The sequence below is a fragment of the Aphis gossypii genome, chromosome 1 (assembly GCF_020184175.1).
Source record: "Aphis gossypii isolate Hap1 chromosome 1, ASM2018417v2, whole genome shotgun sequence".
Taxonomy (NCBI): domain Eukaryota; kingdom Metazoa; phylum Arthropoda; class Insecta; order Hemiptera; family Aphididae; genus Aphis; species Aphis gossypii.
In genome coordinates this window covers 87,949,593-88,526,308 of record NC_065530.1, presented here as the reverse complement: position 1 = coordinate 88,526,308, position 576,716 = coordinate 87,949,593, and the positions used below count along the sequence as shown (strand labels likewise).

The following is a 576,716-nucleotide window of genomic DNA, read 5'->3' as shown; positions in this document are numbered from 1 at the left end:
TTTTATAATTAACCTTATAATTCAACAATTTAATATTGTATAAAAGTAGTATTAGTAGTACTAATAGTATTAACTATTGATTGTTATCGTTTGACACTATTTTATTATTGTCTCAAATGATAAACAAATGTAATCAATGATTATTAATTAACCCTTAATCAATGTTGATTTTGCTTAAATGAGTTTAACTTTTTTTTTATAGACTACTATCGAAAATTATTTTTTTAAATTATTATATTATTTAATTATTATGACTATGCGATCTCTCGTATTATAATTATTAGTTATTATTATGTTACCACAAACGAAAATATTTTGTATTTTTAATATTTTGTTCCTATGTTCTATTAAATAATTATATGATAAAATTATTTTAAAAATATTATTATTATTATTAAAAATATATTATATGATTGTAAATCCATTGTATAATTAACAATCAACTACAGTTTATAAAATATTTCATAATATAAGATTACAATGATAGCACTTTTTTTCCATGGGCTTTTTTTCCGGTGTGTGTTTTTTAATTTGGGTTTTTTTTCCGTGGGTTTTATTTTTTGGGCTTTTTTTCCGTGGGTTTTTTTTCCGTGGTCATTTTTTCCGCCTCCCTACCTATACATATGCAGTGTATGTATGATAAGTATGAATTTTTTGATTTGTCTTATATCATTTTATGCAAGCATAAAAGAATCGACCAGACGAGAAGAGAATCAAAAAATGTATTTCTTGCCGATCATTGTACATTTAAACGTTTTAAACTGTATACATCAAGTAATGTGTGTGGTTTTGGTTTTAAGACATAAATTAACGCTACCTAATGAATAATAGTTTAATAATTGTGAATTTTTGACCGTAATTCATTACTCAATATCTTAAGTTGTACTATATTGTCACATGCTTCAAAATTGAATTGGTTTAACGGGCGCATAAACGAAACATCGGATGCTTTTAGTGTAACGCAATGATTGCTGCAATCTCATGTGATTATGAAATTTTTATGCTGTGTGATAAATGATAATACTATATCGAAATGTACGACGTACATGAAAACGAATATGTGAAAATGAAGTTGATGTACGATAAACGGTAGTATTGCAGTATTGTGCTCGTGTAGTAACTGATCTTTTATACGTCCTCTTTTTTATTTATTTTATATAAAACCAACTGACACGGTAATATTAATAATAATTATAAAGAGTATATAAGATGATTTGGACCCTCGAGAAGTTGAGACTAATGTAAATGTTTAGCAATAAATACATATTTAGTTATGCAGTACCAATGTAATTACTTGTTATTGTAAAGTTTAAATAGACGAAAACACATTTCCAGTCCCGCGTTGCTATTGTAGTGTAGAATCACGGAGCATTTATTATTATAATAAATATATAATTATTATAGTATGTATAAGTAAGTAGGTACACTATATGCAAAAACACGTCCTTGTCGCATATTTTCAAAGGTTAGGTGTAATAATGAAAACGATTTTTTTCTTCAATGATTATAATACATTATCATTGTGTATACGAAATCGATCGTCATTTATTTTTCGCGTACACATAGGTACTACACTTATACATAATAATATTATAATATATATTATGGAGCACGATAACGAATTATGCGCTGACGCATATAATTTGTTTGTTGAGACCCGTTCGAAGTACGGTACGCATTAATGTACAGTGTACACCCTGCTGTATTTTATTATGATATATTATGTATATATATATATATATATATATAATATATTTTTATGTTTATTGAACATACCTATAATAGAACTAAGATAGTGATTTAAACGTATCATCAAAATAAAATAAAAATCGTTCAAATAAAATGTTCTACACGATGTGATGATAATCAATATTAATTATCGCTAGTTGTCTTATGGTAAATATATTTTATAACCTATCTTAATAAAAACGTTTTAAATAAAAGTATACAATTTATTATCTAAAGAAACATTACTTGATAAAAGTAATTTACTACTGTACCTATATGTGAATTTAAATAGGTAGTTAATATGATTTGTGTATTTTTAAATATTTTGAAAGATTTTAAGATTTTTCAGACGTTTATAGTGACTCATCCTAAAGGAGAATGAGCAAAATTATACTTTTGTATCTACGAGTATTCTCGGGAAGACATATTATGGCCTTCTCTATCTACAACATTACAACACCATGGGCTGCGGCCCATTATCGTTTACTAAATGCTCGAAAAAATAATAAAAGTTATTGTTATAGATTGTAAAGTTGTAAAATTCAACTCACAGAATGTTTTTTTATCAATAAGTTTTATATTTTATATTATAAGGTATTACAATAGTTTTTGTTAGTTTTATCGAAGGAATAATATCATCTGCATGACGCCATGACGTATAAATAGGGTTAGGTTAATAATAATAATAATAATATTACGTCCTGATTTCATCGAGGAGCATTTGTTTTAGTTCGTTTTTCTCTCATCATAAGCAAATAGAATAATTCTAAATTACTAATACACATATTATATTATATATATATGAAGAATTTCCAAGTTTCTCACTAAAAGATGATGATTGGACTTTAAAAAAAGAAATTATGAGCTATTATGTGAAGTGATCGATGTATGTTTTGTTTTTTATAATAATTATATTGGTCACATGGTCAAAAACTGAAATTATTTTATTACGCAAAGACATTATCATAAATGTAATTTTTTTTTCATAATATTTTGATATGTTGGAGTTAGATATATATTAACGTAATATATATTTATCGCATACGACTCATAGTGTACCTACCTAATTCTACACATGAATTTATATAAATACTCGGGTAAATTTGAGGTTTATATGATATTTTTGAATTAGGTTTATTACTGCGAGACAAATAATAATACTCGTAATATCCACGATAACGCTTGTTCGCTGTAATATTGTATGTAAAAAAAGTATGTTTCATATCACCAAAACTATCTGTATAGATTTTTAAATTTTTAATCTTTAACCATAAATCATAATAATAGAATATGTTGTAAGGTTTAAATAAAAATGTTTAAAAAAATTTTAAAAGTCAAATTAAAATGTTTTTTCAATAATTTATAATATGAACTCTCAAAGGTAGTGTGCTTTAGAAAACCATGGAGAATGTTATGATTTTTATACGTCTGATATATGTATTGTATTTAAAATATATATTTTTGTAGATTATTTGTAAATTGATTTCATAACCAAATCTAACTTAATCGAAATCGGTAATTGTTGTAATTACAACAGGTGTCGCAAACACTTCAAAATAATTTATTATGATAAAGACGATGGTAGTTTATACTGATATATGGTTCAACCAATGCAACGCTTCAATACTATATATATACTAAATTATACTATATGAATAAATATTAATATATATTTTATTCAACCTAACCTAACCTCTGATATACGAATATCGTCTCGAATTATTGAAATTGTTGAGCAACTCTATAATATTTATTGTATAAACTGTAAAATAATTTAAACATTCCTTTTCGTCCAGTTATGTCGCAACCTCTCCCCTGTAAATAATTAATATGCATCAATTTAATTCTATTTATTTTTAATTCCAAGTGGTATACGACATAGATGTGTGATATTAAAAATATATCAACGATTGCGTATGCGTGACCTTTAGGGAAAATACTTTTTTCAATTTTAATATTTTCCTCTTTCTTTTGTCACCTTAAATGTCGGCTAACCGAGTACATAATATATTTAAGCGGGAATAAGAAACCATAAAGTTATATAGCCCTCGAGCAAATATAGACACCGTTCCTAAAATTTATACTTATTATGCACTTGTCTAAATTGTGAAGTATGTCTGTATAGAATCCTCATATAATAATATAACTATAGTGACATATGAAAATTTAAGGGAGTTCAGAATAAGTTTTTGCATTTAAGCATTTTTTACTTTGCTAGTTATTTCTTAAAAATTCCCTATTCACTTCGAAATTATTCACTATTGCTAATGTATTTAGAATTTCCTTTTTGGAAAAGTGAAGACTCACTGCTGCAAGTATTCGATTTATTGAAGCACTGCTAAACGGCAAAGTTTATTCTATAGAGCTCGTTTTGTGCATGAATATTTTAAGATACCTTAGATTTTTATTAGATCTAGTAGATTACTGCTATTTTACGTTCCTTATGCCATCAAAAGTTGTCTTGCCAACAAACCGCTTAGTATATTAACGATAAACGCCAAAATGGATCCTCATCTTCAAGTTAAATTTATTTTTCTATTTAATTGTTACATGTACTTAATTTTGACATTATAAATACTATAAATATACATTATATAAAAACAGAGCCTCGACCGTTAAATAAATATAATAAATAATAATATATATATATATTATGCAACTTTTTTGTCCATTTTTAATTTATCAACGGTTTATTTTTTTTTTAACCTTTAGCTACACATGCGTTCTTCATTAACTGTTATTGTGTACTAGGAGACCGCCAGTAATATCAGTAGTAAAAGTATGGACAGTATGGTGATTATAAACGTTAAATGTTTTATACTTGAGTCCAAACTTCCGTTAGCTCTACATTCAATACATAAATTAGATTATAAAAAAATTAATTTAGGGGTAAGATTTCGAATTCACGTGCGAATAAAGGAACTTTGATAACGTTGAATATTATATTATGCACATCGGCGACGTGTTTTGGATCTTGTCTGAATTTATTGAGAACATCTCACGAACCGCTGTCATGGTTTTAGGGTTTTGGTGAGAGGCAAGGAGGTGATATCGATGAGGAATGATTTCGATGTTATACTTTGAGCTGAATAACATCAATAACAAGTGTAACGCTCAGGAAAGCGGTGGTGTGGTGATATTGCTTTCAACGAGCGTGTGCGCTGAAAATTGGTCATTTCCCCCAAAAGTGGAGCTCGAGGCGAATGAACAATACAAAAGGAGGCAAGCGTATGTGTTTGTTAGAGATCAGGTGGGTGAGCGGAAGTGAAAACAGAAACCAACTCTAAAAAATAACCAAATATATTATTATATATATACGTCACATACTACGGGTTAAAACGCGACTTGGGTGAACATCAAACTATATATAGGTATATAATATGTACAAATAAACTTTATTAAAAATAAGCTAAGCAAAATATATAAATAACAATAATATAAAAATGTCGCATATCGTCAGTGCAGGAATACAATACTTTTGGCGCTCGGGGCGATAAATGATAGCGTACACGCGACAGTGTCGAATTGCCTCGGTATGGTAGCCACAGGATTATGATAATATACTATTATACTTGCGTTCTATGCTTCTATGCCGCTTTTTTCCTTTTTTTTTTTTTATGGATAATTCGTGTTTGAAAAACAAAATGCAATCCCGAATGTTTGATATAGCAAGGGTAACAAATAATAGACTTTTGGCAGTGACCTTTTGCGTTAGTATAATAAATTTTGTATTGAAATAAATAAATAAAAGTTATTTATTTATTTTAATTTATGAAATGATAACTATTAAATAAAACATAACAACATATTAATTCATAAATCAAAAAGTGAGCAAGTGAAAAGTGGTTATACCACTCTTTGTATAGTAAATGTCAAGTAGATCACTGTAATGGATGCGTTAAACAGTCAAACAGTGTCAAAATACATCATGTATTGAAAATGATAATATAAACACTTGGTGAAATATAGTTTAGAAAATCAGTTTCTACGATAATTCATTTTGAATTATAACAAAATTAAAATCAATTTTGTCAAAGATTGTTCAGTATAAAATACCAGTTTTTCTTAATTAATAAAAAAGTGCTAAACAATTTTTACTTTTGATCCCCGATATATGAATAGTGCCAGTATTTTACAAGTTTTTAGCAAAAATTTGTAAGCCCAATTCCAAAATGTACAAGCCAAAAACAAATAAGTTTTTAGGGATTGAACCAAAAAAGGTCTAAATTCACTTAGCTCTTACGCTTTTTTTTAGATTTTTCAGTCCAGTGTTAAAATATTTATTATAATTATTAAGAATCTCCAAGTCCATTCCCACAATTTTCAAGTCAACCCCCTCTACCCTGCGAACTTTCAATTTGCTTACTCAACCTTCATATTTTGTCTTATAACTTTCAAAGCAATGTCAAAAAATAAATTATTATATTTATATATTCATTTATTTATTTGTAAAAAAAAAAAATAAAAACAACTGCACTCATTACATTTAATTAATTTTTTTAGGTGTGATTGCTCATTTCTTTAAAGCAATACTTGTGATAGAGGCGAGGTGTACTTAAGAAGAAACATACAGATTGGGTAAAATTTAGACTTATGTAAAATAAAAAAAAATAAAAATTGTAAATAATATATGAAATAGAATTTAAGCTTTACAAAATTCTATCAACTCAGATTTGATTTGGTTCGTTATTAACTATATTTTAATAATGAATAACTTTATAAATATGTACTTGAATGCATGATTATATTTACTTATTACTTAATAATATAAACTTATACAGTCTATTTGCACTCAGTATCGTTTTTTATTTGGAATGATTTATCATAGATTTAAAATTTAACACATCCAACACAGTGACCCACTCGACACCTATACTGTTCAGAATATTCATACCCACTGTACAGTTCAGTCTGTACTCCTCAAGGTACAAACTTGATCTAATATGCTACCTACTAGAAAACAACCCAAAGTTAAAAGTCAAAGTATTTTAATCAAAAGTGTTGATTGACAAATACAATTTTAAAATCACTACATTCATCGCTCTACTAAAAAAATCTTATATGTTTAATATGTTAATGTTATGTATTTGATTATATAATATGAAATACCATTAAATTAATTTGAAAATAAAATACAACGCTCAGAAATCATACTCTGCAAATGTCATTAAAAATTGTAAAAATGCAACTTTTGAAAAGTAAAACTAGTACATATCTAAAATTACATAATAGTATATAGGAATATAATATACATGTGTCAGAATGTCTTTAATTGGTTGAGATAGATTTTTGCATGTTTTTGGTCCTTGTTTTTTTTTTTTAAACTAGCTTAATTATTTTATTTGTAAAAATTAATGAAGTAACGACTTTGAAAAATATACCATAAAGTCTATTACCCTCTTTTATATACCCAGGAAATAAAAACTACAAATAATGCCAGTCTGGATCAAATAGTTATATGGACATTGTATCAATCGTTTTTGAACATAGGTTGTATATCATCATACGTATAGTTTGATGGTTGAGGATCGTTGACGGCGTGACTTATCGCGGTCGATGACAACGACAACTACGTGAGGCCAATTTAGATCGAAAACAGTCTGGCGCATGCGATTACCAAGTGACGAGTGCGCACACACACACACACTTACACACATTTATATAATAAAATATAAAACCGCAATGACCATCGTCGTCTAAAATATGCGTGGGTTTTTTTCCTTTCTCGTGGGCTTCGACCGGATATCCTTCGACTCACATTTTCTCATCGCCACGTCGACTACGATAACGACAATTGAACAAAAGTGCATAACATACGAGATACGAGAGTTATAACAATAATAGTAATAAAAATAATATTATTCGTTCGCCCTCCCCCGCATCACGTCTGACTTAAATGATCGCATTGTGTACGTGTGCGTAAACTTATGAATTATATTATATATTATTAAATATTATTGTTGTTGTTGTGACTTGTGAGTCATTCGCGTGTCGATTCAAGCTGATATTCGTTTCAACAGTCTTAACTTTTTTAAATCACACAAGGCATTTTTTACTGTGATATTTCCCTCCAAAACTTCAGTGACGTTTTAAGAATAATCTTTCAAATTCCTTTATTTTACGAATCGTCTCGAGCGTATGAACTCGAAACCACTGGCGTGTGATCAAGGCAATCTATGGGTAAGTGGCGCATGCTTGACCAGAAAGGAAAAATCAAGTTTTACATTCAATATGTTAAATAACAATGTGACTTACACATTGAAATTTCTACTATTCATTAATTCTTATATGACTATGGATATAATATAGGTATACAATATTGCGAATTGTATATTATATTATAAGTTCTAAGTTATACCTAACTTAAACGATATCGCTCGAAGCTGTAAAGTTTAACAAGACACCAAATAATTAATTTTTATAGAATAGTTTTGTATACGCTTATTAGCGTTTCAATTAGTATAATATTATATAAATAAATAAATAAAAAACGTCACGTGTTTACGAGTGCATAGAATTGAAAATAAAAACAGTCAATCACGCGTACTATAATGACCAAAAGGGTTATTCCGTCGTAAAACTACTCTTATTTTTTGTCTGTTTGAGTGGGTTTGCGACTTTATATTATATACTATACTAGCTACCTATATATACCTGCAGGTATATAATATAAGCGCGTTAATCCGTTTATGGGGTTCGACTATAACAGTGGATAAAAAATAGAGAAAAAAATGAAGACCGCTCTGTGGTATATAAGGAATCTCCAAAAGTGTCTCATTTCACCATTTTTTTTTCGGACAAGGGGCTTAAACTCCACTCACACACGTGTAGATCGTGTACACGCTCCGTAGTATCTGATTACCGATGCGGCAAGTTTACAACGTTAAGCTAGGTTATAACCATAATACATCATACACACACATACAAAAATACACATTGTCTCTAAGAATCGAAACCTATATGTATACATCGCATATCGTGGGCTGCCGAAGCTTATTTAGTTTTATATCTATACACATTAACATCAAACTTGTATACAGAGTGATTTTTTTAAACATACTATTTATGTATTATCCAGCTATATAATCGGTGTACTGTATACTTTTTTTGGTGTTTTAGTAGACTTACATTAAAGTTTAAGACCACATTTTTAAACAAGTACTTAGGTTTTCACCGAATCTTCTATTACAACACAAATTTTTCGTTAAAAATAAAAACTGTTTTCTAGAAATATTTTTTTATGAAAACGTGGGTATATTTATAATTTACATATTAAAATTCAAATAACTGGTTGGCAAATAAATTTTATTTTATAACATTTTCTACAATGTACCAAGGATAATAATTAGTATTATATTAATATTTAAATGGATGTAAAATAAAAAATAAAATTGTAAATCGAATATAGTAGGTTTATACTGCAATTGTTACGAAAAATAGTTTTCTTTATGAGTTTCTATTGATATTATATTATTATACTACTTCTATTTTTAAATAAATATTTGGAACATAAATTGTAGATGATGATCAAAATAATGGTTTAATTTTTTTAAATTGATATTTAAAAAGGATCTTTTTAAATGATTACGTGAGAAGTCTGATTAGATAATATTAAACTTGTGCTGTGCCATAATATATTGATTATTAAGTATACGACGTATACACTCACGCGTATTAATATACAGTTGAAAGACTATTGTACGACTATTCATTTGTATACTATTTTAACTGAGCCCAATGAACTGAATAGGATATATTATAAATGATAAACATTCTAAATAGGGTTAGACTTGCAAACATAACGATAGTATAATGATTATAATATAGTCAATGGTATAGTGGAGTGTATACGCGGGTATACGGTATATACTTACATATCTGTTTTTCTGTAAGTGTGTATACTTACAGAATAACACATGATACGTGGGTATACGCGTATAGGATTGCATTTATTCTAAATACCTACCAATTTTATAAATAATTCTGAATTAATAAATAAAAATAATCTAACCTTATTGATTTTACGATTTTCATGTTTAAAACAGCTGTTTATATTACTTAATTACTTATTATCTATGTGTCATTAACTCATAATATATTAATATAGGTATAATAATAAAAAATTAAAATATATAATAATTAAAGCGTGGATTTATATATATATATTAAAAATCAACTAAACATGCGCTAAAAAATCTTAAACATGTATTAAAATGTTAAAATAGTCATAAAAATAAATAATATGCATAAAAAAATTATTTTTTGAAAAATAGTGAAATAATGTCAATTATGGTCATAATCAATATTTTATTATCTCACCTTATGTATTTATTTCCCCGATTGATCTAAGCCCTATTTAAGGCCATATTTAGAAAAACTGTTTATTCCTACAAGCATACCTATACCTATTAATTTATTTTGATATTAATCGAAACTATAAAAATATAATATTATTTTCTTATATCATAATATACAATGATATATATTTAAAAAATGTTTAAAAAACAAAACATCGAAATATGCACTAAAAGATGAAATATGCAATTAAAATTTTAAAATAAGCCCTTAAAATAGAAAAAAAGTCAAAATAATGCAAAAATATGCTCTAAAAAAATTTCATTTTTTAAATCGTTATGTCATGAAATAAATTTTTTGCTCACTTACCATATTATTATACAATCAACCAGAATAAATTTGTAAATACAATAAATAAATACATACAAATCCGCGCTTTAATATATTAAAGTAATATATATGTGATGGGTTGTGGGGGGGGCAAAGTCCCCCACATTTTCCTTATACCAAGCACATTTAAGCGTATACTCACTAAAACAATTACGAATACATCACTGAATTTAGTATAATCTGTATATATAAACATTTACAGAGTACATGGATTTTTGTAAACATTTCAAGAATGCTCTTATGGCAATGAGTAAAATCGTTAATCTAAATTTCGAGTTTTAAGAATGCATCGTTTTTATATATATATACTATATACTATACCTATACTATCTTTAATAACTTAATTGATTTTTAACAAAAAATAGATTGATTTACTTTAAAAAGTTTTTTAAAAAATACTGATACTGACATTATTCAAACATGGTTGACGCATTGCATAATTATGGCGTAATCTATTTAGTGCATACTAAATTATATTAAGCTTAAGATTAAATAAGAAACTATTAATAGTGCCATTCGTTTAATGCAAATTAGGTTTTCATACTGTAATATTATAATATAGCTATAGCCGATGTGATACCATTCTCAAAGTTTGTATAGAAAACTATGAAACATACTGTTTATAATATATTGTAAGGTCATAGTCAATAGTCATCACTCGTATCGTAACTATATTATTATTATATTATTATAATTTAATAATATTAAACTCGCGGTTATACATCGGGCACTGTCATTTATTTAAATCATCCCACTCGACTTATCTGTTTCAAAAATTTGAGCTACTTTCTGTATATTATATTTTAATAAAAGGTTCTCTATAAACTCTGGTACTTAAACCTATAACGATGTCTTTCAATGGTCCAGAAATTGTAAAGCTTATTCATTTTGCTTCATTCCAAATCCCGTTGCAGTTAGTTTTATTTATAATATATATAAATAGTATATTTATAAATATTTACTTATTTCATAATTGTATACTTTATAAGTAAGTATTTCGGAATATTTTTGTTAGGAAAAGGTCATCAAAGGTTTTCAGTGATATTGGTTGTTGTGTAAAGTAATTAAGACTGTTTTAATTATTTCATAGAACAAGTCTATAGTATAATAATATCATCACAATATATTGCTTATGTTGAATGAAAAGGAACGTTTTATTCGGATAAAGTTGACCACAGTTGGAATAAAAAAAAAATGTAGCTGTATTAAAAATTAAACTCACTACAAAGCAATACAATTTAATCACGTGAAAATTTTGAATATGAAATTCGTTAAAAATTATAATTGCAAACATTGTATTAATAAAAGCCATTTGAACGCTAAGTTGTGAACACAAATATTTTTCATCACTGCTCTCGCAGGACTTAGGATAAGCCAAGGTTAGGCCAAAACAATTGGTAGGCGGGGTTAAAAATATTCTGTCTTGCAAAATTGCATTCGTTTTTTTTTTTAAATGTTTCTTTTATAAATATAGTCATTATAGGTTTTGTGGAAAACATTTTTTAGAAATTTATTGTATAAATGTTAATTTAATTATTTCACAACTTGAATATTGCAACAATTGATTGTTGTCAAATGCCTCCTTTCTAACAGTTATTTTTTTGCTCACTTTAAATTTTGAACAACAATACAATTCACAAATTGCCTAATGTCTGCAATAGTTATATTAAAAATAATGATTGAAAAATTTTCAGCGATTAGTATGTTATATTTGTATCTGCAATTCGTATACCAACTTTTTAGGTTTAACTCGCGTAGTTACTTTTTTCCACAATTAAGAAATACCAATCCACCTATTGTATCCTTTATTGCAATCTTTTAGATTATTTCAATACTTCAATTGTATTCATATAAGACAGATCATTTAAAAATATGTGATTTGCTTGTATTTTAATCAGATGATAGTCTTAGTATTCTTATTTAATTTTTTTATATTATATTTAATTTCGTGTCATGTTTTATGTCGTAAGAATAAGAATATTTCTTAGGTACATAACTATATATTTCGATAATGTATTTGACCGTTTTAACGGATCTTGTTATTAGATATTTTTATTTATTTATTTTTCTATTGTATCCAATACCTATTATAATTTAGTTTTTGTATGAAATAATGATAGTTAATGACTAGCTATATAGTTATGATTTATATCTTATACTTTTAATAAACATTATTGTTGCAAGTCTATTTAAATGATAAAAAAAAAATCAAGTTACTTTATAAAATTTAAACTAAATTCACCTAAATTTTATCGATAAATCGATTGGAAAATTTTGAAAAAATGTTAATATAAGGTGAATATTTTATCACAAAACAATAATTTTACTAGTTAATTTGTAAGAACTTAAACTATTATTAAAAAATGTTTTTAAATACATACAATATACATAAAAGTTAATGAGAAATGTCTCTTTAGGGGAAAAATGATTTATGTCGATTTTAGTGTACCTATCTATTTATTGAGTGATTCAGAATTTAATCATGCATCGATAGTGATATAATATTTCATAATACATATTTATTATACAAATATGTATAAGGTCGTTCGTCAATCCCCTTTTTTATTAAAATACCATTTCATCGTTTATTTTTATTCATATTATTGTATTGTTTACAAAACTACTATACGTTGCTTAAACCAGTATAATCGTACACTTGTATAATGGGATAATATACATTAATATACATAAATATATATTATTTACTATGACAAATAATAATTCAGAAAAGCAACGAGGTCCTGGTAATGATGGTTGTAGAAGCGTAGTTGTACCATTGCACTTCAACCTGTGATACATTATTATTGCACATGTAATATATGTATGATCTCTCGAAGTTACTCATGTATCTATAATAAGGTGTGGTTGTAGTGTAGTGGCAATATAACTTTAGCACCAGCGAGAGAACAACAACAAAAAAAAAAAACAAACATGAAAACTACACTACGCTTGGTCTTCTCACTTACCTATATTTATATTTATAATATACACTTCACCGAGTGCACAACCATAATTGTAACCCAACCGAAAATAAAACGGTTGAGTGTCGTCGCAGAAAACGGGTATCATAATAAAAGAGACAGAAAAAACCCTTCGCTATGACCTGTTCAAAAGCCTATCTGTACCAGACACACTCATCAGACTCGTTCCTTACATTTTGTTTTATCACTCCCCATTGCTCACGTTGTGTACTTACGCTCGTATATTATATATTAATATACACTTTTTCTTTCTTATTCTTCTTCTTCTTTTTTATTTCCACTTGTACGTATACACTCTTTCATGATAAGCAAAGTGCTGTTATAACATCTACACTCTACAGCATTGTCATTCCCGAATCGGGTTCTGGTTTATGTGCTCGCTTGCTGAAACTATTGCACGACTGTAATTATTAATCTAATTATACACGCGTCTTACACCACCGAAACTGATACGCACCCACAATTATTGTATATTGATCAAAATTTTAATTCGCGTCCTGGTAATCTGGTATATTTATATTAAATAGATCCGTAAATTCTATAATACGCAATATGTAATTAATTATAGGTCGATCGCAAAACCAATAATTTTTAAATGTTTCAGACAATGCAGAAAACTTCTTGTAATATAATAAAGGTGACCAACTTGTGGCTCTCGAGTTAGTGCGGCCTCGTAAAAATCAGATACGGTATTTAATATAAAAGTCTATTTATAGTCTATTTTACCTCTTGGTATCATTGAATTTATCCATGTGGCTCGTGGACATATTCGTGTAGGCCATTCCTGTAATACACAATCAAGCCGTACTACAGTAGGTGTCGAACGAATTACTGTGATGGACGTATTAAATTGTAATTCAATAATATCATTATAGATTACAAAATACTACTCTGAACGAAGATGATTTATTACCTTATATGTATACTTAATTAAGATTATTGCACGATTATATATATTGTTTGAAATTGCTATTAGGTAAAGTAATTTATTTTAAAAATAATCATACAGTAGATTGAATTAATTTAGTCCAAAAACATAGATTTTAATAATATCATTGTGTGTGTGTAATTTATTAATAAACGTAAAAGTTGTATGTCCTTACGAATAATTTTTTTTTAACTATAATAAAATAATGAACATCATTATTCTAATTTATTATATCATATCGTTCAAATTTAAACTTAAAATGTCAAAAAATAAGTATTATATATATATTTTTAGATTTTTTAGTATTAACTACAAACGAAAAGCTTTGTATTAATTCTTCAAGTATTTTCCAGCGAACAATTTTTCATTAAGATTTATTAAAAAAATTGAAAAAAAAACGAAAAATTGAAATGCTTATAAATAACTCAAAAGGAATAAGAATAATTTTAAAATTATATTATGACGTTTAGAAAATAATCATTAATCATACAAACATTTGAGGAAAATGTCAAGTATTTATATAAATATGTATATTTAATCAATGCTTATAATATCAAAAACTTTTATATTCAACATGAGTTGTTGATGAAGTAAGATTAAATTCTCGACAATTTTCTTACTTAAGTATTATATTAGACAAAATATATTAATTTATGGATACGGATAAAAAATATGTACAGTGAAATATACGTATCAAGTATTGACACAAACAATTATATGATATGAGTTTAAAGGAAATTAGAAAATGAAATATAATATGATGTGAAAAATGCCTTTAATTATCAAATTATTCTTATACATTTACGAGATGACATTTTAAGGTTCTTACGACGACATTGTCGTGTTTTTTTTTTTATCACAGCTATATTATAATATAGGTTTAAATACTAATACCAATAATTGGTATTTTTAATGTATTATATATACATTTTTTAATTTAAACTTTGGAAACGTGTGCAAAGCAAACGTGGTATGTACGCTTTTGACAGGATCCAATTTATATTCGCGTGACACGTTTTGACACGGAATTTCATAATCACATCATTATACCACTTGACAAATCAACTACATTCTATAATATGCGCAATATGTATACTGTGTAGTGTAATACTCGTATAGATACCAGGCGCGGATCTAAAAATCACAAACGGGGGGGGGGGGGGCTTATTATCAAAAAATGATAAACAAAAAATTTGTTATAAATATTTTTTAAAGTAATTTCATTTTATATAACTTAAAATACAGCTGAAGGGGGGGCTAAAGCTCCTTAGCCCCCCTCAGATCCGCACCTGATAGATACATTTATTATTTTATTTTTGTTATACTAAAATATGAAAATTAAAAATATTTTTAACGAATACTATAAACAGAGTTAAGGACATATTATATATTATATTATAATATATAATATAATAACTGATCAACGTATCACTGTCACCCACATCGTAATAATATACGTTTATAATACATGTGATCCAGTCTGGAGTAGCATTCGATTCATTTCAGGGAGCGGCATAAAGAGAGATTCAATTTATATTTTTTAAGTAGTCGTCCCGGGGAATGTCGCAAATGCATTATAATAAAGGCACTGTCATCGCTGCTCGGTGACAGTGGCGGTATAGTGGCGACCGGGTTCTCCATACGACGTCAATTGAGCAGGATGCGGGTCCCGTCTATATATAAAAGTTCTATATTATGTTTGTAATTACGCAAACACATATTATATTATTATACATAGTATATTATTCACCACTGTTCAAGTCCCCTCGAATTATCGTCACCGCTATCGCCGTCGCTTGGTCGCTATTGCTATAATAGAACATTTAGTTTATTTGTTTTTTATATTATTAAACATTCGAATATTTTCTAGTTGCACTAGAGGCCTAGTGTGTCACGAGTATGATAAATATTCGGTCATGTCTAAATACTCATACAATCATCGTTAATATTATCGCGCTTTCGTGACTGGTATTGAGTCGGATATTCACGAGTATTCATGCAGTGAATAAATCGTTGACCATTTTGCGGAAACATCACACAATAACGATTACAGCCCGATGAAGATGCGTGTGATAAGGCGTGAAGTACCAATAGGAGAATTAAATAAATTAAATGATAAACTGTTGAATACGAAATACGATTCTGAGCGGAAACGATCTGTTAGCCAAAATATTTTTAGAAATTAAAAATCAAAATTCATAATAATAATGATTAATGAGTAAATTTTTATTTAATAAATAAAACGCGAGTCACATCTGACTATGACAAAAGCCGTAAGTTTGCCTCTCCTGGTATATCATAAGTTATAATACAGCAGTTCTCAAACTTAAGTTTTTTGCGTACCACTTAGGTGTATTATTAATCAGTTACGTAAAACTTATGACTAAAATAGAATGATTCAAATTGTACAATTAAATATTTTACTTTTTATATACAAATACATTTATTTTAAATAATAAGACAATAAAATACTACAATATAATTGTTTTTATTTATTAGTTTTTAAAATGAGATATAAATTAAATAACAATTTTTCAATGAGATCAGAATCGAATATTTACTTTTAATTTTCCGTTCTACTACCATGCAGCCTTCCGCGTACCACCATGTAGTCTTTCGCGTAACACTAGTGGTACACGTATCACAGTTTGAGGACTGGTGTTATAACATGTCTAAAAATGTTTATGAATACATGTAAATAAATAAATAATTTGAAAAAAAAAAATTGCTCAAAAATTGACTTTCATAGTTACTGTAGACAGTTAAGTTTTATAAGTTTTCAAGATATAAAAAAAAAATCCTACCAGAAAGCCAAATTAATTTTTTATGAGCATTTATGAATTTATAAATAAATACCATGTAATATGTATGTTTATACAATGTATAATAGATTAAGTGTATATATGTACAGTGTAATGTTAATGTATAAACATAATCAGTGGTGGGTTTGAAGGCTGTAATGGGGATAATATCTCCTCCCTTTAAAACTAAGCTAGGTATTTTTCTAAGGCAAGTATTATGATAATATATGAATGATAATTATTATAAAATAAAGTAATTGAAGAATATAATATGGATATTTAAATATTTAGACTTATAAGTTATTAAGTTATTTTTAGATTGTTTTTTCGTTCAACGACTGGCAAACCTTAGCGTCGCGGTTGATAGTAATATTATTACATATTAATATATTATGTTTAATACGCATAACATCATAATGTATAATCATAGAGATACAAAACAACTAGATAACGGACTGCGTATTAAATTCCTAAAGGAAAGTTTAAGTCGTGCGGCCATATGCCAACAGGGCAATGTTTACAAAATAACTCAATGGATAAGATAGCTATATTGATAATAATACAAATAACAAATTTATTTTCATAGTATACAATTTTGTGTACACTGCTCTGTTAGCACATGACTGCTGACATCAATTTTATCGTGCAGTCTGCTATCTAGTTGTTTTATATGTTTATGTGTATAATACGTTTCAAAATCGACTATTATCGTGGCTATGAACATTGATATCACAATAATAGAATAAACTTTATTCCCATGTACTGATTTTACCGTGTACGGGTTAGGTTTGATTTAGTCGTTTAGTGTTGTACCGATTTTCGATAGTTAACGACACGTGCTCCGACAACCATCATAATGAACAATGCCGATGGAGATCGTGAGAAAACAACTTTAAAATACAACTAACTAAATTGTTGAAACTCAATTAGCTTCTTCCCTTAGTAAGTGATAAAGTAACCCCTAAACATAATGAAATGCAGGCATTATGTATTGTATATTTATATGCATTCGTACCCGTCACCATCGCGTGCGCTTATCATCGGGCCCATCATGGCTATTTTTCCGAGTTCGTCGGTGCCGGGTCGTTCTCTACTTAAGTACTAAACTTCTTTAAAATCGTGTGGATGTTATACATAATATAAGTATATTTATTTCCTCCACACCGGAAATGTTATTCTATTCAACGAATCTTGTTTTACCGGAAGTAAGATAAATGTAGGTATAGGTACACATCACGTATAATAAAGCACATATTATTATAAGCCATTTTATGTATTTTCAGACACGCAAATAACATATTATTTGAAAGTAGGATATCCTATATAACTAGTATAACTGTCGCATTTACTGATTAAAATTTTACTGAGAAGACGATATGTAACGGATTTTTAAAACAGTTTTTCAATTTTTCCCAAAACTGTGCATCGATTTATAATAATTTTCCTACAGCTATTACGTACAGTTTAAGTACGTTAGTACTTATAAACAATTTTTCAAAGTTCTAAATAACAATGTATTAATGAATATACAATTCTCTTTAGACATAGTGTACTCATAATAAGGCAATGTTATTGTAATAAATGCCTGATAACTTTTAGAAAACTATATTAGATAATTGATTTTCCAATTTGAACACAATTGATTTCTTAGGTAGTTGGGTTATTTTGAAATTCAAAAATTCAAAATTTGAATCATTATTTAACCGTATGTAAACCTTATGTCCTTTTTTTTAGGACAATTGTTGTAATTCAGACAACCATTAATAACTATAACTAAATCGTAATCGTATACAAGTAGCAACAATAAAATGTAAAAACATTAATAAGTGATAACACTGGATTGACGAAAATGTTCAGGTGGTACATTGATTTTATTGCATGTCCTATTTTGTACACATTAGTTATCTGCCATGATTTTTAAATACACCCTTCAGTCTGAAGAGGATTAATACTTAGTTAAGATGTTTTGCAAATAATTGAAAGAATTATATCATTTTTAATGATATATTATGTATCGATTACCATTGATTAGAAACATAATTTAAAATCCATATTACTAATCATTTAAGTCTCCTTATTATCTTAATATTTATGTTATAATATATCACAATGAAACAACTTTTAAAAAAATACTCTCTTGTTTTTCTTGCGTTCTTACAACTTATATATGTTATTTATATTAATTATTATAACTACTTTACAAATGTACACTTTTTGTACATGTAAGTACTGATGATAGTGCATTAGAAAATTTATATGATATAGCTATTTTATATGTTTAACCTACACGCAAGCACCTTGTGAATCACCGTATTTTCAAATAAATAATTTAAATACAAAAAAATAAAAAAACTAGTGGTCTTTACTTGGTAGGTAAGTGATTTTTATGGACTATTGGGATCGATATACATATTAGACATTAATATCGTTATAAAATAACTATTTCGTGGGTTCTGATGTAAAATATTGTCAACTCGTGTTTGCACTATTGAAATTGTCCATTTAACCACATAATTCGTTCTTAACCTAAGTATTTTAGATGCACGCAATATCATTTAAACGAGTGACTATTTGTTTAAAAAAAAAAAATATTAAAAAACTCCTTTTGTATTTTTAAAATATAAAATATATAAAAGAAAATGTATTTAATGATTTATTTACTTTGTGGCAATTATCACGTACTAAATTATTTTTACTCTATTATTATTAATTATTATTAACAAAATTTAAAATGTGTCGATGAACCTATAAAACATCAAATGATCTCAAAAAAAAAAATGTGTGTGTGTCATAGTTTGTATCTGACGCTTAATATTGATGTGTTGCTCACCGTTTTCTTTGCCACTGGTAGCACTCTCTAGAGATTTTTTTTTTTAGGGTAAGTCTTATTTTTTGTGCGTCGACGCTCCCGATACGCTTTACCTTTTCTAAGTTAGTTTTAGCCATTTTTTACCGTTACACTTTTTCGTGACATTCAGTTTTCACAGATTTACTAAAGCACAATTTTTCTGTTAAATTTTGTGCGGCACGTAAACAAGGGCAACCATAGAAACCATTAAACTTCCGTTAACATTTTTCGTGACATCGAATTTATACTGATTCACTCTAGACCCATATTTTTACGGGTGGCACGTAAAGATGTTAATACACCAAAAGGTGGGCGAATGAGTACCACTTTTCTGTAAATAGGCATCGAGTGTTCCACTGTTATTATCTTATGGAAGTATTTAATTTAAACTCAATATAATATTGTATATATTGTATATTAAAAAACAATTCTAAGTAGAGACAGATCTGCCAATTTTACTATAAGTTTATTTCATATCATATTTTTTAATATTATATTTAACTGTTAATATTGAATAATGTTGTTATAAATGTTGACGGAATAATTGCATAAATAAATAATATTAATAATTTTTAATTAATATTATAGTATATATTTATTGTTATTATCTTTTTAGTCGATATCACTTTACTGTAAAACTGTGGAATATTTTCATGGTTTTAAATAAATATTATACTTAAATTAATCTACATATCTTGAAAATGTCATTCCTTGTAGTAATATAAGTAATGTACTTTAAAGTATTTTATCTTCATGAATAACATTTTTGAACTATAATAAATTAATTAAAAATGTCATTCATCATTTGAATTTGTTATTTCGTCCAAATTTTAAATTCAAGTATACTTATATTAATTTGTTTGTATTAAGTATAAAATACTTATGAGCAAGTAAACAGTTCACTAATAAGAAGCAATGGGTAAAAGAATGGATTAGCAAGCGTAAGAAGTATTGTTATTTAAATTTTTTAAAAAAAATCCAGTTTTTCGATTAAAAAGACTAACCAGAATTATTTTCAAATGAACATTAACATCCATAATAAATTACTATAAGTATGGTAGAACAACTTATTATTAAAATAGGTACTAAAATGAGGGGAAGTATTCCTTTAAATCAAAGGCCAGCTTTTACTCTGAGATGCTTGCAATTGGATGATCGTTTGAAGACTTGAAATATTCTACAGTCATCGCGTCAACAACCATAAGTGAAATCGTGATGGAGACTTGCGGAGCTATAATATTACTGTTCTCGAGGATCACATTCAGGTTAATAAAATTATACTCATAAATGCTTTGTAATAAATAATTATTTGAATTATATAAACAGCACATTTTATTAGTTTTTACAATATTATTTATACATAGTTATAATGATTTTGTAATTATAGACACATTATCATTGATAGGCTTACTCATTATTAAAACTTGTAAAATATGCTGCTATAAGTCTTCAGAAAGCGGTATTAAATTTTCTGCAGACGTACTTGTAAAATGATCTGTCCATGTAAATGGTGTTGTTGAACGACTAAAATCTGTTTATTTTGTCGATGGCCGAATGTGATTTTCAGTAGTGCTTTGTGGGTTAATGTGACTGGAATTTCTATTGAATGTCCCATTTAAACCTCAAACGAAATGTCATTTATAGCTTTTTCTGCAAATATTTTATTGATATGAACTCAACGTTTTCAGTTTACTAGACCACACTTTAGCTATGGCAAAATCACTATCTTGGTTGTTGTCTTCAGCTGAATAGCCACATACCAAGGATAACAATTTGTTTTATTGAGCCATAGTTGCTGAAGACTTGAGTTTTTTTGGTTTTTGTGGTAATAATGAGTTATTATTTACCTTAAATGGTTCACTAATGTCATTATCAGCTCTCTAAAATCAAATAATAATCACCAAATTTAAAAATATATATATGTAAAAAATAGTATAAATAATTATTTACGTTCTAAACTATTTCTTATACTAACATTTGCATAACTTATTAAAAAAATATACAACAGCAGAGTTTATTAAAATTTTAATTACTCTGATCATTTAACGAAAATTGTATTAAAATATAAAAATTATATTTATTTAATATAATATACTTCAACTTTTTTTCAGAAAAACATTTGGTGAAAATTTAAAGTACCTATTTATGGTTGTTCTTGAATCACTTCGACTACACCCTTAGATTTTATCATAAATTTATTTTGCGTAAAAATTACTGTTTTCCTTGATATTCTTTGTTTAACCTGATCATTATGAAAAATACAGGGAATTACATTTTTGATTTTTGTAAGTATCATTTTAAAAAATTTAGAAAATTATGTTTAAATAATTACTTATATTCCATTTGGCGGATTCTATAGATTCCATACGACCGGTACCTTTATGAGATTATTTTCGTTGTGTGCAACGATGTTTTATGGTCTCAAACTACCTGATAATAGTAATATAAATAAGGGAGCGATGTGCAACGGCAGCGGTTGACGTTTGACAAATTTTGCGAGACGACGAAACCAGTAGATACAAGGAGGGTGAAAGTAAAAAAAACCCGAAAAAAAGGTAATATTGTCGTACTAAACGCACTCAGTCGGGACACCGACGAGTCTTTTTTTGTATTGTCGGTACATTTTTTTATTAATGAAATTTCAATTGACTGTTTTTACACTATACACACGTACACGTATCATGATATATATATATATATATATATATATATACTACGCAAGTTACCCGCAGGTAAGTGGAGTACGCCCGTAAATCACTGTGCATTTTTTTTTTCAATAACCATTGTTAGACCCGTAGGGACACGGACCGATAGTCAATAATAATCCCCAGTTTTCGGTAAAATAAACACCACACCACACCCGATATATTATAGTACAATGTATATCATAATAATAATAATAACAACAACAGTTGTAGCAGCAACAATAATGATCCAAACGATAACAAAAGGGTGCATGATACGTATTAATATAATACCTATATAGGTAGTAATGATATTATATAGGTATATTATGTGAAGTAGTTTTATAAGTTTTTGTGATATTTTTACACCTCATTTTTACCCTCATCAGTGCTGCACGCTGCCGCAGTAGATTCGCGTGTTTGCAATCCAAACATTGAGATGTCATTTCATTATTATCATTTTCCCCTGTAAAGTTGATACCATTATTTATGTGCAATTTTTAATCAGCCAAAATACACATGAGTTATTATACGTATAAATATAAAATACACAAACACACACTCAGATTATTTTAGATTCTGAGCGGAGCGAGGAATGTAATGGTTTTACAATGATTATTTTTTTTATTCTTTAAACACTTTTTCTTCCCCCTAAACTTGCTCAAAAGTTCAAGTGTAGCATATTTTCTGAAAGGTAATGTTCTTGAGCTGGTACTTTTTGTCACTTTTTTTACTTTTTTTTTGGTAATTTTTGGATTTTCGAAACGGTATTCAAAATAAAAGCGGTTTAAGAAGAAAAACGTACGATTTCACGATTTTGTAATATTAAATAATTACGGACGACTAATTAGTAATTACGGCTTTGTTTATCGTCATAGAAACGAATAAAATTAAATAAAAAAGATCCCCTCGTCTGCTCAGAATCGTTTATTTTATCGAATGCAATTATTGCATTCAAATCGAATACCTACAGTAAAATTACACTATCCTGTCTGAGGACCGAAGGGACGATGGACAAACATCCACCACCAAAATGCGCTGACCTACTTTTTTAATTTTTTTATATGATGAGTTTATGATAGATAATAGATAATATATTAGTTAGAAACAGAGTAATATTTTAAACCTTTTTTAGAAAAATGTTTTGGGTTCTTTTTCTTTTGACTTACAGTTACATCGACCCAAATGCGTCAATGGTAATTTTTGACCGGAATATTATGATAGGCATTAGGCTCATAGGTCTTATTACCTCACCGAGCGATTACGCTTAGCATAAAATATATGTAATAGTGGTTATATTTTGCACAAAGTTAATAATGGTACAATATTATAGTAATAATAATAATAATTAAAATAATTAATAATATCATGTGTACTAATTATTACATATAGGGACTATCCTTGTTCGCTTAATAATATGAAATATATATATAATAACAATGACTAATAATTAAATATCCAAATTTATTTAACAATAATAATTAGCCTTACACGACAGGAACATGATGATAAAAATACTCTTTTTTAAATAAATTGTTAACTAAATATAATATTTTAAATACATAAGAAATTTATTTTTGTTGATTAATGATGGTAAAATAATTATTTAACTCACCACCATATGTAATGTAGTATAAAAAGTAGTAATAAATAATATCAATATAAGTAGTGAATATAAAACGTGCTTTTGTAGCCTAACTGGTTGTGTAAAAATTAATCCTAATACTAATTACAATAATTCAATGTATGAGTAGTTAACTCAATAATAGGCCAATAGAAAATCGTAAGGTGTAGTACTCTATATGAAGTTTAATTATAATTTTTGATTATTTCTTAATATGTACATTAAATAGTTGTCCATCGACCGTCGAGGATATTGTTCAGTGTTGATAAAAAGAATCATTATTTATTACCTATTCTTTGTTTTTATTTTTGGTCAGAAAATTATTTATTTAGTAATTATTATACTTAATTATAGTCTAAAATGGAAAATCAATCAGAGATTGGAAGACTTAAAATGTTATAATTTATCATAATATGAGATTATTATTAAAACAAAATTATTTATAGGTAAATAATAATATAATATTATACAATTAATGTCTTAATGAGGTTATTATGTATTTTACATAATAGTCATTATACAATATACATGTACAGTATTATCTGTTATTTCTCTATGAAGGCATTAAAATATGCATACAGTAATTTTATTAATAGTTATCAACATTTTTGAACATCTGTTATAACATAAGGCAATAGAACGTATAAAGATTTTTTTTTAAATAATTCTCATTTTAATATATTATACTTATCTACTGTTATTTAATTTACATTCGTTGTGAATCTCATCAGAAAAATGCAATACACCATGGTACACAAAATGTGTGTATTATTAAGATGAAGTTGTATTTTTTCATTTTTTGTATATATTATATGTATATAATATTCATAATACAATAAAAACTCCAATTGAATTTACCAACAAATATATTATAATATGTATATATACGCAACAAACACCTTTGTATTCGACAACATTTTGTTGTTAATAATTTTAAAAATAAAATTTGATTTTGAAAAACGTCATTTCTCTTTTTGTGGAAGTATTTCTTTCCTCGTCGCAAATATATTTTCTTGTATAGAAAAATATAAAATACTTCTCCCGCTGTTGGAGGAGGAAATACGATTTTTCTTTTCTTCCTCTCGTTCACTATGCACAATTATATTATGTATATATATATCTACATATTATAACGACCATAAAAACCATTTAACTGTGCAGAAACGGCTGGCGGATAGGATGAAGGAGGAGTTATTATTGTTTTTTTTTCGTTCACGCTTCTTACACACACATATATACCTATATTATATCAAATTTGAAATTATATTATATATTATATGTGTCAGTGTTTTTACGACGGAGACGACGACGGTGTTTCGTTCAATATTTCGACGAGAATTGACATGCGAACGTTTCGATTTTGTTAATACTGCTGTCAACCCGTCGTCGGAGCTATAGTAATTTAATCGAAAATGTCTATATACTATAAATAATAAACAGCTGAGCTTTCTTCGTTTCCTCACTTCCTGCTGTACGCCGTACTAAATATGTTAATATAATGTAGCCGCTAAATAAAAATCCCGACAAAAGGGGTACGACAGCGAGAGAGAACTATTGAGAACTGGCTTAGTGGAGGGGGTGAATTATTTAATATTTTGCGTAGGATGTATGAAAGCGTGTGGACGTATAATGTAATATATTGGATGGAATAGCGGCGAAGTGTCGTCACACTTTTAACCGAAGAAAATCATAAATCCATATACAGTGAACCCGCCTGTGAGTGAGTCGCGTAAGTGGCGTTAACCAATGGAAAAATTATTATGTCAAAGAAAAAAATTAGTTATAACAAAATGGATAGTATAATTATTAGTATACATTGGGTAAAAATGTTAAATTCTGACATACTCTGTATAAAAATATGAAAGAATACTGGTACTATTATTGTCTTATAAATAATATGACTAATGTCTAATTTAGACGTGTGGTATAATATACTATACTAGTATATTATTTACTAATTATATATTTATTATTATATTCAATTATACCTATATACTCGTAAATATACCTAACCTAATCTAACCTAGGTTATATTTCAAATTTGTTTCCTCTCTTATTTTGCATTCTTACAAATAATACAATATGAATTATCTTGTATGAGTAGAGTATGTTATTATATTAGTAAAAAATCCGTGCACTTACCTTGATCACGAGGTGTTGTGGGTATCTCGGTAAAAGTTATTTAAGTTCATTGAAAAAATGCACACTATATCGTGTATGTTGTGTTCTCTGTATATTTAATATACGAGTATGAGTATAAAATATTTTTGTAACGTGTTAATTAAAAATTCAAGTAAATTTTTAAATTTTACGTAATAATTAAAGGACTTGTACGAGTCGTTTATTCCAAAATTATAGCAAGTTTTATCACCACCATATTTTTTAAGTATTGACTTCTATTAATATTTTGGGTTAAGTCCTTTCTATATGTTAAATAAATACTTTATTTAACGCACACAAACTGTTCTTATTTTTTTAAGCATTTACTCAAATCCAGTAATAGAGTAATATAGATTAACGTACTTTCAAAAGTTCTTATGAGTATAGGCGTGAGAGATTTGTTACCTACCTACTTTGATAATCAAATCATTCATTACTATGATGAATGCACAATAATGCCATAAATATTCATAATTATATAATTTAATAATTAAAAAGACATATTCATGATCCAATTTTTTTTCTGTTTCCCTACACGAATAAGATTGTAATTTTTTCTCTGTGCCTTATGCCATTTTTGTTTTTAAGTGCAATTAAAAAAAAAATAAAATGAGGAAGATCACGATTGTATATGAATAAATGGTAAAATATATTATAATATTATAGACTTAAATCTCGTCGAGCAATTTACTTAGTGTTAAATTTATTATATTGTAAAAGTAAACATAATATGATTGTGTTTTTTTTTTGTGTATTTATATTAAAATTATGTTTGATACCTATTATAGGTAGCACTTAAATTTAAACTTATAGTACAAATATCTCTGTGGATTCAATGATATAATTCACCATCGTGTAATATTCGATTTATCATTTCTAAAACAAAATTAATGTTCTATTCTTGTTCTTATCCATAAAAAATTTCGCTTTTGCGTTTGACAGTAATTGTTTATGTTGATTATATTTGTTTATTTCTTTACAGTAATCTAACCTAACTTGGTACATATTAAAGATGCATTCGTTACAAATAGTTTTATAATTTTATATAAATCTGTGATGTATATGTAGCAGCTATAGTACTGAAAATATATCCACTTTTTATTTAATGTGTTGGAGTTTTTATTTTTTTTAACACTTTTCCCGTTCCGTTACTATATTAAGTCTATATTATGTATTGGAATATGAAAAATAAATTTCCTCAAAAATTACCCATTACAATTCGATTTCGGACGATATTGTTGCTGTTACTGTGTATCAATAACGTGAAGTCGACTGTTCTACATTGTTCATCTACATTTATAAATGTATATATTGATCGAAAATAATATGTACATAATTTAAACAAATTATTATTTTTTTATTATCTATTTTCTATAAGCCAAAGTTTATGGTCGAGATAGAAATACTTAACGATCATTTTATGAACAACGTGGTGAACGTATAATTTGATATGTTGAACGCTTTAAAGCCAATAAGAAGCATAGACGTAATTGTACCATATTACAGTCAGTAGTGATAGATATGTGTATCATATAGAGGCAGTACTAGTAAGGGGGGGGGAGACTCAAGTCCTGTTTGATTATCAGAACTATTTAAAAATCGTTATTATTTGTATTCAAATGGTGGATTTCTATATAGGGGAGTGAGCCACCGTAGTTTCGTATATATGCACCATTTTGTAAATTATCATGGAATTGCAGTATGTGAGTAAAAATAATAATATATACCTATATACGATTAATCGTTTTCTAGCGTTTTCCAAGTCAAACTAATGACTGTGAAGAACTATATAAGTATACATAGGTAGTGGTATACCTAATTATGTGCGATGGAGATATTTTCTGAATCTCCGGAAGTTCGGGAAAACCCCAGTGGCGTTAGACTTCGGAAACTTTGAAGTGGAACCATTGTACACTGAAGACGGGTATTGGCCTTAAGGTGCAGACTAACAATGGTCGAAAAAATAAAAAATAATAATAATATGCGTTCCGCACACACACAGATCAGATGTACACACGCACACATATCGCTATTTCGAAGGAAGTGCTGCGACCTGGAGTGGAAACTCGTTCGTTGCTCAATGACAATATGACCGTTTTTCGAGAGGAAAATAACACTAGCGGATACGTTTTTTTTTTCGAGTACGTGAATATATATACGTATTATATATGTATATATGTGTATACTTATATGTATACACGTTTCGGATAAGAGCCCCCATTATAAACGCAAATGCGTTATGATATTATACTCCATGCAACTAGAACGAGGGTGCAGGTAAAAAGAGTTCTTGAGAGAACATTTTCTACAAGTTTACTGACTGTACGTGTACATAACGAGAAATCGCAGAGCTTATTCAAATTCGTGAAACAAAAATGGTAATATGGTTATGAGTTTTACGCCAAGGAAATGTATAAAAAATATATTATATACTCGGTAGAGGTAATATATACAACACTGTACTAAACTGCACGCGTGGATAGTGGGACGCGAAAAAAAAATAAACAAAGTGAATGTGAAAAAGTAAAACGATGGAAAATAAAGTTTTTAAATCTAAAAACGACACGTGCGGGGCAACGCGTAAAGTATACATATATATTATATATATTATAGGTGCAGAATATATAGTACTCAGTGGTGGTGGAAGTTGCGGGGGTATATGTGCTCGCTGGCTAAGGAACTCGCGAAGATCCTCCCTTACTCTCATACACATACTATGTATAACTCTCGCTCGCGCAAGGGCAGGTTCGAACAACTTGTCTGAATAATTCAATAATCCGTTTAAGGGGTCTCGGTGGGTGGTGGAATCGCGGCGCGCACTAACCTCATACTTTTTATATATGTATATATATGCGTTCCCCGACGGGGGTGAGCTGTATACGAGCAAGCGGGTTGTGTGTGTGTACTACGGGTTAGTATTAGTGTGCATGGTGGGTAAGGAGGGAGTGATTCAAGAAGAAAATTGAATTTTGTGGAAATAATAAGAATACTCCTCTCCGCCAAGAACATCTTATATACATAAAGTGCTATGGCAGGTCGCATGACGTCACTAGGGCGGGTGTTACACACACACACACATAATATAAGCGTATATAAAAGTACCAAGACGAGGAGACGAGTAGAATGCAATTACGTCCTTCTTCTAGATCCCCGTATCTGCATGCGTGTGTGTGTGTGTGAGTACGCCCAATGAACAACACTTTAGGTACTTACTATGTACATGTATACTTAACAGTACATTTTTATATGTATAAGACAGAATATTAGGTATATATATTACCTAAATCCATCGTATTTATATTGCATACCTACTACACCTAATATTTTAGATTCCTAGTGTTGTTTTTACCTGATCGCTTATACTTAGGTACATTATTTTCCCATCTTTGTACATTAATTTTTAATCATATCCCTTTCAAACTTTCGTATCCTAATTATAGAGTAGAAGGAATAGATTAAATTACCTATAGGCTATAATGTTACTATACGTTACTATAGTATGCAGTTCGAGTGCATTATACACCTATAAAAAACATTATAAACTCACACGCGTAGCCGCAATACCGCTAAAGTATCTTATATTCTATGTGTATAATATTCAGGTGACAATCTGAAAAGTTATTATAGTTATAATAATTTATTGTAATGATGTGTAAATATGTTCATTATTGTTTGTACACACTACGCATGGTTTAAATTTTTTACGGAACGATGAATGTATCGAATTTACAATGATTTGTGTTTTTTTAAAGGTTTGTCATTACATTTTGGGCAAAAAAAAAAAAAATTCGAATTTCAACTTTGAGGTTAGTTTCTGATAGAAATTGGATCTATTGAATACTTTTAAGAAATTTCAGTACTTTTCTTAATAACCAAGAAAAATGAAAAAAAATGAACGAAATACTAAAATTTTTATGATAAACCAGTTTTTACGAATTTAATGTTTTCACTTTGTTATAATTAAAAAATGAATAACTGTAGGAACTTGAAATTTCCAACAAGTGCTTAAGTCATAGTTTTATACACATGGTATTTTCTTAAATTATTTATATTTATATAATTGCTATTGTTATTTTTAACTATTAATAAAAAAGTATTTGTTTGATAAAAACTAAAAACATTGAATATTTAATCATAGTTTTTAATGATATTAAAAAAAATTGAAACGTAAACCTACATAATTTGAAGCGTTTAAAGTACAAGCTCATGAACAAATTTCGTCAAATTCACAAAAATTAGTAAATTATTTTGTAATAAAAAGCTTATAAAATCATTAATTTTTATTTTCTAAGATATGAAAATATAATACAATATTTTTATAAGTACTTGCTATTAAAGTTGGAAATTTAACATCTATAAAATATTTAAATATATGAAGTTAATTATTTTTTATAGGAGTTTAAAGTTCAAATTTAAACAAAATTACATATTAAATTAATAAATAACGGTGCTTATTATTTTGTTATAATTTAAAAATACGATTCATGGGACTTAAATTTTTACGTACCTTATAAATTTTACTTTAAGTAATGACTAATGGCATTTTTAAAGTATATAAATTAATTTTTAGATTTTACCTATTTATTTTATAACATGCAACACATTCACACTATTTTACTGTCAGATAATATTGATTCAAAGTTAATAACAAAAATATTATATAAATATGTTATATTAAAATAATGTATACATTTTTATTTTAATCGAATATTAATAACATAATTATTAAATAATTACAATGTTTTTGACAACAATTATTTTAACCTACTATAATATACTAATATCACTACTATTATTGATAGTAAAATAAACTACTCTACCTAGTCTACTTAATTGCAATATAAAAAAATTGATCCGCCTAGAAACATTTTTCGTGTACAATGATATAATATCATTGTAGGTACCTATATAAAATAATGTATGATAAAACGATTATATCAATTATACATAATATTAGTTTGTAAGATGTACGTACAATAGTAATTAGTATTATTGTAATATTACTAATTTATATTACTCGTTTTAATGTATTATCTTAGATGAATTGGACGTTTAGTACATACTAGATAAATTTAATATAATATCTGTCTTCAATATTCGTGAATAAATTTATCATTATTTCTATACTTGCCGAATTTAATTTGATATCGTTTAGCAGAAAAATAAAAAATAACAAAATTGTAAAAGTTGGGTATATTTGAACACAACATAAGTAAATTTGAATTTTATTAGTTAAAAAAGTTGTGTATTTTTAAGTAAGTTGATATTACTTTAACAACTTTAGTTGTAAGATGTATAGTTAAACGTTTAAAACTGTAAGAATAACTTAGCGTTATTGTTTTAATAATGTAGTTGCCAGTTTGGTAGGGATATAATATCAGAATTATTATTAGATATATGTTTTAAAACAACTTTTAAATAAAACGAAATTAGGAGATTTAAAGTTTTAACAACAAAAATTGAATGCTCAGAAAAAACATATTTTATACATTTTATTCATACTTTGATAACAATATTGATTGATTGATTGATGTTTTACTGACTTGTACAGAAACAAAGTTGATAAATCGATGGCATCATGGTAAATCTGGTAATGAAACAAATACAAAACGTGCTGTTATGTGGGAGAATAATAATAAAAACAAGTTGTTTTGAATGTCTAGTACAGCTGACAACGTTTAATAGTATTGTATATTTATATACTATTATAATTTATTATCTAAACTTTGTTATGTTATGAAGAAGAATCATCGAATAATTGGTTTATAATATTTTGTGGTTACTCACGTAGAATTTATGAATAACTATTCTGCTGCAGTGGTTATTCGTAGTCGTATGATTCACATAATATGGTATCTTTACTAATTACAACATACAAGCAGAAATTCGGTGACGGGCCTTATAATTGTTGTTTGAGGCAGAGTTTATTAAATTTTATTCCTCGGTTGCGGTTTATACATCCAGAGGCGTATAAATTTTTAAAAAAGGTATAAAATAAATATGCACCCTTTAAAAAAAATAAAAATAAATGAACAATGACTATTAGATATAAGAAATGGTTTTATAATTTATTTATTGTTATAAAATATAAAACATCGCGAAATTAAAAAACACCTGAATTTAAATTCTAAAATTTTTCGAAAAATTTCACTACTTCCATTTATTGTAAAAACGACATATTTATAGTTTAGGGATGCTATTCGCACTTCCATGGATGATTTTTTTGTTAAGTTGTGGTCCTGCATGTAGCATCATTTTTGGGACACTATACAGTGTGCATTTATAATATATATATATATTATTAAAAAATATATATATATATTAAATACATAATATATACATAATATATATTATATACATATATAACAGTATGTATTATATTATGTAATACTATGATTCAGCTAAAAGAGATGTACCAAGTACACTGTATAGTTTTGGGTATTGAGCACAATTTATAGTTATATATTATGTACAGCTCAATAAAAGTTAAAATAATTTTTCAAAATTCACAATATAATAAGTGTGTTAAGTCTTTTTTAGAAATCCTTAAATCTTATAATATTTTACCTCAATCTTTTTGTCTTCTTGGTGTATGTATAGAATTTACCTCATATATATATATATATTTAAGAGACAATTAGACCAATGTAAAATGTAGATAATAACATATAACATAGTATAGATAATAACGAAATAACTAACATATTTTTCTTTACTCAATTAAGATAAGAAAAATAGCATAAATTAAAAACTAATATAATATTATAAAAGGAACAGATGTATCAATTATAGAAGTCTTTATTATTCATATTATTTCTGATAGATATGAGAACATACTGTAATTTTTTGAAAATATTGAGCAAGTACTAAATACTCTTCATTTTAGAATTTGAATATTATGATTATTCATCTTAAAAGTGATTTGGCTTAGTATATGAAGATGTCATCGATATAAAATATGCCTTTTCTATCTTTTAAAGGTTTTACATTCTAATCATTGAAAATATCTTCATATCCAGCAGTTTTGAAACAAATTAAACGAAAAATATTATTTTACATTTCGTATACTGAATTATGACCAATGTTGTATGCAACCCATATAATAAAGCATATTCTAATTGGAAGACAAATGATAGGTTAGGTAAAAGGCATTTTTGTGTAAAAGTGTTATTAAAGTTAGATACATGTTACTCAATCAAGCCTATTAAGGAAAGTACTTTTTTTATACATGCTGTTTTAAGTACATTAAATTAAAATGTGAAATAAAAAGATTTCTTCGAGATTTTGGACTTGAATGGATTGAAACAAAATTTGACCAAATAAAATACAGCTAATGGTTTGGATTGGGAATTGTGTTGGAATTAAACAATAAGAGCTTTTTAATTTGTTAACGATTTGCCAAACGTTTGAGAATTTGTAACTCTTTTTAAAATTAATTTCCGGTAATTAAGTTATTTATTTTACACTAATTATAAATTATTCGTATGTATTATTATGATTTATTAGTATAATTATAACGTATTAACGTGTCTGTTATTGTAAAATAAAAACCACACAGTAGGGTACTGCTTACCGTAGTAGTTTTATACGGTAGAGAAAAATATTTAATCGTTCTAGTTCAAACAATAATATTTTAATTTATATACACATATACCTATGGAAAGTCGACGGTTTTATAATTAAGCGCTGTTTAACATATTTTAAAATTCAAATCGCTCGGTGTTCCGCCGCAGGTCGTGTTCTGCTGCTCGTCATATTTTTTAATCATTTGGTGTGTATAATATTTAGATATCTATACGGTTTCGAAGCACATTATAATTATTGTAACGCGCAGCGGTGAATTGGAATAATAATAAATTAATTTTGGTGTAGGTACATTCTGACGTCCTGTTTGGATATGTACCTAACCTATTATATTTATTAAAAAACAAAGGTAAATTGTGCGATCGTTTGTATCGGTGCTACGGGAGTTCGTTATGATAATATGAATCGAATTTACATACATGGACGGTATATTAACAACAATAATGAAGCAAAGTAATACGATACACGAAGTGATTTTTTTTCTCTCTAATACAATATTATATAATCTCAAGTTATATACAAATTGTGATATATTTTTTTTTGTGATTTTTGAATTTACGATAACGTTTCGCTGAAACATACACAATGATTTCGAGAATAATATCGTTAAAAAATTACCATAATATACTCGCTCTCGTATGAATCATATAATTATTATATAAAAATAATAAACGCGCATGCATATAATAATATGGTACGCGGTTTTGAATTTTGAAGAAAAACAAAAAATCAAGTGCGATGTGCGTTTTGTACGAAATGTTTATCGCTTATTAGCGAATTAATGATTCGATTTAAAAGGACAAGAAGAGAAAATACAGAGGAAAAAGAGCAATAAGCCTCAGTCATTGAAATATGTCTGCAGTATGTAACTGCAGCCCAAGTGTCTATATCAAGGTTCGGGAAACGGTATTCTAGCGATTTTATGCTTATCCTCTGTTGCTGAGATCATTATACGCATTTTACTCTCCCTCATCATCATTGTGTTCACTACCCCAATTTGCTTTGTATTAAAGACAATCCTTAAGTATCCGAAATAATATATGCGCGCGTTCGGCTTCGGTTTAGGGTATGATCCCGATTATATTATTATTGTTATTGTCCTACCGCGGTAATAATTATGACGACAATCAAAGTACGTTTTACCATGGGCAGCTCTGGGAAAGTTACGTATACTCATAATATTTTTAAGTTGGCCTTAGATGAAAAAAATTTATTAGATTGTCTAGAAACGAGTCTTTTTTCGTGCACGAATTACCGACAACACGCGCGTACACATTTATACACGCGCGGTAGTAGACGGCATCGTCCAAAACGTATATATTTAATATTATATGTACATAGTGTAAAGAGATCTGTTTGGCGTGAAAAAATATAAAACTCCTAAGAGATTGGGTGGGGGATCTCAAGGGGATGGTGGAGGAGAGGGAGAAAAACCCTGGGAAATATTGAACAATCAATTTCACGGAAGGGTGCACCGAGCGGTGAACGGGTCGCGCGTGGTGGCGGGTCACCGGTAGGGGTGCAGCTGAGAGGGAGGGCATAGGACGAAACGTAAAAGGAATTTTTGTGTGTGTGCGCGCGCGCCCGAGCTTAGGTCGAACGTAGTATATATACATATAGTTGGGTGGCGGGGGTAGTGGCCTGGGTGAATGCGCGCGCGATTTCTTATTATCACACACACACACACACACATATAAGCACTCTCTCTCTCTCATACTCATCATTTTCTCTTTCTCTCAGTCGCACTCCAAAGAACTTCTCACCCTTCGCTACTGCTACCAGAGGGGTTGCCGAAGTCTACTTGCAACCGAGCGCGCAAGCGTGAGTGTGTGTTAGTGCGCGCGCGGGTATGTATATATATTTGCATATACCCACATATATATGCACGAGTGTGTGTGCATCATCGGGCGGCCGGGCGGGCGGCGCCATCTTTGTGTCTTTTTATCGATTTACGCGCGCGGGAGACGACGGGTCGCCGCCGGAGAGCGTGGGCGTGGTGCCCGGGCGGCGGCGAAAGTGTGCTCACTCGCGCAGAACTCGTGTGTGTCTGTGGCAGGGGATGAATACTCGTGTGAAGGGTGTATACGAATAATGTTTGTATACATACGCTTACACTGTGCATACGAGTATGTAGTGTATCAAATATTTTCCTGTGAGTACCTATATCATAAGACATTTACATAGTATTGTAGTATACTCGTACGTCAAGCCTCGCAGCGTAGGGTATCTGAAAATCCAATCTTACTGACAAAATCGTAGCTAACCCTTATCGACCGTTCGACCGAGTATAAAATACGCTGTTGGCCGTGAATTACTGCCAAACTACGATATCGCAGACCGACCGTGGACCGGTACAAAATATATAGTTACATTATCTAATTCAAGCGCCAACAGTTTTTGTATAAATCGATAACACCATTCTTTTGTGCATGTTATATTTTCAAGCACCAAATGCGGAGACGAATGTATAGTAATAGACTTTAAGTTAGTCTTCGCGCGACTTCTTGTATAAGTTTATCACGCTGTGCACCATCAAAATATAATATATATATTTATCGTGTGATCGTTGTCTCAAGGCGTGTGTTTCGGCATCTATATTTGTCTTCAGATTATTTTAATTTTTCTACGGAGACAATTCTCATTGCTATCGTCTAAATTTAGCTGACGCAGCTAATACAATAATACGTCATGTCGTCATCACCGCTACGCTGCAGCTGTTGCGCTCCGAGTGAGACGAAATCGAAATAGGTCGTCCGACAATTATAACGTAAACGTCCGAGTTTGCAGAGTGGTGTGAGTGTGCGGGGTGGTTGCATACCTGTTGCGACTTGAGTTTTCTCGGGCGCGCGCGCCATTCGTTTTAATTTACTCTAACCCACCGCACAACCATCAAATCCTGCCACCCCCGACTCGCAGGTTTGAGGGTCGATTTTCTCCCCTAATTATTCCTCTTCACCGCAGTCGTTGTCATCTTCGTTTTTGTCGTCGTCTGTGTTATTAAAACGCACGTTCTACCGGTCGTCGGCTTCAGGCGAGGATAGTGGGGCGAGAGAGAGAGAGAGAGAGAGAAAGAGAGAAAAGGGAGAGAATCAATTAGAGAGACTGCGTTTATAATATATATTATAAACACACCGGCCTACCCCACTGCAACGACGACGACCGTCTCTCACCCCCTCACCACTTCAATGAGTAGACGCGGCAGCGGTGGTGGCCAAGACGCATTTAATTATCTCGGGGTGGAAAATGTTGGCCAAGGTCATGATCGTCGCCGCCACGCCGCGGGTTAACGAACTTGCAGCCGCCCGTCCCTTTCTCTTCTTAATAACCGTGTCAGCCGACCGTCCTTGTATATATAATATATAGGTCGCTAGAATGCTGCTAATTCATGCACACTATCAAAGCCACTGCATTTAATTCTACCATCGTTTTAAAATCATCGATACTCGATGGAACGTGTGTATATAAGAATTTGGATAGATAATCGTTTCATTTGCTTTGTACATGTGACAGTGTGAGAGTAAATTAGAGCCTATTAAATAGATTATTTCATCGACTATATCGGAATAGGTGTATTGGAGCGTAAACTTATTTCATGTACGGAAGAAGCATACATTTATAATAAAGTAAAGTGTATGTCCGTTGCGTAGGGCGTGTCGTGTCGCGCATCTTCCACGCCGTTATAGGTGGTATAAGCCACCGAATACATGCTGTATTTGTGGAATAATAAAATACTAAACATATACATATATATTACGTGTATATGGTTTTTTCAAAGGGGTGTCGGTGTAGACTACAGTTGCGTAGGCGGAGACTGTTACACACACGCATTTATATATGTAGACATTCACGATGAGTACGGTTCGTGTTTATATATATAAGCAGCAAGTATAAGCGGCACCTGCGGTCGGTTAAAAAAAGGAGAGAAAAATGGATTTCCACAGATATATAGTTATCTTTCCGTTTTTCCACCCCCAGCCACTCCCGCAATATGAGCGTCTGCTGTCGTACATAATATTACATTCCCTATCCCCCACATATAGAACGTGGGCGTTGTGTGTTTATTCTCTATTCATATATATATATGTATGTGTATGTGTATGTGAATACACGTGTTTCGCCAACGTCATCGTCGTGTATATAAAATATATATATCCACCGCCCCAAAAGTTTGCGGATAGGCCATGGCGCTTGCGTTTTTCCTTTTGTCAATATATCACATGTATTATATTAGACACATATAACTCAATTAAACTGAAGAATTCAATGATAATTATGGTATACAAATATAATACGAGTACATAATATAAATGTATGATGGAGCGACAACTGATAAGGATATTTTTTTCTGGTTCACTAGTCGAGTTTAAAGTATTTAATTTAATTTATAATGTAGTAATTTATTTTAAATAGTAATTATTAAGTGTTCAATTAAATTTTTTCGATTCGCTTTTACGAAAATAAAAACTAGTATTCAATATTTATATAGTTGAATTCACTCTTGAATGATTGATATGAAAATATCTCGAAAAACAATGGTTATTACCTAATTATTATTTACTACTCGTCTATTTATAATATAATATACTGTGGTAACAGATCGCATACAAATGTACCTACATTACACATTTTAAACGATAGTAAATTATCAATAATGTTGGTAAATTTTATTTTTTATCGTATGTTAATTTAAGAATTATTAAATTATACTCTAATTATTATTTATAATTTTAAGAGTATAAAAATATTAATTTTTTTGAAACAATATATTTGTAATTATAAATATAGTATAAATTGAAAATATGGTTAACTAAAAAATATTTAAATTTATTTTTCGATAAAATAAAATATTTGTTTTATAGTTTACCTATATAAAATATATTATTTATTAATATTCTTGTGTTTAGTTAATACCTCTTAATATTAAATATCATAAAAGCGCTAACAGCCATAATATGTTAACATTTGAAATTGTAAAAGAAAACTATACTTATTGTGGCATATTCATTTAAGTAATTTCTCATTTAATTTCCGAAATACGACAAAGTAAAACCATATTATGTTTAGGTATCAGCTACTTAATTGGGTTATTACTTATTATTTATTATTCGCTATATATTATAAATTTATGACTAAGTTAATTAATTAGTTAGGTATTTCGATGTACGAGGGTATTAGTAGACTGATAATAGTTGATAATAGTAACAGTCAATTTAATATTATATACTTATTAAATTTATTATAATAATTTAATTATAGTATATAATTTAATTTAAAAATAATAATAATAATTTATCGGTTGTACATTTTTGTTGTTTTTACAATGGTTGAAATTTACGACAAATTCGAAAAGAATGTAATATGTTTAAGATTGCATTCTTTTCAAAATCAAAAATATGTAGAATATTGAAGTTTATTGAAACTCGTGGTAACCGTAATTCATGGTACTCACATAATTTGAATAAAATGTATTCTAAAAAATATACTTTTCTTCTCTTGTTTCCCAATAACAAAAGAAACGAAAGGTAAATAAATTACACGTACGAACTACGAATAATCTAATTTATATTCATAGAGGTAGGTACAGACTAAGGTAGAATTTCACGTTGAACTCCTTTTGGCGTGTAACGGGGCACGTTCAAAGAATGGACCCTAAATGGTAATTTTGATTGTATAACACAATTTTAGTTTGCTAATAAAAAAGTAGGGACATATAAATTTGAAACCCTAAATAGCCTTTTTGCGTGCACATTGAACTGTTCGTATACTGCTGCATAATATACCTATATATAAAGTTATTTATATGTTAATTTAAAAGGCTACATCTTTCTCGGAGTTGCGCACCGAGGGAAATATTATTACAATAAATATACATAAGTTTAATTTCTCACGATCGGTCTGAAGATATTTGAAGAAACTATTACTATACCTATATATTATTATAATAAAAATATTTTATTAAAATGATCGCAAACAATGATATACGAGTACGGTTTGTTTGTATCAATAACATGCGTGGATGCGCAATAACGTTCAAATTTGTCATCCGTTGGTGAAAACGTTACGTACTCGTATGTTTACCGCTAGTCTTGGACACAATACTAAAACTAAAAAGTTTACAGTGATCCAATTAGTATTAAAATTAGTAGCATCGGATCAATATACTACAGAAATCCTATCGAACTAATTGCACGCTGAACTACTTAAAATTGCCATTAAATAATAATTATATGACATCGACATTTCACCGCATAGCTTATTTATTGGTTGCTCGGTGTTCGACAGTTCATAAATATTTTTTGTAAACACGTTTGTATAAAAATATATGTACAGCTATAGATACATACATTTATAATATGTACATACTACATACGTTTATATTGCACTAATATTGATTTGCTATACAGTTCAGTGTTGCCTGACGTAAAAAAGGGTTGGGGTGGAGTGAAAAACCATAATAATAATAAAAAAAAAAATCACGCGTAATATTTACTTGAATTAATTTTTTTTATAAACTACATTCAACCATTAGAAGTGTGATGAGGAAAAGGTGCAATGTAGCTATTACGAAGCCGTAGTGTTGTGCGTGTACTTACTACGTAGACGTTGAACAAAATTCGATTATCGACTGTTTCTCATTACCCACCTTATATATATATATAAAACGTGTATATACTTTAAAAATATATATTCACTGTTTGCCATTACCGTCCGCTCCATGTTGTACCTCCTATTTATTTGACTCGCACGATTGTTTCTCCGTAAAAGAAAGTGTAAAAAAAAATTCCTAACCTAATAAAATAACCTAACATTTCACACTCATATATATATTATATAAATTATTTTATTCTTGAAATATGTAGAGAGAGAACAATCGTATTCTGGAAACTATTCTGATATTTTCATCTGCAAGTCGTTTTTACTGACAAATTTATTTGCCAACTGACGTATTAATTTGATTGGAAATTTGAAGGTAAAAGCCTAAAAAGCGCAAATATATTTTAATATAACTGTTAGCTTTCACGTGTCCACTTAAAAATATTTTATGTTCATATATATTAAGAGGAATACAAGACAACACTATAGATATTAAAACTTCTATAAGAAATAGTTTAGTGAGCACATAATTTAATGACGAAATTACATATTTATTTAAAATAAAACCACTTAAATTAAAATAGTAGCATAATTTTTTTATTTCGATTTAAAAAAAATAATAGGTACATTATAAATTTACTTAAGGAGTATGAAAAAATGTATATTATGTTTAGCTCTTATTATTTTTGTATTTTAAGTAATATTTTTCAAACCTAGTTTTTTATACGTTATATAAGTACCTCAATTATTCCTATTACAACACGTGAACGTCATTAACTAATTAATTATTGATTTTTAACACTCGTTATTTTAGTTGAATACACACGTTATAAATCGAGAGTAAAATGTTGATATCAACATATTGTTAGTTTTTTAAAATAGATATTAATTAATATTTTGATATTTCACTGCACTGCCATTCACATTTCACAATCTGCGCCTACTATATAGTAAGCTTATAAGTCAACTACGTTTTGTAGTTTTAATGTCTATAATGTGTAGTCTTACTTTTAAGTCATAATATTTAATGAAATCTATAAGAAATTTACTGAAAAGTCGTCTTGTTGAAATGGATTGTGTTAAACCTCAATATAGTTGATTACAACGACCGCCGTGTAATTATATGGATACATTTGTGTGAAGAGGATATATAATTGATTGACGTCTATTGTCATCTATATAAATACAGTAAAACTTCTATTTAACGAATTCTTATGAAGAATAAAAAAAAAATTCATATTATAAAGGAATTTGTTAAATAAAATTAATTCATAATTAATAATGAAGGCCTGGTTTTCAAAAATAATTCGTTAAATAGAAAATGTCGTTAAATGGAAGTTTCACTGTATCACGAGTATTTATGATATATTTTTCGCATTAAAATATTGTCAATAATTACATATTTTGCCATGTAAAGAAACAATAAATTTTATAGTTGAAACAAAAAAATAAAGTATTGAAAATTCTGTTTGCGTCCACTGACTAATTATAACAAAGTGTTATACAATAACATTTCAGTGGTATTCATGTGTTAAGAATATTCGAATTTGACGTAATCTGAATTTTTAAAGTTTCAAACATGTCTGAAAAGTTGGCTAAGTATTTATTAGAGATTAGTAGATTAAATATGTGCATACATTTGTTGGCTTTTACGATAATTATTATTACGAATAGACATTTTTAATCACGGTCGATCTATGTATGAAACATGGATGACAAAATTGACAAACAAGTAACGGATACAATAATATAATCTTATTGCGACTGTATCGATATACTAATTGATCAGAACCACGATATCGATCGCTTACGTTAAAGTTTAATCTTCTCGCTGTAACTTCAGTCAAGACGGATATTAAGTGCCGCAAGTAACGACTTACAAAGTTATTATATATTGTTATTTGATTATTCCTGTTGGTTTTTACGATATTTTTTTATTTTCATTTTTTCTCAACGTGTAAATAAATAAATTTTTTATTTTTATCTTTCGTGTGCATATACGCGCGCCAGCAGTGTGCGCTGAATATAATAATATTTGCTAGTCACGCGGTTAGGGTAAGAGAGTTAGCAGGGATATAACATATAAATATATCTACCTTATATATATATAAGGAAGAGAGAGAGAGAGAGGAGTGAAGAAAAGAAGATGAAGACGATGGAAATACAGTTTTCTCTTAAATTGGATTTTTTCTTCCTTCTTTTCGCGCTCTGCCGCCACCGCCACCGCCACTGCCACCGATGTGCGCTCGTCCCGACCATTAATTCTGGGACGTTCCCGAATTTCACTGTCTCTCCGTCCGCCCCATCGCATCACCACGCTATATACGTGCATTATATTAAAACGACTTCATTTTTTTATGGTAAAAATATTTCTGAAGTAAAACGAGGGAAAAAGAAGTTGAAAAAAGTGAGCGTTGGATGTAAACAGTGGTGAGGGGTGCGGGACGGAAAAACGTCATACACGAGAAACAAACCATATTTTCAGAAATATTTATAATACACACGCGACTGAATTTATTAAAACGACATTCTCTCTCCGTGACTTATATGTATATATAATATATACATACTTATTATTATTAAAAGTAGAATTCGTATTTCAACGAAACTCCTCCGGGTTAAACGTTATATTTTTCGGTGTGTGCGTATTTTCACAAAGAAAAAAAGAAATTTCGTCTTTATTAAACTATATATTTATAGTACCTATACAGAGTGCCCATATTACACATCTACAAACTTTTTAAATATGATTAGAATTATCAGACGTACTTGAAAGACTTTTAAAACACTGTATATATAATACATATGTGTATGGTGTACAGGCCAAGATGTATTTAGGGGAGGGGGACAACAACTGATAGTATAGTGATGATGCCTTATAATTAGAGCTCATGCTACAATTAATATTACATTTTTGTATTTTGGAATTATTTTTCATCATTATTTATAGTATTGTCATATTAGCATTAATACCTTAACCATATTACAAATTAAAATTAGCAATATTAACAATTATATAACCTTCAACTATAATAATTTAATTAAAGAATTTTCTAAATCACAATAATCTAGGAAGAAATTAAATTTTTTTTAACTTACATCTTAATTAATTTTAAGATAAAAATAGATTTTTAAAACTATAATGAAACTTCCATAAAACGAACATTCTTTTATCGAAATTTTCTAGTTAACGAATTATTTTTTAAAACCATGACCCTCATTGTTAATCATCCGTTAATTCTATTTAACGAATTCCACTATAAATCAGATTTCTTTTTTTTAAATATAAGCAGTTTTTATTTTTATTTTGGACAGAAAATTCCTAACCTAGTCTGTATACATGTAAGTTGTAACGTATACTGAATTAACACCATTATTGTTGTACTATATTTATACTATATTTTTTCTAAGTAGGAAGTAAATATTATAGTCATAAGCGCAATTAGGGGGGGGGCTGGGGCTTAGCCCCCAAAAATTCTAATAGCCCCTCCAAAATAAATTATTCAATTGATTCCTAAAACATTAATAAACCTTTAAAAATTCAGTTGTATTTCCCCCTTTTTTTTTTGGAAAGTTTTTAAAGTTTATAATTATTTTATATTGTCTACCTTTCTATATTTGTTTTATTTGAAATTAATAAATGTGATCTTGAAATAGCTGTCTTTAAAAATTCATACTGCAATAATGAAAAAACAGATAATTTCAGTCTCATTCAGGAAATTTTATCTAAAAAAGTATTCCCAAAGTTTTATGGGATGGTTCAAGTTACCAATATATTATTTAATATAAAAAAAAAATCTGAGATCATTTTGGAAAAATTCACAGCCATCATCAGAAGCAAAATGGATTTTATATAATATGTCAATATCTAATTTACGGTGCATATAAAATATATAATTAAAAGTAAATGTTGGTATTAATGGTGTTTAAATTTAAGATGGTGGGTTGGTGGGGCTACACCCCCACGGGTTACTTTTGGTATAATATTGAGGTAGTGCCCCCCTAAGATTTTGTGCTAGTTGCCCCACTGATTATAGTTAGTATGTATGTGTGAAAAAATGCATTGAAAATATAATTTACTATTAAGTAAATATTTCCATGATGTTTTAAGGTTGCAAAGTTGTTAAAAATTAAAAACTGTCGAACGTATAGGATGTCTATAATTATTTATAATATATTATCATACTATAAAGATACCCATGAGTTGGTTCTTATGATTTTGCCTGATCGATTATAAAAATGTGCCAATATTATGCAAATCAATTACAAATTGGCTTTTAAAATGTTCAAATAAATGATGATGTAAGTAATATCAATAATACTATAATACCTATAAACTCTATTTATGGTGAAAAAAAGTTTAAAAAATCACGATAAAAATAATGATTTCCAAATTCTAAAATTATTTGCAAAATATTTTCATATTTTTCGAACTGATAGAAGAAAATCAGGGGCAAGGTTTGGAAAAGAGTAGCAACTTAACGGACATGTAATAAAGTTAACAGTTTCAAGACAGTTACATGAAACACATGTAAGGGTACGTAGTTCTTATTGCTCATTGTTTCTGGTTTAAACGCAACTTTCTAGATATAATGGCAATAACCGTCGTACTAATACTAATTGAGTACGATTTAAATGAAATTTGAATGTGATAGATTTGTTTGTACGTGCGCCAAAACACGGATCATTTAGAATATTATTTCGAATTAATAATTAATTAAATATAATTTTATCGTCCAAGGTTAGTTTTTTTAATTAGTTTAGGAAATTGTAAACCATTTTATTGAGAAAATTCGATGTAAAAATTAAACTACACATTTTATACCTCTGAAACATCCTCTATTTTGAAAAAATAGTTTAGGCTGCATAGATTTGTGTGCATTTATCACAGTTGTGGTGTTGGGGAAATAAAATTTTAAACGTTTTTTAGGAAATTTGAATAAATTATAATTTATAAGCAACACTTATTTAAATTTAAACTAAATATTTTTATTTTCATACTACACAACCTATATGATGCACTTATATTTTGACGCGACGCAATGAAAAATTATATATTCAAAAATAGATTTCCTATATTATATGTATAATATTTTGTACCTATGTACAATGTATCTACATAAATAATATATAATTATTAATTGCACTGCAGAGTAGAAACCAGTCTGTACTTAGAGGAGTCAAAACGTTTTCTTTGTTTGAAACTTATATCTTTTAGAAGGTATAATTTATTTTTGTCGTGTTATCGTTGTGTTATATGTACATGAATGTCGTCACTTCTTTTTTGTCACTCGTGATATGTATTATAGTACGTAGAAGGGTAATACAGTTTCAGTGCAGAACAAACATAATTTATTTTCTCCATATTTACGTATAATGTATACATACCACTGCAAGTAAAGCAATATTTTGAGACCCACGCGCGAAAGCTTTTTAAAACGCACTCAATGCTGTACGTATAGGTCTGTCTACTTGTATATCGTGTCATATATTTTATCGTAGAACTTTTCGCCGTGGGTAATAATAATAATAATGAGAGTGTGTCTGTCTCAAGTCCGTCTTGTTTGGTTCTTTTCAAGTCTCTTTTTCGCCGCTTACCCTTATATATAGTTATACATCTATAAAAAGATACGTATCCATATATATAATTTACAAGTAGGTTCTACTCACAATGTATATTTTATGTATAGAATATATATATGTTATATAATAATATTGTGTATAGTGTCCATCATTATATATTTATATAATGCGAAAACGACACGAAACACACTTGCCATCTTCATCTGAGCGCATGACATTAATTTATATACTTATATATATATATACAAACAACACTATCGTATATAGTGCAACGTTATCGAGAAAAACGGCGACGGCGAGCAAACAAACTCAAGTAGTTTCATCATATTTTGTCGTGCGCGGTAGAACACTCATTAGGCTGCTCATCATATATAATATTATACTCTGTGGGGCTGCAGCTTTTGATTGGTCGTGTACGACGTTATTATGCTCATCGCAGTACAGTCGGCCGAGCTCTTGTATTATAATATACATTTCCTCTTTTGTTTCTATTTTTATTTTTATTATTATTATTATTATTTTTTTTTTTTGTTGCTTACGGGCTCTCTACGCTGTTGTCGTATAGTTATTATTATTATTATATACGTATCATCTACACTAGACGTGCGTGTATAAGTCTAAGTGTATTTCTCGGATTTTTTTCACGAACATACATTGCTGTGAGAGGCGACGACAACGTGTAACGATGAGGGGTGGTTGCGGATACGACGAGATCCGGAAGAGACGGAATAAAAATAATAATTGCATATTTAAAGTCGTCAGATACGTGCGGAGGATGAGGGAAGGAAATCTTGACGTGTCCTTTGCGCGAGAATATATTATTATTGTCATTATAATGTAGGTATAAACACACCAACACATACAAACATTTATCTGTGTATTATAATATATTATGTATATGGTTTTCTTTGCCCGCAGCGTACCAAAGATGAATAATATTTATGATATTGACAAAAAAAGGGTTCTCTCGGTATACAGAAATGCACTTAGAGTTCAGTGTATATCGTATATTATTTTAGTTATTAAAAAGCTCTCGTTTAACTATAATATACATCATTTCTCCATGTAGAGGTACAACTTATATATCGAGCGCACGACAAGATGACTATTACACACATACTTATATACTGAATATTTTATATACCTATTCGGCGTAAATAAACAATATTCAATATATTATGGATAATTAATATATATAATGATTTTTATTGAGTTAGTACTCAGTTGTTTAACTCTTTTGTAAGTCAAATTTATACGCTTTAATTAAGCGATAATGAACTAGGAGAAATAAAAAAATAATATTCACTTCAGTACAGTAATATTTTTTCTAGTTTCAGGCTTGACGACGACAATATGATGGTAGCACGTATATACATATATTATAATGTATATATTATATATATATTATTTATATGATTATACCAGTCGGCTGACATATATAGACAAAATTATATCGTTAGGCAAACAACATGTCATCCACAAACTTAAAACAAATATATATTTTAAATGTACATATTGTGTTTTTGTTTCAACTTTAGTTATAACCATGAGCTATCAATGACCGACTTTAGTTTTAAGAAACTTCCACAGATTACGCTGCCTCCCTCCTACCATAATCAAATGCTATAGGTTCCGTTACCACTAATGTGTACTCATTTTCCATCACAATTATTCAAAACGTAAAACTATAGGTACAAATAATATTATTGAATATTATTATTAATATTAAAACTTTCAGACCTATATAGATAGCCAAATAACGACCGAACGACATGTATATTACCGTATATATAAAAAATCTAACCATCATCATCAACTAGAAATGTGTTTTAAAATATTTTCTCATTTGCAATATAAAATGCAATATTATATTTTACACTTGCTAACGAACGCTAGTTGACTACTTTCAGAATCATTCCGTTCACTTGTACTTTATAACTTACTGCACACCCGATTTATATTTACCTAAATCGCCATAATATTATCCCACACTTATAACATATACTTAATCGTTTGGTCTCTTATGTCACAACCCCTGGATATTTATATTTATATTGTTATGACTTATGAGCCATATCTGCAGATTTCTCATATACTAAAAATGTAAGTACTAACAATGTATATAATATGTATTTACTGCACCTATATATAAGTAGTATGTCCTTATTGGTTAAAAGCTTTTAAAACCCATTTCGGAAACGTGTGCCAACCAATTTATAGTTATATATACACAACGCGTGTTTAAAAGCCGACCGACAAATGCTATATACAGAAGCAAAATAAAAAATGCACTTTAAAACATATTTTTTCCACTCACGCAGAGTTCTGTTTTTGTATAGATATTTTTTTCTCTTGTAATATTCTACGAATATTACGAGTACCTTCCTGCACTATATAATATTATAATATATATATACGTACCTACCTATATATAAATTGCACGAAGCTTTCGTTGAATGTTCGTTAAAAATGTTTATTTTTCTTCGCGGCATGTCTCTTTTATCTTATAATATATTTTTAAACACAACAAGAAAAAAATATTTGGTTTACAATTTTCACATAATAATATTATAATACGTCATGCATGTATTATTATATAGACCGAAATAATTTGTTTCCAACAAACTATGTTGTGTCTCTTAGATTTTAAACAATAAATTTTAGTCCTATCGCATTTATACAATACACTGTAACACATTTTACGCTCGTTAATATATGATTATTATAGTTTATTTACTGCAACCAATAAATTATGGTATGCACATATATGTTCCAGCAACCAGCTATAATACCTACCTATATAATAGCGATATAATATAGGTATAATCATTTATTGATCAAAAATATTTTTATTCCTTTTTCGTGTATATTATATATTAACTATAAAACATTTAACTAATATATATATCATATACGAATCGGGTGAAGATAAATAATAATAATCTATGACGTATAATAAATACATATAATATAACCTACCCAATATGATAAACTGCAACGTGGGAAAACTTAAAACGAATTTAAAGGCTGTAGCAGCATTATACAGTAAGCGATACTGTTGACGAGATCATAAAAATCGTACGTACGCCTACACAAAAATACGCATCTTGTTTGCAGCGTTTGATCTTAAAATACGCGTTTACGTGCATACCTGTCAAAAACGTTCAAAACTTGCGTTTTCTACCTGCAAGATATTAAAAACGAAGTTATTGTTCCATTGAATCGTGCTACAGCTGAAACTGCAGTCGTAAATCTGCAGTGCACATATACAAGTACATTGCAATGTAATAAACGACAAACAATGTATTAAATAAAACACCTATTAATACCAAATATCTACAGGTGAATTTCTTTTTTTACAGTCATGAATAATATTGTTTAAAATCGTTTGCTGACCGTCGGCGAAGAAGAAAACACATATTTTTAGCGGATATGATAGGTACGTAGGGTTTTAATTTTTCCCGCCAAGTGCATTTATATAGTCACTCTCCTGCAGCAGAACGTATAATGTATTATACAGGTCAGAGGCGGCCAAACGGTCGATCGCTGACAATTTCAAAGTCGATAATGTTAGAATTAATTTTAAATGTATATTATAAACTTTATGGAAGTATGTTTCTTAATAATTATGGTTATTCAAAAAAAAATTTCTATAGAAGTTGATTCTCAAAGGTTAAGTATATTTTTAGTAGATCGTGACCAAAAAAAGTTTGGCCACCAGTGTTATAGGTAGTATACAACAAAAAATACCAACATCTCTTAGGAAGTACACTTATAGTATATCTAACCCATTAGGTTTATTGTATTTATATTTTTTATAATTGATAGGTAAACATACATTATTAACTTTCAGGAATTAAAATGTTCACTTTTGTTTGTGCATTTTACGATGACCAACACATCAAGCGTAGAAGAAATAATGATACTGTACAATTCTAACTGTAGTAGCCGATTGAATAAATATACAATAACACTTTGTAACTACATTAATTAACTTTATTAGGAACAAACTACGGATAGTCAAATTTTGACATAATACAATATAAGAATATTAACATAACCTAATAACGATGGCTGTTGCACCGATCAGTGCAGCCAAGCTGTTACAGATACTGAAGAATACAATAACCGCAATCGTCTTATTTCTATTTTTCTGGACAATGAGAAAAATTATTCAAAATTTAAATATTTTGTACATTTTATGTAAACTAACTACATGATTTGTGTTACTTGTGAGACTGATATAATACCTTGTTGTTCCAAAAAAGTTCTTACTCGCCAATTTTTGAAATATGATTAATTTGAGTTTAATGATTATAAAAGCGTTTAGGTTAAATAATGATTGTAATGATTGTAATAAATTAAAAAATCAACTTTTTTAAAAAAGCTTGTATACATTAATAGACCGTTACTAGTGACTATTTACATTCTAGTAAATCTAAGTTTTTTTAAAGTTCAAAATATTGAAAAATAGTCGACACAGCTACAATATTATATTATACACCTATATTCATAAATACCCATACCCAAAAACCACGCAACTGTCTTGCGACGATGTTAAGTACTGTATACACATTATAAACGTTTACTATATAAAATGATAACAATATAACACATTTACTATAATATATCATTATGCGTGATTCCTAATAATGCCTCCACCACCATTGCCGGAACCACCATTCATAAATCATCGGCGATAGAGGGATTTTTATAATAATAATAATATTATAATATATACCATCATCGGGCGAGTAGGGGCAATGAGAAAAGGTGATTATTTCCGATGCGCAAGTATAAATTATATAAAAATAATAATATATTATGTGTGTGTGTTTTTTTGTTGTCGTCGTCGTCGTCGTCGAAGGGTTCGCTCCATTAGTTGAAAGAATGCTATCGCTGGTCGTGTTTATATACTTTATATACTATAGAGTGAGTAAGTGTGTGTATATATATATATGCGTGCATTTGAGAGAAAGAAAGAAAGAAAGAGCGAGAAAAACGACCTCAGTACAGCCGACATCTGCATAATAATAACGGCAATAGTGTATGTACTGTGTAGAGAAGAGAGAAACGACGAAAAGGGTTAAAATAAACACAGCACTGACAGGCTGCTGAGACCGTGGGATTTCGGTCAGGTGTAAACAACGACGAGGATGCTGCGTGGCCGCAAGGTATACGGCGACGACGACTACGACTATATGCGGTCGTGTTACTCCCTTACACCGACCCTATTAACCACCGACGACTGTTTTTTTTTACTTTTGATATTATTTTTTATTTTACCTACCACGCTGCTTCAACAAATTATTATTATTTAAAGACACATTTTATGTGTACGATGTGTGTGTGTGTGTGTGTGTGTGTGTATAATTCGTATCAATATCTAAATGTCAATTATATTAAACTTCATAGGCACCCGGAAGGGGGACAATCTGGGGCATTTGTCCCCCTCCCTAACTTTTCAAAAATATGTTTTAAACTGAACGCTTAAAGATAAATTACTATTTATAATATAACAAATCCTAACATTACCCCCTCTTAGAAAAATTTCCGCGGGCGCCCATGTTAAACTTATAATATAGGTAGATGCGTAATATTTTAATGTTTGGTGCATCGATTCTTGTAAACGTATACCATGATGACATTATAGTGTGATTTATATAGCTGTTTTCGTTTTCTAGTATTTGAGATGGGCGAGATCTTGTTTTCATTTAAATTTTAAATTGTTATATCAATTAATTTTCACTATAAGTAATATTTTGTATTATTGATTTATAAATTCTAGAGTTAGCCGCGGTAAATTTATAAGCTACACAATCTACATATTATACATTATAGGTTGGAATGTGTAGAGGCTGCTGTTCCAAAGAAAGCAGAAGCAGTTTGAAAATCTCTTAGTACATGATATTGCTATAAAATAAAATATTTTCCACTATAATATTATGTCAATAATTCTTTTACAAGATCTAAAACTTGTCTTCTCTGTATTGTTTATTACTATTACTATTATACTATATTCGCTTATTGGATGGAATCAATTAAATTTTGGTGGAAATCATAGACATATAAAACAACTAGATAACGGACTGCGTATTACATTCCCATTGGAAAGTTGAAGTCATGCGGTCATATTCCAACAGGGCAATGTTTACAAAATAACTCAATGGATAAGATAGCTATATTAATAATAATACAAATAACGAATTAATTTTCATAGTATAAAATGTTGTAAGCATTGCCCTGTTAGCATATGGCCGATGACTTCAATTTTATCGTGTAGTCCGTTATCTAGTTGTTTTATATGTCTTTGGTGAAAATGTTTGATTTATTTTAAAAATAAATTATAATTGTAGAAGAATGGAATATTTTTCTTATACCATTGAAACGAGGGTTATGCTTACATAGATATAAATCGTTTATAACAATAATACAAATGTAATATTATAGTACATTAATTTCTATAGTACCTATATTTTAATGGGGTTCTGCTAAAAAATCAAATAAGAACTATCTAAGCCTTTCAGAATATCTGCTGTCGTATAATTTCTGGAGCACCCTGGTATATCTCCAACAATGCCATTAAATCTGACCTAAAAATCTACTGTGTCAACAAAACTGCTACCACATACTACAAACGCTTCCACGTAAAACTACAGTCCACACACCAACCACCTCACTAGGGACCTTGCCATACCAGCACTACCTAGAAATCCAACCAGACGAATCAAGCGGAACTGGTGCCGCGACTTAAAAATGTTATAAATTGTAAATTGTAAATGTTATTGTAAAATCACTAGGCATTTCTAATGTGAGATTTCCGACCATGTTATCATTAGTTTTTAGTTTGTCTTTATCATAATTATTACTTATTATACACCTTTATAGATAGTAATATTCCAAAATACTAAATAGTCATACCTATTTAAAAAAATAAAAAGTATATTTTAAAAGTACTTTAATTATTTTATTTTAAGCTCTTTTAAATTTTTAATGCATGAAGATAAAGTATACGAGTAACTATTATTAATGTTTGAATAAAAAATGTTGTATATTTATTTGATGTTTTAATGCCCAGCTAACAAATTGTTGATATGTTCCACGTACCTTTATTATATTATTGTAAGTATTTAATATTTATATTGGGTGAAATCGCATGGTATTTGGCGTTTGCACTACAGAAATGTACCTATATAACCAAAACAATAGTTTTAGTTGTGTTTTAATGTGATATTATTTTAGTCAAAAATTACAAGTCTAACAACAGCATATCCAATTACAAATCGTCTCATATTATTGAAGTGTTAAATTTGAATCCAATGATAGGTATCAATGTATACGAAAAACGATTCTGAAAGGAGATGATTTGTAGGCCCTAGGATATAATTTCTAGTGATTGGTGAAAAAAGTGGTTTATGTTTTAATGGCCTGAATACACCAAAATTAAAGTCCTTTTATAATTATTATAAGCTAAATTTATGGAAAATCTTGTATGAAATTTTTAACTTATAGCTACTTATACAAAAATGTTTATGAATAATACCCACAAAATAATTTGCAAATATTCATGATTTTGACGAATTTTGGTCAATATTTGAACTTCAAATGTTAATAAAAACAAATTGTGCCATTCTAATAATTTTTTAATCACTATAAGAATAACTTATGAGGCACTTTGTATTAAATTTTCAAATATTTAGCCTCAGCCAAAAAATGTTTATCGATATTTATATAAAAAAAAAAACTAAACAAAAACTAATATTTTAAATGCCTAAAAATAACACTAAAATAAGCGAAATATTTTGAAAATTAATCATGTGAAGGAAATGCCAATCTAAAAAACTGGTGAAATTTTCTAAAATATCTAAGACTTATGTTTTTTCAATAATAACAAATATTTCAAACCGTTTGAGGATAAATCGTTATTGTTACGCTATTTCGTTGAAATTTAAAATTCAAACACACTAAAAATTTTTCTTATAATGATGCTTCGAGTTTTCTCTATAGCTACTTAAAGGAAAACTTATGAAAAACATAGTGTTGAATTTTTTAACCTTAGATATAAACAAAAAAATTTTTATGATTTTTCAACTACAACCATTACTTGTAATTTATTTTGACATACATCGTAAAAATTTGATCTATTAACGCTTTTTTTTTTGTTTTTCTTAATTTTTTTTGAAACTGTTAGAAAATGTTTACTTTTTACCTTTATAATGCACCGAGGATATTCATTTTGTCATCGGAAACCACTCCCAAAGTTTGAAATTGAAGCATTATTTCAACTAGTTATGCTGTACATAGACACAAAAACAAAAAACACACATCATTGTAAAATCAATGCATTCATCACTTCGTTCAGAATCTAAAAATAATAATATGTGAGTTTAAAGTAAATTAATCTGGAGAAATGTTATGAAAATGTTGTCTATTATCAAATAAAAAAAATAATTATTTAAAATATGCAAATATTTTTCATTTGTTAGTTAAAAATATTAATTATTATTATGTACTTTTATGTATAATATGTACATTAATAAATACTTCTGATTATATGAAAAATGTTTGAATTTATTATTATTTGTTGTTGAGTAATAATTTATTGAAAGTTTAAAAAAAATGTCTAGGAAACTTTGAAGAATCAATACATGTATAAGCTCCCCTCGACTGTAGATGAAATACCAAACTGTATTGTAATATTGACATTTAAGGGGTAGCATAATATATCGTATGCCCTGAGGATCAAAAATATGTCTTAATATAATATAGAGATATTTTTATTGGAGTATAAGTACAATTTTTCAGTTTAATTGTTTTTTTTTATCGTTTCGACAATTATCATAATATTATAAGAATGTAAACTGGCGGCAAATCATCTTGCGTACTGTAATGTATTTAATAATATTATATTATTCGCTATTGATAAGGAGGTCGAGTGTATAATATGAGTTATTTGAACTTATACTATACGCAAGTACGCAACACGCGTCATCATTAAGATATACCATTATCATTATTATTATTATGACATCGTCGTTTGTGTGTAATATTGTATTATGAATTACGAATGAATCTTGAAACCTACACTAGATGCCATCATTATATTTTATGGATAAGATGAGGTCACTCGAAAAAGTGAAAAAAATATAAGCAAAGATAAATTTCGAGATTCGTGTGGACTCGAAAGTTACCGAAAAATTAGGACAAATAACAGACAATAAATATCTGGCAGGATTTTATTATAATTTTTTAATGTTATTATGTATTATTATACATACAACTATTGAACTATATGTCTATATAAGATATATAATATATTATGTCATGCGAATGACACGTATTTGGTTTTTTCAGTCACCTATAGAGACGGTCACTAACTATACTATTTTTAATTATCATAATAGTTTATTAGTTAATTATAAGAATATAGTATGTATTAAAAGTTTGCCTTATATAATATTATAATATTATAATATCACACTTATTGAGCAAGTCTTTACTGGAAACCATCACTTGGGACTTCAATTAGCGATGGAGTTATAAATATGTATGAGGGTAGTAGGTAATATTCAAAACTAGGATATTGAAAGTTCTCAATCTAATGACGATTCTAAAGCATTAGTATAATTCGGAAATCTGGAAAAATTATTCGGCTGACATTATGGTGGATACATCGGAATTATATACATTTAAGAGAATATTATGTATTCGTAGGTCATCTTAATAAATGAAGCAATTTCGTATTTATTTTTAAAGCGGCATTATTTTGCTAATCTTATATTGATAAAATCATTGAGGTATAATGTATATTATGTTAATTTTCTTATAAAAAAAAAACCTAATTATAAATATTACGATGAAACCAGTTTCTCACGTAAAAAATGTATGTATAAAATAATAATAAGTTTAAACACTAACAGCTGATGATGCAGATTATATCATCGTATTATTCTGAGATAGGGTTTTTGAATTAATTGGAAAATCGTCTGTCGTAAGGAATACATTAAATAAATTTTAAGTAAGAGCATTGTATTAAAAACATAAATAAAAAAATCGAATGAGATAAAAGAAAATAAATACTGCAACGAAGTTAGCTTGATCTACAGACTCGCTCAACTAGATATTATTAAAGGTACTTTTCTGTAAACATTCAAATACACAATAAAGTGAATTATTAAATATTATAATATAAAATGATCCTATCTAAATAATATAGTATTATAAATAAATTGAGAATTGAGAATTTTGTATATTTTTTCTCTCGTCAAAAGTGCCTTATTAACATATATACAACAACACAATACGCTCCGTCGTTCGTTTGTACTGGTCGTAAAAGGATATTATGTTATTTGCCATCTACAGAAATTTTTCGGGGCTTTTATAATTATTATTATACACGTTTAGGATGTTTATAGGCATGTTATGTGTTGTAAAATTAATCGATAAAACCTGTTCAAACGCGTTAAGGAAAACGATATCATAAATATTCATTATTAGAAAACATAAACAATTATTGAATATTTTCTACATGCACTCAACATATAATCTAATATATTATTATAATGTGTATAGATGTAGGTAATATTATTGTAATATTTAGGTGTGCGTTGTACGTATAATAGTAAAATATCAGCGAGAGTAATAAAATAATAAACCGAGTGTCGCGAGAAAAAAGTTAACCATTTAATATACATATTATATTATATTAAGTGGAAAGAAATATTACTATTTAGGTACCATCCGATAAATGGATAACAGTAAATAATATTATAAATATAAAAACCGTGCATATACTATTGTATATTATAGGATCATAGAATTATTGTTTATTATTATTAATTAAAAATTTAAGTATTCCGAAAAAAAAATGTTAAAGCAGTCGCTTATAAGCATGTACAACTGTACAAGTAACATGTTTAAGAAAAATATTTATTTAAAAACTTAGTAAATATTATAATTAGGTATATTTTATAATTAATGATGATTGGTTAATAAACATTAAGCTGATAAAACTGATTAAATTCGTAGACAAAAATTTAATTATTATAATCTTTTATGGCTCGCATTTGTAGTTTATCAAAACACTATCAACTTTATTTCGAAAACTGGTTAAAAAAATTAAGCATCTACTCTTCCCTGCTACTAAAAAATATGTTCTAGTAATAATGTAAATTGCATGATGGGTGTTCGATTACATTTTTCGTTCCTAAAAACAAATAGCTTAAAAATTAATCCTAACTTTATAATAGAAACAATTATTTATGATAACCCTGATTGAAAACATACATACAACTAAGAAAAAATATATACCTACCTATTTATTTATGCTAGAAACGTTTATTGCAAATGTCAAATTGAATTATTACCTATTTAATTTTATATTAACTATTTAATGAATTTATATTTCAAATTGAGAATTCATGGGCCCTCAACGAATTTGTACAGTGGGGCCCATTATATTCTTGAAGAATAAATAAAAATAAAAAATAAAATAAAATATAGTTATGTACATGCATACAATTATTATACGATGGCGGGTGAATGGAAATATTATATATATATTTTAATTTCAATATTTCAACCAGCACAGACGTCTCGTTGTAGCAGAAACATAGTTAGTAGCATTTGGAAAACTTTGCCCCGCCTTAATATATGCTCTCGCACGATTAAAATTTATGTCCCATTACGGGACGTATATAAATATATAATTTAATAATATGTATATAGCTAGGTACTATAATATAACATGCGCATATAATATAAGTACGCACAACAACAATACGTCGCTGGTTTATTTTTTCTTTTACGGCGTTCCAAGAGAATGCACATTATTTAAACACACATTATTATTATTATCATTATACACGCGCGAGCATTATATAATGTGTATGGGTGCCTCTAAAAATGTTTAGGTATACAGAGTGATTCTTTTACTGCGAACCGGGCGACATCTTGTGGCAAGTACGTGACAAGAACATTTTCAAATTATTTTTTTATTTTGTATAAATGTTAAAGAACAAAATAAATACTGTTTTTTATGTGATTGTATGATTATCATATCAATATTATTTATTCTAAAAATATGAACATTAATTAAGTAATTATATATTTCAGATATTGTCTGATTTGCGATAAATCAATAAAAATCGTACTGTATAATATAATATTTCAGTCCAAGGTTCCGTATTCATCTCCACATGCTGCTATTTATGACGAAAGAGGCTGCCGTTGTAAATTTATTGTTGGGTTATGTACCAGCTATATATTACAACAAATGTACATTTACACTCATTTTTATTTATTTATTTATATAGAATCACGGAGATCGTGATTATAATTATTTTTGTCATAGCCATATCTATCGTAACCAGCAGAACTAACCGATCTATAATCTGACCGTTGGCATAACCACTCTAAGTAAACGAACCATATGGTAATTTATTTTGAAACGTATACTTGTATTAAAACATACGTTTTATTTAAGATTTTTCAATTATTTTTACTCTCATACTTTACTATTGTTTTTTTTTTTTTTTAATTTATTCTTACCATTAAATTTACAGTCCTAAAAAAAATACTATGTCACCTCATTTTATAACAATTTAATAATAATATAATATTAACCATTAAGTTTTGTTATCTCTGAGTTTTCGTGTTTTATAATAATATATAATATTTATATATTATGTAATACATAGCTTGGTCTGGTTAGGCTACCAAACGTGCACGCGAGACATTCGCGATAATAATATAATATATCTACACAAGGCGTACGCGAATCGCTATAAAAATTCCTGGTTGGTTAGTGGAGAAGGGTATCGTTTTAGTTGTGGTTTGTTGTGACATCTCTACGCACAGGTAATTAGGTCATAATATTGTTCGTCCAGTCGTATATAAAAATAATATTCATATTATTATTTTCCGAAGAACGAATCGATGATATCGATAACTATGTGTCATTACGGCTTAATATGATGTTATACCACGGTATAATATGTTTGTAAAGTTATACACGTTATACATACCTATGTATGATATTATTTTAACAATGTTTATAATATATAATAGATTATACTTTTATACTATTTAACGCTATGGTTAGGACTTAATTACAACGAGGCAGAGAATAAAAAGTTTTTTAAAAAACAGCGCAAAACTACAATGCACCTACCTATCATTATAATGTATTTTATATTACTATAAATTCAGTAATTCATTAGAATGAACCAAAACTATTTGTTTTGTACTAGAATAATATTATATTATATTAACAGTAGTATCGCGTATGAAAACAATTGCTTAATTAATATATTATACATTTAGCAATAATTTTATTACATCAAATATTATTCTATTTTTATTATAGAATATTGCTATTAAGAAATGTTTAAAGTGACATTTAGTGAAACTAATATTTATAAATTGTTACTTAATAGTAATATATTATAAAACTGTATATTTATTTCAGGGCCTAAAATTAGGGTATTTTGTTACTGCATACCTATAATTCCATACTCCAAAATATTTTTAAATAATAAACATAGACTTAGTAGTACACATGTCACATATAACTTCGTAGCATAATTTTTTTTGGTATTTTTTAATAATTAGTTATAATAAATACAATCTAAAACACTCTTCTATAAAATTCCTTGATAGTTGATACCTATATAACTAAACATTTTAAAATGAAAAATAAAATAACTTCGGTTTAAGTACAAAAAGTAATGCACACTTTTAAATTTGCTACTACATATTAATTAATATTAGCTACTGCACATAGTGTGTGCTACTGCACACAATTTTAGGTCCCGGTTTATTCTGTATAAATAATCATTTCTCGAATTTTTTAAGTGGGAAAAATACTTGCCCCGGGACGACAAAATGTCTAAATTTAGTAATGAAAACGATAAACCTTATCCGAGATACGATCAACGATCAAGTGATCTGCATTATTAGTGGAAGACATAGGCGCCAAAATAAGATAAGAAAAAAAACATGTTATTGTATGAAAACGACAAAATCATAGTTAAAATTATAAAAAAATAAAAACAACACACATAATTGTTAAATCAATACATTAATCACTTTGTTCTGAATCTAAAATAATTATAATTCTAAATTATAGGTACCTGTGTAAAAAAAAATTTAACCAATTTACCTATTGTTATATTTATTTTTAATTTTTATGAATAATATATTTTAACGATTATTGAAAAGTTTAAGAAAAAAAAAAATCAACCACTTTATTAAAATTATTTTTATGTAGGTAATATATTATACTGGTACATCAATTATTGACAATTTTAAATATTCTTAAATAGCTACTTAAATAAAATGTATAAACTATTAATTTTGGTGCAAATGATTTGTCGTTTCGCATCTTTGGAGTTTATGTCATTTACCTAGTCTACGTTATAAGTCCGATTCCTCTAATATAGTAATATCTAATATCGTATAGTAGGTACAAAGCTCGATTTCAGGACACTGAAGAAAACTGCATTACTCATTAGAGATATGTTATCGAATTAGATATGTATACACAATATATTCCTACGATTTTTACCACCTCCTACCTTTATTTTAATATATATTAATAACATAATTTTTCTTTTTTTTTTTGGTAATTTTGAAAAATTTATTTTATTTTAAATAATTCGGTAGGTAACATAACGTTTTTATTGTATGCGAATCTAATACAGCTATAGTTATATATTACTATACCGTATAATTTTAAATATATCTATGTATTTTAAAAATTCTTACGTCACGATTAAATATTTTCTAAAATCCGTAAGCATGTTTTAAACCTTAATTATATATTACTTATACTCTTATACATATTACATATATTATAAGTTGAACTTCTTTAAAACTGTATCCCGATGCAAAAAGAAATTGTCTAAAGTTTCTGTTCCGCTTATATAATAATTATGGATTTAATAAAATTCAATAAATAAGGTATTAAAGTTAGCTCTCAGGGGCTTTACCTTTTTAACAGACAATATATTCATATTATAATAATTTAAAACTTTTGGAGTACACACACACACACAAACGCTCGCCCAAGCGTTTACTTATAAAAAAGTAAATAATTTTTATCTAATTGAATATTAAGAAATTATTTAGTTTTAGTTTGGACTGTTCAAAGGTGCTAATCGAGTTTAAAGTTTAAACATTAATTCGATTAATGATAATCTAATTACATAGGTACTGATTTAAATATAGGTCGGAGTAAACATCTCATAATATTTCTTATTTAACAGATTTTATATCATTTATTAATTTGTTATTTTCTATGTAGATATAAACTTGTGTAATTTCCAAACGAATTTTTTTTTTTTAACTATTATAACGCAAAATGAATTTTTTTACGCAATAAACGATAATAATAAAAATTAATGACGACCGTTTTAGTTCAAATAATATGTAGTATATTATAAAAATATTATGTGTTTTTTTTTATCACAAATATCAACGGTTTTTCTAACTTTCTTAGAAAAGTATACGTTCAAATCGGAAGGTTTATCACGGTATGATAACCCTTATAAACTTAGGTAGGTATCAGTTAGAAAAATAAATTTCCTATATTATGTAAATTATTATTGTACGAGAAAATGGCCCTAGTACATGAAATTCAGATTGTATATAATATTCCTTCCTGTTTTTTAACGTTAATTAACGACAAGAGTACATCAATTCTCTGGAGATTTTGTGTGCGATAGACAGTATACGTTTTTACCATATTATTTTGTTACCTAGCCTTATATGCAAGCATAACGTTAATGAGTACCTCTAATACGTGCTATAATGTTAGGTATAGTATTTAGTGCACCCGCGGCGACACACCTGCAGCAGCAGACGGTTTTTTCCTATCTTTTGCCTTATTTTTTCAAACAATTATTTAAAACGAAACGCGTTCACTACATACATACTATTATAATATTTACGTTGTTATTAAAACAATGTTAAATAAAATTCGTTTCGCTTTTAACACTCATTTATGCGTCTATACGTAGATTAATAAAATATAATACATTTTATATATAATATTATAATTTTATATTGTATAATATTTCTCCTGAAACAGCGATAGTCTTATAAGTTATTGTATTACTATACATAAAACGATTTATTAAGAATACTCTTCTCGATTTTTCTTCAGTAATACAGTTATTTAAAATCTGATTTTGGAATTTTCAAATATACTTAGATTATAATTTTTTAACATTATTAAAAATATTTGTACTACCTACTTAAGAAGTGTACTTTACGTATTTCTGTTTTTGAAATGAGAACCACTCATTTCTACTGTAAATTATTTAGCAGATACTTTTCAAAAATATTATGAATGAGTATGAGTATGTTATAAATTTATAAGTTATGTTATGTCACTTACTAAAATTAAAATTTGAATGAGATATTTTCGAGTTATTTAACTTTGTGTAAGTACTAGAATAATAGATTCGTAATAGTTATAGGCTTTGATGATGTAAAATATTACATTAATTTTTATATCTTTGTTAGGTTTATTATCCTTATTATAATCATTCTAATAACTTAGAAACTACTTGATCGAGTTTTAAAATATACAAATCTAAATAGAAAAAATAAAAATAAATTCGCATAATTTATAATAAAAAAGGTGGTTCTCATATGTTAACAGAAGTTGTGTAATCGTGGAACACTATTTTTTTTCCAAAAATCAGAATTTGAATAAATTCATCATTAAAATAAAATATTGAGGAAAACATGCTTGATGAATCACTCTGTATATTATGCGATATTCTTTATGTCTTTTATGTGATAACTATTAATTCTACAGAAAACGCGCCACTATACATATTAATAATTAAAATATAACCATTGTTTTGTGTATACAGTATACTAAACCTCGGAGATTATAATTTATTGTTCAACGGAAAACATTTTCGTGATTAAAAAAAAAACTTGGTGTACAGATTTATTATAATAATAATTATTGTCTGTTATCTATTACTATAACGACTCCGTAGTAAGACGTTATGACGTATGTTCCATATTATATTAACCATTTTTAATGTAAGTAATGTAATATTATTAATATTATTGTGTATATGAAATCGTTTAACGAGTATAAAATCATAATAATTATCTATGCACGTGGATGATGAAAACAAAATGTTTTAATCGCATTTAATTAACAATGGTTTTTATTTTCATTCGTATCGAACGTTATTTAATTACATGGTCGTTAAACGATTTGGTAACGGGAATCAAAATCAATCGACAGCAAACGAATCGTTTCGTAGAAAAAATATTTATGATACAAAATGGTAAAGTTTTTGGACTAATTTATTATTATAAATTATAATGTACTTTTATATTTATATTATTGGCTATTGCCGATTTTCATCAATCCAAATATTACGGTTTAGGTAAGATAATTAAGATCACAGATTATGGAATTACAAATAACGAGGATAACGAAAATGAATATTTAAATAATATGGTATAAAGTTAAGTCATTTACCATAGTACCATACTATGAATACCTCAAAATTAAATCCTGTACAGAAAATCCCAATTTAAACAACTGGTGTATGTTTTAAGTTTCGACGACTACTAATTTTTAACTATAATAAAAATTTAAAATTATTTAATAGCAAATCGTTATTTTACGAGTGAATTTTGGATTTCGTAAAAATTTAAACTAAGGATAAATTTTATTTTTAATTAGCCAACGTTCAAGTTCTTTTATAATTACCTACTGTATGCCAAACGTATAGAAAATCTTGTATTTAATTTTCAACTCTTAGTTACTTATACAACATTTTTTTTATAAATTAAAACTAAAAAATAATTTGCAAATATTCATAATTTTAATAAATTTTTGTCATTATTTGAACTTAAACTTTAATAAAAAAAAAATTGTACCTATGTATTCTTATAATTTATTGAATCACTATAAGACTAAAACTTATGAGGAACTTTATATTAAATTTTCAAGTATTTTGACTTAGCCAAAAAAATGTTATCGATATTTATAAAAAAAACTAAAAAATATCTCTTTATAATTTGTAGTATGATGCATTACTTATTGCAATTGATCCTTATAATAAATTAGATATTATTTAATATTAATTATTAATACATTACCTATACACATTATTTTAATTCAAGTAGGTACACAACATTTTTATGACGAAAGTTAAGAAATTTTATTTCAAATAATAACAACATTATAATTTATAACGTATCTACTTATTTGTGTTTATTGTTTAATGAGATAAAAATTCACATATAAATAAAGAATACTGAATAGCCAACAGAACATAATAGGCATAGCATAAACGTATAGTACAGTTACAAAAAACAAAAAAAAATCAACGATGAATATTAATTTGGATTTTAGAATACATTGTAAAGGTTTAAATATCATCAAAACATCATGAGCACTGAGTAGCACAATAATATCTTTACAAAATGATTAGATTTTACGTTTGTGCAAAAATTTCTATTTACTCTTTGCCATCTGTACGAGTAACGCTAACGTAGAATATGACACGTCTGGTGTGTATTTTTCTCATAGATGGCAGTAGTTGTGCATTACACACTTGTGCGAGAGTACAATTATACAACTATGTATAGACGTAGGTTAATATCAGATGTCGATGGCAAAGAATGAAGCGAGCTGAGAGTTTATGAAATTGAATTGAATAATACTATTAATAAAAAAGTGATTGTGTTTATATCACACTATAATATGCTATCATAATAATATACAAAGAAGAAACTCTATTGATAAATATGTATATGTACGCCATATCGTGTGGAAGGCCGTAACTGGAAATTAATTTCGGGAGGGGTTTTAAGCTACAAAATTGTACTCCAATTTTATTGTAATATTGTATAGGTAATTTAATATATCATATCTAATCACATAAATACATAATATAACACGAAATAATTTCGGACCCCCCCTACCCAGTTAGGTACGGTCTTGATCGTATGCATTTATAATATTGTGAGTAAATTATAAGGTAAATATTATTACACTGAATTAAAATTAAATAAAATAATTGAAATTGAAATATCAATAAATAAAATTCCTTATATTATTTATTATAAATAATATTAATTTATTAATTTTATAATTTAATATAAATATACATATTATAGTAACCTATCATGGTGCATTTGGTAAGCCAATTTAGACTTGTTGACGTTGTTTAATTTAATGTTTATACATTACAATTATATATCATATTATCATAACAATATTAAATAGATACCTACTAACACAAATGCTGATAGTAAAAAAAAATAATAATTTATACAATGTTTAACTCAGTGCTGGGCAAGATACCTCAAAAAAAGTATCTAAATACAAGATACAAGATACTATAATATTTTTAAAGATACTAGATGCATGTATCTAAGATACCTGTACGATACAAGATACTTAATATATTTATTATTTTTATTAATTTCTTAATTTACCTTGGATACAATTTTATCATTTATAATTATTTATATTATATTATAGCTTATAAATGTATAATAATACGGTATGCATTGATCATTAACAATATAATTTAAATTAACATTAGATACGCTTAAAATAATAATAGTAATAATAGACAAACGAAATAATAGGTAAAAAGATTTACAGTCTACAAAAAAAATTTCGTATACACAATAATAAAACGTTATAAAAAAAAAAAATATGTTTATAAATTAGCAATGTTTACTTATTATTTTTTGAATGTAGGTATCTAGTATCTTAATCATAAAAAAATACTAGAATACTAGATACAAGTCAATAAAGTATTTAAATACCGGTTACAAGATACATTCAAATTATGTATCTCGATACAAGATACAATTGTATCTAAGACACGTATCTTAAATACTAGTATCTAAGATATACTGCCCAGTCCTGGTTTAACTCAACTTATATTAATCAGTAATCCAGCTTATGAAGATTTACCTTGGAACCAGGTAGGATCAATTTTCTAAACGTCTGCCAATGAATGTTGTTTATAATAATAATATGTACTTACTTCAGTAGCATAACAGCCCGAACTCTGGAGTCCGTTTAGCCATCGCCCATCAGAGGTATCTGGCATCTGGTGACTGGAGGACGGAAAACACTCTTTCAGCCAAATATACAGTTAGAACAGTGGTTGTTTGAATAAAGTACGAACATACGATGCACTTTATATTATTCTGAGTGAAGCGATGATAATTTTATAAAGATGTGTGTTTTTTTTTTTAAATTTTTTTCTGTATGTCATCAGTAAATTGTAATTTTTTATGTATTCTAAAAATAGTTAACTCTCTACCTTCAATACAAGCTATGCTTACGGAAGTTAGATAATTTTTATTCAATTTTATATATTTAAATGTTATGTATGTAATTTGAGAAAAAAAAATCAGTCATCACCTTTTAGGACAGAAAAAAATGGTTTGATATTAATCTTTGGTAGTTTGGTGGTACTTTCTGATTCAATTATTGGGTCTAATTAGTATTTTGAATAGTAAAATTCCCAGTACTTTTTAAAATAATCAGAAGTAAAAAAATGTATGTGATTCGGTACAATTGTTGTTGTAAATTAGGAGTCGAGTGGGTCATAATGGGTGTATTAAATTTGAATTCAATGAATACGAACAATGATTCTGAGCGGAGACGTTATCTTAGTCTATATTATTATTTATGAAGTGTTAAGGCTAAGGAAAATGATTCACTGAAAAACAGCTATAATAAATACATTATAAAGTTACCATTAATATTTAAAATTTTTAAATACATTTTAACTCGAATATGCTACTAAAAATGAATTGAAAATGTAAAAGTTCAGCTAAGAATAATTTTTAATATTGAAAAATAACTTATTAATTACCACTATTTTATTCATGTATGTTGAAATAAATTCTTAGAACAACTATTACTATGTAAATACAATTTAAATCTATGTAAAAAAATAAATTAAAACCTTTTTTTATTAAATTTTAGTTATCTGTTTATAATATAAATTAATATAAACACTTAATAACGTAATATGTTTAATACTATAATATGATTTTTGAAATGTTCTTTCACTATTCAGAAATATTTACCGATAGGAAAAAAACATTTCTTCATGTACGAAAACATGAAATTTATTTAAAGTAATCTTATTCAAAATTTATAAATACGTATGTAAATTTTCTAAAAATGTCGAATACCGGAATACCAATGCATAAAACCAAGTATAAAAGCTTTAAAATTGACAAAAATTCATTTATCAATACCGTAAAAAAAATGAAAGAATGCTAACAAAAATTGTATACTTGAACTTTGTGATGTAGGTATGAATCGAATTTTATTTTTGATGAGCTATGTTCTGAAGTACTATGAAAAAAACACAAATGCTACGAATTCCTATTTCCTAGCATTACTAAGTATGTTTTATTATATCTTTATTTGATATAGAGACCTATTAAATTCATTTATTTAACTTTTAGACTTTAATACCTATATTATGGTAAGTTGATTTAAATTTTTCCAAGAATATTGCAATCTATACTAATATTATTAGGAGGAAAGATTTGATTGTTTGTATTTAATAGGCTCTGAAACTACTGAACCGATTTTTTTAATGAAATTTGGTACATAGATAGTTTAGATACTGAGAAAGGACATTATTATTATTTTTATTATTTATTTTCCCTATTTTGTAACATTTTCACTGATGATTCGCTCCTATTGGTCGCAGGAGAAGGTGCTTAGGTAATACAATTTTAGGAAAATCCACCTGAAAAGTACGCAATCTAGATGTAAAAAAACAACAACAATGACGTCACTGTCCAGCAAGAAAATAAATTATATTAAGGTCGCTATTGGTTATGATTAAATATAATAGTTGTAGACCTGTTGTTATATTTTGTCAAAACCATAACAACAAAAATAAGAATTTACGAAATAAGTCAATACATCCACAGTAAATCTCAAAATCATAGCAATAGTCTAACATAACAATTTATACCTACCAACTTTTATTGTTTTACCAACAGGCAATAACATGAAAACCACGAGATTGCACATTATTGTATTTTATCCACCGTAGTAAAAAAAAAAATTGATATAACATTGAAACTTAAGGGTTAGAAATTATAAACTTACGTACACATCTCGCGGGGTCCGTAATTCCGTAATCCACCCGTACCTATATAAGAGAGTCACACGGGCAACGTCAAGCAGAATGACTATAATATTATTACTTGACCAACTAACTGACTGATAAACGTAGAGTCTGAACAATGATAGATCGATGCTTGTAATTTACACGGTACATTCATAAAACCGTACTACAAATTGAGTGTGCAATAGTCAATAAGAAAGTATTTTACAAAATTCGCATTTAAAGTGGTGCTTGCACAAGTGTTTTGAAAATCAAAATGGTCAATGAAAATGTCTAAGTTTTGAACACCGTTAAACCGAATATTAAATAACAAATTAATCAAATGTTTGTTTCCTTATTTAACAAGTAGGACTCTCAAGTCTCAACATGTAAACATTTTGGAAAACTGTCTCATTCATTTAAAGTGTTTTATCAGTACTGATTTGTACCGTTTTATCTTTAGGTTTTTGTAAGAAAAGACGCTTCCTCACATGTGTTGTCTCTGTCTTACTAACATATAACTGTATGACTATTACTGAGGCAGAAACTATCGAAACTGAACTATCAGAATCAATCACTTATACACATAAATCACTAGCAATACCTCTAAATCAATTTACAATTATTAATTCTTAATACTTAAAACAAATTTAACTTACCTTTTAAGACATAAATACTGAATTTAATGATAAATTTATCTTTAAGGACCGTTCTTAAAATATCCGGCTAGTTATAAGTCAGTACAGCCAAGTATCATAATTATCAAAGTAAGCAAGAAAGAGCATTTAAAGTCATTATTAGAAACCTTTTTCACACTTCTTTCATTACCAGAAATATAAACAATGCAATTCAAAAATAAACTTTCACTGTTCTATGCAGATCTTGAAGCTATCCCTTATGCTCTACAATTTACTTACTACATAGTCTGTATTCTTGTAAACTGGACCCGACCAATATTAATTAGAGTTTAGATCAAAACTACCAGACTATATTAAGTATTAACAAAATACAATGACCAAATCGGATCAATTTTTTTTATTAATATTAGATCGAGTCTGATATTACACCTGTCACATTTTTACAAGTAGCCAAACGGGCCTGTGCTCGGTTGTTGCAGTTAGATAATTGGTAAAACAAATTAGCAGCCTACTTTTATAATATTAATTCAACATTTCAAATTAATGTAAATGAAAAATTATTGTCACAATGAAAAAATGATGATTACTTATTACTTATCAGTTATTAATTATTAAAAATTAGAATAATGGAATGTATTTATATATATACCCGGTAAGCCGTACAGGTGTTGAACACATCGCAGTCCAACAAAAATTGGTTCTTCTAAGTACTCCCACACCTTACCATCGAGATTGGGTTCATCTTGGCGTGATGTCTCGTAAAGATGAGCAGAATCGCGGTGACCTATACTAGCTCTATCCACTATCCAGCGAGAGAACGCGCCACAGGCCGACCAAAATCGGGTTTTCTGCGCATCCCCAAACATCACCTGTTATAGGGAAACCGTTTTTATAATGAGGTGCAGAAGGATGTATAGAATCGGAGCGTTCTTTTGCTAGACAGACTATATTATGCTTTATTGCTGGACAAAGTATAGACGCATGAGCCATAAGGACGTGCATGCAAGCTAAAGTGTGTTGTATGAAAGAAAAAAACATATTGTTGTATACCTATGTACAATAAAAATAATAATAACAGTTATATATATATATATAAATAGTAATTAATAATCATATAATTTAATTAGCATAATTGATTAAATTTAATCACATTCTGTGGTTTTATTTCTATGCAATTCCAATAATAGCTTAAAAATACTTTTGTTATTTAATCGTAAGTTGACAAATTGTTAATTAAAATAAAATATAAAATATTTACTAATATATATTTGTAAATCATGTTGTTAGTAAACAAAAAATGTTTCGTTATAAAGATTAGAAATCAATTATTTAAATTATAAATCATGCAAGATGGCAAGAGTAATTTTATAAAAATTTAAAATTTAAATAAAAACGTGGTTACGAGCGTAGAGAATGATTTTTAGATTCTGAACGAAGTGATGAATGTATTGATTTTACAATGATGTGTTTTTTTTTTTGTTTTTGTGTCTATGTACAGCATAACTAGTCGAAATAATGCTTCAATTTCAAACTTCGGGGGTGGTTTCCGATGACAAAATGAATATCCTTGGTGCATTATATGGATAAAAAACAACATTTTTCGTCAGTTTTCAAAAAAATCGAGAAAAACAAAAAAAAAAATTGACGGAAAAACGGGAATTTTAAGCAAAACCAGATTTTGACCAAATCGATTTTTTAATATGGTTGTAATTCAAAAACTAATCACTATAAATACTTGAATTTAGCACCAAATGTTTATATTAGTGTCATCTTTATACAGTCAAATTTACAAAAAATTTTGAATTTTCTTAAGTTATTTATAGACTATTGAAATTTTCGATTTTTATGAGAATTTTTTTTTGAAGTATCGATAAAAACATGTTGGATGACCAAAAAAACTTGAAAATGTAATATGATATTTCTTATAAGTTGTTCTTATTGTAGCTAAAAAAAAATTAGAAATCGTTAGTAACAATTTTTTTTTATAAGCGTTTATAGTTCAAATTTTTACGAAATCTGTCGAAATTGCGAAAATTTGCAAGTAATTTTGAAGTTGAAAAATCATAAGATTTTTTTGTGTTTATAACCTAACTTATATTTTAAGTGCGTTTGAATTTTAAATTTTTACGAAATAGCGTAACAATAACGATTTATCCTCAAACGGTTTTAAATATTTGTTATTATTCAAAAAGTATAAGTCGTAAATACTTGAAAATAACACCAGTTATTAAGATTGGCATTTTCTTTACATGATTTAATTTTCAAAATATTTTACCTTTTTTTGAGCTATTTATAGACAACTAAATTTTTTTTTGTAGTGTCGATTAAATTTTTTTGGCCTAGTCAAATACTTGAAAATTTAATACAAAGTTTCTTATAAGTTATTCTTATAGTAATTAAAAAGTTATAAGAATACATAGGCGCAATTTTTTTTTTTATATTATGATTTGAAGTTTAAATATTTACAAAAATTCATCAAAATCATGAATATTTACAAATTATCTGAGGTATAGGTAATTCATAAAAATGTCGGTATAAGTAGCTAAGAGTTGAAAATTTTATACAAGATTTTCCATAAGTTAAGCTTACAATAATTATAAAGAACTTCAAATTTTTACGAAATATGTCAAAATAAATTTACAAGTAATTTTGTAGTTGAAAAATCATTTAAGTTTTTGGGTTTGTATCAAAGGTTAAAAAATTCAACACTAAGTTTTCCATAAGTTTTCCTTCAAACAATTACAGAGCAAACTCGAAACGTCATTATAGAAAATATGTTATATGCGTTTGAATTTTAAATTTTTACGAAATTGCGTAACGATAACGATTTATCCTTAAACGATTTTAAATATTTGTTATTATTCAAAAAGTATAAATCGTAGATATTTGAAAATTTCACCAGTTATTTAGATTGGGATTTTCTTCACATGATTAATTTTCAAAATATTTCGTTTATTTTAATGTTATTTTTAGGTATTTGAAATATTAGTTTTTGTTTAATTTTTTTTTTATAAATAACAAATAAACATTTTTTGGCTGAACCTAAATACTTGAAAATTTAATACAAGGTGCCTCATAAGTTAATCTTATAGTGATTCAAAAATTATATGAATACATAGGTACAGAATAATTTAATATATAAGTTTGGCTTTTACAATAATTATAAAAGAACTTAAATTTTGGTGTATTCAGGCCATTAAAACATAAACCACCTTTTTCACCAACAACTAGAAATTATACCCTAGGCTGACAAATCATCTTTCATTTCTGCAGAATCATTTTTCGTATACATTGATACCTATCATTAGATTCAAATTTAACACTCCTATAATATATAATAGTGATCTATACGGCACCTAATGTACAGCAGAGCGGTACCACTTACCCACTTTTTTTTAACCTTAGACTTCTAAATTTTTGCGATTTTAACATTTTTCTTAAACATTTGAACTTTAAACACTTATAAAAAATTGTGACTTACGATTTTTGATTTTTTTTTTTAACTATAATAAGAACATCTTATAAGAAACCTAATATTAAATTTTCAAATTTTTTTATCGATATTTCAAAAACAAAAATACTTAGACAAATCGAAATTTTCAACTGTCTATAAATAGCTAAAAAAATTACAGAATATTTTGAAAAATTAACCGTGTATGCTATAATATAAAAATACGGTAAAAATTGCAAGGATTTATAGTGATTCGTTTTTGAGTTACAACTCTTTAAAAATATCGATTTTGACAAAAACTAGTTTTAAGTTATAAAAAATTCCTGTTTTTCCGTCTCTTTTTTAAGGGTTTTCTCGATTTATTTGAAAACTGCTGGAAAATTCTTTTGACCTTTATAATACCATCAGAAACTACCAGGAGGTTTTTATTAAAGCATTATTTTGACAAGTTATAATCATATAGAATATTATAAATTATAATAATATATCAACGGACTACATAATATTGAACTTTTAGATTAAAATAAAATAATTTAGTATTTAACTGCATGCAATCGTTAGTCGTTACATTGCTAATGGTGTAATTAATATTGGGTATATTATATTATTTTATTAGTTATTATTGATTAATGATTACAAGTCATTAAATATACGCATTTAGCCTGATTCTACCTTTTTACTCCATCGTTACTAAACATATTTAAATTTTTTTGAATACATATTACATATTTTAGGATAATTTGTAATGTTGTTTTTCGTAGAAATACATAAATTACTTTATTCATTAACATGAAATATACATTTTCAAATAACCAGTTATCTGCTTATGCAAATTTGTCGTTATTCAATAAAGTTACATCGTTAAAAAAAGTCTAGATTACTGAAAATATTAAGCAATGTTTTTTCATAAAATTATTCATGTTTTATATGCTTTAGATTCTGAACGGGATGATGAATGTATTGATTCCATAATGTTTGTTTTTTTTTTGTATAAGTGTTTAAAGTTCAAATTTTTACGAAATATGTCAACATTGTGAAAATTTGCAAGTAACTTTGTAGTTAAAATTTATAAAATTTTTTGTATTTATATCTAAAGTTAAAACATTTAACACGAAACTTTCCCATAAGTTTACCTTCAAATAACTATAAAGAAAACTCGAGCATCACTATCGAAAAAAATGTATGAGTGTCTGAATTATACATTTTTATGAAATCGCGTAACGATAATTATTATTTATCCTCAAACGGTTTCAAACATTTTTTAATATTAAAAAAGTATAAGTCGTAGGTACTTAAAACTTTCATCAGTTATTTAGATTGTCATTTTCTTTACATAGTTCAATTTTCGAAATATTTTGTTTATTTTAAGGCTTTTTTTTATAGGTATTCGAAATATTAGTCTCTTCTTCGTTTTTTTTTTTTTTGTAAATGTTGATAAAGTTTTTCTGTACATCAAAGAACTTGAAAATTTAATATAAAGGTCCTCATAAGTTAGCCTTATAGTGATTCAATAATTATAAAAATAATTAGATACATAGATACAAGTTTTTTTTTTATTAGCGTTTGAAATTTTAATATTGACAAAATTCATCAAAATCATGAATATTTGTAAATTGTGTTGTAGTTAAAAATTTATAAAAAATTGTGTGTAAGTAACTAAGAATTTAAAATTTAATACAAGATTTTCCATAAGGTTAAGTTAGATTAGGTTAGGTGTCCTAATATATGTTCGCCGTGGAAGTAATGCGCAAGAGGTCTCCACGGCGTCGTCGATTCCAACCGAAAAAAAAAGGTATCCTAATATAACAAATCATCGCCGTTCAGAACCGTGTTTCGTGTACAATGATATCTATCATTATATTCAGATTAACAAATCCATTATAGTGACCTACTCTATGTTTGACGTCCCCTAAATGCCTATTTCACAGCAGAGCGTTACCCACTTAACCACTTTTTCTTAAGTTATGCATCGGAGATTTAAAAAAATTATGTTATGTGAGCTACCTACTAACACCACTTAACAAAAAGTTGATAAAACCAAAAAGATAAGAAATTTAACGTCATACTATCATTGAGCATAATTTAATTTATACAACTTATCACAAAATTATTGTTATTTATCTGGATAATTTAAACCTTAATGATTTAATCAAATAATTTTTTATAATATTCAAAATATTAATACGAATATAATAAAATTATATTATGTTTAGATACTTATATAAAACTTTTGTAGAACATTCAATTATTCCTCTATTTAATCACTGTCGAATAACCGAGTGGATCACTACATATTATACCTAGGTATGTTGAATTTGAATTCAATGATATATCATTGCATACGAAAAACGATTTTAAATGGAAATGGTCTACTAGACTATATCACTAAGTGGTATGGTTTTTTGATAGAGCTATTAAAATTAATCATTTATTTTACTTTTAGTATTATAGTAGGTTAATATATTAAAAAATATTGCATTTATTATATGATAAGTATTTAACTATTATAATAATATAATACCTATATTCATACCATATTATATTAACTTACGTATGTTTACGTATAAAATACAAAATTTAATAACGTCTTTCTGTAAATACCATAAAAAAATGAAAATAGTAGGTACATAAAATAAAATAATATTTTGAAATAAATCAAAAATGTTATTATGCATTGTAAATTTTATAATAATATAAAATAATTAAAATTTTTTGAATCTTAGGTGTAAAAATAAAAATGTTATGAATTTTTAATTATAAAATAATTTATTAATTTTTATAAATATTGTCAAATTTCAAAATTTAAACGGTTATAAAAAATTATCCTGAGTACATGTTTTCAACATTTTTCAATTGAGAAATTAACAATTCATGAGAAGTTTTGTATGTATTACATTTTCCTACCAATGCAAATAATTTTTAAAGTTTTAATCATCCATAAAAAAAAATAATTGAATATTTCTCATGCCTTTAAATAATTCAGTAATAGTTACAATTTTTTTAATAATTTTATCATAAATATAAAACAATAACATAAACGTTTAATAAACATCTTAAGTATCTACAGTTATTTGTTTTCGAGTTATATAAAAAAAAAAACAAGATCGATTTTGTTGAAAATTGCATTTACATAAAAATTCCCGTTTATCTTAAAATTTTGTTTGTTCTTCCCAATTATAAATATAAGTATTATGAATATTTAAGTTTAATCTCTCTAAAGTCTAAAGTAAAATCTTAGGTACATTTTTGAAAATCGGAGCATTTTATCGACATTTTTTCCTGTACTCGTACACAAAACAAACACATCTCGATAAAATTAATACATTTATCGCTCCACTCAGAATCTAAAATTACAAATTATACGTAGCCTTATATTTGAATATTTTCGAAGGTTATAACTTATAAGTTTTAAGTTATAAGTATTAAAATATAATATTTTATTCATTCGCTGTGCATCTATAATAATTATTAGTATTAGGTATTCACAAAATATATTTATACGAATTTAATTATTCATAATTTTAGTAAAATGTATATGATACACCAAGATATCAAGATAAATATTTTCTGTTCGTTATAGAATAATTAAAATAATATTAAAATGAATGTTATTATTTTTTCTAATGGTTTTTTTTTTTGTCATTAGCGGATGTTTTTGAGAATAATGAGTAGTATTCTTTCTCTATCTTCATTGCGTAGGTATTATGCGATTGTATTTATCACCATATAATAATACACTTCCTGTGTGCGTAGTTTCGAAAACTCTGTACGCTGTGTCTAAAGCCTCGGTGTCTAAATAAGGGTGGAGTCTCGCCACCCCCCGAAGAACGTTTACCCCTTAGACGAAACATGGCGGTTCAAAAACGGCGGAGTTCATTACTGAAATAATATTTCCAACGCTCACTCACACATACATAAATAATATATATATATAGTAAATCACGTGCTGTGTAAACGTGCATAGCAGTTATTCGTATATATATATTTTATTTTTCATGATTTTTTTACCCTAAATTAAAACCACGTCGTTGTATTATATTGTATATTATACATATATAACGTATATATTGTACGGCGCAAACCCAAAAACCCGCGGCGTTGGTCATGCAGTCGACGACGAAATAATAATCACGTACCGACGACACGAGCCGGAAAATCATTTGAGATTTTAATCGACTTTCCCGCCCCAGGCCACGAATGGAGTGGCATAGCCAGTGCAGTATAGTGATGGGTGTGTGTCGTATTATACATCCGCACACAAGTCTTGTGGGCATAATAATATATGAAAGGGACGGCGTGGGGTACACTTTGTTAACGGGTCGTGGTACATAGAAGTGATTATATGACAATGATTAGCAGGCTCTCTATATACGTTGAGTAATATTTTATATAATCATATAGGTACGCTTTATTAAATCGTATTTTTCCCAACATTTGTATAATATCATATTTTATGTTTTACGAAATGATATACCTACTGTTTATTTTTATTTTATTTTTATTTCTGCGTTAACTTTATTTATAGACACCTAATGCAATTTGCAGGAAAATTATAATACTTCAAATATATAAATTACGACACAAATGATATACCTATTATACAAGATAATTCACCAAATATGCTCACTACTATTTTATTATTTCGTTAGAAAAAATAAAGAAAAATCAGATTTTAAAATATACATAAATATTCCAAAAATTGGAATTAAAATAATAAAATTAATGTATTATGGATAAAATTGTGGTGAAAATACTTAACTTGGAGATTTTAACGTTTTCTGTTAAATTTTCAATAAAACGTGAAAAGAATATAAGTCAAGTCTTTCTCATCACACGAAACGTGTAATAATTGATAGGTGATTATAGAAATTGGCCATATTTTATCTGGACATCTTGTGTACAAATAATAATTATATATTTAATTCCTGGTTATTGGTCCACAAAAAATTAACAATAATAATAATAATAATTTATAAAGGCCACAACTAGATGTTTATGTTATTATCATTAATGTATAATATAAGTCTATATTACTAAAATATAGCCACATAATTGTTAATTGTTAGTAAAAACTCATAAACGGCTATTTTTTTTTTTATATTGCACGAATTTTACCAAATGGAATTTGTTTAATTTTCTTTTATTGTATTTATATATTTTATTGAGAATTAATTTTTTGAAACTCGTAACCTAAAACTTAAATGTCTAACTGTTTTATATTTTTAATCGATTTTTTGGTAAATGAAGCGTTAACTCGAGTGACATCAATAATTACGATATTTAGACAGTTTGTTGTCACAGTAATTTTCTTCCAATTAACTTGAAGAATGAAGACGTTACGATTATAAATTACACGTATTAAAAACGATAATACGTAAAAGACCTAACGTAGAATCTTTGAACTACCAACAATTACGTTTTAAAATTCAAAAACACGGAGTGCTTAATGTCATGTTACGTTGATATGTTCAGTAAACGTTAGATCTTTAGAAAACGTAATACCCAAATCTTTAACAGTAGTTACTATATTAAGTTTACAATTATTAATGTAATACTGTGATATTATGTTTTTATTATGTCTGGTAAACGTGATTTGTGAACATTTATTAATATTTATATTAAGACCATTATTCATACACCAAATTTGAAAATTATTTAAATCATGTTGTAATTTCGTACAGTCATCTATTGATAAAACTGATATATATAGTTTAAGATCGTCAGAAAATAATAAAAATTTGTAGTAATGAAATGAATGTCCAATATCATTAATAAATAAATTAAACAATAGAGGGGATAAATGATCACCCTGTGTTGCTCTAGATGTTACTTTGATCACTAACCTAACGAGTAATAGTTATCTATCTTTACTTGTTAAATTCTGTTAGATAAATATGATTTAAACCACGAAAGAATTGGGCTATTGACCTCCATTAATTTTAATTTATTAATTAAAATATTATTATCTACAGTATCAAATGTTTTTTTAATATCTGTATAGATTGCATCAACTTGGATAGGTACCATTAACTTACGAAATTAACTAAGTCTGAGTAATAAATGATTAAATTAGTTAAGGTTGATTTTAAATTCCGGAACCCATGTTGGGTGTTTGATATGACATTTTTAAAAACACTAAAAAATTTAGATTCAAGTAATTTTTCGAATAGTTTTGGTTACCAATACTGAGTGTAACAAAAATAAATAATTATTGATAAAAATAAAATATATGTATACATATTTCACTAATTATATAATTATTTGTTTATTATATATGTATATGTTGAATATTTTTAGTATAATTTTATTAATATTTCTGTTGTAGAATATATGTATAATATGTATACATATGTATAATATGTATAATATGTAGACATAGTTGTAGTCAACTGTGTTTGTTCGTTTTTTTTTGTCACACTATGTATAATGGGTATACCCGAGCATATTTAACAAATATAATATAGTATAGATGATATAAGGATTATTGCGTGCATTTCAGTCCTTTGTTTTTTGTATTATTATAATACGTATATCGCATGAATAACACAAATACTATAGGTAGTATATACCATACTTATGCGTATAATGCACAAGAGGGACACCTGGTAGTAATTATTACTCAATTTCTTTTACCTGATCCTATACACACATCACTCTAAAACCATGTTTTTAATTATTATAATATAATTACGAAATTCGTACATATTATACGAGTTTTGTGAAGATTGTTCGCATATAACAATACGTCAGCTATTTTATAATATATTATTGACTGCATAGTGTATACAAATTGTATGGGGAAAACTCGAATAGAGTGCGATTTTTTTTTTTGAAACCAAATTGCATTCTAATTTTTGTATTATATAATATAGTTGTGAAATAATAATTATTGCTCTTCTCACTTATTCAACTCACAAAGTTTAACTGGTGTCCTGTGCTAACCTAACAAAATGATGACGATTGAAATGCATGTAAACAGTAAACATAGATATTAGGTAAGTATGTATATAGTAATAATAATATACTGTATATATAACTATTTCTAAAAGTTATTAGTTTTTTTTTAATAGCCACTTATACGGCTAAGATATGATAACTCAAGTTAAATTTTACAAATTAAAGTTTCGATAAAAATTTGAATGCTGATTTGTTAACGAATGTAAGTCATTTTATTTGGTTATTTTCATATTTATTATTTTGTGTCTTACGCAATTGTACTTGTTCATTGCTTTTTGTCTTTTTTTTTTTTAATATGTATGACAAAATGTACATACTATATAATTTTATCAAGATTTATAAAGATTAAATAAAGTAAAATACCGTAATATGTTAGTTACCTAACATTAATAGTTTTAATACCGCACGCGACTCGAATGCACTAATAATAAATCTTGGACGTAATTAGGTTGTTATAATTTTTTTGATTCGGATACGCCTTATATATATAGGTTAGGTTAGTTATAAACATAAATAATTGTAAAGTGTTCCAGTCTCAATCAATTACCTAAAATTAAATTGTTCTTTAAAGCGATAATATTAAATAGGTTTGTTGAAAGATTATAAATTATAATATAGATTGTAGAGCTGCGATATGTGCCCAATTATAAAAGTTCAAAACTATAAAACCTTAAAACATCAGTGTACTTTTTTTAAAATTTATTTTCAGTAAGTAAGTGCTTTGAATAGTTTAAACATATATTTTTCTTGCTCATAGTTATAACGATTTTCCAAAGAGAATGAAAATGTTAATGAACAAAAAAAAAACCACCCTGACAATTATTTTGTTGACATAACCGGTTTGACCTGAGGGTTGAAAAGGGAATGAATACGATGTAAACTTATTATTATATTATACGCGTCCTCTGTTGTGATCATTATTTACCCTCAATACTAAGTGTAATATCGCATTCTCGTCGGAATCTGATTCAGTCGTTCCAGCAAAGTTCATCCTACAGAAGAGTTTGTAAAATATATTCTTCATATAAATAAATATGATTAGTTCATAATAGTATTTTAATAACATATGAAAATTTAAGTGACAATAAATCATTTTTATTAAATATTTTATTAGTATGTATTGTTTGTACTATTTAACGTCAGTGTGTGTTAATCTGGAAAAGGGTAAACATACATAGAAAGGTCGACGAGCAGAAGTTAAATATTTCTTTATTTCACGGGTGTAATCAGAAATATATGTAAATGTGGACAACAAATCAGGTAAATAAAAAATTCGGATGTAAACTCTGCCTAAAATATACACATTAACTGTGTATTTAAGTTTTCAACTAACTATGCCAGATTTATAATCTAAGTTCTAATTATAGTTTATTATAGATCTATAGCTAACAAAAGGCAATTTCACAATTTGAAAATATTGAAATAATAATTTAAGTATAAATATTTTTTCAACATTGGCACCTCTTTCATCAAGTCACAGAAGATTATTTTGAAACAAATTATTTCAAATTTTAAATAATTACATAAAGAAAATATTTAAAATTAAAATTTAAGAATAATAGGGTTATAGAATTTTATGAATATAGTGTACACAGTTCAAAATTTTACACAGTTTCTCTAAAAACTACATAAACTACATAATATGTATTATTGTATTAATGTATTCCTACGTAGGTTATATATTATGTAGAAGTATAAAAATATTATAGAGACTATTTGAAGCTCTTACATTTATTCAAAATAAGTTTGCTGACTTATGTCTATAATTTTAAACCTAATATTAATTGTTGTACTCTGAAACCGAAAAATTAAAGATATTTAAGAGTATTTCTTATCATTTCAATTTACAATAAATATCAGTATAAAATATATACTTACATATTTTTTTCATCCAAGTAAATATCTAAGTAACATGCGCACACTGCAAAATTCATGAAACGTATTGCGATTGGCAGAATATTAACATTAGGGAGATTGAAGTATTTTCGAATTATTTGTTCCCTTTTTCACCCTTGTCTTTTAATTTCAGACGATAGAATGTAACTGGGCGTAAGAGAAAAAAGTTTAATGAACACACAAAAAGGGGAAAAAGAATAAATAAAAAAACCCCCTGCGAATTTCAAGGTCTGCATTATCATTATTATTGAAAGCTGGCAAAAAGTTTACACTTTTCCCCTCCTTTTTCTTTTTTAATAATCTTATAAAACCCTCGAAGGGTGATTTTATGCTACATAATTATTATTTATCGAAGGAGATGTTGGTTGAATTTTTTTCTCTTTTATCCCCGCTCGTGTGAGACCCTTTATTTTTTGAACAAGCTAAATATTTAATTTTCTTTTTTTTTTTTAATTATCGTCAAAGAAACCGTAAACCGTTGATTTTAATGAGTTCACTTTGGGTACTCAAAGGCAAAATATTTTTTAAGTATTCTATAAATATATATATATATATATAAATATAGTTGAAATAAGTCTTATAAAAATACGTGGCACTTTCAAATTTCAATTAATTTGTATTAAGCAAATATTTAATAACGAATATATTTTACGGTAACACAAGTAAGATCAGAAATATTATAATAAATAATATAATTTTTACAACAAATTATTATGGCTTGTAAAAAGTATGAATATACTATGTAGAATAAAAACTAACTTATATTTTAAATTGTGCAATTTATATGGTTGAATTTCAAAGAAAAAACTGAAATAATAATATGTCGGAAGTATATTAAAATAATAGTGTAGGTCGCCTTTAAATTTTCATTTGTAGCAATCGTAGCGCAACCTAAACATATCTATTAAGACAATGATTATATTTATATATAATATCAATACTTAGTTAAATGCAATGTCACGACTTTATCAGTATGATGGAAATTACATATAATATATTATTTTATTTGTTAAAATATAATATTTAAATAATCAGTTTAGTAGGTATCGACATTTTGGATTGATCCGATACATATATATTAACAAATCAAATAGTTATAATATATTTAATTAAAACCAAACCAATCGGCTACTGTGACTTAATGACCCAAACTCAACTACTCGGCAACTACAGCACCCTCCATTTTGCAGATAGCAATGATATTGATAATTGTAGTCAATATATTATATTCACTCTTATATCCTTATAACCTATTATTATCGCAATTTGAAAAATTACATATATTTTACATACTGTAACAGTGTAACATACCAGTTTATATTATTTATAGGTAGATAAGACAGTGTAAACGTCTAGTACTTACATTACAAATTTATAAAAAAAAGTAGGCATACCAATATAAATTAACCTTCGTCCATCAAAGTCATTATAACTATATAATATTATACCAAAATGGCAATATTAATTATTTTATAATTAATTCTAAAGTATTAATTGCTGTATTTTAAAAATTGTATGTCCAAGGAAAGTACATATACTGCCTATATTAACGTTAATAATTCGTTAAGCGGTAAAACGTTGACAGTTATATTTATATAAACGAATCGTAAATAGATGCACGGTCGTTTTACTATAAAATCCTCCCGGTAGAGATTTCAAAACAAAAGGATAAATTAATTTTTTTTTTCCTGAATAATTGTTCTCCTTTAAAAATAATACTAATGTTATTGTTTCCGTTTGCAAGAAGAAAAAACACGTTTTACATAGCTGTTTCAGTTATTATAACAATCTATTTATTATTATTATTATTATTTTTTTATATATATATCACGTCACCCCACAATCTGTGACCGCCGTAGATAGGTAGGTACCTATACGTAACATTATAAAATAACAACTGGGACTCTTGGATATACGCGATGAGATTGTCGCACAAGTTTTTTTTTACTTATGGTAGGTATTGTTTCAAAGGGGAACACCCCAAAACCCGGCTGGACACAAAAAAATATGCTATTGTAGGTAAGCGCTTATAGTGTGAGTGTATATTTAAAATATATTATGCGATGTAACATATTATATGATATTGTATAATAATATTCTCATTCTTCGAGGGCGCACATATGGAACTAAGATTAGTCGGTCAAATTTAATTATTATTATTTTTTAGCTTATTATATTAGGTTGTTAGTCATTACACATTACACAATTTTATATTTGTAATACAAATTCAATCTAAAGTTCGTGTAAATTTGTGTTAACATATCATAATAATGATTAGTATAATTATGTATTGTTTTTGGTTAAAGATAATGCAACTGGTTTCGGAATTTGTAGTTAATGGAGGTACAAAATTTGTCCAAATACACTCTGGTGAAAAACGTTAAAAATGGTTAAACGATAAAATGTATTTATGTCAATGTATATGTATAGAATTTAAATTAGCATCGACCACTGCCATTTATACTACCGAAAAATATTTTTCATAGTTGTAGAACAAAGAACAAAAGTTTTCAGGATTTTTGTATTTAATTTTTATACAAATGTTTTAGAAATATTTACCTACTTTTCTTTATTTGTTAGGTTATAAGATTGATCATAAAACTTGGCATGTTTTCTTCGTAATTCCGTTAATGGTATTACGAATGTGAATGCTGCTGTGCAGGTAAGATAAACTAGTAAGGATTTACTATATACTATATTCTACAATTGCTTTTACTTTTTAATAATAAATAACGACTTAGTATAGCGACAAGGTTTATCGACTAAAATAGTACGTAAGAAATCATTGAAACAATTTGTCAATAACATCGCCGCTTGTTTTTTATTTTTATTTTGTTGTACTATTCTGATGATTTTCATAGATATAACGTCTTTTGATAGTTATTTAACTAAAATGAGTATGAACAACACAGATTTATATAAAAAAAAATCGATTAATCAATAAACTATGAGCAATTTAAAAGTAAAAGTCATACATTGATAACTAGTTAAAATTCTTTAACATTTTTCACAAGTTTATCGTTTTAGTTATTTCATTATTTGTAATAAACATTACTATTTTTATTATTATAAATTGCCTACACTCACTAAACTAGCCGATCATTAGACAATAAAGTTTTTTTGTAGATAGCATTTTATTGTAAGTAACATATTACACCAACGAAATAGCAGTAGGTGTAGGATACTTCACAAGAACCCCCCCTTTTTTACTGAAAATTGTTAACCGAATAATTAATTTAAAAATATTAATGAATTTAAATAATACTCATAAAAGAGAAAGTCTCGAATGGCTACCGCAGAAACTCATTTTTAATTTCGTTTGTACTGAACGATTTTTACTAAAATATATTGCTTACAGATATCGATTAGTGTTTAAAAATTTAAAAGTATAAATTTATTTCATCTATCGCATGTACGGTGTATACATTATTACATTTATGTTTATTAACAACAGTCGTTAGTCGTATATTTGACTTTAGAAATTTGAGTTGAAATCTCTTATACAACTCTATCATAGTTGTATATAATATAAATCAATATTGCATTTATATATGTATATCTATATTATATCTTAAACTAAAATAAATTAAATCAAATACTTATATTGTACTACATTACTTAATTGTTTTGTTGAATAATTTTCTGAAAAAAATAATAATAATCACTAATTATATTTAAAAATTAATTTTTATATAATTCAGTTTATCGAATGGGAAAAATAATTTTCTCAAAACACGAGAGACACACAATTTGAAATCAACGTTCGATACCACATAAAATTAATTTACTCAAAAATTAATTTTTATTTTTATCATAATTGAAATCATTTGATTTTTAATTTATTTTAAAATTATTATTACTATTTTATTTTATTTATTTATTTGAAATATATTACGAGTGGGGTTGCTGAATAGTACAATAAACGTACATGATACAATAAATAACAAATAATCATTTAGGATATAGAAAATTTAAAATAAAAATAATATAGATTACACAAATTAAACTTCATACTTAATATATATAATATTATTTATATATATATATAACATAATGTAACATGATTCAATAAGGAACTTGCAATATTAAGACTAATATTAGAACATTTGTATCTATTGTTGTTACTAGGCATAGAAAAAACATAGGGAACTCAGGACCTTGTGAAATGAAAAAAAATTTTAAAAAGTATTTTTGTTGAAAAACAAAATACACTATTTATTATATTAGAATTTAGAAGCGATATCGCGTAATTTAATATATTATTATAAATATATTATTGATTCACTATTATTATATAACTATGATATTATATTATAATTTGTCCGCAAGTTTGTACTTCATGGTTAAGCAATTTCAGAGTATGACATCAAAAAACTCTGTAGTTCTGTCGCTTACACAAATTGTAATTTTTTAAATACATTTGTGCAGCAAAACAACACAGGTGACATATACTGTTTTTAAATCTATTTTTTTAGTACATAAACAGTGAATAGATATTACCCGTTTAATATAATATATGTAAGTTTAAAACAACAAATAATTTATTAATGAATTTTATATTTGGTCTGACTAAGAAATACGTATAGTTAGCCTCAGGTAAAGAAATGTTGTCCCTCAAAAAATAACTAATCAGTTGGAGTTACAATTTAAATTTTTTACTGTAAAAAAGTAATATTTAATATCATCTTATTCTTAATAATTTGCAGCGTTATAAAATATCACGTATTTAAATACCTCAATATGAAAGGCGAAAGCTATAATAAAAACGGTACTTAATTAAAATTAAATAGGTACCTAAAACTTTTTTATTTAAAAAAATCGTTAAATATATTTTTAAAGTCAAGTTCTTTTTATACGTCGAATCAGACTCCACAGCTGCACAGAACGCGTTGCTTATGCGTTATAAATGATAATAATATTATAAAATACATACAGGACATTGTCTGTACGTTATAACTCTAAATAATAAGTTTATAAATGTATAATATTATAATTCATGAAATAAATTTAATATTTATTTATTTATTGTTTATTTACTATTTAGTATAAAAAAATATGTATGTATGTATGTATGAAATTTAAATTTTCTGCTGTAGAAAATAAAATAAAATATTAAAAATTCTTAGTGGAACCTATAAGCGGCCACAAATCACTCAGATTTCGACTCATTTATCTTTGTAAATCTCATAACCACAATGACGTGAGGTCACAAATACAGTCATAGTATGTTAGGGTTATTTATAGAAAATCTGCATCAGAATTATAATACTATATTATGTATAGCAAACAGGGCAGAAGGATAAATTGTATATCAAAGAAAAAACCCAAAGAGAACCGTTAATCAGTTTAATAGTATGCATGCAGAGGAAAAGACGTGCACTTGATGGGAGAGCCATGGAAAATCTAACACGTTAATTGAAATTCTGGTAGGAACGTCAAGGCACAGTTGACGTTGATAAGCATAGATTTATAATATTATACATATAATAATACATATAGTAGTACATAGTAATACTCGTTTTTCTTTAAGGGTGTACTCGTGTATGCATATCGTGCATATATATTGTGTGTGTGTGTGTGTGTGTGTGTGTGTATGGGGAAGAACCAGGAAAATTTGTGGAATAAATATTATATAAATTCAGCGGGGCGAAATGGGTGCGTTCAAGAGCGAGGGTGATCGATGATTATTCGGGGAAAATAGAAATATATATATATAGATTGGTACATGCATATATTATAATGTACATACTATATATGTAGTTCAGTCGGGGGAAAAAAAGAAGAGAAGAGACATTATTATTATATTATGTAACCCCACTGCGGCCGACGAATGGGCGGGGGCAGCAACAATCCTCGTGGGCCGCCATCGCCATCACATTCGCGTGATTCGTATCTATCGATTATATTATCGTGAATAATATAATATATATTTATAAAATAATAATAATAGCACAGCACACGCACACGTCACCCTCTGATCGTATGCAATATGCTAAAAAAGCCGAAGAATAGTGTGGCAAAAAAAAGCGATGGAGAAAATCATCTTTGCATGTACACGTCATCATGGACGTTAATGAAAAATATCGATTTGTTATGATAAGTATACTAAGTTAGTAATACTAGGTACTAATATTATAATATTACACGTCGTATTCGGTTTTGGAATTTAAAAAATAATACAAAATTAGGATTTTGAATAATTGACTTCGAAAATGTTTTTACCAAGTCCAAATATAAAGATACATGATTATACGAGTGTGTAGTTTAATCAATATTACTTATGAGTTATGATATTAAACTGTATTTAATACTAAAATTAAATTTTAATTTAAAATTTATAATATAAAACTAAATAATGCATAAATGCATCATATATTATAAAATAATGTATATTATTTGGTTTTAATGTTTTAAATCGTATTAAATTTAACTTATCCAGAAAAAAATATTTTTTAACAAGAAAACTTGATTTAAGAATCCATCTACTGCCAATACTTTCATAAATTTTAATTCAAAAAATATTCAATAAAGCATATTATAATATTATATAAATAACTAATAAATACTAAGTACTACAATACTACTTGTAAAGTGATGAGCGATTTAAAAGCCCTGAAGAATTTTTACAAATAACTATATTATAATAAACAAATTAACTACCTTACAAAAATATATCGTTATAAACTGAAATTAAAGTTCTGAAAATATTTTATTAATTAAAAATAATAGCAATGTTTTCATTGGACCAATGACTGATTTTTGCTGTCAACATGGAGATTTAAAGTTTCAAAAAGAAATATTTGACATGTGTCTACCCTAATGTAAAGTAAATTTTCTTCCACTGGCTGAGAAGCCAAAAACACTTTAAACCTAACTGAAACTAATCGAGAATCCAAACACTTTTATAGTACCTATATTTAAAAATATAGATCATGCTTTTAAATGACATCGTTTGGAGTGACGAATATTATAAGGTATAGTGATTGCGTACACACATTTAAAATCTAAGGACACGTATTATCATCATTTTTATACCTAAACAAAATATGGACTAACACAGGCAATACTGTGTAAAAACAATTTAAATAGAATAAACTTCAGCAATATAACTACTATCCGAAAGCAATAAATATTCTCTCGTTAAGACTATTTTTCCACAAAAAACTACCTCAATGCTCAATCTAACATAATGATAATTTTGCTGTTGGCGCGGGCAACGCCATAGCCAGGCGGTAGGGATAGTAATACAATAATATATTGTAAAATTATTGATGGTGGTAATATTACTTTGACCTTGGTAAAATACATATAATAATTATAAGAATAATGAACATTAAAATTATTTATTTATTAAGTATAAACGGGCGTGAGCCCATGGTACAGATATGGAGTAATGATGATGAAAGTACATTCTAATTTAAACTGTGGAACATGTGTACATAGGTAATATATAAAAAACAATATAAAAGATAATAGTATAATTCTATAGAAGAAATGATCGTTTTTTAATAATTTGTAGGGCAATGCGCAATAAAAAAAGTATGTGTGTTGCGTGTGTACTTGACAGGAACTTTAAAATTAATTAGAGCAAAAAGTAAAGGGGAGTCGACAGAGCCCGATAAGAACTTATTAAGAAAAGCAAGAGTATGAGATCGGCGACGGTCAGCTAAGGAAGATAAGTTAATGAGACGGAGAAGAGGAATATAATCATAAGGGCTGCAGTTTACATTCAAGGTATGTTTCATAAAGCATAAGAATTTACGCTGAACCCGTTCGAGTTGTAAACAAGCATCAGCTGTTTGAGGATCCCATACAACCGAGCCATATTCAACGATTGGTCGTACAAGTGCACAATAGATAGATTTAAGAGAGCTGGTGAGTTTAAATTACCCAGATACTCTTTTAACGAAATACAAAACCTTAAGAGCTTTGCAAGTCATTTTATCGATGTGGGCACGAGGAGAAACAGAGGAAGTAAAAGTAAAACCAAGATCACAAAAGTGTCACATCATAGCCAAATATTACAATAAAAATTATAGTAATTAACATATTAATATTATTGTAATTATATAATCCACATTAATCTATTAAAATTGACTATATAACATAGTAGTGATAAAATGACATAAATAATATATTATTTTAATTAAAATATCGTACTTATTATTTATAATTGACATTATATAAGTAACAATATAAATATGAAAATAAATAATATTGTATAATAATAATACAGAAATATTTATTAAAGGTACCTGTTTAGAAATTTTGTTGGAAGGATGTGTAAGCATTATGTAAGTGTATATTAGAGTAATAACATATAAATAATTTAAAAATAAGAATTCACGATATCTAAAATATTAAACATTTAAAAAAGAAAATTTTTTCTAATCGAGGCCTGACTTAATCTTTAGGTAAACTTGAAATAAACATACTATAATAAATCAATAAACACCAAAAAATAATTAAAAATAAATAAATTAAAAACTTTAAAAAATCATAAACGTTTATTTTTATTAGATTTTTATTTATAGATACTATTTACATTGATACAAAAAATATATAATTTCTAAAGTGCTTTATTAATTATTTTTAGTTTATTTATTGATTTTCGTATAATATTTATTTTTAAATTACTATCATATTAATATTACTTAAAGATTCTATGCAATTACATATTTTTTTCATTTTAAATTTTTGGATTTTTGTCAGTAATCTTTACGAATTATAATAGCTTAAAGATACTAGCGAAATTTTTTTTTTGCTTATTTCTGCAATTTAATGGTTATTGCATATGTTTGCATATTTTCACAAAATTTGAAATTTATTGCACATTAAACCGAAAATTTAAATGAAAGGTATAAAATAATATTTTGTAAGTATAAATATTAAAAATAAATTTGTTGGCATTAAACAACTAAAATAAAGATTAGATGAATAATCGATTACGATAAACGTTTATGTCTACCTATATAATCTTAATTTATCTTGCTGTATCAGTCAATTATCGACATTCCACTCAGTTACCTATTTCGTTTGTTGTTTTATCCGTAAATCGTGAATATTCCGAAAATAAGAAGTTCGATTTGCAACAAAATTGGAGAATTCACAATTAATTTTTGGAGAATGTTAAAAATTTTTATTATGATAATTGCCAGTCGCTCGTTGGTGTAAACGAAATAATAACAAGTAAGAGCAGCAACAAAAATAAGACTTGCCAAAAGCCTTGAAAAGCTGAAAGAATGCTAAGTTCATCAAAACAAAAGTTTACTCCAGCCAAACCTGGTGATATTGTTCGTATCCGAGTCCCTGATGTTGACCGAGGGTGTATAGATCCACAAAACATATTGGTAGTTGTCGTAGCTCTCTATAGTGAATAAAACACAAGACACAAAAGAGGTTCGTTTAAAAAGTCAATTATACACCCGTATTCAATTTGCTGTATGCAAAGAACAACTATTATCTTGTGAAGAAGTTGCTATTAACCAATCTGTGTCCATAAGGTAAGCTTCCATTACAATTTCACAAACAGATGGACAGGGGTACTTGAAATATAATTGTAAGACAATGTGTATATCGAAGAAGTGTAGTTGTATATCATCAGGACTTTGATGTAACTTAAAATGTCATGATAGTTTATCTAGTTCGCTGATGCAACAAATATATAAATATATTTAAAATTTATTTATATAAATTAATAGTTAATCTTTTGAGTTTATATTAGGTAAGTACCATATAAAAATTTCTTTTTGAGTTATTCACCTTTTTTCTTTATAAAATGTCAACATTCACCAAAACTAGAAAATGCATGTCAACATTTACCAGTGAATGTCAACATTCATCAAAAATTGACATTCATCTTAACATATTCATATAGTAACCATACGTCGTTAGTCGTTACGTCCCGCTTTAGGTAGGATTGATGATAGATTTTTTGAGCTATGTATCGCATTGTCTCCAAAGAATGCAAAAATGTCAAATTTACCGAATGAAATTTGGTCATATAATAATATAATATTTTATTAGATTATATGGATAAAGCTACGAGTTAGCTTCACAGATCTAACTAAAACAACCGGTTTTCATAGCAATCCCCATTTAAGCATATCAACTCTACCGATGACATGACTATTATTATTGTTGCAGCGTGCACGTAAAATTTCTCACGGCCTCCGCGGGAAGAACAAATTTTTTTTCATTCTTTTCCCCGTTTAAATGCCGCCAAAAGGGTTACTAGTTAGCTGCAGCAGGTCGTACCGCTACTACCCTAAGACAAAAGATGTCGCGGACTCTTTTCACAAACCGGTCACCTATTGTTTTACGCGCCGGTTCTGATCGGATACATTCTAGTGTGCTTACACCACTGGAGCGTTATTTATAATTTCACGAATAATATGCACACATTTACATGTGGCCCCTACACTGAATATGTGTCTCATATTATTACATTGTTGTGCGCGGGTCCGCGGTGAAAACGATTTTTTTTCACTCTCCTTCCACCCATCCATCTATCACATTGTTATAACATTATTATTCTTTTTGTTTTTGTGCTTCATACACACATGTATATAAAATAATACGCAGAGGGAAATGTTTTAATGAAAAAAAAATTATAACGTCTCCACAACGTTTAAAAATTATATACATATACGCGCGAATAGGATATAAAACAATATACTATGTACCGCGTATATGGTTACAATATAATATTATAATGCGCACGTCTTGGTTGTCGTCCACCTGGCCGCGGCAACCGGTTCACTTGTCCGGAAACAATGATCGCTTTGTTTTAACGGCGTTGCGGGATGCCCATGACACGGCAGGGGTGGTGGCGAAGGGTGTACCGACGCTTCATCTACGGCTGTGGCAGATGACCAAATCGCGACTCACATACGATGTAATGACGAATAATGTATATAATATATAAATAATAATTTAAGAGGCGTTAATGTATATATTTGGGTCTCCCCGCGGTACTAGCCGATAAATATTTATAAAAAAAAAATCATAGCTAGTACTTTTACGTTTATAGTGCATGTGTATTTGAGCGCCAGTGTTTAAGTCTCCCATTTCTCCCGTTTTGCGTTTTGTACAATGTGGTATATTGTTCAATGGCCATATTCATTATGCACATAAAATCCGTTTGTTAAATCTGCTCATGATCGTCTAGTTGTCGTTAAATTATACAATACAATATTTATGTATTATTGTATAGCTATATGGTTTTCTATACCTACACTATATACGCAATTTTGTAATGGCCCGCAGGACTGCGAGTTTAATGCATTATTTTTTAGCGGAACATTAAAAAAAAAAAAAAACAAAAACATACGAACTGGCTAATCAATATGAAATTCACAAATCTGATAACAACTTAAACGACTACCATAAATGCATATTATATGCCATGGATGACGCACTTTTATAGACTCAACAATTAATGTTATAAATTCTATACAGTGATGCCAAAAAAAAAAAAAACAAATTCAAAGACAGTCATCGAAAAAATATCTTAAAAATTATTTAATAACTAATTATTATTACTTTAATAATAATAAAATTAAAACTAATAGAAACCATTTACAAAAAAAATTTCCATCTTAAATCTCAAAATCGCTGTTTGAGCGCCTTCCCGAGTTGAACCTCTTTTTTTTTTAAACTAGCCTATATCTTCTTCCCAGAGGTCTAATCTATCTCTGTACTAAATTTCACCGCAATTAGATGAACAGTTTAAGAATGCAGTAAAGGATATATACACAGACAAACATACATTTTTATATGTACAATATATAGATGACTGTTAAATGTCCTATATTTCTTGTCAATATCATGCATTTCGTTTTTTTCATGTCAACTCCAACTCTTTAACAAATACTTTCTATTGTTTTCATCATTCACTCTATTTTGTGTTTTTTCTATAGTTAAAATATCGTTAATGTGTGCAAGTACTATACTTCTATCTCATAGTGTCATTTATTTTAATCGTAACCTTTCTCAATAATTTAAATTAATAAATAATTATACACCTATTATAGAAATGTTATATCTTAATGTTTTCTACGTTCAATTTTTATTTTAGTTTTAAGTATTGAAATTGTATTATTGTTTTATTTAACAATTAAGTGATTAATAAAAATTATTTTATTTTTAGTTGTTGACTTAATTTTTTTAGGTTTTCGTTTTTAATTTTTATAACATATAATTGTATTTATTTTATAATACATTTAAAAATATATAAATATGAGTTTGAGTTTATAACATAATAGAATTAAATTTACTGTGGAATGATTCACAAGCACCAAGCACCTAACCTATAACGGTTATGCAAAATAAACTACGTTGAAATGATTATATTGAATAAGATATAGATAGTCAACTAATCTTAGCTCGTTATTATAATAATTGATCGACAAAATTATTGTATTCGCAAATTAATCTGTCCAGTAAATACTATGTTTTAAAAATAATATTTTTGAAAATTATGGGAATGAATATTATAATAATTAATAGTAGGTACCTACATATACTATCGATTTATAAATTAATATTTAATACTCTAAGTACACTATTTAAGTCAATTTGTATAACCATCAAATATTTATTTATAGACTATTTTAGGTAAGTATTTAGTGTACATATTTTGTTTGTATTTTACCTGTAATGTATCGCCCTTAGGTTAACGATAGGCTTATAAATTAATATTTCATAATCATTTGAATGTATTTGAAACGGGGATTGTCCAATTGAGAGTTCAAATAATTGCACATTTACATTCCGTATCAAAACAAAACTGTTTGAGTTGTACTTAATCTAATCAATGACTTTACAGTATTACATGACGAAGCTCAGCTAAAGTGCAATTTAAGTTCCAACGTGCGGTGTTATAATGTCTTCATCTATAATATAACAGAGTTAAGTTATAGAGTTTGAAAACTTTTTATCTAAATAATAATTTGAAATATTTTATTATTTTATAATATGTTATACACTTATACCTAAGTCTAACAAAATAACTAACAGTTTTCGAATGATTTTAAAAACTTAATATGAATAATGTTTGAATAAAATTTTAATTACCTAGATGATTAATAGAATTATGTCATCGTGTACTTTGTAATCAACATTAATTGGTCGTAGAAAAATACATGTAAAATCAAACGATTGTATTAATTTTTAAAAACTAAAAGTAGGGTCGTCTGGAGTACGTTGTATTTAAAATTTTTCTTGTGTTCACATAGTGTCATAGTATATGATATATTAATATATTATTATAGGCGCTATTTAATATTAACGATAGTTGAGGCATTCAGTGTTGAATTTTAAGCTAATCATCACTTATAATATAGATAAGTATTTATTATATTATATAATAACATAATACTATGTAGGTATAAATAATATGGTAATTAAGATTTTTCGACGCGATAATGAATAATATTCATTGTACTATTGTTATTAAATATCATCATAGGCAGATCATAATAATAATGTGTACTAAATAAACGCAGATCCGTTGTCCGTTTGTTTATGGGCATTTACAATATTTTGATATGCACATTATTATGACAGTAGGTATACAATATTATAACGGCGGACGAATCTCGAGGGTTGTTAACTACTCGGCATCATAATAATAATTAAAAGCGGATTCCGACAAACATCTGGTCAACTGTTAGTACTTTGTGTTGCTTCGACGGGCCATAAACGGCGGCTAATCGCGTTATAGGTTTTCGTTCTGTTTCTTTTGGGTACACATTATATAATACCCAAACAATTGTGTATTGTATTACCCAGTCACCTAAAGGATATATCCGCAGTCTCTCCCCGCACATACTGTCCATAATATGTAGGTACCCCGATAACCGAATACGTCTGTTTTGTGTTTACACCCTTTTGGTGAGTGTGATGACCCGGCCCGAGCAATCCGCGTTGACCAGCTGCCGCGGACGTCCTATATAATAATATTATAATTATAATTATGCATATTATAATGTACTCGAGGTTAGCCACCATATTTTAATTTCGCGAACTGTCCTGCAGGATGAAAATATACATACATATTATAATATGAGTATTCTATACAATACTGCAGGCGGTGATTCTATATTCAAATTTAAAGGTAAACAAAACTTATTATATCAAAAACCATAACCGTTTAAGAAAATACATTTATTTTAAATTATTTGAAGTCATTAATAAACATACTTATGTAATTAGGTGACTTTAAAATTTTGAGCAGAGCAATAAATATATTTATTTTACAATGATGTGTGTTTTTATTTAATGTATGTAGGTAGGTACACACGATGAATAGTTGAAAACATGCTTCAATTTTCAACTTAAAGAGTAGTTTTGGATAGCAAATTGCATCTAAATTGAACTTTGAAAAGGTTAAAAAAATATCCGTATACTTTGTCTTTATCGAAACAAATTTTAAGTATTTTATTATTTATTATATTTTATATATATAATGATATTTATAAATTTAATTTCTTTATAGCAAAAATCAATTCAACCTATACGGTATTATACTAGTAGTAAAATTAATTATTATTTAATACCAATACACATCTTGAAATATATTTATAGTGATATAAGCTGATAGGTAGACTATCTTTACACAAACTGTTTTTTGTATTTTATGACATAACATTATTGAATTAAAATTAACACACCCATTACAGTGATATTATTGACGCTAGGTATAGTTTGTATACCTTAACTACCCATTGAAGTATAGATATAGAAAATATAAGTTTCTAGGCCCTTAATTGAAATAAAGTCATTGTTGAAGTCCTCACCTTCAAACGAGGACTATTTTGGTCTTTACAAAGGACGTATTATATTATATAATAGGATTTTTTTTATTATTATTTTGCAAACTAGTCAGTTTCGCATGTGCCCTTTGTCTTAAAAAAACGACTGAATTGTCGGTTTGGTTTAAACTTCCATTCAACTCAAATATAATATCATAATAATATTAAATAGCTATATAAATTATGGTGAAATACTGAAATGTGGGGAAGGGGTTCACACATGCATATACCCACGATGTGTGTGCATATCATTATTGTGCAACGATACACATTGTGCCCACAGTTTGAGGAGACTAAAATCATACAGAAAATCACTACAGCACAAATATTATATTTAAGGTAGGTATAACATACTGACCTAATAATAATAAGTTCATTGTATATGAAACTGTATAAACCAGTTTTAGATTCTGATGGAGTTATGAATGTATTGAATCTACAATAATGTGTGTGTTTTTTATGTCTATGTACATTGTACACGATAAATGCTCAAAATAATGCTTCGGTTTAAAACTTTAGGGGTGGTTTCCGGTAGAAAATTAAATATTCTTGGTGCATTTTTCAAAATTTTTCAACAGTTTTCAAAAGCGTTAAGAAATACTACAAAAAGTGACAGAAAACAGGAAATTTAAGCGAAACCAGTTTTTGACAAAATCAATTTTATTATATTGTGGTACCCAATTCAAAAAACAGTCACTGTCAATACTAGAATTTTTCACAAAATATTTATATTAGCGTTCTACAATCTACATACATAGTTAAATTTTTTTAAATATTATGGCTTCTTTTGAGCAATTTATAGCCAACTAAAATTTTCGATTTTTTTTCAAGTATTTGTTTTTAAAACGTTGATAAAAAATTTTAGATGTCCACTTGAGAATTTAATACAAGATTTCTTATAAGTCGTTTTTGTTATTGTTAAAAAAAATCAAAAAATGTTAGTCACAATTTTTATTTTATGAACGTTTAAACTTTAAAGTTCATATTTTTACTCATCCTCCAAATAACTTTACTGAAAACTCGAGCGCCATTATAGAAAAACATGTTATGAGTGTCTGAATTTTAAATTTTTACGAGATCCTCTAACAATAATGATTTATCTTCAAACGATTATCAATATTTACTATTATTCAAAAAGTATAAGTAGATACCAGAAACTTTCACCAATTATTTAGATTGAAATTGTGTTTATAATTTAATTTTTAAAATATTTCGCTTATTCTAAGACATTTGAAATACTTGTTTTTTTTTATACATATATAAGTACCTATACAATTTGTTTGCCGATTTTTGAAGTAAAAATGCTTGAAAATGTAATGCAAAGTTCCTAATAAGTTAGTCTTATAAGTTATAGTAATTCAAAAATTATAAAAATACATAGGCATCATTTTTATTATAAACGTTAGAAGTTCAATTATTGAAAAAAATCATCAAAATCATGAATATTTAAAAATTATTTTGTAGTTAAAAATTTATAAAAATGTTTATGTATTAATGATATATATCATTGCATTTAGATAAACACATCCATTATAGTGACTTACCCTATGTCCTAGATCCACTTGATATCTACAGTACAGCAGAGTGTTACCCACTTTTTTTGAATTTATTATAATTGTTATTTATCATTTTATTCGAGAACCAATGCAGTACCTATATTGTCTTTTTAAGTAAAAACAGAAAACATACAAATTATGTACATACATTATGACAATTTAAAAAATAACACTTTAAAAAAAATTTATAAAATTCCTGTATAGGTAGATACTTTTCTTTGGATTATTTAGATTTATTATATTTATACTCGTTGAGAGTCTAGTGAACAACCATAGATACATTTCCAACAAGAGTGTTTCACGTATAACTATGTACATAATGCGGTGCGATTATTATTAAGCTGTAACAAAAAGTGAATGAATACAATAAAATACTTAGCTCGTTTTATTTTATTGAAAACTAACAGTCGATGTTTATTGCTCTTCAATAATAATTATTATAATACAACACCCCTAAACCAACTTAATATTTTAGTTAATATTTGTAACTTAAAATTATATTATTAAAAAGGCGCTCAATAGGCAATTATTTATGGTACACTGTTAGTGTAGAAGTTATATAAATTCGCCTTATTTTTATATCGTATTAAATCACCTTAAGGAGAAGTGACTAAATGTTTTTATAAGAGATTTCACAACCACATAAGTACTAATCCAAATTCACTTATCAAAAATCTGGCCTTCGCTACCATACCCGGTAATTCCCCAAGACGCCTAAAACGCAAATGGTGTTGTGATTTGTTATAAACAATTTGAAAAAAAAAAAAAACATATTTTTATAAAAATATTAAAACATAGCTAAATATAATAATTAAGTAACCACTGGAAGTGTCATTTCTGGGTGGCTCTTTCTATCACAATCATGTTCCTATCAATTGTACTTTTAAGGCCTATATTCTTATTGTTTTTTTGAAATATTTTATGTACTACAAAGGAAAATATTTTTCAATTTTTTTATGATATTATTATTATTGGTTCCAAACTTATTTTTTCAAACAATCATCTTTTTAACTATTCAAACTGTTAATCAGATTTTTTTGGGGGGTAATTTTCAAGTTATGAAACTTACTTCTTTAAATATTTAACAACTATAAAGTTTTTTACCAAATAGTTTTTATGTTGCAACATTATGTTTATAAATATACTCCAATAAAATATATATTTTTAAACATTATTGCAATTGCATCTAAATGTAGATATGTAATGTTACACTTACATAAATCAAATTGGTATAAATATAGAAATATATAATTATTAATTATACATGTAGCTAATGCTTATTTCATAAGAGCCTACAATCATTAAGAACACAAGACGTTTAATAGGAAACTTCTCATAATAATAATTATAGAAGGACCTAAAATTAATAGAAATTATGATAGGTAGAAACATATTAGTCAAATAGATACATAATGAACAAACACGATCATGTTTTATTATCCTAATAACTCCAAAGAAACCAAAAATAAATATATTCTTATTTATTGATAAATCTGAGTGAATCAGTTTAAGAAAAATATAATAATTCAAGTATAAAAATTCTAAGAACAAATTCTAAGTATAAATAGTAGAGTATTTGTATAATATAAGCTAGTATCAATAAGCTGATTAAGTAATTTGAGATTAGCTATGGCAAATTATGTTTTAAAAATATTGATTATTTGAATACAATGTTTATTTAACCAAACTATTCACAAACTTAATTCTTACTACTTCAAAAGAATAATAATAATTCATACTTGTAGACATTTTTAATGTTCTGTTTCATTAATTTCTTTTAATTCAGTCCATGCATTTAATTAAAACCATTCAGATAAAATTTCCAGACTAGTCAACCATCTACTCTCTAATAAACAATATTTATTTTAAAAATAATATTAATTAATTAACTACACATTTCAAACTCCTAGTAAATGAATCATTAATCTCTTTAAATAACTTGTAAAACTTTTTCTTATATGCGTTTTGTCTACAAAAACTTAAATAAATAAGAAAAAAGTGATCAAATAATAAAATAATAAAAAAAACATTATATTTTCAAAAGTACACAATATTTGAGACAACATAAAATATGGAATTGTGTGAGTAAATTATCATTATTATTTATTTTTTAATTACAAAACAGTGACTTTGCTAGTCTAAGATAAATCAACATTTAAAATTTAAGTTATGTAGACGATGTGCTATCATTTTGTACTTCCATTGAATCATCAAGTTTGTCTTCTTCGTTGTCAGCATCTGTCAAACAACATTAAGAAATAGGTATTACTTTTATTATTTAGAATACATAGATTTAACTAATTAAAGTATATACAAATACTGAATATAAGTTATCAACAATCATTGATAATTAATACATTAGGGCAGGAGATATAAACCAATGGTTGTAGTACCTTCAGTTAATCATATAATAAATATACACAGTAGAACCTCTCTCGTTCGCCCTCAGTTAGTCTACCATTCTGGTTGACCTAACCATAATATAATTATCGATATGAATGTTTAAAAAATATGTGCATTTGGATCAAACATTTATGTATATATGTAATAATCTTATTCAAATTTTTTGTGTTCCATATATTATGTAATAAATAATTAAATATATGTATGTAATTTAAAATAATTTCATACAATTAATTCTTCATACATTTTTGTATATTTTGATAATCTGACCACACCCCCCAGCTTGAAGATGACGGATTAGAGGGATGCTGCTGCAATTCTTATAAAAATAAACATAATTCATAACAACAATTTTGTACCCATTATTTTTGATGATGTGATTGAACTCTAGTACTTCTTAAATATTTCTTTATTAAAAACAATGTTGTGCAGTATACTATCAACAATCAATATTGTCTATTATTAAGTTAAACTATATAATTTATAATTATTATTTTTTTAAATAGTTTGAACTACAAAATTAAGTAAATAAATTATTTATAACTATTTACAAAGGAAAAATGGTATGTTATATTTCTTAATTCTTAGTGGCTCTTAATGTAAGAGATTGTCGACCTTTTCATTAATCTAAAACAATATACATAGAAAGTAAAAACTAACTTGTCATTGCATAATGGTCAAACATGTATTCTTTTTGATATTCTTTCATAAGTTGAGTTGAACGTTCTTCATCCAAAAACAGTCTGTACACTTTTTTTACATCATCTACTGTCACTTCAGTGGCTTTACGTTTTCTACATACCAAGTGGGCAGTTGTTATTAATTGAATACCATATCGCAAAGAAGTTGATTTACTGATCTTGGCTAAAATAGACAAGGCATCTTTGGATATTTCACAGTCTTCTTCTTCAGCCCTAATAGATTTGATCAAGATTATGTTAAGTTTTATTCCTAATTAAAATAACAGTATTAATATTAAAATATGAATGATGAAACAAATACCTTATTTTTAAAATTTGTTCTAATTCATTTTCGGAATAGGGTTGTGTCATAATAATGACCATGCGGTCAAGCAAATCAAGTGGTACACCATGCGGTGATTTATAGTTTGTGCCGCGGATGTTTGTCACTCCACGATTAGTCGCTGTTATTACAATTGGAGCAATTTCATTCTCTAAAGCTCTGTTCAAGAACGAAAAACATTCTATGTCTAACATGTGCACCTAAAAAAAGTTACATTGATATTTAACACATAACACTATTACAGTAATATCAGAAATAATAATGATTATAATTACTTCATCAATGAATAGTACGCCAGCTAATAATTCAGCTTTTCCCTCTTCACGCCACTCACTAACTTTACAGTTAATTTGATCTCTAACTTCTGACTTGATTTCACCCGTGTCACCTATAAATAAAAAATAATTTTTAATACTAAACTATTAATGAATTAAAATTTAAAACATTTATATATATATTTAAATGTATGACAGAGTAAAATAATTTTTAGTATTTTACATTTCTAAAAATTATATTTTAAAAATTCATCATGAATATACTTAGTCTGTACCAAATAAGAGTGGACCAGGTGGCGCATCAAAATCGGTCAAATGTCACGCATTATAGAGAGCGCAACCAATGATAAAGTTAATAGACTCGGCCAGGAGGCTAAGCGGTTCATTTGAATGCGCCAACAAAGTGCGCTTTTATTTGGTACAGATTAGATATTTAATATTCAAATTTATAGCTGCAAATATTTACTATAACTAGTTATTTATAAAATTAAAGGCAAAGAAAACAATATTATTTTTAACTATAAGGTTTAATAAGAATATTTAATATTATACAGCTAAAAAACTAATAGTAAATAGTAAAGAGAAAATTAAAAAAAATATATGTACAAAACAGACAATCAATGTAAATGATTTTGTTTTTTTTTCTTATCATGGCATAATAATTTATGGTATTTTACCTGAAAACAGAGCAAGGAAACCGTGGGTCCTGGAATTAATCACATCAATTTCATGTAACGTTACTGTATGCACAACTTCTTTGCGTTTTTGAAGTTCGCCTTCTGGACACTGCACAAATCTAAACAAAATATTACCAAATATGTGTAATAGTGTACATTAATTAAAAATTAGCTTACCTAGTTTGTGGGCCAGATGCATCATAATCTCTTGATCTGGTAAATGACCGTCCAATTTTATTAACCTTGCCACTAGCAACATCAATAGTAACGACATCTCCAGCCAAAACCTTTACATAAATTAATAAAATTCAATAACAACTTATTTAAAGCATTAAATAAATATGTTTTAGTTACTTTTTCTTTTAACAAAGCTTCAATCATTTTATTTCCTAGATCATAAACAGTCTCCATGTCTGTAGTTCTCATAGTTAATTTTCCTACTTTAGATCCTGTCCCTGTAACTGGGCGTTCTATTTGGAACTCAACTACTTCGCCTTCAATAATCTCACTCTCCTCTCTGTAAAATATTATGGTTAAAATGATATCACTATATATATGTAATTGTAACAACATACTTGATGCGAACACCAATTGATTTACGGATGGCTTGAGTTAGTGCTTCGGTTTTGCTCATTTCCAAACTATATATTTCTGAACCAGACATACATGTAAATGGCGTATCAGAACCCAAAGCCTGTGCTAATGCCATGGCAATAGCAGTCTTTCCTATACATACATATAAAAAAAAATAATACTTGTCCAGTAAATATTAGTTAAAAAAAGTCTATAATGAGCTAGATTCTTGGAACTCATAAGTTATATTTTAAAATGAGGAGATACCTGAGATTTTACCAAATAATGAAATTAAAAAAGTAGTATAAGCTGGTTTTGACCAATCTACATATATATAATAGTAAGCCTTAACTAAAATGACATGTGTACAAATTATAACTATACACACTGGTCAGAAACAACAATTTATGAAGGACACAACAGCAAGACTATAGATTGTGGACCTCAGAAATAAAAGAAGAGGTTAGAAAATATAAATAAATCTTCTGCACAGCATGTTTAGATGTACCAGAGTCGTTAAATCCAATGCATTTTCACACCTTTCACTTTTAAACATTTTATGAAACTTACTTGTATTAATTAAAATATTAGCTATCTATTTTCAATTACAATTGACTAAGACTATCATTTTAAATACATGTCTTGATGTCTTGAAGAGACAGTATGTAGGTATATGGAGGTGTATGTAAGCATACAGTTGATATTCTATGAACATAAAATTACCTGTGCCAGGTTCGCCAGCGAGTAGAACAGACCTTCCAGCAATTTTCTCCTCTTTTATCATGTCCAACACAACGCCCATGGCCTTACGAGCTTTCAACTGGCCAACTAATCCTTGTGAAACCTAAAACCGACCAAGACTATCAGTCACTAATCAAAAACAAGAAACACTTATTTATAAATACTAACATTTCTCGGTTCCCTGTTATCGTCCAACCCAAGTCCACGTATGTGAGAATGGGCACCGATACGTTCTACTCGGGAAATCTCCCGGACTTCTTGTACCTTGGCTACTGCCGCTGCCTGAAATCAATAATATTAGTAGGATAATTTATTATTAATAGGTAATGCAAAATATCAAAAACAGCGACAATACTTACGGACATGGTAGTTTCCAAAACTAAACGGATTTATGATTATTTCTAATTTTTTTTAATTACACGATATAGGAGATGTATAAAAAGTGTTGAATACTCGTAAAGACGTAACTATACAAATAACAAGCAATACAAACATTGATGATTGATCAACCAGAAAACTGATAGAATAATGGCAGAAAAACACAATATTTATTTTTTATTTTAGTTGCATAAGAACATAACCTACAAATAATATCCGGCGGGAGAATTATCATCATCAAGCAGAAGTAACGAACGATTTTCAGATGTCGTTTATGACCCCGGCTTTAGATAGAATTTCTATCTAATTTAAAAGCCGTGTCTGTGACCACAATTATTATCGGTAACAAATAACAATCGGTTTCGGTATCACTGTGTCCGAAGACATATAATCTTCAGATTCAGATCGCGACTTCGCGTTCGTTGATAAAAAAAAAAAATACAACTGACAGCGCGTTACGAATCTACGATCGTCGTCGTCGAGATTCGAGACGTCGATCAACATTTTTAAGTATAACTTGAATATTAACTAATTTCAATTTTTTTTTAATCTCGGGAAACTTGACACGCGATCGGTAAAGAATACACCGATGACAGCTGTGATTATATTTATCGTTTTTAAAGTGGTTCGATGAGAACGTAGGAAGTCTTCTGAATCGCGATGAGTAGAACTACGTAAGATCTATCGTACCGGCAACACCAACCGAGAGACTGAACACGCGATAAAATGTCATACGAACAGACTGCTTGTGACGGTAAAATATGTCATTTTTTAATCATGTATACTTATTTTGAATTAAACTCGCAAATATAACAGGTTCCCACACTTTTAATATTCTGCTTGACGTTACCGTTTTCGTTTTAATACACAGTTCCAACCTATGTTCCAACAGACCATTATTGATTTGGAAATAATTTCATAATATGTGTATAAGAAGTAATTTTTCATTTGTTCTTTCTTATTCTTGTTTTAAACAATAATAACTCAGTAACACTATTTTTTTAACATAGAAACATTGAACAAATTTTTTTTTTTTTGTAGAAATGTAATTTTATACAACGCATTCAAAGGTTAGGTTGTAACAGGCATACAATGTTTTTTTAACACTAGGTTGGGCTATTCTGTAAACAAGAAAAGAGTCAAATTAGACAAGAATTCTTGTTTAATGTTATCCCAGTTTTATACTTACAAGAGCTTAGCCATAATATTAATTAATACATTTAATTTTCAATATAAACATATAATTATACATAATATCAATATTAATGTATTAAAGCAAACAACTATCTTTAATTAGAAGAAAATAACACTTAACAATTTGGATAAACAGTTATAAAAAATAACATAAAATTTAAATTCATGTGTTCTATAAGTTTGATTAATTCATGAAATAAATTAAATTTTATAGATCTTAAAGCTTTTGAGCGGCGACTAACTGAGGTGATTGCTTCCATCAAGCCAATAACAAATCGATGGCGAAGTAAGAGCATTTTATTTGTATAAGTTCAATGATAATATAAAAATTTGATATTTATTTTCCAGCAATTTTAGCTATTTCAACATTAAGTGCTTCAATAGGTGCCTATTATTGGTTAACAGATCCACAAACTGCCAAAGTATCATTTGTTCAATCGCTGTACAATCATTTATTGTTCACCATTTCATCTATGATGCTTAGTAAGAATACTTAAAAGATATTTAATAATTAAAAATGGTATATAATTAAATTGTTTTGATTTGATTTTAATTAGTGATATTACTCATAACTGGTGTACATAAAAAAGTCATAGCAACATCGATAATAACGTCACGTGCAAGGCAAGTACTAGCTGATTTTAATATGTCTTGTGATGATTCTGGGAAACTAATACTTAGACCTAGGCCTCAACAGAATACATGATGATAATATCACAACAATGGGATGTTCTTTTTATTTTATTTTTATTTTGTCGTTAAGAATTACATAACGATTGTTTATGAATGACACTATTGTAATGAATAAGATTTATCATTTTGAGTTTTAATGTATCTAATACATTTATGTGCATAATATAATTAATGATTATTGATGAATTATTATTATTATTATATTATAGATATTCATTATATGAACTAAATAAATTTGTTTTACTTATCTAAAATATAAAAAGAGTTCAAAATATATTTATCAGTTATCAACATCTAATGAGTTTGTTTCTTCGTGAATTATATATTTTATATTTAATTTTTCTATTTATCTAATGAGCATTGTTGGAAAATATCTATATAGAGCAGAGGTTCACAACCTTTTTTGATTCACGGCACCTTCAGTCATTTTCTAAAAAACTGGAGACACCCTATTGACAACTTCGGTTATATTTATCAGTGCATAAGTATAAACAAAAGTAATATGATATAGATATAATAAACTATAACCTACACATATTATATTTTATAAAACAAATAATTACATTAAAAATTAACTTTATATTTTTATTTTAAATTATTATTGCATAAATAATATAATAAAAGCTACATTTCAAATAATTTTGAAAAAAAATGATACATAACATATAAAATAAACACTTAGCATACAAGAAATTTTACTTTCTAATCTTTTAGTATTCAAATTTATTAATCAAATAAAAATATTTGAATTTTTCACTGTTTGATTTAAGTTTGACTCCTTGTTGCATTATATATTATTTACTATAAGGTGTTAATTTTTCTTTTTACTTATACTTTTAAAAATAATTTATGACAAGTTTTCAAAGCACTATTTAATAACTATATATTATGAAGATAAGTAAGATAAATTATAAAAATAATTAAATAAATAATAAGATATTGTAGCAGATTTATATAAATTTTTTTTTTGTTTTGTATCATTGGCAATAGACTGCAAATTTATACTACTTTTTTAAGGGAACATTTTCCATTTTGCTCTGATTATTTTCCTATCATAGCCCATAGGTAGTATCTATTAAATGCATATATTGATTAATAAATTAATACATTGATAAAATAATGAAGATAATTAAAGAAAATATTTAGCATCAGAGAAAAAGACTTGAAATAATTCTGCACAATTTTATGCACTGAGTGGTGAGTGAAAATAATGGTTTGTAGCATATTATATAACATATAGACATTTTGATTTTATTAATAATAAATTTATTATAAATATAAAATAAATTAATTAAATATACTGTTATCTATAGTTTATAATGTTTTATATATTTATATTATAGAGTAATATTACTCTATAATTTAGATTTCACTTTCAATAATACATACACTATTGTCAATGGTGTTAGACACAACAAATAAAAATTACTGTTATCATTGTAATGGAGTTTGTAGGGTGATCAATTACATATTTTTTATTTTTTCAAAGTTAAGTTTAGGCTACAACACTACCTATAGATTTTTAGTGTGTATTTACAACACTGTGGCATGTCTACTTTCTTTAGTTTCAGTAGTTGGTTTAAAGTAAGTGTAAAGTCAATGATACTTTTAAAACAGTACTTTATTAGTTTAATTTTAAATATAGAAGCTGAGGAGCATATGATAGTGTGTGATATGTGCTTTGTACTCTACAGCTCTGGTAAATCTGCCTGTGCTGTACTACCCTAGCAGTTTCCTTATATGTGCTATTCTTGCTTCTTTTCTTTTAGAGTTAAGATCCAAGACTTAGTCATGGTCTGTTAATGTGTTTTTCTAAATTTAGTTGTTTACGAAGGTGCAACTGTGGAAACTATATGTTTATAACATCTTGTTTTTTACATATTCTATGTAAAACTTGGTTCATAAGTCATAACAATTAAACTTATATTTACATATTTAATACATTAAGTTTTGTTAGAAACCCCTAAGGATTCACAGCTATTGTGAAACAATGTACTTCCTCTTAATATATAATTCTTAGAAATTGGTGGAAATTCAGTAGCCTATTACTTCTCAATACAAAAAAAGTGTTTATGTCTACTAGACAGAAATCTTTACAAAATGTTTTATTCTATGACACATGTCATTTACAATTACCTCTCATTACTTGAAAACAATATTATAAAAAAATTTGTTATCTAATATAAAATTATTAAAATGTTATTATTCTAATATTATTGATCATTTTTATCTTTGAATTTACAATATTAATTAATAAAAAAAAACGGTTGTTAGTGCATATAATATAAATTGATAAAATTAACTTCTTTCCTCTATAACACTATTTTTACTTTGCAAATAATATAATGTTATAAATAATATCTGTTCCACATTATTATATTCTTATACCTATTTATATTATATATGTTTCTTTTCTTTTCTGAAAAAATGTCCAGTGTAATTCTTTTCAAAATTGTCTATTTCCTTCTATACCTCTTACATAATCTATACTATTTGGTTGGCCTTAAAACCGAAAAAATGTAATTAAAAACAAATTTTGTTAAAATACATCAGCCACTAGATTATGCTTATGTAGTGATTTTTGTCACAAATTAACCAATGTGTTTCTAGTAGGTTCAACATTCAGCCATTTTTATTCACTGTTCTGATATTCCCTGAATATAACGTTGTCTTACTTTTTAAACCTATTAATTTAATGTTATAATTTTAATTATTATTGTCACTCTAAGATGTTATACTAAAAATCTTAATATATCTTTTAACCGTAATTTCTTTATTATTATTATTATTATATCTGTAGTACCATTTCAAAAGATCATTATAGGTTCTCTGACCCTAATGTAAAGATACTGTTAAATATAAGTTGTACATATTTTTGATATGCCTTTGCAGGTTTTTACTTTACTCAAGTTGTCCTAATAGTGGTTCATAAGATCTGGTTTATTTTGAAAAATCTTCTTTATGTTCCACACAATATGGTTCAAGTCACTGCAAAGGATCTTTCTTAGATTATGATCTTTAGTTAGGAAGGATGAGTGAAGTCCTCTCAAATTTAGCTGGTATATATTTTTTCTATTTGTAACAAATTATTTCATCTTTATTATTCATAGAAGACTTAAAGTCCTCAATATAAAAACAAATCTACTTTTTGGTACTAATGCGGCAGCCCATTACAAGACACGTCTTAATTATCCATAAGAGAAAAACATATGGTATATACATAAGTACTCCGGCCCTGTACTTATAGGGTTTTGCTGCCTATAGGCTAAAATAAATTTACATCTAACTTGCATAGGTAAAATTTGCTATTTCGTTTCGACCATTAAAATTTGCCGCCCTAGGTTTTAGCCTATACAGCCTAACTGGTAATACGGCTCGGTAAAATTTATTTATTATTTTAATCTTTAGGACTCCAATAGAAATTAAATTTTATCCCCAGGTATACATTATTAGAATATTTAAAAATATTATTTATACATAATACCTATAGTTAAACTATGGCATTAATTAAACATATTATGAGAACCTATATTTAATAAAAAATAATCACAAAAAATGTATTTAATAGAACTATTTTGTTGTGTATTGCAAATTCAAAAAAATGATATGATTCAGATAAGCTGGAAATTTATTCGTGATTATTGTTAAGGAAATGGTGTAAATAAAAATAGAAGTGTATGTACTATGTAACCTTATATATTAAACAATAAACAATATATTAACATGTAAAATATTTTTTTCAAGCTCATTCAATATATAATTAAACTAGATCAAAATTATATTTTTTATTACCAGTTTTACACATCAGTTTGTCAACTTTAAAGCTACAACAAGTGCCAATTTCTAATTCTAATGATTTTAATTTAGTTTTCAGCTGACTAGACTGATCACCCAAACACCAAGCAACACTCAAATGAAATTTTGGATCCTAGAACAAAAATTAACAGTTTCATAATTAAATAAAAATAAAAGTAGTCAATAGTCATTATATTTATTAAAATGTATATGTATTTTTTAAGTAATGTAATGATACTGTATATTGTTTAGTTAGAAATAAATTGTATAATAATAATATTAATTATATAGATAGTCAGGTAAACAATTAAATTTCAAAAAATATTTATAAAATAAATGAATAAAATTAATTACTAAGTAGTGAAAATGAGAAAAAGAAAATTGGTCACTTACCTACTGAGTGAGTATAAAATAAAAATCAATACAAGTATTAATTTTAAAAAATTGGTAACTTAGTAGCAAATAACCTTCAATAACTTAAATAGATATTAAAAAAAAAAAAAAAAAAAAGAACTTCTGAATTATAAAAAACTATAAAAATTAAAATCACTGGATTATCAGTAGGTATATCTCTTATTTTGGCTGATGTACTGTAATTACAATAAGGTATTAATTATTTTCTATAATATACTCACTTCATAGTATTTCTGTAAATTATAATCGGACAAGACTTTGTCTAGTTGATCAACACATTGAGATAAGATTTCTGCAGGTTCTACAAGAAAACCAACAAATGTTCTACTACAATTTTCATTACAGAAAACCTCTAAGTTTCCAAAAGTGACTGTAAATCTAGAAACAATTATTTCAAATATAATTTAGGTTAAATGTGCTTATGTTTTATATTGGAGAGCAGAGAAATAAAAACCTTAGAATTGTCGACAATTTAGATTTTACATCATTGATAAAACGTTGTATCCAATGATACTGTAGTACAACTGTTTTTGTAAGACTGATATGGGGATGTTCAATAATTTCTAGACCACATTCAGTCAATTTTTCTTGAATTATTTCTATTAAATCCATGTCTGGACCTTAAAATATATATATATATATTATTAATATTAGTAATGAATTACTTAACAGTAGAGATAAGAAATAAAATTACAGACTCACATGGTACATATACATAAGTGGCCCAATTACCACGCTCGTGTTCGAACAATCGAGATCGTCCTTGGTGAGAATTGGGTTGATCATTTGGCTTTGGATGATATAGTCTGCCATCAAACATTGTAGCAATAGCTTCAGGTACCGGTAACATTTTTGGTTTGGATTCACTAAGGTAAAAATAACAACAAAAATCTTCAATATTCAGGAATTATAGCTGTTGACCAAACTTATGATCTATGACGTTGAAGTCACACACACAATATAATATGATAATAAAATATTGAGTTTAATTACATATTTATATCACAGATTAAATTAAATATAAAATAATTTAATATATTTAATTTAATCTGTGACAATAAAGTAATAGATTACTCATGATCGCTGTCGCTGTCGCCACTATACCGCTGAATTAGGTCCATTGTATAATCGCGTAGAGAAAATAATATGCACTCCAATCATGTACTTATTTGCATTATAATAAATGCATTATCGATATTATACTTGTTAACTTTCTCAAGAATAATGAATTGTAACAAGAACAAAAATCAACAGTAAATATAAAAAATTTAAAAAAAATCAAGTACCTATTTATGTTTAATATTAAAATTTAAAACCACGAAATTTGGAAAAGAATTGGAAGTGATTCGCCGCGAAATATTTCCAAATTGAATAATGTTAATCACGAACCACGATATCACTGATATCACGCAAATAGACTGTGGTGATAACAATCTTGGTTATAATCACAGATATATAAAAATACTAGATAGACAACTCCCTATTCCACAGATATATAAAAATACTAAATAAATAAATATATATATATAAAATATTTTTATATATCTGTGGTTATAATCTATTCTGTGATATTATTATATTCTATAGTCTATATTGCAGCGGTTTTCTACCTTTGCATAGTGGCGACCTAAGAAATTTACCAATTTTTTCATGGGATCTTTTTGTAAATCCAACGACCCGGCAGGGTCGCGCTAAGTATAAAAAAAAAAACGCCTTAAAATGAACGCATCGGCAATCACAACGCGCGACAACTGCCGGGTATAATTACAGGAAGTATCTGAAATCACGAAAAAAAATAGTTGACAATGCATACCTAATTTCTTGTACAATAATTTAGTTTGACAATGCACCAATCTTATTGGAAATGTTCCGTAGAAGTGCATGCTGCACTTTTTAATCCGATCTGAACATTATAAATGGAGTTATAGCCAAATATATTATGAATTTTTATGGCAAAAAAAGAAAATGTTATTCGATAATATTCCCTGCGGCCCGCATGAAGTTCCCCGCCCACTGAGGAGCTCACACACACACTTACCGTACGCGCGTGCTTGTCACAGCGCTTGCGGTGGCGGTGTTTTCAGGAAAAAAATAATTAAAACTTAAATGTTTGATATATACTAATACATATATGACATTATAATATTTAATATAATGATTACAACAACAACAACAATAATAATAATAATAATAATAAAACATAAAAAAAATTAGTGATATCCCAACAAAACACTACGCCAAACTCCGTGTAAAAAAACGCTCAGTAGGTAAAAAAAATCCACCTCAAAAAGTTGTGATATCATTTTATAGCTATGTATTTAAACTATATAGGAATAGATATATTATTATAATTTATGTTAAAATTCATTGCTTATAAATTGAACTTAGCTGGTGACTTTAAAATTATAACACTTAATTAGTATCACTCATTTTCAAAGATAACATGTATACTCAATACGAAATGAATTCTCATGAGTTTTAAATAATGTCACCAGCTAAGTTCAATCTATAAGCAATGAATTTTAACATAAATTATAATAATATATCTATTCCTATATAGTTTAAATACATAGCTATAAAATGATATCACAACTTTTTGAGGTGGATTTTTTTTATACCTACTGAGCGTTTTTTTACACGGAGTTTGGCGTAGTGTTTTTGTTGGGATAATGTTTAATAGAGGAATAAAAATAACTATTAGGTACTCTTAATTTATTAATTTTTGCCGACCCAATTAACATTATTGACGTCCTTATGGTTAAGAACCGCTTGGTCTGTAGCACGGTCTTTAGACGAACATTTCTTGATTTAAAAATATACAGACTTTTGTGCTTGAAGTATTCCTAAAGTGCGAACTCAGAAATAATTAAAACGTCGTAAAATCCGGAATTTAAGATGATGTCGGCGCACTATTTGTTTTCTTTCTCTGACCCATGCTTACACAAAACGCATTTACCTGCAGAATCATTTTTTTTTATGATTTTAGTAATCTCAGAGTAAAATCACCCATTACATAAATGATAGAGAATAATATTTTTGAGGGTATGACATATCAATTTGTCTAAATATTGTCTTAAAACAATTTCACCATCATTTAAATTTACAACATTTTTTTTTTATTTTGAAAGTCGAATACAAAATCAAATAGGTAACAATAAAATATAAAACCGATGTCATACTCTCAAAAAAAATATCCTCTATAATTTTTGTAATAGGTGATTTTACTCTAACATTATTCAAAATCATAAAAAAAACGATTTTAGGTGAAAAAGTTTTATGCATGTTGTGCGAGGGTCAAAGGGAGAAAACAAAATATATTGCGCTGACATCCTCTTAACCAGAATAAACTAACGGACAGTATAGGATCAAACCGAACTACCGTCTACCGTAGGGGTCTCCAACCTTTGTTTACGGTGGGCCAAATTTGATATATGCTTTGGTATCGCGGGCCAAAATTTTTAGAAATGTGTTGTCTAAAAAAAAAAATTGAATAGATAGGTTAGGAAATTGAAAAATAAATAAATATAGATAAGATTTATTTAAAAAATGTATGTTTATTTATATAATTTTTTATTTTATAATTCAAAATTTGTTTTATACTTCAAAACATTAATTAGCTTGGCGGGCCGAATCCGGCCCGCAGGCCGTAGATTAGAGACCCCTGGTCTACTGTACACAACACTTGTATAAATAATAACCATGAGTAATAAAGGTGTTTGCAATTATGCTAATGTGACGTACAATTACTACAATTTATATTCAAGCAAAACCAAAAGGGCTAAAATAACTGATATCTCGTTTCACAGGTATTTAATCAATGACAAAGCTGTACCTGGGGGAGTTTGGAGGTTCAACCCCCTCACGACATTTTGAAATGAATTTTATACTGTATTAAATTACATATAAAATATTACAATAAAATTAGAACACAGTTTTTTTAGCTTAACCCCCCCCCCTTCCACGAAATTAATTTCCATTTGCGGCCTTGATCAATGATAAGCTTCAAATCCTACACCTAGTTGTTTTATTATTTTTTGTAATTTAATTATTTTAACATAATTTTAAAATTTCCAAAAGATCCTCATAATATGCTGAAAATATGTTCACTGTTATGGGCTACGACTCTACGAGATATCAAGGCTAGGTTAGTACCTAGGTATGACCATGCCTATCGTGTCGACGGAGCTGCATATGCTACTAGTGAGTAGTGACTATGCTACGTTTCGGAATAGTAAGTGCTGTGCACCAATCGTTATATTGCAATAAGAATGCATCTATAAGTAAGGCCACTTAGTCTTCGACAATGTATCTTAATATTATAATAATTATACTGTAGTATTATTGCACATTATCGAATGCGGTTACTCATTTGCAACAACAACTATAAGGATACCTGTTTCACACAGGAAGCTACGGGTCGATGTAAACTAGAGTCGCACCACATATAATGGAGCCCGAAGACCAGCAACAGCAGATGTACCATAGCCACAGACACCTGAGCACCTTCACGACACTTAGCCACTTCTATATTAGTTACATGTATTTCATGTATACGTAGGTAATAAAAACATTATTCGTTCAATAAAAAAAAGTTTCATGAAAACTGGGTGGAGATACATTTCTCAATATTTTCATATTTTAACACATTTCATTAACCTGCAGACGTCAAAAGATAATGTTGTCGAGGTAATTATTTCTAGTTATTATTATTATTATTATTATTATTATTATTATTATATATATGCTGAAAACACGGTGGCGGCGACCCGTCTTTATCTTTATCCCTCTTCTCCGTCCGTTGTGTGTGTGATTTATAATTACCTGTATGTAAATTATTTTATTTTATTTTATTATTATTGTTATCGTTGTTGTTGCATTGTCTTTGTTTTATTATTTTCATTGTGATTACGCGACCAAGAGTCTTTCCTTTTTCTTATTATTATTATTCGTTTTTCTGTAACATGATATAGACGTGTATGACTTGTCATTGTTTTTCATTTTTTTTTTTTGTTTGTTATTGAAGCAAGTTTATGTTTTATTTTGTTGCCAATGTGGTAACGCATTATTGTTTGTATTTTATTTTGTCATTGCGGCAAGGAATAAGGATCACCGTTGTCGTGCCGGGTTACTGTGACCGAAGGATCATTATTGTTATTATTATTATTTTCATTATTGCAATTTCTACAACAAATATACACCATTAACGGCAGCTAAACGTGAGTTGTACATATATTATTTGGGTGTGAATAACTGCTCTCGTGGTGTACTTGTGACACAATTACACAAACCTATCACTGAGAAAGACAGTGGGACGTGACTCCTCCATCGCCCGAGATCGGGATTGGTGCCTGTTTGTCAGCATCATCTGTAGATTGTGACAAGTGGAGCCAGTGCCTAATCCGTGTCCACTATGTAAGATTGCCACCATCTGCCGTGGTGTGTGAAAGGGCGTCCAGGTCTTCGAGTCATCATCGTCATCACCATCATCATCATCTTAATTTTAAGCATAGTTTTAAGTACCTATTTATTGATTTATGTGAGTTCGGTGGTCATTGCACCATACCGATTCCGACCACCGAGATATCCCCCCTTATAACTAAACTCATCTTTCCCTTTCCTATGTTTAAAATCAACTTCCTTATTTCCATGGTTGTTAGGCTATTTTTGTCTCTTCCTGTCATCGTCTTCGTCGTATTTATTGCCTACCCAGTCGATTCTAGGCAGTATACATTGAGTTGCCTACCTCAACCACACAAGGCGTTTTATATTCTATACTAGAAGGTAGTATTTATACTAATATAATATATTATAATATATCGTAACAAGCCCCAGCGGCAACAGATCTATGGTCAGTACTTAGGAGTTACTTTACATTTTTATAACATATGAGTCATATGACACACACATTTATAAATATAAATGCCGGGGTAATTTTAGATAAAAATAGATATGCACTAGTCGGTGGTTACAAATCATAATTAATTTTAAATAAAATAAATATTATATATTTATAATTATAATATAATATAACTAGTTAATTTGATGAATAAATTATGAATTAAGTTATGAAACCCAAAACATAAATGAAAATATAGTGTAATATTATATTATTATTTATTATACTCGATACTATTGAATAATTATATTATGATCGGTCGTCAAATGTTCCGGAACTGACGTTAGTAGACGAGGTACCTACACTACCAAGGGATTATTTTGTTTTGAACTATAATTTTGAGGTAACCCACTAACCTATATAATGTATTAACCTTGCTGATCACAGTTAAATATCTTGTGACACTGACTATGTCTTAGTTGTTGATAAGATGGATATTTTTTGATAGTACCTATGGTTACCATGGGTAATAAAATATTGGTAAGCCGTTATTCATCAACCTTTTTGGCTGTACTCGAATGACCGGATAATGAAGTACAGGCGCTAGCCAGTTGGTCACTGAAAACCTGAATAATATTATATTGTGGAGGGCGGACTGATCACTTTTTCATTGCTTCTTATAATACGAAAAAGAAATTTCAAATTTCGTTACCCTAAACACCAAATGGTGAATAATTTAATTTTCTCAAGGTATTTATTATTAAATCGAGTACCTGACATTTTTCTGAAATAAATCATTGTACTACGTAAAATTGGATACCAACATTTTTGACTTGATGATGACTTGTATTTTTACCTATATTTTATATAAAATAATGGAAATAATGTATAAACATTACACTTCAGAAACAACCACTTTTACATGTTCATTTTCCCCTCCAGTGGCGGCAGTAACGTCAAACGTGACGAATTGTTTGTATGGCGTTGTCCATGCTAAAAATATACTCATACCTCAATAGTAATGGCATAATATATTTTATATTTTATAAAAATTCATTACATAATAGCTAGTAATAAGTGGACATATTATTTATACCTAATGGTTAAGTAGTAATGGTATTGATTATTGGTAGCGATAGTATCTATCGATGAGACATTTATCAGAACTTCAGGAATGCTATTCTAAACCCATATTAGTAATAACGAAAATTTAGACGCAAAAATAGTTTTAAACAAATTTGATTGTGAATTTGTGATGAATAACCTTAAAGAAAAAATATTTATAATAGCATTTTTTAGAAAATATGAAAATATATACATCATTTTAAAATTGTTTGCATTTTCCCTTTTTGTGTGATCTGTATAATGCATATAATATATATTAAGTAGGTATGCAATTTAAAATTGTTATTTAAGTGTTGATAACAATTTTTAACCTCGGTCAGAAGCAGGCGCGGTTCTAGGACTATATTCTTGTACTTATGAGGAACAGTAGATTTATAATTAGGTTTTACTAGCGAATAATATTTTTAATTTCCTTCCCTTTCCTAACATTTTTTTTAACAAAATATTTATGCTTATAGCTTCCAAAAATATCTTAAGTATTAGCAATAAAATACATTAGAGTATGTAGCTTAAAGCCTTAAAATCTTTATAATATTAATTATAATAAGTATGTACTGATGAAGATTTCGGTGTGTCTCTTTCAATTGTTTTTTCAGCCTAATTTTTGGAAATAGAGTTGTAGATAATTTCTTATAAGTTATTCTCATAGTGATTAAAAAATTATAAGAATATATAGGCACAATTTTTTTTTATTAGTATTTGAAGTTCAAATATTGACAAAAATTCGTCAAAATCATGAATATATGCAAATTATTTTGCAATTCATAAAAAATGTTGTATAAGTAGCTAAGAGTTGAAAATTTAATACAAGATTTTCCATAAGTTTAGCTTACAATAATTATAAAAGAACTTAAATTTTGGTGTATTTAGACCATTCAAACATAAACCACCTTTTTCACCAACCACTAGAAATTATATCCTAGGTTGACAAATCATCTTCGTTCAGAATCGTTTTTTGAATACAATGATACCTATCATTGGATTAAAATTTAACACTCCTATAATATATAATAGTGATCCACACGGTACCTAATGTATAACAGAGCGATACCCACTTACCCGCTTTTTTATAATATATATCTGTGAAGTTCATATTTTTGACAAAATTGGATATTTAAACTTGTAAGTTGTAAACTGCAATTATTCAAAAAAATATATACAGAATACCTTTTTCATTATAATATGACCAACGATTATTAAAGAAATTTTAACCTTTCACCATTGGTGTCGTATAGAAAAAAAATCAAAGAGTATCTACATTACATGCAGATACATCAGTTTATGTATAGTATATCTCTTGTTATAACAACCAGTTGCTATAAATAATCACCGCCCGACTAGTAACTTCTCGGTGTTGTACAATTTTATAGAATGACCCCCAGTCATAAGAAATATACATGTCAAAATATATTTTTGTAGTTATTTGAGCTTCAACTTTTTATTTATTTTTACGCATATATCTATACAGCTATATATAAAAAATTATAGTTTTTCGGTATCAATGCTGCTTTTTGTGTTTCGATTTGGTTTTGTATCTTCTTTAGCATTGTCATAAGTCGTAAACTAGTTTATTGTTTTGTGAATTCAATTAAGTTTTTTTAAATAATTATTGAAATGTATTATAACTTATTATAGTTATTTTTGTAATTTATAATTAGTAATACGAAATACGTGGATAATATTTTAAAATCATGTATAATTTAAAAATTCATATGACGTATGTTCTCATGAAAAATAATTTTAAAATGATTATATTATTAAGTGTCGTGGATTTTATTTTTTCTATAGCTTAAGTATTAAAAGGCTATGAGTAGAATAAATTATTAGCAATCATATGATTGTTTACATTGGTGAGCGCTTAAACGGTGGCTTATTTAAACTTTTTAAAGTTAAAAAATAAATTTTTCAAAAAGGATTATTGGTTTTGGAAACATTTTTTTAAGGTTATTTGAAATTTTTATATGACCATAAGATCTTTGGAAAACAAAATATAATTTTATTATTTTTATGGTTATTGTTTTTATGTTTTTATTTGGTGCTATACGAGTACATTTATAGTTCCATATCACAAAGCAAGATTTTCTCTTAAATTTTCATTACATAAAAATATAAAATTTTGATCTAATCAATACAGTTTAATTATTAGTTATTACTTATTATCAACTATTTAATTATGGTGAGTGGTATGGAGTGACACAAAATGTTAGTCCACTATTCCATCCCGTCGATACATGGATCGGACATTAAAAAATGTAATATTGATAATATATTAAAATATATAACATATATATATATATATGCATATATAGATGTATGTATTTAATTTACATAACATTACATAATAAAATATATAATTTAATATATATATATTATGTAATTATGTAATATATTATTATAAAACTATACTTTTGTGCGCGTTTTTTTAATACTCCGGTGATTTCTGTTCCGTTTTACAATTTATTATTATTATTATTATTTTTTGATTTCCGTGCAATTATCGTGTTTAACATATATATACTTTATTTAACATAATATTATTATAAATCATCAACGTGTAAATTTACTGAGTGCAACGTTTTCCATATCTCACAATAATATATATCATATTATATAATATATGTAGAATATAATCATTACATAAATTATTATTATACATTTAACAAATGGGTTATATAATCGATAACACGCGGGTGTGTGTGTATATGTGTATGATGTGTGTGTATGTGTATGATGTGTGTGTGTGTGTGTGTGTGTGTGTGTGTGTATGTATGTAGGTGTAAAGTAGATATATATATATATATATATATATATATATGTATATCTAATTAAATTAATACAAATAATAATATAATATATAGAAGTAATAATAATAATAATAATAATATATATGTATACATAATGTTTATATTATATTCCATAAATGAACAATAACGATCGTGTAACAAATTACTTATTAATATTATATTATCATAGGCGTAAAAAAAAAATCGATTTTTGATCACAATTATTTTAACCTACGCCCTCCTCCTTCCACTCGCCCTAATATTCACGCACATACATTTTGTTTGTTTTTGAATCGAACGATTTATTATTGTGTAGGTACGGAAATTCGCGTTGGCACACGTCGGACGTGTCGATCGGTATTTCCGGGCGATGGATGAAAAATACGAAGCAAAAAATTAAACGAGTGATTTTCATAGACTTATTAAATTATGTATGTCTGTCGTCCGAATTGTATAGATACCTTCTATTGTTTTCATTAAATTATACCTGCGATAGTACCTCATCATTATTTTAATTTTAACCATCTAAAATATTATATTATGTTTTTAAAAACATTTTCGGATTACAATTTTCTAAGAAATTTATCGTGGTGTACACGAACCCACATTACAGGTAAATATGGGCGTTACGTGTACTCCGTAAGCTCATAAGTGGAAGGGCGGTGAGTAGGTATACAATATATAGTATATATTATTATTTAATAGGCGTATAAATAATGTGTATCATATATATATATATATATATATATATTATAACTTAATAATATATAAGTTAACGACGACCGCCGGAGAATGAAACCACATCACTTGTATCTCCTGCGGCCGAAATGTACGTGGTTCTTATATATACAATATACATATATAGAAAAAAAACATTTCAACATACATATTTTTATGTAAAAACAGAAATTTAAAAAAAAATATATAATAATTTAAATAAACAAGTACAAAAGAATAATACATATTATAATGTAATACGTACATTTTGTATTATCAGCATTAACGTTTATTTTCTTATACAATTAATTAATATAATAATAATAATATATATTTTATAAAACAAAAGCATATTTTTATATAGGTAACGTGGTATACAATGTTCAGGTGAGAGTGACTGCTGCACACGATAATATGATATATATATTATATAAGTATATGAGTATAATTCATAATATTATTATAATAGTATAATAACGCACAGACACGAATATACGATATACACATAATATTACAATATATAATATACGCTACTATTGGCGCCGTTTGTACATAGTAAAATATCATTTAGACGTGTGTAAGAGTTATATATTATAATATGACTTAATCTGGACAACTGAGTTGTTATAAAATTCATACCTATACTACCTAACTTCATACATATAATCTCCTGCATTATATTATACTTATACTCCAAAATTAGATTAACTATTGAAATATATTTTGTAAGACACATTTCAGTTTTTTTAGTTAATGCAAAAACTAAGAAGATTAAACGATTTCAGAATATTTTGTTAATGTTTTATACGAATAATAATAATAATAATAATAAATAGTATGTTAGGTTTTGCACAGTCTTAAGATTATAAGATTCATCGACCAACTGAGTTTACAAATATATTCATTGATATAAGGCATGTTCTCGGATGTACCCGATTGTGTTGTGCATTTGAATTATGTTATATATATATATATATATGTATGTATTGTGTCAAATATTTAACTATTTTTGCAGTATGTATAGTTTTTTCGGATGAAGTTGTTCTAGTCAATGTAGATTCCATAAAAGATAATTCAGTTTTTAGCATAAAGTTTACTAGTATCATAATATTCTTTTTTAAAATGAGTAAAATGGTGAAATACTTTATATATTTTATTTAAAAATGAAAGAATTAGGTAATTGGGTAAAGATTATTTTTACCCGAGTGATGGGGGGGGGGGGGTGGAGTGAAAAAACACATTTACCATAAATAAAATATAAGAAGTTTAAACCAACTATTATTTATTTATTATTTGCTTATTATAATACCAAAAGAATTATACACCTAATCTTAAAATTTGCTGGATATCACATTACGTAAAGTCATACAAACAAAGCATTATCAAGCATGTTTAGTTTTATAGTAAGAGAGATATCTCTAGATGGGCAGTTATTGAATCATCATGTGGATCATCTATGTTACTTATGTTCTGGGTGGTGACTTATAGTAGAATATTTTATTAAATTTTTTTGTTAAGGGGCATAATGGTAGTTTGTAGGTAGAATGCAATACAGCTAAGTTATAATTTATAACCCAGAATGCCAAACAAATCTAAAAATGTCTATGATGGATAGACGATATATATCGTATGCGTGTCGATTGATTAAGTAGTGTTTAAAACAAAAATCAGCTAGGTTATCTATCTCGGTCACTTCTTAAGCGTATATTATAATTACCATAGTTTAAAGAAAATGAAAAAAAAAAATATTTATGTGTTATTATTATTGTACTCATATTTTATTTAGTTTCGTATAGTATTTGTAGGATTTTAGGTATTATAATAATTATTAATAAATTATATATAATATGTTGTACGATTGTATACACATAACTTAAACATTGAGAAAAATGATTACAAGTTTTTGATTATTGCCAGCATGATAAAATATATAGTAGGTACTATTGTAATCGTTCTCAGTACGATAGAGGAAAAATTTTTTGTATAATTGTTGGTGTGGACGGTTATCAGAAGCTCAAAAATCAACGGTTGGAGAGTAGCGTATTATTATTATTATTTTATAAAAAACATTATACCATAAGTACCAATATATACTCATATAATAATATATAACATGAATTTATACTAATATTATTATACATACAGCAGTCGAAGATTGTTTTTTTATAAATTTAATTTGGGCCATGGCTGGGACGCGCGAGATACCCTAAATATAAATATTTTTATTTTTCAAAATTATTTTATAAATTTATATATTATTATTATATAATATTTAGTATATTTATACCTCCATGTCCTAAACGGCAAAGAGTGTCGGACAAAAAGTATTACTCAGCGTAAGGTAAAATATAATTTTTTGTTGTTTATATATTATTATTAAGAGTTTTAACCACAGAAAAAATATTATGTGTGTGTATATATTATATAATATATAGCTTTGCATAAGATAAAATGTAATTTACACATAACATAGCTAAACGATTATTATAACCAATAATATTATATGCCTAAATATTTGGTTGTGATAATAGTTTTTAATAACATAACAAAAAAAATATGCGTGGATAGCTCGTAAAACACAATCCAAATCTAGGCCGTTATACCAATATTATATGTATATGTATAATTAATATAATATAGTTGTATGAATATTACGTTAAAATACTTTTTTAGCCTTTTAGGCTTACAAAATGATTATGTTTCACGATTTCAAACACGCTTACACGCTTATGAGTGCAGTTTTCTCTGTAGACTAAAATATATTATGTTATTACAGAGAGATCATATTTTATATAATAATATGCTAGAATAATACATTTTTTTTTTCAAGAAAATTGGTCATGATTTTTGTTTAAATAATATGTTAATAATATTATTATGTGTGTTTTCATATAAAATATAAGTTTTACGTATATGTATATGTATAGAGATGAAGATGAGTCGTTGAATGGTTATATATAAAACATAATATAGTTATGGCATGAATATGAAGAGGGTATACAGTTTTCTATAAATCGATTGAATGAGTAATAACAAACACACACACGCACATACGTCATATACGCCACATAAACAAACATAACGAGTAGGAAACACAGTGAATTATTATTATTATATTACAGTGTTATCGTGGACGTACCAATATCTGTGTTGTACAACAAATTAAGATGAGAGGGATGGATGGGATATAATTTAGGCGGTGGTAGTCTGCTGGAGGAAAGGCAAAAAGGAGTAGATTAGTTTCTCGGTCACGAGGAAGTTGTTAAAGGAGGTGTCGGGGAAGTATCCCCCAACAGTAGATCGTGGTCCTGCTTATACGTTCTTGTATAATACGTATGCGTGTGTGTGGTGTGTGTAAGTGTAAATTTGAGTATTTGTATTAATGTATGTGTGTGTGTATAATTCGGCGTCGCGGATTGTTTCAACGTTGACCGATCACCAATAGCGGTCGGTTCTGCGAGTTGGAATGTCGACGACCGCAAGGCCGGTCGTCGTCGTATCTCTCGTAGTCCGAGGGCAAAGCTGTTTGAAAAAAAAAACGAATGTGATAATATTAATATTATAATATTACGCATTTTACGACTTATAGCTTATTACAGTAGCGTCACGTTGCTGATGTATTGTATACATTATACACACATATCATATTACCTACTATATAACATAGTAATAAGTATTGAATAACAGGTGGGTTTTGACGGGACGTTGGGTTATGTTAATACTAATTGATTTTCTTGAGGCTACACCGGAGGTTTTAAATAGATTTCTTGTATATAATTTGTAATACATATTGTGAGATTTATATACATTTATTTATATTAATATATTAAAATAATTTAAATCATTTTGAATTGTCATAGAGACGTGCAATTTAAATAAGCAAACATGATTTTGTATTTTAAAATATGTATATTAACCAGAAATCATACATAAATATAATCTTAAAACTGTTAATTGATTTTCAATTTCTTAATTTTTTACAAAGAATTATTGTTTTCTCCTCAATATTACATAATATTACACACACACACACATATATATATATATATACATGTATGTAATATGTATTTGTTCCTGATGATTTCTGATTCTCTATATCGAATCTAAATATCGACTACACCTTGTCTTGCAACGATAATCAATATTATTGTTTTAAAAACTAGCAATATAAATGAAGAAACAAAAACATATTAGATCAGTTAACCTATGTTACGTAAATATAATATAATTATAAACTATTGCACGTATAATATTATCGTAAGTAGTGCGTAATAAATTATATACTATGTCTATATATAAACGTGCATATTATACATAGTGTCTATGAACTGCGATAGACTAAATACTTAAGAATAGTAACGTAATATGTGTGTACAATTAAGGATGATGATTCACAAAGAGTATAGGCCTCTAAAATTCTATTATTTTAATCATTCTGTTGTTCAACTATAATATTATAAGCCAGGGGTCGGCAACCTTTTTGGTGTAAAGGGTAAAAAAAAAATTACGGGTCATACACCTTATTTTATTTATAGTTTAAATTTTAAACAAAGTTTATAGTTATATCAAATTTAATTTATTTAAGTTTCATCACTGTTTGGTACATATTTTTTCGTGGTATATACGTATTAACAAAGTTTTAATAATAATACAAAATAAAAAATACCAATAAATTAATGTGATTTTTGAATTTGGATAGATTGTAATCACAGATCGCATAAAATCGCTACATAGATAACGGGTGGTTGCTGACCACTGTTATAAGCAATTAAACTTGACAATTCCATAAATTCGCATTTAAATAAATCAATAATATTAAAGAATAAAATAAAGTTAGCATCCTTGGTGAATCATACTATATAATGTGTAAACATACAATATAATATACTATGTATTATATTATAATACACTTACATGGGCTCAAGAAAGGTCGTCGAGACATAGAAAAGCGATGCGTCACGTATCGCTCACCCAATTGTCACACCTCTTGCAGGAACTTCACCGGGCACATTCCCTGTTTGTTCTCTGCGTTTCGGATCATTACCGAGCCGTCTGGTCCTTCACCAATTTGGATAACGATCTATATATAAACAAACACACGAAATGCGTTAGGTACTATAGTCACAGTTAGTTGTGATACGCGATGTGAATATTCTAAGTAGGCGTGCGAAATATAGGTACATAATAATACGACATAACTATTATGGAAGAACATCCACGTGACTACCAGAAATATTTAAAAATTCACGTTTTTGTACAAAAGTAAATTATTTTTGTTTTATCATACTATCTATTATGTATAATACGATCATACTGTGTTCGTCTAATTCGTCTAAGCCCAAATATGTTTTTTTAAAGCAACTTTTCAGATTGAATATTATACTATTCCTGTTTGTTTTTAAATTTATTAAATAGATTCATTTTTATGTACGTTAAGATAACCTGATAAAATAATTGTAAAACAACGAAATTCGACGAATATGCGCAGCAAATTTGTTTTTAACTAAATCAACTTTGATAATTTAGTTGTTATTATAGAATTTTAGTTATAAATAAAACAGTGATATTCTTTGAATTTTAGCAAGTTACTTTCACCAATTTATTATGCCGTGTGAAATCATTTTAAAAAAGTGTCCCATTTTTGTTTACTAGAAATAATTATTTGCTATTGTCTGAAATTTTTAATCGGTCTTAAATAAACACTATTGTACTGAAATTTAATAATTAAGAAATCAGTTAAAATGTAACTAGTAGTGAGTATAATAATTGTTGAATTTTAACTCGTTATAATAAATTCAAATAAAACGTCATAATAATATTATCCTAGCTATATGATCGAATTGATTTGAAAGTTTTTTAACAGCTTAACACGGCGCAGTGTATAGATAATATACGTACATTGCTGCGTAGAAGAACTAAATTTACCTAATAATATTATTAAAACATTCAATTTCCCACGAAATATATTATTATTATATTATAGTGCAGCCAATTGTCGATGAACAGTTTGGAGTAATAATCTAGATTTGTTTCTTGTTAACTTATAATTGTCTCGCACTATAGCAATATTACAGTAATAATTCTATCATGTATAATTGTGTTTAACATGTCCGTTTCTCTAGTAATTATTATTACTACTATTTAAATGACTGAAAAAAAACAAATATCAAGAGATTTAAAATCTAATGGACTGTTATTATTTATAGGTCTAATAAATTATTCCACTTGCTTAGAAATATGCCAGGATCTGGGTAATCCCTAAATTTGAGTAACTGTGATAGAATATAGTATAACGGTATCTATATGGAATTGGTTTTTAATATTTTTGGTTGCTCGTACTATTTACGGCTGTGGATTTTGGAGAGATCGAAATTACTTACTATTCTTAACTAATTAGTTTACGTTTTATAACTACTGATGTGTAATAGATAGAGGATAAAGTACTGTTTAATATTGTATTTATTTATGATATTATTAACTATATAAAATATAGAATAAATAATGATAATAGATGACACGAAGTTGACGGCGTGGAGACTTCTACAGTTAAAAGTATAATTCAATTTAAGAGTCGTTTGATGTTAAATATTTTGGTAGTAGTTAACTTAAAATAACATTTTTACAAAAATAAAATAATAATCATTCTTATAATTCCTCGATCTATTATTTTATTACAAGTAATATATTATAACAACTTCATAATTAAACCTTACATTTCATTTTTTTTTTAAATTTAATATTTTTTAATTCATTTGGTGTAATACTGTTCTTTAATTAATAACAATTATTATTTTTATTATTTTATTTTTACTAAAAAATGAAATATGGTCATGTTATAAAAATGTTGAAATAATAATTTTTATTATTAAAAATGAAACGCAATTAAAATTTTAATTGTCTTTAATACCTACTTATTTTGGCTGGAGGTACTTCATTATCTGTTACTAAGGATTTAAATACACCTATTGTAACGTTTGGCACGGTTCAACGCGTGAATACATAATACCAGTATTATACACAAGGTGTCTGATAACGGATACTGATAATAGCTGCCGCAACTTAAAATAACGTTGGATTTCAAATAATTTTAATATGCATGTATAATAATAACTTGTTAGATAAAATTTGATATTATTTATGATTATAGGCAGTAGTCCGAAAAATGATTCATTTTTTTTTGGAGACGACGGCATTGAATTTGTTGCCAACATACAATTTCTATAAGTTTTAATTTAAAACTATTTTTCTTTTGCTGTAGTTGTTTCACTACTTAACTAATTGATAGTTATTATATTTTTTGGTTATGTTTTTGAATTAATCATCTATATATTTAAATTACTGAAAATAATAATAAACTCATCATCGTAGAAAACAAATAAATAAATGAGAAAATATTGAACTGTATGAACTATTGATAATGAACACAGTTTAAGATCACTGTCTTAAAAAAATGATTATACAAAACTGATATAACTTACGCTGTATAATTCATACAGTATTTATAAAATGTCATATTATAATTTAGGAAAACATTGTCTTATATGCGATCACACGCATGTCGGCAATAACATATACAAAAAAACCTAGATGCTGTACAGGCACAAAATGATATTATGTATGTATATGCATATAAATTTATTTTAATAGCTTTTAGTTTAAAATTATTTTAACTCAATAATAAAAATAAAAATATATGATATACTACCTAATTGAATTCGGGAATTAGTTCGTTCACAAATGTTCACGTTTGGTTACCGTTTAACTGTCGGTTCTTTTATCTGTCGTTATGGTAATTATTTTCATCGAATTATTATTATCATTATACAAGTAACATCACAGAAAACTGTAAGATGTAAATACATTAATTTTCAGAGGAATGAAGACACAAACTTCACTACGTACAAAACATATATGTATAATATATGTATAGCGAGTAATATACACAAAATGGTTTTTATAATATGCGCTCCTGCTATAAATATAATATATCACTTATATGATGAAAAACGAGTTATATTATAATCACAGAATGGTATGAAATCGATAAAACCTAACCGCGAGACAATGCAGCCCCAGGAGTTGGTTAGTCGCGTATTTTCCTGGTATATATACGTAAACAAGTGCCACGCCTAACAATATTATTACCTATATAAGTGGAAAATTCAAGGTTGCGTCAAACCGAAAAAAACATTTCAAGAATAAAATATTTATGTTTCTAACCTAACCTAATTGTATCTTTTTCAGGTGGTTAATAAATTCCACTGAAACAATGACATTTTCAAATCAAAATATTTATAAGTTGTGTATTTAAATTATATATTTTGTCTACAGATGTATGGTCCTAGTTTTTAGGTAAAGGTTAATATGTACATGTACTTTATGTTTTAACTGAAAATTGTTTTTTATTCATTAATCGTTTATTCATAAAAAAAATCTGTACATCTTTACTTGAGTGTTAATATGAAAATAAAAAAAAGAGTACAATCTATACCTTATTATATCTACATAACGTATTTAGCATTCATCACCAAGTGAATGATTTATGGGTAGGTACATCTATAACTAAATAGAACTTAAACTACAAAATTGTTTATTAAAGACGAAACAATCATGTATAACTATTTATACTTGTGTTTAATTTGATATAAGTATATAAACCTCAAAATCAGTATATATTCTATGACCTGTCATAAGACATAGGTATAAAGGATCTTATGTTTTTTTCCTAAAAAGAGAAACTGAAGGCTATATTATTATAATTTAATCAATTTCACTGTTTTTACCACTTACTTTAATAACAATACAATATAGAATTTGAAAATTGGAAACAGTGGAATTTTGTAACAATAGCAACGAATCATCTGGACAGACGGGCCCAATTACAACTGATATATAAAGAATATTTTATACCAATTAGAGTAAGTATACTGTATAACATACTGTATACACTTATAAATATATATATTGCGTATAAATAGAAAATTTAAAGTCTCAAAACAGTGGAAATAACAATTTCGTCATAATAAAAGTTATAGTTAATTAAATGTTTTTAATGATGTACAGGGAAATTGTACAATATTATTATACATTTCATATAGATGAAATATTAAAATATAGAGCTAATGTAGTAGTTATTTGTGATAAATTCATTGTAATTTGGTTATTACTATTATTTTTTTTAACAATATTATATTGATTAAATTGAGTAAATTATTATTATAATAGTATAAAACATGAATTTTTGATAAATATAAGTGACTAGGAAAAAACACGGGTTCATCAATCTCATATATAATATTATATAATAATATGTATAATGTAAATATATAATGTTATAACTAGATTGCAGTTTTTTTGTAGCCTAATTTGAATACAAATTGCTTCATTTACAAACAGCAAATTACTAAAACGTTAAACGATCGCTATTCTTTACTTATCTTTTGAATTTTTTTTTAACATTCCAGCGTGTTTGTCACAATAGCTAAACAGTATTAAATAATTGGATTTTGTTCTTTTGCTTAAAATATTAAAATTCAAGATCAGAATTTTAGTAATAGAACATAAAAATACAACAAAATCAAATCATGTTACTGAATTTCATAATGAAATAACTTTTATTTTTTACAATTTAAATAAGATCTTCAAATAAAAATCGACGGAAACAACATTGAAATTATGTATAACTAGGTAGTTGAACCTATGCAATTTGTATCCCTTTAAAAATCCTACTCTTATATTTCTCAAAATGTGTGTTAAGTTCGTTAACTTTTAAATTGATTTCTCTCTGTTTGTTTGTGCTTTACGCAATCCTAAACGTATGGACCGATTGCGACAAAACTAGGTACAGATGTATATTAGACCTATGGTCTAGGTTAAAAAGTGATAGGCCCAGCCCTGAGAGGTGCTCAAACAGACATTTTGAGATGTATGATGGACATTTTTGTTTATAGATGGTTGCTATGGCATGGTTGTATCAACCTATCCATGGTTGACAACAAACAAAGAACAGACAGACAAACAGACAGAAATCCATTTTTATATATAAAGATTAATAATTGGTAAAAAGGATATTCAACTTGACTTAAATTGTTAGGTACTTAATAATAATTGATTGTAGTTGGGTGGTCATAAAAGTTTATTTGTTCGTAACCAAGGAGTTAGGTAAATAATACTGACTCAATAATATATGAAACAATTAAGTACCCTTCCAAAATAATTTATACGAATAATAATATTATGTTTACTGTTTACTTGTTGACGACATTATTGAGGTATTTTTATAATATATAAAAGCCAAATATTTAAATCTATATTTAATTATATGAAAATAAGCATGGCGAATGTATTGGTAAGGTTTCAGTGATATTTTTAAACATTAAATGTGAGTGTATGACTATTACAGTTAGAAGGGAAGTTATCAGTTTTATTAGTATCACATTCAACACAATTTTTATATAAATAAAGGTAAATAATTCATTTTCGTTTTTTTTAGATTCTGAACAGAGTGATGAATGTATTGATTTTACAATCATGTATGTTTTTTTTTGTTTTTTTTTTGTGTCTGTGTACAGCATAACTAGTCGAAATAATGCTTCAATTTCAAACTTCGGAGGTGGTTTCCGATGGAAATGTGAATATCCTTGGTGCATTATAGAGGTAAAAAGTAAACATTTTCCAACAGTTTTCAAAAAAATCGAAAAAAACAAAAAAAGATTATTAAAAAGTGGGCAAGTGGGTACCGTTCTGCTGTACATTAGGGGGCGGGGTTGACCTCGGACTAGGGTAGGTTAAATTTGAATGCAATGATAGGTATCATTGTATACGAAAAACGATTCTGAACGAAGATGATTGTCGGCCTAGGATATAATTACCAGTGGTTGGTGAAAAAGGTGGTTTATGTTTTAATGGCCTGAATACACCAAAATTTAAGTTCTTTTATAATTATTGTAAGCTAAACTTATGAAAAATCTTGTATTGAATTTTCAACTCTTATAGCTACCTATACAAACATTTTTATGAATTTACCTACAAAATAATTTGCAAATATTCATAATTTTGACGAATTTTCGTCAAAAAAAAAATTGTGCCTATGTATTCTTATAATTTTTTAATTACTATAAGAATAACATATGAAAAACATTGTATAAAATTTTCAAGTATTTTGATAGGGCCAAAAAAATTTTATCAACACTTCAAAAAATTTTTTTTAGAAAAATTGAAAATTTCAGTTGTCTAAAAATAAAAAAAAAAAATAAATAGCTCAAAAAAACTCAAAATATTTTGAAAATTAAATCATGTAAGGAAAATGCCAATCTAAATAATTGGTAACATTTTCAAGTATCTACTACTTATACTTTTTGAATAATAACAAATATTTAAAATCGTTTGAGGATAAATCGTTATCGTTACGCGATTTCGTAAAAATTTAAAATTCAAACGCACTTAAAATTTTTCTTATAATGATGCTTCGAGTTTTCTCTATAGATACTCGAAGGAAAACTTATGGAACACTTAGTGTTATATTTTCAATTCTTAGTTATTAACACAAAAAATTTTATGATTTTTCAACTTCAAAATTACTTGCAAATTTTCGCGTTTTCGACAGATTTCGTAAAAATTTGAACTATAAACGCTTATAAAAAAAAATTGTGACTTATGATTTTCAGTTTTTTTTAGCTACAATAAGAACAACTCATAAGGAACCATGTATTAAATTTTCAAGTTTTTTTGGTCATCCAACATTTTTTTACCGACACTTCAAAAAAAATTCGCATAAAAATCGAAAATTTCAGTGGTCTATAAATAACTCAAAAAAGTCAAAAATTTTTGAAAATTTAACTGTATATAGATAACACTAACATAAACATTTGGTGACAATTTCAAGTATTTACAGTGATTAGTTTTTGAATTACAATCATATAAAAAAATCGATTCGGTCGAAAACTGGTTTTGCGTAAAAATTCCTGTTTTTTCGTCATTTTTTTTTGTTTTTCTCGATTTTTTTGAAAATTGTTGGAAAATGTTTACTTTTTACCTCTATAATGCACCAAGGATATTCACTTTTCCATCGGAAACCATCCCCGAAGTTTGAAATTGAAGCATTATTTCGACTAGTTATGCTGTACACAGACACAAAAACAAAAAAAAAAAAACATACATCATTGTAAAATCAATACATTCATCACTTCGTTCAGACTCTAAAAAAATGACTTACAAAACCGCGTTAAATAACAGTTTAGCCTCAAACGATTTTTGATATTTGTTGTTATTCAAATAGTATAAGTCGTAAATATTTAAAAATTTTACCAGTTATTTAGATTGTCATTTTTTTTACATGATTTGATTTTCAAAATATTTTGACATTTTTTGAGCTATTTATAGACAAATGAAATTTTCAATTTTCCTAAGAATTTTTTTTTGAAGTGTCGATAAAATTTTTTTGGCTGAGTCAAAATATTTGAAAAATTAATACAAAGTTCCTCATAAGTCATTCTTATAGCGATTAAAAAATTATAAGAATACATAGGCATAATTTTTTTTTATTAGCATTTGAAGTTCAAATTTTGACAAAAACTCATCAAAATCATGAATATTTACAAATTATTTTGTATTTCAAAATTCATAAAATTGTTTATATTTATATCTAACGTTAAATATTCTAGACTAACAAATCATCTCCGTTCAGAATCGTTTTTCGAATACAATAATACCTATCATTGCGTTCAAATTTAACCTACCCTAGTCCAAGGTCCATCCCACCCCTTAATGTACAGCAGAGCGGTACCCACTTGCCGGCTTTTTTTTTCAGTGTTTTTCAATAAATGTACAAAACAATTGTGAAATTTACGATCTATAGAAAAATCGATTGTTGATTAGTTAGTTTTCTAACGAAATCGATGTTCGCCTTAGTTGAATTTTTTTTACTCAAATGCTTGATAGTGGTTTAAAAACTATTTTGTGCGTTACTTATTTTGTTCGCTTAATATTAGTCAACTCTTTGTTGAAAACAAGTGTGGTGTTGTTATCACATTTTTCATCGTATTTTGCGTTCTCCTCAAAAACTTCTGGAAATTCGGAAATTACCTTCAGTGAAGTACAATTTGTTATAATCAGTGCGATTTATAGCTTATTTTTGTATATAATATTGATAAATGACACTTAATCCGTAATTTAGGAAACATAAGAAAAATATCACAAAATTGCATAAAAAACTTTTTATTACTTCTTTCGAAATCTAAAATAAAATGAATGTTTTATAATTTTGATAACCTATTCGTACGTGTACGTATACATATAATGATACAATTATATATTACACGGTTTGATGTAAAATAATGGGTAGAAAGGGAGTGTGTTTGAAATAACGACTTGAGTAGGCTAACAAAAATATAACCACAGCAGTGTAAACGTATAATAATATTAAGCTCTCGCGAGGTAATTGTTTCAGTGGTTATCGCGTAGCTGTAGTATCTGTAAAATACATTATACGTAGGATGATAATATATTACGCATCGTTTAATTCGTGGTATGGATAGTTTGCGTTTAAGTGATAAACAATGATGAGTGCCTAGAATCGGATAAATAATCATTATATTATTATTAATTTTTTTTCAGGATTCATATAACCCACATGTCATAAAGTTAATAATGAATTTCTTTTGTGTTATGAAGATAAAATTGGAAAAAAGTAATTGAAATACATATTTAAAAATATCATATGAAAATATTATTGTCATATTTATTTTTACTTCTTCCAGTTTATTACATTTAGTCGATTGATCGATAAACGCTTAAAACTTTATTTGGTTCCTTTTAAACAAATAATTAATTACGAACAAAAATGGTAATCAGAAAATAGTTTTTGATAATAAGGAAGAAAAAAAACCTATTTGTAAGTAATATAAATATTCGTGTTTTAATGTGTATTTCGATAGGAAAAATGAAAACTACTTTAATTAGAATGTACGTAATATTGTTTGTGTACAATATAAAAAAACATTTTCGTCGGTAAGGGGTTATGAAGAGAGAGAACAAGACAAACTTAATTATTTGAACTAAAGCACAACTCGCGCATTAATCAATAGCATGGCCGGAATACGACGACGAGGAGCTAAATTGGAAAAACATTAAGTGGTCATAATGAATTATGATTAATTAAAAGGAAAATTAATCTTTGCGAAATATCAACGCAAAAGGATAATTAATCAAATGTGTAATCGATTTTAAAGTATCGTCATTATAGAAAAACAAGATTTTGATAATAATAATACAATGACGGCTGTGGTATAATAATAAATATTAATAAAATATAATTAAATTTTTAACACATATTTGAGAACTCTTTATTATATAACGAAGCATATTGTGTAGGCTATGCTGGATAGTTATGATCATAAGAAGTCAAATAAAGAAAAATGTAGAAAATAGTATAGTTTCTGCCATGATTACAATTTATATGTTCTAAATTCAAATCAATAATCAGGCACAGTGCACGCCTAAAAATCCATTAAAAATGAAAAAGATGAAGTTGTCGTCGGTGATAAAATATAGAAGTAGAGAAGTGGCAGAGATTTAATAAAGTAGTACGAGTGTTTAATTGTGACCAAACAAGTGAGTAATCCTATTGTATATGTATAAGCCATTTAAGAGAGTTATTGATTTTGCACACGATTTAATCTTAAATAATCTTAAAAAAATATTCCAAAAGTATTCCAAATAACTATACTATACCTAAAAATCAACTCAACTGAGGCAAATTAAAGTATACGATGATAATTAATGAAAATTAACATTTTAATGTTACATTAAATAAAATCTAAAAGTTAAGAGTTTTATTAACAGCAATATGAATATCATGATTAAGTTCATAAAGGGAGTAAGATTCAAGATATAACTTTCTTAAGAAGAATTTCATCAACAGTATAACTGTTGAGGGTAACTAAATATGGGATTAATTTACCTAGATAAGGTTATGACATGAAATTTGTCTAAGACAAGCTAACCAAGATGTTTTATTCAAGAAGCAAAGGTTTTGACGATAGATTGAAAACATCATTATTTTTTTATTTTTTTTTAAGAACATTTAATATCATCAGCAAAAAGAAACAATTTAGCTTTAGTTATCCATTTATTGAATTAATTAACGAAAAGTGAGAAAAATAGTGAAATAAGGTGACATCCCCATTGGATACCGCATGTGCGATTTGTGAAAGTGGATATAGATAGAGATATAGTTAAATACCAAAATGATTTTGTTTCTATTAGATAGCTTTAAGAAATTACCAGGAGAGGAAAAGATCACTAATATTGAGTAGCTTGAACTCTTTAATTAGAAGGCCATGATAAAATTTATCAGTTGTAATCAAATTTACTTGCTATTCCTTATACTCTTAAATATCAGTTAGACAAAGTACAAAATCAACACTTCTAGTAATAAATCTACGCTTTTCATCAATAATTATATGATTCAAAATTATATTTTTTACTTTAATTTTAAATTTTTTACTCTTTTAAATAACAACATCCATTTAAATTTTATATTCTAAATCTCAATATTATTATGAATATTTAGACCTACGAAACTCAAATTTTTGACAAGTAATTTATTAATTATTAGTTATAAGTATTTGAAGTTTAGAAAAGCGTGGAGTAATGTTTAATATTTTGTGAGGTAGCCTTGTACTATTCCGCTTCGTTAATCTAAATTTTATATTCTACTATAATCTTTATTAAATTCGTATTCAAAATTTTATTTTCATAATTAAAATTACACTTAATTAATAATGATTGTTTTAGTTGTTTTAATTAAATACTTAGAAATTGGTTACGATAAAAAATAGTAAAATTTTATTTCTCAACGATTTCAAGTTATATAAAAACATTTTTAAAAACTTTAATATTTTTCGAAAAACTAATGAGTATTTAGTATAGATATATAATAATATATTAATAATACTTAAATGATACAATTATATGGCAAACGTGGAATTGGTTCCCGGGTCAATTAATTGTGTACGAATTGGTTCCCAAAAAAAAACTTTCCAGTATACAACTGTTCGAATAGGTTCCCGAATAAAATTACTTATCAATTTATCAGTCTACAACTCACTGTTACAAGATAAGTATATTTACAATCGATAATCTTATAATATTCTATTAGATTTTACGATGTCTGGGAAAGTTTATAAATATCATTTTATATCTAATAGATTTATATTTCGTCAGTCTTGTAACAACTAACCTAGTGCGTGCATTAAAATGGAAGTGATGTTCAGTGAAAAAAATAAAAAACTCTTCGTTATTAACGGTCTCCAAAAACAACTATCGGGAAATATGGAGTGTTGGACTTGTAAAAAAAGAAAATGCAATTCGTTTTTTAAAAAAAATAATTTAAATAATATTGAAGAATGTAACCTTGAACACAATCATGAGAAAGATAGTGAAAACATATTGGACAGGCAAACAATAAGAAATAACTTAAAAAGAAAAGTTCAAGGAAATCTTGAACGTCCAAAAAAAATTTTCTAAGAGTTACTAGTCAATGGTGATATTGAACAGTTTACAGCGCATGACGTTTTTAGAGTAAGACAAAATATTCACGCTAGTCAATTAATTAAATTATCTAAATTACTTAAGACTTTAACAGAACTCCATGAAGCATTAGATAATTATGATATAATAACTAATCGTGGTGAAAATTTTAAATTTATTAATGATTGTTAAACAAATATTGTAATTTTTACTTGTTCACATAATTTAGAGATACTCAGAAAAATGAAAACAGTGTTGATGGAACTTTTAAAAGTCACCCAAAATTGTTTTACCACCTTTTTACCATCCATGGTGTAAAATATAACAATTATTTTCCATTAGTTTTTTTCCTGCTGTTCAACAAGAACAGTACTACTTATATACAAGTATTTAGATTTATAGAACATCACATGAGGCCTGAAATTATTTTTGCTGATTTTGAAAAGGCTATTCAACTGGCAGTATCTGAAGTTTGGCCACAGTATAAATTAAGAGAATGTAGATTCCACTTAAAATAGGCGTGGTGGAGAAAAATTCAATCTTTAGGACTCTCACATGAATTTAAAAATAAAGATTCAGAGATGGGTAAATATTAAAATACTTTTTCGGATTACCTTTATTGTCATCTGATATAATACAACACGTTTATGTTGAGCTGATGGCTATAAAACCAGTACATAAAAAACTTGATACATTTTTTGATTATGTACTTGAAAACTATATTAAAAATGATAGTGATTTTTACAGAAAATTTGGGCAGATTTTTCAGCCACTTTAAAACGAACAGCAAACTGTTGCGAATCGTTTCATGGAAAACTGAATTCTAAATTTTATTCTACCCACCCAAATATTTTTTTATTGATTGAACAATTAAAAGCAGTGCAATGAGAAACATACGTAAAGCAAAGAAGCTCACTTAAATCAAAGTCGAAAAAAATTGCTGAAAAAGAAAAGTTTATTGATGAAAAAATTAAAAAATTGAGAGAGGGCCAAATTTGGAACCTACAGTTCGTTAAAAATGTGTGTTGTAAATTCATAGCACACTCATTTTTTTCTTATATTATTTACCTATTTTGACTTATTATTACTTATTTATTACAACCACAATTATTATTATTGATAAATACGCATGTACAGTATATTATGTATATATTAATACATTATACTAAGCAACATTTTTAACCATACCTAGTATTCTATATAGTGTTTGAATTATTCGAACTTATTTGAATTCTAGACAGTCCTAAGTCTAAATAAATGAGAAGGAAATTGTTGGTGGTTGAATATATCATAATAATTTGAAAAGTAAACTTAACAAGGTTAATTATTGTGAAAGCTTGTGGAAACCAATTCGTATATTACCTGTAAACAACTCGGGAATCAATTCGACAATTTAGAACAAATTCGTAGTGGCCCAATTATATGATAACGGTTTAGGCACCTACCTGATCTCTCAGCAACGTGAGTGGATTATTGTCAACGTCCAACACCTGTAAATTGATTGTAACTTGCCATGGTCTTTCTCCAGGCTGCACTTTGGTCACGTAATTGTATGGAAAGTAACCGACGCGACCGAAGCATTTACCCTTCCACCAGGCCGGGTCTGATGTATCGATAACAGTCACCTTATATCCTGCCCTAAAATACATATAACACGAATTAGGATTATAAAATAATTATTTTTTTAAATTATTAAAAATAAACTATTTTGTAAAATAATTCTTTGTATGTTTCATCTACTTGAAAATGTATAGTATAAATATTTAAACTAAGAGAACATGTGTATTGTATCTACCCATTTCGACCATAAGTTATACTGTAATGAGACATTTTTTAGAAATGATGCAGAAAAAAGCAATTTATTAATTATCAAGCTATAACCAACATTTTTTAAAATTGCAATAAATTAGTGCTCAGGTTAAAGATATCCAGCAATAGTTTAATTTTGCTCAAATTGTCCATTTAGGCTAATATATCTAATTTGAAAAAAACTGTAAATTGTTTGAAATTCTGTATTATATTAACGTGAATAATAATAAGTTCGGTCGAAATTGGTTGTGGACCGCGTCAATAATATATATAGTTATTACATGTATTAACAATAACAATTGTCAAATAGGAACTTATACCTATATAAAAATTGTCATAAAGGTGTTTATACTTATTGTAAATATCAAGGCTGGGCAAGTTAACTATTTTTTTAACTCATTAAGTTAATTTGAAAAATCTAAGTTAAAAGTTACTTTTCACTTTTATTTAACTTGTTAAAGTTACAAGTTAATTTAGTTAAAAATAAGTTATTTTTTTTTTCATATAAAACGTATAATTACTTCATTTACACTTCATGTTGAAGATTTACAAATAACATAATATTATAATGTAGGTCTTTATATCTTTAAAAAATGTATTTTGCTGTAGGTACTTATACATTATGAAATTTAACAAAATAATTAAATTAGTAAATAGTAAATATAATTAGTCACTCCCTCACTCTGAGAAAAATTATTCTTATCATTTCCATGAATGAAATTAAGTATAACAAACCACAAATTTGAAATTTTAATTAAAACTAAGAGTTCCCTAGCGTATATGGGATATTGGATACGGATAATATTAAATATATGTTTTTATTTTCTAAATAATAATTACCTACCCGTATTACACTATTCTTTAATATTTAGACATACTATATTCTATGAAAAAGAATAATATAAAATATTATTCTTTATTTCTCATAAGTCGTTTGGTATATTTTCTAAGTGTAAGTTCTATTAACTATTAGTATTGTTTAAATATATAGTAACTATAATATTATAGTATATTATGTAATCAATAATAGGTCTCTACTTGTATTTAAACACGTTATTCTAAAATCCAGACATAGGTATTGCAGAATACTTCGACAGTCTATAATATTTAGAATACTTAATACTTACAGAATAATTTATATTTAACATAATAATAATAATTATTATTTTTTATATATTATTATTTATTATACAAAATGCAATAATAAATCTTTAAGGTTCGTACAAAGAAAAAAAATAACTTAATATGACTATAAAATAAATAAGCGCGTTAAGTTAGAAGTTTCTTTAAAAAATAAGTAACTCGTTAAGATAGAAGTTACTTCTTTAAAAAAAGTAACTCGTTAAGTAACTTAGTTAAAAGTAACTTAATTATTTAACTCGTTAATGTCCAGCCTTGGTAAATATAATGTATGAAATTCATTTTTTTAAATCCTCATCTGAGTATTAAACTTAAAACGAGATGAAATATTGATTTTATGAGTTGAGTACGGACGAGATGAATTTTATTGAATGAATTACGATATTATAGAAATTAAATACCCTTTTTCAGTAATTAAGAGTTTTTATCAATATTCAAACAAAGAAATTTTAAATAACTTAAGTGAAATATTCTAATTAAAGTGTTAAATACATGCTGCAACATTTAATGGCTAATTTCACTTCGAAATTAGCTATCTATTATTTTTGTGTACTTACTTCAAATCCAATTCGTCTTCTCGGCGAGCTTTGAAATTATACAGCACCACATAGAGATTATTTGGTAACAGCCTGTGTGGTTTCTAAAAAAAGTACAAAAACAAATTTCGGAGTAGAGTGCGTGTTGTTTTAGTATATTGCACACTCGCGATCTTACGTCTAATAAAGTTGTTACATTTTATATTTCATCATAGTTTAATTACAGGTGTGTATAATTATTATAATACTGTACTTGTGAATATCTCACCGGCGACGGGCACGGAGACGTACTTGCCGACGACAGTGATTTATCGTTGTCGTCTGGTAGCTCGACGGAGCTCATCCGTATGGTCCTGGTTGATAGTAGACGCCGATTATGCACTGGGCTAGAGGGAGCTGAAAAAATGGACGAAAAACAGATGTAAGACGGAAGCATCATCAACAAGTATTTTATAAAACCACACTGTTGTCGTATGATGAAGAATACACGTGATATATGTAGGGGAAACGATGGTGACCACAATAACAACAATGTTATCGTTGTACAGGAACGATGGTGTAGTAAATCAGTAAGTAGGTATAAGTAGGTAGAATATAATAATGTATGTATTACTATGACGCGGGAAAATCATACTAGTTGCCTCCCGAACTCGATTATCGGTAGATAATAACATTTTTATACGAATCGTCAGGAATGCTGTACTAGGTATGGGCCTTAATATACTCTCATTTTTTTACGGTGTTTATACCTATCAATAATTGTGCTATTCAATTAAATTTTGCATTAGTGTAAACAAAATTGTGTATTGAAGTAGTATATTATATAGAATAAATTAAAATTAAAAACTTATGCACCAATAAATTGATTATCAAGTAATAAAGAATATTTTTTTCGAACAAAATATATTATTATTGCATTTAAAATTTTGATGGAAATTTATGAAACATCAAAATGCTCAAGTGTGAATTCAAGTGATAGATGAAAATAATTTTTCATTGGTTTTTATTTAAATTTATTCAATTGATAATAAGTTTTCATTAGGTATTGTATATTTTTATTTTATTCGAAAGTAAAGCAATTTAAGTTGCATTGGAATATCTTTAACCTATAGATAATCAATTATATTTTACATATTTTAATTTAGTACAATTGGTCTTTTAATCTTAAAAACTATAAAGTGTACCTGATCTAACAACCCTAAAATATATTAAGTGCAATTGATATATGAAAAGGTAAATCGCAATTAGTAAACAAACGATTGTAAGCTCTCCGGGTATACAATGTGTTCCGGTGTGAAGTAACCGGTCGACATCATATGAAAGTATATCTAGAATAATGAAGAAATACCCTTTAAAGAGGGTGTCTAACTTTTTTTATTTTTAAGTTATGAGCAATTTAATTTTTTTAAACAAAACCAAACCTACCATGAATTTTTTTATGTTTCTCCAAAACATTTCAACATTTTAACATAATTTTTTTTTTTTTTGTTTTGTTTTGTTTGAGCCACAACGACTGATTTTTTTTTATTTTAAAGCTTTTTAGTTATCCTATCAACAAACATATGCAATAAAACTAGAAATTATGCGAATAATTATAATAAATTAAAAAAAAAAATTTATCAAGTTAGATTTTTTAAAAATAAATCTCATATTACTCCAAGTAATTTAATATTTAGTATGGGTTTTTTGTTTGTGTATAATTTTACTGAATAATATTCGTACCTAGAATATCTTAAAAGTTCGGTTTTCATATCTTCCATAATTGTAGAGTTATACACAGTTAATGGTCACTATCTTAGTTTTCTTAGAATTGAATATTGGTTGTTAATCGTTTAGTATTAATTTTTTTATTTATTTTATTTATTTATATTACTTTTGGTTAGTTTCTACCTCATTTAGGCTTGAAGTTAAGTAAAATTATGAATAGCCAATAATTACAATCGCAAAAGACTTGTACTGTTTAGCTGCATATAACTTTGCAGTTATGGAAGGTTAGTAGGTTAGACATTTTAGTTCTATTATAACGTTTTATAAGACGATGAATTTAAAATATTTAATTTGGCGGCGGAATCAATATAATTATTATATAAATATCAAGTGGAATCGATAACCGTCGGATTTGATATTTAAACCTCGCAGTATCATATTACTGTAATTACTAACAAAACGATTTGAAATCTTCGTAAAATATAAAATAGGAACTAATATAAATAATATGTTCGTCTGTTACTTGTATCATCGAAATGGATGGGTAGTTATATTAATATTTATGATAGTTAATATATTATTATTATTATTATAGTAAGAGAGCAAGATATCATATTATGTATAAATAAGTAAGAAGGGTAGTGAAAAGTATATATTTTATATACCTATTCTACGAATTGATCAAATTGCAGGACGACCACCCATTTTGTTTATGACTTAAGATGAGGTCGCATGTTCAACAAAGCCAATTTTATAAGTGTTAGATTTTAATATTTAAGTGAATTAAGCTATAATAAAATAAAATTTTTATTGAGGTAACTATAATATATTATAAATTGTGGCTTATATTTTTAGGTGGCAACAATAAAATGTTATTTCTATCAATTTATTTATGTACTTGTATTTCATATAGTTTGGGAGGTAACTAGTATGATTAATATTATACATATTATATATTTTTCAACAATAATATAGAAATTGAGGTGATGCAGGTGACATTATGCAGCTGTGTAGAAACGACTAAAATAATATAATGTTAGAGATGAAAAAAATCTATTAGATTTGTTAGTATTAATAATAGGTAATTATAAAAAAAAAAAAATAAAAAAAAAATAATAACAATATAATAAATAATAAATAATAAAAAAATCAATCAGGTAACGATGTATACCATTTTATAAATCAATGTTACTGGGATCGCATATATTTACGGTTCTTTCAGTCGTCTGACGGCTGCAATAAAACGTAAAAAAACCAAAAAAAAAAACAATTGCAATGTGGTCTGAAAACATAAGTTTGCGCACATGCTTCACACAGGGTATGGGAAAGAAGAGAATATGAAACTATATTTAATTCACTTGGGTTTCATCAACTTATATTTTCAGATAACTTTGCAACAGTGGCATCATTATACACACTGCAATAACATTTATATATATATATAATATTATAATGTTACGTTTATTTATAGCGTATATATATAGCATATCTATATATATTGATACTCAGCTAAACTACGTCTATTCAAATTATTTTACTTAAAAACTATCTCTCTTTCTCTGCAATATTTAAAAAAAAAAAATTAAATCCAAGTACAATATCAAAGCGAAGCATATTATGTATAAAAATATATCGAATTTGCTTATCTATTAATTATTATTTTCGAGCCTTATCAATGTAGCGATTCATTACACCCTATAGAGCCGCGATTATTCGCCAAAAACTTAATTACACATACTATATCTATACCAAAACAATAATAAAAACAAAATAAAATACGATTTCCATACGTCACGTATATATAATATAATATTATAGCTCAAAAGAGCGAAAAGCCATAGTCCGTACAAGCATGCAGCGAGTAAAACCGCTATATTATAATTGTCGCGTAGTTCCTTCCTATAGTGTTATTTTAAATATTGTATTTTTCTCTAAAGTTTTGTCACTAAAGTGTACTACACACGATCCCGTGCTACATACACCTGTACGGCGGAAATGACATGTGTAATTTATTATCATTATTAATAAATTAAATTGTATTACTGGAAATATGCATATTGCATACCTATAATATTAATAATATTATAATAGAAATTAAATATAATAACGTAGCGGTTGGAAAGACTAAAATGTATTGAATGTATATTTTCACAGACGGCGCATGAATATGATAAAATAAACGGCTTCCATCTGTCGATTATTATGCTATCTTGTAGGTTAGGTTAATATAATGTTGGTCTTAGTTAAATCAAATCACAACTAAAATATTTTATTTTGGTTTTTTTTTCACATCTTAAATCACCAAGTCATTACAGTTAATTAAACCGTTAAACGTCTCATTTTCAAAAATGAGATGTTTATTACACTTCCTAAAAAGTAATGATTATGACTTATTCATCACTTTTACTAGTACATTTTTCATATAGAATAATATTTAGTGTTATTAGTTTATATTAATCAAACTCTCAATATGATCATCAACCACAGTATACGTGTATGAATTAAATTTTAAAAAAATGGAATCGATAATGCAAAAAAACTTAATTATGAATGTATAATAATTTTATTTTTTAAAAATGTGATCCACACAAGTATATTGTGGTTGGTGGTCATTCGATGTCATCACAACCGCGAGTAGGATACTGTATTATAATATAGTATATTAATTTTATAATATACAATTATGAGCATAACAAATATCGAATTACGATTTTCGTAAATGCCTGTGCGTGACAACAACAGTATAGTAATTAGATTCACCTACCATTAAAATGCAAAACAAAAATAATTGCACTCGTCTCCATTCACATCAGCCTATATGTTCTCTTATTGTTTAGTAAACACGAACACAACGCTTATAAAACTTACCACTAACGGAAAAATTATGAAGAAAAACAACGATAGTCGGTATATACATATATCATTATAATATTATTACCATGCAATAACACATATAATTTTTATAATTATATCATACGTATTTATAATACCAACGCATTTATATAATAAAATGATATACTCACACACATACACATACACTGAGCAAACCGTTATAATATTCATAATAATTGCATAATAATGTATAATATAAATAATAAATATATACCTATATCTACAGGCAAAATAAAATAAAAACAGAAAGTATTTATTAATATGTGTATACTGTATAATAAGTAAATGCACACGTTTCGACGTTATATGAAACTCTCTCCAACTAAGATTTCTTATTCTTATTTCCGGAGAAGTACATGAAGTGGTATCCCCTGCACGGTTGTGATATTGTTATCATGGCGGGTAACGCAGATTTAGGGTAAAAAATATATATATTATTATATAATATGATTGAAGTTTAGGATATTATTTTTGTTTCAGAATTTTAGTTTTATTTTAGTTCGCTAATGGATTCACGGCCGGGAGGATTGCGGCATACGTACATTGCAATCTAGATGAGGACGAAGGATTTGAGTAGCTTTCCATCTGTTGTTGTAGTCCAGTGCTGCTGCCGCTACCACCACCACTGCCAGTACCACTGCCACCCATCCGTCGCCTTTGTGCTTGTTCCGTGGTATCCGATGAGTCCAGCGAAAAGCTCTTCATGCGTGAATTGAGTTTTGGTCGACGAGGGCTGTGTGGAGCTGTAAATGTCCACACACGGGTGGAGCACCCATGGTCAGAGAAAGCGGGTCTTGGGACGGGGATGAGTGGTTCAGCAGGTGGACGGTGGGGCGAGAGAATCACACTCATATTGTATCCCCCCGCGCTTAATTGACAATACGTGTTAAAGATTTCGTTTCCGGAGCAGAACGATTTTTTTTTCTAAAAACGTCAAAGTACATTGTATGTACATCGAGTATCAGACCAACAATAAATGTCATATATTATTATGATAATAACTAATGAAAATATTTTAATGATGTCCACAGAATATTTAGCATAACGATCTGTCGTTACGCTAGTCAACCTGTTTATATATTTTAAGTCTGTGGCTTATACTCTTAGATGGACGGGAATGACTCCGAAAGTTGATCCAATGATCGAAATTGTCAGGTCAATGTTCTGCTTCGGAATGAGAGATAAAAAATCAGGGTTTTTTGAAATGAGGGTATAATTATAAAGAGAAAACCAGCATTATGTTACATTTTGACGCAATTTCGAAGACAGCTGATTTTCTCGCCATGCCGTCCACTCGCACACAACAAACTATTCGATAAAAACATAAAATGCGTCTAGGCCACTAAAATATAAGGCATGCAAAAAAACGTAATTCCAAGTTATAAAAAATAAAACAATTGATTAAAGACTACGCGACATGCATACGTTACTGTTATCATATGACCAAAACACAAAGTCAGTCATTTATAATAATATGACGCTTTAATACCATGATATAGTTAATATGAAGGGAAAAAATGAAACCTGCTGTTAATTAAAATCATTAAGTGAGATGAAACGTTATGATATTATATTATCATACATATGTACATGATAATTTTGGGTTTTTCATTGGAACAATGATAATGATAAAATTAATAGAAGTAATAAAAGTGATCATGTTATAAGTGTATTCGAAAACGTGTTTTGTCAATCTGTGGATACTATGATAATATTAATAAATGTATCGATTAGTTTTTAGTTTCTATACTTTTATTTTTTTATAAAAAATGCATTCCTATAGGAGACTATTCGATCCTAATAGTGCCTATTAAGGTATGGAAAAGATTTTTCAAGTTATTTGTGAATAACCAAAATAATGGATTTGGTAGAAAAACATTTTAATGGCATAGTTATTATTGAAATATATTTAAAACTAAATAAGATAGCTTAGCTTTTGACGAACCCTTAGAAAATTTCATACACTTAAAACATAAACAATGTTCTCGAATACACTTACCGACTTACTTACTAACATGAGACTTATCAAAGTTGATATGAAAAACCCTGGGAAACACTATTTGCGTATATTTTTGAATACACGTTTCTGTCAGATAACAGTTCAAATGCAAAAATTTTAATAATAATAACCATTAGGTATATTATATTGTTAAATATTAATAACAAACCTATCGCAAATAAGAGTTCGTAAATCGTAAACTGTTAATGAGAACTAGAAAACCTATGTTATAATATAATATATTTTAATCAGCTGTATCTGCGTTTGACGAGTTTTTTTTTTTTTTGGTAACCACCGGTAAGTACATAATATATAAAGAAGTATTTAATCGTTTAATTGAAAACTATTGTTATTTACTTCAATTATACTTGGTAAAGAATAGCCAATCATAAAATGATTAGATTAACGTTTCCTGCTACTAAAACGTAACCCAAAGCTGTAAATATGCCGTAATCAGTGGTGGATGGGGATTGGTGAGTAGATAATTTCTTGTTTGGAAATTTTATTTTATAATGTTATCTATTGCAGTACAGTAATTTATATACATAGCAATAGATAAAATTAAACATTTTTATGAAAAAAAAATATTTGAAAAAAATATAGACTGGGGCCCTTTGAATAAATATTTATAAATTCTCTCTTTCACAATCGAATTTCAGAAATGTCAATGTCATGGACTACGAGATATTTGTCTTTTTGATAAAGGGCTATAATAGATTCCAATCCCATTTGGATTTTTATCTTATCAAATCAACTAAACAATTTCAATGCTTTTTGCAGGAATTGAAATTACACTACCATATTGCCATAGTACTATAAATAATTACATTATTATGAAACATAAATATAAAATATATTTTTATATGTTTCTGACTATGAAATAATACGTATAATATAGATAATATACACATGAATACACTGTAATTTTTAAGTATTTATCAACAAAAAAGAACCCATGCGCAGACAATAGTTATTTTGTGAATAAAAATAATTTATTAAAAGAAAAGAAGAAAAGTTTTTGAAGGTAAAAATTTAGCTAAAAAATAATGATAAAAATAAATTGCGATTGAAATCTATAAATAGATTTTTATTTTTAATAAAATTTATAACATAATATAATGTATTTAATATTTGAATTTCATAATAATATTTTTTGTACACTATGCCGTAAGGATGTTAATTATTCGATTGGATGAAAATAACAACTATTATTTTAAACTGGTTATAATAAAAATCATCTATCCCATTGTAAAGGCTTTATATATACCTATGAAAAGTTAATAAATATATAAACCTCATAAAGTTTACATTCTACGACACGCACATGCATAGGGAAGTTTTGTTAAGACATTAGAATAATAACTATATGTATAATCTGTCAAGTTTATATTGTCAATCGAAAACCGTAAACATTTTAAAGAAAACAGTGGTCCAAAAACTATATTTTATTGAAAAAGATAAGTAAGTAGATACTATACTTTGTTGTAGACTAGGTGTCAAGCGGGTCATTATTATGGATGTGTTAAATCAAAATTCAATGATATATCATTGTATACAAAAATTAATTCCGAGTGAAAACGGTTCGTAAGGCTACATTATCAAGCATATTTTACGATATGTTTTTTATTTTGATAATTTATGTAATACCTATAAAAATTATATGCAAAACGAAAAGTTTTAATGCATTTTTAACCACATAATAATAATAAAAATAATATAAAAATTCTAGTTTGAAGTGCGTATAAAAAATTTTAATAGATAATAGATAAAGGAACAACTGGAATTTTGTATGGAGTTTTCAAAAATAATTTGGAATAATTTTGATCAAAATTTATGAAAAAAAAAAAAATAATAAAAATTTGGCATTCCTACAAATAGCTTAAAATGAGTTAAACTGATTTTAAATTTCATCATATAAAATAATAACTGTAACAATTTCAAGTACGAGTATTAACGATTATATATTTTATTTTTAATATAACAAAAAATAAAAATAGTTTAAAAAAATTGGTTATTATTCGGGTAAATATCCAATGTTGTAAAAATTTATTTGGGTTTCTAATAAACATTTTTTTTTGTAAGTTGAAAAACTCATAATAAACCTTGTATTAAATTTTGAAAATTTTAGGTATAATCAGAAAACTTTTTATTTTTTTTGTATTTCTAACTATAAAATAACATTAGAATTTTATCAAAATTTAAACGATTATAAAAAATAGCATGATGATAAGTTGTTGATATTTTTAATTGAAAAATGAGCCACTCATTAGGAATCTCGGATTAAATGTTCAAACATTTTACCCAATTATAGATTGTTTTGTTAACATTTATAAAATACAAATAAAACTAGTGTCAACCGTACAAAAATAGCTCAACAATATTTAAAATGTATTAAAAATCAAACTTTATATATAAAAAAAAAATAATAATATTAATAAATAGTAAAATTATTAAGTTTGTGAGGTTATTTATTGTTCGGTATTTGGTACAACTAAATGAAAAAATCAATTTAGTTTAAATTTGCCTTATAATATAAAAATTACTGTTTTTATATTTTTTTGTAGCGATTATAAAAAACAGTACTGGAATTTTTTTATTTTAACCTTTTCAAAGTAAAAACAAGATCTAATTTTTTATCCAAAGCTACCCTCAAAGTTGAAAATCGTAACATTTTATTGACAACTAATCGTGTATTCATTCATACACACAAAAAAAAATACATCATTGTAAAATCAATACATTCATCGCTCCACTCAGAATAAAAACAAATATAGTTTTCAGGGCACTATTTTTTGTAAAATCGTTATGGTTGCCAAGTGTCAAGATAAACTAAGTGGGTTATATATATAATATATACATATGATAGCCGCAGAAGGCAGACTTTTCGGATTCCGTACACTGATGACATGCGTATCGGGTGAAAGCCAATCAATGATAATTACTATGGCATATGTTGTGTTAAACGAGCATTTCGAAGGAGACAATATATTTATATGTATAACTATAATGCAAATATGCAGTAAGTAGGTAGATAGGTATAGGTAGGTACGAATGATATTTATGAGTTTTAATTTTTTACAAGCTTGTGTGTGTGTTGGACATTTTGATATGCGCATTCACTCCAGAAATTCTCGATCGACGAAGCTCTTAATAATTTAATATGTATTATGACAGAGTGCAATAACTCGGGTCGCTCAGTTACAGAAATGTTTGTGTTTATGAATTATGTATGAGTTGGATTTTTTAAAATCCCTTTGGTAGTTTTGAAAACGTGCATGTGACATTTTGATTGGCTTTTTAATTATTCAAACTTCGACCAAAGTATAAATATGTATAATATGTATTATCAATCAGATGAGCTAGTAGTTATTTGATCCTAATTTATAGGATTCGAATGATTGTTTCCGAAAATGACGAAAATGTTCTTCAAGCAATATAATATAACAATGATATTATCCAGTGATATTTCTATTCACGAAAATATCCTACAACAATATTTGTGTCGGTGCACATGAATGGTTCGTTCTAAATAGTGCAAACACCTGCATGTATTATATTCTACTACGACTATATATATTATTATAATTGATCATTAGACTAAATTTTTTTGTGTGGTTGCTAAGTACAGACCGGTAGGGACTGATCGAGTCCAAAAATGCTTGTCTTGTCCCTGGGAATAGCAGGTGGTCTGGCCTTGTATATAGAAAAAAACAAAAAAACGGTATAACAATGGTGATTTATAAAAGAATAAAGTTTAATTAATATAATAACAAGCTTAATAAACGGGGAGTCATAGTATAATATCGATGAAAGTTCATTTTTTATCTTCAGAAGGAAGTGGACGGGGTTCGGGCGTCATGCTCTTATTGTAATATTATTATTATTATAATATAATGTAAAATATTATTTTACAGAAAACAATAACGAGAAAAACTACCGTGCAACGACATTTGTATGTAGAATATAATAGTTATGAAGTAAATATTGGAATATATTCATCTTAATACGTATTTTGTGACAATTTTAACGATCACAGCCATCGTATCGTATATTACATACTACGTGTTAACAAATAAGGTTATTAAAAGAGCAATATATATATATATTATGTATATGTATAACAATTGACTAATAGTATTAGAAGTATAAATAATGAAATATAATAATTTATAGAAGAATAAAAAGCTCAGGCTTGTGGAGGTGTGGGTGAGGATGCAAACGTTTGTAGAACATCAACAATTATAATTTTATTTTTGTTTTTAATCAATATTGTTTATTTTCAAACAGATAATACAGCTGATACGCGCCTCTTAAATGGTAGAGCTAAAAAACAATAAGTATATACCTACATGAAATTTATTTAAACGATAAAATTTGTCAATAATGGCATAATAATTAGGAGAGAGATGTAATAAAGAATAATAGGTTCGAAATGTGTTTCTTAGACGTTGTCAACTATACAATGTAATGTAATATATAATATAATAAAGTAGGTACCTCCTATCTATATTATAGTAATTCAAATATTATAGGAATATTTTCATTTTGTTTTTAAGTATGAAAATTTGTAATTAAATAACATATTTTATATTATAATGAAGTAATTTGGAAGGATTAAGTTGATAGGTGTGGTGTTTGGTGGGAGATGGAGGAGGGTTTGTTGAGAGCGGATGCTTGAAAATCATTATTTTTTAAAAGTTAAATTCTTCTTGGCTGCCATAACGGCGCCGGCCATCAAACTTCGTCTAGGTCCGAGTTGTAGCTGAAGGTCTATTGGCTGTTGCAGGTCTTCTTCTGGGGGTTGACTGGGTAACACTAGGGGTTGTCCAAACGGTCTTGTACCCGCCGCGTACTTAACCTGTTCTGTGTACGCGACAGGTAATGTCAAGTGAAGAAAAATAAAAACAAAAAAATAAAAAATAAATAAAAAAATAAATAAAATAATCGATAAAAAAGAATAATAATCATAAATGGTTTGAAGTGTATATAAAAATATTGAATAAAATAATAAAAAAAGAATTTTGCGCTCAGAAGAAACAAAATTATATAAATTCGTACTTTCGGGTAACGATATCGATCGGCCTTGTGTTTGGGACCTGCCACCGAACATTGTAAAGCTCTTGACGCCGCCGAACAGTCTCCGCCTTCTGGGTGCTGCCGATTCCGGGAGTCTGCAGGAGGCCGAAGACGTGCCGACGACGTGTGATTCCGCTAGGATAGGACAATCACGATCGCGACATGAGAAATTCGCAATTTTTTCGAATGGTTTTTTTATTTTTTAAATATATATATATAGGTACACTATTAGCAGTTCTATTTTAGGTACCGAGCCATTTTAAAGCCAAAATAAAATAAAACAATGACAATTGTAACAATAATCCCTATTGGCTGTATATTTTCCTCGAAGAAAAGATTGCATATACCTACATATTATTATATTTTCGTAGGTATATACATATTTATATGTATGTATGTATATGTATATATATATATATTATGTATACATATACATACATAACTATGTATTATAAATTCCTGCATATATAATATGTTTATTTAAACGCATATAATTGTACTATATATGTATTCGAATTATAAAAGTATAAAAGTAATTAAAATTCATAATATTATTATAATATAATAAAAAAAAGAGTTCAGCTTGCCCAAAGTCGAGAAGCGTTATCATGCAAGATTCACAATACATCAATATAATAATTATAAGCACGACACGCTATAGTCGTATATATTATAGTGAATGTTATTTACAGCGACAATAAGCGAAGATATGATAATATGAATACCATTTAAAATGACAAATGTTAGCGTTGAACAATATAACAATATATATTATACTTTATTGGCACATACAAGTTATCGTATACTTAAGAGTAACGCGTTTGAACGAGTAAGTGATAGAAAAAATTAAAAAATTTCATTTTTCGTTAATCGATGTTATAATATTATTAATTCCGTAAGTTTGTATACGATAGTAGGTACATAATGTTATATTGAGTGTTACACGCGTAAGTGGCATACCTGGACGATTCAGGGATTTAAACATGCAATCGCTGAATCTTCAGTACACGTCGCTCATCATATAAAATAATAAGTTATAAAAATAGTTACTAGTGATGTACAATAGTGATCTAGAAAGTTAGAAACATACAGACAGATAGAGAGAGATAGTGAGAGAGAGAGAGAGAGATAGTGATAGATAGAGACGATAAAAAAACTGTGTTACTATATATAAACGCATGCAAAAATACGGAATCAAATCCACTCGTAACAATAACAACAACGACTTGGTCCAAGTCAATTCGTTACGTGTGTGGACGTGTATATATACACGATCACACACGTACTCACACACGCACACACACGCACGCACACACATACATACACACGCACACGCACACACACGGCCGTGCAGACCTGAGCTGGATGCGATTGGCGGCGACGTGACGTTCAGCGTGGTTCCCGGTCTACCTAAACTGTTCGGGTGCTGTGGGTGATGTTGCTGCTGCTGTTGTTGCTGCTGCTGTTGCTGCGATGGCGACGATCTGGGCAGTAGTTCGGTGGGAGGTCCACCGACGACGATCTGTTGCTGCTGTCGCGTACCGGAAGGGCCACCCGGCCTAGGTGAGGTGCGGATCTCGCCGGCTTGTTTCAACACTTGGTACACCTGGTCGACCGGTTGTCCCGTGCTATCCAGCTGCTGGAGGCCGCTGCCGACGGCACCACCACCTCCACCACAACCACCACCAGCGCCACCACCGCCGCCGCCACCACCGACACTTCCAACAATACCACCACCTCCTCCTCCTCCTCCACCACCAACACCACCAACGCCGGCACCGCCACTACCACCGCCGCCGTCCGCACCGGGAATTACTGCGCATACGGGTAGAGAAAAAAGAACAAAAAAAAAAAAAAAAAATAGGCACACCACACAGTCAACGAAACAACATAATATAATACACGCATATACATATACATATATATGATATATGAATTCAAACAAAAATGAAATAATAAAAAAAATAAACATTTGCAAACATTTTTTTTTCTGTGCAATTTTTCACACCACTCCGTGTATATATATAGGTACAATTGAAACACTCGTCAAAAGCAAATTTGTAAACTTTGAACATGATATTTTACATTATTATATATATATATATACAATGCGTTCAAATTTAAAAACAAAAATCGTTCATTGCGGAGCTATGCCGTGTAGTAAGTCGTGCGACTCGTGTTTTAAATCACATTACACGATAACACATAATATTATCATTACAAGGAACAGATACCTATAATATTATATTTTATAATTTATTATATTATATTTATACTGTATAGCAGTTTTTAATACATCGCAAAGATTAATTGGATTTTTTTTTTTTTTGAATTTACGATTTATGTACCAATAATAATAATGTTATTACCGCTGTCTACAAAGAAATCATTAATTGTTATATTAAAACTATGTGAACTATGTGAATAATAGATTAAAAATACTTTAAACGTAAAATTTAGTTATTACTTATTAATTATTATGGTTATTCTTTACTAATTACTGCGTATTTCAAAGTTGTTTATACACAATGTATTCAGTGTATAAAAAAAAAAAAACATAAAATATCCACAGCATATTATTTTAATTTGTAACATTATCATACAAAAATCACTAATAAAATTATGTCATACGATATAAATAACTAATTTTACGCTTAATATACATATTTTAAATTTATTATTCATTACATTTTCTGTGAAAAACAATAATTTATTGGCCATGCTTAAGTTGTAAAAACATTAAATACATGGCTATTTTGATAGAATTCTTTGCGTGTGTGTGGGATGAAATTATTTATAGTTAGTTTTAATTTTTAAAGCGAATATTGATTGTATATTTAGATAGACAATTTATTACTAGGATATTATAATAACTAAACTAATCACGTAAATTATATGTATTTTTTATTAAAACTGTATCTATGTTATTTTTTCTACGGTATTTTATACCATACATTTTTTTTTATTCAAAACTAATAAATTAGTAAAATAATTTCTAATTTAACCATACACCTAACATATCAATATTACCCTAATAATGTTGCTTTTAAAGTTAAATTTATGATTTAATGCCTCAATCATCGTTATACATAAAAAGTTATTAACATCGAACAATAATTACAAATATAGGTAAGTATTTAAAAATAATAATATTTTAAACGATGTATCTATTATTTATACTCAGTCATTAATAATTATAAACACTATATTGTTTTATATCATTAAGTGATTTGAAAATTGTTGGTATATTCAAAAGTATTCAGATATATACCTACACGAGAATGATAATTATAAAATATTGAAGATGATGAATATGATCTATCTATAATTTAATTGCATCTATGAAAATAAAAATATTCACTGAATAGTGATTGGATAAGTATAACTTATAAGTTGTTTTAAGAAATCTATTGTTATCTATATTTATAAGACGTATTTTTATAATGATTATAAATTAAGTGATTTTTTAAAAATTGTTTGACCAAACCTCTCGATCTATTCTTAAATAAATAACTAAAATAAATACAACAATATTTGTGGAAACTATTAGCATATTTATTTTATTATTTTCTAAAAAACAAATATTTTTATCTATGCTATTTTTAAATTTAAAATAGTATAATTGTAGGTATTTATTACTATACATAAAGTACATAAAAATGAAAGAAATTTTTTTAGATTTTACGAAGTATATATTCATAACTATTTATCGATATTATTTTATAGTATGATGTTTTAACTTTAAATCGTTTTTTACGTAGTTATGTATTTTTAATATTCGAAATTTGATTTAAGAAAATAAAATTAATCCATCGTTACAAACACGTATGCACTTGAAAACAAACAGGTATAATATCTACAATATATCCATCTATCCATAATATTATTTTGTTTTTATTTCCAAGAAGTTTGGCAGCAAAATCTCATTTTCTAGGAATTCGAATATTTATGAACGTAAGGAATTTCAATAAACGTCTTAGGTTAACAAATTATAATATGTTTATCTATTCAGAATTTATTAAATAGGCGGAAAATGAAATTAATATAATAGTGCAAGGAGTGTAAAATATAAATTACATACGAATTCATATTTGTATAATTAAACGCACGTCAATAGGTGTATAATTAACACAGTAATTATTTCTCTCTCTATTCTTGATTTGTTTAGATTCTAACATTGTAGATACTTTGTTTAAGGAGTAATTGAATTATGCATTTATCGTTTTCGAATCACATGAATTATGTTAGTTGAATAATATGGTATGCTCAAATTCTTTCTATGTTATATTACTACGATAGGTAAAACAATCGATAACCTAATTGTGATTTATTGAACTTTAAAACTCCATTAAAATGAATTTTTTTTTTATTTAAATTTGTAATAGGTATGCTCGTATTCATGCCAAACTATTAATTTCTAAATTATCTTTTTCATTTTATCAATTTTCATTTTTCTAGGTAATATACTATGTCATTTTTATTTATGTTATTGTTTAATATAATGGTAATCAGTAAAATATATCATATGACAGTAATTATAATGTACGTCGATTTACTCTAGAAAAACCAAATTCCACATAGGTACAATATACATTAAATTGTTATTATTTATTTCAAAAACTCATATATTTAAATGTATTTATTTGTTATAGTTGTTTAATATTAAATGCGCGGGGTAAGAGCTTGTACGCGTCGTTCCCGACGATATTATTGTGATTAACTAATATTATCACCATTGGATGATTCTAAAGTTATAGTTTTAACTTCCGTGGCTATGTCAACTACGCAAAAAAAAAATTCAAAACGATCCTTTAACGGGCCAGCTTTCAAACGACTTCAAATAAACTTAAGTATTCTCAAATGCTAAAAGCGATATCTTACAAGAAATATACCAAAAATGTATACGAAATTATATATATGTATATGTATCCAAGAGATATTCTGAGATAAAAACATCCTTTCGAAGAAAAGTGTAATGAAGGAAAATAACATAAGAAATACAAGAGCAAGATATTTTAGGAGATAATCTGAAGATCCCTTCAACAAGCTACACAGAAACCAATGCACAGAAATTCTTACAAATTATATGATCAATGATCACTGATCACATTGGTATACTAACCTCCTAATAATTAATATCCTATTTGAATTTACGAAGCATACAAATTTCAAAAACTAAAAAATAAAAATTGTAATCGGAGATTTTGGTTGTTATAACAGATTCTTAGGTTATAAAGAAATTAAAGAAAATTGAGAAGAAATAAGAGAAATGAACAGAAGCAAACGACCTAAAATTGGTGTACGATAAAAATCCCTCATTGCGTTTAACAGTGATGGTTGAAGAAAATGGTATAACCCAGGAATTATATTAGTGAGTTTATTAAACTATTAAACAGTTAGTAAACAAAGAAAGTTGAAGTACCAATACCAAATTCCCAACATAGAGCCATAGAGCAATAACATGTCAGATGATTTCTATTATACGACCAGAAAACGTAGCAATGACAAAACGCTATAACTTTAAAAACGTCAAATGAGATAAGTTTAAGTTACAATTGGACATCGAGATAAATAAAATTATCCCGATACCCGAAAACAAGGGCCAATTCATAAATCTAGTGAAAAACGTCATATCAAAATAAAATATATTAAGAGGATGGAGAAGGAACAATATCTCAAAAATGAGGACGAAAAACAAGAAACTACTAGAAGATAACATCATAAAATTTAATAATGAACTTTAAGTCACCACTAGAAAATCATTGGTGTAAAAAATATTAAAAGTACGACAAAAAAAAAAATGGAGATCACAAATAAGAAAAATAAATACGATTAAAAATAGCTTAAAATTATGTGGAGAATGATAAGAATTTTGGAAAATGACCCAAAAAAAAATGCAGAACGTGTTACGCCAAATAATATTTTTTACCAACATAATATACATCTATAAGATGTAAAATAATCTGATAATAATTAAGTTAAGCTTAAAATAGTTAGAAAATCAACTGATGAAGCTGATATACTATATACTCCGTTTTCTTGAAGAGCTCCTTATGAGTTGTGGTACTAACACAGATGAAAGAAAAAAAGGTAACATTCCTAAATAAAATCAGAACCGAGTAGATAATTATTTTGGATGACAAAATAAAAGACACCTATTAGAAATGTACAATAACAACTGTAAAAAATTCTTTAAAATAACTCAAACTATGGAGAAAAAATTGAGTAATAGAATTAATAAAACATAGTAAAAAACTCACAGAGACAAAAACTGGCCATGAAATCTCTCTCCTATATCTTACGTACAACTTTCTAAAACGATCAATAATTAACAGAATAAATAATGCAGTAGACAGATAATTTTGGCTTATGATACAATTAATTACAGTAATTATTTTCAAAAAATATGTATTAGATAACACGATAATTACGATCTAGCACCATTTATTACTAAAATTATAAGAAATAGACGTTATTTTGAAGAGGTTTAAAGAATAAGAGGAGTTGAAGGATTAAAAACAAATCGACTAGCACAACGTAATGTATTAGAATCTTTGCTATTTAACATAATATACATCAAAGATCAATCAACACTATTAGAAATTTAGTGTTTTATACCTGCTGATTAATTAGTGTTTATTACTTAAAATAATTAGTTTTGTTACAGTTCTTACTGTAACAGGGCCTTGCATCTTTGCTCGTTTAATACCAAATAAATAAATAAATAAACCATACTAAACAACTCCCATATGAATTAAATAATGTTATGCAAAAAAGGTGAATATAGCTTTAAAGAGACATGTAGGATAATTTTGGGTTGCCTTAAATCAACACCGATTGAGGAAATAAAAGTACTTTTGGGATTAACTCTACCAGATATTAGGAGAGAGATAACATCAGTGATAGAAAGACATAAATAACTTAACGACCACGCACGCTAAAGAACTTGAACATATCGTGACTTAAATCTAGGAAAAGTTTCCTTACCACGATCCGATCAATAAAGGACTTAACAATAAAGGAATGAATCGACTGACGAAAAAAAAAAATACAAAATACCATGAGAGAAAATAAAATAAGATCTGTCTCAATGAAAGGACTGAAAATGGGCGATATGGAAGGAATTAAACCATCTAAAAACTGGAGTTGTACTTAACAAAACCGTTCTAAAAAATGGAAGAAGAAGAAACAATACGAACTGCATTGCGGTGCAATACAAACATTAGAGCGTTTATGCTCTAAAAGAGAACACTTGTGATAAAATTTACCTACATCTGTAAAATGACAAATCGGCAGCAGTCGTGGATTATTTGAGGATTAAGATCTGAACGAAATGTAAAAGCAAAAGAAGAAAACGATTAAGAAGAAATATAAAATACTTCAATTTATTTATATTCTTTAAAATATAGTAATTTACAGTTGATATTTGTGTAATTATTTAAGCAAATACAATAAATATGAACGTAGTAATACTTTTAATAATGGAGTAAAAATATTATTCATTTTGAAATGATGCGAATGAATATAAAATAAATATTCAATTGTAAAATTAAAAACCATATGGAACTCAAAAAGAAAATCATAAACTCATTTGATATGTATTGTGTATTTTCACATTTGACCTCTTTATTACTTTTTTGTTCATTCTATAATACTAAGAAGATTTTAATTATATGTACCTATATAATATCGTGTATCTGATATGCAAATTTGAAATTTTAGAGATCTCTATAGATCAAATCTGTATTATTGTGTATTTATGTATGATAACAATTTATGTAATAAAACTGCTACTGTAATAATTATTTAAACTGACATAATCATAACCATCCACCAGCTTAGAATTATTACCGACCTATAGTTATAATTCCCAACCAAATATTAAAGAATTATATTATAATTATTAGTTAATAGACTATCAATTGGATATGATTTATCCAGTTTTTTAATAAAGTTTTGTTTAAGTTAAATAGCGGTTGGATTAATATTAATTTTAAATATGTGAAATGTGCAATGAGTTGTTAAAAAAAAAATCTGTATTTTTAGAAAATAATATTGCTTGTTTTGAATTTTTATCGCAGCGAGAAAGTGATAAAAATAGAATATGCATAATACATAAGTAGATTTTGTATAACTTATCTTTATGATGATTTAGAAATTTTTTTGAATGAAAATAAACATCAATCTAGTTATTTTTGAAATTTTTAGTGTTAATTTATTGTAAAATTCAATAGTTGTGAGATTAAATTTTCGAAAAAAATACTTTTGCATCACTACTAAATTTATAAAAAAACTTGCATATTACCTACCACCAACATCTAACATAATGAACTTGATAAGTGGCGTCAGACACCAATATAGAATAGAAGACGGTGTATGATAATAATATACTCGTAGATTATAAATGGTGGCTACTAGAAATAGATATTTGTATCTAGTGTATTGTTTGAAAACCGTATAGTGTATACAAACGAAGCTACCCCATAAAAAACCGTTTATGGGTTTAATACTATAAGTGTATATTATATTATTAAAATATTATGAAATAAACATTTCGAATTTTATTAGTATGCAAAGCAATATTACATTATATACATATACAACCACGATTAGGTACTTTATTTATTAATATTATTTTTATAATATTTTGGGTATTTGTTAATTTTTGTTACGATGATCAACGATTGTGATGATAATCATATAAATTATATGATATAATGATAACGATGATAGAGATTAAGTAAACGGTAAACACCTGCACCTACGTTTGATTAATACGTTGAGCATTAAAATTTATTTAGTTTTTTAACTGTATATTAAACATAGATACTTACAGGATAGGTAATAAGTATTTGTATATAATATATTATGTAAAATAAAGAAATAAACAATTATACGTTTAAAATAGAAAAAATAATATATAAACACATCAATCAAACCGAACAGCGTGCATGGGTTTTAACAAAAAAAAAAAAAAAAAATAATAATAATTTAAAAAAAAAAAACACGAAATAATCATAAAAAGTCCGTAAGAATAATATATATATATTTCATCGTTATTTACAACCCTACTACGTATAAAACGTATATGTACATATAATTGTATGTACACAACGACTTTGGAAAGCTGAATTTTTTAGTAATAATAAGTATTAAATAATAATAATAATAACGAAAAAAATAAAAATAAAAATAATAACACTTTATTGTTTCGCGAGTGGGGTGTATGTATAATAGTATTATATATATATATATTATAGTTATAATGATAATAATAATAATAATAATATGTACATCGATGGTGAGTATTCTTGAACGTATATAACATACATATATTTATGTATATATAATATATATATACGCGTAGTATATATAATATTATACAGACGCATACACATTATAAGCGTTACACGCGCACACGCATGTAAGTATAATGTGAAAGCAAAAGGACTGAGAATATTTAACAATTATTCACTGTAGCTCTCTTATATATGACTTATATAATATTTAAAAAAATATATGACTGTTACTTAATTAATATATAGTATGAATCTGGAAGAATGGACGATTGTACACTTAAATAAATTTAATTTAAATATAATTAGCATATCTTCTAGTTTCACATTATACGTATTAGTCATTAACATACGTGTGTCGTATAATCATTATACGTGCATCCTGTAATATTATTTCGATATGAGGCATGGCCAATTTAATAATATAAATTCATGATAATAATTATAATAATATAATCATACAATAATTATTATGTATAATTGATTATATTATTATTATGTATATGGGTAAGTACAAAATAAATGTTATGGCTTACCTTCGTCATCGTCGCGTCCCGCCACGTTCATCGCTGCCATCTTCGTCTCTATTTCAGACGTAGACTTTTGACGGCGCAATAGCCGTGACTTCACCTGACACCGGGTGGTAACTTTCTCCTGGCAGTCCAAGTGCACGTTCATTTTACACACCCGACACTTAAGACCTTGCCTGGTGTGCCCTGTGAAATCACGAATTGCATTAATAAAATTTGTAATAAGAGTTTACAAATGTGTGATAATGTGGTATCAAGTATTATATCACTGGTATAATATTACTATAATATGGAAACCGTTGTACAATTCTTCATTTTTTTTAAAAATTTTATTTTAATATACGATTGTTTAATATTAATTTAGAGGAAGATAAATGTATAATCATAATAACCAGATGTTGATATATAATTGTTGATTTTGTTTTAATGTGACTACATATATAGGCAATATGAGTAAAAGTAAATACTGTGTATTAGATTAAATGTGTTAACTGAAAATTTAAAAGACAAAATGTACTCGCAACCATTATTTTAACTCTGTGCATAAACAATATGAAAAACGATCTAAATAGTTAAGAAAAAAACCGCTTTAAATAATGTGATCTATGACATACTAGTTTACGATATACCTTCTGTTCACTAATTTAAAGAAACATTAATTTCTCGGCGTAACCACACATTTATGGGATAATTTATTTATTTATTAACATAAATGCACACAAGGGCTCACAAGTATAGTATGTGGAATTATTAAAAACATAAAATTAGTATAAAACTATGTATAGACTAAACAATAACAAAAATAAATAATAGATACCTATTTAATATACAGATTTATAATGTTTAATCGTTTAATACTTGTAAGCATAGTGTTATACTTGTGTTGTTTTTAAATGGAAATCTATTTTTGATGTAACGTGTTTTGTGAAGCCTTATTTTTCAATTATTTTAATTTATCAACTATATATCTTTAAACAGTTTGAACTTCAAATGGACTGAATTAAAATTGAAAAGCATTTAACATTTTACTATAAAAATGATTTTTTGATTTATCTCTTTATTATATCTATACCTACTCACATGTTAATATAAGTTGATCTCTAATACGTTTGAGTTTTCATCAAACGTTAAAGGTAAAAAATTATCTTTATCTGTTTGGTATTCATCTTATTTGCTTAAAATTGAATCGTAATTAATTAAGTTAATTTTATTTTTAAATTGAACAAATGCGGCCCATATTGCAGGAAATTTATAACGTTGGGAAAAGTACCTATTTTTTTTTTTTTTTTTTTTGAAAAATAATCTGTATGAAACTATTATCGAAAAATTATAGTTTTAAATGTTGAGCAACGTGCATAATAATGATCTCATTATTCGATACATTTAGTAATTTTTACACAATTTAAACAAATTATCCACTTATATATATTGCGAATGGAATTAATAAAGATTATCGCTTTAAATAATTATATAATACACTTTGTTTAATAATATATTAAATCGTGTTTTGTCATATTTGATTGGAAATCAAACGGTCCAAGTATAATATATTTTTAAATTATTTTATGATGATGTTAATCTAAAAAATTTTGAGCTATACATAAATACATAATACCTTTTATATAAACGAGGGTTTCCATAATAATACATGTATAAGAAGAAAAGATTCATTCGTCAAGTTGTGTTTTTAACGATACGAGTTCAAAGAGATTACATATTCATAAGATTTAAAAAATATTTATATTTCCATGGTTGTGATTTAATAGTTCGATTAGGAGGTTTTAAAAATGTTGTTAGAATTATTGGTCAGCGAGGGAAAGGAAATCTATCACAATGTATCGATCTAACACGTTTTTTTTAGGTGTAACACACTAAAAGTTTGGTTAAAAGTTTTTACCTAACCATCTTACCAACGAGATAAAAATATTACACATTTTCTATTAAAACTTTTGTACAATATTTGCGAGCGTTATAAATTATTATTATATGGACTTAATATACCCACTACCCATCGCATAGTAGTATTATATACTATTCTATACTATTCAACTGCTCGACATTCTTTACAAAGTATGCGCGTTTTAAGTATTATGTATAATTTTCGAAGTGCGTGCTTTTTAAAGTGTTATTATAACCGTTGTTAGTATATACGCATAACTGTATAACATCCTAAAGACGTATATCGTGTATGTCTATACGTTATTATAAATTGTATTAATCGCCGTACAACATTCTATGCATAACTTAATACACGACTAATATACCTAATGTGGGGCATATTGCAGTGGGGGCGGTGGGTTTATTAGTGTTTCAGCGCCTATTAAATTGTTTACCTGTGATATAATTATTATTACCCGTCGCCGTGCTACGGAATCGTCGGTAGTAAAATATGGTACACAGGTGGCATATTTACTATTAACTCCAGTGCTCTTTTCAACATGCCAATTACGTGCGCAATCGAGTTCAATATTTAAAAATCGATGTTAACTTGTTTGTGTGCGATTTATATTATTACACAGGTATAATACATCTACTGTGGCATTTATGGGACAACGTCGCGTTACAAGAACATTATGATGCGTTACCCTTAGATATTAAAAATTAAATTCTTTTACAAACAGCAATAATTTCAATACTTAAGATGTGTAAAATGCTAGAAATTATTAACAAGATGAATTACTTTTATTTGCGTATCGCAATTTTAAATTTATGATTTATGTATGACAATTTTGAAACAAACTGTCAGGTCAATGTTTTAGTAAATAAAAATCATTACACTAGAAACAAAACGAGATTTTTCGGATAATCTATATAAAAAATAATGTTTTTGTTTTTACGAGTGTCATATAAGTACGAGATTATTTGGGTATAATGTGTGATCAAGCAATTAAGTGTGAGACACCTTGGAATTAAGTTTAATTTTTTTTCAATGTTATAGTGTTTAAATAAATAACACAAATATAGATTTTACAAAGAATATTTTGTACAGCTCGATGGATTTGTTATTTTTAACTAACTGCTATAAATAAAGGGACGTTTTCAAGGTTCTCTAAATAAATATGTAAAGTATACACATTTTAAAATTAACCAAGATTATTAATAATTGAACAAAAAATAAAATTTTTGAAGAAGTATTAATTTATTGATTTGATAAATTTAATAATAAAAATATTTATTTTTTTTTTAACTAGATTTTCAAGTTTAATTTGCAAAAACAATACATGTTTAAATATTATTTAAAACATATATTCTTGGTAACATAATTAATTATAGTAATAGGAATTTTACTCGCCTCAAAGGATTCTATATGGTTTTAAGCAATGAGTGTACGTGTACCTTATAATTAATAGGCAATTGTTATCATTATAAATATGTTCTTGTTTTTCTTGTTTTTAATATCTATGTTCTATGTAACATTGAATAAAAGTTACTTGAAATGATTATGTAGGTGTTTAGTAGAATGTACCAAAAACCTTTACATTGATTGAAGTTGTAAATAAGCATGCTTGTAATTTACTTTATATTGTTATTATTTTATGCACTTGAATAATAGTCATTAGTCAATATTAAACTTTTTAAATGTTATTTGACGGATTTTTTTTGTTAGTACAGATATAAATTCTACGAATGAGACGAAAATATTATAATGGTTCTAATTTACAAAATTGATTATTTTAATAAACTGTTATAATTTAACCATTATACTATCATCAATTAAATCTATATAATATATGAAAATTGTTATACTTAATCAAATAACATACGCATGACCATACTATTATAGTATATTAAAATATTATAATAAAAAGTTACAACACGAATATTATAAATGCATTAATGCATTTTTCTTATAAAAAAAAAACTGTATACCATATTACTATATAAGCTTATCTCCTTAATTAAAGATTACAGATAAGAAATAAAACCGTTAATATTTTGATAAAATATTTAAAATATTGTGAAAAGATTACTAGTAGCCTAGTCTTTTGGCCCTGACCAAATGCAATTAATAAAAAAGTAAAATAAATAACACGAGTATTGATTTCTGATTCTGCAAAATTTAATTTTTTTTCAATCCACTTAACTTAAGTTTAGGAAATGTGTATAATAATATGGATAAAAGCTGTTTTAATTTATATATATATATTGTATTCATAAGGTTAGGTAATTATTCAATTTAATTGCATGTATGCGTTATACAAATATTATTTAACATGTATTACAAACGATTATAAGTGTGTAATTTTTTTATAATTTTTTTAAATCACAAAATTATTATTATTATTATTTTTTTTTTTATTATACCTTATCATTACATCGGATGAGCCACATGTAGCTGCAGTATAGTAGTCAATAGTCATATTCTATCGAACCGAAAATCTTCATAAGTAGGTATATTTATTCAGTTTATAGGTACATAACTAAAACTATAGTGTGATATGAACAGAGACCGGTAAGTATCAAATATTTAAATATACACCGTAATTATTTAAAGCTTGGAAAATACTCAAATGCCTTATATTATAAAAATATGTACACTTTTTGTAATACTTTACATTTAAATGTATTGTAAATAAAAAATCAAACTAGAATATAAATGCCTATTATATCCATGTTAATATCTTTCAATTTAAATACGATTCTCTTTGATTCCTCATTGCCATAATGATGAAGATCACTTAGACAAACTTTAGATTAAATTTTACATATTCTCATTAGTCTGTTAATATCATGGTTAAATTTGTCATCTTAAAAAAAAAAATTAGTCCTCAATGTTTATTATATATATATAAACAGAAAAGATACCAATTTATATGCAATATATGGTTACTAGACAAATGTTGTCGTCCCACTGGGCTATTGTGGGAACTCGATAAAGGGATAATCCCGTCTTAAACAGGTCGTCGTAGCTCAAAATCTAACTCCAGGTAAAATTGCTTATAGTAGGTTTCATACATCTTTGCATAGAGTCGACGATAAATAAAGCGCGTGGAAAGACAAAATTACATAATAATATACAGCAATGTAAATATGTATTGAGTGACATATTTTTCATAAACTTGATATTGTTATGTACATTCAATTTTTTTTTTTCGTTAACAGCTTTTCTCCATAAAATTATAAATATATATATTTAGAGCATTGATTTACAATATTCGAGTAAAAAGATATTGAATTTCGAACAAAACATATGGGCTTGATAGAATCAGATTACAGAATACCACTGATGACGACAGCATGAACACTACCACTCATGGATATAATCTATACAATATACATTATACATATAATAGTCTTTGAACGCTTACATATAAGGAGTTCCTAACACTGTTAAGTGGAAACTATGTATAAAGATCAGAGATTAAACGTAGCAATATTGAGTAAAATGAGTAACTTAGAAGCAATTAATATATTTGTGAAAACAAATGAAAATTATAACTGGTTGTCATGATTGGAATATTGTTATATAGTATTTTCATATAAATCACGAGGCATTATTATATAATAAGAATATTGTTTCAAATACTAAACTTTAATTTAATACAACTGATAATATCAATGAAATGATATTAAGCTGAGACAATAAAAAGAAAATAATGTATATTTTAATATTCTTTAAAATCGTATTGTTGTAGTAGTGTCAATTTGATAATTTATAAAAACTGAACCGACGAGAAAAATTAGTTAAGATAACTAAATGTGAAAAAAAATATTCGTATTTTCCTCAATGATTGTCATACATTTTTTCGTACTGATTAACATGTAACTATGTAAGTAGTTATATTCGATCAGACGTCTTTTTTTTTATGAGAAAAAGTAATGTAAACTGCTGTTAATTATGACAAGATTATATTTTTCTAAACAACAATAAATATAACTTTACTCATGTTGTTTTTAATTCTTTTACCGCAATCAGCCATGGCCGTGAAGTAAACATACTTTACGTGGATTTTTCTCGCCCCTCTTCTTATTCTCGAACATACACACATCACTAGACTTTCTCGTTTAGTTACCTGATGATGCGGTGAAGAGTGAAGAGTGTGTAAACAAAATTAGATTTTCGGGGCTTCTGAGTGCAGGTCTTGTGACGACTGTGGAGGGCGATATACAAATTGGATTCGATTAGGACTTCCAATGCCGCCGCCGCCACCAAGTCGAATACGTGAATCGAATGGAATAATATATGGAATGTATAATATATTATATATATACCGGAAGTAAATATAGTGCCATAACGTTATTTACGCCAAAACCACTATTATATATATACGTATAATATATTTACAATAAGCTGTATAAACAAAGACAACTCATAATAATAAAGTATTTTAAATTATAATAATAAATTACAATACGCATTATTTATGTGTTCAGAGTATTTATTGATGATCTAGAGATTGCTCAGAGGCTCTAAATAGGTTTTCTGTTAATTATTAAATAATAAAATAATTAATATTTTGACATTATTTTTATTTAAAAATTCTAGTGATTATATTGATATATCAATCTCTGCGTAGATTGAATTGATTGGAAGATACGATTTTCATAAAAGGTTTTATTTTAAATCTAACGGAGTTAAATACTATACGATATACGTCTACAGATACATTCATAAACATACGACTTTTTGATTATATTTAATAATATTATAAAAATATTATTATTTACTACGTTGTATTACAACTTTTACAACGCTCTCGTAATTTTTTAAAAAGTGATTTAAAAAATGAATGATTTTACAGTTTTGATAAAATATGACGTCGTTGATACGAGAACATAAGATTCCTGTAAGTATTTCTTTTTTGAGAAAAATTAATGAAGTTCCCACATAATGTATAAAAAGTATAATCACGTACTATTCTTGAAATTGGTTTTAAAACAGTATTGACGGAACAGTGTGTAAATGTAATTTATACGAGCTGGTATAATAAAACAAACAGGGAAATCAGAATATATTATATAACATACTCCTATTATTGTATAAGTATTTTTGTTCTAAACTTTTATACGGCTTTTTTTCTCGAGACATTTTTTGACATTGAATTCAAAACATTATTTTTCCACGTACATCGAATGAATTGTAATATACAATATACATTGCTTTTGACGTAGATTCATGATACTATTGCAGTTTACAAATATGATGCAACTCTCTACAATGCAAAATGGCCAGAGATCAGTCGATATGGGTAATATAATTATTAAATCTATATTCAATTATATTAAATGATTTTATTGAATAATATTTTTCAAAGCATGTTCACAAACTAGATATCGACAAATAAAAAAATAATCTGTAATTTAAAATAAATTAGGTGTGTAGAACTACTGTAGTACTGAGATAGAAATGATTTTTATTTTTTGAGATACAATAATTATTTAAAAAAATGACTACTGGCACTTTAGACGCACAAATTTCGGTGACCGGTATAAATGACGATATAAATGGTTATCCGCACGAAACATGACATAATCGCTGTTATACCTGTATGAAACTATTGTAACTTAAAAATTGGAAATTTTAATTGTTTATGATTATTTTATTATTGTACCAAAAAATGTTTGGCTATATATAATTTTCACCATTTACGTAGTCCTTATAATATATTTTATTTTCGATAGTATTACAAATTATACTATAATGATACTGTTCATTTTATTATATGCATCAATAATTCCAATATAACAATGACTAATCGTATACTTTTGTGTGTATAATTTTGAGTACACGGTGAAGATCTTTACAAATACACACCTTTAACTCGCGTAGTTAATCTAACCAGAAAAATAAGATATTAATCATATTATACACATAATACAATTGTTTTTTATACACAGAAAATGAATTTCATGAGGTGGTGTATGATATCATGAAAAACGCATTTATGAAATAAACGCCGTTTATTTAACCTGCTTTGTAATTAATTCGATTCTGCAGGTTATATCACAACTTTTACGTGTACTCAATATCATAATATTATATTATATATTAAATTATTATCTTATTATTATACTACATTGTAATGCTTCAAATAAAATTATAATATTATACCATACACAAATATTTTAAATATATTTTAACTGTAAAAAGTATCTACTGGACGAGCATAAAACTCCCTTGGTATTATGCATTATAAAGTATTAAATTTACTAGGCATGCTAAATAATGATTAATCACGGATGAGCATATTATTGAACTTAAAAGTATTTTGATGAAATATTTTTTGACGTAATTATATATATTATACCTATAAAGTAAACATCACGATAAAAATACGATCTTTCAAATTACATGTAACTGTTATAATATAGCTGCTTGTGATTACGGTATTATAGCATAATATTATTATTGATGATGGCTTAGTGAAAAAAACACACAACTAATAACTCCTTAAATCTCAACGATATTATATTATCAATAAATCAATTTTTAAAATAACGTTTACAAAATTGCGTTATTTCTTGTAACACATTTTAATACCTAACGAAACGATAGTAACACGGCGTCTCAAATAGGCAATTGAGGTTCACCTAGGAAGTGTCTTGTGGATGTGGTTATCCGGTATCTGGTGTTGTAGGTATCGTAACATTCCTAAATTATTATTGTAATTATTATCATTCATCACGATAGAAATTAATTTCACTTATTTCGTATAGGGAGATTAGGTGCAGAAGTATAGAAGTAAATCATAAGCGGAGACTGACTACTTAAATTCACAACACGGAGTTAAGGTTTCTATTGTTGTTTTTAAAATGACAAATCATTATAATATAATATAGAAATAAAAATTAAGGTTACATAAATTAGTGAGATTTACCTCTTAGCACTTGTGAACAAAAATCGCACGGCGTAATTTTCTTATATGTATACTCCTGGAATTGATGCGCCGTTTCCGTGTTGGCCGAGAACTGTGGATTTCCGTCACGCCCAGTTTTCCTACATACACACATATACACATATTATTATATAGTTAGATAATTATTCGAGAAAAATGTGAATAGGCATACAGTTGAACTGATGTATATTATAAAAAAAATATTTAATAAGTATTAATCATATTAATTTAAATATATATTATTTTTATTACATTGTATAGCTATACCTATATATAATATATATATATATATAAATATTTATTTGTTTTGTCACAAGAAGTGAATTCATACTATGATAATATCATCATAATACCATCCACTTAAGTATGCTCCTTATTTTAACTACAACCACAAGTATTTCACTAATGCATTTTGGGGCATCACAGAAGTGCATAAATATATAATAATAATATGGGTAAACCACCATCATCAGAGGGTAGAAATAACAATACCACATAGAAGTGAGTTTATACATAATATAATTTACGCTATAAATCTGTCCGTCCCACAAAGGACATGCGATGCGATCTTATATTGACCCCTTAGAATAACAATATTATTATAGTGGAACGAGTATTTAGATAATCGAATACGACAATACATTTGATGACAGTGGACAATACTAGTGATTATTTTTTTTCGTTTGCTATTCACATCATCATCATCATCATTATTTTTGTACACAACACCACCACATTAGACCAAACCGAGAATTGTATTATTTTTTCTATTTAAATATTATCAATGCATTCAATTAATTAATCGTCCATTTTAAACTAAAAAAGGTTATATTGAGTAGTACAATTGAATCTTATCATAAGCCATGTTACATACCGATGACAAGTAGCATTGTTTAATCTTTATCGGCTTTAGACGTTCATTCGAGTTAAAGTTTAAACTTTTTTAAATTATCAATTATATGAAATATAGGAATTTAAACTTTTGATTATTCATGTGACCACGTAGTGAACAGTATATAATATGGTATGATACCGTTTAGACGTAATTATTTTAAATAATATACTTAAACTCAAAAGCTGGCCATCCGTAATGTGTGTATTTTTAAAAGTGAACTATTTTATTAGGTTATATATACAAGAGAAATCTGTAGTAGAAGTGAAAGTATTCTTATTGATTTCAGTATATTCAATAGTTTTGTATTCAAGATCATTTTGTTTGGAATTTTTATACGTACAATACATTAAATGCAAATCACATTAAGTTATTGCGTGATTTAATGGACAGTAGAAAACTTGACTTTTATTAGAATTCACATATTCAATAATTTAATTTTAATTAACTAAAAGTATTAATTTTCTATAATATGTTTCATTGAAATCATGAAGTAATGCAACAAATGGTTGCATATATTTGTTGAAAATCGCCAAATCCAAAATTAAAAAAGAACTCATATTTTTTCTCAATATATAGATTTTTTACTAACGAAAAATATTATTTTTATAATTAACATTGATTTTTATTTGTAATATAATTATTTAGAAAGGAATAATTACATATTGCTTAGTGAATTAAAATTAAAATATTGAGTCCAAAATGTTATACTTTTTTTTTAGTAATATTATTATTAAATAAGTACAGATCTAACTTAAAACGTGCTATTTTTTTCTTTGAAAGTACCCTTGGTAAATAAAATAATTCATAAGGTTGAGAAAATAAAATGTTTCACCTACTTATAATGGTACAAAAAGCATTTATATTCTAAGACAGATTTTGGGATTTTGAAATTTGCATTATTATATGAAACATTTTTAAATACGATTGAGACGTATTTAATTTAAATAATAAAAACATAACTGACGACTATTGCTTATTATTTTATACTGACGATAATAAAAGCAATAATCTAAATAATAACTACCATTATCATTATGATATTTTATACGATACGCTATAATGCTATATAGAGGATTAAATAACTTAAATCTAATAAATAGTTTAACCTGCAGTTATATAAAATATATATAATAATGTGTAATCATAATCGTTATAAAATATTGAACTTACAAATTAATATAAAGTGTTTTTTGAAAGATTATTACAATACTATAAATTGGTAAGTATAAAATATTGTTTGGAAAAATTGCGGCAACAAATATTATAAATACATCCATTAAATTATCTGGACAAAACAATTTTGATAAATAATAGTGATCAAGTTGTTATGCCATCAAAAGGAAACTACTACTATTCCAACGTATTATTTTTAATATAAATATATTATGCTTATATCATATTGCAGGTATATTATTATTACATATAGTGTGGTTATTTTATACAAACTCTTTATAACTCTTTATAATTTAAGAAAAGTTTAAAGTACATGAAATTCTAATATTTATATTTATATAAGTATATATTTTTCTTTATTTTTACCATTGATACTATAAATATTTTATATTAATATTTGTATTGTTGAAAAAAATATCCAGTATCATATTTTAATTTTTAAATTACATTATATATTAACCATAAACATTTTAAACTAGAAAATATTTAAAAATTATGACAAAATGTAGAAACATAAATATGAAATATTAAACTAATAAATTGTTACAATATTTTATATTCATTCAATTAGTTTTGAATATATTCGGTTGTATATTACAGAACAAATAATATATGTTATGGTTTCAAAATCATATCTTTATAGAGATAAAATAAATAAAAATGAATAATAATTAATAATGAAATATAAAAGTTGAATAAGCTTGTTTATCTTATTTTTCTCGAACATAAAATCATACAAAAACGTAGTATATTTCATATGAAGAGCACTAAGTGTAATAAGAATTACTCTATTTAATATTAGGTTAACGTTTTATTCTCATATTTTTTGTATGTTTATTTCAAACTATACGTTACAGTAGGTATTACATATCATCATCATTTTTATTGGTGTCATTTCCAGCAATCTTTTGAAAGTTATTTGACACCATTGATTCTGTATAGATGCAAAATAACATATATAAATCGAAATTGTGTTTAGACTTTAAAATTGTTAAATCTTTAATCTCTCATAAAATCAAAAGCGAAAAAAAAGTATATAATTTAACAATAAATTTAAAAAAATGTTAGTATTGCTTATCATGTATAAAAGAACCACTCATAAAGAATATAGTATGATTAAAATATCCTATTTATATTGACTAATTCAATCTCATCTAAGAATAATTAATATTTATAAATTGTTTTGTAACTGAACATTAATAAACCCTTGAATTCAATAAGAACAATATAAGTAAGTTATTTTTAGAATTTATAAATGTCTTAAAGTATAAATATACTTAAAAGGTGTAAAATATATACCTATAGTCTATACTCTCAATGTTTTAACAAAGTACCACATTTTAACTTAAACCATTATAACTTAAATCATTCAGTGGTGACAGGTTAATTACGTATAACGTCCAAACAAAACGAATTAAGTAAATTAAACTATTTGAATGATAAAATATTAACAAATGTTACAATATATAATAATAAATTGAACACAATTTATGAACTAGCCGTAGAAAATAACATTGTAAAGATTTATAAACATTAAACAGTTATATTTTAAAAGTTCATTTTTTGTAATAATTAAATTTAATTTAAAATCTGACGTAAGAACTATTTATTAGCGTCAAATTTTAAACTAAAACATGCTAGTAAAAGACTGAATCAAGTGATGGTCTATTATAAATAGCTTATCCCCTCAACGAGTTTTATATTTTGATAAGTATTAAAAAAAAAAAGACAAAAGCTTAAGAGAATGTCAGCGCACTATTTGTTTTCTCTCTCTGGCCCACGCGCAACATAGACAAAACTCATTTACGCAGAATCATTTTTTCTGTGATTTTAAGTAATCTTAGAATAAAAACCTACTACAAAAAAAATAGAAAATAATATTTTTGAAGAAATGACATATCGATTTGTTAAAATATGGTCTCAAAATAATTTAAACATCGTTTATAAATATAACATTATTTTGTTTATTTTGAAAGTCAAATAACAATAAAATATAAAATAGATATGTCATTCCCTCAAAAATATTATTACCTATCTTTTTTGTAATAGGTAATTTTACTCTAAGATTACTTAAAAATATAGAAAAAATGATTTTGCGTAAATGCGTTTTGTCTATGTTGCACGTGGGCCAGAGGGAGAAAACAAATAGTGCGCTGATATTCTCTTAAACGATGTGTTATATTAAGAAAATAAATCACGAATTTTTTCAGTGTTAGATTGAAAATATTTTACCATGATTAATAGCATTATTATCTACCGTGATATATAATGATCCTCATTACGATTTAGTATTATATAACGTATCAAATCAGCATTAATAAAATTAGTATTTTTGATGGCATTTTAAAATCAACTATAATTTTAGTTATAATTTTCAAACTTAATGTTAGTAGTGACTGATGGCTTATTCTAAAAAGTTCAAGATAACTAGTATTATATAAATTTAAATTAGGGAATTGCGAACCCATCCTCGATGTTTTTAACGATTTTCACCGTATGACTAAAAGTGAGGGTTTAGGATTATTATTATTTTTTTAAGGATCATTATTTGAGAGACATAAAGTGTTATCGGTTATTTTTATGAAAAATAGTTATGTTAATAAATTTAACCACCATGGTGCAACTTATTAAAGGTTTCTAAAATCCATATTATATGACTCCGTTGAAATCATATGCAAAATATAAGGATCATGATACAATTTTTTTTATAACTCGAATTATTGGACAACAAAAATCACAATATAATGACCAAATAATTTTTGGTTATGTACTTTCACACAATATGAATTTGATATAACATTGTTTGGAAAGTAAAAATCAATACTGAATTTTTAGGATTTATTCAAAGATCTTATATGTTAATAAATGGTTGATAATTAATAATTATTATTCTTAAATGTATATAAGTTTTATATTTGTGTTTATACGTTTTGCACACAAATACCAAGTAAACTGAAGTAATTATCATTTTTTATTTTATTTTACACTGTAAATTTGTAGATACAAGTGGCTATTTTTAACATTATAAAATACCTCACTAGTACGTTTTAAAATAATAAAAAATTGTTTAAACATAAAATAATTAAAAAAATCAAATAATGTATTGATGATTAGGCGAATCCAAACCTTTATTGTAAGAAATCATTTAACAATATTGTATTTCTCTATGAAAGCGATATTGCGTTACAATTTAAGACTTACATTGTAAGTATTATAAATTATGTGTAATAAGAATGTATCTATGATGGTTATTTATATCATTTCTAAATATTATTTAATATATTATATTTATTACGAAATTAATAACAATAAAATAGGAATAATATGCATACCATACGCTAAAAAAATATCTTCTTGTATACATCAAAACGAAGAGTGAAGAAAGACGTTGGGGCAATGTATGGCGATTGTCGAGGGACTCAGTGCAGGTGTAGTTGTGGGGGGAAATACTGGTAGGGAAACAGTGAAAATACATCTACTGCTTGCTGCAACATCTGTCAGTCATGAGGGGTGGTGACGGCTGTTATTCCGAATTTTCCGATCAAGGTCGCGCGGGACAAAAGAGGCGGGTGGTGGGTTCTACCACCGGTGACGTTCGAAGAAAATCGACACTACACCGTGACTGTAGGGTGAAAATTGCCTTAACTGCGCCATACATGTAGACTGGATGATTTATACGGTACGTGGCTGCGTTTAAGATAATAATATTAATATTATTATTATTATTATTATTTATTTTGTGCTTAATATTATCACAATATATATGTTTTAAATAGCAAATGATTTTGTTTTAACTATATGACACCACCTACAATGATTTATTTTAATTGATATTTAATGTAAAACTAAATTTATATATGCAATGTATAATGTGCAAAATATATATTTATTACCAAAGCTGTTATTAAAAATTAATGTTAAATAATATGTATGTGGATTTTTTTTTTTTATTAAAAAATATCTGTAATATTTTTAATATTTTAAATAAGGTAGGTACTTTAAATTTTTGTCATTATTTTGTTTTTTGTTATTCTTGTTTATTAAAGTATATATTATTGTAATGTGTTTAAAAATTATTAAAATTTATCACATTAGGTAGATACTTAATATATTTTTATTCAATTATCAACATCCACAAGCTAAAAAAATATTTGTATTCTAAAATAATAATCATATTTTAATTAGTATCTCTAGCTTCATTGATGTCCTTGGAAACTAATAAACGATCTCCAAATTGTCTAATCAAGAGAAAATAGTAACTATTATTAAAATAAAATAGAATACATTTCCATAATTTCTTGTATACGCTTTAAATAAAAAAAACTCCCCACTGACGTAGTGTCACTGGGCACCCCTTTTTACATGCCAAAATAACTTGTAAATCTCATTATGTAAAAAAAAATTACAGATTGATTATTTTATCTTTTCTAATAAAAAAAAACCATCTTGTATACAACATTTAATTTGAAAATTAACTAACTTGAACATTTTTTCGATATTTTAAATTTTCATACTTAAATTTAGTAAATACATATATAAAGCAATGGTAAAATCAATACATATTATATACTAAAAATAGTTTATCACGGAGATTATATTTTATCTTATGACTTAATTCGTAAAATCCAACCATAATACTTGATTCTCTGTAAATCGAATCTTGACAATAAAAATATGTGGGATTTATATTATTCAATACAATATTCAATTGTATAGAAAAAATAATCGAAAACATTATATTATATAAATAAATATAATTAAAAGTGATAACAAATAAGTTGGTATATAAATTTAAGTGTAAATTTTGTTTTTGATTTTATTTGTAACCGACATATATATTCATAAATAAATAAATACTTGTTTACATACAAAATCAAGCTAAATACTCGACATTTTTAGCAAGAAGAATTTTTTTTATTTCCCCATGAACTTTGAGTTACCAATAATCGACTGTATCTTAATTTGTATATCGTATGTATCCATTGAAAATATTGTGTATCTGTATAATTTAACTATTTAAAATTTGAACAATGGCTTTAAACATTTGATTTTTTTTTGGAAAAATAATAAAATCCAGCCATAATTTTGAATTGGTTTAAAACAAAGAAGCATATCTTCTAGAAAAAACTATGATGTAGTATTATGTAAGGCAGTGTTTCCTAATCTGTGTTCCGCGGAACCCTGGGGTTCCGTAAAAATTATTTCACGGTTCCACGAATTGTTAGCGAATTTTTCAAAATTTCCAAGAAAATTTCTTTAAAAATTATTAGTACCTAGTTAGCTTAAAAAAATATTTTATTTATTAAAATTTAAAGCTATTGAAACAGAATAGAGGTTCTGATTATTGAACTGTAGTACCTTATAATTGAAAGCTAAATAAAAATAGTTGACATTTTTTTAAAAAAAACGTAGGAGTTTCCCGATAAAAGAGGACAAAAAAAGGGTTCCACGGATAAAAAAGTTTAAGAAACGCTGATGTAAGGTGATCAATCGTAAAATGAAAAAGTAGATAGACAATATGGACAGATCAAAAAACTTTTAGTAGTAATTTATTAACTATTTAACACTTAACATAAAAAAAGAATAGTTTTAGTAAAAAATTTTACAAACAAAAATGTCTATTAATTTTCAAGTACAACTATTATTATTGTATGTGCATTACTTTGTTGATGCCTTAATGGTTTATTTTTAAATTTAAAAATGTTTTATTAAGACCTGTTATATTTACAATACATAAAGTTAAGTAGATACATAATAATTAAATTAATTTTACCTATTATATTATAAACTCAAGATTTCTAATCGTCTTTTAATAAAATATGTATCCTACTAGACCTAATTAAAAGTATGTATTTCACTAGAATTAATTGAAAATATGTTTTGATGTATTTATTACAATTAATATGGTTTTCCGATTAGACAATACTATACTAATATGGATTTATAATTTATTATAGAATTATAAAATGACTTAGATAAATTACAACATATTAGTATATTACACTTTTTATTTTGTTAAATTTGAATACCCACAAATTATGTAAAACGTGACAAATTTCAAATGTATGTTTGTTTAATTTTAAATTAGAATAATATTCATATTAATATATTAATAACCGAATAAATTCAATATTATTTGACTTTTTTAAAATTATACATGTCGTGCTAAAACGAATAGTCTCTCCCGGTAAGTAATAAGTAAATATTGTATGAAGATGGGTTGAACGTCCTTCACGTTTCTGCAGTGATAATATTATTATATTCTACAATTGTGGCTAAATGAAAGGTGATTCTAGTTTCAATAATAATGTTTATTTCAAGCTAAATTTAAGTAAGAAATATTTTGTTAGCAAGTTACTGTGGGTTCTTAATATAATACAGCAAATACGATGTGAATTGTGAAGATCATTATTTTGTACTCTTAAGAATATATACTGTCGGTAGGTATATTGTATATGTATGGATAGTGTTATGTGTGGTACTCTTTCTTATTATGTATAAATATATTAACTACTTGTAAACAACTTCTATCCATGTCTTAACAATTCACGTATAATGACGTATTTCATATTTATACCACGCCAAGGTTCGGTCGACAAAATATAATAAGTTATCGCAGTCGGAATGAAATTAATTACTTTCAATTTTATATGAATTTAACAAAACTATTTGATGTTGAAATATGGAATAATAAAACCTTGTTATAAAAATCAAAAGTTAGATTTTCCAAAAAACATTAATGAGAGACGTATTTACTTATTAATATGTATAAATGCAACTGATGCGGTATTCAGTCGGTAAAGACAATCTTTCTTCGATTTATTATTTCAAAGGTTAACGTGTCATTTGGTAAAATATATTCTATATTATTATCTACTCTCAATTTGAATGATAAAGAATATTATTTATAATTGTTCACATCTTTTATAATATTTAATTAAAAATTGAATAACATAACATAACTATACTAAATGGTGAGCATTATAAATAACAAACCTTAAAGCGTCCTTTTGGATATTTATTATAATTTGTAACCTATGTATATAATATTATGCACATATTATATCATGATTTCTCTTTTTCCACGTCAGAATGCGTTTTTCCGTCTATCAATCTACAGCAGACCAAAAGGGAGGTAAAAGGTATTTTCGTTGGATATTCATACATTATATCCCACGTTTATATATATACCTAAGCATGAATTAATATAATATATCGCCCTACCGAATTATTTATTTATCCCGGTTCGGACTAAGTGATATTGCCAAAGAATGATATATTACGTCTTTATGATAATGTCACAGGAATTATTAATCTGTTTTTTTTTCTGGGATTTAAATATATAAAAATATTTATTTGACATTATGCTTGTACATATAATATAAATATATACTAGAAGTTGTAGATATATATTAGATACATTTAAACTTGTATATAAAGTATGTACCTATACAAATATGATATTCAGTTCCATTAATGATTCAAATACGTTTATCTGTTAAAACTTAAAAATTGTGCGGATGAAGTAAAAATAATTACTATAGAAACCGATTTGACTATTATATCCTTAGATTAAATAATCAGGCTTAACGATTCAGTAAAACTTGTTATAGAGTTAAAATCATTCAAATAATTTTATTTTATGACTGGTTTTGCTCGAATTTTACTAGAATTTTTCAAAATTTAAAAAAACATGATGTCACTTTCAGAGAATTATAATATCATACAACTTATAGAGATGGGTGATACAGTTGAAATTTTAAAAGTATAAACTTACTTATGTGTTAAAATTTGAATTTTAGTAGATACCAAAATAAATTTTATATAAATTGTATTTTATAGTAATACTATAGCTGGTATAGCCTTGGAATAAATGAAACCGAGATAGGAAATCCACTTAATTGGAGTAAGTAACATTTTTAATGTAATACTACCAATTGCAATCAGCAATAAACAAATACGCCATAATATTATACAAATATGATTTTAACATCATTAATAGCGGGGAAGTCAATCTAAAATAACAGGCTTAATCTATTATTAGTATTTTCTTTCTTAAATTGTCAAAATCGGTCGAGATTTTTTAATTCTATAAACTTCAATCATTAAATTTGGCTTACTTATATAGGTAATAGCTGTAACCAATGGCTAACATTTTAATAATCTTACGGTTAATTTGGAATTTCAAATAATATTTGTGCAACGTTTGGTGCCAATTAGTCAAAAACTGTGGATCTTTATGTGCGTAATTTAGATTACATGCAATTAATACTATCTACATTACCTAACTATCTAATTATTAATTATGTATCCATTATTTCTGAATTTTTTTCAGTTAAAATATTCTCATTTTTTTTTTTTTTTTTTTTTTTAATTGGTTAAGTTTTTAATATAATATATAAACGTTAACCATAAACTTTAAATTTAATATACGAGTACATAAAATTGCAGAAAATTACATTCAATTATAAAAACTATTTTATTATCTGTAACTTTACTTATGAAAATCATTTAAATAATTAAAAAATATATAAATACATTATATTTTATCTATGGGAATTAAAACTGAATTCCTTTGTTATTTATCCTATAGCAACTTATAGAGGCTGAAAAAACATACTTATAAACACTTAAAAGAAGAAAAAGAAGATATATTAAAAAATATAATATTGATAACACTTTTATTGAAAACGTTAAATTTGTTCAGAATTTATACCATCATTACAGATCGATAACAGGAATAATTATATAGGCAAATATAAAAATTACTTATTCAGTAGATAATAATAACAAATTTTTTTTTTTAATTTTAACTGTTTTGAATTGTCTATGATATTGTGTAATTACTAACTTTTGAGTATTTCTACATCTCTACATACAAATAATATCGAAAGATTAATTACTTCGAAAAGAAAGAATAAAGAAAAATAGCGTGCAGAAAAATAAAATGCTAAAAAAATATTTACTGAACTACAGTTGCTTAAAATAAAAATATAATAAAAATTATACATATTATACATATTATTTGACAGCCTCGGAGAATTCCGATCTTCGTTGAAACTGTTATTGTGACCAACTCGACGAGTGATATTATTTTCTAATAAATATTAAATTTTGAATATGTGGACACACGCGTATATAAATTTGCTATTGACATTTTGTCAACAACGGTTAAACTTCGGTATGGATATACATTATTCAGATATTTTCGATACTAAATGTCACTGTGACAACTACGTCTTTTTGTCCAATGGAACTACAATGCAAACTAAGTGTAAATTTTTTATTCTAGACGATCGATGAGTCAATGTTTGTATATTTATAATAATTTTACACAACTTTTAAACAAAGCAGTGTTATTCGTGTTGTATATATCAACGATATGGAGACTGTCGGACATGATCTATATTCTATATAATATATATGTTTACAAAATGTGTAAAATAAAATCATACGCCCAAAAACAGTTTTTATTAAATTTAGAATGTGTTGTTAATTTATTTTCAACTTAACTGTTTGTTTTCTTTCTTATAATATTATATCTATGCCCTCGAGCGTCCTGAGGAGAAATTATTGTATACAATGTCCACTCATGAACGTGTACGTCAATGGTAAGTATGTATAAATTATGACCGAGATTTCTGAAAGCCATGATCGATCCAAAATATTGTTTTATGTTTTGGAACTATATACTTTTCGCTTGAGTCTTTATATTTTGTAAAATATCGTAGAAAAATTTTTTGAAAGACTTTGATAGTGTAATTTTAAGTGTAATATGTTGACGACAAAATAAATAAAAAATTAAAAAAGGTTTTAAGAATATTGATAAAAAATACCAATTACTATCAATTGTTATTATAATAATGTTGTGACCGGTCCGACAGTACCATATAAATATTATATGCATTCAATATAATATCCTGTAATGTACATGTGAGCATAATAATAACAATAATAGTATAAATTACAAACAATAATAATAAAACAATTACCTCATTGCAATTATGGTCGATACCGCGTGGTACATTTGGTGTTTCCTTTTTTTTTATCGAGGTATAAGTATAATTATTTTTTTTTTTATTTGGCGAGAGCACACATCAAACAGCCAAACAAAAAAATGAAAAAAACACACAAAACATGATGTTAGTAAAGCTGAATAAAAAACAACTAAATTAATAAACAATATATTAAATAATGATACTAAGTTGGTTAATTAAACTACAACTCGAATTCATATTCCCATAAAATAACTAGGTGTCCCAGAAAAAATGTGATCGTTGCTGCATATATATTATACAGTATACAGTGTAAAAATATTAAAAATATTTATTATTTACTTAGTTTTTTTAACTATATTACATTTTTAACATTAAATGTGAGCTTTTTTTAAGTGGTATAAAATGAATTCAAGGATGTTTTTTACATTATTATTATTATTACTTTTTTTTTATAAACATCATATGACAATATTTTGTTTTATTTACATACGTCATACACATTATATCGAATATAGTATACTTATACATTAAAATATTCTTCACAGAAAAAATATAAATTGGAGCTAAATTTTTTCTCATTAAAAAAAAAAAATTAATAATTATAATATATTTTAAGTTCAAACATTTTTGTCGAAAAATTATAATTAAAGAAAAAACTTCTTTATCAAAGTAGTTAACAGTGTAGTTGATAATTTTTGATCTATCGATAAAAATTATAAATACATTTATCTGCTATAAAATTAACTTAAAAGGTAAAACTTTTGTGTATGACATTATAACTTTCGATGTATCTAAAGGAACAATAAGACATTTTTATGCTAGAATTATACAATTTTAGTTTTAAGAATTAATTTCCAGTACTCTCAAGGGATAAATATTTTTTACTAGTAAAGTTATTTCTGGCAAAGAATTCAATGTTAAACTTAAAAAAAAAAGTATTTAAAAAAAACATTTTATTGAAGTTAAATCTGAATCTAAAATTTTAAATTAAATTGATGATAAAAATCATTTTTAAATTTATCATGATTTATAGAGAATGATGCACCAAGAATAGTCACTCTTATTTTATCCTTTAATAATGAATAATTATTAATTATAGTTTTTGAAATTTTTTAAAATAGCCAATGACCATATTTTCAATTACATAGATTTTTTTTTATCTTATAAGAAGTGTTATATGGTGTTACACACTTATTTTTTTTCAAATGATAACTTACTTTTTCTACTCTGATATTTTGAATTTCAAGAAATTAAATATATACTATACATTTAGAAAAATTGTATGTATTATTACTTTTTATAGTACAATTTAATACATTAAAGTTTTGAATATTTGGTTATACATAATTTTTAGTGAAATGTGTGACTTAATGCATTTTATATGACTGGAAATTAATATATATATATTATATATATATATATATATATAAGTGCCGTTATAAAAAAATAAACGTTCACGAGTCGTTTCAATTGCTTAAAGAAATGATAGGTGTCAAAATAAATGGTAGGTACATAATTATACATGTGAATAGCATTGTATTATAAGTTATATAACTTAGATAGCATTAGTTACATTTTGATGAAGAAAAATAATTTTATTTTCTTAATAATTGAGAAGGAACATATGATATTTATTATAATATGATACTAGAATATATGGCATTGCTGCCGGTTTGCTCATTAATCGTTAGAGTTCTTGATACAATTTAAAAAATATCATTTTAATGATTGATCTACTAACGAAGAGATCAAATGATTGGTTTAATCATACAATAAGTACTTAAATGCAATTAAAGAACCGTTTGTCGTGATAAATTATTGTTTTCACTTTTGAGACGATGGTATACAATATATTATAAAAATGATTTAAAGGCAGCATCGGCAAAAATATAAGATTTTCTTTGCAAGCGCAAAAAAATCACATTACATTATATTATTTTTGTTTCGTATAATAATCCTAATATTCACTGGCACACAATTTGTAACGTTATATTATCGTTTTGTTTTTCGCAGTTATATTATGTGCGCAGGGATATCCACTGAAGTTCTTGTAACGTAAGTATCCGATTACTGCGCTGTTGTGACAAGAATTTCGAGTATATATTATAATATATATGTATATGAATTCGAGTTGTAAGCTCATTAGCAGCTGTAGGCTACACGACTGACTACTTATTTGACTAAACGTTAATCTATCTAGACGCCCAATCTCATCAGTCCTATGTATACATAAAATATACTCTATGCAGTGTTATATTATATAGGTTCCGTGACAAAATATCTTGGTAAAAATATCCCAGAAAAATATTCACGACAAAATATCCTGCATGAATAATAACTCAAATCTTTATTATAATAATTGTGATTAGAAGTAACAATAATCGAACATTATCTAAAAGTGAATGCGTGTTATTTGTTATTTGGTAATGATATAGTTAATAGTGTGTCATTTTATATCATTATCTACAACGCGTGTTGTAGTGAGTTAACAGTCTTAAATTAATTAATTTAATTAACACTTTTTATAATTTTAAATTAAAAAATGCTAGAATTTATTCAAATATGAAGTACTAGCAAAAAAAAAAAAAAAAAAAGGCAAAAATATAAAAGTTTGGACAAGTGGTTAAATGCCGTTAAAGAAGGATATGATAAAACTAATAACAATACATATTTAAAACCAATAGCACGTAACTTAGGTAGTATTATAATAAGTACAATAATGTTTGACAAAAAATACATCATTTTAATATTTTTGTATTCTATAAATGTCAATAATAATTGTACAATACAATTGTAACTTTTATAAAAATATTTAAATTTTGAATTAATATTTACTCGGGATATTTTGTTTTTGGGATATTTGTCGGGGATATTTTTACATGTAATCTGTTACATACTCAACTTATAAATCAGGGGTCAACAATTAAATCCCCTATGGTGGTCTAGATAATTTGAAAAAAAAAAATTTAAATTAAGAGAGCCAAAAAACTTTTAATATTTTTAGTTAATAATTATTAATGTATTTATTTTTCTGGTTAAAATACAGTGTGTTCTGGGGGTAAGTGACCAGCCGACGTCATACGAAAGTATACCTAAAATGATGAAAAAATACCCTTTAAAGAGGGTGTCTAACTTTTTTTTATTTTTTAACTTATGTTAATTTAACTTTTTTCAAACAAAACCAAACCTACCACGTATTTTTTTATGTTTCTTCAAAAATTTTCAATATTTTAACATAATTTATTTTTTTTTTATTTTAAAGATATTTTGTTATGCTATCAACCAACATACGCAATTAAACTAGAGGTTTTCAAATTATTATAATAAATTTAAAAAAAGAAACATTTTTTATCAAAAGTTAGAATTTTTAAAAATAAATCTCATATTGCTCCAAATAATTCAATATTTAGTATGGGTTTTTTTGTTTGTGTATAATTTTACTGAATAATACCTAGAATACCTTAAAAGTTTAATTTTCATATCTTTCATATTGCAGAGTTAAACGTAATTAAACATTACAAATCTTTTGTGATTGTAATTATTGGCTATTTATAATTTTACTAAACATCAGGCCTAAATGAGGCATAAACTCACCTGAGGTGATATAAATAAATGAAATTAATATAAAAATAAATATTAAATGATTAACAATTAATAAAATTAACGACCAATATTCGATTCTAAGAAAACTAAGATAGTAACCATTAACTACGTATAACTCTACAATAATTATGAAAGCTATGAAAACCAAACTTTTGAGGTACTCTAGGTATTATTCAGTAAAATTATACACAAACAAAAAAACCCATACTAAATATTGAATTATCAGGAATGATATGTGATTTATTTTTAAAAATTCTTACTTTTGATAAAAAATGTTTTCTTTTTTTCATCTATTATAATTATTTTCATAATTTCTAGGTTAATTGCATATGTTGGTTAATAGAAAAACTAAAAATCTTAAAAAAAAAAAAAAAAATTGTTAAAATTTTGAAAAGTTTTGGATAAATATAAACAAATGCGTGGTAGATTTGGTTTTGTTTGAAAAAAGTTAAATTGTCCATAACATGAAAAATAAAAAAGTTAGGCCTTTTTTTTAAAGGATATTTCTTCATCATTTTAGGTTTACTTTCATACAACGTCAGCCGGTAACCCAAGGAACACATTGTATAGTTTAAGTTGTTTAAAGCAAATTATTTAATTTAGTATAATATAATTTATACTAATAGTAATACAATTTTATACTGACAGGTGTAATGAGATAAATTATATTTTTTATTCCGAGTTAGTTTTTAAAGTTTTTTACTATTGAAGAACGACTTATGCTCAGAGTTTTTAAGGTATATATCAGTTAATATTTAACTATAATAATATTATTCTTTAAGATCTCTAAATCGATACCTACATTAAAAAAATAAATTAAGCATCTATTACGTACAGATAACCAGCATTAAAAACAAAAAATAAATAAATATTTTTTGTGGCTCAGTTATTTCCACTCTACCTATTGCCGACCATAGGTATATATAATATTGTAGAAAATAATAAATGGTGATACGACGTATATGATTTGATCCAAAATTAAATAGCTACATTAATTTTAAGTAAATTTTTCTGTTTTTCGTTTAAAGTATTTATAATTTATATAATACATATATTTTGTGTAACTTTTTTAGTTTTTTATCATAGTGCGATTACACATTTTTGATTTTTTTTTAGTAATATTAGATAGGTATTGTAAATCATATAACTTAAAAATTCACATTATAAAAATAACAAAGTTTAACTTAGAAAATAAGTTTAATATTTTAAATGGATCATCATATACATATGTACATATATATTGTTATTTCTATATGTCTTACAAATTTTGTGACTCAGTGCGCAAGCTAAATACAATAAATTATATCTGAACAGGTATCTGTGGATGTTAAACATCAAATTCTACTATTATTTTGGTAATAATAAAATAAGTACAAAATATTTTAACCGACCGATGAGATTGTTGGTTTTATATTTTAATATCCTACTTTTGTACAATATATGTTACAAATCTCCTGTTAGCTACGTTAAATTGAGGATATAACATATATTATTGTAAATTATAAAAAAAAATATATACCTAATAACCAACACTAATATACATTATTATTTCCTATGAAAAATACAAATCAACCGAGAAAAAATAGTAAATAATGTAATAATAGTTATAATAAATTATGTATGTATGTATTATAATGTTATAGAAATCTAAGACGTGCCTACTATTATTTTATTAGATAAAAAAAAATTAGTAGAGTATTATATTACAAGAATACCTATTATACATAATATGTTATAGTAAATTGTTATAAAACGACTCACTTTTCATCCTTTTGCGTAGTATTGTTGTTAGTTGGCCCACTAGTCGTCTTCAGGCTTTTGATAGCCTTCAACCATTTGGATTTCATGCTGCCACTAGACGACGACGATAGTTTCCTATCTCGTGCGTTTGACTCGGTCGCTTCTAGCTTGGATGCGAACAGATCTTTCTAAACATATTTATACATAAAACTCGATTAGTCTTAAACATATATTAAATAATAAATAGATACATTATCTGAATCATAACACGAGTGGCTATGAAAATGTATGAATAGAAATAACTGTCTTTGTTTTTTTTTTTATTAACAATCGTCAATCATAAAACTTTTTATTTTAAATCATGATGATTTGTGTCACATCTATATTTACGTAGTTATGTATATATTTATATTATATTATGTGATAAGTATTATTATGACGAAAGAATAAAAATAGTAAATCTGTACTAACAGGTCTAACAGCATAAAATAAAAAGTGTGTAAGTGTCAAAAATTGGCGTATTTACTTTCGTTATAAAATCTTCATTGTCATGTATAACTTATAAGAATGAGTGAAAATAAAAGATAGCAATTGCGTTACGTTGGAAAATATGTTAAATACTGCATTGAATATATTTTCGTATAAACTATTCATTCCCCTAAATTAGTTTCGAATATAATTTTTTTTTTCTAGAGTGTAATGTATGTGTGCCAATTTTTTTTTTTTTTTAATATCTACGCTAACTTCGTAATTGATATCATACGAACAGATATGCACTATATGAGTATACCGGTATATGTATGGTATTTCTTGGTCTAGAAAAACTATAACTTTTTGAAATCAGTTGGTATTGTATAGTGTACAAATTATTAAAGGTTTTTTAATTTTATCATAACCAGTGTCTTACTTTTCTTAGTTCACAAGAAAAAAAAAAAAAGAAAATATGAAAAAAAAATAATGCAAATTATAATAAATGACTAAAATGTTTTCGAATAGTTATAATAACAAAATTTAGATGTATTAGTATCACATATGGTGAATCCCAAAATAGTTTTAAGTTAAAATGTTCTTTAAAAGACTTTAACAACTTGAATAATCTATATCTAAACGACATCAAAGCGATAACAGGTAACTATAAGGTAGTGAATAAAATGTTTTATATTTATTTTTAAATGTATATAATTGCAACATTTTTAAGATGTAATCGTAATGAACAAGGAATTAGATAATACACATATGACATATTATGTTATAATTAATTTTACCAATTTATGATTAATATATAACGTATCTTATAAACGGGAGAGCAATAAAAAAAGACATAATAATAATTTTTTAAAAGTTAAAAAGTATACATGAAATTGATTATTAAATTGTATGATGGGGTTTTTTTTTTATTAATCAATTAATGGATATTTTATATTTAGGTACATACGTCACATAATAACATATAATTTAATTCAAATAATTGTGTTATTAGAGCTTCATGTGAATATATATTTTAATTAATACATAAAAGTTTTTATTAAAAAATTATTATGTTATTTTAGTACATACATTTTATTATAATAAAATTTCTATGTATAGCATAGACAAAATATGCAAATATTATTAATCCAAGTCAAAATATACTATTTCTCAATTAGAATTTAATAAAAAAAGGTGGACACGTGGGTGCCGCTCTGTTATACATTAGTTGTCGAGTAAGTGATTGGTAGTAAATATGTTAAATATAAATTCAGTGATAAATCATTGTATACGAAACACAATTTTGAGCTAAGATTTCCATTTCCCTATATTACTAAGTATATTTTATGTCTTTATGATATTATTTATTTATGAAACTATAAGCATTTAAATATTATAATAATATATTATATTAATTATATTTATACCATATTATATTATTGTTATTAACTTTTGAGTTACCAGATATACTAGTCGATAACCACGTTTTTTCTGATAATATACATATAGACTTCTTACGTAATTCTATATATCTAGTGTGTACATAATATTAAATTCATGTACCAATTAATTACAAAAAAAAATATTTCAGTTATGATATCAAAAACATTCAGTATTTTATTTCAAATAAATAAAAATAACGATTTTTTTTTTTTTGCTTTTCAGTGTAAACGGCATATAAGAGAAAATTATTCTCTTACATTTTTACGTATGAAAATTTAATTCTGCTTGTTCAAATTGACGATTTATTAGATAATTATTATAATAAAATGTAAATTACCAAAATCTTATTGTATACATGTGAAGTATAATGAACTGTATTTTATTATGTTGAAATATTCATTATAAATAAGATGAAATTCTCAAGGACTAAAAGTAAAGTTGTTGAAAATTAGTCTATACCCTAGTTAAATAAGTTGAATTCTAAAACTTGCTTAGAAGTTTTAAAACGAAATAATATGGTTTAAGTTAGTCGTCAATGTGTTGTGTATAGATAATATTTTCATACTAAAATGAATATATATATATATTGTCATTTACTTTAAAATATTTATATACTGATTCTATACAATAAAAACAAATAAACAATGTTAAACTATATTTTTACAAGAAAAAAAACAATCATCATCATAATGATTATAGGTAGTACGATAATATTTTTCAAACTTTCAGTTTTAAACAGTCATTATTAATTTATATTACATTAACTTATCAACTATGTGATACCCAAACTAAAAATCCATTTATCCCGTAAATTCTTATAATGTATACCTATTATAAATATAATATTAATATACATTATACATTATATCTATATCTTTAATAATTATTTGAATTGGGTTTTAATTTTTAGTTTATTTTTGAAAGAGGTAATATAAATAAATTATTAGTGATACAATTTGAACTTCATTAAAACTATGCGTGTCTTCTATATAATATTTACATATATACCTATTGTAGTTAATATTATAATTTATAGAAATATGTTTTTTTTTTTTTTTACTGATATAAATTTAAATATTTTGTTGATATTTTTAATTTATTTAAGGAATCAGACGATTAACATACTATCGTACTATGTTCTTCAGTTAATAATAGTATAATTGTATCAGTGCACAAGCTACAATGTTCTTCTGGTACAGTTAAATTAGTTTGAATAAAAGCTTGTATCAAAAAAAAAATGGTAAATTTGAATTTTTGTGTGATAAAATTAAAGATTGAACATAAATAATCATAAGTAATACCATTGGTTATAAGAATTTTTTTTTTTAAATTCCTTTGATTTTTCTTTCTAATTTGTTTTTGTTAAATTAAATATTTTTTTTGATAATTAATTGATGTAAATAAAATTGGAAATAATTATTACTAGTTTAAAATTCTTATTTACATAATTATATTTTGTTATTTAGAATTTAAAACTATCTAGTCAATCACTCCATCTAGTGTTTACACGTTTTTTAGGCACTTTAATGAGATGCATTTCAGAAAATGTAACGAGTATGTATGTTTCATAATAAACCAATATTTAACGCTAGTAAAGTAAGTTCCATAGAAACGGGGAATAAAAAAAAACGGGGTATTATTATTACTACTAGCCATCTTATGATAATATGCAAACATTTTAGCACGAAAATTACCGCTCAATTACATTAAAATTAATAGTATATTTTCCGATTATAACATTAAAATGATTGTATATTATAAAAATGTTTTTGATTCAATATAAACTAAAGTATCCTATATAAATTTTTACTCAAGTGTGTTGTTATTAATTAAGAACAAAATTAGAAAAAATTAAAATATGTACAATTCCTTTGTACTTAAAATAAAGTGTATGTTTACAATTTAAAATGTTTGAAATCATTACAGTCTATCATATAATTAATATTTTAAATTTTGACCATAAAGAAAAAGTAATATGCGTGTTGAAGTACCTAACAACGATATAATTATTTTTTAAGTTTTTAGAATATTGTGGAATGAAAATTTAGTCGATCATTATTAGTTTATTGAAAATTCGAGTATTATGAATACATTGATACCATATAATGATTTAACTAATATTCACCGAAGAATGTTCCAAGTAGTTATATTATTATCTTGTAGCGTTTTAATAAAATTGTTATGCCTATAATATATAAATTATTGATGTAATTGTGTAGCTCTTTAGTTATTTATGTGTTGACATTTATTTATTTTTAAGTAAAATAAATTAGTACTACACACCCATTTATTTATACAATATTTCCAATTCTGTTGTCAATACTGAAAATCGACATGATTTTACTGTGGCTACAAAAATTAGGAATTGTATTTAATTTCCAAGGTGCTGAGGCCGAAACGGATTATTCGATAAAAAATATATCAGTTTTTTTGGTAATTTATATATTATGTAATATACACGCACCTTTGGAACATATTGCCACTGTAGGTATGTATGGTAAATATTGGATATTTGTTATGTAGCTGGTGGTAATAAAACTATTAACCGTATGCATTAGGTTGCTGCAAAAGACTGGATAGCGTACATTATATATCATCAATAGGTACCTACTACCTACATTACGCATTTAAATTATTTTTTGAAATGGACAAAGAGAACATATTTGGTGACGAATAAATACGCTATGAATGATTTTTCGCATTAAAATACTATAATTACTCGTTGATTAATTTTCAAAAACAAGATGTAAGTTAGACGATGTAGCATTATCAGTATCGGATGTCTCATAGATTAGGTTTACTTTATGCCTTCATGCGCTGTTTTAATATAGTCTGTCGTACGTTCAATTCCCTTTGTGGAGACCCGAGTAAATATGTCTATTATAATATAATATCAAACACCATCAAGTCATCGATATATATTTTTTCATTTACTCACTTTATCATGTGTCCAAAGTGATAATCGTAGTGGGATTTTTACAATAACTGCAATTAGATTTAATAGTATTATAACCTTCAAATTAGTTAAAAGATATAACAGAATAACTTTTTGGTGTTATAGGTTTTATTGAGTATGTATGAATTACGCGTGCAATATCTTAATAATTGCAGAAAATAATCACCAATCAGAGGTATACCTCACAGGTATATGATAACTATGTTTTTTCGTAAAATAGATAGAAAGAGTGGGGAGATTTAGAAGATTACGACGAAATACTTTATGTGGGCTTCGAGAGACTAAAGTACGAGTAGACATAGCTGGAGAGATAAAGACAAAGACAGAGAAAGCAAGAGATATACGGAAAGAGATAAATGACAACGGGAGAATGAGACTGTTCTATCTACAATCCAACTATAAACGACCTTTATGTACTTGTAATAATATATATATAATAGACGTTCACTGGATGCCAAAAAAAAAAAAAAAAAAAATCCATCAAGACTAGAAAAATTTAATTAAAAAGAAAAAGGGATCATCGTTAAATTTCAGCCTCTTTATCCCTTTACATTTTTGGACTCCACGAAATTTAGTATAGCGCGTATTCTGTTACGACTTATTGCTGACGGACTTTTATTTAATCAAACCTGGTCGATTTATCAGCAGTCTTATAATGAATAAACAAACCTTTTAAATTAAGCTTAAGAAAATAATAACACGCTTAAACTACCTACATAATACATACATATTAGGTATATATTATTTAATATATATAAAAAAAAGTTTAACAATCAAAAACCCGTTAAGTTTGCTATACTATAATCTATAAATAATCTTAAATTTATTAAAAATACATTCCACAACATTTTTTCGCAGTTGAGATAAATAGTTGAAAGAGCAACTTAGGAGTATTGAAATATGTATTTTTTACAAGAAAATAATATATTGTGATTTTTGTGGAAGTATATATAAAATGGCTGTAGAAGCCAAAGCTAGAGATAATAATATTGTAAGGTATTCTACTTAAATACAATACACGTATATATATATATATATATATATATATATATATATATAATTATTCTCAAGAGTATTGAGGTACAAAGATAAATTCATTAGGTAATTGATAAAAAAAAAAATAGGAAGGAGGTTGAAAATCATAGAAAACGATTGTTGCAAAGGAGGTGGAGTGCAACTTACTCGTCGTAAAACCAATAAAAAGTTTGCTGTAGTCTGATAGATTTACTCATATAGAGACAAACCTTGTATATTTTAAACACCCGGTTAGGTTCAAGATGTCACTGTAGTGTTTATATATCTATGTATACTAACGGTTCATTATTTTTTTCCAAAACAAGTTGTGTTTATTTCGTATGGTAAATATGTTATTTTATACAACTACAACAAAATTATGTACAAGCTAACAAGTTTTTATTTTCTGATATACGTACACATATTTATTTTACGCTTAAAATTGCTGTTTTGTAATAAACATCTGAGTTCTGAGCATATCATTTGTTCAGTTACCATATTGAAGTAAATAACTAATATATAATATTATAATATTATACAATTTAATAAAAATATAATATTCAATAATACATAACCGTTAACTGAAAATAATACATAAAGAATTAAGATGTTATGTGGATATGTCAACAGATTTTTATTTTTGTTTTTTTTTAATTTTTTTAAATTATGAATCTAAAAATGCAAAAATATGTACCTATTGCAGAACAAAACTTGATAATTATACGAAATAAAAATGGCATTCTAGAATCCGACTAAATACATAATTTTTAATAAATGCACGAAAACGATTATCAGTTTGTATAATATTTTTTTTAACAATTAGTTATTTCTAATCTTGTAAATAGGTCTACAACACTTTAGGATAGTGTGTGTACAATAAATTTCGAATTAGTTTTGTTATTATAGTAATCTTTCTAAAAATCGGGTCTACCAAAAAGGTTCTATATTATTAATTATAAAGTGGGTAATTTTTTATATCGTTGAACAGTCATTATTTTAACATTTATTAATGTTTTTGAAAATATTTTTCTTATATAATAATAATTTAGTGAAAATAAAACAATATTTATATGAAAAAATATATTTTTTATTGTTTTAAACGAGAATATACATTTTAAAATTCATATTAGGAAACAGAATATTTTTTGGAATATTTTAATACATAAAAAACGAAATTCAAATGAGTAGGTACTTTGTTACTTTGTGAGTTGTAACTTTATTTAAAGTTTAGGTGAACGGAGTAGAGTGGTACAGCGTACAGGGATGCCCTACAAAATGATGAACTATTATTTTGCTTATCAAAACTTAAAATACTTTTTACACATAAACTACTCGTCCAAATTTCGATTTTTATGTGTTAAAATATTCCGAAAAGTATTTTGTATCATAATATGAATTTAAAAGTATATTTTATTATTCAAATAATAGAAATTTTAATTTAAAGCATTAAAAAATATTGGAAAAAACATTTTTTTTCAAATAAATATTGTTTTATTTTGATTTAAAGTTATTTAAGGAAATCAGGAAAATAAAATTTTCAGAAATATTAATACATTTTGAAAGAAATTGTGTTGTTTGATTAAAGAATCACTTTGTATACAAACAAAATTTAAACAATTTTATTGAAATGAAATACGGCGTGCTACTCAAGCTGAACATTTTATAGCACCATCCGTTCCTTTCCAATAAATCTTCTATATTACTATAATTTATTTAATCCTGTAAAAAAGGTTGTTTTTAATATATATATATATATATATATATATTAGCAAGCTTTACCAACTCGCCCAAAATTTTTACACTTTGATCTGTGATCCTTTGTCTTCGGATCAGTGACTAAAACTTATGTATTATCCAATGATTTCATCGTTTTATCGTTTTACATTTTTTTAATTATAAAAATAAATCTAAATACTCACATGATAAAATTGACAACAAAATAATTTGTTTACAAATTATAGTAATAGTCCTCATAAATATATTAACATCAGCGTAGATAATAGAAAAAAAATTGTAGGTGGGGAAAATAAAACTGTGCATTAAACAATAATAGTTATAATAATATTTTTTTATTCAAACGTTAGACCTTTTTGAATATAAAAGTCTTGTAATACGATACGTGAGTCCATATTAACCGACTTATAGTCGTATATGAACTCAATTTTACTATACTGTTATACAAACTATATACTGTTTCTGCCATTCAACGGTCTATTATATGATAAAACCGAGTTTTCTTCACATAACTGGGGGAAGGGGCACAGAAGTCTCTTTTTTCTAATTAAAAAAAAAAATAATAATAAAAACAAAAATTATTTACGCCTATGGGAATGGATATCAGTGGTGCAATTGTATAATGAAAAAAATATATATTTGTATACAGTATACACCGAAAAATGACGTAGTACATAATACGTTAAATATAATATGATACCTGCTCAATTATATACATATATACGAGTGTATGTACTATATTTTACGGGCATAGTAGAAAAGTTTGATCATTTAGTTGAAAAATTTATAATACAATAATTTTTGAAATTTTCCTCTTCCATTATCTTCGTGTTAAAATAAACTTGTACCCATGGTTGGTCTGTTTCGACAGTGACATATTGATTACACATTATGTCTTGTATATTATATATTGTATATTATAGTGTATTGACAATTTGATATCTGCGTAGACTACTGTCGAAACTTCAGAAAACTTATTATACATATTATAATCAACTTTAACGGAAATTACACCCGAACATTTCTATAGGTTATTTTACTCACTCCCAGAATACATACACTCACTTGTACATAGAACTTTCTAAGAAACGTCTCTCCATCTATAAGTTATCGAGTATCTTGGCTCTACAGCGTCCATTAATTAAATTTAAGCTGATGTCTTTATCAAATTATAAATCAACGGCTGTGACCTTAACATGTATACGAATTACATGAAAGACAAAGGAAACAAAGAGAAACTGATGTTGTAAAGAAATCATATTTTCTACAAATCAATAAGGAGCAAATAAAATTGATTTCGTTTAATATATAAATGTGAAATAAATTTTTTATGGTAGGTATATCTACATTTATACTTGACTAACTCATGGATTTGAAATACTTATCTTGAGAATTTTTCTTGCATAAATCATACCATCTAAATATTAGGTCTAATAATAGAATACATATTCTAACTATTAGGTATTATAAATTCTGAAAATTTTTCCCTCAAACAATTCAGACTTTAAAGGTTATTTTAAAGGGCCAAATATAAAATATAATAAAACAATACTAGTTTTCTAAAATAATTTGTGTTTTACTATTTATGTATGTACAATATTTTCAATATTGAAATAATATATACAGCCAAAAACACTGTTATATATGTATAATAAAATAAAATTGGAATTGGATTCATTAATTGTATTATGTTACAAATATAAATAACAATGTAGGTATCTCAACATAAAAAATTATTGCATTACTATTCAAATAAACTTACATTTATGCAATTTTACACATGGATTATACACATCATATTAACATTTAAATTAGTGATTCCCAAACTTTTTATTTTTACCACCCACTTGTAAAAAAAAAATGACAGACGCCCCCCTACCATAAAAAAAATGTATAAGTACATAAAAACACAATACAAAATTAATTAAGCTTGTAATTTTCATCGCCCCCTGGATAGTCCATATCGCCCTCGGGGGGGCGATATTGCTCACTTTGGGAAACGTTGATTTAAATTAAAGAAGCAATATTACACGAGTGAATTTTTATGTTTCACGAAATATACATATTATCTATAATACACTAAGAATAGTGTTTTATATTATTTCATTTCTAAAATCTTATTATGTTATATAATATGTAACTAAAGTAAGATACCAATTTTTGAAGCAAATAAAGATTGGGAGGGGGGGGGAAATATAATTTAATAGATTCTGCAAAGCTATTTGTACTTTTAGCAGTTATTAAAGAAGAAAAAATCACTTAAAAAAAACTTAAGCAAAATATTTTTTATCTATTATTATTTTACCACATTGTATTTGTTTATCAGTATTTAGTACATATAATATTCATTTTTTGTCATTAATTCATATTTTAACTAATTTAATTTAATTTGTTTAAGTGCCAAACATTGTTGATTATCTTTAATAAAGGTTGTCATTTTTTTTAAACAATCTATATAAAATAATAATTTTATTTAATACGTATATTTATCATGTCCATAATAATTATTAAGTACAATTATTATTGAGCAAAGTTTATTTTATCTGATAAATATGTACCTATTGTACCTATATGTATAGTGCATATGTATTTATTTGTAGTTGTATTGTTATTATAGATATTTCAAATTAATAGAAAAATACAGAAAATAGATGTATACGAACTATTAAAACTCAAAGTAATACCTTAAAATGACGTAACAGTATTATATGATAGTTCACTGCAACTTGTTAATCATACAATACATTATTTAGCAAATAATACATCGATACTTTTTTATATCGTAGTATATAGACATATAAATATTTTCGTTTAAAAGTCTCCTCACTCACCACTACAAATAACTTTTCAACGGTAGTTTGGTTTTCTCACCGAGAAGTTTACGAAAAATATATTTAACCGTACGCGATAAACGGTATCCCCCGAGTTGCAAAGCAAAAGGCGCTCGGTTCTGCTCTTCTACATCGACACTATTAAAATATTTCATTAAATAATCTTCCCTGCCATAACTTGTAACAAATTCTGTTCGTCTTTCAAATTACGTCTGCTTATTTATTTATTTTTCTTGCTGCACGCTCAACCGCGATCGATAACTCATTTAGAATAGACAGCTACTCTATACGGCTATACTAATATACGTACGTAGTTATCGCGATTCCAAAATAATAATATAGATAATGGTGTAAGGCGTATGGTCAAGGGTAAGTCATTCAACTACGATAACACAAAAATAAATATAATTTTAATAATAATAATAAAAAAAAATTAACACCTGAAATTGAAAGCCAGTTATTCACCAATTCATTATACTATCATACTACTGCAGTTAACCGCTAAAGAATTATAGTATCTTAAAGTATACTTCCGTAATTATAACTTATATAATGTAATCTGAATAAAATACGAATATATTATATTAATATGCATGATGATTTACCAAACACGTTCATTCCCCTTTTTCATTAATATTACAGTTATTAAATATTCAATTTTTGGAATTTTTTAATATACTTATATACTTTAAGATAACTTAAAAAATTTTTCAAGATTTTTGCGTTTTACTTAAGCAGTGTTCTGTAGAGTTATAAACTTATATTTTTTATAGATAAGAACTTCCCTTTTTTATTGTAAATTATTTAATGGATAATTCTTGTAAAAATGTTGATAAATCACAATAAAAATGTAAGCGGTTCAAAAAAAAAAATGTATTTAGTTTAGTTTAGTGTTAAGAATAATAGGTTCATGCGTATGTAAGATATGGGACATTGGTGAATTAAACATTTTAGTAAATAGTATTAAGTAATCAACACTTATAATTTGTAAAAAAAGGGCAAAGTTTAATGATTATTATATCTAATACTTCAACTATTATTTATTTTTGTAATATCGATTTTTAAGAATAATAAAATAAAATCATGTATATGATAATAAAAAAAAATATATTAGAATTTTTTTAATGTAATACACTTATTAAAATAACCACGATCGTTTTTGAAATGCACGTCGAATCGGAATAATTTTGTCATTGTCAAGTGAAGTCAAGGTCGTTCGCATTTAGGGTGGTGGTCGCGTGTTGCGTGTGTTACAGAGCATTGAGTTTGGTCAAATTATTATTATTGTTGTTCGTACTTTTTTTAGGTATAGGAACTCTTTTTTGAGTTATATATTCTACGTATTATTGAACGCTAACACTTCAGCTGTATAAGCCATGTATACGCATCATTGAAAATACCAAAATTTACAATGGTGTTTTATGTGTAATATGTATATTGCATATTGTAAACGGATGTGGAAAGGTACAATTGTAATTTATTTATTTTAATAGAATACAGTTTATATGTACGCTTACGCTTACGTTTATGGTATTATAATAGCTAATTAACACTTGGTGGTGGTTGTAATGACTAATGATACACAATGGCATCGAATTGCGATAATTATAGTGTGTGGGACAACACGATGGAATATGACTAGAATTAATAGACTAAATACTCGTATTTGTATATTATATATCTCTTGTAGATACACATATTATATAATATATATAGCTACAAGATAAAAAACATAAAAAAATTATACCTAATATACGTAAATGATCGTGATTCGAATTGCTCCAAGCCAATATATCACATAATAAATCCCGCGAAGACGATGTAACCGAATAATTATTTAAAAAACGATATATTATATAAGATGCCATTTATTCTGATGAGCAATAAAACCAAATTTCTTAGATGCAACACAACTTTTTTAACCTAAAAGTTATAGCAATACCATGCCAAATCATTTGACTTTCATGTTAACATTTTATTTTGTATGGCAGTAGGTTAAGTATGGAAAAATTATTTTAAATAAGTCATACGAAATAATTTAAATGTGACCATTATCCTGCTGTGCTGGACTACAGTTGCAAACTTTGAGAAAAAACCCATATACAATTTACCATTTAGTCTAAGTACCGTATTATTTTAATATATAATGAGTAACATCAGTTGAGAGACGTTTTAAATAAAATACTCGCGGAATGTGTTGTGACTTGGACGTATAATAAGATCGCTTCAGCATACCACAGTAGTATGGATTCTAGCAAACCTAGACAGATTTGCCCAGAACAAGTGATGATTTTATCTAATAAGTAGGTTTGGGTAATACAATACAATTAGTTTAAGTATATAATATGTATATGTTTGAGTTTAACGGACGTGCACTGCGAACGTCATCACACGTACCCGTCGCCAACGTGCAGTGTTCCAGCCCATGCCATTCATGAAAGTGGACTGCCGGTGAATGCGTGGCTGAGCCGATATTACGACGATGACGATAATAATAATATTACTATTATCGTGAGTGGGGTAACGTCGTGCGTTTTTTACTCGACTGAAATCGAAGACGAACACGCGAAATGATTTAAATCGTCGGCGGTGAAATGATATCAGATAGTCTATTTCGCAGTGCATAAAATTGTTATAATCGTTATATCTCGTACGATAGTTATAATGTGTAGGATTGTAATATTATCGTTCGGTATGATAAATAAAAGTATACGTTTTTGTCGGAGGGTCTATTGTGGATATAGAGAGGAACGATGAGGACAGATTGGTTTTGGTAGGCGCAATAATATTAAATTAAGTATAAATATACATAGGACGAAAATCAGTGAAAAATAAATGAGAGGTCTATGCGAAATGTATATATTTACGGTAGGTAGTTATGATAACAATAATAATAACAAAAATATATAATATATAAGTTTTGGGGAAATTTGCAGTGAAAGACGGACCCGCGCGCGGACAGAGACGACGGACGCGACGGACTGCTCAACGAGAAGGCGCGCGAGACGCGGAGCGACGCACACAGACACACACGCGGGCGCGCGCGCGCACGTTCGCTCGCACACCGACTAATACAAACACACACATGCACGCACGCGCGCGCACACACACACACACACACGCACACACACACAGACCTGTGCAGTGCGCGTGCGAGAACAGAGGTGATACGTCCGACGGCACCGGGTTCCCCTTATCGACTGCCGGGGCTGTGGCGCAGCAGCGTCCCCCCAATCACCAGTTCGCCGGGACGCCCGCCGCCGAGCTTTTCCGTCGCCAGCAGTCACGTGACCTGCATGCCCGGTACGCGCGGCAGCAGTGGATCACCTCGCGGCGTGCCGCCGCCGATGATGACGATCGCCCACCACGGACCTGCTACCGACCGCCAAAAACCAATTGACTTTTCTCAAAAAAAAAAACAAAAAACAAAGAAAAGAACAAATTGGGATGATTTTTATTTTATACAATTACGTTTTGGCGTTGAAAAATAATGCATGAATTGATTATAAAAGTGAAAAAGAAGAGTTGAACTTCTCAAGGTGAAAAATTGTTTTTCTCACGACTTTTTAATATTCAATTTTATATCTGAATAAAAATATTTAAACCTAGAATTCAATATCTTTTCAACTTCGATTTCAATATTGATGTAACTAACTTATATCAGAGTATAATTTATTTCAGTGAAATATGTCTCGTTAATACAACTTAGAAAAAAAAATTCTTACAATTATTGTAATGCACATAAGGTTAGGTTAGATAAATAGGTGCAATAATAAATCTCAAATTTAATATGAAAATAAATGATAATCAAATTATCAAACATTATATTTGTATTAATTCTATGTTGAAAAATATTGAGAGATAAATGAGAGCTAGAGTGGGCTTAGGTTCGATTAAGTTAAGTTCAAGCCTTCAAGGAAAACTTTTTGTTTTATTTTATACGTTTATAATAATCATCAGTTCATCAGTTTGTTTATTTTTATCAAAATTAATGTATGATTTTATTGTATATGTTATATAGTGTAAACTTAATGTAATTATATATTTGTATCTTATTATTATTATTTTTTAAATCGATTCTTTCAAATACTAAAATGTATCAAAAATCTACATATAAAGCATTCATAGCTGATCGGTCTTGGAGTTACTTTATCAGTGATATTTATTATGTATTTAGTGATAGTAGTATACTAGTATACACAATCTTATAATTAGTTTTCACTTTTCAACTCAACGAATTAAACCTACAGTGTCCAAGAAGTATCTGTACTTAACGTTTTGATAGAAAGTATATTTCATATGCAAGATGGGACGTAATACGACCTATTATATCTATTATTATATTATTCATTACATTATGTATGTTATTAGCTATAATAGTTTTCAAATTCAATATTAAAAGTGACAATATACCACTATATTTCATCGAAATAATACAAACGTGCATGCAGTATAATGTTACGCTTTATAGAATACTTATTCTGCTATAATACCACGTGAATTTCGCATTCAGTGACTATTTATACAACGGAGTGGCATTTATATATTATATCTATTACAATATTTGATTATAATACCTTCGTCAGAAAATTATTTTTACTATTTTGCGCTGTAAAAAAAAAAAGTGGAAAAAATGTCGCAAAAAGAAAATTCGACCGACGAAAGCGGCGGCGTCGCAATTACGTCTACGACGCAGTAAAAAATACATGTAGAATACTCAGAAAAATAAATATCATATTAATAAAATTAATTTCTAGAGCTTTTTACATTAATTTTGTATAGCTACATATACATTTTTATTTTTTATTATAATTTCACATTTAGTTCATCTAACGCGCGATGCTATACGGCGAGCGACAGCGTTATCACTGATGCTGAAGATTAATTGTATTTTTCAATGTACCACACACGAATATACTCTACAATTACGTCGTCCGTTCAAGGTTGCCGTTGTTTATAATATAATAATAATAAATAGTTATAATTTTAAACGCTTACAAGTTATTTCAATGAGTTTTAACATTAACATTAGATATGTTTGGTTTTTCTTTTGATTTTGTATATTTTGCGTATACAATATATAACAGCATTATGAATATGAGGCTTCTTTTCAAGTAAGTGCTTACAGAATATGATATTATTTTTATATGTAAAACGCATATTACAGCAAATAATATTTATAATTTATATATATTTAAAACTGGTTATTGCCGTATATGTCATACTTCCCAGAGATCTATGAACACGAACGTAATTTAATAATATTTTATGTACCTATAATTATATATTTTTTATTATTTAATATAATATATAATTTCTTCTTATATTTTTATTTTTTAATACAAGCCCTTTCACATTATTTGGAAATTACTATGTAAATAACTAACTGCAGCTACTTGCAGTTACAACCTGTTGAAATGGCATCTCATTACCTAATATATGATTAAATTACGGGTAATGCATAATAATAGTATAAATCCAAGTTTGTCTAAAATGTATCTATAGACAGTTTTAATTTTAGTTATTTTTTTTATTTTTTGTAATCATTACAATAAACTTATATAATATATTATGAGTACACAGGCACAATGCACATGGCCAAATTATTTTATAATTAACTACCATGTGTATCGTATGTATTGAATTGAAACATACATTACATACGTATAGGAACTATAATTATAATATCTTATATTCAAACATTTGATTACATTTTCATATTTTAAAAACATAGCATTAAATAATAACAGTAATAATTGCTGTAAAAAATGCATAATCACTAATAAGTATATATTTTCATTGGTTTATAGCAGGGGTCTCCAAACTTTTTTATTTAAGGGCCACAAAAAATATCATCATCTCTTAGCGGGCCAAAAGTCTACACACATACATTATAACACATTAAAACATACAATTTTTAATTTTTAAATGTTAGATATATCATCTTGTATATTTATTATCCTATGAGGGCCGCGCGCCAGTTAAAATTTGTTCGAGGGCCGTATCCGGCCCGCGGGCCGTAGTTTAGAGATCCCTGGTTTATAGTATCATAGTTCTTAGATAGAAATTCTTCAGTTACCTATTGTTAATGCCATCACGAGAAAAATATAAGGAAATATTTGAAAAATAATTTTAACAATGTCGTAGACTAGTTATTTATTTATTTATTTCCTTTGAGCTAAAGAAAAGTATATTACATTTTATATAGGTTTATACTACAACAACCATTAGCATTGAGGATTTATTTGAATAAGCACGTATAATACGTCGGAAGTAGGAATATATGAGCAAAACACTATATAATGAGTGTATATAAGTGTTTTTTTAGACTGGTCAATTTTATATTTATTAACAAACATCCATATTCCATAAACAAATATTTCTAATTTCTGTCAACGCTCCTCAAATTAACATAGGAATGAACTAAAATTTTGTAATAGTACGTAAATACTTTTAGTGCGTATCGCGAAGTATTTGTCCAAATGGCTGGACTTAAAATTTCCGTTCATCGGTTTATATTGTGACTGTATGACAACGATCGTCTTGCGTTAAATTGTTACCAAGATAATGCTGATTTATAAAATATAATGTACAGAAAAACTTTGTTTATCAGCATTAAATATAATACACTATAACGACAAAAATAATGATTATTCAGTACACCAAGAGTCCCAAGATATGATCTTCTGCTCGACTAAGAATATACTATGAACGCCTTTAACAACCATATTGCAGATGCATAAAGCGATCGGATACCTAATTATTTCCATCTCTAGTCGTATGGCCGGCTGAAGAAAAAATACTGCAATTTTTACTTTACCAAACGAGAAAGTCCCCACTTTCTTGTATACCTAATTTTATAATATTATGACGCAAAAAACTAATACTATCTATATTATAACAAACCACATACTTATAATATATATATTATATATATGGTATATCGCCTACGAAGATTCCCGGGGCGGTACGTCGTTCATAATATATTATCGTGACAAAACGGCAATGTTAGTACCCGCGCGTGTCCGGTGACAAATCACCTTGTATACAGTTTGTCATGTGGCAGCAGTGGTTGGACCAAACGATGTTTTATTCCCTATAGCATGAGTAGCAATATCTAAAGACGCCTACTCGTTAAGTATAATGTATAATATGAACTTGGGGCTATCGGAAATACTTCATCCTATATTATATTATTTTCTACAGAATACTGTATAATATTATAATCCTCACACGTTTAGAAAGCGATGGAATTGGAAGGATATTAAAAAATAATCATACAATCCAAATATATTTTTCTTTTTTTATTATATATATGTCATAAACAATTGTTAATACTATTATTTTTATTATTATGAAACTCTATAAGTGAACCTCAGACGTTTAATAACAAATAAATAAATATAACAAAGTTAATGTATTATTATTTATTATTATTAAAGTTACATACAGTGCCGGCGGAAGACATGTGCGAATTATGCGACTCCGCAAGGTGGAAAATTTTTTGGAATTTTAGGGGTAGCATATTATAGGTAATTGTCACAGGACAGCGAAAAACCTAGCGCCGGCACTGGTTACACATGTATACATTTAGTATAAAATATACATATAATATTTGATTTATGTTATATTTTACTATGCTATTCGCCAAATTGTCCATATAAGTTAGGTGACTATAACCCATTACGTGAAAATTTATTATCTTATCTCTTACAAATATATTATTTTAGTATGGTATTTGAAACTAAATTTCATTAAATTGCTTACAACGTATGAATAATAATAAAAATAGTGATACATGTTATAAAATATTATTTGATGCAATCATTTTTGTTTACTAAATAACATAATTTATTTAAGGAACGTAATTTTATAGTGACAATATCTACCTTAAAATATTATAACAATACATAACATAATTAATATAATATACGAGTACATGATAAATATAGTAGTAAAACAAACGCTTTCGTAGAATATTGCATTATATGTGGCGTTTAAGCGATTGTTTAAATCCGCTAAATGTAATAACTAATAATATAATATGCATAGGTACGATATAGGTAATATCCGTGTTCAACGCACGCGATTAGTTTAAGAGAATCCCAAAACTCACTCGAGGGTATTTTACACAGTATACAAGGAAATTCTTTTATCAAACAAAAATTATTAGATATTTTAAAATCTAAACTTTTTTATATATATTTTCCAACAAACATAAAACAACATATTTTCAAAAAATTATATTTTTTAAAGTTTTTTTATTTTTTTAATATTATTTTATTTTGACTCTAAGTTATGTAGGTAAGGAAAATATTTTTAAAAATTTCAATAGATTTTGAAATACTAAGTGTTGCTCAATAAAAAAAAAAATCATTCAGTATAACAGTATTAATTATCTGTACTTACACATACACATGACTGTATTATACAAAATGTACTCCATAAAGTAACATATATTTATTATATACGAGATATCAATACGAACTAATGTTTAACTATTGTTTATTTGTTACCATACGAGAACAAATCCTGTTGATCTGCATTGGCATATATTTAGGATGAATAATGGCTATATCTTTTACAATTCAACCTAAGATAATACTAACTAAGTACGATTTATTAAGTTTATACTAAATAAATTATGGCATATTCTGGTTGGCCATAAACTACTGCGTACACCGAAAACAATAATACAAACGTTCAGTTTTGAGATATTGTGAACTTATATTTAATTCTTTGTATGATAAAAAAAAGGCTCATGTTATATCAGAAATACTAGTATATAATTTTACTATCTTATCTATTTATTATTATGTCATATATTATTTATTACACTGCTATAAATTTTGATATAATAATATTATGGTAGAACTCACTGATCTGTGATTTTGTCGGTTGTCCTTGCAGCATTTCTTTCGTGACTTGTGATCAATGCGTAAAATATATAGAAACCATTAAACAGTAAGTAGTATAAATTTTCTATTTATCATTTAAATAAAAATATTACATTAACAATCGACAATTATCTAATTGTTAATATAAAAACAAACATCGTGACAAACAGATATGCGTCGTCATAATATTATTACATATTATGTAATACGCGCATGCTGATTAACAAACGTATGTATCGTGCCCAAACGTTATACTGAAATAGAACAAAAAACGAAAATCCACCATAGAGTCCGTTTGCTAATTTTTCTAAGGCTCGTGCATTCGTATCTCACGCCAGTGCAGCCAACCGTTATCAGCTGGGCTGAGTCGAACCGAAGATTTATTTTAATTTGCTTACATTCGAAAATAAGAATAAAAAGTATATTATATATCAAACTTATTAAGTCTTACATTTTTATCGAAGGTATTATGTAGCCATATGATATATTATTGCATGATATTAATAGGTTTATGTATTATTGCATATAGGAAGTTTGAAATGGGTTCCTAACGCATATATAAAACATTTTTTAAATTATTTGGTTGAAACGCAGTGCAATAAATCTAATCTTTTTGAGGATAATTTAGAAACTAAAACAATCATTCTCTGCGTCTTTCCCAGTTAAACTACACCGAAATCTATTGTTATATTATACTAACATAATAGAACATAATATAATATAAATATGTCTATGTGTGCGATATTTCGACGAAGTATAATTTTTATTTTAACAGAAAACAAAACCCGTTGCTATGATGCATTATTATTACCGTTATTCAGACGTAAGAAACAGTCAATATTAGACTATACGTCATAATACATTAACAGTATACAGTAGAAAATATCTATACCTAGTTCATTATTAATAAACTGATTACCTACATGGAATAGGTGTATAATAAATTAATATTATATTATACTAAGTCGAGTTAAGTTTAAATCATTTAGATAATATAACAATTGTCAAATGTTATAAATTGTATAATTTATTTTTATCACATGATAACCACTTGTATTAAAATTTATTTTAGAAACAATGAATATTTAAATTTATAGGAATAAAAGTAATGAACAATTGAGAAATGGCACGGTAGGATAAAACAATTTTATATCATATTAAATACGATTACAGCATTGAGAAAAAACTGTTGGTACAAGAACTGTGAAAATTAAATTATAAAAATATTATAAATAAAGAATAACGCTGTTGGGTACGTTGGCCATAACAATGTCCGTCTATATCTTTCTCTCTCCCCCTTTTCCTCTTTGGAACGTTTGGAAGGAATATTATTATTACTAATGTCTGGTTAATAAGAAAGAAGCGCACAAGAAAGAAAATTGTCTCTGTAGTGATATACCTAATGATATATTATTTATTTTTATAAAACGTCTATGATATATACTAGACCCAAAAATGAAATGGAAGTTTAAAAAACGACAGAAGACGTGTCATCGTTGCAGATAGTAAAGGTTTATGGGTCGTAATACGGTTATAAATATGAACGGTTTCTTCCTGTATAAAGAACATTCCTTACTTATACTCATAACCTAACTGCAAGTTGGGATTATCAAGATTTTGTCAACCCATCATTCTACATAGTCAAGTAGTCATATTATGATTTACATACATAATATTACATATGAAATCACCATACTATAGTTGACCGTATTATATTATCATATCGGAGAAAAAAAGATCTATCTAGTGATGCCTGCCTTATTATCGTGTTTAATCGGCAATATTATCTATTATATACATGAAATTCGATCGATATAATATCATAGTTGTTGGTGATGAATGTATTTTGAAAAAATTGACGTGAGTGGGTTACTATATTATAATATATACAATATAAATTGTAATAAATGCGTTAGAGTATTAACAATTTTTATAAAGTTATTAGTAATATTTAATTTTAGTTTGAATAAAATATACGATATGGTAAAAAATAATCATTTGAATTTTTTTATAAAAATATATAATAAATATTTACTCGTATAGGTAATCAATTTTAATGCATAACTAATAATTTATTTGTTATAACCATCTATATTATACATACACATAAAGCTTTCAGAACATGCCCGTCTATTATCTAAGCATATTTCACATATGTTCTTCATAAGACTAATATTATATTTAATTAAAGTAATATACTATTAAAAGTTATAAAAGAAAATGTTTTCATATAATAATTCAAAAATAAAATGAATCTAAACTTTAAGTTTGAACGAGTTTAATGGCAATCAAAATGTTTTATTTATAAATGGGTCAGAGAATTATGTTGAAGTATAAAAATAAAATAAAACCTGTGTATTACACGCGCATAAAAACAATTTATTGGATTTTTATAGTTAATAAAAATATCTGGGATATGTTACATTTTTTAAATAATCGCTTTTTATATGAATAATTGAAATAAAAATTATTATATACATAATGATTCACGAAACGTCTTCGCCCCTTTTTTTCAATATTTCAGCTATTAAAATCCAAATTTTGGAATTTTAAAATATACTTGAAAACCATATTTTTAAATTCTTTTGATTTACTATACCATATTATAATAAGAGGTGCTCTGTGGAGATGCAAATCTAAATTTTTCAAATAAGAACTCAGCTTAATTTTTCGTTGTAGATAGATGGGATACCTAATAAATTGATGAAAGACGATATTTTTATTTTGTTAGTTGTGTAGGTAGTATATGGATCATTTTAAACAAGTTTTTAGTGAAAAATCTAAATCACGGTTACTTATCAATCATGACAAAAATCAATAAATTATTAAATATAAAACAACTATATTTATTATATTTATAAGTTATAAATAAATAATAAGTTTACCTTATTTTATTTATTTAAATTACTTATGATTGCTATTTAGACAATTGGTTAATTGACCTAAAATGTTTAAAGTATAATTTGTCTATCAAACTAAAATATTTTAAATACAATTGGTATATAAAAAGATCATTGTATGCGTAATTGCTACATTCCCACATAATCTTTTAAAGTTGATTTATACAGTAGTTGCATATTATACATTATATATAGTGATCTCTTAATTAATAAGGAAATTCTTAGGTAGGTACTTGATTAAAACAGTTAGTATATAGTAATTTGATATCATATTGAAACTACATTGTTTGTAATCAGTGACATGTCAAATCAAAAATAAAAATAAAATATAACACACCCTTAAAATTATTTAAAAAATTTAAACATTTGAAACAAGTATTGAAGTATTAGTAATTTGTACTCGGCCAGTATAAACACAAAAAAACAAAATATTATAATATTTATTATATTTATTATTATTTATATTATATTTATTATCAATTATTGAATATGATTATAACACTCATTCATAAATAGTAGAAAACCCATTTAAATTATCAAATAATATATTATTCTAGGGTCGATTAGGATTTTCACATCTTGCACGAAAAGCTTATATTTATTATTTATACACGAAATTCGTTTCTTTTCTACAATATAGGTTATTTTAATATCGATAAGTGTGAATGTTTTCTCACTCAATTATCTCATTGTTACGAATATTTGGCAAAAGACTCGCTCAACTAAAGTAGGATATTATATAGTGCATCTATGTGGCATTATAATACTTACCTTAACAATAATATATAATATAGTAAAACGCGTTTACACCACTCACATTTTTCGTTACTATAATATTATTAATACACAACCACGGCACACCATATTTCATGTGAATTTGATATAGATAAACATAATATAAATATCTATCCTAAACATTTCAATATCATATACCATTTTAACTATTTAATGTGACGACTAAGATTAAATATGATATATAAATTAATAATATTAATACATATACTTCATAATCTATTATAATAATACTTTTTAAGAGGTAGTAGCATTGAATTATAAAACTATAATTATTCGTGAAATAAACTATAGTTAATTCAGCTAAATCAGTCAAACCGTTTGACATAAATCTCAGTTAATGTTATTAATGATAAAATAACTGAAAAATATATTCATGTTGAAATACACATAATTTATTAAGACATGCTTACAGATTATGCTTTTAGGTTTAATTTTAAAACACATTCACTATAGATAATGATATGTACGACGGCGTGTGATTAGTTTACAATAAATAAAAGTGTATACCTACTATATTTACGCTATGGAACTTGTGTGACTGTGTAAGTAATTTACATTTTTTATTAGCTTACACTGAAATAAGCTACTATTGACTAGCAGTTTTCGTGTGCACAATATTGTTTTCATCACTTAGTAACACGAAGAGCTGCTCTGAGTATCTACTAAAATATCATTATATTATACAGATATTATACTACTTAGATGAATCAATCGTTTATCCGATTAGATTTAAACCCTTCACTACAACCATCACCTTCTCTGAGTATTACGTGATATATATTATTACGAGTTACTTCACTCGGTTTGAGTATATCAAATAATATATAAATGCTTATTTAGTCGTCAATTTTTCAAATCGTTTTAGTGAAGAATATAATATAGAATTATAACTTAGCGTAACGACGACGACGACGTGGATATATTATATTACAGGTATACATGCATTAAGACCTTTGAATAATTTATTCGAAACGCTCTCGCCCACGTGACTGTTTAAGTTGTTCGTAGCATTTCAATGCATAGATGGGGGTTGAGGGAAAATATCGGTCAAACATTGCCCTTTCTTCCTACTCTAACCGTCGAACTATGGACGCACACTAAACGACGAAAAAAGCAGCGCTACCGTCACAGCCATCATTCAAAAACTAACAAAAATAAAAGTAAAACAAAATATCTAAGTGTATCTGGTGTTGGAAAATAATTGTGTGGCTATGACTCTCATTTGTCACATCTGTATAAAATTGTTAGATTAAATAATTTCGTATGCTATCGCGTAGCGTTGTTTTAGGGTTCATTTCAGCGTACAAACGAATCCATGGAAATTATTTTTTTAAATATACCTACACATGTTGGTATTAAATTCAGTAAACAAGCAAATTAAATGACAAATGTTCAAAATTATTATATTATTGTATTATGACGTTTATTGTGTTGATGATAAAAACCGGAAAAAATCGTTTTTGTTTTTAATCGATCAAAAACAACGAATATAAAGTACCAAATATTATATTTACATATAATATGCTCCATTTTTGCGGTACATACATAAATGATTGTTATTGTGAGTCTGCAGTATACGTGTTATATATTATTATTTCGTTGTAAAAGATGTCAAACGTGTGTGGTTTTTATGACAACGGGGTCATCACCACAGTTCGTAAATTTTGGTGTATTTACTCGACCATGAAACTGGCATTTTATATTAGTTTAAAAATAAATCAACAACTAATCTATACAAATATTTTAACGATTTGAATTATAAAAATTTTTAAAAAGTACGCCGGAGTACAGACATAAGAAATTTAGAGGAGATACACACAAACACACACACAAAACGATAATAATTTAAATTTATGCATAGGACAAATATAATTTTAAAAAAAAACCGAGGAAATTGATCGGTATCGTATACTATAGGTTAGGACTATTTGGAGTACAGATTTCTAAAGACGACTTTCATAGAGGAAAGGTTGAAGTATTTTTATGGTATCTTAATGCAACGACCAAAACGAACACAAACAGAAAAAACACATAATTCGAAACCAATACGTTGCTTTATTTAAGTACTAATTTATTGCGTTATTGATATTAGAAATCAGATTGGATACGAATTAAAAATAACTATAATTACATTTTTTTAGATTCTGAACGAAGTGATGAATGTATTGATTTTACAATGATGTGTGTTTTTTTGTATGTCTGTGTACATTGTACAGTATAACTTGTCCAAATAATTTCAAACTTCGGAGTCGGTTTCCGAAGGAAAAGTGAATATCCTTAGTGCATTATTGAGGTCAAAATTAAACATTTTCCAACAGTTTTCATAAAAATCAATAAAAACAAAAAAAAAGTGACGGAAAATCGGGAATTTTTGCGCAAAACCAGTTTTCGACCAACTCAATTTTTTTTGTATGGTTGTGACTCAAAAACGAATTACTGTAAATATTTGAAATTTTTACCAAATGTTTATATTAGTGTTATATATATGTATATAAACAGTTAAATTTTCAAAATATTCTAATATTTTTTTAGCTACTTATAGACAACTAAAATTTTTGTTTTTTCTGAGAATTTTTTTTTTAAGGGTCGATAAAAAATGTTGGGTATCCATAAAAACTGGAAAATTAAATATAAGGTTCTTTATGAGTGTTCTTATTGTATTTTTTTTTATTAGCGTTAGAAGTTTAAATATTGACCAAAATTCGTCAAAATCATGAATATTTGGTATAATTCATAAAAATGTTTACATAAGTAGCTAAGAGTTAAAAATTTAATACAAGATATTCCATAAGTTTAGCTTAAAATAATTATAAAAGAACTTACATTTTGGTGTATTCAGGCCATTAAAACATAGGTAAACCACCTTTTTCACCAACCACTGGAAATTTTATCCTAAGCTGACAAATCATCTTCGTTCAGAATCGTTTTTCGTATACAATGATACCTATCATTAGATTCAAATTTAATACATCCATTATCATGATCTACTATACAGCAGAGCGTGCTTTACTTGACCACTCTTTTTTTAATATATTTATTCGATAATCTTAAAACTGAGCTAAACATTACAAGTTTTTAAACATTGACACAAGATCAATCTTGATATTCACGTGTGCAGAGTGATCCGGTTTCATATACGTATATTTTAATTTAATCACTTGATTTTGATAAAGAAATGGGGTAAAGCATTAAGAATTAAAACGTTGAAATACATGTTTTCAAAATTTACCTAGTTGCTAATAGAAAAATACATTTTTTGTGTAATTATAATTGAAAAAACTTTCTCATAATGACTAGTATTTGTAATAACAACCATACAGTTAGGTCATCCAGCTATTTTAGAATTTCAGCAAAAACGTTATATTTATCTACCACTCTAATACAAAACGGCAGTTACTATAATATAGTGTACATATATAAAAGGACCTTTATAAATATATATACGGGACGGGTTATGCGGACGAGGGTCATCTTTCAGACCATTGTTTAACTGTTTTCGTTACGTCTGTTATACGCGCCGACGACGATAAACCCCATTATTAATTCTCTCGTGGAGAATAGTTACCGCGTAACTAGGCAAGTCGTATAATACCGGTACAGTTAGTGTACACCAGGTGAAATACAGAATTATTATTACACCTATTATTTTACGATACTGTGTGCAGAGCTCGTGATAGTGCATTACCCATATACTATATAGTTAGTGAAATAGAAACTACTATGTTACAACTGGATTACAACTATATATACAGAATAGAATGGTCCTAGTATTATGACACCATTGAACGAAATATTATAAAACTAGTTTTTCATATTTTTTCCCAACTCAAATTTTTCTGAACACTTTATTAAAAAGTTAAATAGTGTATGAGAAGGTTATGATTTCAAAATAAGTGTATAAGTGTTTTAACCAAGCAAAGGTAGTTGATTAATATCAAAAAAAATGACAACACCAAAAGTGAATAATAATAATTTTATGCCTTACCTATTATAACTGTATAAAATATCTATATTAAACTAACTTATCATTTATGATGTATAATGCATTTATTAATTTGACTCTACATGACCAACGTTTTGGAAGTAAATCTTTTAGTATTACACGCGAATTTATAAAATAAATAATTTTAATGCAGTTAAATTCATATACTTACGTATATAAATAAAAAATAGGCTATAATGCTCAATAGTAAAATATATGTGGTTGAAATAAAAATATATTATGTGCATATAAAATATACAATTAGATCAGCTAGAGGATTAATTAAAATTCAATAAAATAGCATTATAAAATCATTCCAAGAAAACTTTATTTGGTTTTTGTTTTCATTCTAGGGTAATTTATTTTTTGCCTATGAGTTTTTCAGTCATCGTTCATATTTTTTTATTATGATAACTATACAGCCCAATACTAAATACTTGATACTTCTATAGTTGTTCTGAACTTATGTTGGAATCAACAAACATAATATATTATGCTATAATAACTAACATAATTATGGTTATTAATTATTACAAATATTTAAGAATCGTTTTATAATATCACAAATCATCATTATAAATGATAATATTAGTCAATTTTGTTCAATATCTTTTGCTTTTATAAAATAAAATATAATAATGAATAATTAATGACCATGTATGTTTTTTAGTAAGATAAGCAGTAATTTCTATCTGAAAAGTGTATACCTATTCTACTCACTTACAAACAACGTATTTAATTTTTTTTTTTAATTAGAATAATAATAATAACTAAAACAACAACAACAATAAGATTAAAAATAAATAAATATAATTTCAATAATTATTTTATAATTGTTATTCATCAAAAGTAGCACAGGAACCCATTTAGAATAAGTTCAACAAATTATTTGGCATTTTATTAATTATGTAGTCGAAGTCCCACGCAGTACACATCGTGAATCTCTGTATTTAAAAATGAATTCATATATCTCTTGGTCATGGTATCACGTGTGAATGGCTGGACCGATTTTTCTAATTCTTTTTTTTGTTGTGTTTGTAATTATCAAAACAATATTCTTATGAAAGAAAAAATTAAGAAAGCTGCATGAAAAATTAAAAAAAATTAAAAATACCGATTATTATTATTTTATTTCCGGTATCCACGGTAACAATTTATTATTATTATTATTATTTCTTATTTTCTCCATTTTCGCAACATTTTTCACTGATGATTCGCTTCTATTGGTCGCAGCTAAATGTTATATAGCTTAAAAAGCCTTCCTGACAAATGGACTATCCAACACAAAAATAATTTATCAATTCAAACATGTAGTTCCTGAGATTGTAATACAATTTTAGGAAAATCCAATAAAAAAGTACGGTATCTGGATGTAAAAAACATCAACAATGATGTCACTGTCCAGCAAGAAAATAAACTATATTTTTGTTTATTGTAAGGTCGCTATTGGTTATGATTAAATATAATAGTTGTAGACCTAATGTTATATTTTATAAAAACCCTAACAACAAAAATAAGAATTAGCAAAATCGGTCAATTTCCACCGTAAATTTAAAAATCACAGCAATAGACTAACATAACAAGTTATACCAAATTATATTATTTATGAACAGGCAACTATATAAAACCTCGATAAACTAATGGCCTTTGTTGTTGATGTTATTTTTGTGATCAATAAAAAAAAAAAAAAAAAACCACGATATGGCGCATTATTGTAATTTATCCACCGTAGTAAGAAAAAAAAATGATATAACTTTGAAACTTAAGGGTTAGAAATTATAAGCTTACGTACACATCTCGCGAGTTCCGCAATCCACCACAGGTGGATTGCCTACCTGATAATATACTGCATGCATAATCATAAGAAAGTCTCATAAGCAACTCTAAACGGAATGACTATAATATTATTACCTGACTAACTCACTGACTGATAAACGTAGAGCATGAACAATGATAGTTCGAGGCTTGTAACTTACACGGTACATTCGTACAATCCTACCACAAATTTAGTGTGAAATAATAGAAAGCATTTTAAAGTGGTTATTGTACAAGTTTTTTGAGAAACAAAATGGTCAATGGAAATATCCAAGTTTTGAACATCGTTAAACCAAATATTAAATAACAAATTAATCAAAATTCAAATTATATTATAGAATTGACATTTTTAACGGCAACGAAGTACACGGGGTCAGCTAGTATTACAATAAAAATAATAATATATATAATAATGGAGCACACCCTCTTTTTTATTCTCCCAACAATCAAAACATTATTGTAATTCCTTTCTTTTTAGACGAGTCATATCAAATCACCATGTCTTAGAATCTATAATATTTCATTTTTCTATACCTCAGTGGATAAATTAAATTTTAATATGCATATGGCTACCACATTTATTATATAATATTTACATATAAAATTATTTTCAATTCTTGTCAAATAACCGCACGTCGTCACAAAATACTTCAAACGGTACATATACTGTTATACAATATAAAGACATATAAATATGTATGTGCAATGTAATAAGATAACTATAATAATAGTCTTGATTAATTGATACTTTCTAAAAGAGTTAGTGCTCATCTCTTTGTTCTTTTCTAATGTAGGTTGACATTTTTCGAATAGATGCTTCCATCCTCGACTTCAAACGCTTGAATATATAAATGCAAGTACCTATATAAGTATATAAGTTTTAATTAAAGTAAATTTCTCATCATAATTTCTCACAATAATAACGACGTCTAGCTGTTTATATATAGGTCAGATTTGGTTCTACTGAAACAGTCGTAAATAGTTGGTATTAATTGTATTATAATATTATCAAAATACCTGAAAATTATTGAAAAATAACAGAACAACTTCAGAAAAAAATTTTGTTTCCCCAGGTTCCAGAAAATATAATAAAATACAGAATTTCAATTACTATACATTTCAAATAAAAACCTGAGGCGTCAAGAACATTTTTAATGTTAAAAAAATTGATAAATATACAAAATACACATTTAAATTAAAATAAAAAAAAATTATAATAAAATTACTAAGTTCAGATTAATTTAAAATAGCTCAAAGTTTAAAGCATTGAATTAAAATTTTACCATCGTTTTAGCATAAACTAAAAATACTCGTGTTGAGAAAATAATCTAAAAAAGGGTGTTGAAAAATTCGATTTTTAATATAATATTATGTGTTCGTAAAATGGTAAAATGTAAAATGACATCGAACGTCAAGTAGGTAACTTATGTCTCACGTCATGTAACTATCTATATCATATAAGCTTTAAATAGTTTCAACGTACCTGATATGTGCTCTCGAAGCATAATTATTTAGTCTCGGATTTTTGCAAACCTTGGTATTTTGTTACAGCATGACCTGCAATACCATACTACACTATTTCTGGTCCATCTTCAACACATGTCATATGCAATTCAATTTACACATCGATCTCACTGTATACTTTTAGACTTCATACCATAATTTATATGTATTCTTTTTTCATTTTTTGAACAATTTTTTTTTATATTCTCACACTGTATACAATCATGAGCAAATGGGTGAATGAGTATAATGAAACTAAATAGTATTAAATTTACTACCGTGGTTGGGGCAGTATGAGACAATTAATATACTGTTCTCATATACTCATCGATAATTTTAATACATAAATCGATGGTAAAAATCTACTGAGATTATGTATTTATATAATATTATTATTATAATCAATTCGAGTTCACCACATTTATACATACCTCTTGAATAATTATACATTTATTGTTTGCTGCTTCGTTATTAAACGAAATTTACTGGATTATCTAAAAACGCCTTGCTCGATTCACAGTTAAAACCGACCGGTATTAAACTATAGGTATATCATATTTTTTCTAACTACACATCGGTTAAAGAATTGAACGTTGAATACACCACACACACACACACACACACACACACACACACACACACACACACACACACACACACACACACACACACACACACACACACACACATATACAGGTAATATTATATTTAGGTACAAAGCGCACGCCCAATACACATTATATATACCTATCTAGGTAGTAGGTTTATGTAAATAATATATAGTTCATTGATATTGATTGACGACGTATAAAATAGCAATTGTGTATATTACAACATTGCGTGCTAACAAATATTTATTATACCAAGCATAATATAATATGCTATTATAATTAGAGAAGTCGTAGAGGTATATTTTTTTCACATTGCAAAATAATAATAATAATAATATTATACACACAGAATCGCTTATTATATAGACAATATATCTATACATTGGTTCTCATAAATAAGCGCAACAATAATAGCTAAACAACGCCCAATCTTATATCGTAATGTAGTGTGTTTGATTTTATATTGTACAATATATGATAAAATAAGTATATTATGCTGTTTTTAATATATACGAGTAGCATTAATCAAAAATTTGATGACAGTAACGTTCAATGATAGTGACTTTCAGTTTTACCTAGCAATATGTACCTACATATACTTACGTTATAATAAAAAAATATCTTTAGTACTCTTAGATTTTAATGAATGTCTTCATAAGAATTAAAATACCAATGTTAAACAGTAATTTGAATTTTAAAATAAATATTTTGAAAACATTTAAGCTCGAACTAAATCGAACTACATTGAACGACCGTATCATACATGAAAACTGGTTTCAATACATTTTTCATAAAACAAAGTTTACCTAAATCACATACATTATGCTACTATCAGAATATAATCATTTGAAATGTACAGAAATTATTTTTTATTTTATTTTATGTGAATTTACGTCATTTGGTTTTTCTACATACATGTAGGTACCTATCTGTATATATAAAACAGTAAGCTGATTGACTGATCTATCAACGCACAGCTCAAACCATTGGACAAATCGCGCTGAAATTTTTCATACAGATAGCTATTATGATGTAAGTATCAGCTAAGAAAGAATTTTTGAAAATTCAACCCCTAAAAGGGTTAAAAGGGTTGAAAATTATAAAAATAGAAAAAACCACCAAGCCAAAACCGCTGTGGCTATAACTATGAAATTCGGGTCTGGGTTGAAATCCCGACTAATGTAATCCCAACATGTAAAATCCCGACAAATCATAATACCGAGAGTTTAAAATCCCGATAAATCACAATACCGACAGTTTAAAATCCCGACAAATCACAATACCGATCAAATATATTTACGTAATATTATCATGTTCATTATTCAACAATTTTTATTTAAAAACTCAAACAATACATTATACTACAATTACATTATATTTATACTATTATATTCGTCAATCATTATTTAATAATTTTATAATATATTCGGCATATGTGACCGCTGATCGTCATTGAACAAAAAAAAAGTATAAAACTACATCGATATATTATGAGCCAAACCCCGTAAAAATCTAAGACACTCCTATTTGATCTATCTTTATATACAGTCATTATTCTTTTCTCTCTGTCAATTGTTTGTTTCTTCTGTTTTGGTTTTGGTTCTTCACGATTAATATTTTAATTTTCTAAGTCAAATCTTTGTTATTTTTTCTGAAGCTCCTCGATCATTGTATATATTCCAACATGAGGTTTACCAACCAAAGTTGACCAACGTCGATGTCAAGCTTCGATAGTATTTTATGTCCTAGAAATTCCATTGTCCATTAATTCTGACATAGACCAAAGTTTGGGTGGAAAAAGTGGGTCTGTGCGTATAACAGTACTATTTCTTTGGTTTTGTCGACGAATCCGGCCATGTACATATGTACATAATTGTCTTCGAACTATTGGACAACTTCTTTAGCTTCAGGAAGAAATATCCTTTTAAGTTCATCAAATGCTGCAGATGTATCGTTAGGTGGAATAAAAGCCAGGGCAAGCATTTGTCTTATTTTAAAAACTTAACTCTTCGTTTGTACCATATAAATTCACAAATCTAGATGATTGAATTTTTCTCCAAGTACTTTGGGATAAATTAAAAAAAAATGCTTTGTTTTTCACGTTAGGAAACTCTGCTTTTGATTCCTTTATTGCAGCCTGTTCAAAATCTGTCATTATCCAATATGGATTTAGTTGCCCACCATTATCTTCGCAAAAATCAATTAAGTCTTGAAAAAGACGTGTATACAGGGTTTCAGATTTTTATGACATTAAAGCATATGCTAGTGGCAAAACTTGAAAATTGTCTCCCCTTACAGGTGCATGTATGGTATATAGATGTCTAAATATTGTCAGGACTGTCCAAAAAGTACCATCCATAATTAAATAACAAGTATGCGACAGTCGATGAATATTATTTTTAGTACAAAATAGTAGAAGTTTTTCATCATTAATGATTAAATCTTTAATTAAAAATAACTCCCCACCAATTGTAGTTCTCAGTGAATCGGGAATTGTTAGATCTTCTAATGATTGAAAATGAGATGGCGTATTTTTTCTTCTAACACGCTTTATTTGATGCCGTAGAGCATTCCTACTTGGCATGTATGGATGATCAGTACTTGGCATATTTGTAACGTAACTTTGAATAATTTGGTAGGGTTGGTATTTCGTGTGTGATATTTTAAATTACTAAAATTAGTACATACATCAATCCTAGCTGCTTCAAGTGCGTGATTATGATCAGAATATTTACGTAATAAATGTTTTTTGTTGATAAGTATAGTGGTTGCACATGCAATGAATGAAACGCAAAAACTAAAAATAATTTTTAATTATTACTTCTATTGTTTTTATCATTATATTTTATTATATAGTTATTAGTTTATCACGTTTGTTATTGTTCACCGAGTCCAAAACCAAATATTTCACAAAATATATTTGGTAAATAATCGTTCGTTACAGATGTTATAAATGTATAAATGCAACTTTGCGAGCAACTACTAACTACTGAGAATATAAGATGCCAGAAACGATATTAGAATAGTCTATAATATATTGAACCGCGTGCTAAAAAAAAAAAAATCACCATTTATTGGATTTCGGGTTATGTAATAATGCACTTAAAATATTGCATTATAACAACTCTATACACCTATATACGTTAGTTCAGTGCTTTTCAACCTGGGGGCCGTGTCTAAATGACTGAGGGGCATTGAAAAATTTATTTCAATTTAGAATATTCAGTTATTTTTCATTACATTTTAATAATTTATTTTTGTGAAATAGTGCATGTAAATTTAATATATTATTAAGAAAAAATAATTAATGATTTTGATTGAGGGGGGGGGGTTGACAATTTTATATTAAATTTAGGGGGCCCTATAATAAAAAAGGTTGAGAATCACTGCGTTACTTAATGAATTATAATTTAAAAATATAAAAAATTTTTTTTTGCACATTTTAATTTCAAATTTACATATTTAAACTATGAACGATAGTCATAATTTTGTTACACTTCAAATGAAATTTTTTTAGCAAAAATGAATTGAATCTTCTGTAAGTACGTATTGTGTCTGTATTGCTAATAGTAAATAATTACTATTTTACCTAATAGAAATATCAAAAATAATACCATGAAATATATTATACTTAGTGATATAGGCTTTAAGGTTCAAATTGCTAAAAAACTCAAAATATGTATTTTACTATATGATTTACTTATTAATATTTAATTATATAATATATCCATATGAGTTCCTAATGAAACAAATTATATTTTAAATAGTAAAATTATTAAAAATTATAAAATTATAAATAAAAAAAGTTAAAAAAAAAAAATATTAATTTTCTTAATATTATAATTTATGATAACTACATGTATTTTTAAATTTTCAATCGTTATCTATTGTTTATCGAACATAATATATCGACCGAAGATTAAGTTTAATAATTAATATTACTCGTATTTTGTTGCTACGAATATCTTGTACTTTTAGGAAATTGTCTGTATTGAAAAATACAGTTGTACCTATATAATTAATAGTTATTAATAAATCGTAAATGAACAATTAATTGTCGAAATACGAAGGAAAAAATGGAAATATTTAAAAACATGTACTTATGGCAAAATATGTAAAATAAAATATAGTTAATTTTATTGGAAAACCTTTGAAACGAATTTATCACTTACCTAAATTGATTTATCAAGTTACAGTAAAAATATGGATTTACATATAAATTCGAGCCCTAGTTATTATATTATAATATATCACTATCTTATTATAATATATTACTATCCTTTAGGCTAATTTTTTTTTCTACAAACGTGCATAAGAATTTGGTGTTCTTGATTAAAACGACTTTTATTTCAAGTTTTTATCATAGACTTACAACTTTATACAATACATTCTACTAAAAACTTTTTATATCAATACAATATATAAAATACAAGGCATATTGTAATTCATCAAACGGAACGGGAGAAGAAATTCAAACACTGGAAATAACTGGAAAAAACAAACACAAATTCTAGGAAATTGTTAGAAACAATTCGCATCTCAGATAATATATAACAGTATAATATTATACTCTAATTAAACATGTTGTAAATAATACTATTATATTATTATATTCATTTCATTTTATTTGAAACTACTATAATATATTGAAGAATAATAATGGAAACGTCACATTTATAGCCAGGTCTTTCGACAAAAGCTTTAAATTAAAACGGACGTTGCGTTGTGATAGGTGTGTGAAAATCGTTATTATTATAGTATCGCTTTTTCTTTCAGTTCTCAAAAGCTTGAAACAGTCACCTCGATTATTACTGCAGTGCTATAATAGTATAGGTAATAATATATATTTACTCGACTCACCTAAACCACCACAACCGTTGGCGACATGTATGCCATTTTAGACGCGACATACTTTATGACATTAGACAACTATCATAGTATACACCAGCTACCAATCACAGCTTAACGTTACCATTATTAGTATTGCTATGAACTAGAATGAAATAAAACCCACCCATTATATTAATTATTAAATATCAGTAAGAGAAATATTCTTTGCAAAAAAAAAGCTACCGATTAAATAGATTTAAACGATTCAAACATCATAAATTTATATTAGCCTCAAGTGAAAGATTTAATTATTATTAATTTAAAACATTTTAAAATAATAATTAAGACCTTTAAATAAATATTATATTTTTATATTTAAATAAATATAAAAAAAAGATAAACATTTTTTTTTCATCAAAAACTGTATAAACTTAAGAGGTATCTAATACACATATATAACTTTGATTGTTGTGATAGTCCTAATAACCTATAGCCTATATATACCTATACTTATAATTAAACCAAATAGTATTTTGTTGAGGAGTTTTAAATTCACAAATATGTTATAATTTTCTAATTAGCATAATTATAGTAAGGACCTAGTTAAAAAGTAATTACGCATATTCTTAACAAGCATATTTTTATAGTCACCCTAACAAAATATTCACATGTTTAATTCAAACTGAAAATGTAACAACGTGAGATACCATTTTAATGTCACCTACACATCTGTGTATCGAAATTGCCAACTCAGTGAGCCGGCCGATGTATGTACTATTATACACTAACATTGAAACGTATTGCTAAATAATAATATGTAACTGATACAAGACATAAATCATTCTTCGTATTGGCTGATTTCTCTATCACTTTATTAAAACACCATAATTTTGTTTAAAATGTATTATTTAATTTAATCGTTATTAAAATTACGATCAAATTGAAAACTAATAACCGATATTGAAAATAATTTAAGGATTTAAGCTAAGACATATTTACTCCAATTTTTATTTGAAGCGTCGCCATATTTTTAAAACTACCCCTGAATTGTTTCATCCAAAGATTAAAGTTAAGGGTTATTAAGACTATTTTTTAAGATGATAAATCCATTTATAAAATAATAAAGAATTTATAATAATTTAAATTAAAATAACATTAAATAATGTACTATGCAAACGCTACATAAGTGTATTGATTTCCCTGCAGTGGGGAAAATACTTCAAAATAATATTTATTCCACCACGTATTGCAGTTGGCTTTTAAATAGAATATTATTTCACTACACATAGTCATAAAAAGTTTTAATATAAAATAAATAACTTGTAAAAATAGAATAATAACAATAAATAGCCTATAATTTATTGTTCTTACCTTACGAATAGGGAGTATGCCACTTCTGTGCCGATACTTAAGATGACTGAAGGGTATACGGTGCTTTACAGACTGTTAGAGTTCCGACCACTGCGACCGACAACGAATGACTGACCGTTATATCATGCTCTATGTATATATATACGTAGTCGTAACCATTGTAAATAAAACATAATAATATTATGCGGTAAACGCGATGTATAGCAGACCAATAGACTTGTGGAAAGTTAACGGCACGCGGCACATTGATTGACCGACTCTATCGTGCAGACACAAAACCGATACAATAACGTCTAATAATATATATATATTTCAAAGTATGGCGATTTATTATGTTTGATTATTTTAAGTATCTCTGATTTTTCTATTAATTAATTTCTGTTTTTTATCGCATTATTTTTCTCTATTTTATTCCATTTTTTTCGTATTTTAAATGAAAATCCATATGATAATATATTGATTACATATAATTTAAAATAAATTGCTGTTATATTATATAACCTTAAATAAATATTGTTTTTAACTGTTATTTGAAAAATGCAATACCGGCCATGGTTAAAAAAAATATCGTTATAGTTATTAATTAAATACCAAGTTAAAAATCACTTAAAATCATGTAAACGGAATGATTTGTGAATAGGAAATAGGACGCATTAATATAAACAAATTACTGTGCAATGACTATGTTGTATAGTATATTTTTATGTATTGGATAAATATATTTAATGTTTTCGTGTGAATGTAGAGTTTTATGTGTGCACATTAAATACTATTTAAAATGCGTAAGAGCCCAAAAATCACAACCGCACTTTCATATAAAATTAAAAACAAAAATGTTAAGCCTAATACCAAATATACTTATCGTAGTTCTCTCAAGACTCGTTTCAAATTTAAATTAAACTCACTCCTTGTAAATATTATCTACTAGAGTTAGGTATGCACACGTACCTAAAGTAGTACCTATTAACATACTATATTATATACATAAATAATTATCAATTATGAATAAAATATAATTATTTTAAAATGTGTTTGCATTAGCGTGATAACTGTACGGAGATAATTATATACCCTTAAACTATAAATATATATATATATATATATATTATTTACCGTATTATTATAAATGTTATTAAGTAGATTACGTAGACAGAACGGACATTTTGTAATGTGGAGTTGGATACTTATATTATGTACGCGTAAACAAAGTTTTATTTCTTAAAATGAACGTTTACACGTCGCTTTACTTATTATTATTGTTTAGATAAAACGTTTTCATTTTTTTCTATGCACATAACACATAACATTACGATCATTACGTAAAAATGTCTTTCCCTCCATTCTAGGATTCTCATATAAATATATAATATACATTATACTTAGGTTTGTATGTGTATAATTAATATATGTGTAATATAATATATGTGTCTAGTTAACCTATAGTGAATGAATGATTTAGAAACAGTAACACGAAAGCTCTTTTTTTTCATAATATGTGAATTGTCGTGTTATTATTATGACTATTATAAATTACTGTATACTATACAGGTGGTGAGATATAAACAATAAACGAAAATGTTCCTTACTAGGAATCTAACGTATTTTATTTTAAATCATAGTATTTCAAGAAAATGTCTATATAGATAATTATAATACCTTTACATAATATACAGATTACCTATTCAATAAGAGTATTACAATCGTATTTCGTTTAAAATCTTTAAACAAAATGATCATAACATAAATTGGTAAAATTATTACTACTCTTTTTAGTTGTATATGTGAATAATAAATCAAATAACCATAAACATAAATAACGGAATAAAAATATAATAAATCATAGTTTTCTTTAAACAATATTACGCGTACCTATTTATAATATTAAGAATAATTGCATATAATATACCATTTAATAAACGGATCAACACAACCAATTGCACATTCTATTTTCATTTATATTCTGAAATAATTCTTAAATAATATTTACATTTTTGATGTTTCAGTTTATATGCTTCATTAACCTTTTATGTACGGCTATGTTAAATCGTTAACTAAAAATACGATGTTATATACAACAAATAATTGTAGAAGAATACAAAAATATTTTTTAAAAAAATGCATATATTATATCGTTTGATTGATGAAACGATCAAAATTGTACGATGAAATCATTAAAACATTATTGTTAAAAAAAAAAATGTTTGCACTAAAAAGTTCTTAAAGCTCATTCAATAGCTATAAAAACAAAAAAAACTATTCTTATCATTCGATAAGACAAAGGAATATTGTCACTTATCGACGATTCTCTTTTTTATAGTCATTTACCGCGAATATACATTATCTTTATGAAATATAAAGACTTTGTGACGTAACAATATTGTTATTACAATAATGGAGTACTAGCAAAACAATGATGTGTCACTTTTAAAACGTTCAAACGCGTGCACTAGACGAAAAATTCGAAATATTGATCAGTTATCTATACTCTTTTTTTAAAACTTTTTTTATCACAAAGCAATTCCAGCAATTGTAACCAATTCAGCAAGATTGGGAGAAAGAGTGCTAGATCTATCTCATCAAGTCAATCTTGATCAACGGCGACCTTTAAAATTTCTAAAAATCAGGTGTCCAAAAACTATATTATACAGTAAAAACTATCGTAATATTTTGGTAACACATTATTTGTGACGTCAGTCGATGGCTAAGATTAACTGAACGAGTTATACACATACATATATATATATATTATAATATATCGAGTGTCTAACAATTGAATTTATTTCCTACTTTTATTATTTGACCTTATTTGTACATTAGTCTATTATATGTACAGAAAAACTACTCCACAGCGGTCGTTGACGTTTATTCGCATAAATACTCAATAACTTTACCATTTTTTCAAATAAATTCTCATAGTCTATGAAAATATTTCAACAGCACTAACTGATTGATAACAACTCTTATCATTAAACGTACAAATACAAATCGATAACCTACCCCTCATCATTATTCCGAAATGTTCACTTGTAGATATGATTAAATTGTACAACGCTTAATACTAGTAAGTAATAATATCTAAGGTCTGGTAGAAAATACATTAGGAACGGACTAACTAATTGTACACAATTACGCATCTAATGATTATTTAAAATAAATAAATATTTACGACAGGCTCATTATGAACGACTAATGAAGTTTTCATTGCACGTAATAATTTATTGCTAATATATATTTTCTAATAAGTACAGCTATTGAAAAACCATGAATTATGTATATTATATGTCCATGGTCATTTTAAGGGATAAAACATATATTGTAGACGCATATTTAAATACAAAAAAAAATGTTAATATCAATTACATACCAATTTATTTATATATATGAAATGATATACTACAGAATAATAAATTATTACGGTTGAAAATCATTATGCATGAATATCAATTTGATAAATTACATATTCAATTGTAAGCTTTTACAATAGTATGAGCAACTAGTTTTTTTTTCCCAAGGGTTTACTTATTTTTGATAGTCGACTATTCGTGACTCCGTTCCAAATATCTACCCAATTCATAAAATGGGAATTACAGTATTGATATAATCGTAGCACCTGGAGAAATTTTGTTGAAAGAACTGGTATCAGTATAGGTAGTAGCTACTATAGACAGAATGGTACTTATGCTAGTAGATACAAACTATCCTGGAAATGATTAAAGTTATAGAAAATATAAATTTGCATAATTTGAATACATTACGAAACCACATTTTGAAGAAAAAAAAATTTAAGTATTTAATATTTTTAAATTGACAACATACATTTTGAATTTTATATTCTCAACCAGAATATATTTTTGAAGTACATAGTTAAAACTATATTAATATAGTTAAATATAAATATTTATAAAGTTTAAATGAACAGAGCTGTGGACCAATATTTTGTGAAGTATCTCTACTAGCTGTGAAATTCTACTCAGTTCATCTAAACTTTTAATGCTTATAACAACTTGTACAACATTCGACTTTTATAAACAAAAATTTTCATTGAACTATGAAAATAAAAATGTATTTTACCATCAAAAGAAGTAAATAGGTAGTAGGTACTATATAATAACAACAGGTTCTAAAAATATTTAAGCGTTTTAATAATTTTATAAAAATATATGGTAATGAATTAAAATTACCAAAATAATATTTCTAATAGTAATAATATCTCTAATAATTTTTAAAAAAGTTAATATATTTTTAGATTCTGAACGGAGTGATGAATGTATTGATTTTACAATAATGTGTGTTTTTTTTTTTTTTTTGTGTCTGTCGACAACATTTGGAGCAGTAAAAATACTTCGATTTTTGACGTCAGCCCCTCTTTGAAAAGGAAATTGAATCTAGTTGGTACTTTAGGAGGCAAAAGTTAAAAATTTTCAATATTTTTTAAATTAATCGGAAAAAACCCTAAAAAAATGAGGGAAAAACGGGATTTTTTACTCAAAACCAGTTTTCGTCAAAATCGAATCTTTTATTTTGCTATAACTCAAAAACTAATCAATGTAAATACTTGAAATTTTCACTAAATGTTTATATTAGCGTTCTCCATTTACAGTTAAATTTTCAAAGAATTTTGACTTTTTTTGAAATATTTATAGACAATTGAAATTTTCAATTTTTCTAAGTATTTTTTTTTAAATAACGATAAAAATTTTTTGGCTGACCAGAAAATCTTGAAAATTTAATACAAGATTTCTTATAAGTTGTTCATAAAGTGATAAAAAAAAATCCGAAATCGTTAGTCACAATTTTTTTTTATAAGTGCTTAAAGTTCGAATTTATACGAAATATGTCAAAATTGCGAAAATTTGTAAGTAATTTTGTGGTTGGAAAATCGTAAATTTTTTTTCTTTTATAACTAAGTTTTGAAAATATGGTACAAGTTTCTCCATAAGTTTTTCTTCAAATATCTGTAAAAAAAACTCTACCGGATTCAGACAAAAAAATTTTATGAGTGTTTGAAACTTAAATTTTTATAAAACCGCGTTAAATAACAGTTTAGCCTCAAACGATTTCTGATATTTGTTGTTATTCAAATAGTACAAGTCGTAAATAATTTTTACCAGTTATGTAGATTGTCATTTTCTTTACGTGATTTGATTTTCAAAATATTTTGACTTTTTTTGAGCTATTTATAGACAAATGAAATTTTCAATTTTCCTAAGAATTATTTTTTGAAGTGTCGATATAATTTTTTTGGCGGAGTCAAAATATTTGAAAAATTAATACAAAGTTCTCATAAGTTATTCTTATAGCGATTAAAAAATTATAAGAATACATAGGCACATTTTTTTTTTATTAGCATTTGAAGTTAAAATTTTGACAAAAACTCGTCAAAATCATGAATATTTGCAAATTATTTTGTAGTTCAAAATGCATAAACTTGTTTATATTTATATCTAACGTTAAATATTCTAGACTGACAAATCATCTCCGTTCAGAATTGTTTTTCGTATACAACGATACCTATCATTGCATTCAAATTTAACCTACCCTAGTCCAAGGTCCACCCCAACTCTTAATATACAGCAGAGCGGTTCCCACTTGCCTACTTTTTTAAAATGATAAGTTCTAAGATTAAATATTCAAATTATTGACTGTCCAGATTAAGTATGACATAATATATAAGATATATCAAAGTTGATTTTTGGAAAAAAAAGTCGTAGATTATATGAAGGTATAAATATATATATATGCATTATGCAATATGTAAAATATTATATTATTATAATATAACGTAGGTAATGTATCTACCTATACTATAGTACTATAGTAGGTATCGATACGGATTGTGGCGTACAAAAATATTACACCTGTCGTACGTGTACCTGCGAGAAACTAGGTTAAGGGTATTCATAAGAATATAGGTAATATATTTTATCATATGAATGTAATAAAAATTATCGTCCAATTTCTCAAAGAGTTCGAGTGAGGTGACTTTTGGTTTTTTATCATAATTGCAGGCGTTACGTACCAATTCTTGTACATCCCATAATATAATAATGTATAACCTATATTTATTATTACATCATTTTAAGCCATAAAAATGTTTTATCCTCATTTTTAAAATTTTTTTACTTTTGTTAACAAAAAAGTATGTTTTTAATTCCTTATTATAACGAATATCTTTTGTAGCACTTCGGTGTATAAAAATTGAATTTAGAACGAAAAGTATATAAGTTGTAAATTTAGAGTGATGTAGAAGAACCTTGAAAAATTACAACATTTTAATCAACTAATTGTGTTCATCAAAATTCTTAATACTAATAAATTAGTTTGTAATAGCGTATATAATACAACTTATTTATTATAAATACCAGTATAGTTTGTTAATTTATTTAAATTAAATCAAATTTAAAAAAAAATTGTAACTATAAGTTATAAATTGCTTATTCGAAATATGACTTTTATAAATCGAAATAAATATCCAAGTAGCATTTTATTTTAAAATATTAGATTTGAAATACGTGTATATTGTTATTCAAAAAATTAAAATGCTTAAAATAATGAAAATGATAAAAAATAGTAAAAAATACAACTTTTTAACAAAAAATGTTATTTTTTAACGTCAATGTTTTTTGAAAATATAATAAGTGTAAGCTTAAAATGGATTACCCCATTTTTTTATGTATGTATGTATGTCTTATTATTGACAATTACGTCTACTATTATAATAATGAGTGCTTGTCACACTATTAAAATATTAAAATATATATTTCCACGATCAACAATAATATTCACTTTATATTTATATATAATGTTTGAAGGTAAAATATAGGTAATAACTAATAAGTATTTACCCGTTTACTCGTTCGGGATTCATTATACATAATATAATATCAATATAATACTTATAATATTATAATATTATGTACCTACTTAAAAACATGTGATTTTAATGAGGATAACCATGTCGATTAAATAATATAAAAATGTATAGTGTAATATGTATACAATAGATACTCTATGGCATCAGAGTATATATTATGCAAAAAAAAACCCTTATTTAATTTTAATTTTTTTTCCTATAATATGTAACATATAACACTTCATCATTCAACTATTTACTCACGTTAATGCACAAGCCTTGAGTAAATAATCTAACTATATGGTTATATTATTTTATAATTAACACGTTCGAGTTTACATAATATTAAACATAAGTGTTATAATAATGTTTTGCTCGTCACCCGTGTTCGAGGGTATCAAAATTAAAATAATGTGAAACTTTTATGAATATTTTACTAAAAATAAATACTATACGTGCGTAAGAATAGTATAGTTGTACTATGGCTTATATAACACCTAAAGAGTTAAAATAAAATCTAAGAAATATTACAATCTGTTAAACTTTTAATACCTAATAATTTAAAATTATGTTTACGATTTCAAACATAAGAGTTAAAATATAGGTTTCTAGTTATCTGTATTGTTATAACAATATGAATTTATAGAATTTGATAAACTTTGAGCTGTAAGAGCTGCTGTACAAAAAAAATGATAATTATATTATGTGTTCACATTTAGAGTCCCTTATTATAATTGCATGGTTTCGAGCTGTAATTTATTCATATTTTCTTATTATCACACTATTTGGATACGCGTTTGGATATAAGTCATACCTAATAAAAAAAGAACATTTTGTGAAAATATATAAAATATGTGAAAAGGTATAAGTAACTGATTTTTATTTTTATTTTCTATACGACAGGTATTAAAATTACGATTAATTTAATATCTTTATACACACAGATTTTATGCTTTTTATTTGATTGAAACAAGTGCAAAAAGAGACGCCAACGTTATTGATTTCTATGTATGCTATTTTTATTTAAGTTAACACCAAATATAACCTATATTATCATTTATAATGACTGCTATCTTGGACAAAATAAATACTATATTTATGACAATAAACTTAGCGTGATAAAAGGGCATTCTTGAGTATAGTGTAACTCTAATCACATCCTCATTGAAAAATCTAAAGAACGTAATCGCCTCCTATCATCCATCCACATGATTGGGCTCAATTGATTAGTATGCTGAAAAAGGTGAATTTACTGTCATTGAAACAGATCAATCTCATTTTCTATATTTAAAATGTTTATTAAAATCTAAATACCGATGAAAAAAAAAATGGTAGAGTAGTTGTTTTACTTTCATGATTCTAATAAGTGGTTGAGATACAAAGTAATAAAGATATGATGTATTACAATTTACAATACATCATTCAATAGAGTGAAGTATTTCATTGTTTAAATTTTTCGTAGAAATTATATATAATATACAATACATCACTAACTACACTCAACGTTAATATTATAATGATTTACCTATAACGCTAAAAAAAAAGAATTTAAACTTTATTCCAATTTATTCCTGACGTATTTCTTGATTTTTATTGTAAAATAAAAAATAAAAATCTTTTAAAGTTTTCCCTTTAAGGAAAATACTTTTTTTCACGTAATTTTATATTATTGCAAAACAATACATTCTTGAAAACTGTCATATTTTTAATTATTAATATCATTGTTTAAATTTTACATTTTTGAATGACAACATTTACAATTTAATATCCATATAAGCAGAATATTAGTTGATGTATTTCAGTGACGTATCCAGGGTGGACCATAAAGGCCATACCCCCCATTGGCCGTATTATATAATATATAAAACATAATATGTAAATTAATTTATTTTGGTTATTTACTGGTTTGGAGTTTAAATTTAAAAAGAAAATGATTGTTTCGTTTAAAAAGATTATAAATATTCTACAAATACTATTGTTCTATGCAGACACCTATAACATTATAACCTTTATAAGCCACAAACGCCGTAGAAGTTGCAGATAACGACGAATATTGGAATTTTGGATTCGTATACCGTTAAATTAAATGTTTAAAAGTTAACAGTTAAAACTCAGTGTCGGTCTGGCTTATGATTGGACTCCCGGTACAGACGGTATAGTAATTTACAAGGATCCTCTTACAAAAAACAAAAAAAAAATTTCTTACATTTATAATATTTATAAACAACGCGAGTTAACTTAATATTCTTTTCCATTTAGATATGGTCCCTAATATATAAAACGTCCAGGGCCCCCCAGCGATCGCTGGGTAGCCGGATGGGCCAAACTGAAATTGTTAAAACTTACTTATTAGTTATTTGTTCTTTTTTAAAATATTATACCTATAATTTATTGATATTTCATGTAAATACATAATAACTTAGGTATCCTGTTAAATCGTTATAACTTAAGTCTAAATGTATTAGGATTGTTGATTCAAAACAGAAATTGTTTTCAATTTTTTATATTCCAACTTTAAAAAGCAGAAATTAAATAATATGAGTTCAAATGATTTAGTTCCAATTTCGGTAAGAAAATAAATGTGTTCACCTATGTATATATACTGATACATTTGTTATTATTATTTTTTTTATTATTTGTCATTTGTTATTATTATTGGTAATTGATTTTTGTTTAAACAATAAGATATAAGTTCATCAAATGACAGTGCAATAATGACAAACACTAATGCACATATTTGAAAAATTAAAAATACTGTTATATGAATATTATACATATAATTTTTTGCCTCCCTCCCTTTGGAGAAATCCTGGTTATGCCACTGATGTGTTTGTATAAATAATATTTCATCTTTAATTAAATAATTAATTAGTCATTTATTTATAAATATTTATAAAGAGTTTAGACGAGAGGTGTAATGGTATTGCAGATCTATTCCACTAAATGTTTATTTTCTCCAAAAATCAAAACTTTAAATACTTATCATTTAATAAATAATCGTTTGAAATTAAAATAAATTTAGTATAATATGTAATAATTACAAGACATAACTAATATATTATATAAATTATTACGTGTAATAATAGTATTGATTAAGCAAAGGTATTATATATTTAATATATTTATATATCTATTCGTATTTTGATTGAGAGGAGGGAAGGATTATGATAGTAAAATACAGTAACATATTAATATATTTTTATCAAGTACGCGAATTACATAATAATAACAATTATGTATTTATATTAAAATTACGGTGACGATAGGGTTAATTAAAATACACGACTGAGAAAAAAAATTGAAAATGAGATATCTATTACGTTTAAATTATGTAAGTAGACGCTAAGTGCAGTATAAAATTAATGAAGTATAAGATTGACAAATTTATAACATTTACGTCAATATAATTAATTGTTGATGAATTAAAAATTTTGATGAAAATTTAACACACCCGTCTCAATATTATCATCGTCACTGTGGTTGTCACGTGATTGGCACTCACTCGATCTACCCTTCAGTACCATATTATAAAATTCCCGATAATATCATCATCCGCGTTGTCACATTAATATTTTTGGTCATAGAGGTTTCAACGACCGCGATGTAACTATGGTTATGACGAAAGGTTGCTTTAGTAAAGATTGCTTCACTCTCCACTGTTATTGAATATGATTTTCATAAACTGAGATTATTTAAATCTTTTGGTTAGTAAGCGATATACAATATTGTATTTATAAATAAATACTATATTATATGTATATTGTGTAATATATTGTTATAAATAATAATCTAATCCTACTCAAGTCATATGTTAAACAAGTTATAATTAATCGTTAAGTTCATTAAAATTATTATTTATCATTTTACCATATTAAAAATATATCATGCATTTAAAAATAATTTATAAGTTAAATGGTATAAATATGGTTTATTTTACTTTGAATGCGAAATAACCATATTATTAGGTTTTTAAACCATATCGTGTACCTTAAAATATATTTAACTTGTTGGTAGCGTATTATTGATATTTTATTACCTAAAAAATAAAAAAATATACGAAATATGGTACAAGAAAAAGTTTTACCATGGATACTGTGTTTGTATCAGATTATGTGATCAAATTCCGAATCCGAGAAAATCAAATGCCTCACTACAAATCATGCGCGTATATTTGGGTACGGGAAACAATCACCACTAATGGTAAATTGATAAAATCTTTTCAGACATTAAATTTTCTCCAATTTAATTCATCTAATAATATAAAATCCTGTAACGTACAAAACTATTAAGTAATTATCATACAATGACTATAGTCTACTCACACTTTATTGTTCATAAAATTGTATTGTCTATTAATGTTTTAGATTCTGAACTGAGTAATAAAAGTTTTGATTCTACAATGAAAATGTGTCTGTGTGTTTTTTGTGTCCAAGTACACGATAACTTGTTGAAATAATTCTGCTATATAAAACTTCAAAGGAGATTTTTAGTGGCAAAATGAATATTCTTGGCGTATTATAAAGGTCAAAAGTCAAAAGTAAGAAGTGAAAGAGATTTTCTGAGATATTAATTTATCCACACTAACTACTATGTTTTATAAAAAAATATAATGAAAGTAAAATTGAATTAATATTCCCACAGTAGAAATTCTATGCTTGGTCAAACAGTATAATTATTGATTGACAATGAAAAAAAAATGCTGAAAAGGGAATCTTAAGCAGCCACGTCTACCCCTTCTTCCTGAGAGACTACGCTGGGCAGTTGAAATAACTACCAGCGGTCGTTGGTTTATAATAGTTAATAAGCATCACTAAATAGACATAATAGAATGTTTGATTTTTTGTTGCTGTAAAATAGACTAAAAAATCATATGAAATAATTTAAGTTTATTAAACAAGGTGATTAGGTTAAATAAACATATGATCATCCCCTTTTATCCTTTTAAAATGCAATTATTCAAATTCCGAAAATTAGAAAATGTACTTGAAGAACTTATTTACTAATACTAAAGATGTTTTACACCATTTAGGAAATTTAGTAGTATTCTGTGAAGATAAAACTTTATTTTTTAAATATGAACATGGGCGCCCTTCAGTAAAATTTTAGGGGAGGTCAAAATAAAAAAATTCTCAAATACAAAGATAGTAATATTATGGTAATATTATTGAGCTATAAGTTTTTAATATTTTTTGTCCAGAGAAGGGCAAGTGCCCTATCTTGCCCCTCCCAATGGGTGTCTATGAATAAGAATCACGATGTTTTAATTTAAACAATTAATCAGTTTAATTTATGGATCATCAAAGCATTTAAATAGAAATATGAATGATTATTTTCTGAGTTATTAAACTGTATGTATATCCTGGATTATAATCCTTAATAATGGTTTGTATAATTTAAAACAGATATATTACTTAGTCTAGTTCTTATTAACCTAGTATATTTTTCAGAAATTATAAAATTGTTGTACATTAATATAAAAACCTTAAATGTTTCAATAGTTTAGTCCAAATATATTTAAAAACTATTATTCTCAATAATTCTAAAACTATTTGTTCAAATTTTGATATACATTAGTATTTGCAAAAATATCATCTCAATTACAACTGTTATTAAAAAGGGTGACTTATCACATAGCATCGCCGCAAAACAATCCTTAGATTAAATTAAAAAAAGTAATAAAAAAATTTTAAAATATGATATTGCTGGTTTTTAAAAAGTATGGTAAAAATTCTAAGAAGTACGTGCGTGCAGTGCGTACTTTATAAAACAGAAAAATAAGGTAAAACATATTCAGGGTATCTTCCGACCTTGTACTCATCACAATGTATTATATCATTATGCAAACTATTGTATTAAATAACTGTACCTACTCAAAATGAAAAGTTTGACATTTGATACGTTTACACAAATTATTGGCTTTGCTTATTATAATATGCAATTCGACTTAAACAGTGAAGAGTAATTTAAAACAAATTTTAAATAACTTAGATATCTAAATTTATAACTATACACCAATAAATCATCACAGCGAAAGAGTTATATAATAAAAATGTCGATAATATTGGTAAAAGAAAAAAAAATTAACGGAATAAAGAATCTTTTTGAATTCTTACCTGTGACTTGAAGGCTGCTAGATGCATTTGCGTGGTACGAAATTCGTATTTCTTTTTGCTGATGTCTTCTTGTAGTTCATTTGCTTTACTAAACATCGACTGTTCTAGGCTCCTGTCAAGGAAACAAATAAAAAGTCAAATAATAATATATTTACTATAAATAAAAATGTAATGTATGCGAGTATGATTACGCATACGATTCTAAAAATCTAATTTATGTACATGACTGTAAATAATTAATATAATAACTTATTCGTTTTTCGTGGGTAATTTAAAATTTTAAAAATAATTTTGATTCAAACTACGTACAATATATGTTTTTGCTGTAACAAAACTTGAAAAATTAAATATGGCCAAATTGACATATTTTCAATTACCACCTTCGATTCATTTTAATATGTGATAAAAATAATCATTATCTTTCTTATTATATCCATTATTTATTCATATTAGGTATAGATAAACACTATTTACAAGAATTTACAAACTTATATTATATCATACCAACCAGTGGTTAACAGAAATCGAAAGAAACATAATATTAAACAGACGATTAATCCCGTCGTGTCGATGAGCCCTATCATAAAAGAGATTTTACTATCTACAAGAGAAAATATTGTATCCCAACCACTGGGGAAAGGTTACTGTATATATATATAAAAAATATGTATTAATACTACTGTAGTTTTATAACTATAGAATGTGCAGTCATGTTTAGTAAATTGATGTTCTTTTAAAAACGATCTCACATACTTTATTGTTTTCTGTGTAATCAAGATCTTATTATAACTAATTAACTGGGTTTTAGTATAATATACAATTTTCTAACAACTAAATCTTCAAAAAAATATATTGCAGCTTTAGTTAAATCATGTTTTTTCGTCATGTAAAAATAAAAATAAAAATGATAAAAACGAAAAAAGTAAATGTAATATTTTTTCTCCAAAAATATTGCATTTTTATGACTTCAAACTATAATATATATACTATTATATTTTCAACAAAACTTAAGTTGACTAAGAAAATTATTAAAGTACCAGTGATAAAAAAAATCACTGTATATTATACAATTAAAAAAATAAATTTTAAATAGCGTTATAACGTTTTTGGAAATATTTTTTTTGACATTTTATGTTATTGCTTTGGCACACAAAATCTAAAAGTGTTACGGAAATGCGTTACAGAGCGGTTACTCTGGTTACCATTGAATAAAAAACATTGGATCTACTATGTATTTTTACTATGTATTTCGAAGAGTAAGAATACTGCTATAACGGAAATGCGTTACAGGGCGGTTACCCTGGTTACCAAAAATAAAAATATATATAACAATAATAGTCGTGTCTTTAAATGTTATCAATTATCCTATACACTTTATTATACACCAATTATATATGATAACAACGATAGCAAAGATTAACTCCTTATTATATATTCAATATTTATGAATTTAAATGCATAGAAAATAATTTTTTGGAATGTGAAATACATTTTTAGAAAATTCAAAAAAGTAAAAATTTAAAACAAATTATAGGCAACAAAAAATGTGTTTTTTTCAAATTCAATTTTAATAAATTTAAGTAATGGTAAAAAAATATTTTTGAAAATTTAAATATTATTGATATAACTTGTATTTACTGTTATGAAATCACCCTATGTACAATATATATATATTACGTACCTAGTGTTCTAATAGAATTAGACTCATTTACAGTGTTTTACGTTTGTATGGGATGAGATCGAGTTTAGTGGATGGGGTCATAGGGGGTTTGGAGGGTCTGGAGGGCAGACGTCGCATAATTTTACACTACATTAATTTTTGGTTATTGTTATAATATATTATACATATTGCAAACTTTAATTTAATTCGTATCAAAACAATATAACCTATAGGTTTATACTACTATTATTATTACTATTATTAACCTTAATAACTTTGAACTCGATAAAACGTTGTTCGTGCACTATATAAATTTGAATTTAAATATGATGTACATTGATTATTTATAGAATATCTATTTATAGTCGAATAATTATTACGTTGTCCAGAATATTATAAAGATATCTAAAAATTACTCGTAACACATAGTCATAAAAAATAACCCCAATGTGTAATGCCATGTATAGTTATTATAGTTAAATTGTATAGTACAATTTTTATTATTATTTAATAAAATATGAATTTAAAGTATTTATAGTTAAAACACTGTTGGCTAAATAATATTATAATTAACATAAGAATGTTTTTTTTTTATTTATTTTTTATGATAACTATTATAGACAAAATATGTGTAACGTATATAAATAATAATAATAATAATAAAATATAACTCAATAACTCATTAGTACACAAGATAATATAGCTATAATAGATATATAATTTTAAGTATATAGCAATTATTATTATATTTCTTGTTATTTTTTTTTTTTTATAGGTATAATTTTCTAAAATTCACTGTATATTTAATTGTATTATTGTTATCAGATTAAAATTTTAGCCCTGCCATTAGCAATAATTATTATTTGTTTAAACTATTGACACATTTTCAACAGTTACTAATTTATTGGTATTTAAAAATTATTTTAATTGTATTTTTTTTTTTACTGCATGATGTTTTTTAGCCGTATGATTCGTGTATCAGTACTTGGTAAGTTAAAATTCCATGAAATATAATCAATGAATAATAATATACCTTTTCGATATTATAGAATAAACGTTACGGTGGCGCAATTTCAATTTTCTGTAAGAGGTGCCAAAGGTCAAACGGTCAAATTGGTTTTCTTTACTAGAATACATTATGAAGTTTGCATGAGTTATTATTAAATAAAATATATAAAAATTTACTACCAATCATTAAAATAGGAAAATATTTTACGTAAAAACCGATATAAGAATTAAATAATTTAATAATAATAACTAATATAATATATTTTTTAATTATTGATTATTGGAAATATTTAATTATTTTAAATTTACAATTTTTGATATTTTTTGTCACTTGGAGATATAATTGCAATGGTTCACTTCAGCATATTATTATATATTATAGTTATATTATTTGAATCTAATAATAATATAGTGTTTCATTATAAATAGTCCATAAATAAAATAATAAATTTGAATATAATATTCTTTTTATTATTATCAAATCAATTAAAGAAAATGTTAAAAAAAATAGAAATTAATTTGATTCAGTACGCGTACATGTCTATATTATTTGTGTTTCACTCGTGTATTTGTTTGCAATGAAAATTGATTGGTTATGTATTTATAGTTTTACATATAGGTATTATTTAACATAACGTTGTCTAGTTTTAGATTAACATAAACATAATATTATATACGTTTTGTAGCATATTTTATTATATCCTATAAAATATATTTATAATTATTAATTATTCTAGACTCACAAACCAAATGTATTTTTTTATTGATAAAAACCTCTTGGAAAAGTTGCGCGCTCCCAGCAACAGAAACTTATTCATGAAAATAGAAAACCTTTCCTGGATAATAATTATCGTAATAAAGTTCTTACAACTATTTAACTGTTTATTACAAACTTCTATTTTTTGGATTTGTAATCATATTGAATAGCACTTAAATAGAATCGAAAAATGCATTTCGAGTTTAAGTACAACAAAATTAGGAAGAACAATTTAATTATTTTTAATGAAATTACATTGAATATTTAATAATTTGTTTTATAATATTTATTATATTACTGTTTAAGAAACATTTCTATAGTATGAATTTCTTTAAATCATATAAATAGACGTATTGGAAAATGCAATTAATACGTATTTAAAATTATATTTCAAATGTCAAAATTAAATACAAAAATGTAGTACATTTTGTATGTTGAAGTTCAAATTATACCTTTTATAAACATTTCTAAATTGATAAAGCATAAATCTTAAAAATATTGATGGTAAAAGTTCAAAATTCTGTGAAATTATATAGGTTATTATCAACAAGATCTATTGAGAAAACAGCTTTTTTTTTATACCATAGTCAAATTATATACAATGAAGTACATATCAAACTTTTGATAGTATAACTTATTAACGTTAAGCAATCAAAAAAACAAAAAACAAATACATATCACAAAATAATATGAAAATATAGAAAAGGTTATAAAAAATGTTGATCGAGCTGATTGTTAATTAAATACTCATGATTTGAGTATTGTACTCTTTATACAGTCAGAAAATCTAAATACCTAGTTGTGCCTTAATATTAGATTAAAATATACTTATATAGTTTGCGCATATTTCCTTAAACTGACAAAATAATATACAGTGATATTTCTATATAACCTACTTCCATATAACGAAATTTTCTGTTTATTGAATTATTTTTGAGAACCTTCATTGTTAATCATGTGTTAATTATATTTAACGAATTCTTCTATACTGAGAATTTTTTTTTATTCCCCATGAGATTTTATTTATGGTTGTTTCATTATACTACATATAGATAGCAAAAATAAAATCTATACAATTAAAATTATTCTAGCAAAACATATATAGTGTTAAGATCAACTCAATTTTAAGATAACGTAATAATAATATAAATTCCTTAGTATAGCATTTGTATATTATGTACGAATAAAAATATGAAGTGTATGGTAAGATTAAGATAATACACTTATTATGTATTGTTACTTAATCGTATATAATATATAAGTATAATTAAAACAATTGTAAAAGTGCAAATCCAAAACAAGAATGCCCAGCTTATTTGGATACTAGGACATAGCTATAACAAGAAAACGACTTTACAAACCAACACACAAAAAATATAACAATGTCCAAAGCCCTTAAATTAAAATATACTAAAATTTTAGACAAAAATACACATAAATAAATATACACTATATCTGTCAAATCCATTAGTCAAACCAAAAAACAAATATACGAGAAATAAAACAAAATATAAATCCATGGCAACAGTTTAAAATAGCAAGAAAAACAGAAATAATAATAAATTAAATGAAAATCGGCTACAATTATCTTACACATGGACACCTCATGCAAAATCATTCACCAAAAAAATGTACTTCATGTGGAGCCTGATGGTAAACATCTAACGACAGAATTCAGATGCAATGTAAAAGAAATAAAATATCATGATATACTGGAAAATTTTTACGAAATAATCGGACCCGACTGCCAATCACAAAACGTTTTATCATTCTTCACTGAAGTAAAAAAATACATTTAATTAATAAATGCATTTTTTTAATACTCATAAGTTTCAATTTTATTTTGACTCCTATTTTAGTTACGTTATATAAAATATAATATTATGTAAAAAAAATGTCCCCTATTGTCGAAGCTATTGTTAATAATAATAATAATAAAAATTGTACACGTTTTTATTTAAAACGAGTTATTATAATTTCAAGTGGTCATTTCTAGCTATAAAAAATCACGACTGTTCAACATGATAATAAACTTTAATATCCAGAACAATAACAAAACCAATATTTTTAATATCATCAACATACTATTGCTTTTCTAAAATACAAACCATAACGATAATCGAACCCAAAATGACATACCTAGTATTGTTATTATTAAGTATAATAATTTCAAATCAAAATATAAGTATTATGATTTAATATTATTAAATATAACTAAGCTTAAATTGTTTACTTTTAGTTAATTTATGCATCGTTGTAGTATTTTTATAATAAATGAAATTTAATTTAGAACAAATTTTAACCTATGAAAATTCATTGTTCTATACGTTTTAAATCCATATTATTTGCAGTAAGTTACATATTTTAATGAACAAGAATTATTTTTTCCTCATTAAAGTTAAGAAACTATTATTATTTCTAAATTCCAATTGATTTATTTGAAACGTTTATATGACAAAACATAATTTGAATGTCTCCTTTTTATTAATATACTTTTTAAACACCTTAACTGTTAAAACAAATTAAATACGCCTCCTAACCTAACCTAATCTGTTTATACATAATATATATATATATATTATATATTTATATATATATAAAATAAAGTATAATGAAAAAATTTAAAACATATTTTAACCAAATTTTTATGTACGTATTTTCGAAGTTCAATAATAATATGCTAGCTTATGTATAAATATTAAGTATAATAAAGTTATTTTGACAGATATAAATTCGATTTAGTTATAAACAAATATTACAAAATACCAATAAATGACAAGTATCTGTTAACTGCTACTTACTGGTTATTAAGATATGTGATTTTTATATGCTTTTTATATTTTAAACAGAAATACTAAAAATATTAATTATAATTTTATTATTTCATTAAATATAGTTTTCAACAAGTTTAACAATACTGTACCTACTTGTCATCGAATTCACAATAAATTTTATAGACAAAGAAATGGAAGAATATTAATCCAGTGAGACTAATCATTCAAATAAAAAACAATTTTAATGTTGAATAATATTTTTTCTATGTCGACGTATTCATATTACTGAAATTATTATTAGTGTATCCAGCCTCATACTCAATAACAATTATATTATTACCCTTAGGTTAGGTTTTAGCACCAGCGTTTTTGCATTGCTATATTAGACCTTACACCCACCAATGCCCATACTACCAAATCAAACGGAAAAACGGCCGATTTGATAGAAACAACGAATCAAAACGATAAAATAAATGATTTATGGTTTGTACGAATTTAGCTTGTTTGATTTACGGATTTTTGCCACAACTATCTATACGCCATACTACAGCTATAACAGCTATAATACCAATGACTATATACACCATAGCGCGTGTACAAGGGTCGATTAATAAACGCTGCACCGGACTACGGGACTGATTGACCGGAATAATATGATGTATACCGCGATGAGGTTGAACGTATTTGATTTCGATTAATCATCATCCGCGAAACGAGTAGCGTTCAATTATAAAAATTGCAAACGATTAAACCGGATAATAAAAAGGGATTGAATCACTCTTGTTGTTTGTAGGTAGTATTTATCTATAGTCTGACACGTATTTTTTTTTATAATATATTATATTATTTGTAATAATAATAACATCATATTTTGTATGGATAATAAATGAATAAGCATATCCGCCTCCGAGAGAGAGAGAGAGAGAGAGAATAACGAGAAAGGAAAAAAATGAAACAATAGGGTTTTCAGCATAATTTTCATTCGCACTGCGTTGTCAAAAAAAAAAAATGTTACAAAAGATAACGACTTTTCTATGGAACATAAATAATCATAACACTATATAATACAATATAATGACTAAATAGAAAAAAAATTAAAATTAAAACGTAAAGTCGATTTTTTTTCTGTTAAATCACGCAAGAGATGACGAAGATAAATTTTTAATATTCGGGTCGGTGATGATTGTGAGCTGGTTGTAGGAAACGATGCTTTTTTATATCTGTTTGCTGCAGTTTCCGTACGATAAAACGCATCCCGTGTGTGGTATATCCGGAAGATCGTTGTCGTCTGATAATGTGTCATTTCTCACTGCATAATCTAACATCGACCAAATGCGAACTAATAATGATAATAATATTATTATTTATTGATAGAATTCCGGTTCGGTTATCGAATATAATATTAGTACAAATACAACAATAAAATGATAATAATAAATAATATGTAGTACAATAATTATATAATCAGCAATAAAACCGTGACAATAATTTTCACAGCTATATTATCAGTAGATATCATTCGATATTAAAGCGAACGTCAGACATTACTACATAGTTTTATTTGTTGTACTGTTTTACCATAACAACCTCTGATAAAAATTGCAGAGTGAATATTATTATATTTCTGAAATTTAACAAAAACTAACGCTATTATGAAATTGACGTATATATTAATTATAATTTTAAGAATTGTATGTTACTTCGATAGTATTTCAGTGGATAGAATTTGTATTCGTTTATATTGTATGAATAATAAATTAGATCATGGCTTAAATGTTCAATATTATTGCTATTCGATTTGATGATAACTTACGTACTACCTGCTTTGAAAAAAACCATTTTTAACATTAAAATTTTTTAAACTTAATAGTGGCGAAACTAAAAAAGATTTTGTAAGATTTTGTACTTAATTATGTGATTTATCTATTTATATAATTAAACATTACACATGAAACTTGTCACTACGAAACTTCAAAACTATATATATATATATATTATGCTTTTCCAATATGCGTCATAACTAAATTAGAGAATGTCAGTGTGATAGCAATCAACAACTGTGTTTACGTTGAAAGTTTCGCTTATAACAATGCACCTGTATAATCTGATACAATATGTCATATATGTGATTGAATGTGAAACACTTTTTTGTATTATTTTAGATTTTGATCAATATTCTAGTATACGAAATTATCGTAATTATCTTACAAGTAATAATATAGACAGTTTTAAAATTGATAATCTTAAGATACATTTCGTTTTAGATATTTCACTGATTCGATGGAGCGAATCAACATGATTTATCATTGTTCCAATAAATTGCTTGTAAAATATGAAACAGAAAAATGAACACTAATATACACTTTAATATAAAACTAAAACTTTACTATTCACCTCTATAACGCCTTACACCGTTAAGGTATACATGGACGTTGGACAGAGCCGATTTACAAATTGATATAGTTTATTTTACCTTACGAAATATAAAGAATTTATTAAACATAAATAGAGAATAGTTGATCTTAAGTCATTTAAAATTAAATAAAAACATAGTTCCATATTATCTAGAATTGAAATTATTATGTATAATATTAAACATTGTAAATTATAATAAATTCAACGTATATACATTTTATTAAACTCCTTATATAGGTACTTTATTTTAATTTTATTTTGATCAATTTACTTTCAATGAATTTAAGATATTTTTATTCATAACCCCGAATTTTAACTCTAACATCAACTAAATTAGTATACAACAATAGATATTATAAAATGTATGTGATTTTAGGATTCAAAGATTAGGAAATTGCAAGCAATATATGTTTGAATATAGCTATTTCTATTTATCTTCCACGCCATGTGTTATTTAAACTTTAAATGCTTTAGAAAACAAAAAGCGGATGAAAAAATTTTAATGCATAACTGAAACTCAGCAAATTTTATAAGTGCAATGCATTTTTAATTAAATTTTTTAAAATTAAATTTAATAAAAAATTATTACGCTTAAAAATACTAGGTATTTTGTTTAACAATCGTATTTTCTCAATAACTTCTATGATCGTACGCTCAATATATTTTATAACATATGAGTATATTATATAATTAGATAAAAACATTTTAATCTAGTTATAGGTAGGAAATCGAATGGTATAAGTATAACAATATATATATTCTAAAAATAAAATATTTTAAATTTCAATAACACGTATTAAGTTTTTCATATGAAAAATGATAAAATAAGTGTTTTTTTGATTTTTTTGATTTTATCTATTTGAAAATTCAGCTGGTAAGAAATAAAAATTGAAACTAAAAGTGTGCAAATTATTTTGTCGTTATAACAGCTGCAATTACATTAATGTATAATATGAAAATCGACTCTATAAATATTCATACAGTTGAAAATATTACTTATGTTTGTTTAGGCTATGAGTTTATAGGATCAGATACAGGAGATCATAAAAACTGTAACAGGATTAAAAGCAGTCCGTTCTTGAAATATTACCACTTTAAAATGTCTAAGTGTTGTGCATAGAAATCGATAAGTATACGAATTACATAAAACCTCTAGTTTTAACTTTCAAAACCAGCAGCCTACCAGTTAAATTAAGTTTGGTTTAAGTTCGGGATGGAGTTTATGTCTAAAACACTGATGACAACATTTTCGCCGTTGATGTATTTATTACGTGACATCTGGAGTTTTGTATTGCATAACTTTATTTAGTTAGTTAAAATAATATTATGTCACTTCAAGTTCTGTCTATCAAAGTTACGTAAGATTTAAGTATTTTTTCACATTAAATTAGTTATTTAAAAGTACTTATAATATATGTGTAAATATGAAAAATTATATTTTTATGTTATTTCGTAAATACATTTATGAGTCTGAATAATCGGCAAGGAGCATATTATACGAATTGATATTATAATATATGTGCAAGTACATATAAATATGATATTATTGAACATATTCATGCACAGATCCAATTTTTTAAACATATAATGTGTTTTTACACAGTAGTTCAATACTCATGACTATTACCGATTCAATAGTTTTTAATTTCGCATACAGTTTATTATAAAATATATTTTTATGCCACTTAGTAAACCTTTGTTGTAAGCGCTTAAACGTTTCCACCGAATCTTGTATCTGTTTCATCTGAGACTCGAGGTCCATCAATTCCGCTCTTATAGTGTCGTATCCAGCTCTTACGTCCAAGCTGGCCAGCCTGTCGACAATTAATTCGTTTTTTAGTGCCAATTGTGCTATAGCTTCCTGAAAGAAAAAAAAAGAGTAAAGTTCTGACACATCATCGACGTGACATTAATACAATCGACGGTTGACTTACTGTTACGCCAGGTTCCAAAATCAATCCCTCGGTGTCTGCCGGAGCTTGTGGTGGACAATAGCTTCGAGTCCGCTGTGATGGATGCGGTGTAGTGGGTAGAGGCGTTAAAGACCGGGCGAACGCGATCAAATCCAAACCAGGTGTCAGCTGTCGACATTGGGATCCTAGAGCATTGTATCTCTTCGACTGATCATTGGACTGTACACAACATATTAATATAGATAAATAAATCTTCACTAGACAGTCAGGTCGATTAAAGATATGTTTAACTATTACAATGAAAAGGTAGAAACCTATTTCTTATATTATTAGTACCTTATTGCATATGACATCAGATCCTTGGAGAACTGCGTCTGACAGAGACATACACAAGTCCGAGTAAACGTCTTCTAATTCCTATACATAGGTAAAAACAGAATGAGAAATTTTGAGGCAATATTAAATTATTATAGTTGTATATAGTATGCTATATAACGATATATAACGATAAATTATAAATATATTGTATGTATAATGTATATAGCATGGTACAAAAGGACCATTACCTGTAAAAGTTGCGGTAAAACGTATTGGTTATACTGGTCAACCATGCCATTGGTGGCATGAAGCTGAGTAACATAGGCGTTGTGGGCGTCAAGATAAGAAGATAAAGACGCTGAGCTGTTTGGAGAAGACAGCTGGGCAAGAAAAGAACGTTTGTAATCTTCTCTACACTGCAGATCAACAATTATAATACGATATAGTATTGTATGTATCATAATAGTATAGAACCTCCCTCCCAATTAGGTTTATCTAAATTATGACCATATATTTTCATGTTATGATTATTCTGGTTTGTACTCAATTTTGGTAATTGTAGTTTGTACACAGTAAACTTTAATTTTTAATGATTTTTTTTAAGGTGTAAATCAGAGGTGCATCTGAAATAACTGTACCCCGACTTTGGAATTTTGGGACCAAACTTTATAAATAAAAGAAGTCTAAAGATAATCATTTCTCTATTTATAAACTTCAGAACCCACTTGCATATTTAACATAATATAAGAATATAATAAATTGCGATACTTTTAGAAAAAAAAAAATATCGATACATATTAGTGCCTATGCTTAATAAATTGTACATGATAGGTACATAATTCTTTTAAATATTTATATCAGTTTTCAACATACTATATCGAAGTTAAAACATCATTAGTAAGTATTACACAACTTAAAATCAATAATTGTAATTTGTGCGAAAATCAAATGCAAATAACTAACGGTAAAATAACGTAATGAAAAGACACTCTAAGGTGCTTTAAATTAAGTAAATTTAAAATTAATTTAATATTCCCTATGAAACATGATTATAATATTATTTATTTTAAATTTTATTTTATATTATTATAATATAAATATTTACTTTTAATAGTTTATCTTCTGATTTTTGTAAAATCAATTCCAATGAGTCTCTTTGACTGAATACCTTACGTGACTGAACTTTTCGATGGAATGACCTATCTAAAAGTGGTCTAGAAATTTGCCGACCAAGTACACTAGCTACGTCACTGATTGACTTTGAGTCCGTTTCTACTTCTTGCAAGAACGTCTCCCATGTGTAAAATAATTGGCTGGGGAATGATGGTCTGAAAAAATAAGAACGATGGTATTAAAACTAATTTTCCTTAAATTATTAGAGTTTATTATTTTTTTTTTCCGAATATAAAATAAAAATAGTGCGTTTCGTATTTCTCTGGAGACCTGCAGTTATTTTTTTGGGAGTGTAAAAATATTGAATTACGCGTTTTTCAGGAGTGAAACAAGAAACCGTAAACTCGTTTTCTACGTTTCAACTATAGGTTTTTTCTGTTGGTAACCCGACTATAACACCTCCGCCTCTTGACAAAAAAAAACTTCCCCCTGTCCGATTCTCTTTTAAATTCTATATGCTTTTTGTTCAACAGTCTTTATAATTGGTGTATGTATGTATATACAGAATATATACCTGTCCTTCCTGAGATCGGTGTTTTTCTTTCGGAAATTCGTGACTAGCAGTTGCAGCTCAGCTGCGTGTTGTTCGTACATTTGGGACAACTCTTGCGTGAAATCGGACACTATAACAAAAAAATAAAAATAACTAAGAAATGTAACTATTAAAATATATGGTTAATATTAAACTTAAATTATATCATAATAATTATTATTAACACGATAACGATTTGATGATTCGCCCAGCAGCTGTAGGTAAATAACCGTTTACTATTACCAGGACGAAAAACTATAACAATTAAACAATATCATATCAATAAGCACGTCGTAGCCTATAAAATACCATAACTAATCATTTAATAAAAACTCTACATTAAGAGTTAGTGGTAATAATATTTATATACGTACATATTTATATTACTATTATTATATGACGTGGCGCAATATATATTTCCTGCCAGAAGAAGTGTCAAGCCACAATACGCGTGATGACTGTTGGGTGACAATACACGGGGTGGTAAAAAATGTATCCGAACTGATCGAAGAGTTCGGACACGATGTAGACCTCGTGAATCCAATACTCCAAGAAGCCGGGCAAGACGTATCCTACTGGTTCGAAATGGATGGACTCGGAGTAATTAACGTGAGTATAGTAATATGTTAAAAATTATATTTATCGTCAACAATAACATTTTAAAACAAATAATCTTCAAAATGTATAGATTTTTATATGTACTGTCGCTCATACTCAAACTCAAGTTCTAATATTAATGTTCAACTCCATCTTTAGAAGAAAATTTTGGTCTTCTAGTAATTTTCCTTTAATACTCATGGGTATTGTTAAAATATATTGTTAAAATCCTATAGTTTTTCGATGTTCATTATATATATATATATATATATATATATATATATTCATATTTCATTTATGTTTTATTTATTACTTATTAATTTTGTACACTCTACAGGAGCATTAACAATTTCTTCCTTAATAATTTTTAGTATAGTTTAATAAAACTTTGATCAGCTGATTTTCTCAATGATGAATTTGAAATCATTTTTCAAGTTGAATTAAGTAGTTCATCATGGTAATGCATTATTATTAAAAATTATCCGCGTTATTTAAATGGTATTAACAAATCAATAAAATTATATTAAATACTTTGTAATGTTCGCTAAGAAAATTTTAACAGTTTTAAAGTTTATTTTTCAAATACTTTTATTGAATCACATTTTGTACAAGTGCAGTTCGACAATAACCTATTGTTTACCTGAGTACAATTAGACCATTAGGACCATTAGAGGTTTTTTTTTTTAACCTAAGTACAATTCGATCATTTATTTTAGGTAAAAAGTGCAATTTGGCCATCCTAATTTTAAGTATTACTTAACAATGATATAGATTTATAGATTTTAATTAGATTTAGAATCAAAATCAGTGATAGAAAGATAAATATTTCATTGTATTGTTTTTTACAAAACGTATTTTAATAAATATACACAATATAATATTTATTATTCAAATGCATGCATCTATCAATATTCTGTTTTAGATGTTAACTAGTGATTAAGTTCACTTAAAGTTAAAATCAACAGTAAAATATTTATTTTCATTAATTTATATTCATATACATTATTATAATATGATTGATATTTTTATTTAATTTTACGAATGGTATTTATTTTGATGTGATAAATAATAAAATAAAAGATTAATATAATATTAATAACTGTAAAACCACGCAGTAACTTATATACGTAAACTAACGACTTGATATTTTCTTTCTGTGCTTATTCATACCGTAGCTGAAAACGCATCTTCTTCTCGAAACTGGCGCTCGCGTATCTTTACTGCCGTTTAGAATACCCCACGGACCGAAATTCGAACCGGACGTGAACTGGGAACCGGACATAAGCACGAAACCGTGGTGGGCGGATGAAAAGTATAACATTGGTGTAGAAACAGTCAGACCTATCAACGTTCAAATTATTAATCCTCTCATAAAACGGAGCGCGACGATAAAGGTAAGATTTACGTAAACGAGTCAGTGAGTTTATTTATACGATCTGATAACGCCAATTTTATTGTTTAATATATATATATATATTATATACTTCGCTATTGATATTATAAGTTATAACAACGATGGTAGGTACAACAGTCGTGTATTTATTACATAATATCACATAATATTTAATATCAAAATAACAAATTTATTTTTCACTTTTACACAATTGTATTGCAAATTTATTAGTATTCCGTGGGTCGCGATTTCTTAATAATTAGTGTATCGTCTATAATATCAGTTCACAGCTGTACCATTATATATTTTAGATATGTTTCGAGGATACCGTTCAGAGAATAATGGAACGTTATTCAGTATATAACCCAAAAATATGTACCTACATAGTGAAATATTTAGGCAATATATTAAATACAAACTTGAACTTGTCACAAAATGGCGTCACTCTAAAATATGAAGACTCTGTTGAAGACTATGTACCAACATTGATGTTATACTATCAAGAAAGATTAGCCCCGTGGCGCGATGTATAAGAGAAACAATAGTGGTGTAACTGGCATATAATAGCAATCAGGAGTCTACTAAATTATACATTCTTAAATCTATAACATTACATTATAAAAATTAAGTACCTAGTTATTATTATTTAAGCAAATTTGAAATTTCATAAAACAAAGTGATTAGTTTACTATACTATTATAATAATTATTTATGGCTCGAATACAATAGTTCTTCAATATTACAACAAACTGCTGACAATATTAAAAGTAATTTCGACTGTCCTTTAACAATTTCCATGGGTTGGTAATTATATTACCTAAAATGATTGTTAAGGACAACATTTATTGTCTTATACTAAATCTTTGTTTCTAGGTACAAAATATACATATATAAATAAATGTATTGGTGTATTGTATAAATGGACACTTAATAATCAAACTGGATCAACAAAGTTAGATAAGTTTCAAAAGTATATAAAATATATTTCCGTTTGAAATTTTTGTTTTTGTCTTATTGTAAAACAATTCTACGATGAAATTGTTCACTTTTATTGTTATGAGTACTTCAGTTATGAGTGGCTGAGATTATACTACAAGTATTAGCAGTGACTATTACGCACGAGCTGGCTATTAAATCACAATTTAAATTTTACATGCACGCGACGGAGACACGCGAGTAACAAGTATATATGCACATATATGTGCATTGTGCATACGAGAGGCTTGCTTGGCTAAGCATAATAATATAACGTGCTTGTGGATCCTAAATCTCGTTCAAATAATACTGATGTTGCTAAAATTGTTAAGCAATATATAGAGTTTAAAAAACATCCTATAAACAACAACAATAAGTTTTCAACAACAATGGCTGGAAAGGCTTTTAAATATCAAAATTATTCGAAAATGTGGTTTATGTCACGTACTCGTATTTAAAAACTGCCCGAAAAGCATATTTAATAAAGTGGAGATTGTTTATAAAGAATATTAATAAGAATTTGTATAAAAACAAAAAAATATAACTGAAATCATACAATAAAAAGTCAGCAAGTGGGTACCGCTCTGCTGTACATTAGGGGGTGGGGTGGACCTCGGACTAGGGTAGATTAAATTTGAACGCAATAATAGGTATCATTGTATACGAAAAACGATTCTGAGCGGAGATGATTTGTCAGTCTAGAATATTTAATGTTAGATATAAATACAAACAATTTTATAAATTTTGAACTACAAAATAATTTGCAAATATTCATGATTTTGACGAATTTTTGTCAAAATTTGAACTTCAAATGCAAATAAAAAAAAATTGTGCCTATGTATTCTTATAATTTTTTAATCACTATAAAAATAACATATGAGGAACTTTATATAAAATTTCCAAGTATTTTGATTAGGCCAATAAAAATTTATCGACACTTCAAAAAATTTTTTTCAGAAAAATGAAAATTTCAGTTGTCTATAAATAGCTCAAAAAAACTCAAAATATTTTGAAAATTAAATCATGTTGAGAAAATGCTAATCTAAATAACTGGTAAAATTTTCAAGTATCTACGACTTATATTTTTTGAATAATAACAAATATTTAAAATCGTTTGAGGATTAATCGTTATCGTTACGCGATTTCGTAAAAATTTTAAATTAAAACGCACTTAAAATTTTTCCTATAATAATGCTTCGAGTTATCTCTATAGCTACTTAAAGAAAAATCTATGGAAAATTTAGTGTTGTATTTTTAATCCTTAGTTATAAACACTAAACATTTTATGATTTTTCAACTTCAAAATTACTTGCAAATTTTCGCGTTTTCGACAGATTTCGTAAAAATTTGAACTATAAACGCTTCTAAAAAAAAAATTGTAACTAACGATTTTTAATTTTTTTTATCTACAATCAGAACAACTCATAAGGAATCTTGTATTAAATTTTCAAGTTTGTTTAGTCATCCAAATTTTTTTTACCGATACTTCAATTCGCATAAAAATCGAAAATATCAGTGGTTTATAAATAACTCAAAAATTTTTGAGAATTTAACTGTATAATATAGATAACACTAACATAAACATTTGGTGAAAATTTCAAGTTTTTACAGTGATTAGTTTTTGAATTACAACTATATAAAAAAATCGATTTAGTCGAAAACTGGTTTTGCGTAAAAATTCCCGTTTTTCCGTCATTTTTTTTTTTTTGTTTTTATCGATTTTTTTTAAAACTGTTGGAAAATGCTTAATTTTTACCTCTATAATGCACCAAGAATATTCACTTTTTCATCGGAAACCACCCTCAAAGTTTGAAATTGAAGCATTATTTTGACTAGTTATGCTGTACACAGACACAAAAAAAAAAAAAAAACATATATCATTGTAAAATCAATACATTCATCACTCCGTTCAGAATCCAAAAATAGTGACGTACATAATGTGTAATAACTAATAGATGGCTAACTAATAACAAAGTTGTAGTTTTGAATACCGTTACAACTAATAATAAATTATAATGAATACTGGAATCGCTATTATTTTATATATCAACGTTAATTCTGGAAAATAATTTATTTATACATCGCCACATCGATGTAAACATTATTAATTGATATTAGTAGTTATACAGTGGTGTGCAAGTAAATTTAATCTATATTTTCTTTTCACTGACAGAGGAAATATAATCTTTCTTTGCACAATGTTGTTAATTATTAGACGTTAGTGTTAAAAATCCTATGGGTTAGGTTAGCTTTAAATTTACCCAACAGTTTTCTAATTTCATAAAGATCTATACATAGTTTTTTTCTAGAAATAACGATATAACTACAACAGAGCGTCAATTGGCAGATGATAAATTGGAAAGTGAAAAACAGTCAAGTGGACAGACGAAGGTGGAAATTTAAGACAGATAAGATAATAGCAAAGTTTAATTTATTCTGTTAAATATTATAAAATATACATAGTATTATAATAATACCGTGGTTTGCAAAAACATTGACCTGAAGGAAATACATGCTTGGTCTATCGAAATATTCTGATCGTGTTCATTTCAGCTTACCATATACAATATTGGCTACCTTGCGTCTAGACGTGATGACATGGTAACAGGAGGATGGATGTTGTGTTATCATGGTATGAGGGGGTAAGGAATAGTAGTGAACGTGGATCGAGAGGAAATTGTAAATTCATTATATCAACTCATGACCAAAAAAAAAAAAAGATCCAAACAGTCACGAATTTTCAGAAAAAACTACACTCATACTATGGAATTCTGCCAAAACTATGATTGTAAAATCTATATGCTATATTTTTTGGTAATCAATTTTCGGGATTTATTGTTTTTACCTCTAATTTTATGAAACTTTGAGCGACTTAAGTATGGAAAACAAAGATTTTCAGTATGGCTTTATTGTTTAATCTTAATAAAAATTATTATTTTAAATGACCAAATGTCAGTATTTGGTGAAAGCTATTATTTACTCCGAAAATGTATACTATTTGTGACTGAAGAAATGATAATTATCAAAAAACGACAGTACATAGTATATTTTATTTTAAATCGAAAATTTTCTCTTTGTTTTCAACAAAAATACTCTAGAAACACATAATATTTACAAAACAAATAATTCTTCATCTCTCTTATAAACAAATAAAATTACATTTTATTAATATTTACATAAATTCAGCGTTACTATATTATTATTATATTAAAATCACATTAACTGTTTTGTCAGATATATAAACACATCAGCTACATTTAACAACCCATATCTCAAAATGAAATGGAGTGTATAATTGCCTATCTATTTTTAATGATATTATATTATGTATTATTAAAAACTATTGTGTTGGCTGAATTTCAGTTAGACTTTTCAATAATTCAAAGATAAAACATTTTTTTTTTATATTTATAAATAACGTTTAGATACTTAAACTAAATACAGTTAATTAAACTTTTTACACCTAAAAAAATTGTCATCATTTTTTTGACAATAAACGCTAATTATCTAAAAACAACCGTATTTTATACATCCATGCCGATGCAGGTTAGACCAACTCACAATTATTACGAATTTTGAGTATTTTATACTTAATTGTTCGTAAAATAAAATTGTTTTTGAAATATATACGTGAGTTGTATATTATGATGAATACGTTTAATTATCATATAATATTATAAATATCATTCTCGCTCTATAGGGATAGAAATTTCATTAAGTCGCCATCATCGACCGAGAAATAGTAAATTTTTAGAGAAGTAGGATCATATAATTTAAATAAAGATTATATTTCGAGACAAACAAATTTGCATACCACATTAATAATCACATTAAGTGTGCACTGATGTTGTGATATCGGTTATATTATTGTCGCCTACATAATGTCATGTAAAAACATTAGTATAGGTACTATATTTTTTAACCTTTTGTATGTGGACTTTTATTACACGCATATATTATATATTAACGTTGAAACTGTATATAAATTTATAAATATATACACAAATTGTATAATATATATGAGCGACGAAACTTCCCTGAACTGTTGTACAAGCTTCATGCTGCAGTTATATCATATACTGCGACGTTGTCAATTTTTCCATCCGAAACAACGCGATTAAGGGTCGGGAGATGATAATAAAAATAAACCGAGCGATACCATCCAAAGATTCGGTCGATTTGCTCGGTCACACATGTGTAAAAATACTTTTACTATATATAGACAATAATGTATTACGCGACTAGCATTCCGAAGAAAATTATGTACGCGAGTAAACTGCCACCCAAACGACGACCAAAAAGCTGTTTGATCAGCCTTTCAGAATTGCGAGTGAACACGTGAAATCAACCCTGACCTGTTATAAATACGTCCGATTTACATGGTTTAAGGATTCGTAGCATTATAATTATTTTTTAGAATTATTATTCTGGTTAATTAAACGAAACGATGAATGTATTTATTTTAAAATTACGTATTTTTTGTTTGTCTAATATCTTTTTTTGGGATAGTGACAACTCTTCGTTTTTTCAACTTATTTGAAGATGTTTTTGACAGTAAATTGGATAAAGTTGGTAATTTGGAGTAAGGTTAGGTTAGGTTAGGTTCAAGTAAAACATTTCCAGTACCTTTTATAATAATCGAGAAATATGCCAACAAAAAAAGTGGAAAAATGAGTAAACTTTCATAGTAGGTGTCGATTGAGTCACATTAATGGGTCTGTAATATAATTGTCCTTATAAGTAGTTTATACTGGGATTAATTAACTTAAATTTGGATTGAAAAATATACGGTTAGAATATTATTATTGTTTATAGATATTTTATGTTTAAATTTGGATGGAATCACATATTTTAACGATGAATAACGATACTAAATATTTTATTATAATTCAAAATCATAATCGTGGGGTGAAATATTATGCAAAAATGTACGTATATATTATACATTTTATTACTATACACAAATAAATTCTTAAAATATAAATATAAATTAATTAATTTTAAAATATTATCGTTTTATACTATCCAAATTGTTTTACTGTAATGTGGTATTTATTCAATAGTTTATAACAATAATATAATACGTTTTAAATTATATTTATTATACTAAAATTATAATAGTTAATAAATTCAATGTTTTAGGCAAAAATTAAATTAACTTACCACAATAGTAATAGTAAAATACATTTTTAATAACTATATCAAAAAACATTTCATGAAATATATTTAGTGATATAGGCTGACAGACTCGTCTTCGCTTAGGTCAGAAGGTTATGTTTTTCGTATACAACAATATATCATTGAATTCAAATTTAACACATCCATCATACTGACCTACTTGACACCTAATGTACAGTAGAGCGGTACCAACTTGCTCACCTTTTTTAATTCAAAAACCTTTTAGAAAATTTTTCGTAAGCGTTTTGCAAGTGCGGAATATTCTGACAAGTGAATTGTTCTGACCAAATATCATTGCAGCAAATCATTGAAATATAAGCCAACTCTAAAAACTATAAAAACACAAAAATAAATAATTCCTTAGATTTTCAATCAAAAGGTGGTAAGTATACTTTTTAAATACAATTTATCTTTTATTTAGTCACACAAAATTATTTAAGTTCAGCAATACTATAATATTTCTACAGAATACTAATAGTAATATTATACATACATGTATTTTCTAAACCAAAAAAAAATATAAAAATCTGGATGGTTCCGTTGTTTGTTTAAAACTGCAGAGAACGAAAACGAAATAAAATATCATAAGCTTAAACCCTGCGTGTTTACACGGTATCGTCATAAATTATAATATTAGACAGAATCTGAATATGATAATTTAAGCGCGATAAATAGCCCTGCACATAAAAAGAATATTTAATGTTTGTTTTATTTTACTTCAGATATCACACATATTATTATTATATTCAAGTGTTTATAATAATTTGCATTATTTCACATTTGTTTTTATATAAATCGAGTTGAAATAATTCTGCTTGACATCATATTTCACTATACTAGCAATATTTTATGTATGATAATGTTACGCAGTAACATGCTTCATTGGTGATTTTGTTACCTGATAAATTATTCATATATATATAATTATAATAATAATGTCATTTCATGACTTTTAGATGATATGAAATGGTGTTTGCAGGCATTGAATATTTGACTGTAGAAGATTTGGTGCGATGGATTTGTAATTTAAAATTGTAAATATTCATTAATTGTGGTAGTCAATATAATGACTATTTTTAAGTTCTACAGTTAAATACTATATAGATGTTTAAAAAAATTCAGAATTGTATATCATCAACGATTATAATATTGTTATAATATTATGTTTTGCAGTAGTTTTCTAGAGAATTCCAATTTTGTTTTAGGGTGTAAGTTTATGTTTACAGAAAACACATGTACATGTACATGTACGTGTAACTAAATACTTAACAAATAGATGTTAAAATGGTGCAATGATTTTTTTTGGCTTTTTTTCTTTCTGAAGAAGTAGATGATGAATCAAAATAATAATATATATATGTGTAAGTAAAAATCATAAAATTAAGCCAAATATGAATAACCTAAATACAACGAGTTATACAGTACAATAGTATAACGTCTGTATCAAAATAATTTATGGACTAGGGTTGAATCGAAAGATAGGTCTATTATTTAAATCTTTAATGGCTTTTATACTTGAATAAATTATAAGCTAACATGAAATCAGGGTTGTAAGTGCATGTATAAATTATATAGTATAATGGGACTTATAACTTTTTTTCACAATGCTTAACTTAACAACATTTTTCTATCGATTTATCTCTGTTAACATTTTACTATAGTAACATCTATTTGTATTATTGATTGCCTATTATTAAACCACAAGTTAAATATACTACACTGGAATGTTCTAAAAGAAATACTAGTGATAATATAATTTAATTTTAAATGTATATCAATTAATTCAATCATTTTAAGCTTACAAATATGTTTATATATTTTGTTTTATTATTAATACGATTTTTGAAAAAAATCATCAAGTATTAAAACTAATAAAATAAAACTAAGAGTATAAAACGTTTTCAAAATGAAACAAAACTGGATGTAATACAAATATCTTAGCAAGAAATGTGAAAAATCATAATAAATTCAGTATAGATTTTAATTCGATTAAAATTATCGATAGATAAACTAAAAACAATCAGATTATATACAATATGAGTGTCATAGGTATGCGGTGTATGTTAAAATGTTCTACTCTTAACATAATTTAATGCATGTAACTTAAATAATTACTTTGATATTTACGTAAATATTATTAGATATAATTTCTAATAATGATAAGCATTTTAATTAATACTAGCTGTTCTGATAAATCGTTTTTAGAACATTTTTTTTTAAAATCTTCAATAAATTCTAGACATACATTTGAATCTTAAATCGTTTATAATAAATTGATGTATCATAAATTATAATAACATTAAAACTGCATGGGTAAATATTTAAATAATAATAAACCGTTAAAAAAATACTTTTGGGTAGAAAAATAGTTTAATATTATTTTGTCATGAATATGTTATTTGTACGAATGTTTATTTAATGTGTATAATGTTTTTTATTAATGTATAACAATATAAAAAGACGACATTTAGTTAAAAAAGAACTCTTTTGCCTTTTAAAATTCACTACGAAGTTCCGGCCTTTTCCAAATAAGTTTATAATATACACCAATTGAAAATGCTTAAATTTTTCAGGTATTTTTTTAAAAGGTCTTGTAATAAACAGAATTAAAAAAAAATAGTATGGATAGTTAGGTTAATAACTATTGTCAAGTCTATTTAACATAGTATAATGTATTATATTTTTTAATGTTTTATGTATTCAATTATATAGTTTTTTATTTATATTTACATCGTTCCATCATTCAATGATAATACGTTATAGTTAAAAATTTGTTTTTAGTGAAATTTTTAAATATAACATTATATATTATATAATGTTTATATATTATATTATACTTTAAATTTATTTCAAATAATATAAGTACATAAGAACTTTGCTGTTTTTTGTATAACATACGTCGTTTTATAATAAATGCATGTAATTAAATGTATGTTAGTTTTATTAAAATGTAATAATTACAGAAATTGCACATTAAGTGCTTATGTCATGAATCATAAACACTACACATATATTATGAATTTGCACTTAAATTGAATGCTTTTCTTTCAGACTAACCTAACGTATATGCTCATTAAGCTTTTATATTGACTTCGGCATCATGTTAAGATACTAAATGTTACGACACAATGTTAACTCTAAATGCAACGAATATAGTGTTTTAGTATACTTTCAATATTTTTAAAAAATAATAAAAGTTGATAAAACCAAAAAAAATAAATAAATAAGAACACATAAACAGAATAAGATATATTTTTAATTAGTTTCAATGTGAAACTTAGTACACGTAGTATACATTATATATACTATTACACTTACATGTTGCATAGTTCATAAAATGAACATACTAAGAATAGGTTGTGCAAATTAAATAGGTGCAAATCATGTTATAAATTATAACTTATAATCTTTACGCATGCTTATTTATTTAGAGTTGAGATGTTAATTTCAAATATAATATGAAAATAAATTATGATTTATGTTGAAAAAATTAAAAATTAAATTTTAGATGATTTTTATAATACTGCCGTTATAAGCCACTAATCAGTAACTCCATTTTTGTAAAAATCGAGTTTTTGGTGTCTATCGATAGATATTTTAACTCTCTATCGATTCCCGTAATAAACAATTATGTTTTTCTCATTGAAAATTCATATACATTGATAAGAAAATAACATAAAAGGCAGTATTTTCATTGTCCATATACTAAAACAAAAAGCAGTAACTGCCAGTAAGTGATCTGGAGTTACTGCTTTTCCCCCTAATTATGCACAACGCAGTATGTTCAATAAAATTAGAATTTCTAGTTTAATATTTACTTAATCCGAAAATAGAATTAATATTTAAACTAAAATGTTACAGACCTGAACATAATTTGATAAGAAATAATTATATATTATTAATTTAAAAAAAAACCCAATTTAACCTTAGTAATGCGTCATTATATTTTCAAAGTGCTACATTTTTCCATGTTTAAGTTATTAATTTGTGTAAATAAATCTTAAAAATAAATAACAGATAAAAAAAAAATGGTTTCTAAGAAAAATGTATATTGAATATAAGAATAAGCCATTATAACATACAATTTAAATAGGTCATGATGCCCATGATCAGAGGGCATTAGGCAGTAACTCCAAATAAAAGTGTACTTAATGCTTTTTTTCTTCTGACTTATATAAGACAATATGCAGTAAGTCCATTTAAATCCATAAAAAATGATCAAACAACTTTTTTTTGTGTTTAATAGTTTCCTCATAAAAAATACAATAACATACCATCTCTTTAATGTTTAAAAAATTATTGTTTTTACCCTACGGCCTAATTTAGTGTCGAAAATTGTTTTATCCTTTCCTGAAAACTACGATTTTTGGAGTTACTGCTAAATGGCTTAAGACGGCAAAATAGTAGTCCTCATTAATAAATAACATCGAAGATAAAAATTTAATCTATTTTTAAACTTAACTAAACATATTAGTATGATACATTCGAATAAATACTTACATAAACTGTAATATAAAAATGTTTGGGAATGAGTTGTCAGTAGTCTATAATAAATGCGGCCCAGTGCTAAATTTCAGTCAAATTTCACCTATGAGTATAATATATAATAGACAATAGTATACCTACAAACGTGGCACATGCATTGCGCGTACTATGATTACGTTTTCGTAATTCACAATATTTTCCATATTTTCCAACATAACCATAATGTATGTATTATGTAACAAACAGTAGCGAAATTAAATACAATTTAAACTATAACACTAATATGTCCGACATATTTTCAGACCCACGAACATAGGTATAGTCAAATAGCTTATCTACTGGCTACTATCATACACCTCAAACTCAAATACTTAAATAACAACCAAACTTTTTTACACGTTACAAAGTCAACATAAAATAGATTAATTCACCCAAAATTTAATTATAATGACTCATTTAATAAATTAGATAAAAATATTGCATCAAAAATGACTTCTTTCCTAAGCGATTAAAATTCTAATAAACCCACACATATCATTTTTAACCACAATCATCGAGAAAATATTACTAAACTAAAAACGTATCAATTATTAAACCATTCTATCTTTTATCAAACGATGTATAAAATCAAGTTATATTGGCCGTAGCCATTTTCCTCCAAAAACAAGATACCGTTTTCCCCCACTGCGCATTATTCTCAAAAAAAAAAAAAAAATCATTTTTGACCATTTTTCTCCAATAAATAAAATAATAAAATCATCATTCTTTATCAAAATATTAAATAAAAAATAAAAGAACGAATCAAATATTTAAAGAATAATTATAATATAAGAATACACCCTACGCGCTGAACTTGGCAGGTGGTTAAAAAGAGAATTAATTTAATAAAAAAGTAGGTACTCATGTCGATAAAAATTCATCAATCAATAAATAAAATAATAAATTAGTTAATGTGATCCTAGCCATACTCTATTTTTATAATACGGAACGCAACACAACAACATTGATTAAAATATTGGAGGAGAATAGACATAATTTTAGTCAAAAATAATGTGGAGGAAAATGGATAGTGGAGGAAAACGGTATCTCGTTTTTGGAGGATAATGGTCCCGCCCGTTATATTAACACATCTAACTGATCAGTCGAAGATTCGCTCATTAAAAAAAAAACAACTACAACAACAACATATATCTAAAATAGAATTGATGAATGGTTTCCCCACACACGCCCATCAAGACACGAGAGCCATATATATCTTTATATTTTATAGTATTTACTTATTATGCTTTTATTTATACATTGTGAATGAAGTTTTATCAAATGAAAAAAAAGTTCATTGTAATGGTTGTAACTTTAATGATTTATTTTTTTCGGCACATTCGAGTTGGGTTAGGTTAGTGGGTCAGGTAATGTACTAGTTGGGCCCCGGATTTTTATACGTACTACATTAGTTCGGTCTTGGATTTTTGTAGGTACTATACTAGTTGGGTCCAGAATTATTTTAGGTATTCCACTAGTTCCTGAATATTTTTTGGTAAGTACTACACTATACTAACATGTTGATTCCCAATTTAACAGACTGTCTATAACCTAACCTAACCACAGGTATGGTTAAAAATGTTTTTTACAGTTTTTATTTGTTTCTTTTCCATTAAAATATAAGTTATTAGAATTTTGTAAAAATAAATCACTTTTGTGTTGGTAAAAATATTAAAAATTTTAAAAACCAAGTATAAAAATACATATATAAAATATATAGACTTATAAATATTAGTGTAAAAATATTAAAAATGTAAAAATGATTAAATAATATAAATAAAAATAAAATAATATTTTTTGAAAAATCACATGTGTTGGTAAAAATGTATACGATATTAATTTTACAAAATCAAATCGATTTATTATTCCTACAATTTTTTTTCATATTGTCAACTATAAATTTTTCTTTTAGTAAAATGCAGTTTTTTTTACATTACTTCTACACTTCTCATTTGAATATAAATATCAATTTGTACGTTTACGTTAATGTTAGTATAGTGTAGTATTTACCAAAAAATATTCAATTACTAGTGTTGTAGCTAAAATAATTTAGGAAACAACTAGTGTAGTACTTTTAAAAATCCGGGACCCAAGTAGTGTAGCAACTTAAAATTTGGGACCCAACTCGAATGCAGCCATTTTCTTAACAACTTATACAATTCTAACTGTACATCGTTGAACGACAACTTTGGTTAATATATATTTATATATACTAGTTTATAATATTTGTTTTAGTGTTCACGCCCAAACTCCCTGTTAGTGGACAGAGGGATAGAAAATCCGAGTTGGTTATTCGTTTACCTTTAGGATAAAAACTTTTCAGAAAAAAAAAGTATACGTGTATATACATTTTGCAATGAGAGCTTTACGTGTCAGTTTTTATTTTTTTTAAACTTAGAATGATTACATCTATGTCTAGCTCACTTTCTGAAAACATATAGAAATAAAAAATAAATATGTATTATATTATGTTGTATATACGGAGGTTGATATAAAAGTTGATTTTTTTTTTTTGCAGAAGCCTATTTTCTTTTAAAAGTAATATTTTAAATTAATATTAATATAATTTCGATAATCCTAAATATTCTGACAATCTGTATGAATTATATACTAAAATTACAACTATTGATAATGATTTCTTAAGAAATAAAAAACATACCAACAAAATATGTTATTAAATACAATTTCAGTATTACACCCTATATAATAATATACAATGCAAATAATAATATGATGTATTCGCACATGTTTAAAATTTTTTGCAGCTCATATTAAACGATTATATATTGTGGTTCTGTTAATTGTAAATAACTAAAGAGTAAATAACAGCTTGTTGCAATGCGTAATCAAGTCTTAATAAAAAAAAATCCAACAGAATTTTGAATACAATCAAACATATGAGAAACAAAATAAAATATTATTATTAAAGAAGTAATTTCCTTAAAATTAACTAATTACAAAATTATGTAAAATAATACACAACACGATCACACATCCAATAAAACAAAAATAAGAATTATATAGTTTTTACTTTATAAAAAATGATTCCGACAATGGTTTAAATACGTTTTGATTATATTGACTACTTTTTCAGAATTAACTATTTTTTTATTAATACACAAATAATTATCTTATAAAATACAATTTATTAAAAAAAAATTTAAATTTGTATCCATAATTTAAAAAAAAAAAAAAAAAAGTAAAAAGTTATGAATATTTTTAATATTTATATACGGTGGTGTTTTCACCATGAGTCGTGATTTAAGTAATAGTTTACAATAGTAGTTTATTAGGTAACTTATAATTTCAATAATCTGTGATTATTTGTAATCAATTCTATTTAACCATATAATATTAATAATAAAATATATGATTTGTATCTTATTCCAGCAAATTATTGATAATAAACCATGCACTAACCTACCAATATGATAAAATATAAAAGAAAGCAGTTATCAAGATCAGTGTTTTCCAAAGTTCTGGTTAAGATAACCTATAATTTCAATAGCTTTTGACTTGGTAACCAAAAATAAAAAATTTATACAACACTATTAAATACTATATAAGAATTATTCTTATTTTTTTATCAGACAAAAATTTTCATGATGTTTTTATGATTTTGTTTGATGTGATAATATATGCATACATTTACATTCATCTAACATAAATACAGGAGACAGACATACCGTTATATGATTGGCAGCTAAAATAAAGTGAAATTACTTATTGAACAATTTTATGAGTTATTCACTTTTACCAATAAAATTTATCTTAGATCTTAGAAAGTACATGATCTACAAAAAATATATGTTGACAATACATTTACTTATTGCTATTAAATTTATAATTAAATTTCTTTATAAGTTGATGCCCATGTGGTATTATAATAATGAGATTTATGGATGGCCTATCAAAACAATTAGATGACCCATAAATATTTGAAAACGTTGACTTAAAATAACACAATCAATAATGTAAATAATATTTTGTGTTTAACAAATTTTTAAAAAAACACTGATTATATTTAAAATAATTTAAAGTAATAAGATAATATGATGAATAAATAAATGTTTAATATACACAATATAAAGTACCTACTACCATTACCTGAGTAATTAATACTTACAATGAGTGTTAAATTCGATTTTATTCGAATTGAGTTGGTATCAATTATTGATGTGGTGTTGAAATCTCATTAATTAAATGAGAATGACATTGATAAATTAATCCATTAAAATTAATTTAAGCCCAAAAATAATTTCACAAAATCCTTATTTCAAATTGCGATAATCAACAATATTCTGTCGCTGACATACCTTTATAGAGGACACTTTTTACTACTATATTTTTTTCTCGATTATATAATATAATTCGTATATTATTTAAATTAATTAATAAAAGGTTACATTTTATATACAAACTCGACCATGTTTATCTTAGACAAATTTAATGCTAACGAAACTCATAGACCTACAACAAGATGAAATATTTTTGAAAAAAGAAAAATTGTTTGAATACTACGCGCAATATATAGCTTTTTAATATAGTTCTATATTAAGCAAACTGTTAAATAATAAACTTAAGTGATAATTGAAACAAAAATATACAGATAGGAATAAAAGATTAAAGAAACCTTCCAACGGAGATATTTCGTTATGATATATATTTGTTTTTTATTTATCTAATCAAGTCACAATATACCACTGTATTTTTCTAAAATAGTTGAAAATGAGAGTTGGATAATAAGGTTATCGTCCCATAATAGGCTGAAGAGAAAGTTAGAGGTTTATGAGTTAATAATCGTTTTTGGTTATTAACAGTTTAAAAATTACTATGGTCAAAAAAGCAAGTAAATGATTAATCATAGATTTAAAATCATCCAAGAAATTATAGATGATAAATTCAAATTAAAGAAAAGAGAGTTAGTATAATTGTTTTAAATAATTTCAATATATCTACGTAAGATCCGTGTGTTTGTGTATAAAAATATATGTTGGTTGGTTGCTATTTATACTTATACAACTTATATTTATTGGTGCAATATGCAATATGCACCAATAAAATATATAAGTTGTATAACATTCGATGAATTCTATTAAAATTAGATACGTTAACCTGAAAATATCACTAGAGCAATAATAACGCATACGTATTCAACGACGAATATATAAATACTAATTTAAAAAATCTGTCTACTAAAAACATAGCATAATAATAATAATAACTTTGTTAAAAAGAGAAACAAAAAAAAAACTCTACAATTGTTTAATAATACTATAATATAAATATATCGCAATCATGAGAACTCTAGAATTATTAATTCGTTTATTTTTTATTAGTAACAATATGTAATAATTGATTATTTTTAAAGTGCTTTATATAATTATCATATTAATGATCTTATAGCACGAACTAAAATATTATATTATAGATTTTAAATTAAAATTATATATGAATACAAACAATAATTAAAACAGAAATTTTTGTAAATAATAACTAATTATGACATAGGTAGCTATGTATAATATAACTTAAAGAAAAGTTTGCAATCAATAAATATTTATATAAATTTACTACAACGTCAGTTAAAAAGTTATTAAAACATTTAAAATTTTAAACAATAATTACATTGTGAGAGTTTTAAAGAAAGTTTTTTAAAAGATTTTGGAATTGTTAACTGTTAAGCTAAATAAATTGAGTCGTATGCATTATTTATTAGACATTTCTGTTTTGACGAGTTGTATAATTACATTTAAAAATTGTCCAAGGTTTCAATCAAGAGTATTTGTTAATACTTAATAAAGGGTAACTGCTTAATTATTGTAGAGGAATAAAGTTTGTCAAGAAATTGTATAAAATATTTATTTAAAAAATAGTGTTAATGCGTACACTGATTCACAAAATAAATCCAAAAATTAAGAATAGCAACTATAGATCTAATTTAAAGCTATTAACATATTTTATTTAAATATATATACCAGATACCTATATCATTATAATATATTATAATTAAATAGATATTCATATATCACCTATCACATATTTCAACATTTAAATTTTGATGTGAATTTGAAAGTTTGAACAATTTTCGTTTTTGCTGTGGGATCAATCGTCAATAATAAACAAAAAAACAACTATTATTTTGATATACAGTGCAAATAACTTGGGTATTTTCACTGCTGATTAAATTTAACTTCTAAAATATTTACAAGATCATACAGATAACACAGTAACATAAATGAAATGTAAATACATAACATAAAGTTATTTGGATGTCACGTTACGTTTACGTTTTAATGTCTTTCGAATTGAAACTCCTAAAACATTTTTTATTTATTCGTTAGTATACCCTTAGTTATTTGAAGGTTAATATATGAGTAACTATATATTAAATGTTTATTTTTCTCGTGAACTAGTGATATATTTCATGCATTTCAACTACCAGTATAGTACAATTGTTATTAAATACTTAGTTCGAATAAGATGATGTATATTTCTGAGAATAAGTAAAGTCAAAATTTTATAAAAACAACTTCTGAGTATTTTAATATTGTTAATTTTTATTATTTAAATCGTTCCCATATTTTTTAATGTATATTATAAAACAGTATTCAAGTAATTGCAAAATATAACAAATTTTATTTGGTTAAAAATCAACAAAATGAAAATTTATAAAATAAATTAAGTATAAATAAGTTTATTATGATAAGGAATATCAAATCAAATACATAGATTCTTAAGCTCAAAAAAATATATAAGTACTATAACAAAATATAACTTTAAAATAGATAATATTATAATGTAATATGAATATATTAACTTTAATTTAACTTAATTAAATTTATATTATACTGTTTAAAAAAAAAAACAACTATTCTAATTAGTAATTACTTAATAATTATGGTCCAGATTTCATTCTATAGTAGGTATATTATAGTTTTTAAGGATATAAGTGATGGCCCGTAAAGTTAAGCACGGTTTAAGAGTAGCGTGGTTTCAAAATTCTTGATATTAAATTTATATTTATAACAATAAAAAAAAAAAATATATCAAATATTGTATAACATCTGTATATAAGAGTAATTAACTGGAAAGTCGAAAGATTAAGTCACTGATATGTAAGTAGTTAAATCTACAATATAAAACTATTCATTTGACAATCTAAAACTAAAATTTACTAAGTATTACTGTGTATAACTAGTGATACTTATTAAGTATTGAGTATTAATGAGTTTTCAAAGTTCTTGTCATAATAATAATAACAATAATTGTAGTCAATGTTTGTAATTATTAATTTAAAAAACTTTATTATTAATTGCAACCATCTATTGCGTTTCAATAAAATGGTAATATTGCAGATAGACAGTTAGTAATATTATCATAATTTAAATAAAGAAAATTATTTAAAGAAAATTTTTTTATTCTTTTTTATTCTTAAACAAAAGAATTTTATAACGTTTAAATTTTTGTTAAAATTTACAAAGTTTAAATAAACCTCTTTATCTATAGTTTTTAATTGAAAAAGTTATTTCTACAATTAAATTGCAAAACCCAACGAGAGATAAATTCGGGAGACCCAAATGTGATATATTAAAAAAACAACAATAAATTATTATGTACAGACGTAAAGGTATTTATGTCAAGTTTAAACTATGCTTTATAAATATTGTTAAGATCGTACAATTTATATATGAGTGATTTAGATTGAATTACTGATGAAAACCTACCATTATGGTGAATATTCATAAAAATGTCATGAAAAATATAAGTTTATTTTTTTTTTTTTTTTGGACACAATGTAGTTGCAAATTACACATATCTATAGTTGTAAAGATAGAGGTACTTATTTACTTTTAAAGTATTCCATTTATAATCATAACGTCTAAACATTTTTGCAAGAATACCGTTGTTAAGTAGTACGCCTTAGTTAATTAAAAATTATTTTAATTAACGACATCCACCGTCGTTTTTAATTTTTAAATTAAATTCCATACGATGTTTTCTCTTAAGCTCGCAAAGTGCTCAAAAGTTACATTTTTTTTTATCATTTCCGTGTTTTTTACCCCCCACATAAAATAACGCTAGGTGTATATAAAATAATTACGGGACCCAAATTTACGATTTCAATAGCTTCGCTTTTTTTTTTAAGAATTAATTGTGTGCACATAAATCATTTAAAATATAATATAAAAACTAATAGATTACAAGTTAAAACTAACTTTGGACGAATCAAATATCGTTAATAACTTATTTGTCGAAGTTAGCACAATGTATTATAGCAGCAGAATTCGTATTTTTAAGGCGTAAAATAAATGGAATTTATTGATTCAAAGAAAATATTGAACAATACTCGTACAACGAAAATCCATTCAGATCATACATCGTTTACACGGAATAAATATGGTGAAGATGACATATGATATAACGTCTATGAAATGAACGTGGAAGTCTTTTTATTTTCCTCCACCATCGAAGTTACTATGAATAGAGGGAACATACCTATATTAATATTATTATTATTATTATTATTGTATTTTATTGACCTTTTCGATGTTCCGCATCAATTTTCTGGTGGTCGGACACACAATGTCCATTCAAAATTACACCACCGCAGTACCGCACCCACCGCAGCACTATACGAGCACCTTTTTGAACGATAGATGGACATGGATCGTTGATATATCGTATAATAGCCTTATGCACTCTCCTTTTTATTATTATTACTATTATTACCGATCCTTTTCGTTTCCTTTTGGTTAAAAATTAATTCATATATGTACGCAATCGGTTTGCAATACACGTCCAACCACAACCGTTTCCGCACAACCTATGTATTTTCGTTGTACGTAAAAAGAACTATACTTATATAGGTACATATTATTATTACATGTTCGCATATTTTATTTCTTTGAAAAGCAACAAGTCAAGATCCCTCAAAAAGAAAGTACTTTTTTTTGATTTCTTTTAACGGAAAAAATTCTAAATGTGTTTACAGTGGAAACCTCATATTATTATACTGCCATAGCATAACGTTTGTTGTTTATTTTATTGTAACTTCAAGATAATATTATATTATCACGGAAATGCAATAGCGTAAAGAGTAAAATAAATTAAGTTCAAAAAAACTAATTTATTTTATAAGGAAAAACCAATAAATTGGTAATATAGAACCTATAGAATTCATCCTTAGTCACATAGCAATCACCGTTATAAAAAACGAATCATGATTACTAAATCTTTCATATGAGACCATAATATGTGAATTAATTGAACTATTTTTATATGCTCTAATATTTAAATTTATATTGATTTTTAGTTCGAAGAAAAAATTGTGAAAGTTGATAAAAATAATGAATATTTTATGACATTGTTAAGACGAGAAAAATAAATAATTTAAAAATTGAATTTTTAATACTATTTATTATGAGCGACTAAATATTTAAAAATGTATATATTTTGAGTTTTCACAATTTTTTTTTTTTATATTTACAAAAGTTATAAAAAAGGTTAAGTTTTTTTTATTTATTTGTCAAATTTACTATAAAGATAATACTATGACATAATAACAAAGAATTGATTTTTCAAATAAAAAAGTCTTATTTTAAATGTTACAAAAAAAAATCAAACTGTTAAATACGGTTGATGTTTTAGATTCTTACAATAACTAATAATATACTGGACAGGTATGTCAAAGTTGGAGATTAATACAATTTGGTTCCATATTTGGAATTCTATTTATAGTTGAATTATGTTTTGTAATACACCTAATTGAGTCCAATAAACAGCTTGTTCATATAGGATGTTTCTATTATTATCCTATCTGTCTAATCCATTTATCTCACGATATGTTATACAGCGTAAGAAGAAATGATTATTTTCATACAAATAAAAGCTAAGCATATAGATGCTCTTTGATAGATACTCAGTAGCAGTATTTGATAATAGTAATAAAAACAAATAAAATATAAATGCATCGTGTACATACTGACAATCTTAATTTTGTACAAATTAAGACACTTATTTTCTTACATTTTTTGTTTTGTTCTTAATTACATATTATTATTTGTATTTAATTACATTATTATTTTTGTGACACAATTAAATATTTTTTTTAAACCGAATTAAATGCACATTTGGATTTAGGTATAAAATAAGCCTTATTGAAGTAACTGAGAGTAAATTCTTAGATCAGGGGGGGGGGGGTAAAATTGAACTATAAATCTATTGTATAAAGAGACACTATTGCCACATAAGTAAAATATATACTGGGTAGCTGTTCCCCCCAGATTATATCTATGATGAGATTTGATTGTAATAGGTCCTGAAATTCGTTTGAAAGAAATTTCATGCATTATTAAATTGTATTAATTGATAATTAAATGTAATTGATAGTTAACAGTGGATGGATAAGAAAATAGCGAACGTTTAATTAGAGTTAGGTTACAGATTGTTTTGTATTGTGCGTTGATACGCATAATATGAGAACGTGTGTTTGTTCAATATATAGAAAATTTGATACCCAACGAAGCCACTCATCTAGCATTTTAGGATAGGAGTTTCTTTCCAAGATAAAATTAAGACTGCAATATTTTAATGCTTTAACTTATAGAGAGTATGAAGTAGGTACTTGTAATTTATTCTATCGACAAAAATCTTCTTATTTAGGTTGATTAAGAGAATTATAATTTAAAACACGCAATAAAGTTAACATATGCCAACTATACCAATTCAGTATTTATACTTAACATATTATTTTTAAATAATTCCATTTAAATGTAATTATACTAGTACATATGACACCGGAGCTCCGAATACAACGCTATTTTATCTAACCTTATAGAAAGCTATCTTATTCGCTAAACATGTATTGCATAATCTTATATAAGATGTATTTATATAATATGGATCATGACTCCTATCAGATATTTTTAAAAATCGCGTGGAATTAAGACTTAAATGAATAAAGATTAAATAATAATTTTTAATTATAAGTTTTTTAGGGGAATACATTTTGAATCAAAAGAACATTTTAATGGTTTAATAATAATATAATAAAAGCTACCATACACAGATACCTTAGTTGTCATTAATATTGGTTTTTATTTTTTTATCTCTTGTGTATTTGTGTAATATATTTGTATTTTTTATAATTATTTATCAAATTTTCCTATTGTGCTATTATAAGAATGTACAGTAAATATTATTTTATTTAATATGTATAACGAAAAAAGCAGAACCCTTAAAAATCCCTCATTCACAAAATGTAAAATAGGTTTTCAATTTCACTTGCCAACATGAGATCATTCAAGCTTATTCAAGAACCTTAGAAACATACTGTATAATATAAAATATATAAATATACATAATGTATAAATATACCACTATTTGGAATCGTATACGCTAAAAGTTTTTGTCCATTAAAAGGAATTGAAACTGTAATATCATCCGTGAACAAGAGTCATGAAAAATACAAGTTCTATATAAGTTGATAACAAAATGGTAATAAGAAAGAAAAAAAAAAATTTCATTTCGAAGAACTATTTTCGAAGGTAACATATCACTCATATAGGTTATCTAATATATTTATTAATTTTATATTGGCAATTCGGGATTATATATTATATCCAAGTATAATGATATCCACAAAAAACAACTATACTATTATACTGATCTTTATCTATCCACATGTAATAAAACAAAACAACTATTATCAGCGTGATATTTTCCTTAAGAACATAAATTATTGTTGATACTATGATTTAAATAATTTAAATATTCAAATATTGTTGTAAACAGGAGTTTTTATGATTAATACATAAACAAAACTTATAAACTAATATTTTGTTTTTATTTTTACAAAATAATAATTTAATTGAAAAAATATTTAAATCACGTATTATGATTTCAATATTTAATAAATTATTCATTTAGTATAATAATAATATTGTATAACCCGTATCCAGTTGATCTTAGTACTCAGCAAAAAAAAAATGATCTGAATACTATTCTATTTCATTGAAAAAAGTATAATTTTTGGACCATTGATTTTTACCAAATTGTAATGATTAACGAGTGCAATGAACTGGACAAATTATTATCATAACAACTTACTATAATAGGACCTATAATGTCAGAGCATTAAACAATTTTATTGATTTACTTAAAATGTTCAATTATTCAACATGACAAAAAGGAATTTTAATAAAACTAATAAGAAAAAATCATATGAGAATCTAGGCCTTTATATCAGCTACCAACACCCTCTGAAAATGGTGTATTTTAAACTTGGTTTGTTATTAGCATGGCAACTACTTTTTGATGGTAAAATCTTATGAAAGTATAAAAAGTATATAAAATACACTTTATTAGTTATTACTCATAGTATTGGTGTTGTGAATTACGAACAAAGAGATGACGATAAACCCTATATATCCATAAAATATCAGATAACAACGCAACGTTTCACCCTTGAAGATCTATTAATGTATAATTATTATGCTGTATTTTCAACTGCTAAGTGAAGAATCCTAAAGTAAAACAAATAACTTCCAAAATATCACTGTTAGACAGGTGTACAGGATTTGCGTGTCAGAGTACCGATTAAAATTGAATTGGCAGGAAATAAAAACTCACGCTTCCTAATCTAACGTTTGCTAGTTGCGACAGGTTTTCGGTCGCCATTTCTGCCTTGGTTTAGTTGGTTCCCTTGGGAATCTTATAAGTGATAAATAAACGAGGAAATACGTCTTGACATATTCTATTCCTTAATAGGTAAGTCCTTTTTTTCTAGATCTAAAATTTTGATACTTATTTTATTTTTATTAGTTCATTTACTACAGATTGCATTTCAAAAAAAAAAAAAATTTTAGCAAACAATCATATTTGTATCATTAAAATCTTGTTCACTATTATATTATATGTATATATTTATATACATTTCATGATTATGTATTGATATATTAAGTTTGATTGAAATAATGTAGGTACAATCGTTTTTAAGATATAAATGTAAAAATGGATTTTATAATATAAATGAGTTAAATAAAAAAATTGTACATTTGGATGTAACATTAATTACAAGTTATAACTATCTGTATCAAAAAATGTGAATAGGTACTTGATAAAAAAAAACATTCATTTTATTTTCATAGATTACTTATGAACCTAACCTAACCAACAATAATTTTAGTTTTAATGTATATCGTATATAATGTACCAATAAAATAATTAAAATAAGATTATCTTATGACAGTTTGTATTATAAAAAATAATATTATCTCTTTGCCAAACATAGGTACTCTATTCATTATGTAAATTTGTAACAAATTTTAATATTTATAATGAATGATTAAAAAAATATATATTTAATTTAGTTTTAAATATGTTTAATTGATTTAAATTTTTTCCCTTAGTTTTGGGAATACATTTTCCGTATTGAAATTAAAGTTATAGTCGTTGTAACAATTAATTATTATATATTAATGTATTTACTGACAATAATATTATTGTACTATGTTATGTACTTGTAATCAATATATTTTCATTTTTAAACTACTTTAATTACAATAACCGACTGTATTCAACGTTTTTTTTTTTTTATTATTTTATTAAGATAAGAAAAGATGTTCCTAGCTTTGACTATCTACAGCTATTGATATTTACAATGGTAAATTTTTAACTATTTGAACATGATTATTAATTTACATATTTAATTTATGTATAATATAAATAAGTAATATATTTATTATTTATTATTTATTCTTTTTTTTTTTTTTTTTTAATAATATTAATAAGTGAATTATAAAATTACACAGGATATGTATTCAACAATAAATTCCAAATCTAATTTACTTTTAAATAGTAAATTTTTACATAGAAAACGATTTAGCATAATTCATAAATTATTGTTGTTCAAATATTATTTTTTTTAATATATATTTATTTATTAGTTTTCAAAATGTAGAGGTAGTTTAAGGTCTGAAATTTTTTTATTTGTATATTTTACAGTGTATAGGTATATCAGTGGCGTACTCAATTTTAAGCATTCCATTTTTCCCCATATCAATGTATGTATATTATTGTAGAATATTATGATAATAATAATATTAATATTATATTTTTATTATATTAGAAATAAATTACTTCATTTTATTCAATTTATTATTTTTATTTATATTAACTTCAATTATATTAATATTATTTTTCATTTAAATTTAATAAATATATTTTTTTTAATTATACCATCAGGAATAATATAGTTAGTTTTAAAAGTCATAGATTGCATTAAAAATAATTTTATTAGTGCTCAATAAAAACATAAATACATTTAAATCTAATTTTGCAAATTTATTCTTATAGGTAGAAAATAAATGTTTTATTTATTTTTATATTTATTATTTTTATGATTTATAATTCATTTATAATTCAGAATAAAGTACGAATTTTGAATAATATGAAATTTATTAGAATTTTGTACACAAATATCTAATGGTAAAAGTAAAAGAAAATTGTATATTGTTTTTAAGTATGAATATAGGTATTTAGTTTTCAAACGACTTTTAATATACTTTCACGATCGATTGCAAAACGTTGCTCTTAAAATATAAATAAATTCTTTAATTTTTGAACTTTTGTTCTTCTTCATTCAACTTCAATAAATTTTTAAATATAACTAATAATTAATAATTAAATTACGTACCTATTTCTATTAATTGTTAGTAAAGGAAAAAATTTTATATTTATATTCTTACAATTTGATTTTTTACAATTTAATACAACACCGCATTATAAAAAGTGAAATATATAGCTATGTATAAAATAAGTTATGATTTTTTTTTTACGACTGAACAAAAACACAGGCTTTTATACTAACTTACTTCTCTATTCTGAAATTTTAATATCAAGTCTACGAGAAAAAAAAATGTGACTATGACTCTTCGATTAATGTCAGAAGCTTAGAAACGCAGATAATAAGGTTGGTTAGATGTCGTTCGTTTGCTTTAGTAACAATAACAAAAATTACAAATAGCTTTAAAAAAAATAATAATATTAAAAAAATATGCGAAAAATTCGTTTTTCTCTTATAATAGCTAAATTTGAATTGTTTTGTTAAAAATGAAAAATCTATTCTTGCATACGCCACTAAATACAATCATCCATTTAATTTGAAAATAAATGAATCAATATTTATACTTTTGAAAATATTTTAGCTACGTTAACAGTAAATACAAATACCTATACTTGAGAGATCATTTTCCATACTATAGTGAATCATAACTTATCCCAGAAGTACAAAGGGACAATCACGTTTAAACGCACTAGCAAATCTTTTAAAATTACATATTGAGTAATGGTTGTATTGTAATATAATAATAAATAACAGAATAATTACAGAAATAAAATATATTTAGGTATGTTTTTATGTATTTATTTTTAGTGTAAGAGAAAAAAGGAAAATTTATAAACTTCTCACCCAAGAAAAACAAATCTGAGTATAGGTTAATTTATTATTTTTCTAGCAATAATAGGTACATACTTTCAGAAAAAATATTGCATACAGTCTTAGATATTAATTCTACTATGCATATTCATATTATATAATTATTAATATTGAATACTTGTTTGAAATCAACAAATTTGTCTGTATTATGAACGAAAACAAAGTAAAATAGAGTAAATATTAATTTCAGTAAGAACAAAATAGAACTAACTTAATTTGCACTTTTTTTTACTAATTTTTACTAATATTTATTATTTAAAATACTATAATGAATGGTTTTTTTTTATCGAGTTCTCTTAACCTATACGGAAAGCTTTACATTTAGTTATTTTAAATTACTGATTAGATTGATTAGACAAGCGTATAACTAACAAATATTTTTATTTTTAGTATTCAATGTATTAAATAGAAACTACACAGTTAACGAAGAAAATATAGGACTTTCATTTTTTTCGTTTAGAAAAATGCATTATTACCGTTAAAAAAATCAAACTACATATGAAATAACAGCATTTATATTCAATTTTTTTTTATAAATATTAAGGATATAAAAATGGCCCAATGATTTTATTTTTATATACGTTAAATGTATTTTAATAGTTTATAGCTGAATGAATTGTTCTTTTGACATAATATAAATTCAAGTCTGTAAATTTTGTTATTGGTTTCTATATAATATTAGTCTCTAGGGATATACATATAACTGTCACAGATTTTAGAAATTTATTATCATATCATGATATGAATGAAAATCTAAATTTCATAAAATAATAATATATACTAAACACAGTAAAACCTCATTAATCCGAACTAATTGGGACTCTAGGTTGTCCAAATTAGTGAAAGTTCAGATTAAAAATAACCAAAAATCGTAAATTATAAATTTGATAACAATTTACTGTATATATTATAGTCTTAATTCATATATCAAACAATAGTAATCCTAAAAAATAGTACATAATTGTATTATAGTCATTAAATATATATACATCATACAGTAATAATGTATACCTTCTAGCACCTTTTAGCATAAACTAGCGTAATGTATGTATTATAAATAGCTGTCTGGAATCTGGATTAAGCGAAGTCCGGACTAACGAGGTTTTACTTCACTAGAAATTCATACATTTATATGCGAAAAAAATATACTTTTAAACATTTTGAAGTAAAAATGTTTATTCTGTTAACATATTTACAACAGGTAGGTATATTCTTTATAAAATATACATTGAAAATATTTTTGAAATATATGAATTTGAATTTATTTTTATTAAGATTTAAATAGTAAATATACATATATTACATGCATGTGTATTGTGTATACTACCTACAAAATTGTATAATTTTATACAATATTATGCCATATTCTTATATTTTTAAAACGTTTTGGTTTCATCTATTGCATGTCAATTTATCCTGAATCACATTTATTATTTAATATAATAAACATTTACACACGTAATAATATATATGTTTTTGCTTTATCATTAGGTCGTTAGATTCCATGAAGGGTGAACACGCTTGTAACACAATACCATCAAGACGATAAGACAAAAAAGACGCACCAGCTTATGGATTTTTTTTCTATTTGTTTGCGAATAGAAACATATTTTTTTCTTCGCCTGCTGGAACTGCTGGCCGTCTCTGGAAGTCACGTCGGAGATGATGGAATTTTATCGCTGATTATAATTATTATTAACCGAATCGTTTTGCGTAGTCTTGGATCAATACGCATAATACACATGTGAGACGCTATAAACAGTAAACACACACCGAAAATATAATAATATCGTGTAGGTAATACATATTGTACTGGTACGTTGATTTTTTTTCTATTTTATCGATACATACACACTTAATATTATGTAAAAACTTAACAATATAATTTCTCATTGCGTGTATCCTTGTTTTATGGAAATTGACGAGTCGCAAGCAAGCATGTGTTCTTTTATTTTTGCACCCCATCCGTTCGTGTTTATCGTATAACGCCATCAGTGTTGACCCGATTTCAGGTCCCGGCGAAGTGCGAGCGGGTCACGCCAAAGGTTAGAGTTCACTTTGTGTACCTCTCAACTATACCACACTCCGTATATAGTATATACCATCTCTATTTCTATACATACATACTACACCACCACATGCTGCACAACCAGCCTAAATCCATGGTAGTGGTCGAGAAATTAACGTCTATCCTACAAGTGTACGCGAAAAGTTTAATTATTACCGAATTAAATGCAGTAAACATTTCAATACAAAATCGTATAAAATATTTTTTATTGATTAAAACTATATCAAATGTGTAGGATAAAAAAATATATAAAGACTGGGTTTTCTTAATTTATAAAAAAAAGTTTAAAACTTTAGTTTTTATAGCAATACCTATACAATATTGTATTATATGTTTATCATTGGAATTTAGATGCTGTAACTCTATAAAACTTTAAAAACAGCACTTAATATATAAATGAAAACACTGAAAAACGCACGAAACACAAAAAAAAAAAATGATTTAAAAAAAGTTTTAAAATGCCATTATTTGGCATTTAATTATTTTAATTTAATACAATATATTACCAGCTACCATAGTAAAACTATTAATAGTTAGTTAAAAATTATAAACCATAACATTTTTACGTAATTCTTAGTCATGTATTTTAAAGTAGTTTCATATTATAACCATAAAATATTAATACGGAAAAATTAACTAAATACCTATTTGTATAACATTCAAAAACCATTTATTAATATTTTAAAATTATAACTTGTTATAAATTTATATTTTTATAAATGCATATATTGCATCGTATCACCGATTTTTTGCACCCCTAGATCCATTTCTGTACACGACATATATTATTGCGTGCGTACAATTGCATATAATATATATATAAGTGGAATTGCATATATGATTCTTTATTATGGTGGAAGGCAGTGGGTTCTTTGAAGTATCTTATATGAAACGGCTGTTTTTGTACCCATACAAAAATAACAATAATAATATTATCATCACCATTTATAAACAAAAAGCGATAAACTTCTTTGGTACTCCACAAGAGTATCATATTATTCTACCCGTATAAAATAATATGTATTTTATTATAAACAAGTTTATATGTTATAAAATTGCATACGCGTAAATGAATATGCAGATACTGTAATACTGTATTGTATACGCGCGCTAAAACTTTAAGAGGAGAAAATTCAAATGTGAGATATATATTTTTCAAATATTTAATTTCGTTAAGTTTCTGCAAACATATCATATTATTATTACATTATGTCGTATTTTAACTTTTAAAAAATTTACTTTGTGACATAGGTACTAACAGGAAAACAGCAGATGATTCACACACACAAATACCTGAAAAGTATATTCAAACATGTACTTAACATAACGTATTTGAAAATTTCTTGAACGCCAATGCAATCCATAACTATTATATATTTACTATTTTTATATAAGTATTATAAAATCTCAAAAAGTATATTTTTAATTCGTTATATTTAAAATCACCAACATAAATATAATAATATGTGTTTAATAATTTCCACTTTTAAAAACTAATAAATAACCACAAAAATAATTGCTTTTAAAATATATTTCGTATGGTTTTCATGAAAAATGAAAACTGAATTACCAATCTTTTTTTTTTTTTTTACATAGGATTATTTAAGTTTTCAATAAACTTGTTAAAAAAATAATTATTTTAACTACAATCTGAAAGAAAAAAATCCTGTAAAAATAAAATTGAATATAAACATACAACTTAAACACACGCGTGCATAATTTATAAACAAATTAGGCATTTAAAGTATCTTGATATTAAAATTTATTTTACTAAATTATATTGAAATTACCCAACAACTTTTAATCATTTATTATATATAATGAACAAATATATTTTAAATTTTGATCTAGTTACTATAAAGTTAATCAGATGATTTGAAAATAAATTTATTGTAATATTCGCATTTTTGTCAGAGATGCATTATTATGAGTTTTTATTTCATAAGTATAAAAAACTACATCATTTTAGGTGCATTTTTAATAGTTATAATGCTATGTGCTTATAATGGATCATAAAAATAGAACAGATATCAATATGGGCAAATATTTATGTGAAGTAACATCTTATATTCTTTCATTTAATAAATTGGAATTTTTTTTTATGTTTAAATAATCTATATCACATAGGTATTATTATCATTATTAGAACTGTTTAATCGAAATGTGCAAGTTCTGATCAATTTATAGCTGTACCTATATATATATATAAATTTTTGTATTTGATACATCAATACATTAATACACCGCACTTAAGACTTATATTACATATTATATTTAAACTATAAAATATGTTAATGTAATGCCATATAAATTATGGGCAATGTTCCCAAAAAACAGCTTTTGTATGTTCAACAAAGTTATTGATGTTATGTAAAAAGTATTCGCCAAGTATAATAGAAACATATAACGCAGAATAATATGTATGTGTGTGTGTATATGCGTATAACATATTCAAATTTAGCTTTTATAGTATCGCAATTTTGTGCCTCTTGATATGTATATAGATCATAAAGAAAACGAGAAAGAGACGATGGCATTTACATCTACAACCAACGATGTCTACATCAGAGCACATCTTCACTAATGACTTGAATACCGGATGAATAATACAAGAAGTATATATGTATATTGCATACTCGTATATTCACATATATAATATTCTATTCCTCGAAATAATATAATGTTATAAATTATAACTACAAGTGAACTTATCCCAAACAGCAGGTCATCCCAAACATCAACTGAAGTTTTAATCAAAACTTGTTTTGGTATAATTCTCATTTGAGCCTTAAACATTTTAATTCATCAAAATTTCAAAATAATTACTTTTAAACAATTATTGATTTAATATCTATCACGTTCAATAAAATATACAACATATTTTTATATGAAAACGAACAGTAATCAGTATAGTAGGTAATATAGTGTTATTTTATTCAAAAATTGTTTTAATGACATAAAACATTTTAACAGCATTTAGAATTGAAAAAAAAACTGTTAATTTATAATCTGCTTTGTATAGTTGACACCAATAATGCAAGTCAAAGTAAGATTACTATTAGAATTTCGCCAGATATAAATATTCAACCACGTAGATACATAATATTATAATACTTATATGGTTTAATAATAATATAATATAATATAATACAATATGATAAATAGTATTGCATTTATGCGAATGTATATAATAAATTATTTTATCAATGAGAAAATTAAATAGCTCTGACCCCCGAGAAACATAAGTATAATGCACAAACAATTAGACATTTCTTTCAAAACCACAATCAGGGGATACCTAACATGTACCACTTCAATGAACCCACAAGTAAATCTCTATATATTATAAACTTCTCAATTCCCGTCAGAATTGACAAGGAAACGTACCTTAACAAATATTTGGAATACAGTTAATGCGTTTGTAGTAGTAGTAGAGTTATACAATACATTTAATAGGTAGCTGAAATTTCATAGTAAATAAACGAGTAGTAGCTAACACATATGCATCGTGTTTCTATTGTTTTTAAAGAATCATTTTATAACATCAAATAGAAAATATTATTATGAACAATGGTTATAGGTAAAAGTTATAATATTCATTTTTAACAGATGGAATTTCAGAAAATTAAATTACAAAATACATGAGTATAATTAATTGTTGTTTTCATTGATAATTAAAGATATTACTATTTATATTTATTTGAAAATTTGATGAAAATATAAGATTTCCAATCAATTAGTTGGTATGATTACTAATATTTACATATAGAACTTTAGAAATAAATTAAACAATTATTAATTAAACGAAATATATCTGTAATAAATATATTAAACGGCTTAACATATTTCTGAAATACTTAAGCCTAAGTGGATTGAGTTTTATAAATTCAAAAATGTATCACTTATATTTTTAAGCTACATGCATGGATTGAATGAGTATTTTTTATAAAACTTCAAACATTTTAAGGTACCTATATTAGTTATATAATGAGTTTTCTTATAAAAAAAAATATAACTATACTGTATATTATAATATGTTTGTACAACTAACAAAAAAAAATATATATCTTTAAGTATACTACGCTATATTTTACAAGACTAAAATGCCGACGGATTTTAAAATTGAATTATCATAATCATTACATATGAAGTGAACAAAAACTTATTAAAGTTGGTATATTTTAAATTGAAAATTATGTATCGATCATACCTAACCTAACCATACGCTCATGTATACGAACTAGTAGCATTTTACATGAATTAAATGACTTTTCAAGAATAGTATTTTTAATTTACTTTTCAAAACTTACAAATTTGAATGTAAAAAAATATTTTATAGTTAGTTAAAATACAATTATAAAACTATATAAAACTAAAAAATGAGTTATGAAAACCTAGTTATTCGTGCATTCACGTAGAAGTACTTTGATCGAGCGTCACTTCCAGTGGCATATTTGTGATTGGAAAATAGATGGATGGTCTCTCTCCAACTTAGAAATTATTTGTTGATTTTTTATGTATTTATACATTATAATATTATATAGGTTATAATATAACTGTAAAATTAACATCAAATAATTTAAAAATAATACGAGTAATTAATATTACTGTTAAACAATAGAATTAATTCAAAAAGTTACCTAATTAATTTTGGTGACATAGAGGGTCAGATGACATGAAAAGTTCTATTAAAGATATTTTAATCATCTACTCCCTCTATTTAGCCAAGCTGCAGGTATATTACTGGATATCTTATGCTTGTGCTATATTTACGACCGTTTGTCCATTCTATTACTTAAATATTTTAAATACAATTTTAATAGATATATCAATCTATTAATCTTAGGTTAAATAATGTATAAGTGTAGAATAAGTACTTATTTAGATAATTAAATAATTTAAAAAGTTACAGTTATTAGAAAATCACACTGAAGGAACACCTTGTATAAGTGTACGGCTTAAATAATATAATAAACCTAAATAATATTCTCTTAGATATGTGGTTTTTGGTGAAAAGAGGTAATATGTTATATTATATTACTATACCTTTATAGTCTATACATTTTTAAAGACTGAAAGTGGTTTAATTGAGGTTGTAATATTTTTTAAATTAAAATGCTATTGTAACTTAAATGTAAAAGGGTAATCCTCATTAAATTAAAATAAATAAATAAATAAACATCACTTTTACAGTTGATAGAAACGGATCATAGCAATTGTTCGATGAACAAGGGGTGACAACCACATATCTATTGTGTTTGTCTTTATTGTCTTGCAGAAACCACGTATACAACAAAATATTATTATATTTGATGCTTTTATAGAAAGCTCAATATAGTGTTAATAATCTCTACTATACTCGCGATGTTCGATAAAACTGATTACTATCGAACATAATATCGGTTATATTTATAGGTTCGGATTACCTTAAATTAGCTCAGTTACCTGCAACAGCGATCATTAAGCTAATTTGATTTCGATACATTTACAATATAAAGTATAAGTACATTGTATAGCTGCATTTGTGACAACTGTATACACAAACCAGCGCGTGCTCTTATGCAAACCATTGTGCGTATATATTAAAATTATTATTTAATAAAACCCCCCTGTCAATCGGCCGTATGTATTCTATTTCAAATCTATGCACATATCGTTACGATATACTCAGTAGCTACGATATAATATACAGACTATATAGTACCTATTATTTGTAGATATATGCATAACTGTATTCTGTGTATGCGTGAAGTTATATTGCGTATTATATAAACACAATCAACTCACGTGTGAAGCAACAAGTTTCGAATGAACGCCATTGACTGTGTATAATGTACAATATTATTTGCACATTATACCTATATCAACTACGAGTATTTTGGTATCACGTAAACGCGTAGTTTTACGTATACGTATACAAATTAAAAGTTAAACGATCTCTTAAACGATAATAAACCACGTTTAAGTGTATTTAAGTGAGGCTAAGATACAATATTATATTTATAATTTATATATACACACATATATATATACTATGAGATGATATGATATATATTTATAGTTAATTACCGACGGGTTCCAAGTCTGTATAGATTAATGAAGTAAAAATATACAAGGATACAAAACTATAATCTCGGTAAACGAAATAATAATTACACGTTCAAAACATGCACGCCGAGTTTACTTTTAGTACAGTTTATTATATGCAATAAAAGTAAACTAACGTGCCCGTTGAACTTATTCGCTGAACAAACGATATCTAGAAAGTTGCAAAAGCCTCCTCCGCTAAGTAAGTAATTTTGTTAAATATCCATTATAATTAGTATAATAATAAATGTATTAATGTACTAAATTAACTTCTAGAGAATACCAATAGACTATTTTTTTTTTAATAAGGTGCGTTGTGTGATGCATTGTATTTTAATCAGATAATATATATTATCATAAAATAATGAATTACTCTATGAGTCGATTTTTATATTTACGTAATACACTATACTATATTAATATGATTTTATTAAGCTATCAAAGTAAATATCTTTTGTTTATTGAAATAAAGCGATGAAGGCGCGTATATCTATAATTTGATAGACTATATAATGTAACAATAATGCGTAATGATATATTATAGTTAATGACAGTTGTTTTGGTTCAAGTAGCAACATTTAATTTTTGCTTATTTTTATAGGCCATAAATGAATAATGACTTACTTTACTGTACTCAAGTCTCAACAATAAAAACTTAAGATTATTTAATTAAATTTTTATTTTCATTCTAACAAGCAAATCAAACTTAATGAGACTTTTAAAACATAAAAAAAAAAATCGTATTCTATCACAGTAAATTATTACTTCGTTACGCTATTCATGCTTCGTTTATTTTAATGTTTCACCATAGTATATTGTATCAGTAATTCTATCAACTCATTAATTTTATAACTATTACATCATAAATATATTGTACACATATGAATGTGTTATGTGTATTTTATACATTAAACTAAAAATAAAAATAAAATCTTTAAATGAAAAAACAAACTTAAAAATTTTGTTTGTAGCAACTTAAATTATATCTGAAAGCTTTACCCACACTGAATTATTATGATGTTTTTTACAAAACAAATTGTGTACATAATACAAGTGTATTGAATAAAACTAATAATCTTTATCTAATCATCAAATTATTGTGCTTATTTTTTTGTCTGACTGAAATAAGGTTTTTATTTGGGTAGGAGTATTACTATATGATATTTATGGATAAATCCAATTTGTTAATAATTTTAAAAAAAAAAACTAAAACAAACATTATCTTATGAGCATTTAGAATATGTAACCTATTTATTAAAAATGATAGAAATAATAAAATGGAAAAGTAACACTGATAAAATATTGATTATCGTCACTACCATTCAGAGGTAATTAAATACCTAGAGAGTGTGCTGTGTATATGTGTTATGCGTGCGTGAGTTCGTAAACCAATGGTGTTGGAAGCTAAATTTTTTATACATTCAACTCGAAAAACCACTTAATCAAGATCTTTCGTGGTGTTTTTACCTCTTATGGTCGGTAGCCATTAAATTTTCTACTGAATTCTGAGTAGACTATAGGGACATAAAACAACGACCAATGTAAAAAAGGAAATCAAAAAAAATTATACTTAAACGAATAGTAGCTATTTATATAAAGAAATCACAGCAGGAAAATAATATCTCTAGATTATATGCCAAACGAGAAAATTACACAATTTATTTACAAATTGTAATAACTATAAGTTACTTCAGTGTAATACTGTAATATATTTAATGTACATTAGTGAAAAATAATATTTAGATATATTTATTTTTATCATATGTATGTAAAGTGATGTAAAAATGTATCCAACTTATAATGACATATTACATGTTGAAACATAATAAAACAATTTTTTTTTTACAAATATAGTTAATTGCAAACAGCTAAATAAAAATTATTTTTTAATTTATAATATTTACACACATATAAATTAGTATTTTTTAAATTTATTATTATTACTGTTTTAAAATCCTTAAAAAAAGTAATTAATAGTTATACAAGTGCTCTCACCATCTATATGATTATACACATTGTGACTACAAATCACAATTATGACGGTCACGCATAAATAACCCATACTTAATGCTAACAATAGGTAGGGTTCTAGTTTAAGTCCTTAGCTCCATTTTTTTTTCTGTCGCATAACCGCTGATGTTTGTACCTGACATTTATAAATAAACAAGAATAATTCAGGGGGCGACTGATATGAATGATACTAATTAAAACATGTTTCCGGAAAAAAAGGGCGCAGAAAACGAATTATACATTATCGTAACATTAATATATTATACACCTATAAACCATAGGCGCCGATCTCAGTATAATAGTCGTACTCTACGATGATAATAAAATAAACTATGAGGACTTTAAATAGTAAGTTTTTAGTTGAGTCAAATAGGCAAAAACATACATATTACATTAAGTTCTTATTAGTAATAAGAATTCTTAAGCGACTACACAAAATGAATACCTATGTTACTTTCTAAACCTAGATTAATTGTGAAAATGTTGTAACAAAATGTTTATAAAATATAAATTCAAAAATACAAATCTAATAGTCTTGTACGAAATCAAACGAATTTTAATCACATAAACTACACATATTATTGTTTAAATTAAGGCAGTTTATCATATATTTATCTAAAACGTGATAAACAATACTCACTACAATGACCGTTAAATCTTACATCACTAGATACTGATTTTTAATTTTTTTTTTATATAAACAACAAGGTATGAAAAAATCAGTCAGCTGCAGTAAGTAGATTAAAAACGACAAACTTAAAATTTTTTAATATAAATAAATTATATGATTTGTGGTTAAAAATATCATATATAAGCAACTTGAAAAAAAAAACATTAAAGTAAAAATTAGAATACAATTTATTATTATATAATATATTGAAGCATTTAAATGAGCTAAATAAAACACTATTTCAAAGATTTCTTTCTTGATTATTCCTTAATTTATGAAATGTTGTAATAGGTACCTACGTAAGTTTCTAACAATTACTATAATATTTCATAGTCTTGTGGTTATTATTGGAGTTTAAATATTAAACCTTTATAACACTAAAAATATTTATTTATTTTTCTAATTATAAAAATCCATTGTTTAATGTTTTATTATTTTATTTCATTGTTATTATTACTAACATTTATGTTTATAAAGCTATAGTTACAATTTAAAATTATAAAATGTGTACATTATTTGTAGTTTAATATTTGGAAATTAAAATTAAATATAAAGCATAAATATTACATAAAAAAATATGTATGTATTCAATGCATAATTATATCAGATTTCATAAAAAGAAAAAAATGTTATAAAAGTAGCAAAATAAGAAGATTAAAATTCTTTTTATCTAATATTATACGATCAGATATGGAAACAACCAGAAGTTTCTTTTTAAACAATCTTAATATTATAATATACCGAAAGAAGAAAAAAATCAAATAACCAGCCTTTATCACATTTTAAAACTAAGATTATTTAATAGTTATAAGACTAATAAATATTTAGTACGTTATATTATTTTAAGTCTATCTCTTTTTTTTCGTTCTAAAGGCTGCACCTGATCAACAACACAAACGAATATAGCACGTATTGTTTGAATAATATATGTGAATTCATGTAGATTTTTAAACATATACTAATTACAGGTACATTCCTATATAGTATCTACAGTATCTTGAGTCTATATAATAATGTTGTGTGGACTATGCGTATATTGAATAGTATATTATACGCATAAAGGAATTTTACGGCAAGTAAACAATCAATATACAATATATAATATATATCAATGACATATATTTACGCGTACATCTAATTATTATAATATACTCATACTAATATGATATCTGCATAGAGTTCCTATTTTATAATATAATTGTTAGTAAAATCCATACCGGGAACAGGTTATGTGGATGAGTATCACTCAGAGGGTTAAAAAAACGTATCGCTTCATTAAACATTCAACGGCCGACGGCTAATGCAATATCATAGTGTGTATATATTATATACATACCTATATCGACTCGGACCTCTCTAAAACGTTTAAATATTCATTGCTACGACCATATATTGCTATATTAACCAGTACAATATTATAATAATAGTAGTATTATACGAGGGTTATAATGACCGATCCGTTCAGCGGTTCCTTGTTGGTCATTAATCGCGTGCCACATACATTGGACCCGTGGGTCACGGTCGCTATATACGAGTACAGGTACACATATGACACTGTAGTAGTTTAGTCGAATCGCAGGTTATTCGCCATATATCACTGGATTATGGATAGTACATGGAATATTATATATTTATTTATATGATACTAGACAGTAAATCAATAATTGCTATTTCGTTTATCAGATTTCGAATTTTCAAATATTCTTAGATAGTTCCAGAGATCCCTAGATATTTTTAAAATTGTGTAAATACACTAATTATACGATAATCAACTTATTCTCTGACTAGGATATATATCATATCATAAAGTGTATTATATGTTTAAAATAATAAATTATAAGTTGTCTAGTCTTATTTTGTCTATTTCACCTCTGTAATAATTGTTGTCTAATATTATCTGTGATTGCAACATCACATAATTTCGCAAAACCGCAATACGTTATGAACAATATGAAATTATATTGATAACGTCTTTTAACTATAACAATATTCAATAATAACCATTTTTTTTTTTTTTTATTAAAACTTTATTACTTATGTATAATCGTTTAAGATAATCAAAAACTTGAAAACTTCATTTTGTTTCATTGCTGAAGATTACAGAAAAGTAATCGGCACTAAATAAACTTGTCAAGTAAAAACGCACCGATATAACATTCTTTATAACGGACGAATAGCAAGCACTTTCATAATTTATTTATTATGCGTATTATCAATAAATTTATTTCAGTTTATTATATGATTAACGTAAGTATACAATATAATATGTATAATTTTGTTACGCTCGCGTCAGTCAGTTTACGTCTACGTCAAGTTCAATATATTATATAAATATTATATTATCATAATATAGATATTACATTGCATGAATATATATTTATACAATTTTCCACCATGGCGATCCGTTCACTCGCTATTCGCTAATGGACTGCAGCTGAATGTCATATTATAACCAATGTATAATATTATTACTATATGCGTTGCGGTGATAATGTTAAAATCATTACGATAACTGCTTATCAAATGTCAAATTAGACGACAGATGATTATAACATTTAAAACAATAATAACGATGATGGTAATAATAATGACAATATTTTATAATACAGTATATGTTATAATAGTATACAAGTATTTGCAGTATTTTTAAGTTTGTATCTCGCCGCAGTCGCATTTCATGTACTGGTACTATATAATAATATGAGTCGTCTATATCCAAATTATATGTTATATTCTCAGTCGCGGAACCTCTTGGAAAGTCTAAATATGTGTGTGCGTGTGGCTGACAACAAAAGTCTCTTCGAAATCCTCTGGCGTCATGTAATAATAGTTATTCCAGATAATTGAGTGACGCAATAAGCATAGAATAATATTATAATATTATATACACATATACAATTTACGAGCGATAAATTGCGTTCTGAAAACCACTCATTGTATATATATTATAATATTATATTGGAATATATTTTATGTATTATGTATTTTCTGTTATATTATACGTGATATACTTTTTTTTTTCGGGTTGAATCGGCAACCGGGAGGGGACTGCTTTCGCATTACTTCCTCCAATATACGTGATATACTCACATAACAATAGAGTGTAATTCTTAGGTATAAACATATATATATTATGTATCATATATAATCATTTTTAAATTCGATATTTTAAAACTTAATGTATATACGGTAATTTTTTTTCCATCCTAAGTTACTTACAATTTTTGATTGGTTTTGTTAGTCTTTTACACAAAATTTTATTAATTTACAAGTATGTGTGAGTACTTATATTTATATATCGATACTTTTCATTACGAATGAATAAAAACAATTATCACTATATTTTTATTATATAGTTTTTTTTATTTTGTGACCAGTTACAAAGTTATTTTTATAATTTCTTACTTTGAAGCAAGATTTTTTTGTGTATTTAACTAACTGCGCAATTTATTTTTTAAAAATATAAAGACATTTTAAACAAACGATAAAGCATCATTAAAATGCACATATATAGTGAAATTCATATGCCGATGCCATTTTTTCTTTAAACGATAAATGTTTATTAAATATAAAAGTATAGTTTATCAATTGATACAATATATTTAAATATTACAAAATGCTGAGTTTTTTAATATTACATCGCATATAAAATAGATATGATAATATCTGATATGGATAGAAATCTCATCAAGACTTTATGATACTCTATTACGTTATAAAATAATAACAAGATTATTATCTAATTTAAAAATATAAATTATCTATAAAAATTCAACACTCATATTTACAAAATAATACATGATACCTTGTATAGTGCAATGTTCAATAAGTTAAAGAGGTCGATGTGGTAAATTACTGTCAGCTAAGAATGCACCAAGCAGTTTAATATAAATCAAAATTTAATATCATGATTTTTTTTTTTGATTTTTCAAAAATGATATCCCACATATAATATTATTCTATGAGTATATTATTTATTATATACATTTATACGACATGTTGACACATTAATTTAACAGGAGGGCGCATTTACCTGATTATGTAGGGATATGGAATATTATAGGAAAAGTTATGGGAAATAGAAATTAAATGTACCTAACCTTTTATTTTAAGCGGCATCAGTTATCATTCGTAGTTAATCAATTTAATTAATTGAACAACCTCAATTCATATATTTACTGGTCCTTATATTTTACATCAGCCACCAACAAAGGTTTTTTTTTAACCAAAAACAAACAAATAACTTTTCAATACATTTATTGAATGGAATATTATAAATTATAATATTATGTGATACATAATAAATTGTACACAAAATAATAAATTATTCGCATCTACGAATCAAATACTTAATTCATTAATTCATTTTGCATAATTTTTTTCCTATTAACTCAATCTTTTTCATCGTGTATTAATCCAAACCATGTTAGCAGAATGTACAAGAGTTCAATACATTAATAAGTATAATTCTACAGTTATCTACCAAAGACAGGATCAAAATAGATTGAAATAATAAATTACAGTTGTTTTATGGTTCTGACAAGTTCAATAACATATTATATATTATGTGATAAATATGTGTAAATAGTATGCTAATATAATATACAAACAGAAATTGAGGGTGGGATCTATATAAAGATAATAATCGTAACAAATAAAAATGGCAGAATCTCAAAAATGAATTATTAATAAAGTATATGTATTATTAGATATAAAAAAAAAAATAACATTTTATTTAAATTTTAATAAAATGGCTCTATGTAATATAACGCCAGTAGATTGATATCGTTTCGTTCAAACATTGTTACAGCGGTACAAGTCAATACTTTAATTAAAAGATAATATTGTTTAACATATTTTATGCAGCGCGGAACTGTAAAATAATATAATACATACAGTGCTTAATAAACTGGAGGGGTCCCATAAAATTCAATGATAATCACAATTACCCAATTACACGAAATACATTATAGAATTCATACAAAATATCAAACATAAAAGAGAAATAGCTATCCTACTAAACAAATTCCATTTATGTTAAATACTACTATTGTATTCCTGTTAATAATGCGTTTAGTATATGGAATAGCTGCTTATATAATATAATAAAAATACCTAACAAAATTAATGTGATAAATATGAAACATTAAAAAATAAACACCATCAAAATATATTTTTTATGCATTTTTTATTAAATATGATAATATACATATATTATTTTTATGAACCATATATCAATTAATATATAACCGTTTTTTTAGTGAAAAGCGGCAATGCACTTAATATACTAATGTATTTATAAAAAAATAATGATTACACGCAAAATAGTTTATATTTTACGGAATATAGGTCAAGGACCTTTACATAATATGAACTGTTGAAGAGATGGATTCTAATTTATCAAAACAAATGAGATTGATTCACCTATATTGAATAAAAAAAAAAATGTCAGGTGTTCAAATGATTCGATTACATAATTACATAAAATCTGTTTAAGTACCTACCTAGGATGTTCGAAGGAAAATAAGCTTCATAATGTTGATCGTTAAGTTTTGATTTGTGATTTTATAATTTATTGATGGTAAATAATAATCAATTTATAAGATATTAATTTATTTTTTCAAAATGGAATTAATGTTAAAAATAATATATAGGTCTTCTGGTTTACCAATCATTGTTTACAATCTCTACAAGTTTTCAAGGTGTTATACACTCAAAATTACATACTAATATGGTAATACCACTATAATTAATGTCGAATTATTAGGTAAATTATCAAAAACATCGAAAGTATTAATGAAATAACAACGGATATTGTATTTTAGATTAAAAATGAATACAGCTAAATATTGCGTAACAAATAAATTACCAAGCATTTCAATTTGTTTCTTATGATAATGCAATTATTCAAATTCTGATTCTTGAAATTTTTAAGTTTTTAAGTGTACTTCAGTAACCTTGACGCGAATGTATTTAATTTAGGTTTTATTATTTTCATATATTCATTATAATAATGAACGCTTAATCGAGTTCTTTGTTGAGGGTTTTTCGCTATGGATATCGATGGACCAACAGTCTGGTTTTCGAACTTAATTATTGCCTCAAATAACGTCGTTAGTTATACTTTCATTGACACTAAAACGAAGCCACCACAAAATCATTCTTCAAGCACGATTTAACTAAAATAATTAAAATAATACAACCATTGTATTAACACCCATGTATGTAGTTACACCACGATGTATTATTGTATAAGTCATAACTGCATATTCTTTAGAATAAACTAGCTTTTGTTCTTCATTGTTCTATTTTATGTAAGTATCAACTTTTTTTCTCAAGTAATGCTTTACCATATTTTCAAACACAGATTTTTTATAAGACTTAAGGAGAGTCCTATGATGAAGCAATTTTCTTTTTTTATCAAATGAGAATAATTATTTTTTTCATATAAACCATTAAACTATTTAAACTTTATATCATAAGGATAATGATATAATGTATATGATAATTGGTTTGAGAAATATGTGACTACAATGATTGTAAAATTGTATAGAGATTAATATAAAGCTATCAAGTTTTTATGATTTGTAAAAATAAGCTAAGTATAATTGATACAATTTACGTCGATTTAATATTTTTGTAAATTCATTTTTAGGATTATTAATACTAGTGTACATACATATTAACAAATCAAAAATTACTAGTTCAGATTTTGATTTAGAAGAATATCAATACTTTAAAAAAATCGTTTGCTTAAAAATGTATAATAGAAATAAAATTTCTCACTTCAAAAATCATTGTTGATACTTCCATAAAATACTTCTTAAATAGTATAAAACAATCTTAGTATTTAAATGATTATGTCTTAATGTAGGTATAATTAAAAATTCCAAAAATTATATTTTGAATGAATTCGTTTTTCAATAAAACATTAGTGAGAGCTATGAGAATTGAGAATGTTTGATGAATCATCTTGCAGTGTATATTATTATACAAAACAAAAACAAATTCATATAATTAAACATTATGATATTTAAAATAAGAGAAAACTTCTCACGATATACTTGATAATAAAGGTCTAATTATAACTATCAAATAATCCTGGTTAAAATGTACGAAAAATAATAGTAATGATATTTGTCGTGATTTTTTTTTTATTATTGCTATTGTAAAATAAAATGGCGTCGTCGACTACTACGTCATTGACCGCGATTATCGGGATTATAAAGGTGTAATATAGATATTAGCTAGCTTTTACATTTTTTTCATTATCATTTATTTTTTATTTGAAATTATTTTTAGTAGTTTTGGTATTGTATTATTTCATTTTGTCTAGTATACTAGATGTATATAACTAAATTAAATTTAAAAAAAATAATATAACACATAGCGTTTATTATTGATGTTTGTTCATTTTATTAGTCAAAGAAAAAATATCAAATTCAATATAATTAATAAAAATGTTAAGAAGAAAAATTAATGTTCATTTAATTAAACGGATAAATGGTTCATTCTCAATCAAAAATAATCTGAGAAATAAAATAAATAATAAATTTAAAAAATTATTTTTTTTATTTTTTAATATTAAAAATCTGTTTATAATTGTGAAACAATTGGTTTTGAAAACTCGAAGACTTAATAGGAGAGAATTTATTATATATATTTATGACTTATTCTTGTGTCTCTTATGTGTATAATATATAAAAGTTATTTTAATTTAGTGATCATTATTCCAGACAACAGGCGTTTAATATCGTTTACCCAAATACATGCATTCCCCTACCAGTAAATGTTTCATGTATTTATAAGCCTATAAATAATCATTGTATGGTAAGTGTTTATTAATTATGTAATACATTATTTATATAATTAATTATTAATAAGTGTACACAACATTTCAAATTATACACTTAGATGATCACTTATCATATACAATTATAATATAAAACGTAAACATTGATAAAATAGTATACCTTTTAATGTTATTTTATATCAGTTGAATAAAAAATTATCTTTGGCCGTCAAAAATATCACGGGATTTTCACAACTAAACTTATTTTGATTTTTTTACATCGAAAACGCATTATTTGTTTAATATTTTCATTTAGATTGCTTTATTATTACGTACAATATACTAATGTGTAATTTTATATAACTTTTAAATAAGCCACACGTGAAATACAATAAAATAAAAATACGTATAAATATTTTTTAATTTTAGTTATTTTATCTCAAGCTTTACTAGTAAGTGTATTTGGAATAACTTAAAATTACATAAATAAAAATATGGATGATAAAAATTTAGAAAAAATGAATTATCTTCATCTCGAGTGTTTATTTTCAATTAAAATTTGTTGCTCATACCATCAATGCTGACAAACAATATTGTATATCGCATGGTAAAATTTAATTTATAAAGATTTTAATTTGTTTGTGTACCTAGTATAGTCTATTTCACAATATATAATATCTTTAATAAACATTGTTTATAATAATATATAGGTACTATTTAATAGTATAATTTAAAAAAAAATAATAATAATAATAATATGTAGTATAATAATATTATACATTTTATATAAAGGCTAATTTATAATAACATTAAGTATATCGTGATTTTATATTAAATAATAAGCTCAAGAATAAGACCTATGACATATCTTTTTTATTGTGTTTATGAATTTATTTCTATTTATTATTTAAATACTCTGACGTGATTCAAATAAATGAATAATTATAAAATAGTAGCTACCTATCTACAGAAATAACAAAATATTTTCAATGTATATTATATATTAATTTGGCCGTAGCCATTTTCTTTCTAAAACAAGATATCGTTTTCCCCACTGTACATTATCCTCAAAAAAAAAAAAAAAAATCATTATTGAAAATTTTCCTCCAATAAATAAAATAATAAAATCGTCATTCGTTATCAAAATATTAAATTAAAAATAAAAATAAAAGAACAAATCAAATATTTAAAGTACAATTATAATATAATAATACAACGTATGCGCTGAACTTGGCAGGTGGCTAAAAAGAGAATTAATATAATAAAAAGTAGGTACTCACGTCGATAAAAATTCATCAATCAATAAATAAAATAATAAATTAGTTAATAATATGATCCTAACCATACTCTATTTCTATAATACGGAACGCAACATTACAACATTGATTAAAATATTGGAGAATAGACGTAACTTTAGTCAAAAATAATATGGAGGAAAATGGACAGTGGAGGAAAACGGTATCTTGTTTTTGGAGGAAAATGGTCCCACCCATTAATTTTATAACGTTTTAAGAATAATTTAACATTAAAATATATAGGTACTTAAATCTATAAGGCTATATTATTTTATTAAGTAAAAAAAATGTAATGTATATAGGTAATTACAAAGTGATTTTTTTATATTTCTGGTTTATAATAACTTTAATGAATTGTTAATATTTAAACAAATTTAATTTTCTTGACATTCATAAATATAAAGTAATATCTGTATACTCATCTACGCCATGTCAAAAATGTAATAGTTATATTACGCCTTGTCAATAGTTATGTTACAATAATAACCACAGTTAAAACAATTTTAAACGTAGTTGAGTTCCAATAGTTCGTAAATTATGACAGTCAAATTGTAAATGTCATATCTCAACACAAAAAACATTCATCGCAAAAATGTAGCATTCAACATAGAAATTATAATTAATTATTTCTGTTTATTAAGTTATGTGATGCTTTTCACAACTTTCAACATTTCTTTATGATGGTCGACACGACCCCTCCTATCACTGTGAATCGATAAAACGTTATAATTCGTAAACAACATCTTTTTTGGCCATTTCCATCTATTGTTTTTCAGTACAACAGTAATTATACAATTCCATCTCATATTCAACTGCCACTGCTGTTTTTATTTATTACTTGATCTTCTTATATAAACTTTCTTTATAAGTACATTTAACACAATACAACCAAAAGTTATAAACAAAATAATAATTAATTATAACAAATAATATTTAAATGAAATAATTATTATCATTATTAGATTCTATTTAGATTGTCTTTAAGGTTGGATGGAATTTTTTCTTCGGATCAATAAATATTTGACATGTATATCCTACAGCAGTATAATATAAAAACGTTCAAATACCTATCAATTTATGAATATAATAATTTATTTTATTTAATCGTTAAAATAGCTAAAATACATTTACCTACTGAGATTACTATTTAATAACTTTCGATTGAACACAAATATATATTTTTTAAAGATAAATAAAAAGAATGTTTATAATAATATTACAAGGTAATTCGCTTAACAAAAAACGAAAAAGAAAAAAGACGTCATTATTTAAGATAATATTTTTGAAATTATTTCGATTATATAATTTTATGTCAATACTAAACAATATTTTTATAAAAAATATCATATTTTTATCATTATAATTTTTATCTTTTTAGGATATCATACATTTTAATTTTTGTACTAAAATTATATTATATTATTTGAAGTATTTCGATTTATATAAATAAAATTTTTAACAAGTAAATTATAATTTATAAGTATTAAAGTTTAGATAAACATCTATCTTATCATAAAAACTAATGGATCAACATTATGTTAAGTACTATTTGTATATTTTTTTTAGATTAGGTTAGGTTAGGTTAGGTTAGATTTAAAATAATTATGTAAAAATATATTTTCAAAAATGATGAGAGTTTTTGATATAATACGTTTCTTAAGCTAAGTGCATTATTCTGTATACGTTATTAGTCGTATTTGTTTTCATTTATTTGAAAACTTGAATTATTTAAAGCTAAGTGAATGTTTAAAATACAATACCAATTGGCAAATTGAATGAAATAATATCTACACTTATAAGATATATTTACCGTATTCAAACACTAACTATTGCTATATCAAATAATTTCAATTTCACCACTGCTCGACTGCACGTTAACGTATAGTAAACATACAACAGATAATTAAATTAATGAATGTTAGGAAAATAAACGTTGACTTATTTATCAATTTAAAAAATAACACGGTAAACATAAAAACAAACAATGCAGAGTAAAAAAAAATATTTCATGGTGTTCGTTTATATATTGCTTTTATTTTATTTTTAATTTGTAAATTTAAATTTACTAAATTTACCTTATTTTACTGTTTATACTCGTATAAATAAATAAAATTAGCTTAGTTGTAACAATTATTTATTCATTTAAAAATTATGTAAAATCCATTATAAAAATAATACATAAATGTAGTAAGTATTATTACTAATTACACTCAACAATTTACTTATTTTTTCTAACACTTAATTCTAAATTTCTTGATATTAAATACTGTAATAATTTTACTGAACTTACCACTAACTTTGAAATCAATACGCAATATTTAGTGATTATATACCAATATATTAGAAGAAATTTTTCTATTTATTCATATAAATATATTGAAAAGATCAATTATTTACAGACTAATAAAATTTAATATCTAGTGCATCACCTATATTTCATGTTATTATGAATCAATATATTTCAGTATTATATTATAATAATATTAATAAAACTATTATAAAACGTGAAAATAAAATATCATATTACTTATTGAAACAAATAATGTGCTTAAATAAAAGATCAATTTAGACTTTTAAAGACTTGATATAGCCATTTACGAACAATATTTAGCATGATATAAAATAAAAAGAAGCTCAAGAGAAATGTTAAAAAAGAACAAAGATATGTTTCAAAACTGTTAAATGAATTTAAAGAACCTACGACTCATTTATATTATTTTCAAAGTTATATTCTTCACTTAAACGTTGGAAGATTAAAATATTGTTTGAAATTTACAAAAATTGTATTATTTGAAATTTAATAATTTATCATTTTTATTTCTATTTTTTTTTATATAAAATGAATTATAGTGTTAGTTGTTTTCTATTAGACAAATAAATGTTTTAATATTATTCCAGTGATACATTTAACATGAAAACAGTTATTATTATTTCAAAATCAATTGGCATTTTCAAAAATATGTTTTACATACTTTTAAGTCATTACAAATATTATAATTTTATTTTTTTTTTTTTTGAATACTTACATCGATGTTTAATAATTAAATTTTGGACGATTAGTTTGTAAATATTTAGAGTTTAGAATGAGGGGAATCAAATGATAATATAAAGGGAGTATCACTCAAGTATTGGTTAGGTAACTATACTTCGCTTACCAAAACTTTAAATATTAATACCACTTATAATAATATTTTAACTATTTTAATACTAGTCTGAAATTTAATTTTTGTAAATCAAAATATTTTAAATAATATTTTACTTTATAATATAAATTTAAAAATAAATGTTTTCGTTAAAAGAGGAAAAAAACATAATAAAAAAAATAATAATAAATATAATTTTTTCAAAAACATTATTCAGTAATGACTTACGATTATTTAAAATAAATGTTTTCGAAAATGTTAGTTTTTTTCTGAAATAATCAGTTTCTTAATGAATTATTTATACTTCATACTATTTATTTTGTGAAAATGTATAAATTAAAAATATTTATATTTTAATTACATTTAAAAAGTTTGTATATTTTAGATACCTTACAGTAGGTTATTTTGAATCTATGTACTTTTAGTTACTATGAAAATTAGTCTTAGTTTTGATGCTATATGGAATGTCATAATTAAAATTAATTAGATGTGTGTACTATGTATTCATTTAAGATGAAATGTTAATATCTAAATTAAATCAACTATATTAAGTTTTAGACAAATGGTTATGTTTAATAAGAAGTAATGATTTTAAATTTAACAATGAATTAACACAAATCTATACTTAATTTTACTTAAATTATAGATACAATATCAACACCTATTTAAATACAAATGTAATAAATAACATTATATTTTAAATCATTTTAATTTAGATAATTTTAACTTCAGTGATAAAAATATTCACATTTTTATAAATATATTTAATATCAACTTAAAATCATAGCCGTTTAAATATATAGCTAGTTTTCTTTAATAATAAGACTTTTTTTATATTTAAAACTACTAATTTAATATTGTAAGAATAATATGTCATATAAAGGTACAATATTTAAATGCTATAAAATAGTTTTAAAAATAATACCTTTTGATTAATAAATGTGTATTGAAAAAAAATCACCTCTATAAAATTAACAATATTTCTATCAGTTCGCTCAAAACATAACAAAGATAAAAATATTCTAAGTTAAGTGTAAATTATAAAGCAATACATTTTCATAAACCATGAAAAGTCTTATTCAAAGTTTATGAAATCCCTTTTTTATTTTAACTTTTAAGAATAAAAATAATTGAATAATAAAACAAATAGTAAATATCCTTATATAAATGTTATAAAAAAGCGAATAAAATATTAGTTGGATCTTGATAAAATAAAGCCATCTCATTTAAAATATCTTATAGTTTTTATTTCAATGAATAATTATAATAACTTATTAATAATCATATTTATAATACGAATAGTGAAGAAACTGGCAAGTATTATTAATGGGCCTCGCGTAATAAATTGAATAGGTTTTGTAGGAATAAAAAGTGTATTACCTTGGATATAAATCTGAATACATCATACACAAAATATACAAACAAATTTAAATGATTAAGTAGGGCAAACGTCGAGGTGTAGTCTCATAAAATATATTATATATGATGATGATGCTGAGGATAAAATGACGATGGGGATTTGTAAGGACGTATCATGATTTTACAGTTTAAGTCAACACCAACAGCAAATACATTGGCTAAATCAAAAAGTACTTTTAAATATTAATAGAAGTGGAAAACTATAAAAAATTCAAAGTCAAAAAAACATTGGGGAGTAAATCTATTGTTTTTACAATTATATGTCTCAATATTTCAAAAAGTTCTACAATCGTTATGTGTGTGTGCGCAAGCGCGTATTGCAACGCAAGAGTTTTCTTATGTTATATTTTCAGTAAATTCGAAGTACAACAAATATTCCCTGTATAAATCAAAAGAAAACTTTTCTTGTCGTTTCTCGAATGAGCCAGCTCTATCTCAGGACGTGTTCCAATTAACACCCAATCCGAGACGAGTGAAATTATATATATATAGGTTGTAATAGCTATACATAGTATACGCTTAGATACATATAAACAGTTTAGTATGTACAAATATATAATACATATAAACATGAAAGTGTAAAACAAAATATAGAAGGAAAAACTCTTGAGAATATATAGTGATGGACAGCCATATCGATGATTGTTTTGATGGTTATATAAAAACGCAATCAACGAAAACGGTACAAAATTTGACCTATTATATAAAATATGACATGTGAAATTATCGAGATTTTATTATTAATTTTATATAAATCGAATTTCGGATGACGTATATTTATTACTAGCTATTTAATTATATAAATATATGTTTATTTTAATATTACAAAAATTACTATCGAAGACGTCCGTGAAACTATGCATATAACGTTACAATAATATTAATCTCTGCTATTCGAGTATAATCGATAAAATATAGAAGTTCTTTAGTGAATGAATAATTCAGATAAAATGTTTATCATTGTAAATATACATTTTATAAATAACTCATATATAGAATAATAATAAACATTCTGTCATTATATGTAAATTACATAATATCATCCATTCTTTTTTATAACATTTAGTAAAACGGCGTGTTGTATAGGCAATATGGAGATACATAACTATTATAAATTTATTATTATAATATGTTGTAAAATATAATATTATTAATATTTTAGAACCACGTTTTGATTTATTACACCATTAACGAACTTTTACACACATTTAAGTTGTCAAATATCTCAATTTGGAATTTTATTTAGCTAAATTAACGTTAAGTGACTATTATTGTGATGTTGTTGTATCTAAATGTTCTAAATTAAATAAATCGGTTTTTTAATTATTAAATAGATTTTAAAAAATATGAAGAGTATAATAATTATACAATATTAGTAAATATTATCAACTATTAAGCGACACAGTTGTATAAGATTTAGAAATTTAAGAATGATCCGAGTATAATAATATTAAGAGCTAGATTACTTATTATATTATTTAATATTAAAAACCAAATGAAAATTGTCTAAATCACATATATTTTAAGAAATAGAAATCGTTCGGTCAAATGTTGACTAAAATACATCAAAATTGTCAAAAAAATATCTACTATATATTAAAAAATGTGATTCTTATTTGAAAAAAGAAAATTTTATTTCTGCAGAATAATACGTCTTAGATAACCTATCAAATTTTAATAATTACATATGCTATGGTTAGTATTATTTAAGTGAATCATCAATTAAATAGTCCATTGTTATTATAATAGTATACAGTGTACAGTGTTAGAACTAAATAATACGAATGGTAAAATTCATGTACAATAATACAATATTAATAATGATTATATTTAATTTATAGCATTACACACGTGGTCTCATGATCGGAAATTATATCATTATTAAAATAAATATCAAATTTTAACGTAGCTACTGTGATGTGAATACGCTCGTATTATATACAGACCACGCAATTAAGGTAAAATAATAATAATTATATATTTTGAAATACGATTGGTACTAGGACCGAGTAGTCTATACCTACAAATACTATGTACACGATGAACTTCTATAAATATCGTTAATATACCACGCACGTATAAATGTGTATATGTAATTTGTCTACTGCCATCAGTGTATAAATTTATATATACCTTGTAGTACAATATTATACATGATATAGATGGGTACCTACCCTTACCGATATTCTGGTTTAACAGTATTATCCAGCTATCACTGTAACTGGATTTTCGAGGTTTAAATTAATATACGTACTAGGTATGTAGGACCGGACGAATTACATTTTAGCAAAAGCCACTTATCTAAATCAGCGATATACTGAATAAATATGTGCTTGTGTATAGGAGTAAATATATCCGTTAGTATAGACGAAGATTACAAAACACATAATGATAAATTTATCATACGCGTATAAATTTGTTTTTATTAAATATTACAATATTATACTTTATATTGAGCAAACATTATTAATTATCAACCAATTATAAAAATAATAATCAGTACAAAAAAAGCAAGCAAATTGTATGATTACATACATTAATGTGAACTATTGATTCATTTCAAACCTAGATTCAAGTGTAAATTGGTACGTCATTATATTATTATATATATATTAATAAATATGTGATAATAAAATAAATATTAAATTATACTCAAATAATCGACTGGGAAAATTGTCTTTTAAACCTAACCTAACCTACGCAAACAACGCAAACATAATATGCGTATATAAGAGAAAGATATGGTGACTTTATGGAACTGCGAGACGATGTGAAAAAAAATTGAAAATCTCTGTCAGTAGTAAAACAACAAGAAATAGTTAAACCAATTATTTACAAGCGTTTGTACCCTGCTGCAGCACTTTTAGTAAAGATGACTAGAGTGGTGTTAATCATGATGACCTTATTATTGGTGGTAAATCAATGATTTTAAACAAAATTCGTTTAAACTACATCATTATATTATTAGGTATTATAATAATAATTATTATTAGTGAATGGAAAAGTAGAAAAATGAATCGGCTTTCAATTGGATTTTGAAAACATAACTAATAACAACACATCGAACATAAAAGTAAAAGTATGTTCGAAAAAAAAATTGTGAAAATAAAGTTGTCAGGAGACACCGTACTGCAGATATATAAAATTAATATTATACATATTACATACATGATACATATTATATATATTTATAACAAATATCAGCGCAACAACATTTGTATGTAAGTTTAATATAAATACCCTTAATTATGACTAAACAACTAGTCAAATTGATAGATAAAATATATATTATGATATATATAATATGATATAAATAAAGTAATAATAAAATACCTATATAAACGCCAGGTCCGGTACGCAGAACGAGATAAAACATTTATCATTTTTTCATGAATGGGAAGATATAAAAACCTTTTAAAATACACGAATATAAAATATATACATCACGCATACAACGACAAAGTCGGTAAAATACAGCGGAAATTATATAAAAGAAAAATTTTCACGCACACAACACTGCATTATGATATTACTGCGCAGTCTATTTAAGTTAATATGTAGGTACATTTTAAGAAAATATATCGTTTATCTTTAATTATTATTCATAGATTGATATTCACATATTATGCGTTAAAAAACTTTCATATGACATATCGTATTATTTCACGGTAAATCTGTAAGGCCTAAAGATATTGTATATATGTATATGTATGTGTGTGTGTGTGGGGAGGGGTGTGGGTGTGTGTGTGTGTGTGTGCTTAGTACCAAATTAAAATCCACGTTGGAGAATTTTTTTAAAATATTATTTTATTATTAATTATACTTTGAGTGAAATGAAGAAGTTTTATATTGGGTTCACAGTTTAGGATTTTTTTTTCGTAATAGTTTATATTTTTGGGCTGATTTTAATTTTAACTTTATACATATATAATAACATATATACCCGACATTCGTAAAAAAACTGTTAAAATCAATTTTAGATTCTGAGTGAAGCGAATGTATTGGATTTTACAATGTGTTTTTTTAGGAATATTTGTATATTATGGTCAATAGTAAAAAAAATACTTGTAAGTTTTTCATAAATCAATCAAAAAATATCAAAATGTATACACACATTTTACAATATATTTTTATAGGTGTTCAAAATTAGGATTTCGATTAAATTAGTCAAAATTAAGGGAAAATTTATAAATTATCCTGTAGTCAAAAATTCACAAAATTGTTTGTACATTCAAACTTGAGATTTTAAAATCTAATCTAATATAATATAATTAATTCATGATAACCTATTCATAATATTTGTACACTACGTGAATAAAAAATTATTAATTTAAAACACATTTCATCGAAAAAAATCAAGTTTAAGTTAAGAAAAAAAGACATTGACTTAATATGTTTATCGTTCATAATATAACCAATATATGGCTCTGCTACGGTCTGTCGTTAACTGCCATGGAATATATAAATGTATATAGTTTCTGTAGTTAGTAGTTACAAACCTGGTATAGGTTCATATATATAATAAAGTCGACAAAATATCATCTATTGTAGTAAACTATACAAATGCATTATTTATACCACGTGCAAGAAGAGTTATATAATATCAGATTGTCTGCATATTTTATTATTTCAAATTGTTTCATTAATTATAATTTTATGTGAATATGTGATTATAATAGAACAGTTAAAATTTGTTATTATATAATACAAAATAAGGTATTATACTATTATGTCGGAGTGAATTATGTAAAATACATACATATACATTTCGTGTGTAGAAGAAATAGACACAATAACACAATATAAGCGCCAAATTATTATGATTAGAGGGGGAAAAGGAGAATAAACACTGTTATAACAATAACATTGTTTGATTTAAATCAGTTACATCACGTAAGAACACCATGTATTTTAAAAAGTATATTCCTATCAACTATAGAAACTATTAAATACTTAACATATACCTACTCGTTATGATATTATTCAGCTAATATTAACAGTATATTTATTTTTTTATTCAGTATCAACATTTCCATAATCTAATGTAGTGACCAAATTTTTTAAGCACCAAAAATATTAAAATAATAATAAATTAATAAAACCCAATGTCTGATTAATATACTTATAATTCTTTGAAACATAAAATATTAGCTTATTTTTAATGGTGTATATTTTGAGCACAATTACGTCACTCGTACTAAATAATTTATTATTATTAACTAGGTAAATAAAAATCTGGTCTACTATTTAAACTTCGCGATTCTACCTCTTTCACTTTTTATTATAATGAGATCCTATTTTACGATCTACAACTATGGGGTGCAGCTAAAAAAAAAAATAATAAAATTTAAACAAAATCCAAACTTACTAGTATATCACACTACGTAAAATAACTAACGCTTCTCAATAATTTCCAAATAAAACTATTCACAGATACTTTCATATCAAAACAATTGATGAAAAATCTTCAGTGTTTTTACAAATAGTTCTTCTCGCCTCTAAATAACCATGAAACCCCGCTCATCAGAATACTAAATTTTTTAACGCTTCTTGAAAATTCTTGCCGTTGACTGAAAAAGAGAAAGTGTAAAGATCATTTGATTTTAGCCATATGTTTTTTTCTTTTCCAATCTTTTTTTCGTAATTTTTTCCCTCTTCTTTTTTTAACCTCCAAGCTAAGCATTACAAAGTAACTTTTTAAACAATCTCGTGTATTTTTTCTTTTTAACTTCATATATAATTATTGAGTCTTTTTTTTTTTATGGTTTGTATATTTCTCTTAAAAATTAAAAATACAAGAAAAATATAGGAATAAATATAGGTACGCAACACTGAAAAGCAACTTTAAAGTGTAGTAGAACCTAGGGACAAAGTAAACTTCACAAAATTCCAGCCATTATACGATAAAAATACAGATAAAAAATATAAAACATGTATATAAGTAACTTATATATACCTGGATATATACTATATGTGAAGAATCTTTGTTTGACTATTATGCTTCACAAAATATATTATAGTTATTTCGAAATATATAAAACTTATAAAAATACCAATTGTAAGTAATTCGATTGTGGCACAATAATACTTTATGTTTTTTGATCTTTCTTTTCAAAAAACAGTTTCTAGAAAATTGCAATTCTTCAAGTTTAACTATAGTTACAACTTACAAAAGAAGTAGTGTTTGATAGATATAAAGGTTTTGTAAAAAAATATATAAATAAAACCATAATAATAAAGTAATACAGTGCAATAGTGAAAATGTATTTTCAGACTATATTAGAAAAAAAAGGTAGGTAACTATCAAAAGTAAGAAAAAGAAAAACATTTTTGAAAAGACAACACTAGAGTCGTATAGAACTAAACTTTATTTTACCATTAGACAAGGTTCCCAAAAAAGTAGTGGACGAGAGAAAGAGGTTTTAAGAATATATTGAAGAATGACCTGCAGGATTTAACACTATTTATAGTCGCTTAAAATCAGTATACCTTACCAAACTATAGGAATATAAACGTCGATCTACATGCCTTGTGTCAATAATGCCAGTAAAATATGCCATGCTAAAGATTTTATGCTTATCGTGTATTTCAGTGACCAATGAATCAAACTGTTCGATTCTTGAACAGAGCCGAACCGGACCCTTAGTTCGATTTGGTTCAAAATTCGAACTTGGTACTAAAATTTCAAACTGAACTATCAAGCATTCAAGCATATAATACTGTTTAAGAATCGAACTTGAAAATATCTGTCGAATCGAACTTTTTGGACATCATAATATTTGAAGACCAAATATTTGTACACATTTTTAAAAATATTATTTTTTTTTATTTTGAAAATTGGTATCACTATTTAGAAATAATTAAATTGTTAGAGGCCACGCAACCATAATTAATCGCTATTTTTGTTTTTATCATATTTATTGTAATGCGAAAAATCTATTTTGGATAAATCCATACTAATATTTCACTATCACAGCTGTACTGTTATTAAAAACTGTTTATACATATAGTTGTTATACATTTAACTGATTTAAAAACTAACAATATTATTCATAAATTCCAATATGGTTTTCAAAAAGGCAAAGGAACTGATCAAGCTATCGCGTAAGTCACACAATTTATTTACAAATCATTAGATAATAGTAAGGTGCTACAGTTTATTTAGATCTTGCGAAAGCATTTGACACTGTTGATCAAAGCATACTATTACTCAAGTTAAATAATTTAGGATTACGTAATAATTTTTTTAACTTATTTTCTTTATAGGTACCTAATCAATAGAAAACAATGCGTTAAAATAAATGAATCTATTAGTTCGATAGGCCTTATAAAATGTGTGGTACCACTAGAAACAGTTATTTCTCCCATACTTTTCAATATACAAATAAACGGTATTCACTCACTTCCTTTAAAAAGTCAACTAGTTTTTTACGTAGATGATACTGTTATGAACATTGTTTGAGTGATTCTTGGGATTAAATATTTAATACAATAAAATTAGATCTAAAATGAATTTAAAAAATGATTAACTAAAAATAATCTATTTCTAAATTTAGATAAAACATGTATTATCCCTCATGTCTTAATAGATAGTATGTTACCCACTAAAACAAAGATAAAGATTCACAAAGATCACTGCAAACAATCGATATCAAACGAAAGATATATAAATATATTGAACTGTCATTATAATATCAATATATATTTATTATATATTGTTAAAAACAACGATTTGCGTAAAACATCATAATAATATATTTCTGCTATATTAGCGTGAGCGGTGGTCTTTTTCCAGAGGAATTCATCGGACAAAAGGACGACGAGGATTATCATCAGATATAGCTGTTTCCCCATAGAAATTTCTATCGGCTGGTTGACAGTTTTCCGAGAAACTATGTGCCACCACTTGTCCTTTAATATGCCAAACTAGCTATACTCACACATACTACGTATTATATGTATATACGTACAACACGTGATGAATAGATTAAGGATTTGCAACATGGAATTTCACTATATATCGTAACTTTTTACCGGGTTATCGAATGCAGAGAGAAGAGGATAGGGACAAGAGAAAAATAAAAAACGCAAACTATCTATTTTCAATATGTCACTCGTCGACTGTGAACAGACTTCACTTTGACGACAGCTCTCGGAAGACCACTACCGCATCGTCTCTCCCCGGAAGTTTTACCCGCATAATTTCGACAGCTCGTCGGTCCGTCACACAGAATATTTGTTTAACACCACCGCGCATCACGTATAATATACAGAATATTCGTGAGATATTTACATCATTGAAGCCTCCGAACATGAATAATACATTATAATATTGTGTATCACTTGCGTCAGCGGCAATCACATCACACGCACGCACGCGTGAGTAAGTCTTTACAATGAGAGACTGTGCGAATCGCATGAATACAGTTTTCACCAATCAATCGGACTTTTATCCAACATAATATAATTTACGCGTTATTCTCAAAATCTCATTTAGGTAATTATCATAATTTCATATTCAATTTGGTTCAGTGGATTTCGGATATAATAATTATCACTCAATTGTGTTTTTTTTTCGTCGTCGTTCGTACCAAGAGTACTAAGTTACTAAACAGAAATTTTCTTCTAGTAACAAGCACTCAAATTTGATATTCAATTTAAAATGATGACATTTTATTTAAAATATACAACTGAGGAATAGTTTTTACGTTCCAAGCGTCTAACAGAATTTCTTCACTGCAACTATGGTTGGAAAATCGACAGAACATTATCATATTCCGTGGTAGATCAGAATATTCTTATTATACGATTTATAGATGTACAGTATGAACATATACATACACCATAAATAAGTATTCGCTATTCTATAAATTCCGTCACTTCTAAGTATTGTAAAAATACGCTGGCACACGTATGTGTGAGCATAGAGTATAAAAAAGCCCAATACCATTGAACAAGGGGCGCCTTAGAAAGAATACCTATCAAAATTCATCACGCAAGGTAACAAAATACAAGAAAATAATAATAACTGGAATCAAGTTCGCGTATATATCCATGTAATATACGTGAGAGTGCAGATGATAAAAAAATATAGGTATATAGTCTGGTTATGCGTGTGAAAGTATAATAAGCAAATTTTTAAAACGATTTCTCATATATATAACATACTGCGTATTATACGCTCACACATTTATTTGTCTGATACAATGACAATGTACCCTATACATTGAAGATGGAATCTTATAAGTATACCTACTACCTAGGACTATAATATAGCCCAGCAATTTTAAATTTGACTGTAGCAGATATAATATATTATGAATAAAAAAATGATGCAGTTAAACATTTTTTTTTCTTATAAAAAGAATATTTTAAAACAAAGACATATACACACATGTTTTATTATATATATATATATATATATACATGAACACACATACACATACACATATGTGTGTATGTTTGTGTATCAAACATTTTTTCGACAAATAAGAATAGGTATGTAATTATATCACTCCAGTGACGAAAAATGTTTCATGTTCCAATATTCAAAACTGGATAAAATAAAAAAAAACAAATCGTATAAAAAATATAGTAGTAATAATAATAATCATTTTGCTCTATTGCTGTTGGTTTCGGAAGAATTACCATAACAATTTAGTTTTATATTCTTTATTTTAGTGCAAGACAATGTATTTTCTATATCGTCCTATTTACGGACCGTAGTAATACACATGTGCATATTTGTGTTTTCTGATAGAAATTTCATATGATTTAGTATATTATATTCGCCAATGGTTTACTATTGACACGTCATTCACTGAAAAATAAAAATCTAAATACATATATTATATTTTAGAACTCTTTGAGGAATAACATTATTGTTAACACGATAATAATATTATAATACAATATTTTTTCTTCGTACAATACTGTACTGAAAGCTATAATGCCAGGCCCGTTTCATCATTGTTAACTCTTGTTGTTTCAGTTAGTAATGTGTTTAACATGGTAATAATATATTTTATATTATAACAGAAATTGATAATATATTATTATGTATTGTTAGATAAAAAAAATTTATCAATTTACTAATCATTCTTGTGAAATCATAATATGGTACACAAGGCTAAACCACAAAAATCATACACTATTATACTGATTAATAGAAAACCATGCATTATTTTGTCGCAATAGTATTAATATTACGCATAAAATAATCTGAAAATGAATGCTATAATAATGTAATATAGATGTGTAGTCAAGAGTTTTTGGAATCGTATAAAGTTTAACTTATACTTCCGGTGCATAATACAAGTAAATTATATTTAAGTGCATTAGATAATTTCAAACAAGTATTGTAAATTATTACGATGACATAAATGGAATAGAGCACATACATTATAATTTATGTATTTTTGTTACATTATGTCACGGAATAAAAGTCGTAACGATTCGCTGAAACTACGTAAAGACTACGTAACACTACAAAAAACTGTTGTACAGTGACAGGTTATACAATTTTAATGCGTTGTATAAGTATTTGTATCTTGTATAAAATAAGTATAAACTTTTATCATATAGGACAGGCTTAAAAATAATTATTTATGCTATAAAAACTCTGTTAACATTTTATTATTTAGTTATTTTTGAACAATATTGCAACTTTGATGTTTTGATTTAAGGGTATGTTGGGAATAAATAGTTTAATATATATCACGGTTTATTTTTTTTTTTTTAGTTTAAACGTTCGATACAATAATATCTTTACTATACCAAAAACAAAAAGTTTTTTCTAAATAACTCCATTTATCATACAATAAACTCCTACAGAGTTTAAAAAAAATTTGATATAGACATAAAAAATATAGTTAGAATCTTAAAAAAAAGTATGTTGTATTACGAATTCACAAACCTAAAGAAAATACTCGATATTTTTATGGACTCAGAAATAGTTTTAGTAGTTTTATTAATTTATATAAGCAATTTAGTATTAACATTTCCGTATAGGTGATCATAGATAAACCAGAAACCTATACATAAAAAATAAACATTAACGATTTTAGTTCATTTAATTATTTCAAGCACTTAATTATAAAAAAAAACTGACGTATATCCATTTTAGATTTATAATTGTTTGATAAATTAATATTATTTGAAAAAATATATAAAATGCACAGCAACATATAATATATATATACCTAATGGCTAATATACATTGTAATTTTATCTTTTAAATGTTAAACTCCATCATTAATGTTATCATTAATGTGTTATTATTTAATTTAAGAATTTTTTATCTCCAACACAAGCTTTTGCTTACAGGTGGCGTACAAACATATTATATTAAATATTATTTGAAACAATTTTATCGTTAGCTTACAAATTATACTTATTTATATTATTTAACATTTAATATTTTTTCGGCATTTGTTGTACGGTAATCTCTTTCATCTCCTAAACATGACATTTCAATTCAAGGTCATCAAACTAAAATATTCAGTGACTTTTAGTACGCGGATTGAGGTTGAGAAACACTGTTCTAAAATATTTGTGATTAGTACATAATACAGAATTATAGCTTATAAAAGGTTTTGAGTGACTGTGTTTAATAATGTAATATTTAAATATTATTGTAAAAATTACATCAATATTAAAATAAATACACCAATCACAATTCATCAGATTATAGTTGACAAACATTAAATAACATTTGTAAATTATTTAGATTAAAATAGTACATCGGTTGGTTTTAAATGCAGTGATTACTTTGATGATCTCAAAAAATGAATGTGTGTATTATTAAACTAAGTTGTTTCTCTGTTATACAGTTTTATTGATTTTGCTTTCGAAATAGATACATTTTTATTCAGGAAAAACAATTTGCATCAATTGGAAAAAAAATATAAAATATAATAAGACATTCGGATAAAATGTGTTATTTTTTACTCGATAAAATGATTGTTTTTATGAATTATTTCTATTTTATGTGTAATCTATGTTACCAAATAGTTTTTTTTTATTCAGAATTAAATACACAAATATCAAATTATATCATTACAGTTAGTATAAAAAAGGAATTTCCATTTCTCAACTAATTCTACTTTAAAAAAAGCATATTATATTGTTATGTTAACAATGTATTATCACCTAAAAACTAAAACAGGGCTTTTATATTTCGTCTTACCGATATGCACTTAAGTTTGTTTATACTACTGGCAACCACAATAATATAATATGCTGTATTACATGACGCTATCAAGTAAAATCACCGTCATAGATGTATACGAGTACACCAAAGAGATTGAAAATAGTATCCATAAGTTATTGATTTTGTAAACTATTTTAAATATATTTATTTAGTTACATTAGTGCTATCGATAAACTCAGTATTAAAAATTCGTATTCCGACCTTACAACATTTTTAGAAGCTTAATAATAGTGTGGTTGAAATATTTTATCTTGATAATTTGTACCTTAATTCAATATGCTATACTTATTGTATAAAGAAGAAATATTTGATGGAAATGAAGTAAATTACTCAAATCGGAAAAAATGTCTACGTTTTTCTTGTTGCAGCTTTAGGATGCGATTTTTCTAAATTTGAACATTCAAATTAAAGCAAAATTATGCTATGCAAAGTATAAATTGATTACGATAAAATCTAAAGAGTAATATATGATAAGTTACTGATGCACATTCTATTACTATATCTTTATTACCTACTCTAAACTTCAGCAATCCAGCAACATGGTTTAAACAGATTCGTGGTGATATATAAGCTTATCTAATGCTCATATCATCGAAATGTTAATACATCACATTACTCTAATTCATTAATGTTGAATTTTAATAATAAGTTGGTTATAAGTCGGAATTCACATCAAGAATTTTGACACCCTGCATAACAGTCTATTATTAAAATATATTATCCACTCGTAACGGTGAAAACAGTTCGATCGAAAATCGTTACGTCAGTGGTATTTGGATATAGATAATACGAACAATCGATAGCGAGGCAAATACGAAGAAAACGGATAAAGACACAAAGTAACCGAACAATTTCTAACGGAAATTAACGCGGTTACCAGCAAGTACCGACACCCAGAGGTAGATTTACCATTTTATTAGGCATTTGGTGGATATATTGTGAAAGCCCCAAATAAATAAACGATTTCTTAGTTAATTATCATATTACTACGACTTTTAACATAAAATAAATTTACGACATACGTGTGTATATTTAGAATTAAAATTAAAAAAAAAATTGATTTCTAATTCGTGTTAATATGTTAAGTTAAAATTCGCTGCATTTTGAGAAATTATGGGTTTTACTAATCAAAAATGTTTGTAAATATCTATATTATTTTTATACAAATTGGAAATAATTGATAATGTCATAACTGCAGATGATGTTTTTTTTACAGCTGTGTTTATAAAGCCTAGCTTTCTGAAGAATATTCACGAACATTCATCAGCAAATCCAGCAAGGCTCTGAACCAGCACGACCCGGCCATGATAAATTTAACACTTAACTGAAGTCTTGGTGAACTGATAACCAGGGTTACTAAGTTGACACTACAGACTACAATGTTAGTGAAATTTTAAAATTTAAATAACAATATTTAAATAAACTTTTTAGAGATTTTTGGAAACTTATTTGAGCCCTTGTTATTATCTATCCAGCAATACATTGTGTACTGCAAACTTCACACTTGTAGTACTACATTTTTATTAAAACCCTCCTACAATATCTTAGTAGACTTGTTGGACGCTGATAGAAACTTGTTGGAATTTGTTGGAACCTTTCTATTTGTTTATTCAACTACCAGTGGATTTCTAGGAAACCAGTTTTCATGGTTTCCATCCCGCAAGAACGACAAAACTTAAAATCGTATTGAAAATATAATATTTCAGTCGATTCTCTAGGATATTTACAAAAGGGAACAATAACTTGAGTTCAAAATATCTAATAAGCTATAAGTTTTATCGTAATTAAATTAATTAAATCACCAGACAACGACTATTTGCGCGTGCCAGACAACCCCAAAAATGCGCTATTACCGCTGTACTCAGTCCCTATAACATGGCATGTGTTTTTCGGAGACTCCAATCTCCTCACTACCCACTGACGAGCTTGCCACACGCATTTAGTGTATTTGAACTCAACTCAACCTCTGACCACATAATGACCACTGTCAAACGGACACTACGAAACAACGTGTCTCGTCTAATTAGCAAATGATTTCCCGTGTGTATATAATATATAACTCACGAGTATACAGTACAAACCTATCCAAAACATTTGGCTGTTTGAATAACGATTTGTACGGTATGTCGTAATATTATTGTCTAATCAACCTAGTGTAGTATACGGCCTGTTTATGAAAAAAGTGACAGTGTATGGCACGAATTTTCAATATTTTAACTTTAAATATTCATTAAATCCTATTATGCTATGTCAAAAACCACCGTTACTGCAGTGTCCGAGACCTAAAGATTTAAGAAGTCTTATGCATTGCTTCGAAACAACAATATTAGGTAATACAATGAAATAGTATAATTTAATAGTTAAAATTCCTATATTGTTGTCGTCGACACACTTGACGACGCAAGTCTGTAATAAAAATGTATGCGAATTGGATGGATTTTTTTAGTGGCTAACGAACCGTTCTACAACTAGAAGAATAAATAATGCACGCTACTGTGAATATAGTCGTATCAGTCCTAGAGGATGTAACAATAATTTACTATAGATCAACAATGAGGACAAAATAACAGAATAAACTCGATAAAAATTAATGAAAAAGTAAATTTGCTTAAATTATAAATTTTCAAGTAAACAGAAAAATAATTATAATAAAATATAAATTTGATACAATTTATTAGTGTATTCCTAGTTAAATAAATTAAAACCCAAAATAAATCTACAAGATTTTCACGTCTGCTATTATGTTGGCTTTATTTTTTCTATTTTTCTTGATTGGCTTTTTTAGTTTTATGATTTGAGGAAAGGGATTGAACTCAAAGACTTCATAGTCGACTTGTGGCGTGGTACAGGTTAACGATGTATAGGTAGGGAGAGGGGAAATAAATTTCCCGCGAGACCATTCACGTCTGTTGTGTTGGCCCGCCTGCTATCGATTAACCCATGGTGTAGGTGTCGTCATACCTGTTCGTTTAGATAGAGTAAAAGGGAAGGAGGGTGTTTTAACTGTATTTACGTAATAAACTCCATGTGTATATTCTCGGGCATGTATGTGTGTGTGTGTGTGTGTGTGTGCGCGTATTTAATGTAAAAGTGAAACCTACGTAAAAGTTCGGTGGATTCATTAGGACAACGGTCCTCAGAGCACCTGAAAGCGCGCAACATTTTAGGGGGAAAAACTTTACACGATTTATGATACCATTAAAAAAAAAAGAGAGAGTGAGAACAAAAAAATTGCCATGAGGCGTAAATGGCCATATATAGTACTACAGTAGGTATATTTGTGTTGTTCTGCAAGCAGCCAGAGTGAATATTTTCATTTTGATGTGAATAAATTTTTCTTTTTTAAAAACAGTTAATATATTTAAATAACTATCCTGAGAAGAAATTTGATTGTAATATAAAAAAAAAAACTTTTAAAGTTTGGTAAAATAGACATAGGAATCATTTTAACAACAACCTTAGTTTTCGGAATTCTTTTGTATGACGATATCTCAAAATTAACAAAATTAAATTAACAATAGATAGGTCAAAGTGTATATATTATAATATATGTATTTGTATAACACATCAAAAATATAAATAGTCTTAGAAAAGGTGCATAGTTGATTGGGTAATATTTTACATGTGATATCTAAGTATAATTATTTCTATAGTACCAAATAGGTTTAAAGTAATATTATGATATTCGATTCTGTAATCGTTATAGATTATGTATTTATATATTTGATTTCAGCTGAGTAATTATTTTAATTATAATAATAATAATAGTCAAAACTGAACAGAATTTTGCAATACAACACGGCAATAGTTAGAATTTGTACTGTCCAATTAAGATAAACGTTACATGCATATCAAATAATATTTATTATCGAAGGGATGTTGTTAATGATCCACTAAAATATAACAATGTATATAGTATAATTTATATTTTATTTCACGATTGCCATTAAACTGTTAATTGTTAATAAAGTAATTCTGAAAATTAAAATACTAATAGGTAAGTTAAGCAAATATTATACAATTTTTAATAATATTTTATTTTATACATAATAAAAACAGTATCATTATGCTTTATGTTAAATATTTTTTACAATTTTATGAGTTTGTTTATACAAAACTCCCCTTTTAATAGATACAGAGTAACGTAATAAAATCATTTTAAGTCAAAAAAATAGTGTTATTTACATGATTAAACAATGCATAATAATTAACATAATATATATTTCATTAAAACGTGGAATGTAAAAAGTTCTTATGGCATAATTTGTTTTCAATGCGAATACAGCAAATGTGTTTTGAAATGGTCAAATTGCATTTTTATTTCATTTTTTTCATTTTTTGTATTGCTATAATTATAGGGGAATTATGGTTCAATTATATCCATATTGATTATTTATATACTAAATAATTATAATATTTCTATGGATATTATGATATAATTGGTAACATTATTCAATAGTTTTAAATAAAAACAACCCAAAAATCAATATTGTTTTAAAGAATATAATATTCATTTTTAAAACCGTTATACTTGCATGCATGAAAATTCCAATATTGCACACAAAAAAATACCGCAAGTTTATATGATTATTTAAAGGTTAAATTAATTTTAATGATTATTTTTGTTAGACATTCTTTTATATAACGATGTATAATTTTACTAATAGAAAATTAAATGCTATCAGAAAGCTATACATTTGTAATACTCATGCACGACTGATATTGTGTGAATACTAATATTTGAATAAAGTTCAAACAAGCAATAGGTATCTGGTTTTTTATGGTTTTTATAAATTAAAATAATTTTATTAATTGATCCGAGTAAAAATTGTATTATAAAATAGATATAATGATTTGTTTACCGCTATAATATAGTGTTATAAGTATATTTTATACTGCGTATTTACATACGATAACGTATAACGGATATGCAACAAATATGACTGAAAAATCTTTTATCAATATCTAAATATATTATTATTATTATTATTAATCGAGTTTTGTAGAAATATGACTTATTACATTTGAGTTCAGTTTTCCATGAATTAACGTATTTAAATTCAAAATCAATCAAATCATGTGATATTCTTTTACATGATAAATTTTGATAAATCTAGGACTCTGCAAGAGTATAAGTGTGTAAGAATGTTCGAATTTTTTAAATAATTTTTCTTACCACAAATCATAAAAGATGATACTTCGTCCAAATTTACATGGCTTGTAAATTGTAACTTTTTTTATGAATTTCTAAATAGTTTACTAAATCATTATTTCTTTAAAATCTACCATCTGTTATATTGTATTCCCATTAAATAATTCTTCTTCTTACATAATTTAATCTAATGATTGATTTTCAGAAATTTCTATGTTTCTTATCACTATCCGTCCTCTTGAACTCTTAATATGAAGTATATATTTGATATTCTATCATCTGATTAATTATGTATTGCAATTTTGGTTTTTCTCTATGAGTTTTCCCATCTATTGTTCCTTCTGAGATTAGTCATATCAACCCATCGTGTCATAAGATACCTATTAATATATTTCACTTTTTTTTGTATGTATACTCTTCAATATTTATTTATTTTCAGATGTCATTTTAAAACTTCATCATTACTAATAATTCTCTCCATCCATTTAAATATTTATCAATTACTATACAAAACAAACAAACAAATATTATGCAATGTCTCTCTCAGTTATAAGTTGTAAGTTATAGAGTGTCGAGCTTCATATATATACATATACATAGAACGATATTGTTTTACATTATATTATTAGTGGAACAGACTTAAAATAATACATTTAATACTTACTAGCTTTAAAAACAATTATGAATAGCTTCTAAAAACTGGATAGAACTTATAGAATATTAAAATAAAATTATTAAGATGTAATCAAAATTTAATTAGATAAAAGAAAATTACTTGATTTGAGCTCCAGTGAATTATTAAAGTTGTTACAGCTTTAATTTATAAATATCATTACCATTAAGGAAATTTCAATATTTAATTTATATTTATAATTATATTACTAATACGGTGATTTGAACTAATTTTCGTCAAAAACAAATATCTATTTTACAATAAAATGTTAACTATTTTATAAATATGTAACTAACTTATAAATCGACAAAAATCTTCAAGTCCCTATGAATAATATTTTTTATTCTCAAGTTTGAAATTGTATACACTTTTATACTTTAACTACAATATAAACGAATGTATTTATTTATTTGACAAATTTTCTCAAAATGTTAGCATAAAATAAAACTATAAAATAGATTGACATATTTTTGTTAATTTAAAATAGAAGCAAGAAAAATTGTATCATACGTAAATGCTGTGAATTAAAGAAAGTCAAAAATTAAAAAGTAAATAGTAAAAAGATATCAAAATATATATTTCTTAATTTAATCCTGTATGCTATATTATAAGTAATAAGTTACTGAAGTCTATACAGTACTTCACTTTTTAACTTCAACTAAAACCAAAACCGATATTAATTAAAACTTACTGTTTTTTTATTGTTATTATAAGTCTTATTATTTTTTTGTTTTCCCAATTATTTCAAAAATTATTGGACATTTTTAGACTTTTAGCTAGGTTAACTATATTACAATTATTGTATTGATTTCAAATTTAAGTATAATGTGTGTGGTTTTTTTTAAAGAGATTTTAGTTTTTTTCCATTATTATCAAAACTATTTAGGTTACTAAAAATGCTTCAATTTTAAAATAAGTTGTTAATTTTTGTTTCTGAAAAAAAAAGTAGATAGTTGGTACTTTAGTAATCAACTGTACCAAAAGAAAGTACTTTTCTTAATAATCGAGAAAAACAAAACAAAAATTAGAAAAAACGGGAATCTCGTATTTAATAAAATACAATTGGTTTTTTTGGTGTAATACGAAAAATTAGAAACCGTAAGTATATAAAATTTTCAAAAAGCGTTAAAAATATAATTTCGGTAGAACTTTTAAATGTTTTAACTATTTTTGAGTTATTTATAGGTAAGAGAAACTTTTTTTTAGTTTTTTCTATAAATGTCGATAAAAAAATGTTCTCGGTTTGTAAAAAAAAGCCAAAAAATTTATTGAAAGATTCCATGTAAGTTTTTAATATATACTCATCAAAATACCAACAGGCATTTATAGTTATGATTTTTTAGTACAAACATTTTAAGTTCAACATTTTGCAAAATTCGTAAATATTTAAAAATAGGGAATATAATCTACTGATTTAAAACTTAATGAACACTCTGTATATTATTTCACGATTGAATTAAACGTCACTGACTTATTCTAGTAATTATGATAAATCTATTATACTATATACACCGATCTGCACATATAAGGTTGTCGATTTGTAGCTATTACAGCTATGGTGTACGTTTTAATATTATTATTATTTGTACACCATAGTAATTATAAGATTACAAACTGAAATATTTTTAGCAAAAATAAATATTATCTACTATAATAAAAATATCATTAATATTAATACAATATAAATGTCTTAGGCTGACAGACTCTCTTTGTTAAAAATTATTTTTTCATACAATGATGTATCATTGAATTCAAATTAAACACATCCATTACAATAGCCCATTCAACACCTACTGCACAGCAGAGCAATACTCACTTTCTGGAACATCCTTTTTACTTTTGACTCCTCCAAAGTACTAATTAAACTACATTTTTTTCCAATAACTAACTTTCTACATTGAAGATTGAAGAATTTTTAATGCTTCAAGAAATGGTGACAGATCCAAAAAAAAAACAGATGGGTAAACACTATTGTAAAACCAATCCATTTTTTGTTTGAATTTTAAAACATTGATGATCAAAATAATACCTGTAAAAAGATTAAAATATTCTCAGATATAAATTAATGGATAAACCCGTCAACGACAGATTGACTGATTTTTTTCATTCTTAAAGAAATTAATTATTTATTGAATCTAAAACACGAAATGTCTATTAACATAATTAATAGCCACTGGCTATAGTTGTTTAATTTATAAAAAAAAAACATAATTAGAAAACCGTCGATTTGAATTATGAATTATTGTTATTAAACATGTATATTTGAAATTGTATAATATTGCAGTTACTTGATTTTATTATATGCTGATTTTTGAAAAAAATATATTTAATATTACACGATAGTTTGTAATTGATCATACTGTACTCATTTAAACACCACGTATAAGTTTTTAATAAGAAAAAAATAAAATTAATTTTCAAAGATAAAACACATAAAAACAATCGACAAAATAGCAGATTACGTGACTAAAGTATAACAAAAGATTTTTTTAAAACACGATAACGTCTTTATAGGTAGCCAATTGTAATTGGACAATAATGTTGTATGTATAAATATACGATAATATTATAAATAAATGAATAATATCGTAGTTATATTTTCAGCATCCTTAACCACTATTATTTTTCTTCGGTTTTCTTATGCCACATATATGCAAACGTGTGAGATCAATTTTTCATTACAGCGGTTCCCTTATTCAGCTACGAATTTAGTTCATCCCTGTAGGAATCCATGTCGTTTTATCCTGATTTGACGCTATCCACATTGATATACGGTTTAGTATACGGCATGTATACGATTTTGAATTCATTAGGATGCAATATTATATACATATAGTATTTAATATTATCTGATATTATCATGCACGAACACATAATTTTACGATAAATTTGAACACACGCCAAAGAATATCGTATATGTGTAAACTATTTATACACTATATATACAGAGTATCTCACTACGTATGTTTTCTTTTCATATAAAATATAATGGTTGTTAGATCACAACTTTTGTATACTTGTATACGATTCACATGTATACAATAGCATGTTCTTGTTCTACTCACATCTACCTATAATGTGGGCTAAACTTTAATAGTCATACACAACTTTAATGTATATATTATTTTACTATGGTTAATAAACTTTTAGTAACGTTTTACACAAATTAGGTGTTTATCAGCAACGCAAAAACCAAAATTGCCTTAAATTATAATAAACCATAAAAAAATTATCAAAATCGGAATACGTAGATGGATCGTTTAAATTCTATAAAAGTAACAATTTTCAAAATTAATTTTGCAAACTAAGTGCCTGCAATACATCATCCTTAAGCCAGAAATTATGGAGAGCTATTGACATATAATAGTAGATCATAGATACCTGTACACCACAATCACATGATCATTTTGTTCTCATATCACAAACTCACAAATCATACATTGCAAAAATAATATAATATCACGACGAGCTTATATCGAAGTGTGCACTATTGAACAAAAACACAGAAGGCACGTAAAATATTGCTGAATAATAATATTATATACCTAATTAGTATATTATAATACATAATACTTTATAATAATAATATACCAACTTACTGCAAGACGTCATGTAAATTTCTAGTTGTGAAAGTTTTGATAACTCTATTACAGATATGACTTATACATTATACACATAAACATACATATAATATGTCATAATCAACATAATACAATTGTAACAACTCGTATTTTCTAAAAAAACACTCACTGATGTGTGTATTTATATTTGTGTATGTATGTGTGCGCATGTGCCCTTTTGTATATTGAATGTGTAGAAAGCTGAACTGCATTGTAGCGCATTATGATAAAACTACTGCGATGTTGTATGTATTGTATACTGCACACATTATGTAATCGATAAAATTTCTGGTTTAAAAATACTAAATTAGGATTAATAAAAAAAATAATATATGCGTAGTCACATATAATCTATTGAAACGATGATAGTAGAAGTGATTGAGTTACCATACTTTGGTAAAATAGTTATAATTACTAGTCATCGATTAAAGATATCATCAACTCACAAATCGTTTATTTCTTTTTTTTATCATTATTTAAATATTCTACAAGATTAAGTTAGATGTACATAAACGACAAGAATAATAATTATGAGTATCTATATCATCGCATCATGGTTTTCGATTAATTAAATGACAGTGACTACACGATAGTATTATGTTACATGGTGTAAAAAATACGGGGATAAACATATATACAAATACAGAGCATAACCCTCGGAGATTGGAGTATGGGTGAGAGTTAATTAAATGAATATGTTTCGACACTATACGTCTATAGTATAGACTATACACATATTACATACCCTCACACATACATGTTATATACGTTCATGCTGTTGTTTGATCCCGCGCAAGCCGCGCGCCAACCGCTGCATAAAAGGTTTAACTCACGTACGCTGGAACCTTCCTACAATCGTCATCACAACAATATTGAATTTTATTATTATAATAATGTAGGCTTGAATAATAATTAATGGACATTTTAATATACTGTCGATATGATAGTAATAATAATATGTTCTTCGGCGCAAACAATATCATTTAATATGTATATACCTACACTGCAAAAATAACGAACAATTTATATATTCCACTCACGTATCGTGTAGTGTTTTTCGTTGCGTCACTAAAAATATCTCATCAAATAATATAAATATTAAGTCGGTTCATACTTTATTTCGTATATTAATATTATTATTATTATACACCGCGAGTATTATTATTGGTATTATTAATGCCAGCGCCTGGCTGTCGTTATACATTTACGTCCATAGTTACTATATTGTCAGTGAAGACGGTGGTTAAAATATAATATTACTCGTATAATTTATTATGTATTTTCTAACTTTTCGACATCTATTTGCATATTAAGAATACCCAATTTAAATAGTATATTATTGTAGCGTTATTTATAGCAGTCGTTATATTAGAAGCATGGTGAAACGTAGCTATATAATTTTAATAATTATAATATTATGCAGGGGCACAAAATAATCGTCTGGTAAGAATCAAATCAGTTAGATATAAGTACAGATAGACTTTTAAATTAAATTACTCTTAAATAATAATTTCAAATTCGTCGATAAATGCAGTGAGATTACATGTTAGATTTACATTATACTAATAATTCTCATAATCATGTTTCAAAAACATTATTTATTATGATAAAAAACCATATTCGGAACAAGGAATATAAGAAAACACACTGTTATATTTCTATACGCTCGGTGACAATACATTTCCATTAGAAACAAAGTCTGTGTTCGGCTTATTACATATCTATATATAGATATAAATAAACATGTTTTCTGTGTAAGCATATATACAATCTATAGTCTACGACCACAATAGTAATTTACGATTCGATTAATATATTGAAACAAACATACCATCTTAGAGAACATCGTTAATCATTGCAAGAGGAGGCTTATGTAAAAGAGCAGCTTGGGAACTATGCAGTTATATTATAAATCATATAAAGTTCTAACCTACCCGACTACCCCTTATATTCGAGGACAGTCGTCACAAGTCACTAAATCATAACGTTTCTGATTTTTAGAACAAAAATCAGCAGCATTACTTGGGTAATCATTCTATATTATATACATGAGTATATTCTCATAATATAATTTTATTTTTTATTATTTTTAAAATCTTGTAAGTTAATTAAACATGTTGTTACACGGTAGGTTAGGTATTTTAATCGTATTATATAACAGTATATACCAGTAACGTAGCCAGGGGGGTTTTGGGTGTTCAAACCCCCTCTTGGCTTTAAAAAAAAATTGTTATTATAATGTATATAAATTTATAGTTTTGTTAACTGCTATACTTATGTATGAAATGTATTATTCAATTAGCGTACAACTCAGTACATTTTACCGCTCCTGGACAATACAAGTATATTTTAGAAGTGAGCAAAAAAAAAAGAGGTCATTAAACCCCCCCTCGGATAATTTCTGGCTACGCCACTGTGTGATACACTGTAGTACCATACTTATAATACTCAAAGTACATATAATATTTAATTAATATAAATGTAAATTTGTAACGAATACTTTCACATGCGCTCAAAACTGTATTGTGATGATTGATATAAAATTAAAACTCTAGAGTTGGTATAATATAAAGTATAAATGAATACATGGTTTTGTTTTTCTATAGGTACCGTTCCAAAAAAAAAAAGTTATAAAATTACTTTACTTTTAAATTAATAATACAATTTTATATTTCTTCTCTTGTTTCTCTATCACAAAATAATATTATATTATTATAATATTTTTACACTAACACAAATCACAATAATTCAATGTATCATGCAAAATGGCAACGACGACGACATTGCTTTAGCCACACTCAAATTATTATTTTACGATATTTCGTTTCAGAATATTTATAATTTGTAATATCATGATGCTATTATATAATATCATACATTTTTGAAAACATGTTTTAATTAACGAATACAGTTATACGCATAAAAATACATACGATGTAATAATAGGTATCTGCATATACATTTGTTTGATCAATATATTTTAAATATTTATAATTTGATAATCTACACACAGTTGAACACAACACATTTTAAAAATCCTTCATTTTTTCAAATTTTTAACTAATTGTAAGTATAGGTTAAATAATGAACTAAAAAAATTAAACTATAATAACTGACATAAATCATAATAAACACATTACTTTTAGGTACAATTATTACAACGTTATGTCAAAAGAAAACCCTCGGAAATTATAATAAATCATAAAAAAGTCTGTTGTGTATTTTCAAAGGACACCGCATTACCTACGTACCAAACAAATAAAAATTATAATTGACTTTTGATTAGGCAAATTTGATGAAAAGACGGCAAATTCTAAATTTAAATATATATATATTATTATTATTTATACCATACCACATGAAATATCATATGATAGTATAATTAAAATATAAAAACATAATTCTGTTGTCTAGAATAATACATGATAATAATAAAACGTGGTCATTTATTTATTAGTATTAATATAATTTATTGAATAATCATGTTATTTATAACTCTGATAATAAACTAATGATTGATTATTTATTTTAAAATTATTATTATTTTAGAAACATTGCATGATATTAATTGTTGCATGTCATGTGTTTATTTTTTCCTAAAAATATTTATTTCAATTTTCCTTGGATAATTATGTCGTATTGATCTATGTGGCTTGATTATCATATACCTAATACCAGAGAGACCACAGAACAATAATAAAGTAATACTCACATATCTTTTAATGTATTCTCTATTATCTACAACAATATGATACAATGAATTAATAACTATTTCATACAAAATATGCCTTCTGGACAAAATAAATAATAAAATACGATCGAATAAGCAATAGGTAGTACATTTCAAATTTATAATAATATTATCATAGATAACAACAACCTAATAAATAAATAAAGTATAAATGGAAATATACCTATTCTAAATTATTATACAAAATAAAAAAAAAATAACAATAATTTTACTGCGTATATTTAGATACAACTTGGCAAAAACAATTAAATTCTGTAAGTATAATGATTTTTTTTTTTAATGAATTTTTATTTAAGTATAAACTCTCAAAGAAAAAAAAATAGTAAATATAAAATATTTTGACACAGATAAGAACTAAAAATTTCACTTGCTTTGGTAAAGAAATTACTTTTGTGCCTTAAAGTAACCAAAATGATTAAATAAACGTCTTTTAAACTTTACTGGTATTAAAATACGCCATTTTTGTCCCGTGGCAATTCCATTGTGTGCATTTTTCTATATAAAACGAAACAAAGTTTAGAAGAAAATCTTTTTGAGTTTTCCCAAATGATATATTATAATTTATACATTTAACATATCACACGAGTGTAAGTAGCAGTAATAATATAAATGTTGATACATTAGTTTTTTACAGTAAGAGTTTTATAACTCTATTACATTAAAATAGACCACAGTAAAACGTTTTGAAGGTAAAAGTCACATTTAGTCATCTTATCAAAAAGTTTTGATAAGTCATTGAAGAATATATTATACTTTCATTCTAAAAACATTAGTATTAAGTTAAATGGAAAATAAAATCATTAAGGGAACGGTACACACACTCGTTACTTTTGGCTAAAAAAAAATAATTTTTTATAAGATTGACAAACCCTAAAACTTCTCTATGGTTAAGTTAAGAAATTATATTTTTACAACAGATGAGAACATTTTCTGTTAATAGCTAAAACACTATATTGTATTAATATTTTAAACAGCAGTAAGGAGTATTGATTTAATTTGTTTATATATAATATATTATATATATTGTAAGTTTTACAGTTAAATATACAGGCGATATACCTAGTGGTATGCATGAAAACGACACTGGTATAAAGACTCCATGGTTATTAAATTTTAAATTATAACAAATATAAAACAAAATGGTTATGTTTTAGTTTTTCAATAAGTTTTTCATTTTTTTTTTTTAGTAATTTTTAAAAATTTTTGAAATTAAATAAAATTTCCAAAATATAAATTAGATCCAGTTTGCTATTGTAAACCACTCTTATAATTGAAGATTAACTCGTTTTTGTTTTTTACTGCTACAAAAAGAGTTGTAAATCATACAAAAAATACATCATTACAAAACTAATATTTTTATCTCTGAACTCAGAATCTTAAACAGATAATGTTCTTATCTTTAATTTCATTAATGAATTCAATTTATAGTAAAAGACCACATTCAAAATTTGAACTGCTGAACGTAAATTTGCTATGTCATAAATTTGTAAACCGGAGACATCGCATTCATGTGTAGTTCACTTTTATTAATAATATAGGTAAGTAGGTACTCGAATATATAGAGTTATATAAAGATAGATGTACAAAAACATGATAGTATAGCAACAGCATACCTACTGATGATAGTATACCACATTTATTATTAAAACTTATAAATTTTGTAAGTATATACAAATTATTATTTTTATAATATTTATAAATAAAATATAAAGACATATTTGACGTAATGTAAAAATCCTTGAGTGTCATGGTTACTATTTATTTTTCTTTAAAATATTGAACCAACATAACGTGACTTTTACGGTGTACTTAAAATGAGTGAATTGTGAATATTATTCTAAATATCTTTAAAATATTACTTCAAGCATAAAATATATGAACCATCTCCAAAGTATTTTATGATGTATAGTGTGCACAATACTGCACATCAAAGAAACAAAACATCATCCAAAATGAGTTTTGATAGTCAAATGTAAAAATTAACCATCTATAATTTAGGAATTATCTTTATTTTATTAATTATTATTGTTTATATGCATAAGATAAATTTTCATATCTACATAAAATTTCAAATAAAATTATCAAGAAAATAAATATAATGGTACTTGTATAACTACTTTTTATCGGATAATTTATTTTTGAAGTATTTTTTAATTTGCTTGCTTTGCCTCAGGAATTTAAAATACAAAGTACCTATTTTATCTTGAGAATAATGTGCAACTATTAAATTTCAATTATATCAATTATATCATATATTTATATAGTATATTCACATGTATAATGTACATACATAAATATGTATTATAATTAATAATAATATAATTCAACATCTTATTTTATTTTAAATTTTAACTCTATATGGAAAATTGCATTCTAGATGGTTTAGTTAACATATGAAAATTATCCAAATTACATTTTCAATTAAAAAATAATTATAAAATCTTAATGTGATCGCAACCCACCAGTAAGTACAGCCCAAAAATTATTATTAAAATAAGAAATATTCATATTTTATTTAATAATTATTAAAATGTCCTTTGAATAGGTAGCTAAATAGAGATTAAATATCACAATTAATGTGAATTTTTTAATGAACCATGTCGAATAAATATTTTTATTTATTTTTATTAATTTTTAACATGTAAAAAATATTAATAATCTACAAAAAATGTTGAGTTATTTGTCGTGTTCATATTTTCCATAACAAATATAATACATTTATGTTTTGATGTTAAAAATATACTTAAATTTTATGTTTGAAAATATGTTTTATTCAATATTTAATTATTTCATAAAAATGAATACAAGCTTTTTTATTTACTGATAAACAAATCGTCTTCAAAATTACTTTGTCAAGATTCGGGGTATACGATTATCATATTTTATACAAAAATACATAATGATTTCTATTGATATTTCTATAGGTATTTAGTATTTACTAAGAATTATTTTAAATCCCATGTAGAAAAATTATTTCATTAGCTTAAAAACTAAATTAAGTGTTTTTCATTATCTTGTTTTGAAAATGCAAATTTTTTATGTTAATGGTAAGCTTAGTATAACTTTTCAAGGTTTTTAAGTACGCATTATATATTACATAAGTATTATGTTATGTTAAGTTTAATTTCTACAAACAACTTAAGACTCTCTTATTTTTAAATTGTTGTGTTACATAATGAATTAGATTAAATAAACGAATTAAAACTTCCAATTTCGTTCATTAAAATATTTTTAAAAAAATTACAAGGTTCATCAATTGAACCCATTAGTATAATATTATATTGTTGATGTTAATGATTTTTTTAATTAATAACCCTATATGGTATTGATATAATATAATGATTTAAATTAATTATAGAGCCATTTTATATTATTTCAAATCAAAAGTTTACCAATCTAAATAAGAAAAATCGACTATTTATATGTCCATGAAGTAATTATTCATACAACATTATTAGCGTACTGTTTTTAGAATGTTTTTTATTGAAGCTTTTAAGTTATTAAATTGACTATTAGCATATTATTTTGTTTAAATGGTTATTATTTAATATCAGGTTTAATTTAACCGACGATAAATTGGCTAACACTAACGTCATAGTCTGCTGCTTAATCAATTAGAAGGTTGGTAAAGAGCATATGCAACTACATATATTAATCATCATTGTGCTATATCAGTAAATAAAACTAGGAACCGAAAAAATTGAATACAGTTTTAAAAAAAAATAATATAAATAATATGCAATGAAATCTGAAGCGCAATAGTTCAGATAGTATTACTTGATTATGTAATGTACAAAATATATATTTAGTATGTTTCGTTTCATAAGTATTATTACAATATAGGTATTATCTCTGACGCGACACGCACGCATAAAATTTAATATACTTTCTTTCTGATGTTTCATATAACATATATATCACTCTTAATGTACTGTAAAACTAAAAAATATATCTAAGTAATTTTTAATACATCATTTACCAGTAATATATAATAATAGCCTGGTTTGATAATTTAAAACAAAATCAATTGCAAATAGCTAGTTTACTAATAGTATTCGTTAATATATGTGTATGTGTGTCTGTGTATGTATAATTCTTTGAATCAAAGCACAAATTTGACATTTTTTAAGATAAACATTAATTTCATTGACGATGAACAGACAATACGAACGAATATAACAACAATCGATATTACAGTCGTATGTTGATATGAAATTGTTTCTGTACTTAGGCCATTATTATTTTGAAAATCGCATTATTACGTATCAATGCACTTCTTATATTGTATTCATTTGTTCCAAGATATGATCGCATCGCGTCAGTATACGAGAACGATCGCACTGAATAGACAACTCTTGAGCTTTCAACAAAGTGATTCTCAGATTAGCTGCACAGTGTATACAAAAGAAGTACGTATACATGTATATATTTGTATATAGATATAATTTATATATATTTACCTAATACATAAGATCTCGTAATACAATACACAGATCCCGTTAAATTTGAGACAGTAATATTGCACATAGCAGTTATATTATATTGAACTTTACCAACTCGACACGCTATTTGCCTTTAGAATTATTATTATTGTTATTATTAATTCATTTGAAACAATATAATACTATGTATTCTACAAACATTTTGTACGTTATTCACATTTGCGAGAACAATTAAATGTTCGTTTTTTTAGTTTCTTCATACGTTTATTTATATTTACTTTTCGGAGTAAAAATTAATTAGTTATTTCTATAATAGTGTTATAATAGTATAAGTAATATTTAAATATTAAAATAACGTCGCAATAAATCAACAACTTAATCTTAAGCTAAATCACAATCCTGTCTATATAACATCCCTATAATATCTGTACCTGTAATTACAGTTATTATGAATGTAAAGTATAGTCATCACATGTGTAAGTAATTTAATAATTTTAATTCATAAAATTTAAAATACTACAAAATTATTACTAAGTTTAAAATAGGGAATAACAAAAAAAAACATAATGTTATTTCCTTGTCGTGAAAGTAAACATTTCAAATAAGCAATAAATACTATACACGACACATAAATTAAAATTATTTATTTTATCAAAGTTAAGTTTAAACGCACAATTGTTTATTGTAATACAATTTTACGAAAAACATGAACAGCGCTGTTGTGTTTGTTTAAATTCATGAACCCGAAAAATGGCTGTAGTTGTATGAATATTGTACATTTGTAAATATTATTTCAGATATTATTGTTAAAACGTGAATGTGTGTTATTTTATCGATTTGTGTCAACGGGCTCATTTGTATGATACAGTAAAGGCTTATCCATAAACAATCACCATAATATTTAAATGGATGATTAGTTTAGGACCTTTCAATCAATGGCTCACATACGATGAGCTTTGATCGTTTAATAATAATAAATTATCATAAACATTTATTACAAATTACAAAATTATAATATGCGGAATAACTACACATTCTAATTTCAAATTATCTTCTCTAGATAATATACCTATCAAAAGGTATACATGATTGACAAAGTGAAATTTTTAATTAATATATTTTATTCTTTTAGATTCTGAGCAGAGTGAAAAATTTATTAGCTTTACAATAATGTATTCTTATTTGACGCTTCGTATTTTTAATTTGCAATAGGGTGGTTTATCTGACAAGAAATTTGATCTAATTGGTACATTAAGAGGGGATTTTATGCAAAACCAATTTTTGACAATATTGGTTTTAATTTTAGTTTTAATTAAAAGATGAAAATGTGAGACTTACGTTTTTTCGTGAAATATTTATGATAGCTTTTTTAAGCTTGATATAATTTTTAACAAATTACTCTAGTTTTTTTTCCTACTTATTCATATTAGAACATTTCAACTGTTATTATTTTTTTTAATTCATTTATATTTAGTCTAATTTTTGTTTTTGAATCAAAAAACTTGAATAACCTAAGTTATTTATACTCAAATTAAAAATATCAAAAATACATGATCACAATTTAATTTAAAACGTTTAAATGTTGAAATATTGCGAAATGCATCACCATTTAAAAATAATAATGTATTAAACATTCATAAAATTATCATGAAAAATACAAATGAAAAAAATTATTCACATAAATGTATGACCGTTAGAATATTATGTTCAGAGGACGCTATATCCGAATATTTTTCCACTTCATGTCTGCTATTTTGAAAATCTTCATGATTATTTAAATTGGTATAAAAACGTATAAAAATCATGAAATTAATGAAATGAATGCTTTATACTATGATAAAAATTAAAAATTATACCTGTTTTAGAAGTTTGCTAAACATTTCAATCGTAGTAAAAATAAAAGTTGATACTGGTACTGTACTGATACTGAAAATTTGAAAATATTATAAAAAAAACATCATTATGTTGAAAACTTAAGAAAATTGAAACTCAGTGTAATGATAAATAATAAATTAATTACAATCCATTATATAAATTGTATTAATTATTAATTAATAGTATAATTTATAATTATATTTCAAACGCAAAAGTTGTTATATACTAAAAGCCTGAAATTCTTAAAATTTAAAAAAAAACTTAAGTTATAAATATATAAATTTGTAAATTAAAACCATCTGCGTAGAAAATTATATATGAAGTAAAATAAATTAAATAACCCTAAGAGTTTTTGATCCTTTAATTAAAATAAATAAAATATGTATTATTTAATATTACTGTTTTATAGATATTAAAACTGAACCACATAAAGTTGATATTTAGTTCAAGATAAATCAATATTTTTATTGAGTTACATGATCATTTTAAAGATAAACTTGAATAGACAAGTCAAGTTTACTTTCGAAAGAATTAAGTAACAGCTGATACAAACTAGGGTTTTCGAGAATTTCGAACATAAATTTTACCAAGACGATTAAGTTAACAAATTAAGTAATAAACCAAATCCATTAAGACAATTATCTATTGTTCAACTATAACAACATTACGCAGACGCAACTAATTTTAATAATAATTTGCGTATTTGATTATGTCGAGATATTGTCATCATCGACGTAGATACTCACTCATATATTACTACAATAAGTCATGTATCGTGGTATACCAATGTCCAATACTTGGTTTAAAAATATTAAAATACAATCTATCTGTTTAAAAAAAAAAAGCCCCGTGAATGATATTTTTTATTTTATAATAATATATAATTTTGGCTATTGAATAAAGTTTAGAGCTACAAAAGTGCCCAGGTCATGGAGATGTACATACGAGTTATATAATATACCGTTGTAAAACCAATACAATTGTATTGTATAAAAATAGTATCTAGTCCACAGTACCTGTGGTTACACGCATAGCCAGCCAATGGTCAGAATGGATTATGAAATGCAAATCGTAATCTGTGCATAAACTGTGCATTTTCTAATAAGTTATAAAAGGTATTTTTCCATCTCATTTTTGCGGATCTTGTTCATTGTACTATTTTTTTTATCCTTTTATCCCAATTTTATCACATGCTCTATCCACATGCACGTGCATTTAGTTTATTCATTGAATAATTTAAACGGACTGAAACGGACGAGCAGTGCTAGACGATAAAATGAAAACTAAAATCTCAACAGTAGTGAGGCATCGAAGTCCATGAGAGGAACAGCCAGTCGACGATGTATACACTGTGGGATGGTTAAATGTTGCGCGGCAAATGATTTCGTTACTAGAGCAAAAGTCATGAAATATATTATGATACGAAATAAATACGAAATTAACCAAAAAAAAAAAGTAATATCTAGCTTGAGTAGCTCATATATTATATTGTGTAGGTATATTTAAAATACACAAACATATCGAAACTGTACGTTCCATGCATGATCACAAGTTCAACATCGTAGTTACCCAAAGTAAGTTGGAGAACAAGTTAGATTACGGTCTATAGTAAATTATTTAAAATGAAACTAAACATGTGATTTCAATAAATTTTAACTTGTGTGTTAAACCCATGCAAAATATAACCTCAGCTTATATTGTAGCATCCAACTCAGCGGGACAAAAATAAATAATGTTATACTTTAAATCATCAGATGACTTATTATAAGCTTTGAAGTCCCTTAATAATTTGAGGTCTATACTACTAAAAATTAAAATTAGTATTTAATTATAAATCGAATATAGAAACGGCCTCGCCACAATTTTTCAAAATAAACGTGTTAGAAATATCCTGACCCGGTTGTTATTGGGACTTACGCATGGGGGCGTTGCATAAGAGCGTACCTATAATATCCTTTTTATTTATACGTTTTTTATATTATTATCAAAGTTTTTATGACGAAAGTGAAAATCCCTTTGCAGTTACCGTTAGTGGTATGAACACGTATTGTTGTCCCAATCGAAATTCTTACGATTCGCATATTAGTTCCCGTATATGCTCCCGGGACGTGTGTTTCGTCACCAAAAGTACCTAAGTCCTACATATTCATACATACATATATACAATAAATATAGGTATGTATACGCATACTCCAACACAAACGACAGCTTATTGGAAATAGATACATATTATGTATCGGAAATATAATAAGCCACGAAGGGATGCCCAAAATAAGCGGATTTCACGACGACTCTATGTGTTAAAAATATAAATACATATTAATACCTATATTATATTATTATATTGTGCACTTGAGATTTTCTAATTACCTTCCTCTCCACCCTACATATTTATGAGACGTAAGTCACACGTTTGCAGTCAAACGATTCATCAGCAAGTTCTGACCATACAACATAATAATGAATGGTTTTTATCATTAATTTTATCTTATAGGTTAGTAAAAAAAGTAAAGGTACATATTTTGTATTGTAAAATTTTTAAGGAGAATAGTATTACTAATTTTAATGAACATTAAAAATATTAAGTTTATCTTAATATTAAAATAATATAGTTATATATATTAATATAGTTGGACATTTATTACCGAGTGATGTTTAATTATCAATATATTTAAATATATTAAAATTTAAAAGTAACTTCAATATTTATATTAATTTAATACAAGTATATTAGAGTATATTAAAGAAATAATAAAATAGTAGCAATTTATCGATATAATAAATATCTTTGTAAATAATTGCATTAAATATTTTTATACTTTAAATGTAATTAGATTTTAAATTGAATATTACCTATGTTATGCATATGGCATATATACACATATATATTTACCATATAAAAGTAAAAAAAATAATTATTACAATTTAAATAATAAAGTATAATTGATATGTCTGGCTATATGAGAGAATAGAATACACCAATAATATTTATTATAATCAATTAAAAAATAAAGTAGTTATAAATAGTTTAAAGTATAGAATATTCTTAAGAAAATAATACTTAAACAATAGTATAAAATAAATAGGTATTCATTTAAATTTAAGTATAGAATATTTTATAAAATAATTTTTGAAATACTTATAAAAAAATTTTATTTTTTTGAATCAAACATTTATATTATAATAATATATATCAAAATACTTTAAATGTTATATAGAAAAAGCGGGCAAGTGGGTACCGTTCTGCTGTACATTAGGGGGTGGGGTTGACCTCTGACTAGGGTAGGTTAAATTTGAATGCAATGATGGGTATCATTGTATACGAAAAATGATTCTGAACGAAGACGATTTGTCAGCCTAGGATATAATTTCCAGTGGTTGGTGAAAAAGGTGGTTTATGTTTATGGCCTGAATACACCAACATTTAAGTTCTTTTATAATTATTGTAAGCTAAACTTATGAAAAATCTTGTATTAAATTTTCTACTCTTAGCTACCTATACAAACATTTTTATGAATTATACCTACAAAATAATTTGCAAATATTCATAATTTTGACGAATTTTCGGAAGAAAAATGTATGGAAAACCTTGTACCAAATTTTCAAAACTTAGTTATGAACACAAAAAATTTTATGATTTTTCAACTTCAAAATTACTTGCAAATTTTCGCGTTTTCGACAGATTTCGTAAAAATTTGAACTATAAACGCTTATAAAAAAAAATTGTGACTAACGATTTTTAATTTTTTTTAGCTACAATAAAAACAACTCATAAGGAACCTTGTATTAAATTTTCAAAAAAATTATTTTTGTTTTTAAACTGAATAAAGATTAGATAACAATTTGATACACAAATAAAGTTTACATCACCAAAAACATACTATAATAAAATTCTAAGTACCTACCTACATGTAAAACGTAAATTATATATTGTTCTAATTATAATACATATAATCTTAAGTTTTATAATATATAAGTTGTAACCTGCAGGTTAAGTTTTAAAAAATAATCTAAATTCACACAAAGCGTAAATAAAAATCGTTAGAAATCAAGCTTCTAATTTAGAAAGATAATAATTTTACTATTTTTTTTTTTTATATTTCATGTCTAAAAATGATAACTAATGTACGTATTTTTTTTTTAGAAGTGTCATAATTTTATACCCATATTATGTTAGTTTTGTTTATAAAACTTCTAAAAAAAAATACGTACAAATATTCAAAAAGTAACCAATTAGAATTAATTACAAATGATTTTATAAATTTTTAAAAATAATTTAAAAATGTATTATTTATTAAAATTTACATAGCTCTTATTCAGTCAATTTTGAATTTAGAACCATAGTTGATACATAAAAAATAGACCTATTCGGATATGGTGTTAAAAATAGGTGTTGCTATCAAAAAAAAAAAGTTTTACTTAGCATGCTCAGACTAAATTTTTAAAAAAATGTTGAAATGTATCGAAAAATGTGTATTTATATACCGTCAGTTTGTAAAAAAAAAATCGATTTATTCCAAAAAAATTCAGCCAAGAAATTCATTGTTCCCTAAATTGGTGAACACACTGTATAACACTTTCTCAACGGAACTTTTTATCTACTTATAGAATAAATAAAATACATTTATTTAATAAACTACTAAATGTACTACAGAATTAATTTGTATATTTTGTATCTCTCCTATACCGACTATAATACCCCATACACACAGATATATTTCAGAAATAATTTTATTTCTACTATATTCGAAAAATATTTTATAAACAAATCCCAATAGAGCTGCAAATTACGTAATGTCAATTTAAGTGACTAACCTAATAGTTAGTTAAAATCTCAAAGGATAAAAGTATACACAAAGTGATTTTTATTAGGTAATTAATAAAACAATATTTTATAATTGAAAATTAAAACTTTTTTTAATTTTTTTTTTTTTTTGATAAATGTTTTATTACATCATATTTATTTCAATTTCTTTCCTATTTATTTTGATTTATTTAAAAAAAAATAACAATTTATTAATTTCATTGTTTACATAATCAAATTCTATAGCTAAGCTATGAATATTTAATTTAAATATACCTATGTTTTTAATACAAATATTAACTATTATTATTATTTTTTATACATTAGTTGTTATAATTTTAACAGACTGACATTTTGATAAAAAGTAGACACTAATAAAAAAAATTTTGTCAATAGGAAATTAACGACGAAAATAGGAAATAAAAATAATGTAGAGTATCATTTTTTAAGCAGACCCGTCGTCATTATGAAACGAAAAATACATACGTGACCCAACTTTAAAACGTACTTGTGATGAATGGGACTTTCTTTACCACTAACCGTACACGATCAACGAATGGGTACGATAATTTTGATATATATTTTTTTCGTCGAATGTACCAGAGTTGTATATACCACTTCTTTAACGAAAACTTATAATTTGCAAAAACTTTCTTGTCAGCCGAAATGGAATAAATTACATTTATATTCATTGATGTTCAAAAAAAACCTTTACTGTTTCTAAAGTAATTCATTTTCCGTTATATATTTTAAGATCATTCAACTAAATTTGCTGGTATGTGTCTCCAGTTATACTTATTGGTACTCCTACCAATAATTTGTTAACTCCTATCACCTATATTCTTTATCTCTGCATACAAATATATATATATATTATAAACAATAAAATATATATATATATATGTATATATATCATGCGTGTATGTATAAATAAATTTAACTTCCGACAAAAATATCAGTATATTATTACCTACGTTAAATAAATATATTACAATTATTTTAGAATGGCATAAATAGTTAAATAAGTAATAAACCATATATTTATACCTATTAAGTTCTCTTTTTACTCTTCATTTTACATTACTTAAAATTACAGACTGTGGATAAACTATAATAACTTCTATATTATAATATATTATAATAAATAATATGTTTTAATTACATTGTGTTTTTTGTATGTATTAAAATATAAAATATTACTGCTCATACCATAAAACAGTGTAATTGATTCAAAACATAGATAATAATATCTTAAAATTATGATAGTAGACACAAAAGTTCTTGTTATGAAATCAATACGAGTACATTCATCGATTCGCTTAAAATCTAAAATAATCGTATAGTTTATAGATTTGTCTAAACAAATAAACAAATACCTTATGTTAAACTTAAAAAGTTTTTACGAAAAAGCAACATTTTTTTTCTTCAAAAGAAAAAAATATAGTTTAGAAAATTTGGTTAAAATCATTTTTAATATAAAATACATTTTTATTAGATTTTAGTATTTTACATTCATAATAAATACATAACAAGTAAACTACAATCTAATGATATAAAAAAAAATTCACACATAGAGTTCGACTTGTTATTTACAAAACTAATTTAACTATTGTTTATATAATTTTAAATTTTAAAATGTCGATAACATTTATGTTGTTATTTTTAATTAAAAAATATCACCCTTAAGAAAAAAACTAGTGAAGTCACTCTGTTTATAGTATATTTATATTTAAGCTTGATCTATTTCAAAGTTTAATTAAATAATAAACCTATCTAATACAGTTTAGTATTATTTACATTATGAAAATTAAAGACGATTTTATTTTTAAATGGTATTTTTATTTAATACCTTTATAATTGTTTTAGCTCATAATAAAAAAAAATAATAATAACGTTAACCAGAGTTTTCCACCTTTTTAAATAGCTAATCTGTTTTTGATATGGCATGGATTATATCCATATATACTTTATATAGAACAATTTATAAGGTATTGTAAGTACAATTTTTTACATAAAAATAAACAACGGTATAAATATAAAACTGGACAATTCAATTTCAAGGAAGTATTATTTTAAAAGAAGATTTTGTTGTAATGTAATGTGATGTACTGTGAATAAAATATATTAAAAATTACAAGTATTTAGTTTATACAAAACTTAATTAATTTTTAAAAATTATTATCATTAACGGGTTTTATAAAAGGAAAAAATAATTCTTGCTATAAGCTTAGTTGATTAAGTTTCGTATTTAAAACAATTATAACTCAAATAATTTTTTATAAATAACTTAGATTTTACTTTTTGATACATTAATTTAAACAGAACATGTTTTTTCATTTGAATATATCCTAACATTCTTAATCTTATAATTGAAAATTTCCTCATAAATATAAAACCTAACTATGTTATAATAAAAATTGAGCATTTAAAATTAAATAAGAATACCTAACTTTTCTACATTCAAATCACAATGTTAATATATTATTCGTGTACACTTAATAGAAAACAATAAAAAAAAAATTGTGTGGCATATTATCCAATTTGTGATGTGATTCTAACATTTTCTAATTTTTACATGGGATGAGATACTGCAGTTTTCTATAATTCATTGTCACAAGAAGTCAAGGGCTTTCAATAAAACATGAAGTTACAAATCTGCTATTCCAGACGTATGGAAAATAGATGAATTATTCCAAAAACCATAATCATATCGAGATTTAGCAAAAGATAAGACCAAAAATTGAGACAAAATTTTGGCACAAAAACAAAGACGTTTACTTTACGATCGGGTAATGTATCGTTTTTATTTTGGATATTATAATAATATCTAATATAATAAATAATTTATATATAGCTATATATAAATAGCTTTTACGTTATAATGTGTAATATATGTGTTATATATGCCCAAACTTGTTTAATCTATATTATTACAGCTGTTTAATGATCTTGAGCAGTTATTAGTTTTATCAAAGACAAATTTAAAGGATAAATATAATAATAAAATAACCATGTAAATACTTCAAATAAATTTGTTAGTTTTTTAAGAATACGGGCATGATTTTTAATTTAAATTTCAAATCAATTTTAAACATAATAACATTCCCCATGTATACTTTTATAATATTTTATACTTGAACTAACCGATTAAATTGTATTATAATATTATATTCCATATAGTATCAAATATCAATAATACCTATATTCCTTCTAATTTATAGTTGATTGACATAAAACTATGAAGCTTAAGTATCTAAGTAACAAAATAGGATCTAAAATTTCAAATATATAATTGCAATTATATAATATTATAACATATTAAATACATAAATTTAAAATGAATATCAATTAATTTTTTGAAACCAACTGTACAATTTTAAAATCTTTTTCAAAAAATCATAGGAAGCAATTGTTTTATAACGTTCAAATGACAATATGTAATAAACAATTTTTAAATATTTTCTTTCATGACATCTAACATTTTTCTGAGACATTTACGTAGAAATTCCTATTACAGAATCAACAATTTTCTTGAAAATTTGAAAACAAAATACATAAACTGTGCGAAGATAGATTTCCGATCTCTATAACTAAACCGTATATTTTAATAATCATATGTAAATATTCAAGTATTGTATTTATATATTTGTATTCGATAAAACATAAAACCGTGAAAATTAATAATAATTTTTTTTTTTTCAAATCTTAAAATTAAGTTCAAAAAATAATATTTTCTTTAGGTTTCATTTATGTTTTTTTTTGTCAATAACTATCAATTTGGTAACAACGCAGGTAAGTTTGAGGGTGGCAAAATATGGACTCTATTATAACTCGCTTTTGCAGTAAGACCGTAAAGATACGATGGTACGTAATACACAAAAACCTGTAACTAAGTGTCGGATATACACTATTATTGGCTGGTATTGTATATTTAAACCATCAGATCAACAACTTCAGCCCAAGTCCACCGTCTCCTTACTGTACATTCTAAACGTACTTATCACAATAATAAATGTGGTTTAAATTGTTATTAGGTATAATAATTCTGGAGATACAACATGCGTCGTTGGCTCGTAAGTCGTAATTTTTATTCGGTCTATGATGAAGACGTCGATGACGTTCTCGATTTATAATTCTTGTTTTCCAAAAACCAATAATAGCAATGTGTCAGCTGTTCAAGACATCGGAATAATATAGGCGGCAGTCAGTGGCCATCTAGTCTACGAGTTTGCCAATGCGCAGTTTCACGTCTTTTCTCCCGCTGTCGCACCACACGAATCACCGCCACCACCGCTATCGCAGTAATTGTATATGTACACACCCGCCAACCCACCCATAACAGCCCACCCGCTGACAAACGTATAGATACACGAATCCGGTCGAGAATCAATCGGATTTTTCGTCGAATAAATCGTTTGGAAAATCGCAAAACATACACCGGCCATTTTCGTGAAATCGAAAACAAATAACGTATTTTATTTTATCACATATTATACTTATACGCGCGCGCAAAAGTGTGCTTGTTTTTCTTTTCTTTTCGTTTTTTTTTTTTTTTTTACTTGCGAAATCGATCTCATATTTCTCTTCTTCTTTTATTTTTACGCTGAACAAAAGCGCGTGGGTTGTCTCTCGTTTTCGGGTCTTTTTTCTCGACCACGGCGCCGTAAATCCGCAATAGATATCGATGAAAATTATTAAACATCAACGGATGTCGGATAAACAGCTCGCACCACGCCCTGAGCCTACAGCGAATTATTTCCTTTTCCGAATTACGTTCATAACTCAAACTCGAATGTCTTTACGCTGATATATATTTATATACAATGTCATATAACTAACGCAGCGGTTCCCAACCTTTTTTTCGTCCGTACCCTTAAGTTTAATATTTTACTAGATTGTACCCCCCATAATAATTTTTAAACTTTTCACATAACTACATTTAAAATATTTAAATAAAAAATAACAATAATGTAGTAATATATATTTTATTTTTTGTAATAAGACACCAAAAACAGAATTATTATTAAATTATAATTTTTATTTTACTTATTTGTTTAATAAAAAAATCGTAATACAAAAATTTAGTGAGATCCTTAGCCTTGTTTCAAATAGCATAATTTTTTAAAATCAAGATCAATTGATGCAAGGTATAATCTTAAATCAGGTGCTGCGTTTAGTTTATTTCTATACTTATTTTTAATAAAGATGTACGAAGAAAACGCTCTCTCGACCAACTCTGTACGGCAGGTACAGTGTATATTATAGGCAGGTTTATTATAAACGGCAATAGGAACCCAATCAGACAGACAGCCGCTCATATTCGTTATATATATATCCAAAAATTAATAAGTTATTTTCTTTTAAACTCATTTTTTAAAGTTATGTCACGTGAAAGTTCTATCAACTTTTATTTTTCTACGATTGATAAAACGAGAATTTTTTATCGAAAGGATTTGAAATCCAATTGTTTACTTCTTCGGGTTTGGAAAAGCTTTTTCAAATGATAATTTATCAAATCTAAATTCTATAATCCATATCTATAACTTATCTTATAAGATAAGTTAATGATTAACTTTTAATAATTCGTGACACAAATTTTCATTTTTAAGAATATATGAGTATATTGAATATTTTCGAAACGTATGATTTTAAATAACCAAATTTCACATTTTTCCGCCATTAGTTAATTTTTTATCACGTACCCCTTGAGGTCACCTCGCTTACCTCAGGTTGGGAACCGCTGAGTCCTAATGTAACGGTCGACGGATAACATATTATATAATAACATTAAAATAATTCGTGATAACGTAATGCTAAGAGATGTATTTTTTGCAGAAAGGCCATAATAGTATACACATATACCCGTTTATACGCTTTACCTTTCATCGTATAAAAGAAAATAATAATACATTATAATAAAGAGTAACGAACTGTGTCTATATAAGTATACGGTCAAGTGGGGATTTACATTTATTATTATTATTAAAACATGATAATTTTATAATGCAATATTTTATAATAATATATACATATAAAAATGTTTAAGGAAATTGTAACATATAATATATTTTTAACATCAATATTGTGAAAACGGAAAATCACTAAAACACATCAAAGTACAAATAGTATTCAATAAATTATTAATGCAATACGTATACACTATACTACATCAATGTAAATTGAATATTAAATTGACGACTTATGTTTTCAATAACGATAATAATCAAATTTTATATTTTTAATGTAAAAATGAAAATTGTTCAGTATCAATATTCAATATATTTAAAGAAATGTTGGACCTCCCCCCCCCAAAAAAAAAAAAAATTTTTAGTTATGGCCTTGAATAATTATATCGTCAAATTATTAAAAAAATTATATTAAAATTATAAATTATAGAAATATAAATGTATAGTATTAATAAATCGAGAAATTGTATGAAATTATAACCTTAGATTATTATTATTATTATTTATTATCGTATAAAAACATTGGCCTAACACTAACAGATATATACATTTTTTTTTTGCTGGATCCAGCATTTTCTTTTGACTATACAATTTGAATGTCAACCTACCAACAACAAGTTGAAATTAATGTTATCATTTCGTTTCATAGTACTTAAGTGTCCAGGCCGATTTAATATTAGAGTACATAGATTAATGGCTACCCTTGGCAACCAGTAAATAATATATAATTAATAATGTTACCATAGCGATCTAATTGATATATTTTTTTCAACAATAATTTTAAAAACATGTATTATTCAATATATTTCAGTCGTGGAGAAAATATCAAGTAGCACGCTACGTTCACTTTTTTTCTAATAACAATAGGTAATAAAATTTACTATCATAAAATTTGTTGTTTATAATACAAACATTTTATACTACACGGACTGTTAGCTTAATAAAATTATTATGAGTAGGTTTATAAACATTATAAGCCATGTATGATTTTAATATGATGAATCTATTATATTTTTTTATTTTTATCTATTTTTCATATTTTGTTACATAACACTAGGTATTTAGATATACTATTAATAGTTTATTCTAATTTATTTCAATAAATAGTTTTATACTACGAATTATATTTGGTTATACAATACTATAAAGATTAAAAAAAATAAATACAAAGTTTTTCATAAGTTAGTTTAGTGTTATACAACATTCTAAAAATATCGATTTTTTTTTCAATGATTTTACCTATTGTATTCAAAAAATATTAAAAATAACTCATAAATTAAAGGGACTTAACATTTTTTAATATAACTTAAAATATTATTTTCTATACACGATGAAATTTAAAAAAATATTTAGACTGATTTTAATCTATTATTATGCTACATACTTATTTCCATGGTTCTACAGTACGTGGTATTTACTTATGATTTAATAACAATAATACCTAATATATATTATATAAGTACTCATAATATTATATTATAATTATTATTATGTATTTTATGCGAAATTTTTGGTGAAAATACTAATTTTACTTACTATATTCTTAGAAAAATAAATTACCTACAATAGTATAAATAAATTATAAAATGTACTCAAAAATAGAAGTGCATACCGACTCCGCTCAGAATTGTTTTTCAAAATAAATGCAATGATTTATCATTGAATAAATATTTTACACATCTATCGCGTCTACCGAGTGCTCTGGATTTTTAATGACAGTATAATAAAATAACTGTATAAAAAAAAATATTACAACATTTCAATTTTAAAATGCTTTTTGAAAAACATTTAAGAAAATTGTATCAAAAAGCTGTTTATGATACAATGAAAAAAAAATGATTATCTTAGAGCATAAACAATATTTATATTTTAATAGTAAAGTTACAAATAAAAGAAAATTATTTACAAGTATCTATATAGCAATCTATTAATAAAAATATTATTATTTATTACTATTGCTCTTAATAATAAATAGAAATATTTTTTTTTATAAAAAACTTAGTTACATATTTAAAATAAATAGGTAATTATTCGATAACATTTAATCAAACATTACTTGTCTTATATAATTTATTATTATAAAATTAATATACCACTCTACAATGAACAATTATCCAACAATTATTCTATTAAAAGAAAAATCTGAAATCAGATTGTTAGAATATAAGTTTAAACTTATATAAAGCCTTTTACAAAAATTAGTATCGGATACATGTAATTTATCTTAAGTCTAATTGTATATACTCAACTTTTAGATATTTATTTTAACAAAATTAATTTGAAAAAAATTACTTTTTTATATAATACCTTAAATAATACTTACCACACCTAAATCACTAAGTTAACTAACAAGACAAGTTGTGTGAAGAGTAATCTATCAGTGTCCCTTAGGTCACGGACATTAGAGAAATAGAGAACAACAGAAGATTAGAAACCATAGCCTTAAACATTCACACATCGCTGCATTTACATTTTTTTTTTTGTCACAAGATTGGTTTAACCAAAATAAAACAATAATGTCGTAAATTTTTTTCAAATTAAATATTTTAATCTAATACCCAAATCTAGTTATAGGATGTATTATATAATATGCTATTAGTTATTTATTAATTTTTTCAATTAATTGTATTAAAACATGAGTATATACATATTATATTAATATCTTACTTTAATAAGAATTGTTTGTAAATCAAAAATTTACCTTAGATATTATACGTTATATTACATATTATTAACTAATAGTATAAGAACAATCTAATTGGCGATTGAGGCCAATTTTTATGAACACAAACTTCATCAATATAGCCGTTATATACATTTTGTCAAATTTAAAAGTTAAAAATTGATAAAAAAAAAAAAAGCATTCCGAACAAAAACTTTTTGAGTGAAAAACTAAACTTTTTTCTAACAATGCTATTACAGTGGTAACATATATTCAACGATAATTCATTTTGAAGTTCACAATTAAATTTATCAAACTTTGAAACTTCCAATTTATAATAGCAATATGATATTTTTGCATTCCGTTTGACCATAATTGATTTTTTGACCCTAGATGGTTCATTGAACAATATACCAGTGTATATACCAATTTCCAATATACCCACTGACTGAAAACCTGGTTTATAAAGTGGACTCTGTCTATAAATAAGCTTCCTCTGCAAGCATTAGAAGGGACTTAATACCAGTTTTTAATCCACGCCTTTGGAAGCGACGATTTACGGTGATAAATAGAAAACTATAAATAAAACAACTTGAAACCTCAGACAGATACAATGCGATTGTTTCAAAAGTTTAATTTAACAGTTGCAGGGGTGAGAGGATGAAATACGTCATCAGAATGCAAGAATCAAAATCCTACAAGGAGTTAATTTAACATAAAACTTTGCTATTTTTTATGGTATTCTATGAAGTTTGTTTATTACGTTCAATTCTATTAGAAATAAAAATAATAATAAAATAAACTATTGATTGTCTGAAGTAATTTTCTGACATGACTGTTAAGTATAAACTCAAGCATATTCTGGTTATGGTTTTTGTATAGTTTGTATAGTTGAAACAATATTCTTAAACATAATGAAAATACTTTAACTTAGTTCTATCAAAATTTAAGATTTAATTATTTTATTTATATAACTTCAGAGTCTGAAAAGAGTTATGAATGTATTGATTTTACAATGATGCATGTATTTTATTTTTTATTTTTTAAAATTTGTACGCTATAAATAGTCAAAAAAAAAAAATAAATAAAAATAGTATAAACTAGTCAAATAAAAATGCATCACTTATCAACTTATCAACAACAGGTGATTTCTATTTTTTAATTCAATCTATATTTATTTTACAAAATACTTAATATGAGATTTTTTATGTGTAACTTAAAAACGGATAACCTTAGATATTTTAAATTTTCACAGAATATTTATATTAGCGTTTATTAGACATGGTCTAATTTCAAAATATTTGATTTTTTTGGGTCTATTTACAGACACTAAAAATATTCAATATTGTTATATTTTATTTTTTTTTTAAATGCTGTTACCATACAATTTATTAAATATATTATAAAGATAATTATTTTCTATAGACATTTTAAGTTCAAATGTTGACAAAATTTCTTATTTAAAAATAAATAAATGTTAATAATTTAATTATAATTTAAAAACATTATTTATGGAAACTTAAATTGTTAACGTATATTATATTATTATGAATTTTTTATACACAATGCCATTTTTGATCTATTTTTATGGTTTTACAATATTCTCAAAAACAATTTAATTAATTTAAAATTATAAGTTGATATAGTAAGGAATACATATATATTATTATTTTTGTAATTAAAAACTAATAATATAATAAATGAATGAACTTATCGTAGTAATAAAAGTAAAATAAATTACTGTTATAATTATTATATTAAAAAATACATATCATGAAATATACCTGGATGTATAGATTGACAGAAAGTTTCTGCTCATAAAATAGTTTTCTATAAAATAATATATCATTTGATTCAAATTTAACTCATTCATTGCAGTGACGCACTCATAACTTGATCTACAGCAAAGCGTTATTAACTTGCCCACCTTTTTTAATTCGTATGCAGTTGTATCTCTTATACACATCAATTATAAAACAAAATATTTAAAATCTCAATTCATAGAATCTTAATTAAAATATAGGTTATTTGCATATTATATCGCTTAAATTGGTTCTTCATATAGCTTTAATAAGCTTTTTCCAGCAACGCAGTGGAATTGTAAAATATTCTTTTAAACATAAGTAGTATAATAAACTACTTTATAAAATGAATAATTCACAATTCACAATCTCTTGTAAAATGGTTTTATTTTATTAAGTTATTAATAATAATTTTCTTAGTAATTATATATTTTGAAAACCATTAGTTATTATTTATTTTTAACATTTTATTATAATTTTATGTGACAAATATTAAATTTATATGCCTTTAAATTACAACTATCTTCTAAACTTTAAATAATTCTTATCATACATACCTATTACTTATTATTTTATGCAAACTTAACCATATAATATTTTTATACATTTTCGAAGTAAACTCCTTAATACAAATATTTATATTCTATTGCTCTATACGCAATTTATTGATCAATTATAATTTAACAAATTGTTTTGATTGTTAATATATTCTTTTTACAATTATACTTAATGTTAAAATTAAATTATTACAAACTAAAAATAAATAAATGAACATTTATTTTTTAGTTTTAGTAGCTGTACAAATTTTACATTTTACAGTAAATCATTATCAGGAAAGAAACTATTATAAATAAAATTCAATATTTCGATTAGAACAATAAAAACATGAATACAAAATAATTTACGATTTCACAGTATATATGTATTTTAACATTCTCTAAAGCTCTTGAGTAATTTAAATTTTAAAATCATGTTGAATCTACAAAGAAATATAAAAATAATACCAAATATTCGATTTATCAACATTAAATTTAGTTTAAAATATTTTACATAATTCATAACTTAGAGATAATTAATACATCTCATATTACACTAAAACAATGGATAGATATATAAATTCAATAAACATCGATTACCTATTTCCATGGAAAGAGTAATATTTTTGGTTATTATTTAGATTCTTCTTTAAGATCATACCAATAAACAACAATGAAAATACTATATTATATTACATACTATATTTACAATCAATACTTATTATATTTTAAAAAACCACTTTAATTTAATTCTGCAATTTATTGGTTTTTGAAATCAGTTTTTAATTTATATTAATTTATACATACTTAAATTATACTAAAAAAATTTAAAGCGTATTTATAAATACATCTATCGAATATAATTATCATATATAAAAAATACGTAAACCGTTTGACAGTGAACGGAAAATTCAAAATTAACAATTAATAAATATTTTCACACGTTATACACTATTTTTTTTTAATAAAACATTTAGTTAAAAAGTATATCTACAATAAAAATTACCTTTTAATGTTTTCCTCAAAGTTTAAGTTCCTATCACGGCATCATATATTTGAACGATGACAATAAAAACATTTTTCCACATTAATATTTGATAACATCTAAATGAATTTAACATCTGATCGGTGAGCGATCTAGCCGAGAACACGTACAATTAAACAAGCTGTACAGCCCCTAACTGGGTTACCCCTTCACAGTTTTTTATTCATAAATTCCTTTTGTCCTAGACTTTCTAATGATCCTTTTTTCTCGTGCAATTTAAGTTATTCCGATAACGAGCCGAAACATACGTAATACATTTATAGTGTTTATACTTAATACCGATTGCCACTTAATTTTGAATAGGCAAAACAGCTACAGGTCACCGTATACGTGTGAAACACTGCATAACATAATACACACTCACAACCCTCTTCGTGAATGTCGTTTTCCAATAATGTTATTATTCGGATTTTTGTGTTCAGTTTTATTTTATTTTATAGTGTATTTTTTTTTCGATTTCCTCGCAAGCCCGCAAAACTAGAAACAAATTTAATTTAACGAAACATTTATGTTTCAGAAGCAATAACACACATAAATTCGTACACAGTGTTGCGAGTGCAGTGTACGCCAATGTTTATGACTATTTCATACATTTTATAACTCAAATTATTCAGGGCAATTTTATTATTCCTTATTTTAAAAACTATTTATTATTATTTTTTTATATATAATATTGTAAGTGATAAAAAAACAAAAATTTTCTAAAAAAAAAAATAATCTTATTTACTATTTGTATCGTTCTGATATTTATGGTTTTTTCTATCCTATATACGATAATATAGATTTTTAATTTCATATTGCAAAACAAAATATTAAGTTGAGTATTTTGGTTTGTAAAAATCAAGTATTAAAAGAGTGATTTGTGTGTTATAGCCTATGAATACAGAGTTTAGATAAACTTTGTGAAGTGTCACAATAGTACATCGCAAAATTTTGGTTCACTAATCAACTTTTCCTACATTTTAAACACCAATTTTCAAAACTACTCATCCAAAATTGTACTTTAACATAATAAAATACTCTAAATAATATTCTACTTTGAAATATGTAATTAAAAATAAATATTATCATAAAAAATAACAACTTCAATAATTATTATAACTTTAAAAATATAATTTTATGAATTTCAATTGTGTTATAAAAAAATAAAAAATATTTTCAAAGACTTTGATGATAAAAAAATAGTAATAGTTTTGAAATAAAGAGTAGTTTGTGATAAAATAATCATTTGGTATTTCTATATTTTATTATTTTTGTAAACAAAATGCGACGCCTGATTACGGATTACGGGGAGGAAGGTACCTCCTATAAAAATTTGGAAGTTATTTGGAACTTTAAATCTACTCTAAAGTCTAAAGATATCTTTCACACATACCAAGTGTCACAAAACATGATTTCTATACAATATTATTATATTATATTGAACGTTGTAGTTTCAGCGAGCATTCCCCAATATATCCAATGGATATTAGATTCCACATGACATCTTAATCCAAATCTTTAAACCAATATAACACTAGATGGATATGATATACATAACAGAAGTTTTTTAACAAGTTTGAATTATTATTATGGGGACGTATATATAGTTTTCAAGCTTTTTATGTCACAAATACGCTATCAAGTTTACTTGTGTTCGCTATTTAATTAAAGAATCAATGCCTCGAGAATTGATTTGTGGATCAAGAAAATAGTTTCATTACCTACTGATAAAATAATAATGAAAAAAGAAAAACAATTGAATTCCGATGATGCGGATGGGGTGCCTACAAATAACAACAACAGACGGGGAGAGAACTTAAGCCGATTTATCGGTGGTGTATTGTTTTTGTCTATGTACTCCAGGTGCGGCATACGGTTCTTTTAAGATTTATTGTGAAGGAACAGTGCTGTGCGAAAAAAAAACAAAAATGCACTCTGAGGGAAAAAATTTACTTAACAAATATAAGTTAAAATATTAAATGTATTAACTAATATTATATTAATCGGCTTATAATTGTTCACGTATGCTACGAATGCTTACATTCCATGTATGAAACGATTTTTTTCCTAACATTTAAAATAATATTCATATCAGGAGAACATTATAATGTAATATACATATTATAATATATTATAAGTTACACTAGTTACAGTGATTCACAGTTTCTATTCATCAGACAATGATCAAAAAATTAATACCTATATATGTACATAATAATTATCAATTTTTTTATTCTCTTTATAAGAGTAATAGTATTCTATTATTGTGATACGTTATGATTGATAGTTATTATGAGTTCTATTAAATGAAAAAAATCACACAATGTATAAACAATAATAATTGTTAAATTTAAATGATTTTATTGATTTAAACGTAGAAAATTAAATATGACATTCAAAAAACAGTCTCCTCATTGGTCGTAGAATACTGATTTTTTAATTGAATAATAACAATGTATTTTTATTTTTTTTATGTGCTTTATTGCATTACTTTATTTGTTGTTGATTTATATATACGCGCATATTGAAACCGTATAGAAAATAATAAATTAAAGTTACTCATATATAATATAACCTAAAATAACTGTAAATATTTAATAAAACTAACGAATGCGCATAATGGAAATTATTAATAGTGTGACTATGTGTATGTGTGTATACTATAAGCATATATTTTTTACACTTTAGAGTATTAAGCGAAAACCCCATTACGATTATTTTTTAATTTTAATGAAAAAAAAAACAAGCGGTTTTATTAAAGCTATACAATTTTATTATATTAGGATACCTACGAAAAACACTCATGCATACAGGTAAAATGATAAATTCATTAATGTCAGCCTAGTGATTAATCATTCAACAAACCCGTCACGATATCGACTTTCCAATTTGTCTCTTTACCCTCGGTCGGGTCATTATTGTCTACCTACCGGTAATTGCTTCTAACTGACACGCGTATCAGTAACATATTTTTTATTCGTGTTTACTATGTGTATATAGAAAACACGAATATATATATTATATAAATTAATATATTATGATTATTAAACTATATACATCAATGGTTTTAGACTAAAAATTATTTTCAATACATTATATAACATATATCATTTTATATCAGTGAATTCTAACAATACGCATATTGTAATGTAATTTTATAATAAGGCACGTTTTCCATTATAACTAAAATAAAATTTATTATAAATTAATCTAAAAACCATAACTTTAAATTCTTTGTAAAATATTATACTACGTGAAATTCTTTATTATCATAGTAATGATGCATTATAATTATTATTTTTTTAAGTATAATCACTATATATACGCTAATACTCTGCAGTAAGCCATAAACATGATGTCGAATAAAATAAAAGTACAATATTTTACCAATCGAATCTCAAATTAATTGTCACCAATACGAAATATGTTTGTCGTTGTTTAATTTTCAAGTAACAAGTGAATAGAATATTTATAGCAATAACTCCTTCACTCCAACGTCTATTTAATATTATTTTAAATACCTATTTTAATACATTATACATTAAAAAAAAATTTTTTTTTTGAATTTGCTAAATATGGTAAACAATTAAAATATATTTATCACACCTGAACACAATTACAAATATTAGCATGGGTTAGGTTGACGTAAAGAAAATTATTCTTTAATTAATTCATATTAATTATAAATTAACGTAATAAGTAAACATAAAAAAAAAAATATAAGAACTATAGCATTTGTAAAAATATTTTATGCATAAGTTGTACAAGTAATATAATAAGTTCATACTATAAAATCTATAATATGTTTGAGTACTTCGAATAACTAACACTGAGTTTTAAAATAAGAAAATGCCAGTCTATTATAATTTTTAAAGGTTTTCATTCTTTCAACTAAAAACCATGATAAATAAAACCAAAGGGGTTTAATTTTGATGTGAATCTGAATTAATTTACACAATGTATAATCTAACTATACGAAAATGATCAAAACAGAAAACATATGGTATTATCGACTTGCCCATGAGAATCATTACATAATACGAGTAGTATTATATTATACAAAAGATGGTAACCTCGCCACTACATTACAAACTAAAAGCAGGAATAAATTATTATAAAATTGCAGTCATTAAATATTTGCCATATCGTCAGTTGTAATAATTTGATAAATAATTCAAATTATTTTAAATTATTTTTTTCCAGTGAGTAAAACATTAATAAAATTTTGATATCGACATTTTAATAAATAATAAAACATAAAATATGTAGAAAGTAATAGTTTGCATGATATTTTTCCTCTATAGTTGTAACGTATTATTCTTATATCATAAAGATAACTAAAATAATATTTTTAAACTTTTTTCGTTTTTAAAATGACAAATAATCAAAGCTTAATTTTATATCATCAGCTAATATTTAGAAATATATAATGCATATTATTTTAAATTAAATGATTGTATTTTTCATACAATTCGTGTCTATAATATATTCATACGGTCTATTTCACTTTTTTAATACTAATATATTAACACATTAAATTACTTTTTTTAATATAAAATCAGTTCATTTTGTTTTTTTTTTTAATTATTAAGAAGTTTAACAGTCAAAATAATAATTTATTTTTAGATTATTCCTACAGAATCCTAAGTTGTAAAACGAAACAAAAAATGGTTTATATGAACGCAAGACCTTTTTAGATATTATATCATAATGATAAATAAAAAAAAACATCAATATAGATATAATAAGTACTGAACAATATTTTCACTCTAGTAATTTATGTAAAAGATGCTAGTCGTCTACTTGAAAGTTAAAATAATATCTTTTACGACATTTTTCTAAAGTACTCACGAAACTCTATAAAAACAATCTTTCATAAAAAAGAACAATACCTATCCGTTTATTGGTGTAATAACTTCTTTTTATTACATTTTTTCAGTCAATAGCAAAATTATGACTGTATTTACAAAACAAAAAATGAATACAACTCCTAAAATATTTAATTTAAATATATTTTTTAGTAGGTACCTGTTTTGACGAGCTTGAAAGTAGCGGCATTGTGCGTTTTCAAAGAGTCGTTCAGTGCCGGGTGCGTAAGGTCCCTTAGCGATAGGTCATCACCCATCGCTGAGGCCATTGAATTCATTGGTTGATCTTCTCTTAAGAGTTTGTTACCGCCATCAACGACTGTAAGAATAAAGGTTAATGAGGGTTTAACGTTAAGTCAATAATCTTAGTACTATTTGCATTCAAATAATAAAATTAATTCATTAACGACAATAATACGAACATACTAAACATAGAAAGACAAAAAATATATATATAAAAATATAAAAAATATATATATTTTTTGCAACTGATCAAATTAAGATTTTTTAAAAAATAATTATTACTCAAAAATACTAATATTCTAGCTAACATAATTTACGACTTTGAAATTCGAATCAATAATTGATAACGCCACAGCCGCAATACTATAATGCATTTTATATACATGTACGTTTACACAATCGCAAAATACTTAAGTCTTCTTACATAATATACAATATATTTTTAACAATTTAGTAAGATGGTAAAAACGAATTACGCCCAGAATTATATAATATATGTACAAATACGCTCGGAAACATAACTGCTTATAATATACACACTTGATAAATTGGCATTTTCTGGGTAATATTATTTATGTCATGCGTTTAATAATAATAAACGGGTAATGTGAGAGTTTCGTTTGAAGCTATGGAGTCGAAGCGCTAGTATGAAAATAGTGGCTAGAATTCCAACTATAAACAGAGTGATTCATCAAACATTTTCACCATCATACAAGTTAGGACACCATATAATATATCATTTTAAACAGTGCATTTGTATAAAATTCAGATTTTTTTAATTGTCAAATTTATATAAAGACTATAATCTTAAATAGTCAATCTAAATTAAGTTAATAGCATGAGAGAGACACTTAAGGTACTTATTAGAATTTTTAACTAGATACAAAAAATCCAAAAAGTTATCTGCATAGCAATGTGAAAAATTAAAAAAGATCAAATTTCAATTGAAAAAAAATGTTATTGCCACAAGACACTTAATTCATGAGGAATCTATACATTTGAAACTAAAGTATACAATAATATATTTTAACAATCAGATCATGAAAGGACAAAACAGAGATGTGTATTATATTGTAAACATACTACCAAAAACCATCATTTTCAAGAAGTTTGTAAGCCAATGGCTATGCCATAAAAAATCTTCAAAATTAAATCGCGTGATGGCTTAATGGTTTTGTCATACGCACTGTTTAAAAACCACAACAGCAAAACTCCAAGTAAACCGCGTACATTGTTTGAAATCATTAAGTTTGTTATATGGTGATTATTTTTTTTTTTCAAACGACCCAGATATAGATATTGGAGAATAACAAAAAGGGAATCTCAAAACAATTTTTAAAGATTTTGTACAAAACTTTCATGTTCCATAGTTTTGTTTTCTTTCTACTTTCAAATTAACTAGGTAGGTACTATTGTACACACTATTTTACACACTCTGTGTATTGTTCTAATAAATACATTGCATATTATAGACTATGTTATACACTTATAAGTTATACCTAACGAAATTCTGTGTAAGTACAGCAATTTCTTTCATTTTCGTTTGACTAGGTCATTTGGCTGTCATAACTTTTGAAATATAATTAAGCCAACAAGTAAAATGATTAAAAATAGAAATAAATCGTTAAACATAATACACATTTTCTTATAATGTAATTTAAAATGTATTTAATTCTCTGAGGTAATATTCTTGCTCAGTGGACTGAATAATCGTTATTTTTAATTATGTTTATTATAAATAAATATTAATTTTAAAATCTATTAATGCAATCACATCAAAGAAGAAAATATTAACTATTAAAATTGTATTGCAGTGTTCTGCAGAATTATATACTTTATTATGAGATAAATAGGTATTTAAGTATAAATTTAAAAATAATACACTCACAATTATTATTACAAAAAATATTTCATTTTATAAATGAATAATAGTATAATTTAATTTAATTACATTAAATGGGTAGCTAGTTATTAAATTTAAATAAGCAAACAGTGATTTAATCTAAAAATATTATATATTTACCAAAGCAAAACAGTATAACTTTTAGTTATTTTGAACGATTTTCTCAAATTATCCATCATTGCCAACTTACGCATTTATACAAAAATATTCTTTTAAGTAATGACAATATATAATACCATTTCTAATTTTGTAAATATAAGTTCATACTTTGTAAACAAAACTAATAATTTTAAAATGGGAATCCAAAAACTATCAATTATAGCCTATAGGTATAGTATTAATAAAACATATATACTAATTAAGCACTTCAATTTTATTCATTTTTCAATCAATATATTTTTATGTTATATGACAATTCATAATTTAACACAATACTTCGAAATTGTTCATGATTATAGTATAACACTAATATAAACAAAAATAAAATAAATATTCATATTAACTCAGAACTACCTAGATAAAAAAAAAGAATATATTTACTGTAGAAAAAAAAGTTTATTTAACAAATTATTTTAATATACCTATTTTAAGCTTTCAGATTTACGTGATTAATGACTGGCGCATTATTATTATTATTATTTTCAATTTCTTAAAACGTTATTCTAAAGCTGATTTTTCAAAATTTCTCATGTTGCGACTGATCGGAAAGGATGAAAATATGATACTTTATGAAATCAGCGGGAGATTCAATAAATCGTCCGTATTCGATTTCCTCATATTCAAGTCCTTCGATTCTGAATGATAGTGAAAAAAGTTATTGGTTCTATGATGATGTACTTATTTTTATTTTCAATGGTCTGAGAACATTATTAATGGTTAAAATGACGTATTTCATTAATTTCTAACCTCAAGTATACTTATAATATGATACATACAATCGATCTGCAATAAGATATTATTTGAATTTGGCTTTAAATATTTTAAACACATACCTAATATAATATGATATAGGTACATATATAACTAAATATAGGATTGTAGAAGTACATTTTTTACATGTCACGATAAATTTTAATTGATATGAATTTCATACAATTATTCCTAGATTTGTAAGAACGTACAAACAATTAGTGTTTATTTTATATTTTCGATATTAACGAAATTATTATAGCAGAATATTGTATTATTATTATCACATTTTAACGTTATTTCAGATTTATATTGTAGGATGCTGCATAACATTGTTGTAATAAATTAAAAATTTATAATTTATGGAAAATTGTGGAAATTTAAATTACGGTAGTAATGCGCCTGAAGAGACGTTTAATTACGACATATAGAACTTTGAAAGATCGTTTTCAATTAATTATAACCAAATTTACTAAATACCACATTTTTAGCAGTTTTTATCATGTTTAATGTTTCTTTTTATATTTTATTATAATTTTTTTTTGAAGTAAAACGAAATTCAAAAAAATTCTGCGTCAAAATAAATAGCTATAATATTTACGTATCAAGATTTAAGGTTATCCATGTATAGTTGACTATAATCAAAATGAAATTCTTGACTGAACCTCTATAAAAATATAATTAAATTATTTCATCCTCTTCTGCCCTTATGTTGTTGAAGTTTTTTTTTTGAAAAAGAGTGCAGCAAGTCACCAAGAAAACAGACAAATCGGGTGAACACTGAACACTTAACTTATCAAATAAATAATGACTTAAATAAAAACGAATAAAAACAAAATTTCTATAAAATATTCTGGTGATTTCTACTAATTATAATTAAACAATATTAAATATTAAACTAAATTTGTGTAAATAAAATAAAATATAAAATACAAATACATATATTTAATAAATATAATTGTTCTATGATGCATGAACATCGAGCATTTTTTTTTCTAATTACATGACCGCGAAGTTACACAAATCATTCCAATGGATGAACACAAACTCTGAACAGTTAGATTTAAAAGCAGCTATTATCTAGTTATGAATAATGGTCACCAGTTAGTACGCTATCACTTATTTGTAATATTATTAATTACAGTAAAGCTAATTTTATAAAATCCATACTTCTATTATTATAATATAGCATGGTACATACAATTAGATTAAAGTTTATGAAAATATATTTTTTTTCTTTCTGACAATTCACTATTTCCATTTATTCACTTGAACCTAACGTCATGACCAATTATTAAAGAATTATTTATTATAACAAAAAATATTTTAGTGATTTTTATTATTTTTTTATGGGATGGAATAGAAACAGTGACATCATTATTTTTCCACAAGAATAAATTTATTGAAATAAAAATGTTTAACTTTTACACAGCTTTATCTAGTCACATGCTCCAACTTGATTTTTATATAACATAAATATATAATATAATTCCTCAATAACCATCTTGAAACTCAAGAACGTTAAAATGGAATGGCTATATATAATATACTAGCTGACCCCGTGCACTTCGTTGCCCGTTAAAAATGCAAATTCTATATATATAGATTCGAATTTTGATTAATTTGTTATTTACTATTCGGTTTAACGGTGTTCAAAACTTAGACATTTTCATTGACTGTTTTGATTCTCAAAAATCTTGTGAAAGCACCACTTTAATATGCGAATTTTGTAAAATGCTTTCTTATTACACACTAAATTTGTGATACGATTTTACGAATGTACCGTGTAAATTGTAAGCATCGATCTATCATTGTTCAGGCTCTACGTTTATCAGTCAGTGAGTTACTCAAGTCATAATATTATAGTCATTCTGCTTACCGTTGCCGTGAGACTCTCTTATGATTATGAGAGCAGTATATTATCATGTAGGCAATCCACACGTGGTGGATTGCGGACCCCGCGAGATGTGTATAAGAAGTTTATAATTTCTAACACTTAAGTTTCAAAGTTATGTCATTTTTTTTTTTTACTACAGTGGGTAAAATACAATAATGTGCCATCTCGTGGTTTTTGTATTGTTGCCTGTTGGTAAAACAATAAAACTTAGTATAACTTGTTATGTTAGTCTATTGCTGTGAATTTGAAATTTACTGTGACAACGAATCATTAGTTCCAGAATATTATCGGCGCTCGCCACATATTATTAATAATAAATATTGAAAAAAAAACTATTCTATCTTTTAAGTTGGACCATATTATTAAATGGTTACCAAATGTTATCAAAATCCGTAATTCATTATATTAATTTTATATATTACCATAGCAACCACAAATAAATAAATATTATTCTCAAATCTTATAACCCCCATAGCAACCATTTATAAACAAAAATTTCTATCGTAAATCTCAATATTCCTGTTTGAGCACATATTATTAATAATAAATATTGAAAAAAAACTATCCTATCTTTTAAGTTGGACCAAATTACACGCGTTGTAAAAAATTTCATCAAAATCGATTAAGTGGTTTAGTAGTCCATTGAGGACAAACATTGTGACACGAGATTTATATATATTAAGATATGACTGGCCGGTTTTTCTATAATTTTTATCACACCGCTGCACCAGATATTTGACATTTTCATTTATATGACTTAATTTTTCCCATTTAAATGTTAATCAAAACTTCTATTAGCTTTATTCTACGCAAAGTCTATAGTGTCGTATACTCTACGACATATTATTATGGGTAGACGTTATCCCAAAGGACTAACGGATATTTTTATGTGACAGTATATTTCCGGCATCCGAAATTACTATACATAATGGCTTTTTTCATCTGCCACTGATTGTATACATTGCTACCGCGAACAAATTTGTTTTATTGTTCTCTGTTTTATTTATAAAATGTTCCCGATATCAACTTATAGTTTTAAAAAAATAATAACGAACAACACTGTTTTGTACTATAGCGTTTTGGCTACGTATAAAATGTATACCTGTAAATATATTATATTTATATACTTGTTATATGCACACGCACGAGATATATGTGCGTGATGTATATAAAATTTATTCACGATAAAATATATCTTAAATAATGTTTAAAACATGACTTAAAAAGACGGAGCATCAGAGTGAGTTTTGATATATATTTTTATCTTGCAAGCTCCGGTCATATGGGTAAAGAATATATTAAGCATTACAAAATATACGTACAAAAACCAGGATACTTTGATAAAATAAATTTTAAAATTTTAAAATTTTTCAATACTCCAGACAACTCAGGTACATACTGATTTATATTAAAATCTTAACGTTTTAAATATTCTTTGACAGTGTTTATATTTCTATAATAATTTCAAATGGTAAATTTTTGGTTAATTTCATTACAAACAATAGCCATTTAAATTTAAATAAAATAGTAAGTAATAAATGGTTTTAATTGAAATAATTGGACTATATTTATTTTTCCGTCGTAAATTATTACTACTATTTTTAAAATATATATTACAAAACCAATAAATCATTAGGAAACACCGCATGAGACATTCTTAATTTTTTGTGTCAGGAAATTGTAAACTATTAATTTATGTTCGTTATAGAGTTATTTAAATTTAAATGCATACAATTTATAAAAAAAAAATTACTTTAAACATTTTATTTTTAGTGAAAAAAAAATATTAATATCCAGTCTATTACTTAGATTAATTTTAAAAATTAGATTTATTTAATTTACATTTTAAATAATTGATAAAATTTGTATAGAGAATAATATTTTAATAACAATATTTTATTATTACTTTAAAATATATATTGTGATAATAAAGCGATTGAGTAATCGAATTGGTTCCCATTTGGCAAAATTAGTTACCGTTAGAAAAAATTATTTTATTAAGTTGAGCCGAATTGGTTTCCGTTTGTGTTCAAGTCAAATAGTTACAATTTTAATTTTATCCTTAATAATTGGTAAAAAATATAAATTAGATAGTATGAGATATACAAAAATATATATACATATAAAAATTCGACTTATGTTAATAAAATACTTTTCTCAAACGGGAACCAGTTTGGCGTGTGTGGTTGGGGCTCGGGAACCAATTCGGTAGCAGCCATGGATAGGTCTGTCAAAACGTTGCCATTTTTCCATTCGACTCTTGTTCGAATTTTATGTTTGTTTTATGATGCCCTGACCTCAGCGCTATCACATTGTTATATTTAAATATATATAATTTTACTGTAAATTGTTACATATAACAAAACATTTTAATTAGTATTGTACTTAGTGTGTGTAAATCACTTTGAGTATACTGCACATGATTAAATACATAGGTATGTTATGAGCACAATTTGTTTATTATTATTCTGTTTTGGAAATTATTTTATCAAAGTTTGTTTATAAACTAACGATATAAAAACATATTATGTATTGACTATCATTATTGATTATGACTTATGCCAGAGGCGCCCGCAGAGAGGGGCCAGTGGGTGCCATTGCACCCACTAACATTTTTAATAAACAAAAAAATCATTGTGTACGTGAGATTCATAACTTTATTTTATAAAATTTCGGAGTTATTTAATTGCTTGTATTAGTTAATCACCTACTGCACAAATAATATTTTTGATCATCTTAGTTCTACTAAAATAACATAATGTTATTGCGAGTATGTGAATATAATATAACAAGCATTTAATTTTATACCCTCTGCGCTGATTTTCTGCGGGCTCCCCTGACTTATGCTAAGTACTTTGTTTGATATTAATTGGATTTGTATCTAAATTTGTTTATTATTCATTATAATTATTAACTATTATTTTGTATATTCATGCAAAAAAATTTGAGAGCTGTTCTTTGAAAAAAAATATAAACTATTGTATAAAGCACCAAATGATAAAATTAAAGGAAAATTCTGTTTCACCTTCAAAGAAGGTTATTTTTCATCTAATTAAACCAAATTTTAACATATGCATTATGATTTATTTATCACTAAATACTTTAAAATATGTGTTAATACTCATTTAAATATTTTAAATTATATTGTTTAATACATTTCACTGAAATATTTTTAAGTAGATAAAATAATATAATTTGCATACAGTCACTTTACCGTAAAACATTTAATAGTATCAATTATTATTACTATCTAATGGATCTGAAAATCAAATAATTATATTTAAATTTTTTTAAATAATTGTATTATGGATATATCTATAGTCTATACTGTAAAATTTAAATGATAAATCATATTATTTACTAATTGTTGTAACAATATAAATGTACAAAACTTAATAAATAGAAAGCAAGAAATTTTCAGTGCCTTTTTGTTAATAGATCATTGAATTCAGTTACAAGTAATATAAAAATATATTCCTGTCCCCCACTGAGCAGTGCCTGCATCATTGTCCTGAAATTACAATTAGCAAGGTTGCAAGATTTACTTTCTGCAAATCCATGACCGTATACTATTAATTATTACTAGTATAGTAATAAATTCCTACGTATTACACGGCGAAGTATATAGGCAAAATTGATACATAACTGTGCCCAAAAGAAACATTTTAAATTTTATATTACATTTTTTGTTTGTTTTAAATGTCATCTAATGTCTATGTCTTAATTCTAAGTTTTTCAGTATTTTATTTTGAATAACTTTAATAAGAAAAAATGTACACAGTGTCAAAGTATTCAATAAGTTAGTGGTCCATGAAATCAAATCATAATTTACACAGGAATGCACGATTTAGATAATTTCTAACTTAAAGACTAAAATTATATAATGCACTAGAATTCATTATTTATAAAAATTCTATTATAATATAAAATTACATACATTAATTAAAGTGCTTAGACTTTATTGATTAATCATGCTATTTAAATAATTTTAAATAATTTATTTTTATATGTAAATAGTTCATTAGTACCAGTTTATTAGTTAATCTTTCACTGGATAATATTAATTTTACCTTAGGAATACAATTAGTAAACTTTATACTATATTTATCTTTTGCATAGCTTTAAATCCATAGAAGCTCATCTTCTATGTACCTATATGTATTTAGCATATAGAGTATAATGAAACTACATTAAATATACTTAGACTCGTGTTCAAATACAGCGAGCTGACCTCTAATGGAATTACACAATCGTGGAAAATAAATATAAGCAGGGAAATATGTGCGATTGTTATAAAATCCATAAATTTAATATAAATTTTAAATACAAACCGTGATTAATGCAAAGTTTCAAATTATAATTCCATTAAAAATCTTTTTTTATTAACAATTCACCTCATATTCAAAAAGTATACAATATGGTAAATATGATAAAAAAAGAATCAACTTATCAATATTTAGCATTAATTAAATTTTTACTTTTAGAATATTTAAGTTAAATTAAAGTTAACAGTTAATGATAAATTTAATTTTTACATAAAATATTATAAAAGTGTAAGGAAAAATATTTTTTTAGATATACCACTATAGACGTTCTATTAATTATACAATTATTATATTTAAATTCACTTGATTGTAAGTATAATATTTTGTAATAAGGTCATTTATTTATTTATGGATCTGCTTCTTCAATATAATCACATAAACGAATAGGTATAGTTATTTTTTCGCATTGCCAATAGAGTAGATATAAGGGCCAAATCAATCTACTGGCACAAACAGAAAAGTTAATACTTCGTATTCAATAACGAGTAAAACCACTTTTTTATGGAGGTTACGAGTAGCTTTCAACCTGATCTCGTCAACCGAAGTGAATATTATTTTTTTTCTTCGAGCTTATACTTTTGAGAGACACTTGCTTTGCCACGCTAATTGGAGTGGTGTGAAAAGGGATCTGAATGTGGAAAAATGTTCAAGCATCGGACCCCAGGGGATCGTTATTATCAAGCACTCAAATATTTCAGTTGAATGTCACGTATACATAAATAAATGAGTTCCAAAAAAATATATAAAATACAAGAACAATACAACTTATATATTTCGTACAATCGTACTTCTGTTTATAAAAGCGTCCAGTTCCCTTAAACCATGAGAATCTAAACATCTGGCTTGTATGTAAGAAGTATACAGTGTCCTCTAGGGTTTACTAATAAATAAATAGTTAGATACATTCTTAAATCCCCTTCAAGAATGCAATAAAATGATATATATTTTGTCATTTTAATCAATTATTAGTATTAAAGTTTTAAAAAAGTAAATATGTTTTTGTAATAAAATTAAGAACAACAAAATTCTAAATATTTTTATTAAATATTCAATAAATTTCAAATGTAATCGAGATATATTTATATGCAGTCAACTATATATTATTTATTCGCTAAGAGGTTTATTATTTTTAATTATCAATATATATATTTTAGTGACTTTGTTATATTTAATACTATATATATTATATTTTATTATATTGCACAGAATTGTGTCAAGTATTGTATAAACTCTCTACTCTCTAGTTTTTATGTATTAATTATAATTTTAAAAAAATATGTTGTAATAATAATTATAAATACATAAACTTGTATTAGTATTTAGTGCCATCTATTTATTTATAACTAAAAAAATTTAAAGAGCAACTGTAAATCGTAATTTGTAGGTGACAACTTGGTATTTTTTTAATCATCAATGTTTGTTAAAAAAAAAAAAAAAGAGGTCCATGAATAGGTATTTAATTACATATTTAGTTTGTTTTCACCTGGGACAGTACGGTGTTGGTTGCAATAGCAACGTTGACCAGACCGCTGCTGTTGACGCTGACGGGTTGTGGGTCGACCGAATGACAGCTGTACGACTTCGTCCGCCGGGAAGATGACATACATGCTTCGAAGCGCAACATGGCGATGGACTCGCAGTCCTGTACTGTTTTAAAGCGATATATCTAAACATAAACAATAATATTATTAAATAAGGTATATTAAGTCGTTTTGCAAATAAATAATAATAATATACATATTATGAGCACCTATTTACAATAGAAGCTGTCTCCATAAATGAAAGAACTAGTAATGTACTTATAAAATAATAGACCTTTATCTTAAGTAATCAATACAATATCTAAACCTCAAATTTTAAGGATAAAATTTCATATTAAAATACTGTCAATATGAATAACACAAATCTAACACATTTTAAAGACACCAATTTCCGTACAATACATAGCCTTAATACAAATATTTTAATAATAACTAATACTTCATTCCACATTCAAGTGTTCTTTTCATTCGAAATTGTACAAGTACTCAAAACATTTAAAATTTACTGATCATATTTTTTCAAATAAAAATTTTATTTCAATTATTTTTATGAATATATGATACAAACTTAAAATATTATTACTATAAAATATTTTTAAAATAAATAGCAGTAATCAATAGTAGCTACTACCTCTTTTCATCTTATTTATTTATTCTATATTTGATTGAAATTAATAAATTAAACTAAAAAAAAAACTGTTCATAATTTTTAAATCAAAAACCAATAACTTAAAAACTTTAAAGTTTTAATTTATCTTAAGCTATTTTACATTGAAAATGTAATTGAGTTTTAAGTTAACAACAAGATACTCAAAAAATTATACTTGTAAAAAAAAGAATTTTAATAAAAACAATTCAAAAGTTACTTTTAAAAGCTATAACATATCCATTTATTTTAAATTATGAACGAAGCAATGAATATATTGATTTTACAATGACAATGATGTGTATTTTTTTTTTATCTATTGTCACCTTTTGAAGCAGTAAAAATGCTTCAATTTTTGTCAACCTTAGAGATGATAAAAATTAAATGTAGGTGGTTCTTGGAAGAGAGAGATCAAGAGTAAAAATTGTTCTTTAATTTTCTAATATCCTAACCTATACGGAAATTTATGAGCTAAATTAATTTTTAACAAATTTATTTATTTATTTTGTTATAATTCATAAATAAATAAAAGTAAAAATTTAAATTTCCATCAAAAAATTTATACTATCATTTTCTATACACATATTTTCTGTACAATTTTTAAAATATTTTGACACTTTTTGAGCGATTTACAAACAATTTTTATTTTTATTTCTCTACATCTTAATAAACACAAATGTGCATGGTCGTCAAAAAACTCAAAAATTCAATATAAGATTCCATATCAGTTATTCTTATATATGTTAGGTTAGGTTTGTACAATTTATTTTTGAAAGCATTTAAGTTCAAATTTAAATGAAATTATATATTTTAAAAATGAATATCCATGTTAAATATTTCGTTATAGTTCAAAAAGATAATTCGTGGTGGCTTAAACTTTTACATAATATATTATGAATTTTACAAAATGAAATGAAATTTTCAAAATATGTAGATTAGTTTAAGATATTATCTTATTATACTATGAAATTATTTACATTTGTGCGACAATTTTATATTAACACAAAATAAAATTAGTAACAACAATAATATTAAATGATTAAATTACATTTAATATAATACAAGTATAATAATAAATAAATAAAACGTTTTCGGTGAAAATTAAATTAATCTATCACAATATTATACTAATAATAAAATAAACAACTAAATAGATATATCAAAAAAATACAGACAGACCATCTCCACTCAGAATCGTTTTTCGTGTACAATAATATATCGTTAAATTTAAATTTAACACATCCATTAAAATAATCACCTACTGTTCACCTACTGTACAGCATTACAGCAAAGCGGTACCCATTTGTTTTTTCTAATTTTAAAGTACATATTTATATAAAAGAGATGTATTAAATGTAGTTCTATATATTATTTATATAATTGACTTATATTGAAAGCTATACCTAATAACTTATTAGTAATAAGTCATCACTCATCAAACTTTTCTTTTATTATTTTATTTCAGTACTCCCAAATTATTATTATAAGAATAAACTGACAAATATATAGTAATATACTAATCCATCCTTCACATTTTATAATAATTGGACTTATTATTTGGTTTTATTAAAGAGATACAACTATAAGTAACTATAATAACTAAATGAAACGAATATGTGCAGCCATTACATTAGGTAATACTTTACCAGTAAAGCCGTATTTATTTACTTTTTAAGGCATTTCAGCAATAGAGTAAGTTTATATGTTTTTTTTTTTTTTTTTGTTTGCTAAAATGAATATAAATAACACTTTGACTTAAATCAAATATTAATATAAACAGAATAAACTTTTTATAACTTCCTCGACATTTATGCATTTATATTATCGATGCGAAACTGGTAAAATAATATTATTTTATTATAGTGTATTATACATGTTTCTACAGAATTATTTTTAAAAATAAATTACTCACAATAAAAAATACCTTTAAAATTTTTTATTTTTCGCAGGTTGCAACTGTAAAAGAGTAAATTGCGGGAAATTTACAAGCCACGGTAAACATGATTCATGCAAATTAATATATCCTCTTATTATCCAAGGCCATAAATACAACCACGTGTAGGTAACATGTTTCCATATTTGTACATATTTACACATGCATACGTTCAAAAGTACGGTAGTTGGACTTAATTAGAGAGAAAAGCCATTTGGAGCATGTTGGAGTATAACAACAACTGTCGGCACAAAACCAGGGGGATTAAGTTAAGTTGTACAAAATTACCATTCTGATTGCCTTTAAGCCCCCGAAACTGCTTTTATGACAGAATATAATAATATACTGGGTGATATTTTACCTTATAATACAAATCATTATTTCAGTGTTAATCAACATTTTTAAAAAAAATTAAATTTAATAACTTGTCAAAATAAAACCAAATTTTGTAAAAAAAAAATTATATTTTCTATATTGTTATAATTTTTCAAATTGATACTTTTTTGAATGTGAAAATTTACATTTTTAGTTTCATATTTTGAAACAGAATATTTTTCAGACTATTTCAATTCATAAAAAAAGCGGGTACCTAAGTGGGTACCGCTCTGATGTACATTAGGTGCCGTGTGGATCACTATCATATTATATTATAAGAGTGTTAAATTTGAATTCAATGATAGGTATCATTGTATACGAAAAACGATTCTGAACGAAGATGATTTGTCAGCCTAGGATATAATTTCCAGTGGTTGGTGAAAAAGGTGGTTTATGCTTTAATGGCCTAAATACACCAAAATTTAAGTTCTTTTATAATTATTGTAAGCTAAACTTATGAAAAATCTTGTATTCAATTTTCAACTTTTAGCTTCTTATGCAAATTAATTATATCTACAAAATAATTTGCAAATAATCATGATTTTGACGAATTTTTGTCGTTGTAATAGAACTTCAAATGCTAATAAAAAAAAAATTGTGCCCATGTATTCTTATAATTTTTAAATCACTTTAAGATTAACTTATGAGAAACTTTGTATTAAATTTTCAAGAATTTTTATTGGCAAAAAAATTTTTATCGACACTTCAAAAAAATTTTTGCAGAAAAACTGAAAATTTCAGTTGTCTATAAAATATAAATAGCTCAAAAAACTCGAAATATTTTGAAAATTAAATCATGTAAAGAAAACGACAATCTAAATAATCGGTGAAAATTTCAAGTATCTACGACTTATACTTTTTGAATAATAACAATATTTTAAATCGTTATCGTTACGCTATTTCGTAAAAATTTTAAATTCAAACGCACTTGAAATTTTTCCTATAATGGTGCTTCAAGTTTTCTCTATAGCTACTTGAAGGAAAACTTATGAAAAACTTAGTATTGCATTTTTAATCCTATTAGTTATAACCACGAACAATTTTATGATTTTTCATCTTCAAAATGTCTTGCAAATTTTTGCGATTTCGCCAGATATCGTAAAAATTTGTACTATAAACGCTTGAAAAAAAAAATTGTGACTAATAATTTTTAATTTTTTTTAGCTACAACAAGAGCAATTCGTAAGAAACCTTGTATTAAATTTTCAAGTTTTTTTGGTCATCCAAATTTTTTTTATCGACACATCAAATAAAAAATCTCATAAAAATCGAAAATTTCAGTGATCTATAAATAACTCAAAAAAAGTCAAAAATTTTTAATATTTAACTGTACATAGATAACACTAACATAAACATTTGGTGAAAATTTCAAGTATTTACAGTGATTGGTTTTTGAATTGTAACCATATAAAAAAATCGATTTAGTCGAAAACTGGTTTCGCGTAAAAATTCCCGTTTTTCTGTCACTTTTTTTTTGTTTTTCTCGACTTTTTTGAAAACTGTTGGAAAATGTTTACCTAACCTCTATAATGCACCAAGGATATTCAATTTTCCATCGGAAACCACCCCCAAAGTATGAAATTGAAGCACTATTTCGACTAGTTATGCTGTACACAGACACAAAAACAAAAAAAAAAAACATACATCATTGTAAAATCAATACATTCATCACTCCGTTCAGAATCTAAAAAAAAAACGAAAATGTATTATTTCAATTAGAAATTATGTAAAATAATATTTAAAATAAGAAAAATTGATTTTGAAATAATTATAAATTAATAATTTTAATTGTTATTTTTTTTGATAAAAAAATCTTTTCCTACGAGTATTATTAATGTTTTCGATAATATGAGACACATTATTTTTTAAACACTCCGCTTGAATTATATAATATTGGTTTACAAATAATTATCCTTATTCTCCATATTGTTGAACAAAATAATTATCGACTTGAATCATTTAAAAACATTATATAGTGACCGTATACTATATGATGTAAAAGTAGCTATATAAAATGTTGTTTAGGATTTATTTCAATATTATTTTTAGCCTAAAGCCCATTTTCTAAAATACTTAAATTGTTTTTTTTCTCCAAGTATATGCAACGCAGTTGTGTCCATACGACCTAAGTGATTTTTATTTTTTTTCATACGTATACTACCGCTATGGCATTCAAGTATGCTGTTGTGCAGCTATTATCCTTTTCATAACGATGACTAAATCGTATTCAGTCATATAATGACTCGTTATGTGGAAAATAATAATAAGCGTAGGTACTGCCAAGAAAAGACGGAGAAGATGAAGAAAAAATAAAAATAACTTCCGTACAATATGCGATAGTTCATTTAAGATTGACGTTATCTTTTTTTCAATTATATCCGCAAGTGACGTAAAAAAAAAGAAAAAATAGCAATGAAAACATAACGCTTAATATTACACTACACACAAGATATGGAATTTTACAGGTTGTGGTAAAACATATGATCCACATACATAACATACTTTAAGCATAATATATGATACGAAAAACGATTTTAAGGGAATGCAAAAGACGGTGGCCGATGTCTGTCGGTAATGTGTACAACAACCAACACAGAAAAGGACTTTTCATGTCCTTGAGGCGATGACGTTAGAGAAGCCTTTGTGTGCTGGATAACACGCACACACATTATAATGGTATCATCCTACCCCCTTTTGCTGCAGAAAACTCACTGCAACCCGTTTGCATATATAAATTTGTGAATTCATAATATAAATATTAATTATTATGTATTTATAATTATTATTATGTATTATATGACAAATGTTATAACAGGACTATTTGCATTAATCATTTTCTGTTTCGCATTCCTAAATCTTTTGTACTTGCATTCCACCCTCGCCGATTCTGGTTTCGTTGTTTACTCGGTCAATACGATAATTATAGCATTAATAATAGTTGTAATATTGTAATATGCAAGATTGTCGCTAAATCATAATACCCACAAACAGCGTGTTGCAATGTGTATATAATAAACTTATTATATTACATTATATATATTATGTACTATTTATATAATGTAGGTACAAGAGTATATTAATTAGACGGTAGCTCCTAGCTAGTTATTCAGCAGTTAGCTCTCTTATTCAAAAGTGAGCATGCGACTTTCGGAACAATTGACAACCACCATTGCAAATCAAAAGGATTTCACAAAAACCACGTTCCGACTTCTTCCCGTTACGCGGCTGCTGGTTGTCTTAGAGGCACTACACACTGCACAGTTACATAATACAATATGATTTATTACGTTAATAGCATTATTGTACACGTTAGAAATACGGGTGATCGTAATATTTTAAACAGACCTTTAAGCCGATTATTACGGTCGAACTGATGCACGCGTGTCAATATATGCATAAAAATTATGTTCGAGACTTAGGTAACGCTCTAAACACATAACACATTGCGATTTTGAAGCATGTTCCCGTCTTGTATGTACGACTTTTGTTCAAATTCTGATTTTAGAAGTTTTTCATTATACCTATTTTACTATTGTAATAGCCGTATTATTTATTTAATAATTTATTTATCTTATTAGATATTTCTCTCAAGGCGTAATGTATAGTACAAGAAACCATAACAAAAAATAATAATATAACAACAAGATTAGAGCATTATTCGAATGAAATTTTACCTAGATGATTATTTAGATAACATTTTATTCGAATATTTTATAAACATTCTTATTCAAATAAAAAACTATTGGACTAAATTTCAAAGGTTCAAATAATTTCTGGTTATTTTATTTGAGTAAACTGTAAACATCGTTGATAAATTATAATTTTAAAGAAGCACATAGGTATTAGAAACAATAGCTGACATTGTATTTTAAGTTACATAATTGTAAATCGTATTTTATTCAGTATAAATGCAAAAATATTATAAATGAAACAAACATATTATGTCAATAGAAAAATGTATAAAGAATTAGATATATTTTTTTTTTCATACTTTTATGTTAATAATAATTTAACAATATTATAATATGAATAATAATTAATGATAATTACAATAATAATAAATAGAGGTAAATAATAATAACAAAAATAAAAATAAATAATTATCATAAATTTCGAATTACAATAAATAAGTGTAATAATATTAATAGTAACTAGTTTTAATTATAATCAAATATTAACCAAAAATTATTTGAATAACTATCTTAACTTATCTTTAAAATTTAGTAGAATCATTAAATTATTCGAATATATATTTACATATTTATTTAAACACAAATATAAGATAAAATTGTTAGAATAGTAGCTTACACACATCTACAATTTAATAATTAGCAAACTGAGATATAAATTAAAAAGTTAGTTATAGATTAGTGGAATATAGATAAATATACAATATTAAATTCATATTTTATAGGTACCTATTTTTAATTTGGTAACATAACTGTGGAAAAAATCAATATTAAAGATGTTATTACAAAACATTAACATACGATTTAGTACTTAACAAAATAATTTTACCCAAATTAATAAGAAATAATTATTAATTATGAATGACTGATATTTTTCACTGGTATTTTAAAATATATGTATTCTATTAGTTCTGAACAGTCAATTTTATTATTTAACAATTTATGAATAAATGATACATCCATATATAAGCGTTTAGACGTCCTCAACTGTCTTACCTTCCATACCAATTTTATATCCAATCATATTAACTATAACTTCTTTGCATTATTTCTAGTTTATTTTTAGTCCAACCCATATCGAGCTCTAAATATCCGAAAAAAATTCAAATTAAGATTTTATTGGATATAATATACATATAGAATAATTAGATAATTAGGGTTGTTAAAGTTGGAACCGCTTTTTACTAATATGTGAATGACTCTAAAATAATTAATTTAATATTCTCACTGAAGCTTAGATAGTCTGATAATACCACTCCTAAATCACGAATATAAATATTTAAGGTTATAAATTATAATCCATTATTTAAAAATAAAAAGTTTATTTTTGCGTCAACATAATGAAATAAATATGTACTTGGAATATTTTATATTTAAATTATTTACCTATTCAATAATAACTAGATAGTAATTAACACTTTTAAGATAAATTATTTATTATTTTTTTATTATTGATCCTGTGCTACACTATTTTATAATATAAATTATTGGCATTAAATTTTTTAATATTTCATTATTTATTTTTTTGAGCGATAAATTAGAATAGTTAAATAATAAAATAACATTCATAGACATAACTAACTCAGCATCCCACCTCTAAAAACTTCCTATTGACATTGAGTTTTCCTCCAAGTTACCTGGGTCTTCCTATATGACGCTGGATCTTTGCCGGGTGCCACTAGGCGTCACCGCGTTACTGACAAGACCATACCTATAAATACAAGATTTTATTACAAAACCAGCCACTCGAGCACGGTTCTACTCATACAAAGAAAAACATCGATTACCATCAGAAAATTAATGAACTCAACTGAACAAATTACAGTCCAATTAGAATAAAAAATCGCTTGGGAATAATGCACTTTAGTGATGTTTAATTAAATTAAGTAACATTACTTTGCATTATTTAACGGATAGATCAAGGCTAGCAGTATTGTACCAAACTACTAATAAATTTAGTATTCTTTACAATTGGTAATAAACTAAAATAAATTTTACACAAAAAAATAATTTAACATCATCAGCAAACAAGTAAATATAATAATGAACAACTGAGCACCAAGAGTTCATTAAAATTTTGAATAATGACGGTTATAAAGGCCCACATTGAAGAATACCTGAATAAATCAGGAATTTTTCTGAAACATAACCAAAAAGAGATACAAACTGAAAGATATTAGTACATTTATGACTGAAATCATAACAGTTCACTCATTTTCCATACCAAATTGCAGGTCAAAAGTGTATACTACAACTTCGTGGTTAACAATATAGAACTTGTTTGCCATGTCACTACTTTCACTACTTATCTACACAATCCAAAATTTTCGCATATATACTCGTATTAGATAAACTTGACATCACAGGTCAATGCTGTCAAAAATAATAATTTTAAATATATAATTTTAAATATTTTTCTTGTTGGAATATGATTGTAGAAATATAATTTCAATGTTCAGCTATCTTGATGAATATTTTACATAAAAACAAAACCACCACTAAGTAAATTATTTTCAATAGCTTTGGAAATCGAGAAATGACTATTTTCGTTAAAATTTTGATGACAAATACGAAATATTTAAATTATCCATACACAAGAAATAATGTGAAAAATACTTCAAAAACATGTTTCAGCGGCAGTCTTAAAATCGATAGGAAATTTTGTCGATCGATTTATTATATACTTAAATTTGGCCCAAAAAAGTAATAATAACTTCATGAATTGAATAAATTTTTCCAGTTTTATTTTTTTTTAAATATAACTCTCATAAAATATTGTACTACGATATCTGATAAATTTAACTTGACAGTGTCCATCTGTTCAGACTAGACCAGGTCTTACTCTTGTAAGTAGCAACTGTCAAAAACAACACAGGATTAGATACTCATTGTAGTCCTCCTTCAAAATTAAATTAAAGAGAAATCTAATATTATTGTATACTGAACGCTCTCATACAATTTATTCTAAACAATTGTCATTTTACCAACAATTCTTTGAAGCAAACATAAATTGATATAAATATAGTTTTATTCATGATGAAAATCGAAAATCAAACATGATTAATGATAAACGTTGAAATTATAAACATATTCAGATCACAGTAATTGTTATTTTTTGTATATTATGAATAGGAGTTATGTTTTTACTCGTTTATACATAAAAAAAACAATTTTTGATTCATTTCACTATATCCAATTTTTCCAGCTACATATATCATTCAAATAAAATTGTATTGTGTTTTACAATACTGTTTTGTAGGTCAAAACGTTAAGAGTTAAATTTTTCATATTATCAACTTGAAATAAATATGATGGTATCTTATAGTAACGTTAAAATACGCCAAACTAAATAATGTTTAAGAATCCTAAAATACAATTCTTGTATACTGACAAAATAAATAAATAAAACTTTTCAAGAACTTAACTTTACTAATGACTGAAAACAAAGTTATCAGAGAAAAAACATAATTCCAAGACCATCATAATGCTTCCATGGTATTAAGAATCATGAAAGTATAACGTGTCATTGAACAAATGATATATCGATGGTTTGTTATAAACTTTTAAAGTTGGCAATATTAATATGTTTAATAAAGATTTGTCGAACGTTTAAAAGTTATTTATTTTAATACAAATAAATAATTTAAGTAAAAATATCAAAGTATCCAAAGTATACTTAAAATACTTTATAAATTTAAAATATTTTTTCGTATGTATATATTGACATAATTATATAGTATAATCAGTTTCCTTTAGTGATTATCCAAAAACCAAACAAAAGTTTAAATATTCAGAACTTTTATTATTGTTACAACTAATTTTAAATAGTTCGAATGACACTCCAAAAGATCTTGAACAAATCTTGAACGTCAGCAACTTTGGATACGAGTATTCCAGTTAACAGTTCTATACATATTTTCATTCAATGCAATTTTGATAGTTCTATTGTTACGAGTAAAATGTATGCAGTATATAAGTATAATCATATGTGGATAAAGAATTATTTCTATACGTAAGTATTTTTATGATTTTATTGGCTAAGATGAGTTAACAGTCTTTTAAACTGAAAAAAATACATTATTTTTAAGACAAACTTGCGCATTAAATCTTATATATAAATCAAAATCCGATTGTCTGATTGTCCTAGACCTGAAGTTACCAAATTAGCAAATTAATAATATTGTACCTGGCCAAACATTTTATAAATAGGTACATGAATAATACTTCTATACAAATTTAAATATGAAATGACGTAAATGGATATGAATCAAATCTAGTCTTTAATTTTGATCACTTATAGCTACTGTTAATCTTTGAAAATTGTTTAATTTACTATATTTTATTTTGATTTAAAATTCCAGAAAAAATTTCATGTTACTGTAAAATTTTAGTCTTCAAAAATTAATATTATTAATATAATTTAATTATAAACAAAAATATTATTTTTATTTCAATTCATTGCTTAGTGTTGAAATACATCACACTAGACTGGCATGCACACAAAGGCATTCTCTATAATTGCTAAATCAGCAATCTTTTTTTGATTTCTAAGATGAAAAAGGCTTAAGTACTTTTAAGTAAAGTGTAATTATAAATTATACACATTTTATCTTGAGTTTCTTTGTATAGAGGTAAACGTTTGATTTTTCAAGTGCTTACTATCTTCCTAGATTGAATAGTCTTACTTTTTAATGTTTTATTTTCTGCTTATACAGCAAAATAAAATATTAATTTTAGCTTTTATACATATCATATCACACATGAGGTATTCTTAACTTTTAGTAGGTCAAACAAGGGCTTAATATCTATCAAATAATTAATTTAAAAAAATTGTTATTACAAGTTTCACAGAAACTTAGCACATTGTATTTTAACAACAATATTAATTAATATTAACATTGTAAAAAAATATATTTTTTTTTTATATTTTCTAACCAATGAATGGTAATGAGTTTAATGGTTTTCCCCGACTAAGGTTAATCTAAATTTATATTGATGCTTGTAGTTTAATTTAGATATAAATTTAAACATTAATTAATTTATAATATTAAATAATTATAGTATATTTTACACCATAATTTTACCAATTGTCAATTAATTGATATAATTTATTGAAAATCTAAATGTTTAATGGTAAGATTTATTTGTTATTTTATTATTTCAATATTTTCCCATTATAGTTGTAATTAATCAATTAATATAATTAAAATCCATACACTAATTATATTACACAGATATAAATATAAACATCATTATATATCATTATTATTATATTATACTCACTACAGCTTCAACTTTTCATTTTTTTTTTTTTATGTTAAAAGCATTTATTGGACGTAGGTGTAATGTAAAACGGTTAACTGTTATTTGTATTCAAAATTATAATAAAATATCTGATTAAACGAAAGTGGTAAATATTTAGTCAAGTTAAGTGAAAATGTATTTTATTGTTTATATTACAATTTATAATGTGTATTTAATTCATTATACACAGAGCAAACTGAGTAAGGTCCTGAATGTATACAATTTATATGAATGGATAACTGTTATTAATATATCATATTTGTACGAAAAATAACCTATAGTAAATTTATCAAAAATAAAATGAAACAAAAAAAACTTTTGTAAACTAAACTGTTTTATTAGTACCTACTCACTATACAACAATAATAATATTTTATAGGAAAGAATATTTTATTTAAAAAAAAAATCTTTCTCACAAATATTACGTTTGGTATTAGAAAAGTTTGACAAATTCAAGCAGTTGAGATTTTTGAAGTACCATACTCAATTATTGATTCAATAATAGACAATAATATTTGTCTTTAATTATTAAAATAGTTTTTAGTATGAATTAACAATTTATATAGCTATTTCTCTTAGGATCTAAATAATTCTTTCTGAATATATCATGTATTAGATAACGATAACGATAGTTTGTTAATATCTCCATTAGTTTATAGTAAGTTAAAGTCATTTATTTTATTAATGCATTTTTGAGGTTAATATTATTAATATGTATCACGTATGTGATCAGAAAAATATTATACTTAAAAATATATTCTAAATAATTATTAACAGTATAACCCAAATCATGTTAAAAAACCATCCATAGAAAATATAAAAATTTATTATTTTTAATTTAAACAAAACAATAATTAATTTAATATTATTGTCATAGGACTCTTTAAATCAAACTACCTAATTAAAACAAAAATTTGACACATTTATCATTAACGGTATTAATGCATGTTTAGATCAAGCTATATACCCATATTATATACAAATAAATAAATAGTTATTCAGCTTATACATTTTTATTTTTATTTTTGAGATTATAATATTTCACCCTAATCTTTGAATCTTCATAAATAATATCATACATAAAAATCTAATATATATATATATATATATATATTATACAAAATATATATTGTGATTAATACCAATAAATTCCTCTAGGAAACGATTGAAATAATTTGAATTTAAAAAACCTATGAAAATAAATTTCATAATTTAACAATGCTATTACACGCTAATTTATTATTTGCTTTATTGCTTTATTTATTTAGATACAGTGCACAAACCAGTGTAATAATATTTTTCCGTATACAATTTTATATTTAATTTTAACAAGGTTAAAACACAATATTAAATAATCTACATAAGTAAATTACTTTGCTTAATTAAATTAGTTGCTTTACAGTTTACACACCATTGAAATAAACTTTGTAGGTACTATATAAGTATTATCTAATCCGTATTAGTTTTACAAATTGAAACTGACTATTTTGTACGAATACATTATATTACTTCTAATGAAGTAAACTCAGCTTAGTTTGATAAAATAACGAAGCTACTCATGTAATAGAACAAGATTAATCATACATTTTCTTTTTCTCGTTAAAATAAGTAACTAATAATAAATTAGTTAATAATTTCTATTACATTTTTATGATTTCTTAATCTATTAAAGAAGTTATAAATAATTTATCACAATAATTTTTTTTTAACCTTTTAGTATACATTTCCTAATATCTAGTAGAAGCTTCCAACAAAGTAAGTACTAACTTTGCATGATGCAACTAAATGTCTTCTCAACAATACTTTTATAATCAATACATATTATAGTACAATAATACATATACAACTATCTGTTTTATGTATTTATCGTGAACAAATTTCAATAAGAACGCTGATAATTATACAGGCCTGAACAATATTATATACATAATATAAACAATTTACTTTCGATCTTTTTAATATTATCATAATATCTTATTTCGTTACATTTGACTGTTTTAATTGTTCAATCTGATAACTCACAACATTGAAAAAAGCTCAATAATAGACAACTCTAAATACAGCAAATTACAAATCAATATAACTAGATAATAAGTCAACGGCCGTTCATGAAAACAGGATTACAAGTGATGAAAAATCCACAGTTCCTACTATCAAAACAGGAAATTAAAGACTTCAAATGTGTTTGTTACTTAAAATACATTTTGGGAACGTAACTTTACACTATCAAAGATCAGACAAAACAAATTATTGATTACTATGCGGATATTATGATTTTAAATTTCTATATTATAAGATAATTCATAGTTATTTATATTACACTCGCTGATTTTTGTTCTCAATTTCTATTAAACTCCATTAAATATAACATGAATATGTATTATTTTATTTTATTTTGATTTTTATAGCTTATATAATCATATTTAAAAATAATTAGAAATTTAATAAAGGGTGATTTATTTGTTAACTAATTATTATAAAAACTATTAATATTTTGAAAAAAAAATGTTATATATATTATGTATAATCGGAATATATAATAAGATATAAAATGATATATTTGCTATTTTCATCATTGTAATTTTTTAGGTTACTTACTGTTTTTGAACAAAAGCGTGAAAATTTTCATTTACTAAAAATGATTATTTTTCTTAATATTTTAGTGTATATTAATTGTATTTCAAATTTATAGTTAATTAATTATAACTTAAGTATTTAGAGGTTAAATAACTAAAATAGCCAAATATTGGGAGTATCCCTGCTTCATCTTAACTTTAAAAACAAATCTAGAATCCAAAATAATTTAAATAATCTTTTTGCATGACTTTCTACGTAATAGTAAGGTTGATAAGAATATTACATACAATATGGCTTTAGATTATATAAAATTAACTTAAATTGTAATGTTAATAAATTTATTTATTATATATAAGTAAATCGTGTATTAGTTAAAAATGAAAATTATTGTGATTAACTCTTCTTATTAAGTACAGTAAGGTATTGAAAAAAACTAATGATCGAGTGACAACATTCATTTTATAACTTGAGAAATAATACTTATTGAAATAAAATTTGTATAGGAAATGTCTAACTCAAAAATAACATTAGATTATCATTAGCTATAATAAATTATGCATAAACGCATAACAAATAATGCATAATACTTACTTATGATGTAGACATTTAAAATAAGTTTATAAACAATAAACTTTAAAGCAAAAATAATAAACATTTTCATCAGAAATTGTATAAATTTTATGTATTCTAAAATTTAAATTCTGTAAAAAAAAAATAACCTAACCTAACCTAAGTACCTATATAAATAAATAAACTGCTCCTTAAAATCGAAGTAGATCTCTATCGATGAAAGTTTACCAAGTAGTCTATAGAGTCAAAAAGTTACGGAAACACTATACCACACTGACATAATATATAGATTTTTAATGTTACTTGTATTTAAATTTATTTTTTCAATATCTATTTCAATTATTATAGTCTTTGAAAAAAATAATGCAACACAACTATTATGTCAGCTCTGAACGACCGTTTTACTGCTAAATAGTTTATTTAATGTTAATTACTATTTTATCGAGCAGTAGCAGTTGCTTTATATTCGGTATTGGTTTCATTCATCCATTGGTATTAAATTCTATAGCTGTGTTATGAAATATTATAGTTTTGTAACAACCATTTAATAAAAAACAAATTAATTTAAATTTAAATAAAATTTCTGCTTATTACTATTAAAGGTTGTACCAGATAATATCCCGAGGTCTAAGAGGTTATAACATATACTCTAATGCAAATACGGCCTCAAAGCGTGATTCGTTATATTTTATAACTTAGATACAACAGCCTGTATAGGAATACCTCCAATTTAATGGGGCAAGCTGAAATAGAATATTAATAGAAATTTATTTTTAAATTGTCCTCGTTTAATTCGTCATTCGTTCGAGCAATTCAAACACGAGCTTAATAATTTTTCACTACTATATACTGCAGTATACGCATCAGTCACCATGATACTCATAAAACATTAACGACACTTTATCGGGCGTCTTGGTTAAGACTTCCGCAAGCATGAGACTGTGATTGCATGGAGGCTAAAACAACATTATTGTTTTATTAACCAACAGTAGGTACTCAAATGTATACATCAGCATATATCATACTATTATCGTATACATGCGGCAGAGTTCTTCTAAAAATAAAAACGAGAACATATAAAACATATTATAAAATGTATAGCAATTGTATTCAATTGCGCAAATATGATAATTTGCTTAGCATTTTTGGGCGCCAGTCCATAACGTTGCTGAGGGCTGAGGTGTGTGACATAAGATGCGAAGGCAAAGTGTGTAACGGGCCTACGCGTAATGGCCAGGCTGCTTGTATAGTAGACAATCATTATTTGATTGTCGGCCAGATTGACGACCTTTTCCACCACAACGGTTTGGACTGCCGTCCTAGATACGAAATATTATAATATACGCACAGCTTTATTGTGTACAAAAGTTTGGATATTCACGAGAATATTATCCACAGCTAGGATCATGAAATAAACCACACTCGGAAAAATTATTAATTTCGGATTATTAAGACGTACACGGTCCATCGAAAACGAAATAAAAATATATTTTTAAGAAGGTAATATTACTGTCAAATACAATAGATTAATTTCACAATAATTAATATAAATAGAGTCATCTCTGTGTTTGAATAGTAATTAAGGTAAATCTCGATTATGTGTTGGTCACATAAAATAAGTGAATAAAAAAGTGATAGTTGTAAAATATATATATTTTTATTACAGCGAATTCTTATCAAAAAATCTAATAAAATTATCATTAATCATGTTCATATATGCACGGATAAAATATTTTTATTATTTTATATGGTATATTGTTCTTAGATTCTCAATGAAACGTAGTCAAATTCATCAAATGCTGTATATGATCCAAGTTTTATATACTATAGAACCGTAAAATTAAATAACCCCCCTCTTATAATATGATACCAGTATATTATATAGCATAATGATGTATTAAATATCAATTTTAATCATCATTTTTGATTATAAATATGGGTCACATATAAATTTAGGGTAAATAATAAAATTAATTAAATAAACGACAAAATGTACCTGATAAAAATTCTATAAATACAATATTATTTATGTTCATTTAATTTACTTCTATGAATTTATAGACATTCAACTTAATAATCTAATATTCTAATTACATAAATTTAATCCAAAAATGTTCATTACGACTGTTCATACACTTAAAACATGTTAAATTATTTTCAGACAATTAATCGATGTACAAAATATGAAAGTAAATTGTATGTAGGTAATTACTTTATTTTAGTACTATATTTTTTTAATTATGCTTTGACAACAATTATATACCTACTTATATTTGATAAATACTTAAATTTTTATTTTTTTTCTGACATATTATCTATTTAACAGTGTTAAGTATATCGTATATTTTTATCATAAATTTTTTTGAATGTTACCTTATTGGTCATATATTCAAATATTCTGTTTGATTTTAAATAGCTATTAAATATATTAATTAAAAGTTTGACGTAACTTACATTTTATTACATAAGCAAAATAAATATTATATTTATTTGTAAAATTGCAACAAACATTTTAAATTAAATGACATAATATACGTCTTTCGAATGAATAAATTGTACAAATTATTTTTTACATTTTTAACTAAATAAATTATAAAAATCTTGTAGTCTCTTAAGCACTTTTTTAACAAATTATTACAGTGAGGGTTACGCAATTAATTTATGGAAGCTGCTTTGCCCTGTTATTATCTTTTTTTAATAATTTAAATTAGGTCAAAAATTGTTAATTATGAAAGCTTTTTTTAAAATGTGGAATGGATTTCTTTTAAATAAAATGTAATTATGTCGTGAATGAAAAAAAAATACATGTAATTAAATAAACTGATCTTTTGAAATTGAATCTGAAAGTATTGACTATATATTAAAATGTACAAAAATTGTTGTAAAGCTTAAGCTTTTGGCTTTTTGTTTACTTCAAATACCTGTAAACGACAAAAATGGACACAAACATATTGAATTAGTCATCTATATATTTTAATAAATACAATAAATATTAACTGATGAACTAACACTACCAACACTTCAAACTTTATTTAAATACTACCTAACTATAAATAATTTTAATATTGAAGATGTGTGCATTTTGATAACCACTGTCCAAGTGTCCACTTCAATAAAGAAAAGTACTAAACTCTTATTCATAAATAATACATATTTTTTATTTTTTTTTTTTTTATTGTAATTAAATCATAAAAAAATTAAATCTTAAATAATAAAAATGTCATAGTTAATATTAAATTAGGAGCACCAAATGCAAGGTCATTCTCACCAGATATCTCAAAAAAAAAAAAATGTAACTTTCATTAACTCCATATGAACATGCGGCCATTACTCATCAATACCCCGTGAAAAGGAAATAACTTTCAATCTAAATTGTTCAAAACCCACTTAACAATCATTAATACTATTTATAAGAATATCCAACATACTCGAAATTATTTAAGTTTCTTAACTGTATATATTTTAAATGCAATTATATTATAAATATTACACTTAAAATTTAAAATTCAATGAAAATAGTTTTCAAAGGTTACAAAATTAAAAATATAAGATATTATGGTTAATTACTAAATCATATCATTCGTGATGTATAATTTTATGAATACTAAGTTATTTATGACTCTAAATAAACACTTTTAAAATTATAAATGTATATATAAATACTATCTTTCTAGTTTTTTGAATAATAAAGTTGATTATAAACTAGCCAATAAAATATCTATATAATTTTCATAGTATCAAAATACCTACTTCGAATAAATAATACTTACATTCAAACATTTTACAAATTTAGAGTTTAAATTTGTTTAATGTAGTCATTTGTTACACGTAAATTGCACAAATAATGACATTTATTATATCTCTCGAATATTTAAATGTTAATATTCATTTCCTTTGAGTAATGCTTCCATAATTTCCGATTTTACTTCAGAATAATTTAATAATAATTCTCATTTTTTTTCACTAGTATACGATATGCATTATTATGTGTAAAAAAATACTACGCTATTATTTAAACTGAAGAAAAATCATTTTAAAAATAAAATTAAGCTTAGGTTTATTATTATTTTTTTTATATTTATATAAATTGTAGGTATATATAATTATATACTATATAGCACCTAATTCAAACATAATACATACATTTTTTATTTAAACCAATAGTAGGTATCTCAAAAGTTATCATTTTATATGCAATATATAATTGTAAATCAATAATATTTTGAGATTCTAGTTTTCTGCAAAACAAAACATTATCATAAATATTTATAAAACTATTTTAAAAATAACTTATTTTTAACAAAAAATAAATTAAGCAAAATGTAATAATTATAAGCTTCCAATTTTCATCAAAAATATATTTTACGTTAAAACATTAATTTACTAAAACAACTGTATTTAAATTTTAAATTTACTGGTTTGTTTGTACGTAAGCGAGCAGAGATACTAATGTGTAATTTTATTTATATTTTTACCAATGTTGCCGGTTTTAATTCAGCATTTATACAACAATGTAGAGCACTAAGCTTTTCTAAGCCCAGATCAGCCCTATAAACAAATCACAATACATTTATATTGTATCTTATTTATTATTTTGATGTAAAAATTCAGTAACATTTTTTGATAAACAAAAGTGTGCTACATAATTCCTTCTGGGATAGACAATTAGATGCATATCAAAAATATAAATTCAATTGTTTTATTTTAATTCTATAATCAAAATTGTTTGTTTTTTTTTTTCTCAATACACTTGTGCTACAATTTTAAACTTAGCACTTCAAAATTGGTAACTTTTACTGTATAACTCAAACAGAAGTCTTAAAAAATATATCGTTCAACAAATTAAAAATAGATCTTTTAAAGGCTGGATAATGTACTTTGTAATAAGATACTTGTGTAGTCCTATTCGTTGTATAGATGGAAAACATAATAAGCTGCTTAATAATACTAAACTTAATATTACACGAATACTAATTCGTAGTATGTAAACTCTTAACATTTACTAAAAATGTATTTAAATATTTGGTCTATTAAAAACTGAATATAGTAATTATAAAACAAGACACAATACAAATTCATATTTTGTATAAATAGAGCAGTGTTCCGCGAAAATCACTCTAGGGTTTCACGAAACTTGAGCGCTTTTTTCAAAATTTTCAAGAAAATTACTTTAAAAAATTTAACTAAAAATTAAGAGTGGTTGGCGGTGAAAAATGTTTTATGCATTAAAACTATTGAATCAGAGTAGGGGGTTCTATAAATATCGAACTTATTGTTGAAAACTAAATAAAAATAGTTAAAATTTTTTTTAAAAAAAAAATAGGGGTTCCCCGATAAAAGTGGACACAAAAAAGAGTTCCACGAATAAAAAAATTTAAAAAACACTGAAATAAAGAATATATAGATTAATGCATTGTATCTAATATTATAGCATTATTTTTTATTTTTTTATCAACTAATTAACAGAACGATTTCTGTTTCTGTCGTAAAAAAAAATTGAATACACTATAAAATGTAAAAATATAATTTGCTTCACTTACAAATTACTATCGAAATAATTAAAAATAATAAGTATACAAATTCAGATACATTTATTTATCATTGCAGTCAAGTAACACATAAACATAAATATAAATAACAAATTTAAAATATTATTTTGACAATGAAAATATTAATAATAATTTCAGAATACAAAAACAGTGGTGAATCAACAGGTTAACAACTGTTACCTTGCAATAAATAAATATGTGATTGCTCACATAGTTCAACAACGATTTATAGTTTACACCAACAGACATTTAATGTTATTATTTTTATTGTTATATATATTTATTTATGAATCGTTATAATTTTTTAACCCTATCATAATAATATTTTCAAAAACAGTATAGAACATTTATGACACCATAATATATTATTATTATTATTTTTTTTTTTTTTTTAATACAAATGGTTAGATACTTATATTATAATATTTTAAGTGTTTAGCAATCATTTTTGATTAATTAAAAATATGTAGGTATTTATATTATGTTTTTCCATAAAAAACGCACATTGATAGATATAATATTGAAATTTATGATGTCAGTGGCTAGATTTTATAGTATAAAATTAAAGGAAAATTTGAAAATTAACCTTTTTTAGAGTCATTATATAATCCTAATTACGTCGCTGACAATATAACTATACTAACCAAATTTAAACTCCATTCAAGTTTAAACCATAGTATAAAGCACCGATCAAGACCAAATAAAAATTCAAAAAGCTATACAATTCTGAATTTTTACGATATTATCGGCAGTACTGTCGACATAATTGGGCATATATATTTGTAAATACCTACAACACGAAACTAAACAGCATCAACCAGGCAACCGAACGTCGTAAGATATCCTGGCTTAATTAGTAAAAATAGCCCTTACTAGAGCTACCCGACTGATAGACATGTTTAACACGTGACACAATTAAAACCATGAAACAAGAAAAAATATATAAGAAACCAAAAAAAGGGCAACAATCAAGTGCATTGAGCAGATTCTACGAAAAACAAAACTACGAAGAGTGACAAAAAAGATAGCACAGATAAATGTTGAAATATTGACCCAAACTAAAGCAGATTACTAAATGAAATAAAATAAACGCTATATGATTCTAAAATATCAGTAGTAAGGGATGCCAACAACAGTTTAATCATCAACAAATATTTAAAAAAAAAATTTAATTTATTAATAAAATAAGTACTTTTACAGTGAAAATATGGTATTATCATTTATTTTTACAAAGAAAAATCAAATTGTGACGTTCAGTATGATATACTTAAAAATCTCTCCTCTTGTAGAAAAATTTAAATACCCATTGGCCATTTTTCTTTATTTATAAAAATTCCAACTTTTTATACTTATATTAAATTTAAAATTACGAAATCTTATTAAAATGTATAGAATGTATTATAAAATTATGAAATATTAATATATACATTATACATTACATGTAAATCATATAATATATACCTACATAATAAATTTAAAAATATACGTTGTTATCTTTTTTTTTATTTTTGACAAACGGTTGTTAAAATTTATTTGTTTCGAAGACTTTGGATTATTAATTTAATTAATCAACAATTCAAGTAATTGTATTAAACATGATTATAAAAGGAACTCGTTAACTCTATTATATTTTCTGTTACTTACTAAAGAGACATTGTGGAGTTAAAGCTTTTGATCCAATTTACTATCTTAAATACGCGATGAAACTTTAAAGTCCATAAGTACGACAAAAACATGTATTTAACGGAAAACCCATGATAAAGCTAAATTATAATTTTAAAAATTAAACAGATAAAAATTATGATTGTTTTATGTGTATAATAATAATATGACACTTATTAGCAACGATTTTAAAACATGAGTTAGTTTAAAAGTTTAAACATTATTATTATTAATTATATATTAAATAATTATTATTATATAATTTAAAATAAACATTTTTTTTTTTTTTTTTTTATATTGTTGTCAACTTTTATTAATGACTGTTAAAGTGTTTTCCGTTCCAATGGAAGTATGACGATGTAAAGGTAAACCAGAAGTGGTTTTCAACCTTTCTAAAAAAACACACATTTTATTTTTCACCAAATTTTCACGACACACTTTAATCTAACCAACGTATAACATTCAATTTTACTAGGGTATAATATTGGAATATAGTAAGGTATTATAATGTTGATAGTTTTTTACTAACAACTGATATGCAATTTAAAATACAAGTAAATACTAAACATGGTATTATTCTATTAGGTAAAATGTATTAGTATGACCATATGAACAATCTTAAAAATTTTTTTTTTCACATTGAAAAGTATTATTAGGTAGAATGATTGCATTAGTTATTAATAATAATGGCCTAAACTTTCGATAAAGTAAATGAATATATTTTTCAACTATTTGTATGCGCTATGATAATGATGACCTAACCATATGGACAGTGGCGTAGCCAGGGGGGGTCAATTGTTCAAATCCCCCCCCTCTTGGCCTTAAAAAAAATGTTATTATAATGTATATAGTTTTGTTAATTTTTATACTTATGTATAAAATGTATTATTCAATTAGCGTACAACTCAGTATATTTTAGCGCATTTTGTCGCTCCTGGACAATATATTTTAGAGGTGAGCAAAAAAAAAGTCATTAACCCCCCCCCCCCTCGGGTAATTCCTGGCTACGCCACTTCATATGGATTTCACAGAATACAAAGACAGTATAAATTTATCGTACCCTTAAAACTTAAAATAAAATATTCAATAGACAATCCAATTTATCTCGTTAATATCTTGTGATAAAAGATAATAAGTATTATTAGAATCATAACGCGCTAGGATATTTATACAAAGTTTATCAACCATAGGCGTGTTTACGATAGGAGCCAGGTGGGCACTGGCCCCCCGCCAGACTGTACCTCCATACCTCTAATCTGAGGACCTCCAACAAAATCATGCTAAGATAAAAAAAAAGTCGTGTGATGTGTACCCTGCAATACTTATAGATTTTGATTAACTGTAATTTTTTAGTTACGCATTTATAATAAAAAACATTCCTAACGTAGTGAATTTTATAACATAAAAAATGAATGTTTCTTCATGTCTAAAAAAAAAATAGGTCCCATAGTTTAAAAATTTGTTGTGCCCCTTCGGCCACCAAAGTCTGAACACGCTTATTTAATCAACACCCATAAATTACAATTTACTGTTACTTCCAGAAAGCTATAACAATTCTAAATAAATCCAGCTCTCGCAGTACACTGATTGAAAATCGCTGAGAGAAGACGTTAAAAATATTAGTAACGATGTAACAGATTATTCAGTGAACTCGTGTACAGGATTGCTGTACAAGCATGCTCACCTCCGTGTTGTCTTTTAATAATGAATTATTCAAATTCTGATTTTTGGAATTTTTAGGTATAATTAAGTAAAACCCTTATTTCAAAATACTTACCTATCTTTGTTATACCATTTAAAAATCATACTATGGCTTTACTACGTTATTCTCTTTTTAATAAGAATCACCCTTTTCCCAGTAAAATTAAAATCAGATAATCTTTTTTAAAATGTTGATGTATTATTATTAAAATTTGAAAGAGTTGTTACTATTATATTAAATCATATAAACTAAAGTTTTAAAAATCTAAAATGGGTATAATATTATAAATAGTATTTATTATATTCGAACAAAATTTACAAATTGTGAAATATCGATAGATTAATATTAATTACTAAAATGTTCAAATAGCTTCCAGATTTTCAACACGTCAAAGTCATTCAATGAACAATATTTGGGGGGAATGGTGATTCTCGTTTAAAAAAATTTTGTTTGCACCATAGAACAATTTTTAAATGGCATAAAAAAACTAAGTATACAGGGTGTAACTCATATATTTGACATTATTACATTTGTCAAATAGACGGGTTACGCCCTGTATAAAAATATAATTTTTAATTATATTTGAACACCGCTCTAAACTCAGAATTTTTTTTAAGTTTATTAAAGTAGAAATGGGGGTGAGCATGCGTAGCAAATCATCCTGTAGATCAGACGCGTTTAGAACGAACTTGGACGATTTTACGCAAAACTAACAACGATCACTACCTATATAATAATATTGTGTGTATGTACTATGTATATATGAGTATGCCCAGCATCCGCCTCGTCGTCTGTCACGACGGAGTTTTGGCGGCGTTGACGCGCGTGACGTCCCGCGATTTTATTTTTATAATAATGTAGCGCGGCGTGATGCACGTTGACCCTGCTATCCGGCGGGCGTCGCGTGTAGCGGTGAAAATAGCGTCCACACACACACACACACACACATACACACACAAGAGCACATGCACAGTTTTTGAACGGTGTCTGGAAAAAAAAACAAAAAATTACACGCTACGAAGTAAATCCGCCGCGAAACATTATTATAATAATTATTAATGCGAAGAAAGCTAGTGCAATAACGATTATTAACCGCACAACGTCCGCGTCGCACTATACATCCCATTAAGTTCCGGCGCCGCCGCTGGCTTCTTCTGCGGCCGCATACACAAATACATAAGAGCAATCGATGCGTACGACTAAATCGTAGTTTTTACGTTTCTTATTTGCTGTGCCACGTGCATTCGAATCGCCATGGCCACGAAAAAAAAAATTGTCGAAAAAATCTCCCCCTCCGGGTACATGTGTGCCCACGAAAAACATAACCATTACTATATATTATAACAGTGAACATTTTAACACTCACCCTGCAGAGGGACAACCGCAAACCAAAAGATATTCAAACCGGACGCGGTTTCCGCGATCAAGTGTGGCGAACACTGAGTCGATGATTGCAAGACGACTACGACGACAACGACAAGAATAATGTCGGTGCTTGTCGTGTCGGCGAAAAGAACGATGCGCGAGCGATGCAGTGTCGGTGTCGTCGCGCGGTCGTCGTGTGTCGTACCGCGGAAATCACACGATCCGGCGCCGATCCATCAGGTGGTGCGGCGGCGATTCGGTAGCGGAAACCACGATCGTCGAGGGTAGTGGTGGTGGCGTCGGCGAAGGCAGTGATAACGGGTGTGTAGTGTGAATGAGAAGTGGTGGTGATGATTGGGATGGTGGTGGTAGTGGGTGATTGGGGTGGTGGGTGTTCGGTGTATACCTATGGAAACTGTATAGTGCGTGTGTTTATGTATACGATTGACGCGCACCCAACAACACGCGCGCACCACCGCGACCGGTCTGGTGCAGTTTGTAAAGCGGCAAACACGCGCGCGTACACGTACACGACGACTGACGCGACGTGCCGCCCGTACGCGAATGATGTCGCCCGCCCGCTACCGTCCGCCTAGTGTGCCTGTGGTCACCATGGAGACCTGCGTTTTCACCGCCGCGTGTGCGCTTGTGCCGCCAGACTTGTTGATGTCTCGCGACGTCGTACGCGTATACATAGCCGCCCGCCGCGAGTGTAATACGCACCTGCTGGTCAGATTGTTGTTAATGTAAAGTACGCGGTCGGTAACTATATTTACGTTTATCGTTATAATTTTTAAGTGAATAAATAAATGACAGCAATGATCCACGAGACCGATGAGTTTCGACCATCTCACGAGACAAAAAAAACTCTATCGTACCGCATCCACCCGTTAATCGTAGATCGAGTTCTGAAATATTTCATAATATAGTTTAAAGCAGAAGTTCTTACACTTTTCGACATCCGATAAAAGATTTTTTTCAAGCCACGAATTCCCAATTCCCGATTTTTTTCAAATAACCTTTTTTTTTGTTATATGAATTTATTTACAATGTATTTCATATTAATAAAGATTATAGAGAAATTATATTAAAAAAAATAATTATTCAATAACTCAGCTGTACAAAATATTCTTTATAATGAATATAAGTACCTAACAATTATATTTTTGTACATGTATGTTATGTGTCCGGAGCCGAAAATTATACCATACCATCACCACAGACAGAGCCGCTGATTTGTGTTATTTAAAGCGAAAAGTATGAAAAATATAAGCATATACGCTAGCTCTTCGTACACTACCTTATTGCTGTAGACTAATCTAACCTTTAATGCTGCCAATATTGGTTGAATGTAGAACAATTGCCCTACTTAGAAAATATATTATTCTACCGAAAAAATTCTTTATGTGATAAAAAATGTCTGAAAAGAATTTTCCATTCACCTGCTGATTATGCAGGGCTATAATATTATTACCATGTTTTTATTAGATAAATTGAAAAGAGGAAGTACCCTACGTACCCTACAATGAACGAGTGAATTTTCTAATGACAAACTGATAAATTTTTTTAATATTTGATAACAGCGAATTTCTGTCTATCAGTCATTTTGCTAGATAGCGGAGTAAACGTTAGCAACCACATAATTATAACCGTCAGTTAGTGGTGAAGCGTTGGCAACGTTGGCTTTTATGTCATTCAACGTTTTTTACAATCGAATTTGCTCTATGCATTTACTCGTATATCACATGAATATTTTTTTGAACACTAGACCTTTGGTAAGAGTATATAAATTTTAAAAACTTGCAAGTCGCAATAATATAATACTATACCTTAAAATTTCCATCACGTTCACTAGACGGATATTATGATCACTTAATCATTTTTAGATCACTCTTTTTTTCTTTTTGTATTTTTTAATGAAATAATTCCAACACCTTTCTCACGATTTCTTTGAGACAAACATTGTTTCAATATTTTGAAAATCAAAATAGTCTTAATATAATTTTAAGACAATTTTCAATCTGCATTTTATATATTACATTTATTATTTATGCGTTAAATATGCTAACATAGGTACTGAATTTGAGTCATATTATCATTGAATATTGTATCCAGTGCATGGAATTAATACGTATACACAAACTACACTGTGCCAGTGAATTACTATAAATGACGCTTTCAACAAATTGGTTTTTTTTTCAGATTGCAGTGTATATACTATATAGGACTACATTTTGTAAGAATTATACCCTGGGAATTGACAACAAATCGTTCATTATACGATTCAGTAAAGAGAAACAAAACAAAACACTACGGCGTGAGTACAGATCACCCATTAGACTAATAAATTATAAGAATTATAAATATAATGCGATACCATTTATACTATTCTAGTAAAATTATCACTAGGAAATAACAGTATTTTTCTTTTACTTATTACTGTATCACTATACCAAATTCGACTCTCATCCCTTTTGGAAAAAAGGTGAAATTCTGATTGCTTCAATTGGTAAGTTTAATTTGACTGTCATTTAAGATTTAAAATCACACACTAAATTGCTATCATTATTAAAAACCGCACATATACACATACACATACTACTTTTTTTTATTACATCGGTATAGCGTATGCTTTTTCTAATTCAGTAAATATTTTTAAAGGATATATGTATACCATGGTGATTCAAAATAGGCATAATTATCCAATTATATATATTTAAAATTAATATACAATTAATTATATAAAAATTTCTTTTACTTTATTTTATATTAAACATATTAATATTTATATTTATTAATTAAACAAAATACGCTGTTTTGGAAAAATAAAATGTCGATAGAGTTTTCTATTCTAAACCTGACTCATATCAATTGTACTGACAATCCGACTGTTTTTTGGATAGAACTTTAGAAAACATATTTGAATTTTTCATATTAATATTACACTTACTTTTAAATTATACTCCTATTTTTATTTTTAAATTTTCAATGTTAAGAATTTTAAAATTATTTTAAAAATTTTCTTTTCGAAAAAATAAATAATAATATATCAACTTATATAAGTCAAAAACAAATAACATCTTTCTTTAAATACCTTAAAACAGTTAATAATACATAATAATATCTTAAAATTATTTAAAAAATTATTGCGTATAGTAAAATTTATAATATAAAACACGTAAAAGTTTTAAATTTCCAGGAATGTTTTTAAATTATTTAAAATAATTAACAATCATTATTTAATGTTTAAGTAATAATTTCGCCCAAATTTGAACTTTTAAAGGTTGGATAAGGTACCTTGTACCAGTTATTTTTAATATTTGTATGCAGATATAATGAATTTTATTTGATTTATAAGTAGTATTAAATTTTTAAGAATTTTTACCCTGTAAATAATTTTTTTATCGATATAAAAAAAAATAAAAAAATATTGAAAATTACTTGTCTATAAATAACTCAAAAAGAGTTAACTTCAAAAGTTTATAGTAATATAGAAATGATAACAAAAACATAAGGTAAACATTTTATGTATTAATTGTTATCATTAAACAATAAAATATCAAAGATTGTTAGAGAAAAAATACTTATTTTACAAGTGATCATTTAAACTTGAAATGCTTATAAAAAATGAATTTCCACTAGAATTTTTTTTTATATAATATTTAGAGGTTGAAAAACGTACAGACAAGTAAACAACCTTGTATTAAATATTTAAATCTTATGTACAAAAACAATATTGTTTATGAATTTCTAACTATAAAATAATTTACTATTTTTCACCATTTTTATGAATATTATCAAAATTATAATTAAACAGATGTATAAAAATATATAACTATAGATTTTCGGTATTATCTAATTGAAAAATTAACAATTTATGTGGAACACTGTATTACATTACAAGCATTTCTATACCCAGCTAATATTGATTAATGAACATTTATCGATTTTATTTTATTTTTTCCCATTTTTCCTTCAATTTTTTGTTTGTTTTTCCCGATTGTAAAATTAAGTACTAGGAATTTTTAAATTTAATTTCTCTAAAGTACAAACTAGATCCATTACTACCTCCATTTTATAGAAAACTTATCGTGTAAATGTGTAATTATCGTGTAACTTATGAACAAATATCAACATATTATATATCATTGTACAATCAATACCTACACTCATCGCTCAGCTCGGAATCTAAAATTAATTTAAAAATGTAAAGAAATCGCTTTCAACTAATCTCTGTGACCGTAGTCAAGTATGTTTTCAAAAATTGTATTGGATAAATCTTCTTCTTCATCAGCTTAGCGGTCCATTCAGGACCATCGCTGCCATGTATTGGATAAATAATTTATACAATTAACAACAGATTGGAAAAAAACAACAAAATAATTAATATTTGTGTAATATGGTCGTAAATATTTTTGTTTTTTCATTAATTTATTTTGAAATGCTCTGTTTTTTTTATACTGTTAGAACACACTAATAATCAATACGTACACATTTACACAAGACGCATTTAGAAAATTGCCTACATTGAACTTTTAAAAATGGTTGATGTCGAATCTCATTTTTTGTTGACCTATTTAATAATGTCTAGTTTTTATGATCAAAAATAAAATATATAAGATGTATATTATAGCTACCACAATAAATTAATACAATACAGGAATATGTTTATCATATAAATTCTAAAAAAGTGATAATACGATTGGTTCTATCAAGTATGGCACAACCAGAAATGTTCAGTTGAAACCCTTTCCCCAGTCTAAAAATAAATAAGGATTTTTACTGCACTGCAGGGATTGATATAATGATCACGTCGCACAAATATAACGATCTCTGTCCGCAATCGATAAATGTCTATCCGGTTACAGCAGACGCGTAAAAATATACGTTTTCCTAAACGCCAAACACAGCATTCGGTACCCGGAGGGGTTGCCTTTATCGTGATTCGTCGCAACGAAGTGCATCTATCGTGTGCGATTGACTTGCTTAGGAAAACGTTTACCTTAACATATCACTGAAAACGTACGTACCACATTATTAATACCCAATATGTAGAAGACTTAAACCTAAACCTATGGTCTCACTGCTGTTAATATTTCAAGAAATGTAAAAATGTACCTGACTATTCCACTCCTACACTATATACTCAGTAGTACCCATCCGCAGCTCGCTGGCCACATGTGCCCGCTTAGTAAAAAAAAAAAAAAAGTGGACAGTTACAAATTTTTAAAATAAAAGAAATTTTTTTTAAAAAAAACCAACTTTTATTTAATTTATTCTTTCAGACATTTTTAATTATAAATTTGACGATTTAAATCGATATTACTGAATACTGGTGCACAAAGAGAGTACAGTCAGTACAGATCAAACTATACCTAATAAGTACAATATGTACCTCAATCTGTAATTTTTTTCATTATTCAATAAAAGATATGAAAACAAGTCCAATATGTACTTATTAGTTATTGTACCTATATATATATATATATTGTACACTAATATAATATAGTATGTGTAACAAAATTATATTGTTATAAATTGAGATTATTAAAGTTAATGATTTTTGTATTATCTGGATATTGACTATTATTGATATTACTTGCGATCAACATTTTTTTTATTGACCTACTTTTTTTATTAAACAATAAATCATTATTGATACGATTGGCATACAAAACCCACGTGGCCACGTAGTATATAAAATAATAAAATTTACCATCACGCCGAAAAGTACCTGCAGACCGCAGACGGAGGTGACGAAACAACAACAAACCAAAAACTGTCGCCGGAGAACCGGTGGTCGGAGACACTGGTCGACAAAAATTTACACAGCCGCACTCCAGCGTCAGGGCATCAGTTAGGTGACACCAGATACGGTGTCAAGCAGAAGCTCATATTTAACCATTAAGTATATTAATTATATTATTAAAAACATTGATGTGCCTTAACATAGGACAATTTATTGGACTATTGTCTATTTATAGGTTTTTATATTTTAATACTATGTCAGTATAATATTTATATTTTATAAATAATAATACCAAATTAATTTTTTAATAATAAAAAAAAAATTTTAGATAAAAAATATTCCAGATTCTTAAAAATTTTAATAACTAAATTATTTTACATTTTAAAAGTAAGTCATATGAATAGAAATACACGCATAAATTTTAGTATAAGCATCTTTTATTTTTCAAAGCGTGCTATAATTACCAAAAGAATTTAAACTTTGAAAAAATATTAAAAAACATTACTTAAATAAAATATCGTTTTTTTTTTTATATATGTGTTATAGCATTATGATTTAAAACCAATACCAAAATCTTAAGCAATAAAATGAATGTAGATAAATAAAACCTTGTATCATAAAATATGTGAATTATTCTTGAGAACGTTGTACCCGCATGTGTTGTCTCCATCTTGCACACGTAAGTGTAATATAGCAAATTTTTGTTCACCAGTTTCAAAAGTGTGCTGTTAGTTTTGATATTAGAATGAATTATCCTATTATACAATTTAAAGGTAAAATTATTATCTAAGGCCCCGCGTAGCGTTTTATTGATATTATTATTGTTCAGTAAGTTATGATCATTTTAAAATGTGGAGTTTGAAAAAATAATCATAACTATATGAGTAGGTAATAAATAAAACGCATATACTATTGTAAAATACGTAACTACAATATTCAAATTTAAAATAAATACAACTTTATAGATAAACTATCTTCGCCTCTTGTTAATAAATATTTTGATAATTGGTTTCTGATTAGAACAATATAATCTATTGGAGATGATAATCGGTCAAACGTCTTGATGTATGAAAACCATTATGGGTATAAAAAAAATAGTCAAACATTACGATAATAACACAGTAGGAACAACTTAAGATTTTTAAAATTTCGTTCAATTAATCATCTATGAATTTTCTTACTTTAAAAATAAGTGCTGGTCAATCGAATCCATCTGTCAAATATAGAAAATATATTAAGAAGCGCGTTGAAAAAACTAGTGACATGCTGTTTTTTAGATATAACTTTAAGCACTATTAGTCGTCGATATATTTTTATTTTTTGTGACTTTCCTTTTTGGAAAATGTATGGTTTTAAAAAAATGCTATAACGCTTCATTCAGACATTAATCCCCGTATACTGTGAGTCAAAAAGCATTAACGCTAATGATCTTCATTAATCAAATTTCAGACATTTAATAGCGTTATTTGTTACAGATTTTTCAAGGAAAATATAAATAATACATTTCATTATTCAAAAAGTGTGCATATAGTTATTAATATAGATACCTATAATTTGTAAATAATAATAATATGCAATATGTAACAGTGGCGTAGCTAGGAATTTTAGTTTGGGGCGCATAATTTCAAAATTGATCATAATAATCATGGATTATAATATTAAGTCAAATGCACAAGTACATAGGTAATAATTAGTAATTAATTTTAGTAAATGAAAATAATAAAAGAAATGATACAATACCTATATAACTTTCAACTTAAAACTATTCAACATCATACATTTATTTTAAAAAAATATATTTTTTTATATAAATAGATACTAAAATTTACTGTGGTAAATTATTTTATGAACTAATAAATTTTCTCATATAGGTAATTTAATAATTAAATAATAATAATAATAATCACACTTATAATTTCATGCACCTATCTTTTTCAGCAAATTTGTCTACAAAGTCTTGAATTTAAAGTTTTTTTAATTACCGAATTTTGTTTAAAAGTTAATTTTCGGAAGAGATTAGGGAGCAAATGTCCCCCCCCCCCAATCTCCCTGATATGTAATTAAACAATTTGTATACTAATATAATATAAAATAATATAAATAATATAGATAAATAAAAAAGGTATAGGTTTAACCAGGTATAAGTAAAGATTATGTATAAAAGTGAATTGTATTGTATAATATATTCGTTGTGTTATTATAGTTATAGATTACCATGTGATATTCTGACTTTTTAGACTTCGTGAAAAATAAAAAAATATTATAAATCTGACGAATAAAAACGTTACAAATCATGTTGAGTATGTATAGTACTATAGTCACAAATAATTTTAATAAAAAAAGTTAGCTATAATTTTAAAAAATTAACATTTTAAGTTTTAGTAATAAATATCAAAAAAGAGAGCGAGAGATAATATACGGCCCAAATCATCCACTTGTGTCTTATAAATATGTATAATAACACTGTTACACATAAAACACATTGAATTACTTAATATGTATGTACCTACCTGTATTATTTATTTATACATTATATAAACACTCTTAAATATTTCTCTTTTCATAAAAAAATAATAGGATATAGTATACAAAAAATCCAAAAGTGTACCTTAGTATCTTAACTTAATTCTAAAATTACATTTTTAAATATTTATTTATTAATAGATATATTACATAATATATAACAAACATAGTACGATCAATAACTGACAAAATAATAACATTTTAAATAAAGAGTAAACACTAAATTAAAAATTCATAGGTATACCTATATATTATGATATACATAATAAGGAGCAAGGTAAGAACCTACAAGCGGCGCTCCCTGCATAGTACATACTGCATAGTGATACACTAAATAACAAATCTTATCACCGCCGGACGTTGAACACAACAAAAAAATATACCACAATACAAATTAAAAATTTCCTTAAAATATATAATGTATTTGTCATATTTATAGCTCAATAGAAATAATGAAATTATTATATAGTGTAAACGTAAAAATATTATAAAATAAAATATAGTATATTGTTGTAGTGATTAAATACATGAATATGAATAGAATCAATAAGGTAGGTACCTATAATTTCATCAATATTGTCATATAGGTACCTCCCAAACCACTATAGAAGCATTTAAAAATTGCAAATTAAGTGTCTAAGCTTATAAAACATTAATTAATATTCTTAATTTTTACTCTAAAATATACTGTTTTTATTCTAATAACAGTCAATATAATAATTTATCTTATTTATTCTTAGAAAGTTGGAAGCTTCCTCTAAAAATCAACTTTAATTGGTACTTATAAAAAATATTTGTTCTTTTTGTTTAGTACATATTCTTAAGTACACTAAGTAATTTTAACAGGAGCAGAATTATTTCAAATGAAATTATTTATGCCATTGCTTTAAAATAATGTAATAATATTATATGCCAAACCTTTGGATAAGATAACCGAAGTAAGCTGAAAATATAAAATGCTCAATGTCCAGATTCCCCAAATTTTACATTTAAAACTTTTATTTCTTATTTTTCTTTAATAATGGATCAAATAAATTGAAATACATTTTAATGAAGTTTAAAATGCGTTCAACCTAAAACGTTTTAAAAAATTAAAATACTAATTATACAATATTATAAAATAAAGTAAACCTAACCTAACATAAATAAAGTATCTATGCGTTATTAATTTATTATTAATAATAATTAGTTTTACTAATCTAATTGAATTTTAAGAACTTTTGATCAAAAATATATCAAAGCATAATATATTATAGCCAATCTATAGGTACTGAATTATTTATCTTTTAATAATTATTTTCTTTCCAACCAAATTCAAATTTTCCAAATACATACAAATTGTTAATAAAATAAAGTTATCCAATAGGTACCTATTTAATATTTTCAAAAATAGGAAATACACATCGCAATGGTGGTATCAAGATCGAACTCGAATATTCAACATTTATTAACACATTTACAGCAAAAGATAACTAATAAGATAATACAATTTCTGATGTTAAGTAATAAATGATAAAAGTAGTTAAAAAGAAATATTTTTTATCTGACTATTAATTATCAATACCAACTTAAATATTATATATACCACTATAATAATATAGGTAATATATTAAAATAATTACGAATTCAATTAACTTGAAGAGTCGATTGATTTAATATTATTCAGAGCTCACAATAATAGTAGGTAACTTATTAATTATAAACTCTGTTGGAACAGCAGCTATGGCCACCACTATATAAACACCGATAACGGTACACTATGTACGAAAAAATGAGATGATTTGTCAGCCTAGGATATAATTTCCAGTGATTGGTGAAAAAGGTGGTTCATGTTTTAATGGCCTAAATACACCAAAATTTAAGTTCTTTTATAATTATTGTATAAGCCAAACTTATGGAAAATGTTATATTTAATTATTCAACTCTTATCTATTTATACAAACATTTTTTATGAATTATACCTACAAAATAATTTGCAAATATTCTTGATTTTGAGAAATTTTTATCAATATTTATCTTCAAATGTTAATAAAAAAAATTCTTGTGATGTGTGTGTGTGAAAAAATGTATTTTTATAATTTTTTAATCATTATAAGAAACTTTGTATTAAATTTTCAAGTATTTTGACTCAGGCAAAAAAATTCAGTATATTTTGTCATACATAATTCAAAAACATTACTCGTAGGAACTTAACATTTTCACATAGATATATAATATTATTACAAATTTTACTATAGGTATACTCAATGATTTTTTTGATTTTTTTTAAGATATCTATTTATACTATGAACTTATTTTTTAATTTATTTATTAATTTATTTATATTAGATTACGGGCTGGTGCTCAAGGTACAGCTTAAGATAAGAGTAACATTAACATAACTGAAACAGACATACAATATATTTAAAAAAGTAATAATAATATTATTACACTAAACCAGAGAGGTTCTCATTAGCTAATAGCATCATTCGGTGGATAGGGTGGTTAGTGGTTATGTCCATAATTTTTGGAATGGCGAGGTACATAGTAAGGAGCACATAGCCTGGAAGATCTTCATGGAACTCTAAAATTCACCTCTGCAAGAAGCTCGGGTGCGTTGATGAAGCCTTTAACTAGTTTATTTAGAAAGTTGAGATTGGCTTAGACTCTTCGGTCAGAAACATTATTTAGTTTTATATGGTGTAAGACAGGAGAATAATCGTGAGGTTGGTGATCGATCTTGATACAAAAGGAGGCATAATTGAGGAATGTACGCTATACTCTCTCAAGCTGAGAAGAGTCAGAAGATGTGTAAGGATCCCTAAGAATTTATCCATATTCAACTATTGATCTTACAAGTGCGCAGTAAAAGCTTTTAAGAGAATAGGTTAGCTTGAAATTAGAATAGAAGCGTTAAATAAAACCTAAAGCTTTTAGGAACTTACAAGTGACATGTTCGATGTGGAAGTGGTAATATAAATTAGTAGTTAGAAAGATACCCAAATAATTCTTAATGGAGACTTTTGTTAGAGAATGGTTTTTAAAGAATAATCATAAAGGATGGGTGATAGGGGTTTCGTGAAAGACATAACCTGACATTTATTAACGTTTAGAAAGATTCCATGATCACCCAACCATGAAGATAAGATACTGAGTTCGCTGTGTAGACATAGACAATCTCCTTTAGAATTGATTTGTAAAAATAGTTAAACATTACCAACGAACGCCAAGAAGCGGCTATGCTTAAGAGTAGTACTCGAGCCGTTAATAAAAAGAGCAAATAATAGAATAGGAGAGAGGTGGCCACCTTGAAGGACACCTGAAGTTATGTTCGTGACTACCAAGCGACAATCAAAAATATTTACTTATTGCTTTCTCACAGAAAAATACGATTTGAACCAAGATAGAAGCGGTTCATCAAAGCCTGTTTTATAAAGAACGTCATTAAGAATAGTATGATCTATCTGGTCGAAAGCTTTGGAGATATCAACGAAAATAACTACAACTTGTGAATTATTTTCTAGCGCATTTAGAGTGTTAATATTTTTACTGATTTACAATGTTTTATAGTAAGATAAAACTAATTTTTGAGTTTTATAAACTGATATAGTATAGTATATTATACAGAGTATCCCGTGACAGTGGCGTAGTTATGATTTTGTTCTGGGGGGGGATATATAATTTATTGGTTAAACAGAAAGTGGGGGGCTCAATAAGTCAATGATTTAAACATTAAAAAAAAAGGCTCTGGGGGGATCTATCCCCATATCCCCCCCATAACTACGCCACTGTCCCGTGAGGATTTTAGTACCCACAACCCATTTTGATAATTCCTAAAATGATGGAGATATCATAATTCTGTTGTTTTCATAAGAAACTCAAAGACAAGGACTACGAGTGTTTCATATTATAATTTAATTTAATGTTTTGGTAAAAAAGTTAAAAAAATATTTTTTATTTGATTATTATCAAAAATAACCATTTTTTATAGTTTATTTTTCTAAAATGTTGACGTTCCAATATTTTATTTTCATTTACATTGTAATTTTTAAACTTTTTTTAGTACACTGAAAGCATTCGCCGGCCGCACAAGCTCGCGAGCCACTTGTCTGATATCACTGGTGCTGTGGTATTAAATAATTCTCAATTTTTCTCAAAACTAGAAAAAAATATAAATAATCATAAAATTAATAAAAATAAAATGTCAAAACCCCAACATTTTTAGAATAATAAATTCTACAAAAATCTTCATTTTTTTAAAAGAAAATAAAATATAAAAAAAGTATTTTTTTATTTTTTTACCAAAACATAAAATTAAATTAAAATATAAAATACTTGTAGTTCGATAAATATTGATTATTGTAAATTTTTTTGTGTACGTGCCTAATCTCAACCTAGTAAAATAAATGACTTTAATAGCTGTATCATAAAATATATTTTATGAAAATAAAATATATTTGGCGATATAGATACTGACAATCGACAGACCGTATCCGCTCAGAATCTTTTTTTGTACACAATGATATACCTATCATTGAATTCAAATTTAACACACCTATATAGTATCTATATACTATATTATATTATAGTAGTAACCCACTCGACACCTAGTATACAGCAGAGCGATACTCACCTGCTCACTTGATTTTTTTCTCTGTCAAAAAGCTCGATAGTGTAATAAAAAATATTCTTTCAGAAATGAAAAATATCATAAATATCTAATCACAACTTTTTTTATAGCTAAGCGTTCGATATTTAAATTTTAACAAAAATAAAAAATAATGATTTTTTCTTCAACAATTTTTGTTAATTTATTGTTATTAAATTGTTGTAATAAAATTGTATAACCATTATAAACATTAACCGCCATAACGTCAGATAAACCTAAAGTAAAACCACGGACGTATAATATAATATCAGTGAGTAAAACTAAATGGTCTATGATCCGAACGATAATGGCAGCGCCATCTATAACGCCGTTTAAAAAAAACTATTTGTCGTGTGGGCAAATAACCATCTACACTTTTGCTCGCTTTTGTCACTAGATAGCAATGCCTTATACATTTTTTGTAATTAATTTGATTTACGACTTCCGAAATCCGGGGTTTCGTCATTTTCTTTTTTTTCATAAGATACGATCGCATATTCGCATTTAGCTACCAACAGTACCAACCACCGTTTATAAAACAACTAACTATACTACCAAATAAAGTCTTTTTATATTAAACCAGAAACCTGGGGTGTATCGTGTACATTAATCATTTCACCCCAAACTCCAGTCATAATCGCTTATTATTTGAAATTAAATTTCTGAAAATGTAAGATCTAAAGAAGGGAGGTTTGAAATTAAAATTTATAAAGTCGAAGTCAATTTTTAGTTAATTTTGTGAGATATCAAATCTAAGCTCATTAATGTTATCGCCAAATTTGTTTAAAAATACAATAGACAAATTATAGGTAAATTGATAAAAAAAAATCATCAAAAACTTAATCGTTTATGTTTATTAGTTAGATACTTAGGTACCTATCAATTAAAATTTAGAAGATATAGAATTTTTTCCACAAAAATTTAGCTTATAGACCAAAAAATCGAATCGCGAAAAAAAGTCTCAGAATAAAGTCCCGCACTTGGAAAAAAAAGTTCCTTCGTAAAATGTCCCACCTTAAATAATATAGATTTGATTTTAGGTGTTACCTTTTATTTGTGTAACGATTGACAGTCGAACACATACTAATAATCGTTTCGGTATACCTAAATTATATAATAATAATAAATATAATAAAAATCGATATAATCATGGGCGTAGGTAAGGAGGGTGTTTTGGTTGTTCAAACACCCTCCGAAATTAAAGATAAAACAATTTAAAAATAAATGTGGATTAAATTTAATGTATATCTGACCAAAACACCCTGCGAAAATATTTCCTATCTACGCCCATGGATATAATGATATAATGTTATAATTACAAATAATATTTTAATCGTACCTTTCTTATATTATGACTTAGGGGCTAGGGGCGCTACGGCTGTTAAAAAATCTAACACACCGATTATGCCCGCTTGTATTTGTATACCTAAATAAATTTAGTAGACGTATTTCTGCGGTTCGAATTTGTCCTAGCTGTCAAATAGTTCTTGAATCTCCTACAGCATCTAGACCTATTATAAATTACACACTAAAATACAAAGTAAAACTTTAGAAGTATATAAGAAAAAGTATTTTAATAAATTTTTCACTAAACTTTTTTCCGGGGCTTTTTTCCCTAGTATGGGACTTTTTATGTATGTTTACCAAAAAATCAGTTACGCTACTTCTTAGTTTGAAATATTTTATTTGAAACGGCATCGAATCATAGAGTAATAAATTACTCTATGCATCGAATTGTGAAGATAATACTATTAATATTTAGCAAGGCCGTAGCCAGAAAAATATTTTGGGGGGTAGTTGAAGTATAAATATGTTATATTATGTAATAAAAATATAAAATACGAAATTCTAACTATTCAATCTTATTTCAAAAAAAAATTTTGGAGGAGTTGAACCCTAAGGCCTAAACCCTCCCCTGGCTACGGCCTTGAAATTTAGTATTTAATAAACTAATTAACCATTAAACTGTCTATAACAATTATTAACAACCATGACAAAATAAATAATTTTTAACAACAAATTGATAATTATTAATTATTTGCACAGACTTCTATACCAACTAAATAAGGAACTCGTATATTATTTATATTAAATCTCGCGTATCAGTTTCCACCATTTTTTCGGTTGGCAAAACATTACATTTCCCATACAATATGTATTAGGAATAACATCGTTTTTAATGGTAAAATATAGAAATAAATGAAAAATGATTTCTATAAAATATTCTTAATTTTTTTTAAACAACAGGTTTAGATAGGGCCCTATATAGATCTCTACATAGATACTACAAATCTCTACAGTACCTTAGTTTAGACATCATAAAATACAATACAACATAATTAATATTTACCATATAAAATACCATATAATGCCAACCGAAAAACCTGGCTTCAATTGATAGCAGGAGTTCGCTATCTAGTTCTTTATAGAAATCTGTAATTATATTATAAATGGTAACCGGACAATTTCCCCCCGGACATTTTCCCCCCGACCGTTTTTGGCATAGTAGGACATTTTCCCCCCGAAGGTTAGGTTAGGTTATTTCCCCCAACAATTTCCCCCCGGACATTTTCCCCCCGACTGTTTTTGACGTAGTAGGACATTCCCCCCCCCCCAACGTATTTTCGATGCGGACATTTTCCCCCCATTTTTTTTAAGTTTATTATTTAATAGTTTAATATTATTTATTATTTAGTAAGAAATTATTTTTTTTCATAAATATAATTAAAACGTAAAAAAATTATAAATAGGTAGGTAAGTAAAATAGGTTAAAAATTTCATTTTTTTTTCATAAATATAATAAAAATTGTATAATAAAACGTAAAAAAAATTATAGGTATAAGTATAAAAGGTTAAAAATATTTATGAAATATAGTCTAAAAATTTCGAGAAAAATGATATATTTTGTAAAAAAACATTTAATTTCTGATACTTTTTTTATATCTAAGCACATATTTTGTAATCGTCTTTCATATTTATTTATTTATTTTTTTTTTGTTAAAAAAACCGTACCACTTTTAGTTTTTAATAGTTTATTAATTTTAGATACTAGCGAATAATACAATATCCTAGTACTATTACTTTTTTATTTAGACAATCCTTTAAATATAATATTACTATTATTTTATTGTTTCAAGTAGTTGAATTGATCAAAAATGTACATCTACGAGTACTATAATAGATAATTATAGTATAATTGATTATATATTTATATTTATAAAAAAAAAATTATATTTTACTGGAAAAAATAATTTCTTATAAAATATTAAATAATAAACTTAAAAAAAAAATGGGGGGAAAATGTCCGCATCGAAAATACGTTGGGGGGGGAATGTCCTACTACGCCAAAAACAGTCGGGGGGAAAATGTCTGGAGGGAAATTGTCCGCCATTCATTATAAATCTATGGTTATTTCAAATTTACATAAATGATAACAACCGCCGATTATTGATAGTACATTATTCAAAAAAGGTTGGTAACACCATCGCCGTATTTTGCAATATAATAATTTTATATTGTAAAAAATTCAAATTTTGTTCAATTTTAGGACTCCTTGAACAGACCTAAAATACACAAATCTAAAATCAATTTAATTTAAACCAAATTGCAAATAATATCAACGAAATCGTGAGATCTGTGAATTTATATAAATAAAAAATAGCCGACCAAAATATTTAAAATAATTGTATGTATTATTAACATTTATTAATGGTATTTGGTAACCACTGGGCTAATGGGCTAGCAGTAGCAACACTACGGGCAACGGCAAAGTAGTTTATTAACCGCCGTTTTTATCGGTTGGACGGGACAGGTGTTGGGGTGTAATGTTTGAAAAATCAGAATAATAATAAATACGATGTTATAGATTTGATTTTAATGTTGAAGTGTAGTGTAAAGTTTTTTATCCAAAATTAATTTGTTTTTATTTTTTATTTACAGGCTGACAATTAATTAGGTAAGTTCAGTTAATTATTACGCATACCGCAAATCGCATTAAGAAATAACTAATAGGTAATGCATACGTCTAGCACCGAATCAAGAATAGTTTAATTAATCCGGGACTTGCCGCTCGTCATCATTCTTGATTTCGATAAACCCCATTTTGATACTGATCAGTTTTTGTTGTTAACCATGGGTAGAGCACACAATTTTATACTTTTATAGGCTCCTTCTTGATCCATCTGATCAATATTTTTAAAATGCATACATTCTGTCATTCTGCACACAAACACATCTTATTACAATAACAATTTGTTTCATTATGAGGGACTTTGGTGATTATATCCAGGATCTTGGATGATAAATTATTCCATAGGTAGTAATTTCTTGACCATCAAATGTAAAAAAATAACATATCTCAAACTATAGAATAAGTTTTTTAGGTACCTACCTACTACACTCTTTTTCAAATATAATCAAACACTGATGTAGTTACTACAAACATGGGTGCAATAGGTAATTTAATCACTTATATTTTAGGTTGGACAAAATGTTAATATTGATATTATAATTTATAAACAGTGTCGGCCTAGCATACAAAAGACCTTGGCTGCAATTTTTCTTAGGGCCTCAATTTTTTTTCTTCATTTACTATGAAGAAAATTGATCATAAGATAGTGAATTAGTGTATATCTTCCTCCTCCCCTCACTAAGATTATTAACCAAAACAAAAAAGGGCCTCGGCCTCATTAACGGCCTGGCTGACACTGCTTATAAATTATAATAAATCAAATACATTATAACTAATATGTTTTCAATTAAACATAATTTAGAGATATTCAATATATATTTTAGTTATATTTGTTAAAATAATGTAAACTATCTTGAATAATGAAAAAGTTATTAGATCAATTATAGTTTTGATATTCTCATACAACTGACATTATTTATTGATTAATATTCAATACTGAATAAAATGAATAATTGTGTTCATTATAAATTATAATCAAAATTCCTAAATTTAAATAAAAAAATTGCATCTAAGTTTCAATATATTCATTTTAGATTGTTTTTAAAACATGGCTAGTTAAATTACCCAAACTGCAGTACAATTTTGTAAGAAATTTAATTCTGATATAAATTATTACCTATATAGAATCAAATTATTAGATTTAGGTATACTACATACCTATTTTTATTCTTGATTGGTATACCTAGTTTAAATTCATATTTATGAAATTACGTTATTGTTTTTTTTAGAATTAATAAAATGGACAACTATGATAAACTGGAAAAAATTGGAGAAGGAACATATGGAGTCGTTTACAAATGTATGGAACTTTCGTCAAAAGAAATTGTTGCTGTGAAGAAAATTCGTATGGAAATGGAAGATGAAGGTATACCTGCTACAGCCATTCGAGAAATAAGTATTTTGAAAGAACTCAATCATCCAAATATTGTGAAGTAATTAGTTTTAGATATCAAAGTTACTCTTGTGTATTTAATATTTATTAAACACACATAATATCATTACAATTTAATATAATATTGACATTTTATATGATTAGTTTACGTGAAATTCTTATGGATGATTCAAGATTATATCTTGTATTTGAGTTTGTTCCTATGGATCTAAAAAAATTCATTGATTCAAGGCCTAAAAAACATCTAGATGAAATTACTACAAAATCATTTACTTATCAAGTAATAATTTAATTATTTTATCCCGAGAATGAAATTATTTATTATTTTTAAATTTTTATTTTGTACAGTTATTAGTTGCTATATACTTTTGCCATGTGAGACGAATTTTACATAGAGATCTGAAACCTCAAAATATCTTAATTGATACTAAGCATAACATACTAAAAGTTGCTGATTTTGGGTTAGGCCGTACTTTTGGTTTGCCGATTCGTGTGTACACTCATGAGGTATTTATAAACATTTCTGTATTAATAATTGTTTTTACCAAGAAACTATCCTAATTTATTTTTATGTTTTATCTGTCAATTTTATTTACTAGAAGTAACCACTAATTTCTAACTACCATTATCTACCCAGATAATTGAATTAACCAATTCAATGCAAAATGAAAAATACATCTTATTGACGTGATAAGAAATTGCAATAAATTATCTATGGTCTATTCTAAATAAGAAACACTGTCGGCGGCAACTAGTTTTTGTCGACGGTGGTCAGACAACACCCATTTGTCTATCAAAGACAACCATCCGCAAGCTGACCGTATATAGTGACCACGCCCATGCGCAGTAGTCAGCCGCTGACTGTGTTCCTTATTCTGAATAGACTATATTTTGTAGTAACTATTATACTACTATTTTTCTATCCTTACATTAATTCTTATGAAATTGTTATGTATCTTTAATAATTAACATAATATAAATTAATGTTAGTCACATTATTTTCAATAATGTGTATAATTTATATTTTGGTTTGATTATTCTAAATTTTATTTTTACTAGTTAATATTAATCATTGTATAGATAAATTAACTAAAGATTACCTAATATACTTTACTCAAATAGTAATTATTTTGTCCTCCTATTTTAGTTACTAGGACTTGTACCTTTATACTTTTACATATCAATCTTGCCAAGTCATATATATATAATTTTAAATTTATTGTTTTAATGATAAGGTACCATTTTTTTTTTTTTTTATGTCTATCAAAAAAAAAAAATTGTTTAAAAACTAAAATATAATTAATATGTGAAGGGTTTAATGATTCAAAAAAAAATAAGACATTTGTGAATTCAGTCTTTAAAATCACAAATAAATGAACGTAAAAACAAAAATAATAATAATTTGTTAATTATTAATAAAAATAAATGTATATTTGATTTTTTTTTCATTTTAAATGAGTATTACATTAACAAATGCATAATTAAGGGGTTACTTGTGGCCAAATGGGCCTGATCTAATGTTCTGGCGCCTGATCCCTGGTTTGATTCTGAGCCTCAGAATCTGAGGTAGCCACAGGAATTTTTATGCATGATGGCTTAACAGGATTTTGGAGCTAGCCGGCCAGTAATTGCCAACCCCTTGGTTAACTTCTGAATGCGCCGAGAGAGCGCAAGTCGGGCCGCGCATCCTCTTGCATCTCTCTGCTATCGAAAAACCGCTTTCCCTATAATAGAGTGACGTTTGGGGATGCGCAGAAAAACTGATTTTGATTGACGCCGACTTGCGCTCTCTCAGTGCACTCAGTATAGATCTGTCTAGTTATTCAAGAACCATCTTCGACATCTTAATACATAAAATGGGACAGTTCCCAAAAAGTAGCATGTCACTTAGAAGGTAAAAAGAGAATGTAAAATTGTTGATTATTTTACACATGCATAATTAAAGGTTTTATAATATATTTTATAGTTTTTAAGACTATAATTACATTAATATTCAATTTTTTTTTTGGTGACTGAACTTACAAGCCCTACTAATTAAATATTTTAAGCAACATTACATGATATTACAATTATTATATCATATTAAAGAAATAATTATTTTAGGTTGTAACACTATGGTACAGAGCTCCTGAAGTATTACTAAACACACAACGTTATGGTTGCCCTATTGATGTTTGGTCCATAGGATGTATATTTGCAGAAATGGCACAAGGAAAGCCATTATTTCAAGGAGATTCAGAAATTGATCAATTATTTCGTATTTTCAGGTAATTTGAATCTTTTACATAGTTATTACAAGAAAAATTTGAATCTACAATAAATGTAGTGATTGTAGCACAATAATGTTGGAACAATGACATTATCTACCTGTCCTCCCCTTCCAAATTTTTTCAACAGTTTTCTTTATTGTTATACTATGTTTTCTTTTGTCGTATTTATATTTTGTAAAAAGTGTTTTCTGTAATACTGCATGGTACCTACTTATATTTTTTTTACATATTCTAAATTATTCGATTTTATTAGTGAAATTATATAATATTTAGTACTATATATGAGTATATATATTTACTAATTTATATACAAATAAACACAAGACACCATCACACTGTTCAACTAGACATTTAAAATTAGACATCAACAGCTTTTATACATTAAAAAATCATAAGACGTGGGTTATACGAGTTTACCACTACAAAACATCTATTGCTTGAATGACTTACAATTTAAAATATTTTATTCCAATTATAGATATTTTCAATACAGTATGTCTCAAGAAATAATGGTTCTATTTTACACATGTAGACTGAGCTATGAACTAGTGACAAGCCACATGTGATGAGGATTGAGGGGTACTAGAAATGGTGGTGTGTGAGAATATTCAAGAATATGATATCTTATTTTATGATACAGACTGCAGTGTACTTTCGATTATCTGTTGTCTTCCGCAAAATCATCATATATATATATTATATATTATGTGTGTGTGTGTGTGTAACAAAATAAATACATATCCTAACATTATACATTATTATTGGTTTAATTGGGTTGTGATAACCGATAACTCGATAACAATGTGAAATACAATAGGCTTATTTAATGTTAATACATTTTGGTAATTGATGATGTGTTTAATAAAAAAAAAATCATTATCCATAGATGTCCTACACCCAGGTTGCTATTCTGCTGATAATTGAGAGTATACTATATAATATATGGTTCACTTACACTAAAATGCATTAAATTACAAATTGAAATAGTGATAAATCGTATGAAATACTCTTAATACTAATTAATGTTCATACTTAGTAAATGTTATGGTTTGAATTGCATAGGATTTTAACTACTCCTACTGAAGATACATGGCCAGGTGTTTCTGATCTTAAAGATTATAAGCCAACATTTCCAAAATGGAGTGATAATATGTTAGCAGATTCAGTTAAAAACCTCAGTTCTGGTGGAGTGGACTTAATGCGGGTAATTTCAAATAACTACTTATTATATTTCATAATCAATATATATATATATATGTGTGTGTAATTGTTTTTATTAGCAAATGTTGGTTTATGACCCAAGCAAACGAATCAATGCAAGAGATTCACTCCAACATAGTTATTTCAAGGATTTAAATAAAAGTATTTTACCAGCTCTTCCAGAAATTAAGTTTTAAATATTAATTAATATCTATGTATTAATAATAATTTTAATTTTTAATTTAATTATTATAATTTTTAATTAATTTAAATATAAAATACAATTTTACATTTAATAATTTATTCTACTTTTATAAAAACTTGATATGAAACTATTAGCTATACTTCAATCTACTATAGTAACAATTTTTTTTCATGTATAGAATTGGCTATTGGTGAAAGTTCTGAACAAAAATGTTCTAAGAAACTCCTAGACATACATTCTGTTACAGAATGATAATAATTATAACCATCTGTAAAAAAACATGAATTTGTTATCATTTATCATTTAGATTAATTCATAATTAACAATCTCAAAAAATTCAGTTTAATTAACATTTCTTGACTTGTAAATTATGCAAGAGCATAACTCTTTTCTAAAATAAAATATATTTTCTACTTAGAGTCAAAATTATAAATTGATGTCCCAGTAACAAAATAATTTTGAGCACTTATATTTCTATATTGTTACATAGTACTTAACAACTCATATACCTACAATGACCTATTATAGACAATGTATTAGAAAATATTTGTTTCTAATGTATATAGTTAAAATGAAGTATGATACATTTATGATCCACAAAATACAAAATTTATAGAAATAATTTTATTTTGCATAAAACAGTATATTTAGAGGTTAGAAAACATTTGAGGAAAAAATTAATATTTTTCTGAAGAATTATATTACATATTATTTTGATTTTTATTGTGGGCCAACTTAATCAAATAATTTTAATTTTTTTCTTACAAAATATTTAAAGAATATTTTGAATTTTTAAGGATGTATAATATCATATATCTAATATTTTAAAAGAATATTAATATGATATATTGCATATTTTTAACACGCTGACTGCAGGCAGTTATTCAATAGATATTTGTTATACATCATGCATATTTTTCAATATCTTCCAAATTGGTGTATACCAAATATTTGAAAAAAATTGTAATAATTCCCACTATGCCACAGTCCTATTTTAGTGCATAATTGTAGTGCCACAGAAGAGTTAATAATATAAAACCAAAGTCATTTATGATCGCCGGCATTCATATTGGTATGATAATAATGATGTATTATGGGGGCTGGTGGTCACAAATGTATAAAATTTGAAAATTATAAATGGCCGCCAGCAGTTAATGTGTTAATGATATAAAAACATTATATTTAAAGGATTTTAAGAGATAATAAATCTGACCACTAGTAATAAGCATAGAAAACTTAGGAGGTTTATACAATGAGTAACTTAAATAAGAAACCTCTTACCAACAGTATTATATCAAGGACAATTTTCTTTCATTTTATACAAAATTGTATTTTAATAAAAATCTACTATAAGAATTAAGAAATAACCTAAAACCTAGTTAATAAAATAAACATTAAACACAACAAAAATGTAATTATTAAATTGACAATACACAAAAATACATCGTCTTAAAGAATTATATGGATATATAATAACTAATAACAGATAATTTATGATAATACATTGAATTTATTACTTCAAGTGTCAACCAGTACTTTTTTTACCAAATAAAGAATTATATAAATCCTGTTTAGCTTCATCTGACCATGGGGATTGGTCATTTGGCGCCATGAAATTCATCAATTTTGTATGAACAGTATATCTGAGCTTCCTTCCTTTAGTTGATCTGGTATCAACTTTACGTTTCATTTTACTCCTCAGTTTTTGTAATTGTAACCATTGTCTAAAAATTGTTTTTTTATTTATATTATATGAGACATAATTAAGTTATATTAATAGCTTACTTTCCAAGTTGAGTTGAATCTGTCACATCAGCAGTTTTATTTTCAATATAGTCCCTAAGTAATTTGTGATAGAAATCATCATCGTCAAATATTTCCTGATCAACATCGTTGTTTATTGATTCTGGATTACCAACAATGCAATATTTGGACCGTTTGATTTGAGTACGTTCAATTAACCTAGTCTTATCAGCCATTATTTGATCAATTTGTAATAATGTAGGTTGGTCAAAAGCAGAAAAATCTGATTTTGCAGCTTTTCCTGAAGCGAGCTTTGTTCGTTCATTCCAAAATTGTATGGTCTCATCTCTATAAGGTTTGAATATTTCATGGTGTGCTTGTAAGACATTTTCAAAGTCTTTATGATTCAGTTTATTAGTTAACGAACTAACTTTGTCTTTATCACTATTAAAATAATTGTATAAATATAGTTTATAATGTTAATATACTCCAAATTTTTAGCATAACTCTACTCATCCGAATTGATTTAAGCTAATAAATAATATAGTATAGAATAAATCCATTATTACAAATTTATATTTTCAGAAAATTATGCCTCAAAATATTACAAGATTTTTTTATTATGAACATTAATTAATTCGAAAAATATGAGTAAGTTAATCTAGATTTATTCCACTTAATTAAGTTAGTTCTTTACACTTAAAACCTTACATCATTTTAACATTTTGGTTCTTCACAAGTAAATCTGTTTGATATTTTACCACCATTGTCAAATACTGTTCTAAATCTTTTATGGTGTCATAGGCACACACTTCCTTGTCTTCCGCAGTGATTTTATCAATATCTTGTGGAAGAGTATTGGCAAGTGCAAGACATTTTTGAAGCTTTATACGGAGGAGTAATAAATTGTCATAAAATTCTAAAAAAGAGATTAATATTATTAATATAGTTGCATAATACAAAGTCACGAGTCATTACCTTTGTGTGCAATAACTATCTGTGCTTTTTCCATGTCTGTTGAAGGTTTGGCAATATCTTGTGAACTATAACATTAGAAAAATTAGAATAATTAGTTGTATTAGTACCTACTTATATAATATTATACTATTAATTTTATTATTTAGTAATCACTAATCAGTCACTAGTCAGGTTGTATAAATAATATTATAATTATATAAACATTAATTATCAGTAAAATACTAAACATAAAATAGTATTCTATGTACTAATTAAAACTTTAATTTTATTATAATCACAGAATAAAATAAAATTCTAACTTAAGATTATATTGTTAAAATCAATACTACTTATTTATTAGTATTGTTTTTTTTTTTTTATTATTATTATTAAAATTTTAAAAGAAACTCGTAGAATTTTTTCTACCACCACTTCATTTATATAGTCTATATCATGGCTAAATAACTTATTTTATAACTTTTATAACTTATAGTTATTTAGCCATGGTCTATATGATAATAAAAAGCGCGCGTTTATTTTAAATCAAGAGTAAGACCAATTTTGGAACCACTAACCTAACCTCTAACGTAACCATTGAGTGTATATATTAATTTATAGTGTAGGTAGCCAACCATGTACTATACCACAAAACAATTTATAGTACTATATACATACTATGATATCAGACAATTCTACTTTAATCTGTATGGTTATCAATTATCGCTTACATTAGTTACATTTATTAGTATTTACTACTTTAAAAATTTTTTTATCCAGATTAAATTTAGAAGACAACAATAAAGTTGCCGTTGCCACTATTTTATTTGCCACTCGTTACTACTTACTATATTGTGACGCTTATGCGTATGTATATTAAGCGAGTTTTATATTTTGTGATATTATCTCTATATTTTTGAAATGTCTCACAGCCAACACCGAGATATTCAATCACAAACTAAAAAGATTGTTTATAACGTATATACTTATTTCAAAAAATTATCCAAGGATTCATCTCATCCAGAAGTAGCTAAATTTTTTATTCGAGCACAGCAAAAAACATCAGAAGCATGTGGTATCAGTTTAAAGACGATACAACGAATAACATCGGAAGGTGCTAAAGCTCCAGAAAATTCAGAAAATGGTCCATGTTTTTCCTCCCCTCGTAAAACATATAAACGTATGAAATATGCAACGGATATCGATGACTATGACAAAGATGTTTTACGACGAACTGTTCATGAATTTTATGACCAAGGCGAATTCCCTACGTCCGCAAAAGTTTTATCAAAGTACCAAGAAAAAACTGGTTATAAAGGATCTAATACATCAATGAGGAAGATTTTAAAATCATTAAAATTTAGTTTCAAAAAACGTATCGATGGTCGACAATTCCTTATGGAGCATAATGACATTATTGATATGCGTGTACAATTTTTAAAAAAAATGATTAACTTCCGTCAAAATAACGATGCACGACAAATTGTTTACTTAGATAAGCTTAAAATACCAATAAATAAAGAAAATCAACTCATTATTTACCATGCGGGTTCGAGTACCTATGGTTTCGTCAAGGATTCAAGGTTAGTCTTTAGCTGTAAGCCGGATTCATCAGAAGACTATCATATTCAAATGAACTCCGCTGTAATTAAAGACTGGTTCATTAAAATCTTACAAAATTTGAAAGAACCTAGTATCATTGTTATGGATAACACTTGGTACAACTGGGTCCATATCCACTTGAAAAATTACCCTAAGAGTAACGAAAGCAAAATCAAAATTCAAAAATGGCTACGCGTAAAGGGAGTAGAGTTTTCATCACTAGAAACGTCACAGGAGTTATTCGAGCGAGTCAAACAGGTAATATCCAAAGAGAAAAAAAACGAACTTAATGAAATTGCATTGTCAATGGGGTGTGAACTTGTACAGATACCGCCCAATCACTATCAATACAATCCCATGAAGACGTGTATATGGACACAAATAAAACACAAATTTGTTGTACAAAATACTACTGTAAATGTTGAAGATATTAAGAAATCAGTTCATGAAGCATTGGATTCCGTAACAATCGACCAATGGAAAAGTTATGTGACACTTTGTCATAGACTACAACACGACGATTACGTTAAAGAGGGCTTAAGGGGTAAAATATTGAAATCAATAATTACGACAACCGATGATAACTGTAGCAATGAAAGTAAAGATTAAATAATGACCAACAAATAAAACTATGTATGTAAGTAATTTATACATTATGCACATATTCTGTTTATATTTTTTAATTTTAATTATTGTAAAAATAGCTTAAATGTTAATTTATGTGACTTATTTTTATGTATTCCTATATTAACTTGAAATTTTTTTTTTATCACTTCAGACTTAATTATAAAACTTGATTTATTGTTGATTCATCAAAATTTAGTTATTGTATAAACATCTGTATACAGACTGTAAATATTAATTTTTAATAAAATTAAATTTAAAAAAAAAAAATTTAAATGGCCAATACATTTAATGTGTTATTTTTGGATGATGGCTTACCAAATTTCAATAGCTTTGAAGTTTAAACTTAAAACCAATAATAATGATTTTCGCCCCGTTTTGTAAAAGCACTAGTAAAATTAAAGAAAAACATTAATTTGATATTTTTTATAATATTTCCTGTATTTTTATCACTAATTCATTAAAATTATTTGCTGAAGACGTTGCCCTATACAATAGTACAATACCAGTAATTATGTACTTAATTATTTTTACAAAAAAAGTATACAATGATAAATTTCTTATTAGTTTGAACCAAATGTATGCAATTAATCGATTAACCCGTAATTTTATTAAAATATAATTTTCATCAATTTAATGCCTACGGATAATTGAGACAAATAACTGTTGTATGGTGATAAAACAATGCTACCTTGATCCGTCCTCAGAGTAATTGTCTTCATCATCAGAACCAATAAATTCTTCGCTGGACTTAATTTCAGTGTCCGAACCAAATTCTTCACTATCTATCTCTTCGTTGGAAACCATTTCTTCATCGGAACCCATTTCATCGTAAGAACTTATTTCTTCACTGAAAGATGACATTTCAAAAAAGTAAAAACCTAACTTGCCGTGAAGTGACCAGGGGAACAAAATGAAGTTATATTATCAATTAATAGTACATGGGCTTATGAGCAATGACTCGGGTAGACAATCACTTTACAATAGTCGTGTTAAAACTTAAAATTTAAAATTTAAAATATGTAAAAATAAAAATATAAAATACCATAAGGAATATTAAGTACTGGGATAATAATAAGCACGGTCTTCTAAGATAATAAGATAACAGTTTGTTATTATTGAAACTATTGGAGGTACATACATTGAGGTTATGCCTTATACGATACGCCCGTGCATTGCAAGGTTTATAGAAAAACCTTGCGTGCATTGGTCACACTGCAAACCTAGACTACTGATCGCTTATTTCATTGGCCAGTTTAGTGTCCATTTTTTTATTCACGTTGTTTCCGTGTTTCGTCCAGTTTCGTAAAAACTGTACGTGTTTACCACTTTACCACTTTTCATATCGTTTGACGTTCATTGCATCCTGAATTATACGTTATAGGCTCAAGAGTCGTTAATCGTTACTCCGTATTCGTTACTTGTTGTCTCTTTGTCTATTTGTCTTTTATACGTCTTGAGTTATCGACGTGTTGGTGTTTTTTTCGTCAAGTTCACGGTCAATCGCCGTTTGATGTTAGCTTTTCGTCTAAAATCAGTAATTCCCGCCAGTGCTCATTACCGAGCTACCGTCGCTTTCTGCACCCGTCGAATCCCAAGCTTTTGACATTTTCGACTTAATCAAATCCACGTCTGGTTACTTGTGGCAATTTATCGTAAGTAAACGCGCAGATGCACATTTTCATATTAATTTAGTATTGCTGGCAGTTAATCCGAATCCCCTTGCCCTACCCCCCTTACATTGCCTATGTCTCATCATTCCAACATGGCGATTGTCTTCAACGCACATTAAATAAGTTTATAAAAAATTACATAAAATTGCCACCAAAATTTTCTATTCCTATGTAATTTTTATTTTGTGTGATTGATCTAGCGCATTTTCTAAAGAATAACCGATCGTCTCTCTAATCAATTGCCATTTTTTTTTTATTCAGGTTATTAGGTATATTATTGTGGTGGGATAGCATCTTTATATTAATAGCTCCTTTTCAAATCATGAACGTCCCTTATAGTATACCTATACTAGGTTTCGTAATATGAATTAATAATTTTATTCTGTACGCAGAATCTAGGTACAACATTTTGTTTAGCTAGTGTATTAATAATATGGTTTAAAATCACATTATTTTATGTTCTTTAGATTAAGTATTTATTATATTTATAACATTTACAAAATAAAGTATTCAGAAGTATAAAATAAATATGATCTGTTTTGTTCACATATGTTCTGCTTATACCTTTTGTATTGCAAACAACTAGAAAATGTGTTCAAAAAGAAAAAACAATGTTTCATTAAATGATTGGTAGGGATTTTTTTTTACTTATCTGTTTTTTTCATACTTAGTGATTACAAATATTTTCGGATTCACTAACATAAACATAATATAAGAATTAATAGGAAAGGATTTTAAATATTGTGATTTATGGACACAATTCTACAGTTTTATGAAACTTAATAAAAAAATTCTCATTACCAGGATCTATTGAGAGGACATTAAATCCACATACGTTTTCTCAATCTTAAAACATAGGTATTTAACAATTTTTTGCGTTCATAATAATCAATTTAAAATTGTAAAACAACTAATTAATAAATTTAAAGACAAAATAATTATTTAGAAAATATAGTTCATATAAGGAATAATTATTAATTTTAAATATAACAAAACATCTTAAATAATTTATTGTGAACATAAAATTTGTGATGTTGATCATTTTCTGAAACAACAAATGCCGGTGTACCTACTGTTTTTAGATAATTTAGTTAAGTTTTTACTACCTATTAGCTGTAATTTTGAACAAAATATGCATTATAATTTCATTGTTTTTAATTTTTTCTCATTAAATCATTGTATTCCAATGACCATCTTACACAATCCTATAATGATTATTATGTATTTAATTTACTTGTTAGTGTAATAACTGAATTATATTTTATTCATTTTACAAATGGCTATTCCAACCATCAAAACTGCAAATTTATTCCCATAATTTACATTTGCATTCATTTTATATATGTATTTAATTGTATGTAATTAATTTAATTCTTATTCAACCTAATTTTTGCTTTGAAACTTATAAATATAATTTATAAACTTCTTAGAAATTTAGAAAAATTGTTTAAATAACTAATTTGAACTTTTTAAATGTTTTGTCATTATCTGAAAAATATTACCCTATGAAGACAAATTTACAAGCTAATGATACTCAACCATAATTTTATTGAATTATTATAATCCTATTTTTATTCTTTATTTTTATTATTATTTAATTAATTTTTATTTAGTAATTTATTTATTTATATAGCTCACATTCATATAAAATTCAACAAAATTATGGTAGTTTCTAGTGTGCATTGATTATGAGATCTGAGGGTTTTTTAAAAACAATTTTTGAATAGAATTCAAAATAGGTAGTAACTTTCTAATAAACATTATTTTGTTTTATTTACATGCCCGTGTCTTGCCTATATATAGTAAATATAGATTGTAAATATAACATTCAATTATCTTTTTTCTAATACTTAATTTATTATAAAAACCTTTGTCAAATAATACATATTTTAATTGTACAATTTAATCTTTCAGATGCCTAGAATATCTAGAAGAGCTAATTCAAGCTCATATGAACCACCAAAATCAATTTCTAGATCTCGTAGTCGATCAACAAGACGTAAACGTCGTCATGAAGAAGGAGATGAATACAACTCATCTTACAGGTATATTTATATAGATAATTAATATATATATTATTAATCTTTAAACCTATTTTAAAATACTTTCAGATACCCACCTACCCATTTGAGCTTTTATCCCAGTGATAAATATTGAGTATTTTAATAACTTAATAATACTTATGCCCAATGAAGACAATTTATTCTGCTAAAGATTTTTCTTTACTTAATTGAATTTTAATATTTTTTTTTTTTAATTTTTCAATATTAATTTTTTTTTAATTCAATCAAGTAACAGGAACTCTAATGTGCCTTGATTATGAGATCTGAGGGCACTATTAAGAAATATATTTTTGATACTTAATTAATTATTGTATGCAACTAAGTTAACCTATATCATAATTTATTCATTCATTACATTTTGTGACTTTAAATATAATAGCCTACACAAAAAGGTTTCATCAAAATTAAATTTTTGTTTGACTTGAAGTTGAGATTTTAGAATTTTTTCTTATTTTATTTATTTTCAAACCAGACTTCAATAAAATGGTCTTGTCAAATAATGTACAAACATGATTATTACCATCTTCAGTGCCCCAATAATTAACATTAAATAAATTTAGGTATAATAATAATGAAACTGTCTAAAACAGTGTTTTCCAACCCTTTTCCCTCGCGGCACACTCGGCGTGTCTCAACTCATAGTTATCCGTGGCACACTTGTCACTGACTTATATAAGTATACACATTTTTTTTATAGTAGGTTTTCATCATATTAATTATTAGTACTAAAGTAGTTGTATATCAGTATTTTATTGGCAAACAATTTAAAATTGTGTATTAATTTGGATAGAAAAAAGTATTATTATATTTTAACCAATTACCAAAATGTTACATAACCGTTAATTAATAATCATGAAATTTTGCAGCACACCAGTTGGGAAACCCTGATTTAAAACTTATACCATTAAAAATATTATATTTGTATGAAAAAAAATCCTATATAAATTTAAAATATAAAGCTATTACAAAATGCTTATAATTCAGTTTAAATTTAGTTATCATTTCCTTGAGCTCAATGAATGACGTCAACAGAATTGCTGTCAAATGATTGTTTTCATTTAGTAGATGATTAAAAATTAAATTTTATAGATGTTAAAATTATAAAAGATTATTAAAAGTGAATTATTTTATAGAATTTAATAGTATTACTAAGTAGAAAGGATGATTAGGCTCCTGGTAGAAATTTAAATTTTATAAATTATAAATACAACATACTTAAGACCATAATAACATTTTGTGTACATAATACTAAAATTTTGTACAACTAAAAATTCTTCTGATCTACTTTTTTGTTAAAATAATTGTAGAAAATATCAATGGCTGTTAATAATTTATTATTGTTTAGCTTGTATTAATTTTGTATCCAATTGTTCATAATTATGGTAATTTAAATAATATAGGTATCCTACTTGTTTTATCCATCTCTATTAATTAAATTTGTTTACTAAAAACACAAACGTATTATCTTTTTACATACTATCTACATAAGATATAAAAATTACTAATGGTTATTTATGTTTGTAATAAGTAGGGAGTGAGATCAACAAATATATAAATAGAAAAAAATATAGTGGATATTATTTTAGTCTTTTATGTTAAATAAATAATTGGTGTTCTCTTATAATAAAATTATTATATAATTGACTTAATGTAAAGAACCTGTTGCAAATATTTACAAACAAAACAATATTTTTAAAATGATAGATATTATACATATTATATAATTCAATGAATAATGAGTACGTTTGTATGATAAATGTTAAGCTGTTGGAATCCACAAATATTTGCTTCCTTATTCGTTGTTTAAATTATTTTACTTACCAATTTAAAGTGCAAGTATAAGTTACTTATTTTTTTACTTCAGTTAATCATATCTTAAAAAAAATTTATGTTTTACATTTGCAATTAATTTCAAATAAGAATTTGTGCTCTATGCTGTACTCGTGACCTAATTTTCTTGTGAAAATATGCTCCTTAGGAAAATAGTATAGTGAATACAGAATATTAAAAGTAGTATACAAATTAATTTAAGCACCAATATGAATTTCAACAATAAAACAATATAAATTACTTAAAAAGAATTTATTTCAAGTGATAATGTCTAAACAAAACCATAACAACATTTATAGTATTATTATAATTCATAGTAATTTTGTTAATAAACCCAAAATGGCTGTAATATAGGTAACCTTAATAAAGAAATTGTACATCACTACCTACTTAGGTAGTGTACTTACCAATATCATAAACAATAATTTTAAATAATATCTTAATTAACCTTGTAATAAATAGTTATTTTGCTTGTATAGCCTTATATTGTTTTCAACTCTTAATTAATAATTATTATTTTTTGTATAGTACGTGTGTGTAAATTAGAGCATAAAATAACATTTTTTTGGTTGTTGATGTATAGTGTTTTTAATAAATAAATTGGTGTTCTAGTATTTTGTAAATATTATGTAAGATATTTCTTTCTGTGACAAGTAGGTTTCCATATTTGGTATGAATGGTTATAATAATGTATAGTTTGCAGTTTGTAAACGTATAATGGGTTATCTTATACACGCAACCTTGTATTATTCTATCACTATATTTCAATCAACAAGGCTGTTTGGTTGTGCTTTAACATTTATAACAAAATATAAGTCAAATTAGTAAAATAAAAAAATGTTTGATTTTTATAATTTTAAGTGAATTGAAAAAACTTTTAAACTATGCCTACTGTTGCTGAACTTATATTATTATACAGGTATTTTAATATTATAAGAACTTAAAAATATTATTAGCTTTTCCCAAGTACCTATTTTGTAATTAAATTAATTTTTAATTTTACCTAATTTTAGTTAATAATTTTTAATTGCTTAATTTGCCATACCAATAAATAAATAAAATTACTTAATTCAATTTTGTTAGTACAAATAATAACTTTTAAACTGTTTTTGTTCATATTTCATAAAACTACAAATTCCCAGATAACCTATGCATCATATAATATGTATTAATTGTTTATTTCATACTGTGATCAGAGGGCATATTTTATCAAAACTGACAACACAATATCCTGAAACTTATCTCAGTTAGTATAATGTAACATATTATTAAACAACAGTTGATATTTTTATTGTCTAAAATATATTACTTAATTTAATATTTTAGTTTTAAAATAGTTTAAAAACCAACATTTTATGAATAAAAATTAATATTAATCATACAATTTACCTTAACAAAGTCAATACTTTCAGTCTTGTTAAAATTGTTATAATTTATTATGTCATTGTTCCTATGTTCATATCAGAGACATTTAATTTTAATCCTAGTTGATAGATCTGTGTAATCATTAAATACCATTATTAGTATTTTGGTTTTATATAATATCAACAATAGCTCTTGATCAATGCACTAAAATAAATAAAATACATCTCGTTTCAGTAATGAACGTTGTAATCGTTCACGATTGCATGATCAAGGAACAAGTGCTGAACGTAGATACAAACGCAGTCATCGTAGATCTCCTGGTTCAACCAATCATCAGCGTCGTAGACTTAGGCGTCATCCTTCACCAGGAAGTGGAGATGAAAAGATGCATCATAGACATCATAGACATAAAGAACGGTCACACTCAAAGGTCAGTAGTTCTTTAAAAATGTTTTTATATATAATATCTGTCTGGTATTTGGAAATCAATAACAAATGTCACATTAATTAATAAATTTAAAAACGTAGATACAATTTTTGCAAACTTTAAATATTTGGTATTGTGCCATAATTTGCTTTCTATTAATACAATTTATAGTAAATAAAAATTAGATAGTTTGAACAAAAACTTTGTTGCTATAGATACCAATACTATTATATTAGATACCTACTAAAACATGTGTGTACCAGACATTAGGGTCCAATTAAATTGGTGTATACAATGTTGAAAACTGATTCTATAATTAGTAATATATATTTATCTAAACTAGTAGAATCACTGGGAGAGGGATTTTAATGCTGAATTCTCCTCAGTTTATTTTCCTCATTTGCAATCACATGCCATCTAAATATAAACTATACGTCTCTCCATAATTTATATTATCGAAACGCGCTCTCTAAACTTCTGGCTCAGTTTCGAGAATAACATCACTCCTCCAGTAGGCTGTTGGATGTCGCGTTTGCAATTATGTTTGTCGAGGAGCATACCCTCAGGCGACGACCTGTACCACCATGGCATCATACGGATGGTGCTGTAGTTAGACAACACAGTCGTAATCGTTCATCAAGAACTACACACAGGGTCAGACCACCCCAACCGCCTGCTGCCGTGTTAGTAGATGCTCATTGGTGGCCCGTGAACCCAGTCAGTATTATTTAAAAAAATATATTATTAAACCATGACTTATTAATAATTTACTATAAATAATAGAGTAGATAACTTATTATTTAAATATAATTTCATGTTAAATAAAAATCTTCTTGATTAATAAATAAAACCATGTTGTCTGTTTAATGTAGTAAAAAATTATTAATTAGCTACTAAAAATAATTATTGTAAGTATAGAGTATTAATCCTTAAATTACAATTTTCAACAATGAATTAAAAATTGGATTACAATTATTATTTTATTAAGTTGTATAAAATATAAACTCATCTATTGAAGTTTTTTTTTATAAATATTTACAGTATAATTTAATTTAAAACACTCGTTTATTCAATAACTAAAAAGTGTATACTGATATATAATTGTTTTTCAAGGCCCCACTAGTCATTAATACTTTTTTTCATTTGTGGGGGAAGAAAAATAAAATTTTGTCAACAAAGCCTGTGACGTGTGGCCCACGTTTCGCTTGTACAGAAGAGGTCGGGATTTTTTTTCTACGCTGTCCGGTTGACACAGAAATAGATTTTTTGGAAGATTGCCTCAATGTGCGAGGGCCGCTTCATGTATGCCAGGTCCACAATACAGTTGACCAACAGTTTTCCGAACCAGGGCCATGTAGATACATTAGATCATTCAGTAGATACTTAAATTTATATTTTTTTAATTTATTGTATTACGTGTTTTTATCTAAAGTTCGGTTAATGTTTCCTCCGGATATGAATGGCCACGCTCCGTCAGAAAAGCGCCGCACTAGATACGCTCGATCGTCGACAGTCAGTGTTACCCAAATGTTATCAGATTCTTGTTCTAGTCTTATTAACCGCATAACCGGACGATCTCGTGGTCCATCCGAGTGTATCCGTAAACCTGAACTTAAACCTGTCGAAACGTCGCGAAATCATAATATTCCTTCGTCATCGTCATCGTCTTCCTATCTTCCAAGCCCATTTCATTCATCTGGATACTCAGTACGTAATGAAGATCGTTATTTATCCGCCTTAGATGCCCATCGTTACCGAAGACAACAAAGACCCCTCACTAAAAGTGCTACCACAGTTTTGTTATCAGAAAAAGCTTATCCGTTTGTTCATCAAACCCCACGCGAAAAGACCCCGTATCGTCGGCATAAACCCAACGTACTTTTATCAATACGACCATTAAAACGGTCTCCTACAACCATTACTGCTACAATACATACACCCGAACCTGTAGTACAACCAGTAGACCCTGTGATAACGGAGCGTGAAGCCAGGCGTAAGGAGATACAGACATTGATTATGAAATATTCAGCCTTGGACAATGACGAGGAAAATGATGATACTCCTAGTGTTTTGACTAAGTGCCAACAAAAGTATTCTTCCATTCTTACCTCTTCTGTGAGCAGCGGCGTAAGTTTATCACGTGTGTTGTATGTGTATGATTTGCATACATAGATCTATTTAAATGAAATACAAAAGTTATAAAATATTAATCGTAACATCGAATAGTTAGATATAGTATTTAATACAATAATTATCTTCATTAATTTCGAAAAATACGAGTATAACCCGGTTTTGCTTTCTGGAATAAACTTTTTGTATAATTATTTCAAACTTATTATAGTATTATTTAATATTGGCCCCGTGAGTGAATTCTACTAGTAAAGTCGATTTTATATAATGATGTGATTATCGAAGTAATTTATTCGGAATTTTGGTTATCAAAATCATAAAAGTTGTGTAATTAGTTGAATTAGATATCAATTTAGTAAATGTCCATCCTTAACCATTGCTCGCCAAGAGTTCTCAAAATATATAGGCCATGTTGATATATCTATTTTCACGCTTGTTAACCATAAAGTTTATGTTATTTTCTCTCCCCCCCCCCCCAACCTTATAATACCATATACACTTATATCCCCTGTGTAATACGTTTAAAAATATTTGATTAATTATAAATAAATCGATAAATTGAAAAGTGCGGGAATTTATTGTTAATTTTAACTGTATTAACTATTTTTGGTATGTAAATATTTTTAAAAGCCACTTTTTTAGTAACAAATCGATCGATTTTCAAACTAAAAAAATAATTATATCAATAATAAATAATATTTGAAGGTTAAAAACAATTTAAATCAATTAATGTTAAATTTAATTTAACAATATTACATTTAGACAAGTATTTATTGCTTCATGCTTATAAATTATAAGCTATAAATAATAAGTAGTAAATAGTCACTATTATTTTTAATGTATAATTTGATAAGACTACAAATTCTATAATGACTTACATTCTACTATTGACTACATTTAGTTTTTAAAATAATATAATTTCACTATTAGTTTACAATTAAAAGCAAAATGGGGCTTTGGCAATTTTCTAAAATAAAAAAGGTAATATTTATAAATTCATTCTTAAATAAATCATATTATTTGGTATTAGGTAATTGAATTATGATGACAATTGATAATCATATTAATCCATGATTTATATTAATGTGACATTTGTCTGGTTGGTATTATATATATAATATATATAAAAGGTAGAATATTTTTTATTATTATTGAATTTTGTTTTTATTTTATTTTAAACCCAAACATACACATTCACACACTATATTATAGTTAATTTATATATATTTAAACAAAAATATATATAAAATAACACTTATATTTGTAAGAATATGTATATGTATATGAAAAAAGTTGTTAACGAGGCTTTCCTTTGCCTTGTGTCCTTCTGTCTTTATGATTGCGGCGATAAAACACGCAACTGCTGAAAATGGGTGCGCCACCTGAATGTACAAATCCCGTACGAATACCAATCGGCCGTCAACAATTCGCGTGTGTGTGTGTGCCGGGCGTCTATTAATCATTCCTACCAAATACATGATGAATATTGGGACAACAATTACGGCAACTGTTTGATCACCCTCAACAGCAGCGAGCAAGAAGTCCAGTCATTGTGGATGACGAAGAGGGACATCTGATATACAAAAATGGAGACAATCTGGCCGATAGATGTTCGTGAACCAGTTACATTTTACAAATGATTACTTACTCTTTCTAAAAAAAAAAATACAAAAAAAAACAGTAATGTACAAAAATGATATGTGGATGAAACATAAGCGCGTGCATTTGTTGTTTTTGGCTGAATGGGGACAACTAAATACCTTTTTCTCATCAACTTAATATTTGGTTGTCATTTTTTTATATATATATTATATACATCGCATTATCAATACTATTACCGTTTTGGCTAATGAGAAATTAATGAAAAAATATCCTATAATTTCGCTTAATTTTCTTTTTCGGATTTCAATTATTAATAAGAGAGAACATTTTTCCGAATTCCCATGTTTAATTTTCATAAAAAATTTCACCCGGTATTTGCAAATATGAGATTTGCTTTTATCTTTAGAATTATTGTTTAATTGTTATAATATTATCAAGGTCCGTGGTCCGTCCCAGCAGAGGATGCAATCTTTCATTTATATTTATTCTAATCTATTATACTTTGACAAATTTCAGATCAAATCATCCAAACCCTTGGTGAAGGTACTTTTGGAAAGGTAGTGAGTGCCAAATGTCTGAAAAAGTAAGTAATAAATCATTACTTTTGTTGGAATATAAATATGTTGTACTATACTGATATTAGTAAAAATTAATCTTCATTGTTGATAATTGATAACTATAAACAATATTATCTTGTAAATCAATCTATTAAAATACTGCCTATCTATATTTTAAACAGTAAATTGTATATAAATGATTTTTTATGGATGGAAAATTAATCTAATTTTTGTTACTATCATTAACTATAATTTTTTTCAAATATTGCAGCTTGACAATTGTAAAACTATCTTCTTTTTTTTTAATCATCTTTTATATGTATTAATGTATGTTGTGGTGGGGACTGTTTTATAGCCCATTTGGCAATTTGTCAAAACCTTTAATTACCTTTAAATCTTGGTGTTAATATAGGCCAAATAAATATATATATATACATTTAATGTTAACAATATAATTAAAATTATAAATTTTATAGCCGTGATGAAATTGCTGCAGTTAAAATAATAAAAAATGTTGAAAAATATCGAGAAGCTGCTCGTTTAGAAATTAATGCCTTAGAAAAACTAAACACGAAGGATCCAGAAAGTAAAAAGTATGATTTAAAAAGTGCAATTATTAAAACTTCATTGTTTAAATATTGTTTTATATTTTTGTTTTAGTCTTTGTGTTCGAATGATTGATAACTTTGAATTTGGAGGACATGTATGCATTGGATTTGAATTGTTGGGACTAAGTGTTTTTGACTTTTTGGTAAGTTTGTTTAGTCATTGATGAACTAATTTATAAATTAATATAATTATTTGAATATTTTTACAGAAAGAAAATAACTATCAACCATACACAGTTGACCAAGTGCGGCATATATCTTATCAATTATGTTATGCTGTCAGATTCTTACATCGCAATAAACTGACACATACTGATCTGAAACCAGAAAATATACTTTTTGTCAAGTCTGAGTATGATACTCAATATAATCAAAAAAAGGTAATGTGCAATATTTTTAGCCTTTTCTTATTAATTATATATATATATTAATTCTAATTGGTATTGCACAGAAGCGTGCGTATAAAATGATCAAAGATACCGAAGTACGATTAATTGATTTTGGTAGTGCCACTTTTGACGATGAACACCATAGTACAGTTGTATCAACTAGACATTACAGAGCACCTGAAGTTATTTTAGGTAAAGTATTTCTCTCCTTCACTTTTACATATATTTTCATGTTATTATTTTTTTTAGAACTTGGGTGGGCTCAACCATGTGATGTATGGTCTATTGGATGTATTATTTTTGAACTTTATTTGGGTATTACGTTATTCCAAACCCATGACAATCGTGAACACCTTGCAATGATGGAGCGAATTCTTGGTTCAATACCTTACAAGTAACATTTACTTAATTATAATTTAGAAATAATAATTATGATTTATAAATTTAAATAGGATGGCCAGAAGAAGTAAAACAAAATATTTCTATCATAGCAAATTAGATTGGGACCAATCCAGCTCTGCTGGACGATATGTTAGAGAAAATTGCAAACCCTTAAAGGTTAGTATAATTAAATACATATAGGTAGCTTATTAAATTATTAATATATATTTTAATATTTAGAGATACATGAGCTCTGAAGAGGAAGACCACAAACTATTGTTCGATTTGATCTCTCAATTGCTCAAGTATGAGCCATCTCAACGCATGACCATGGAGGAAGCTTTAGACCACCAATTTTTTTATAAACTACCCGCTCACCAAAGACTTCATGATAAAGAAGAAAGATCACATTCACTGTCCAGATGAAAATTTCGTAATAGCCGTGGTCGCTAAACATGTACCTCTGGCTTAAGTGTATCTTATTATTGAGATGCCAACTGTTGTTTTTTTATTTTTAACTGATCTAGTTTAAGGTTTCCTTAACTAGGATAAGATAAAGAAAACGATATATACATAATTTGTATATAGTTACTTTTGTAATCATTCGCATTAAGTGTTAGTAGATTTATGAAGTTTAACTTAAGATATTTTTTCCCTTCCAAGAATAGAAATATGTTAAACATGTTCTCAATGTATTCAAAATTCTTTATTCATAACTATATATGTGTATACAGGTAATCTAGAAAAATTATAAAAGTTTTATACACAAAATAGTATAAAACATTTATAATTTTATGGACACTATTAGTAGTTTGAATAATAAGCATTAAAATGATAAGCCTATTGTATCCTAATAATTTAAAATATTGTTAGTAGTTTCTAATAAATTTCTATTCATGAGAATTTCACAAATTTTATCCCAACCATAAACGATACAATTTAACTAACAGTGAGTTATTTTTTGGTTTTTCCTCAATTAATTATTTCTGTTTGCTGTTTACTTCTATTTCTATTTATAAAAGATCCAACTTCTAAAAAAAAAATAAAATAAAAGTTAGCTTAAATAATAATTTGTATTTTCACTTACCTCTAAATATTATACCCATTAAACTTTTGAAATAATTTTAAAAAGGAAGTAAGTATCCACTCTGCTGTAACAAATAAAGTAATAAAGTCTTGATTTGATTATCATTATTCTTCAAACGTCAATTAATTATTCCAAGTGTACTTGCTGATTAACTGTTTTTTCATTAATATCACTATTTATTATTATTGTATTATATGCATATAGTCGTCTGATAATTTATATACTGTGTGCTTATTTAAACATTCTAAGTGCCATCCGCGTGCAGCCATCATAAAAATACGTAGTAATATAGTACACACTAACTGTATTGTAGACATAGGTCTTTCTTTTTCATTCTACCCGATTATAGTGTTACTGTACAATCTATTTTTCAGTCATGTTTTTTTTCTCTGTGTACACGTCTAATCTATATGTGATAATAATAAATATAATACATGAATATTACCATTTATTATAAATACTAGTATTTAATTATAATCAATGATAAACTATACTCTTCTATTCAGAATAACATAGCCCTCTTCCGCGTATGCAACTAAGCCACAGGCAGTCGACTGAACCCCCCCCCCCCCTGGCAAGTGTCAAAAGCACTGTAATTGGTCATTAGCTGTTGTCAACGCTCTCCTAGCAACAAACATGCGCAGACCAAATAAGTATTCGTCTGTCGAGTGGGCAAAGTTATTCTGAATAGAGTATAATATGACATATTATTATGAAGAGACATATGATAGCCAATATTGGCCCTCAACTGTAAGCTGTGAAACAAAAAAAAAGAAGGATATTACATATTAAGTATAACATATTTAAAAATTCTGAATATCCATAAACTTGGTGTTGAACTTTAAATAATCTAGGTTCTACTGTTAATACTTGTATTATGTAAATATTTACTAGGTAATACTGTATAAAAAATGAATTACTTCTTTAATAACAAAATTAAACAAATGGTGAATAAAAATGAATAAGTAATATTAAATATGCATGTGGCGATACATATTCACATAAAATAAGAAAATATGACTAGGATTTTGTTAACAATGAAAAATAATCAAATTCGTTTTCCAGTTCTTGATTTTGATCTTGTCTGTGCTTTGTCTTTGTAAGTCAAATAAACGTGTGAAAAATCTGGTCTACGAGTCTAAAACACAATTATTTTTTTTAAATGCAATTTATTTTTTAATAATAATAATTAAAAATATATCAATTATTCAGTATTAATAAGTGTCAACAAATTTAATTTTTAAATTAGAAATTTTATCATTCATTCAAATTTTTATTATTGTACATAGAAATATTCTGCTACAAAATATTGGAACATAATTGTTTTTTATTCTCTAGAAATTATGTAAAAAAAAAATATTTTTAAATGAATGTTATTCGATTGGCCAGTATAAAATTACCCATCAGCTTGTTACAGGACATTGAATTTAATATTTTAGATATTTATATTCCAACAATAATAATAAAGGCTCAGGTTTCAATGCAAGTGCATTATGTTTTGAGTGCTCAAGGGCAAGGTTAATACACACTTGTTTCATAAAATAAATACTTTAAAGATGTAACATTTATTTTGCATTTTCAGCTCATTAAATTCATTTTTAATACATAATTAGAGTTTAGTATGAATTGATACAAAATTTGGTAACTATTATTTAATTATTAAGTTGTAAATAGTTTGGTTAAGATAAAGAAATGTTAGAAATGCTGAAATTCAATTCATTGTTTTCCAATAACTCATGTGACTATCTTTATATATATATAAAAAAAATTATTTTTAGACATTATTATGTTGAAAAAGCATTTTTCATTTTAGAGTATTCTTTAAAACCGGATTCTAATAATAATACAATACAGTCTAAACAAAATAATAAATAATTGTAGTCACATACCTCAAATGTAATTTCTTCGTCATTAGGCAATTCTTTTGCCATGTTGTTCCCGGTATATGCTACACATCTTAGTTCCCATTCTCCAATTTCTTCGTTCCAGAATGAATTTTTTTTTATAAGTTCCTGAAACAAAAAAATAAATTTTATGCACATGTGATGCCTGTTAATGATATCAATAATCTTAACTTGATGAGATGACAGAACACCCATAAACTTGAAAAAATTATATATTTAGAGCCTAGAGGAAATATCAAGGTTAATTTCAACAAAATTATTTTTCATTAAATACTTTTAAATAGTAAAAATATTTAGATAGATAGAAGTAAAATAATAATTTGACTAATCAAAAACCATTGTTAATTACAATACCAAATAATAGTATTCAAACTCATATGCTTTATAAAACTAATATAATACTCAATAAAATTTTAATAGCTTACCAAGTAATCATCAGGAACAAAATGCTCAATAATAACTTCTTGCATCTTTAATTCCTTAGATGTCTGTTTGAGAATTTGTTTTAATTCCACAATTTCCCTTTTGCCCTCGTCTTCAGTATCTTTAAGATCTTCTTTAACAGCTAAAATGGCTGCAGATAATTTTTTTAATTTCTTACTTAATGCTCCTGATCTTTCTTGCAAACCACTGTATTTATCTTCAGTGTCCATTTTTTCTGCTTGCACTTCTTGTAAACGCATATTTAAATTCATCTGTCTAGATTTTCTATCTAATAGTTCTTTTGCTGAATCTTCTAACAACTTTTCTTGTGCCACAGACTTTTCTAATAGATTCTCACCACCCACAATTATTTTTTTCTCCATATTTTCCAGTTTCTCCTTTAACCTAATCATTTCTTGACGTGCTGCATCCAATTCTTCACGTTTGCTCTGCACTGCATTAGCTACTTCTTCAGAAGCTCCAACAACCAACCCTTCTTCTTCTCCTTCATCTTCGCCATCATCGTCTGCTTCACTAAGACCTTTACTACTATCGTCTATTTGCTTTTTCAAAGCTTCAATTTCCATTTGAAATTGTCTGAGCAATGCTTCCTTAGGGTCTTCATTAGCCTTGGATGTATTTTGAATATTCTTGGCTCGGTTAGCATATCGTAAAGTGCTAATAGTTTCATCATAGTTAAAACCGGCTGGCCCCACGGTAGCACACTGATTAAATTTAATAAATATTATAATTAAATTATACCAAAATTATGACTGTACATTATTTGTAATTATTAATTTACCATAACAGTTTTTGAATTTCCTCCCAAAGAATCTTGTAATATACGTGTGAGTTTTGAATTCCGATATGGAATGTGAGTAGACTTTCCATCAACCAACGCAGAAATTACATTTCCAAGAGTTGATAAAGATAAATTAATTTTAGTTGCCTCTTTAAATCTTATACCAAGAGCACCTGTTTTTGATTGTCGTTCCGAACCCTTTTTGGATAAATGATAAATGCATATAACTTAATGATATGTTAATGACAACAATTACCATTGAGACTTACTGCTAAGTCAACTAATCGAAGTCTACCAACTTTAACATGGTACTCTCCAGTTACATCAGGTCGACTAGTTTCTATGGTAATTGAAAATATTGCATGTGACCGAGAACTTTCAGAATTCATAGCTGTTGCAGCAGTAGCACCTAAAAATAAAACATCATATAAGTTGCCCTTTATTTATTGTTTTAAGTACTTGCGATTTTTGTTTCCAGTCATCAACAATTGATGCATATCATCTGCATTATTTACCACATATGTTGATAAATCTTTCACATACACACCGACATCTGGTCTCTCTTTTACTTCCAACTCAGTAGACACATGTTTACTCAACAAGTCGTAAACACCTTCATTATAGATTTCAAAATAAGAAACACTAACCAAAAACCTAATAAAAATAAAAAAAATTGTCTAAATTCACTTAAAATATTTCACTATCATTTAGTAATTATTTTAATGATTGTATTTTTTTTTTTTTTGGATTTATATTAGGTACTTTGTCTACTCGTGAAAACTATTTAAGTTGATATAATGAATAAAACCTACTTTATATCTTCCTTTGCTTTAGCAATATGGCCAAATATATGAGCAAACGAATTAGGAATTATTCCATTAAGCTCTGGAGATAAAAGAGATCCTTCCATTGTAAATGTTTTGCCTGTACCAGTCTGCCCATAAGCAAATATTGTTCCATTGAAACCATCGAAAACTTTGTCAACAATTGGTCGTGCCACTTCATTATACACATCCAACTATTGAATTTCACTTATTAAATGATATTTAATTAAAATTACTAAACAAATATTAACTCACTTGTTTAGAATCAGAATCAAATACCAAATCAAACATGAAAGTCTTCGGAGGACCAACATGTGATGGGTTTGGATTTTTCACAAAAACAGCTGCATTCTCAGAATCGGCCACAACCACAGGCACACAACCGGTAGATTTCTCTTTTTTGCTTAAAGGTCGCAAACGTACCGCGACACGGACATTTTCTATTTCTCCAGCGCTGTACACCTATTAAATAAAAAAATATATTAAAACTAAAATAGATAAGGATAATAATATTAAAAGGTAAAAGTACAACTCAACTCACCATAGTGTTCAGCTTTAGTAAATGTGATTATACTTAGAACATAATATTTTCTGTAATTGACTATAAATTTAATGTTATGTTATAACAGTTTTCAATTTACAATGAGTAGTATTAACCCAATCTAATAATACTGTTACCTGTATATATATTTAGTACCTATTCACTATTATAAAAAACATATTAAGATTGAAAATTAATTATTGTTTATTATAGGTATACTATTATAAATTATAGCGTATAATAGGTATATTCTAAATTCTAAGGTAGCGGTATTTGATATAGTTTCATCACAAATTGTATTAAATTTTTATGTATGAATCATATCATTCATATCATAATGTTTGATATCACAATTCACAACTCACAAGTCACAATAATACTAACGGATAAGGGCATAAGGCGAAAGTGAAAGTGTTGCTGACCTAGCACAACTTTATAATACCTAATCGACTAGCACCTTTGAATACGGACCACGAATTAAAATTAAATCTGTTATGCATATTATAAATTGCGTTCAAACTCTATTTATTTTAACCTAATCACTTTTAAGTTTTTTCAATTCCCTGGGGCAAAAGACAAATTATCTTGTCACGTAAAAAATAATTAATCTTTCAAATAATATTATTTAAAACATACCTACGTCATTACCTATAACCTAACCTAACCAAGCTATTTTATTTACTTAAGTAGATTAGGTATAAGTCCCTAATAAAATATTCATAATTTGGATGATTAAGAAAAAAATTGTATGAACGTTTTAGTTAGGTTGATAAGTAATAAAAAAAAAATATTTAAGTTAGTCGTACATACCTATAAATGCAGTGGCGTAACTAGAAAAACATTTTTGGGAAGGGTTACATTAATACAATATATACCTATCGTTAGGTGTACTGACGTGAAGGAGTACTGTGGCCTCGGGGAAATTACGAGGGGTTACAACCATAGACGTAACTAGAGCCATTAAATTGAGTGGACTCAAGCCCATAGTAAACAAAAATGTATTATTTCAATAACTTGCTTAATTAACACATTCATATTTCATTTAGGTGGGATCGAGAGGCTGAAGGGTGGGCTAAACCCATCCAAGCCCCCCCCTATTTACGTCTATGGTTACAACCCCTTAATCCCTCCCCTGGTTGGCGGTTGTGCCTCTGTATAAATGAGCTATAGCCAAATACTATATACTATGTGTCGTATATAGTATTTGGCTATAGATCTATAATCTATATATAATATATATACTTGTCTTATTCTGTGTTCATGTATGAATTATGAATATGATATAGGTACTTATATATATATAGATTATAAAATATAAATAATAGATTATTTGCGTACCTATGCTGTATATTATAATATATAGTCTAGGTTTAGATTATTATATGCAGTTATAATCATAGTTCTAACTTATAGCCCAAGATTTATCACATATATTCAAGTAGCCGTTCTAATTTTATTTTCATACCTACTTATATCTAAATCAATTTCAAGGACGCAAATTTAATAAAATATACAAAGAGACTATAAATACCTAATAGGTAGGTAAATTAAAAAATTAAGAAAAATAATTTAAACAAATATGATTTATGATATATTATGTATAACTGTATTATAGCCTATAGGTAACTTTTAAGTAGCCGTACGCCCGTACCTACAGATGTACATATTATAGGTATCTATATATTCTATACAGACTATACATGATAAAATAATGAAATATATAATATTAGTACCTATCACCAAATTATAAATAACCAAGTTTCAAAGTTCAAACATGTACCTATATTTTAATTTATAATTTTTAGTATCTAGGTATCTACTTAAGCTACCTACCAAACACGAAACACGAGTAAGTATATATACATATAAAATAAATACAATTTTTATTATTTTATGTTTTATTTATTAAACTTAATGCTTAAAAGTAGGTACTATAGTTTTAAAGCAATATCATATTGTATATTTTAGTATATTTTATAAAATATCATCATTGTATAAAATAATTATAAAAACAAATTGTAAAAATTATAATAACGCACGAATGTAATCGTCCACCGAATGAAATTGAACCGACAGATTTTTCCTTCCACGTATCCCAATAGCCATCGAAAAATCGAGGGTCTGCCGCGGGATCGATTGCTGGATAGTTTTGCATTGTCAGTTCTTTTTTGAACTGTACCAACATGTCTATCGTCATATTGAAAGCTTCCGGATGTCTACTGGCAATATTTTGATATTCGCAAGGGTCTCGCTGTATATCGAACAAGCAAGGGCTATCAAAACATTGATAATGCCCGTTGGGGTCTGGATCAGCGATTCGTTCAGTACATTTGCTGTCGATTTTGGCCTGGGAACGAATATTATAGAACAGATCGTACGTAGTCAACGTGTCCATACAATCTGCTTTAGACACGAAACAGTTAATTTTCGATAAACGCGAACCAGCCAGACTTTCTGCAACGTCATTCATATTATATTCTGGTCCCATGTTCCCGGGTTCACCGCTATATTTCAGATAATAGACAATGTCACTTGTGCGATTACCTTCAAAAATAATTAGATTACATGAAATGAAGTGTAATGGGATTATGGAAAATATGAAAACCAAACTTTTAAAGTATTTTAGGTTTTATTCATTTGAATAACACAATAAATAAAACTCGTAATAAATACTAAATTACTCAGAGTAATATGCGATTTACTTTTAAAAATACTAACTTTTGATAAAAAATGTTAACTATTTAACATATTTTTAAATAGATTTCGCTAAAATGTTTAAAAGTTTTGAAGATACTTAAAAAAAGTGTGGTAGATTTGGTTTTATTAGAAAAAGGTGAATTGCCAATAACTTGAAATATAAAAAAGTTAGATCCCTCTTTTAAGGGTATATTTCTTCATTATTTTTGGTTTACTTTCATATGAGGTAACCCGACTTCCTCGCGAAACACATTGTATATTTATTATTTTATATTATTAACTCATTTAGATTGGTCGTAACTCGTAACTCGTAGGTACCTATAATATATTACTTACAAAATTAAAAACACTTACTTTTTACGATTTTCCAATGGTTGAAAATCAATGCTTCTTCTCCACTCGTTTCATCTATATTGATTAAAGCCATTGTTCTCATACGTTTTGAAGTTTCGGTCAAACTCTCCCACTGATCAACGCCATCAATTTGACCCAAATCATCAAAATTACCACCTCAAATATTAAACAATTTTAATGATATGTTTTTTTATGATTTTGAGCGAAGCGATGAATGTATAGAATTTGCATATAATGCTATATGTTTACTTTATCTGTGTACCTACGCAATAAGTAGTTAATAAAATGTTTTGATTTTCAACTTTGAAGGTGGGTTTTGGATAGAAAATTGGATCTTGTTCGTACTTCAAAGAGGTCAAAATTAAAAATTCATAATATTTTTCAAATTAACATGAAAAACAAACAAATAATTAAGGGAAAATGCAATTACAGCGTTCTTTCTAAATAGTTCATACAATTTTTTTTATAGATATTTTAAGTTAAAATTACTAGTTAGACGTAAATTAAATATTAAAACGAAATCACGAAGAATAATGATTTTAGTCATTTTTTCTAATTTAAAAATATTATTTGTAGCCTTATGGAACTATTATTATTATATTTTATACACATTAAATGGAATTTTAAAATGCCATCTTATTAAAGCTCTCTTCTATAATATATGTTAATAAACAATTATACGTAATTACTGGGTTAACATTTTAAAATTCATATTATCCAAGTGTTAAGAGCGCACTATTTGTTTTCTTTCTCTGGCCCACGCGCAAAATAGACAAAATGCATTTACGCAGAATCATTTTTTCTATGATTTTATGTAATCTTAGAGTAAAAACAGCCGTTACAAAAGAGATAGAGAATAATATTTTTGAGGGAATGACATATCTATTTGTCAAAATATGGTTTCAAAACAATTTAAACATCGTTTAAATGTACAACATTATTTTGTTTATTTTGAAAGTCAAATAATAATTAAATATAAAATCGATATGTCATTTCCTTAAAAATATTATTCTCTATATTTTTGTAATGGGTGTTTTTACTTTAAGATTACATAAAATCATAGAAAAAATGATTCTGCGTAAATGCGTTTTGTCTATGTTGCGCGTGGGTCAGAGAGCAGAGAGAGAAAACAAATAGTGAGCTGACATCCTCTTAAACATAATTGATTATATAGGTGCCAATCACAGTGATAGGTTATATGTAAATTTGTGTTACCTGCAGCAGTGTATAGGGTAGGCAACCAATCAGTTATATGAAACAAATTTTCAGAAATTCTGTGTTTCTTTTTCAACCACGGACTCCATATAGCAGCCACACCTCGCACTCCGCCGTCAAGCACTGCTCCTTTTTCCTAAATCCCCAATTGTTTGTTAATACTTAACATCACTATAAAATATTTTTATCGTGCCAAATACAAATCTTTACTTGTTAATAATCATCAGTAATCACTATAAAATATTAAAATAGTAACATACCACCACCAAAAACATAAACCATAACGGTTAAAAAGAAAATAATAATAATTTTAGTTTATATCTTATTATTCCTAGGTAAGTATATTCTATTATTTATCAACGGTATAAATTATTCTCATTTTATACATTTAACAAGATTAAATGCAGTGGTAAAAAATTTCAATGAAAAAATTAAATAAATCAATACGTTAAAACAATTTGAATTTAAACTATGTTAGGTCTAGATTTCTATTTACTAAAATTATAGCTATTTTGTATATGTTATTCGGTATCTGTATACCTACAGTAGAAGCTATAGTGTCTAAATTGTTTTTACTTTTGTAAACAATTTGGTTTTTTAAAAAAGACAATAATAAGAAAATAATTATTATACATAGATGAAGTATATTTTATTTTTTTAATTAACATTTTATGAATTAATTTATGTAGATTTAAAATAAGGTTAATGAAGTACCTATATCACCTATGAGCTATGAGTTATAGCATTATAAAATCATTTATTTCTAATAGTAGGTATACCTATATAGAATAGGTAGATAAGCTATGTAATTTATTTAATGCATAAGTCATAAATTTGCATGCGTTTAAAGTACATAATATTGTAATTTTTTGATATAGTATATATGATAATAAAATAATGTGTTAATAATGTTATATTAATTTATAGGTAAAGTAAGAATAGTAAGATAGTGTTCTGCAGTGTTTACTATACGTCTATACGTAATTTTTTTAATACAATTTTTATCCGTGTCAATTTTTTGATCGAATCCAAAATCAAAAACTACAAACTTATGTTTTCGATCCTAAAAATGTTGATGTGCAAAACAACATATTTTTTCAATTGTATAGCAAGTATATAACTCACCATTTGTAATCTACGGACAACGAACTAGATGTATGTATAAGTGTCAAAAAAGATTTTAGCCAAATTAACCTAACAGTTTAGTAAAATAACTATATATTTTTTTATATATTATGATGTTGTTACCAAAATACCACTTAAATCAAAAAATGACTTATCTTTATGATAGAAAATTAATAATTAAACATACTCCTCGTAATGGCCAATTAGATCCTGAATTTCCATAACCCCATATTGGATCATCAGCCGGTGCACCGTTATCAGATATAAACAACACAATTGAATCTTCTAACATTCCGTTATTATCCAATGATTCAATGATACTACCAACAGATTCATCCAATGAAGTCAAAATTCCTGGAATTATTTATTATTATTTTTTTAATTTATTAATAAATAAACATTTATTTCTGTATTGAATATAACTAATAAAGTATAATTAAGCTAATAAGTCTAACGGGTTATCAGTGCAGTATTTTGGATGATTCTTTTGGGGAGAAGGGGTGTCCAAAATATAACTAAAAACATAAGTCTTCGGATCTAATAAAATTGATTTGCATTGGATATAAATATCTAACCTACATGTAATAGGCATAACTGCATAAGTAAAGTACTAATATATTAGATTCATGTTCATGTTCAAACATGGTACACACTCCTAAAATAAACCACTAGTAATTAGTGTTATTGTAACAATTTTTGTAGAAAAAAAAGTTTTTGACATAGGTAAGTACGAATATAACTTTAAAATAATACAAAATTACGGTGAGTAAGAGTTAAAATATTTTTAAGTGCTGGCCTTGATCAAGTAATCAAATTAGTACCTAGAGGTACATTTTGAGTTTTTTTGGAACTTGACCATAACAATTTAAATATATTTCATTATCAGTGGCGACTGGCAGCAGTACATATTTTGGGGCCCTGAGAAATTTGATATTGTTTTCTCTGTGTGCTGTACAATTACAAAATACTGAAAATACAAAACGTAGACAAGGGCCATATGGGGCCTCGGGCATTTGCATGGAGAGCCCCCCCCCCTAGCGCCATCACTGCAGTCTATATCATTATAATTTAAGACGTCAATATATTATATACTTCATATAACTATAGGCTATAAATAATCTCACAAATAATTATTTGATATTTATTATAATACCTAGATCAAATACAAAATGTACGTGCAATTTGCATTAAGTCTTTATTAAGAGAATACCGCTCGCACCCACATGTGTTGTCCCTGTCTCACAAACGTACTATAATGTGCAACATGGTAAATTTTTGTTCAGTAGAACCAATTTTATTTTTGTGTACTTATAGCATAGGGTAGGTGAAAATGGTGAAATAACCTGTTATCTAACTTAAACATAAGAACATTATGTTTGTAAGTAGGTTTTTACTTTTTTACGATATTTTAAATTTTAAGCGAATTATGAAAATATAAAATACAACAATTTTAAAATGTTCATTACTCACTTAAAATTTAAAATATCATAAAAAAAACTTACGTACAAACATAAATAATATTCTTATCATCAAGTGGTGACAAGTACTTATTCAAGTTTTATCTTAAGTCAATTCAATCTTGAATCTACCTGATATTAAAGCTAACACATAAAATTGGTTAACTGAACACAAATTTGTCGTGTTATACCCACGTTTGTAAGACGGATACAAAACATTACTTGTTTATAGTTGTGTAGCAGTAGCATCCTCTTTGGCTCTTTAAATATTAACGTCTTAAACGTTTTGCCAAATCAAATGTATATAATACTAATCTCAATTAACAATTATATTTTACTGTAGAAACTATACAAAATAAAAATGTTAATTATTTAGTTGGTATCTACTACAACAATTCATACATTTTGTAACATTAGATTTTCAAACATTTTTAACTATTTATTCTTACCAGCAAAAAGTCTTCTTTCTTTATTTTCAATATAATTAAATTTGATATCGTTAAGTGTTTTATTTTGAACTTCCAAGATGTTTGGTCCAGGTACTCCAGTATGAACTGCTAAATGACTTATCATTAAAAACATTGGACTTCCCTGATTTTTACATGACTTAATAACTTTATTAGCTTCGTTGGTGAAAATATCTGTTGCATATTGATCAACCATCTCATCTCCTGCTCTTTTGAACCCCCGTCTGGCATCTTTGCCAGTCATTGATCCCTATATAATGATTATAGTTGTTAAAAAACAAAATAATAGTTATTTATAAACAACAGTTTTAAACTTTTATTCACCGTAGAATGCGTACTGTTTCTGTAACTTATGAATCCGTTCCAATAGCCGAAATGACTGTCGAATCCCCTTTTTAAGGGGGTTTGATTTTTTTTGTTAGCGCCCAAGTGCCATTTACCCACCAAATGAGTTGAATAACCTAAATCTTTTAAATACTAAATTTTCTACAATTAGCCAAATGTATAAAAATACCACTAATGCAATAATATCATCCATCATATAGGTATTATAATATTTACTTGTGGTAAAATTTTTTCTGTTGATGGGAGTGCTAATGGTACACCAGCGATAATAGGTAATCCTTGAAGGCCTTAAAATGTAAAACACAAAGTAAGACAATACAAATTGTGTTAAAAGCTACGAAATAGTGATGGAGTTCCAATCTTTTAAAAATCTCAAACTTGTAGAAATTCAAGAGCAATCTAAGTATAAATTCAAACATTTTAAACGGTTTAAATAGTTCGAGCATAAATGCGTAATCAAGTAGGTACAAAATGTTTGATCATGACAAGTGACAACTGAATTGATTAATTTATTATAAGTTTAAAAACTTTTCTTCTATAGTAGAATATACTAATACTATAATACTATTATGTTTTAAAATATATTAATTCATTATGATTAAATTATTAAAAGGACACAGCACACAACACCTGTAGCATATAATGTGTTGTCTCCGTCTTACAAACGTGCAATATATATTATATATATAGTACATTTTTGTTCAGCAGTTTCAATTTTGTGTATTATTAGAATAAAATCACATATTTTATGTACATCTAACTTAAAGGTAAGAATATTATATCTGTGTTTTTCGACAATTTTGAATTTTTTACGGTACCTATATTCATTTTTAAGCTAGTTATGTAAAACATTAATATTTAAAAATAGGTATTCATAATTCACTTTAAAAAAAAAACTGGTGAGAGAACACAGATGTCTAATCTTCTTACATTTAAGTTTGATGATATAGGGTATTTCATTCTAATATTTATAAACTAACACACAAAATTGGTTCCGCTGAATGAAAATTTGCAATGTTGAACGCGTTTGTAAGATGAAGACAATACATACGAGCGTTCTCTAAGTTCGAAAAAAACTTCGAAAAGATTCCATTTTAACTTTGTTAAAAAAATCATGTGGGTGTTTGAATTCGAATTTGTAAAAACTTAATTTCCACCCATCTTAAGTTAAAACAATCCATTTGTATTTCATTACATAATTAACGACAATGAAAATAATAAGTTTAAAGTTTAATATACTTAATTTAACACGAGTTAACAAATAATAATAAATTATTAAGATATATATTTCACATCATATTGCAATCATTATCATCATCATCTATGATTATATTCAATAATCATCAATTATATTGAATTAATAAATTAGGCACTTATTATTATATATGTATATAATTAACAAAATAAACTATTTGTATAGTAATTGAACACTAATACACTATATAATATAGAGATTAGGCAATAATTAATAACTAATAAATAAGCTATATCTTTCATATTACCTACCATATCGAATTGGATATTTTCCGGTAAGTAAAGCAGCTCTCGATGGGGTGCAAGTTGGTTGAACATAATGACGATTTAATATTACACCGTTATACGCCAAAGCATCAATATTTGGCGTGGGTATTTGAATTGATCCATGGAAACCGACGTCGTTCCATCCCTTTTAAGTATTAATATGTAGAAATATAATATTTATATCGTTTACATATATGTACACGCTTTACAGTTCACCATTGTACTAACGCGTAGTCTGTAGTCATATAATTACTTAGGTAAGTACTTATTTCTTAAGTTTTATACACTTATTTACGTTTGCATACTTTACAGTAAATTATGAAGTTACCACCTATATATTGCCATAAATTTTATTAAAATAAAAACAAATTTACATTATATTTTATAATAATTTGGTTTTATACCTCTTTACCCTAAAATGTAATTCTGCAGAATACTCCACTATATATATAAACTACCAGCTATAGCCTAAAGGTAAGTACATAAAAATGATTTTACTATTATTCAAAGAAATTAACTTTTTATCATTTGGGTATAGTGTAGGTATACGTTAACTAGTAACTACCAACATTAGTTTTTGACTTTTGTAATAGGTAGTAATATCTATAATAATATTATTCGGCATACACTATTAAAAATAATAATAGTATTCCAATATTGTAAGGAGAACTCACCAAATCGTCAGCAATGATGAGAATAATATGCGGTTGTTTTTTATTAGGTTCTCGTAACAAACTGCAGTCAGAAAATAATGAAAATTCAAGTATTATTAAGATACAAGTTGAACAACTAATGAACACGCTCATGGTAACTGTGAAGTGATCTGAAGTGTATATTATGAATAAATGATGTGACAATATATTTAAAAAAAAACGAAATTACTTTTTTAGTTTAGACAATAGATCATATAGATAGGTACTATATATAGGTATAGATAATTTAAAAAGACACAACGTGTTGTGGTAGGTGCTAACTATAATTTATTATTTAACAAGGTCAGATATTGATATTGAATTATCAATGCCACAATACAATGTATTACAACAGTGACACTTATATACACCTAATTATTAATATATTGTATTGACAATATATTTATAAGAATGAATCAAAATAGGGCATTTAATTGTATATCAAGTGATCTGGCCCACGATGCGTTAAACCAAAGAAGTTGTGATAGTAAAAAATACCATTTAAAATTATATAATATACAATATACTACCTATTTTACGATTTAAACACAATATAATAAATTAATAAATAATAAATATTAATACATAGAGGTGCTTTACTGCTTTATTATGATGTGTTTTAAATATTATAATTAATAGCTTTATAAGTAAGAAAGGAAAATTGTTTTTTATTAATTACTAAATCCTAGGAATGCAGTTATATTACTTTTAAAAATACATACATAAATATAATATTATTATATGGGTATAGGTAAGTAGGTACCTATAATTCATACATTTTAAAAAGTATATGTATTTGAGTATTTCTAGTTTCTACAAAATGTATTATTTCGAGAAGATAATTATCAAAATTCAATAAACAAAAAATAATTGTACCGCTATGGCGTTATGCTGTTATAGTTTATAACATTACAACTTAAGTCTTTAATATACTTTCTTCGGTATTTTAAGTTAATTTAATAACTCAGAAAATTCGATATTATCTATATCAACATTACCTTAAAAGATCTTTTTCTTAACAATTTATAACAAAAAAGGGGGTTCACATTTGGAAAAAATATTTATATTTATATCATTACATTTATAGAACATTTATTAAATTACACGGAAAATCCAAGTATTTTAAAATATTGTCCTTATAAATACATTCGAAAATTCTAAAAATTAGAATGATTTGAATACATTTTTAATTTATTATATTAATATTATAATCTATTACCTATATGCAGTGGCGCAACTAGGAATTTTTCAAGGGAGGTGTCCGCCAGTAGCGTATACAGTTTCCCCCAAATATTTTTTGTAAAGTTAATGAGTGGACAATTTCAGACGACTACTATTTAATATTTACCTACCTATTATATTATTTTATTCAAGCGATTTGAATCAAACTACCATCATAATTATTTCTGAATAATCGACGTCCAACGTTTTATTAACTGAACAATTTATATCACGTATGTTTCGATAAAAGTTACATATAATTTTAGTAATTGTCAAGAAGTTAACAAAATTAAAAATTATTATACATATATATTATATATATAGGCTATATGTAGGTATTAAAATAAAAACAAGGATGAAGACGTTTAGTTGAATCACTATGTATATTGATACCTATTTAGGTTTTGTCTTTTTTTAGGGATGATATGACACAAGTCACAAATATATTAATTTGATCTAAGTCTAAAATATCAAATATTATAACCACTTATAGAAAAAAAACAGCATAGAACGCTTTTTCCGCTTTTTGAAAACAAATTATTTTCTATTGCAAAAACGCTGCGCATATTAATTATTATGCAGTTTAATATCAGAATAGTGTTATAGAAGTATTTTTTTTTAATGCATTTTAATAGGTGGCAAAGCTCAAAAAGTTCCATTTAGAAATTCTATATATTAATCAGAAATAGAGTCTATTTTTATATATTAATAAATAATAACTAATAAGTATACTTGCATTGGAAAAAATCTGTATCTTATATTTTAAACTTAATATATCAGTAGACAGTAGTTCTAGTCTCTAGATACGCATAAATAAATCTATAACCCTGGTTCTAAATAACAATAAGCAATAGTGCAATACCTACCTACCACACTAATTTCATAATGAATTTTAAAATATTATTTTAACAATATAATAATTATGTGATGTTGAATTTAGTACAAATGTTATCAACGGTTTATAGCAAGTAGGTATATGGTGTTGCAGGTACCTATGGCCTACCTAAAATTAATCTAATTAATTTTAAATTTTTTGTCAGTGAAAGAGGCAGAATGACAATTAAAAACGTTACCTAGTTATTTAATAAATAGGTAGATAATAATATATTGTAGTTACCTAAACAATCGTTAGGTAATCGATTTTTATTTTCTATTATAATCTGCGTTATAGAAAGTAACATTGTTAAATAGGTACCTACTTGTAGTTCCTTTGTAGTTTATTCTGAATTTTATTCCTAATACCTACAAACACGTTAGAAAAAAATATCTATTATTCAAATGGTATTGACCTAAATTGAAACCTATATTTAATAAATTAAAAACTAGTAGACCAAAAAATATCACAATTAGGTATCGATGTGATGGTGATAGGTACAAAAAATGTAGAAGCGATACCTACTACAGTATTTTTTCTTATGTAAAGTACCTACTTTAAATATACGATATGTCATATACCTATCGATATAATATATTTATTATAAATTATAATATGGAAGTAGATTACATGCATAATATGACCTTATAAAATAATTTCCACCGCAGACGACAGACCAATATTCTACACTTTAAACTCGATATAATAGGTAGGTATATTACCGTATTTTTAGTTTTCCAATTATTTTTTTTTTTTTTTTTGTTAAATACCTAATTAAGAATTTTTACATACGTTCAACATAACAAAAAAATGTTTCCACATAAATTATAAACAATAAATTAAATACTAGTTATTTTTGACAGTAAATAGGTAGTAGGTTATAGGTACTTACTGTTCGATGATACTAGGTACTATGTCATATTGGTAATATGTACCAAGAGCTTATTGAACAAGAACTGCATAGAGCTATAGAAATTAGAAAACAGCGAATAATTAATAATTATTGAGGTTATCTTCAATAGAATAAATAATAAACATTTCAGCTTTCATCCACGCTCATTAATTAATGAATTGGATTTATATAGGTATTATAAATGTAATATAATAAATAATAAGTATAATTTATCTGGTTTTAGCTATAATATATTATAAAAATTTCAAATTTAAATCAAGCAACATTTAATATAAAATCCAAGATATGTTGAACAACTTTCGAAGCGTCATTTAAATGTACATGGTGAGTCCCTTCAACTTCTACGTAATTAAAATCACTTGTAGATTGTTTTATCGTTTCTAAAATACTTTGAAAAAGTGACCAATTATCACGCACCCTACCCGGAACTGCTTTGATCATTAAGTAACGACAACGGATCTGTTTTGCAAATTCGTTGGTTACATCAAATGATGGTAAAGCAAATCTGTTAACCTGTAAAAAAAATTAACAAAAATAATCTACTTGTACAAATAATTATTTAAATACGTACCTATAAATAAATTCATGGTAAATAATTTTCAAAAATAATAAACGATGTGATTAATAAATAACAAATAATAGTTTAATTTTGAATTATACACAATATAAAATATCTATGATATAAAACAATTTTATAGAACACTAAACAACTGCATAGTCAAGGTTAAGGGTCAGGAAAGGTCTTGAGGCCGTTCACGATTAAATATTTTATGATGTATGTAATATTATGTAATAATAATGGCATAGCATAATATTATGTTGATCTGTTATCTACACAAGTCATAATAAGAACTCAAGATCAGTTAGGTACAGTTGCATTTTTTTCTGAATTGTTTGAAAAAGCTACAACAATTATGCGTTTTAAGCAGCACACCCAAAGTAATCTAGATAAAATTAGTTGTATTATATTGTTATATATTAATTACATTACTCTATGTTAGCCAACCCCCACCAATTTTGTGTCTATAGAGATGAGTCGGCTCTTGGTATGTTTTAAACATTTTCAGTTCATCACACTACTGATAATTACACACTGTTTTGTTAATAATCATAAATAATATAATAGAATACATATATTATTAAAAACTTATATATAATATGTCATATAGAAATAATTTTAATATTGTTGTATGGCTTAGACCAGCACTTCTCAACCTGTGGTACTCAAAGAAAATCCCCCTTGATAAATTCTATACATATAACATAAATGTATACTTAATAAGCAAAAAAAAAAAAAGTAAGGTGGTACATAAAAATGTTCAAACCGTGTAGGTGGTACGCCAATTTAAAAAAGTTGAGAACCGCTGGCTTAGACATAATAATTCACTAAAATATATACTATTATATGGATACACTATGGGTTATACTATATGCTTATATTACAATTATTAAAAGCTCCACATTTGCATAACAAACTCCAGTCCTAAAATCAGAGTTTCCCAGCAAACTCATTGATGGAAAGCTCATTTTAACTTACAGCACCCTACAATATTTTCTAAAAACTTCAAGGCACTCTATAGTAGTATATAAGTATGTTGTGTATTTCTATATACTTTATAACTTTGCTTTTCTTTAGCTAGGCATCGCCCAATATATTATATTTTATAAAAAAAACTAGCTGACCTGATCATGTGTTTCCATGGCTGTCATAATCAGTAGAATTAATGCTATACTAAACTATTTACTTTTACAAAGTTCTTTTTGGCAGCATTTTACTTAAAATATAGTGGTATGAAAATAAACACTAAAAAATAAGTTGTTGAAATGAAAAAAAAAATTATGAATGTATAAATTGGTGATATTTATTGATATAATAATAATTCATTTAAAATTTAACAATTACAATTTTTAAATTAAAATAAATACCTTAATTGTATTTGGGGTGTCATACCCCCCCCCATGAAATTTTTTTAGGCATTTTCTTAAATTTCTATTTTCTAGCTAGTTTTGCTTTTTTTTTTTTTTTAAAAAAGGGTTATGTATAATTGATTTTAATTCTTTAGTTATGTTAATGATTATCAAAGATATAAAATATAGGTAGTAGATACTATAGAGTATTTATCTATGATTTTGATCGTACCCCATGCGTTTTGAAATTCAAATTTAGTTAATTCGTCAACTTTTTTAGAATTAACTTATTGCAATTTTGGTATGTCGGTAATACAATTATATTTTTAGTACCTACAAAAAATTATAAATTATTTAATTTTGAATATGTTTAGCTATGTAGAATATAGTTTATAATATAGAGTAAAATCAAAATCAGTTATGTAGTTTTAGAGCGCTTTGCACGCAAACCCATTGTACATAATTTTTATATACACAGATAAATATTAATTTATGTATTACACACATACCTACATACCAGTTTCCTAAAATTATTTTTTTTAAATTTTAAAATATTTGTATGATTTTTCATATTTAAAATAATTTCATGGCACTCTAGTTGGGAACCACTGACTTAATAAAAGCTTCTGCTTACATTTGAGTTATGAACCACAAATCACTATTTATCTCTGACCGTATTAAATTAAATTATATTGCATTTAAATTATCAACTCAAATTTATTTTGATTTATATGATACAGTTATAAGCATAAACCAGAAAAAATTTCTCACACAAACTAAATCCAACTTTTCCTACATACTATTATCTTTATTTGACAAAATCCATCTTTTATGTGTCAATCAATACTCTCCATAACTATTTTTCTCAATCAAAATAGTTCTGATGTTATGAAATTTTAAAATCCACCTAATAACAAATTTTAGGTCTATACATATTCCATGGACAGGATCTTTAAAAAGGTGGTGATGCTGTGATCTACTTGGATAAAATAGATGTTTTTTTATTAAGTCTATTAATTAGGATTCTGAACAATCAAATAATGAATAATAGAAATCATGAGAATTATCACAGTTATAGATAGAAAATGAGGTAATGAAGGTCTAACCAGCCATCTAAGAATTGAGCCTCAACTTAAACACGTAATTTTGTAGAAAAATCAACCATAGGTAAGTATATTGTAAATATAGGTAATACATAATACTATTGGTCTGTTAATAGATAAGTTATATACTTATATAGTTATATATCAACTACATTATAATAAATAAAATAACAGTAAATATAAATTAACATTATTACTGAATATGAATTGCATAATATGTATAATATAGGCAAAATAATAAGTGCTATTTCATAATTACATGTTAGATTTATGATATAGTACAATATCAGTGATTAGCTTATAGGCTGTTGAATGAAAGTTGCAACATCTGAAGCTAAACACTCTGGATTATTGAGATGTAAATGATGAGTACCGTCATATTCCTTAAAAACAAAGTCTTTTGCATTCATTTTTATTATTTCCAAGACTTGTGAATAAATTGGCCAGTTATCTAATGATCTGTATGGTTTAGCTTTGATATTCATATAGCGACATGTTATTTGACCAGCAAATGCTTTTACTACATCTAGAGATGGTAAACCCATCCACGCAACCTGTACATGCAAAATGTAATATTACTACATTAGATAGCAATCCCATTAGTACTATAAATATTTTTGCATTGTGACCTATTTATACCCTGTTCGCCAAAAGACTGAACCTGTGCAATGGACGGAAACTCGTCTTTTTTCTCTACTTGACGGCTACGGCTCTCTTATCTATTTTGAAGAAGGAATTTTTGAAGGAGCACCCATCAGTTAGAAACATGAAGTGGTTAGGTCTCTCAGAGAACAGAGTATAACTCCATAATTTATAGTGTATTACATAATTAATAACCTGCTTGCTTTATGATTTAGTTATAAATTATAATAAATAAAACCTAATATTAAATGAATTATAACTTATAACTAGGGAACGGATTTATAAAATGTGCATATATTTATTGGTATAAGGTATTTAAAATTTGATGAGAATTGTCTAAGATTTAGATTATTCTAATTAAAATTAAAATAACTGTATTTTGCATATTATGCATTTCTCGACGTTTTAACATTGTTTTGCATATTTAATGCATATTTTTGTCTAAAAATATAAACTTAGAAATTATTAAAGAAATACTTCTTTAGTTGCATATAAATCTCTTTCCTACTTATAATTATAGGGTATAGAATAAATGTAACTGATAATTTAAATGTTTAAGGTTATAATAATTGTAAAATATTAAAACATTTTAAACATTCATATCTCACTTCAAAATTTAAATTAAATATAAATAAAACCTATAAGATGTCATAGACTTGTGTTGTTAAATGTTTAAAATGTTTAAATAGATCTGTTCTACAAATTAAAATCGTTGTAATTCTAAATTATAATACCATTTTTAAAATAGTATTTATGAGCTCCAGGAAAAATTATAATTTATAAATTAATTTTCATAAATATTTGCATTTTTTAACAATTATATTATTATTTATTATTATTAATATTGTATTACTTTTTTTATTTTATTTTACCAGTTGTAATGGAGTACAAAATTATTTGTTTAAAATATGTCTTATACTATTTCCTAACAAATTTAATAATTTTGTATTAAGTTGATGGTTTTTATTTAAAATTGCACTTTAGTACTGAACATAGAAAATGTATTTGTCTAAATTAATTATTCACTTATAATATAATAAGTGTATATATTGTATATATATATTTACCTTAAGACGTATATCTCTTGAAAACAAATACTTGTTATCTTTAACACGATACATGCCACGTCTCATAAGTATTTCACAAGATTTGCGAGTCAGAGTTCCATGATGTCCATCAACGACTAAATCAATCATATCTGAATATTTATAAGAAGGCATTTTATCAAGTCCTAATGCATCGTAATAAATGAGTCTATAACATATTTTAGATATTTATATATTAATTATTAGTAATAAATTGTCATAATTGGCAATTAATATAAATAAAGTATATTATATAAAATAAAACTAACTTATCAATATTTGGTCCTGTATTTTTAACAATTTCACTAGGATCAAAAATGACTGGTGCTACTGTGTCAATAGATATCAACATTTCCGTATCATCAGGGTATGATGCTGCATATAAAAATCCAATAGCTGCACCCAAAGAATGGCCCATAATAGAAACTTTTCTCCAATTATAATGTTTAATAATTCTTCTTAAAATAGCTAGACCATCCCAAAATATATAATAAGGTAAGCCCTATGAAACATATTATTACTTATAATATAAATCTAGTCTTAACATGAATAATGTATTGAAATTATGAAAGTTGTGAGATGAATAATTTAAAATATCACATAGATTAGAATTCATATTATCCTAAATGTATTAGCTAGTTTTTTTTATATAATATAAAATACATTATATCAAATTTATGAGGAATATATTTTATAAATTTTAAAAGAAATAAAATTACTTATCATCACTGGAAATTGAATGTAATTATATAAAATTATATTTAAGAGGTTATTATAAATCCTTTATGTAATAAAAATCAGATAAAAATCATAATTTAAATTTTTTGAAAAAAAATTTTACCAAAGGGATATGAGAAGACCGCCCATGTCCTGGTAGATCTATACATAAAATAGATAAATCTTTTGGTAGTAATTCAATCAAAGGATCAAAAGTTCCAGCATTATCTTGCCATCCATGAATTGCAATTATAGGCTGCTTATCTCTTGATCCCCACCATTTACCTAAACAAATTATAAAAAAATGTATTCATTTTTATTTTTATCTCATTAACAAAATACCAGTAGTTTGTATTAATACTGAACATGTTGTATGGAAAAATATATATACTTATTTATTATGAATATACGGATTGAGCTCTTTTGTATAATTTAAGATTAAGTAGTAGCAAATATATAATAATGTTAGAATTATAACGAGAAAAAAAAACAAGACAAACAAACACTTTACAATATTAAGATTATGTAGAAATAGTGTAATAAGATTTAGATACCTTACTTCTTCATTTTTTTTTTTTTTTTTGTTAAAATAAAAATTAACAATTTTTTTTAAATATATTAGTATAAGTAAAGATACAGTCCAACAATACTTATTTATAAATTAATACTTATGTCTCATAATAATAATTAATAATAAAACTTCAATACTAACCACTTACAAAACCGAACGGTACAGGAATTTGAATTTCTTCAAATGATGGTTTACTAACAGGTACTTCCATTGTTAATCTAAAATAAAACTTATTAGGTATATTAACACTTAAATAATATTATTATTAATTAAGTTTTTAAGATATAAACTAGAAACTAAACCATTAAATAAATTACATTACCAATCAAGTTGAAAAACCCTAAACCACTATAGATAGATACAACAAATTTAATCTGAATAATGCTGTTTCAATAAAATGACAAAATTCCAAATAGTTATTTAATAATAATCAAATAAATTAACAACTTGTAACGTTAAATTAACTTAAAAGTTAGATAACTAAACATAAATTGTCATGTCAAAGATTAATAATTTTTTTCATACTCTTATCAAATACTATTTTATGTAATATATTTTTTTCAATAAGTAATAATAAATACAAGTAGTCGATTATGCCAACTTAAATTTATATAATAAATTATAATGAACTTTTTTTAAATATTAATATAATCAATTCTTTAAAAAATTAGATTATGCTACAAAAAAGTCTGGTTAGTTTCTAAATATTAATTCAAAATTATAGATTTCTTATGGATATTATTAAATAATACATTAATATTTTTAATTATTTAAAATATTAAATTGTTTTGATACTGAATATAACCACCAATCGTAGGCATTAATAAATTTAAAAAAAAAACATAAGTATCTATTTGAAAATAATAACAATATTATTCCAATTTCCATAATATTAAGTTAATTTGTTTTAAAGGGTTATATTTTAGACATATTTAAACAAATCATATAATTTAATCAAATAAAATATTAATTGTTTTAATAATCTTAGACATTTAGTTAATAATAAAAAACTATTTCAATATTTTAATAAATTTATCCTTGATAAAATTTCAAATATTTTATATTAAAAAAAATATTCATGTTCAAAATAAATTTATAAATATACATTATTAAAACCAATTCTATATAGTTTAGCAATAACTAAGAATTAACAATAAGTACATACTCTGAGCTAATGGTAGATCAATAAAATATTTTTCCAAATGCTATGTGGTATGGCATTATTATTATTATTTTACTTGATAATCATAATTATTTTATAAAATTATTCACTTGAAAAATGATTCGTTCTTTGTACTTCAGTTATAAATTGCATGGTACATTAAAAAATATATATTCACAATCAGTATTCACTATTCGGTAATGTATTGCAAACATAATTTTAAGTGTTTCGTAAACTATTGTTTCCAATAGATTTGTAGTAACAAATAACATTTAGACACTGGTAAAGAATAAATTTAAATAACTCATCAGAACAAAATATATTCATGAAAGAATTAATAAATTATAAAGTCATTAAATAGTTAAACATTTAACTACCATCGTTATACATTAAAAAAAATATATAATATTCATGCTAAAATTTTCGATTTTCGATTTATACATGTAATTTATAATTTATAAGTATACAAATATATAAATAAGTAATAACCAATAATAAATATTATATTTGTAGCTAAAAAAAAACTAAGAACAATAATTAAATAATTTTTCATAAATTATAAACTATTTTAAATTATTAGATATAGACGTATAATAACAAAAACAAAATAAAAAATGTAAAATATTGTCTACTTAAAATTCTAAATTGTATGATAATAATTATGTACAGGTAAGTGTTAGAAAATAGAAAGATTATGATACAAAGAAATATAAACTAACATATTCTGAATAGGTAATTAGAAAAATATAATATGAATAATATTGCCAGGACCGGATTTAGAGGGGAGCCAAGGGGCCCCCCGCAAGATTGAATTAATAAGAAGCCCCCAAAAAATAATTACCTTTTTTTAATTTTTCTAGTAATTTGCAAAAAATATTCAATTTTTTTTTAAGTTTGACAAGTTTCTATCATTACTACTTAATTATAAATAAAATTACTCAACTACTGTGTTGACTGATGTGTCGTAAATCATAATAGTTATTTGATTATCAAAATTAATATTATTTTATTTGTGTTGTATAAATTATTATACATTTATACACTACGTTCGAAATATGGTTTTTATTTACTGGCAAAAATATTGTTTAGTGTCAAAAGTGTCTAAAAATAATGTTTTGTTTGATACTATCTGTGTTTTTTATTCTACATCAATAATTTAAATGAACCAGATAGTGTTACTTTCTTTAACTTTATCCCTAGTACAAAAATACATTTTTTTCTAGAATACCTAATAACTTGTTCAAATTCAATGGTTTTGATGTACTAAACTAAAAAATAAAAAGAGATGACTATAAAGGTTACTTGTATTTACTTATTAATTGTATTAACATTTTATAAATCTGTATTAAATATGTTTAGTAAGCAAAATTTATGTGATAAGAAATTAATAGCATGACGAGGGAACAACCCATCAGTAATATAATTTTAAAGTTTAAGTTTTAAAGTATGTAACTAAAAAATCATATTTCAATCATCTTATGTAGGCCCTGGGGCCCCCACAACCCTAAATCCAGCCCTAAATATTGCTTTAAATTCAAATGCCAAAACTGTTATATCAAAAGTAAATACAGTTTTAAAATTTTATCAGAGTTCAAGTTAAAATTAAATCATCAAAAATTAATAACAATCAAATATGTACCTATATAAATAAATAAGTTATTGATTATATGATTAAATCAAAATTAATGATGTTATTTAAACATTTATATTATATCATCAACAATTAGAAATAAACGTACAAATTATAATAGGTACTATTGAAATTTTCATAAAAAGTTTAAAATTATAAATTGAAGTACTTACTTATTAATAATAAATACTAGTGAATAATATACTTGTCAATTATTAATAATGTGACATTATGGACAATATTAAAAATAAAATACAAAAAAAATAGACAACTATAATAAATTTGTATTAATTGGTGATAACTGATCAGTATAAACAAGTATTGTAAATTTACAAATACATTAATAAATTATTTAGAATCTGTAAAATAGTGAATGAACCAATAGCAAAATCTATAAAAATAATAAATTGGAAAATAAAATCATACCTATGTTATGGAAAAACAGAAAATAATGTTAAAAATAATAAAATATCTTGTTTACTTTTATAAAAGAATATTATACAATCAAATTTTTACTATCAAATATCAAATTAGAACTCATAAAAAAATATAAAAAAAACTCATTAAACCAAGGAAGATTTAAAAACAATTAGAAAAGTCAAATTGATAGCTAAATCCTGGGTCAATACCTATCAATATTCAATACCGCTAAGACATCGAAATTGTGAATTATTCTGAATTCTATTAATTTATTCTGCGACTAGATACTAGATAGCTTGAATTTACTTGATTGTTGATAGCCATAGCAACAGTTTTTTAATGGTTTTTTTTTATTATATAATATATAATAAGTGTTTAGCATAGATAATAAAAATAATATCTATGGTGTTTAGCAATGTCTATTATTATTATTATTATTATCATTACCTATATATTATCTATCGTTGCAACCGTAAGTAATACAAGTGATAACAAGTGATAACTCATTCACGAAAATCAATAACAATAACAAAGTATATTATTATTTTGTGAATAAGTCCGATTACTATTATTTCAGAATGTAATAGTGGAAATGTCAATGACCAATTGGCTATGAATTTAGATTTCTAATATTTTTAACAAGTATTTTTATACTATTCTAAATATTCTAAACATTTATTTCCCAATTTTTTTGAATAGTTTCTGAGTCAATATCATTGTGGATTAGTTATAACTTATAAGTTACATTATTATAGACTGAGATCAGAAAAGTGTATCCATATATATTAAAATGTATATAATGTACATATTATGATATAGATGTATTGTTAACATCAGACTGTAGTTTATAGAATAAATATTATTTTATTGTTAATCTAAAACAGTTACAATTTTTTTTTTTTTTTTTTGGTATAAAATTATTTTACAAACTTTATTCTGCAATCTTGTATTCACAAGGACATTTAATCTAAGCATTGGTAATAGGTATGTTAAATTTCATAAATATAAATACAAATTTTTACAAATTTATCTAATTAGAATATAATAAATAATATTCATGTAATTTCATCTATCTAATTAGGTATAAAACAATAATCTTTGATTTGTTTCAGTGTTCAAGATGTTTCCAATAGAAGAAACAGATGAAGTATTTGATGCTGTAATCCGTTATGGTTTATATTTAGTTGCTATTTTTCAATTAGTATGCATAACAACTGTGTTTTTATTAACTGATCAATCTAATGACTCAAAAGTAATTATTAAAAAGGTTGAAAATTAATAAAATGTATATTAAATAATAAGTTATGTACTGAATAAATGCCAATAGTGAAAAAAAACACTAACATTCCATTTGTCTTTTTAAAATAAATTAAATGGTACTAGAAAAAAAAAATTTTAAATTATAAAAATATTACTATGTACTAATGAATTGTTCCTATACACAGAACTTCAATAAAATATTTTATTTTATTTTATTGAATAAATAATTAATACATCTTTATCAACTATATAAATTAATAATTGTAAAAAAGTTATTTATGTTTTTACCATTTTGCTTATTATTTATTGATACAATATTTTCTATATTTGTAGTCATTAATTGTTTTAATTATAATTCTTTATTTACAATAATCACATGAATCATAACAATATTTCAAAGTTTATCTCTGTTATTGATCATAATGACTACTTACTGGAATAATATATACTATTTTATTAACTTTAAACATAAAATAAAAGTGTTAAATTAAGTTATTGAATTTTTAGGAAAATGGTGATGGAAGTGAATATGACTCTGATGGAAGTACATTTGCATCACCTAGACGCCCATATTCTCATCATAGATCAAGAAAACAGGACAAGAAGAAAAGACGGTGAATAAAAATAAATAATACTTGTAATATTGTTCCTTTTTTAAGTTTAATTATTCATTATAACTATACATTACTTGTAGTTTTTTTTATACAATTAACCTTGAACTTTTAAATCTCATTTATATATTTTACTTATATTATATAATTACTTTTATAATGTCTATTTATACAACATATATAATATTACATTCATACAATATACATTTAGCCAAAAAAAAAAAAAAAAACAATTCTATATAAATTTTGAAATTAGTTTTTTAATTTTATCCAAATTCTTTATTGTATATATAATTTATTAAATATTAATAACATATGTATTAAATATTTTACTGGAGCCTGGAGGACACATTGAAGAGACTAGAGAAATTATCATTGTGTCGATGGGTTATCAGTCACATACCTACTTATTACTCACGTGATCCAAAAAAAAAATATGATTAGAAATATTAAGTAATAAAGGATTTTTAGTTGAGTAATATTTTTAGATTAGGTACTCTAGTTGTTTTAGCTGTACTGCCTGTACTACAGAATTTTTACTCTACATTTTATGTATCTTTAAACTGCATGACTTGAAGAAAAAATATATAATTTCATTATTAATTAAAAGTCTGCATAAACAATTTTACCAAATTATCAACTTTAACTGGAACTTAGTATAGTTACTATACATTATCATTATCTTGCCTTTTTATTACAAAATATTACAAAATATTTTTAATTCATAAGACGATACTGGTGGTAAAAATATAACTATTAACTAATGTGGTAAATGGTAATATTGTAATAGTGAGTTTATAAAAGATTAGATATAATATTCTTTATAGTATAAATAATGAAATTTATTTTTAATCAATTGGATATAAAGTTCACTTATTAAATATTTATAAACTATTTTATCATAGAATAGATAAAATTCATCTATTCTGTGATTTTATTACTGTGATAAAAGATACATATTAATATAAAGCAGAAGCCAGTATAAGAAAAGATATGTTATTGTAGTAGACACTTTAGTCTTACTTCATTAACCACACAAGTTTAGTATACGTTTTAAATTTTTAATGCATTAAAATGCAAAAACATTGAGTAGAATAAAAATTAATACATATTAAGCAAAAATATGTGAAATAACATCATAGTTTGGCATGAAAATTCATGATTTTTTAAATTTTTTTTTGGTTTTTCCTGGTTATTTGAAAAGTAATAGAAATTTTTTACTTTTTGACCTATTGCTAAAAATCATTATCCAAAATTGAAATTCAAATCATTTCCACTGCCCAAAAGGTGATAACACAGAAATTAAAACATATGTATAAGTAATGTATTATAAAGTCAATATTTCCATTGTTTTACTCAGAATCTAAAGTGAATAAAAAGCTATATATTTAATATTCAAATTTCTAAATCCAAAATTAAATATTTTACTATGAGAAAATGAAAAAGTATTATGATCATGATATAAGTTTAATTTCATTACATAAAGAATATTGTAATAATTTGTTACATTGGAATAATGAATATAGCTAAATTGGTATTTATGACTAGGTTATAATGGTGTATTAAGTTGTAGAATCATCTTTGAAACTAAAACAATACAAAAAAAATACTGATTATTGAGATAGTTAAAAAGAAAATAAGAATATTAATTAAGTTTAGTAGTTGTTTAGTTAATAGTTTTTGAAATTGCCTCGTTTATTACGCATACCAAAGACGATAAACAACGCGTGCTTGGATCATTTAATCAGTAAAATCATGGAGGAAGCGATTTAATGCTGCGCCATTCGTACATTCCATGCTCCGCGCCGGTGGACTGGCGCATCCCCACTCAAATGCTTGTTCCCCCGGAATCGATGATGTTTTGTTATTCTTCGAGAACACGGACAAGATGGCCGATTAGGTTAAACGAGTGTTTTTTAACGTTTTCATGTTGATTACTCGTCGCTGTGCGCGTTTTAAATTAAATGTTAAACAAAATATCCGAGTGTACATCGCCGGCGATCAAGTGTTACGTTCGACAAAAGCTGTGGCTGCCGCAATCAGTTTTCCTCTGCTCAATAAACCGACACGTTCGTAATGTTTACGTTCCAGGTACATGTACAAATTGAGTTATTTACTTGACATTTACTCGAATGTTCGTGGGTTTCCAGTATGTAGTTGGTTTGAAAAAACCGTCCAACGTCAAGACACGTCCGTCAGTATTTGCTTGGAACTCGGTGGTCCCCTGGCACCGGTGTTTACGATGCAATTTTTCATCTGACGAACACTGAAATGGCGGTATTTTCATTTTAACACTAAGTTCACCTTTGCTTATCACTTGTTTGCCGGTTTACGCCGTTTTCCAAACATTGTTTATCTGTCCATTTGAAGTTATCCACAAGCGTTTAATAAACTGTCTGGGTTATATAGGCCAGTGGCCACAAATAATAATATTCAACCTAGAGTATTGAGCTTCACTGTTTTGGTCCTACCACCACCAATTAGTAAACGTTGCGAACACGATACTATAGGATTTTTGTGTGATGATAATTATTTTAGTTTTCATTTTTTCATAGAATTTCAGTTAATATATTTTTTTTTTGCAAATAATTTTAAATAATATGCATTAGGTAGATCACATTAAAAAACTTGACACTAAAATTTTTTAGTTATTCGCTATGATTTTGTAAATCACTTACAATTATTTTTATTTATTAATTTTTTTATTTGATCACAGAAAAATTTTTAGTTTTATGATTGAAATATTAAGTTTTTACACAGGTATTATGACTTTTAACTACCTATTAAATTATATAGATTCTTTTTTCAAAATGACAATAGCATTGGTTTATTCTTATAGCAATTAATGGTTTTACTTCTATTTCTATTGATTATTCTACTAGTGAGCTGTGTGAGTTGTACACCTAAAAATAATTTGATTATAATGTTATTTCTCAGTTAATTGTTCAAAATAAAAAATACTGTCAAATATTGCAATTATAAGAACCAATAAAATAGTTTATTATGACTTAATCTTGTCTAAAAATTACTATTTACTATAAGCCCGTGAAAATATATAGTTTTGTGTTTGAGTGTCATAGAACTTAGTTTAACATGCAAGCTTTATTATTAATTCAATCTATTATCAAAAAGCATTGCAATATTTTTATTATTTTTGTGAATATCTTTCTCAATTTTAAACAAGTTCCTACAAAGTGATTTTAAATATTTTTACCATATTGATTGTTAACATCCAAATGCATGAAGTTAGGTATTGTGTTTTTTTTTTAAACAATTAATATTTACTCTTGCCTATAAATGGAAGTAGTGAATTAATATTTAATAGGATGTTATTGATTTCTTTGGTACTAAAACTGACATAATTTATATATTTTAATATCAATTGTACGCCTTTATAATAATTTTTGAATTTATAGTAAAAATAGTATTATTTAGATAACAGTATAATTGACAAGTGATAAAAAAAATTACTATGTATGTCACCGTTATTGATAACATAAGGATTACCTACTTCATTTTTCATTAAATTATTTTCACATTTTTGTCCTGTATCCAACTGATTACACTAATTTAATACATATTTATAAAATTATGTTAAGCAATTTAATAACGTTCAAGGCAGTTTATAAATTATTAATTAGGTTCAAGAAACCTTATCCACAGGTCATATTAATATTATTTTTTGTACATGGACTTTTTTTTTTAAAATTGTTTAGTTACCAGATAAGTTTAGTCAGTAGTCAAAATATACTAGACAGGTTTTTGATATTTGATCACAATTTTAGAATACTAAACAGTTACACATTTTTTAATAATTTATGAATATTTTTGAGGTTACTTTTATTATTTTATAATGCTTTGTGGATGATGATCGATAATAATAATGTAAATACTACACAAGTATACAAACGTCATCAATTGACAAATGTAAATTATCAATTCGTTTTCCCGCCAAAAATAAATTAATTTTGATAATTTTCTTTTAACGCTTTTTTACTACTGATCGTCTCGTTAAGGAATTTTTTTCCATGTGATTTACCTATCTTTTATATTTATATACAATTAATTTATTTGAATCAATAGTCATCATTAGCTGCACCATGTTTGCCAAATGCTTCTCTCAACTTTTGAGCTAGTGTAGAAAAATTGAAATGGGAATAGTTACAAGCCATCTTATAACGGAGGAAAAGTGTTGACGACGTGAAGGTGCGCTAAGTTTCAATTAAATGCAATTCGGCTGTTAGGATCCAAGAATTGTCGTCTTCCAACCATTCTAACGAAAGAACGTTGCACACGGCCAGTGATATAGAAAACATGATACCTCACGCGTCGGAGAAACGAATTTTGAAGTGTTGAAAGCCGAAAACTTATACCGTAAATGAAAATAATAACAAATAACAATCGGCCATGATAACTTGCAATAAGTTTTATAACCGTGGATGCAGTGGTGGTGGCAGTAGCACGGTACCATCGTATCACGCGAATCCCGCGGACTCGGGGGCGCGCGCACACTATAGGCGCGTGTTGTGTACTTGTGTCGTTCGTCGGTGCGTCCCACTGTCGTTCCCTCGATGGCCGATAATCCACGGTATGCATCGGATTCCGTTGCGTTTGTAGGTGGGGATAGCCGCGCTAGGCGGTAACGCCATCCTGCCCACTGGCGCGCGTAAAAATACTGCATTGTGCGTGCGGGTGCGCGAGATTTTGACACACAGAAGCTACTGATAATAATAATGTGAATAAGGAATATCCATATCGTGATTCGTGATACAAGTCCATGGGTAAAGAGGAACACGCTTACACGCTCGCACGATAATGTTAGGAATTGCAGTACCGGCGTATATTTCTGATGCCAAAATTACCCGTTGCAAGCGTTACGAATTCGGTGTAGAAACTATTATGATTAACCGATTATCAAAGTTGATAAGGCTTATTAGTACGTCTGTTATTCAAAATTAATGAAATTTCAATAAATATGTTTTGATTTTGACGGTATTTAAAGTATTTGAATGATAATTATTATTTGGCTTAAAAAAAAAATAGTCGGTTACATTAATGAGACTCCGGGATTGAAACTTCGATTTTTTTTTAAACTTATTATTTTTAGTATATTACACATTGACCCATTTAGGTGTTCTTAAATTCAATGAGATATTATCATCCTTAATTATAGTATTTTTAGTTTAACGGTGGTTGGTAGGATACAAAATTCTCTGGTAGTGGTTTTTTATTTCCGACATTGTCGTATAAATCATATATACCGAATTGTCCGAGTATTATAATATTATTATAAAACTGCTCCTGCCGTGCCGCCGTTTCGTTGTTGGATGCGCACGCGTGCCGCAACCCGCAGCCGGCCGGCCTCAGTTCCCCCCGAGCACCCCATCATGGGCCCCAACCAAGTGAACTGCCGCGGCCTTGCCATAATATTACAGTGCAAGTGTGCAACTCTACGCCGCAGAGACGCGTTCTTGCTCTCTCGCATGCCACTTCCTCCCTTCCATCCGTGACTGTATTATGCTATGTAATCACTGTGCTATGTAGTCGATAATAATATTATTATTTTGAGCGCTTATCGATACCCCTCCCCCAACATCGCGTATTTACAGAAATAATTATTGATGCATTACAAAAATATAAAATGTTCGTTTTTTACTTTTCTGTGATTTATTAATGCTTTTCATAATACTATTATTATAGTAGGTAGTCATATTTTTATTTGGGTTATATTAATATGCACTAATAAATGCTAGTTCCATGATGTTTTAGAGGAGCCGTTGTGCTGTTTTAATTCTTGTTAATTTGTTTATTTTTTTCATATTCCTTTCAATTATTAATTTCCATTTTCTCTTTAAAGTTGAAGTTATATAGTTAAAGAACAATAATAGCCCTATAAACGGCTTTTAATTTCCCTCCAATTTTTTTTTTATAAAACTTCTTTTATCATAAATTTATATTTATATTATTTATAAAGCATAAGTAACGTAAACCTACATCAAGTTATGTTTGTAAACAGTGTTATCTTTCGAACCAATTTAATGTAATATTGTTATTTTGTCCACTCTTTAAACTAAGACTAACGATTAAATAACTGTTTAGTATACACTGCATATAAATTATTTTTTATGACATTCAAAATATTCAAGAATATCAAATGCATTTATTTTGACTTAATTAATTAAATTGTACACGATTAATACCAGACGTTAAACAACAATTAATACAATCTTTAATTTAAAACTGTTAGTAACAATCTTTTTTCATAAATTTAAATATTTTTGTATTTTTAAATTTAATATTAAATGTGATTTCCTTTGGATCACTTGGATTTTAAGTTAGAAAAAGCAGTGTTATGTATAATATACTTGAGTTTAAGTGTTTTTTTAAATATATAAAATATTTAATTTAATTATATATTTTTGAACAAAACAATAAGTTTGCCTAAATGTTTTTTGGTAAAAGTTGCTTTTCTAAAATTATATTATTCTTTTTACATAGGTAATCAATTGTAACTGTATAAACAAAATATAAATAAGCTATAATTATTAATGTTTTTTACTTATAATTATTTTAATACTATAAGTATTTTTCTTTGAGAATAATGATAATAGGTAACATATAATGACTATTTTCTACCTTAAGTTAATGTGATAATCTTCTTATCTTCAAATTAAAATTGTTAGATATGCAATTTTGTATATTTTTTAAGAAATATGTTGAATGTAAATTTAAATTTTTAGGATAGAGCTAAAGTGAGTTGGTGATGGAATCGGATGGTAACGTCAGGACACCGGGAAGCGCCGCTTACTTTCTTGTAGGTTCGAGTCGCGTACCATGTGGTCCAGCTGTCTCTGGTCAGTTGACCATTCCTGTTGGGCGTCCCATGTCCAATCAGGATGTATCAGGACCCAGTCTCATCGTTCAGATGACACCATCCCGCAGTCAAGCACAAGATCATCATGCACGTGCCACTGTGGTGCGTACCACAAATCAACCAGTCACCATGCATCGTTTCCCTTTGCAGCTCAATCATACCAGCGCCAATCATATACTATCACCAAACCAACACTTCAAACAAATACCGGTTTATCAAGTAACAATTTTAAACTTTTAATCTCTTTTACACAATTTTATTATATTAGTTTATTTATTTATTTATTTATTTATTATTAACAGAGAAATCCCAGTTCCATTCAAATGGAATCTGTTCGAAAAAACGTTTTTGTTTCAACTCAAGTTGCCTCACCGCAACTACCTTACAGCCGAGTAGGCTTAACCCCTCATATGTTAATGACATATATGCCACCTCGTAATCGTCATTCAAATAACCAACGACCCCGTGTTGTCCCAGTAAATCGGCCTAAGTAAGTTTTGATACACAAACTGCTATATTCATTTTTTTAAATAATTATCAAATTAATTTTATTATTATTAATTTTTTTGTTAGCCCTATGTTAAGACGAGATCATTGCCCTAGTGATGATGAATTATTGGAAGTGACTGAACACAGACCAGTATATGATGCAAAAAACCCTGCAGAGGTTTGTAATTTATCATTAATTTATCTTTTAATTTATATATTATACTAAATTCAATATCTTAAAAATATGAATGTAATTTTCAGTTAATTAAAGTGGAACACAACTATTGTTTTGTTCCAAGGGTGTCACCTCAAAGAACAAACCAAATTAATGGTTTGACATCAACAATAAATGTTACTTCTGGTCAATCTTGTATAGTATCACCTACAGTATCACAGATACAGCCACAAACTCAATATAATGTTGTAAATAATAATAATAATAATAATAATAAAGGTAAATAAAAATATTTAAAGAAGCTTTCATTCTTATAGAATAAAGGTAATTTAATATTTTTAATCATGTATTATTTTAATTTAGTTATCCAAAAGTCAGCAAGTATTCCAAATAATGTGCCAATATCAACATCTGAATCCTTACAGTCATTGCAATCATTGGTGAAGCATGAACCGCAGGTTCAGGTGGAAAGTGAATTAAGCGCAAGTGATCATGATCTCGATGGCCAAGGGGAAGAAACTGATACCGCACCAGAGGCTGTTGCCGAAGGCAAAGATAATATTAAGTCAGAAGAACCTGCAGTAACAAGATGTATCTGGTAAGTTTTTTAACCTTTGGAATATTTTTTAGTAAATAATATTCTACTCATAAACTTATTTATATTATAATAGATTTTTTATTACACTATATTATATAAATATAAATATATAACTGATATAGGCCTAAAAAACTGTCTCCACTCAGAATTTTTTTTCTCGTTCTTTGATATATTATTAAATTCAAATTTAACACATCCATTATAGAGACTCAATCAATCAACATCAACCAGTGTCATATACTAGTGTTACCAACTTTCATGCCAACCTTTTAAAATTTCTTTATAATTAAAGTTATTATCAAAAAAATTACATTCAATAAATCACTGGAAATGTTTCCTACCTTTGAATTTATTAATATAATTTAATATACTTTTATTAAGACTAACAAAAATAAATAGGCCTATTGAAGATAATTTTTTTGTATTGCTCATTTATACTATGATAACAATACAAGAGGAGGAGTAAGGTATCATCTTATTTATATTACTATTTAATTTAATTTATATTTATTTTTCAGTGAAATGGAACATGATGATGGATTTATGATAAGCTGTGACAAATGCTTGTAAGTACATTTGATTGTGTGTATACTTGTCATTTTAATTAATTTAAATTACATTTTATGTAATAATTTAGAGTTTGGCAACATGTGGACTGTGTATTAGAAAGTAGAAATAATCTGCCTGAAGAATATTTATGTGAACGTTGTTCACCAAGACCTTTTAATAAAGAAGCAGCAGCTGCTCTACAACATATGAAACTAGCTAAAAGAATAGCGATGGCTTCAGCATCACACTTAAGACATTCTAGTGACTCTGATCTCTCTTCAGAACTAGGTAAATTAGCTTTAAGTATTTTAAATTTTTATGATATATAGATTTATGCTATGTTGCACTTGCATAAAAGTTAATTAACCACCCGATCAACCATAATATTATTTATAATATATTTATAATGAATTAATATAAGTTACAAATAAATGTGTTCATCTGTACATTTGACTAAAAAAAATTGTTATAGTTGAGAAATCTTATTCTTATTTTCTTAAAATTATCTATAAGTAATTGTTTTAAGTTTATGACAAGAAATTTAATTAATTCATAAATTATTATAAAAATATATATTTTTGTCATGAACTAAAAATTTAATTTTCAATACCATTTTAAACACAAAAAATTAACCTTTTTCTGTTTAGTATACAACTGGGTATAGTGGATATAAAAATATAATAATGCCACACTATGCAATTCTCAAAATCTAAATATTGAGAATAGAATTATAAATCAGATCATCATGGATTACCATATTATCTATAGATGTAGGATAATCATTTCAAGAAAATAAAATAAAACAGGACAGTTGTTTCTAGGTCTCCTAAAAAAATGACCTAAATGATTTAAATATTATTATATTGAAATAATACTATAATACTGTACACTTTAATTTGTTGTACATATGGCATACAACATGTGTCATGCTCGTCGCTAATTTAATTGTTCATCGGCATCAGCCCTCAAAAATTATTTTCTATTATTTTAACTTTGGTTGTAAAACAGTTCATACATTGATTTATTTTAATTACACAATGTCATTATGGAAAAACAGGATTAAAATGGAAATATATTCTAAAAAGGTGATTGGTTATTTGTTAGTTATTTCAAAGTTTATCAGAACAACTAGCACGTCTGGTTACTCTACTCTAGAGGCAGTAGAAGTATAACAAAAAAAAGTATATAGGACGATTAAAAATATATATTAAAACCATTTTATAATATAAATATTCATAAAAGAAAAACATGTTAAATATGAAAGTTTTTTTTATTTATAAATATCTTAAATCATTAGTTATTTTTATAATATTTTTAGTGAGGTTTGGGGGGTCAACATTTAAATTTCAAATGGGAACCTATACTTATTTACAATCATAATGTAAAAAAAAAATTTATAGTATTTCGTTACATTTAAAACAAAACTTGGATGAGTATTTTGTGAATTATTAGTATTAAAAGTTTGGTGAGCGAAGGATTGAGTGGTACAGGGTTACGTGACAAAATGTTGGTCTACTATTCTGCTCACCTAAACTTTAAATACCTACAACTCCAATTACTTGTCTGAATTTCAATCTTTATATACTGAAATGAAAAAAAAAAATGTTCCGCTTCAGAATATGAAATTAAAAATGTATGTTGTCTTACAAAAAACTAAAAAAAAAAAAAATTACAAACTAACAATATAAAATATAATTTTTAGTACTTGTTATTTATTTATTTTGTTTTTGTTTTTTCTAAAACTGCTGTTTCTCTACTTATACTTATTATTATTATTTCCCAGATATGCCCATAGAGCGTAGCAATATTCAAAACAAAAGAAAAAAGTATAAGAGTAGACAAAAAAATACTCCTAAACGAAAAACAAATGGTTTGCCATCATCTCAATTAAAGCAACGTCGAAAGAGTGGTCCATCACCTGGCCCAAGAAAAAAGGGTTCAATGACTCCTGAAAAAAAGGCATTAGCTGAAGAACGCAAAAAAATGTTAATTAAACGTAAAGAAATGTTATTGGAAAAAAAACGATTAGCTGCAATGGATAAAAAAAAGAAAGTAAATCAAGAAAAGAAAATAATACAAAAAAAGAAGGTAAATTATTTATTTAACTTTTAACAAATTAGTTTATTAAGATAATTTGTAAATTTAAATTAATTATAGACAATTGATTACTCTTCTGATGATGAGCCAAAAGTATTTAAAACTGACAAACTTAATAAACAGCACACTAAATCTAATACTGAGCAACCTGTTGATCAATTACGAAACTGGATTGACAAATATGAAGAAGCTGTTACTAATCATTATTCACAAGAATTACGTGCTCGTTTATCTGCAATTAAGCCAAATGGTAGTGTAACATCTGGAGAACTTCGTACACCTGTCAAAATTCCCATTAGTAGAACAAAAATGTCCTTACTTCCTAGTGGGATAAAAGTATGTATATTATATTAGTTTTTTTTCCTAATATTTTGTGTATTAATTTATAAATTATATTTAACAGATGTTAGTCAGTAGTTCAGTATTGACTAACAATCAGCCTATAGTTGAAGTTCGAGGAAAATTTACTTGGACTGGTTCATTAGCATACAAAGATCCAATACCTAATCGAACGGACCCTTATGTATTTTTTTATGTTGTTCGATTTTCTACTGATTGTGATATAGAAGTTTGTGTTGATTGTCGTACATATGGTAATGATGCACGTTTTGTTCGACGCTCATGTAAACCAAACGCAGAGGTAACATTTATTTATTTAAAAAAAAAAATGTTTATTTATTTTTGTGTTTTGTTTTTGTTTGCTTTAGCTAAAACATTATATTGAAAAAGGCTCTATTCATTTATACATAGTGGCAAATAGATATATTGAAAAAAATACAGAAATTACCATAAATCATCAGGCTGCAGTTCCATTTAAACGATGTAACTGTGGTGATCCATCAACGTGTACAGCTTCTATAAGCCCATCACCTCATATAACAACACCACCTATTCCTGTTGTACCAAAAAGTTCTTCTTCATCGCCATTAATAGACCCAACTGTTAGTAATTCTTCAGATGATGAAAATAAACCTCAAAGAAACAAAAGAACTAGACAACAAAGAAATATGAAGAAGCCAAATAAAAAAATAGTTAAAAGAACATTACCTAAGGTTGAAACACCCCCTCCACCTCCACCTCCTCCACTACCATCACTACTACCACATCCTCTGACGCCAGTTAAAAGCAAAGAACCCAATGGACCAGGTAGGCCAAAAAGTCCTGTCAAAAAAGTGGAAACAAGCCCTGAGCCTGACCTTAAATCTAATAACAATGATAACAAACTGGTGAAAAGAATGAATGAGATGGTAATAACTTTTGTAATACCTTTACAACTAAATATTTTTTAACCATTACATTATTTTATAGTCAAGAGAAGAGAGAAAAATGGTAGCTATTATGAAAGCTTTTGAAAGAATGGAAAAAAAAGAAGCTCGAAAACAAGAATCTAGGTCACATAAAGATACAGATTCCTTCAATAATTCTTCATCTCATAATCTAAATAGAAACAGAGTTCGAAAAAGTGTTGTGAAGTAAGTCGATTTTTGATTCTGGGTGAATGAATGTATAATACTATAATACTAATTATTATTAAGTAAAGTAAACATTTTGAAAAAATACATTTCATTTGATCATTATTTAAATGAGGTCTGTTAATATTTTAGTCTTTATGATTTATTATATTAGCATAACAATATCAAGTTGAAAAATCATTATTGATTCAATGAAATCGATTAGTTATTAAAAATGTTCGATGTTTTTATTTATTTATTATAGAAGGAAACAACGGCCATCTAATAAAAATAGTCGCTCTAAGTCAACTAGAACAAATAGACCACAACGTAGAGCAGCTGCAATTTCATCTCGTTCCTATAACAGTTCATCAGATGAAGATGACAATAATAATGATGATGATGATGATGATGAGGAAGAGGATAGAAAAGGTCGTTTATTGTCCAAAAAACGTGTTCAGAACCGTTGTAAATTTTCAGTACGCTTCCAACACAGGCCGTCAGCTCTTTCCTCTATTCCTCGGTCTATGTTACGGCGATCACCACACAGTAGTCTACTCAATACTCCCAGTAAGATGGATAGTGAAGAAGCTAGTGGTAGTGAAGGAACTCCTCCAGCCCCGTTATCTAATACATGTATGTTAGTGGCTGCTGCAGTAGGACCTCTCGCACCAGGCTTCAAATTTCCCAATACAAAAAAAGTAATTTCATTATTAATTTTTATAACTTATTTTTCTATTTAAAAAAAAATATATACATCATGCAAATATTGATTATATTTTGTTTAGGATTTTGTTAACTCATGGGTGAAGTCTGAAGGAAACTCTCCAACTGGAAGTGAAGATTTCAAACTAGGCGAGTCAGGTTGTGCAAAAAAAAGATGGTTACAACAAGCTATTAGTGAACAAGGTATTAACCATACTAAAAATTTTAAATTTCTATTTAAGAAAAATCAATATTCTCTAGTACATAATATTAATTGTGAATTTGAATCATTAATATTCTATTTAGATTCAGTCGGAATCAGTAATGGAGATCAACAGGTAGGTCCATTGAAAAAACGACGAATGGCACGAGAATCTATGTCTGATTGTCCATCACCAACAGTTCCTGGTTCAGGACATATGAATTTTGCTGATGATGATGTTATTGAAGATGAAGAAGTTGAGCAAGCATCTCGTAATATTGCTTCTATTGACTCCAAATTAGCTATATTCGAGGTAAATAAAACATTTTCTTTAATTTCAAAATTTAACATTTACTTATTTTTATGTATTTTTTTATTCAGAATAAGAGTATACCGTTAATTGATTTGCAAAAATCATCTAATACAGTAGCCTTGGTAGAATCATTTTTGGGAGAATTTAAACCTGATGATGAAGGTACAGCAGAACTTGTAACACAAGACAAGTCTAACGTTAAAATAATGGTTGAAATTAAGAACGAAGCAGTTGTTGATCCACAGCCAACCCAAGAAACTTTAACCAATAAAACAATACCTATAAAACATGAAAACAAAGTTTCAAATGAAGTCACTGATCAACCAGATACTACTGATGTCCAGTCACCAGTTAATAAATCTAACGATACTGCAAAAGAAACTATTAAAGAAAGCGTGATACCTATTGTAGAACAACCACCTTCTTCTCCACCCCCTCCTCCACCACCGCCACCACCACCAGTCAAGCGAAAGGTAAGATTGTCTTGTAATTATTATGTCATATAACTTTTATAGTTGAACATTTTAAATTATGTATTCCAGCTTTCATTATCTGAATATAGAAGGCGTAAAGAATCACAAGCAACCGTCACCAAAGAAAAAGATGTTGAAACTGGAGCCAGTGACACTCGACCATCGCCATCTGTATCTCCTAATACAACTCTCGCAGCTTATGAAGAGATTACCCAACAAGTTATAGCTAAATCACTTGAATTAGAGTCAAAATTGGCACTGCAATCCAGTCCATCTTTGTTTGAAACCACTATATCTAAAGAAGAACCAAAACAATGGGAAAACCTAAATGATAGGTTAAGGAGACAATTTGGAGTCAATATCACTGAAGACTTACCAAAAAGACATCCAAGATTGTCACCTCCGCCTGAATTCATACCCACACCAATTGAGTCTTCACGATGTAAGAGTTTTTGAATAAACTATACCTTGAAATTATAACATTTCAAAAAAAAAAAAAAAAAAAACGCATTTTTAATATGAAATGATACATTCATATTTAATTTATTCAAACAATTTCAAGTTAGAAAATCAATCATTGTGACAGAGTTAGCTATTTGTATAAAATATTGCCCTCCTCTTATACATTTTCAGTTCAATACTAAGTTTAAAAACTTCTGATATTGCTACTATTTAATCAGAAATCATTGTAGATAACATCCAAGAGAATTCAATTTTTAGAATTCTGTTTTTCAAAATCAAGAAAAATATAATAAATAGACAATTTCCAATTTAATATTTTTTTTTTTATTATTTAAATTTTAAGTATTTTCTGGCTATCTATTTTTATTTAATACGATTTCCTTCAGTTATTTTTTTTGGGGGGGGGGTTTGTCGGCCATTAAGACCATCCTGTCACACACCCAGTTCTCCAGCCTTCTCTATCCAAAGCTCATGCTTTCCAATCCGTTCCTCCATTCAGTGCCAACACGTCCTTCCTTACCATATCTTCCCACCTTAACCGAGGTCTCCCTAGTGGTCTTTTATCAACTGGGATTTCGTCCATAGCCATCCTTATTATGTTGTTCTGGCTTCGTCAGTTATTAATCCAACTTAATTTATGTACCACATTTTATTTTCATCATCTAGATAATAATAATTTTGTGACAATAGAAATACAAATAATAAATAAGTATGTAGTTAAATATTATATTTATTAAAATTGCTTGTTTCAGATTCATATTACCATCGCTCAGATGAGCAACTTTATTCTTGCGCGAAAGAGGATTTATTGTTACCATCAACCACTGTCCATGACAATGGTCCTCCAAAGCTTTTTAGTCCACCATCACAAGCGTACTTTTCAACTATGTTTTTTAGACAGCCACCGCCCCCACCACCTCCACCGCCGCCCCCTGTATGATTTACTGTTGTATTTCACAACAAATGCAATACACATTACACACCAATAATTAATTCTAATATAATTGATTACAAAAAATAATGAATAGATTATTTTTTAATCAACTCAACTAAAATTTATATATATTTTTTCTTTAAAATAAATGTAAAAAAAAAACACCATTGTAGTGTTTTTGTGTAAATAGATTTATTTTTTCCTTCCATTGTCTTTTTGTTGAAATTTCATTGCTTTCAATTGAATGAAATGTTTCAGTACAATTAAGTTAATTACTTTTATAATAATTATTTATAATTTTATAAAAAAAAAATTAAAAATTATAAAAATTTTGTTACATATTAATATTTAAATGATCAGATGCTTTAAAAAATGTAATATATTTTAATTATTAGATCGCTGTTTTTACATTTTGAATACTATTAATTCAAATTATTGATAAGTCTAAAGAAATTTATAATATATATTTATTTCTTTTTTATGTTTGTATATTTAGTTATTTAATGACGAATGTTATTTCAAAAAATTTATTATAATTATTATGTAAAAATACAGATATTTTTTGAATAAAAATATATAAGTAAAAATTATAAATATGATGATAGATATATATTATTACTGTAAAATAAATTGTTTAGATTGTAAAGTTTAATATTTTTGTGCAAATTTTAATATTAATAAAAAAAAGCGTTTTGAAAAATTAAATTATAATTTGTGTATTTTCAGATTCTGAGTGCAACAATGTTTACAGTGTTGTATTTAAAGGGATGACTCAAGACCCCCTTCCCCAGAAGCTGATGTATAATGTATAAATCTTGTATTGTATACTAGATTTTATAAAAATAATACTTTTGAAGACTCCCAGAAAAATGTTGAAAATCCGCCACCGAATGTATTGGTTAGGTAATTTTTCTTTAATTGTCTATGTATTCAATTGTATTGTGTGGTAAAACCAGTTATGTTCATAATATTATTATTTTAAAATCAATTTATTCCAACAGTGCATTAATTACACTATACTTATGCAGTTATGCTTTACATTAGTGTACTAATTGTGCTTGCCTAATGCCTATCTGTATGAAAAGAATAATTTTGTATAATTTATCTCCTTCAATATTTAATACGTTACATACATACATACATACATTTACATAAACTATTATAAATTAAAAACGTAAATAATATTCAATATCAATCAATGTATTACTGAATAATACCTTAAATATTTTTTTGTCTGAAAAGAAATAATACGTATCGTTTTTTTATGTTAGAATCTGACTTACAAACAATGTAGGTATTATTCTATGATATTATTGGAATTTTAGACTTGTATATAAAACAATTAATACCCACATACAAACATTACTATACATTTTAATGATACTCAGTCACCCAGTGTCCAGACAAAATAAAGTTTTCTTTATTGTTGGTAATTAATGGTTTTCGGATTCAATTTAATTAATTCGTTGCACTGTACTCGATGATGTAAGTATAAAAATTCGGTTTCAATGCGAAAAACTTAAAGCCACCTTTTCGGAATAAATTTATAAGTATGTCTCTAGTGATGTATTATATAAGTCAGTTAACAGTTTAAATTTTACTTTACGACAGCTTTAAAATTCACAGTTGTCAATAATCTTCGTAACAACCATAAGTTCTGTTCTCTTATTATTTTTTTTTAAATTTTAACACGAAAATGTATGGTTAATGACAAAAAAAACATACAGTTGCTGCTTTCATTCCCGTATTTACACTACTGACTGTACCTACTATATTATAGTATATTGTATATATAACAACATAGCGTAAATATAGTTCAAATGTTTTTTAGTGCTGAAGTTCTTCCATAATAATTTCTAATAGATAACCTTCCTGATAGTATCCATTACTAAGTATAGGCACATACTACCTATACTAACAAGCTGTTAATGACATTTAAAACTATACAGCCGTCAGCCGTTCAAAAGGGATGACCGGAATACAGGACCAAAAGAATTGTTGAGAACAAATATATATATTGATTCAGTGGGAGACATCCAAATACCCCGGATTGGCCCGTGGCCGGATTACATAGTATGTACTACGCTTCTTTGTCCTAAATACTATACCTACACGACAAATAGTACTATTTACTTGTTTTCTATAGAATGTCAATCGTAAGTATTTATCATTCAAATGACTGCTTCGTAAATTAACATTTTGTATTTATTTAGAACGCATTTAGGATGGGGGTCAGAATTAATCAAAGGCGTCAGAAACATACTATTATCACGACAAATTTTATATTATTATATTTGAAATTACACAGTATTGAAGCTACTACTGTCTACAGAGTATAGATAGTAACATTATGAATACTAAACCAAAGATGATAAATGATAATAGCTTATAAAAAAAATAAATATATTTTGAAGTTCGAGTGATTTCCACTCGTACTTAATTTTTTTGTTTAATGTCCAAAAAGAAGGATGATTGTGGCTTACTAATTTTGAAAAACTATGGTTCCTCCACCCTCTGTTTGGCCGTTGGTTAGATATCCATTATCAAGAGTAGTTTGATAGATATTGAATATTGATGGTGAATAAAGTGGTGGAATATTTCGAAGTCTGATATCATTTTTCGGATTGTACCTACCTTATACCTACTGAACACTTTTGTAAAACCCATGGACATACGTGCGGTATCAAAAAAATCTACCATATCTGTTGCATAATTATTCTTAAAAAATCCATTCCCTTTAATACTTTGTTTCTGGTAAAAATGCTAGACTATCGAGTTTTCTACAAAATATAAGTACTAAAATTATTATTATTTCTATACATATTTTCAAGTTCAAGGCTCAGTATTTTTCTATGCATGTTTTGGGTAAGGTGATAAAAGCACACTTTAATACAAATACTATGATTTCCAAATTTCCAATTGATTTTTAAATACTTTAATCAGAGCCTTTTCAAAATCCACATGTACTATGCAGTGGCTATTTTTGTGTGTAGGTACCTACCGTCAAATGCTACAATTTGGGACAGTTTTAACTTTAAGCTTACATAACTTCTAAACCAAGATAGCTACAATCTTGAATTTGGTGTCAAAAGTTTACTTTTGGATTGCTCTTGGACATCTTTATGGTTTTATACATTTTAGTGCTACCTAAGTACATTTTTTATTGTTTTTATTTTTGTACCAAATTGTATGCAGGATGCTACAACTTGGAGCAGTCTACTAAGAACGCTTAAAAATCATGTTTCCAATACCAATTAGAACTCGGGACAAATATAAACTTTAAAAAAAATTTATTATGTAGTATTTAAAAAATATTAAATTTATCTAACAAATATCTTGTATATTTATAGAAAAAAAAAATTCAAAACGTACTTTAACTTATAAACCAGTGTTTTCTTATAGATAAAATTTTTTTATCATATTACAACTAATTATAAATATAAAAATATAAAAAAATGTTAGAATATATATATTAACAACTAAAAAAATTAATATATAAATATATGTATAATATTGTGTATATATTATATGTACCTATGTCCCAAGTTGTATCACATGTATAAATCAAAAGCTACAAGGTTTAATATTTAATCAAATTGAATTTCGTTTTTATAACTTAAAACATTTATCTATGAAAAATAAAGAACACAAATTTGTGATTTAAAGCATAGTAAGTTAATGACTAACCGATAAAATTTTTGAAGACTATTTAATATTTAGAAATAGTGTAAAACGTGGTGACGGTTCTCCGTCATTATTATTTGTGTTTTGGGCTATATCAGGGGTCACCAAATAGCGGCCCGCGGATGAATTTTAACCGGCTAGCAGACAAGGATAGAAAAAGCCAATAATTTAATATGTAACCTAACCTAATCGACATACTATAATAAATATTATGTACTTCGAATTTTTATGACCCTCAAACATTTTCTGAATTCTTAATGTGGCCCACGGAAAGTATTAATTGGTGATCCCTGGGCTATATTATCACATCGAGTCCATAGATAATCTTGTGTAAATAATTATATAAAAAACAAAAAGTAGATTATCTCAAATACAGCGCAACCACGGCGAATAAACTAAAAATAAATTGTCCTGTCCCAAGTTGAACGCATGTCTCAAATTTTAGCATTTGATGGTACTACGACACACTTTGTGCACTACGAAATTATAAATGTGCACTACAAAAAATGAAAATGTGCACCACCTGGCACCTTTATACTTTATAGTATTTTATAACATTCTACAACAATACCTTGGACGAATTGATAGTACCTAACTATTAACTATATACGCTCAAATTTAAATATGTGCACTACGCTTACGCCACTACTTACGGAAAATCAAAAAAAATATCAACTGCCAACTGGTAATAGCACCAGTTATAGAAGAGGATCAAGATAAATTTCTTTCTCATTAGGTAGGTACATTTTCTAAATTTTAATTAATAGTTCTTAAATAGACTAGGTTTTTCTTTATAATAAGCAAAATACAAATGTAATTAATACCAGTTATATAGGCTATTGTTTTTACTTGAAACCGTATTACATATTATATAGTTATTGAAATTCCGTCGGCAATAATGCAAACTTACCATTCATAAACCATTCTTCAGCTTCTGATAACAATTTTAAGCCGTCATCTGTGGTGAAAGTAAGTTCAAAAAGTAATATCTCCTTTAAAGGGCACGGTGCCAGATTTTCAAATTTTCCGCATTTCTCAAAAATTTGAAAATTAAATTTTTATTGTAGTTACCACATTAATTATAATATTTTTCCACTTATTTACTACCCGACACCTATTTAAGGGGGTTGTTAACTGTTAAGGTGTATTATATCGAAAAAAATTGACTTCACGGGAATAATTCTCAGTCCTTGTAGGATTGTCGGATTTTGCCAACTATATATTTTTTTTTTTTTGAAAGAAGAAGACTTCTAACAGCTCACATCGAACTCCGATTTTTATTTTATTCAAGATAATGTTGGAAAACTTATTTAAAATCTTCTATTAAAATTTTATTTTTGCTCCGTTCAGAATATAAAAAATTGATTTTTATTTATAAATTAGGTATAAATATTTAATAGGGCTGTGAATTATATGCCCTAAAAAACCTTAAAAAATGCAATAAAATATGCACTGAAAATGTCAAAAATTATAGCATAAAATTCACCTAAAATGGTTTTTAATTTAATTCTAATATTTGTATTAATACTATAGGATATTATACATTAGTACATCTCAAAAAGAATAAGTAAAAACAATAAAATTGAATTTTAGGATAATAAAAGAATATTTTAAACTGTTTTGATTGTGATAGTAAAAATAATTTGATTGGAGTGAACCTGACATCACACAAAAAATAATTAAAAAGGTATTGACTGTTTAATTTTTTGAAATGTTAAAAAAGATTTTTGAAAATTTAGAGTGTCACAAAAGCAATTTTTATTAGCAGTGTGTTAGAATTGAATAACAAAAATAGATAGGAAATTATTAAAAATTTTCAGGAATTTCAAAACTTACCTCAATAAGAATTTAAAAGAAAATGGTTAGATTTTAAGGTGAAATAAGTACGTTCTGCGGTGGAAACTTTGCTGATTTTTTAGAATATTGAATAACCATAACAACCAATTTCTACTTTAAAACATTTAGCACAAATGTTGATAAAAAAAAATAATAATAACTGTTCATTTTATATAAACCTAAGTTCAGATTTGCATATGGCGAAAGGAAAACTCAAGAAATATAATACAAAACAGAAATGGTTAAAAAATATTATTTATAACTAATTAATACTGAAAATTTTCAATGGACAATAAATATTATGTCATTAACAATTTAAATGGCAAACAAAAAAATTATACAATTTAACAAGACAAAATGTAAGAATTTGTCAATTGTTACAATTGAAAAAATAATAAAAATACTGGTACATTTATTGATACTATCAAGTTTACAAATAAAATAGTTTTGTTTATTGCCAACTAAAAAATGTTATATATACAATAGACCCTTAGAAATTTCAAGTTTAAATTTTGAAGTAAACGAGAAGCATTAAGAATAATTAAATAGGTCAAATAGTGTAAAGCCTAAAAATAATTTAATTTTTTTTATGACAATAATTGTTTTAATTTATCTAAATTTAAATTATTGAGAGTAGATCATAAACTAATTTTGCATATTTGACATAAATAAAGTACATACAACATACACTATAAAATTGGAGTTATTTTCAAAGGAGCAAAGAAAGATAAAAAAATTAGATCACAGTATTATCAGATGTGAATAACAAAATGACAAATATTTTTTTTCTTGGTGGAGGGAGTGGAGGTATGTACATTTAAAAATAACATTGAGTTTACAAGGACCCAAGTTTTGTGAGTAAAAATGTAAACATAAAAAAAATCAAATAAAAACTTCTTACAAATAGTCATTGAGTATAATAATATATTGTGTATATTATGTTTACATAAAATGGTATAAACAAGTAAAAATAATACTCTTGTTACAGAGCTTGATGATGTTGAACATTATTGCAAAACGCTCAATACTTAAAACAAATGATGTTATAAAACTTAATCAAATATATAAATAATAATATTGTTATGAGTAGGTTAAATAAATAAAAAATTCACAGTAATATTATACTTAGTTTCTTTCAATAATAAACGATAGTTATAAATATTAATTTACCAAGTTAAAAGAAGATGTTTTGCTATCTTTTTTTTGTATTATCTCTAAGCAGTATAAGTTTATATCGTTTTACCAGTACAGTTATGTATGTACAAAAAACGCAATAGGTAAAAGTATATTCATTATCAATTAGTTCCATGCTAGACTAAATAAATATAATTATTATAAAATAAAAAATATTGGAAAACTATAAATAATAACTAATAATAATAATAATAATAAAAATAATAATAATAATTTGTTATACCTAAATATTATGTACAAAGTGTTCAAATTGGAAAACACTTTAAAATATATGAACAGAAGGGAGAGGCCCAACAAAAAAATGGCACATAATTAAGTTGGCTAAGGTTCTACATTGTTTTAGTCTTTAAATTAAAAACTATACAATTTTTATTATTTTCAATTTTTTCTTCTTTAATATTGGTCTTTTAGATTAATGAACCATTATAATTCCACTTAATACTGCCTAATATTTATACTTAACAAAAATTAATTTCAACAAATAATAGTATAATTTAATTTAAATTGATTTGCAATTATCAGTACATTTTAATTAATAATATAAAGCAGCCCAAACCAAACTGGTTATTATTTTTTTAAATCAATTGGCATTATATGATCTTAGTTTTTTATCTATACTTGAGAATCTATAAAAATTAAAAACGGAAGCCACCTTATGAAGTTGTCCATAACATCAATATGAACATGATATGATTCAAAAGAACTTCAAAGTCACCAGTTTGGTATAGGTCCAGCCAATTAATATTAACATTTTATATATATTTAACATTAATAGGGGATTACGGAAGACAAATAGGAATAGTGCAACCAAGTTAAGATGACCAGTTGACCCCACATGTCTATCGCCTGGTTGTATTAATTTTGGTCAGACTCACCAATGAAGATTTTGACTGTTGGGCCGAAGAGTTTAAAATAAGCTCCTCTTTTATGCATGGTTGGTCACTTTAATTTAGTCGCACTATAGATGATTAAAATCTGACTAATTGAAAATATATAAAAAAAAAAATGTATACAATTTTTTAAGGAAAGTTAAAATAATATTTTTGTGTTTTAAAAGATCAATAATTTATAATGAAACTCTATTTATCATTTATATAAATATTTATATAAATGTATGTTTGACTAGAAGTCATATAGCTGCCTTTGGAATAGTTGAATTGTCTTACGGGGAAGGAGGTGATAAAACAATATTATTATTATAACGTATACTATGTTCATAGGCTCAAGTAAAAATCAATTTATGAATGTACTCATGCATAAAATTCGCGATGTGAAGATTTTAAGTATGGGTTTGTGGCAGGTGAACGTTTAGTTTCTTCTAAAGGATAAGAACCCTCGTCCTTTTTACGCATTCTGTACACAATAAACATAACCACTAGAATTGCACACAACAATCCCACAACAGCACCTCCAATAACAGCTGAAACATATATATTGTTATATGATTAATTGATTACAATTAAAAGGTATTTTATGGTTATTTATCACAACAAAAGTTGTTTTTTTTATTATTACCTGCAAGAATGCCAGGTTGAGCGAAAAATGAAGATGTTCGCTCAGGATGGCTGTTTGGACTTATATAGACTCCATTACTGCTAGAATGTTCATCAATAGCATTGGAAGGAGGCGGTGGAAGCGTAGACGTAGATGTAGTGTGAGGTACTTCAGGCACACTAGGTATACTAGGTGCCAAATTGACATCATTGATGTTTTGTTTAGGCTAAAATAAAAGTATAAATATGAATCAAATATTAAGCTTTTTTAATAGTTTTATTTCTGTAAAACTTTCTCAAATACATATTTTAAATAAAAACTAATATAATATTAATAGTATACAAATTCATAGTAACTGTCTAACCTTATCTTTGGTCATAAAAATGTAAAATATATTGTAGGTAAATTGAATGTGTGATATAAAATTGAAAAAAAATTGAAATATGTAGTGCAGTAAAGAAATAAAGAAATAGTGAAACGTACAAACATAAGCTGTATATCATTTAAATTGTATAGTAATAAACACATATTTTTAAAAGTACTATTAGATCATGTTAATATGCTATATTAAATAGTATTGATAAAATGTTTATCATTATCAAAAGCAAAAGTATTTTGTAAGCTACATATGAAATTAAATGAGTCATCAACCCTCAATGTCCATTAAAAAGAATATATGAAAATAAATTATGTATATACACAGTGAATACAGTTGTTTGTTATGACTAACGGCTGTACAAATACAATAAATATTAATATAAAAAGTTAACTATAGTTCATTAAAATATACAACTACTTCCACTTTATTTATCAAGAAAAAAAAATTGAAAAGTTGACTCAACTTAAAAATGTAACCTGTATTACAAACAATATTTACCATGTACTCCTAATAATTACTAATACTACTAATATTGGTAATTTTTATATTTCAAAAGATTTGTGGATGTTTGCAAAGATATTAAAGGTAAAATACAAATTTTTCAAATTGTTTTAATATACCACTTGTAATAAGTGCAGTCACCAAGATATTATGAACAATTAATTGCAGTGTCAGTTGAAATAAGGAAAAACTTGCTAACATAGTAATAGTATTTTGCTGCCCTCAAAAATAATAATAAAAAAAAAAGATTTCAGATTAGCGATGCAAAATTAGAAGAAATATGCAATTCATCAGGTGAATTTAACATGCAATATATTAATACTAAAAGTTTCCAATGGTTTTATAGAGGTAAGCATTGTGAAGGTAAAAAAATATACCTACATGTGGTAATAAACTTCCCGGAAATTCATATCAACAAAAATGCTACATACAACAATAAATTAAAACAATAACAAATACATATAATTCACATTCATAGAACATAATGTTCCCTATTATACTAAACAACTAAATCATAAATGCCTTTTGAAATATTTTATGGAGCATTTTTAAACAAAATGCAACGATACCAAAACATTTTAACTCCTACTTGATTCAATGATTGAGACATTTTTAATAAAATTATTAATTGACTATAATAAATATGAACATGTCACATGAATATTATATACGTTTTTTTTTATGTACTATATTACAATGTATAAACTAACAATTTATTCTGTACCTATAACATTTCTAGTACCCATTAGAGAAATGTCATTTAAATGACAAACATGCATATTATATCCATTTATATCCTAATCAAACAATAGTCTACTAACTAAATAAATATTATATTACTTATAAATGTGAGTTTATTAATTTTAAGTATAAGATTATCTTAATGTTACACCTCATGTTGTACATACATAAAATGGATAATGTTATCATTTTAATAGTATCTATTTTAGATTAATATAATATGTATAATGTATATACATAGTAACTGTAATAAACTATATAATACATTTATGCATTTATAAATTATACTACTAGAATAAATTGAAAGATAATCTATCATTATTTATTAATTGTTGGTTAATGTAAATTCTAATTCAAACATACATTAATACAATTACTTTAAAATTATTTCTACTATTATTACTTTATATTAATACTAGACTTAAGAAACAACTACAGAAAACCATGAAAATCTATGAAAAAGAGATGTTATCATATTATAACCTACTTCATTAGATAAACAAGGAAATTCATTTATCATAAGTGTAAAATAGTTCCTCCAATGATTTATAAATAATTTAAAGTAAAAAGGCAAAAGTACCTATAATTTAAAAATAGGTTCAAAAATATCAAAGTATCAAATACTACACATAAGTGATAATTTAGTTTATCATTAATCATTTATTTTTGGTACTAAAATATTTTTTAATTAATATACAATTTAAACTAACATCTATTTAGTTATATTAATTTTTAAATACTTAACAGTATCTTTATATTATTTAATAACCTATAATTGGACCATTAATTTTAATAATTCAATTTAATAGATGTTAAATTTAATCTAGCATGATATAATTGATTTATAAGGATAAAAATCAACCTAAATAATTTATTCACACGCCAATATACTATTTTAGTAAATACATAAGCATTAATCTAAAACTAATATACCTAATATTTTTTAGTGACAAATAGAAAAAATAACATTAGCTCAGAAAAATGAATATTTTTCCTACTCAACAACAAAACAACACATTTCTGTAAATTTTGAAAGCTGAAAACAACTTTTATAAAACATATACTTCTTGTATGTTACACAAATGGTACAGATATAATAGATAGAATTTCAGGGATGTCCAGATGTCTATGGACAGATTGTATGGAAACAGTGAAAATATATGTTTATAATGACTGGAGATAAGTAAAATATAAGTTTATACAACTGTACCTGTTCGGGGAAAATAGATTCTTCATCATGATTCTTAACTGTTGTAGTCGTAGTTGATGTAGTAGGTACAGGAGTAAATATCTTTGGTGTACTTTCTGTATCAAAATCTCCGTTATCATCATCATCTTCATCATCACCATCATCAATATCTTCTTCATCTTCTTCAGAATCAACTCCTGGTTTACCTTTGCTCTTACCACCAACCTGTGCATCTTCATCATCAGGTCCATAGCAGACCCACTAGATTCCATGTCTTCGGCACCTGTTCCTTTTGATGGTGGACCCATACCACTTCCTTCTTCACCTAACATCATATCATCAGCATCTAATTTATCGTTATCACTATCATCTGAATTTTCAGATTCATCATCAATAAATAATTCTTCCTTTGATGGTTTTAATGGTTTAGTAGATGAAATATTTTTATCAGATTCTGCAAGCACCTATAAAAAAAAATACACGTGTTCATTACTACTTAATGACGATATATTATGCATTTTAAGAATAAAATATATGATACATGGGTCATGCATTATAACCCCACCATCAGGAAAAATTAATTGCTCATAATTTATTTCCCTATCAAGTGACTTTTATTGTTTGATATAACTGTTGCATATCCCCAGGGTTAAATATAAATGTATGAAAGTATAGTAAAATCAAAATTTATTAAAATTGTTACCTTAATAGCATTTTATATCAATTTACAAGAGAGCTTCATATGAGAGAGGTAGGAGTTATGTTTCAAAGTAATTTTTCTGAAAGTTTGAAACATATAATATAGAATATTATAGGTACCTACTTAAAAATACAAATTTTAGTTTAATAACCATCGTTCTTTGAAAAAAAAAAATACATATTAAACGATTAAGATTTATTTAAAAATCGTAAACTATTTTACTAAATAGGTTGGTCTGTTAAAATGATATTTCAAAAACAGGTAATAGGTAGATCCAATAAATGTAAATATAAATTAATTTTGATATATTATAATACATAGGTAAATAAACATTATAACATATTCATAATAGGTAGGTAAGAACTCTTTAAAAATAAAGTTAAGACAATAAATTTGAAGTTTAAGAAGACGTCGTGATCTCATGTATCGTCTTCGTCTTACACATTTACGAGTTTACGACATAGCAAATGTTCGTTCACTAGTTTCAATAGTGTACTGTTAGTTTTGATATTAGAGTGAATTGACCTATTTTCAAATTTAAAGTTAAGATTATTATCCAGGGCCCCATGTAGCCTTTAATTGATTATATTTTTAAATAAGTTTGATCCTTTTGAAACTATACATTTTAAAATGATCATAGTTTATTTAAAAATAATAATATCAATAAAAGGTTATATGGGGCCCTAGATAATAATCTTACCTTTAAATTTCATAATAGGTCAATTCACTCTAATATCAAAACAAACAACACACTATTGAAACTAGTGAACTAAAATTTACTACGTCGTACGTGTGCAAGACGGAGACAACATATTACGCAGGTCTTAATATTTTTTAACGAGTTTAATTTGTTTTTAAAGATATTTAAAAACCAATTGTGTAAATTTTTCATTGATTAATTTAAGTTGTTATTTTCAACAATTATAATAGATACAGTATTTGTCTATTATCGGAAAAAAAATTGAGATCCTATCAGTTATGTAATTAATAGCCAACAATGTACCTATTATTTTAAATGAATAATAACATTGATAACAAAGAATGTATGAAAAGTTACTAAGTTGGTAGGTACTTATCAAGAATTCAAAACAACTTTTATATCATGAATACTCATTACCTACATTAGATAATTTAACCAGTTAAGCCATTAAGACACACAATTATTTTCTTTGTAACTGCTTACCTACTTAACTTGAACAATTTACAACACCAGACATAAGCATGTTTAATTACTTTATCAAGTTTCAGAAAAATGTGTAGGTAATATTACCAGATTATCTACTTTAGATAAATGTACATTCTACACATGAACGCAAAAGTTTGAAAACAAGAGATTTAACTATCAAATGTGGAGAATATGTTCTGCAATTAAGCCTTATGTGTTATGCAATATGATTCCTCTATCAACAACAAATGTTGTTTAGTATAATAAATGTCACTTGTAACATGTTTAAATATGTACCTAAGTTGATAGATCAAAGATAAAAGCTAGTTATTTTTATCTGATAGTGGAACCTATGATTAATTAATATATTTTTACTAATAACAAATTAATAGATAGGTATATAGTTGAAATTAATGATGATTAGGAACATAAAAAAATGTACCTATTCTACAAGTAGAAAAAATATAACTTTTTATGAGAATAAAAGGTCATGTAGATGGTTATTGGATAATGAAAATAATGAGAAGCATAGTAAGCATATCAATATTAATTGAAAATATTTTATGAAATAGTATTTGGATGGTCTACTGTAGACATATACGTGGGCACTTATAAAAAACCAGACATCAATTATTACTTATTCGATTAAAGCTCAATCATTGACCTTCGGCAACATTAAGAAAATCGCTAAACATAAATCTATAATGTACCTACCAATACTGTAACTCAATTACTCATTTAATAAGAAAACAACGATATCCGAAGAGTAGTAAGAACAACAAAATGGTTGCAATAACATACCATAGGAAGGTATTGTCGTTTACCTATAGACCACACAATATAACAACAAACCCCAGTAAGATAGGCATAATTTTAGACTGTACATTGAACAGACTTTAAGGTTCGTGTCAACCAGTACTCTTAGAAGAGTTGCAATGGGGACAAGACGACCGAACAATATAAAATCTACCGGGTCGGTCCGCGACTGTTGCTACTGGCACTATCTACGGACATACCAGGAGTACTTGTACTTACATTGTGCACGAGAAAAACGCAGACGACCGCCAGGCAAACGATTTTCGGTCCCATGGCGGCGCAATACGGCGTCCGTGTTGACAATAACCAGTGGCGACAGTTCAGAGGTGATAGCTTCGTGTTGGGCGGCAGCGAGCGTATGTGGCCGAGAAAGGTTTCCCTACGGTACAACGGGAAACGACGGCTACGGGTACGGTGATGGAGAAAAGGCAGCGGCAATGTTGGTGCGCGCGGATCGCGTTGTTATTGTCATGGACGCGACTGGTGTTTGGCCGCACCGTGTGTGCACTGCACTGTGCTAGCGTACAGGGTGGTGTCGTACCGATACGCGGGTGCATGCGACGACAAGCGACAAGAACAAAGAAGTGCGGATGTAGTGGACACGACGAACGTACGAACGGACGAACAAACAAACGAATAACAAATTTGACGACAGCGGTAATGGTTCGCACAAGTATTTTGACGTCCAACGGAATCGGAATGTCAATCTTAATCAATGAACGGGGAGAGGTGGGTTGAGAGTGTTTTTTTCTTCTTTTTTCTCTTTTTTTTTTTTTTACTCTATTCCCCGCCCACTCCCCACCCACCGCTATAATGCACACACTGCACGCGCGCGCACACGTCGCTCTCTCTCCGTCGCACACCCACACGCACCCACTCGCTGGCACGGTCGCTCACTCTATCCGACGCCGGGACTCCACGACGACACTAGCAGCAGCTGCGGCCCGCGGTCGGCAGTCGGCACCACCAGAACGCCGTCATGACGATTTTTTTTTTCCAGCTCACCGTGTATGCCGCTTACCGCTTAGTAGGCAGTTGTACTACACTCACGTTCGAGTCGTTCCGAGGACCGTAAAGCGGCAGCTGCTGCAGTTGTCGTTTATAAAAGAACACTATTCATACCATCGTTTCCAGTGGTCGGCAAACGTGCGTCGTTGTTCAACGCCACCACCACGCCCTCGGTATGTCGAGTCACGTCTGTCGTTGCGAACCCCTGCAGGTGTTCGATGGAACAGAATAATATTCAACACGACGACGGAACGCATATAAATATATTAATAACAATAATATTAGAATATATTATAAATTTCTAACGTCATACACATTGTATGTGTATTGTGTACACGTAAACACGTGCGACCTTTTCTCATCCCCCACCCTTCATACCAACACACACAAACTGCATCGTTTACAATTAATTTTTGTTGTGTAATGCTACTCACGACAATATTATATTATTATCAATAAATTAATATATTATTTTTGAAGCAAAATAATTTGGCCTAAATAATTATGTAGTAGATACACCATGCGAATCCGAAATTACAATAATACAATACTGCATATTTATGATTTATCATGCAAATGTAGTGCAACTGCACTATATGTCTAAATTGGTGTTTCGGACTTTCAGATGGGACTAAAAAATACTGTAATATTATATTATGTATACACAGCATTACGGCCTTGTAAGAATACATAATATTATAAACTATACCTATTACCTAGTACCTATAGGCTATAGTAGAGTATTCCTAAACATAAAATACCTATTAATTTTATTGCTTTGTATTTTAAAATTGTTTATATTGATTAAGTAATAATAAAATGTGTTATAGTTTACCTAATAGTAAAACTTATATTGCTAGCTAAACTGTTATTATGTTATTATTAAAGGTATCATTGACCATTGTATCAATTTGTGGATAATGTGACATTTTAACCATGGTAGCATTTCTTATTTCTTAGCACATAATTTACATTAGAATACACTATAAAATCTAAATCAAATGATTTAGCCTATTACAATCTGAATACTCAAATGACGAAAAACCCAAGGTTGCGAAAGATCAAAGAACTAAGGAAGGTCGTTTCAGACGGTTAAACGAAATACGAATGATTTTATTAAGCTTATTCAATATGGTTAAGAATTCTTAAAATTATTTAATCATATTGTACTATTGTTAAGTATATATTTATATTTTATATCATACAATAATAAGCATTAAGCAGTAAGCACAAACGACATGTAGTGTAATCTGTAAGTCACTGATATATCACATGACATCATGTATGCAGACGTCCTTGACTTACCGACTACCGTCCGTACCTTACTCGGATAGTCGGATCCCTTAAGCCTATTGTTGTATCTATCCAAACTATTTGTTTTAGAGGTACATGGATGGTTCGTCATATAATTGTTTATAACCATGCCCTTAATTCTATTCTCCATGACGTAGGTATTTGTAATTTTTATGCAATAAAAAAATTTAATTAAAATAACCAAGAAATTATTCATTTATTTATTTACGTCCCGAAATAGATTACTAATTATAAATGAATTAATATAAACATTAAGAAATACAAGTTTAAACAGATGTACACAAAACTGTGTTTAATGTTTATTAATTAAATAGTAAATAGATAAGTCTTTATTGGCAATGTCCACGGTCCATCCTAATATAAATTCGTCAGTTACAGGAATAGTTTATGGACTAATGATGCAGTGCTCAGTGTAAAAAGGATAATGCGATTTGAAGTGGATATAAATAAACACTTACTGGGCTAAGTATCTCAGGACAGCCGAGTGTCGACTGACCCAACAATAAGATTCCTCAGGGCTCAGGAATAATCACACAACTAGTTCACAATTACTCGTCTATATTGGCTTATAAATTATAATTGCAGGAAACATATAGCGCATCCTCCGGTTTCGAGTGCAGCAAGAGATTAATTCGGCCCACTCTTCAAATTCACCATTAAAACCGGCCCATAGTTTTACTTTTTTAACTATTGGGTATCAAAATTAAAATTATATTGGTTATTTGTTTTTGTATAAAAAAATTATACATTAAGGTACTAAGATATACCTTATACACAAGCCTATGGTTAATATTTATTATTTATAATATAGTAAAATAAACAAGCATTACCTAATAACAATATAAAATATATATTTTTAAAATAATTACACTTTGAATCGACCGAATGTGTAAGTACAAAACTAGATGTTTATTTAAAAAAAAATTAAATGGGTACATAATTTATTAAAGTTGTAAATAAAACATTATTCAATATTTTTCAGCCGCGGGAATTTACTTAAAATTCAAATATTAGAATTAGATAAGGGCTACAGGTATTAAGATACAACTTAGTATGACTCTCTAGTCTTCTTATTTAATGGCCACGTGCATCCTGTAGTCTGTGAGTCCTTCTATACGCATCGTTAATTTTTTCGGTACTAGATACTTATCAGTGACGTAGATGTGATTTCTGAAAGAGGGGGGATCAAAAATAGAAAACGACATAGCTATTTAGGAGGAGGAAATTGGAAAATCCCCCACCCTCTCAATCTCAAAACTTTTTACTTAGGTAGAAATTATTTAACAATAAGAAACAATAAATATAATTTTAATTGATTCAAAATTCACATCAAACACAATAAGATAAGCTATGAATTATAATAAAGTATAATTATAATAATCATTGTCGTCATCAACCATTTCGATCAAATAAACCATTACTTTGCTATAAATAAACCAAAATAAAAATAAAAATTATAATGGTATTCAGTTTTGACAAAATTGTTAACATTCAATAGCTCGATTGATCATAATTCATAGTATATTAGTATAACAAAATATTACATTAAAGTTCATAATGTATACTAAATATTCTAAGCAAAAACAAAAAATAATAATGCCAATAGGGGAGGATCTGACCCCCACGTCCCCCCCTTGTGTACGCCCCTGATACTTATCATTCTTACTTGTGCCATCTCATATTCATTCCTATAAAGTATAGTGTATACATATTAATGGTAATCTATCAAAATATCCTATCCAAATTTGAAACACTTTATTTTCTAATAAAATTAGCTCGAATATTAAATTATAAAATTTACTTGTACAATTATTTTAATTCTATCTAGATACACCGTACCTGCTTTTAATAGTAAAATAAATAGCATTAATAGCAATAATATCGTAAAATATACTTCACAAACATTATAATCGCTATAGTCAAATACCTAATATGAAATAAAATATATAAGTTGAAAGTTTAAATAATTTAATGACATAAATTAAAAGACTAGATAGGTACTCTAATTTTTAAATATTAGAAAAACGTTTTTATAAATAGAAAATTTTATTTTATTTTTATAAAATAATTTAATGACATGTATTATTTTTAAATAATATTAGCAATAACATTCAAAACATTAGAATATTCATACTGTCATCGTCGTATTTCTCACAGAGTTGTTTTAATGTATTTGTGATTTGTGAAGATCCAGATGTTCAGTTGTACATAATAGTACTTATACCCAATTTACGCTGTGCAACTTTAGTTTCGTCAGTCGTCTGCTGCATTTTCATGTCCAATATTTGTTCAACTTCGGGGAGGATCAGGGAGAGATTTCGGAAAAGAGAATAAAAAAGTACCGAATGTTTAAATAAATATGAACAAAATCAACTCACAAAATGTATGTAAATCTTTTTATTTTTATAAAAAAATTTTCTATCCTTGCAATTTTATAATTTAATATTGAATTTAATTTTATTAGAAAATATATTTATATTATTTGGATTTATTAATGTTTTAAAATGTTTGTGTTTATTTTTAAAAACGTTTTTCTACATTTTTAAATTTACCTACATTATTATGTCCGTCGGATATTTTTTCCTTGGATTTTTTTACTTAAGTTCCATTTATTATTTATTGTAAAGACCAATGTGGTTACAGATCATATAGTGTGTTATGCGCTAGACGTGGTTTTCGATCCACTATTAATTATTATAATAACAAATTTTAATTTAATTTTAATAATTAAACTGAGTAAATGAAATGCGCGTGCAGGATTAAATTTTCATGTATAAAATAGACAATGAATTGCTGAATATTTAGTGAATAATAATTGTACTGTTAAAATAATATCTTGGTAACTTGCGAGTTGGGTTCGCAAATAAGAGGACGCAACACCCACATATGTTGTCTCCGTCTTACAAGTGTATACCTACCTAGCATAATATATAGTAAATGTATATGCTCAGTAGATCACGTTTGGCTCCGTTAGTTTAAAAATTAGAGTGAATAGACCTATATTATGAAACTTAATGATAAGAACATTATCTGTGTTTGTATGTTGGTTTTTTACGATAGTTCAATTTTTTAGCAAGTTATACGTATGTGAACTCGCTTAAAAACTGAATACAGGATAATTGTAAAAACCAACATATAAACACAAATGATGTTCTTACCATCAAGTTTCATAATAAGTCGATTTACTCTAATTTTTTGGAGCTAAAAGTGATCTGTTGAGTGAAAATTTGCTATATTACGCACTTGTAAGACGGAGACAACACATGCGGGTGTTGCGTCCTCTTAAGGTACAACTTTTTACAATATTTTGGGTGTGTATATATAGTTGACGAAATCGCACTCTATACTCGATAGTTAACTGTATAATTATTTTTTCATTATATTTATAAAATTTTACTGACTGTGTTAGGTTATTTACTAATTGATAAAATGAAACCGTAAACTATACGTTTTCACAAAGTAATATTATGTTGAGAAGGGTGTGCACTGCAGGTTACACCCGGACAGTGCAAGTATTAAGGTATACCTATACATATTAAATATACGCCCTCGCGACCTTGTGCCCAGTTGGATTCATACTATTATTGAGTATTGACATGAATATGAATATGACTACGCCGCAATGACCCTGTATTCTTAAAATAGGTACCTACCCGGAAAACGGGTTTCCGATTTCTTGTACACGTGTGTCAACTATAATCATATTATACGTGCCACGTTGAACGTTGTCCGCCGTAAACGACCACATTAGAATTAGAATACATTACTATTCGTTGCTTGCTGCACCACATGACAAAATAGATGTTTTGATCTATTTTATCAGGCTTGCTTCGTTGCACAACATTTAACTTGTAGCCTATATGGCCGTATAGGCCATATATAGGTAATAATCAGTACTCGGTCGCAACTAGCTATACGAGTGGCCCCTGAAAAATCACTTTTAATGAAGTCATAAAGGGGCTCTAATTTAAGTTTTTTCTAGTTTCTTACATTAATGCTCGCAGACAAAATATGGGATCCCTACATTGTCGATTAATGATTCAATGGTCTAACATATTTCATGAAATTAAAATGAATGAATACACATTTTTTCGATTAAAGTTTAGGACCTATCCAAGTGTTTATAGTTTAATTTTTTTATGAATTTATACTAATATATTTAAAAAATGAAGAGTGTATTCTTGAACGAGCTTGTCTCAAAAACTATTGAATCGATTTCAATAAAAGTTTTAATAATAGATTCTTTGAAACGGGTCTCAGAGAGTGTTTTGAGCTTATTATTTCAACCAATATAGGTTGGTATAATAAAGTGCCACATAAAGTTACAAGTTAGGTATATCAGTAGTTAGAGTGGAAAGGATATGGAATATTATAAGTTTAATTTTACGTTCCCTTTAATTATAATTCTATAAATCAGGATGGACGATTAAAATATGTATAATGTATAAATACGAATAATGGATACAAATTAAGTAAAAAAAGACAATAATAATGTAATGTATCTATCAGGGGCGTGCTCAGCTTTTTCCAATGGGGGGAGGGATGAGTAGATGAATTGTATTTTGTTTTGTTGATTGTCATAGACAAAAAAAATAGAAATGCATAAGAAAAAAAGTTCATGGGGGGGATATGACACCCTCGGTAGCAGCGCTAAGTGTGGGCGGTGTGGGCCATTGCCTACGGCCTTGCACTTCAAAGGGCCTCGCGTTCTTTCTTACTTAAATAATGTTTACCAAAAAAAATTTAAAAAGGGCCTTTTTAAGTCTACTTCGCCCACATATAAATTTTACCTCGCCCTGCTACTGTAGATACATTCTCATCCCCCCGTGAGCACGCCCTTGGTATCTATAATCTATTATATACAAATATTCAAACACTGAAGCACACTACAAATAACGTTTGTGATTGTGAGGTTTGGAAGCTTAGAACTCAAGTTAATTAGTTTGCACATTTAATCGGTAGAAGTCATTTAACAATTTGGAAGATATAAAAGTTAAAAAGTCAAATATTATGAGGAAGTGGTTAAGAGTATATATAACTCAATATAAGGCATAAGTAACCTTAGATATAAACACAAAATTTTTTTATGATTTTTCAACTACAAAATTGCTTGCAAATTTACGCAATTTTGACATATTTCGTAAAACTATAGGTAAACGATTATATAAAAAAAAATTGTGACTAACGATTTTTGATTTTTTTTTAACTACAATAAGAATAACTCATAAGGCGAACCTTGTATTAAAATTTCAAGTTTTTTTGGGCACCTAATTTTTTTTCTTGACACTTCAAAAAAAAAAATTCTCAGAAAAATCAGAAATTTCAATTGTCTTTAAATAGCTCAAACAAAGTTAAAATATTTAGAAAATTTAACTGTTTATAGATAACGCTTATATAAACCTGTGGTAAATATTTCAAGTATTTACAGTGATTAGTTTTTGTGTTATAAGCATATAAAAAAATCGATTTGATCGAAAACTGGTTTTGTGTAAAAATGCCCGTTTTTCCGTTACTTTTTTTTGTTTTTTCTCGATTTTTTTGAAAACTGTTGGAAAATGGTTACTTTTGACCTGTATAATGCACCAAAAATATTTATTTCGCCATCGGTAACCACCCTCGTACGTTTGAAATAGAAGCATTATTTTGACTAGTTAAGCTCTACACAAACACATAAAAAAAAAAAACATTGTAAATTCAATACATTCATCATTTTGTTCAGAATCTAAAAAAATAAAAATAATGGGTAATATTTAATTTTAATTGGTAATGTAAAATACAGAAAATACCTATGTCGATAATAGGTAATTTATTTTTAAACATGGAAATTATATCAAATAACTAATCGTTTTTGTAAATCATGACAAAAATAATTGAATATTTTGCGTCATTTTGTATACTTCTCAACACATTTGGACTTATTCGGCGACACTTATTTAAAAAAGTTTACGAGATAATTGATTTCAATAAGATGGCAAATAATTTTATGAATTTATTCAATAAGATTGTGGACGATTATTCTAAATATTTTTGGATTATTCGTTGCAGTATCATAAATTCACGATCAGTATTATGTACCTAAGGTGTGTGATCCTGTAAAGAGAGAGTGAGAGACCACAAATTACAAATGTATTACATAGTTAATATCGTTTTACATAAAAATATTTATAAACAACCAGTTTTAAGATCAAAAATATAAAATACTATCTGTATAAATAGGTATTAATCTTTGTTTTTATATAAATTACAAAACTAAATACCTATATCTACAACTATTTCTTATCAATAAAATAATGCAATTGAAACAATTGAAATTTTGATTTTTTATCAATTTTATAATTTGATACACTCCAGGGATAAACATCTAGATCTAGAGTCTATCCTTTTAGTTGCAACACTAATTCATTGTTATGTCAAGGACATGTTTGGTTATAAAAGTATTAAATATAGCAAGAGTAAAATTTGTATATATGAACTCGTGACAAAACACTAGCTTACTTAAGTAGGTACCAACAAAGAATAAGTCAAAAAAGGGTAACTACATATTTTTATTAAAAGTGCTATTGTCTGTACATAGTAAATGCATGAATAAATTTAATTTTTAGTTATCCTTACCTTGTTCTTATTATACATGGATGTTTATGAGCTTTACAATTTACTATTTAATTCATTTATAGCTTTAATACTAATGGGGTATATAACTGTTTAGCTATCCCTGTGGCCTTTAAAACTTTCTATTGCAATTTAACTCATACATGACAATAACAATATAAAAACTAAAAGCACATTAAATGCAAAAAAATTAGAAATGATAATAAATCAACTAAGGTCTAAGAGTCTTATACAACTTATACAAAAACAAATCATACAAAATAAACTTTATGTGGAGTGGTACTATGATACTGATGGTAAAACATAAAATGATGGGTTTCAAATCCAATGAACAAGATAGATAATAATAGTCCTAATAGCCCAATATACCAAAGAATTTTTACACATTATTACCAATCAAAAAATTTCATCTCATTTCTTCAGAGTATTGAAATAGAGAAATAGATTTAAAACAAATAAAATGTTAAAAGTTTCTTTTTCATTATTATCTAATTGTTTGTATAATTAAGTAAAATATTATAAGATAAGCTAATGATCTCTGCTGTTGAAGCTTATACATATTTTTTAATTTTAAAAAAGTATAGTTTTTAAAACATCATAAATTCGTACAAAAAAATATTTTTTGAAGAACGTAAGGTCACACAAAAAAATAAACATACCAATTTTTTTTTTAAACCCACAATTTAATTTATTATAATTGAACATTAATATTATACAATAAATTAAGTTTTTACAAAAAAAAAAAAAAAACAAATACAAAAACAAAATCCCTTAATATTATGAAAAATTTAAATTAATATTTTTGATATTATGTTTTTGTATTGATTTATTTCCATGCTTGTTTTAATGCTTTTTGTGAGGCAAGATTTTTTGTTACATAAGCACTTACTAAAAGAATTGTGGTAACAATAATTATTACTAAATAATCAAAATCTTCTTTCAGTACATCAAACGTTTTTGAAGGCGCAACTCTTGTATAAAATAGATCTAAAAAATAAGTTGTAAATATTTAAATGAATAGCATAAATTATCTAAAAATAATAACAGCAATAAAATTACCTAATCCGTAAACAAATACCAAGCATGTAGATTCTAGACTGCTAGGTGTAGTATATATGCCATCAACTCGCATAAGACTTTTGTTATAATTGATCATAGATTCAGATAGCATTGGAAGTTCAGGAATATACGGTATCGCTCCTTCTTCTTTAGGTTCACCTAATGGTCTACGAGGGTCTAAAAATGCCCAAGGAACTTCTAATAAATGACCAGTTGTAGTAGCCACTGAAAATGTTATCATTATTTTTGATTACAGTATAGGCTAACTTTAAATACTAAGATCTATAATCAATGGCAAAAATTAAAGCAATATAACTTACTTAATATATGTTTGCTTGTAATTCCTTTTTCAGTGATAGTTGGTTTCATGGCTTGTAAAAATCCAGGAAGAATGTAAGCTTGCTTTTCTACAATCGGAGGGATTAAACTACCTCCAACAGAAGAAAAATCTGAAATACATACATAATATTAAATAAATTACAGTTACATTATAAAATTAATAAGTATTTCATGATACCTGTAGAATTTGAAAGTTGATTCCCATCATACAGCTCATAAGACGCTATTTCAGTTCTTCTAGTTTTGTCATTGTAATAAGAACATAACAGCCAATTTTCAGAATGAACTAAATGTATAGGATAGGTAGCTCGTTTATGAACAACTGAATAAATAATTATACCACTAACAGCATCCAACAAATGTAACGTCAAAACACCTAAAATCAATTAAGTTAAAGACAATACAGTTTTTACACATGCAACATACTTTTATGTGTTGTATCAGGAGCCAATGTTAAAATAGCCACCATGTTAGGATTAATATATTTGTATAAAACACTTCTGTCACTCAGAACTCTACCCTGAGAATGTACATGTTCCATAGCATCTCGTGAGCCAATCGCAATAATTTGAGTAGGTTTGTTAAATTGTGTTTTCCAAACTTCTTTAGCAGAAAACTCCTAAGAATAAATGTATATAAATAATTTTAATTTTGTAAAAGTATTACTGAAATGTTTAACCTTTCCAGAAATTGGTACATCAACGGTAAATCCTTGCAATAAGCCATTTGTAGGGTTAGCAATATATATGTAAACAGGGGGTGGTTTTGAAGATAATGGTACATCAGCAGGATAAAGATGAGGAGAATTGGAGCTGTCAAACAATATTAGACTACGGACTGATTCAATATTCAAAATTGGAAGAGGAACAGCTTGTACAACTCTATATGGAAGTTGTGTAACACCATCTAAATTAACCAAAACAAGAATCAAGAATTAACAAAATTATAATTTTAATGAAGAATAAATAATTTTAATAATGTAGTATTGACAGTTAAGTTACATACTTTTAGATTCACCATTAATGGGATTAAATGTAAACAAAACCGTATTTTCTGAATCCTAAAATAATAACAAGATTAAAAATAATTTTATGTAATATCTATAATAAAAAATAATTACTTCGCTTTTTAACAACAATGTACACATTGGTGAATATGATAAATGCTTTGAATTTCTTTGCAAATGCATAGGAGCTGATGGTAATCCATTAACCTTGTTTTCATAAAATGTTCCAACACCACACAACAAAACAGTCCATAGTATTTCACCATTTAAATTATCAATACCAAATATCTAAAATATTAGAAAAAAATATTCGTTTGGTTATTATTATACACTAAAGTATTTCATAGTTTAATTACTTTTCCTGCACTAGTAACAGCCACAATAATTTTATGTAAACCAAACTGATCCCGGACTAGGTTACTTTTGGTTCCTGTCGTTTCAGATGGGGTTTCTATAATTCCCAGAACAGTTTCAAATAGAGTGCGTAATTGTTGTAATTGACTGAACAAACGACGAACAAACATACTAAAAGCGCCAGCTACATAAAATACAATAATAAACATTTTTTTTTACCAAAAAATAACGTAATTATATAGAATAAATGTAAAAATAACAAAAACTAAAAGAAAAAAAACAATTATATTTGAACACAAAAATTCAAACTTTTACAACACTACAAAGTACAAATAAACCTTTACATCACTCATCACTCACTTGATACACTGTGATCCAAAAATGCTTGAGCACAAACATTTATAAATATATTTAAACATAACTTGTATATTAATTTTCATTATGACTTTATATTATTTAGACTAAGTATAAATTACTTACATTCTTTGTTTCCAAATTCCTTTTCAATTGCTGCTTCAATATCAGAAACTGGTAAATCCACCAGCTCTACATTTATAATATTAGTTAAAGATTCTTCTCTATGCCATTTTATTGAACCTAATTAATGTGCATATTTTATGTTATTATAAAATAAAATATACAGTCAAATATATTTTAGATTTCGAGTGGAGCAATGAATATATTGATTTTGCAATTATTAAGTGTGAATTTTGTTGTCAGTGTACACGATTAGCAGACGATAAAATACTTCACTTTACATTTGACAGATGGTTTTGAATAGTGAATTGGATCTAGTTTGTATTTTAGAATGGTAAAAATCAAAAAATTTCAAAACTTTTTTATAATTAGGAAACCAAACAAAATCTAAGGAAATTTATAAAAATTTATAAAATATAGTAAACACTTCTTTCTGTACTATATTTATTATGACAACAATATTGAAATTAAGATATAACTACCTATTATAACACAACAATTATTAAGAATAGTTTGTATTATTTTAGAAAATTTGTAAGATAGTTATGAGTGTTGGAGTATTTAATTTTTATAAATCCTTAATTATTTCATACTTGTAAACTTTCTTAAAAATAAAAATTTTAAAAATTGAAGATGATATAATTATTTTTTATAAAACTATAATTTAAACAATGTTATCATAATATCTGAATATGGGAGTTTTAATTAAACTATATGCTGTTTTTTGCTCAGCATTTTTTACAGGTTAAAAACATTAAATAAAATCATCCTAATTTTAACAAAAAATAAATTATTGACTCATTGGAAAATAACAGTAACTGGACTTACTGATTATTTACTAAATTATATTTATTCTTTAGAGGGTACATAGATATATTTTTTTCCTATCTTCATATGTAAAAATTAAAAAACAAAGAAAAATTTAATTTTAACTAAATATAAACTATTATCCTTAGTGCTCTGGACTTATCTTTAATTACTTACTTAAATTTATCAAAGTTAACATTAAAATGAATAACCAAATTTTAGATTAATAGTTTGATAAATTATAATATATATCAAAGACGGCTATGAGAGTTGGTAAGATTTATCTCTTTAGGTTGGTGAAAATTATATTATTTATGTAATATTATTTATTATACATTAATATATAATTATTGCTATATTTAGTGGTTACAGTATTAATGCAGTAAATTAATAAATATATGTTTTTGTAAAGCTTGTTGTTAAGTAACTATTTATGTTCTTGTTAGTTATTAGTTAAATAAACGAATAAAAATTAGTTGGATAATATAAACTAATTCAGTTTTTTCCCTAAACATACCTATATATATGTATAGCAGTTATTACTTAGACCAATACCACACATAGCAATTGAGCTACAGTGGTTGAACCGCGACAATGACGTGGTCGAACGCAAACCATGGTTGAACCACGTATATGTGAACGCGTATAGGGCAGATGCATTTAAAATCAAAAAATTTGAATTTGTTGAGGGGTTCAACCACTATGTGTTGCCCCAGATTTAGGCTAAATTGGTAGGTTAGGTTAAGTAATCTGTTAAAGAGTCTTAGTTTCCAAACTTTCCCTAAATTTCTTCCAATCATCAAGATAATTTTAATTTACAGAAAAAAGTTAAATTAGTTATGTCACTGATTTTAAAAATTGTACAAACCAAAGTTGTAAAGAAGTTGTATTGTTAATATAAGTTTGTCTATTAAAAAATATAGTGACTGCTAGATTTTCAAATTTCCCTGAGCCGATCTGTCCCTAATCTACCTATGGTATACATAAATTACATACATTAATAATAGCTGATACGTACACCAACTGAGCTATAAACTTGTATCTGGTATATGGAGTTCATAAATATCATAATTCATTTATAGTAAAATAAATCATATTTTATATGATATATTATATGAAACATTATCATGTTATATAGGTATTACATAATAATAATAGAACAATTGAATTACCTGGAATTTTAAGAAGCATTAATGATTGATCATGTGTTGAAACTAAAGCGACACAGTTAACTGTATTTGCTTTACTACGACCACAAAATGCAGAAGATATTTTTGGATTAGAAATTTTTAGAGTACTCTTTGACTCTTTAGATGACAAACTTTCAATAACAGTAGAATCCTCCAATATTGATCCTTCTGTTACAATGGTATCCTAAAAATATTATTAATAATAATATTAAAAGATTTTTTTTGTATAAAACATTAGTAAGTACAAAGAAATATGAAAATAAATAAAGAATTTTGTTACTAAATATCTTTTGAAACTTTAACTAATTACACAATAATTAATAATTAAAATTCTTAGATTAGAAAACAAAAAAGTTATACTGTGAATAGCCACTAAAACTAATATTATAAGAGGTTGTAAAATATAATTCTAATTTTTTAACAGATTGTGATAATTTTAGTTCAGTATTAAACAAACACTGATAAAATAATGAAATACATTTTTATATTATATTTTTTTAGAGGATGTCACACTCGCATGTGTTGTCTCTGTCTTACATACATATAACATAGCAAATTTTCGTTTAGCGGAATCAATTTTATGCTGTTAGCTTTACTAATAAGAGTAAATTTACCTATTATCAAACTTAAAGATAATAATATTATATAGGACATCTCACAGGCTTTTATTGATATTTTAATTTTTAAATGAGATATAGTTATGTAAAATATTTTAACTTTAAAATGCTCGTAACTCACTTTAAAATTAAAATATCAATAAATGTCTATGAGATTGTCTAGATGATATTCATACCATTGAGTTTAATAATAGGTAAACTTACTCTATTATTAAAGTTAACAGCATAACATTGATTTTGCTGAATGAAAATTTGCTATGTTGTATGTATGTAAGACGGAGACAGCATATGTGAGTGAGTGTGGCATCCTCTTAAGAAAAAGTATAAGTGAATATAATTATTATTAATTAATTTATAATTAAAAAAAAACTTTAACATGGTTGTTAATTAAATTAAATATCTATAAAAAATTGCATAAATTATGTAATACATACTTGCATAGGTGAAGAAATTTGTAATAAAATATGCCTGTCAGCCATGTATGTATATATAAATGATGATGATCTTTTTGTTAAAGATCGTACATGAATTGTATTCTCTTTGACATAAACTAATTTTTCTACATTTTTATTTGTAATAATAAACGCAGGTATTAGGCTTCCAGGAATAGCCTCAATTTTATCTCCGATTATATCAAGACTTAGACGATCATTGTTAGATTTTATTAATGATCCAATATTTAACTTTCCAGCTACATCAAAACAGGCTAGACTTCCAGAAGATAATGCACAACTAAAAATATTTAAAATACAATCATATATGTATAACACATAACACATTAATATATTACAGTACCGATCAGAACCACTAAACCAATGTGCTGGGAAAGTATAAGTAGCTTTTCCTTTAACACCTGTTTCTAGATGGTAGGTATCAACAGCTATTAAATTATTTGATGAATATACATTATGGAGAAGTCCGTTAAAAACAAATAAATACAGGACGTTATTAGTCTCTGTACTCCATTCAAAATGTAAATATCCATCTTTGACATCCCATCCTCTCACTTTGACTATGTCAACTCCACTAACTGTAATGATTTTAGATTTGGTCGGATGGATTAGTTCAACACTACCTTCGGGGCCTTTTTCCAAAATTTGTCTCCAAATAATATCACCTAAATGTAATTAACCATATTAATAAATACATACAAGTAATTTATTTATTACTTACCAGTGTCTATAGCTAACGAAGCAACAACATTTTTCTTAGTTGCGACATATAACCTTTTTGTTGTTACATCAACATCAATTGATGAAAATTTAACTTCACCAACATAATTTTGTTTCCTGAAAATGATATTTATAATAGTAATTATGATTTTGTTTAAGTACATTAAGAAGCACTTGAATAATATAAAACTATTAAATAGTTGAATAAAGATAATGACTGATAATGTTAATAATATTTAATAAATAATTAAAGAAAATTTACAAGTTGATGAACAGGTTAATATGTACTAATAAATATAACTACTTATTACAATTAATATATAAAGTGATTCATTAAGCATGCTTACCTACATTTTTTTATTTAATTACAAGTTTATTTAGATTTTGAGTTTTGGGATTTTTAAGTAAATTTAATGACCATATTTTCAAATTGTTGAAAATTTTTATACTACTTAAGGAGTACGCACTTCTGTTTTTCAAATGAGAACGCCTCTTTTTTAGTATAAATTATTTAGTTGATAATTTTTTTGAAATACCAAACTAAAAATTAGTACAAGTGATTGCTCAGTTATTGAAATATTTATACCAAGGATCAGTGCCGTATACAAGGGAAATGTTTGGTAGATATGACACTCCCCTTGAGCTGTATCATATATTACATTATTATTAGTTATTACATATTATATTATATTACAATATACATTATTATATATATATAAATAATAAAATAGGAACATAGGTAAATCGTAAATACAATATGAAATATAAAATAATATGCATATTAATTAATTAAAATAAAAGTTTTAGTTTATACGTATTATAATATAATATGTAATGTTTATAATTAACACCCTCCTTCAGAAAATCCTAGCTACGCTACTGCCAAGGATGATAGTTCTTAAAAATGGCTTTACAAAAATATACTTTATACACATAATATTTGATGTAGTATTTATACTACTTTGACTATTTTTAGTTTTAACAAATTATAAATGTTAAAAGTTTTATATTAATTTTTAAAATTGTCAAACTATCATAATTTCATATCATCCGAAAACATTACTATGCAGCTATATTGTCCTTAGTACATAAAATTAAATAGCTCAAAAATTAATCATTTGAGATATGATTTTGAAAAATCTAAATATTCAGAAAAAATATTAGTTAAATAATTTATTATAGAAAAGGGTTCTCTTTTAAAAAAACAGAAGTTTATAACTCGGCGGTTCAAAACCATTTTTGACTCACGACACGTCACAAATAATAATTCATACTAAATAGGTACCTAATAAAAATGTAAACATTTTTATATAATACAATTTTTTTTTTTTTTACTACTTTTTGAAAAGTGAAACAGTGTGGGTCACAAAAGATTTTTTAAAGGGAAATTTGGGTCACAGTACTAAAAAGATTGAGAACCACTGGCCTATACTCTATACTAAGTATGCAATAGTAATATATTATGTATTTATATTTATATTTTGTAACTTTAGTTTTATTTAGTTAAATGCAAGTATAAACTAAAGTAGTAGGTATAGAGACATATTTATTTTACAAAACAAATTATAACATTGAACATCAACTATATTTTTTATATTTAATTATTAATTACAGGCACGTATACAAGGGTGTTTTGGGGGTTCAACTCCCCGCCCCGAAAATTAATAGTCGTGTTGTTTATTTATATCATCATTCATCGATAAACATTGATTATTTTAAATTTTTTTATGAACCCCCAACATTTTTTTTTATGTATGTGCCTGATTAATTATTATATATTATATTTGATTATCAAAATTAAAAAAATTAGGTAACTTATGGAACTTATGTGACGCTTGGGCTTTTAATTTTACACAAATCTTTTATTTGTGTTGAAATAGTGTAAATAGTTTTTTCTAAAAATTACATCTCAAATAATTTTAAAGCACCCTAGTTGGGAATCTCTATCATAAATGGTATAAAAAAATCTCAACAATTTAAAAATATAATATTAGTTTAATAACTTGGATTGATTAATTAAATTAATTTTTGTTTGTAAGCTATGGAGTTAAGTTTAATGACGAGGTAAATGATTTTTGTTTAGAATGTTGCACTGGAAGAAAATAATAATTTTGACACTTAGAATGATAAATAGAATACTAGATAAGAATTTAATTTTTGAAAAGAAGTTTAATAATACAGCGGTTTTAATAGTTGTATAAAAAATTTGTTGGTCCAAACTCCAAACTAGTGTAGAATGAAAGCGCACTGGATTAATGAATTTTATTATTAAGGTGCAAACATCCTAGTGTGCTTTTATTCACAACGGTTTGAACAAATAAATTAGTATGGTACCTAGTTAAGTACACCATGAATAATACTTACCAGTCAAATTTTCCAGCTTGATCTTCGTATAATCCGTTGACAGTAAATAAAAATGAAGAGAATAAGACGATACATATAAATTTGGAAACCATATTTTTTATTTTTAGTTTAAATTATACATATTCATAAAAAACAATAGATAATAATGTAGGTGCACACTACACGATTAGTAATGTTTAAATATATAATAGTCAGTAGATAATAAATTAAAAATGTTTAATTGTTTTATAATCAATGATGGCTATTGATTATTATTAAAGCAATAAAGCCTCAAGCCTTTCGGTAGTCTTTTTAGTTACAAGTTAGCTATCTCCAATATTTTTAATGACAACCGGAGTCGAGAATAATGAACACCGAGCATAGAAAAGAGATACCGAGTGGCGAGTACCGACAATCGTTAATATCACAGATAACTATATTCCGTGTTCATATCAGTTTCCAGATAACTATTATCACAAATTAAAGAATTTTATGATACGCCGCCAAAAATATTTGATTTGAATTTTGAGTAAGTACCTACACAAAATTCTTTTCTTTGATGGTTTTCGTGTGATTTTCTCATGAAATACGTAAAATTATATTAGTTGATTAATAATTTCACTTTATTCAATTGTATAGAAATATATCTTGATTTATCAGTTTAAATTTAACAGTATTTAAAATAATTTAATTGAAGTCATATTGTTTTACATTTCAATTAATATAAATAAATATTTATTATTTCGAAGATACCAAACAATATTATTTTCTAATTTTACGCTTGTCTTTTTCTATACTTAGAACTGTTTTTTTTTTTAACTCTAATTATTTTCTCATAATATACTATAGTAAATTTGAAACTGGTTTGTTTTAGTCCCAACGGGGCGAGTGAAAACTTTATAGTCCCGCCACTCAGGTTTGTTATCTCCCCGCCATCCATTAAAATAAATACATCATAAAAATATAGAATAATAATAACATGTTAAAAATACATTCAAATGTTTAGGCTTTCCATGGTTTCCAAAGTTTTACTACATCTTTTAAAATCGTTTCAAATGACGGATTACTATTATTTAATTTTAATCGCCACATAAATTTACCCAGCATTCAGCAGTTAACAATTATCTATAGTCTATACAATTATAGTAATTACCCATTACCCAAATATTTATTAATTGATTAAAAGCAATTTATATTTGTCAGTATTAACTTTAAATTTTTATAATATTATTAATTATTAACATATTATATAATATCTACTAAGAACTACAGAAAATATATATTTATTTCAATAAACATTTTAATAGATAGGCACCTATTTCAAATAATTAAATAATTTAATATATTATTATAATATTTGAACTGCAAAACTGCATCATTTAATATGTTTCTTCAATATATCAGCTAAATCTTCCATATTTAAGTTCTAAACAAAAAATAACATTGTTGTTTGTTATATTATTATTATTATTTTATTTATGTATTTTAAAAATAATTATTGTTGAATGTGTATTGATTACCAATACCATATTGATAAATAAAACAAAATTATTATAATATGTCTATTTGATGAAATTTTTGTGGGGCATGGATGGTGGACGGGTTTATCATCTCGAATTTATTATCTAAATCAATAAAACTGTAAAATTTATAAAATTGCATTTATTTAATAGATATATAAAATAAATAGATTAATACCTAGATAAATAGATTTTTAGTCCTAAAACCAATAAGCTATATAGTAAATATAAGTAGGTATACTATAAGTATTTTAATTTTAGATTCTGAAAGGAGTGATGAATGTATTGATTTTACAATGATGTATGTTTTTTTTTTGTGTCTGTGTACAGCATAACTAGTAGAAATAATGCTTCAATTTCAAACTTCGGGGGTGGTTTCCGATAGAAAAGTGAATATCCTTGGTGCATTATACAGGTAAAAAGTAAACATTTTCCAACAGTTTTCAAAAAAATCGAGAAAAACAAAAAAAAAAAGCGGGCAAGTGAGTACCGCTCTGATGTACATTAGGTGCCGTATGGATCATTATTATATATTATAGGAGTGTTAAATTTGAATCCAATGATAGTTATACGAAAAACGATTCTGAACGAAGATGATTTGTCAGCCTAGGATATAATTTCTAGTGGTTGGTGAAAAAGGTGATTTATGTTTTAATGGCCTGAATACAACAAAATTTAAGTTCTTTTATAATAATTGTAAGCTAAACTTATGAAAAACCTTGTATTAAATTTTCAACTCTTAGCTACTTATACAAAAATTTTTATGAAATATACCTACAAAATAATTTGCAAGTATTCATATTTTTGACGAATTTTTGTCAATATTTGAACTTCAAATGCTAATAAAAAAAATTGTGCCTATGTATTCTTATAATTTTTTAATCACTATAATAATAACTTATGAAGAACTTTGCATTAACTTTTCAAGTATTTTGATAGGGCCAAAAAGATTTTATCGACACATAAAAAAACAATTTTCAGAAAAATTGAAAATTTCAGTTGTCTATAAATAGCTCAAAAAAAGTCAAAATATTTTGAAAATTAAATCACGTAAAGAAAACGCGAATCTTAATAACTGGTAAAATTTTCAAGTATCTACGACTTATACTTTTTGAATAATAACAAATATCAAAAATCGTTTGAGGCTAAACTGTTATTTAACGCGGTTTTTGTAAAAATTTAAATTTCAAACACTCATAAAAATTTTTTTCTGAATCCGGTAGAGTTTTTTTTACAGATATTTGAAGAAAAATGTATGGAGAACCTTGTACCAAATTTTCAAAACTTAGTTATAAAAGAAAAAAATTTTATGATTTTTCAACTTCAAAATTACTTGCAAATTTTCGCGTTTTCGACAGATTTCGTAAAAATTTGAACTAAAAACGCTTATAAAAAAAAATTGTGACTTACGATTTTTAATTTTTTTTAGCTACATTAAAAACAACTCATAAGAAACCTTGTATTAAATTTTCAAAACTTTTTGGTCATCCAAAAATTTTTTATCGACACTTTAAAAAAAAATGTCTCAAAAAAATCGAAAATTTCAGTGGTCTATAAATAACTCAAAAAGTCAAAAATTTTTAAAAATGTAACTATATACGGATACCACTGACATTAACATTTGGTGAAAATTTCAAGTATTTTCAGTGATTAGTTTTTGAATTACAACCATAAAAAAAAATCGATTTGGTCGAAAACTGGTTTTGCGTAAAAATTGCCGTTTTTCCGTCATTTTTTTTTTGTTTTTCTCGATTTTTTTGAAAACTGTTAGAAAATGTTAACTTTTTACCTCTATAATGCACCAAGGATATTCACTTTTACATCGGAAACCACCCCCATAGTTGGAAATTGGAGCATTATTTCGACTAGTTATGCTGTACACAGACACAAAAACAAAAAAAAAAAAAAAAAAACACACATCATTGTAAAATCAATACATTCATCACTTCGTTCAGAATCTAAAAAATGACGGAAAACGGGAATTTTTACGCAAAACCAGTTTTCGACCGAATCGATTTTTTTATATGGTAGTAATTCAAAAACTAATCACTGTAAATACTTGAAATTTTCACCAAATGTTTATGTTAGTTTTATCTATATACAGTTAAATTTTTTTGAGTTATTTATAGACCACTAAAATTTTCGATTTTTCTGAAAATTTTTTTTGAAGTGTCGGTAAAAAAATTTTGGATGACCAAAACACCTTGAAAATTTTACCAGTTATTTAGATTGGCATTTTCTTTACATGATTTAATTTTCAAAATACTTTGAGTTTTTTGAGCTATTTATAGACAACTGAAATTTTCAATTTTTATGAAAAATTTTTTTTGAAGTGTCGATCAAATTTTTTTGGCCCTATCAAAATACTTGAAAATTTTATACAAAGTTCCTCATATGTTATTCTTATAGTGATTAAAAAACTATAAGAATACATAGGCACATTTTTTTTTTTTAGCATTTGAAGTTTAAATATTGACAAAAATTCGTCAAAATCATGAATATTTGCAAATTATTTTGTAGTTCAAAATTCATAAAATTGTTTGTATTTATATCTAACATTAAATATTCTAGACTGACAAATCATCTCCGTCCGATACCTATCATTGCATTCAAATTTAACCTACACTAATCCGAGGTCCACCCCACCCCCTAATGTACAGCAGAGCGGTACCCACTTGCCGACTTTTTATAATTAACTGTGATATTTAGCTGTATTTTAGGAGTTGGGACGATAAAATTATGATTATAATTAACTGCGGTGGGTATACTCTTAAAATCGAAAAAAACCGTTCGATTCTGTTGGATAGTTATTTATCCCTATCATAAAAAGGCACTTTGTTACATATGTACAAAGATAATTATAAGAATTAAAATTTATGACATTTATTTAATACTTAATAGGTACTCATAGTTAAATACTTAAATATATTTTTGATAAATAATTCTTTAAATATTTATTTAAAACCTTTTTTTTTACCTTTTCAGCAATTTTTAATTCATCCCAACTAATATCTTGAACTAATGAAGAGCAAAAACTTTCATAACAAGTACTTTTTAAAAGTTGCATGAGCTTTTTTGACAGAAACCTATAAAAAAATTTGATTGATACATTAACTATAATTACAAACATAGCCTATGTTATGTTTTTATATACAGTATTAATCAAATAAATATTTTCTAATTCTTTTTATTAGGCGATTATGTTATTAAAATTATCCTATCGTTTGATTTTTCAAAAAAAATGTACTATTACTAAGTGGGCATGGACCTTAATTATATTTAGTTTTTCGGTAGTTAAAATGAACCTAATAAATCACAAATTATTTTATAGTTAAAAATGTATAAAAATGTTTGTATAAGTAGCTAAAAATTGAAAATGTAATAGTCATAGAAACATAAAACATATACCAGTTGTTTAAATTGGAATTTTTGTACATGTTTTAACAACATGCAACATGTTTACATGTTTGAATTTTGGGGTATTCAGGTCATTATAAAACATAAACCACCCAGTAAATAAAAAATATCCTAGGCTGAAAAATCATCTACGTTTAGAATCATTTTCGGTATAGGTACAATGATACCTATCATTACATTCAAATTTAATACACCCATTATAGTGACCTATTTTATGTTCGAGGTCTGCTCGATATACCTACTATACAGCAGAACGTTACTCATTTGTCCACCCTTTTTTAAAAAATTTATGTATACCAAAAAAAAAATTTTAATTTAAAATGATAATAATATTATGTTAATATGAAAATTTTTATTTTATAATTTAAAAGACGCAAATCACGTCTGACTATAACGATAGTCCCAAGTTAGGTATTAGGTATTCTTGGTACCTAAAATGCAATTTTGTAGTTTATAGTCACAACTCACAATAACCAGGAAGTACAGAATTTTTCATTGTAATATTTAAAATTGTCGCTGCACAAATATATAATATTATTCTATTTTTTAACGCCAGAATCGGAAATGTTTACAAAGAAGGGCAGTAAGCTGTTTTCTATGTATATAGTTTATTTATAAATAGTATATGAATCAAAACATTATTATAATTTTGGGTAATATTACCTAATTTCTGCATTGGGATCTTCTATTGTAGCTATACAAGTTTTAAGAATTAATTGTCTAGCTTTTTTTAATCCGGTTGTTCCGCTTAATATTTTAATTGGATCTGCAATTACTGTAATACAATGCATCAATCGCAACTTTGCTATTTTAATAGCTGGATTTTTGTGTTGACTACAGTTGGCTATTGAAGTTATTGAATATAACGGTGGGATGCTTATCACCATTTTATCAAGTGCCCAATTCGCATCAATGCGGATATTTTGATTTTTATCTGCTGTACGGTTCATAAGTCCAGTAACAATGTTATCAAATAACTATGTATATAATTGTAACAAATTCAATAGTAATCAATTTTAATTCATTTACTATTAAATAAGTTTTGTTAATTAGTGAGTAGGTAGGAAATGAGCTTACTGGTCGATCTGTACACCGCATTGTTCTAAAAAGCTCACCAGCTGATTGACACGCTAATCGGACATATACAATTCTTTGGCTATTGAGAAATTGGACAATTTTTTGATTAATCAAGTTTATATGTGGTTTTAATAACTTTTGATGATTACGTGCTACCTGCACAGCATCAGAAATTGCTCTAATGTGTTCTTCTCTAAAATTATTGGTTTTAAATAGATTTTAATTATTCAGGTTTGCAGAGTAATTTTGAAAATATTACGAATTAGTATTTTTCAAACGAGTTTGTACTGATTTGATAACTTCTTTTGGATTATCAAGTGGTGCTTTTTCTGGTAATAAGTCTGTTACACATCCAATAATTGTATCCATTTCTGTTAATAATTTCCTAAAAACAGACGGGTATTTGAATTCATGATTAAATTTAATAAAAATACACATTTGTTTTATACAAATTGTTGAAATCAGATGCTATGTTTGTATTTGTTTGGTCTCCAACGTGTACAAATGCCTTAGATTCCTAAACAATAATTACATATTAAACTTCTTTGATGTAGAAAAATTGAAATTCTTATTTTTAAAAACTGAAAAATACACACACATATATATATAAACATGTTCAATTAAGTTTAAAAATATAAACTATAATTAATATTAATTACCTAGGTATTTTTAGTAACTTTAAAATAGTAAAAAATGTATTTTTATATAATTTATTTAACTTTATTTAATTTATGTAATATTTTTTAAATTAATAAGTCTAAGTCAGGACTACCGAAAGTTTTATGTTAAGATCGGAAAAAAGGGTTAAGCCTACTCAAATATTTTCAATACTTAAGAGGTGACTAGTAAAAGTAAACATCTGTTTACGCTTGCACTTCAGTAGTGTAGTCCTTACTTTGAACAGTGAGTATGTCTTATTCTCTTATAAATCGTATTACGTAAGGCAGTAAATTATATTGAATAATTGTATACCTACTACAAACGTATAGTTTTCGTGTTGTTCAATTTGATGCAGAATTGGATCTAAATAACAAATCTTAAAATATTATTTATAGTAGGTAAATTACCTACCTAGTTAAAAAAAATATTGATTTAAATATTTGATGGCAGGTAGTTAATTGACTGATAGTCTATGCCATAAACTTATTACAATATTTACAATGCTGGTAAATATAAAAAAAAGCTTTATTAATTTAACTATAAGTATGATAGTATAATTGATGTAATATTAAATAATATTGGTCATATACTCATAGGTATACTACCATAATAATTATATAATATATGGCCAATACTTAGTAGTCATTAGGTAGACACATATAGTATGATACCTAATTTAAAATTATTATTTATTATTATTACTTTATTACTTTTACTCTACATGATTGATAATAAATACATTTTTAATAAGTAGATACATTATTATTATTACATTATTATTAAAATAAATGATAATTCCTTGTATGGGCAAATAGTAAAATTATTACTTTAGTATGAGGAAGATAAATAAATGTAGGTAGGTGAAAAAAAGTTAACAGTTTATTACTAATTAATAATGATCAACTATCAATTTGATAAAACTTAACAACATAATATAATATCAGTTTAGGATAACATTTTATAAATTAAACTTGAGCTGTTTTTAAGATAATCTACAACTTAAGATTCTGAAGATAAAAAAAACTTTTATCTGTTCTTAATATTAATAAATTATAATTATTAATAAAGTAATGGATTAAGTGTTATTTAAATGTGTAGTCAATAAATAGTTTAGTAAATAGTGGTTGTTAATCAAATGTAGCGAGCGACAAATTTATTTAGTCTGTGTTTACAAAAATATTAAAATGCTGGGCAGTTCTAAAATTTTCTTAGCACAAGCTCTGTACCTATAGGTACCATAGGTTATTAATTTATCAACGAAATTGTATGTAGCCAACTAACAAGTACGTAGATATCAAGAGCTAATAATCACGATTAAATATCTATTATGTATATATCTTTAAACGTGCTAATAATAGAAAAATATACACATTGTCAATGCGCTAAGCTAATAACTGTATGAAATAACACTATGGAAATTATTTTAAAATTAGGACTCCTAAATTGACCGGCCCAGATGGACTTCTCCGCAAAGCTGGGCAAGTTAGTCATTTTTTTCAACTAGTTGAAGTTAAGATTCTAATGAAAAAACTAACTAAGTTAGAATATAAGTTAGTTTCTAAAACTGTCAAAATTTCTAACTTAGTTAATTAGAAGTTAGTTTGGCAAAAATAGTAACTAAAGTTAGAGTAGCAGTTAAAAGTTAGTTTTTTTTTTATAAGTAGATTACAAAACTTTTTTGTTAAAATGTAAATAATAAGTTATCTAACTTCAATTATTGATTAAAACTGAAAAATTGAATTAAACACCTAGTAATTTGGTCAAAATGTTTTAATTAAGTAAGTAATATCTGTAATAATTTCAATTTCTTGAAAATTAATTGGTATATCACTTGTCGGTTATTAAAACATGAAAGGTGAAATAAAATAAAGACTGTTAATACAGAACGTTATGACAACTTAAAATATTATATTAAATAATAATACATAATATAATAAAATTATAATAACTAGTTGATTTTTTTTCTAACGAGTAGATTAGGCTATTTTACAAATTAAATTCAACTAGTTAAATTACAAAGTTATTATGAATTAAAACTAGCTTTCTAATTAGTTAGTGCCCAGCTTTGCTTCTCCGCCTTTCCACCCTGGTAACTCCGACTTCTAGTCTTGCTTTATGTTATTCACAGCCACACAGGGAGGGGGTTATGGGGGATGGATCTCCTCATGATCTTTCAAATTCTGAACGAAGTGATGAATGAATTGATTTTACAATGATGTTTTTGTGTCTGTGTATAGCATAACTTGTCGAAATAATGCTTCAATTTCAAATTTCAAGGGTAGTTTCCGATGGAAAAGTGAATATTCTGGGTACATTATAAAAATCAAAAGTAAAAAAGTTTCCAACAGTTTTCAAAAAAATCGGCAAAAACCACAAAAAGTAACAAAAAAACGGGAATTTTTACGCAAAACTAGTTTTTGACAATATCGATTTTTTTATATTGTTGTAATTGTAACTCAAAAACTTATCACTGTTAGGTAACAAACCTAACCTAACCCTGGCTGAGTGAAAATATTTGAAAATTTAATACAACGTTCCTCATAAGTTGGTCTTATAAGTAGGTAATAATGATATAAAAATTTTAAGAATACATGAGTATAATTTTTTTTTTATTAGCATTCGAATTTCAAATATTTACAAAAATTTGTCAAAGTCATGAATATTTGCATTATTTGCAAATTATTTTGTAGTTATAATTTATAAACAAATTTGTATAGGTAGCTACGTAAGATTTTTTATAAGTTTGAGTTACAATAATAATTATTGTGTTTTACAATTATTATAAAAGAACTTTAATGTTAGCCAGTTAAAACATTTTTATCTTCAGTTCAAATTTTTACGAAATACAAAATTCATTCGTATAAAATAACGATTTACTATCAAATAATTTTAGATTTTTGTTATAGTTATAAAAATTACTTATCGAAGAAATTTGAAATATACACCAGTTGTTTAAATTGACATTTTCTGTACAAGATTTAATTTTGGAGTACCTATTCAAGTCATTAAAACAACTACCTTTTTCACCGCCCAATTTAAAATATATATCCTAGTTCCTAGGCTGACAAAGTGACAAATCATCTCCGTTCAGAATTGTTTTTCATATACAATGATACCTATCACCATAAATTAGTTTTTAAAAATGATTAATTAAAAAAAAAATGTCAGTTCTGTCACTACTTACAGCATTAAGTAAATAAATATATAAAATATACAATTATTATTCATTAAGACATCTCTTTTTCGCCTTGTATAAATTCAATTAATTTTGACGTTATAGATAAATTTAAAACTCAATATTTGTATAAAAGATTTAAATAATTATTATATGCCATACTTAACGAATGACATTCAAGGACAACGAATAATAAATTTATCACACGATAGAAAAGAAACGACAAATGTTACTTAATATATCACCAAAAACGTAGATAACCGAGCTAACACAACAATAAAATACCTATATGTATTTATTGAAAATCGATTGATTCATTGGTTAATATATTTATAAATTAAAAATTATTTATAATTATAAATATATATTTATTTATATTTATAAATTTAATATATAATCTGCAAAATTAATTGCAAAATAGCTTCACGCCAAAATGTCCCATTTTTTTATCAAGTTGTTTATAAAATTGAATCTAATACTAAATGATTATTTACTCTTTTTTACTTATTAATAATAATATGTATAAACTATAAATGTATATTGTACATCTATTTTATTTGTATTATTATTTCTAGTGAAATGTTAATACAATAATAATACATTAATACATAACAAACATTGTCACATTGACTATAGTATTAAAACATTTAAAATTCTAAGTCGCAGAAATGTATGTATTTATCCACAATAAATGGTAATCATACGACTATAGTTTATAAATTAATCAGGATTTTTCAATTAGATGAGACCATAGTTCGAAATTTTACTATAGAATTAAATTTGTACATACCTAATGTATTTATAGGCATATATACCTATTATAAAATCATATACACGCAAGGTGATTATTTTAGTAGTAAACACTCATTATCTCAAAAATAAATTACGTTTATGGAAATAGTTTCTTTTTTTTAGAATTAAAGTCTTTAGAGAACTGTATATTTTGAAAAATAAAAAATGTGTATGTACTATTTTTTTTTTTTATATCACTTTTTAAGTTAATACGTTTTGAATGAAACCATACGTCATGTATGTGCATTTAAATTTTATTGAAACAAAATATTTCGTAAAGAATTTCAATATTTATATGCATGTACATATATTTTATTTTGTAAATCGAATTTCGATACTATTTTAATTTTTAATAAATAGGATGACACAGGCTCATCAAAGATAAATATATTTATAGTTCGAAATTCGATTTTTAAAAATTTAAATTCTCAGAAAATGTTCCACTTTGAAATTGGAAAGTAAAATGAATACTGCCGTACAAAAAATTAAAATACCTATATACTTTAAGTACTATTATCAATCAAAAATTGTAATTTTTTTTATTTTTAAAATATTGTTTTTTAAAGAATTAAAATTAAAACTAATGTTTACCTTTAAAATAATCACCCTGTATGGCCGTGTTTAAAATTATTTATATTTTTAATGTATATTATTTTGTAAAAAATTACAAATTCGATTACATCACCATTTGAAGGAACTTTTCCTAGACCTCTGCACGTAGGGCATTCAACATCGTTATTGTGTTTAGAATTCTAGAATATTATTAAAATGAATTTTAAAATTATTTTAAATAACTACATATTTTTTTTTTTGTCATACCATCATAATTTTTTAGCATTAATGGAATAGGTACCTAATAAAAAATAAATGTAGCAAATATTTTTGCAATATATATAAACTATGTTTAATTATTAAGATTATCTATTATTTATAAACAAAAAAAAAAATAAAATAAAACTTGGTAACCAAAATGTATAAATGTTTCTTAATAAATAAACTGTGATAATTTACTATTTAAAAAAATAGCAAATATAAGGTTGACTTGGTTATCGAGTAGGCACTATGTTTTAATTTATAATATACATAAAAATTGTACAGTTTAAATTTAGATAGACACAATTATTATTCATTATTGTTTAGAGAATATAAATAATAATTATTAGTTGTATATTTCATAGTAACTAATTAATGGAATAAGTACACAATAAAACCGAGTTTTTTTTTTTTTTGGGGGGGGGTTTAAATATATTATATGTATATTAATTTATAATTTACGAAAACTGTTAAAATTTATAATACAATAAAGTGCAATGATAGTGTATTTATTTTATCTGTGTACGCAATAAGTAGTCAATAAAATGTTTTGATTTTCAACTTTGGATAGTTTTTGGATTGAAAATTGGATCTAGTTGTACTTTAAAAAGGTCAAAATTAAAAATTCTTAGAATTTTTCAAAATTATTAAGGGAAAACGCTATACAGCGTTCCTTCTAAAATCTAAATAGTTTACTGTTTATTGAATAAACAATATTACAATTTTTTTTAATGGGCGAGACGAATGTCTGCTAACGTATAAACCTAAATATAAATATTAATATTTATGTTAACCTTAATATTAACCTATTTAATTCTATTTTCGTGTAATACAATTATTAAAATTACTAGAACATGAAGAGTAAAATTAGGAATAAAAAAAATAAAAATTAGTAAAATAGGAAAATTTTCAATAGTTGTACCATTTATGATAGAATAGATTAAAATATTATTTTATCATAGAATATTATTCTATAATAAATGATTGTACAAAAAATAACACATAAGTAATTTTATTAAACTTCTGTAACCTGAAAATTTGCTATAAATTTAATATTATTTGTTTAATTTATTAATTTTTGTGTATGGTGTATAAAAGCTAAAAAAATGTCTAGGTATATTTTATGTATAAAATTCATACTATTATATATTAATTACTAAGTACATAATACATTAATGTACAGTAGAAACCCTTTATAAATTAAAATGGCACCTGTAGAAATGACATATTGGGTTTTTGAGTATATATTTTAATTACTTTGGAATGAAGGTCCCTGCAAAACACTTATATTGTATGTATTAATTTGTATCGATTATTATGTCTGTATAATGACTATATAGATGTTATGGTGGTTATTGTGGGTTATATTGGAAAAATTTTGTCCAAAAACAAATTTTTAAGAACTCGAAAAAAAAAATTAGAGCGTGATTTATATACAAAGTTCAATTTAAAATAATAGATTTTTAAACAAAATTTTGTAATTTTATTTCGAAAACAATAATTTAATTAATTTAAATAAATACCTAAATGTTTTTATCTTTACTTTTTTTCTATATGTGTTGGTTAAATTTTTTTATTTTATCATTTTCGTTATAATGACAAACGATTATTATGACCTATTTTTCTTGGTCCCTTGAACGTCATTATAAACGATTTCTACTGTAGTTAATAGATTATTAACTGTTGGTTTATTAGTTATATTACAATTTACCAGCTCAGCGTTAAATTACAACAGCTGAGTTTGTTTGGGTTCAGAGTTTCAGACGGTTTAGTACTATAGTAGTGAAATAGTGCCATAATGGTCAGTCATACAAATATTATTATATTCTACAGACTACAACAGAAATAAAGAACATTATAGAAAAAATAATAATTATAGCTGATGAACGAGTGTTGACTGTTGACTTGTTTTTATTTATTATACATTGAGTAAATTCCAAAGATAATATTCATAATTATCTGTTATCTAACAGCTGTTTGTTGAACGTTGATAAGCGAGGGGCTGAATATTAAATAATATAACAATATTTGATTACTTAATGCCTTTGTACCTATATTGCCTATTGGTTATTATTACGATTTAGTATTTACTATATTCTTAAACTATTCATTACTTTTAGTACTTGGTTTTTATTATAAAGTTTAGGCTTTACATTCAATTTAATCATTAATATTTACATAGTAAACGTTAAATAAAAACCGATAAAAAATGATGACCCTAATAAATCGGATACTTGATTGGATTAAGAGTAAGTTTTGGACTGAAGAAATGGAACTCACACTTGTTGGACTACAATGTTCTGGGAAAACTACATTTGTTCATGTGATTGCAGTAAGTAACATTAATTTATTCAAATTATAATTTTTTTCCAAAACATTTTTATTACTTTCCCTACTGTATATGGATAATATTAAGTTTTACATACAGCTGTTTGAATACACTTAAATCTAAAAATATTAATTCTTTGATTTTTTTAATGATTTAAATAGTAAGGCTAATTTTATGAGTTGTATTTTCTTTTATGTTTACCTTATAAGTAAATATTAAATGTCTTATAGAATGATTCATCATAATAAGGGAGGGGTCTATGACATTGTTCAGTGATTTTGTTTTATTATTTATATCTATTAAGACTATTGACTATTGAGTAATCTAATTTTGTCCCTAAATAATAAAAAATAATGTATAAAAGTATGATAAAATCAAGGGTGATTTTTATAAATTTATTGGATAAAATGTTATAATAGGTATATCTATATTTAGTTCTCTTATTGAATATGAATAGTGCAGTATGTCACATTATAATATGCTTCTTAGTTAAATATGATAGTGGGAATTTAAAATTATTTTACAATTAATGATTTGAAGTATACATTATCTACCTATTTAGAAATACACCTAATACTAATACCTAAACTATGTTGTACGTATATGAACAATTTTTAAAATTTGAATAATGTATAATTAACTTTCTATTAAATGTTCTTACATTGTAGTTAAAGACGGCAATTGGTCAATATACAATAATATGTAAAATTAACAATTAAAGTTTAAAACCTACATTTATCTTGTATTATTGTTTATAATTAATCATGACATTATATTCGGTAATAAATAAATTAAATTTTTAGTCTGGACAATTTAATCAAGATATGATACCAACAGTTGGCTTCAATATGCGAAAAGTGACAAAAAATAATGTCACTATTAAAATATGGGATATAGGTGGTCAGCCACGTTTCAGATCAATGTGGGAGAGGTATTGCCGAGGAGTAAATGCTATTGTGTATGTATACATAAAATTAAAATACATAATTATATGCATGATTCCTAATTTGTAAATATTTACAGCTACATGGTAGATGCCGCTGATACTGATAAATTAGAAGCTTCAAGAAACGAGCTCCATAATTTAATAGATAAACCACAATTAGCAGGTATACCTGTCTTAGTTTTGGGTAACAAGAGAGATTTGCCAAATGCTTTAGATGAAGTTGAATTGATTGACAGGATGTTAGTAAAATATTTGAAATTTTATTAGTTATTGTTAAAAAATTTTAATTACCTTTATTATTTATCCAGGAATTTAAATGCAATTCAAGATCGAGAAATTTGTTGCTATTCAATATCTTGCAAAGAACAAGAAAACATTGATATTACTTTGCAATGGTTGATTAGCCATTCAAAATCTAATCGTCAGTCATCAACGTAAAATTATCATTGGAAAATTTCATATCTAGCACTGAGTTTGTGCTAAAAATATTGAATCTTTTCTAGATTTAATTTTTTGTTTAAGGCTGATCCACCTTTAATTTTCTTTTATCCAATATAGATAAATTAATGCCATTTTTATCAATGCACTCCTGGTAATAAATTTATAATGCAGCAATTAAATATAGAAGTTCTACATTTTAATTTTTATATAGAAAATGATATTTTTGGATCAAACCTCAGTATATGTAATGTATTATACTTATTTACATTAATTGATATGGGTTTTATTACTTTTTTCTGTATTTTTTAACATATTGTATTGGTTTGTTGTGAGACGACAAATTTAAACATTTTTATGTAAGTTATAATTTTATCATTCAAAATTTTTACATTTATATTATTATTTTATTATTATTTAAATTATTGTATTTATATATATTTATAAATATGTATTATTCTATTAATCAGAAGTATATTGCTTCTAAGAATATTAATAATTTATTCAACTATTTTATACCTGAAGCTGACTATTGTTACATGGGTTTATTTTTTTCTGTAAATATTTAGTTGTTTAGGCATTAAGTCTATTATTGTAACATAGTACTAAAATTATTTCTGTCATGCCTAATTTAAATATCTTATTCTCATATTTTCTTCCCAGTCTATAGTATTCAAAAATTATATTAAACTTGAATTATTATATTGTGTCTATAATATTACTTTATTTTACCTATAATTTATGAATTTTAATGTATGGATACAGTATTATTTGTAACTGTATGTTAAATAATTACATTATGTAATTAGTTAAAGTTATTTTTAAATTTTTGTTTTATTTATAAATAATCTTTAAACAGTTGTTTAAAAACAATGAACTGATTTTTAACAATTAATGAATAATTAAATATGATAATATGGCGTTTTTTATTCATTAACTTATTTGAATAAGTTGTACTTTCATAAGATTTTTTTTTTAATTCTCTGAATTTTATTCTCAATTACACATTATTGTTGTTATAGTGATTTTATCTAATTATTTATACAGAAATGTAAGTTAATTGTTTTATGACCATATTTTCTTTATTCAGTCGTACAATAAACCTATACTATTTTCTATCCATTATAAAATTAATTTAATATATTATAAATTTATAACACTATATTATTACCAAATAATCTCATGATTTTATTCAATGCATTATGCCAGGTTAATTTTAATTTTTGTTAGGACATTTTAACGTAACTTTATTGTTGTATATAAGTGTATAAGTCAGCCCCAAAATAAAATCTTTGGAAAAAACCGCTTACCAACAAAAACATTAAATAAGATTGTTATAATTATTGATATTATTTATTATTTATTTTAACATAATGTATTGCCATACGATCATACAATCATAACATAGGATTAGAGATGTAGAAAGTTCATAATATTAGTTTACAATATTATATATTATATTTAAATAAAAAAGTATTTATAATTATTGTAAGATAATATATCAACAAAGTAAGTGTAAGTAAGATCATTTAATTTAATAGCATTATTTTCTAATGTTGCATAGTGCCATCTAATTATATAATATCTATGATACTAATTTCATTATTTTTAACCAAATTTCTTTCTGGGGATTTATTTTGAGCATAAACCTGTCACTGACAGGCTCAGTTAGCCGTCAGGTCAATGATTTTAACTTTTAAGGTTTTTTTTCTGTTACAATTTACAAATTGATTGTTGATACTTGATTGTTCATCTACAATTTAAACCTATTTGATTTTTTTCTCCAAGTTCTTTTGCCACATGGTCAATCATGGCTTATCACTTCGTGTCCAGTCACCTATCATCTTATCAAAAATAATTCCATACCAATGCACGAATGTGAACACGAAGTCACTAACACGAAATGTAGAATTGTAGAAATTTAGTATTAAAATTTAAAATTAATTTTAATGCAAATTAACATACAAAAATTATGTAATTTATTCTAAATCCAATTTTTAAAATAGTTGAAAAAAATGAATCTATATAATTCTAGTTCAAAAACAAATAGTTAACGTCTTTTTCAATGATTAGCCATTATTTTATGGGAATGTTTAAGTTTATAGTTTCAAACAGTTGGAAATATGAATGTTAAGAGATATACTTAAGTTTAAAGTATTTAGTAATCATGGTCTTAGCATCCAAGGAAGTCGTGACTGTGGCTTTGTTGTGCTGTGTATGGTATGTAGTAAGTTCCGGTAGCAATGTAGTCGGCAAGACACTTTTAAACCAATTCCCATATCCAATGACTGTGACTATGGTGCAACTCCTATCCATAGCTGTTTATTCAGGACCATTTTTTAACTTATGGGGTGTGAGACGGTTTGTAGATATAAGTTGGCCTTATTATTTCAAGTTAATAGTTCCACTTGCTCTCGGAAAATTTATCGGATCAGTTTTCACTCATGTCAGTCTATGGAAAGTACCAGTTTCTTATACACACACAGGTAATATAATACATGTAATGTAAATATTATTTTAGTTTCTAATAATTTTAATTTTTTTTTTTTTAGTAAAAGCTACTATGCCACTGTTTAGTGTTGTTTTGTCAAGAATAATACTAGGAGAAAAACAATGTTTAAAAGTAAGTTATTCAAAACAATATATGATATGTTTAACCTAGTATTTACAAATTTTATTATAGGTCTATTTATCATTAGTACCCATAATTGCCGGAGTTGCTATTGCATCTTTCACAGAGATATCTTTTGATGCAATAGGGTTAATGAGTGCCCTGGCAGCTACATTACAACATACATTACAAAATATATTTTCTAAAAAAGTACTCCACGATACTGGTATTCACCATTTACGACTATTACATGTACTTGGTCGTCTAGCATTGATGATGTTCTTACCGGTGTGGCTTTATTTCGATTTTTGGCACCTAATGACAGTTTCAAATTTTAATGTAATTTAATATAATAAATTATAAATGACTATTATGTTTCTTTATATTTTGTTAAAAATAATTTCAGATGAATAATGAATCGTACAAAGTAATAGGTTTGCTGTTTACTGATGGTATACTTAGTTGGTTGCAAAATATATTAGCATTTAGTGTTATGTCAATGGTTACATCTTTGACATATGCCGTAGCTAGTTCATCAAAAAGAATATTTGTTGTGGCTGCATCCTTATTTGTAATTGGAAATCCGGTTACTATTAATAATGTTTGTGGTATGGCAATGGCTCTATTTGGTGTTATTGCGTACAATAAGGTGTGTATTCTAAGATAAGTATTTGTGAAAAAATATGTATTTTAATTATATATTTTAGGCAAAATATGATGCCAGACGATCAGATCAAAAACGTGTAATACTGCCAATGACATACCAACACACAAACAATTCTACATTTTGGCAAAATGGTAAAATAAGTTCCACTCATATTAATGGCAATAAATCATTATTTATATAATTTTAAGTGTGACAACTTCCATACAATTATAAATTTAACAATAAGGTTGTTAATATGTATGTTTTTATTTTGTTAATGTTTTCATCTATATACTTATTGTATTATTTTATTTTTCAATTGTATTGTTGAGTTTTCTATTAAAAATAATATTTAAGATAATAGTTATTTAAGTGTTAGATAGATAATATTACAACATAAATGTTATGTAAATAATTATTATTTTATGTTATAAAAAGTAATTTAAATTCTATTTTATTACTTTTATATAAAATCTGTCATCATCTATTTATTTTTAATTTAAAGTTTCTAGTGTTTTTGTTTTATTATTAATAGTCATTACAAACTAAATACATTCATGTAAAAATAATTTCCATTATATATTATGATCTTTAAAAAGTATTACATTTAGACCTAATTTATATTTTGTAAAGACTGTTTATTTTGTTTATGTTGCACAATATCATAATATTATTCTTTTTAATTTTTCATTAAAGTTTATATTAATTATTGAAATCAAGGCCAATTAAATTTAATAGTTACTTTTAAACACTGACAAATTTACTTTTTAATTTTTATTGAATAGTTTTTATTTTCTATGAAACATAACTAATAATTGTTAGCTTACTGACAGGGAATTATATTGTATGTTGTTATCTCCAAATGAGATTATGTTATATTTTAATAAAATTTTAAATTAGTATGATAAGAATATTTTTGTTAAAATAAAATAGTTATTTTTGTAAACATAAATTGTATTTAATAGTTAAATTTTGATTTGTCCAGTGATAGCTTGAAATATTGAAGGTACTATTTTTGTGAATGTAAAAATATTATAATTTGATCAAATTATGTTTAATACATTTTACATTCATCATTAGTGTGAATATAATACCTTAAACATTGGTCATATTATTGTGCCATTTTAGTTTATATAATAAATTATTAATTAGTGCATAAAAATATATTGTTAAGATTGCTAAGAGGTGTTCTCATCAAATTAAATATCATGAAAGAGTTTCTTCCATATTAATAATGAGTATACATATTGTTGTAGTACATCTCTTATAGATACTCTCAGATACTGTTAATGTTGTATTATATGTTTTTCGACCCACTTTAATTAATATAAATACAAATACAATAAGAGGATTCAGTAAATTTAGTAATCAGCTAAATTATCTACAAATATTATAACAATGTCAGGAACGTTACTCTGTTTCAATAATTGACAATTTAAAATTTGTAACCAAACTATACAGTCTATCTAGTCCACAGAAATAATGAATAATATTGATTATTGAATAATGAATAACATTATTAACATTATATTATTATTTATTATCTATAAATGTTTGCAGTCTAATCGAAACGTCAAACTATGATAAATAACAACAAAATCGAACTCTTAGATCATTGATAATATTATACTAGTTATTATAATCTAAGATCGAACCACAGATATATAATACCATAGAACAATAAAATGTACAATAATATGTTGTATTATATATCTATGGAATGTGGATCGAACTACTATCACAGAATAGCCAATAGGTGAATTTAAATTAAATAAAAAAATTTAATCTAATAATAAATTTAACCTATTCTGTGCTATAACCATAAAGACTAGAATATAAGTTTTTTTTTTATTTTAATCTTATTTTTTTTTTTAATTCTTACTCTGTGAATTCAATGCACCGTACTCCAACCATCCTATCTAAAGCCGTGCTATAACTACTAAAATACTATAATAATAGTAAAATAAACTATAATATAATAGTGCGATTATTATACACAGATTTTTTCTATTTTACCATGTATATACTATCTATATATATAAATCTAATATCTATGTTCTCGTTACCGTAACATGTCGACTGCAGGCCAAAATCATAGACATATTATTTTATGTCTATGGCCAAAATAACCCGGTCAAAATGATAACACTGTATTCCACAAGAGATTTATTTTGTGTGTATTTACCATATATTGATAAGTGATAAGGATAACATTTTTATATTTTTTTAAATGTTTCAAACACAGACCAATATAAAAGTACACGAATATAGAATATTTTTTAAAATCTAAATCCAAAACTTTTTAGTTATACGTTCGATATTTAGATGTATAATCAATGATGAAAGAATAAACGATATTAGAATTTGTTGAAATGACTTGCTTGTACGGAGACGTATTAAGCTTAAAGCAGCTGCTGAGAGTTGACAATATAGTGAATGCTGTCAGTTTTCAAACGAATAACAATAATATTTTTGCACTGGTACTCAGGTAAACCTTTCAGTACTTTCATTATTTTATAAAATTATTGAAATGTGGCTCATTGAATAAAAACCTTTTAGCATTCATTTTGGTTTTATGTTTACAGTAGTAACGATCTCATACTTTATTGTGACCACGCTCCTCCATCTCTCAAATGGTTGCCTTGGCCGAAAGATGACGGGAAAAAAATTGTTTCCTTGGCATTTAAATCTACTAGTGAAAAGCTACTTGTATGTGGTAAGTACATTGTACATTCATGCTGTTTCAACTATATTCATTCGTATAGCCAGTAAACTTCAATGAAGTTTATATCTTTCAAATTTAAATTTAATAGCTTGATGATAACATTTTTAAAACTGCTGCTAAATAAATGATGAATATGTTTAATATTACATGTTTATATATTAATAATATTTTAGGGTTTGATTGTACTTTATATTTGGTGTTTGTTCGTGAAATTTTTGAACCAAGAGATGGTGATCGAAGAAATAAGGTAAAAATTATAAGACCAGCTCCCGGGGAACCTACTAGTTCATTAAATCCAACTGCAATAACTTGGTGGACTCCTATAGTTCCAACATATTCTAGGTAAATTTATTTGTATGATACATCTTTACTTGTATTTAAATAATGTTTGGTATTAATTAATAATTATTGTTTAATTATAATTTCTAGTGATATTGGTATTGTTGGAGGAAATATAGGAGAAATTGTTTTTGTAAATCTCCGTACTGGAGCTTGTCTTGGATCTACTTGTGTAAAATGTTCTATAAAAACTCTGGAAATATTAAACGAATCATGTTCCAATACAGTTTGGTTGATTGTAAGTGTAGTATAATACTTATTATATTTTATTTATATAATTTTTATGATTATTGTAATGTTTTTCTTAGATAGTCAGTAGTAATGGAGATCGTTCAAAATTATTGCTTGAAAGTTTAGATGTTGGATACTGTTGGCTAAATCCCAAACCACATAGTGTACATGATAAAACAACCAAGTATGACTTATTAGATAATTATTGTTTGATTTAAATAATTTATTGTTATATATTTATAATATAATTAAGGCCAAATAATGCATTGAATATGGATACCATTGTTCCTGTTATATCAAATTTTCCTTCTACAAGAGCTAGATTATTGGGATTACGACAACTATTTATAGAAAAATTATCAGCACCAAAAAAACAAAGATCCGTGATTAATTGTGTTCAAAATGGTATTTATTGTATATTTATTCTTGGTTAACGTCAAGTTTAGTTGTAAAATATTTTATATTTTATAATTAGTGCCAAATGAAGTAAAACATCCAAAACGAAGTTTTTCATCTGATACAATCACTTCTGGATGTTCTTGTCCTAGTACTGGCCCATCACCTGAACCTATTGCTAGCGTGGTTGACATGAAATCTAATGTACAAAGTCATTGTGGTGAACAAACTATTGTGAGCTTTTGTTCTAATCATATTTTGGTAAGCTAAAAAATATTTTATAAAGAAAATTATAAATATTAAAAATAATTGAATTAAAAAGATGTATTTTTCTTTAACAATTCAATTAAAAATATTTTTGTTATACAAATTGAATGTCATAAATTTTCATATTTATAGGTACACGCTTCTGGATTTAACACTAATCAACCTTTAGTGTTCAAGTTATTTAAAGGAGGAGACATTGATAAATTTTTATATACTGATCAGTTTATATTTACTTCTGAAAATGGTGGTAATAAGTTGAGTGTTTTCTCATCTAAACTTTGCCAACTTAAAAATGATATGGTAATTTATTTTTAAACATTTTGCAATAATCATTTTGCACAAAATGTATTATTGACATTATTTTGCAGGAAGATGACAAAGGAAAAAGTCTGTTGGGTACTTTTAATTTTAATAATGGAGAATTAATATTGGATATGTTTAGAGTATTGGGACGAAAAGTAATAATTACTTAAATTATTATGTTGATTTTATAATTAATGTATATTTGTATTTTTAGACAAAAGAAAGTTTAGATGTTTCTCAAAATATATCTCCCAAAAATAAAAATCGTTCCACAATTAATAAAAAAAAAAAGTGTGATAGACAACATACCCGAAAAGATAATACTGTATCTGAATTGTGTGCAATTGTTACTAATTGTACATTATATTTTTTGAATTTAAGGTGAAAATGACAAATTGCTTTTTTATAATTTAATGTAATTTTTAATAATTTAAGCATTTACATTGAATTTTGTTTTAGTATTAAACCAGAAGAGATAATATTTAAAAATATTATGGCTGGTGCATTAGATCGTGCAAATAATTTGTCAGAAGCATTTGATGTTGATATACGACCTATATTGGAAAGAGCTGCCGATCAACAACTTAGTGCTAGAAAATTTGAAGAAGCTACTCTACTTTATCGATTATCAAAGGTAAATAAATTATTAATTTATACTTCAATTTAAAAAAGCACTATACTATTTTGTTCACATTAAATGTGGTCCTGAATGATGTTATACTCTTCAGTGTTTGTAAGCTACTCTCAATTATTATCCCATTGATAGTAGTTTGTGACAGTTGTCAGTAGCCCAGGAACGATTATTATTCATAGTGGGATAAGTACGAACCAACTTCACTTGTTTTTATTCACTGCTCAGTGAAATATTATTCTGAATAGAATATAAGCAGTTATTAGTTTGTACCTGTTTATAACTTGTTTAGTTCATATTGATGACTGTAAAATTTAGTTGTCTGTAAACTATTTTATATAGTTAACCAATATTTTTTTTCAAATTTTAGTGGTTGATGAGTGTTGATATATATTATTCATAACCATGATTCCAATTCTTACTGTGTTTAAAAAATGTTTGTGTAATCTATTCATTTATATTACAGACAAATCCATTAAAACGTGTTCTTAGATTGGCTTCTTCTGGAAATACAGACAAAGTTGTTCTTTTTGTTAGTACACTTTTAGAACAAGCACATCCAAGAGATCTCACTGCTTTAGAAAGGCTACATATATCAAATTTAGCTGTAATGAGCTATACAGAGCAATTATTACGTGCTACCAGCCGAGAAAAAACAAGACTCGAATCTAAATTTTTGTAAATAGACATATATTATATTGAATTATCTCAATTTTTTTATTTTTAATTAAAAAACATTATCTTTATGATTTAGGCGTTTATTATCAGAGAACAATCATTACGATGAAGTTTTATGTGTTAATATAGTTGGTCAAAGTCGTTTATGCAATGTGTTAAGATTTTTAGCAGTTGAAAGAGGATTACACAATGAAGTTATTACAGTTTTAGTCAGCTTAATGAGCCAACAATCTACTGATAGTCAATTCCTGCACTGTAAGTAATTTTTTTCAAAATATTAAAGAATTTTAGTGTAATGTTTAAAATTTTCTTTTTATGACCTGTGGTGACTGCCATGGTTAACATACTAAAAATAATTGATAGATGTTAATACTACATTTTTCTAAATATTTCTATTTGTTGACGAAATTTTTATAGAATTACAATTGTTAATAATGATTTGGTGAACAAAATCATCTTGACCATAAATTCACATCATTTATATTTATTCTTAAGATATACCTAATCATATTATAGTAATTAAAGTTAATGGTAATTAATTGTAATTTTAACTCCAAATTGAGTGTGAAAATTTTTCATTAATATTACAATTTTACTTTATACTATAATAAAGAAATTATGGTTTATGTAATCAAAGTTTTTAATAAAAAAAAATTAATTTCTAGTATTCACTAATTGAACCTAAAATATTTTTTTATATTTTTAAAAATAAACTGTTGTTTTAGTAACCGAAGGATTTTGGGATTTAGTGTCTGAATCAATTTTTACAGAAGTATTAGTTGCTTGTAATAAATTTACAACACTTCATTCTAAGTTTGTACAGGCAAATTTACATAATGTTTCTCAAGATGTTCTTTTGGTAAGTTTTGACAAAGGTACATTACAATACATGACACATAATTTTATTTAACATTGTTGTATCCACTTTAGAAACTTAAAATACTTTATGACCCAACCAACCCCGCTTTGCGACCAATTTTACGCAAGGTATTCCAATTTAAAAGTGAAACCGAGTCTATATCTGAACAAGATAATAATGTAAGTCAATTTTATCAATTTTATTTTAATAAATTTAGTATTAATTTACTATTTAAAAGCTGTTTAGCTGTTTGAGTACATTAATAATGTTGAAGCTTATAAAACAGTCTAAATGTTCAATCTTTCTATAGTTTGAAAATTGAATATAAACAATTATACTTTAACAAATTAAATCAGTTATTTTTAATTATTTGCAATTTATGTTACCAAATATTTTTTCAGCTGAATTATTCTATTAAAGAATGGTTAACCACTTACTTAATGATTATATCCAGACTATCTTCAAATCAATATTCAGATAATTTTATAGAATCTGTATCATATTCTCACCAATCTATTTCTAATGTCTCTAATTTTGAAAATGAGGTAGAACACAAGTCTAGTCTTGGAGCTGGATGGGCTCATGCAGCTCATATACGTAACCATAAACTGTATACTTGGGGACATTCATCATATGGTTGTTTGGGCGTTGGACCACATATGACTAAAACTACTACTCCAAATCCAGTTTCTTGGTTTGTTTACATACGTGTTGAAGTTATTCAAGTAGCATGTGGTCGAAATCATTCATTAGCTCTAACTACAAATGGAGTAAGTGTTATTTTAAATACTAAAATATTTTATAACTAAATTATAAATTACATAGGTTTATTCTTGGGGATCAAATCATTATGGGCAATTGGGTACTGGTCGTCGTGGTCAAGCTCCATATCCAATGTTAGTAGATAGCTTATCAAATGAGTTGATTGTAAGTGTTTCGGCTGGCCAATATCATTCTTTAGCCATTTCTGCAAGTGGAAAATTGTGGACGTGGGGTTGGGGTGTTTATGGTCAACTAGGTCATGGAGCTATTGATGATTGTGAAAAACCAAAACTATTGAAAGCGTTAGAAAATGAAGTAATTTTATTCATTAAAAATAAAATAGATTAATTTAATTGAAGATGAAATATTTTTAGAATATAATTAGTGCATATGGAGGTTATTCACATAGTATTATTCTTACAAACAATGGAAAAGTGTTCACTTTTGGTTCTGGTTCATTTGGTCAGTTAGGTAATGGTAGCACAACTAAAATTACTAGTCCAGTTCCAGTATATGGACTCCCTGAACCAATTAAGTCTATTTATACTGCTTATTTTCATAATGTAAGTATAACTCAAAATATTATAGTAGAAATAACAAAAATAATATTAAAATTAAAAAAATAATTTTTATCTTAAGCTAAAGAAATTATTTATGTATTCCGAAGTGACATCAAGTATTTTACAAAATCAATAATTGTATAATAAATATAATATAATATAATATATTTATAAATGTTGAATGTAATAGTTTAGTTATATTTGTATAAACAATAAGATACAATATCATTATAAACAATCAATATTTTTAATTATTATCTATTTTTTAAATCATTTAGTTAGCTTTAAGTGATGTTGGTCGTTTATATACTTGGGGTAGTAGTCCACAAGTACTTCGATTTCATGCACAATCACAAAAACGAGCTAGAAATCAACTTATACTAAATGAAGGCGATCAAGTAAGCTCATTTTTTATAATTTTTATTATTATTAATTAATATATAAATGGCTTTGGTTTTAAGGGGGATGATACAGAAATTGATGCCTTAACTGCTGATGATGGCTTATTACATTTAAGTCCTACACTTGTGGATACATCTCATATTTCTGGAGACATTTTTCAAGTATAATTAAATTATACAGTTTTGAAATAAAATAATAATAATATAATGATTCAATGTTTAGATGTGTTGTGGCTGCCACCATTCGGCTGTTATTAGTACAGCAGGAAAATTATACACTTGGGGACTTAATTTAGATGGACAATTAGGAGTGTCAGGTATACGTGAAAGACTTGTTCCAACTTTAACATTAGTTGGTCCACCTTCAGTTATAGTAGACTCATCATCAACTAGCAGCTCATTAATAAAAGAAGTTAGGTGTGGGGCTGATTTCACATTAGCTTTAGATGCAGCTAATAAACTTTGGGGTTGGGGTAGTAATCACGAAGGACAAGTTAGTATTTAGTATTTATTCTTTAAATAAACTTTTAAGTATTGATTATAAATTATAATATATTTTTTTTAGTTAGGTAAAATTCCAGAAGAAGACTTAGCCAAGACATTATTAGACGGTAAAATGGTTATGATAAAATCAACTAATAAAGTAATTAAAATTCAGCATGGCACTGTAAATAAGTTGGACTCTCCAATTGAAATAGTATTGCCACAATTAAGATTTTCATTTTCCAACATCAAAGATATACTTTCAATTCAGGTAAGTTATATTTATTATATTTAGATCATTAATTTGATATTAAAAGCATTCATTAATTATTTATGTAATTGGTTTTCTAGGTTAAACGGTGTATTAATTTTCCTGGACTACCTTCATTTGAGTGTTTTCTTGAAAATTTGAATAGTTTAAGCAGTTTATATGGTATAGATTATTTGTTACAGTATGCAATAGAGTGGTTTTATCCTTATTATAATATTTCTTCTGTTGTATCAATGGTAAACTTGTTGAATTAAAATTATCCAGTATAATTACTTAGAATATTTTATTTTTAGTGTCTTGAAATGAAAAACCATCAAGCAATTAGCAAAATTCGATTGATAAATAATGAACCTTCCATAGCATTGTTTCATCAATTTGAAGCATTTGTAGAAACAAGAGACTACGGAGAAATGTTTGGATTTAATATTGAAGGTGGTCATGAAGAGCGGGCTTCAACTCCTCTTACACCATCTGAAGGCTTCACTATTAATCTTGAGGAAGGGGAGCTATTAACTTCTCTACCAGAATCATTTGCATTACGCATGGCCACTGAAGAAACTATTGTAAAAGAATGGCCTGGAATTACTAAACTTTCTCAGATGTTTGATTATTATTTCAAATTCCTTCTAAAAGATAATTTGGTTTCATTTTTACATGAAGTATGTATTAAAAAAAAAAAATTAAATCTAATATTTATTATAATTATGTTTTAGTATCTTACATACTGGTTGACTAAGTCTTTCCCAGTTGATGCATTGGAACAGTTCTTAATGGATCGATGGGACCAACTTAATCATTCATTAGGAATTTTGTTATTATGGTATGTTATGGCAGTTGGTTTCTTTTAGAAATTATGTATAAGTTACTGTGAATGTCCGCAATTGGTTTATGACAGTCACCAGGTGAAAGTTGAAAAATTAAAATAATATAGACATATTACATTTTGGTTAATGTTGACATAAGTACGTATTTACACATATTATTATAGTATTAATAGTATTATAGTATTAAAGTTGAATATCTCTTATACCTATTATAAAATAGAAACAACATATGTTAAATCAACAAATTATTGTTATTATTAATATTATCAAACAATATTATATTTAAATAATATTATTATTTAGATTTCACTGTACAAAAAATTATTATTTTTAAAAAAACAAGAAAAATTATTTTACTTATCACAACATGACAAACTATCATGACATTTATTACTACATAAAGTGCTAACAATTCTATAGACTACAGCTATACTTTTTTTTTGGTGCACTTTGTTTTATAATTACATCGTGTATACCCTTACCTATCAATTATTGAATTTGATGCATAACATGGAGGTTATTCAGATATAATAAGAGTAGTTTGGAAATGTAATAAAACGTTATATCGAAATTATTAACTTGTACAATATCTTTTACTACATTAATACTAGATAGGTAGTGTAAAATACTGTATTATAATTGTGAAGCTTCCGTTATTTTAGATTAAATAATATTGGCATTACTAACATTTACCAATATGGTTGTATAAATCTTGATATTCATTAGTGAATATCTTACATCACAAATTTAATCAATATGACAACATTCGCCAATTGCAAACATTCACATTCACAGTAACATGTCTGTGTATTTATTTTTTTTTAATTACATTTTTATTAATTTCAGTAAAAATGATGTATCAAAAGCCTGTGACCTCAATGAATTTAATATAAAAATTATGGACCCAAAAAAAATTTTAAGATGCTTTTCTGTGAAGTTTTGTATGGAACTATGTTCATCTGTTTCAAAAAACTTACAAACCAAATGTTTGTTTATCATTTTTATTTATTATATATATCTAATATATATTTATGATATATCATAACATTTATTTATTTTTATAGCTGAAGATCAAAGAGACTTTATACAGTTATTAGCTACTGTTACTAATTCACCAGGTTCTGCATGGATTGAACCAGTATCAGAAACTAAAACTGAAGATTTACTAAACCGTTCAATACAAATACTTAATACAGATCAACTGCAACCATTTATGCACTTAGAATTTCAAGTATAAATGATAAATTTATTTCATAGATTGTGTCTTTGATAAATTTAAATTTATTTTGTAGGATACAGAAGTTTTGGGGAATACATTATTGGCATATTCTTGTGGTCATCGCTATTTATCAAATGAACAATTTAATAAAGATTCTCAACAGGTTGTTGCTTCTTTAGATCATTTACCCAATACTGCTACAGCTGTTCAATCAGTTCTTCAAGATATTAGTAATTCGGCTTGTCCAAATTGTGTATATGAACAAATAAATAGTCTTATTCAAAGAGATTAATTTTAACATCATTATTTATTAAAATTTTACTATGTATTTTAATTTAGTGTTTATCAATGTTTTCAATTGAAATGATCTAGTCCAATTTAGAAAATTTATACTTTGTTTAAAATTTAGATAAAATATTTTTGTTGTGCAATTATTTATGTTTGCTTTTGTTATAGTAATTGATAAATAATATATATACATAATACATTAATGTATTATATATAATTCTAAAATAAAATAATTCTAAGCTATTTTTGTTTGTAGCACTTATTAATTATTGTAGTGATATTTAAGGCAAAAAAGGTAAAGTAAATGCCTCCTTTTTTCCATGATTTTTAGTTATTACAGGAGTTTCCTTATTTTCAACTATCCATAATGGTTTTAACCCTAAATTTATAACTGGTTCATCTTTCTGATCATATTCTTGACTTAGTTCTTCTAATATTTCAGGATTATTTGTCACCATGCAACATGCTCTTAGTGTAAAATAATATATAATTTCCACTCCGCTCAACAAACTGAAACCTAAAAATAGACCTGCTATGCCACCAAAAGCCACTATAAAAAATGTAAAATAATAGTAAATTAATATTTGTTTAACAATAAGTATGAGATTATTACTAACCTAACAAATCTACCCAACCAAATAATACTTCTCTTCTGTACCTTACCATTGGCCATGATACAAAACTTATTTCTAGAGGTTCATCGAACTGATCAGACCTAATAATAATTGTTTAGTCTAGCACTTTCATTAATTATAATTTACATTATATTATCATATATCAACTAGCAACATACTGAGCATCCTGAAGTTTTTCTACTTCGTAAACTGTGTTCATACAACCCAATTCACATGGACAGGCAAGTCCGTTTAATATTTGTTCTAAAACATATTGATTAAATCAATAAATTTTATTAAGAGAATATCATACCCTTTATGTTATTTTCGTTTTTACGTATACTATACCAAAATATACGTTCAACAGTTCCAATTATGTATATTTAGTATAATAAATATTTGAATGAAATTACGTACTATTTAACTTAAAGATAAGTGCATAATACTTGTTTTCTCATCGGTTTCCTACGGTATTTCAATTTTTAAGTGAATATTAAGACTTTTTTAGATAGGTATTAATATTTTATTTACCTATCCATGACATGCTTAAAAAATAAATAATGTTTCTAGTTTTAAGTTTAATAATAGTTCATTTAATTCCTAATATTTAAGCAAAACACACAAAATTGAAATTACTTACTAAATGTATATTTTGATATGATAATCAGATAATGTATTAGTAATCTGTAATACGGAGACAACACATGCAGGTACGACATCCTCTTAATTAATGATTCTGATTATTTTAATTTGGATTTAATGTTTTTAGATTGTTGTGAAAAAGTCACTAAGTTTTACTGTACTAAGTATATACACAAGTATAAAACCATCGATACAATCTACACAATATTAAATAGGTAGGTAGTTAACTGTAAATACGTACTAAGATTTTTACCAATACACTTAAGTCCGTCCAAATTGCAATATTTATATCCATCTGAAACAATAGTATTAAGAGAAAATTGAAATTATAATATGCAGATTATTTGAGAAAAAAACTAAAAACTTCAAAACGTGTCTGATATAAATTTAAAATAATTAAAATTATAATGCAGGGAAATACACGTAGTAATTTTTTTATGATTGAACACTTGTTATTTCAGAATCGATTAATGTTTAAAGAAAATATAGTTATGTTTATATAATTTACAGTTAAAATAAAATTATATTTTAAAAAAATATATAATTTTGATCGCTACCTATACATGTATTTTTAAAGTTTTTTACTATTTTAAATGACAACATACATTTTTAATTTTATATTTTGAACAGAATATTTTTTGAAATAATTTTATACATGCAAATTTAAATTCGGACGAGTATTTAACTCGTTAACTAATATATTCTTTACTCTTTTTACTCTAATACCTATATAAATACAGCTAGTTTAGCTATATAACCAGACTTTATCTTGGAAAAAATGAACAAACATAAACTATGGTACTATAATTATAATACCGTATAGGTAGGTACCTAATTGTGTATAGAAGTATTTCTGTTTTAGTGATGGTAGCTAATTATGTACGGCTATACGGGCAGAACCGTATTACCGCTTAGGCTGTTTATAGGCTATAGTCTAAGGTGACACATTTTAAAGATTGAAACGAAATAGCAAATTTTTATGATCGTCTTGACTCAAAAATGATGTAAATTTATTTCCAACCATGGGCTGCGAAAACCTTAATTCGGCCCTGCATACGGGTAAGTCAACATCGGTGTATTTCGCTTTGTGATCTAATTTGACCAAGATAGCAATCTTTAAGTTTAAAACTTGGTTCAAACTACATTTTAAACTTCTTGATATCTCTAAAAAGTAAAAACAATCTTTGAAACTATTGTGAACAATTGGTCAATTATTAGTTGGCCAGTCTAAAAACTACAAATTATTAATATTACCTTTTGTTGTACATTTAAATAACAAAAAATTAATTAAATATTATTTTATTAAAAACAAATCTCATATAGAAATACAAGTACAGGCTAGCTAAACCATTTTTTTTTAAATTTTATTTCTGTAACCAGTAGATACCCTTTATTATTAAAATAAAACTTTATTCGATTTTCGTGAAGAAAAACTGATTTTATGAATCAGCTATACCTTACGTATAACAATCTAAAATGGTTAAAAACGAAATAAATTGGTTCAGTAGTTTCTATGCTTATACAAGTCGCCCATACAAACGTACACTATATAAATATATATATATACAGTCATACAGAGAGAGTTGCTAGATTGATAGATTATAATATAATTTTAATAAGCCCAGAACAAATTAATGGGTAATTTAACTAATTCTACTTTTAAGTCATATAAACAACCAATAATAATGTTTTAATTTTTACTTTTTTAGATTCTGAGTGGAGCGATTGAATCATGAATGTAGTATTGATTTTACGATGATTTACATTATTTTTATTATCTTTTAAAAGGAAATCTTCTTAGTATTTTGGATATCAAAGATTCTGGTTGACACTTTATTGTTGTGATCGACGGAAAAATAATTATTGGAATTTATTATATATTAATTTATACCTAGTTTATCTCTGCAGCTTATAGTAGAAAACGCTATACTGGTTTGATTATTGAATTATACCTAATTATTTCTAATAAAAATAATATTTAATTGTAATATACAATTAGAAAGGTAAGTACTTGGTGTTTTGGTATATAATATGTATAACGATTTACAACATTATTTAAAAGCTATACATTATACGTTGTGTTAAAGGACATAGTTTACTTTTGATGATCATGCAAGTTGTCCAATGTAAAATGTTCATACTCCACAATGAATGATAAAAGATTAGTGTAAACATGAAATCATCTAAAAAGTAATCATCCGTATTAAAGTTAAGTAGTGTTCAACTTTTATTCACTGCAAATGATTCATACAAAATAATCAATAAAAATTAATAATTTAAACGTGGTTTTAGTAGCAGATGTCGAAGCAAATATGTCTCGACTACAACTTACAAGGCTAACAAACCCTTAACTACTATTGACACTATTGACGGTATTATTATTTGTTTGTTTTATATTTATTAAGTTTCAACCGTAGTAAGCTAAAAACCAAAGATGTGTATTGTATATTCATATATATGTACGTCTTAACAGATGTCTATAATCAAAAAATAAATAAATAAATAATAATAGTAAAAAAAAACAATTGACAGGAGTTAAAGTTACATACATTTTCAAATAATATCTCATCTAAATGTCTGAAACTATTAGACATCATATAGATAAAAAGATTATAAGATAAAAATAGAATTGTATTTTAATACCATTACATTTTATATTTCGTGTAGGTACATGATACATTAGAATATTAGATTATAATATATCATATCAATTGGAACAAGAAAGTGCCTACTTTATTTTTCCAACTAGGTCTTGTGACAATTAAGAATTTATTTATTTATTAAATTGTTAGAAAATTGAATCTGAAATCGGTATCAGGTTTGTGGTTGTATAAGTCGTAGAAACTAGGGATAAAGCCATAGAAGTAGCAAAACTAAATGCTAAATAGTATAGGTATTAAATAATAAACTCGCATCGCGTAGTACTAACTGCTGATGTTCTAACTTTTATTACAGGATTAATTTGTATATGGTTTACTACAGTCTGGCCTATCAGGGCCAAAATTAGACCAGTTTCTTAGAACGGATATTTCAGTGTTATTAATGGGGATTAGTTAACTGAGCATAAATTACCTTTTTATATATGTCAAACAAATTTACTCGGATATAATATATTATGCGTATATCCTGAAATTGGCTAAGTGATAAGTGCATAATGTAGAATAGATATGTTTAGAAATTAAAATATATTACATAGGCATTTGACGTATTAATAACAGTGGCGTACCAAAGGGGGGATTAGAGGTTTAATCATAAGTAAATAATATAATATGTATAATGATTTCTTTTATGAAACATTATATTAAGAACATATATATAATATATATATGATGATGATGACCCCCCCCTCCCCCATAAATGAATTCTGCATACGCTACATGATTAATGAAATTTATAAAATATTACTGACACACATTGAAGCTAATATAAAACAACAATAAGTTAGCCTTAAAATATATTGGTAGGTAAAATAATACATAAATACAGTAGTATCTAAATAGTTTTAATATTTTTTATAGTTATGTGGGGCACAAATATTCAATTTTTATAAATGTAAAATTAGAAATAATATCTCCAATAAAATATTTTATAGTAAGTTCATGATTTTTCAAAATGTAATCCTTATTTATTTAATAAGTATAATTTGTGATCATATTGACTTTATATACCTATATGTATGTATTAATTAATATCGGTTGTAAATATGTATATAAGTACTGTTTAATCCTGTTGATTATAACTGAATGAAATAATTATGAAGACCTCAGGTCCTCAAAGTATATTGATATTTGATAAATACACAATTTTTCATTATGAACTAGACCTATTGCAGGCTTAGATTATTTATTGGGGAAGATGATGAATTAAGTACACAAACATCGCCCAATTTTTATCACCCTATTGAACAATTGTAGAAAACTATCCTATAGATTATTGCAGCTGTTGACATTTCCTGGTCGCATTATAATTCAGTAAGATTAAATATATGGTACTATTTAAAAAAATTAATATATTTACCGATAGATTTGTAAAACCAAGAGACACATCCGCATAGTTTCCTGCTGGTATCCATTCGGCATTGAATCATGCAAGCACTAAACGTATAATTGGAGTCCGTCACTAACGATATCTCGTCTGGAAAAACGCATTTCCTCTGTTTTATCTTTAACTGTCGAGCGCCTTCAGTGGTGTATGTTTGTTTACTATTAAAAAATATTTTCGCTATTCTCCTGGTCCACAGATGTTGCGGTAACGAATCCACGATTAACATGTCGTCTTTGCTGTGTATGAAAACCTGTTGCATCATTAATAATAAAATTACAGGGAGCTTATAGTATAAAGGAATACTTAAATACTTAATACCTATATGTTAAAGTATTAATGGAAGGACATATTGACATATAGTATTGTCTAATGTACTTGAAGGGTATATGATGAATGGATCACCTTCCTTTCTTGTGATGAGAACGTTTGTTTTGTATTTATAGTATTATAAATTATCAAATAAGCATTAAATAAAACCAAAATAGAAATTTGAAATAAAAAAAAAATCCCAGATTCACACCAAAACTATATTCCTGAATCTACTAATAAGTAATAGCCAATAGTTGTATCTCATCTACTCGATAAGTTTATCTAAATACGTTTAAGTGAAGATAAATAAGTCGTATGTAATGTAGAAACAGGCACATAAGTATATTTCCTTAAAAAACTATATAATTAATTCCCCTAAAAATATTTTGTTACCATATTATGCGTATGATAACTTAAAATTTTCCTAAAATCATTTGACTATCTTAAAAAATGTAGTACTATTTAGTATTATCCAGAGGACACCACTTGAAGGTGATTCTAGTTATCGTCCAAAAATATTTGTATTTTTAATCCCATTTATATTTCTTTATTCATATTTTATACTTAGAAAAATTAATTTTCTTCATCATTTTATTGTAAATTATTTAATGAAATTTGTATATTTTATTGTTATAAAGTGTAACTGTTTTTATTTAATGAAATTTATTAATTGTTTGTTGTGCATGCATAATTGTTACAATTTTTTGATTATTATTATTTATTGAAGATTAAATAAAAGTGAATTATAAATCGTATAAAATATAAATTCAATTTAATATTTAAATTATCACTATTACCTCTTTCAGTAGAATTAATATAAGTGTAATACGATACCAAAATATTGTAATGGAAATTTACAATATTTTAGAGGAGTTTACATTGGTGCTTTAATATAGTTTATGTTCTTCGTGTCATTATGTATTTGTGTATAATATTAAACTTCTTACCTTTAATGGGTTTTTAGGTACATTATCCATATTAAATGTAATAGTCAATTTATTATCTGTTTCGTAGACGTATTCTATATTAGCCTTTGAATAATTTTCGGGCATCCTATGAACCGATAAATAAAATAAATTCAATGGTGTTTACAGCTGATATTATATTTTTATAAATTGTATAAAATTTAGATATTGTGCAAAATGTCAATTGTGATGGATAGCATTATTTGAATCACCATGGCCAATCCGGTACTACGTGTTTAGCATTGAAACTATAACAAAAACCGTATTCTGTAAACACCGGCTCAAATCCTAAACAACAATTGTATGGTTCGCCTTTGAATGTACAATCGTATAGTAAGTCTTCGCAATGATATACTACCTATATGTCAAGCATTTTAGTAGTTATTAAATATATCTAGTATTCTAGTAGTCAGTAGACAATAATATAAAAAAAAATATTACTTGATAAGCTAAATCTTTAAATTTATCCTTTGGTAGCCAATTGTATTCAGAAAATTGATTAAACATTTGAACATTTTCGTACGAGAACGACGCTACTTCGTTAATAAATTTGAAAAATATTTCTGCACGTTCATTATCCGTGTTATTGTCGTATACACTAAAGTAATATGTTTAAAATTATATAATACGACAATAACAATTAATAAATTTTGTCATGTATAGCAAAAGTAATGAGACTTATTGATATTTGATAATAATAAGAATTACTATTCTGTATTTTAAATAATTACGGGACAAATAATATCAAAACTCATATAATTTTTTATTAACAGTGTCAAGAGCTAAAATGTTTCTCTATATTTTTTTATAATATTCAGTTTTTTTTAATGTAGAACAATTTAAATATATATTAATTACGTATAGTCGTATAGGGTATTTAAAATGTATTAACTATGATTGATTTGTTTTACTTAAAGTAATTAATTACAGAAAAATATCGAATTTGGCGATCTGTAAAATGTAATTTGTAACTATTATATTATGTTTAACGATGGTACATAAATCGATGATGTATCGTTGCAATTAATCAGATAATTGATAAAATATTCTCATGTATAATAATGTACAGCCATATAGGGCCTTAGAGACATAACATTTCTGTGAGCTAAATAAAAAAGTATTAATCATAAAAATATTTGCGTTGTATTACAAAAATCTGCTCACCTCGTAACGTACTCCCACACTTTTTCATCAGAAGTTGGTCGTTTAGGACATACTGTTATAGCTGGAAATTGTACATCCCAACTGTGGAAATCTGTATCTAAACCAGTGATGGTTGGACTTGTTTGGAACTTCTCCCAAAGCGATATTATAATGATAGAAGTCACAACGATTCCCACGGATAAGAAACTAAACCACATGAATCTGTAGGTATATAAAATATATATTATGACTTAAAAACAAATATTTCCTTTTAAAATATAATTATTTTACCATTTTTTTTTTATGTTTTTGTTTTTTTGTTTTTTTTTAGTCTACAACACACAATATGGTCATAGTTGTTTATGTTTTACTGTTTTAGATTGAATCATAAAATTAAAAATAAATGAAAGTTGTTGATATAAGTGATATTATATAATAATTATATATGGTTAGAAAACGTATCATGTAAATTTATGGCGTCAGGTATAGGTGGCATTTGGGAATGAAAATCAGATGAGGGATACAATAGCTCTTCTTGCAATATTTAGAGGACTTTTTTATTCCTAACATCAGAAAACACGGTGGAGGTATCAAGAGAAAATGTATGTATGATTCACCAGTTTACCCATATATTAACGATGTAATTTTACTTTATCGATACCAATTTCTTAAATTTGCATTCTTATTGAAAATACTCAAATTTCTACACTCTCTAGTATGTTTTTCAAATGTCACATATGGTATACTTAACAATAAAGAATAAAAATTTTCTCAAATATGTAGTTGCTTAACGTAGGTATGGGTATTTATAAATATTTTACTGATCGTATCTGTCTAGGATGTATATCAATAACTTATATATACAATTAATTCATTCATATTTTGATATTGGATAATTTTAGAGACAAGTATAAAATCAATAAAATTAATTTAAATACCGTTCGTGAAGTGGCCGATCACTTTGTGCTATATATCTAACGCCGTGTAATGTACTGTGGTTGAAAAATTCACTGAACTGGAGACGCATGCTGGTCTTCAATAGCTTTGTTTTCGATTTGTCGACTTTTTCTATGTTATTCAAACCGTCAAACATTTTTAAAGTTGTTTCTCCAACAGTTCATTATACATTGAAACGTTCAAGCATTTCGACTGTATTTATTACTGTGAGTATTAGATATAATAATGGCTTTGAAAACGCCAGCAAATTATCTTTGTCAATCTGGCGTGTACAAAATATATGCTCAAATTATTGGTGTTTGACAAAGCACCTATACTTTGTTATTGATTTATTAGAGTAGGTATATGATGATATTGGCATTGATAAGAATTATGGCTATATTATAAGCATATTTTTATTATTATTATTATCTCCTAGTTAACCTAAAATAGTTAAGTATAATGACAATGAAAATTGCTTATGAAAAAAAACCTATATTATATTTAAGGGCTTATTATATTAAGTTTTAAATTTTAACTCAACAAATCATCATGATTTGAAAAAAATAATCAAAAGAAGTTTGTTAGAATTCAATACAAGGTTTTTGTGTATTAAACTTTAGATTAAGATATATTGTATATGTATACTATAATATACAGACGTAAAAATATTACAGTTAGTGTCATAAATTTTTTTTAGCCAAAAATTTTGCAAACCAAATTATGAGTCATTCAATATGACGTAGAAGCACTAATAGCAGATGTATAAAATTATTATTTTTATTTTTCCAGGCATTATTTTGTTTTTAAATAAAAAAGTTTGAAATTATTTATAATTTTTTTTAAATTGTTGATTCTATTTTTTAAAAAACATTTTTTTTATTGTATATTTATTTCGCACAGGTGCTCGTTCACACTACACAAGCATGTCATTCATACATTCATTTCATTCACAGTTCACAACATACAATTTTAAATGAATAAGGGAATATGAACTATTGTCTATTTAGCTTCTAATAACCTATTATAATTTATTAAGTTTTATATCAGATAATAAATGTTGGTTAAAGAATGAACAATACAATTTGTTAACAATTTTATAACACTATATTTGGTGTTTTAAGACATACTTATAGATTTTTTTTGGAATTAGATATTTGCATTCATTATTCTTTAGAATTTTGAGGTCAATTTTCAAAAGAGTACCAATGTTAGTATGGTTGACATTGACCTAACCTTATTTGTTGATATTTTCTATATAGATATAACATATACTTTTAAAATTTTAATACTAAACAATTATTGTTTTTTTTTAAATAAAATAAATAAAATCATAGTAATGTTTAATAGTTGATTAAAATTAATAAAATGTTAATTTTATAGTTTTTGTAATTGATAAAAATAATTTTTTTTTATTTATTCAGTGAAAAAAAAATAGTTTATTGGTTAATTAATATTTAACTACACTTTTTTTCTCTAAAAATTGTAGTATCACACAGTTGAATATTATTAACATACGTCACTGTATATTTGAGCCATCACGTTCATTCGTTATGCCTGTCTCCAATCCCTTCACTCTATAATTAGAATCACTCCCCCACTGCAAAACGCGTCAACGCTAGTCCTTGGACGTATAAAAACAAATATAGAATTTGTTTAATTTGTTTATTTTTCCGTCTTTTTTTTGTAATTGTTTTTTCACGTAAAGGCTGATATTTATTATTTTGTGTACAGTTTGGCAAAAGGCGACTTTAACGACGGAGGCGTAAGTGCGTACTGTATACCTAATGTATACGAAGATTTTTTTTCAAATTATATTTCTTTTCATCGTTTTCGGTATCGGTGGAAGGGACGCGGGTGTAATATACAGCAGTGAGTCGTGTGTTCCAAAATTAAACTTCAGCCAAATGGATCACCGACACGGTTATGTCTAGTGTACAAGTTTAGTGTACACCGCGCCGTCATCTCGTCGCGTTGCTCTTTTTACTGCGCTATACCGTAAATCAGCATGACGGTGGCGCAATGTTTTCGTCGTTAAAGTTTTCCACGCTACGATCGAAAAAACACACATCTCCGAAGCAAAGCGTGCAGCACCGGAAATCTACGAGCAAATGTAAGGAGCCTACACGTGAGCAACATTGTAGGTTCAAATATAATATTATAAGCAGTAGACAGGTAATTCACATATCTTGTTGTCATAATTTGTTTTAGGGCTGTTGGAGAAGGTGTGTTCGACCCAGAAGAGTGAAGACAAACGAATGGTGTCCAAGCACACAATTTATGAGTCCAGTAACTACTCGGATCAATGTACTAGTATATGTATATGATAATAATAATATAACTATATCTTTGATGTAGAAAATATAATAGACAGGCAAAAGAGAATTAACTAGTAGAAATTATAATATGATTAATAACATAGGTACCCAGTGGCATAGTCAGAAAAATATTTAATTTTTTTGTTTTGGGAGGGGATTAAATTTGCATTATAAATAAACAAATATACTTTTGTCTTAAAATAATTGTATGTTGTACAAACTAAGAGACATTCCGGTGGAGGTATAACCCTTTAACAACCCCCTTGGTTAGATTAGTTGCTATTTAATTATTAATGGAGCTTTGGGAAAATAATGTAGCTATAGAACAAATTGGCGCTTTATGTGAGTGTGTTTGTATATATTATATACACATTTTACATATTTATATGAACATTTTACGATTACACTGTTTATAGCGAAAAAGTATTTTTAGGAATACTTATACATGACCAGGTAGATATTATGGCAATAAAGATTAAACACTGGGAATAGTAAACGAAAAGTAAAAAATCGTATAGATCCCAATAAATAATTTTAAATTAAGAAATATATAATCATATTAAAACTAATAGGATTTAACCAATTTACAATACTAAATACTGAAACAGTCATAAAACATGTCTACAGCTTTGTTTTTATAAAACCCGAGTTTCTTATAGTTTGAACACCTATATTCTTTAATTCTTTATGGTATTCAAATTGGTATGTTAGTGTAAATACCTTTAATTTTTATTTACAGATCAGTATGTGAAGCACAAAATCATTGACGTGTTCATTGAACGGGAAGACGGTAGTCTCGGAATAGTGCTACGTGGTGGTGCACATCCGGATCCTGACATGTGCAAGCCGTTAACTGTGACGCATGTTAGACCCGACGGACCTGCCGACAGGTTAGTAATAACTTATATTAAGTCTAAATTTTTTTGAAAAATTTAAATATTTTTAAATTGATGAAATTAAATATTAATCATAATTATTATGTTTAAATAATTGTATAGTATAATCAGGATGGCTTGGATAGTTGGATATTGTGAGTTGTAACTGCGCAAAATGGTTTTGGTAGTCTTATTCCTGTGAAGTTTTTAGGCGTTACTTTAAGGCCTTAATAAAAGTAACTCGGTGATTTCTCAATTAAAAATATCGAAAATCTATGTCACAATTTTTTTATAAGCGTTAAAGTTAGAATTTTGTTAAAATTCATAAAAACTAATTCATATTTTGTAGTTAGAAATTTATAAAAAATTTTATTTTTACATCTTAGATTCAGAAATTTAATACAAGAGGTTCTTTATTTGTTTTTCACAAATATAAGGATTTGGTGAAAATTTCAAGTATTTACAATGATTAGTTTTTGAGTTACAACCATATGAAAAATCGATTTTTTTGAAAACTAATTTTGCGTAAAAATTCCAATTTTTCCGTCACTTTTTTTTTGTTTTTCTCAATTTTTTTGAAAATTGTTGGAAAATGTTTACTTTTGACCTCTATAATGTACCAAGGGTATTTACTATGCCATCGAAAATCACCCCCGAAGTTAAAATCAATACATACATCACTTCGTTCAAAATCTAAAAAATACGGCCAATGGGAGGGGGGGTTCAAACCCCATGAACCACTCCCCCTGTGAGTACGCCTTTGCCATCATGACCGATTGACGTAAAATCATTCTGTGCAATGCAATTTAAATGCTATTATTTAATTATTTTAACTGGTATAATAATAACTAAAAAAGTAATAAGCATATTTATTCAAAAACATTATAAATTTATAAATGTCAATTTATGTCTAAACCTTACTGAACTAAAAAGTTTTTAACATTTTTACTAAAAACTATTTATAACCTAGCATGTTTTATGATAAAAAATTAGGTTATTAAATATGTAAACATTGATTGATATAAATAAATTATAAATTGGTTTATTTATTTTTAGAGAAGGCACAATTAAGGTCGGTGATCACTTATTAGCCATCGATGGTGTTTCATTGAATGGCTTAATATTAGCTGACGCTGATGCAGTACTTAGGCAATCGGACGGAGCATGCCGATTGACCGTGAGATACCAAGTATCGGCGGCGGAAAGAGTCGGTAATGCCACTTGTCCACTGTTGGTTGAAGTTGAAAGTCCGAGACCCCATCAATTAGGTCTAACTTTGACAAACACAATCAATAATAGTGCGGTTGTAGTCGATCACGTAAAACCTGGTAGCATTGCCGAACGGTAAGTCTCAAAACTCAGATACCGTTATATTATGTTAATATCAATTGAAACAAATTTTGAATTTAATCTGATGATCTTTAATAATTTGTAGGTAAAATAAATCATATTTTAATGCACATACAATTTAAATATATTTCTGAATTTTACTGAAAGACTGTGAATACATCTTAATTCTTATTGTCTGTCTATTATAAATATTACACAGATAATTAGTGTCTTCTCTCTCTAACCCATGCACAACAGCATGTTTGTGTTTAAGAACCAGACTTCAATAGGTACTAGAAATAGTATCTGTGTTCTAACGTTAAACGTTAATAATGGTTTTAATAGATAAATAGACAATTTATAGTATTATAAACAAAACAAGAACTAATTAACAACAAATGGAATACTAAGCAGACTCTTTTACCCTAAATTATTCCGTTTTTCCACATATAAATATGTACTTTTACCAAATGAAATTATATTTTACCAAAGGTGTGGTGCTATATTTCCTGGTGACCAGATAGTGGCAGTCAATGACACGAGGGTAGCTGGACTAAGGACAGCAGCCAGTGACGTATACAAACTGTTACGAACATGTGGAGGCGCTCAGTCCACTCTGAGACTAGAAATAATACCGGCATTTACCGCAGATTTAATACACGCCGACTGTAAGTGCAAATGTATAATTTAGTAGTTATATTACACAATCGAGTGTACTACCAAACTCGATATATTGTTGTTCTAATATGATGTTTTTTCCACATCAATAAATTTTAATTTATTATTTTATAGACTACGAAAATTTTTGTATTTGAATGTTCGTTAGGTTAGGTTACAAAAAAAAGGCAACGAAATAAAGGTATAAATGGTATAACATGATGTAAAATATGATAAAAAAACAACATGTTTACAAAATAAGATCTACATATTTTTTTTTTTTTTTTTGGACAACCATCATCTAACAATCTACTTTTTTTTGGGGATTGTAACTACTAACTACGATTGTAGATATATGTATAAAATCATAACTCATCAAATAATAATTTCGCAATTCATATATTTTCTTATTAAAAATTAAGTTATATCAAAATTATCAAAAGAAATTAGTTAGATAAAATTCTCGAGCACAGGTGGAATTACTCTTTTAGTATTCCCTTAAAATATACTACTTTCACGTTTATAGACTGTTCGTCATACGATTCACGTCAACATTTGTACTCCGTATACGAAGATCCTATCGATCCAGTAACTTGGGAACCAGCGGAAACGCGTAAGATTTATTATAATATAATATAGAAATTTTTCATTTGATCATCATAACATATTTTAAATGTTAACAATTTGGATTGTATGTAGATAACGTAGTACGAGTAGATTACACTATATTGACTTTAGTGGCTGATGAAAATGGTCGGTTTGGAATGGACATTCGATCGAATAACTTGGCATTGGTCGTTTGTTATATTGAACCAGGAGGACCCACTGACAGGTTACTTTCATATGAAATGTCCTTTTTCTAGCGACTTTTCCAATTATATATTATAATACACATTTTTCTTTTTTGCTAGAACCGGTTGCGTGCAAGTAGGTGATCGCATATTATCTGTGAACGGGTGCAAGAGCACCAGTTTTGTACCTTTATTCCAGCAACCACTGCACGATTTTTTAGGACCCGAAGTAAAAAATGCCTGCATCAAGGTGGAGTTTGATATAACAGATTTTGTAGTACCCACGTCGGGAGAATTTACAGTGAAATTGCTGAAAAATGACTACAGAAGTCTCGGAATTACGATAACAGGTAAATTGTAACTGTATATTACATATAATAAATATGTACAACTATACAAGTACATTAGAAGTTGGTGCAATATTTATAGTTTATGTTACGGCAATACCAAGGTTACTCAAAATAGTTTTGGTCAAACCCTGAATAATTTTTGTAGTTCAGACTTTTACAAACGAGATTTGGTAAATCTTAGGAAAAACAACTAGTGTTCGTATAAGTCCACAATTTTTTACCAACTATGTGATATATTTTTTTCTTTCTTTATACTTGTATAAAAAAATAATAATTATTATTCAAATATATTAGCTAATATCTACTAGTATATTAGATAAGTACACACATTTATAGTATTATTAAATATTTATGATTTATTAAAGCTATCGATACTAAATTGATTTTTTAACATTGACAGATTTTGATTCTTTGGCTTCACTCAATAATACATAGTATTGTCACTAGTTATGCACAAAGAGTTTTTATCATTTTTCATTGCGACAATTCCATTTAAAATTTCGTAAAACTGTGTTTAAAGTGACCTATTAAAATGAAATAAAAATTCCCAAAGTCAATTGCAGTATAATAATTGGTAATAAATAATAATAATATACAAGTAAAATATAATATTAATAATCAGTAATATTACGTATAAATGTGCGTACTTATCTAATATAATAGTAGCTTATATATTTAAATAATAATTATTATTTTTATATACAATTATAAAAAAAGAAAAAAATATATCACATAATTGGTTATCACTAATCAATTTAGGACTTTTAACCTAACCTAGTTGTTTTTCCTAAGATTTACTAAATTTCGTTTGTAAAAGTCCTAACTACAAAAATCATTCGGGGTTTCACCATACTATTTTGTTTATTCTAGGTTTACCGTAACATGCAATATATCTTTAATGAATATTCTGTTTTTGAATTGATTAAACGTAGACAACGGATACTTATAAATTATAACTAATTATCGTATCACATTGATTGGTGCTTATGTGTATAGACGATGGTAATGGGCAAGTGTGTATTTCGGAAATCGTACCTGGTTCGATAGCTCATCGATCTGGCACATTAAAAATTGGTGACACATTATTGGCTGTGAATAATAAATCGTTGAGTGATTGCACTAGACAAGAAGCAAGTAGTATACTCCAAGAAGCCGGAGATGTGGTGACGCTGCGAGTACGGACTTCTAATACAGCTATAGGTAATATACTTTAATACTTATATAAGTCTTAATACACCAATATATGCAACAATATATCATTATTATTTTAATTAGTACAAATTTAATTTTAATTATAAAATATCTTATGTTAAAAAAAAAAAAAATCACACCACCACAATTATTATTTAAATATTTTCAAAAAAAATTGTCTTCTTATTTTAAATTTTTTGGATTCATTTATTTTTAATTTTATTTTAGTACCTAAGACATTTAAATCACCTTAATGAGATGAATATTTTATTCTTGAAGAGATTTATGTATGTATCTATATTATTATTTATTACGATTACCCGCTAATAAAGACAATTTTTTGACCAAATTACTTAATATTACACTTGTACGTAAATTTAATGAAATTTAGCGTAACTTAGGGATTTAGTATTTATTTTATCAATTTAATACGATAATATATAACACGTTTTGGCACTGCTAGGCTAAGAACATATATAACTCGAAATCAAGCGTTTTATTTTATACTAATTATTAGTGATTACATCTGAAGTTTGATATTTGTCATTTAATTAATGTTTCCTAAACAATATAAATATACATTTATAACATAAAGAATTTATCTTCATTTGACAAACACTATTTTTTATAATTCTGAAATGATTTTAATTAATTTTTTTAATTTATACTAATTACATATTTTATTTCTGAAGAAAATAAAAGTTTTATTTAAGAAAACAAATTATAATTTATTTCTAAATTATTGTTTTACTATTGCTTTGATTATTCAATTAACATGAAACAATATTTATAATGGATAAAACATATATATAACAATCATTTAAAATAAAATAAATTATTATGCCTTTGGATAAATGAAAATATACCTACCTAATATTAAACAATAATCAATAATCTAATTACAATTATATACATTTGTATAAACATTAATATGTTTATAACAGTAAGTACATATTTTAGAATTATACTTTAAACAATAAGTAATAAATATTTTTTTATTCGAATGTATATTTTTATAATAAGTGAATAAAGGATACGTTTGCATGAGTGTAATTATAGATGCAGAAAGATTTAAAGACTAAAGTTATGTATCTATTTGAAAGTCATTTTGTACTGTAACCTGTAGGTTGTAATATTATACGCGTGAACTAGGTTAAAATTATTTTTTTTTTTTTTGTTATCAAACAATTTTTAATATCATCTTGAGGTGGGTGATGACTGATGACTATCCAATATTCATATTACTTTCAATTGAAAAACATGTTTTATCTATTTCATTTCATTAAATAATTAATTAAATAATTTGTATTGTGGTAAATATGTTATATAATGTACAATTTATTTTCATTACTATATCAAATAGTACAGTATATTCATTATTATTGGGTATTTAAACATTATGATTTATGATTCATTAAAAATTTAGAATAATGAATTGTAATTGCATGGATTAAGTATGATTATTTTATTTGATTATTAGATGATTATGAAAATGAAGATGATTTGGTTCAGTACACAGTAGAATTATACAAAAAAGGTGAACCTTTGGGTATTACCATCACAGGTTCGGAAGATTCCAGATTACCTATTTCTATACAAGAATTATCACCAGGTAATAAAAATTATAAAAAAAAATATTAGGTTCTGATTAGATTTTTTTTTAATTACATGTTCAATTTTACTTTGTTATTTTTCTGAATGTCTAATAAATATTAAAATAAAATAAAATTGTATAAGTAGTCTAATAATCATTGGTCGGCTATGAATTTAGTTACGTTCATAAAATTATAAAGTATTTCATGTAGTTTTAATTAATTGAGCTATTTAATTTTAAAATGTATCAACTCGACTGTACATATAGCATTGTGGTACCTAAGTTATTTTATTAGATTCAATAATATATGTATACTCAGTTTGCGTGTTGTGCAGAAAAATGGTGTTGTACAATTTAACAGATAAAATCGCTATAATAACTAGAATCATTAATGTAAGTTACGGTTATTACACTATATACACGCAATACGCAAATTATAAAATCTAGTAACAAAAGCTATATAAATATTATATTACAGTATAGGTACCTATATAATAGTTTTATTTTTTGATTTTATCACAGGTATATAATTCACGTTTTTTAAACAAAATAATATTTAAAATGGAATCATCGATAATATATAAAATATTAAATTTTATTTTTATTTATAACATATACAGAGAGATTCACTAAGTACGCTCACTCCTTTTTCTTCTTCAATAATTCAGTTATTCAAAATCTTATTTTTGGAATTTTTAAATGTATTCGCACCATGCTATACATGCACTCATCAATTTTCGATCGTAAGTCGTAATATTATTTATTTATTTATATAAAATCAACGGGCCAAAGCCTTTTTACAAAAAAAAAAACTTTACGTATGAATTGACACAATATGAAGACTAAAAGACAAGTGATAATAATAAAAGTAAAAATAACAAGAAAATCAAAGATACAATTTTAGTCTATAAAACAAAACTATATAATAAATAATTAGGCACTATGATTTAAAAATAACAAAGTTTTAGCTTTAAATACTTAACGAGACAAAAACAAAACAAAAAAATCCAAGATTGTGGAGATTCTATAGGCATTGAAAATGGCTCTAAAAAAAATGAATATTTTCCACTATTTGTATTAAAATTAAGTATATTATGGAACAAATCAGAATTAAGTGATTAATTACAGTTTAAATTATTATTTAAAATATCAGAGACAAACATTATATCAATTAAATCATGCCTTATGTTAAGAGAGTCAATACCTATAAAGTCTTGAACCAAAAGGAAGGTCTCTGATGGTAGTAGGTACAATGAATAATAAAAGCAACTTTTTTCAGACATTTATACTGAATATTCTTTAGCTCATTTGAGTAAGTTGAATAATTATTAGACCAAATTGACGAGCCAAATTCTAGGTTTGATCTAACTAAAGAAGTTAACAATTTTTTTTAAACATATAGGATTTTTAAAGTTCCTATGTATTTCCAATAATAAACCACTGTACTTTTCACTGTAATTATCACTGTAAAGTGTTGTTATGCTGCAGGTGGATTGGCCGACCGAACAGGTGCCATACACGTAGGTGACCGTTTGCTGGCGATTAACGGCGCAGACCTGTCCGAGGCACCGTTGTCCACTGCCATAGCACAGCTGCAGAACACCGACGACAGGGTAGTGATAACCGTTTCAAGACCGCAACAACGATCGTTGTACACCAGCGCTGGTATGCTGTCTGGTTCCGCCGCCGCCGCGGAAGATTCGGCCATCGAGTCGGACACCTGTACCCGGTCGGCGCCCAACCTGCACGAACCAACGCCCGACCGGATCGTGTTCCGACACAGGTCCAAAAGCGCTCAAAGGAAGGTACCGGAGTTCGACAGTGACTATTTCGGCGGCACACTTCGTCCATACTACATACGCGAGCACGCAGACTACGACATTGACAGCATATTTAAGATAGCCGAGAACCAGGATCGAGATGGCCTGCTCGATTTTGACCTGTTCCAAGTAAGTTGACGACCGTTCTGGTTTAGAATCATATATTAAAATGAAAATATTATATTAATCATTTGATATTATATTGCACTATAATGCATCAAGTGTGTTAACCCAATTTTTTTATTTAATAAATCCAAATTCTAATTTTTACAATTTTAAATATTCTTTAAAGATCATATTTTCAAATTCTCAAGACATTCTGTACTACATTAGGAATGTCCAGTGGAGTTTTGATACTGAAAACTTTTTCTTATTGTAAATTATTTAGTGTACGAAAAAGTTGAACTTTTTGATTTTGAATTTTGATATGGCTCAAGAATTTTAAGTTATAGCTTAAATTTCATAATATATAAAGTATTATATTTAAAAATTCCAAGAATCACATTTTGAATAACTACATTATGTAGAAAATAATTTAATTTACTCCTTTTAGTTGGTCTATATACAACTTGAGGAATTCGTTTTATTTTAAAATTGTATCGAATTCGCAAAAGATATTTTTGTTGTTAAACCTAGATATAAATGAAGACGAAGTCTGAACTCATATAATATGTATATAAATAAATTAATAACACCACATTTTTCGAACAGGTTACTTTGTTCAAGGACGCGGTGTACGAAGATTTCGGTTTCAGTATATCAGATGGTTTATACGAGCGAGGAGTTTTCGTTAACAACATCAGAAAAGGAGGACCAGCTGACTTGAGCGGCATGCTAAAACGATATGACCGTATAATTCAAGTAGGTGTTAATTCATTTTTTTTTTAATATACCTACATATTTGCTATATTAGTTATAACTTAGTATAACTTAATGTTTAGTTTTACTTATAGTTTACACTAATAACGGTACGTCGGTAGTACTCGGTACCTGCAATAAGTAATAATGTACCATTATAAATACAATTTGTATAACTTTAACAACTTAGAAAACGTTTACGACACTTTAGATCATAGTAAAATAGTAGTGAAATTGAAAAAAATTACTTATTGTCATAGTTCACTTCCTTTATAGTTTATACGATTACAATTTGTTTTAAATAAAATAAAACTTTATCTGAAGTGTTCATCAAGGTGATCAATTATCGACTTTCTTCTCTTCTGTTTAATTTATTTGTAAATGATATTATTTTTTATATTAAAATTATTCTAATTTCTTACCTAACCTACACAATGGTCTATTCTTATAATCGAAGAAAAAAGCAAATAAAAAATTAAAGTAAAACTAGAATTTTTACGTAAATCAAATTTTTGACAAAATTCTATTTTGTTTTTTTATGTACCTAACGCAAAAACGAATAACTGTAAAAACTTGAAATTGTTTAAATACTCGATCCTAATCACTAGAAAAGAAATGGTATTGTCATTAAAAAAAGTAAGTTATATTAAGCTTACACGTATACTGAAAGGGTAAAAAACTTGAAATTTGTCTGAGAATGTTTATTTTGGTTCTCTATTTCATTTACCGAGTACCCCACTTCAATATACAAGTCATCCAACTGAAATATTTAGTGGTTATTCTTAGTTTTATCGTAAACACTAAACACACTATATGATGCTATGTTTATAGCAAAGGTGTGGATTTAATGTATTTAAAAAAAGACTGATAAATATTATACATCCAACAATGTAACATTTTTTCAATTAAATATTTAAGATTATGGTTTTTATGTTTAAAGCACAATTTAAAAAAGTATACTTATTAATTATTTATGTATTAAAAATGTTAAAGCGCATTTTATACTGTCAGTATAAGTGTTATGTGAATAATATTCTCTCACAAAAAAATACACGTTGTTATTCATAAACAATCTATAGACATTTTCAGGAACATTAATGGATATGTGATTTTCTTCAGGTTAATAATACCAGGACAGACGATTCCGATTGCTGTTTGACTGTGCCATTGGTGGCGTCTGCCGGAGATAAAATTACACTGACCGTGGAAAGACGAAACAACATGCAGAGAATTCAATTTCCTTAGAAAATTGACAGTCATCACGTATTAAATTTACTAGTACGTTATACTATACTGCATAAATTTCTTTTTAAATCAATTCCTCGGACGCTATAGCTTTGTTTTAGGACTGAAGACTCTTTGCGTTCTATACGTTTGGTTTATGTATAATTAATTATTTTTCTTTGTAAAACGTACTATGCACTATATACATAACAAGTTACAAGTAAAAACTAATCCTATATAACCATTATAACTATTTAATAAGTATTCGTTAATATTGCAATTATAATTTAAGTTACAATTTATATGTTACATTTTTATATTTTATTTTTTTTTTTACTCTTATTATTTTTATTTTGTTCTTTAATTATATAAACGTTTTTATTTATACTAGCACGCACGTGTGTGTGAGCGTGTTGAATGTGTTCATACTTGATGTATTTAAACTAGATATTTTGAATAATTAAAATACTTATAATAAACTGTAATTTAAGAATAATCATAAATGATCATTTAAATTTTTAGGATCTCATTTTTAGTATGCAGTTTACATTAGATAAAAACCCATTTATAAACTAATTAAAATTTTATTCATTGTCCCAAAATAATGTTATATTTAAATATGTATCATTTTCAATAAGAAAAAGTGGTATACATGTTAAATAAAAGCCGAAAAACAAAGAACCGCCTCCATAGTTAGGAGTTCTATGGCTATTAACTATACTTTACCAATCGTACTTTTTATATGTGCATGTGTATTAATATTGCATACTCAGTACGCCGGATAACAATATGTTATATTATCTTCGTAAATTAAAAAAATATCTATCAAAGTTATAGCATCTTAACTCGATCACAACGACGAGATGCAGAACATTTCAAATCATATTTCAAATAAAATATTATGAATATAATTATGCCTTATGTACAAATAAAGCAATATTTTGTTGAGTAGAAGTATTAAAAATTATTTGATTAGCATTAAATAATAACTTAAATAAAGATAAGATGAATAATCGATTACGGTAAACGTTTGTGTCTACCTATAATCTTAATTTATCTTGCTATATCATTCAGTTATCGACATACCACTCAGTTACATCATTTGTCATTTAGTCTGTAAATTGTGAGTATACCGAAAATAAGTAGTTCAATTGCAAAAAAATTCGAGAATGGATTTCCACAGCAAACAAAGACACTGAGGTTTTCACTACTGACGGAAAATTAGAATTTTATAACCCTTGTGGAAAATCTATTGTTTGTAATTTTAAAATATATTAAGTTGTTCGGAAAATTCACTATTTTTTTCATTAAGTATTTCAGTAATTAATTATTTGTTAATGAATAATTTATTTTCTATTATTACTTACTTAATTTGTAAATTTTAAATAAATAAAAAATAATTCTTGCATATTTTCACGCTTATAAAAAAAATTGTCACTAACGAGTTTTGATTTTTTTTAACTACAATAAGAACAAATCATAAGGAATCTTGTATTCAATTTTCAAGTTATTTTGGTCAACCAACATTTTTTTATCGACGCTTAAAAAAAAAATTCTCAGAAAAATCTAAAATTTCTGTGATCTATAAATAACTCAAAAAAAGTCAAAATATTTTGAAAATTTAACCATGTATTAATAACAGTAACATAAAATGTGGTGAAAATTTCAAATACGAGTGTTTACAGTGATTCGTTTTCGAGTTACAATATAAAAAATCGATTTTGTCAAAAACTGGTTTTGCGTAAAAATTCTCACTTTTCCGTCTCTTTTTTGTTGTTTATCCCGGTTTTTTTTAAAACTGCAGGAAACTTCTTACTTTTTACTAACCAATGATATTTAATTTGTCACCGGAAACCAACCCTGAAATTTTAAATATTTTCGATATATTATGGTAAACATAAGCACCCAAAAAAAAACACATCATTGTATAATACTATAGTCTATAATAGAATTGATACATTCATCACTCCGTTCTAAATCTAAAACACTTAACACTTCTACTACTTACTCATTGGTTGCACTAGAATGAGAATACTGAATAACAATATTATACTTTTGTATATTTTAATCATTGAAGTTATGTAATAATTAATAACTTACTGTTATTAAATTGTTCAGTTCAGTTTTTAATGATTTAAATACGAATTAAGTTATAATACAGAATAACAGAATCTATAGTATAACTATTAAATTTATGATAATTGTTCGGTAAATTATAATATGAATAATTTGAAATCCGTTATTTCCAGACTTGTAAAGTATTTAATATCCTTGAATTTATTGTGACCGTGGTTCTAACCATATTTTGATGGTAACCTATTTCTACTATCTGGTTACCGATTACGGTAAAACATCCCGTATTAGGTTGAAGCTTGAAGTTGTACACTGCATGCGATTTCATACTTATTTTATGATATAGTATTAATTTATTAATTTATTGGATTGTGTACTTACAATTTTTTTTAATAACACTAACAGTAATTAACACTTTCAAACTATCCGTAAGTATTGATATAAATACGTTAATTTTTACATAATTCACCACTAAAACATTGTATCTCACATGGAAATTTTTATTTCAAAGTATTGTATTCAAAATATTTTGCTATAATTTTTACTTATAATACTTACATTGTATTATAATTTATATTATATACATTTGCATTTAAAATGCACTTTTTATTGCATTTAAAAGTCGTTTTCATTTTTCAACATTGAATCTGTTTTTTGCTTAATAAATTAATACTTATTAGTCATTATATTAATATAGACACTTTAAAAGAACTTAATATACCAGTTGTTAATTGTATTGCATGATCCATAGATTACTTTATCCGATTTTATATTTTTATGTTCTAACAGCAATATGTCAGGACGTGAAGGAGGAAAAAAGAAGCCTTTAAAAAATCCTAAAAAAGAATCTAAAGAAATAGATGAAGATGATTTAAAAATGAAACAAAAATTAAAAGAACAACAAAAAGCATTGAATGATCTTAAAACTAAAGCTGCGCAAAAAGGACCAATGGTTAGTGGTGGTATAAAGAAATCTGGCAAAAAATAATGTATGAACTATGTAATAATTAAGAGAAAAACATTATATCATTTTATGTAAAGAACCAAAAATCTGCTATATGATGATTTCAAAATAAAACAATTTGTGTTATTTACTACAATAATATTTACAATTTTGTTTTATACTTAAAAAGTTATTCACTATTATTATAGTTTCATAAATTCAAAAATATATATATTCAATTATATACCTCCTTTAAACTAAAGGTATGTTTATATTGATATTTAATATTATCAAGTACCTAACTAGTTATCAACAAACAATTCTTACTACACTAATCAATTTTGGAAACTACAAAACTAAGTTACTAGACTCTTTGAAGTACATTTTTTAGTTGTATTTTATAATTTCTAGAAACTTGTAGATTTTGTTCAAATCTTAATACAATTAGTCTGAAATAATAATAAAATAATTCAGTAAATATACTATTAAACTATTTCTAATACTATTTCTTGGTCACGCTTCTTAAATTTATGGAAGTAGTGTGAAAATAATAGATGCAGCATACTAAAAATGTAAGTGTTTATTAATTGATAATGGATTCCTTTACCTATAGCAAAACTAGAAAAATGAGATTTTTTTAATACACTACTGTTATTTGTTTTTACTTTGCTGAAAAACTACCATATCTTATATGTTGAAAATATACTATGTAACGTTGGTATTATACATTCCTGTATTTTCTGAACACTTCATGAATGCTACATACAGTCTAACTGGTAAATAATGTATACCAGTGGCACCCAATCTTATTACTAGGTGTAGCAATCGGTACACCTTGAAAATAAGGGATGGATGGGTATAATAACATAAAATAATTAACTTGAAATATGTTCATTATTAATTATTATAAAATAATGATAATATCATGTACTTCGTTTATCTTCATATTTTATAAACCTTTTGCAAGAATAGTAAACCACCTATACTGTATAGTGTATAGTGTATACAATTTATATCATACTCGAAATATTTTGAGTGGGTGGGTAAAATTATTTCTTACTATACCTGTAAAATATATCTTGGGCGCCACCAATGTATACATCATATGACGTTTTGAAAATTGAAATTATCTTAGAGAAGCTAAGTTATATTTTATAATATTTTCAAATTCGATTTATTATCCTTCCTATTGAGGTAAGTACATAAAATGTTTTATATTTATCAACCAAGTTTTTTAGAGGATTTATCTGCCATGATTTAAAATTATATCTTATAAAAGTAGGTCAGCGCATTTCGGTAGCGGATGTTTGTCGATCGTCCCTTCGGTCCTCGGACAGGATAGTGTAATTTTAATGTAGGTATTCGATTTGAATGCAATATGATTCGAAAAAAAACGATTCTGAGCAGACGAGGGGATCTTTTTTATTTAATTTTATTCATTTCTTTGGTGATAAACAAAGCCGTAATTATTTTACACCACATAATCGTGAAGTTGTACATTTTTCTCCTTTAACTGCTTTTATTTTGAGTATCATTTCGAAAATCGGAAATTTATCTCTCTAAAGTACCAACTCAAGAATATTACCTTTCAGAAAATATGCTACACTTGTACTTTTGAGCAAGTTTAAGGGGTGAAAAAGTGTTAACAGAATAAAAAATATATGAACATCATTGTAAAACCAATACATTCCTCGGTCCGCTCAGAATCTAAAATAAGTATGATCATATAAAAAATTGACTTAAAATTAGGATATTATGTAATAATTAATAACTATATATATTTCACTAGATATTTATTATGATTTATTTATTTTATGTATTCATATCTCATTATAATCATATCTTATATTAATTATTTAAAGTCTTCACTCTTCAGTGTTTTCTCAACTGAAATTTGAAAACTTTACACATAGAACCTGGACATTTTTTCAATGTACAAACCAAAGGGCAAAGACTAAGATATATTATACAAAACGAACCTAAGGTTCAACCAATAAAAATAAATTAATAACTTCTTAATTATAACATGGTAAAATAAAATCAAAAAAAACTTCTAAAACCATAGAATAAGGTTAGAAAAATATCATTGAACTATATATTATCATACTCTATAGTTCAATAATTCAGTATTGAAAAGTATAGAATTGATGATATTTTGTGATAGTCGATAATAACCAAAACATGTAATGTCTTAATTTAAAATTATTAGTTTAGAATTCGGATGCTAGTATGCTACATGTACCAGAGAAGACCTTCGAAAGAACTTCGAATAAATTTAATGTAATCTATTCTGTGTGTGAATCTGTGATTATCTTAGTCCGTGATTATACCATACAATTGTTGATAAAAAACACGTGCATGTTTGATTATAAAAAAAAAGATGATAACAATTATGTTTTTAATAATTATTAATTAAATAATAATGTATTGGTCTATTCTCTGATTTTATTACATTAATCTAGAAACAAACATTACAATTTTAACAAAAATTCACTTAAAAGTTGTGTTTAAATAAATATATATTTATTGGTAAGTAATTTAATCAATATAATTATTAACCGCACTATTAACATCAAGTTAATTAAACAAAAAAATATTTGTTTTAGCTAACATTGTTTCTCGTTATTTTATTGATCTTAGATTTTGTATTCATCATGGATAAACGTTTCTCAAAAATTGGCGATGATCCAAAGTTTAGGCGTATACCTAAAGCTGATCGCAAAGTTAAGATTGATAAACGATTTCAATCTATATTTAATGACAAACGATTTAAAGTTAAATACACTATTGATAAAAGAGGAAAACCTTTAAGGGGTTCTACTACTGATGATTTTAAAAAGTTTTATCATATGTCAGATGATGAAAAAGATGACACAGATTCTGAGCAAAATTCTAGTGATGTTACTCAAGATTCCGAATCTGAAGAGCAGACATTAATTGGAGAAGATGATATTGTTGGTAGTAACATAACCAGTAAAAGTATCAAAGATCGCTTAAAAGATAAAACAGTAGATTATGCTAGAGGAGATGGTGAATTATTGTCTGACAGTTCATCAGATGATACATCTTCTGATGAAGAAAATGAAGGTAAATATTATATTATCTATTAAAGTTTTTGGTGTTGTTTTGTAATTTTTTACTTAATAAATATTATGTATTAATATTATTTGTATACAGAAAACGTGGAACATTGTTGGGGAGAATTAGACAAGGATGCTGATAACGTAGAAGAGGCTACATCTAGGTTAGCCTTGTGTAATATGGATTGGGATAGAATTCAAGCTGCTGATTTGATGATTCTCTTTAATTCATTTTTACCTAGTGATGGTTACATCAAATCTGTAACTGTAAGTTTATAAACTAATATCTACTAAAATGTCATAAGTATATTATGTCTGTCTAGATTTATCCATCTGAGTTTGGTATGAAACGAATGCAAGAAGAGGAAGTTAAGGGGCCTCCTGAACTAATTTCTAATAACCCCAAGGAAATCGGTTCATCTGATGATAGTGATCAAGTACAGTTAAAATATTTTAAATCATATGTATTTAAAGTTATAGTTTTATTTTATATTTTTTTATTAGGAAGAAGAAGAAGGAAGTAAATTTCACATGGAGAAACTACGTAAATATCAACTAGCAAGACTTAAATATTATTATGCTATTATTGTATGTGATTCTCCTGGAACTGCTGGTAAAATATATACCGATTGTGATGGTATAGAATATGAAAGTAGTGCCACACGTTTAGATTTACGATTTGTACCAGACGATACAGAATTTGATCAAGTAACTATCTAATAGACAAGTTTAATGTATTATCCTTAAACATTTGTTTTTTGCTATGTATCTAATGGCCGTTTTTACAGTGTCAGGTCTATTATTGGTTTAGACTAACTAGTAGAATTCTATCGGTTAACACATAAGAAATTCTGCCGGTTAGCGTTATCAGACACTAATCAGACATTGTATGAACAGTCCTAAAGCTAATAGCATTTTATATTGTATTTTAAAAAATTCCATGTATATGGTTTCTAAAATATTCAGTATCATTTAATTTTTTAATATGTACATACAGCGTGTGAATATGATGTTGTTATAAATAACTATGAATGATATAAGTAGAATAAATTAATTATATTAAATGGAGAAAGGAGGCGTAACTAGTGTAGAAAGTAATTTAATTAAAATTGAAAAAAGTGAAATTGTTGTCATTAATATTAAAATTTATTCAGGAGAATGTTAAAAAACTATATTATGTTAATTTATTTTAAATTAAAAAAATCTTATAAATAATTAGTTGTATCTCATCTATAACAATTTTATTCAATGTGTTAGGATGTATTTAATTTTAAAGATTATTACTGGATTTTATGAACAATGATTAAACATTTAATAAATTAATAGTAAGCTAATGGTCCCTTGAACATGATTTGTTTTGTCCATTAAATTATATTGATTGATTAAATGAATAATTTTTGCTTGCCACCCAACATGTGTTTATATTTAATTAATAATTATATTTTATATCAATTCATAGGAACCTAAAGAAGTTTGTGATAAATTACCAGATTTAACTAAGTACAAACCTCATTTATTTACTACTACTGCTTTACAACAAGCAAAAGTGAATCTTACCTGGGATGAAACAGATCCAAGACGTAGCGAATTAGTAAATAAGCTGAAGACAAATCCAAAAACTGAAATAAATGATAATGATTTACAGAAATATGTGGCTTTTAGTTCAGAAGATGAGAATAGTGATGATGAAAGTAATAAATCTCTTGAAGAAAATAATGAAGATAGTGGCTCTAAAAAAACTCCAATAGATAAATATAAAGAACTATTACAAAACATACAAGATGAAGAAGAAAAAAAGGCAAGTAAAGATTCAGAATTAGAAATTTCATGGGGTATTGGTTTGCAAGAAAAAGTACAAAAATCAGTTGATGAAAAATCAAAGAAAAATTTGACACCATTCCAGAAAATGATGGAAAAAAAGAAAGAGAGAATGAAAGAAAAGCAAAAACTAAAAAAAGAAACAAATAAAACAAAAGATAATGAAATTGAGTCAGATGATGAAAATAAACAAATCAAACAACAAGCAGAATTAGAACTGTTATTGATGGATGAAGAACCTAGTGATAAACAACATTTTAATATGAAAAAAATACAAGAAGAAGAAACTAAAAGCCTAAAAAAAAAGAATAAAAAGAAAATTTTAAATGAGAAGTCTGTTAGTGATGGTTTCTCTGTAAGTTATGTTAAATTATTTAACAAACATTGATTTTTTGTTTTTCATTAATTTTAATGATTTTTAGGTTGATGTAAAAGATGATCGATTTTCGGCATTATATACATCTCATCTATTTAATATTGACCCAGCTGATCCAAAATTCAAAAGAACGAAAGGCATGGAAGAATTTATTTCTGAAAAAGCATCAAGAAGACAACAGTATGATACTGAAAAAGTTAGTAAAGTTTAATATTATTTATAATTTTGCCCATCGTTAATATAAAAACGTAGATATGGCACTTAGTATGAATATTATTTCTATTTTGGTCTCATTGGGGTAAGATGATATTGTAAACTGTTATTAATAAATATATAAAATATATAATTCTACAAACAATAACAATAACTTATTATAAATTTTTAAATCAAATACAAAATAACAAAAACACAATTAATATAAATTATATGTATACTTTGAACATGAAAATTTAAAGCATACTTAGCAGTATACTGTAGTATACACTCTAAAAGTAAAGTAAAATTAATATATTTGTACTAAATGGAATAAAAAATAATATGTCTAATATTATACAACATATTAATTATTCTTTTTATTTATAGGTTGATGTTCCTCCAAAAAAGAAATCTAAACAATCAATTATTAATCCAGAACTATCTAATCTTGTAAAATCTATCAAAAGTAAAACTAAACGTAGTAAATTAATGTAAATTTTGTAATGGTTTTTTTTGATTAATAATTTATTATCAGCTAATGAATAATTATACTTGTTTTGTTAAATTCCTATTATTATACTTCCATTTGTATCAGTATTGGGGATAAGTAAATATATTTGTATCTAAAAAAAAAAAAATGTCAGACTATTGTAACGAATTGTAAATTATTTACAAAGTTAGGTATTTATTAATTGTGGTTGGTTGTTTTTATCATAATATTTTTTATTTTGCTTTTATTGTTTTATTCCAGATCCTTACAGTTATTAAGTTGTAGAGTAGCCAATGGCATACTGGCATAGTAACATATTTAGAAAGGCAGAAGACACATATTATATATTTGCTTTCGTGGTCTTTTTTTTATGTGCTATGCCTAGTTATAACTGTATTATATTGTTGAATTGACTTTCAAATTTTTAATAATTATAACTGTATCAGCTTTCTTTTTTATTTAAAAAATAATATTTAATAATTATTTACAATCTATACTATACGTACAATGAGTAAATTAGAAGGAAGGTTGATAGTGATGGGTGGTGTAGGAAAATCTGTTTCTTATAATAACATATAATAAATATGTCAGGTTAGATTTGCAATATCTAGGGTCTTAATTTGACTTTTGTTGCAGTTATAGGTTCATGAATAATTTTATAACTATTTAATCTTGCACACATGCTAATAATATGTATACTATATTAATCTATTGTTATCTTTTTTATTTTATCTTACCTTGTATACAATGTTTGTATATTTAATATTTATACATAATAAAATAGTTAATATATATATATATATATATACCGAATGTCCTGTGAGGATTTACCCATTGTGATATAATACTTATATCTTTTAAAATAATGGAGATATAATAACTCTGTTCTTAATACTCACAAGGACAAGAATTTCATACTGTAATTTAATTTTGATAAAAAATATTTTTTTATTTAATGGTTTGAAAAAAAAAACAGACATTTTGTTGAGTAAATTTTTGACATTTCAACATTTTATCTTCATTTATGTCATGATTTTTAATATTTTTTCTAGTTTTTAAAAAAAAAAAATTAAAAATCATGATGTTAAGAGGACGTTACACCCGTATGTATTATCTTCGTCTTACAAATGTAAAACAGCAAAAACTGTTTTGCACGGGAATAAACCGAGAAGGCTACAATCATAACTAAGAAAAAAAATGTTCACCATTTATAAAAAAACTTCAGCTGTGGAATATCGTTTTTATTTTTTTGATATCACTTATACTTAGAAGTTATTGTTGTTTCAAAATCAATTTTTTTTTGTGTGTTTTTAACTTGAATAATTTTTTTGTAATTCCATTATCGAAATAAAGCGCAATATTATAATGTACAACGTATTACAGATTAGACTCACGTACACTTATATTCGTTTACATTGCACACACTACAAGTCACCTTAATTTCGTCATGTTTATTGCCTATATTAATTTCCTTAAAACACGACCGACTACAACTGAAACGTTAACATTTTCAGTAAAATAAACTACAAAACTGCTGTTTCAAATTTCTTGAAAATAAAAAATTGTTTTTATTTGACTTTTTATCAAAAAATAATTTAATTTAATTAAAATATAAAATACTTGTATTCCTTGTCTTTGTGAAGTGTGAATCATTTAAGGAGATATCGGCATATCGTAATGGATAAATCCTCACGGGACACCCTGTGACCTGTATAATATAATCTATATAATACACTTAAGGATTTCTGTCAACTAAAATTTGATACTGTTTAAATCCTGAAGTACTTTAGTGTAACAGCATTTAAATGAAGAAATATAAATTTTTCCACTTAAAGGCTTCTTAAAGATATCATACTATCATATCATTATTTTTATTACAACGCAGTTAGTAGGTATTAATTTGTCATTAAATTAAAAATTGGTTTAATGCTTAAATGTTGACACTTGACCTAATTGAAAAGTTTAATATATAAACAGAATCCTATATGGGTACTACACTACTATTTGTACGTATTAAAGTTTGCTTAACCTAAGAGTTATGACTATAAGAAATGGACAGTTGTATTTTTTCATGTTTAGTATTCTACTTAGTACTCATTCATTCTAATAAAATTCAATTGTTTCATAAATAACTATTATTATTAGCTATAGTCTGTAAATATTTCAAAATTTCAGTGGTAGAATTTCAATTAATTTTAGATTGTGTACCCAAGTAATAATTAATATTATTATTTATTTATACCTGCTATAAATAATTATAACACAGAATGGATAACATTTTATCTGTCTTGAGTTCTAGTACCTTGCTATTTACAGTTCTACACAATTTTTGAAACTATATTATATTATTATTTATTATTATTTTAATTCTAATATTTTTCCTCTGATCTAATACCCAATATTGTGGGAAGGGGCTGTGGTGTTATATATTAACAAAAATTACTACTCGGGAAAAACTTTATTCCTTATAGAATTGTCGAAGTTTGATAACTTTTTTTTCTTTTTTTTGAAAGAAAAACTTAAAAACTTATTGAATTTTGACTATTAATTTTATTTCAATTTGTATTTTAAAATAATTTCAAAGAAAAGGTTAAAATTGTGTTTTTTTAGAAATATTTTAAAGTTAAACATTAAAATATAAAAAACAAACGTCAATGCTGATGGTAGAAAAAGAATATTTCTTTCTATTAATTAAAAAAATAAAATAGTTGATCACATTTGGTTGATTCTACGGAACTATGATCATTATTGCTGTAGAACACTAGAGCAGTGTTTCCCAACTTTGGGCGTCTACACGTTGCTGGGAACGCGCAAGCTGTCATCACAAAGTAAAATTCGTATTTATTTAATTATATTATATTATTCAATTTATAAGAAAGGTGATAGATTTGAAAATCTCCAAAGGAGACGTAAAATAGAAGAAGTTGGGAACCACTGCTATATAGCGTGTATTTTTAAGACCAAATTATATTAACACTGGACTTCTGGAGGTCTTAATTACAGAGTATTTTAGTTTAAAAAAAATTAAATAATAACATTTTTTAAAGAAAATATTTAAAGCTAAAAGAATATTTCCTATCAAAAGCAAATTTATTTAATACCTAACTCAAGTATATACGTCATATAGGCCACATATTATATTAGGCTAATAACATGCTGATATATTCAATTATTTATAATTTATGATAATATTATAAATTAAAATAAGAACTAGCGTCTAGTATACTATAATATAATATATACATGTATACCCATACCTACTGTAGTAATATTTTAATTATTATACCATTTATATCTTTACTGCTATACATTACATAATTCTTTTAAAATAAAACTGTTTCTACCACCAACTAATGAAAAGGTCATACTTAATTTTACAATTAAATGTCATTAATTTGTGTTTTGAAATACCAAGGTCTTCATGTGAATATTTTATGTTACTTATGTATAAAAATTAAATATAATTATTAATACTTCAGTTATAGTGTAAATATGCGATTTATATCCAACAAAGTATATTCATATATTGTTTTCTATTACAACCGTACTATTCCAGATTGTGTCTATGTAGTACCTACCGCAATATATTAGATAAATACATTAGGTAGGTAGGTATCTTTATACTTATTCAACTTGCACGAATTTCTTACCTAACAGGCTATTTTGTTATTTCTATTTAATTTAAATATATCTAATCATTTTTAATTCATGGTTGCTGAACATTGCACAACTATTTTTTATTAAATAAATACATTCTAAAAATACATTTTATTTAGTAATAAACATTATTAAGTACCAGTATATTGACGTTACATAGAGGCCAGTTCAATATTTCACAACATCCACAAAAATAAAGGTTTCCGTTTGTAATATTATTTATTGACCCATTTGACCCTAATTTTTGTCATATTAGTTAATCTTAATTGATGGTTTTAACGACAAAAACAAGGAGAAATAATGAAAATAAAATAGCTTTTATATGTTTACAACGTTTGTCGTATATTCGTTTTCAATATTTTAAAATGTACACAATATAGCGATAATATAAATACAGTGGTAGGAATAGGTAGGTACCTACGTAGATAATCTTATATGACTTATTATTTTACATTATGGTGAGACATTATGTACAAACTCATATTCTACCTACATAGGTACTTATATTATTTTTATTTTTTAATATACCTTTAATACCAAGGCTTACAAATTCTGACAGTGCTGTTGACCAAATGTAAACGTGATAAACGTATCCGGTTGACCGGTTCTGTACCTACTGGGGCACTGGCTGCTATAATATAAATTTGAATAATTGCAGTTATAATAGTTATACAAAGATATTGACAAATTAAAGGTACTGGGTAGGTAGGTAGGTAGGTAGGTAGGTAATAGTTATTATTATCGTAGTAAGTAACTGATTTAATAGGAACGAAACACGAAGTTTAAAAAAAACAACTTGTAATCTGTTTATACGTTCTGGCCCCTGGGGAGATGATTAATGGTATAATATGTAACCTACTCGTGACGCCAAATTCTTAAATGCGCGTCATTTTAAAACGTAGTACGGTTGAAGGTACTCACCACCATTAATTACCTATACAGACTACAGCCTCAATTGTTTGAAGTTTTTACGCAGCAATTATATCAATATTATATTACCCTTGTTGTGTACACTATACAGATACCTAGTTTATAATTTATGCTATTATAATATATGATATGTATATTGTATATACTGTATAACAATTTTCCACTCTATAATTGTATTGATTGGTATGTAGTATAATGTACTATGTAAATTGTAGGTATCTAATATCTATATGTTGTCATTTATTATACATTTATACATATTTATTTTTATGGTAGAAATATGTGGTAAGTACATACCTAACCATACCTATTACGGTAATACTTATTAATATATTTTTATTTAATGTTTTACAAATTTTTAAATATTTATAATTTATATAGACAGACATACTATTAAAATATATATTATAGTATAAATAAGTTGCTATATTTTCATAGAGGTATCTAAGTTATGTATCAGTGTACCATTTGGTACCTATATTGCATATTTCCACATGCAATATGCATTATACCATTATACCATTTATACCTATTACATATGTTTAGGATTCAAATTATGACTATGACAATCATTGTTTAGCGCAATACTTACTTTTTTTTTTTTTTTTATTTAAAACGTATATTTACAATCTATTTTACAATAATCAGTAAGTATGATGACAAAGTTTATATAACATTATAAAATATTCGAATAGGAAGACCCTCAGTAGTGTCACCTGACCAGAGATAAATACTTACTTAAAAAATACATTTATTTATAGACCCATTATTTAATATTTTCATACAATATGTGTACTGTATAAGTATTTAGTTTTTGGTAATTTGATTCCCCTGTATTTACTATTTATTACTAAATAGCATTTTTTATAAAAAAAGCTTTTCATAAATTGGTTATTTCTCAATTAAAATATATTAAAAATCTATGATCACAATATTTTTTTATCAGCGTAAGAAATTTATAAAAATTTTGGTTTCAACACAAGATTTAAAATTTAATACAAGGTTCTTAAAAAATTTCACCGGAAAGTCAAATTTGTTGTTATGAGTATTTTAAATTCAAATATTTACGACATTCAATATTCACCCGTAAAATTTTCTCCTAAAACAAAATTGTTTTATATCAAAAAAAAAAAAAAATAATAAAATAAAATAATAATAATAACAATAGATCCTTTAAATCATTTTCATTGTACAATAAAATGTTTTAACTATTTATAGACATAAACATTTTTTCTACAGATGTTGATAAAATGTTATTCGTTGGGTCAAAATTCTTCCACACTCTTAATAGTGATTCACTCAAGACTCAACACCTAACTTACAGCAGAGTAGTGTCTACTTGCCCACTTTATTTTCTCTGTCAAAAAGCTTGATAATGACATAATGTATTAAAAAATTGAAAGTTCCTATTTAAAGTAATTTTTCAAAAATTTAAAAATATCACACATGTACTCATACATACTATTTTGGACAAAAACGAATAATTTAAAACAAAAAAAATAACGATTTTTTTCTTTAACAATTACTAATTTTAGCTCTACAGTACCTACTTGAAACTATTTGGTATTATGTATATTATTAACAATTCTCCAGTATCCTGACAGTGGATATAATATTGTTTATACCTCTACTAATACTCTGTCCAACGAAAAAAACTTCAATACTGTCTATCCCCATTCGACGCCTGCCATCAATACAAGTTTTACATTAGCAGGGTGACGAGTGTTATATTTGAATAGGTATGCCGGTATGCGTATATAGAACTGATATGACGATATTCGTTCAAAAAGCCATTACTGATTTATTAGTTTTAAAGACCCAGAAAATAGACTAACAAATTAATTATATTTATTGTAGGTATGACAAATTTTTAATATTGTATTATTTAAAATTAAAATAAAAAAATTTAATTTTAATAAAATATTTTAAGAAATAAAGGCTGACACATGCATTGTCTTCTCAGAGTCGGTTTTCAAATTGAATGGTTTACTGTTAAATTTAAATTTAACACGTTCTTTACAGTAACCTGATGAATGTTTAAGTGCATTGAATATCCATATTCTATATTTTTGGGTGTGGTAATTATTATTCTAAGCATTTTTTACTAATTATACATTTC

At 26.1% G+C, this 576,716-nt stretch overlaps 22 protein-coding genes and 3 long non-coding RNA genes across 66 annotated transcripts; 13 read left to right on the top strand and 12 right to left on the bottom strand.

Moving 5' to 3' along the window:
• Positions 1–99,666: 99,666 nt before the first annotated feature.
• On the bottom strand, positions 99,667–103,905 carry LOC114128460 (ruvB-like 2). Its single transcript, XM_027992962.2, has 11 exons — positions 103,711–103,905; positions 103,520–103,633; positions 103,334–103,454; positions 102,613–102,763; positions 102,392–102,554; positions 102,215–102,324; positions 102,038–102,156; positions 101,361–101,473; positions 101,065–101,285; positions 100,723–100,976; positions 99,667–99,897 (listed from the first exon to the last, which is right to left on the bottom strand). Exons 1-11 carry the CDS (start codon positions 103,714–103,716, stop codon positions 99,827–99,829), a joined length of 1,443 nt encoding a protein of 480 aa, XP_027848763.2. The 5' UTR covers positions 103,717–103,905; the 3' UTR covers positions 99,667–99,826.
• Positions 103,906–103,986: 81 nt separating this feature from the next.
• Positions 103,987–105,914, top strand: LOC114128461 (nuclear envelope phosphatase-regulatory subunit 1 homolog). Its single transcript, XM_027992963.2, has 4 exons — positions 103,987–104,483; positions 105,138–105,209; positions 105,272–105,406; positions 105,481–105,914. Exons 1-4 carry the CDS (start codon positions 104,456–104,458, stop codon positions 105,627–105,629), a joined length of 384 nt encoding a protein of 127 aa, XP_027848764.1. The 5' UTR covers positions 103,987–104,455; the 3' UTR covers positions 105,630–105,914.
• A 3,382-nt stretch (positions 105,915–109,296) lies between these two features.
• LOC114128462 (U6 snRNA phosphodiesterase 1) lies at positions 109,297–111,831 on the bottom strand. 3 transcript variants are annotated; one of them, XM_050208675.1, is made up of 5 exons: positions 111,639–111,831; positions 110,528–110,691; positions 110,280–110,445; positions 110,047–110,203; positions 109,297–109,544 (listed from the first exon to the last, which is right to left on the bottom strand). In XM_050208675.1, exons 2-5 carry the CDS (start codon positions 110,673–110,675, stop codon positions 109,377–109,379), a joined length of 639 nt encoding a protein of 212 aa, XP_050064632.1. In that variant the 5' UTR covers positions 110,676–110,691; positions 111,639–111,831; the 3' UTR covers positions 109,297–109,376. The 3 variants fall into 3 exon arrangements, with proteins under 3 accessions (XP_050064632.1, XP_027848765.1, XP_050064638.1); XM_027992964.2 differs by lacking the exon at positions 111,639–111,831 and adding an exon at positions 110,900–111,255; XM_050208681.1 differs by lacking the exon at positions 111,639–111,831 and adding an exon at positions 110,819–110,947.
• A 7,457-nt stretch (positions 111,832–119,288) lies between these two features.
• On the bottom strand, positions 119,289–393,516 carry LOC114128466 (uncharacterized). Of its 16 annotated transcripts, none has more exons than XM_027992968.2 (24): positions 392,944–393,516; positions 375,808–375,924; positions 367,513–367,695; positions 356,913–357,071; positions 250,696–250,804; positions 250,114–250,336; positions 249,257–249,424; positions 249,027–249,107; positions 248,712–248,909; positions 248,472–248,638; positions 238,164–238,275; positions 188,069–188,235; positions 182,699–182,743; positions 170,621–170,739; positions 161,808–161,987; positions 153,332–153,790; positions 151,958–152,110; positions 150,530–150,592; positions 145,443–145,643; positions 140,555–140,697; positions 140,323–140,405; positions 138,262–138,454; positions 125,201–125,366; positions 119,289–123,808 (listed from the first exon to the last, which is right to left on the bottom strand). In XM_027992968.2, the coding sequence occupies exons 3-23, from the start codon at positions 367,634–367,636 to the stop codon at positions 125,265–125,267; spliced, it is 3,249 nt and encodes a 1,082-aa protein (XP_027848769.1). In that variant the 5' UTR covers positions 367,637–367,695; positions 375,808–375,924; positions 392,944–393,516; the 3' UTR covers positions 119,289–123,808; positions 125,201–125,264. The 16 variants fall into 16 exon arrangements, with proteins under 16 accessions (XP_027848769.1, XP_027848768.1, XP_027848767.1 ...); XM_027992967.2 differs by having other exon boundaries at positions 375,851–375,924; XM_027992966.2 differs by lacking the exon at positions 375,808–375,924.
• LOC126548998 (uncharacterized) lies at positions 180,228–181,529 on the top strand. The gene is made up of 3 exons (XR_007603140.1): positions 180,228–180,471; positions 180,549–180,612; positions 181,300–181,529. It is a non-coding gene; the product is annotated as an uncharacterized LOC126548998 (long non-coding RNA).
• On the bottom strand, positions 215,856–222,362 carry LOC126549000 (uncharacterized). The gene is made up of 3 exons (XR_007603142.1): positions 218,817–222,362; positions 218,366–218,439; positions 215,856–217,743 (listed from the first exon to the last, which is right to left on the bottom strand). It is a non-coding gene; the product is annotated as an uncharacterized LOC126549000 (long non-coding RNA).
• On the top strand, positions 250,969–253,331 carry LOC114128468 (cytochrome b5 domain-containing protein 1). Its single transcript, XM_027992983.2, has 3 exons — positions 250,969–251,322; positions 252,486–252,704; positions 253,015–253,331. Exons 1-3 carry the CDS (start codon positions 251,110–251,112, stop codon positions 253,234–253,236), a joined length of 654 nt encoding a protein of 217 aa, XP_027848784.1. The 5' UTR covers positions 250,969–251,109; the 3' UTR covers positions 253,237–253,331.
• A 1,077-nt stretch (positions 393,517–394,593) lies between the features above and the next one.
• Positions 394,594–395,574, top strand: LOC126548999 (uncharacterized). Its single transcript, XR_007603141.1, has 3 exons — positions 394,594–394,717; positions 395,145–395,259; positions 395,337–395,574. It is a non-coding gene; the product is annotated as an uncharacterized LOC126548999 (long non-coding RNA).
• A 14,040-nt stretch (positions 395,575–409,614) lies between these two features.
• LOC114132543 (cyclin-dependent kinase 1-like) lies at positions 409,615–414,973 on the top strand. The gene is made up of 7 exons (XM_027998031.2): positions 409,615–409,796; positions 411,041–411,244; positions 411,349–411,484; positions 411,553–411,711; positions 413,308–413,471; positions 414,537–414,678; positions 414,755–414,973. Exons 2-7 carry the CDS (start codon positions 411,051–411,053, stop codon positions 414,869–414,871), a joined length of 912 nt encoding a protein of 303 aa, XP_027853832.1. The 5' UTR covers positions 409,615–409,796; positions 411,041–411,050; the 3' UTR covers positions 414,872–414,973.
• A 1,396-nt stretch (positions 414,974–416,369) lies between these two features.
• Positions 416,370–420,674, bottom strand: LOC114119738 (protein AATF). The gene is made up of 5 exons (XM_027981789.2): positions 420,494–420,674; positions 417,601–417,665; positions 417,334–417,541; positions 416,665–417,066; positions 416,370–416,603 (listed from the first exon to the last, which is right to left on the bottom strand). Exons 1-5 carry the CDS (start codon positions 420,664–420,666, stop codon positions 416,405–416,407), a joined length of 1,047 nt encoding a protein of 348 aa, XP_027837590.2. The 5' UTR covers positions 420,667–420,674; the 3' UTR covers positions 416,370–416,404.
• Positions 420,675–421,307: 633 nt separating this feature from the next.
• Positions 421,308–434,372, top strand: LOC114127300 (dual specificity protein kinase CLK2). 5 transcript variants are annotated; one of them, XM_050201890.1, is made up of 12 exons: positions 421,308–421,457; positions 423,390–423,520; positions 426,968–427,163; positions 430,822–430,900; positions 431,409–431,475; positions 431,926–432,042; positions 432,110–432,200; positions 432,267–432,437; positions 432,509–432,638; positions 432,696–432,840; positions 432,899–433,004; positions 433,068–434,372. In XM_050201890.1, exons 2-12 carry the CDS (start codon positions 423,390–423,392, stop codon positions 433,251–433,253), a joined length of 1,419 nt encoding a protein of 472 aa, XP_050057847.1. In that variant the 5' UTR covers positions 421,308–421,457; the 3' UTR covers positions 433,254–434,372. The 5 variants fall into 5 exon arrangements, with proteins under 5 accessions (XP_050057847.1, XP_027854255.1, XP_027853524.1 ...); XM_027998454.2 differs by having other exon boundaries at positions 430,819–430,900; XM_027997723.2 differs by lacking the exons at positions 421,308–421,457; positions 423,390–423,520; positions 426,968–427,163 and adding an exon at positions 428,111–429,287 and having other exon boundaries at positions 430,819–430,900; positions 432,512–432,638.
• A 440-nt stretch (positions 434,373–434,812) lies between these two features.
• On the bottom strand, positions 434,813–439,012 carry LOC114118904 (kinesin-like protein KIF3A). Its single transcript, XM_027984062.2, has 9 exons — positions 438,409–439,012; positions 438,123–438,329; positions 437,856–438,061; positions 437,507–437,697; positions 437,313–437,452; positions 437,044–437,241; positions 436,244–436,966; positions 435,804–435,926; positions 434,813–435,052 (listed from the first exon to the last, which is right to left on the bottom strand). Exons 1-9 carry the CDS (start codon positions 438,409–438,411, stop codon positions 434,963–434,965), a joined length of 1,881 nt encoding a protein of 626 aa, XP_027839863.1. The 5' UTR covers positions 438,412–439,012; the 3' UTR covers positions 434,813–434,962.
• A 1,346-nt stretch (positions 439,013–440,358) lies between these two features.
• LOC114132505 (arylsulfatase B-like) lies at positions 440,359–448,434 on the bottom strand. The gene is made up of 9 exons (XM_027997980.2): positions 448,264–448,434; positions 447,575–447,734; positions 446,285–446,355; positions 446,048–446,200; positions 445,706–445,973; positions 443,987–444,153; positions 442,675–442,810; positions 441,460–441,615; positions 440,359–440,952 (listed from the first exon to the last, which is right to left on the bottom strand). Exons 1-9 carry the CDS (start codon positions 448,393–448,395, stop codon positions 440,396–440,398), a joined length of 1,800 nt encoding a protein of 599 aa, XP_027853781.2. The 5' UTR covers positions 448,396–448,434; the 3' UTR covers positions 440,359–440,395.
• A 3,063-nt stretch (positions 448,435–451,497) lies between these two features.
• On the bottom strand, positions 451,498–465,052 carry LOC114129478 (probable serine hydrolase). 7 transcript variants are annotated; one of them, XM_027994777.2, is made up of 6 exons: positions 457,638–457,804; positions 457,457–457,533; positions 456,869–457,029; positions 456,297–456,529; positions 456,010–456,196; positions 451,498–451,802 (listed from the first exon to the last, which is right to left on the bottom strand). In XM_027994777.2, exons 2-6 carry the CDS (start codon positions 457,524–457,526, stop codon positions 451,545–451,547), a joined length of 909 nt encoding a protein of 302 aa, XP_027850578.1. In that variant the 5' UTR covers positions 457,527–457,533; positions 457,638–457,804; the 3' UTR covers positions 451,498–451,544. The 7 variants fall into 7 exon arrangements, with proteins under 7 accessions (XP_027850578.1, XP_050057874.1, XP_027850281.1 ...); XM_050201917.1 differs by lacking the exons at positions 451,498–451,802; positions 457,638–457,804 and adding exons at positions 451,911–454,854; positions 464,516–465,052; XM_027994480.2 differs by lacking the exons at positions 451,498–451,802; positions 457,638–457,804 and adding exons at positions 451,911–454,854; positions 460,737–460,865.
• On the top strand, positions 460,923–463,007 carry LOC114131629 (protein anon-73B1). Of its 3 annotated transcripts, none has more exons than XM_050201921.1 (3): positions 460,923–460,999; positions 461,640–461,794; positions 462,295–463,007. In XM_050201921.1, the coding sequence occupies exons 1-3, from the start codon at positions 460,930–460,932 to the stop codon at positions 462,403–462,405; spliced, it is 336 nt and encodes a 111-aa protein (XP_050057878.1). In that variant the 5' UTR covers positions 460,923–460,929; the 3' UTR covers positions 462,406–463,007. The 3 variants fall into 3 exon arrangements, with proteins under 3 accessions (XP_050057878.1, XP_050057879.1, XP_027852732.1); XM_050201922.1 differs by lacking the exon at positions 460,923–460,999 and adding an exon at positions 461,048–461,511; XM_027996931.2 differs by lacking the exon at positions 460,923–460,999 and adding an exon at positions 461,069–461,511 and having other exon boundaries at positions 461,640–461,779.
• Positions 464,257–477,830, top strand: LOC114132828 (uncharacterized). Of its 2 annotated transcripts, none has more exons than XM_027998416.2 (19): positions 464,257–464,489; positions 469,139–469,491; positions 469,575–469,762; positions 469,846–469,939; positions 470,023–470,215; positions 470,300–470,534; positions 471,053–471,100; positions 471,172–471,371; positions 472,867–473,171; positions 473,241–473,516; positions 473,584–473,820; positions 473,888–474,427; positions 474,489–474,652; positions 474,897–475,332; positions 475,420–475,540; positions 475,643–475,851; positions 475,920–476,324; positions 476,394–476,766; positions 477,539–477,830. In XM_027998416.2, exons 2-19 carry the CDS (start codon positions 469,162–469,164, stop codon positions 477,724–477,726), a joined length of 4,542 nt encoding a protein of 1,513 aa, XP_027854217.2. In that variant the 5' UTR covers positions 464,257–464,489; positions 469,139–469,161; the 3' UTR covers positions 477,727–477,830. The 2 variants fall into 2 exon arrangements, with proteins under 2 accessions (XP_027854217.2, XP_050057816.1); XM_050201859.1 differs by lacking the exon at positions 464,257–464,489 and adding an exon at positions 464,549–464,675.
• A 6,314-nt stretch (positions 477,831–484,144) lies between these two features.
• Positions 484,145–492,204, bottom strand: LOC114124037 (syndecan-like). The gene is given in 5 exon segments (XM_027987233.2): positions 484,145–485,854; positions 485,950–486,154; positions 488,760–488,992; positions 488,995–489,202; positions 491,639–492,204. Coding segments are annotated over 5 exon segments (870 nt in total). The 5' UTR covers positions 491,693–492,204; the 3' UTR covers positions 484,145–485,684.
• Positions 492,205–501,012: 8,808 nt separating this feature from the next.
• LOC114129082 (ER membrane protein complex subunit 1) lies at positions 501,013–510,107 on the bottom strand. 2 transcript variants are annotated; one of them, XM_027993749.2, is made up of 16 exons: positions 509,736–510,107; positions 507,373–507,488; positions 506,995–507,316; positions 506,634–506,931; positions 505,565–505,766; positions 503,589–503,705; positions 503,469–503,492; positions 503,111–503,292; positions 502,869–503,042; positions 502,754–502,808; positions 502,428–502,654; positions 502,175–502,367; positions 501,927–502,124; positions 501,730–501,858; positions 501,410–501,634; positions 501,013–501,337 (listed from the first exon to the last, which is right to left on the bottom strand). In XM_027993749.2, the coding sequence occupies exons 1-16, from the start codon at positions 509,825–509,827 to the stop codon at positions 501,177–501,179; spliced, it is 2,715 nt and encodes a 904-aa protein (XP_027849550.2). In that variant the 5' UTR covers positions 509,828–510,107; the 3' UTR covers positions 501,013–501,176. The 2 variants fall into 2 exon arrangements, with proteins under 2 accessions (XP_027849550.2, XP_027849627.2); XM_027993826.2 differs by lacking the exon at positions 503,469–503,492.
• An 874-nt stretch (positions 510,108–510,981) lies between these two features.
• On the bottom strand, positions 510,982–523,069 carry LOC114132480 (uncharacterized). 5 transcript variants are annotated; one of them, XM_050197476.1, is made up of 9 exons: positions 521,175–521,291; positions 521,041–521,107; positions 516,705–516,751; positions 516,178–516,245; positions 515,988–516,113; positions 515,729–515,921; positions 515,315–515,628; positions 514,212–514,320; positions 510,982–511,140 (listed from the first exon to the last, which is right to left on the bottom strand). In XM_050197476.1, the coding sequence occupies exons 1-9, from the start codon at positions 521,178–521,180 to the stop codon at positions 511,090–511,092; spliced, it is 981 nt and encodes a 326-aa protein (XP_050053433.1). In that variant the 5' UTR covers positions 521,181–521,291; the 3' UTR covers positions 510,982–511,089. The 5 variants fall into 5 exon arrangements, with proteins under 5 accessions (XP_050053433.1, XP_050053437.1, XP_050053434.1 ...); XM_050197480.1 differs by lacking the exons at positions 516,705–516,751; positions 521,175–521,291 and adding an exon at positions 522,880–522,989; XM_050197477.1 differs by lacking the exon at positions 516,705–516,751 and having other exon boundaries at positions 521,024–521,107.
• A 133-nt stretch (positions 523,070–523,202) lies between these two features.
• On the top strand, positions 523,203–525,208 carry LOC114127474 (ADP-ribosylation factor-like protein 8B-A). The gene is made up of 4 exons (XM_027991752.2): positions 523,203–523,500; positions 524,301–524,455; positions 524,521–524,682; positions 524,752–525,208. The coding sequence occupies exons 1-4, from the start codon at positions 523,378–523,380 to the stop codon at positions 524,879–524,881; spliced, it is 570 nt and encodes a 189-aa protein (XP_027847553.1). The 5' UTR covers positions 523,203–523,377; the 3' UTR covers positions 524,882–525,208.
• A 1,534-nt stretch (positions 525,209–526,742) lies between these two features.
• Positions 526,743–528,588, top strand: LOC114132708 (solute carrier family 35 member E1 homolog). Its single transcript, XM_027998246.2, has 5 exons — positions 526,743–527,367; positions 527,434–527,504; positions 527,565–527,831; positions 527,899–528,141; positions 528,200–528,588. Exons 1-5 carry the CDS (start codon positions 527,049–527,051, stop codon positions 528,338–528,340), a joined length of 1,041 nt encoding a protein of 346 aa, XP_027854047.1. The 5' UTR covers positions 526,743–527,048; the 3' UTR covers positions 528,341–528,588.
• A 1,765-nt stretch (positions 528,589–530,353) lies between these two features.
• Positions 530,354–539,618, top strand: LOC114126651 (uncharacterized). 2 transcript variants are annotated; one of them, XM_027990682.2, is made up of 28 exons: positions 530,354–530,626; positions 530,724–530,854; positions 531,037–531,205; positions 531,293–531,440; positions 531,511–531,617; positions 531,687–531,838; positions 531,909–532,090; positions 532,229–532,396; positions 532,465–532,554; positions 532,614–532,780; positions 532,859–533,033; positions 533,497–533,708; positions 533,785–533,963; positions 534,434–534,567; positions 534,639–534,746; positions 534,969–535,337; positions 535,393–535,644; positions 535,704–535,892; positions 536,168–536,287; positions 536,351–536,452; positions 536,514–536,783; positions 536,856–537,044; positions 537,125–537,280; positions 537,338–537,703; positions 537,758–537,864; positions 538,715–538,854; positions 538,933–539,099; positions 539,161–539,618. In XM_027990682.2, the coding sequence occupies exons 1-28, from the start codon at positions 530,511–530,513 to the stop codon at positions 539,377–539,379; spliced, it is 4,884 nt and encodes a 1,627-aa protein (XP_027846483.2). In that variant the 5' UTR covers positions 530,354–530,510; the 3' UTR covers positions 539,380–539,618. The 2 variants fall into 2 exon arrangements, with proteins under 2 accessions (XP_027846483.2, XP_050053431.1); XM_050197474.1 differs by lacking the exons at positions 530,354–530,626; positions 530,724–530,854; positions 531,037–531,205 and having other exon boundaries at positions 531,312–531,440; positions 531,515–531,617.
• A 5-nt stretch (positions 539,619–539,623) lies between these two features.
• Positions 539,624–549,291, bottom strand: LOC114128662 (sodium channel protein Nach-like). The gene is made up of 10 exons (XM_027993269.2): positions 548,031–549,291; positions 547,114–547,314; positions 546,391–546,547; positions 546,162–546,307; positions 545,932–546,037; positions 544,649–544,925; positions 540,873–540,926; positions 540,169–540,253; positions 539,993–540,090; positions 539,624–539,925 (listed from the first exon to the last, which is right to left on the bottom strand). The coding sequence occupies exons 1-10, from the start codon at positions 548,183–548,185 to the stop codon at positions 539,657–539,659; spliced, it is 1,548 nt and encodes a 515-aa protein (XP_027849070.2). The 5' UTR covers positions 548,186–549,291; the 3' UTR covers positions 539,624–539,656.
• Positions 549,292–549,927: 636 nt separating this feature from the next.
• On the top strand, positions 549,928–564,211 carry LOC114128284 (glutamate receptor-interacting protein 1). Of its 6 annotated transcripts, none has more exons than XM_027992946.2 (14): positions 549,928–550,156; positions 550,240–550,347; positions 551,086–551,236; positions 552,278–552,565; positions 553,043–553,218; positions 553,734–553,820; positions 553,907–554,039; positions 554,119–554,348; positions 555,345–555,548; positions 557,020–557,151; positions 558,622–559,082; positions 559,665–559,814; positions 560,931–563,536; positions 563,898–564,211. In XM_027992946.2, exons 1-13 carry the CDS (start codon positions 550,051–550,053, stop codon positions 561,054–561,056), a joined length of 2,352 nt encoding a protein of 783 aa, XP_027848747.2. In that variant the 5' UTR covers positions 549,928–550,050; the 3' UTR covers positions 561,057–563,536; positions 563,898–564,211. The 6 variants fall into 6 exon arrangements, with proteins under 6 accessions (XP_027848747.2, XP_027848882.2, XP_027848601.2 ...); XM_027993081.2 differs by having other exon boundaries at positions 549,929–550,141; XM_027992800.2 differs by having other exon boundaries at positions 549,929–550,168.
• A 2,205-nt stretch (positions 564,212–566,416) lies between these two features.
• On the top strand, positions 566,417–570,806 carry LOC114131896 (ESF1 homolog). The gene is made up of 8 exons (XM_027997233.2): positions 566,417–566,580; positions 566,692–567,138; positions 567,229–567,398; positions 567,455–567,568; positions 567,636–567,839; positions 568,591–569,304; positions 569,372–569,521; positions 569,908–570,806. The coding sequence occupies exons 2-8, from the start codon at positions 566,706–566,708 to the stop codon at positions 570,013–570,015; spliced, it is 1,893 nt and encodes a 630-aa protein (XP_027853034.1). The 5' UTR covers positions 566,417–566,580; positions 566,692–566,705; the 3' UTR covers positions 570,016–570,806.
• The last annotated feature ends 5,910 nt before the right edge of the window (positions 570,807–576,716 follow it).

Excerpts from the sequence above, each read along its gene's own strand:
- LOC114128284 (XM_027992800.2), top strand. The coding sequence starts at position 550,051 with ATGTTTTCGTCGTTAAAGTTTTCCACGCTACGATCGAAAAAACACACA. Across the intron at positions 554,040-554,118 it reads CCAGGAGGACCCACTGACAG|AACCGGTTGCGTGCAAGTAG; the intron begins GTTACTTTCATA and ends CTTTTTTGCTAG. Across the intron at positions 557,152-558,621 it reads TATACAAGAATTATCACCAG|GTGGATTGGCCGACCGAACA; the intron begins GTAATAAAAATT and ends GTTATGCTGCAG.
- LOC114128662 (XM_027993269.2), bottom strand. The coding sequence starts at position 548,185 with ATGTTTGACGGTTTGAATAACATAGAAAAAGTCGACAAATCGAAAACA. Across the intron at positions 546,038-546,161 it reads GTAGTACCGGATTGGCCATG|GATGCCCGAAAATTATTCAA; the intron begins GTGATTCAAATA and ends ATCGGTTCATAG. Across the intron at positions 540,927-544,648 it reads TTGGTTTTACAAATCTATCG|ATGGATATAAATATTGCAAT; the intron begins GTAAATATATTA and ends CTATTGTTTCAG.
- LOC114129478 (XM_050201917.1), bottom strand. The coding sequence starts at position 464,685 with ATGAAAATACCGCCATTTCAGTGTTCGTCAGATGAAAAATTGCATCGT. Across the intron at positions 456,197-456,296 it reads ACAGGACCAAATATTGATAA|ACTCATTTATTACGATGCAT; the intron begins GTTAGTTTTATT and ends AATATGTTATAG. Across the intron at positions 454,855-456,009 it reads CAAGAGATATACGTCTTAAG|GTTGCGTGGATGGGTTTACC; the intron begins GTAAATATATAT and ends TTGCATGTACAG.
- LOC114118904 (XM_027984062.2), bottom strand. Across the intron at positions 437,698-437,855 it reads AAAGCAAAGGAAGATATAAA|GTTTTTGGTTAGTGTTTCTT; the intron begins GTAGGTTTTATT and ends TATTTTTATTAG. Across the intron at positions 437,242-437,312 it reads TTCGATTAGTTGACTTAGCA|GGTTCGGAACGACAATCAAA; the intron begins GTAAGTCTCAAT and ends TTATCCAAAAAG.
- LOC114128466 (XM_027992968.2), bottom strand. The coding sequence starts at position 367,636 with ATGTATGTCATCTTCCCGGCGGACGAAGTCGTACAGCTGTCATTCGGT. Across the intron at positions 152,111-153,331 it reads GCCAATCGCATCCAGCTCAG|CGGAATCACACGTCGTCGGC; the intron begins GTCTGCACGGCC and ends GTCCTATCCTAG. Across the intron at positions 150,593-151,957 it reads ATCGATATCGTTACCCGAAA|GCCAGACCACCTGCTATTCC; the intron begins GTACGAATTTAT and ends TCTATATACAAG.
- LOC114127300 (XM_027995134.2), top strand. The coding sequence starts at position 428,601 with ATGTTTCCTCCGGATATGAATGGCCACGCTCCGTCAGAAAAGCGCCGC. Across the intron at positions 432,043-432,109 it reads AAGGATCCAGAAAGTAAAAA|TCTTTGTGTTCGAATGATTG; the intron begins GTATGATTTAAA and ends TTTTTGTTTTAG. Across the intron at positions 432,841-432,898 it reads CTTGGTTCAATACCTTACAA|GATGGCCAGAAGAAGTAAAA; the intron begins GTAACATTTACT and ends AAATTTAAATAG.
- LOC114131629 (XM_050201921.1), top strand. The coding sequence starts at position 460,930 with ATGGTGTTTAGCAATGTCTATTATTATTATTATTATTATCATTACCTA. Across the intron at positions 461,000-461,639 it reads TATTATCTATCGTTGCAACC|TGTTCAAGATGTTTCCAATA; the intron begins GTAAGTAATACA and ends GATTTGTTTCAG. Across the intron at positions 461,795-462,294 it reads CAAAAGTAATTATTAAAAAG|GAAAATGGTGATGGAAGTGA; the intron begins GTTGAAAATTAA and ends TTGAATTTTTAG.
- LOC114129082 (XM_027993749.2), bottom strand. The coding sequence starts at position 509,827 with ATGGTTTCCAAATTTATATGTATCGTCTTATTCTCTTCATTTTTATTT. Across the intron at positions 503,706-505,564 it reads AATGCTTCTTAAAATTCCAG|GTTCAATAAAATGGCATAGA; the intron begins GTAATTCAATTG and ends CACATTAATTAG. Across the intron at positions 501,635-501,729 it reads TACAAGCAAACATATATTAA|TGGCTACTACAACTGGTCAT; the intron begins GTAAGTTATATT and ends TAACATTTTCAG.
- LOC114127474 (XM_027991752.2), top strand. The coding sequence starts at position 523,378 with ATGATGACCCTAATAAATCGGATACTTGATTGGATTAAGAGTAAGTTT. Across the intron at positions 523,501-524,300 it reads CATTTGTTCATGTGATTGCA|TCTGGACAATTTAATCAAGA; the intron begins GTAAGTAACATT and ends TTAAATTTTTAG. Across the intron at positions 524,456-524,520 it reads CGAGGAGTAAATGCTATTGT|CTACATGGTAGATGCCGCTG; the intron begins GTATGTATACAT and ends AAATATTTACAG.
- LOC114131896 (XM_027997233.2), top strand. The coding sequence starts at position 566,706 with ATGGATAAACGTTTCTCAAAAATTGGCGATGATCCAAAGTTTAGGCGT. Across the intron at positions 567,569-567,635 it reads CATCTGATGATAGTGATCAA|GAAGAAGAAGAAGGAAGTAA; the intron begins GTACAGTTAAAA and ends TTTTTTTATTAG. Across the intron at positions 567,840-568,590 it reads ACGATACAGAATTTGATCAA|GAACCTAAAGAAGTTTGTGA; the intron begins GTAACTATCTAA and ends ATCAATTCATAG.
- LOC114128468 (XM_027992983.2), top strand. The coding sequence starts at position 251,110 with ATGACGTGGCGCAATATATATTTCCTGCCAGAAGAAGTGTCAAGCCAC. Across the intron at positions 251,323-252,485 it reads ATGGACTCGGAGTAATTAAC|CTGAAAACGCATCTTCTTCT; the intron begins GTGAGTATAGTA and ends TTCATACCGTAG. Across the intron at positions 252,705-253,014 it reads AACGGAGCGCGACGATAAAG|ATATGTTTCGAGGATACCGT; the intron begins GTAAGATTTACG and ends TATATATTTTAG.
- LOC114128462 (XM_027992964.2), bottom strand. The coding sequence starts at position 110,946 with ATGGACCTAATTCAGCGGTATAGTGGCGACAGCGACAGCGATCATGA. Across the intron at positions 110,446-110,527 it reads CACTTATGTATATGTACCAT|GTCCAGACATGGATTTAATA; the intron begins GTGAGTCTGTAA and ends ATATATTTTAAG. Across the intron at positions 110,204-110,279 it reads AAATTGTCGACAATTCTAAG|ATTTACAGTCACTTTTGGAA; the intron begins GTTTTTATTTCT and ends AATTGTTTCTAG.
- LOC114119738 (XM_027981789.2), bottom strand. The coding sequence starts at position 420,666 with ATGTCATCTTTCAGTGAAGAAATAAGTTCTTACGATGAAATGGGTTCC. Across the intron at positions 417,666-420,493 it reads TACTCTGAGGACGGATCAAG|TTCACAAGATATTGCCAAAC; the intron begins GTAGCATTGTTT and ends CTAATGTTATAG. Across the intron at positions 417,542-417,600 it reads GATAGTTATTGCACACAAAG|AATTTTATGACAATTTATTA; the intron begins GTAATGACTCGT and ends TCTCTTTTTTAG.
- LOC114132505 (XM_027997980.2), bottom strand. The coding sequence starts at position 448,395 with ATGAGCGTGTTCATTAGTTGTTCAACTTGTATCTTAATAATACTTGAA. Across the intron at positions 446,201-446,284 it reads CAGAAAAAATTTTACCACAA|TATTTAAAAGATTTAGGTTA; the intron begins GTAAATATTATA and ends TAGAAAATTTAG. Across the intron at positions 441,616-442,674 it reads TACCCTATACACTGCTGCAG|GTGGTAATTTTGATGATTTG; the intron begins GTAACACAAATT and ends TTAATATTTGAG.
- LOC114132543 (XM_027998031.2), top strand. The coding sequence starts at position 411,051 with ATGGACAACTATGATAAACTGGAAAAAATTGGAGAAGGAACATATGGA. Across the intron at positions 411,485-411,552 it reads CAAAATCATTTACTTATCAA|TTATTAGTTGCTATATACTT; the intron begins GTAATAATTTAA and ends TATTTTGTACAG. Across the intron at positions 414,679-414,754 it reads GTGGAGTGGACTTAATGCGG|CAAATGTTGGTTTATGACCC; the intron begins GTAATTTCAAAT and ends TGTTTTTATTAG.
- LOC114126651 (XM_027990682.2), top strand. The coding sequence starts at position 530,511 with ATGACTTGCTTGTACGGAGACGTATTAAGCTTAAAGCAGCTGCTGAGA. Across the intron at positions 535,893-536,167 it reads ATACTGCTTATTTTCATAAT|TTAGCTTTAAGTGATGTTGG; the intron begins GTAAGTATAACT and ends TAAATCATTTAG. Across the intron at positions 536,288-536,350 it reads TACTAAATGAAGGCGATCAA|GGGGATGATACAGAAATTGA; the intron begins GTAAGCTCATTT and ends TTTGGTTTTAAG.
- LOC114128461 (XM_027992963.2), top strand. The coding sequence starts at position 104,456 with ATGTCATACGAACAGACTGCTTGTGACG. Across the intron at positions 104,484-105,137 it reads CGAACAGACTGCTTGTGACG|ATCTTAAAGCTTTTGAGCGG; the intron begins GTAAAATATGTC and ends TAAATTTTATAG. Across the intron at positions 105,210-105,271 it reads AATAACAAATCGATGGCGAA|CAATTTTAGCTATTTCAACA; the intron begins GTAAGAGCATTT and ends TTTATTTTCCAG.
- LOC114128460 (XM_027992962.2), bottom strand. Across the intron at positions 102,555-102,612 it reads TCAATTGGTGTTCGCATCAA|AGAGGAGAGTGAGATTATTG; the intron begins GTATGTTGTTAC and ends AATATTTTACAG. Across the intron at positions 100,977-101,064 it reads GAACAAATTTTAAAAATAAG|GGCTGAAGAAGAAGACTGTG; the intron begins GTATTTGTTTCA and ends CAAATCTATTAG.
- LOC114132708 (XM_027998246.2), top strand. The coding sequence starts at position 527,049 with ATGGTCTTAGCATCCAAGGAAGTCGTGACTGTGGCTTTGTTGTGCTGT. Across the intron at positions 527,505-527,564 it reads GAGAAAAACAATGTTTAAAA|GTCTATTTATCATTAGTACC; the intron begins GTAAGTTATTCA and ends ATTTTATTATAG. Across the intron at positions 528,142-528,199 it reads GTGTTATTGCGTACAATAAG|GCAAAATATGATGCCAGACG; the intron begins GTGTGTATTCTA and ends TATATATTTTAG.
- LOC114132480 (XM_050197476.1), bottom strand. Across the intron at positions 515,922-515,987 it reads CGTTTGAAAAATACTAATTC|AGAAGAACACATTAGAGCAA; the intron begins GTAATATTTTCA and ends CAATAATTTTAG. Across the intron at positions 515,629-515,728 it reads TGCGGTGTACAGATCGACCA|TTATTTGATAACATTGTTAC; the intron begins GTAAGCTCATTT and ends TTATATACATAG.
- LOC114132828 (XM_027998416.2), top strand. The coding sequence starts at position 469,162 with ATGGAATCGGATGGTAACGTCAGGACACCGGGAAGCGCCGCTTACTTT. Across the intron at positions 475,541-475,642 it reads ACAAGCTATTAGTGAACAAG|ATTCAGTCGGAATCAGTAAT; the intron begins GTATTAACCATA and ends TATTCTATTTAG. Across the intron at positions 476,325-476,393 it reads CACCACCAGTCAAGCGAAAG|CTTTCATTATCTGAATATAG; the intron begins GTAAGATTGTCT and ends TATGTATTCCAG.